Genomic DNA, 574,292 nt, shown 5'->3' with positions numbered 1-574,292 from the left:
ATTGGTTTGTTTGAATCAACTTTTTCGACCCGTCTTTTTCAACGGTTTCTTTCTCGTTTTCCCCAATCTTTTTCTAGTGACAGGAGCCCTCCTCCGCAACACCGATATGTCCCCTCCGAATAACCTTCTGAGCGTAATTTCCAGTTCTCTGTGTTATATCCAATCTTCACAATTAAACAGGGGTGTGAATGGCCAGTTAAAAAATTAAAGCTGAAATCAGCTAGCAAAAAGCAGAAATGTTTGTCAAAAGTTCCCTCAACTTTATACAGACCAGGTACCGGTATAAAGCTGAAATTCAGGGTCAACATCTAAACAAAAAAAGCTGAAATCAGCCAAAAAGCTGTCTTATCGAATAATCAAATTCCAGCGTTAGCTAGATTCCAGGGCGGTTCCTTTTCCTAGCCAACTCAATAAAAAGTTCATGCGCGTTCGAAACGGAATGCCAAGTTAAATGACCCCACTGCAAGAGGGACGGCAGAGGGGAAAATACCTCCATGAAAAACCAACACGGAAACGAACCGATCTTCTAGGAATGTGACATTTCCCCAGGGACTATAAATCCCAACAAATGCCAAAGCAAACAAGACAGTTTGGTCTTGCGAAATCTGCATACGTGTTTCCTTGTTGTCAATGCCAGACGCTGGCACTTGAAAACGAGTAGTCGTCGCGTGACTGACATGATCGCAGATAGGTGTACAGAGAAAAGATTTTACGAGTTCAAAGTACGTGTCCGCTTTTCTATTTATATGAATCGTTCTTTTAGTTTCGGAATATCTAGGAGCTCACGGATACACTGTGTTTAATCATGGTTGTATTGTTATGTATATTTTTTATGTTCTTTTCCACTCAGCTGAAAGGACTTTAAAAAAGCAAAACTGTAACAAAGCAACAAAATCAAAGGGATCTGTCTTGTAAGTCTTCATACAGCAACTGTATTACCGGGGGGGGGGGTTGTAGATTTTTTATGGTGTAGACCTCCTGTATAAGACAAGACCACCAAGCAACAAAAATGTAACAAAGCCTGGGAATCCAAATCAAATTCTAGTCAACTTTTCACTTAAAATGATTTGGCTAATTAGATTCATTTTTGCAGTGCCTATCAAAATAGCTAAAGAACTTACTTGGCGTCTAGTGTGTCTGTGATGCACTGAGCGGAGGCGCGTGGGAATGAGCAATATATGAACCGGGTACTTCAAGTTAGATATTTAGCAGCTTAGAAGAAGTTACATGCCTGGCATCTAAGCATCTAACTTCTGATGAGCACTGTTTCATTTCTCCAGTCACATCAGTGCTACGCAGCCTTGTTTCTATCGTGTATTTCAAATTACGCCCGTGGTCAAAGACTTAAGCTTACTTTTCTGATGCCCCCCCCCACTTTGAAAATCGTTCCACCGACGGTGAAGAAGAGCCGAGGCCATCAGTTTAAATTACTTCAGCTCCGTATTCATACAATTTTACAAGTCCCAACAAAATGCGAAATGTTTGGGCAAAGACTTCCGCATGCCACACCAAAATTTCGTCATTCATTGTCAATAACTGTAAGAGTATCAGATAACGTACCATGCGCGAGACCTACACGTGAAAAAAAGATACCGCTAAATTGGTGCGTCAGTGGGACTTTCCCGTTTGCGTTTACCAAATTGCAACGGGTCATGGTGCGGTTACTTCAGACACCCACACCCAGAGATCCCCGGGGACGGTGTACACGTAGTGCTGCTTGCAGGGACCTTAGACCTTAGAGGAGAAGGTGACGAGATGGTTATTTTGGGGGGAAATCTTGATTTCCGAACTCAGTGCCCTGCATACCCAGTGCAACTCTCTCGTCCAGTAGTCCGTGCAAAAAATCACTACAAAATGTAATTTATTTACGGGCCTCGGGGAGCTTTTTGGCCTTCGTGTTGGTACATCTAGTAAGGTGTACAGTCACTGAAACAAAAACATTCGCCACTATCGCATTGGATTTTGTCCTGGGATTTCCATGCCACAAATCTATAAGCCAACAATCCATCCCCCCGCCCATGTAGTCATCATAATTTGCGTAAACGCGTGTACCCTGTGCTTGACTTTTATAGCTTTTTCATTGCAAATGCCAATGAATGGTGGAGGCAAACCAACACAATTGTCTGTCAATACGACTGACACGTCACGTCCTTTGTAGTATTCGGAAATGCGCGGGCTGGTATAATTGCAGGAAATACGCTAGAACGCATTTGAGAGTGAAAAAAAATCCGTCTTCCGTTGAATCATGTTTGTATCATGAGACGAAAAAAAGCATAGAGATGTTATGAAAGTTCCAATAATTTTCCCAAACAAATTCCAAATATATCTGTTCATTTCCTGACCATCTGTCCATTTCGGTTTCCTCTGTGACTCGGCAGCATTGCTGAGAATAGAACATGACAGGACTAGTGACATCCGGTTGAGAGTCTGTTGGTTTTTCTTTTGCTTTGTTGAGTTGATGGGTTGCTTTCGTAATTTAAAACCGTGAATCTGCACAAACAAGTGCTACAAATCTCTTAGACTGAGCCGTAACGACCAACAATGCCGTTTCCGTAAACGCGGAAGGTAAACTCCTGCGTACGAGTAGTACGTGTTTGTCAAATAGTTGCCCAACGGCTGCACTTGCGTTCAAAACGGCTTGCATTAAAAAATACTGTAAAGGTAGGCCAAACTACAGATCGTCATGAAAGACACATTGGTGCCTTATCATTTTGTCACTAATTTATGTCGACAGTGCAGCCAGGTACCATTATGCAACATGCCGGATTATTATACCAGGCGCGAAATGGTACCCCCCCCCACAAGTCCAATCCCTATACGCACTCCAGCCTATTGTCACATAACACATCCCCCTCGTTGTCTGAAAAGAATTCCTGAGATATCAGTGCAACAATGACCAACATAAAGGCGGGGGATCTCTCTGTCCCATAATTTGCTTCATATGCAGAGTATTCCCCGCCAGAAAAGCAATGGCACGATCAACGTAAAAACAACATGCCATTCCAAGCTCTCTGGTTCTTTTCCATCGAGGTGTCATCTCGACAGCTGTCGCTAACACTTGCCACGCGCATATACTATATAATTCACTGTCAGACGAACCCTATATTTATCGACAAACTCCGGCGACTGTTCTGTTTGGTAAATTGCATTATCCTCAAAGCCGACCCGACGGTGAGCATCGGTGTTTTAATTCTTGACCAAGTTAAGGAAATCTAAAGATAGGACTCAAATGAAAGGCTTCCTCTGTCGAGGATTGCGAAACTACCTTAGAAGAAACCATCAGCGGAAGGGACTTGTGTTTCGTAAAATGTACACGGCCGGCCTCTCAGTAGACCTTTCCGACTTTCCTACTGCATCGTGGCATTAACTGACACTTCCTCTATACATGTTTGTGCATGTTATGTACCACTCGTTTGCTTGTGAAGCAATAAAAATGTAAAAAAATTGGCATTTTGATTGTATGATTGTATGGGATTTTTCTGCAAACTGAAAGTTGGAAAGTGAACCAACACCAAAACTTTTGCCCCACCCCAAATCTCCAACAGCTATGTGAATGAGCCTCACTGTAATCTTGTGAAACTTAAAATTAAGCCATCTTAACCGGCTTGTTGAGATAACTGTCTTTGAAATTGAAGTCCTTGACAAACCAGTCGAGAAACGTTCTCTGATCATAGAATGGCCTGCGAAGTGAAACGGGACTCAAGTTGCCGAAATTATTCTTGTCACGGAAATACATGCACCCAAAGCCTTGTGGGTAATCAATGCATATACATTATTATGTCCACACAGAATTCAAGACCAAGTGGGCTATTTTTAACAATAAATTGTATCAAACGAGGGTTCGAGGAAATTGCATCATTCTCCCAAAGTAACTAGCCCGTCCCAGGGCGGAAGAGACGGGCGAAAACATGACGGAATGGTGCGTTCAGACTTCATTATCAGACAATCTCATAGAATTGAGATGAAGAAACTAACTCCACAACAGGGGTTATCGGGAATTTGGGCACAGCGGGGGACTTCACTCCACATCGGTTTAGAGGCTTTTAGACTGACGTCATGTCTGGCCCGATGGATGTATTAATTTTATTCTAATTAGCTACGTCTGGTGGGTCATGACCTCTAGTCTTACTTCATTTCCTCGCCGACGAATTAGGCGATGATCATCACAGATTGCGGTAAATTATCGCCGGAAAAGATGACGAAGCGAGGATCGTGGCATTTTCCAGGCTTTTGGCCATCGATCTCCCCTCTTCCAGGTTCCCTGCGTCAACTATTCTTACCAGGTCCAGATTTTCGTAGAATTGGTGACAAATGAATCGGAATATGAAAGTTGCGCGCTTTGCGCTCGAGGATTAACTTTTAAATTGCCACCTAATAGGGAAGGAGGATTAAGTGTTAAATTGCCACCTTAAAAGGAAGCAGTCGTATTCTCATCCTGGAGCCCCTGTTTGACTATCTTAACCCCGTCGAATTGTGGACATCCTTCAATCACGTGATTATCGGACCGTAAAGTTGCGCAAAACACATTTATCATGCTTCTGCAACTCGACGGTATTTCACAACTGGAAATCCCTTCGAAATGACTTTCACAATCCTTCGGGGCAACAGTAATTAACTTAAGCAGACACCACAACCGCAGATAATGAGACAGCGGGCAGTAAAAAAATTATTCCCGAACACGTTGGCCAAACATTGATCCCTGTCGTTCTTAGAATGCACACATAAAACAAATAAGCGCTCAGTTCATTTCCTGCGCTGGCACCGTGGACGGCAAGTGATGATCATGCCGATGCTGACGCTGCACGGGTGTTTCAGGAGGAGAAAGGTCGGTGGATTGCGTATGAGGAGGGCGTAACCATTTGCCTCTTAGAATCCTAGGGGTTAACCGCAATTTCTTCTGAGAAAGAGGCAGCGGGAAGGAAAACATCTCCGCGTCATCGCGGTATCTTGTTAATTTGGCGAAGCATTCTTAAAAAGCACCACCCTGTATGTCTTCCTCTGCGCTCCATGCGTCATCATTGGAAAATGAAAAATATCAGATATTCCGAAGTTAAGATTTCTGGGAATCTGAACTGAAGAATATACAGTGGTAGATTTTTATCTTTTCCCCTGGCAATCTAAAAGCGCCACCGTAAACAGATTCCTCTTAGTGCATCATCATAGGAAATCGAAAATTGGAAGATACGACGAGAAGAGAGAGAGCCCAGACTTCCCATAATTAATTCATGACTGTTTTTTTTATCATGGGTAGCTCAAGAACTCCCTGGAGACAAAACTTTGTGCGTGAGGGAGGTGGAATGTTTTTCCTTGTGACCTTTCGTGAACCTTTAGAGGGGCGCATGAAGCTTCACTTTTTTACAAGCTTTGGGGAGGGAGGGACCAGAAAAACGGACCAGAAAATCGCCCATCGCACAAAATTAAGAACAGTCCCCCCTTTGGTGGGGAGGGGTTTATGGTTCCCTTTAACCCCCCCTCCCCCGGATCCGCCCTTGTAATGGATTGGGATAATTTACATATTTTAACTACCATTTCGGACATTCGACAAAATGAATTGTCGGTGTGTTGCTCACATTAGTAGAATTAATGACTATCGTTAAGTTCATACTTTCTTCAAGTTGCTACACAATTTCTGTCTCACCATGATAAAAAAAGGACAGATTAGAAACCAAAAAAAGGCAAAAGGAGTTCCCGTGTCTTCTCTGACAAGTCTACACGCAATGCAATCCGTTATCGGCTATTACTGTTTTTTTTTCTAAGAATACCCATTGTCCAATTACATTACAGGCTTCGTTTAACACTGACAACCAATAAATGAGCTAGAAATCAAACGTCTATTAATAACTTCCTTCCGTCTGCTGAGTGGATTTCCCTTCCAGATTAGCGCTCATCATTTAAAATGACCGACGAGCTCAGGCACTCACGATTGTGTCAAATTGACCGCGAAAGCACTAAATGCGTGGGGGTACAGACCGTATTTTCCTTGACAGTTCAAATTATAAAGGAAGCGATAAAATTGTTATGACAGTTACTGCCTTGCAGGAAAAAATAAAAGGAAAGTGCTGAATGACCAGCTAACCATGAATTGCGTTTTGCCTGACATGATCGGAACTAGTCACGTTCTTTCGTTGAAATCTGTTCGAGAGGGCACTGCGACCCCCCTCACTAAAAAGTCAAAAAATAGAAGGAAAACACAAGTAACCGAATGTATATATATTTGTACTAATATGAATCTGTTTACGTATGGAACTTGCTGGTTTTCATTAAACTGGCTTGCAGCTCACTACATGTATGTACATAAGTATAAGTCGCCGTGGGTACCAGTCATCCGTGACCTCCTTCGCCCAGGAGACAAAACGGTCGTCGTGGACTAAGCTTTCTGGGAAAAATGCTTCAGCTTGGACTTGGTCAATGCCGTATGAATTAAGGACTAACTCTGTAAATCTTTCGGGAAATATTGTGGCTTGGAACCTGTTAGCCCCCGAATGCATGCGGCAAACCTAGCGTGAAAGCGCCGTGCCAAGAGGCCGTCAAATTCGCCCTGTGGCCCTGGCAGACCTCCGTTGACCTCTCTCGATCTGTACAACCATAATTAGAAACAACACCCTGTGTGTCTGCGTGACCTTCTGAACAAAGCGTTGATTTCGTAGCCTAAAATATGATCAAAGATGGCTGGGACTTCGACACTGCCAATATCTTTTCTGCCTATGATACACCCAGGTGTATCAAGAAAAGACAATGTTTCTAAACTTTGAAAGCTGTCTCTCCTCAAAAAAAAGTCTACTCGTCCCGTGTGCGTGTTTCAGTGTCAGACTTCAGATTTGACGAATAGGCTAGTGGTTTTAAGGAACCAGAGTACCGAACCCTTACTTTCTAACCTTTCTTGAAAATTTGACCAAGTTGCTTTCAGAATTTGTCAATTTGTTTAGCTGAAGTTCTTGGCCAAACGAAACCGGGTGTGAATTCGGTACGGCATTTGGGTGTTGCTGCTTTGAGGATCGTGGACTGGGAACTTGGCCATTTGTGAGGTGAAACATATTAGTATTACACAGTACGAGAAGAAAAGTTGTACATGTACGCGGGAAGAAGTACCTCCATCACCTCAAAAGACCTATACAAGCCAAGACCAAAGGGTACATTAGGGTAATGCCCAATATGTAAAATGAGACCGTGAATTCTGTCAGTCTGCAGCGGGTCCGAACGGGTCACGGTCATCCCAAAATCGCGTCATCGGTACGGCTGATAAGTCACAGTGTAATCCCTGGCCTAACTAAAATGTTCCCACGGTCGCCCAATAGTTTTGGTCAAGACCATTAGAACGGGGTGAGTAACACGCAGTTTCGACCCTCGTTTGACCGGGGTTTAGCTGTTCCGTGATCTGACCGACAGCCAAATAAACCACGGTACCGGAACCGAACTTATGGAGAATTTCTTTGCCTCGGCGACAAGTGGCATTGGCACTTAACAAATGGCTGTGTGTTGACATATTTATGAGGAGCTGTGTTAGACTTGCGAAAGTTCGTTAAAGGCGCGTTTTCTCTGTGTATGAATTTTATTGACCGTTTATAGTACTTAGTTGTAAATGCATTTGAGAAGCCAAATTTGACGGCTTCTGCTACCAGAGAGCAAGGACCCGCTACTTGAAGTACTGCGTCTTACACCAACGCAATTACTCATTGGCAACCAGTCAAAAGTAAAGAAGCGACTGCACCAAGTTCATGGCTGGCTGCCAGCTTGATTGAAGACTGACGTGTCCCTGAGTTGACCTACCTCAGACCCAAACACAGGGGGGCGCATTGTTGGCATATTTTTGCCCCCGAGGGCGCGGATGCGTAACCTGACCCACAGCTCTGACCTGACCGGGTCACGTTCGCCAAGAACAGGAGCGAACAGAGAGAACGCGAAAAAAAAGACACCGAAGTTCCACGGCAACCGCAACTCTGAGGCGTGCGACGAGTGAACTTTCGCTGAACTGAGACCAGACTAGTGATGTGCAGCACCGAGAGCTGTGTCAAATTGCCCCTGTTGTCCGAGTGAGAGAGAAAGCTTCATGCCAAACAATCTTTACGATTTTCAGTATTCGGATTTTACGGGGAGGGGGTAGTTGTAGAAAGGACAATCGACCACTTAAGAGAAAATGGGGGACCTAAACCTTGACACGCCAGTGCGTTTTTGTTCGTCAGGGTGCCTGCCGGCCGAACTCCCAGAAGTAAATACACTTTGCATGCTTTGGCATGTTACCTAATAGACCGATTGCGCCCGCTAAGTCACGTGACCTATAGGACTATATAGCAAAATGCGCTATAAGTACCATTTACCACAAAAAAATGACAGTCGAAAAAGTACGCAGATTAATGATGTGCTGAGCACGTACCGAAAATCGGCATTATTTTTGGTAAACAGCACTTGTGACACAATTTCCTATAGAAGGTCGCCATGTTTGTTGATGTTTGATAGGCACTATTGGTCACGTGATTTGTTTATTGTTGATTGTTTATTTAAAAACATTCAAACTTCGCCGCCCAAAGGCCAAATGATATTTGAATTTACAAAATAAAAATTAAGCAAGAAACACACATCAATATAATTATGTTATTAAAACATTACTATAAATAAATCAAATATTTTATTACATTACTTACAATAATTGTTCATTTAAATGTACGATTACAAAAGAAACTGGCCCAATCGGTCTATTCAGTCGTTCACAGCCAGTATTGATGGCCTACCCTGCCCCAACCAAAACACGGATCCACCACTGTACGGGCCTTCGCAGCTCTGACTACAGACCTGGTTTCAAAGAAAATCCCGACTGTCTACTTCACGGCCATGTTGAACATCATGTGACACAATGCACAATACAGAATGAATGAGTCCAATTAATAGATAACTTATTTACCCCGCGGGGAAATTTGACCAAAGGTTGGCTACAATTCTCGAATTAGTCGACAACTGAAGTAATTTCATATCAGTTTGTCTATAAACCTAGAGTATATAACTATATTAAACAACGATATGAAATTAAGTTTTGTCATGAAATAAGGACATTTTCAAGTGAGTCATGCATCATGCGCTAGACAAGGGTCATATTCGCCAACATCATCACTACCGACGTTGCCAATACACCATCACAGTCATATCCACTGTTATCAATAACTCAGGCACTTGGGTTGGATTCGACATTTACTTCATAGGACCCGTAACTTGAGCAGCAACTCTCTGTCGAGTGTACACGTGTCACACCTCGCCCGTGCATTTCAACTGCACGACAGATTGCTATGTCTTTCTGTAGTCTTGCCCTCCCATGATTTAATGCATCAGAAATGTTTCCCTCAATCGGTGATGATTTTCGACACATCATCTCACAATTAGTCATGGTTCAGCGTGTAAATTACAACGCGCACTCACAAACCTTACCGACAAAGACAAACACGGCCGCGTCACGGTTAATCATTATTATCAGACAAAGAGCCTGGTGGAATCCTCACAGCCCGCCGAATCACACGCTCGCGTTGATAGCGGTGACGGCCGCACGGGGCCACGTGTCTGCGCTGCGGCATATCGAAGGCGCACTCGGTGCCCACGGGTCTATCACACGCACAACGCGCACTCTCAATTCGTGAGAGAGAAACTTCGCTGGGCCCGGAAAAAATGTGACATATGGACGGCCTTGGGCCGGTCGAAGGAGTTTACGGCGACGCTCGGCGAAAAAGAGAGAAAGAGGGACCTTGGGTGCCCGAGCGCTGACCACCTAATTGAGCGGTCTTCCGTCACGGTGGCTCTTCCCGGCGTTGCTCGCAAATCTCCCTGCTGTTCACGGACTCCCACAACTCGAGCAAAACGAGCTTTGTCAAGCGCGGTTTCTTTGTTCTCCTTTACTGCCATAACTGTTTATTACAAGCAACCCTCTTTGGCATCCCCCTTCCTCAACATTTACTCCACTCTCCATTATGTAGTGTATTACACCCACCACCCCCTGTTTATTTTGGCCTTATCATAATTTACAAAGTCCTGTGCTGATTTCGACCAACCAGTGGCAGTCCACAATGCACCCTTTTATTCAAGATGTGGTAGACCTCTGGAGGGAAGGAGGAAAGATGGAAAAGAAATTTAATTCACAAGCAGGAAACGCTACACCGGATTTAAAAAAAAGAACGGACGTGATATTTGAGAATTTCATTTCCTTAATTTGGACCTCTAGCCACATCTCTACACTACCGCAACATTACACCCAGGCACATCAGGAATGCATATTGTGAATGACAATAATTCTTCTTTTTTAGTTCCCCATTGTGCGGTTTATTTATCTAGAGCAAACATTTTTGACAAATCACATGTGATATAACAATATGCAGATTGTCATTGTGTTAAATGGCGTTTTATGCATGAATGTTACACTGATTGAGACCGGTTTTATTACTATGAATGACATTGATGGGTGAGACTTTGTCCACACAAGCAGCAAACTATTTCTTAATTCTCTAAGACTAAGAAAGCGGCAGATGGTTTTTAATGATGGTTGCAGCGGACTGGACCGGCCTCGGGCTACGCTAACCGCGCGCCGGCACCTTCAACTTCGCTCGTGTACGTCATAGGCCACTTTTACGGAAAAGGCCAACCAGCCTGGTGAACTTTACGGTTGCTTAGGTAAAGCCAACGAAATGACAAAACCAGACAATTGTCGCTGGCCACGGTGTGGGTCAACCTTTATTTCGTGGTATGCAGGATATGCCATAAGAAAACTCGGCTTGTGGAAACCGGTGGCAGGAAATGAAAACGTTTTTCCTTTCCAGAAAATGAGAGATGAAACTGGGACGTTAACAGGTATGACCAATGCCGTAAGATGTGGGTACTCTAAGCGAATTATTTTAAGTATGGAATTCATGTGCGTTCGGTGAAAAAGACAACGCAAATGAACATGGGATAAGAGAAATGTGACACGTGCGTGGACAGTTTTGAAAAATGGTTAAAAAAAAGAAAAACGTATGAGGAAATTATTGAAACTGAAAGGAATTATGAATTGGATTTGCCACCACTGTATGGATCAGACTTGTGTCAGGTTGGTCATGGCGAATTAGTTGGCAATGATGCAAGTATGACTAACTATGGTCATGTGGTCACAGAGACCAACGCGGTGCCCCACCGCGACATGATAAACTACAAACCGACCCGCGCTCACGGCTACAACAAAGATCCGAAACAAGGAAATGCCTCCCGGCTTCCTGGTACCCGGTACCTCCCGGGGTGCAAGTAAAAATGCGACAGCAGAGACCAGCGACTCCTATCAGGAATAACTGGGGCGATATCGCGATGACGCATCGTCTCCGATGTGCGGTATATACAAACATGGGCCGTGTTGATTGGATGAGTCACAACACAAGGAATATCCCCAGTATGAATGAACCGAGGACTACGCGCCATGCGTCAACTTTGGGTTGAGAAATGCATGCGTTTCGCCTTCGGCGCACATCGATCTATGATTTGTTCAAAGGAGTCGTGGGGGAATATAGACCTAAAGTAACATTTTAAAAACAAGACTTACACTCTAAAAAGGATCAGTCTAATTTGACTAGAATTCAGTAAATTTGACTTAGTCTTCAGGGTCAGCTGCGTGCAACTGGAAAGCAGTCAATCTGACTGAGATTTTTGTAGTCAGTTCATTGATATTTCAAAGGCATCGAATAGGAATCTTGTCAGAAAGCATGATTTGCCAACGTAGCGTGGGTGTTTCACTGAATCCGTAGTCAATTTTGAACAACTAGGAAAATCAGTCAATATTTTGACAAGGTCGTTTTAAGAGTGTAGTCAACTCTCAAACATCAAGCCCCCAAGACTCGTTATTCATGCTTAAACCAACCATTCCAATGGCGACTTTTATCAAGCGATGGTCAACAAAACACCAGGAGGTTTGCTGTAAGATTGTGAGCCATTTAAAACAGAGAGTAGCCTCAAGCAATCGGTTACTCATGGACCCTGGAGGAGTAAAAAAAAGTACAGACACTTGGCAGAGTGCCAAAAATGTGATATGCATAGTTGTGCTGGTCCTGGCCAATTTTTGCCGAACGAGAAAATTACTTTGTTCAGCAATAATGTTCTGCAGACCAGGTACATTACAGAAACAGCTCCCACTTTCGAGACTGTTGGTAGCTTGCTGCCAAGAGTCTAATATGGGCGATTCACAATTTTGCGCCTCCAAGAGTTTGCAACGCGTTGGCCATGGCAGCGCGAAATCTGTCGACCCTTTCCAAACGCGCATTGGGTCCACAGATTTCGCGCACTATGATCGGCCAGTGCGTTACAAAATATTGGAGGCGCACTATCGTGAAACGCCCGTATCTAAAACTGTTGCCAAATGTGATCACGCAACCCTCATCCCATGGCAATCTAACTCCTTCTTGACCTACCCGTAGTTGGCAGACAAGAATATCCACAGATCTATTAGGAAATAATAACATAACTCTGAATTACCGTGCCACTTTTGATGAGATACGCACCTGAGACAACACACAGACTTACTTGGTTAATATCGATACATGTACCTGAATGGCTTAAGTGTACCCCACGAATAAGTACAGACGAGCAATCGGATTCGCAGGGAGACATGATGACGCCCTTACTTCGTTGTTCAGCCGTGTAATGGACTATAATATGGCGATATCTCGGGTCGAAAAGGAAAACTGTGTCCAGTGATGTGTTTCTGTCGGGAACGGCGTCAATCGATTGGGGCAGGGGACCCCCTACTTTTTTAAAGTGGTAGACATCATATCGTCTGCCCACTCTGCCCACTAATATAAGACTTTTCCCCAGTATTATATACAAAAGTTTGAAAGAGGAAATGAAATAATACTTGTAAAAGCGTTTACTGGAAGAAGGAGTTGGTTAAAGTTGTCAGAAATTGCCCAAGATCTTACCATAGAGCATCTAGAATCCAAAATTCTCGGGGTCCCTTAAGTGGGTTCCCGGACCCCACGCCGTAAGGGCTGCGCGCTAGTCTCATGTTGGTTCTGATAAAGGTCATACCCCAACTTTGTAAAGCGATTGACGCCTTTGATTCCTGTAGCATAACGAATGTAAAAGAGTAGACGATGATATAAAAGACGATGTATTTGACTCTTTAAAAGAACTTTGACCAGCGCGTGCCGTGATATTTTGAAATACTGAAGAGGGTTATTAAGAATGGAAATATCACGTACCAACCCGGTGAACAGTTACGGATCGTGTGAGTCACCAACATGAGTGAATGGGTAATCATATGAATTCGTAGGGTTAATCTTTTCAAGTAAATGATCAAAGTGCACGCATAAGAACACAGAAAGTATAATATACTAACATCATGCATGAATTTCCCACGAGCCTCTTCGATCCACCTTTTTCGATGCCTGACATGGAAGCCTACGAACCGCGTAGGACTGTGGCTATTGTGAGCTGTGACCCAGAGAATAATAGGCTGTAGACTTGAGTTCAAACATGGGCAAAACTGGCCGCTAATCGGGGACACCACTACAGACGGAATCGCTGTGTCCGAAATAGCAGACTGACCCTGTAACATTTCTGCGAATATCTGACACTGTGCTATAAGTTCAGGGTTTCCCCATCCCGTTGATGCAGTCATTTCTGGATTTCACCGCTTACGTGTACATGTATGTTGCTACACTTTTCACTTGTCTGTTGAATAACAAAGTACGCAAAATCACACCAGTGTTGATCCAACAATAAATGATATTACGTCGACTCGACAACAATCCTTTTCAGAGTAAGCTGCTCGTCTTCGGTCACTTTTCTTTTTCCACCAGAAGGATATTTTAATGATGCTTGTAATTACACAGGCACCTATCTTTACTAAAATATTCTTCACAATGGTACCTTTATCTGTCAAATTTAGCTAATCCATCACATGACTTCCATTTCGAGACAGGAAGTCGCCGATTTTTCTCGATCCCGAGCCCTCGGGAGCCTTGAAGACTTTTCCAAATGGGGAAAAATCTTTGGCAGTATGAAGGGGCTCCTTTTTATGTTTTATTTTTATCGCAACATGGTAGACAGATCAGAGAGATCGCACAGTAGGAATGATTCAAATGGAATGCATGATTGAAGTAGCACGGGCGTGGAGGGCACGTGACGTGTCCCGTGACGTGGCCAGGTGAGTCACGAGACGTGAGTCATTGAGAAATGAAAAATCTGGATTAATTTACAGCGGCTGTCGTAGTGTTCCCAACACGAGCAGCCAATCATGGGCAGTGATTCACGCAATGGGGTTCCATTTGTTTGCTTTAAACACTATGCTGCCGGGGATTTCATCAAACAGGCATTAACGAGGGGCATTTTAACAGACTGTGGGGATAAAATAAAACTTGAAATGACATCATATGGTGTTCGATGAAAAAGGAAATGCACTCCAGGCTGTACAGTTTTGCCTAACACCGGAAGGCAAAAGTTATGAAACTCCAGCAATACAACCCCAGATGTTGCAAATAAACAAGAAGACGATTTCTCTTTACGAAAGGTCAAAGATGCCACATGTTGCACAATGTCTTTCCTTTCACTTATGTGAAAGTATTTTGTAGGCCGTGACGGATGGGGGGAGGGGCTCGTCAATTACGTTCAGCCGGAAATGTTACAGTACCAGCAAAACGGGACTTGTGTAGAATGTGAAAGCCATATGGAATGCGACAGCTACGATTTTATTGTTGAACTGCCGTTAACTTAAACGCAAATAAGATAATTGATTTCGATATTTCTCCTGGGAGACACCACATTTGCAACACCACCTCCATGTTCTGACTGCCAGATCCGACCGTTGCGATACACAAACTGTAATTATAGACAAAAATTGATTAAATCTCGTCAAGGCAAACAATGCATTGTATATTTAGCAACGATGTTCTATTCATAGCAGATCTCTTTTGTGCCTTTATATAAATAGTCCTCGCAAGAGTGAGTACCAGTGAAGCCATTCGTGATAATTTGTTGCATAAAAACGCCGATATTTTGTGTTATGCTGTCGCGGGGCCTGTTACTGCAAAGCCTGGAAGGAAAACATGGACGCTCTCGAATCGAATTCGCCGGCCATCGATTCCTCAAGGTCTTCCCTTTGGAAGATACCGATCTCGGTGGAGCTTGCTCGGTACAATACGGATGTCCGAGGGTTGCGTACGTGCAGCGAGTGCGTGATCTGTCCGAATGCGCGGTCCGCCAGGTCAAGGCCCGGACCTTGCGACGATCACGACTGCGTACGCTTTCAATTAGCAAAGGTCCCCGTCAATTTCATTGTGTATTAACATTAGAGCACTTGTGAAGTTATTTTCGAATGGTGTACGGAACAGGATCGAGGAATTATTGAGGGAGGGGTCTCGTTATAAAAATCCTTTAAAAAGGAGAAACGCAAATAGAGCTTCCTCTATTAAGAAGAATAATTTGGGACGCGTGTTTTAGTCGAGTCCGAGTCTCGAGTAACTTTACTCGAGTCCGAGTCCTTTCTCGATGTCTGAGTCAAGTCTGGGTCACCAAAATTACATCTCGAGACGAACGCGTGTCCAGCTTTAAGCCTTCATTTATTCCGTGTCCAAAAAAAGTGTGCGCTTCATCAAAACTACATTGTAGAATTGGGTGGTTGCCCTACATCGATTACCGGTAGTCTCGATCGCGGCTGGCGCACGTGTTGTCAAATTTCAGAGGACCGTCACGGAAAAATGCATTCATAAAAAACGGGCTTGAAACGCCACAACACAAAAAATAATACACTCAATTTATAATGAATACTGATAAAAAAGCTGAGGCGATCCTATCATTGCCATGCATAATTAATGAAGAAGATCAACATAATCGGCCCTTTCAAAGTCATAAACCACTAAAACCGCCTCCATTGCAGCTTGTGCATCCCTAAAAATGAATGCAAATTATAATGTACACGTATACATAAACGCGACACCATACAAAAGGCCGGGGTTGAGGTAAGGATGGCACGTTTTTGCAAGAGGCCCATTTGAGGCAGTCATAAATGTCGAACAACTCGTACGGAGCCTTTCAATATTTTCACACACGGTGGAAACACGATCCATATTTCGCCTTCAATTTCTCGTCCGACTAACAAAAAGTTTGTTAGAAATGTACCACTTTACAAACCATCCCTAAAATAGAGTTTAAACCAAATCACTAGCGCCACTCGCTGCCACATAATCGGTACTATTCACTACACTAGCTGGTTCATGTTGGCCTCAACTGTGACAGCGGTCAAAGCTTGGAATAGACTCTCCCACAGGCTTTTATTGAACCCGCTATGGGAGGATATCCACAACCAACCACCGATAAAGACGCAGATGAAGCCACGATTTATGTAGAAATGCCCTTTGTCTGCTTGTTCAGCGAATTCGTTTATTTGTTGACGGCAGACTAAATTTCCGGTGTAAACCGGCAATTGTTTTTCATTATTTCCGGCCACCTGTTCGTGTCTAGAGATTCATGCGAAGGTAGTTGCATGTCTATTGAAGCGGAAAAAAGGCTTATTGTTAATTCAGTAGGCCTACACATGCTGCAGTGTCTGCAAAATAAAAGCCTTCATTATATATGTTGTGTATCTGTGAACCAGGTACTTTATGAACTGCAGGCATCTATTAAAATCGTACAGAGCGCGCAGATGTCCATAACCATTTTAAAAAAATTACCAACATTAACATTGTTAAACTTTGGCCATCGTAATTGAGTTGACATGTATCAAAACACCAAACAATAACATTAGCGTATATAAAAAACCTGAATGGTTTTGATACCTGAAAATATGTTATGCAGACCTAATATCCACACCCTTTCAGTAAAACTATCCCGGCCCTCTGAAAATGCGAGCCTGAACGCGACGTCGAATCCATCTCTCAACCTGTATTTTTTTCTCTCTAAACACAGTATACAGAGCTATATCTGGAGCCCATTTATCGCTCTGCGTGTGGATCAGTCATCGTGTACAAATTAGACACGCTGACCGTGCATGCCAAGATATAATTATATCGACCGACCCCCACACTGCAAAATCCTGACGCACAGGGATAACTCCATAATTACAAGTTATACAACTCGAAAACTCAGTCCACAGATTATCGACAGACGTCAAAAGACAATGAATCTAAACCCTTAATTTTCTCTTATTCTGTGAGGCCGAAGTTAGACATGACATGAGGTTAGACTGTAGACATTAGGTTAGATCGAAGCAGAGGTGTACTAAATGATTAATATATCATGATATTTCATGATACTAGATGAAATACTCGTCCGTTCGTCCATATGGGAGTCTTGATCGCATTTCGTAATGCACTTCTTGTGCTTGCATCGTATTTCCGCTCCTCACAATTCCTCCCTCGAGGCGGCAGGAGAAAGGAAATAAAAATCGCTCATTTCCGCCCCCCAATGACGTCAGCCCTCCCTGAGACAAGGAGAAGAAGAACCGTTCTCCCGCATCCACGCATCGTCTCCATGGAGACAGAGAGGCCGGAGCGATGACTCAGCGAACGCACGAAAATAATAACGCTGCGTTAAAGATGAGAAAAACGCGGGACATGGAGGCGACCAAAACATGACCGGTCAGGCGGTGACGTAGGCGTGCTTCGTATCTGTGCTCATGTCCCGAGTGCGTCATCGGGGAGGACCGTCAATGGACACGCATGATTCTCAACAAGGTTGCCTAATGGACTGCACGTTGGTCTCGATTGTTCTCGTCCGCCCACGATGATCATAATTTCATGAGCACATACCGGCAGCTCTCAGTATGATAAGATTATCTACAAGAATCCCCATGGAGTAGCATAAGTTGCGCCGATTTTGAATTCGTCTGTTTTTGTAGTCTTTGGGCAAACCCAGGTTAATTTGATGCGCGCTAGTGAATGTTTCGAGTCGCAGACTCTGCATACACGGGATGACAGTCTTGCAGAAAATGGTTAATTGGATATATCAGAGCATTGATGTTGGTTAAGCTGTGGAAGAAGTACCGTCTATACCGCAGATGTCGCGTTAAACCATATCGTTTCCGCCAGGAAGTATACATTCACGAGACAGTTTGCCAGGAAACCCCGATTATCAACTTTATTTCATCCAAAGTTGGTCAGCTTCAGATTTCAAATAGAGACTTAGAAAAGAAAACCATTTGGTTTTCCCAATCAACACATTGCACTTGCTTTAGTTTTCTCTTTCACGACACATTACGGAAACTAGCCCGAAGCTCAGCTGGATTCACAATCATAAAAACATGCAAGAAGACGCCGGGAACTAATGACCGAAATAACGAAATTTATGGCCCGTGTTTCCTAATGTCATAATAATGTCCCGTCATCGGCGCGTGACACTGCTATTGTCCTGAAAATCCTGTGACTAACAACGATGCGGGTCAACAACTTAAACACGTACATGTAAATATATACATGTATTGCCAAGCATTATTCAATCTCTGTATTGTATTTGAAGACGGAAAATGTCAGTTTCTGCGGGCCAATTCATTCAAAGAAAGCTGAGCTTGCGAGACTGGAGTTGTTGAGGTGCATTTAATGGGGATGAGCTATAATGAATATTATTGTCTCCATTTATAACCTCGAGTATTGGCTGTGCGCCGTGTTTTTGTTCCGGGCGTCATACTCCAGAATAGATCGGACTGCTCAGTTGATCAATCCACTGTTAAATTAAGCCCCACCCCATGATAATGTTGACCGATAACAGTCATGACTGCGAACCATGCTTCGCACACACGATATCCCACACAGGCTCACCACAGCACATGTACATGTACGCTCGCGTTCTAAACATGCAAAGTCGCCAGGGAGATGCGTACGTGTTGTGGCCCACGGGCGCAGTGGCCAGGGCTCAAAGCTTTAGTCTAATCTGCTATTTACATCTCCAAACAACAAGCATGATTTAATATACATGTCCTCCCAGCACTAGTGAGCAAGTTGCTTTAAAATACACATAGTTAGAAAACCGTAGTGTTTCCATAGTATGCAATTTGGATCAAATAATGTTACAATACCACAGTCGACAAAAGCTTTGTATCGGTGAAATGGTCACACCAAAAAGGATGAAATCAATAAGCTTGGACGTTGTAACTGAAATGCTGGGCAAGTCATGTGACTCCCTTTCCAGTAACTATATACATGTACTGTACATGTATATTTCATCTCAGCATTACACTGATGATTTCACTCTGGGCTGAAGTTAAAATAAACTGTTTATGACCATATTACATTTATGCCTACACTACTACAAGTTACAATGGTGCCATTACTTCAATCTGGCAATTTTCCCGACTATTAATTTATTTATTCATTCCCACTCGACAACTGGTTTCTTTAAACAAATCCACGACTCTTACTGGACATAAATGTACGCCTTAACTTATATTGCACCATTACCAACACCCACTGTTATTTCCCCCAGTAATCATCACACGACCCCTAGTATGCTCATTTCGTTTTCGATGATGTTTTCGCCGTATCGCAATACATGGCGTTGTCATTGGTAATACGATTAGTCATAGAAACAACCCATGACCTCTTTGTCCCATGTGCGCGCAGAAATCTGTTTTTTTGTTGAGTCATGCGTCGGGCCCACATTGTGCAGAGCCCTTTGTGTGCACTGACGGGGTTCGGCAACCTGGTTCGGCCTGAACCGAAATTCTTGACATTTTCTTCCCACAGCTCATATCGCAAGGGATGAAAATTGATGATCTTTGATATATGGACAATGCTCCACACTCCCCGTCGAATGAAGCTGATATTATGAAAAAAGGCCACTTTTGGCGCCGAGAACTTGAATGACAGTCTCACAGTCATTAGTGGAGATTATAATGATAAAATACTTCGAAATTTCAGTGATTTAGTAATTTGCTGAATTATATTGGGGTGAATGTGGCGTGACGCGCAGGAATCAACGCGTGCTAGTTGTATCATGTAAATATTGTACACAAAAGAGGGACGGCCTCGCTGGCATAATAATTCATTTTAGTTTCCATTTCACTAGTTAAAAAATGCAATTTTTAGTTTAAAAGGGCAGAAAAGGGAATCAATTTAACAAAAATCTCTTTGTGTGCATCATGACTTCCTACGTGTTGTAGTTGGCATTCCAAATGAATACAGGAGGGCGTTAGCTAACGTCACTTGCAATTGCTAACAAGAGTACACTGTTTCACGTGATTTTAATTAAAGGGATCGATTTTATTACTGATCACGTGATTGACTAGGATTAATGTGATAAACTGCACTTGTGTTATTGATTTGATTGTCTGCTTGAGGCACGATAGTCACGGATGTGTTCCACTCAGTGCGAGCGGTGTCCTTCCGCGAGTTGGTGTTTTTCTTTCCACGAATCGATCTTTCTGCGAAAATTCCAACTGCGCATGTGTTACATAATAAGCCGCTAACCTTAGACCTTCAAGGCAAATAACATGGTGTTTACGCAAAAGTACATTTTGTGCAATTGTCCAATCTCCAAGCTGTATGAAATGGCAATCCACTTTGAGTGGATTTTTTAATATTATAAATTAAAATCTTCTCAATGGTTTCAAGCAACATGGCATCGGCTGTGACGTCACTTCAGGCGCACACTTCAGAGGCTGTTTATACAGAGACAATATCAATGGAACATGTTTCTCGCTGAAACCGTTGCGCAAAAACTAATACCTTTTAATCAGAATTTTTAAACCCTTTGCTTTCTTGCCTCGCAGTCATGTCGCATATAAGATTGAGGCAGTGAGTAAAACTATCTTGAATAGTTACCCTTCGCAGAATCTGACTAGATTTAATACAACGGAAATATTCTGTTTTCTTTCGTCCTGGGTGCGTTTCTCATGGACTTGACGTGTATCTTCAAGCAGCTGTTACTAAGGGCGGTACCAAACCAAGCCACACTTGTCTCAAATTCCACGCCGTCTACACGCGTAGGCTGACTCTATTTTGTCGCCTCCTTTGTCACTCTGAGGGTTTACGTAAGAGAGGAGTCGGCAGCTCGATAAGACTTCTCAGAAGGCCGTGGCGAAAACAGGCCTACCTGGGGAAGTAAGCAACAGTCGTTTCCGATTCTTTGTCGACAAAGGGACGGCTCTGGTTAGTGAAAGAATCCACTCAAGGGGGCACCTTTTACCAAAGTCCATCACACAAACAGTACGTTCTTTCGCGGAAACAATACAATGTGCAACTCTCATCGAAATACCCCCCTCCCCGACAACAACGCTTGATCTCAGCACTCATCCTACACGAACCAAAGAATATGACGCATTTGCCGTTTTGTTTCCGGAAAGAAACTGGCAAAAAAAACAGTCAGATAAAGTCCACTTGAAGAAATGAAAACAGCTATGTCAGAGACGGCGAAATAAGCTCATAATAGGGGTTACCTTTCCTTTTCAATAAATCTATTGGCAGTATCAGCCACCCATGCCCATTTTTGGGATAGAATGTGCCGCGCGCTTCCCCGGGCATATGTTGGAAACGCGGGTAGCCCGTCATTTGTCAGATGCATTGGTATGTTCACCTGGAAAGCCGAGAAAGACAAAGGTTTTTTTTAGGGGGGGAGGGGGTTGCACTGAAAAATCCTGTTCGCCTCCAAGGTAGAGACCTTCATCACTGCATTGTCGGTGGAATGACTAGAAACGCCCCCCACCCCCAAGGCTGGTATTTTTGTGAAGCTTGGTTTATTTTGTAGGTCGCTGCACTCATTAGGCGAGAGTGCTCTGAAAGGCCGGCCGCGAAGGGACACAGGAAATGTCAGCGCCTGGATCAAAGGAACAAATACGCTATTGTCGTTGTAAAGTTAATACCACTGTTGTTGCTTTTGTTGGCTTTCCAATGCAGTGTGATCGTACATAAAACGTACCCATGAGTCTCTTCGTCCGAGGTCAGTTATGAAATTTCATATAAAGGTATACAGCGGCATAGAGTAACTGGATGGATGTGTGTTAAGGCCGCGTGTACGTGATTTCGTGCATCTGTCGGTATTTTTCAGTGGGATGGTCTGAAACGAAACTTCCTAAAAGCAGCCTATCATCTCATAAAATCGAGCGAGAAATTAGAAGTTACAAAAAGCTCACAAATTAAGGGAAGATAAGACTACTTAGCACTGGGTATATAAATATCAGCAGATCAAACAATACTGATCTTGACACTTCAGTTGATAACGCCACGAGTGATACCAAAGAGCTACAAACCCAATCGGCCACCATAGCCTGATTGATCAAATCGACCACTGCATTGAGTGTGATATCCAAGTCCAACCTTTTATTTTTTCTTGATCAATATGATTACAAAAACATTATGGTCCATCCACTATGGTCGACATTTCCCAGTTCTGTCATTCATTCTTGATGTCTACAAAATGGAAAACGATATTCGAATTGCCTAAGGACGAATGCAGTACATGTTTATCGGTAAATCTCCCGTTTACTTGAATACTAACATATTGTGTACAGATATAGATATTGTTTATGATAAATAGGATTTTACCGCATCTACCTGTCACACAGTGATTACTTTGCATACAAACACGTGGCATTTAACTACCACGCCATCTCACGCAGCATCATGCCACTGAACCAATGAGTATCGTGTTCAGTAGTGGGCGGTTAACGGTTTGAAAGAAAAAGCACATTTTATCTGTATGACTGTCCAGGATGTGGCGAGAGATCGCACCCAGGTGGATATTTGTCGTTGGGATCACGCACAAAACAGCCAACGTGGACGGAATTTGTACGGGATGACCTGTCGTCATTTTGGCTTCAACCGCCCACGTAATGTATGTGTGTGGTTTAACACCGTGTGATAACTTGGCGCAGAGGGATGTTGCAAAATGTGTGAAAAACAATTTGCTTGATGAGTTGTGCATTCATTGCGAAAGAGAGAGCTACACGTACATTCATACACAACTTCCCAAATTTGTGCATGACAGTATTGGGACATTCGAAGGCTTACGTAATAATTATCCATCGCTGTTTTTGACTGACTGCTTAGGAAATCGACATTTTGGGAGTTGTTAGGAGTTCTGAAAAAGCATTAGCTTCCAGGATCACTCCATATGCAGCTTGCTCTATCAGTGGAGGAAGTATCCTTATTCTGGTCATCAAGTAATAATATTAAGTTTGCAGACGGCCAAATGAAAAGTTATATAAAACCCAAGATTTGAATAGGGAAAACTATACCTCAAGGCCTCAATTGCTCAATTGCAAAAAAAAACTCAAAAGAATCATTTCTACGAAATGTTTCAAAATCGTTTCCGTTTTTAGCATTTCCTGCGTGCCCAACAAATTTAGAATTGCAGTAATCCTGCAAGTCTTCCCCTCCCTTTTAAGAAGTACCTGATTTCAAGCAACTGTAAAGCCGAACCTTCTACTGAAACTGTGTTTTTTTCGCTTTTCCCTGTATAAATCGAGAGCGTTTTCGTGGAAGATGTTCAGCGGCCCGAGGTCAAATTACATGTGAAATGTACTCAATGCCACACCAGAGCGAAAGCACTCATTCACAAAGCGCAGGCCTAATTCCCAGAAAGGACTTGCGTGATGCGCATGCATGCAGGGCATTATTTTTCATGTTAATAGCTTACGCATAATATACACGAACGTTATTGATGACATCTTGTAGTTTTCTCGCTTACACATGTTGCATTTTACACCTGTTAACATATCGAATGATAAATAAATTTCCTATAAAAAGGACATTCGGAGATCGAATCGAGTGTTGAATACCGACAACGCTATCAATACAAAAATGACATGTCCAGACATGCAGGACTATGGCAAGAACAAGCGCATGCTCACCGTGAGCCGCTACGTTGGTGTGGATATCTTTTTATCCTATCCATTTATGCGCAAATGGGGCAACCCGAAAAAGTAACCCTTCTTGGCTAACGCCCCCGGCACCGCCCAAACACAGGATGTACGAAGAGGCACCTCCGAGAATATCCATTCCTGTTACAAATGGACAGAAAGCATGCCGACTATTCACCTGCGGTGTAGTAACTACAGTCTATAGTGCTTCTCAAGCATATCTTTTGGAGTATGTTTATCAAAAAGCATATGGGATAGCTATAAGCTGTTTATAATGACGCAAGATTTAATCTGTGAAAAAAAAAATTTGTCTCCATTCGGATTCAGTGTCATGCGTATTAAATGCTTGCAAGTCCCAACATGTAGTATGCGCGAGGATGTCATTCCAAGTCACATTAACAGTCATGAGAGCACTGCATGTAAAGTATCTTCAAAGCAAACACTTATTTTCATTTCCTTCCGTGCCAGCTCATTATTTGAGTAAACACATACATCTTGGGCAATGTACTGACGTAAATTATGGGAAGCTGCTGGTAGAACCGCCCACAGATAAAAAGCAGTGCTAGCAGAATAATGGTAAGCAAAATGGGAGGATTTTCGCGTGATAAAGGATGCACTATGTACCGCGTAGGCGTTTGACATTTCCGTGTAAAGTGCATGAACATGCACTGTACATGACGTAACATAGCCTACTGATGCGTGCCTTGCAAAGACGAACCATCAGAAAAAACAAAACATGCACATGCATCCAGCCAACGGCTAGGATGGTCAGACATGTTCTCATCAATTCAGCACAGAAATGTTCATAATTATAGACAAAGCATTCATATTGCTTAAAATTCAAGATCATAAGATCTACATGTACTCGTTCGATTTTTTTCCTCGAAAAAGCACGGTCGCAACTATAAAATTTGACCTCCTTGCAATCTGTACTAGGGGTTCATTCCCATAATGGCACACTGCTGACAATATCAAACATGTAACATTCTGAAGTGAGAAAAAACTGGACCAACACGACTTCATGTATTTCGTTTCCGACCGCAAAACCGGCCACATGTATTTGAATTCAAAAATATATACAATCTCAATACGATGTTCCATTAAGTCTGCTAAGGCATGTTGATAATGAAAGTTCAATGTCAATCTCATACAATTATACTTAATGATAATTTACAAAAAATAAACACAAACAGTCGTGCAGCTGTTCATGATTCATAACAATTGGTGCGAAGTCAACTCGGTAGTGATTACACACTTTCTCCCAATAACTATTGTGATGATGGTGTCGACACATAATTGAAAGAATCCCAAGTGATTCATCGACCAACCCTCAGATAAAACACAGTGCTGAGAAGACGGACCGAACACTGCGAACATGGACTTTGGAATCCGCAACCGCACTAACCTTTACGTTAGTTAGTATGATGCACCGCACCCGAGTTCTTGGTATTCGACGAATGGAAAATTACAACACGAACTTTTCACCATATGGCGGCCCAGTATTTCATCATCAGGCGTGGGCGTCGTGCCAAGGCTCACTCTTGTTCCCTTACAAGCTACTTGGGTTTCCTCAGAGGTTGAGGGATCGAAGTTGATGAAAATCGGGCTTTAAATTGTCTCGGGAGTTCAAATCCATGTATATACATGTACACATGTAACAAAGTTAAACCTGAGCATGCGTTATTTGATTATGACATCACTGCGTTTAAAATGGCACGCCTGTTAGTTAACTGAATTATACATGTACACGTATACATTGTACTACGCGTCATCCTTTCCGGATGTGAGACATGGCCACATCATGCAGCCAGCACATCCGACAGGATTAGCGGGAATGCTGAGAGATAATGGCAATATCCATATCACGGGTGGGCATTTATTGCACAAAAAAGTCACCCACGGGAAACACTGACACACAGTTGAGGAAGCCGACACAAATAGGTATGTCCTGTCTAGTGGGAAGGGTTTTGGAAAGGCGGAAATTTGGCTATCAAATCAACAACCGATTTCATCAACCGTGCCAAAACCCAAAACGGTACAAATAAATCGTAAATTAATTAGATTCAGATTAAGGAATTTGGAGGAAAATTTGTACAACTGTCAGGTCGAATAAACACCAATGAAATTCCAACGCTGCCAAATAGTTTCCCGAATTTGATGAGTATGACAGGAATGATTAACTGAAGAAATGACAATCATTAATCATGTCAGATATTTGGCCGGAGCCGGCACACCGGAAATTTATGGGCTTTTTGCATTTCCTGTCGCAGCGGGCTCTACTAGGGCGAGGCCACAGAGCGGTGTGATTACCAGCCTCCACATGACCCCCGATGCCCGCGAAAAAAAGAATTCCACACACTAGGCGTTCACGCCGAGCGCTCCTTTGTGTGGGGTGCCGGGGCCATTGTGTCGTTGGCCCAGGCACGCCGGGTTGAAAAGAAAGCCACTTCCCGCCAGACAAAGAAACGTGTATCACATGCATAGCTAACACAAACATGCAGTGTCGAGTTCGCTTTGTGCCACGTCAACAGTGGTGAATTTTTAACACTGTATGCATCATCATCGTGCTGGAATAAATTAAATGACCTCACAATAAAAATACTACAGAGATTTACCGAGAAAAATGCAGCATGATAATGCGTTTGGCTGCATATTTTCTCTTCGTCAAATTCTCGAAGGCAAGAGAAAATATGCCAGTACTTTTGTGTACGAGAAAATATCAACCTTTGAATTTGAATCCAAGGGCACAAAAGTAATCATAAATTATCATTAAAATCAATCAAATCAACATGTTTTAGATGACCAGAGAACATCAACAGTTCAGCAACAGTTTGGTATTCCAAGAGTTTTTTGTTCAGCAAGCGGCAATGGGCATTTGTAGCTGCTCGAACGGTCTGGGCATGGACGATGCGTACGACGACTGCTGGAGGTGGTTGCTGGACCGATGTTCGTGGTTTTGCCGCTGGGATTAGCCTCCCCCGATAGTCCGTGGAATCCAGATTTGAAAATGCTGACCAAGCTCGTAATAGACCCCTCCGAGTTCTGTTTTGCCGATGGCGTGGACGCTGACGAGGTAAGTTCCTCAGTTTGGCATTCCGAGTCCGACGATTTGGCCCGCTTGGGCAGGATGGATTCGCAGGCTTCCCCGGAGTTCGTCGGCCGATCCTGACCGCTTTCGCTTGCAGGCATTACAGCCGGTCGGGGGCGAGTTGGTGTTCTTTTGTCCCAGCACCATCCGATCAATGTCTGGTGACGACTCCTCCTGCTTCTGGTCAGCGACCATAGGGGATGAAGTACTGTCCGTGTGGGGTTTCTCCAGCCTGGCCTGCACGGACGAGGCATTGGTGGGAACGGGCCGGCAGTTTTCTTTGTCCTCCGTGGGGAGCTCGGTGGCTTCAGCCTCCATGCGCTGGCATGACGACGACTCCTCAGAGTTGTTCGAGTCTCCCCAATCAGGGGCTTCGGTGCAGTCGTCATCTTCCTCAGCGACACTCGTATCTCCTTCCCCTTGAGCGCAGCTCGGCATTCCTGGCCATCCTATTGCACATTTCCTCATAATACATGGCCCGGGCTGAGTGAAGCACTGTGGCCACGAGCAGATTCTTCCGGAGATTCACACCGCCGCGCTGGCCACGCGAACCGGTAATCTTGTTGATAGACATTGTGATGATTTGCTGGGCTTCCATCTTCGTTTCTACGGCTTAAATTCTCCCTTTAATGTCAGCAACTACGCTGTGTTATGATTCCAAGTTGTTGCCAGACAGCTGGTTTACACCTCGGGTTGTTGAGCTTTTAATACAAGCTTTAAGTGGGAATAAAATCGGTTGTAATTTGGGTACACGTACCAACCCAAACGGCACCGGATGAATGAATGGTAGACTGACGGTCAGTGACTCAGGTCTTTATCCACGGCGTCCGCTGACGCCACCTAATCAATCAGCCGGCCAATCACGGGCGGGCTGGCCAAAAATAGAAATGAGGCATCCCACGTGACAATGGGATGAATGGCACACTGCCCAATCATCGATCGTAATGAATGCGTACGTCATCTACTCTTCATGAAAGGAATTTCACGTGCACGTCATCACCTTGCCGGTAGCACCAAAACAACGTTGCCAAGGAAGGGATGCGACATTTATAAATACATGTAGTTGGTGCGCCGATCCAGCGCTACCTCGATCGCCATATCTTTTGTTTTTTTTTCCGTTGCACCGAATTTTTCAAAGGTAATTATTAGTTGCAGTACCCTCAGAGCTTACCATAAAAAATCCAAACAAAAAGATATCAATTATTGAGCAATGATGTACACGAATAAAGGCAAAATGATTTTTCGCACAAAGTACACGTCACAAGGGCGTTCCCGAATTACACAATGCCACCTTTTGTAACAAAGGGAATTTTACAGGCATGCTACAACCGAGGTTCTGAGTAGGCCTTCCATATAAGGCTAGTCAGCAAGGCTAGCTGCGCAGTCATTTAATGCATGTAAACACACGTTTCAGCTTGAGGTCGAAGCGACCGCCAGATTTAGAGCACTTGTCACGACAGGCTTTTCTAGGTCGGGGGAGTTTGTTGTTCACTCCTGAGGTTGTTTCGTGGCCTTGCCAACGATGTCACGGACAAATATATTGTTCGGGATTTTTCTGTAACACGATTATTTTAAAGCTGAAAATTTTCGTGAAATTCAAACATTCCTTCTGTGATTAATCTCTTGAGACTGTAATCATAAACATAATATTAATAATCTTTTTAAAAACTACCCCCAAATGCTGGGGTATTACTATTAGTCTTTTCCTTCTTTGTTTTCCCCCGGATGTTTCACAGAAGAAGCCTTTCTTGCTCTTTCGTCCCAAATAGGAGAGACTGTTTAGACTGTTGATGCGGTGGGTTACACAAGGCTGATTTACAAGGGGCAGGGTACTTGGCATGACTTTCCGGAGAGAGGGGCGCTAGATTGCACTTAAAAAAATCCCCATTATACTCTGTCGAAATTCCCTTGTCCTTGTAAGCCCTCACCGGGTCTCTTCTTGCAATTACGAAATCCGTATTTGCTCAGTTTTACTGCCATCCCGGCTTGGAAGAAAATGATGTCGCAAGCATGTCCCAACAAGCATTCGGACTGAAGTGATGCATATCGAAATGGCGCAAAAAATCCACGCCGAAACAAAGACGCTTCATCATCGCTGGCGACGTGAGAGTGAGACAATCATTGTAATATTTTGCGGAGTTACAATGGTTATTCATTGTAAAACAGCCGACCACAAAAGAAATGGGAGATTATAAGTGTGTCCAACAAGGTCTTTGGTAAAGGTGATTTGGGGATGACTTTCGTGGATGAATCTGTGCTTAATCTGAAGGTCTTCTGAGAAAACATGCTTGAGTGGCACGGTGTTATTTTGTGAGTGGAGGGTGAGACATCAGGATGCAGAATTCCAATGGCATAGAAGCATAATAAAAGACAAGAATACTAAGGTAGACACGGAACAACGTCAGAAAAAAAAAATGATGCTGAAATGAAAATAATCCACGTCCTGTTATAATTACACCGACTCTTGGGAACATAGGTTAGTGACTATCCATTTGGGGGCATTTAAACAAACCTTACATTGGCTTTCTCCCTGCTGTTAAAATTTAGAGACTGTCGAACTGAAGACACTTTCCAAGTGAAGAAATAATCCTGAGAAGTCGTCTCTCTTTCTTGGACGCATCACCTTAAACATGTACATGCATACCCACCTACTTTTCAACATATAAATGCAACAGGACTGCCATTTTGATGTTTAAGGTGGTGAAAAAATATGGGATATTTACATGAAACAGAGGTGTCTTTGTTTCTAAAAAAAAAATGGAAAAGGGAGAATTAACCCAAACCAGTGCTGGAAACATAATTACACCATCACGTTACTTAAAATATAAATTTGCATATTTTTCTTGCACCCAAAGTAAAAATTAAAAAGGGGAGGGGTGGATTTGTAAATAGGTATACAGAAAGTTACATTTTTTTGTATTGTAAACGATCCTCGTGATCATCAAACACACACAAAAAAAGATTTGAATGGAAAAACAAGAAAAGAGAGACGACCTCACTTACGAAGAATTTATAGCCTTCGAAGTACGTTGACAGCTCAAAAACATTTCACGTGAATGCCTACCAGGAAAATGTTCCTGGCCTGACTCACCATTATTCTAGGCCGTGATTTTTGTTTGAATACAATAGTCGTCCTCACAATCACTGATGATACATCGGGCTGGCTTTTTACGTCCCGGTTCATGGGTCCTTGCCTATGAATATGTACTGACGTGAAACCATGAGAATCTTTTTAAAGGTTCCAATTTCATTTGTTTGTTGTGATACAACGGGTGCCATGGTTGCCAAGGTCTGTTTCCGTAACGACAAACAGAAAATGTTGTGAATGCTGTTAACTGACGCAGTGCCTGGGTGGGTCCCAGTCTACACCGGACTCGGTCGGCCAGTGTACATGCCGGCTGCCCCGGGCACTTCATTCGGGCGCGCGGTAAGAAAAAAGGAGGGCAGGAGATGCCGTGCTAAAAATTCCGGAGATCCGGAATGCACATCCAAGATGTGCACAAACAACCCACGAACTCACTACATGGCAACAAATTACCGTATACATGTATTTTGGAGGTGCTGGGATAGTTGAACGGTTTTAAAGGCCCAGTGGTTCAAACAGACGGCCTGGCTTCACAGTGTTTCCTTAAATCCCCGAAGCCTCCTGTCGCAAGATGTTTCTAATGCCTGGAACACCTCACAAAGTCATATCTGTCTTGCCAAATTTGAATGTAGGAATTCAGCTATTAGAAAATGCAATTTGTATTAGACCCTGAGATATCAGTAAATGTGCAAATTAATAAAGTAAACGAATTCACATGTCGGTTTTAAACATGGGATACCTTGGCCCTTCGACTTGATGAGGAAACGCCGGAGATGAAACAAAGTCAACCGAGGGAAAGGAATTCTAAGCTGGGATTGCTTCTGGTTTTTATTCAGGGAACAATGGTTTAGATTTTACGTGTAAATCTCTCCTTTTGAATGCGATTTGTTGGTTTATTTATTGCATTGGTTTATTTATTGGTTTATACACTGCAATAAAGTAAAAATGAGTTGATAATTCATGTTTGTCTGCACTGCTGGGGTCCAGTAGCGTGGGGGGGGCTTGGGGAACGTGTACCCAGGTCCCCCCCCCCACTGAAAAAATGGATGAATGGATATTGAACGAGGCTAACAAAAACTCCACTGAAAGCTGGTGCCCCCCGTAAGATGCTGGTGCCCCCTTTGTACCCCCACTGGTAAAATTCAAGCAACGCCACTGCTGGGGTCACCTGAATTTCGCAGCTCTGGGATAATGAATTAGGCTATTCATTCAGGTACTGCTGTTTTAACTTTTACTTCCCAGAATAACCATGCTATAGCTTGGGTAAAAAATAAATTTCAGCGTTAACGCCAACGGCTTCGGAAAGTTGGCAATTATATGCCACGAGCAAGCTTTCTTCGCAGACATAAAAATACTTCCCTACAGTCGATACTCCGCGTGCAAGTGCTCTACTGTACAAGAAAAAAATTCCGAATGTTGGTTGGCTTTGTCGCTGGCTGCATGCCTTTCAAATTACTATTCCAACCGAAATTAGGACGATCTATTAAATCCGAAGCGACAGTCTGGCACTTTACTTTTCCCAGGCAAACACGCATCTGTATTTGTACTTTGCTCGGGTCAACTAATGAATGAAAATGCCTGAAGATATCTGAATCCCTGACCCAGATAGCCCAGAGGTGAGGCTTGTTGGGTCAGACGAGTCCAGTGTTTTTGCATTCGGACGACTGACAAACACATTGATATTTAACACATCACGCGAAGCAAGCCAAGAAGTTGTAACTGAAGCTGTTAGAATTCGCAAAAATTAAAGAAGTGGCAAAGATGCGACATTTTATGTCGAAATCGTTCTCCGATTGCTAGAGGCAACGAGGTGTTCGCGTCCAGCACAATACAATGGCTGTTTCCTGATAATAAAGGTACCTCAAGGCACGAAAAGGGGATTTTACAACAAACGAAAGCCATTTCTCGGCGCCACACCATGGTCGCAATAAAAAATTGAAATTGAGTTGTTGTGTTAAAAAAAAGCCCGACAACCGTAAGCTATGTTTCTGCATATAATTAATTTCCAGAATTGGTCTTCGCAAGTGTCCATCACATTACTGCTGCGATCGGTGTACTCGAAAAGGTTGCAGATAGATGGCGCAATGCAGATACCGCCAAGAGCGGTCGGGGTGGGGTGGCAACGGGGGCCACCCCCTAAAACATGGGTCTGGATCCGGCCTTGGATATCGCTTTCGGCAATTGCAACTTTCCACTCTCGAAAAACAACACAGGCTATCCCCACCGTCCTCCTCCTGCCCGAACATCCACCCTATTTACCTGCAAGGAAGTGTGACATTACGGCCCGAGCCGATGAGGCGGCCACGAGGAGAGGGGGATGCGTATACATGTAACTAGGTCCACCGCAGAGTTGACAAAAGGTCAAGGGGTGCCAGTCACCTTGTGGGGCCAAGGTAAGGGTGGGGCCCAGGGAGGAAGGCGCTGTCTACTTGCATTAAGCGTCCCGTGGGGGTAGCAAAAAAGGCCAACATCAGCACAAATGGACAGATTTTTACAAAAATTCAGTTGGAGTGTTTCATACGCAGCAGTGGATGTTAAGATTGTTTAGATCTGATGTTTTGGGAGCCAGGCTGAATATGGGCACTGGCCTTCCCGGATAAGCTTACAACTCTACAAGCCTGCAACATTCCTAAATCCTCCTTTCAATACAAACTTTTCAAACACCCTAGGAGGTTGGACTTATAGACTCCTTACAGTTGTTACTCCATAAAAGTTCCTATGACATGGCAGGAACCGTACTGCAAAATCTCTCTATTCCATTACACATCCGTGTGCACCTCACGTACGAGTAACATCAACGACTGGAATGCAAGACTACTAAGGTTGGGCGCATCTGCACCTGAAAATTTTGAAATGCAGAAGTTGAGCAGTTAGGGTTGACAAGAGCACTCTTGGAAACAAACTCACATACTCATAGCTAGCTTTGATTTATCCTACTGGCAATTTCAGGGAAATAACAACTCACAAAGATTGTTAACTCATCTAAGAAAAGGCCTACTTCGTGAGTATTATGGGCACAACTGCAAGTGTAGACACCTTTTCACGGAACCCCAATCTGAGGGTATTCTGCATGTCCGTAGGCCTACTACATTTTGCCTCCTGCTGTTGGTAGACAATAATTACTACTGTCCAAATAAACTGTTATCCTTTCATTTTGAACAAAAACTGACACTCTGGCACCAGGCATTCGTTGGGGCCAAGTGCAGAAAGTGATGCATAGTTTAAGATAAGGATCCGAACCTCGTCTGTTGAATCACTGAATACCTGTCAGTGCTTTTTAAGAGCTCGTGGGGGAAAAAACTTCCACAAGCCTGGGTGACTTAATTTCCCCACGATCTCCAGCTAGCTACCTCAAGCACTGTACATCTCAACTGCTCGACCAACGAGCTTCTAAGAGTCACAAGCAATAAAAAGCAGTTCAGTATATAGAGACCAAAACACAGCAGCAGAAATGTAGTCCATTAATGAAAACCTCACCCTAGTGGGTATTTCATTGATTTGGCTATGTTTGTTGTTTGGAATTTCTTTTCAAAGGGAATAAAATTTCGCCAGTTCAGCGTGAGGGACTAGACAAAACATCTCTGTGAACATGAAACAGCAGTTGTCATCATTTCAAGCCACTCCTTTCAAATCACCCACAGGAAGAGCAGCTCTGAAATTGATAGTCTCGGGATGCGATCAACATCCTCTCTCCAAGAATGACAACCAATGGTGGTTGCATCATCTACTTCCTGTGGCCCCATAGAGCACAATGACAGGTGGGGGGGGGGAATCTTTTGTCTGGTGGGGCTTTGTTTTTCATTTCCTGTTGCAGCAAACGACTACGACTGATTCTTGCAGTAAGAAAACTAACATTTCTGCTCAATCCGGTGGTGAAATCTACGGATGAGCTTACAAAAACACTGTCATATTGTCTGCACCAATGTCTTTTGATGTCCACGTGTTTATTATTTTTCCGACTTTCAGCCAATGCTGAAGACAAAAAAAATTTCATCATAACCAGCAAGCAGTTGAGGGCTTGAGGCTCACTCGAGTGAGTGTGATTTTTAAAGAAGTGCTCTAAGCAAACCAGCAGTGCATTCACCTGCAATCTTGAAAGTACTAAAATGTGAAATCGAATTCCCTTGTGCATATGATGAATACACCGAATCTGGCCCCGAAAGCAACACAAACTGTCATGAGCAAAAGACCAATTTACCCACATGATGGCGCTACAGACTTTCAATGGAGTCTCCAACTGGAGGCCGCTGGAGAAATGGGACGGCAAAAATGTGGTTTCTTCTTTTTTGAAGAAACCCATAGAAGGGTGCATCCTCCACTTTGTAAACAGTGCTTTTACACAAAAGGTGTCAAACCTGCACTTTTTTACAAAATTTCAAATTTGGGGGAAAATCCCAAATCTCTATGAAATGTTAGAAAATTTCCCAGGCTGTCTCCTAGTCCTGGGCCAAATGTGCACATACCTCACTAAATTCTTTCTTAGGTTTAAAAATAAATATTGACGAACATTGCAGTTGACGCTGTCAACTTTGGTTAGTTTGGGATGCTGCCTGGTTGACTTTTGACCTCAGGGATGATAACGAGATGAGAATGGCCTCCTAGAAAGAAAATAACACGGACAGAGTAAATAACGTCCCAAAAAACTGTGTTGCAATAGTGACCGACACTTGACAAACATAAAACTCCCAGGAAAAAAAATCCAAGAGCATTATCTTCAAGTACGATTGGAAGACTGTGCGAAGGGTCAGACCAGGGGCATATTTTGACTCAAACTGGAACAAAGGGAGCAGAGAATTTGGAGAGTTTCATTTTCTGGATGGGGGTCACTACATTTTCTAATTTGGTCACTGATGTCATTTAGTGACCCCACTTGTGCGTGTGTGAAGTCATAACTTTGAACCAAATGAGAACCGAAAGTTGGAGTGGGCTCAGTGCTGGCTTAAATGACAGAAAATTAGCAGAATATTTCTCAAATAAGTGAATTCTACCTTCCAAACTTTGTTGCTACATGCCTTTGTGTGTAGCCAAGAAATGAAAAGACCGGTTTTGCATCATAATCACCAGCTTCACAATAGTCCCCACGTTGAAAAGAGGCAACGGGAAAGTGGAAGCTTGAGTAGAGCCGCATGCCGCCAAACAATCAGCCTTTTCACCGTGTAATTCAAAGTGTGCAGAGCACACTGGGCCACAAACCGAGAATTTGCAGTTTGGTGGGTGGCCTTCGAGGCCAAGTGAGGCTGGAATTCTTGGGGTCGGCTTTCAGAAAGAAATTCCCGCCGAGAAGGGGTTAACAAATCGCCCGTATGTAGGCACTGTACTTTCAAAAGGCACCCGGCAGGAAGTGGTTAAACACATTGCCAGTTATTGCTTTGACGTTTCAAACACGCTTCTGTTGAGGCAGAGCGAAAAGACGTCCCTGAGCTGTCTTTTACCTTCTTAGTATTCGAAGTGGGAGAACGAAGGGGGGGAAGTTAAGACTACATGTGTAATTCTACTTACCTCTGTCCTGATTGTTCGACTGCCCTGGGTGGGGCAGGTGTTGACATAGTGGTCAAACAGCAGCTTGGGGTCGGCTATCTTTAGATGTTCGTCAGCGTCCAGGCTGTACTCCAGGCCTTTCAGCCCACCAAAGACGATCAACAAATGCCTGCCAAACAAGAAGGGAGTTGGCCAAAAATAAGCATACCTTTGAGAAATTTAACATGGATTGAGAGTTTTTGTACTGCAGGGATACAAAAGCGATGGCTACAGTGATGCCTGAGAGCTAACACAACGGTAGACCTTAAGCACACTTGACCAACCAGATTCCCTGATTAATCGAACCATTTCAAATTAGACATACTATACTGCAATCACTGGCTCTTTGTGAATTTCTCCTTGTCAAATGACAGCTTTCTGTTGATCACATCACAGACACCACATGCAGTCATGGACACGCAGTCGTGGATCTACAAACTAAGCCAAACCAGGCAGGCAGTCAGACAGCCGGCAGCCGGCCAGTGGGCAACCAGCCAGCCTGCAACTCAATGATTCAACAGCCAAGAACTCCACAGGCTCATGCCACCCTAATCCTAATGGGAACTCAATACCTGAATTTGGGCAGCTCTACCTGGTCCACGTCTGTCCCTCTCTCGGACGTACCCAGGGTGACATCATATCCGCCTTTGTAGGGACTGTGTGTAAAGACCATCCCCAGGCTTGAGGCAAGTCTGACAGAGTAACCCCAATACAGGGCGGCCTCTGCGCGTGGTGCCGCAGGCGAGACCACCGTACCTCGCAGCGTTTTCTTATCTGTGTACGGAGCAAGTTACAAATGGAATAAGCATTCTCGCAAAAGTGTGAACAAGAAAATGTCACTGTGACGGCACAGGCATCAATGTGATGAAATGATAAAGTCTACAAAAGGGCCAAACAAGCCACAAGCACTGTTGGGATATCAACTGGTACCAATAAACCAATTTGCAAGGTAACTTTGAATAAAATCTGGTACGCCGAGTTCTTTAAATTAATGTGAACATAACAACTTGAATTCTCCATACTAAAATCACTGTTGCTATACCTTGTGATTCAGGGCAAGCTTTTGCTTAGTTACATAAGAGATGCCTTGCAACAATACACTGTTCTCAATGGATAAGAATGGCACAAAGGAACCAGTCCATTCCAGAGATGGTGGTCGCTATGCAAAAGTTTGCCCCGAATCACAAGGTATAGCAACAGGGCCTTTAGTCTGGGGAATTCAAATTGTTACCTTTCTATGCAATCAGATAACACAGTGTACCAGATTTTATTCAAATTTAACTCACAAGTGGCTTATTTGCCGAATTCCAGGTTACGTGTACCTGAAATTCTCTTCAAATTTTTTTCCTTGCTCAAAATATGTTGTTGTGTGAAATACCACCATTACATTAGAAGTGTTTGTGGAAAACAGTAAAGACAGTCTGTAAGGTTCTTGCAGCTGGTTTACAATTTGACCAAACCATAGAGCTGTACATGTGTATATAAAAACTAGAGCGCTGACTCATGTACAAAGTGATGTCTGCCGGGTGCATCCATGTTTGTGCACAAACCTACGGAAATCCTAAATTTTGTACGGCTATTTGCATATCTGCGTCTGTATTCTATTATGATGCGTCATCGGAAGCTATATGCAAAACCTAAACACACAATCAGTAAATGAGCGTTTCATTTTGCTCTGCATAAACAACGCAAATGCGTGAACGTATGCACCTGAGATAAATTTTGCTGTGACCTTTTTTTAATCAGATTTTGTCGGTACTCAATGCGCGTTGCATTCAGAGTACATGATTTTATATTCATTTTTATCTGATTTTGAATGTTCTACAAGCACGCACATGGATTCACAGTGTCTGCACCCAGGAGTGGAATTGAATCTTCTCCACACGGAGAAAGAGAGATGCGCTCCAGTAATTTAATAAAGCTCTATGGGCCAAACACATTAACTTCTGTTTGAACATATAAGGTACATGCAAGTAGATAATGCCAAAGAGCTGTGTCTCCCTCGCGCATATAATGCAGAAATGCCAAAGGTGGAAAGGAACCAATGAGGCAGTGTTCATTTGAGCACAGCTCCCTACAGTATTCAGATCGTACCTGAGTTGATGTAATCACTGTCGGCCATCTGGACTGTTACTCTCAGGCCTGGCTGCAGCTGTCTGTCTACCCGCACCTCCTACGACATCCACAATGACGGGCATTGTTAAAGGTTTCATACATTTGCAAGGTTACAGCAGAAATCTGAGAACCAAATTCCATGACTTTCCCAGGGGTGCATTCCGCTTAAGCAAACAACGAGAACATTTTCAAACAGGAATGCATTTGGAGTCAAGTGTGTACAAATGTTAGCAAACCTTTAAAAAGTGCTCCAAAAGAGGTGTTAACCAACTTTCAAAATGGATGAACGTGGGAACAAAGTGATGGTTTATAACGCTTCAATCGGGCCTGAAACTCAACCTGACCGAATGAAAGTCTGGCAAATCGAAATATATGTGGAAAGCAAACAAAAACCTTTATTTTAGCTTGATTATAAAATATTTACAGTCTCAGTTGGTAAATAAACTAGCTGTAGTTCTTTAGCAGATGACATTTTCTCCTGCACACTCAAACATAATCCAACAGTCTTTGCTCTCAACTTCCCCGTTGGCTAAAATTACCCATCCAATTATATCAGAATCAAACCAGGAATATTAAGACAGTTGTCAAGTATCATAAATTCTTCAAATTCTGGCTGCACCGTGTGAGATAATCCTGTCTTCAGCCGTGTTTACAAACTGTGGTGCACACACACATACGTTGTTTGAAAATGATGCATTCCGGTCCAAACTGTTAGCGCGATGCACAGCTTTCAAACGTTTGCTCAAATGTGGAAATCTGTAAGTGGAATGCACCTTCAAGCTTTTCAAGGACTAAAATACGACAGTTTCCAAAAGAAGTGGCTTGACATTACGAACTGCACGACTGCCACAGCCACTGCTACAGTAAAAGCGGCACATCAAAACTACCCTTTGCTTGATCTTGATTTCCGTGATTTTTTCTTCTCTGACAATAAGATCCCAGTACACCCTATTTTTTTTTTAAACCTTCTAGGACAACTTTTTCCCCCTGGATTTTTGGTGACCATGGAAATCCTGATTTGAAAACCAAGGGAAAAAAATCCCAGATGTAAAGTCACTCTCTACAAACAGTCCTACAAGGGATTCACCCCCTTCCTATGAGAACAGATATTTAGAAATTACTAGAAGTCTGTTAAGATTAGGCATGTAAGCTTTGTACATTGATTGAACACACCCAAGGAGCCACACAGCAAGGTTTTTGAATGCACTCCTTGCAAATGCACGTTTGTATCTAATTCATCCCTATTTTCTAATTTCTATTTTGGTATTTTTAAGGGCATTTTTTATTTTATGCCAATGCAAATTTGTCAACAATCACAGGGGACATCGAATGGTTTTCATACCTTCAAGAGAAACAACAAATAAGATGTGTTTACTCGTTTGATTGGTGTGCTGGGCCTTAACGCTTCAAGGTGAGGGCAGAGCTCTTTTTACCTTTAGAAGACCCACATTGACAAATGAACCCTTGCCCTGGCCTGCTGCCCGGTCTAGCACCACGCCTTCTCTGTACGGACATGCCTCATCGACGCGCAGGTGATGGGGGCAGTCTAGAGGGTTGAGCAGGCCTGGAGATGAGACAATCATTGGTGAGTGTTGGTCGACAAAACTAGATCTCTTTGGCCGATCAAATGTCTTTTTTGGGGGGGGGTGGACAGGTGGGTTTGCTGGGGTGTGGTAGAATTTTTAGGAAATGTCTCAGACTTCAAGAAATCCCTGCACAAAACGGAATGCCCCTACTGGGAACACTGTGACCTCACTTTAGGAATTTGTTGGGATCATGTCAAATCAAGCATGTTCCCGAGCCCTGAAAAGGGAAGGTGGTTGGAGGATTGAAGGTCGGTAACCATTATTTTTTGTCTATGAAACAAGCCATCTGGCTTGTTTCTTAGACATTATTTCCAGTCGGCTGACCATGGGCGCAATGACTTTTGCTTCCGGTTATTTTCAACCGTATCTTGAGAAGTTATTGTATGGTGGAAGGGCTACAGAGTGACGTACACATATGGCTTGACAACTGACCTGCGTATTTCAAGTCCTTGTGCATAGGGAAGAAATTTTTCCTCAGATACCTGGGGAAGATATCATGAGAACTACATCAACTGGTTGACTGAATAGACCATATTCATGTGTCGGCCATCTTGAATTGAAAGTGAGGTAAAGCTTTTCATTTTGAGAACACGAGAGTGAAAATAGCAGAGACGAAGTAAAAATTTCATACAAATTCATGCTAGTTTTTGCATGTATGTGACACACTACCAATTTATCGCAATGTTTAAGCCACATTCATAAATACCTCGGACAGTCTCCCTATTCAACAACATGCAACTTGACGAGATGATAATGCCCGCTGCATAAATCTATAGCTGGCACCTGGATACAAGACAGTTTAATTGATTCTGATTGGTCAAGAGTTTGTGTGCACGTGGCTTGCAACGCGCACTCTAATTGGACAATTTACCTAAGGAGTATTCCATAAAAAGGAGAGGGATGTTCCCGAAACTGAAAGTAAAATTCTAGCTCGCTGAAAATCCATCTCATATATTAACTTCTTTTGAATCTCTGACTAAAAAAAGGGAGGCTTGGACATTACTTGTGTCCAGTCTCCTTTTTGAGGGGCGTCAAGTCCCACATACTGTAAAATGCTGCCTTCCTCAATGCCAGAATATCACTGACAGACTTTGATGGATCAGTGAGGGTTCCAACGTCACTTCAAACTAAGGGAATACCCATGTGCTAAGCTGGTCTTAAACGTGTGTTTAAGACTGACTCAGGAGAATGGATGTGACTAACGCCCGAGCCAAAGACGAAGGCATTATCAGTGCACACTGCGAATTCTGCGTACTGCGGTGCACACAGACCCTTGACCAATAGGAATGGATTAACCTTGTAACTTGCATCCAGGCGCCAGCGCATTTTTATACAGCAGGCATCATCAAATTGCAGTGGGCAGTATCAAATGTTAATACCCGGTCACGTTGCGGGTTCTTGCATACGGAAACTGTCAAAGTATTTTTGAAGGAGTGTTAACCACTTCATGCCGAGACATTTTTCAATGTTGATGATGCTGGGCCGGCATGACTATCATTTTTTCCATTTTCAAAATCCTTAAAAAATTCATCATTTCATTTAACGGTTGTTTATAGCCGCACGAAGTAATCTTTAGGCACTACTCTAAGTTGACAGGTGACCTTCATTGACGCCCGAGTATTTCAGCCAGGCCCGCAGCCTTGTAACCAGAGCCCAGATTGTGCGGTGTTATACAACTGTCTTTTGTTCATGAACCTGGCTTAGTGCACTGCTGACCTGTTTTCAATAGGGGCCAGAATAGAGTGCAGCGATGCTGTGTGGCTCATCGCTGCGGTGGTGGAGCACTTTTGTCCGCGGTGGTAATCCGCTCGCTCTCAATGCCCCAAACCGTGGTATACTGTTTCAAAACAAGGCTGGATTATCACCTCTTTTGAGAGTGAAAAATGTCGATAATTCCCAGCAGCCTGGTCTTTTGTTCGGAGTACGGTCTTTTGTTACAGGGCCCTGTTTCCTTTGTCTGAGTTTGGAGGGCCAGGCAACGCATATAAACCATACGTCTCCGATTCCGGATTCCCGGCAGGAAGTGGTTAAGTATTCAGTATCTAATAGTGAGTGCTGTAGTTGAGACTATCGCAAGACAATTTCAGACAAGACCAGTTCTCAACTGTGAATACGGAAACGGGTAAACTTGCAGTTTGTTTGAATAGCTTGTAACTTGAATTTAGACTAAACGCCTTGTGACTTTCACACTGGCATCTGTGTGGGACGTACTGTGGACATTCCAGGAACTGCAGGATTCTGGCTAGCTGAACATTGGGATTCCCCTTCTTGCCGACGCCGTCAAAGTTTCCGTCTGTGGTCCTGTAAAACCAACACAAAACAGTTGCCCTTCATTTGATGGGGGGTGTCCATTCTAGAAGGTTCGTGAGAAGAACTGCTTGGAGGCTAGGGTTACTTACTCCGAAGGCATTCCAGACTCGTCAAATATGATGACCTCGTCGATGCAGAACACCACCATGGCTCTTGCAATCTGCACACACGAAGGCAAAACAAGCCATTTCAGTCCACCAGAATAGACACTCAAGAGAAACGCTCCACAAAAGAAGCAAGAAGAAAGCTTCAAACATGCAACACTGAATTGTCTTAAAAACAGAGAGTACCGCCAACTTCAGACTTTGGAAACAAAATGGCTGTTCCTTTCGTGTGCAAAACGGCATGAAGCTACTGTGTGCTAATCGTTCATGTGCACAAATGCATAGTAACCATTTTGTTTCCAACAATTGAGAAACTTATGTCGCAACTCTCTCTATAAACAGCTCTGCTCTTGTCGAGTACACACAAATCGCACAGGAAAGTCTCCATTCCACTTACCTGGCCTGCAAGGTATGTTCTCAGCTCCGGCGACTGTGCATTTTCCAGGATCGATCCGGGCAGGGCAACGCTTACAGTCCAAGTGCGGCCTGCAGTGGAATGAAAGAACAAATGAGCCCATTAGTTCTGCCGTGAATCGTCAATGACCTCGCATCAACTCAACCCTACTTCACCCTCTCGGGAACCGTCTTGCTTCAGGAGTAAGCAGGACAAAGTGTTTGTCCAGATCTAACGACCCAAGATTCCCTGTCAGACGTGCTTGCATTCGGACCACCAACACTCTGATGAAAAGCCTGACTCCTCCCTCCTTGTTTGTGATGCAATCATAGGAAAACGATCTCGCTCAGAGACACAACGTACTGCCGGTGCTTGCATTCGAACCCGGACGGTTTAATGAACAATCCCAATTCCACCCCCACTGTTTCAATACACAATGCAGCAGCCACAGCAAATGGTCTTGCTCGGGAACACAACACATGGCCAGTGCTTGCATTCGAACCCGAGACGGTCGGATAAACAAGCCCGATTTCTCCCCCCCCAATGTAGCAACCACAGCTAACCATCTTGATAACACGCTAATAACAAGCTGAATTCCTCATTCCTTGCTTCAGTGTACCCACCACTGTAAACTGTCCTGCTCAGGGACTATGCTTGGATGCTGAATCACAGGCACTGTGATAACAAGTCCAGCTGCCCTCCCTGTTTCAGTGCACCGATCATTGCAAAATATCCTGCTCAGGGACACTGGGTTCGCGCTTCGTTTTCTTACTCACCTTTGGATTTCACATGAGCTTCTCTGGCTTCCCCTGCTTCTCTAGCAGTCGTTTTTGCCTCCTGTCTCTCAAACTGTCTCCGCAGTTTAGCATCTTTGTATTTCTTCTTCTTGTCCTTGTCTGGTACATGAATAAACCAGTTATAGCTTCTTTCGGCACTTGTGTACATGTACAATATACCGTTTATACAGTCGGTGCTTTGAGCTTCCAAACATAGTGCTCATCCATTTGTAGAGTGTAACAATCAGTGTCACAGTACTTGTAAGTACAGACGTCATGCCCAAACTTTGGCAACAGTCTAAACTATACTTATGCCAATCCCAACTATAGTTGGGACCAATAGCGGCACAAGGTGGAAAACGTTTTGGTGAAGTTCTCCATCTTGCGCCGTTACGTGACGCTACACAATCTTCAGTCATTACAAAATGTCAACTTATTGGCTATGGGTAATCCTGAAAAGCTTTCTTTTTCTGACACAACCAGAAACGTTTCTCAAATGTAATGACTGGTCATTGCTGAAATATTTGGTGTCAAATAAGAAAAATTAAAAAAGCTTTCTTTTTCAGACACAACCAGAAACGTTTCTCAAATGTAATGACTGGTCATTGCTGAAATATTTGGTGTCAAATAAAAAAAATTAAAAAAGCTTTCTTTTTCAGACACAACCAGAAACGTTTCTCAAATGTAATGACTGGTCATTGCTGAAATATTTGGTGTCAGGATACTGAACGTTGAACGTTGGTCAAAAATTGCAACTTTCCAGACAATGACTAACAACTGTACTTACTGTCATCCCTCCACTTTTTCCATTCCTTTGGCTGTAACAAATAAATGACAAATTGAAGAAATCTGAATGCGTGTGGACATTTTGTTGAGCAAAGTTTTGAGGTAGTTGTTGACCTTGACAGATTGATCTGCAGGACTATGTGATCATTGTGCTATTGGTCGATCGTTCGGCATCATCTGTGGATCGTTCTTCCATCAGCTGATCACCTTAATGGTACCACTCTCATTCACACCTCCAGAAGATCAGTTTGAAAAAAGTGAAGTAAAGTTGGAGACTTGCTAGAGGAGAACAGTACTACGTGAACAGCCGACTGTGCAGACTGTCTAATCCGCCTTGAGAGGAAGCAACCCCTTGTCGGTTGCAGTGAACCATATTGGTCAGGGTTGCTCATTTTGTTGCGATTGTATATAAATACATGCATTTCATTATCATTTGTGAACCGGAGAAGCGCAATCCTATCAAGGGAGCCTGCGCCTCTCTTGGTCCTCAGGGCTCACAGCACAGTTACAACATTGGTATCAGATTATTTCTGATAGCATGGAGAGGTGATTAGCCTATTCTGATTAGCCTATTGAGCAATTTCATCATGTTCACGTTGACGTGCTTCATGAGCTTGAGATGCACATAAATATCATTTCTTAGTCTTGTAACTAAACAAACAATACAAGTTATTATCACCATGATCACTTATCAAACAAAAAAAGGAATGCAGTGGCCTCATAGGCTACATTTTCCACTTTACAAGTATATCAGAAACCTCCCGAGAGAGTAAACCAAGACACGTGACACACTAGTAGTAGTGTCGTGACCAGTGACCTGCTAGCTGCTAACCGTGCCCCTAATTCCACCATGCTCACTTGGCCCTAGGCTTAGACTAAAATTTGTATTCTTTGAGAATCCCTGATAACCAGCCACATGTTTTACCTTCGATGTTTCAGCCGGTCGTTTCATGGGCCCTGTCTGTCGTTTCTTTGACTTCGGGGATAGTGTTTCAGCCATTTTCGTTCATGCAGCAGCGAAAAAATAAACTTGTACGGGACATCCCAGGTGTACGTGTGTGTGTGTGCTCTTGGCTACAGAGGGCGTCCTATTAAAACGCAGTCTGTCAGAATTTAGATCCAGACTCGCACCAGTCATCGTCCCCTAGGCCAGTGAACTTTAATACACTGTACAGTTTGTCGTCGGTTAATGATATTACAATGCTGCTGTTTCTAAGAATAGAGCAAGCATTGACAGAATTCAAAACACAGCATTAGGAGAGTGAACATTGGAGGGCTTAAATCATCTTTCATATGATCAAGACGTTGATTAACAAGCATTTTCACGAATCTGTGTGACAAAAATATTAACTTATGAAGTCAAATGCAATTTATGTCCAGAAAACTGAAACAAACAAATGACACTTGACGGGCGGAAACATATGGCGACACTCAGAAAACATTGGTATTCACATTGCTTTTCTTTTTATTGTAAATCAGTCTTTTACTGAGAAACAAAAATCCTTCAAACTGTTATTTTTTTTGTCACAGAAAGAAACAAAAATCTTGATCAAAAATTCCACATCATACAAAACTCAATGGATGCAACCTTTGCTACTGTGCATATCCCCTGTAACAAAATTATGTTCTTTTTCTCTGAGTAAATTCTGGAAGTCCATTCAATTCATATTCACAGCTGACACGGCCAACTTTGCAACGCTTCACGTCATGATCACCATGACATCTCCATCCCTTATCAATTTGCTTTTTATGTACACGTACATGTAAGTTCATAATGCACAGAGAAAAGGGCAGTGAAACAGCGATGAAGTTTCCAAATTCCGGTGGGATACAGGACTGTTTTTGTTACCGAAGATACATGATTCCCAACGGACAAAGGAAAGTGAACAGATAAAAAAAATGCGTACACACTGCAGAAACTTACATTTACAAAAATGCAAATATGATTTTAAAAACATCTGGGAGAAAAACCACAGGCCATGTCTAAATTTGCTGCGGCTTGGAATTAGGCACATGGGAAAAGAGGCTACAGCCATAGACTAATGCAAGATTTCAAGCCACAGCAATATAGCTCAGTAAATTCCCTACATGAGCACCGGTCGCAAACAGTTTAAGTAAATGACATTCCGGCTGGTAACCCTACAAATCTTGGCAAACCAACTCTGAGCACTGAGAGATTTGGTAAGTCCAGAAAATGTTTGCTTGGCAAGGAGCAAAGCACAGGATACCAGCCACTGGATCGAGATACAAGCAATGTGCATCTGTTTTTACTGGTTGTTGGCTGGTGTTTGCTTAGCAGACGAGCCTGCTGAGCAATGATCTGCCAACCAAGTCTGTGAATTTGAGGCGAGCTTCCCAGTTCATGCAGGCTTTTGAAATTACCTTCAAGAAAAAAAACTTAAGGAAAGTTCTCTTGCCAAAAAAAAAAAAGTTATATAATGTCAGCAAAGCAAAAATATGAAAACCCACAATTAACTGAGAAAGGGTAGGTCAGGTGGGAAACCAGAAAATGGTTTCATCATTGCAGACCCGGGTTTGTCCCAATTTTGCCTCAATTAGCATCTTGATTTGGCTTTGGAAACTTCTGTCCCACGCTGAATCTGCCAATATGCAACCCCATCTTTATTGTGAATGGTATTGCAATAATGCAACCAATTCTGTAGCTATAGTTCAAATGTTTTTCCAATGGGAAAGTACCCATTTGCTTTTAACAAAAAAAAAAAAAAGAGGACAAAATCAGTCTCCCCGGTTAAAACACCATTGACTACATCATTCATTCTATAAAGGCCGAGTCTTAAATGCTGTTAAATACTGTCAACTAACCCCTCCTCTTTTTCGCTTTTTCTTTTTTACAAAACGTGACCCTTCATTTCATGTACACAGGCCACCTTCCTGCTTTTGACATTAATACACCTTCCCAACGGGAACTGTACAAACACAATGCTTCTCTAGAATGTTTCACATTAACCATCATTATCATATTCTGACTTATCTATGTAACTACATGTATACATACCTCTCTGACACAATTTACATATGAAAGAATTTCCAGAACAAAATTAACAGATACCAAAATAATGATAAAAAATAAAGTACAAAATGAAATGAAAGCATAATGATAAATACTTGGAAGTAAACGCTGAGCGGGTTTTTCAGATGCAGGCCATTTTGGTCATGTTTCCAGAGCCTGCACAGAAAACACCACTGCAAGCAGGCCTCGCCATGAGGCACCAAACTACTACTCTCATAATTAACCTTCGCTTTCCCGTTCATGGACTTGCATGCAAAACATGACCAAATGGCGGCAGACACAGTCAACATCCACAGGGTTTTCTCCACACGCTTCAGCAACATGAGAGCACTTATTCAAAAGTAAACGGTTGTTATGTACTCGTATAACAGTTACATCTGTATACATGCATTGTATTATTTTGGCCGAGGATGTATTTCCCCATTACACAGTTTCCCAATGTTTATAAACAGTCCTCACTGAATAACAGTGGTGAACAACTAAACCCTTACATTAAACATATTACACATGCTCCTCGTTTTCTTTGGCCAGGGACAGCTTCTAACGCATTGGCCTTTAAAGACGCATTCATTTGGACAATGACAGGAAGTGATGTATGACCTGACATAATGACCTTCTTTGTAATCTAGAATTTGGCCTTTTAAACCATCTATTCCAATTTCTGTTAGGCATCTACAACTTTAGACAAAAATGTCTGCCTCAGTTGGCCCAGGAGTCTCACATGAAAGTGGCAGTAAGGTTCTCTGTCAAAACCAACTGGATTGATATTTTGACCAATTAATTTACACCTTTTTGGTGTTGATATTTCAATTTTTAATACAATAAACAGAGCTTTGATCACTGAAATAACGTTTTCCAAATAATGCCTATAAGGGGTAAACTGTTACGGGGTGTGAAAACTCTCAAATTAATTGCTAATCATCAAGACATGATTGTTTGCTGGTGTATAAAATAATCCCTGGTTTTTAGTGTGGTCTAAAGTTTTTTCACACAACAACTTTGAGAAATAACAAAATGAAGCTATATCCGAAGTCAGGTTTCAGAGTTACGGCTACATCAGTTGCCAGGTGCCAGTGCATCTGTGACCAGCAATGACCTAGCCCTAGCTCCCAACAAGGCTTTTGGAGGGTCAAACAGCAAGCAGGCCTACCCTTCACCACTGAGTGGCTAGGATTCGAGACCGCGCTGAAAAAGAGTTGGACAAAGATGAAGTCCGCTGACTGAATTCACCCTCAGACTCTAATCTTCGTCATTGTTTCAACCCAAACAGTCATCAATTTCCTATATCGGAATAATTTATTTCCCACCTACCCACATCCAAGGAGGTCAAGGTTAACGAGACAGCACTGAATTCAGTTTTAATTGACCGCAAAGATAAAAGTTGAATGAAAAAATCCCTCTTCTATCTGATCATCTTCTGGGGGTATGTTTTAATGCAGGTGTAATGATAGCTCTGAGTTGTAATAAATACAAGCAAGAAGTGAAACCTTATGAAAAGACGAAAAAAAAGTAAAGTTCTTAAATTCAAATTGTTTTACACACTCGGAGCATTAATACTATAATACAGTCAACTGCTTCATTACGTCTGAAGCATAGTTCAATTACATCTGCATTCCCATTTACCGATATCCTGCGTATTTGTTTTCTATTTTATACAGCTTAAATAGTTACCTTTGTCATCAAAAATAGGCTATAAATCGCTTCAAAAATTTTACCGGTGCACAATTTACAGATGTACAGTTCCTCTTTTTATCACAATTTTAATTGGTATGATTTATTAAGTAGATAAATAAGTATATGACTCGTTGCTCTTTCCTTTTGAATGGGCAATTGTGGCTCAGAACATGCAGGCTTGTCAGCAAGAAATGGAGCTTATCAACTGGCATACATATCTTGAAACTTAAGAAGTCTGCCAAATTCCAAACTGGGATTAAAAGCTGCTTCATACCAGGCATGAGAACAAACATGAACATCAACTTGCAACATCAGGTCAAATACGTTTGTACTTGTGCTCGGAATTGGCAAAGGTAAGCACATTTCAACTCAAGCAAATTTCACTGCAGGTGCTTTGAGCCGTCAAATTCTGTTCAACATATTTAGTAAGTTCTGTAGGTATATTTAGTGTTTAATTTTATTCATAACGTGACCAGATCCCTCAAAATGAGTCCTAAGGCCTCTTTTTGGTTCCTAACTTACGGTTCGTATTAGAGGGCACAGGGCACTCTGTTTGATGTATCACTCAATTTGGCATCCCGATAACAGTTGAGACAAGAGGGTGAAAGTTGATACTTTCCATTGGTTTTTGTTCTGCAAAATTCTTGAAAGACCAACTAAAATGTAGCTACGATAGCTTTCAATTTAATTTGTTGGGCTAGTTGACGAATTTGGTTGATGCACATGTTTGTCTTCTGTTTGAAAATTGTTGGTTTTTGGCTGAGTTTGGCCCGCCGTGAAATACTCTTGGCTTTATGCGGTTGATAATACACAGACAGCACTACATGCTTCCACGTGGTTCACCTTTGATGATATAGCCATTTTGTGTTTTGATCGGTCTGAGCCTCACATTGTCCCAACAAGAGTAAATGAAGGCTTTGTCAAATGCAGGCTCTCAACACGTATTCTGCTAGAAAACCCGGCAAAATTCTCAGCCTTTCTTGGTCTTGATATGTATCATTTGCAGTCGTGCAAACGTAGCCCATTTACGTAATTCCAGAAATCAGGGGTCCAAAAGTGTGACATTTTCCTGTCCCTGTTACATCTGACCTTTGTTATTTGCCATGGAAATATCAGCGGAATTGTTTTGAAACTATTACAATTTGTTTGGCAGATATTTGCATTGATTCATCACTCTTGGAGATTAGAAAACGTGTTCTGAACTTACAAAATCATGTTAGATGTAACAGGGACACAAAAAAATGGACCCCTAATTAATTTCTGGAATTACCCATTTACAAAAAACCTCCCCAGGTCACACCAGAAGCAGCACCATCAATTTTTTTTTTTTTTGGCCTTCTTTCCTCCTCATCGTTGGGATTTGTCGCAAAGTTCTGCAGTGTTTGAATAACTTGATATCCCTATATAATACACGGTCTTGTAATATACAATACACACAGTTTTTGAGTAGACAGCCGTTTCCAAGGCATGAGATTGCAACCTATCAAATTCATAAGGATAAGCCAAGAGAGGAGGACATCACTAAAGCAATAAAAATTGAGAAAAAAAAAACAAGACACCAAAATTAAGCACTGTCTCTTGTAAAACAACAAAAGCTACTTTCAGCCTTTATAACCTCCAAAACTAAGATTGCAGTGCAATGCTTCATTCCCCACGACCCAGGTTTGATCAGTGACCGTTTGCCAACTACTGGTCAATTTTGCCTGGTACCCGGGATATATTTTACGCATGGGCTACCTGTCAAAACTAACTGCTGAGTGGCAATTGGTCGTTGATCAAACATGGCCACTGTGGAGGAGGAAACCACAGCAGGATCAAACCTTCCCGGAGGAAAGTAAAATGGCTAAAATCGTACATTTTAAATCCGTTAAAGGAAAATTCTTGTATGTTATGTTGAAATAAATGACCACACTCAAAGTGGGGCATGAACCAGTTCCCCAATAATAGCAACACAAGGCCTCAACCAATGGACTGGGTACCGACTCGGCAATACTGACAGACAAGCAGACTTGCATGTTACATGTAAGTTATTAAAATAACCCTACAATGCATTTGAAACCTTTGCTCTGTAAATCGTGACGTTTAATCATGAAGCCTATTGGTGAGCAAGGGAGAACTGCAAAGGCAAAAATATCCCCTCTGGTGCCACGCAGTCTGTGAAGTACTCAGTATAATGAGTATTTCCGAAAAACAAAAACCAACATAAATTGCATAGTAATTTCAACATTAAACAGACAGCCATAACTTAGTAAACCACTGCGCATTTTTGAGGGTTTTTTTTCGTTCACACTGGTGCAACTCCCATCCGCTGAAAACCTGACTCATTGAAAAAAGATCCTTCCCATTGGTTTGAAATTATCTGACATAAGACCCTCAATTCTGCGATTGTTACCTAAAATAAACCACGTTAAATGTAATTAATGTATTCCTATATGAAGCCAACCATGCATCTATGTACACTTTTTGAGGCGTCTGTTTCAGTTGAAGTGCATGCTTGATAAACCTTGAGCTTTGACACAGGCTTCCTGTGGTTGGTCAAAAAGTACACGTATGCTTATAATTAAGGAAACGAATGCCTAAAAAAAAAAGTTCAGTTTATCACACAAACATTCTTGAAATTTAAAACAATAGCAAATTCGTTTATAAATGCACGAAGTCCGTTCCGTAAAGAGGAAATAGAAATTCCTCCTGTTTCCTATGACCAAATTAAATACATGTAATTGTCTTCACACACTGTTGATAACCTGTCAGCAGCTACTTATCGTGATGCCAGAATATTAAGATTCTGAAAAGCCCCTTGTATCAGACATTTGGGCCAACCACTTGACCTGGCACGTTGGATCTTTGTCGCTTGACAAAACGTGCGTCATGACAATTGTTTTAAGGGATATGGGAAGCCAAAGAGGGAAGGGTGTGTTACCTTGACCACTTTTTGCTGCAGAACATGTTTTTGGAAGTGAGGAAAACTTGTCGTGTGATCTCTGTCAACAGAGAGCCTCTCTTTTCTCTGAAGTATACTTCAGAAGAGGCCCGTCCTGTTTCTGATGGAAGTCAAGGCACGAGGTGATTTCCACGGGAGTTTGCACTGATGAGCTCATGTGGTAAGTTTGGAACAAACAGGACGGAAAGCCAGAAACTGGCTTTGAGAGCTTGCATTTGCGGGGAAGGGGGGCCAACAGTGGAGGAAACGGAGAGGTAGTCTGAAAGTGAAAGTATGACTCTCAAAGTTTCAGGATGAATTTTTCACACATTTGCATTGTGACACGTAGAAGAAATTGTTACATGAGCAACAATCTGGTCATAGTAACTCAGAAGCTGTACTGCGTATCTCGTAGAAGCCTCAGCCACGGTGTCGAGAAGGCTCTGCCACAGAGATGAGATGGCTCTACCGCACAGCCGACAAAGATGAGAAAGCTTTCCAGCAGGGTTTGGAGAGCTCTGCCACAGGGTTAACACGGCAGTGCCAACACAGCGGAGACATACCCACTGCACTCTTGTACATGCTTTCACTTGAGACTTGACCTTTCTCCTGCCGCTGTCCAGATGTCTCATCCACTAAGTAGATAAGAGAAGGCTGGTGGTGTATTCACACGTAAGCACTGACCTCGATGAGCAAGGTTCCGGGACAGGTTTTCAGAGGAAATATCAAGAGCTGGGTGCCGTTTATCAAAAGAGATTTTTTTTTTAGTTCCTGGAAAGCTGGTGGTCTGTTAAGTAGAAAGACAGCTCCTTCACTCTTCTTCTTCAACATATTGCAAAGGGAAGTATCCAATCTGAAAGGAAAAAAAGAAGAGATAAGAACTTCCATGACGCCTTTGACAGTTGTGTAAGGTACAATGGCAAAAGTTGTTCCAGACTTTCATTCGAAAACCTCTGCGATCTCAATGTGAGAGTGCACACTTTTTTTTAACAGGTGAGTGTTTTCACTTTGTAATCAAACTAGAGTGGATGACATTCACAATACACTATAGCACGCCGACAAGCCGTTAGATCCCCTGGAAATCGGTGCCCATTTTCAGGTCAAAACAGACAGGTAAATTTGGTTCCGTCCATTTTGGCGGCACAAGGGAATGACAACTTGTTAAGAACATAAAAGGCTCTACTATTTTATTTGAACTGCAGATGTCTGCTCATGAGTGTAATGTGTTTTGGGGTGTTGAAGTTCTCGCAGAAGTTCATAACCACAGGGGAAACACTGGTGACGTGACTGGCAACCTTTTCTGTGTTTTGTGTCGCAGACAACCATGTTATGAAATGCCGCGGCGCAGTCCGAGAAGAATGTAAAGAGGGACTGACCCGTCCGCCAACTGCGCCTTTCCACCAGCCCCGGCTCTCGCCGGCTTTGCTGATGATGTCCACGTGGTCGCCCTTTTGCAGCGGCAGCTCGCCCGACTCCCGGGCCGTGAAGGGGAAGAGCGCCCTCGCGGTGCCGATGACTGTGTAGCGCTTGACCTTCTGCTCAGGGGCAGGGCTGGGCCTCTGCCTACTGACGGGGCTGTCATTGGTGGACGGACCTGCACAAACAAACATGGAAGGTTAGGAGGAAAAACAAATTTGTTCACTGTAATTCAGGGTGGCAACAGAAATCTGAAAACCAAATTTCATGACTTATCCAAGAGTAAGAGTATGGCAACATTTCACACAAGTTTTGCACAGAAATTTCTTTTGAAAGACCTCTCCTCTGTTGATCATCAGTTATGGATGTACATCCAATTGTGGACCCTACTGCCCTCTGTTTTTCAACTTCCATAATTCTAATGCATATAAAGTACTGAAGTGAATACATCGGGCCCACAGTTCTGTGTGTAAAGAGCATAAGTGCGAGAACCAGCAACGAACCAACAAGCCCACATATTCCATTTGTCTGCACAACGCTGCCTGGTTCAAAATGATGTCGCGCTTCGGTGCTTCACACAATGTGCACTGGAATGCTCGTGAGTAGAAAATGCCCCCACATCTACAGATACTGCGCGTAGATCAATGGGTGGCGAGTCTGGTTACCGGCTGGGTGTCCAGACCACACTCACCATTTCGTTGGGAGACCGAGTTGGCGTGGCCCGTGCGCTCCCGCAACGGAATCTTCAAGGTGGAGTCCAGGCCGTTGAACACGTCCCGCAGGCTGTTCTGGGAGTAGTGCATGATCAGGTCTGGCAAGGTGTCAAAGTCACACGAGTCCTTGTCCACCAGACCGTACTTGCCAAGGTAGTAGAGAACTTTGATGTGCTTGACCTGGTTGTCGTGCCTGTATAACGTAAGCACAAGACCCAAACATCAACAGGAACACATACACCTAGTCGTGGTTTACTTCACCACTGAGAGGACAGCGTGCTTCTTGTTCTGCATAAATAAAACATCTTCCTACGGACTAAGCACAGGTACTTGAAGTGCAGCTGCAATGAATTTGTACTTCACACAATTTGTCTGCATCTTTGTTCTCTTCTTCGTCGCATGAGAACTCTTTTAAACTCCCATATGTTTAAATGCAGTGAAAAGTGTACGTTTTTAAACAGTAACAATTATCCACGCAAATGAGGGCGCTGTTGCGGTGACATCGTCTAGGGAAGACATGGTTCAGTGCATAGGTGTTTCTGTTCAAACTGTGAACCCAGAATTTACCGACTGAAAACATTTCTGAGAGAGGGATCGACATTTTCTAACTACTATGCGCATGAACAACAATGAATCAGCAAAGAAGAGAAAACCGAGTCCAGGAAAAATCTACAAAAGTACAGAACTTTTTTGTGTACAAACCAAAGTAGGCTTCGGGCACAGTGAGAGCAAAATCGGCAAAAAAAAACTGAAAGTGGGCAATTCTCTGGCGTCTTACTTGATACTGATGGCGTGGGTTTGGAATTCTGATTCCTTGACGCTGTCACGCACCAGGTAGCAGCTGTCCTGCTTGTCCTTGAGTTGCTCAATGGCTACATGACGATCCATCTTACCCACATACCTGGTGAAGATAATGCAGGCAGTGTCAGAACGGAGACGACAACTAGGGTGACACTAAAAATTACAAACTACAAAATAGCAATGACAATGGCTCATACTGAGATACCGTGCCCCTCTTCCGCCCCCCCAGAAAAAAATAACCCAAGGACTCCTGCTGTCAATAGTTCACCATTCGTAGAATTTGACACTTCATTCCCGGCTCTAAAAGTACAAAAACAGCCATTTCGGGATGAAGAAATACATTTGCTTACATTCCATTCAGCATCAACTTTGATTCGTTTTCTCAGGCCTGGGTCGCAGCCCAAATTTTGGCTCATAGTCTCTGTCTCCCGACACATCCCTCCACAGAGTTTTGCAAAAAACGCCTATCCCCATTTCTGGAGATGTTCGGCTGGCAGTTGGTGAAAGGGACAGGGTTCTCAAAGAAACCTAGAATTCAAAGTCCGGAACTTTTCCAGGACTTTCAAGGAGTACAATATGACAATTGCCATGGAATTCAATGCCGCTCTCTGCCAAAAACAAATTTGGTATTATAAACTGAAGATGGTCGTAGCTCCTACTACTGACCAACAAGGAAACAGCCTACAAATGTATCAGTTCCAATATCACATCAAAAAAGGCAAACTGCCCATCAAAAATAACCGCTGCCCCACCTTGATTTCCATGACTTTTTTTGCCTCTGACAATATTCTACTTTTTTCTCCATGTGCCTTGACTTTTCCAAGACTATCCACGAAAGCATTTTTTCCCCCAAGGGCATTGCGCGACCGTGGAACCTTTGGAGCGAGACCAGCCAGACAGCAAAAAACAAGGGGACCTACCACCGCGTATCCAGCAGATTCCGTGAGCTGGAGCTGGGGTTTTGCCTGATGTGGCTGGGGCTACCCTGGGGCACTGTCATCTCATAGTTTGGACGCTGTCAGGAACAAACCAAAAGAGAAAGACCAAAAGAAATTTAAACACACGACCTGTTTTATCAAACTAAGGTTCATGTCATTTGGGTAGACCACCACCTTGATAATTACATAATGCAATCTTTTGTGCAATCTTTTGTGCAGAGTAACTCTTAAAGAAGAGAATTAAACAGTTAGCCATGAAGTGTTGACCCCCGACCCTCACAGTACTGTATCCATGCTGCAGACATTCTTCATCAGAAAAAATGTGACTGGATCCGACAAAATGAGTCCTAAGTACTTTTTGGAACTTCAATTCTACTATGCACCAGAAAGAACGTAACCAGCTCCTCTTTTTGTGAAACTCAAGTTTGAGTTGACTGCATTGTGGTTGAGCCCATCACAAGTTCTTGGCCTGTAGGCCCACCACAAGTCCTCCAGTTTCAGGCCCGGTCACAGGCTCCTCAAATGAACTCTGATAAATGCATCCCTGTGCCATACTGTCACTAACGACTGGTCTCCTGAAAGGACTTGTGAAGGGTGAGGGGTCAAACCGTCAACAGTGACTGGCACCACGTAAGATTTGTGACTGTGAGGCCGTTTGAGAGGATTCAACTAGCACATATCCCCCAAATAATATTCAAGCCAGCACCTGAAAGGGAGCTGGGAATGTATTTGAGCCCGTGTAAAAGCATGTACACTGCAAGAACAGCCCTGGTAACCACAACCCTGGTAACCACAGCCCTGGTAACCACAGCACTGGAAACCACAGCCCAGGTAACCAAAGCCCTGGTAACCAAAGCCCTGGTAACCAAAGCCCTGGTAACCACAGCCCTGGTAACCACAGCCCCGCAAGTTTGATACCACAAACTAATGAAACAAGTAGGCTTGGGTGACTTGATTCCATCCTGAAGTAAGAATCCTTCGGGTTTGGACTCCATTTATACAATATTTAAACACCCCCCTCCCTAAATGGGACACCATCCACCATCTTGGTGGCCTGTCAATACAATGTCGTGAGGTATAATTGCTTCCTTCATCACAATTCATTAATGCCTAAGACAGTTAGGACAGAGACAGACAGAGCCCATTCTCAAACTCTTGATCAAGCAGTATATTCCACATGTGCGCCAATCTCCATATACGTGTATAAAGGTGATTGTTTACACCAACTCGTGAGAGGAATATACTATAACATGGCCAGAGGGATGTTGGAAAAACTGAAGTAAAATCGTTGCACAAAATGGTTGAAACTTACCAATGTAAAACTTGTTATGAAGTTGCGTTTCCAAAGGTATTTATGAGTGGGAATGAATATGTTCTTGGCCAGTCTTAAATGAATGGACACTGATAAAATTCCTCTCCTTCTCCTTGGACAATATCAGCATCCATTCTCCGGATCCGGTCTTAAACGTTAAAGGGACCATGAAACAGAAATACTTTACTAAACTGTAATAAAATCCTTGAAATTGCACCTCCGAGTTTCAATTTACCTGATTTAAAATTTTTGTTTTGCAATTTTAACCCATATTTTGGAGTTTTGGGGTTTTGTGCTGATGCACATCTGCATATTCATGAGCAAAACTATGTCATTCACGGCATCGAGACTCAAAGTTGCACTGATTTGTACGCAGAAAATGTCTAGGTTTTATTTAAACGCTGCCATCATAGATTTCATTTACTTTGGCAATTTATTGTGAAAGTATATGGCAATAAGCAAGCAAGCATCCTTTCCACAGTAATGTTTCCAGAAAGCAAATTTGGAGTTCACAATTTGAACATGAAAACATGCAAACTGAACCATGTCTTCCTTGATTTACATCAAAGGAAAGCGCCCTCACCTGTCCAGAAACGCTTAGTCAATTTGGAATGTTTAAAAAGTGCACTTTTCAGTTCACGTAACTCAAAGAAAAAAAGACAAACAGTTTTCATACACTTAAGAAGAGTACAGAGACACACACAAAAATGGTTCTAAGAAAAACTTGTTTCATGGATCCTTTAAAGACTGGCCTAGTACATACATGAATTTTTCCCTCATTACTGTCTGCTATTGATTTTGAAATCATGGTATTCACAGACAGAAACAACTTGGCTCCAAAGGTTCTGCACTGCAAGCCATTTTGCCTAACTACACTGTACGTGAAAACTATCCCTCCTAGGAATGGAGTCGGTCTGTCTTCAGAAATGTGTAGTGGTAACAGAATTGACTCTTAGGAGAACAAAAGGCTATCCGTAGAGATGCAATGCCATCCAAAGTGGAGTCACCCTCCTGATGCTTAGCTTGGAATTACGTTAACTATTAGATTTTGGTGCAAAGTCACCCAAGCCTATTCAAGACAGCGTAACGTGTTTATGCTGCATTTACTGTTTTGTTTTGTTTTTAACAGCAAACATGGTTCTCAAGGTGCAAACAGATACATACACTAAAAAAAGAAAGAAGATTGAAAATTCTCGGTTTGTAGATACCACCACACCAACACAGAAATGAAACCACGCTTGACATAGAAACAAAATTTTAAACCAAGCCATGGTGAAGGAATGGTATTAGCTGCCCTCGTTTGATGTCCATCACCAGATTGGTGAAAGTGATTTGCTCTTATGAGAGGGAGTACCTCAGTTCTTGAGTACCTCTTTGAAATTACATTTCACGTCAAGCAGCCCGCCAATTCAAAAAAACAACTATAACAAGGACACAGCCTCGAGCCTTAGAGCTCTGAACCCAGAACACTTTTTTTGGAGCTGTAATGTGACAATTTCATTACTTGTCATCACTTTGCTGACGGCTGGAAAGTCGGATTGACAGACTACCTGGCCTAAATCTGAACACTTAAAACTGAGATGATTCTGCAGAACTAGACACTAATTCATGGGGACGTTATCACTGAGGTGGCATGACACTCAAGCGTGCTCTCTTAAACTCGAGGTGAACAGGAATATGGGCAAATTATGATACCTTACATGTATTGGTCAAAGGGGTATTTCACACACACATGTGAAGGGTCACCCGCTTGGCACGACCCCATAAATGTTCACTTCTGTCATGTCCGTTAGGCTCACGATGAGTGCATTTTTCTCTACAGCCCTTCAATAAAATTGTGCAAAATTTAGTGTGTACACACTGTATGTCACTGATAGTTAAATGTGTCTGATTACCTCAATAAAAATTAGGAGTTTTCCAAGTCTACTGTGCGATGATTTGAATTACAAAAAACTGTCTGAATGTCATGTCCATTATGCTGGATTTGACCTGCTTCTGCTCACTGGTCTTATCCATCAGAAATACACAGTTTCGCGTCAGTTATCTCTAAACTTTGAAGAAATCAAAGCCACAAACACTCTTCTGGACAAACTGAAGGCTTTGTTCAGTTGAAGGAGGACAGATGATTCCGACCTCAACTGTAAAACTCTACAAAATCACAGTAATTTTTAAGCATGTCATGTCATCATCGGATCCGACTCTTGTTAGAGACGGCGCTCTGCTCAAAAAATGAATTTGCCTATTTTCACCCTGCCAGGGAGATCCTGAAATTGAAATCATCCTTGGTAGTTTTGGCAGGAAACGGCCAAAAGATGTGCGTGAACATGGAGGTTAATGCCGCCTACAGCAGTAACTGTGTCACGTTCTGTAAATAAGCGGCGACTTGGAAGTTGCCACATGTGGCGATAAACCGATCCAAGATGGATTGGACATTGCCCTCAGCAGGGCAGGTGCTGATTATGTAAACTCGTTGCTGATGCTGAAACCTTAGAGCACTGAAACGACTAGCTATCGCATTTTATTTAGTCACGCTCAGCTCCCAAACAAAACTTTCATGCCACAAAAAACAGGGTTTTTCAATTCAGATGCAATATACATCGGCAGTAATGTAAAACAGCGCATACATTTTGTATTCGAACAGTTTCTGGCAACCTGTGTAGAAACGCCAAATTTTCTGACATGTAACCCTGCCTTTAGAAGAAAATACTTCAGCGTTCTGTAACAGGGCAGAGGAGCAACCAGGCCCTACTGGCAAACTAATGCTGTGCTTGCCCATTTTGCTGTATTGTTGCAACTTCATCGGTACCTGTCAGATCACTTTAGATCTGTTTTGGGGTGTACCATATTTCTTAGAAACAGATTCCATGACATTACAGGCCCTTTCTCTGCTGCTTGATAGCAACATAAGAAAAAATGAAAGGTAAAAATTTGAACAGGGAGACCAACAGTTTTGCCAGGTAGCAGTAAAAGAAAATCAGCAGAGCATTGTTTTCTGCATTCTTTTTTAGCAAGACTAATACCAGTATCAATAAAATAATCTTTCGCTCGTGACAAAACAAAACACACAGTGTGAAGGTGCTGTTACAAATCAGGATGAGCCTTGGACAGTTGAAGGATACATAACTACAAGTACTTGTACTTTGTGGGGACAACGAAAAATGCATTAACCCCTTCTCGACGGGAATTTCTTTCCGAAAGCCGACTCCAAGAATTCCAGCCTCGCTTGGCCACGAAGGCCACCCGCCAAACTGCAAATTCTCGGTTTGTGGCCCAGCGTGCTCTGCACGCTTTGAATTACACGGTGAAAAGGCTGATTGTTCAGTGGCATGCGGCTCTACTCAAGCTTCCACATTCCCGTTGCCTCTTTTCAACGTGGGGACTATTGTGAAGCTGGTGTTTATGATGCAAATTCGGTCTTTTCATTTCTGGGCTACATACAAAGACCATTTACCATATACACAAGAGCCAGGGTCTGCCTTCTTTCACCGTGTTCAATTGAGCGTGGGCTGAGAATAATAGCTGAAAAGCGGGCTGAGGATCTCAATTTTTACAGTGTGTCTTAACACGTCCCGACGTGAAGGGGTTAAAAAGGACAAAGTGAGCACATACAATGCATCCTACGTACATGTACGAGTACTTCACCACATCCACACCACCAACAAGGGAGTCACCATTATGACCTCTTTATGACACCAGCAAATGGTCAGTTTGATAGTGAAAATGAAATGGGAGACATACATGTAGGGATGATGGAAATGCATGCTTGCCAACCCCTTGACTACCAGAGCTGTGAGAATGACCAACGACGGGGAATTTTAGACCCTTCCGTGTCATTGTATTTGGATGCTCTAGATTTGAGCTTTCTTGAATACAGTTTCAGGTACTTTCTGCTAAGCTTTGCGACAAATGCTATCGCAAGTCATGGCCAAGGTTTTTGGACATGACCAGAGCAGCCTTGTAAGATTTCATGGGTATGCCGAACAGCGCCCTCACCAGTAAAAACACAATCTCTAGATATTGTATCTCATGGGGCACCAGTAGTGTGCACATCGCTGATTGCCAAGGCAACAAATCTGGATATATCCTTTGGTTGTTATATACGTAAATAGAAGCGAAGAACTGTATTCCCTATTACCCTATTTTTTGGGGGGGGGGGTTGGCACTGGTTCCCTCCTCACATTCCAGTGGATTGATTGGGAACCAGCACCTAGCTGCACCTGTTTGTATACCTTGGACTGGCTAACCAGCTATTTTGTCATTTTTACATGAAGACTGCAGGTGCGGGGCTACCGTTGGCAATTAACCATTCAGGGCAAAAAGAACAGGAAAGAGCGGTACACCTGTGTCACGCAGGGAATGACACGGCTAGGAACAGCAAGCACGGCATGGACCCCTCCGAAGGAAAACACAAAAGTTTGCTCGCACTGTCACCTGCCGACTGTAACATATGGTATGCAATGACCAGCAGTGTCTGCTCATGTTGACGAATGCACACGAGTCCAGGAGAGCTTCAGCAAATTGCGCTTAAATGGCCTTGCAAAAGTGCCATATCAAGTGAACGCAGCGAGCACGGACGGCCAAAATGGTGAGGCGGGGCAAGCACTTCCCAAGCACGGAATGCACGCAACAATGCAAATGAGCACCAAGCACGCAGCAGAAAGATGATTCGGAAAGAGAGCTGAGCTCCTCTTTGAAATCAGAAAAGGGGAAATGTGGTGGTGGTCCGTAGCATGGAGAGGAGAGGGTGTGTTACTGATCACGACCTTCAAAGGTGTCAGTAGTGCATGTGGGTGCGCACGGTGCCCAGCAGTTTGGTTTAGTGTGTACGGAGGCCCTCGGTCCTCCACGATCTCCAAGTTTCTTATGCATACAGTGTGACCTCTTTGCATAGAACCTGTGTATACATGTATGTGCTCTGTAGTCAATGGGTTAGTGTGGCCCGGTGAGTAGTCCACATAATCACATGCATACACCGTACGGTACATATCTGGGAGTTGCTATAGCTACTCATAATGGCGGCTTACCGGGTGAGAGCTCGTGCTTTGTCTTTGCGGTACCTGGGAAAAACCAGACGTGATATTGGGTACCAGGCGAACACTGCATAACATATTCATGTACGGTCACCGGTACCCACTGATGCTACTTACACTAACAATGCAGTACTCTACTTGGTAGGGAGAAATGACTCAATAATGCAAATGGCTACTCTCATTGGACAAATTGCAGAACTAAAGGAATTTGGGCATTGTAAGGAGAGACCAGAGGTGTGACCAAAAAAAAAAGTTTCAACAAATGCAGCTGAAATGGAGAATTTCGATATGAAAAGTACTACAAAGAAACAGACACTGAAAAGCTACACTGACTTGCAGGGATGATAAAGAAGTTAGTACCAGATAAACGTGGCTAAAACAAGGTGTCTCACAAAATATGCAATGGAGCAAAGTCAAATGCATCAAAAAATGGCAAAAAAGCCATTTGGTTTGGGGGACAAAATCAACTAAAAATTCACTGGCCGGTAAGTAGTTGACACAAGAGTTGACTAAGTGAAGTTGTAACGGGCTTTCTGACCCCAATCCAAATAAAAACAAGGATACAGCCCGCAAATTTATGTATTTGCATTTCCATGACGGCATCAAAAGTAGCCCATCAAAAAATAACCCTTGCATGACTTTGACTTCCGTAACGTTTTCCCTCCGCCTACAGATCCCATGACTTTTCTGTGCGTTTCCAGGACAACTATTTTCTCAGGATTTTTCCGTGACCATAGGAACCCTGAAATCATTCTGCACAGTTCTAAAATAAAAATAAACCCTCCTTATGGACTTTGAAGGCTCTGGAAAATAACTCCATAAATCAAGCAAAACAAGAACATGTTGCAACAGGTACCCTTTCCAAGTGGTGTTTCATAAGATTTTAAGAAGTGTCTGGAACCATTACACGGCAGATAACTACCTCCCTCTTCCCCTGCTGAAGAACAGAATTCCCTGAGATTGAGCGAGGGGGCCACCTACCACGTAGTCGGCCGGAAACAATCCCTGCTCGTAGGTTCGAGTGGATCGCCCCTTCCACCACTTGGGGTCGTCCTTGTCTAGTACCTCGATCAGGTCGTTCCTCTCAAAGAGAAGGGGCTTGACGCCAGGGGGTGGGCGGGGAGTTCCCGGGTACACCTTGACGGCCCTCACCACTTGCACACCTGGAAATGGTCACAGGCCGAATTTTACTGTGTCATTTCAGGGACAACAAATTGGACTCAATTCAAGATTTCTCAATTAACTTTGCACACCTAAATTATGTGGCTACTAACAACGTAAAAAAAAAAATCAAGAAGTACCAAAATTTAAAGACACAACGAAAACTGGAGTATTTCGTACTGCAATTTGCCACTAAGGGGCTGCCAGGTTATCAAGAGGTAACAGTTTGCAGTGCATTATGGGCAAGAAAGCCCCAACGCTGCATAACATCGAGTTTCCTGAGGGAAGGCCAATGAAACGGGACTGCTGATTGGTCAAAATCTGGAGGTCAAGAGGAGTTTGCACAACCGATGGCTGGATATGCTCAGATATTCAAGTCACTCCGCCGAAGGCTACCCTCCTACCGCATCCCCGATGTCCCTTACCCTGGGGCTGCCGACTGATTCTCCTGGCCGCTGTGCAGTGCTGGATCTTCTCCGAGTTCAGACACTCCTTATGGGCATTGATGCTGCACGCGGTGCACTTGTAGCCTTGGTAGAACAGACCCCTACAAACAGTCGAAAAAAGAAACGCTACGATCAAACACAAGTTGAGGAGAAAACAACAAAATAGCGTTATAAATTTTAGGTGTTACAAGACCGACTGCACCCCCTTAGTCAGGTGACCTACAGTGGGTATTAAAATATCAACAAACACGGCGCCCGCCTAAAGCAAAGTGTTTCATAAGTATCATTTACCAAGAATAAAGCCGGCGGTAGGTACCATACTCAGACTACTGATGTGCTGGGTACTATACTACCCACTGTAGGCCACAGGATTTAGCCGGCGCAATCGGTCTTTTGGGTGTCTTTCAACACTTCTCTGTACTTATTTCTTCCATGAAGGATTTGAGGCAAATTTTGTCTCAAATTTCTGACGCAATTTTTGATAGTTCCACTCAGAATACCTGGATTTTACAAACAGCATCATAACAGAGTTCTACAGTCTTCATGAGATGTTATCTACCTGAAGTTCATCCAGGGGAAAAAGTCCACATCCACGGACAGATATTGCAATGATATGTATCTTGCACCAAGTAACAAGGACTCTGCATTATAATGTCCAAGCTCTGCAGGATTATCTGGACTGTGTCTAGAGGTTGCGGCTATGGCTGGACATGTAACAATCACTTATGGAAGCCACTGGCTAGTGGCTGCAGCCCCTTCCCACAGACACGTGTTATATCTCAGCCACAGCCACTTGATCTGTACACAGCCACAATGAGTAGTAGCCAGCCTCTGGGGGGCCACTTGATGATGCACTTCAGTAGGGAAGCTGTGTCCGACTTACTTGGCTGTGACTGAAAATAGCACGTGACTATGGGTAATACATGTAGCCGCTAGCTGGTGGCTCCCATGGGAATGCGCTGTTTCTAGCCACAGCCAGATAAAATTAGATTGGCCACTATGGGGACAACAACCGTCATGCACATCTCAAGTCCAACACTTGGACAGATTAAGGGTGACGCTTGAAACAGACTCTGCAAAATCTGAGATAAACGGCCTCCGTTAAAAAAAAACAAAAGAGAACTCACCGGAGAAGCTTTTCACAAACTTTACAGTAAGTGGGCTCTCTGAAGCTGGTATACTCATACTTATGCTGGCTACTCGGCACAGGGTTGATGTTATCCCTGCACAGACAAACGACACAGACAGACAAGCGAGAGACACTTTTTTTTTAGAAAGCAAGGGATTGAAGTTGATGTACGAATGGAGTAGGTTTTCTATTTTGGAATGAGTAAAGGACTACATGAAACTCCATCAAAATTATCCTGATGTACGGTTAGAAGTAGGACTTACGCTGGATGGCTGTGCTCTGATCTGTTAAAAAAGCACGTGATGGGATGCTATCAACCCTTTCACTAAACTCGCTTAACGTGTAATGTGTCAAAAGTATGTAGTTCATTGAAAGAATTGGATATTCAGCAAAGTACTATCAAGTCTTCATGCAAGACGTTTGGCAAAGGCAAAATAAAGTGAGCTTGTGCAACTTATGCAACAAAGTGTGGTTTAAGTTGACTTGCACGTACATGTACCTGAACTACTGCCAAAACTTTGATGAAATCTGATAAATGTATCGGCCAGCGGAGTATCTAGGTGCTCTGCGGGACGTGAGTTAAGGTATACCAGACACCACCTTCTGTCAAGCAAATCCAGGTAAAAGCACACAGCTTGGCCTTCTCTTTTTTTTCATTTCCACATCCAAGTTGGATACTCAAGTTGGATACTCAAGTTGGATACTCAAGTTGGATACTCAAGTTGTTGAACGCTGGCTAAGACAGATAAAAAGGAGACTCAAACTCAGTGTTCCACGAGGACTTACTGTGCTAGCCTGATGCTCTCCACCCACTTCAGCATCATGTCTTCCGTCTTGCAGTATATCTCAACCGGGAACACGTCGTCATTGTTGTTGTTGTTGACGGGCGTCAGCCAGAAACACCAATTCCACTGCACAGCGCAAACCGACAGAAACCCTCCAGTGAATCGTTGTTTTTTTTTTAACGTTGAGAGGTGCACTCCACAGAAAACTTCTGATTGTGTCTTGGTCCTGATGCCTTAGTCTAGGGCCACACGCATACTTGTTTTATGTTCAATTCATGTTGCATGCATGTACTTCAAACAAATGCCACATTGAATCTTTAAATGCAATCTGTCAATGGTATTTTTTGCAGTGTGAGAAGTGAAGGTCTTACGGTCAAAGTGCAAGGGTCAAAGTATCAAGGTCCAGTGTACTGTCAACATTACCTTGCCACTCTTCCCCTTGGGCAGGTTGTCTTCAATCTTGTACTTCTCCAGATCAATTGTTGTGCAGTACTCGTGGCTTTCTTGGCCCTGTAGAAAGAAAGGGAAAATACAAATTAAAAGTTTTGTTATTTGCACCTCAGAAACAAAATCCCATTAAAAACGTCTGCTGAGGATTACTGTGCACTATAAAGTTCATCCCGTGGAACAGCACAAATAGTGAGTGTGCCCGAGTGGCCAAAATATAAACATTACTGCAGTAGACAGATACCCAGACACATTTTTTATAGGGTGCTAATGCTCAGTGCGTATGCTTCTCACACACAGGCAATTACAGGTTTGTGCGCATTCTGTTGGAAATTGAACAGGCATTCTCAACAAAGCACACATGCTAAAACCAGGGCGGCACACAATGCATCCTTCATTGGTTCTCAGCATCCACAGTTTCGCCAAGCAGTCTACGCAGGCACTCCGCCCAACAGTAATATTTAACCTGTGAGCCCAACCACACCCTTCCACCTCAGAAAAAAACAAACAAACAAACAAACAAACAAACAAACTGGGTCGTCTCATGCACACGAAACACGTCTCAGGGTAAAATATTCAACATGACATGTTAAACAAAGAAGCACCATTAAACTGTGTGCAAAAAAAGAAAATGCCGAAGTACGACCAAGTATGAACAGACAGTAATACTGCCGTGTGGCCGTGCAATTCAACAGTTCATGACAAGGAGGGTTTTTTGTAATAGGCTTTCCTGGAAAACACTTAATGAAAACCTAAAGACACAGAAAACGTGTGTGCCCATTTTATAATTAAACAGAATGCTGTTACAACTGACACCATTTCAATCTTGGGTACAAGTGATCTTTCCAAAGTTCCTTATTTGAGTTAACAGTCACAATATTTAAATTTAACGTAAATCCAACAGGTTAATTTACATGTAACTAAATCTTGTAAGTACATGTAAATCAAGTTTATAAACCACGTTCTGCATCCAGGTTAAATAGGCTGATTAATGGGTTACATGTACATCATCGGTTAATCCACATTGGTTATCTCTGCCATCCCTTCTTTGGCTACACTGCCAGAAGTGGCTGCAGCTGTCTTTCCTTAATACATGTACATACATGTGTGTTACTCCCTTCCACAGCCAGTCGATTTGGAAATGGCCTATGGCTTACCTCAGGTCAGCATGGTTACCAATATCAACTCTGTTAAAAACCAGACCAACCATGGACAAGTTCAAGCGATGACTCAACAAGAGTTCGGCTATTGTCACCTGAATTCACTGGGGTAACTACGGAGGTTACGGGGGTGGGGAGTGGGACTACAGGGAGGAGGGCACGCAGATTCCCAAACCCCCCTCCCCTGGATACCCCCCTCCCCTGGATACCCCCCTCCCCTGGATACCCCCCCTCCCCTGGATACCCCCTCCCCTGGATACCCCCCTCCCCTGGATACCCCCCTCCCCTGGATACCCCCCTCCCCTGGATACCCCCCATTTGAAATCTCCGTTGAGTTTCTGTAGCTATGTGCCTACAACTTTTTTTCTTGTGGTTCATGTACATTGTAGTTCCTTGAAAAAATGTGTCCATCCCGAGTGCCCCCTGGACATTAGCCCTAGTTACGCCACTGCCAGAATTATCAATGGTTTGGACCGTGGTGTTGGCTGTTTGGAACCAGGCCCAGCGGCTTGCAATTGGTGGCAACGCTGGTTGTCACTAGCCAATTTCAAGGACCAGCACCAAAGAACCATTCACAGGAAAACGACTGCGCCAAGACATCACTGATCATGGACGCTGTGAGAGTTGCAGTCGATGGAAAAATATGAATTTACAACACAGATCAAGTGCGACAGCACCGCATGAACTCACTGTTATTCACTGAACTGCATATGTACATGCAGTTTGCTACCCAATGTGCCCCTTGTATTAAATAGCCATGGCTTATAGGTACTACATGCATAAACTACAGTTTGTTCCTTTTGAATTTTTCAGTAAATAAAGTACAGTTAAAAAAAACATATTTCTCTGCTTGTGGCCAGCATTTGGCGTGTACTGGTCAGCACGACAACCAGTGCCCTGTACGGTCAAGCTTACTGCCAACACTGATGACAGCAAAGCCTTGAAGTCAGGTGATTTTCGATGCTCGCAGTTTCACTGATGAAGCTTCCAAACATTGTTTTGCTCGGCAACTGGGGAATAGGCTGTATGCATGTGTCAGCCATCTTGAACTGGGAGTGAAGTAAAACTTTACATACTGGGAACCAGACAGGAAAAATAACAGCGACGAAATAACGTTTGCACAAATTCATGCCAGTTTTCATTTCAAATAATTTAGAATTTGTGATAGATTTTAAAATGCGAAGCCACAATTAGAAAGCAAAACTGAGACTGTGGGTTGGAAACCAAAATAGTCTGGCCTTAACCTGTGTAACAGCTTACACTGAATAATTATTATAAGTTCTGGGTACAAGATTTTAAAAGTGGCTTCCCTGTGAATTACATGCAGGTCTATTCCAAACAGCACAAAACCAAGTCAGCCTTTTGACAACCTTGGAGATGACAACGGAAAGACTAATCCGAAGTTAAATTGAACATGAAGGCGTGTTTTGAGGAATTAATTGATCTGTACACAGCAATGCAGCTCGGACTTTGACAAGAAATGAGGAAATCCCAATCTTTACAAGACTTTGCACTTTTCAATTTTCAATGGCATGAGCGTGAAGTGAAAAACGAGGAAATCAGCTGATCCGAGGAAAAGTTACATGCCTGTGTACACATTCTCTGGCTTTTCCATTCCAATTCTGCTCTGAAGTATTTTACAGTACACTTGGTATTCACATAGAGGAACGACACAGGAGTTGCAACTCTGGCACTTCAAAGTGTTCAATGATCGTCGCCACCGAGTCAGACGAAAAATAGAATAGAATACTTGTAGTGTTTTGCTTGAAATTAAATACAAATTATTGCTTTGACCAGGAAAAACAGAGAAAAATATCTGATATTAGACCTACTTTTGCCATTGTGACTAAACTTTTCCAACGTTGATACACTGTTCCATAATCCATGCAAAGTTTTGTAATTTTATTCTCCTCCCTCCAATACATCAGATTTCTGAGACTTGGTACGAATTTGACTAAGACTGGTCAACAAAATGTTGACTACTACTGAAAAACTGAGTTCATAAGGAACAAAATGCACTATTTTATCATAGAGAGTGATCATGAAATCTTGTAAAATAAGCCCAAATCAAAATTATTCAAACAAAGCACAAAATAGTGTAAACAACGGGGCTACTTATTCCCAAAATAACTCCAGAAGAAAGTGTTCATTAAGGGCAATGACTGCACATGTACATTTAGGGCACACAGTGTAATAACAAACAACTGCGCAAGCATTACATTTGACGTTGTCATGAGATCATACCAAGCACCAACAAAGGCATGAATTCATATTCAGTTTGCTATACCTCAGTACACAAAGTTTTAAGGATACAGATAACCAGCGAAAAATTGCGGCTGGTGGCTGTGAAACAGTTGGTGCGAAGCAAGCACTCACTGCGCTCTGGCTATGGACACACCGGGCATGCCAGAAAGCGGTAATTGGCCAGATGTTACAGCCCGGGCAGTTCAAACTCCTTCTGTGTCCTTCCTCTATGGTATTCAGTAAAGACATTCCCACAGCGCCCTCTATTGACATACGATGTAGCGGTTGCCAAGAAAAACTTGCAGGCTGCCCCAGATAAGGATGGCAGAGGAAACCAATGACAGACACACCGTTAAAAAAATAAAGGGCCTCCCAAAATGAAACCGAACACCCCCCCCCCAAAAAAGAAAAAAAAAAAAAGAAACCAAAATGTTGGCGTTAGGTGGCGGTCCGTGATTCCGCATGCAAGCGTGTGTCAGCCAGTGTTGCCATGGTGGCGCCAGTGAATGGGTGACATCATGCAATCAGTACGTGGTTACATGATCATGTCAGGGTGAGCCATTTCCATTTGAACTTTTAGCTACTATTACGGATGTCGACTTTCATACGTGTACACTATAAACAAAGTAGCCACCATGATTGAAATTTACGCCACAGATTTTCAAGCCACTTATGCCCACATGTACATGTACACAATACAAAATGATATCCACGAATGATGCATTATCGGGCAGGAACAAGGAGGATCACTGTTTTACATTCCTGGTCTTTGACGGTGCAAAAGCACCAACTGGTGGGCACAGCTCAAACCTGTCCCAAATCAAAGTCAACACTTCCCTATTCCTCTGGAGAAAATCCAACAGGGAAGAAAAGCAGAACGACTGCTGCATGAAGGGTCTGTGTGGCCAACAATCAAACAAGTTCATTTTTCTACGTGAGGAAATCTTTAAAAGTTATCTTTCAACCCTTGAAACAATCTGCTTCCTGCATCACCGTGCACATCAAGTATCCGATGGCAGTTGAACTCAAAATGTAGGAACTAAATTTCTTTTTAATGAAGGAGTTCGACACTGAGTTTAAATCAACATTGTAAATCCCCAACACAGTACCTTTTTACCAGAATCGACTAATCAGGCAGGAATTCCTCCATTCCTAATGTTATCTCTTTTGTTCATAAACCTAACTACAGGTGGTTTCCCCTAGACACTTAACTACATGTATGTTTCAAAGGAAGATTTCTGTTATTTATTTATGCAAATGAACCAATGATTTCTTTACCCTTTTCAACCAGGATGTGGACAAGTTAAAGAATATTTATTTTTGTAGATAACCAATGAGAGATCTTGTAAACTTACACATTTAAAACCTTGTTATTAATTTGGCTATTCAAGTTTACTAAGAAAATGGACATAAGATGCAGTGTAGCAAAAAATGTGATGCAATCAAGCAAAATGTGTTTGCTGGACTTTTATTTGGAGAAACATCTCAGAACAAAATTCCCCAAATCAAATCAGTTATTAAAGATTCAACTTTCACTACCGTTGAAGCAAAGGTTGTTTCAAGGTTAGGTTTTTTCATTGAAATGATAAACAAAGCAATAACATTCAACAAATAAAGCCAATAAATACAACCGACTGAACTAGCTTGATGGCAAAGGTTTTGTGATACATTTCCGTCTTTTTGCATGATTTATCTGACCAGGGTTTAGAGTTTGCAGTCCCATATTGAATGACGACTATGCTGTATTACACGACTGCACTGTTTCATTTCATCTCACGGCTGAACTTCATTAGAAAACCTTCAATTTAGCATTCACGAAATTACTGTAATATTCAACCAAACCATGCGTATTATCAGTCACAAAAACATGCCACAGAGAGACACTTGTGAATCAGAAAATAAATGACATTTAAACATTTTTTAAACATACAGCGTGCAGAAGACGTGTTACAAGTACATACCCAGAACTTTTCCATACCGAGCTACACAGTGCAAGTTCAGGAACAGAAGAGAGATCAAATGTCAAAATTCAAAGGTCACTGTCAAAGAGGTAACGTTCACAAGACCTCGACATGTGCAGGAAAATGTACTCAAAGGCACTACATATGTACATGTATGTATGTTCACACGTCTGTTCCACTCAGTCAAATGCACAATCACTGAAAGAAAGGTCAATGGTCAACGTTCAGCTAACGACATAAATGTACATACGAGTAGCCTACACAGCTTGCAGTACAGAAAAGTTAGAAATAATCAATTCAAATGGCTATCCATTTCTTTCCATTCAGAAAAATTTCAGAAATTTTGTTCTGAAATTTTGTTCTGAAAAATTTCTTGTCAAAGGTTTTGAAATAGGACAGGTCAAAGGTCATGGTTCAGTGATGTCTCAAAATTCCAGTCGGGGAAAAAAAAATAAAACAATAATAATACTGAAACCAGTGCGGTCGTCAGAAAGGTCCCTGAAGAGAATTATGCTGAACCAGGTAAAACCCCTGCTCAGGGACATGACCATACACACATTGTTCTACATGAAAAAATGTAGCTGTGAGTTCAGCTGGAACAATGTCTAGCATTGCCAGTAACTCTTGTGCACTTCACTGTCGGTTCTGAGTACAGGTGCTCGGCACCTTTGATGTGGTCCGGTGAATCTGCACTTCTCTTGTTCACTATGAACTGATGGCAAGCATTTCTTGTGTAACTACGCAAGAGTTCACCACAAGTGTACATGTATGTGATTTAGCGCTTGTGCTGCTAATCTCTAGGGATCTCTTCACTGGAAGCGTTCCCCTATCACTGAAATTTCTTTTGAAACTCGGAGTTTGCAAGGATCGGGTAAAGCTGTGTGTTGCTATGGTAACAGAGCGACATCTTTGAGGCCTCCTTTCTAGGGTATGTGGAACAAAGACTCCCTGAGGTTGCCAAAGAAAAGGTCATTGTACATGAAATATATTCTACAAAATAGGTCCTTGTTATCTGTGAATGTTGGTTGTTTTCTGCAAAGGTGCCCAAAACGATCATTTTCTGTGATGGCATTTTGCCCGGCAATGTGTTCAAAACGTTGGCAAGTCTGTGTACCAGATTTTTTCAAACGTGTCTTTTGAGGGCATAGGTCACTGGCTGACTGATTACTGACGAGGTGAAGGCCGTGTGTCAGAATGAGGCAGACATTTTTGAGGACGCTCAAATGAAGACATCGGAAAGAACAGATTTTAAGACAATTTTACCTTTCCACCCTTGTTACAGACTATGAGGACCTTGTCAAACAGGAAACAGTACTTCTGTGTGGAGGATGTGACGCTGAATGAAAAAAAAAAAAAAGGAAGGAAAAATATTCAAAGACGTCATTTGAAAGGTGCAACAGCGTTCTGGAAAAATGGCATTCGGAGTCCAACCTGCTAGAATTCAGCAAGATTGGAACTGTTTCTGCAATCATTTGATCGCCATAATTGTACCCGTTTCCTGGTGCGTGCAACACAGCGACTTCACAACATGAAAACATAGGCTTTTTTTTTTTTCACAGAGTGGTGCGGTTATTCCCTAATACTCCATGTATCACATCACAAAAACTCATATTATTACACTTAGGCTGTAAAATTGTTTTGCAAATTTGTTACTCATCAGGCTTAGAATGCATGAAGTTCCCCTGACATTAACTTCTAGGGTTTCAAGTCTGGACGCTCTGTTCAAGTTATGCTGGACATGGGGATGTTTGCAAGTTTCTGTAGTTTTGGTCGAGCCAAATGAGCATTCATGTACGTATTCCACTTACCTCTTCTTTGTATTTCCAGTCATTTTGAGTTTGAGCTCACCGTCGTTCTGAAGGCGACCGTGCTCATTCACATTGGGTCCCCTGTAGTTGACCATGCTGGGAGGGGGGGGGAGAATATGGAAAAAATACACAGATTAAAAAAAATACCATGATCTGTCGATGTTATCCGTGTTCTTATCAGCGCCATTCTGATAAACGCTCTGCTGTTGTTTTAACTTTCCTGTTCTGATTGCACGCTTGGCACATCCTTGTTTACAGAAACGTTAGCCACTCTCTGCCGGGGATTCCGGATCCGGATATGTATGCTTTATATGTGTGACCGGGGTCTCCAAACTTGGACAAAGGGAACAGGGCCTTTAACAAAAGACCGTAATCGGAACAAAAGACCAGGCTGCTGGGCATTACCAACATTTTTTCACTCTCAAAAGTGGAGATAATCCAGCCTTGTTTTGAAACAGTATACCACGGTTTGGGGCATTTAGAGTGAGCGGATTACCACAAAAGCGCTCCACCACTACAGCGATGAGCCACACAGCACCGCTACATGCTAATCTGGCCCCTAATGAAAAGGGGTCAGCAGCACACTGAGCCAGGTTCGTGAACAAAAGAAAGTTATATAACACCGCACAATCTGGGCTCTTTTTACAAGGCTGCAGACCTGGCTGAAATACTCGGGCGTCACTAGATTTTTTTCTTTCAGGCGAGTGGGGCCACCTGGCAGGCCTTCACGTGTTTGTAAGTGTCCAGTAAATGTAGATAGGAATTTTTAAAGAATTTTGAAAACAGAAAAAAAAAGAAGATAAATATACCGGCCCAGCATCATCAACATTGAGAACTGCCCCGGCAGGAAGTGGTTAAGTCTTGGTTTATCTTCAGGAACATGCCTGCTCCAAATGTGCTTACATCTTGAGTGAAATACAAAAACTGAAGGGGGCCTGCGTTTCAATCTCTACATGCTTCAAAAGCTTGCATTTGTGGCAACAGTGATCCTCAGCCCCTTATTTGCGTTGCATCTAAGTGCACTGCTTCAAACAGTTAACTTTTAAGAGTGTCAGGGCGAGCGTGTCTCACCTTTTTTCAATGTCTTTGTTGTTCTGCATGATCTCGTTATCTCTCTTCACCTCGTTCACATAGAGACACACGTCCTGCCAAGAAATCAGAAAGGTTCGAGTCTACGTCATAGGATGCTGAGGGTGTTTAATTTCTGGTTATTTTGACCCTAAAAAAAAAACTAAGGCAGGGGAGGGGGGAGGAACAAATTCTGAGAATTCTTGTCAATGCTGAGCCTCCAGGAGCTTTTTTGAGTAATATACTATGGTCATTTGGCAACAAAGTTGGTGAAAATCAGCCACACCATTCTCACACCGTCGACTTTTCCCGGAGTTATCAGTCAAAAATGCACCTTTTGTTTTTTCCATTGGCATGCTTTATGCACGCCTGTCTGCATGTGCGGCCCTGAGCTTCAAATGGCTGAAACAGCAAAAACAGAAGCTGGGTGGAGCTGAAACATCACATCTGTACAGACAAGTGTCTCCAACCCTAACCCTCCTCAGTCCTCCAAAATCCTTCGGGCAGTCTTGGAGGATTTAGGGTAAACAGCAAAAGTGCACGGCTGATTGTGAAGGATGCCATGAATGAAGGTTGCGGGTTAGACCTTGTGTTGTTCTTGCCCAATCATGCATAAATTCAGCGAGCTTTCAAAAAGACTGAACATGGGGACAGCTGATTTCTTAGGAAGGCACAATCCACTCCTCCCCGGCTGTGAGGTAGCCAAAAAAAGAAAAAACAGGTTCTACTGGGGTTAAGAATAGGACAATTAAGGCCGACTGCCTCATGCAACTGCCTGCAAGTTTCCTTATCACCGGCAAATTCATAGCCATGAAACCACCTTCATTCGTTGATGTGAGACTACAAGGTAAATTACACAAGCCGTAGCAGACGACCATTCTCTCAGATTCTAACCTGCATAATGTCCAGTGCTTTCTCCAGCTCTGCCTTCTCCGGATGGGACTTGTCCGTGTGCTTGATGAGCTCCTGACATAACCAACAAAAGAGAGGGAATAATCTCTTGCAGGCTCAGACCTTGGCTTGCTCTGCTCTTACCTCTCTCCTTCATGACCTCGTTCAGTTTCTTCCGAAAGGCTCTCCAGCATATACGACAAATTGTAATTTCAATGATCAAGAGGGTAAAACTAGGCTGTGGGAGAAACCAAAAAAAAAAAAAAACCCCACCAAAACCCCGAGCTGTTTGAAACATGGACGTACCCTCAACAGCAGGTGGTACTTCATACATCTCTGCATGGGGACGCTGAGCAGATCTCGCAGTCGGAATTTGTTTTTGTTGGCTCGGTACTCACACTCCTGTTCCAAAAAGAAAAAACAAAAATTCTCTTCGTACAGCTTTACCTTTGAAGCCAAACGACACGCACCGCAGTACTGACTTCGTTTTTTTTTTAAGCTCAGTGGCACGCCCTTCATCAATCAGTAACAAAATACTACTTGAACTCAGTTAGCACTTTAAGGAGGCATGAAATAGGATTTGGATGACTTCAATACATGTAGGAAAGCTCTATTGCCATGTTACTGTGACATTCCATTTCCTTTGTGGCAGTTACAAGGAAACACTTCACCATTTTGGTTTTTATGCTTATGAAATTTCCATATTCATGAGCTTCAGTACCATATAAGTACTCTGATTAGATTTTTTTTTTCCGCATGAAGGTACCCAATTTAGTCCACTAGGGTAAAAAAAACTGACGTGTTGTATCCATCAACAATATCAAATAAAAAAATAACCTGAAGCATTATTTTAACCAAACATTTCCAAGGACAGAGATATCAGCATCATAACACAGGTATACTACATCACGTGCGCTTGTACAAAAGGGCTGCCTGAATCGTCTGTGTTATATGAGTGACCATATGCTCAAGTGTTCCTTTCCCCAGAAAAATTGAAAACTGTTACTCCTTTATCGGAAAATTTATGAACCAGACACCCCTCGGTGCTATTTGAGGCCACATTTGCAACCAGTATTTTGGTAAGGCAATGTAAAAATTTATCCATCGTTATTAACGATTTATGGAAAAACAATGGGGGAGGAGGGCGTGTAAATTTTGAAGTGGCAAAAACAGCCTAGGGAGCCAAATTTGTTTTCGCCTGTCCTCAGGATGGGTGGCTTGATGAGGAGCCGTGTGCCCCCACCTCAATCTTCTGCCGGGCCGTGGGGTCTTTCAAGATGTCGTCCACTGTGTCCTGGGCCGGCACCAGGTTGGAGCAGTAGAAGCCGTAGAGGAGGAAGATCTCACGGTGCTTGAGGAAGACGTCACTGATGGTCATACTGGGCCGGTTCCGGTGGGGGCGGGAGGAGTTCTGGGAGGAGCCAAGGTCCGAGTTGAAGAGGCAGTGGCCCGAGTGGAGCTCGTCCATGTTGAGGAAGATGTCCTTGATGGTCTTGGGTGGAATGTTGTGGCTCAGCGGCTTCTTAAACCCCTGGGTTGGACACAGGAATGAGATGAGTATGACATAGGGCCACACCTGAAATTGGCTTCCAGAGCTACGGCTACGCCTACTGTTATCAAACCTCCCTGTGCACTTCCAATGGAAAGTCTAGACAACACATTCGGATGCAGTCTAACTGCTAAAGCTTGAAACCCAAGCAGTCCTGAATCATCTACTTTCAACAGCATTGTTCACGCACAAGGGAAAGGTTAGCGTTAAAGGCTCCGTCAGAGGAATCTAACAGGGGAAATTGTTTTCGGCATTTCATTTCAACCTCTTTACGGGACTGTGAATCAACTATTGTCTAGTAAGTTTACAGCCAATGACAGGGACTTTTGATAGCGTGAGTGATAATGACAGTAAAAGCCATGTGATATCAATGTTATAAACAATTATCTGGAACTTCGACAAGAGGGAAATACTTTTTATTAAACTTTGGGACAGATGTACTCAAAAAGTGCTTGGCAAAGCCGACGTATGCTAGTAAGACACTTTCAAATGAGTTGCAGAAGGGCTGAAAGGGCTCTTCCTAACGAAGCACAAGTGAGAATCGTCCACAGGGGATCTCATTCAACCGAATACAGTCACAATAAGGCACTTACATTGATTAACATATAGAGGGCATCCACGTATTTCTTCTCTGTTTCAACAATCTCCTCTATGCAGTATTGCCTCTTGTCTTTCTTTGGCTGCTAAAATAAACCCATGAATATTAACATTTTCCAGTGAGACAATGTGCCATTAGTATTCACAGCTGCATAGAAATGATCACAGCTTAAGGCGGACCTGTGATCCGATCAATCTCCGCGCTCCATCTGTACAGGCAAAATGCTTACACAGGGTTAAATCAAGTTCTGCCTCAAGAATATGGAACTCATCAAGGTGTGTGTATCAAGCCACGCTTGTTGCTTTTTAACCCGTTTAAAAAGAACTCATGATTATCTAAGTCAAGAATTTTCTGCTTTCTGAGAGTCAAATTCTGCTTTCTTTCGCTTTCTGAATTTTGTACGCAAAAAGTGTATGTGACTGTACATATGTAGGCCTACATTTACCGCACATCTACAGGTGTATCTTTGGCATAATGACACATGTACGGCCTGCACGCACCATGCCACTGTGATCTTAGACTGGTCCCCGTCCCTATTGATTTATTCATAAGCTGTGAGACGTCTGGGTACTATGTAGGGAACGGGGACCTGTGTGATCTCAGTGGTGCAGAGCCGGAGGAAATCAATACTGAATTCTGCGATATCGCAAATGAAAAACAGAGGGGAAACGCTACCAAACGTTACTTTCAAAGTGACTTTAACAGTGAAAATGAATTGTCATTCCTAATTTGGGTTCATATTTATTTGATTAATTGTGCAGAAAAAAATAAAAAATACCTTTTTGTTTTATTTATCTATTTTTTACTGAGTATTGCGTTTTCTGCTTTTTACCCCAAAATCTGTGATTTTTGTGGATTTTCCACAAAGCGGAAAACTCTAGACTTGAATCTACAATTATTCCCGATCCTAAATTTCCGGACAGGAATGTATTGTAATCCAGTAGATTTGGAACTACATGTAAGCAATCGTTTATTAAGAGCCTCTGTGTACCTCTGGTTCAGATATGTGTGAATGTGAGTACGAATGCTGGGACTGCTGGAACTGGGACTTCTGCTTACGGAGCGACACCAGGTCATCGTAGATGCTGTCTTCCTCGCCCTCGACGGTGTCATAAATGTCGCCCTCGTTGGCTAGATCGTGCTCACTGAAAGGAAAGACAAGTTTGGCTTTGCATTAAGCATACTCCAGATCAGTATATGCATAATTATGTATATAAGTTTAATTACCCATCACATCGTGGGGGTAACATGTAACAGATTTTCTGGGTGTACCCAGCAGCAGCGTTTCCAAGGCTCTGTGTTTGTCTGGCACAAGACCGGCTCAGTGTAATCCTTTGAGCCTCGGCCAATAAGCGCCCTCACCAGTTCAGGCAAAAGCCCATTAGAGCCGAGCAAAAACCGGCAGTCAAATGCTTTGGAGATTTCCAGCGGAGGTCACTTTGAAATTTGGAATGAGAATTTCGTAAAGACCAAACATCTTTAATCGTGATCACCTCACAGGGGGATTATTTCCGTGAAGTCCCCCAAATGAACACATTTGAATAAAACAACTTATTCCGAGAAGAAAAAAACGGCAGGGTCTTCGGGGCCATGTTTTTGCTACATGTGTTCTTCACTTTTGCCAAGGTCATTACTGTCAATACTGTTGCTGTAACCATTTTGATGAATATGATCGGCATTCCCACGGTGTGATTTACGGCAAAACTTACTCAGCAAGATCTTCTAGATTCTTGTAGATGTCTTCATCATATGCCTGCTCATCTTCATAATCAACCACAAATGCCCTATATATTAAAAACAAAAGAAAAATTACAATAAACAATATTCACCAATAAATGCACAAAGAATTCCCAGTAAGCATAGACGTTTCAGATCGGATGAAATATGTTCATAAGAGACAAGCTTCAGGACAAACTAGCTGGAGAGTCTCACTACCGCTATCAAACAGGCATGCAACTTGGCAACTTGGACTTTGACAAAAAAGAGGAATTTCCAATCTTTGCAAGACTTTTTACAGTGTTTTTCAATTTTCAGTGGTATGAGTGTGAAGTGAAAAACCAGGAAATCAGCTGATCCGAGGAAAAGCTGCATACCTGTATCACATTCATATTTCATACAGATAGGACCATTGCATATTCATGGCTGTTCACGCTCATGAATATGCACCACAATGCTGAACTGGAATGTGAAATCAATGTCTGGAGAAACTGGTTCGCATTTATGCAAGTTTATACAGAAACAACGCAGCCTGGTGCACAAACTACCCATACATGGACACTGGTACCGGGGTAAACATGGTAAATGGGATCTCTGGCCCAATTAAATCCAGTGACTGATCTACACTCTTAGGATTACGTGTACAGATGGGGCAAAACTGTAAGTGTGATTGGCTACTCACTGGACTCCTCTTGCGGCAGCTAGCGGCGACTGGGATAACTTGGAGAGTGTGTAGATGACCTGTGAGGAAATCAGACCAGAATTTCAGCTCCTCGAATTGAAACAAAAGTGTCTGCCCAGTAAAAAGACATTCTCAATTTATAGTCTGTGGTGGTGCTTTCTGGCTGTCCCTGATTCTCAGCTCTCATCCCTGCTCAGCAGGAAAAATATTCCAACCAACGACTGCACCTCTGCAGTTCGGTAACACCTGGGCCCTGGTCACATGCAGTTTCAGGGGAAAAAATCAGAGTCAGACACTGGACATCTTCTGGCCATTTCTCGTGTTTGTCCTTGAAACAAAAGTGGCTGCATGACAGCATAAACAGCAGGTTAAAAGTCTGCTTTTTCGTGTCCATTTCACCCTCTGCAGTTTGAAAAAAAAAATTCGGCAATTAACATGCCTTGTAAGTTGAGAAGAACATACAGTGAGCCTTTATTTTAGAGGAGAAATTGAGGTATGGTACATGTACATGCACATGCACAAGGGGCAGTGTAGATACATGTACATGTACGCTATACTTGTGAGACTGCCTGGGCCAATTCATATGCCTCGTCTCTCATCAAGACATCTTAAAATGATTTGATCCTCCTGGCTCTCTAAGGAATGTGTTAATCACCAACATGCACACCAGCCCTCAAATAATGTCTGTGCCATCCACACAGTAATGGTTTCTTCAACACCGCATCTAAAGTACATGTACAAGTACATGTACAGAAAATGATAGCCGGATGAGCTATCAATGGTTAATCAATTTCCTCCGTAATAAAAAAAAAAAGGGGAAAAAAAAGAGACAGCAATATCCTTCCATGGAAGAGCCTAGATCGGGTATCGCGACCAATCCTTTGCAAAATCTCATGCACACCCCGTGTATGTACAGGTACATGTACAAGTACGCATGGTACGGTTGGTCCCCCTGCTGAAACCAAGAAATATTCCTGATTAATTGCGGAGAACAAGCCTGCTTGACGCTCGGGTCGTTCAGATCCATAAACATGCACAATGTGGGAATCGCCAAGCGGTAAGACTGTTTGGTCAGCGAGTGGGTGAAGCTGCACATGCAGAAAGGCTGACGTGTGCAGCAGCCTGTTTGTTTGGACTTGTTTTGACAGATCAGCAGGAATTAAATAGCGGGACGGACTCTCGGCAACTGAGGTGCCCTAATGAAATGGCGTGAACACCCGATGACGTACAGACCCGACTGTCACAAGTTTCAACCTGTCCTGTGTTTTTATTCCCAGTGGCCACGTACTATTTGTAGACCTGAAAATTTATACACGGTAGGTTCAGTATAGACCACTCTGATGTTGCCTCCAACTTTTGTGGGCTGCCAAACTTTGCAGAAATATGGTTGGTTTTCGATTTTACCCCAAATTTGTTCAAATTCAACATTAAATCCCATTAATAGGGTATTTTCGTTTAGTATTTAGTAGTATGCTCTGATAGCTGTGTGGGATGTTTAACACTTGTGAATGATTCTTTTACTTTTGAACTGACGGCCAGCCATAGTTTTTGCAGCTACTTGTAGAAAAAAACACAACTGTGACGTCAAAAGAGTAGACCCCAGTAAACATGCTTCACAAAATCCAGAAGATTTCTGACAGACAGCCTACAGGTACACTGTACATGTTCATGTACATACATGTATCTTTCAGGTTGTACAAAATCTGATTGTTCATTTTATGTTCACTCTTACATGTACATGTGGACTCTTTCCCTGCCATGTCTGCTTCCTTTGGTACGTTTTTTTTTTTTGAGGAAATTTCAGCCCAATTTTCCATGAAGGAAACAAATTATTACAAGAGTTATGAAACGTCTCAATCTGATGCTTGGTGCTTTTGCAACAACTTGTTTTAAATGTATACGTACACTGCACAAGTAGATTTACAATACAAAACCTTCACTGTTTCACTACAGGACACATGTTGTAATTCCAGGTTACTATGGAAATTAGCATTTTCAGCCATTTACTCTCAGGATGCATGAAATCTAACGCATTCTCAATGTCTCAGGCATTGAGCAAGGTTAATTTCTTTACAGCGACTCATTTACCCACAGTTTTCATTTCATACCCCTATTACCGTTGAACGCATTTACCCACTGTCAAGTGACAAACCTCATTTAAAACCACCTTGGTCATAATGTACTTGCACAAATCATCATGGCATTGGGTGTACTTGAAACATACATGTACAGTACATGTACAATACACAGGCACACACACAAGCAAAAGCAGGGAACCACATGTCAAACAGGAACTTGCGGATGTTAGGGGCAGGCCTAATGGCAAAGGGACAGTGCCATTAGGCTGTGGGCTGCCCAGGCTGCCCAGGCTGCTATCCTGACAGGGTCGGGAGGTCGATGCGAGGGAAGTACATGTACATTGCATGTGCCCTTACCCAGTGTAGGCGCACCAGGGACAATCAAATCAACAGGCTGGCTTCACAACCGGGTTTCAATGGGGCGAGAATGACAGCTCAGTCGGTACGTACCTGACCGAAGTCGGTGACGTCAAAGAGCCCATCCGGATCAAACAGCTCTTGGCTTCTGAGACAAAAAACTCTGGAGCAGGCTTGTAGGAATGTGCGGATGTTTTTAAGGCAGAGAAACTGTAGACACAGGAAAAAAAAAAGCACAATCAACTGTATGGTCACATGCACCGGTAGTCGGGCACAGTACACAGTTTATAAAACTTGAAGGCACTTTAGGGGAATGGAACATTCCTGAATCCTCTGTGCCAGAATCCATTAGCACATTCTTTGTACATAACGGTACAATGTACTTGAACTTTGAAGGGGCACCAGGCCCCATGCAAAGCTGAAGTGGCAGGGCTCCATCTTCCTTGATCCCCTCAAACATCTCGGGCGGATTTTAAAGTTGGAGGAATTAGGGCTGACATGCTGCTTTGTAGAATTTGGACTGAATTCTAGCCTGGGACTTTTGTACATGTACGTGTCCAGTACTTGATAAGGTGATGCTACTGCATATATGCAACACCTTCAAACAGATTCATTAATCACAGTATTTATGTGTCGGCCATGTTGTAGTAACCAACTGATAATGTGTCACCAACCAATTTATTTATTTTTTTGATGTTTCTGATAAGCTCTCTTCCATTTTAATTTTCTATTGGTTTTTGATGTCTGACTGGATGTTATTTGCCCAATATTTTTCATTTTCCATTATTCTTGTATTTGCACATTCTGTTGGAGTTTATCAGGTTTGGTACAGTAACCTGCATGTACAAGTAAATAGACAAGTACCGTACATGAACCTGTTGGATTTTTTGAGGTTCAGTATGCTTTCTAGTGCAGAAGCCTAGGGGGGTTAGGGTTAAGCTTTTTAGTCTTTATTCTTAGTAACTGTAATTTGTTGAGAGGTGTGGTAAAATACATCTTTTGATGACAGTTTTTATTTGTCTAAAGATGTTAAATGAATCAATAGATAAACAGATATTGTATCACCAATTGACCAATACTGTATCACCAACCAATAATGTACCCGTATTACAAATTGACCGATGGTGTAGTAAACTTTCAAATCCTAGGTGCGCCGTTGAAGGCAACTGCTTATGTCCGACAAGTTTATTTTTAAATATTACGATGTCAGAATAAAAAAAGATTAAGTTCAGTATATATTTTTCAAATAAGTTCCAGTCACTTCCGGTTTGATGAAGTCATCGGTCAAGGGAAGGCAAATGCCGACTTCTCAGAAGATAAATGTTTCATCTTGATTCACGAAGTACAAAAACCTACAACATGGAAATTATATGTGGAAGTATGATTAATGAGTAAGTATCAATTTGATGACGTCACAGAACTTGGAAGCAAAGCTGAGGAGTGTACCGGCTGCCACTTTTTAGGCTATGAACATAGCAATAGGACAAGGTTTAAACATGGAGGAAGATTTCCATTAAAAAGTGATCATACAACTCAATCGAAATGAGTATTTAAAAACTGTCCCCACAGCACCTACGAGTCTAATGACATCGTGATTATGAAACCTCGCCAAGTCATTTGCGGTTTTAAAGAGTACATAATGTGCACTGATACCTACATTATCGGTTGATGGTTTGATACATTATCGGTTGATACTGGTACATCATCTGTTTTGTGCTGATACATTATTGGTTATTGGAGTATTTTTGCTACTACGTTATCTATCGATACGTGATACATTATTGGGTAGAAAGTCCACTATACCATCGGTCAATGTGTGATACAATATCGGTCGGTGATAATTTACATTATCTGTTGGTTACCGCATTATCGGTTGTAACAGAGGTTAACTAATGTAAAAATAATGATAACAAAATTAAAGTTTGTTGCAAACTTAGATTAGAATAATTTAAAATTTGTGTATCTATGTTTTGAAAAGCCAAACTGAAAGTGAGGCTTTGAACTAAAAACAGTGTGGCACCACCCGTTTTTTACAATTCGTTTCAATATGATAGATTCAGGGAACATTACTGAAAATATAGCTTTCTTGTGAATATAAGGTCTATTAGTGTAAAGTTTCATACCCCACACAGTGTCACTATTAAAATACCCCACCCACAGTTCAATGTCTTGATTGGCTAAGCGCTAGTCATACAGCACTCTTTTCACTATTTTGCTGTGCACCGACAAAAGAACTAGAACTGTGCCAGCAATACCCACAGCAACAAAAAAAAACTTAACTAGTGTATCTATAGCAACCAGTATGTGCGAATGGATACGGGTGTGGGCACTGCATGTTTCATGCATTTCATGCTCCAGAGCTAGGATTTCAAACATTTCATGAAGAGGCACTGGTACGTGTGTGCGTGGTAGTCTGGCAAAGTGCTGGTAAATTTCCAACCAATTTCCCATTCAAATAGACTACGTCTTTCCTACTTGTATACATGTATGTCCGAGAATACATGTAGATACATGTACACGTACACTGTATGTACATGTATCTAGGTCAATTGCTAAGCTACATGTATTAGGATACATGTATGTAGGTCAAGCAGAATCTGCAAGAGGGGTGCTACCCTATAAAACAAACAGTGACTGAGTAATCTTGTGGTATAACCACACTGGCCTCTGGTGATCCAGTGGAGCAGTCTACCATGTCTTTTCCCTCGGCCATCTCTTGGGAAAGTATCGGTAGAAAGTTTCCTGGATCGCTAAAGCTTAAAGGGTACCAGTGAATACATGTGGTTTTACCATGCCACTTGTAACAGTCAATATTTGAATACAGTGTACTACTGTTCCCAAAAAGAGAAGACTTTACCAAAGTTGTGTTCTGATGAGTTCGATAAACACAACAATGTTACCAAAGTACCGGTAACCCAACATCTGCAGTTGGAGGTACATGTACGGTATGGTACCGTACATATACCGGGGTACATGTACATGCACAGGTTCATGTATACATGTGTACAGTACTGTACTGTGATGAACATATGCAGATGCTTGAGTTCACATTATTTTTTTTTCTCTTTTTTTTTTAACACCTTTTGATCAAGAGCTACCTTACATACACGTAAATGTGACAACATTCATTGCAATTAATTTCAAATCAAAATTGACGCACAATTAAGTACAGGTGCATTTGGAATACAGGCTTTTGGTTACACTACAGAGCTACGTGTCTCATGTCTAAGGCTACCGGTAAGCACCACCCATGCCAGGTGCTACAAAATTAAATACTAAACTCCGTCTCATGATACAACAAAAGCCAGCCTCCCCCAGTGAGCCACTGATGGGAAGAGTCACCCAAAGACGTTACATGTATTTCAACATGCGAATTGCTTTTCTTTAGTACAATGGACATGGAAATGTACAAGGTACATGTACATACATGTACATGTACACTTCCAAGAGTCTTCCATACATTTCACACCATGTTGAAATGGACTATTTGGTTCTGAAATGCACATGTACATCATATTACTTGTACATGTAGTCACCCGAGACCTCACTATCAAAGTTATGAATACCACAGGCCTTGTTATCTCAAGGAAATACTCTACAACTATCTCTTTCTTGTTTGGGGGATCCCTCCTTTTATGACCATTTGCTTAAGTTACAGTTCCTCGTTTCTCATCAGAGATGTGCGCATGCATATAACCTTGTACTGGCACGTACTTTGAATGACTTCCTGGTTGGGAGCGCAGAACAGTCATGACCTGCACATGTGCAAGCATGTGGGTCCTAGTAGGCCAGGTACTGGTGCTGTGCACATGTACATTGTGTAAATGGAAAGAAACATGCAATGCTCAAGAATGAACGTATCCTAAAAGTGACCCACTCTACAAAAAAGGAGTCTTCAGTTGCCAGAGCCACTTGTTTAGTTTTCATTTGTATTCGAAAGAGCAAATGGAACTTTTTGTTTTGATGTACATGTACAGTGTAAGTGTATCACTCAGGTTGGCATCCTGATGAAGGTGGATACTCCATGGTTAAAAATGCTTAACATGTGGGTTCCTATTGATTTACATTGTGCAAAATTATTCTAAAGGACTTTTTACTCCAAAGTGGCTCTGGCAACTTAAGACTCCTTTTTGCAGAGTGGGTCACATTAATTTAAGTGAAACTGCACCAGTCTAAGATATTGATGCAATCCACATTATATAACATGTGGTTTATACATGTACATGTAACATGCTGGACATGATATGGCATACATGCACATGTATACCGGTACATGTACAGTATTTTTGTCACCTCGGACCTCAACGTACAATGTACACGTACCCGTACTGTGCAGTGTGCACTGTACTTCTATAACAATTCACACGCAGATTGTCACCGTTCTGAAAGTTTACACTGTGAATGGGAAAAGGGAAAGTTTGTAAAAAGAATCTGTGTTCACATTCACACAATGCGCATTTTACAGGGCATAAAATACATGTACTGTACATGTACGTTCTCATTTGCATGAAAAGGTGTGAAAATGTTTCCCACTGTGCGTAAAGGTGTGGAAATGTTTTCCCACGGTGTGAAAAGTTGCGAACATGTTTTCTCACTGAGTAGAAAGGTGTGACAATGTTCTCCCACTGTGGAAAATTGTTTTTCATAATCTGTGCAGTAAAATTGAATTCCCCTGAGAATGGAAAAGCCGTCAAAGCATGAAAAGAATTTCCTATCTCTAGGTTAACATTCAATATCAATGTACTGTACTGTGATCACAATGCACAGGCAATAAACTTTTTCTAAGCAAGGCAAAGGTTTTGTGAAACGGGCCTCTTCTAGTCCAGGCACTGCCAAGACTTCGTTCAAGCAGAAACTAAAGAACTTCATCAACAAGGTTATGGACCCCCCCCAAAAGGAGTTGCTGTTAACCTTCCAGGTTACTAACATTCGAAAGTACTTCAGAACAGGACTCTGTGGAGTGTTTTTGACTTTTCAAAACCCTTCAAGTGCTGTCTTTTTTGCAGTAACCTCCACCTGATCCAGACAGCACATGCGTATATGTACAGTACCAGTACATGTAGACCATACATACCACACTCAACCATCTGTACATATACATGTAGCTCTATGTAAAAAACACTCACATGTGCACAACTCAACCATCTGTACATATAGCTCTATGTAAAAAACACTCACATGTGCACAACATGCACATGTGCATGTATGCATGTACCAGTACTGTTCATGTACACATGTACATGTACATGTTACAAGTTCACAGTTACATGTACATGTACGGTAGCCTCCATGTTTATGTACCTGTATTGTGTATGTGCCATTTTCAGACAAGCTGTAATTACAATGTACATGTGTACATGTGCATGTACAATAGATAAATAACCAGATGGGTTTGGCAACCTACCGGTACATGCACATGTGATAACATACATGTACAGTACTCTGGTACCAGTACTTGCATACAATATGGTACCAGTACATGGGCAATTCCAGAAATTAGGGGTTCACACGTGATATTTTTGTGTCCCTGTTACATCTGACTTTTGTAATTTGACATGGAACTATCACAGGAATTGCCTTAAAACTTCATGTATTACTATTAGTTTGGCAGGTAATTTGCATTAATTAAGCACTCTTGGAAATTAAAAAATGTGTTCTGAACTTGCAAAATCAGATGTGACAGGGACATCAAAAAAATGGACCTCTAATTTCTGGAATTACCCACATGTACTGAAGTACATTTATTAGGCAAGATCTGTTACATGTCCCAGTAGGTCATAAACCAAACCTGGTTCGATGAACATACCGGTACATACATGTATGTGTACATGTACACGTATTCAGTGTGCACTGGTACATGTACATGTATACCCCATGCTGTATTTAATAAACGTGAATCTGCAAACGTGGAACATTGGACTCAATAAATAGCTACTGAACATACATACATGTACATGTACACGTATTCAATGTGCACTGGTACATGTATACCCCATGCTGTATTTAATAAACGTGAATCTGCAAACGTGGAACATTGGACTCAATGAATAGCTACTCAAATCCAATTGCCAAATAAAAAAACCATACAGCAAATGTACATGTACTGAGAAAACCCTCTTGATACGTGGTACATTCTCTGCAAAGTTAACTACAGAATTCTGCCTTGTCAAAGACGATGCAAGATGTGCACTTGTACCGTAATTTTCGGAATATAAGGCACCCGAATTATAAGGCGCAGGACTCGAAAATCTTCAGATTAAGATTCAAAGCTCAGCGTATAAGGCGCACTATGGTATAAGGTGCACCATCACGCGCATCGGTAGATCATTGCAACACGAAAGACTACCGCAACGGCTCACCAAAATGGGCCCATGCGCGTGTGGGGCTAGTTCATGTGTGAAGGGAGCATTGTGAGTTCAGCGAGGCTCATTCGACCGCACTTCTCCACAGTGGCCCTTTGTAACTTCAGCGTGAATGTAGCTCTATGATTGCAGAATGGACTGCAGCGTGAAAAAAACTAACTGCGGTCCGCGCGGTATTACTGTACTGTCCGCGGCGATCTGTGTGTTCTTTCTGAAGCTATTGTTGGCCGGTGGTCTTTGATCCGGGCGTTACAAAAAATCCAGATAAGCCAAGAGAATGGTGTATTATTATCAGTTCGGGAATGCTTCCTGTTTTGTTTGGTAGTTTTTCTGTGACTGTGCTATTTTCACAAGGAAAATGTAACTTATCGGGGGATTTTACAGAGCGGGGTCTATTGGGTTTCGCTTTTATTTATTCTTCATTTGAAAATTGTGATCAGGGATTACATGTATACAGTCAAAAATTAGGGACGAGCACAATTGATTATAGATGTGGTAGACGTGAAAGTTTCACAAGCAATAAACACAACAGACAGGCGATTTACGTGGTGTTTGACAGCTACTTACAGTCCACGGTTCTGGTTGTGTGACTGGTAGTTGGTTGCCTGCAACTACTAGTGTCAGATCTATGGCTTTGCACAGTCACCAATGAAAAGAGCTTTCAGCTGCCTGACTGCCGGCCGCAAGTGGTATCGAACATGACTACCGCATCTTTCACGGTAAGGTCATGAAGGTCGAGCCCCGATTCCTTCAGGCCGGTTCCACCTTTCTGTTTTGATCTAGGCCTACGATGTTTCCAGGGAACGAGCGATTTTTCATTCCCGAAGGATGCAAACTTTGTCAAAACCAGTTTAGTGTTTCGACACATGAACCTCAAGTTTATTCTTCAAAGCTCAGTATATAAGCTGTCCGGATTAAAAGCCGCTCCGACCATTCTCACGGGCAAAATCAAGGTATAAGCAGCGCCTTATATTCCGAAAATTACGGTATTCGCTATCAAGATATCAACTCGGCTTCCACCATGAATCCAACAGTGATTTTGACTGGTCAACAAACAGTTGGTCCTTGAGAAACAATCAAAAGAAAGCACACTCAGCTACCGTACCTGCACAACGTACCGGTAAGCATATACATGTACACGTATGTACATGTAATGTACATGTACATGTACCTCTCCCAAGACACTGCTGCTCTTTGTACCAGTATGGCGTACATGTACCCATACATGTACATGTACATGTACCCGTGACGATAATTTGACATCTGCCGTTATTTACACAGGTACATGTATCCTGGATTTACTACTGGGAAAAAAACCCTGAAATTGCACACAAGGGCTATTACATGCTTCTTGCCGGCATTGGATTTCCTGTTTGATGAAGATGTTTTCGTAATGACATGGGGGGGGAGTGGTTAAACCGAGATCATGTGTGCACAGTGAATAACCAGCAATGGCATCTGAGCTGTTCATGGTCTGCATGTTGTGGCACTGGTGGACTTGAGCGATGATGAACACACATTCCAAGCGTGACTGGACAAGCCCTCAAGGCATGGGGTGAAATATTTCTAGTGGTGATTACAAAGCACCATGGTTGAGTCATTTAATAATATTTCGACATGCCAAACTCACAAAGAAAAAAATTTAAAAGGCGTATTTAGGCATAGACTGTAGACTACTCAACAAAGTTAATAACCACTTACATGTAGTATTTTGTCTATACAATTTTTCATAATTACTGCTGATCACGTGCATTTGATGTTTTGAAACATTTCTTAAATTTCTATTCCAATGAGAGCACCAACTAGACAAAAACTGAAAGAACTACACTGTAGACCCCACACATTGCTTGGAAAAAAATTACAAGTTCAGAGAAAAAAGGGTCCTTCATGCTTTTTGGGGGAAGTGTAGAATTGCATCAAATCGGCATGTTTCTCAACGATGTCGAACACCTCGATGCCATTTACACAGTTTGCAAATAATACAGGTACATTTATTACATACATAATTTACATGTATACATAAAAAAATACATTGATGTACATGTACATTGTATACATGTCCCTTTGCCATTGTTCCCCCGTTACATGTATGACTGGCCTTGTGACATGTGTGAAAGGACTTGTGATGGACTCGAATACAACACTGACTGAATTACGGTACTTCACAGTGTCTGACCAAATGAGGTGAGTTGAGTCAGGACACTGCTGACCATGTGCGTGCCTGTCTTGATCAAAGTTGAACACTCACATGTAAGTTCTCAAAAGTCAGCATTTTTTACGGCTATGAATAACGTGTAAATTTTGGTCACCAAAAAATTATTAAGTAATGATTTTTTACAGAACTTTTTGAACAGATTTGTAAATGGTGACAGAACTGATGATAACATACTGGTACATGTACCGGATAGGCCTATATTGAACCATAATCATGGAATTGAAAAGCACGTCTCGCAGATCACTGGGTCCCGAAGTCGGCACTTGCGCCATTAGATTCCGTTAAAAATGTTGGCATTTAAAAACCAGCGAGTAAAATAAAAAATGATGAATAGCACAAACTTGAGAAAAGAGTGCAAGACAGGACCCCAAATCATCATCCTATTACGACTTTAACAATTGTATTTTCAAATATGTTTCCATAAACCCCAGTCCAAAATACTGATGACGAGGACTTGAGGCGTTAATTTTTCATGTCAACTTTTCAGAAATGTTTTGCTGCCTCATGGGCTGTTTGATCTTTGACATCAGCCCAGATGGTGCATGGCCTCTTCTTTTCACTCAAAGTTTATGAGCTCCTTCATGGAAGATTTATCTCTACCTACTGAGGTTTCTAAAAAGAAAACGTTAACGGACTTTCTCCAAAAAATGACATTCAAGATATAAAACAGGGTTCATAATGAAAATCGAATGCCTTAGATTTTAAATTTTGATCTACAGCAATTTTGAACGGGGATATCTCTAAAACTAATGGCATATTAGTTTAATGAATATTGCTAAGGGAATTTTTGAGTGCTACATGTGACAGTGTCTTCAATGCACTTTGTTGTCAAAATTCTCGCACGTCTTCCAAATTAAGTCACATATGATGACTAACACGCACATACCCATTGTAAACTGACAGATTTTCTTTGTTGTTGAGAGATGTTTGGTTTCAAATCCTCTGGTACCAATTATGACTTACCGGTACATACATGTGTAAATCTTTAAACAAGTCCAACTCCCTTTGATTTGCAAAGGTACACATGTACACGTACTAGTAGCTAACCAACTGTCCACAAAATGTACACAATCTCCCTAATCACTGCCAAATGATCATTTTTTATAAATCAGAAGGTGCAAATTTGTGACTGAAATGACTAAATCAGTCTTTCAGACGTTTTGAAAAATGACGTGACGTTGCACGCACTGATATGATGTACCGGTATATGTGCAGTGTGCATGGGTGTAAATTACCGGTACAAATATACTGTACAAGTACCAGGGCATGCCCTTTATTTTTTCTGACAGTAGCCTGCCGGGCTAGTAAATTCTGATTTTTACAAGCCCGCAGAGCTTTTTACTAGCCCATGAAACTTGTGAAAAAAAAAATAACAATTAAAGCAGGTTTTTGACTTAAGAAGGTTGGTCCACCAAGACATTTCTATCAACCGCTATCACGTGGGGGTGGTAGCAGTTCGTGGGTGGACTGCTCCCCGTTTCCTACTCACTCATGATTGTCCAATGAGGGGCTTGCGATAAGTGGTACAACAAAGTCACTTATGAACCGGATTGCACCAGTCTATGGACGCAGTATTGGTTTTTGGTATCTGGTTCCCAGTAAGAATTGTATGTTAATTATATTGGTCATGTATAGAGGTCACTGACTACTGGAGAAACTATCGTTGATGCGTAGATGATAGGTACTAGGTACAATGTACACGTAGTCCCAGCACACAATACGGGATTCCAGGTGCGAGTCAGAAGTAATGTTGGGGTTTATTTGATTCCAATAAAATAAAGTTACATTCATGACAGGCAAAAGGTAAAGCTTTGAAATCAAGACTTTGTTTTATTCTCTTTAATCACATCAGAAAAACAAGGAACGTGTACAAATTTTTAACTCGCCCGCTGGACAACTGAGGGAAGTGTTTCGACTCGCCCGTGACTGTTTTCACTCGCATTTGGCTCGCGGGCGACAGATAAGGGAAACCCTGAGTACATGTACATGCGTTGATGATTGTAGACATTAATACCCACAACATCCGGCAAACAAGGAAATAATAACTATTGGAGGTTTTGGCGAACAAGCTGAGTGCAATGAACACTGTACATGTACATGTATGCACAAACATGTAGGCCTACATGTATCTTGAAATGGTACCCGTACAGTATACCGGTATATGTACATGTACAAAAAACATACATGTTTATTTCTCTCTCTTTTTTGCCAAGGACAGGAAAATACATTATCACTTTGCTTCAAGATTTGTACAATGAATGTTTTTCCTTCCCTCTTCAGAATGTGTAAACATTCTACAATGTAGCCTCACATCTCAGAGGGGCCATAATAACCGCACGAAGAAATTGCCAATTTTCGACAACCCCCTCAAAAAGGAATGGTTTCCTGCTCCAGGGAAATCTACATGTAGGGGTGCACTGAACCAATTCAAGCTCCATTGAAAATAGCGTAAAATCAACCAAGTTTGGAGCCCCATGGCAGGCAACTGAAGTCCCTGAGGCCTCTCAAACCAAAAATAATGTGTTGTTTGGTCCTTCAGATTTCATTTGATTTTCAATTTTTAGTAGGTTAACCACTGAATTTTTTAATTATCCGCCCAAAACTAACTCACCCCCCCAAAAGTGAATGTTGCCAAGCCTTCCCAGTGGCCATTTTCAAATGACATCCCTCACCTTCCTCGGGCTCTTCTGACTAATTTTCAATCCCATTTTTGTCTGCTTTGCCCCCAGATGGGTGCCCCTGAATCTACAGAGATGATCCTGGGCCATACTGACACAATCCCACCATTTCTTGGCCCAAACAGACCCCTCTTTTCGAAACAATCTCCGGGGGTACTTTTTGTGCGCCTCGGCCTGGCGGAGAATTTTCCTTGAATTGGGACACTGCACCCCTAGTTCTCTGCCCATGCCTACAAGGCAACAATTAACAAATTGCCTGTCAGTACACCTACGGTACCATGTAACTCTATAAGGACAGCGAACAGTTTTCATACATTTGAAGGGTATGAAACCGCACAAAAAAGTCAGTATCAGACAAATTCATGACACGCAGCCTTTAATATGGCTAAAAGGAAACTGCTTGCCATCAACTAAGATGGGAAGATGAAGCAGGCTTGAGGGGATCAAATGCAACCCCTCCCCCCATCAATGCAACCCCTCCCCCAATCAATGCAACCCCTCCCCCAATCAAATGCAACCCCTCCCCCAATCAAATGCAACCCCTCCCCCAATCAAATGCAACCCCTCCCCCAATCAAATGCAACCCCTCCCCCAATCAATGCAACCCTCCCCCAATCAATGCAACCCCTCCCCCAATCTCTACAACCCCTCCCCCAATCTCTGCAACCGATATTTGTAGCCCATTTTTTTCTTAATTTTTTTTTTTACATACATGTACAATGCCTTGGGTGTATTTATCAATCAGCAAAGTGCAGTTTGAGGCAAAGATGGTGCAGCACCACCAGCACTTACATGTATCACCGATCGGTGACCAAAGAAACCTTATCATGAGAATCCAAAAGAATAAGTGTTCCAAATAATGTGTCCATCAGCTGGGCATGCACGGTTTATGGCAAGTACAAGTTTCAAAACTGTGGAAATTACCCCCAAAGACAGCCTCTGCTGCCAAGAAAACATTTGCAACAGGCCAGGGTAAGGTTAGGGAATTTCCCCAAACACTGTGACACGGTAACCAGGAAAATATGGCACAAAGAAAACACTACCACTGGTAGTGGGCCCCAGTGATGTACAGTGTAGTTGAGTACTTTTTGAGAACCAAGTTCTCTACCAAATATTTAAATACTGTAGTTAGGAGGGAACAAAGTTAAAGTACCGGTACATCAGCATAAAGGTAAGATCACAAAGCAATATAATTACTTCAGACCATTGCTGTTTGATTAAAATTAACTTTTTAGTATAAAAGTACTCGGAAAGTACCGGTACTTGCCGAGTACTTTTCTCCCTAAAACTTAAATTTTACACAACTGGGAGTGTCTGAAGTCTAACATTTATTTTGTAATCTTACCTTTGCACATTTACCATCAAATGCCTGTGCACTCTGGCTTTATTCCCTCTTACCCAGTTCAGTATTTTGCGGAGAACGCTGGTACTCGGAAAGTACTCGACTACAACACTGGTGGACCCATTTCTTCCAATCAAACTACATGTAAAGGGTAGCTGGTACATTTCATATGTGTACAACTGATATAAAGTTCTGCAGCGTTTGCACATGTTTAGCGCACTCAGAAAGATCCGATCGATCCAGCTTGGGATTGGAGCTCTTAAATCACACACTACATACATGTGCTCCATCACACACCCTTTTGGACGAACTATAAAAGTTGCTTAAGTCGCACAGTGAAATCAGTTATTCAAAATTATCCCATGTATTGGTTCCCGCATGTACTGTGCCATCTGTACATGTACATCATCCAAGTCCACAAAAGTCGTTAGTTTCTCCATGTACATGAACATGTTGAAACAGCTGACTGCTGTACTGCCCTGACATAAATTATAAATACATACATGTACATAGCATATACATGTACACTGTACATGTAGTAATGCTCAAGTGTTTCAACCCTTCTCCGCTCTTCAACAGGTAATTTATAGGTCTGCGAAAGGAAGTGAGGCCAAGTTGGTGCAAACGCTACCGGTAGATGTACATGTGCAGACAGTTAACGGTAAAAAAAATGCAGACATTTATAAATGAGTGAAAGTACTGTACAACGTGTGTTATACATGTACATGTACCTTTGAATGACAGATTAAAACTGAGTACGTTCCTGTACAGTAAAGACCATTTCACCAGGGTACAAAGAAATCTTGTTGGATTTCTGTGCATGTGCTCTTTGTGCTTGTTTGCATATCTTTATCCCACAAAAAGCAAGGGTTCCATTCTTCATTTTGAGAGGCAGGCCAAAAATATGTGCCTTTTGTTGACCCTGCAAAGTATTGGTAAAGCATGACTGGGTCCGTGATCACCTGGCACTAAACCTTGACTTAACACCAGGGCAAAACCACCAACACTACCGGTACGGACAGAAAGGCAATCAGTGCAAGGTTGAGGGGTGCTCTGCTGAGAACCTGCTGTCATGGGTAATATGTTGAAAGCAAAAGTGAAATAGCGATAGTTTCTTTCTAGAGTTATCCTAACCCTGGACGGGGATCAACAGATGGAATGATTGGTTGACTGAGTCATCAGCAACAATGTGGCTGGGCTGGTAGCTGGCTGACAGAGCACACATCAGTTCACACAAGTTGGATACAGGATACATGTACACAAAATTCACTCCATGTGCATACAAACATACATTGGTACATGTACCTGTACGGTGCACATGCATTGTAAATATAATAGTACCCTGTATCCTCACTAGCACACAATACTAGCAATACATGTATGTGTGTGTACCGGTACATGGTGTTTTGGTACCGGTACATGTGTACCTGACATGGGTCCTTTCCTTGAATGGGACATACATGTACATACATGTACAGTAAATGTATTCAGGTTGTTCATCCAATCAGAAGGAATCTAATAAAAAAAAATACCGGTACATGTTCCCTGTATGTATGTACAGTGCCTGCATATATCAGCTGACAGCTGTCGACCAATCAACAGCCTTGCTCTAATTCCTGACCAGCACTGATGTACAATGTACATGTAGGAGGCTGCATAACATTTGCAAACACACAGACCTTTATACATGTACACTGTACATGATGCGTATACATACGTTCTATCAACAATAAAGATACCGGCATAAGGCACAATGCCATCAGAAAAGAAGAGTCGGGTGTCAAACCACAGGGAAGTACCAATACAACGTCCAGTATATACATGTACCCGGTACCCGGTACAGTCCATGTGTATTGTGCATTTGTGGGACATCCGCTAAGCTTTCAATGGAGCACTAGCTCCCAAATTCCCAGGGAAATCCTTGCTCACTTCATGGTCAAGTTTATACGCAGACATCCTCAGCTGGTGTGTAGTTTAGTTTTCACAAACATTATGAGCACCGTGTTAGTGCCAGAATGGTACAAATGCATTCGTGCAGTACAAGTGAATTCAATTGTTCTCCCCCCCCAAAAGGTCTCTGTTTACCATGGCAAATTGACTCACTAGAGGTTTCTGGTCCAAAATTCCACCACACAAAAGATGCAAAATGTCATTAATCCAAATGCAGTGTCCCCCCCCCATTTTTTAATATCACAATTCGGTTCATGTACACTTCCGTGTGACATCCTGCCGAGAATTCTCAAGATCCAAAGCGCTGTCACCTGCACACACGCGGCGCACGGCTCGGCCCGGCCCGTGTCAATGTCTTCGCTGCCCGTTTGTGACAGTGACCACGTATGACCTATTGCAACCTCAAACTGAGTGTGCCGACTGCTGGCGTGCAATCATGCGAGGATCCTGTGGCACAATTTCAGGAAAGGATTTCTGCCCTCTTCGCATGGTAGACGTATGATTTACCACTAACTCAATGACTAACAGGTACATGTATTAGTTCAATGTACATGTGTACATGTACATGTATGCACATGACTGCATATGATATGAAAGCAAAGTTTGCTTTTTTTTTCCCCCCACAGTGAACGTGTCCTGTGTAGAATGTACACGATGAAATTGTATCCGGGCTAAAAGCAAAAATTGTTATTTCCTGCTTTGTAAATCGGTTCCTTATGGGGAAACCCAAAGTTCCGAAATGACCAGGATCCACTGGCAAAATAGAATTTCTACTCGTACATAATGGTATTTCTGAAGAATTTTTTTTTGGGGGGGGGGGAGATTGACACTTTCAAACAAGAGGTCCAAATACCGGTACATGTACCGTAATGTACATGTACTTCTATAGTCAGATGTACTGTACTTCATTATTACATGTAGCTGTACTGAACCATCCTTGACAGTTCCATGGTTTAGCTACATGTACATGTATGGTAGATAATGGAACTCAAGTCAAGACCCTGTGTGTACATGTGTGCATGTACAGTACATGTGTGCATGTACTGTACATGTGTACATGTACTGTACATGTGTACATGTACTGTACATGTGTACATGTACTGTACATGTGTACATGTACTGTATATGTGTGCTAACTGGGTCATTCCATGAGGTTGGGGCACAATTTGTGACGGTATCCTTGTTACATGGGTAACTTTTACCACCTGCCATGACCTGTAGAGTAGACCTGTCATTTATTCTATAAAAATAACACACACCTCAGCATTCAGCCTTGCAAGATGTATAACAATCATTGTTAAACAATGTCAATCTGGAATCCACATGCAGGGAAATAGCTGTTCATTTTTACGGAACCAATGTAACAATTGACACCATCGCAAATTGTGCCCCAACCTGATGGAATGACCCAACAACGACTCTTGACATTTATGTAAGCTTATTTTGAAATACTCAAATAAGCCTTTTGTGAAGGACAATTGAATAAAATCTGGTACTCTTGAGTTCTTTAAATTTACGGTAACATAACAATTTGAATTCTCCATATTAGAAACACTGCTAATACCGGTATTACATGTAATTCGGGGCAAGCTTTTGCTTACATGTAGTTACATGTACATAAAAGATGCCTTGCAACAATACATTATTCTCAATGGATAAGAAGGGCACAAAGGAACCAGTCCATTCCAGAGATGGTGGTTGCTATGCAAAAGCTTGCCCCGAATCACAAGGTACAGGAACAGCTTCTTTAGTCTGGGGAATTAAAATTTTTACGTTTGTGCGCAATCAAATAACTCAGTGTTCCAGATTGTATTCAAATTTAACTCGCAAATGGCTTATTGCACACATTTCTATGTATGTACTGATGCACGTACACACATGTAAATCCTAGGTACTGTACAGGGTAGCTCTTCCATTTTCAACTGAATCATAAATGATTTTAATAAATCAACTTCCTGTACCAAAACCAATGCATGTTACACTGTACACGGAATGCTACATGTACACAAACTGGTAGTGAAGGTTTTTTTTCCCCTAATTGGCTTTTGGATGCTTTGATGCTGCAAGCAACATACCGGTACTGTTCATTTGTGTACACGTGTTCCATGTCACACCACACACGTACTGGATAGCAAGGTACATGTACATGTACATGTATATACAGACGCTGTCAAGAGATACATAAATTGACGGAAATTGCACAAATATGAAACTTGAGAGAAACACAAACACAAAGAAACTACATGTACATGTAATGCCGTACCTGATTTCGTTCAGTTTCTCTAAGCTGTAATGGAAGGAAAAGAGTGGGGAAGTACACTGTACTAGACATGTACGGGTACATAAAATACATGTAAGCTGATCCTTCCTTGTAGGAGCGCTTGCACGTACCTGAGGAGGGCCGCTTGTGAAAGTTGCCAGTTGTCATGTGACACTTCAAACCATAGATTTGAACTGAAATAGGAAGTCTGATGCTCTAAAACTGTGCAGACTATTAACTCCGGTACATGTACCGGGTAAGTCCGTCGATATATCGATAATATCCGATATATCGATTTTGCTTTGATATCAATATGAACAATATCACTTTAACATTGAAATCGATATATCGAAAACGCCGATATAATGAAAAAAATGAAGCTCAAGTACATGTACTTGTTATTGACAAGATCTTGTCTTGAAATAAAAGGGTCCGTTTTTCACGGCCAAGAATAACGGTTAGCAAATTCACCTTTGATTTGTTATTTTCCTCAGCCAACTTCTTGATTCAACTATTGCATTACATGCCCTTGCGACGCTTTACAGCTCATCCAAGTGCAACAATCCCACGCTTCCAGCCAGGCATGTCATCTGACATGAGACCTTTTCCCAGTAATGAATTCCCCAAGTTTCATGCCAGCAACCAGCGGGACATCCTGGGAGAGTACAGCAAACCTCAGGGAGGACACCTTGTCCATGTAGTTTCTTTGCGTCTTCGGAGTACCGTGTCTACGCATGCAGTGTGCGGACTGTACGGGGATACATAACTTCAGTTCATGATCAGGAAAGAATTTGACCTCCAAATATCAGAGCCAGTAATTTCATGACAACTGGTACAGTACACTGCTAAGGAGTTTGCATTTTGATTACTTGGAACATTCTACGTATCAATTCATAGATGTGCACAGTTTACAGGTGTACATGTACTGTACTTACAGATGTACATATTTTTGTGTTTGGGAATGAAGGTGAACATACATGTACATGTACAGTGTACATGTACATTGTATGCACCGGTACATGTACACTTTATAAAAATGGTAGTAGACAATGAAACATACAGGAAATTACTTTTCCTTGGTACGCTGTACATGTAGGTGCCCTCAGTGATACCGGTAAGTGGTAGATGCTGAATCTATTGGAGAATGGTACATACATGTAAGTGGGTGATTCCAGAAATTAGGGGTCTTTTTTTTTTCCATGTCCCTGTCACATCTGGCATACAGTATGATTTTGCAAGTTCAGAACACATTTTCAAATTTCAACGAGTGATGAATCAATGCAGATTACCAGCCAAACAAATAGTAATGGATCCAGTGCAGCATCCATCACTGTTCCCGCCTTAACGCCTCACCGAGCTAATCCCTACATCTGGATCCCTCTCTACACCATATAAGCTCCACTCCCAGTTAGAATCCTGCAGTCTCCTGAAGACGGACAGAGAACACTGTTCGAAACGTCGAGTTATTCCCCGGTTCTTCTCAGAACCACACATACTCAAAGAAGAGATAAATACATGGTGTTACCGCAATCTTTACTATAGATCAAATAGTAATGGTTTGAAATCAATTCCAGTGATATTTCCATGTCAAATAACTAAGGTCAGATGTTACAGGGATACACTTCTGGACCCCTAATTTCTGGAATTGCCCATGTACATGTATGCACTCTATTGTAGGCACACTAAAAAAAATGATGCCTCTCTTTTGTGCTTCAGAACACAGTAGAAAAAAAAAGGCAATTCAAGAGCGTGCTGAACAACTGACAATCACAAGACAGCCTCAAAGCCCTCACATGTCATTTTTCTCCCTTAGTAATTCCCTGGTAAAGTGATTACTTAATCTCCAACGGCCGGGACGGAGAAAATAATCGCCTGAATCATGGCACGCACCCTGGAACGATGGGGGGGCGATTGTGACACATGCTGCGGCTCGTTCCGCCGTTCAATCTAATTAATTGGGGAGAATTTTCACGGAATTATTTTTGTTGAGTGTGTGGGCACAAGTCTTCAATCAAGTACACGCCTGGGGCCGGCACGCACGGTATATGTGTGCAAGTCCGCATGATTTCCTCTAGATCATTCACCTCGAATGCGTCACGAGATTCTTTGAGGGGTAGACTGCCCCATCAAACCCTACAGGTATGGAGTATCTTTTCTTAACAGATTTGACCATACCGGTACATGTACATGGATCAGAAATTGCAAATGATGTTAGTGATGTAACAGGAATACAGAGTGTTCCCTTTCCAGACACTGCACCAAGTGCACAGTAAGTGTCCAACAACTAGAAAGAAAGCCCACATTCCAAAGAAACCCTTGCAAAGAATACACCAAACATCCATGGTAGTGCATGTACATTTACACCAGTAAAATTTGGGGGCTTCGGGCTAACCCTGAGCCATCCCTTAAGATTGATTTCCCTTCAGGCTGAACTCCATCTTGCTCCAGACAAGGGGTTGAGATTCTGAATCCAAGTAGAAAATCTTGCCCTGAGTGCGAACTTGTGGTATTTGTCAGACCAAAAGCAGATATCGTCAGACAAGATATCAGAAGGAAATGTGAAGGCAAAGGGCTCTCTGTGTACTGGTAGTTGCGTGTACTTTTGGTCATCTGAACTACATGTGCGAAATGTGACCTTGTCCTAACAAAAGCTGGTTATGACACAATGAAATTAATCCTGCTAGTACGCTTTGTCCCACCACTTTCTTGGCTAATTTCAAGCATTGCCGAGAGGGCTCGATTTCAGGTCCAAGTGCCGAGTCACCCAGGACTGCCATGCACATAAACCTTGACCTGGGACTGACCGCTAGTGTCTGGGGCCGGCGGGTGCAAGATCTCAAAGAAAGCTCGTGAGTCACGTCTAAAGATAGTGCACATCATTTGTACCCCTTTGGAAAGCGAGCAGGAAGCGGAACTGCAAGAACTGGCGTAGGGGACCACTGTGAAGGTTGGGGCGCATGGGACCTGGCTTCCATCACCACCGGCACGTGTCCATGTAAGAATCCTGGTCGTGAGTAAGTCGAGGGATTGCTCAACGGTCAATCAGGGGCGACAGGGCGTATGTATGGAAGGTTCAGATACAAGAAAAAAGTCACCTTATGAATCTACATGTACTTCTATAGGTACAGATGCAGACTACACGTATTTGTACATGTACCAATACAAGTCTATTTGTCACTGCCAAGGATTGTTGCTGCATGTAGTACTTCCCTCTTCGCCTTTCCGGAGCTGAAATCCCGTCTTAAGTGCTAACTTATTCAAATCTTCACTACAAGACATGAAAATCCACAAATCTGAATGAATGCAGATTAGGATGTGTAATGGCCCTGTGCAGACTTATTTCTAGGCCAACACATGCACCCAGGATAATCCAAAATGCTCCTTGGCAGAGTCGCATCATGCCCAATCATTCTTTCATTAAAGCTTTTCAATTGGACAGCAAACTCCCGGTACTTCTGATTTTTGGCCTCTAATCAAACATTACCGGGTAAGTGTAAGTAATGCACAGCTGCGATTAAATATCAACCCTAGAAACTCCAGCTCTCCAGAACTTACAGTAGTAATCTACATGTACAGTGGAAGTTACTGGAAACTCCCAATATTTTACTTCTGTTGACAGTTAGGGGCCAAAAGGAAAAGTGAATGAAAAAAATTACTGCACATGCATGCTACAGTACCGGTAGTTTACATACCGGTACATGTAAAGTTTTACCTTTTAACCCTAAACGTCAAGCATATTGTTTGGCTTACACTACACAGTAGTACAAAATACTAAGTAATAGTCTGAGCCTGAAGGATACATGTAGCGCTACCGATTACTATTTTTGGCTAGGTAACTTCCATTGTTACTCGTACAGAGAACAATAAAGCCATGGATTCATAGTGCCACAGCTCTGTATGGTACATTGTCTTATCTATTGTATCTTATGGCTTCACAGAACAATAAAGTCATGTCCTCTTACAAGCGATGGCGCTCAGTACTACATTTTATTACAAGTAGTAATTTGTAATTTTATGTAGGGTTAGGGTTAAAAAAAACTTAGCCCAAGATTCTCAATCCTGTGACCAAATTTTCACGCTAGGATTTTCTAAAAACGGGCCAATGAGAAGAAACTACTCATAACATCCCTCCCCTCCCCATGCTATTCCTCTTGGTATCAGCATGTGGGTTAGAATGTGTAATAATTGGATTGCCCTTTAAGAGTCAACTGACCCACATCTGTGCTCTGATAAACACACTCCACTGTCCACCCTCCCGAGCGCCGGTGCATTTTAGCACTATTAAGGAGGACTACATTACATGTAGGATAGGTGTTTTAGACACAAGAATAGAGAGCCCCTACTGAATGATGACTACCGTCCACAAACTTCCGCATCAGCCACATTGCTCGTGTGAGATGTTTAATTTGCGATGGGCACGGCAGGAGGGATTGGCAGGGAGCTCGGCATCGCCGATGAGCGTGCTGATGATGGGAGGGGGAAGAAAGGGGAGAGCTCGGCTAATGTTTACATGTATACGTAGATGGGGGCATCACCTGCGGCCATTAGGGGTTAACGCAGAATGAGCCGGCACCCTTGGGATGCGCTGACGAATGGTCCAATTACAAACGCTGCACACAAAAAATGTTAATCCGCCTCGCGTGAATAGGGCACAGGAATTAATGTGTGCAGAGCTCCGCACAGCATAAGCAATGCACTGAATGATTGCATGCGAAGGCCTGCCATATTCTTTTGACCGAAATATTCAGACAAGTGCTGCACTTGTGCCAAGTCCACATGCACTGTACATGTACATGTACATGTATGTACATGTACAGTGTATTGTATATTGTACATAAAGTACACACACCAATCTTGAGCCTCCCCTTCTTTTTTGGTTCCTTGTTTGTCAGACGATAAAATGTCCTACATCCTGTTTTTCACCACATTCGAGAAGTGTACACAGACATGTACATTGCGTATGTGCATGTATTAGTACATGTACATGTACTATGTACACAGTGGATCTGAAAGCCATTGACGTACATGTACGTGCATGTCACTCATGACTAAAAGTTTTAATTGGGCATACAGCACTGTTTCCTACACTAAAAAAAAAATCATGTTTCAAGTTTCCATGTACTGTATTACAGGCTACCAGTGAACGTACATGCACCGGTACGTCCATCTGCTCTACACAGATCTATGTACCTGTACAGAGCAACCAACTTTAGCTGTGGGAAGCAACAGACCTTTGCTTTGAGTTTTGCAGAAAAATCTGTGCTGTTTGCACATTTCAAAGAAGCAACAAGGATCTACCTTTTCAAAAGAGAGAACCTGAAGTATCAATAACCAAGGAAAACCTGTACACTGAATTACACTGCATAAACTGGTAAAATCCACAAAGCCTCAGGAGTGCTAAGGCAGTTCGGGCCAGCATAGTCAGGGCAGCTTCAGGTACGGTAGTCAGTGACTAATAATGCGTCAGAATAAACAGGACTCCATGCTTAAAATATTGGCACAGAAATACCGGTAATTTGTCGGCATAGTTAAGACTACACTGCGATCAGAATCAGTGCCAGAAATCAGTGACTTTGTGCAATGGTAGAATTGCACCCACACTGTGAGCTCTAGCCGAGCTGCTGGGGCAGATCAGGAGGTCCTTTAAAAAAAAATTGAAATCTTACCATCCAAAGTTACTGGTACGCAATTGGCCAGATTTCATATACATGTAACACCTGTAGAAAAGGGACGTTTCCTTCTTTTGGCCAACTTCCAGGAATTGGTTACATTCCGGTATGTGTACACCTGCCACATAAAACTAACAAAATGTACACTGTACATTTACTGTGTCACACACCCACTGTTACTAAACTTCCCATTACACGCACCAATAATCTTCTAGTACATGTACATGTAGGTACCGTACATGTACATGTACATTACGTACAGACATGTACGACACACAGTGAAGAACTTCTTGCCTGCTTGCACAGGTCAGTTCAGTGTTCCTGTTGGTCACATTAATGGTATGGGGGACAATTGAGTGCACTCAACACAATGAACAATGATGGGCTGTGCAAATGTGCCGACTACAAAAAATATTAGCTATTGCTATATGTATATGTACAGTGTGCCGGTACATGTAAAAAAAATTGCATACAGTATACATGTATGTACATGTACATGAACATGTATGATGTACATGCACGTGTACATGTACGTTCCTGCCAAGTATTATTTTAGTCATAAACCCCGATTCAAACTTTTTGGAGCACTCATTTTGAACCTTCCTGAACTCATGCACTGGTACTAATGTTCATGTACTGTACACCTCTTCAAATATCGGTGTATCGTTCCAACTGCAAAGGAGCCCAACCGGACCGGTTCTTTTTGCTTAAAGGGTTTCAGAAGAGTACAATTTTTTTATACACAAACACGTATGCACCTTTCTGTCTTGATTACTCTCATTTCCAATTTTTGTTTCACTCTCATAACAGGTATTTTACTGCCTACATGTACCGGTATTTATTTTTATGCAAATGAAATTTCCATATTCATAAGTAGACCTGTGATGTCATCCTGGGGAAAACCTCAAAAGAACTCTTGAATTTGTTTATGTACATTGTATTTTGCTGCCCTGAATTTTGTTAGACTCTGAATTTTTCAGCGTTGTCTAAAGCAAGCACAGCAAGCAATCCTTTCTCTGATAAATGTTTTCAATGAGAAAATTCTTGGTTCAAAATATGAAAAGAACTTACGGTACGTCTGAGTCTTCCTGAAATGAAATCACAGCAAAAGCACCCCCAATCAACAAAGAAAGAACGGGCAATTTTAATGTTTAAAAAGTGCACCTGTCAAATAGTATCAAATAGTTCCTACACGCTGAACAAGTGTATAAATGTTGCAGTATGGCAAAAGTGTACCTACATGTACATAAAATTCACAGCTGCTATCCTTTAACCTTTCAAGGGAAATCAAGCCCTAAATGTACAGGCGGCAGTACATAAATTAACAGCAGTTACATGTAGGTTCCTGCTCACTTGATCCCACAAAATCTTCCAGAAATTCCAAGTTGACATGTCCGTGTGTACAAGTACATGTACATCAGTACACGTAGACAATGAATTTACTGTACTGGTACATGTACCGGTACATCAATTGTCAGTAGAGCATGAAGGATCTAGGAAGATTGTAGGTTCCGGCACTGTGGGGTTGGTGGAAACTCCAAGACACTGTACAATAGTTGAAATGTAAATGCTACCAGTACATGACGGTGTACATATGTACATGTATACATGTACACTGTCTCTTCTAGGGAGCACTTCAAATACACATTGTATTAATATGAAGCTGGTGGCCATGCTTTTGTGGGCACATCCATTATCGCCCCAGCACAACACCCTCTTGACTGTCTAGAATTGGAATGAGACGAGGTCACCTGACCTTAACAGTCTGACGGGCTTTGTCGGGACACAATGCTGGCAGCTCACCTGTAGGATGCCGTACAGTATGTTGTACATTGTATGTGTGGGTGTCACGTGCACATTGTCCAAGTAAAGCTCCAACTAAAGAGTGAATTCTCTGATGTACCCTGTGTGATTGCACCAAGGTCTGCCCAGTCCTAACAGAGTGGTTCAGGACCAATTAAGGCTGGGATGTGTGTATACATGTACCCGGTACATACCGGTAAATGAACAGGTATATGTACATGTACAATGTAGTGTCCACCTGCAACAGTAGGCCTACACATGTACCGGTATACATGTACGTACATGTTGTACCAGTACATGGACACGTACATGTATACATGTACCGGTACATGTACGTACATGTACTGTGCATAGGGTACAAGCTACATGTATACTTTTGTACATGTACAGTAATGGTAGGGGTGCAGTCTACTAATTTAAGTGATAATTTCTGGCCAGCTCATTAGCATTCAAAGTGCCCCTCACGGTATCTTTTGAAAAAAGGAGATTTTTATGGCCCCTAAAGTGGTGAGATTGTGTAAATCTCTGCCAGAATCAACTCCCTGGCTCTCTGGGCTTTCATCTGAGGGCAGAATGGCTAATAAATACCGATGAAAAATGGTCCTAAGTGCCCGAGAAAGTTGAGGATTGCCACTTGAAAAATGGCTACAAGCAGACGTTTGAAAAATCACTTTTGGGGGGTTAATTTTGTTTTGCGGGAATTATTCAAAATGTAATCGTTAACCCACAGAAAATTAAAAAGAAATTAGAAAGATTAGGGACCATACAATAATTTAACATGTGTTTCAGATACCTCAGGGATGTTGGTATGCATGTTATTGGGCCCTATGCAATGCCACTTTTACACTGTTTTCAATAGGGCTTGAATGAGTGGACTACACCCATAGCCTACATGTATGTCATACTGCTGCAGTATAACATGTGTATGCATGATGAAGTGCTGTTCAGATCTCAATTACAACAATTGATAAATCATGTGCATGAATGGCAATGTATTTTTTCCCACTCACTGCTTGTACATACAGTAATGTATGTACATACAGTAATGTATGTACATGTATATATGTTCTGTAGGAATGTTCACAACTCAGAGCTGAAGCTGAGCAATTTCCTCCGATAACAATCCTTGGGTATTGCATGCTTTCAAATGCACACCATGTACCGGTCCCGTACTGCCTGTATGGTACAATGTATGTACACGTACCGGTACAGTGCATGTGTACATTTACCGGTACATGTACATTACATATTCCTGTAGACTATAGCATCCTGCTGGGGCCACTATCTCAAGAATGTTTTCCTTTTTTTTTTTTTTAATCTACCCCGGTATTTCAGTTTGATGACCTGGTGAGATCAAGTCTAATCGCACACTTAGCCTGAGCTCAAGTCTGACATTCCTTTGGTAAAAAAATACATACATCTGGGACCCCCCCCAAGCTTGCCTCTAAAGTCTTACACGTTAAGTTCCCTCCAAAAAATGTACCTACATGTACATGTACGTACATGTACTAGTACGTGTACATCAGATTACAAGTCTTTCCCATAAACAATCGAGTTCAAGTTGTAAGCTACGGTACATGCACCGCTGCCGTCAAATGGTGCATTACAAATTTGGCTACGATCACGAGCAACTACTGGTACACGTACTGTGGCCAGGAAAAAAGATGGCACGGCACAGAAATTGCCTTTGAGTTGAAGAAATGCTTGAAGCAAGGCTACCGAGTCTTGGCTCGTTGTCTTGTGCAAGTACGTTTATTTCGTAAATAGTTCGAAAAAATGTTGCGTGTAGGCATGGTAGGGGCAACTTGGCTGAAGTCAACAAAAACAATGTGAAACAAAGGCCAGATACATATGTGGGGATGTCTATTTTTTCGACAGTCGGAATCCAGGTTATGAATTTAATTTCTGCATGACCTTTTGACCTAGTTGGGCACCTCAACTAACATGAGATTGTCCGTTTATTACCAAATATTGCACATGCTCGGCTAAATCTATGACATCACAGGTAAGCGTGAGGGAACAAACACGACGGAAGTGAAAAGTGACAGAAAAAGATGTGCTCCATTAGTTCAGCTCCCTTTTTAAGAAGCCCTTCATAGTTATGATTTTCCCATATCCCTAACCCATGATTTTCCCATATCCCTAACCTTCCTTAGTCCTCCAAAGTCCTTTGGGTGGTTTTGGAGGATTTTGGAGGATTAAGGGTGAATGGCAAGAGTGCATGGCTTAGTGCAAAGGATGACATGCGTGAAGGTCGTGGGTTAGACCTTGTGCTGTTTTTGCTCAGTCAAGCATAACTTCAACCCGAATTTCTTTTGAATCAACCGCAGTGCTCAAGAATGCCACTCGCACTGCCTCAACATAATGAGAGGAATTGACAGAGGATTTTGAAGGATTGAGGCAGTAGGAACACTTCCAAGTAAGATTTCCAGGAACTTTTGGAGGATTGAGGGAGAATCTAATTGTTTCACCCCCAAAATTGGAGGATTTTGGAGGATTGAGGAGGGTCCCTAGCAAAAAGGACCTAGGGGGTTGGTTAGGGATATACATGTAATTATCTCTTCTATGCAGGAAATCAATGGTGAAATCTATGCTGGTCCATGTACCGGTGCCGTATGACGTCAAATGTGAAAGTGGCTGAGCTTTCCCCTCCTCAATCTTTGAAATCCTAAAAACTTCCTGGTGCACTTTGAAGTATATAGAAAGAGCACTGGAGTTTTGAAATTGGTGGATGTCATCAATGTTTAGCTAGAACACTAAAACCAACCTTCATGAAACGATTCGACACAGTAATTTCTCGGCTTAGGAGAGTTACACAATAAAGCATGTGTAACTTTTGCATCACAGAAATGGGAACTTGGCATGACTCAATGGAATGAAAAGCTCCATATATACGGCCAGCACTTGAGACCCTGTGCACAAACCTATGAGACCTGTCTGAAAAAAAATGAGTGTTTTCTAAGTAAATTTTCTAGCTAAATTTCACTTTTTAGGTCATGTTATCACTTTCTAACAGCTATTATTATATTTTAAGGAAAAATAAGTGTTATCTGTATATGGAACTCTTTCTATGTATAGGGAGTTCTATATGCTTGTATGAACATGAAAACTTCTGAAGTTGTGCTTGTGAATTGTCAGTCTGAAGTGACTGCATCTGTCATATCCTGACATGATGTCTGTCATCTCAGTCGATGTCAGTCTGTCTTCTACCATGTCTACAGACACAAAGTTAGGAGCAATAATTATAAGTGCCAATGCATAGACTGTAAACAGGTTAAATACAGAGGAATACAGTCGAAGTCGGCCCTGTGCTTCAAGCGCTTCAAAAAAGTGTCAACAGAGGATTTTTACCTGTGACATCTGAGGCCGTAAACAAATATCCCGAGTTAAGTCCACGGCACCCGGACTCAGGTGGTTCAGGAGTTGACAGAGCACCACGCCGTCTCGCAAAGTCTGGGCCAAATCGAAGACCTGAGCATTGGCCCAGGTTGATTTGTGGGTAGGGGGTAAGGCCCCACACTGTACCAACCATCCAGCGCATATTCTCCACGCCTCCATTTCTGTCAAATGCGCTAAATTTTCCAGAACTTTTCCTCCCGTCATACGCGGTCGCCGTTTTTTCGGTGCAGCATTTCCTGTATTAGCTGGTTGCCAACATACACGTGTAAAAGTCATATTCGCAAAATCACAGAGTACCAGTTCGTCTGAAAACGTCATCACAAGTCCGCAATCCGACTTCTAAATCAGCTTCCGCCCTCTACCGGAAAAGTTTTCATAAAACACGTGGCTTTAATTAGAAGAATATTCACTGAACAAACAGAATTCATGTATTTGTTGGTGGTGAACCCACTTGTGTTCTTAATGCAGGAAGAAAAAAGAAAAAAAAAATAAAAAAATTGATAAATCAAGAACAAAGTTAATCAATTTAGAGGGCGCCCTTCCAAGTTTGCGTTGTGATCACAGACAGTTGCGATACAGCAAGTTTGGGAGCGAATTACAGGTCGATCGTATGCGCATGCACAATTCAGTTACACTCGAGTGACCCTAGTCGGTCAACTGTTTAAAATCTTGTTGTTTTACTCACACTTCACAGTTGACTGCTATTTGCTTTTCTCGGAGCGTACATGGTCACTGAAATCTTGCGCAATTTTTTTCATGTGCATGGTTCCTTCTGTAAAGATAAATGAAATCAGTTATTGATAACCAGCGGTGCGACCATACCCCTGAGCCTGTTCCCAAATGGTCGATTAGATACAGTTCAAGCCCTTCATCGTCCAGGCAGTGTTAGTCGAATTAAAGTCAGCTATAGTCGCTCGAACTTGCTTATTTCCTGCGAACTATACAGATTTTTAATTCATGCAATGGGGCAGTACCGTAAGGGAGTACTCCAAAACGACCCGAGAGCCAAGGATGACCAAATCCGGAGAAAGCATTTCGAATTTCTCGACAACAATTTTTCATTGCCAAATTATCGACTCCAATATTGGAATGAAGTCGTCTTGAAGGAGATTTTTTCACACTGGGGGGTTTACAAGTTTTTACCGGTGTTCTTAGTTGCCAAAGGATTATGTGCCACCATCTAGAGCCATGTTTTGCTCCTCCGACGGTGGGTGGCACGGAGCATCCGCTGACAGAAAAGGAAAGACTCGGACTCAGGGAGCGATGGCACCCGGCATTAACGCCGAAAGGAGGGGCGCCCCATGGAGGTAAATCGAACATGCGAACAGGGTATGGCATACTCAGTTTAGGTGAATATTCCTGTCTTTGGAGTTAGTTAATGGTCAACTAAAATCAAAAGAAAACGAGAGAAACCGAGAAATTGAAAAGTGGATAAGGGCGCCCTCTCTTGACCGGCTGCTGCTTAACCAGCCCTGCCCTATCAAAGAACAAAAACACCCGATATCGCGATACGCACTCTCCTTGGCGTCGCAAAAAGGAAACCGTACTTGCATAACTCACTGTGTCGCGCTCACAAGCACGACACAGTGAGTTATGCCACTGTTGTTTCGTACATAACGAGATGCAACAGACGACCAATCCTTCAACTCGTAACGACCTTTTTGTAATTTCAGAATCTTTTATGGACTAAAAGCAGTGACGTGTCTAGCTTTTATTCTTTTAAGAGGGATCGTTCCGGCAAATGTGCCCCATCTCTCCACCCCCCCGACTGAAACCTTGATACGTTAACTTTGATGCTGAAAACCGCAAGCTGATTTTGACAGGACTTGTTGACGCTTCTTGGCACTTGTCAGCCTCATTTAGTTCTATCTTTTCTATCTTTCATCAATTAAAACGGTGAATACATAGAAAAGTAGAATTGCAGCTCGTAACAAAGTTTTCTTAATTAACGTAAACAAATAACTTAATATAATGCAACATTATGCATCAATTCGGGCGATTCAGAATATTGCGCCCTCATGAGTCTGCAACACGTTGGCCAATCACAACGCGCGAAATTTGTCGACCCTTTCCGAACGCGCAATGTGATTGACCAACGCGTTGCAGACTCTTGGTGGCGCACTGTTGTGAATCGCCCGTATTAAAACTCTCTCTCTTTACTGGAAAATCACTAGTTTCAAGAATTTCTTTTTTCGATTTCCATTTTACGGTCAAGCAGTTGTCCCTTTTCCCTCACCACCAGCTGGAAGAGTATGTCCTATACGGGTATATGCAAACCTTCAAGTCAAAATGGGATTGTGTTTCAAGGGGGTTTGCGACAAACTTACAACTTAAGGCTTCAGTACGAGGGCAGGCCAAGAGCTGGAGCTGACTCAAGACATAATACACAAATGTGTGAGTGATTGCAGTATACGAGGCCTAAGATTGGGACGTGGCCTTTATTCGTTCGCGCTTGTACTCGCCCATGGTATCAACATCTAACCCTAGAAGACCCGGACTTTATTTGAACCATCTCGTCGGGAGGGGACGGCCAAAATAGCTCATAAAGCTCAACTGTCATATCCTTGATCTTGTTTTTCTGAAAGCCATTCATGTTGAATGGATCTGTGAAGTTTCAAAATCAATCAAACCATTCTGTTGTCGTCACTTTGCTTCACGCGTGTTGGCGCGCGTGTTGGCCCGCGCACACTGAGCGCGTTAATTTAGTTGAATCGTCTCAGGAAATGGACTTTTCTCTAGAACAGTTCATCTGATTTTCCTCAAATCGGTGTCCAAATTACTGCCAGACATTAATGTAAAGGATAAAGTGCATTACCGGTGACATTCAAGATAATGTCAGGGGGGACCCCCGCCCCCGTTTAGGGTCATGAAAAATGTTCAGGCCATGTGGCACAGAGAGACAACAAACATTCCAAAAAAAAAACAGCACTGCATAATACGGCCGTTCCACAATAGTGCGCCACCAAGAGTTTGCAACGCGTTGGCCAATCACAGTGCGCGAAATTTGTCAACCCAATGCGCGTTTGGAAAGGGTTGACAACTTTTGCGCATCGTGATTGGCCAACATGTTGTAAGCTCTTGGTGGTGCACTATTGTGAATCACCCGTATTATATGTGTGTTATTCTGCCTTAGAGCTCAAGCATTACATATCATGTCTAATGCTACATCCATGTGTCCTATTGTACAGTACATTTGTTTTACACAGGTAGTGCCTGAAGCTGTTTCGATGCCCTTTAAAATGCATGCATTCATATTAACCATTGTCACTTTCAGTGTATTAAACCAATGCAACGTTATGTTCACCCTGCCAAACAAGATTCACATCCCACCTTTTCTTTACACAATATTACAAATTTCGTTGAGATTGTTAGATCGATTTTTTCAGCATTTTGCATTTAGTACGATTGGTTTCTTCATTCATCATCATCGAAGACTAGTCCCTTGGGATCAAAGAAAAAAGGATTAACTTTCTTGCAAATGTTTGAAGCATTTAAGGCTTAAAGATTTACGCTGTCACTCTGCGTAATTAGATTTATTTCAAAAATCTGTATTCAAAGTTGTTGAGGTGCCTATTGTATCTTCAGTATTTGTCTTCTCAAAACAGAGTAACACTTAAGCACAAACGATTCAGATTCAACAATGTATCATACGCATTATTCTTACAAATTTGTTAGACGACTTTCTGCGTACTTCTTCAACATAAACCTTATACTGGTGTTTTATCTGCATTTCAGCCTTTAGGTAAAACTGCAATTAATTAAAACCCTTTCAAAAGCATATGCATAAAAATTATATGGGTCATTCCGTGTTCAACACACCGACATATTGGAAGGAATAGTACCAGGCGATATGACGTAAACTCTAAAGTCGTTCCCTCATTGCAATCATGGAGATTTCTTTTGAATTTCCGACTTCGCAAGAATCAGGTAAATCTTAAACCTCCCTTTTTCGGTATATAATGTGGAATAAAAACTCATTGCAGTTGGCAAATAAAAACTAATCAAGCATGGAGTACACACGATTTGTGAAGACAGACCCTCGCTTTACGTCATGTTTTCCCTACATCACTGCCTTCACAAATGTGTCCAACACGATAATCGTCTGTGACAAAAGTTTTAAACAAGGAACTTCCAGGAACAGTCCTGCTTCATATGCTTTGTGATAACTGGATTTTCGTTCGTTCCATAATAAACCACAATGTCTCGGGACTGCTTTTGCATCTTACTGCGGCTTGCTACTGATTGGAAAGTCAGTTTCCGCCTCGGGCGCAAACTTTAAAGTGTAGATACAATGACTTTTTCTCAGACACAATTTTTCGGTAACTTTGTACTCCTTTCTAATGTATGGAAATGCTTTCACGGTCTTCTTCGGTTAAATACATTGGGATGTGCTCTTCTTGAAACATTTAAAATTATCCAAGCGTTCCCGGACAATTGAGGGCGCTGTTGCTGTGATGTCATCCAGGGAAAAGTAGTTCAGTGCACAGGTTTTCCTGTTCAAACTGAAAACCCAGAATTTAATCACTGAAACTCTTTCTGAGAAAGGGATGGATGCTTGCTTGATATTGCTATGCACACAAACGATAATGAATCAGCAATGAGAAAAAAAGCTTTCTTCTTGGAATGACATCACAGTTTTGCTCATGAATATTGAAATACTCAGTAGCATAAAAAACAGTAAATTACCCTTTAAACAGTGAAACAAATGTTGAAAATAAGGTTTAACGTGACAGACACGTGCACTTGAAGGTGTTGCTACAAAAATTGATTGTAGCTACCCTTTATATATATCCTGCAGTATATTAAGAAGAGTTTTTACACACTTTCATCAAACTTAAACAGCACAATATTGTTGCAACGATGAAGTCTGAGTACGTGTATATTGCGGGTGGTGCTTAAGCAACTCTTTATATTCATGTAAGGTTCAGTGGCTTATTGCAAACGCCGCTGGACGAATATGCTCTTCAATCCAGTCCTTGTATGCCGAAACTCTTGTGTACACTCCGTACCGACCCTCTACGGCACACCCCTCTCCCCAGCTGACAATACCGATCTGGACCCATCGTAGGCTTCCACCGACGTCCACCTCTCTCATGACAGGCCCTCCGGAGTCCCCATTACAGGCATCTTGGTTCCCATCTGGGTAGCCGGCGCAGAAGGCCATGTTGGGTTTGTAATCACTGGTGAAACGACACTCGTAGCGACCGCTGCTGAAACTTTGACTGCACTCTTCGTTGGTACGCAAGGGTATGGCAAGTTGTTGAAGGAAACGCGTACTGGTAATGCCTTTGGGGTTTCTGCACCGCCCTTCGTCGACGCTAACATCGAAGGCTTCCGTATGGCCCCAGCCGGTAACGTAAGACTTGCCGTCTGTTGAGTAAATTGCGTCATCTGGGGAAAAAATGGCACACAAACCCAGATATCACAAATCAGATAAACTACAGTAGCCTATTCTGAAGTAAACGTGTATGGGGGATCTGTTCTGCCATTTGCCGGGAACCTGAGAAGCCAGGCCTATGTCATTGTCTGAGAAAATATGAGACGAAAAAGGGGGAGAAAGAACAGAACATTACTGGAGGAGAGGGTCTTAAAAGTCAACATTGTTTGTGCACCTCTATTCGGCAAGTAAACTTGTTTGGGGTGAGCAAAGGCCGGCTGTCGATTATGTGCGCTTGTTGGTCCGCCCTTTCCGTATTGGCATCTGTTTGCCGCACTCCTGTATAAGCCAATTTGGTATTTTAACAGCGCACGTCAAGTGCGAGGCTATTTGGGAACAGCTGCAAGCGCGTGATCATCTGTCCTATCGGCGTAGCCGGGCCGTACGCTGACTCGCGCGCGCTTTGTTCCCGAAAGACCTTGGGCTTGTTGAGTTACTACACCTCATAAATATTCATAAACAAATCGGAGCGCGTCATTGGCCGATTCCACCTCGCGTCTGGGAATTAAAGTCAACGCAGCTTTTCGAATAATTTCATTGTCCAATCGCATTGTATAAGATTAAGAGCTATGTAGCACGCGCAGTATTATGAAGTAACTTACGCGGGAATCGCTGAACCGGCTTGTGTAAAGATCGAGATCGCGGCTCTGCATGCCTATAGCAGCAGCGTGCAAAGCAAAGTGCAAAGAGCGAATGTTAACAGAGTCGATTTTGTGTCCGTGAAAGTGAAACGCAAGAACGCAGCGTGTACGCAACGCACCCACAAAACGTACATCTGAAAAGGCGCCTTAATTTTTGGGATCGTTGCGAATGGGTGACCTCACCTTGCATTGTTGGCTGTGGCAGACAAATAGGTCTAACGTTGGGACTGAGTGTAGCATTCTTGCTCAACCTGAGCAGGGCAATATCGTGATCAAATGTGACTTGGCTGAAGTTTTCATGATGTATTTGAGCGTCAATGGTGTACATTTGAGCTTTGTCAAATTGGCGGAGTGATTCTGCGTATATATCAAGAATACCTGAAACAAAGGGAAAGCATTCGAGTTACTGGTGAACCAGCCACATCATTTCACCACACGCACCCTATATAATATAGGCCTATGATATAGTGTCGAATCTAAATTATGAAAGATATTTTAAAAAAATACAATGTGAAACAGAAGAAAAATGTTTCATGAGTTTTCAGGCTGAATAGTAAATTTCACGAGATGGACCAGAAAATCATGAAAATACTGTTCCCATTTCAAGAATGTGAAACGTTTAGTATTTGTTGTATCCAATGTCTGAACCAATTCTGCACTGTAAAAATGGCGCTTATAGTTTAGACACTTTTTATGCCATGTCTTTAACACGCTTAATCCACCTTCGGCCTTCACTGTGGTGTACGAGACAGAGACACACTGCATTATTCAGAGTTCCACTCGCACTAAAGATGACACATGAGCGCTATTTAAGTTTCTTAATATGTGTACTGTTCTATCAGCATGGCGATTCACAACAGTGGGCCTCCAAGAGCATGCAACGCGTTGACCAATCACTGTACACGAAATCTGTCGACCCTTTCCAAACGCGCTTCTGGTCGACAGATTTCGCGCATTGTGAGTGGTCAACGCGTTGCAAACTCTCGGAGGCACGCTATTGTGAAACGCCCGTATTCATGAATGCGTTGCTCCATACCCTACCTGTGTATATCCTAACCTTGGGTGCTTGACATTTTCTTAAACAGTGTGCAGCAGTCAAAACCCAATTAGGAGCAATGATGCTGCCACCGCAGTAAAATAAGGGCTGGAAAAGTAAAACACAAAGGGAGTGAATAGAGATCTACAAAGATATCTGTGTTTGTAGGTTTTTGATTAATCTTTGACTAAGGTTTTTGTTTTGGATTTGTAAAAACGTATTCGTTTTATCGACATCATTTTAAAGTACGTGCGAAATCTGGCGCTGCATATTACGGATGCCCAAACGTGCCATGAGGTATACATTTTCAACATGTGAAGTGGAAATGTTTTTGCAAAATTCGTTTTAAGAGATACAGATTTGCAAGTCCGTTTTTAAGAGAGCTAGGCCTTTTTAAAAAAAAACAATTTGGGGAATTTTTTTCTACATATTGGGATATATTTTATTCAAGTCTATCTTTATAAAGAAAGGCCTACATCTTTTAAAGTTGGTTTTTACTAGGTATATTTTTGAAAGAGAAAAATATTTATTTGTTTTCTGAAAGAGTGACGTTTACGAGATGTATTGGAATAGAGTGTTTATTGTATCAGGCCGGCAAGTTGTTCAATAGACAACGCTTACCGTGCAATCTAAAAATATATCTAAAATAAAAATGATTAAACGAGTGTTTCCAAATATATCTCGTAAAAATGACTTTGATAGAATATATCTCGTAATAAAGTATTTCGCAACCCCCCTAAATGTTTCTTTAAAAACATGCAGATCTCATAAAATTGTATAGCTCCAAAAACCAAATATGGAAAAGGTGTATCTGAAAAAAACAACAAACTTTGGCAAATTGGTCTCTTTAAAACGGACTTGAAAATATTTATCTCGTATAACAATATGACGAACTGTGGAAAATATGTCTCGTAAAGCGAACTTGAAAAAAGTATGCTTCACATTTAAAAAAATTATGCTTCAGGGCACTAGTGGGACATCGTAGATTTACCAGTCACGTGTTTCTGCAAAGGACAAGTTCGGCTGCGGCGAACTGCAGCTGTTCGCGTGTACTTCTGTGTACGCACAACACAATTACACTCGAACTTCCCTCTTCGAACTGTTTTGTAAACCCCACCCTTTCGTTTTTCCGTTGGCTTGACTACAACCCTTGCACATCCCGTATACAATTTATTATGTGAATGGTTCCCTCCGTACTGGTAACTGAAATTTGTTACTGATAACCAGCGTATGACGATATTGCCCCGGCACTGGTTCCAAAATAATGGTCGACTTGATCATCCAAACCATCCAACGTTTCGAATGGGGTTTGTCGAACTACAATTGTCAAATTTTAGTCGTCGCTCGAACTTTGCAATACGGGCATTTCACAACAGTGCGCCTCCAAGAGTTTGCAACTCGTTGGTCAATCACAATGCGCGAAATCTATCGACCCAATGTGCGTTTGGGAAAAAGTTGACAAATTTCGTGCGTTGTGATTGGCCAACGCGTTGCAAACTCTTGGAGGCGCAATATTGTGAATCGCCCGTATTACAAGGTGTTGGAGGTCCACTCGTTCAAAATTTACGAGGTTGTGGGGCCATACCGTCAAACATCCCTCCCCAGAAAGGAAAAAAATCCATGAAAAGAGGATTAAAATGTGTGCGTTCAAATGTAAAAAGTTAACTGCCCAGAATGTGAGAACATGCAGAGCAAGATCTTGTTTCGTACAGAGTTTGAGATCATTGACTAGAGCGCCATAATCTTAATGAAGACGCCACTGTTTACAGTGTTTCAGCGGTTCGTGAGTGATAACGGTTCGTGACAGCGTTGTCTTTTGGCGATGTTCCAATCCGTTACTAAACTGTAGCGTCTTGCCCCAAGACTACATGTAAGTGCCCCCTTGGTCTCGAACATGCAGAGTACAGTTTAATTCGTAAGCCGAGTCGTTCTCACCGGGCATTTTGAGCTTTCACATCCTGACGTTTTCTGACAGAACAGCGCCACCTGCCAGGGCCACATACCCTGTTGAGCATTGTCCCCGCCGACGATTCTTCCAGTTGCACGCGTCTTTGGGGGTCTGTTGAGCCCACAGCGTGAGTAATCTGAGAAAAGGTTTTATTTGCATGCGATGAAAAACTAATTAAAGTCAATGATCTTTATTTTATAAGTCTGGCCGGCTGTAGGTCGGGAAACATAGACCTGATTCTAAAATTCAGAATACACATATCGAACTTTGAAAAATAGAGGGGAAAGAATTAGGCTTAGACCTTGTTCACAGGGAGATCATTTTACCAATGTTCCCAGAATCTGTCTGATGGGTGCATTTCACCAAATCGTTGTATTTTGTGATCCCACGGGGTTTTTACAATAAGATATGCCATAATCAGGAGGGATCATAGAATATTTCTGTAAATCCCAAATTTGGGAATGGTAGTTTCCAGTTCGGGGCTTTTCTTTCACAAAAAAACACAAATTGCCGGCCTATTTTGGATAGGGGCAGGCGGCTACATTCAGAGCTGCCGGGTATATTCGGGGAAGGCGAATAAATTTTTCTTCGTGGCTAACCGCCATAAAATTGAACGGAAAGTGATCTTCTGGCCATAATCTTGAATTTCCCGTGAAAATAAACGAAGGCCAACCTCAACAGAGAGTCAACAGGCGGCGCTTTTTTGGTCTGATTTTGCACTGTTTTCTATATGGGGATATTTAGTATAGCGTAATCTTATTCATTGTAATCATAATTGGGGTGGTGCCAGACTATTTGTGGTTCCAGGCTGCACTTTCCTTTTTTTCAAACGTGGCTTAAAACATTTAGATCACACATTTTAAACTCTTCATCAGGATCAACGACGTGTGACGAAGTCTTATTGAAGTGCTTTCATTTCTTTCAGTGTATTCTTTCAGATGCCCTTGAAAAAGTTAGCTTCGCTTTCAATTTAAGATGGCTGACATACGAATAATGACAATTATTTTAATTGTCATATGTAACCACTGCGGCAAGTTAGGGAGATGTTATCTGTTATGGCAATAATGTGTAATATAAATCAAGGCGTCTGGATTGACGACAGTTCAGCCTTATCTCTACTTCTTGCATAATCTGGGTCCAACTTGCAAAGTTTGTCTGTAGCGTAAGCCTACATAAGTGTATGTCTTAATGTAAAGGGAAGCAGAAATCAATTTTTCTGCAACTTATATCCTTCTCTTGTGCGAGAAATATAATATCTGAGACTCCATTTTGGTTAAATAAATGTACTGAGAAGTGGACCTTTTTGACTAGTCGAAATTAAACCACCCCTGGACAACTGCTGCATGTGTTGTCACCGCAGGAAGACTCCCCTCAGTGCATAGGTTTTTCTAATGAAATTATGAACCAGTGGATTGCTTGCATATGCAAGTTACTGCCCTGTATACATGTACTTACACAGCAATGATTCACCAAAGCAGAGCAAATTTAGGGAACCTCTAAGCAAAACCAAACAAAAACAAACGAAACCAACAAAACGATATGATTACACTCTGTGTATAGTCTTTATGGATGAAAAAGTTCAACACACGTTCCAAACAATTGCCCATTTTGATCCCTGGCGTAAAAGTTAGATACCAACTGCAACCAGAACGGGTCGCATAGAAAGTACGACCACTGTTAAGATAGGAAATCCTCTAAGTAGCGCGCGAGTGGAAGAAACACTCCACAGCTGTAAAAGAACACGCGTGAACTCACTGGCACTGTAGTTGTGGGGACTGCATGCGTGTTGGGAGAATGAAAGTTATTATGGACACAAATTCGTTATGGGGTAAGTTTTTTGCCCGCCAGCAACACGGTCCTGAAAAAAATGCCAGTCAAAGATAATTCTGTCATCGCAAGGCGGGCCCACAACACACTACCCCCCTCCCCATGCACACACCCGAATCGATCAGTAGGACGTGACGCTTTGTTTACGTGTGGACCTAAGGGAGCCAGGTGCGGACACGAAGAAGAAACCAAATGCGACGTCGTTGTGCCTGGGAACCGACTGGGCGACCAGCCACTCGACCAAAACGACCCAAAATGAATCGGAACTCTAAAAATAAATTTAAAAAGTAGGAAAACACAGACCTCCGAAGCACTTACCGATTTTTTGTTCTAAAAGATTTTGGGCGACCTCGTAAACATCGTTAGCGTTTTCGACGACAAACAAGTGATCGCTGACCGGTTTGGAGGCGATATCTCGCAGTTCACTCTTATCGACTTCGTCGCCCACTCCAATGCAGTGGATTTTGACATCGTACCTCTTGCGGAGGGTCTTTGCTTCTGTCTTGGGTCGGGCAACATTGGCACCCATGTTCGTCTTGCCTATAATCACAGGGAGAGTATAATTTCAAACATTAAACTTATACATGAGAGGTAACTGGAATTTTGCCAGGCAATGGTGCATGCCGCAGGAAATGTTTGCTTCGATATTTTTGATACTTTGAATATCTTCAACCTTCTATTGTAAACATCAAACCTTTATCAAAGTTTGTGGACCAGTTCATTTTCCCTCCTTCACAAAGCATGTAAAACGCCCCCAACTGCAGCCTCATGCACCCATAACAAGGCATTAAATAATACATAAAAACAGTTTCAAATTGTTTGCCTCCACCCTAAATGCACCCTCCCCTCAAAATGTGGTCCCCGATCAATTCTTGTTACCGGCCTCTTACCGTCTGTGAATAGGAATAGGTACTTCTTTGATTCTTGTATGTTTTCTCCGGCTGATGGTATCATGAATTCATGGACAAGCTGGAGTGCTTTACCAGTAGCGGTCCCAGTTCCTGTGGAAAGTAAACGTTGTGAACATCACTTTAAGACTTCCCTCTGTTATATCTATTAATCCGATTAGACGCCATACACGCGCGCGCATGTGCATTTAGCAAATCACGACACCCTATTGGTCGAAGAGGCATGTAACGCGCGCGTACCACCTGTCTAGGAATTCATGGGAGCGTTGTGCTACCACAGTAACGGCGTCTAATTTGTCTGTATATCGACAAGAATATAATATCAAATCAGAGTTCTGAAACATGTGATTGCCGAGCTTTCGGTTACTGAATCTGCTTGCCCTGAATCTGCCTACCCGGAAGAAGGTACTCATTTATCGAAAGCTTTGCAATCATATATTTCAGAGCACTGATTTGATATTGTATTCTTGTCGATATTCTAATCACGGTGCTACGCAGCCCTTTCCATATTTCTTTAATTTGCCTGTATCCGATTCGTAAGTGACTTCGTCACAAGGGCAGGCGCGCCACGTTTTGCAGGCTCCCGTTGGACGATCGCTGAAGTTGCGCGTTAACTTCCGGTTCCATTGTCCCACGTAAACGGCGATCAATGCATGTAACTCTGTGTGCAGTGGGCGTGGTTTAAACTGAAGTGACGTCACACTTACGAACCGGATATATATGCGTCCATTGTATTTTGCGTACGTGAAGGTCGGTTCATACTACAGGAAAATGCCGAAGCGAAGCGAATCTGAGGTCATGAAAGAATTGCAGGGAACTTTCGCGCGAGATGAAATGTGCTCCACTTTTGCGAATTCGCAGTGCTAATATTAAATTCACGTTCGTTTCGCTTTCGCCTGAAGTAAGGAGGCACAACAACGGACGTTGAAAAAAGTCACGAGAGACAATTATTTCCACTATACATGTATATACATATATAAATTGAAGATTCTCAACCCTGTATTTCTATAATTTTGCATATGTAAAAGTGGAGTTACCATACAGGGTAGTTTGATTGAGGATAAATCTGGATTTCAACCCCAGGAACAGAGTTTGTATGGGGGGGCGTGATACCAGCTTTTAATTGTTCAAAAGTGGTCAGTATCGAACAATAGACCGACCTTTTGCCTGTGTCATAAGCTCAGTTTTGCCAACCAGTCGAACCTATGGCAGGCTGTCAGAGCATAACCAGAATAACCATTCACAAATCTTGCGCAAATGTTTAGCCATCAGCTCATAAATACTTCTACTGAATACTAAGTGAAAAAAAACCAGCCATTTCGACTCTGAAGAAACAAATGGGTATTTTGAGGCAAATTTGTTTACCAAACTTGAATGAACTGTCTGCAAATATTGGCCGCCCTAATACTGGGCACTGGGATGGGCACATTGCCTCTGGTACTTATATATAGGCAGGTTATGAAAGAGCAATAATAACTAGTAATATGCCACTGTTGGACAAACGTAACTATAAAGTCCAACAATGCATCAATCTTTCTGTTGACGTCGGTCGAACTTGCCCTAACGGCAAATCATTTATTGAGTATAATGGTCCGTCATGGTTGAATCAGGAATGCACATGCAGTTCTTCGCGTGAAAAGCACCAGTTTACCTAGATCCCGAATGTGTTGAGGATTCTTGATCATGTTCTCAAGCAAGGTGTTCACGGATGACTGAGAGTCGGAGACTCCAAAAAGCGAAAGAGCGTTGGTTGCATACACACATGCGCCGTAACGAGCACGGCGAGGACCATCCAAACCACCAATCTGGATATGGACAAAATGTACAAAATGGAAACGGAGGTTCACTGGAGCACCTTAGATGCTCTCTAAAAGATTGACACACCAAGGGACATATCAACTCAAAGGCCGCATGCCTCAGGGCTGTAAGCCATTTTTTTCAGTCACACTAGTATGCCATTATTTCCATGTATTTACCAACATGGGCGTAAATCCCGGGGGTGGGGGTATATATCCCATTCACTTTTTGAGGTGGGGTGGTGGACTATTGAATAACCCCCCTGTACACACACACAGACACGTTTTTGTGGTGACCAAAAATAAAAGCAGATTGTGAGGCATTTTCAGACTTCCCTCGACTACTATGTGTTCAATATCACTCAAAAAAAGGAAAACAATTTAAAAAGCCATAAATATGCCTCTCTGAATACACATTACATAATTACATCAATATTATGAACATCGACCTCTACATGGAGTCGTATGGTGAAACACCCCCTCCCCCTTTTAAAAATGTTCATGGCCAGGCAAGTCATCCCCCAACCTTTCCCCATCCCCCACTCCCCACAATTTCCGCCACAGATTCACGCCACTGTTTACCAAATGCTGGAGACACGTCTTGCGTCATGCATAGTGCGCAGTCGTTGGATCTCAGCTATTGGTCCATCACGGCGTTGCGCTGTCGGCTGATCCATATGGAAGTTTCGGACGCTTTAATGTCCCCTTTTGAAAACAATCTTCCACAGCAATGAATTGCAAAGAAGCAGTGAACGGCCGACGAAGGAAATATCGACAGCTCGTACCACAAAAAATGAAACCTAACTGAGCCCTTTGTAAAAAAAAAAAAGGTAAAAAATTAACTCCCAAAGTGTTGAATAACACCAACAAGTTTAACACCGGTAAAAAGTGTTTGGTGTGGTCCTCTGATGACACTGATGTTACACCCCGGCTTGTGCAGAGTACATGTACATGAATAAATACCTTTTTGACGAGAGCTTTGGCGAGGTTAATGCTGGATGTCAAGCCGTCCATGCTGTTTCTAACGCTTCCAGATACATCAAAGACAAAGTAGATGTCCATCCCTCCTGTGTAACCAAGATCTATGAACCTGCCTCTAGGGCCCGGGGTTTCGGAGACAGAGTCCTGAGGATCGGTCGGAAGGCCGTCCAAGGTGTATCCTAATCTCGCTGCTACCTCGCTGGCGTCCTCAAAGTCGTAAGGCCCTGTTAGGAGACAAGTCTTACTGAAAAATTACTACAGGCAAACACACATGTTACAAGTGAGAAAGGGTAGGACATTTCAGGGGCGGATCCCGGATTTTTTTCCGGCGGTGAGTCATTCCCGTTAGAGATACATTTTTATGTCCGAATATGAACGACAGGCAGACAAATAGGTAATGCATTATATTGTTACTGATGTAAAAAATAATAGCCCCATTATAATATTGTTATTATTATTTTGTTTTATCATTATTTTTGGGTGTCAGAGCAGGGGGTTGACCCCATCCCCCTTTGAATCTGCTCCTGGCATGTTGGTTTTCCCCGTAAAATCTTTATGTAATGCCCAGATGTGACAAAATGTGATGACCTCAGCGACATCATGAGCAATGAGCCCTCTCTGATCGGTCGAGTCAAACATGAAACAGAGAGTCACCTTCACATGTCGGCGGCTCCCCGCTCCAGCTTCTCGACTTGAGGCATTCTCTCTCCTCCGAGCCTATCAACACTTTGTCCCTGCTGCACTCGTACGACACCCGCTCCCCCTTACGGAAACGCACCCTGTGCTGGTTGACCATTCGCCCGCCGATAGGAATGCCGGGATTCGGGCAGTAGAAACCTGACGAGGGAACGAACCTTCTCAGCGAAGTGCATGGAACTACAGGTATTTTGGTAAATGCATAGTCGACTTTCCATCCGTCAGCTTGGTCATTAACAAACGTGGGGGTCATTCGAACGTAGAGTTGGGGCTCGAAAACTGGTTGGCGCTCTTGTTTATTTACTTTTTTCCGGTTGAAAAAGAACCTTGCATGTTGACCGGGCGAATAGGGTATCTAAAATACTGGTAACAATCAGTCAGTCATTATGACTGGTGAAGCCAGACTGACAATTTCTTATTATTTGACAGATTTAGTGAGTATCGCCTTATTAGTCCAATGATCTATTTGTCTACCTGATTCAAATGGTTCAACCGCAAGTTCCAGAGACAACAATTGGTCAACCACTGGTCGATTTTGCCTGGTATCCAGGGTATATTTTGTGCACAGGTTACCAGGAAAATCCACCGGTATCACCAAGTGGTGTTACCGAAAATTGTTCTTTGTCACCACGACACGTTCTTGAATCCTGCGCAGGACACGGTGGATTTCTGAAACTCAAAATCTATATCTTTCACCCAAGCATTTGAAAATTTGAAAACTCACTTTCATGATCACATGTTGTGAGTGTTCCATTCCACCTCCCGTTAGGTAGACAATGCCTGACCGCCGATCCTTGGAGTCTGTAGCCAGACCGGCATCGGAAAGTTACGCTTCCTCCAATTCTTGTAGACCCTAAGTACCTACTGCCTCCGAACTGGATACGACCTGGGTCTGGGCATTCAATTTCTGTTGAGCGAAACATCGCAAATACTTGTAGCCTTTTTTTGGACAAAATGGCATCACGCCATGTCTCAGTTTCGGAGACTGCATTAGATTTGAGGTTTTAATCAATGCTTAAGAGCATGACACATAGTAGTCAAGCGTCAGACACAAAACTTCATCACTACAACAGAACTGCATGTGGAAATATATTGGAACGCCCTTATATGCATGATGATTGGCTACACCACGAAGTGACGTATACGATAGTTTTGGTGCACGTACCGTCCGTAGACTTTGTACACACGATATCACAATTTGTGGTGCAGGAACTATCCACGATATCCACGTTAGTTCGTGATAGCCCTGAACAACACAAACAGTTGTACTTACCGGCAATTCCTGATGTCATTACATTGTGTGACGAGGGAAACTTAGACAAAATCGCAAATATTTAAATAGTCTAAACTCTCTGGGGATGTCGGCCATGATTTGCGCAGTCTTTTTCAAGGTCGAAATGACACTTGTCCGCGTCAATATGACATTTTGGGGGGCTATTTAGACCCAGAAAAGTGTCACCTTTTCTGGGGATTGGGAAAGGATTGGGCAAGTATTGGGACTCGTATCTGCGTTAACTTTGCCCATAGGTTTTCGGAGAGCGCATGTTGCAGCACATACTGTTCAATGTATTATTTACTCTACCGACTTCAGACCCCTGCGGTTATCCTGTTTGTACAGAAAAATCGCGCTCTGTGGGGGGTCTTGCAGTATTCCATTGAAACAAAGCTGACTACTCTCCTCAGGAACACGCCAGTGAACATGGGCGTATATCCCGGGATATGGGGGGGGGTATATAACCCCTTCCCCATTTTTTGTGGTGAGCAACAAATTAAAGCGGATTATGAAACTTCTTTCAGACTTCCAACGACTAAAATGCATTCAATATCACTCAAAAGAGGAAAACAAACCACAAAATCTATGCCATCACCCAACAGATGTACATCAATATCATGAACATCGACCTCTTTATAGAGTCATATGGTGTCACCCACCCCCCTCGCTTTTCAAATGTTTATGGCAAGTCGCCCCACCTTTCCCCACCCCTCCCCCGATTTCCAGCGCAAACTTACGCCACTGTCAGTGAAATACTTTTGAAAGTTCGAAACTTTGAACGGTTGGATTAGTGACGAGAGGCCAGTGGTCAGCGGAACACTTTCAAAGGTATAGTTCCGATAGAAGAGACTCAAGGAGCTTTCAGATATTCATTTGCATAAAAAACAGAAATGCGTGGGTCTTCAGTGATTTCGATTTATTTTCAATGGGAATAATTAATCAACACACATTATTCTTCCACCGCGGCCCCCAAAATGTCTTGTGTCAGACACTGGATTGTGAAATTTGCCATGGTGTATTGTTGCTTTTATTTTGTTCCAGTCAATTTCTTTTCCTCCAAAGAAGTTTCCAGCCACACGGACACCTTTAATTTCGGAATACAATTCCTTCGGTTTTGTGATACACAGTGATTCGTGTACAGGGCCCATCACGCCACATAGTATGTTACTGAAGTTACCAGGTCGCCCGTTCGAATATGATAGGCCTACCAGGTCTTAGAAATGTGAACCCAGTTTTAAATCACTGAGCCGAGGGCCCGCCCAATATTCTCGCCGCACAACCCGTATACCAAGGACGTACCTGAGCAGATCGGATCGAGATCCGTCCAAGTCCGGTTGGGAGAGTACAGATTCGGTCCAGAACACTGCCGCCGGGTCTTGCCAAGGATGCGATAGCCTGCATCACAGTGGTAATTCACTACCTCTCCCAGTATGTAAGTCCTGTTTTCCATGGTACTGTGCAGATGGTCAATGTCTGCTTCGCTCTCAAGAAGCGATGGGCATATCACCTCTGTTTAATAAAAATAGGCATCAGTCAAAGAAACCTTATTGTTGTTCTCTTGAAGAAGTATAAATCTACTTCCCCAAACCTAAAATGGTTATTGTGTTTCCGTATGACTGTGTATCGTCGGAACTGCATGATTGGCGATGCCGTCTGCGTGTATTTACGTCGATTTCGAAAACAGGCTTTAATTTAAAAACATCATGCGTGCTTCGTGCATCATTTTCTGTGATTGCATTCGGTTATCGCTCGTCTGCGTTTAATGAGCAGCAACATTAGCTCACCACGGCAGGTTGGGATGGGTGGGCTCCACTCGCCCGACATTCCGCATGCGATCTGCACGCTGGGGCCTTCCGTTGAGACGAAGCCCGGCCAGCACTCCACGTTGATCTTGGTGTTGGGACTGAAGGTTGGGTCCTCGTGGTGGCTTCTCCTGTCCGATTCGATCAGTGTCCAGTTGGCGCCATGCAAAACACCCGGACTCCTGCAGCTGTTTTGGGCTGTTTTTTGTCATGTCCAAGACACAAAAATAGGATTACAGCTCAGATTATATGGTGTCAGGTCAACTCGCCCCTGACCGACTCGCCCCTTACTGACTCGCCCCTTTCCAACTCGCCCCTTCGTAAACTCGCCCCCTGACCGACTCGCCTCTTACCACCTCACCTCCTGGCCGACTCGCCCCCGGCCGACTCGCCCCCTGACCGACTCGCCCCCTAGCCGACTCGCCCCCTCGGAACGTCAAGCAAATATGGCCGACCCAATGTATTAAAAAAAACCCCAAAAAACAATGGTTCTAACCAACGACGCGACACGAACGACTCACGGACGGTGATGGATATTTGCACATCACCACTAATCACTTATTTATTCAAACGCTTCCTACGTCCACTGTCTGATTAGGTTATTTGTACATCCAACATACCCTCAGGATCAACAACTTCGAACCCTCCGTCCCATTATTATTTGGGTATGTGACTGTATTTTCTTGAAGTGACCCGATATCCAGTTAGTTAGTTAGTTATAGTGTTCTTTTGCTAATTCACTCGACTGGGACCTCACATATACTGCGAAAATTGATTTAGGTTCTTGGATATAAGCTTTTTGTGTGATGTATGAAGTCATAGTGGTACATTGTACGCTAATGTCAATTTTTAACGCCCCATTATCCTGTGAAGTTATCGGAACCTGAAAGTGTATAGCGACCGTTACACCCTTTGTCATTAATCATGTCTCCTTAACACTTCCGTAGGTTTGCGTCGCCGGGCATTATGCCTAATATGTACCATTTTTTTTATCTGAAATAGTTCGCACATACACAGGAAACGCTGCGCCATGGCCCATACAAACGATAGTACCGTAGTTTTACCAATATAAAAAAAAATATTGTTACCCCCAATTTCACACGAAGGGAATATCCACCAAGCTTTAAACAAACTCAACTTTGAGTGCCAGCTGCAAACCCCAGAACCTATTTTTAAGGGCAGCAATCACTGAGTCCATCTCTGACTGATTGTATTTTTTTTAAAATGGTGAATGGGCCGGCCATACGTGCTTGGCAAACTTAGGGGGCGAGTCGGTCAGGAGGCGAGTCGGTCAGGGGGCGAGTGGTAAGGGGGCGAGTTGGCTGGGGGGGCAAGTTGGCAAGGGGCAAGTCGGCTAGGGGGCGAGTCGGTCAGGAGGCGAGTTGGTAAGGGGCGAGCTGGTAAGGGGTGAGTCGGCCAGGGGGCGAGTTGACCTACAATCGATTATATACATTGGTACAAATTTCGATTCATCAGTTGTTACTACTTCAGGGAAGTCAGCCAGGAAAGAAACTGCATATCGTCGTGTGGTGTGTAGATCAGTGGTGCAACTGTTAATATTCCTGTACGTGGGGATTCAGGGTACCAGTATCAGACAGTGTAATCCAGACATTTTCCTTCATGCAGAATGTCGCTGCGTGAGAGGATTGTTACCCTTTCCAGCTCTGGATTGACTTTGACAGTTGGTGTGAATGTACAGTAAAGGGCGCACGTTACGGGAGAACAACATGAACGGTGGACTGGATACTGCATGTGTTGCCATGGAAATGCACGGCATGGTTTGATACTTCAACTCGGCATGGGCACCAAGTCCGCATACAACTCAGCAGAGACTAAAATTTGTTGCTTCTCAATCCTCATAAAACCCAACAGACAAAATGAAATAAGTTTTTTTTCACTTCCACTGCTGTTTCCCAGGGAAATGTTCTTTAGGCCCTGATCTTACTTTATAGTGCCTCTATCTCTCTAAATGCAAACAAGTGAAGATTTCACTCTCACAAAGAGTGAGTCCTTCACAATTATAACCACTCCAAAAAGAGTGAAGACATATCCGAAAGAGTGAAGTTCCACTCTGCCAAGGAGCCACACAAACGACAACTCGAAAAAGAGTTTCCTTTATATGGATCTTCATTCAGAGTGATTTTCACTCTTTCAGAGTGGGTATTTCATTCTTTGGAGAGAATTTCACCGCTTTCCGAACTGACATGAATGTAACCTTGTTTCCATGGCGAGAAAGAACTGACTTAGTTTAAACGGCGACTATAGATACTTCTTATAGTTAATCGGACCTTCTCATATTGAAGAGTGTGTGTAATTTTCACAAGAAAAGTTCTTGCATTGCAGCCCATGCAGGTTTTATTCTTAGATGATGTGTTTTCGCATGATGCGAAAGTACAAAACCTTTCCCATGATTAGCAATAACACGTGGGAGCTAGGCAAGTAAAGTACTTGAGGTGGGCCTACACAAGTAGCATATCCAGCGTTTGGTATGGGGGGATTCAAAAGGGAATGCGGCTTCTGACTTATTTGACATGATGTTCGACAAGACAAAATATCGAAAGCCTCACTCACGGTCCCGAAATCCTAAGTTTTATTGCATGGTGTTGTTTTCTTAGGGTTTTGGTGCTAGTATTTGATACATAAATATTAACATAAAAATCTGATAAATGAATATTAAAATGAAAATAAAAGTGAAAAAAAATCACTGAGAAAAGAAGCAGAGTTCGTATTCTTTTTAATCTCGCAACAATTAAAATGTAGGCCTATTCAGTAGTACTGGAAAGAGGAAATAAGAAAATGCTGTGAATACGCTGTTCTTATGTAAGGGGGTGCAAGTGTGGCGAGCATCTGTAACACAGCGTTACCTAATGTCACGTGGTGTCCAGCAATCCCCCTCTCCTCGTTTTCGAATTTCCATGGAAGGACAATTTTGTTTTGGATGAAGTCACCACCCATCAGCGACAAATAGTCAACCAGTGGTCGATTCAATTTATTTCGGGCATCAGGGAAAATCGACCAGTGGTTAACAAATTGCCGCTGATCAAATTTGCCACTATCCTAGAGGAAAATGTTTCATGAGAAGGCAACCAGTGTTGACACCTCATGGAAGCTTCCCTATTGAAATGCTGGACTTCCGATACCTTGAGTAAACAATCCTCCCGCGCGACGATTTTAGCCTCTATTCAAGTCGAGTTTCCCCACCCCCCGATCCCCAGCGTGTTGTGTATAAAACAAGCTCCCGGTCACAAATTAATGCAACTGCTTATTCGCGGCATTTCAAGTTCTTACCTACGCATTCCGTGATCCCACCGGGACCAGTCCACTCTACGCCCCGTGGTGTCACGGTGCAGGTCTTTCTCGCCGGGCCGACTCGGTCGAATCCAGGTTTGCACTTAAAGACGGCCCGTCCGCCTACTCGACGGCCCCCTTTAAATCGAACCGCCTTTCCATTCCAGGGCTTCGCTGGTCTCAAACAGCCTCTAACTGAAATACACCGTTTTCACACAAGGAACACGGCGTCATCTTTCTAACTTGTCCCTCAAATCCCTTCCCCTCGCTCTAAAAGGTTAAAACTGACACTACCCGGGAAATAACAAAAGAATGACCCAGTCTGGTATTTTAAATTAGATTATCTCCACAACGCACCATCAAATTTGAAAGAAGTCTTAAACTTTGATAACATTCTAAACAATTTCAGACTTATACATTTGGGAGAAAACAAATATTACGTTTGGATTTCATTTGGGGGTGGAGGTGGGGTGGAGGTTGATGGGTCACCCTTAGATACTATTGTGGCGGAATGATTTTCAAAGTGGGGGGGGGGGCATTTGTGAGACCATCAGGCATCAGCCATCAAAGAACCTGCTAAGGACGGGGGGGGGATTACTCCCAATTCGAAAGGTGTGTGTGTGTGGGGGGGGGTGCTTCCGCGGCACGTGTCTTAGACAAGCACTAACTTCGGGAAAGGAAGGCAAGGGCTAGTCATGGCTGTAGAATCAGTCATTGCTCACAAATTCAGGTGTTGAGCAACTAGCATCGCGAGGGGAGCAAATGGGCGCTCACCCCGACCCGGAAAAAAAATGAAAACTAAGATTTTAATAATGGGGGGGGGGAAGAGGAGAGGGGATGAAAATCACCAATCTGCTAGAAAAAATCTGGAATTTGACTCTTATTCAACTACTAAGAGCTTTGGCCCCCCATTTCCGACCCGGAAAAAGTGCTTTGCTCTCACCCTGGGAACGAAATACCCTGGCGACACCCTTTGCATCGAGGGGTAATTATAGTCAATGGCCATCTGAATTCTAAATCAGGTTCCATCAAGGCCTTGCGTGACTGGCCTTCTGTATATAGTTCCGTTGAGATGCACCGTTCGAAAAAGATGTCTGTGCAAAAGAGGCTGATTTTTGAACAAAAAAAAAACCTGTTTCTGATGCACTTACCTTGGCATTTCGGTGATGCGGACCACTCGCCATTCTCGTTACAAGAGATGATTGAATCGCCACCTTTTAAAGAAAAGATTTTGTTCTGCCAATTTTCTTGTGTTCTCCCACTTTTTGATTTCGCTGTACACCAAATACCTTACATACATGTTCATCGATTATCGGTAGTTAAAAGTTTCCATCCTTTATAGGGGAGCTTGCGTATTGACATGTGTAAGGTCATAATAGATTTGGATGGTAGATACAATCGCACTACATACTTCATGTTGCAATCAACTGACACCATTGTGCGATTCGCAGGGTGTCAAGCTCCGCTATCCCAGATCTCTGAACAATGTTACATTTATTATTTTGTTTCTATTTAAGCTCCAGGGCCAGATGGAAATTTTAGACAGGATAATACACCGAAACGAAAGTATAATACCTTGTAGTTGGTAGCCTTTGAGGCAGACGACGACAACCAAGGATTGTTCCGGGTAGCACCCGTCAGCTCCAGGTCTGGCATAAGCACCGAACTCGTACGTCCCGCCGGCCACCGGCGGGGGCTCTGGGCAGCCTTCTCCCGCTGTATTAGTACGACATTTTACGTTCACTAAGTATAGGCCTACTGTTATCAAAACTATTGTTGCGGGGGATATCGTGATCTACTATCAGTTGGCATAACTACCAGGAGGTGTCCCCATTCAAATGGAAGTCCTTGCCTCGGGTGCCCAACATTTGAAATTTTGGAGATGTAAGTAACTAAGATCTTGTCGCACCCTCGGGTTCCCCCTAAGAAATTTCACCATAGTTATTGTTATCACCAAAGCAGAGATTTATAGGCTTGCATGCATATATGGGGAAAACAGTGTGAAGCAGCTTGCAGTAGCACCATGCAGGGCAAGAAAAACTCAATATGTTTGTGACTTTTGGTGGGAGTCTGAAAAGAACGGCGACCTCAAATGTTTCACGCAATGTGCCCTCACTCTCTTGCACGTCGTTAGAGGGTGTACTGGTGTGCATATACATTGACCATTCCTAATGCCGTTACCACAACTTATCAACACACTGATCAAGGGCTCTCGGGATAAGCTGCGGCGAGTCCTCTTATGTCTGAGCCGAGTTTCGGTGAGAAAGAGAACGGGATAAACAAGCAGGAAGAACATCGTGCAGCTGCAGGGTACAAATTTGCTGTCTTCTGAAATATCTTGCATCGAAATGGGTGCTAGCGCGGACAGCCAGAAGTTCGGGCGTAACATGCATTGATGCTAAGTTGGGATACCCAAGTTCATTTCAGATTAGCGCCCAGATAATTTTGCTGTTCAGTCTTTCCTCCCGAGCAGCTCCATGAAATTGGGCTTAGAGTACAAAATGGTCCTTACCTGAAATAGACGCTACGGCAAGCAGCAGAATCGCCAGGCAGACGACGATCTTTGCGGCGGGATTTACCATCGTAAGCCCTCAGCGTTAATGCAACTTTATTCGGAGAAGATTCCGGCAATAAAGCCAGATTTTGCGAGCCAGCGCGAGACAGCACTGGTCAAAACTCGGCTGCGCGACGAAACAACTGAACCACGAACTACAATGCGACCCCCTTAATTACACGCCTCCACACGAAGAGTTCGAGTGACACTGCGGAAGCGATGCACATGGCGTGATGTTTATTTTCGCTACATACATTTGTATCACAGATGCGTTCGCTGTTCGAAATTTACATTGACAACTTCCTCTTATTGTACTTCCCAAGTGCGAGTTTTGTATGGCAAGGGTTGGCGGAAATTATAGTTACTTGTCACACACAAGCTCTACCCAACACAAGCTGCTTTTAATTTTTTCTACTAAAAGAAAGAATCCACTTTTTTGTAGGACTGGGCATTTAATTTTCAGAATCCCTAAAAACATATTACGTGTGACCGGTTTTTCCTTCCGCACATGTTTACATCTCATTTGTCAGAGTTTCCTCTAGTGAACTCAGCCCTATAGAGGGTTTGCATGGCTGCCATTTTGCAGGCCAAAGTTTTGTTCCACAGGGTATGCACAAAGGAGGTTTCTCCAAGGAACAGAACTGCACTGCAGGATGGCTACCAAGGAAAGCCCAGATGCCCATGTAATGAAGGATGACTTACCGTCTACCATTTCTTTCTTCATGAAGACATTCAAAATCTAAACTGAAAAATGGATACTTCCTTTTTGTGATATGTTTATTTTGCATAAAAGATCTGCGATTGCCGGTAATGAAACTGCATTGTTGTAGTGTAGCAGTTTCTATACAATAGCTTCAATTATTCAGGTATCCGAATTTTAGACGGGAAACATTCTACAGGTATAAGTATAACGTAAAGAACATTTTATTCTCAGTATTTGTGCTGATAGCTAGTTCTTTGATGCATTACTCATTCCTTTTCCTCGTATAAATATCGGCCTACTGTACACATTACATGTATAAGTGAATTGTTTCTCATCACGAGGCATGTGACCTTTAAAAGCTTACATGTCACTTTTGGAAGTGACGTTTTTCTTACTAACAGGATCATTGTTCTCGGATGATATTACTCATTCACACTCACTGTTTCTGATAATCACACCAAGATTTTCCATTCTTCTTGGAACTACATCCCGTTTCCCTCTAAGCCCCACCTCATGAACAGTTTGTAAGTTCAACCCTATAGTTCAATCCCCTCAGCAGAGAGTTCGGCAGAGTTCAATTTAGTTAGGTCAGTCTGTTTTCAGATCAAGTCAGATTCTTCAGTCTGTATAGATGAAGCAGTCACAGCATTCCAACAAGTTCACCTGCAGTCTACCGCAACACTTCTCAGTCACTGTTATTGACCAAAGTCAAATTTTCAGGATTTGTAAATGGGTATAAAAGTGGTTTATTTTACTCTCAGTACAATTTTAACAGGTTATACACACTTTTCTACAATTTTTTTTCCATTTTTACAAGCCACAACGTATTTGTTTATGTTATATTCTTATAGAAACGTAAAGACCCGAAAAAATTTAAAAGCCATCAAATCACGACAGAAACAGCATAAAGAACGATACAAACTATGCCAGCGACACAACAAATAGAAACAAGGAAGTCCGCAGCTGTCTTCGAGACGACTCTAGAAGTATGGCTTGCTATCGATGGCACTGCGCTTCACCTCTTCAGCAGAGGATGCGACATGACTGAATAAGCCTTTTACGAGTAAAATTTGAATAAAATCTGGTACACTAAAAGAAAGAGTTCTATAAATCGACATGAACATAACAACTTGAATTCTCCTTACTGAAGACACTGTTGCTATACCGCGTGATTTGAGGCAGGCTTTAGCTTGGTTACACTATTAAGAGACGCCTTGCACCAATACATTGTTTTAATGGATAAGAAGGGCACAAAGGAACCAGTCCATTCCAGAGATGGTGGTCGCTATACAAAAGCTTGCCCTGAATCACGAGGTATAGCAACAGTGTCATCAGTCTGAGGAATTTTTGTTATGTTTATAATACAATCAGAAAAAATCAGTGTACCGGATTTATTCAAATTTTACTCGCAAACTATTGAAGGCGTGAAAATAGCATCGCGCCCCCAAGTTATCCCCCGCGCTATGAAATTTCCAAACGAGCGTAACTGTTGTTCTATGGAGGGGGGGGGGGCTGGTTTGTCAGTTATGTTGCCCAATATGCAGGCCGATGACAAAAATAGTTCGCAGTTTCTCCAAATAGTTGGCCTGTATCATTGTGGGGGTGGAATTGGCCCTCGTATATTGTTGTACTCTTGGTTTCTAATCCCATTGACCGACCCTCGTGACTCGGGGGGGGGCTGTCATGCTTGTGGTTCGATACTGGTTGTGGAATATTGTAACTGATCATGCTCGAGAAATATCACACTTTGCTCTTTCTAAGGACCATACAGAGCTACATGATGCTTTCTCCGACTGAGATGAAAATTTACGTATGTACAAAGCAGGCTTGCATCCACGTTCCCGATAACTTTTTCTGCAGTATAAGTAAATGTTGAGGCATGGATTCGGATTCCAGAGGTAAGATAGGCTACAGACCCAGCCCCCCATAAGATAAAATTAAAAAAATGAGAAAACGCAAAACAACAACAACAACAACAGCAGCAGCAACGACAAAACCAACGAAAAACTCAACAGACAAAACAAAGAAAAAGACAAATAAATAAAAAACAAACAAAACCAGGGGAAAAATCCAAACAAAACAAAACCTACACCAGAAAATCTTATGAGGGTTAAGAGAAGACCATTTTGTAAGTTTTAACATGATTCCACGCACTGGACAGTCACGGCCGTAGCTTCCTGTCAGCCAAGGGGAACCATGCTTTCCAAGCGTCGGGTGTCGATGGTAAATAGCTGTCAGGCTTTGTAGCCCCAATACTCGCGCTTGTCCTTAGACTTACCAAGGTCACCCCTACTGTCCTTTGCCGACTTCATGCCGACTTTATACTTTTTTGCGGTCGAATGTCAAATTCCTGAGCATCAGTTTAAATGTGATCAGCCGACAATTGAAGCTTTAAATTGTTCAGCATGTTGGTTTTGCGGTTGACAAGTCTGTCCTTGTATTTCCTGTTTTTCCTCTGGTGTTTTCCTGAGTCTATGTCAATTGATTTGAAAACAACTTTAAATGGTTTGCAATGAACTCCAGACTTTTGCCCTGCAAGTTTTTCTTGTACGAGTTCAATCTTTCTTTTACTTTGTTCTTTTCCTTGGCAATTTCCCGATTACGTCAAATGACAAAGATTGCAAAAGTTTACGAGGGAAGGCATTGTTAAAACGTGTCCGCGAATCAAAAATCAAAATAGAAAAATAAGTCACGACCGATGTTTTGTCTCGAGCTACAACAAAAGTGACTGAATTTAACCATATTATCAATATGAAAAGTCTTGTTTCTCGTGTGAATGTTGATTAAAATGCATGAAATGAAACAATCTGTTAAGTTTCCCATACAACTTCACTGATACTCATCTTTGAATATTTATTTGAAAGTAACGGCTACTGTACTGTACATCAGCATTCTGTTGTTAACTATACACGATAGTTTCCCTCACCTCTATCCAGGACTTGGATAGAAATTTAGTTTGTTTTCAGTCGAAGTCCAAGGTGTCAAGTTGAGCTAAATTCCAAGTGTCCAGTCGCATCAAGAAGTCGGAGGTCGCGGGTGGAATCACACTGGTCTTAGCTTGCATCTCCCAACCAGATACTAATAGTTTTCACTTTCCGAGCAAAAGCAGACGATTACTGGATGCTTGATCGTGCACGCGAGACAGTATTTAGGTTAGCCGCGGGGTTGAAGGGAAAAACCCTCGTCAACTGGACAATCCACGGTTTCAGACGCAGACAGCAACAGGACCGTGACAGGATTTTCCTGGATCAAGTTTATTGACTGCATGATGACCGTCACGACTGTTGGTTGGTTAGTTGATTGATAACATGATACATCACAATAAAAATATAATGAAGCACAGTTATTTACAGAATGAATAAGGGGTGATGAATGGCGGATACTAGGCAGAAGCAAACGCCTGTAATACATTGCCTGGTTCCTTATTTGTCACAGGAATATTCATTTGCGGCTAGCTGTAATTACAAGGTAGAACAGAGAGAGAGAGAGAGAGAGCAAAAAGTAAAAATACTGAGGTACAGCTGAACGTAAGAATTTACAATGATCTCATAATACGTAAACATCCTAGGAATGAACACAAATCTTAATACAGCTGCTTAATTGTTAAAGTACGATACTAACCACATTTCGAGGGATCGTTTTCTCACACGGCTTCCTCAACTTTCGTTCCTCGGCTGTCCTTGGGACCAACCCAGGTTCACACTGGCACAATATGTAAACGCCTCCCGTCAGCACGCAATGGCGTAACCAGGAGAGGGCGCTATTCCGACCCGCCTGCTCGCAGCCTCATATTTGAATTGGGTATTTTTGTGGCTAGGGCTTCTTTTTTATCTGTCTGTTTGCCGTGGCGAAGAGCCGTAGCTCAAATGAACAATTCCTGAGACAGGCCACTGATCTCTTGTCAGTATAATCAGTGAGCTGAGACAGGCACGGCCCTAGATACGTTTGGGTATGGTTTGGGTTCTGCATGCACATCTGTACCGGTATCGACATGTACATGAACCCGTACTTACATGTACCAAATTCCAGTCAGTGTTTCTGTGACGACTTCAATCTGTTCAATTAGTTGTCACTTCAAGAGAGAGTAAGGCTTGCTGACTGAAAGTTTCAAGGTAAAGAGGGTCACGGTAATAACCATGGTAAGGCCAGCCTAGCGCCTGGCTTTTAATTTTATGTACCTGTATGCTCGCCTTTAAAGCTTTACATCTTGCATGTTTTGTTGGCCGAACGTTTAGCCGGGGCTTCACCCAATACAGGGTAGGCCCCCAGTACTCGGGCCTGTCCACTTTTGGCATTTTCATTTGGCTGTATAGACCTATAAAAATTTGGCGCAACCATGGAGAAATATTGCAACTATACTTAGGAAATCGACAAATAAAGGGAAGAAAGTGTTGTTTTTTCTGTGTAGGATGTTCTGGGCACAGTATGGTCACTCAAAGGGAAAGAGTTCCACATAGGCCCTACGGACAACTCTAATTTTTCCTGAAAATGTTATAACAGCCATCAGAAAGTGATAACACATCCTAAAAAAGTGAAATTTAGCTAGGAAAATTCCCAAACATTTAGGCCTACTTAGAAAACACTTAGTTTTTTCAGACAAGTGTCATAGGTTTGTGCACTGGGGCATCAAGTGTTATTCATGGGATTATTCGTATATGTGGAACTCTTTCCACTAAACATGTTGATACCTGTTGATTTCTGCATATTTTCTACCGAATCTGTTGGAAGAAATTTGGAAATACCATGCCGAGGTTGTGTGCATAAACCTAGTACGTGTATGAGACTAGTCTGAAAAATTCGAAGTGTTTTCTGAGTAAATGCTTCAATATTTTCCTTGCCAAATTTGACTTTTCAGGACATATTTTTGCTTTCCGAAGGCTGATTGTCACTGCAGGGAAAACTGAGAAATGTCCATGTGTGGAATTCTTTCCTTTTCTTGTACATTCATGGCTTATTTGTACTATCTTGAGTGAACAGATTTCCGGCAAGGGTTCCATATCTGGATATCACTTGACGCCCTATGCACAAACCCTAGGAGATTTTTCTGAAAAATTTGAAGTGTTTCTGAGTAAATGCTTCAATATTTTTCTTGCTAAATTTGACTTTTTCCAACATGTTATCGCTTGCTAATTACTAACAGATCACTGTAAGGAAAACAGTGTCTGCATTTGGAACAGTTACAAACTTTAGTCCCAAATTTTCACACTACGTGTATGTTGCAGTGGAGAGTAACTTGTCTTGGTGCACTTTTTTGCACATGACAGATTAAATGAGCAGACACAAGACGGACCCGGAGTCCAGGCAGTTCATCCAGCAGCGCTACCAGGACACGGCCGTCCTGATCTTCAAAGAGCAACAGAGGGCACTGCCCTCGGCCCTCTCACCATCCAAGGCTGCGTGGGATGGTAACCCTCCCACCAACGAAGGGGCGTCCACCTCAGCAGCATTCAGCTACAGTCGCTATGGCAACCAGGCAGTCCTCGTGAAGCAGGAAGGGACACTGGTTGCGAAGAAGGATGCAGGAGCTGTACAGTCAGCTGTGTGCATTGTCATGTGAGGGCGCTGTACTGCAGGAGGGCGTGCTACGAAGCTAAGATACATGGCCAAACTGCCAATCACAGTGGTGTTTGTGTTTTTTTATGTTTGCATGCTAACACAGTACATAACTTCCCTGTTGCAATTTATGTATTAAAAAATTGCCTTTTTGTTGCATGCAAAATAATTCAGCATTCCTCATGTCAGAATTTACAGTACTCAGCATTCTTTAACTGAAAATGTGCTAAGTGTCAAAGGCTTATAGTTACCAAAGTGTAGTCCTCCAAGGTGTGACCTCGTTCATGCAATAAAAATCATGAGATATTAGTTTCGTGAGGAATTGTCACTTATTTTCACATGATGGAGTGTTTCTTTTTTTCATGGGGAATTGCGGCATCCCAAGCTGGATTTTTTCTCCAGAAGCAGCACGTGTGTAATTTGAGATACATGTGTTTTTTGAGTTGTCACTTTTTTCAGAGGTCATTGTTACATTACTAGAGGTTGTTTTTACCAAGAAAACAGCAGTATCAAAGCATATTGAAGGTTCCATAGAGGTATCATTGAGTTTAAGAACTCCCGTAAGATAGAGGCCGATATCAGTGATTAAACGTTTTAGGGATATTTGAATGTGTATTTATCTCTGGGAGCATTTTTGAAAATTATTTTCAGACGTTACATGTACTTAGCCTGTATTCAATCAGGACAATTAAGAAATTTGCAATGTTGATTTTTGTATATGTGCAATAATTTTTTGTGGAGACATTTTTATCTGGTTTTGTATGAGATGCAAACGGTTTATACATGTAATTGTACGACATTGTTCTTTGTTAACTGTTTGTGGACCTTTCAAAGATTTATTTAGTATCAAAATGGCAGTTACATGTACGTACACTGTGGAACCTTTACATTTAAGACAAGATTTGATACCGGACTGTGTGGAGATCTTGATGGAGAAATGGCCACTCTGGAGAGCGGAGCTGCTGTTTAGATTGGAGATTGCAGAATGCGCGGGTGGTCCATGCTCATTTGCACTGATCGAGCGTCGAGATCATGCCCTCCTCAGAGAAGTCGTCATTGGGCACGTTCGTTTTCTCCCCGTCACCAACCGTGCCGGGGCCACATTTGTTGAGGCTCTCTGCATCAACGGAGCAAAGCGAGGCCGCGGCCTGGGCAAGATCTTCCTGGAGCGAACTGAGGAATACCTGGGAAAGTTGGGTTACCGTGAGGTCCACCTTCACACCTGTACCCCTCAGAAAGGATTCTACCTCAGGCACGGATACAGGGTCCACAAGTTTCTGGTGCACATGGTGGGGGCCAAAGTGCGGGGGACTTTTGGGGATGTTGCCAGTTGGTATGGTAACACCCCATCTCCCAGACCGAGTACAAGGGGCCCATGGCGACCGAGGAGGAGGAGGTCGCCGACAGTATATTGGAATTTTTCTTGTGAAATCTCTCTTTGAAGTCTCTAACCAGGATTGTTGAACTGTTAGAACCCCCCCTTGCTTTGTGTGGGTCATTGTTTCACTGGAATCTGAGGAATTCTTTCAGACATCTAGGGGGATGTATTAGGTAACTATAGTCTAGAGCATATGCAGTAAGGTATGAGACGGAGAGAACCCCCCCTGCTTTGTGTTGGTCATTGTCTGGCAGGAATCTGGGGAATTCCTTTTAGACATCTTGGGGGGATGTGTTAAGTAACAATAGTATGGAATGTGTATAGGGATTGGACATGTTGGGGGGTACCCCTCGGTCTCATTTCTTGCTGGGTATAGTCTAGAGTGTGAATAGCGATTAGACATGTTGGGGGAGGGTTACCCCTCGGTCTCATTTCTTGCTGGATGTATGCTTGCACATGTACATGTACCCTTAACTCAAAGAAAATTAAACTCGCACAATTTCCTTGTACGAAAATTCTGGAATAATTCACATGTTCGAAGAACACTAGACTGCCAGGCTTGTAATGGTATCAATGCTGCAAGACTGACGTTAAAGCCACTGGCTTTGGTCAACCCAGTCCAGTGGGTATGTGGAACCCTGGATGTATACACATATGTACAATGCTTTGCAGTGTACTTGTGTCTTTTAAATGACAATTCTTTCAACACATTTTTACATCTGGTTTTGTTTTTCTTATATTTCAGTTCCATTCACGGTTGTATTCATTTTCCCCTGACTTCTGAAAACATTCCAATTGTAAGTTTGCTGTTTGCATATGTTGACATTCATATAGGTGCTTGTATTTGACAGATGTAAATTATTCAAAGGACCCTCCAGGATAGCTTATTTGAATTCTTTAAAGACGGTATTTGTACTGTTTCATAATTACATGTACTGTTATTTTATAGTGAATTACAAATCAGTCTGCTCAATGGCCAAATAACATGCACTTTGACAGTGGCCAGGTATGCAGTATTATTAATTATTTGAGACATGGCTCATCTAGTTCTTTTTTCAAAGTTTTCCAGGATTTTAACTTCTTAAATTACAAGTTTGAAGACAAAAAAATATATATTTACGGAATCTGGTTGTACATGCAAAACTTGCATTCGGACAGAAAAGGCAGAGCTCTATTTATACCGTACAATATTAAGTGTAGTCTTGGTTTCAAGACGTTTGTGCTTAGTAGCGGACACCGTGCATAGTGCACCCCCAACGACTCACTGTGCGCCAACTTGCACTAACGTCTTGGGAATCTTGCAGCAGCGGTTTAACTAGTCTTGGTTTCAAGGCTTGATAGCAGACACCGTGCATACATAGTGCGCCCCTAACGACTCATAATTAGACTGTGCGCTAGCTCGCAATAAGTAAGTAAAAACTAGTTGTGCGCGGGCGCTCTTCAACAGAAATAAAACAACCATCGATTACTGACGTCTTGGGCCAAGACTATATAAAGGGCATGATGAAATTTACATAAAAATCTCCATTATCCTGTTTGTGGTTTAAGTTCTTTAATTCTGCCTCGCTAAATTGTGAAGTTAGCCTGTTGCAACTGCTTGCTGAATGCATTGATCTGAAACATACAGATCAAAAGGTTAAATAGCCTGATGCGTTGATCATCGCAGATCTTTCTCAAAGGAGACATTTTCCTAAGAATGGGAGGCCCTATATGTAGCCCATCCCCACCCCATGCTACGCACCCTCTGGCTTCCAGTTATGTGTCCCAGAGGCTGTAACACCTTATCGTATCATTATGCACAGAAGTAAAAGTTCATAGTTTGCCAAATTAATCGTGTTGTAATCGGCTGAGTAACATGCTTATTTCTTGTTTTCATTCTAACTTGAACAGAATAAACAAGCACACTTGTCTTGTCTCAATGAATTTTGATTTGGATTCGTAGATTTAATTTATATGGCTCGAAAGTCTCGGTCTGAGTATTTGCACTTCGTGATTTCTACAGTATGAAGAGGACCAGATAACGGGCACGAAATAGGACTGAGGGGTCCCCCCCGAGAAGTCGAATCCCTATACACACTCCAGCCTATTGTTACTCAACACATCCCCCCAGATGTCTGAAAAGAACTCTTGAGATACCAGTATAACAATGACCAACACAAAGGCGGGGGGGGGTCTGTCCCATAGGTTTGCATCAAAGGGTTTCGAAGAGTAACCCAGCACTGAAAACACTTTTCACCACATCTTTTTGCACACCAATCATTTTCACATGGCATTGGGCTCCTTAAAACATACATGTAATGTCGAATGGTAGAACTTTTGCATTAGTATATTTCTGGTGCTTAACGACTCCGTGGAAAACTGATGTTCCCACTGCATTATAGGTCAAGATGACAATGTACAGTCGCGCTTAAAATATGTGGCAGTGAACCAGTTAATTTTTTTAAAGAATTATTCCCAACTTACAAACAGATGCCCGGTCTATTGTGTAAAAGGTGGCATTCTAAAATCAAAGCTTTCAAGAAGAAACCATGATTTTCAAATTTCTGCTAAGGGTACCGCTCTCCAGTTTATGTGATCAGTCAGGTTTAGATACAAGAATAAACCCTGAAACTGATTATCTCTCGTGACTTGTTTATAAAAGGGACCTCAAACTTTTTTCCGATAAGCTTCTAAACGGCTTTTAAAACCTATGTTTCATAACAACCATGTGAAACGACAGTTGTTTTCAGAGTATTCCATACGAAATTAAATGTTGATTTCACCAGTTGATCGCCCTACGTGTTTTGTACACAATGCCATTGCCCTTTATAACAATCTTCAGAACATGTTGAGACGTTTATCACATACATTGGTCTCAGTTTCATTTTTTCCCTCTCGCTAGCCCTCTCTAGTCGCAGAGAGCGTTCGAGTAAATCGTTTACAGTGACGACAGTGATTTCCAGCGGACCTCTTCGATCCACCATCGTTGATATTGTTCAATTTCCGAAACAGGCACTGTTGCTGTTGAGCCTGAACGTGGCGCACGAATGCCTTTGCCCAAACCCAAATTTAAGACTGTATATAATACTCCTTTTGTGCACATGTCAACCTCTCTGCGATTTATACCGGTATTTAGTAGTTTGACATTTTTACGCAAAAGTGGAGAGGCCTAAAAAGACAGCAATCTTCAGAGAACGATCGTGTGAAATGTGACTTTGAGCGCAAGGGATCTTTAAGAGTGAGCACAACCACCCATGCGGTCCAAAACACACCTACTTCGAGCTGGACACACATTTACTGGTGAGGTGCATATTTTAATTACAGTAATATGAGTGGATAATGATATAACACAGTGTACAACGCAGCTACTGACAAATCAATGTATTTTAGACTCCTGTTCGTCTGGCCAAAGACTGCCCAAATCGCATAAGTTATAGTGAAACACTGGGCAGTAATAAACAAACCAATTTGTTCTACCCATTTTCACAGTTTGCCCCTGGGTGGGTTGAGAAGCAGATGGAGCAAAGTGACTTTCTCAGAGATACGAGCACCACAGTCTGACACTGTCGTATGAAGTCTTAACACGACTAAGTGTACAAGTCCAAGCCACAAATCAGTCGAATTTGTGCCGGTGTTAGAATCCCCTGTCGGTGCATTCAGAGTACCTGTGTTTCTCCTCGACCACCTTGTACACATGGACCAGCTCCGTGGGCTCGATGTCGAAGACGAACATCATGTGCCGGTAGTGGCAAAAGTTCTTCGGCTTCTTGAGCAAGACGAAGTGGTCGTCGTTGGTGATGGGCGCGCCCACGTAGTTGGCTAGGACGCCCACGTAGGCGTCCTCCATTGCGATAGGGGTGACCGAGCCGAAATGGGGCACCATCCTCTGGACGACATCCATGGAGAGCATGTAGAGCGGTCCTCGGGCCAGATTGGGGAACACGTTGCCCGGGTAGTCTTGGTTGGGCACATACAGCGGGTCCTGCGTGTCACGGATCGGGCGGTCCTCCCGGAGCATCTTCCCTACGTACAGGTTCGACGCCATTTTCAGCTTGTCCTGGATCCACGGCACAATCAAGGGCAGGTTGATGTAAACCCTGATGTTGGTCTTGAAGACGTAGAGGGGCCGGCAGGAATCGGGGATGTCTTTGTCCGCCCACTGGAACCCCAGCATGACCTTCCGGGTCACCTCGGACGACAGGTCGTCGAACTCGCCCTGGAGGATGTCCCCGTAGTTGTTCGACTCCCGCTCGATCTGGTCGTCCTTGGCAGCAGTCCGCCCCATGACGAAGACGGCCCTCCAACTCAAGGCCAGCGACTTCGCCTCGGCTATTCCGTTGGGGGCCCCCCACGTGCGTCGGACGGCCGTCCTCGCCAAGACCTCGTTGGGCAAACACACGACAAGGAACAGAACGTAGGGCTTGTCTGGACACAGCAAGTTCGGCTTACGAATCACGTTCACCGGGAACTCCTTGGGCTTCGGCGGGGGATCACGAGGCAACTCGGGCTTCTTTCTGTCGGCGTCAGGAGCCTGTGGCAGAGGCTTCCGACCCGGTGGGGGAGGGATCTTCGGAAAGGCTAGAGCTTTGCCCACGGCCTCATCTTGACCGGCGACATTCGGCCGCTGCACATGAGGAAAGTTCACTTCATCAGCTACATTCAGGCCACGCGGGTCGTCCGCTGGAACCAAGATGTGCTGGAATTTCGGATTTTTGGCTCGCTCGTCGATGCTATCCGCCGAACCCCCTCCCTTGGCTCTGCTCATCAAGTACACGATGAGCACAGTGGCCAAGATGATAACGGCCAGAGCAAGCGAGGTTGGCCTGCCAGTCAGCGGGTTGATGAAGGACGGCACCCGGCCACGTCGCTTCTTACCTTTCCCGTTGCTCATGTCGGTGGGTTGAACGGTCGCCGATGAAGCGACCAACACCTTCCCCTTTCCTGGCGCGTGTGTGCTGTCTGGTTCCCCCGACATTGAAACCTCGTAGGCGGCGAAATGCCGTTTAGTTATAAAGTCTGCAGTAACCATTCTGACTCATTGGTGGAAAAAAAAACCCGCCCGGGGCAGATTTCAGTTTCCAAGCAAATATTTGCTGTAGTCCTTCATTAATAACTCTGACAAAACAGCTGTATATGTGAAACGTTGCAGACTTAATTTATAAAGTAGCATCGATCACGCTCCGAACTCGTGGCTCACGTCAGTGCGCAGAAATATGCAGAAATCTCAGCTATTTTAATACTTATTATGAAGTTCAAAGTAATCGATATCATGTAAATAACGAGATGAACATCTGCTATAACTCGACGTAGCGCCAACTGATTGGTCAAAAGATCGATCGATGTGCCACGGATGCCGCACTTACAGCTGTAGGTCTCAATACATGTTGAAGTGAAAAACCTTGTTATGAAACGGACGTTACGTGTGTCAAATTGGCTAAGGTATTTCGTGGGCTATTGAACCCCCCCACTTTTTGTAGTGAGCAAAATAAAGAAAAATTGAAGCGGATTGTGAAGCATTTTCCGGCCTCCCCAACGACTAAAATGCGCTCAACATTACTCAAAAAGGGAATAACAATTTAAAAGCCATAAATATGCCATTCTGATTAAGATTCTGTGTGAATGTAATACATGTTACAGATGTACATGAGTATCATGAACATCGACCTTTATATAGCGTCACACGGCGTCCGCCCCCTCCCCGTCGTTTTTCAAACTTCCATGGCTAGGCAAGTCTCCCCCCCCACCATTAAATCATATGGATGGCGTAACTGGATTTCTATTAATTAGAAGGGTTCCGCTGTGATAAATTCGTCGGCTTTTCTCCACAACCCGAGCAAAACTAACATTTGATTCACTTCCTTTCCTTCCAAGGCAAAACTCTCGCACAGGTTTTGTTGTCAAAGGTCTTCTAAGTTCTCAAGATAACAGCGAAGGAGAAACACACAAGGACATTTTCAACGTAATGTACATGATGTCTTTGGCATTTTCTTTTACGGTTACCGAAGTAATAAAAGCCTGTAAAAACTTGGAAAACCAGACTCAAATGTCAATATTGAAAAATATCTGAAACGTTCAAGGGGTACAAGGCGTCTCTTCTCGTTAAATTCAAGAAGCAAAGGAAACTTGTCATCTCTGAATTCTCTCAGTCACTGATTGAAAAAGAGATTTTTTTGGGTGGTTTGATAATGAATACAATTGCTAACTTTGCATGACGGGTGATTCAATTTAAAAATGAAACTTTTTTTCAAAGTTTTGCAACATATTATAGGTTGTACTGTACAGTTTACAGTAACGTTTGTCTTTTTTGATCAAACAATAGAAAATCTTGGAAAACATCATTATTTCAGTTCATTTGAGGCACTTGTACATGTATGTTCTTCCATTGTGAAAGTGAAAATGTAAACTTCAGCAATGTGTCTTTTCTACAAGCATAACCACTACAGCTAACACAAACATTCACCGATTGGCCCATTTCAATTTAAGTACTGATTAAAAATGTTTACCAGTCACTTTGATTGTAAACCTTTCACAAACTTCAAATTTGCGTTACTGAATGAACAATAATTTGATGAACATTTGAAATGTTGGTATTAACCCTGACTTTGGACGTAAGAGATGGATCACATTTGTATGTTTTTTTTTACACACTTCAACAGTAACCCTTGCTGGAGAGACTTTCTCGTTATACGTTTTCCTCAATCCTCCACAAGCCAGCGCTTTGTTCTTAAATCAGTGAGGGAGTCTTTGCAGAGAACCTTTATGATGAAAGGATTATAAAACCAAACATTTTGGGGGAACGACAGTCAGAAGAACTCATATACCATCCCAGAAGAGTGGCGTATCCAGCTTTTGGTGCCGGGGGGGGGGGGAATTCAAAGGGGAATGGGGCTTCGGGCTTAGTCAACATGATGTTGGGGGAGAAAAATGCCCAAAGCCTCACTCCCGGTCCCGACATCCTTGCTTTAATTTGCTGGTGTTGTTTTCTTAGGGCTCTGGTGCTAATATTTAATAAATAAATACAATGATTACTTTTCTTTCCTACTCACCGATTGGAGTGTCATTTGCAAAAAAAAAAATATTTGTGGGAAGGGGTAGTTTCCCCCCTTTGGATACGCCACTTTCCCAGAGTAATGAACAAGAATGACTGAAAAAAAATCTGGCAGAGAACTTGGTACTCAGAGAGTACTCAACGACCACGCGGAACGGTAAAGACGCTTTTGCACAGTTTCTGCCACTACTGACAGACTCTGAAGGAGTCAGCTCAGAAAAGGGAAACACCATTCAATGACTGCCCGACGTGATATTCCATCCGACATATCTGCCGTTTTAGGGTCATTCCATGAGGTTGGGGCACAATTCGTGACGCCGTCCTTGTTACATGGGTAACTTTTACCACCTGTCATGACCTGTAGAGTAGGTCATTTACTCTGTAAAAATAACATACACCTCTGTATTCAGTCTTGAAAGATAACAATGTCAGTTTGGAATCCACATGCAGGGAAATAGCTCTTCATTTTTACCGAACCCACGTAACAATGGATACCGTCACAAATTGTGCCCCAACCTCACGGAATGACTCTTTCGTGTAAATGTTCTATATCATTCCTCTCATAGCTGGGCCAATGTGCTTGACTTTGGACACAAAACCCTTTCTTGTCAATAGGAATACCTTTTCTCTCCGCTGTGACACGAGCTGTACCTGAGTTAATTTAAACAAATAAAAATCTGACTTTATAGAGCAATAACTTATTTGTGACACTAATCGCAGTACTGGTACGTACATAGAATCTCTGAACCCAAGGCATACACAATCAACATAAAGAAAATATAAAGACTCTGATATAAAAATAAAGTATCAATCTCAAAACATACCACGTAATCATATATATCCATGCAACCCAGAAAGCAGTCTTTTTTTTCCTATAATGTGTGAGATGATATACCGCACAGTGGTGAACAACCGAGAATATTGAACAAAAACTGGCAGATCAGTTTCCTAACAGGGATTTGAAGGGCCACAAACAAAAACAAGCTGAAAATGGCTAGCAGAAAGCTGAAATTTGAAAAGTTCCCATCATTATGTACAGAGCAGGTGTACAAACACTGAAATTCACAGGAACAATCTGAAACCCCCAAAAGTCCCCGAAATCAGCTGAGCTCTCACCTAACGAGTCTTCAACAGATCAAACCAGGACTGAGGACTTGGCAGTCTGTCCTTACAACTTTTTGAGAATTTTTGTGAGCCTTGATACCCTGTATAACCCCAGGATTGGTTGGGGGCTTGGATTGGCTGAGCCAATCACAGCCAGAGTTGCCACTCTGGAATGCCAGAGGGGATGACTTCACACCCGTCATCAATGACAAATGTAAATTTTTAACCCAGGTCTGACCCCTCATCTCACGACCTTTCAACCTTGTCTTTTGTTTGGCTGCATCATGCAAAGTAAATGGCATTCTTCACAATAAGAACATATGCACCGCAAACTGTCTCACCGGCCTTTGAACTGAAACTTGGTAGAGGTCAAAGGTCATCTCCTAGGTCATGAGGGGATTCCATGGCACTGAGCCAACTTAGTGAGGGCACTGGTCAACTGCACTATTCCATTCTTTAGCAACTGTCGGTTGCTGAAGACCGTGACAAACTTTTGTAGGGTCAGCGTCGTCAGGCCGTTAAATCTCTCCTTTTCTTGCTGAGATAAAACAAAATAAGTAAGCAAACCAAATTAATACATCAAAAGCAAATCAACAGATCAAAAGCAAGTCAAGATATCCAAAACAAATCAACAGATCAAATCAAGTAAATCACACACCAAAAGCAAAGTAATACATCAAATCAAGTAAATCACACACCAAAAGCAAATCAATAGATCAAATCAAGTAAATCATGCACCAAAAGCAATCAATACATCAAATTAAGTAAATCAAACACAACAAACAAATCAATAGATCAAATCAATACACCACAAGAAAATCAAACAGATCAGATAATAAAAATCAATACATCAAAAGCAAATAAACGAATCAAATCATGCAAATCAATACACCAAGAGCAAATCAATAGATCAAACCATAAACTGCAAATACAATAAATAAATTGCATACACTTACTGCCACGAACTCCCGAAGGAAGACGTAGATAGTTTGAAGAAGCCTCTGAAATGGCACTGGCGTCTCCATGACACAGCTGTCGGGGATTTCTGTCACCCTGTAAAACAGAAAATGTGACATTTATTAGTGCAATGTATAGTATAAAGGTGGTGCCGTTGTAACTTCCTTCATTTCGACCTTTGCATAATTCTGAATCCCAGCCAGGGATGTGCTTCATGGCTTGAATCGTGTCATTGTTTGGACGGACATAAGAGTCTGAATGGAGCTATTTTTTAAAATGGTGGAAGCCTGGAAGGAATCAGATATTTTGAAAATATTATGCAGCTGCATCTTTCACAATTCAGCCTTGGGACTGTAAGGTCGATTGGCTCCCTAAACCAAACGAAATCAAATGGAACTGAATCAATTTGAATCAAATCAAGTCAAATCAAATCAAATCACACAAGATCAAACACAAATCCAGTCAAACCGAATCAAACCTTGCTTTCCATGATACCATCACGAATGTTACGACACTCAAACTATGCTGTCCTTACCTTTCCAATGCTTTGATAATCTGCTGCAGGAGTGGGCACAGGATGTCCAGGCAGGCGTGGCATTCCAGCGCTGAGGGGATGACACAAGTCTTGTCCATGTCAAGATCGTGGGGGACACCAAGACCTTCAAAGATCAATGCGCTGTCAAAAGAGGACAATGAGAGACTAAGAGACAAGACTTTTTAAATAGGGGTCGATTTCACACAGTTGCCCAGATGCTCAGCAGATCTTAACCACTTCGCGCCGGGGCATTTTCAACGTTGATGAAGCTGGGCCGGCATGACTATTATTTTTTCCGTTTTCAAAATCCTTCAAAAATTCATCATTCCATTTAACGGTTGTTTATAGCCGCACCAAGTAATCTTTAGGCACTACTCTAAGTTGACAGGTGACCTTCATTGACGCCGAGTATTTCAGCCAGGCCTGCAGCCTTGTAAACAGAGCCCAGATTGTGCAGTGTTATACGTTCACGAACCTGGCTCAGTGCACTGCTGACCTCTTTTCAATAGGGGCCAGATTAGCGTGCAGCGGTGCTGTGTGGCTCATCACTGCGGTGGTGGAGCGCTTTTGTCCCTGGCAGTAATCCGCTTGCTCTCAATGCCCCAAACCCTGGTATACGGTTTCAAAACAACGCTGGATTATCACCACTTTTGAGAGTAAAAAATGCCGGTAATGCCCAGCAGCCTGGTCTTTTGTTCAGAGTACGGTCTTTTGTTACAGGGCCCTGTTTCCTTTGTCTGAGTTCTGAGACCCCGGCCACGCATATAAACCATACGGCTCCGATTTCGGAGTCCCCGGCTGGTAGTGGTTAATATGCCTAGACACTGATTATCTGAGAATCAATCACAAGAAATGTTTAGTGCATGATATTTTAGCTGGTACCCTGCTTTTTGCTCAGTAACTATTTTATGGCCGGTACGTTTCCTTTCCAAGCATCTGTGAAATTGCCTCCAGCTGATCAGACGAATGGTAACAACTTCTGTTTTCACACATGGTTCACTCATTAAATGCCTTTAACAATGCAAAAGGTGCTCGACCAATACTCGTTTGCATGTGTACAAAATTTGCAGCAACTGAAGTGTCTCCACTAGCCATGGTGCTCTTTATTTGATCCGTAAGAAACCAAATTTTCTGAGGAGGAAAAAATTCTGAAGAATGTCAAGGCCGAGGTGTCAAAACTCCTACCAGGTTTTAGTTAGAAACAAACTGTTAGGGCACGGCGGAAATACGGGGGTAACACTTCACGCCCCAACCCTCCGAAGTACAATTCTTGTTACTGTGATTATACTACATTCTGGTGGCCCACTGACTACCGGCTCACCTCAACTGGCAGATTTTCATCCAAACCACTTCAAAGACAACGGGGACAATCTTGGTGGCCTCGCTGAGTTTCAGCGCTGGCTCCTCGCTGGGCAAAGCTCGAGAGGGAGCCAGCATCCCCTCCGAGGACGGAACCAGGCAGCGCTTCTTGATCTCCCCTAATCTCAGAATGGGTTGTTCCAGGGCGTTGCCGTACCTTCACAACATTGAAAAAATGTTTCCGAAACTGATACTGTGGACAATCTAACAAAGTCTGTAGAATTCAGTATGGTACCTATATTTCAGTGTAGGATTGAAACTGTTCAACATCTGAAAGTCAAACAAAAATTCTAGACACTGCAATTGGATATCTAATTGAAAGAAGGGCCCTACTCTAACAGGAGTTGCAAAGGAAATCAATTAACTGTCCTGGGCCAATATGGTGGAGCTGGGCCTTTTTTAATGAGATATTCAATTTCTATTTTCATTTAATTTTGTTTTTGTTGGGATTGCAGGATTTAGCTGTTTTTTTAATGTGCAGAACAGTGAGTTTGTTTGTGAGGCTTCAAGTACATCTGACAGTTTGCAGTACAATGTACAAAAATGAACAGGTAACAGAAAGTGACACGTAAGTCCTTTTTTTAGAAAGCTCTCTTCCTGAAAGATAGTCTAGTTTCATTTTGGTCCTTTTTTAGTTTGGATATATATGATTGATGTACACACAATGATGACTTTATGATGCTTCAAATGAATGTAAGTTAGTGCAGTAATGCAAGTTGAACCAATGAGGGCCAGATAGTCAATCATAGGACGTGTGTCGTCAACCATTCAATCAGTGGATCTTCCATGCTTCTACGTTTATGGAAATGCTTCACCTTGTTTTTTTTCAGAACCTCAACCTTTGCCCCACTTGGCTCTCAGAGACTTGGTCGTAAACCACCTTCAGTGTTTCCCTCTACAAAGCCCCAAAAGATTCACCTCACCTTTTCTGATTGTGCAGTCTCCGACAGAAATAAACGCTGCTGTTGATGAGTCGCTTGACACTGTCCAATGACGTGTTGATGGCTGCGGAACGAACAAAGAGCATTTTTTAGGGGAGGGGAGTCTATTGGCAAAGTAGTTCTTTCCTCGCCTTTCACCTCTGCAGTCCAGGCTCAATTCCCGGCTCGGTTCACATGTGGATTGGGTTTTCAGTCCCTTCCCGAGTCCATGGGTTTTACCCAGGATATTCCCCTGGGGTTTTCCTCCCACCTCTAAAACGGTAACCGCTTCTTCTCCTCTCTGTAGACATAACTGGATGTGGGTTGTTTGGCAGCTGCCTGAGGGACCCTTGTATGCCATTGGCTCGACCACGTTTAATGTCTTCATTGTACAGCGCATTTGAACATATCTATGTGAAATTTGCACTTTATGAATGAATAAATTGTGAAATTGTTAGATTTTTGCTCAGCAAAGACTACTTTTCATGGGCGAGTTGGTAGGGACATTTGAGGTGATTTAAAAAGAGAATTTTACCGCTTGTCAGTTCCACGATTTGCTGAAAGTGGCGACTGTCTTCTTTGTTCAGGAAAAGGCCGAATAGGGCAATCCAGTGCCTGGATTGTAAAGGAGACAGCAGGATTGACCATTAAATTGAACAAAGTACCACAGACTCTAAAGGATGTTGGAAGCCGGACGATGATATGGAGATCAGCACCAAATTTCTTACAGTTGAGATAGAATTGGACCATGTCCACTGCACTCAATGAAACCTCTCAATTCAACCGCTAATCTCACTAGCATTGGTCATGATTCAGCTGTCTGACAGTAACCGACAATCTTTATAATTTAATATGATGACAGTATGACGTTTGACACATGTACTCAAGTGAATGAGTTGCAGCTAGTGTTTCGTCTTTTAAATGGCTTCATATGCATAGGTCTACACACATATATGTGATCTGTCACCACAAAATGAGCTGAAAGTCTCAATTTTCAAAAATTGAGAAATTGGTATATTGAATTCAGTAGAAAAGAGCTTTCCAGTGGTATGTATAAGGAACGCTTACGGTAAAGCATAAAGTGACAACGTGACATTATTCTGGCAGCTTTACGTCTTTGTTTCTGACATCTGATGAACCATTCTCTTACTTTTCAAAGCACTGCACCAAATCTTGAAATGACCAAGGAGGTTTGACAATGACAATCTCCATCCTGCAAAAAAAAAGAGATAAAAGTCTCACGAAAACAATAGCCTCCTTGGAAATCAGGCTGCGATAATTTTAAACCAAAATATGCACAAGAAAGGCAATTGCTCAATTCGGTGCTTTTGAGATGGCAGTGGACCGGCAAGATGCGTGACCCTGTTGTTAGGGTGTGTAGCTCCCAATCACAGGGTTGAGGGTTCGAAGCCAGTGACAGGCATTCACTGTGACCTCGGGCAAGCCACATAACCTTAACTGCTCCTCTCAAACAAGGTGAATCAATATGTAACCGTGGAGGCACAGAAGGCTCTTGTAGTTGATTAGCCATACGCATTTGAAACGGCTGCACTGAGCTCTGCCAGTGAGCTGAGAGGGTTAACCCCTTCGCTACGGAGGACTGCTACTACCGCACCGTTGTGTGAGGATTAGTGCATACCACGCATACAGTCTATTCACCATGCAGCTGCTGGTTCAATAAGGCCTGCTGCTGGACAAAGTCCTCCATTCAGGGCACACCACAGCCCAGCAGTCGCGGTCAAAATAATCCCGCTGTGAAGGGGTTCAGGAATGTTTATGGGCCCGGTGAGCTGGGGTAATAGTGTAAAAGTGCCCCAAGCAATCTGAAAACCCAATTTCATGACTGTTCCACAGGATTTCCAAGGACTATGGTATGACAATTTCCAGGACATTTAATGCCAATTGCCAAGCAAAGTTGTTTGCTATGAACTGGAAGAATGCCACAGCCACTACCATACAGCCTGACAGGAACAGTCTGTGGCTATATCATCATTTCTGTTATTACATCAAAAGTGACCCATCAAAAACAACCCTTGCAAGATCTTGATTTCCATGACTTTTTTTCCCTCTGATGTTCTTCCCTCTGACTACAGGATTCCAGGGCACCCTTTTTTCCCCAAATTTCTTGGACAACTATTTATTCTGGGATTTTTTTCACGACCGTGGGAACCCCGGTTTTCACAGGATGAGAGCTTACCAAAGTTCATCGTAGGCTTCCTTCATTTCTGTCTCCATCACCGTGGTCAGGCCATGGAGGAGTGTTTCTTTCACTTGGCAAAGTAGCTCATCGCACTGAAATCATAATAACAGGGAGGACTCAAACGCAGCTCCATGCAACGTTAGAGGAAACCCAACTTAAGTTCCAACACAAACCCTATGTTAGGTTCTCTTAACTCAAATGTTTATCAAAACCAAACTTGGACAAGCACAATTTTTTAGAAATTTTCAAATGCTCACGACAGACTGTCACTTCCTGTGATGTCAATCTGCCCAGAATGATATCACGGTTATCACGGAATATGGAAATTTATGCATTTATGTAAATAAGCATTAAAAACCTCCAGGACGGCATTAAAAATGACGTTGTATGCGCCATTTAATATTGCCCAATAAGTGGACAGAATTCTCTTCCCCAAACCTCTCCATTCACTATGCCAAGCTTAAAGTGTCCAGTTGCATTTCTTACTAGTTCCTTTTCTGCCTTGGCTGTGAGTGGAGGTTCTACAGGTGTCCTCGGTCGATGGGTCTCAACGACTGGTGGGTCGGGGGGATCTGGGGGCAGGGGCGGACGATGCTGCAAAACGCCGGCTAGTGCTTCCAGGCCAGACAGCAACGTCTGTGGTACGGGGAAGGAGAAACATGTGACTGGAACCCACACAATGAGTCCCAAGGATATTTTCACCTAGTTGAGTTTGCGTGAGAAAGTGCAAATTGTGATCTCCATTTTGATGTATCGCTCTCTGACATCCTGATGAAAAATGGACTTAGCATAGATATCAGCAACTTGAAAAAAACCCCTAAATGTGTCCAACTCAACTTCTGCAGTCATTCTGAGTATCAGGCTAGGATGTGTAAGATGCAGAGAAGGTCTGGTAACTCACCTCCTTGCTGAATGCCTTGATGCTGCTAATGACAGCCTTGCTGCACAGATGCTTGTCGTTGGTCAGCAGAACTGCAAGATCTTTACCAACTAGGAGAACGCAGAACACAAATAATTCATATTAATTTGCATGGATCCTGTGACAGGATATCAAATCCACCACATCACATTTTCAAATGATTAAGTTTGAAATTTCGCAGCATATAGTGGAGGTGCCACTCATGCAGCCCAAGTGGCGGCCATCTTGTTTCCATTCAACCCATCAAGAAAAGAAAGATGGCAGCCTCTGCTCCTCATTAAAAAAGTGAGTTTCTCGGTAATGGTAATCTGAAAGTGAATTTGACCTTTGTCTTACACAACCGGGGATGAAAGAGTCTTCAAAATATGATGATGCTATGAATTTCAAGAGTGCATGTTCACACTGTGGGTGCATTTTTGACGTCGACCTAGTTTGTTGGCGCTAATCAGCACGACCCCATGTGAGTGGTTTTTCTCCCGACAACGGACCCCGAAAAGTCTTCATATAGGTGCAATGTACATGGCACCAACGGTGTCCAAGCGTTACATCCAGCTTCTCTCAGTCACCAGTGTAGGGGGATGGGCCGCAAGCTGAACCAAGAGAGGGCGCTATTTTCTGAGCAACGGCTCCTTTGGTTGGAACTGAACTTTGCTGGTTCACAAACGACTCGGAAATGCATGCATCGCAGTCACATCGCAACCAACAAATTGAACATTCCCCATCAATGCGGTTATTTTCGACCGATGATGGAGTGCTTCTGCTTGAGATGGATACTGGCAAAGACCCACTAATTTTGCACAAATAATTCTCTCCACTTTACTCCAGATTAATCCTCAAAAAGTTGGAAGGGAATGGCATAATCCACACATGTGCATGCCAGTTCTTCACAAAAAATTAGGCAGGAATAGCCGTGTTCTTGGTGGGGGAACAGTGCCTCATCAAGCTACCTATCCACCTGTCCTCAGGACAAGCCAAATTTATTCCTCAGCACAGGCCGATTTGCTGGACCAAAACTTGAAAGCCCAAATTTTGGGCTACAGTGGAGAAAAAACTTTTATATTTCTATCCCAAGCACTGGGTACAATGGAAACAGCCTCAGAAAGCAGCAAGGATGCAAGGAAGTTTTTAACATTGCCTGGGAAAGGACGGGCAGATATTTTAATCCTACCGAAACCCCAGGGGTGGGGGGGGTGGCGGGTGTGGATTCTATTTAGGAATAGGACTGATGACCACTGGTTAAACATTTCCTGAGCAGGAGAGTCGCTTGTCTATGGAATACCTTTCTTTTGTTGCTGAAGACAGCACTGTAGAATCCAGTCGTCATTGCACGTGATCTCAAAATCTGCTTCATCAGAAGTCTGTGTGCAGTCAAGAGATGCGGGACAATAACTACAAAGCACTCGCCTGTTTCTTTGGATGGGGGGTAAATTTCATTGATCAAATCTCTTTAAGTCAGGTGGGAAAAAATTATATGTCTGGCTTAAAGTTTTCACATTTTGTGCAAAGATTGGATAATTTTGCTTCGCGGCGGTGGGTGTTAACAAGAAACCTTTTTTGAACAGTAATCTTCATTTTCTCATACATTTTCATGGAGAGAATGAAAAAACAGTTCTAGCAAAATTAAGAAATTAATTTTTCTGAATTTCAAAAGAATGTATGGATTGGCATGGCTTATGAGAAATAAACTAATCCCTTCCTCCCAGGAAAAAGTGGGGTCTGGGCAGATACTTGAAGGAGAGTGGTAAACCCTACTAGTTCTTCGTGGAACCTTTCCTTGAAAAACCCAATTTCACTAGCAAGATTAATATCAGCGTAGAATTAACTTGACAGGACTTGGAATGAGCTTTCTTGGGGAAAAAAAGAAACCAGTATGTCCACGCATGGCAAAGATGTGCATTATCAAAGCAAGGCAGCAAAATAGGGGAATGACTTATTTTTTTCTGTCAAACTTTTCAGAGTGAGTCAAATGTAGGATCAGCGATGCTAATCTTATGCGTGAACTAGCTGCTGGTCTTTACAAAACACAGAGAATTTGTTTTGAGTTCTTCCACCGACTGACCTTTCTCAGTGGTTCACCTTTGACCCTTGGGTGATCACTAATGACGCACTTGTGCAGAAATTGCACAGCGTTCCACGCCTGGCCACCTTTCGTGCTTGCATTCTAACAGATAATGACATGCCGGAGAAACAAAATCTGGCATTATCAACCACACCTCCGGAGGCCTTATTCTGATTGGTCAAGACACGGACTGGACACTGCTTGAAATCTGCATTGGCCATTGCACAGAATCTAGATGTGAACCAGGCAAGTGTCACTAAGCTTGACATCTTTGTGAAAATGGACGCTGTACAAAAAGTAAGTGAAAATGTTGAGGGCTCCTACTAAATTAATTGGAGCAAGATTTTTCACAACCTTCGAGTTAAATAGAGGGTTGTTCAGGCAAGTTGCAGTTATCAAGTTATCACATAAAGGTATGTGTTCTTATTACCGAAAATGGGTCACTTGGGAGACATTCCCATAGGAACGTGCAAACTTTTCAAACTTTACCGTCCCATAATTCAATATTCCCTAATCTGATCTTAACCAAACTTTGCATGTTTTCCTTTCAGAGCCTAATCTATCATCTCTCAAAATGTGGACAATAAAGATTTTCCTCCTTTTGGTAGTTGGAGCATGAGGGAGACATTGAAATGTCTCCCTAATGACCGATGTCTCCCTAATGTTGAAAAATTTACCACAAAATGTCTCCCTAGTGACCTATTTGGAAATATTACACTATATCTAGGGCACTGTCAAACAATTTCTACATGTTGGATGCTTGAAATAGTCTCCTCCTATGAAACTGCAGACACATGTATGGCGTTCTAATCAACTCAAGAAATTAAAGTGCAGAAATGCAACTTTATTGGCTTCTCTGTGTGGAGTTTCCATTACACTGAATAGAGTTTAATATCACACCTTCAAACTATCCAGTTCTTGCATGACGACCCACGGAATGACTAAGTGTGGTAGACCGAGTCCTGAATATGAACCAGACAAAGTGCAGGAAAATGTTCATTTTTAATCTCTATCAAGACTTGAAGACTGGCAGAGAAATCATTTGTGGACGGTTCTAAGTTGGTTACACTCAACAGGTGAGGAAAAAACGGACACAAAAAGCTGTGTGATTTCGGGTTTTGTTTCTGAGCATTTGTCCAAAAGTTTCCTACCCCTTTCAGACAACTTACAATATTCACTGGGGAAATTTCAATTGGCTACATTTTAACAATAATCTGATATCGTTGTTTTGTTTAGTTACCATGACATCCCTCACCTGGAATCCTTATATCCAGAAGGTTTTTCACAAACACCAGGTCATGCATCAGAACATTGGTGTCCAGAACAATACAGAGACCCAGCTGGGAAAAAAAACAAACAAAAATGAAATCAAAATCTACACCAATGCCAGGTGCAGCCATGTATTTTTAGAACATCATATGCAAAAGTATGGACTACAATTTGTTTAGGTATTCAGAAATTAACCCGTTTGTCGCTGTACAGCCCCAAACCACCTGGCACAGTCTGAAACTGATTGCGTACTCTGTGGTCCTTACCAATGAATGAATATCGTGGACCTTTCCCAGGAAATATGCAAATAAGGCAAGCGCATGCATATTACTGCTATTGGTTGGCAAAGTTGCTTAAATCTCTGACGTAGCAATCTCCATGCACGCGCAACGGTGAGCACATACACACCGTTTCTGTAACAGCATAGTTTGACGTGAGTGCCAAACTCAAAAACAAGGAATTGTTACTTTCAATCCTCAGGACACTGAAAACTTCAATTGCTCAAGTATTGAACAAAGGCAGCAATGCTGTTTAATTGACCTTCAACGCGCCTGGTTACGGGTTTAAGCAGTTCTCCTACACCGCCGACAGTCTTGATGGCAACGCTCGCCAACCTGTCTCATTTGCATATTTCATTGGACAGGTCCACTGCACAAGTATGCAGTCAGGTATTATTCTACAGAGAGTATATTTCATCAGACACAGCTGTGTTATGTTGTGCATTGCCGTATCTCTTTCTATCTCTCTTAGGGAGTATCATATTAACAACTGTGCTGTCCAACAACTGTACCTCACTGGTTTCTCGCGCATAAATGTTAGAGTAAACCAACTGTAGTGATGGGGACGGCATAGAAGAGCTTGTGTCATGTGCCTGGCAAAAAACTGTACGCACACTGAAGCTGTGCAGAATTGCGCTTCATGTACAAAGCACATGCCTAAGAGCGACTGTTGGCATGGGTGCATATTTGAGCTATGAAAGCATAGGTTTGAAAGCAGAAAATATGTATGCACGAAGATAGGGTGCTCTGAATTTCTCGTTTGGCTTTAGAAACCTGGAGCCTAGACAAGGAAGGAACTGCCTGTATATAACCCTTTGTCAACAAAACAACAAAATCTACCAGAATAAAGTCAACGGAAATTCTGCTGGAATTGAAAAGTCCTGTACTCTAACTTTCACAATTTGTAGATTTCAGGTGAATCTCAGGGTAGCTTTTTATGTCATGTGGAAGACTGACTTCATATTGTAACTGAGGTACATGTACTTGTAAAATACATGAGCTGGATTTGAACCCTAAATGGAGGCCATAAAAATGGTCAAGGGGGAATTACGTTGCATGGTTGATAATAAAAAACCTCAGAAAACATGCAATTTTTTTACATTTTTGTTGCTAGAGCCTCCACTGGTGTCCACACTCTCACTTGGCAAGTCAATCTCCATCTGACTTGACTCGTCGTCCTCACTTGCTGCTGGAACTGAGGCTACACCTGGACCTTTAAAAGAACAACATTCAAATTTGAAATATCTGATTTTAAAATGATGTAGAAAATACAGCAAGCTGAATAGTCACGAACGAGTTTACATACATTTGTTTTCAAAAAACTGCTGGAAATACCTTTTTGAGTTTTGGGAAAAACAGAAAACCACATAAGAAATTGCATGCACCAGTGCCTTACAATTTTCTGGGGGATGTGTCATTTTATTGAAACCTTCCAACGTTGGTGGAAAACTTATCTTCCCTCTGTGTCCAACGCTGCAAGCAGCTTAATTACTTTTTCCGACAGTTTTGAAAGTAGACCCTGCATCTGCACTAGTAGGCAGGAGGTCGTGGGTTCGAGTCCCACCCGAGTAAGCTTGTGAGGTTTTTTTCGCAAGCTCTCGGACAAGCACTGAGCATACAGTGCTTATTGATATACGTTGGGTAAGGGCAAAACCTGTTATATATAATTAACATCTCCCCAACGCAAAAATACATCTTGAAAGTAGACCCTGTCGTTAATTGTGGCAAAGAGCCTTCTCATATGGTGAAGACCACTTATCCCTCATATTTGGGCAGTTTAGTTCTGAAGGAATGTACAGATTTATCTTGAAGGAAGTCGTGGGTCCTATTTAGACGTCCAGAGAGGGAAGTGCGTGATTCCGGGTGATGTATTAAATGTGTAAGCTAGGGTTTGCCAGGATTATATTTAATGAGCTACACGTACGTACCCGCATGAACAAGCCCACGGCCTGAAGAGCTGCTTGTCTCCATGTTGGCGGTGGCTGGGACTGCAAGAACGTTGTGAACGTCGTTGGTGAAGTTGATGGCAGGCCCTTTGCTGTCACCATCCTTCTTAGATGCCCTGAACTCCTTCCTCCTCCAACTCGCCCTGCTCATCTTCTTGGGCTTCGATGACGCTTCCTTGCTCGTGACGCCCACGGAAGAGTCAGACTTGGGTTTATCCTTGTGAGTGACCGTAGGAGGGGGTGGCTTAGGTGGCTGAGTTCGGGCGGAAGGCAACTTGGAAGCCGAGTCCTGGCCGGTTTGCTTCTTTGGTTGGGGCTGCTCACGGTCTGTCTTGATCTGCCTGGGTCTATTCAGCTGCTCCCTCAGGTCTCGTTGGTTGGGAGCCGACGGCACTCGTGGCTGTACAACTGCTGTCTTGGAACAGTCCTTGCCTGGGCCTTTGGTCTTTTGTTTGCTGGGAGTTGCCTCGCTGTGGGAGGTGTTGGTTGGAGACTCTTTCGGGCCAATTGTTGCCTTGAGCTGTTTAGATTTGGAATGCAGCTGCAAGAGGGTCTCACAGTCTGAGGACTCAGAAGAGTTGTGACTTCTCTTTTTCCTGGCCGGAAGAGGCTTGGGCTTCGTGGGAGAACCCAGCTTGGAACTCAGAGAGGAGACAGAACTTGTGTCACGGCCACTGGGACTGGCAAGGGACCGCGGGGTTAAGGACTCGGGGGTCAGGGTGCCGGTGGGGTGGGAAACTCTCATGGGAATGCCCCAGGGGGGCGAGTGGCTGATTGCGCTCGCTCTGACCTCCAAGGAATGCTTCTTGCTGCCTGCATTACTGGGTTCCTTTAACAACTGCACCTTGAGCCAGTCTGCATGTTGCAGTGCCACCAGGGGCGGGCTCAATCCTACTTTACCCTCCGCCTTCTTGCCGAGAGTCTTGAGCCCTCCCTTTGCTGAGGGAATTCCAACCTCGGAAGGACGGGATTTGCCTGGTTGCATCGTGGTTGGTGGCTGTCTAGAGTCGCTCTGTGTGGCTCCGCTCCGCGGGGCCAGAGAGGTCACAGTGTGAGCAGCCTTTGCAAGGGAGCTCGTTGGCCTCCATGGTTTGTCGCTTGCCTCTGAGGAATTTGATGATGACCTTCGCGATCCAGAGTCCTACACAACACAGGTAATGTACATGTAACAGGCCCATGTAAACATTTTGGCAAAAGAATTAGTAATGCGATTCCACAAGGCCAGCAAGGGCGGAAGAAGTGCTGAATTTTTCTTATAGGGGCGAACATTTTTTTGGGGGGTGTGAAGTTTTTTAGATGGCCTTAATTTCTGTACTGAGATTTTTTTACAAAAATGCCCACTTTTCTTTTTTTGAGAAGGGGCCGTCCTTGTTGAGGAAGGGGCACAGCCTTCATTGGCCTGCCCTTCCGATCAAATAGCACAAGCCGATTGAGTCACTTACGCTTGACAAGAATTCCGGAGCATTCCAGGTGGTGGCACCAGTCCGGACGTTGAAGAAGTAGACGCGGTCCGGGTAGGTGGTGGACTGCTTGACGATCCAGCCCTCAGGGAGGGCTGGCTTCTTCTTGATGAAGCCCATCAGCTCAAAGAAGCTGTTACTGCTGCTGGATGAGCCAGATGGTTTGCTGTCTTTGCTCATGGCGATCTTGCTACAGTTCCCTCAATATTCGTTAGCCAAAAACTGCACAAAATGGACGGCATACTATAAGACTCATCTCAATCAGGTGAAACAAAGTCAAACATGATATGTATGCCGCAATCAAGTCCCCTCGTGCAAACAGTATGCTGAAATTGAATTGCAATGTGGCACCTATCTTTTCCTTGTTTTCCTGTTACCCACAAATGAAAGCTTCACTATGATTGGCCAAATTGCCTTGATGCCAATGACCAATCACAGCACAGCTTTCACTTGCGGTTGACAAAACAAAGAGGAAAAGATAGGAGCCGCTTTGTGATTGGTCATGCTGCCATTCTGCTGAAAATAATTAAGAGAGTACATGGTGCTGATCTTCTGTGGGTAAAATACTTGTGAATTTCACAATTTTAATAAGGGAATAAATACAAGTATGTGCTTGACTGGTCTTAAATGGCTTTTGCGACGGCATTATCAGTGTTCAGTCTCCTGAGCCAGTCTTAAATGTTAATTTAAGACTGGCCAAACACATTTATTCCCATTCATAAATACCTTTCAATTCAGAGAGTCAAAAGAAGTCAACATGTGATTGATTTCCAGCAATTTTGTTCCAAAATTTTAAGTCCATTTTCCCGAACACCCCTGTCCATTTTATGGTTTATTCCTTTAGAAAGTTGTCCAATAGAATCTTGTTAAATGAACTTGGCGCATGCGTGGCGTGTCAAACGCACACAGTCCGCTGACCAATCAGACAAGATCAAACTGTCTCGTATCCTTGTGCCAGAGTGTGATTGATGCAACAGGCCTTATCACTTCTCGGTGGGCATTATCAAATGTTAATACAGGGTCACATGATGAATTTCGACCAATAGGAATGAAAAAACTGTGCCAGGTATTTATGAATGAGATGTAAGGTTAATAAGCATCCCCAGCAGACATCTAACCTCACCAAGAAGAGATGTACATGTAACTGAAATGTTGTACAAATATATGTAGCCGCAGAGTAAATTGGCAAAATCAAAACAGCCAAAACTGTGTTTATGCAAATTGTACATGACTATCTGTCATGTTTGTAAAAAACTTTACGGCTGTGGTAGCAGTGGCGTAGCTAGGATTTTACTGGTGGGGGGTACAAAGGGGCCAGGGTCAAGTCAAGTGATGTCCGTGTATGGAACTCTCTCCAACCATGGAGGTAGCTCCAACATTGGCAGCCATCTGCACCTACTGTAGTGTAGCATTCTACCTCCATGAGTGTAGGAAGTGGGCATGGCTGTGGTGCAGTGGTGAACTAGCCCGCAAATGCATACTGATTTGCCAAAAAACCCCCAATTTATGGATTTGCACAAGTACAACAGGCGATCACAAATACCTTGAAACCCTGACACTGCCCACATGGGGAATAGTAGTAGTAGAACCCTCTGAGATCTGCTAACAAACGAAACGTACGGCCGATCAGGCCTGAAGTTTGATGAACTGTAAAATAAATAGAGCGCCACCAACAGGTCAGCATATGATAGTCTTCTGCGCAAGGCCGGCCGGCAAGGACAAATACATGTACTGTACGTACATTGTAGGATCCAACTTGGAAGCAAGGTCTTGTGTTTTGTCAGAAGTTTTCCTTTTTTCCTTTAAAGGCAAACTTTTTCTGAGTACTGCCACTGTATTTAATTCATGCAGTCACCTGTGACTAGGCCTTGTTCTGCAGCGTTTACCTTAATTCAGGCGTTTGAAGACCAGTGGGCCTACTGTAAGTGGTCTTAAAATTCTGAGATCTGAAACGCACGACGCGGTTTTTTGCCCATTGTCTTGCCTACTAAACTATAGACTATTTAGGAACTTGATCGGAGTGGAGGTTTTTTCTTGTTGTGTATTTAAATATTTCTCTGGTTGTATATGCAAAGATTCGACTGTTATAGTTGTTATTTATGTATTATGTATTTAATTAGTGTTTTTGTCAAATATTTTAATTGTGCCTAGGCCTAGGTCCCTTTTTGCATTTTTTTACAATGTGCCTTTATTTTTATTTAAAAAATTTTTTTAAGCATCTGTAAATGACTGTATGTGTGCCAATTTGTTTAAAATTTTGTTTATGTTGTTTTTGTTATTTGTGGAGGGGGTTCTTTTGGTATTTTTTTTTTTTTTTTTCTCTCGATTTGTTGGGTCTCGGCATTTTGGAGAGCCACTTGATAGTGGTTTAGTTTGCTTTTCGGCAATCCCTCAGGGGTGCTGTTGCCATGTCCTGTTTACGTTAAGAGTCAAATAGCAGAGACTGTCATAAACCTACTTCATATGCCTATCCATAGACAAGATAGGCTTGATCGAGCACAACTAGGATTTGCAGAATGTCTCACCACTCCAATGTGCATCTTTAAATCACTGGCTATATCATACATGTGTAAATGTATGTGGCTGGAATCACTCATGAAAATATCAAGTACCAAACCGATAGAAAATGAGTAGGGATCCTTCTGAGAGTGCAGCAACTCTAGTGCTGAGTCAAGTCAAATAATTCACTATTGGAATATTCGACCTTCAGTTTTATCAAATATCCGAATATTCTGTCGAACTGACCAGCAGATTGTTGATGAACAAACCGTACGCAAAATCAGTTGCAATAATGCACACAATTGTACATCATGATCACTATAATAGCTTCTCACATTTAGGAGTATCTCCAGGCACGATTTAGCAAGACTTAAGAGATGATCAATACTTCTTGCGCTGTTGTGAATTTCTAGTCTTTTTAAATTGTTTAATAAATACAGTTATTTACTTTTTGAATCATTGTAAGATTTCAGTCGCTTTTCATTTGAATCTGCTTAAACAAGCCTCCATATATGCAATTTTTTCTCATTTAAAAACAATGGAAAAATTTTCCTTTCCTTTTCATGAATTTTGCATTTAAATATTCAAATTTGAAAATAATATTCAAATATTTGATAATTGATCAAATACATGTATTCTGTTATGTGGATATTTGGTACACTCCTAAGCTACTCAAAATGAATGGGGATAGTTGAAAAAAGTTCAGAGTGCGAGTGCTTCTACTACGACATGGCTACGAAGTGAAATTGGGAGTGCAGTGAAGCATGACGCACATTCATGCAGTTGGTAGAACATGGTAGTGCTGAGACTGTAACTTAAGGAAATCAAGCCTGACTTGACCTTGTAGCCAGCTATGAGATGGATAAATGGGTAATTCCAGAAATCAGGGGTCCAAAAGTGTGACATTTTTGTGTCCCTGTTACATCTGACCTTTGTTATTTGACATGTTTGACATAGAAATATCACCAGAATTGATTTCAAACTATTACTACGGTATTTGTTTGGCAGGTAATCTGAATTAATTCATCTTTCCTGGAAATTACAAAAGGTATTCTGAACTTAAAAAATCACACTGTATTTCAAATGTGACAGGGACACACACAAAAAAAAGGACCCCTAATTTCTAGAATCACCCAAACTTATGCAAGTGGCGGGATGTTCTGCAATTGTACCTCTGTACAAAGGACAGCCAACAGATAAGTCATAATGCAAGTTTGACTCCAAATACAAGGAGAACTCAAGGGAATCCATCCCAGTCGCAACAAATTCATGCTCACCCCAGAATATTGGCAATGGCTCTTCATCATCCCGAGAATACATGTAATTATGGACTGGGACAGTCTAACTCATTCAAGGGGGGAATTTGCTAAAACTAAGCAAAAACAAGGTGAGCACTTAAGCACGAGTGACATAATTTGGTGTAAAGTCACACAAGATGCACAAAGAGTTTAGGAGATGTTACCTCCTGTATGCTTGACCAGCTGTGTACATACACAGATTTTACAGGACTTCCCTTCAGGAAGCTGTAATTGTTCAGTTTCTGACGACTCTTATTCATGTCTCCTTTAGTTGTCAATGTTCATTGAGATAATGGAGAAAAAATTGGCATTAGGATGCAAACTTTGTTATGGCATAAGTTTTGCAAGTGTTGTACATGTGGGTAGTCACCCTTTTGTCGGCATGCCACCGCAGCATAGACCTATATGGGGCTTGTGTTTCCGCCGAACCCTGGAGTACAAGTTGGTATACGGTCAAGTTGGTTGGCGTACAAGTTGGTCAGTGTATGAGTTGGTCAGCACACAGGTTGGCCATGCACTAGCTGGCTTGCATTATTCATCCGCCACAGTAAATTGATTTCCATTGCTTTTGTCATCTTTATTTTGACTTTCCCAGGAATCGGTCACCAGCCAAGATGCCCAAGGTGAGCTCCGCCAAGAAGTTCCGCAAGAAGGCCAAGCTGGAAGAGGCCCTGCGGGGGGCCTCGGACCACTCCTCCAGCTGCATGTGCGAGACCATCCTGCCCAAGGCGCTGGCGACCAAGCCTCACTGCGGCTGGTACGACCTCATCGATTTTGATCCCAGTGTGGAGGAGCAGAGCTTCCTCCTTGAAAAGCCCCTCACAGACTGGACCCAGGTACACAAACTCTTGATTCGTCTCAGTATAGAATGAAACTAGTATCTCGCCCATTTTTATCACTCCTGCCTCCTTTTATTTATTACACCAGGTTCCCACCAATTGGGGGATCTGATCCAGCTTTTGCCAAATTGCCGGATCTGATCCCCCAATTGGTGGATCAGATCCCGCAATTGTGTGTAGTGGGAACGCTAACCGTTATAAGGTGGATCAGGATCAGATCCACCTTTCTTGATCCTCCTCTGGAGCAGGATACAGATCCCCCAATTGGTGGATCAGATCCTGCAATTGGTGGATCATGATCAGATGGGAACGCAAAAGGTGGATCTGATCCGGCAATTTGACCTGTCAACATCCGTCCGTGCAAGAGTGGCGCGAAACTTTTGCGGTCTGATGAACAAAGAAATATGTTTTTTGGCGTGTAGCTCATGTGAAATTTTTAACGTTCACATCATGCACAATAAGCAACTGCTGAACTACGGGTTAGCAAAATGTGTCACCACGCATGCGCAATGCATGCCGCGATGTGTACCTAGCCCTTTCACAATTTTCATTGCGCATTCGTCCGTTTCTTAACCTTTTTCATTTGTGTAATCTCACTTGCTTTCCATCAAAAACTAATTCTGTGTTAGTGTATAGCCCGCAGCGCGTGACAGAGTATCAAAAACGGAAGCAAAGTTTGAAGAGACAACGTACTAGACTGAACATTCGGTCAGATTCAAGGTCGTAACGTCAGTCGAACTCCGCACCCAAAACACCGCAAGGGTCACACGAATGCCACCCCAGCACGCAACACTGCCACAGAGCGTGCGCTCAGCAAGCTGGCACATGCGCAATACCGAACTCAGTAACCTTTCGGGCTTGACATTTCCCTCCGAAAAGTTGGATCAAGCTTAAGAGGGAACGCGACTTGTGGTTTCGTTGCGGTAAGATAATGATCACACCAAAATTCCAGATCAAGATCAACCTTTTCCCAATTCAAGTGGGAATGTGCTGTTACATGTACTCTTTGTGGTTAAAATTCCAAGCTCACCAAGCTCCAGACTATGTGATTAAACAAAGACAAAGGTTTTACACCAACTTCCATTTCGCCACAAGGCCAAAGACAGAAATAGGATGCCCCACCTATGAAGTTTGGGTACCTGAAAAAACTTTGTCTTAATATCTCTGGCTGTTCTTGGAGGCACATGTCCTTGGAGAATCTAATGTTAACATGTCAAAACACATTACCTGCTGGCATGCTATCACCTGCTGGCATGCTATCACCTGCTGGCATGCTATCACCTGCTGGCATGCTATCACCTGCTGGTATGCTATCACCTGCTGGCATGCTATCACCTGCTGGCATGCTATCACCTGCTGGCATGTTATCACCTGCTGGCATGCTATCACCTGCTGGTATGCTATCACCTGCTGGTATGCTATCACCCCAGGAGTTTCTCTTCACAATGTTCACTCAGTTTGACCACAGCTTATTTTGTTCATTCTGTGCCCAACTTGCTCCCAGGTTGCCCATGGCAAAGCAGTTGAGGCCAGGACCGTTCTGTCGGAGTTCCGCGCCTATGTCAGCGATCAGAGCCTACTGGGCTTCTGGACGGGCCTCATCATCTGGCAGCGTGACAGTGCCGGCTACGTCCACTGCCCATTCCCCTGCTGCGACATGCGCCTGTCGGGCACGTCTGCCGTGCACACGCTCCTGCAGCGGCACTGGCGCTACCAGCACGCCCGGCCGTACCTCTGCAACATCTGTGGTTCCAGCTACGCCACGGACGGTGCCCTCAAGGTTCACTTTTTCCGCACTCGGCACAACGAGGATGGGCGGAGCCGGGGCAAGAAGCCCAAAGGGGCAGGACGGCAGGGCTTCTCGGTGCACCGGCGGGAAGCCATCGTGCGCTACATTCTCAAAGCCGAGAGACTCATGGACGAGAGTGGACAGTGATCGGTTATCCAGTTTAGAAATCATCCCAAGACCAGACACAAGACCAGGCTTGGTTAGATTAACCAATGACAGAGGAATGCTCTTGCTGCAGTTTATGTGAGTAGCTTGGGACCAGGGTCAGAGCTACTCTGCTGGGCACCAACTGGTGCTAGCCAGCAGTCCAAATCGAGTGCACACTGTCCATTTATGCTGCGTCGTCCATCCCCCAACCAGCTGGCACCAACATTCTCTAATTACGGCCCACATGTGCCTTGAACTCAGACTCGGGCGCTTGTGTTGGTCTTGTCTGGTCATATGATGGTCTTATGGGATATCAAACTACAACACTGATGTAAAGACGTTCATTCTCAGTGGGATCTTGTATGATTGTGTGAAAATATTTTTGTGAGAGAACTGCAGATGCAGCAGTGTAGTACCTCCTGTGTCATTGATATGCAACCAATTTTTATTTGAATGTGCACAAACTGGTTTATCAAAGGATAGGGTTATGACAAAAATTTTCCTCGGGTGCCCTTTTATGTCATGTTTTGTATTTTTGCATGTACCATAGAGCAGCAGAGCGTCTACTGAGCTCTTAGCTTGGTTAAATAAAACGAATTCTTTATTTGGAATATTAGAATTTTTAATTCCTTCGGAACCGTCTTTCAAAGACATATTTGATGGTATTTGTTTATAATAGTGGAGTTTCCCTTTTTATGAGAATCTTTGTGGTTTCATTTCAATGTGACAAATGGCGCCTGCTTGCATGTATGATGAATTTTAGTAGGAATGCTTTTTTCAGTACTTAGAATTTGCTGTTTTTCCTGGTTTTTTAATGTGAGAATTGTTTACGTAAATTGTTCTGGAGAAATGAATTCTGTCCTGTTCCACATGCATTGCTATTTTTATACTGATAATTTTCTCATGAGTATTGAAAGAATAAGCCATTTGCGAGTTAAATTTGAATAAAATCTGGTACACTGAGTTATTTAAATTCACATGAACATACTAAAAACCACTGTTGCTTTACCTCGTGATTTTGGGCAAGCTTTGCTTAGTTACATACATATAAGAGATGTCTTGCAACAATACACTGCTCTCAATGGGTAGGAACGGCACAAGGGAACCAGTCCATTCCAGAGATGGTGGTCGCTATGCAAAAGCTTGCTCCGAATCACGAGGTATGGTATAGCAACGGTGTCTTTAGTCTTGGGAATTCAAATTGTTACGTTTTCTGTGTAATCAGATAACACAGTGTACCAGATTTTATTCAAATTTAACTCGCAAATGGCTTATTTGTGCGCAGTGTGCTGTAACCATGACAATAAATATGAAGTGTGGAAAGAAGCAGCTTTGTTTCAAATGACGAACAAGATCTTTGTCAGGGATCATCAGATGTCAGAAGACCAGAACCTTCTGGAAATTGACATTTCAGAGTGATTTCATCTCCAATATAATGAGAGTTACTGTACTTACCCTCAACCCTAAAATGCCAATCTTTCAAAATCCGAAGGCTCGAAGGATTTTGTGGAATTGATGAAAATCGAGCTCAACCACTCACGTTTTTACAAACAGCTTAATCGGTGAATTAAATGGTTACACTGTGTGCCATAGCTGTTCTGAAAATCAGATTGGCTGATCAGGAGTGCTTTGCAATGTATGCTAGGGGCTATTGGGAACCAGCTTGACCCACCCATACCCACCATAAGATCAGATTTTGTGCAGTTACTTTGAAGAGTTTGCTCTAACTTTAGGGTCCAAACAATGGGGCTGGATTCCTTTCTCGTACTTCTGTGTACAAAGAATTTGAAATTGGATTTCAGCCCAATGAATTTTGAAAGATTCAAGTGTGTTCTCAGCAACTGTGTCCTGCTTGGGTAGGTTAAACACAAACCATCTAAGCATGAGACGGCCAAGAAAATTGAATCATTGTCACAAATACATGTATTGGCTTTTTGATAGCCAATTATCAGCCTAAATTTGAAGTACGTGTCAAAAAGGTTGTATTCAATGCTCAAAGCTTGTAATGTTTCCCAATGTAAGCAATCTTACAAGTCACAAGTATTTTGTTCAAAGCTTGTTATCCATCTAGGGTGAACTTAATGATTGTCCATGAATACATGTATTTAAAATTACATATTTAGGGATTCATCGACAGCCACTTTTTAAATACGTATTTCAAATTTTTATTTTGAATTTTCATTTAATAATCTTACACTGGTAATGTCAAATGACTTGTGTAGGTGAATCAGCTGGGGAAAAAATTTGACACAACTTTGGTAACAGTTCTTATTTGCAGGAATATGCCTATACATGAATCTGCCAGTACTCAGACCACGGACATATATAAAAAAACCTGGACTTGCAATGCCTTTGTATGAAAAAGAAGCCAACCAGCGGCCATTTTACCGAGCCGAATACAAAGGCGTGGGTTGGCTCCCTACTATTGACGTCAGGAAGAACAAAGGCGGGCATTACCAGGAAAGCTTTGTATTCGGCTCGGTAAAATGGCTGCGAGTGGATTCAATGACTCTATAAGCTGATTAAGGGCATTGCGAGTCCAGATTTTATTATACACGTCCGTGACTCAGACGTGTTTCTATCCCAAGTCTGTTGTCATTGATGAGGTGATGAGAGATATTGCTATATAATAGATATAAAACTTGAAATTAAATTGAGCCTTCAGATATGTAGCATGAAAGTTTTATGCATGTGAAGCTGACCGGGGTTATGCAGTAATGGATCAGGCGAAACTGGGGAAAAGCCCCCCCCCAAATTTCAGCCGCTGGCCGTGACTCCTCCCATCCCTAACAGCGTAAAGAATTCGTAATGCGGTAGAACACCAAAACGGTTCTATTCGAATATTCGTAATTGGTCCGTGAGACCTTCGACCTTGTGGTCTTGTATCTGCAATCGAGTGGTGTTGTAGATACTCGAGTGATGTTGTAAGAGCACCAGACTCGACTGTTGTGCACTAGCACTGTACACATGCTACGCGTGAGGTGTCGGTTGTAGCCTGGCCTTAAAGTTGAGCTGAAGTTTGCGTGAAAGTTTTCCCACAACATCTGCCTCCGTGTAAGTCAACGTCTTGGAAGCAAAGATTCCTGCAGAGCTGAGGGCTGCAGGGGGAATAGTTCAAGGGGTTGATTGAGACAAAAATTTGGAGGGGGGGTCTTCAGTCTCCCGAGTCTGTTGCTGGATGTGCAACATGGGCATGATGAGCAGGGGCAAGTAGGGTGTGCTGCAACCAACCAGCCCCGCCTCCCTGCCCCCCCCCAAAAAAAAAGCAATATAAAATATTAGGGTTGCAATTTTTTCAAACTAGATAGCAAAAGCCTTGTTTGGGGAGCATGGAGGAATTGGTGTAGTTAGTGCATATTGGGGGTCCTTAAATTTGGATTCAGAGCTTCTGAACCATTCTTGGGTGTTTAAATCACTGTTGTGATCACACTGACTCAATTCATTGCAACTTGAGTGCAAGTTGATCATAACTCACTGATGCTCAAGCCACAAGCTTTTACAGTGAACCCAGACAGATTTCAAACGATTTACAATCTGATGTGTGGTTTGACTTGTGAATCCGTGTATTACACCCTCATCAAACAACATTATTTTTTCTCTCCTCACACACAGCAGAGTTTTTCTTTGATCATGGCCTTCAGACTATGACAAGCATCAAGCGAGGTTTGGTTGAAACCCCACAGGACTGCTTGTATTCACCTTTACCTCCGGACTGTTTAGTTTATTTACAATGGCTCTTCGACTCCTCTTCCGGCGTGTTGTCTACATGACCCGTGTCATATCACAGGGTGGCACCCCATGTATATGCAACAGGCTTCACCAATCAGCAGCTGTCTTCAATACTTCCAGCATTCTCAGATGGTCTCGCATGCCATTATGTGTGAGTTATCTACACGGGTCGCCAGTTCTGAATGCAAAGAAAGGTACTGGTAGCCTAAAGATGTAGTTTCAGTCATTTTTATTTATTTCTGACAATGTCAAGGATTGTGGTAGAGACTGTACAGCAGAGTTGTGAGAATTAATTAATAATTTTTGGAGACTCGACTCGCGTCTCGACGGGTAAATGACTCAACTCGACTCTAGTCTCTGCAGCCAATAGTAATAATAATAATTATAATAAAATAAACAGAATGAGTAAATGTTAAAAATATATAAAAATACATACAAGAAAGATTACTAACTTAGAGAACAAATCAGAAAAAAAAACAAAAGTTTAGATAAAATTGCGTTAAATTCAAAAGTTAAAATGAACAACAAAAATGGTAAAGCCAGTTGTGTGTAAAAACGAGAAAAAGTATTTAAGATATGCCACATTTAAGGATGAATTGTAAAAAAAGTAAGAAAAGTTGTTACTAAAACAAGATTCAAACTTTTAAACAAATGCACTTTAGGGTCAATATAGCTCACTGTATTCATTATAGTAACATCAATACCACCAATATCAAACTTTTAAACGAATGTTGTTTGATATCAATAATAGAGAGTGATTTCAAATTGAATTGAAAGTTTCAGGAAGTAAGTTAGGTAAAAAGGTTTGTGGTAGCACCCTACAAGTATATCTCTTTTTTTGAGTAGGTGGGGTTCTGAAAATAACCGGAGAATACTCAACGTTTCGGACAGTATGCTCTGTCTGTCGTCAGGAGACTGCAGAGGTTCCAACGGTGAAGCAGCTTATGAGTCGTACTGTACCGCAAACCTCTGTGCTTCACTTGGAACTTTCCCGTTGAAAAGTTTGAAGGCTCATCTTTCAGGGTGTGATCAAAGTATTGATCTGAAAACTGAATTGGCCCTGGCTTATAAACATTGGGAATATCGTGAGACTCTGAAGTAAAGCTCAGTACCTCAGTACACACTGAGTTTCCGTTCGTTGCACGATCTCTCTCTGTCTATTATTTCATTCGCATGCTGTTTTGACATCGTGCACATGTACAAAGTGTCTGATCAATTTGACATCGTGCACATATACAAAGTGTCTGATCAATTTGACATTGTGCACATGTACAAAGTGTCTGATCAATTTGACATTGTGCACATGTACAAAGTGTCTAATCAATTTGACATCGTGCACATGTACAAAGTGTCTGATCAATTTGACACCGTGCACATGTACAAAGTGTCTGATCAATATGCAACTCACACTTGGAGATTCTCAAATGATAACGAATGTTCATTACTTTTCCCAGCTGTATTCTGAGAGTCTGCTAATATTTGGCCCTTTCACTCTGTTGGGAATTTCCATGTGAGGAAAAAAATGGGACGAATGTTCCCACACCCACGCCCCTCATTGCCACTGAGGATTTGAATTTTTTTAAAAATGGAGTGTTTTTTTTGGTCCCTGTCCTTTCATTTTGTAGTCGCCCTAAATAAGTTATTCTACCTGGCTGTGCATGTAATTCCAGGCAAAAAGCACCAGTCCAAGGTGGATGTGAGTCGGTTAGCCGACGACAGCATCCTCGACCTGGAGCAGGTGCGTGATGACATGCAGCAGGCATTGGACGCCCTCAAGCAGGGTTACATGAAGTCACTCAACATACGCACGTCACAGGGTGAGACCAGCCGGCCCAGTTTCGTGGGCCAAGTTTGGTTGGAGACCATTTATCATCCAGTGGTCAATTTGGCCCCATGGCATATGTACAAAATGTATCCAGGGTACCAGGCAAATCCACAAGTGGTTAGCAAATGATAATGGGAATTTTGCCCTGTACTCCAGTGTATTTATAAATACTGTATACTCAGTGCACATATATATGATGTATAGACTACGGATTTGAGTCCTGCCCAAGTCACCGTGTAGTTTTTTCACAATGGAGCCTTTTGACAACTCTGACTGTAAAGTGTTTGTGAGTACAGGTAGAATTGACATACACCCAATGCAAAGATCTACCTCTCATGAAAAATGTTGGCAAGTGATCTCTGATCGGATTTAGCCATCTCTGTGCCTGCACGTATGAACAGTTTGCAAGTAATATGGAAAAGCAGAAATTTGAAAAGTATCCCACTTTTCTTGAACTGACTTGAAGTCTTGCAGGATTCAAGCGAAGTCACAAAATGTAGTGTTTTGTTGATTGATTTTCCAGGTGTGCTGGACCACATTCAAGTCTCAACAAATGACGGGAAATTTCCGCTGAACCAGCTGGGCCAGATCACATCCAAGTCGGCCAACATGCTGGTCGTCAACATGGCCAGCTTTCCTGAGGTCAGTTCTAAAAACATTCAGCCTCCTCCATGCATCTTTCTTATAATTGTGCTACAGTGTTGTACGCAAGTCTGTTACAAGGCTACATTAAAGGTAGTAGGAACCCTCCACATGTATCATCTACATAGTCCATTTTCATCATTCCTCTGTTTGCTCTTCCCGATACAAACTAAAATCCAAAAGTTGCTTGCTTTTATTTTCACAGAGTGGGTAACAAATGAGAAAACTAACTGTGGGCAAAAACACTTCCGTGTCATCCTTTTTACAGGCAACACAAGCAGCTGCCAAAGCGATTCGGGATTCAGGCATGAACCTCAACCCCCAGGTGACAGACACGGTGATACAGGTCCCCATCCCCAAGTAAGTCATCATTACCTCCTTTTTCCCGACCCTTAACAGTGAAAATGAGAGATACTATAAATTAGGACTGCTTTCCAGACAGACAACAGAAAGGCAAACAGCATACTTGGAACAGCTCAGTGATTGCTGATAGTGTTGCACCGTACCATCTTTGGCCATGCTTGAAATTCCACCCTGCATTTTCTGTAGTTGTCAGTTAACATCCAGAACCTTACAAACACATTGACAGAAGTTTAGATTTTGTTGTGAAGTTTGAAAAGTTGCCACAGTATGCCATGCATGAAACTACCAGAAGTATATGCACGTCGCACTTACTGCTAACATTTTGTGCAATGTGTCAATTTTTAGGGTAACAAAGGAACACAGGGAACATCTGGCCAAGCAGGCCAAGACCATGTGTGACAAATCCAAGGTGACGCTGCGACAGATACGCACCGGCTTTGTCAGCAGGATCAAGAAGCACAAAGACACGGCCTCCAAGGACACGCTGTTCGCACTGGAGAAGCAGATCGGGCAGATCGCAGATGCCAGTGCGGAGGACGCAGAGAAGTTGCTGGCAGCCAAGACAAAGGAGCTCCTGGGAAAGTGATCCTGGTCTTTGACAAAGATGGACAGAGACATTTCTTGGAGGAAGAATTGTGCCTTAAGATCATATAAGAGGATTGTGAAAGGGAGATATTGTGTGGCCTCGATGGCGAACTATCCATTCTGCATCACAAGTGAATCATGGAAAGTCATTGTATGATATGGAGGTTTTGAATGCATTCAAAATCCTGTGAGATAGAGAGACCAGTTCAAACCAACCATATTTTGACCAATTTGAGTTAGACCCCACTGGCTGTTGCCTCAAGGTAGAGTCCGCGTCCACACCAAAGTAACCATTTCTTGGTCATCTCTCCACCGTTAGCCCCTGGGGAGCCTTTTCTTCCACAGAATTGCCTGCACATGCTCAGTGGAATTGGTCCGTTCTTGCTCTCGGATATGCATTTAACCAAGGTTCATTTGTGTAACCCATTGAAACGGTGTGCTTTGGTCACTTAAGGATCTTGTGAAATGAGCTCACCAACAAACTATTTTCTGCCGTAGGGTTCCTGTCGTAAGTTACTCAGGGTTGGGGGAGTCATTCAAGGCCAGTAAATAGTTCTCTCTGCGGTATCTTCTGCGGAATAAAATTTTGATTGGAATTGTAGGGCTGCCAGGAGGATATTTAAAGGTAAAAGAATGTGAATTTTGCATGACGAAGTAAACTGGAAAGAACCGAGTACAGATGTATCTTTGAGTCACTGTTATGTTTTTCATTTGTACTTGTTTTAACATTCAATTCTGACCTTGTCTACATCCCAAAGCTTTCCCCTTAGTATGTATTTTCTCATGATAAACCCATCACATGGCAATTGAAACGGTTCACATTTGCTTAACTGCTGAGCTTGGAATTATCTTCCTTCCCCAGTTTTGTTTCTGGCTGTGTTTATGCAAGTTTTATTTTACGAGACGAGTGAATAAACTTACTTGCAATACAATTTCAGTTCAGCGTTCATGTTCCCACATTTCTATTGTTTAATTGGTGGGGGGGGGGTTTAAAAGGGGAAAACTGGAAAAGCAACTAAATGAAATGAAATTAAAGGGCCTTGTGGAAATTTGTGAATGGATGCCTAATGCAATTGGTCTGCAGGCCCCAATTCAGTTCAATGCTGACTGAAGGACCCAAGGAACGATTGTGTGGCCAAAATAATGGAATGCTAAAATTTCAGGAAAAATATGCTGAATTTATGTAATTTTTTTCAGGAGGAATACTGTAGAATGCCCAGCCTAGCTAAATGTTCTTTTGAAAGCCCAACCCTCGGTCATCTGTTCTCTCAAAGCTACGCTCTGCACCAGGGAAAGCTAGGATACCCCCCCCCCCCCAGCTCTTCCCCTTCCCTGCCCCGCGCCCTGCGGCCGCATAGTGGAAATTGATATTGGGCGATTCGCGAATGGGCAAAAATCGAATCTGGGTGTTTTTGTGGTTGTAGTCAAAGATTGTATGGGTGGCGCTATATAATCTTTGGTAGTGGTTCCCCGGAAGGCATTCACGGACGGGAACGCTCAAGAATAGAGATTACGTCAAGCTGGTGTTACACACCAGGTGGGTTTTTCCGGAAAGTTCTCGCAAATTTAATGATTAATTGAAATATCTTGAGCGAGGAGTGCAAGACCTTCCATGAATAGTGCTTTGCTGTAAGAAAAATAAGTAATTCTTGTGTTTTTTGGCCGTTTTCGAACAGCCTAGCCGCTACAACGAGCAATACAATCCAACACAACAGCCGTCGTTTCTGCGTGTATTCATACCCGGCCTACTGACCCTAGCCGAAATTCGAAGGCAAAGCCTGCCTTGAATCTGTTACTGTGTTAGTACCGATAGGCCTTGTGCCCTTCAACGAGGTTCTGATCCATCATGTTGGACGTAACAGTGAAAACCTTGGACTCGAAGACCAGACAATTCTCAGTTCCTGAACAGGTAGGTAGGCCTACATGTCGGTCGTACTAATTAACGTCAACACAACGTCAACACAACGTCAACACGCATCAACACATGATAGTAACGTCAACACACCGTCAACACACCCAAATCACGTTCTAAATTCGATAGCAATATAATGCCTAAAATACAATTTTGCTAACAACAGTGGGCGACATTTGGGGGGGAAAAGCCGTTTTATTTCACGAAAGACGGTAGCCATGTTGCCTCTTGGTCAGACGGACCATACCATTACCCTACAGGGGGTCATCTTTATACAGTAAACCATGGTACAGTCCAAACGCGAAACGCCTTTAGAAGGCAAGATGGCGGCGAACGGCGGCGCTGCTCATAGACAGTTTTTTGTGTGAAAAAACTCCCTTGAAATGTGTTAAAATGTTAACTCGATTAAGTAGAAATTATTCCTAAGCGTTTACATTACAGTTCGATACGTCGGTTTGTTTATTTCAATGCATTTTGTAAGTGTTGACGGTGTGTTGACGTTACTATCAATGTGTCGACATGTGTTGACGGTGTGTTGACGCTGATTAGTATGACCCCTACATGTAGGCCGGCAATTAACCAGCTAGCACTGTAGGACAATATCTTCACTGTAGCCTTCAATTTAAATTCAAATTTTTTGGTCCTGTTTACGATTTGCTTCAGTGAACTGTATTCTACAAGGCAAGACTACGGGAAGAGTTCCATATACGGATGCCAGTAATTCTTCCCTACAATGACTTCATAGCCATCAGAAAGCAAAAACATGTCCAGAAAAGTTCAATTTAGGAGGAAACAAACCAAGTGGTTAACTGAGAAAACACAATTTTTCAGACCAGTCTCATAGGATTTGTGCACAGGGTGTCAAGTGGCGTCTGTATTTGGAGCTGTTTCCAAGAATTCTATTCCAGACTCAAGATTTTCACAAATTTTGGCCTAAATATTATAAATGTCAACATGACTTTAGGCTACTAAAGGGTACCTTGTACATGTGCCTTTAATTAGGGAGGAAAGGGATTCCAGTTACCCTACATTGACATGATTGAGTGGAATGTGTTCATAATCTAAACTGCAGTCACGACAGTGGCTAAAATTACAGAAATTGAGATAAGTTGCTGTCTATTTTGTTGCACCAGAATGCTGCATTGGAAACGGAAACCAGACCAGTCTATAATGTATGGATCTTGATCTCGGAATTTATTTCCCTGGAAAAGAAAATCCTCCAGGGATATGAATCTACCAAAAAAACAAAAGAAAAACATGTATTGAAATTAAACATACAATCTAATTGCAAAAAATAACGGGAGAAAAAAAAGTTAGAAAATATGAAAAGGATATATGAAGCGTGGCTGAAACTCAGAATAATGTGCATATCGATATTTGGCTATTGCAATACCATGAGTTGTGGAAATCGAAACTTACACAGGTAGTTAGTAGTCTAGGAGAATGATAATTGTGTGTTGTGGTAACTATAGACTTTGGAGGTCACATTACAGTTTCCATGACTATTGCCACTTGGAATTTTAACAGTAGGGTAAACTCAGTAATGTTAATGACCATGACACTCAACATTTGTGATTGTCACACTTCAGTGCTACTCCGTGAAATTGAAATTGCTGTAATCACGGTTTTCACGAAGTAGCACGCAAGTGCAGTTGAGTGCTACTTTGTGGTGTTGGTGACGAACTGATGGAGTTGTCATTGGATGCAACACGTTGGAAATGCACGTGACATTATGCAATACATGTACATGTACTTGAATGTAGTTCCAGTTACGGTTTATCTCGGTGTATGACACCAATTTCCTTGACTGGTTTGATTTAATTGACTACACAGATCACAGTGAAGGAATTCAAAGAAAGGATTGCAGGTTCTGTGGTGAGTGTTAACTTTGGCAAATTTGTATTCTTTTATGTATAAATTTTATGATGATTGAAGTTTGTCTGATAGCTAGTCTCCTCAAACAGTGCCCCCGTGGGATTCCCCTCGATAACTATAACCCCCACCTTCTCCCCAGCCGCCTTTTCCTCCCCTATCTGGCTTGCATACCCCCTCCCATCTGTCCCTGGGATCCACCTCCCCTTGTACCACCCCTCCTGGTACCCTAACTCTTGGCAGTTTGCCCAGGTCCCACCTTTGCTATCATCAACTTTTCCCTCACACGCACAGAACATCCCGGCGGGCACCCAGCGCCTGATCTTCTGCGGGCGTGTCCTCCAGGATTCCAAGAAGCTCTCGGAGTACGATGTCAACGGGCGGACCATCCACCTGGTGGAGAAGCCGCCTCCTTCCACGACGTCCACTGGCTCCAGCACGTCGTCATCAACAACCAGATCACAGCCAGGTATTGCGTGAAAGTCTCCGAATAAGGATAATACCATAGTGTGGCTGGTCCACTCCAAGACACATGCAGTAATTCAGTTTGCCTTGATAATCACAGGAAGAGAATGCCACAACACGGCATGGCAGTATGACAATCAGCGTCACAATGCTCGGCGATAAATTTCGACTCCACATTCGAAGTCCGTGGGCTTTAATACATATTGTTCTGTTTATAAAATCTGCAGTTGATGATGGATACACGGACTCAGAACTAGTCTGTTGACAATTTGTGTGCCCTTGAGAACCCTGCTACTGGTACAGATGTTTTTTTTTGATCTCTTTTGTTTTTGTCAGTATGTCGCTTCTGAGGAAGCATTGTACAGGCAATGCACTTCACAGATAATTGCTAGGCATTAACCTTCAATGGACATGAATTACAACTCGTTCACCGTGCTTTTCTATGGTTTGTCGAACACTGACTCTGGGTTTTCCAAATGAATTGACGCAAAGGTTGGATACCATGGTTTACGACCGTAAGTAAATTGGACCGATTGCCCCAGCATCGCGGTGCGAACTGTGATTTGTAAGATGAAAGCTTGCACCACTTTAGCAGAGGTCTGTTGTCACAGAATGTACATGTATGAGTACCCGAAAAATGGTAACACTTCAGGCAAGGCAGTGTAATACAGATTATAGACAGAATGAGGACTTTTGCTTTGACTGCATTTTATATCTGACAGGAGGCAGTGGAGGTGAAGGCAGAGACAGCTTCTTCATGGGTGCAATCACCGTGCAGGCCGATGTCGCTGACTCAGGGAATGTCCAGGTATGGAAAAATGATGGCCAAAGTTCTCCTATCTCCCCCCTCCCACTTGTGCTTTTAGCCCAGAGTTTGATGGGTCCTGATCTCAGGATTCAGCCGGTAGATAAGAAAATCAAGTAGTGGAAATGTCGGCCAAGTGCGCAGTTGTTTGAAGTCACATACTTTTTAGATAGCACTTAACTTACAGTTGTTTTTTTCCTAGTTGATTGCTTAGGTCGTAAGCCAAATATTTGTCAGTTGGAGTTAGTTGGTGACTGACAGCTGTGGGGCTGAGTCAATTTGCATAATTCACTATTTGAATATTTGACCTTCAATTTGGTCGAATATCCGAATATTCGGATGTACTGACCGGCAGATTGTTGAAGAACAAAGCATATTAAAAAAATCAGTTCCAATAACGCACACAATTGCACGTTATTAATTTATAGTCACTTTCATAGCTTCTCATGTCTAGGAGTGTATCCAGCCACGATTTAGTAAAATTTAAGAGACAAACAATACTTTTTGCTGTGTTGAAAATTTTATTACTTTTAACTTTTTTATGAATAGTTTACTTTTTGAATCGTTGTAAGATTCTGTCGCTTTTCATTTGAATCTGCTTGAAACAAGCCTCCATAGTGCAACTTTTCTCATTTCAAACAAAAGAAACTTCTCCCTTCCTTTTCATAAATTTTGCATGCAAAGATTCAAATTTGGAAAATAATCTTGGAATATTCGATAATTGATCTAATATTCAGATATTCGGCACAGCCCTAGACAGCTGGAATCCTGCACAGTTAGTTCTGTGCTTTAAACATGGATTAAATTCAGTCAACAGCTGTGGTTAAGCAGAGTCTAATGAACTTTAGTTGATTGGAGGCTGGTCAGCTACAATTTGGCTAATCTGGTAGGCAGTGTTGGGCCAGATCAACTCTGCTGGTTATCAATGACTACATGTGTAGTAAGGTACAAGACTGTCTATGCTAGAGCAAACTGGTACTTTGGGTATCAAACCGTGGAATGTTACGGTCGAAAAAGGTGGCTTGGCGTCCGTGGAATGTTAACCTACCCAAGAGTGCGCCTTCGATTTCCTATTAATTGGAGAATTTTGGAGGATCCAGCGTATTTGCAAGCAGAAATTCCCTGGAGTTCATTAATGTGAAATTGCCAAGTTGGCCGAAGGCTGACTTTCTGCAATACTTGGCATCAATACATTGACTGTGTAAGGAACCATTTCATCACTTCCATGTAATGAAGTTTAAGCAATGTGTACTCTCCCTCACATCCAGCCCAACGGTTCCCACATGGACGTTCATATCAACTTGGGCCCCATCAACGTAGCCCCGCCTGTCAGCGCCTCCCAGCAACGCATCAACCAGATCCAGATTCTCCTGCGGCAGGTCAACGTGACCCTGGACCGGCTGGAGGTGAGTGTAACAGGCCTCACTGTCATCTGTCAACCTACCAGAATTTACCACCGTCAAAAAGAGCCTCTTGCATATCAATTTCTAACTGCAGGGGCCCGGTTTGATTATCTGCTTCTGGTCCATTTAGCCCGTTGCCCAGAGTATATTTTGTGCACAGGTCACCAGGGAACGTCAATGAGGTGCCCACACATGGTTGCTGATAGAACTTGGTCAGGCGCGGTGTGGGATCTGCGTGCGCCCCGTTCTTAGGCAGACTCGCTGAAATTTAAGTTTCATACATGAACACATGGACTTCATACACCTTCAACACTGTTTGTGTAGTTCAGTCATACAACGCATTTTGTAATAATTTATGCCAATAATTTGCATTATCCCTTTAATACCATACTCAGTGCAACAAGCGTCAATATACCACACTGCGAGGGTTTATGGTTATTATTATGTACGTGTGCATGAGCACTTCTCCGCAAGCTTAGTCACTGGAAGAACATAACATTTTGTACCCTCCGAGCTCAAAAACCTGACACTGTCTAAGAACGATGCATCTCAGTTTTGTAAAAAGATGCCAGTGTGGTGACACATAATGCTGTCTAAAATGTGGACCCTGTTTCTGTTCGTTATGTTTAAAGGGCTTTATCTCAAAAAGCATGTGTGATGAAAAGAAATTTTTATGAATATGCAAAATGCAAATAACGGCAAATGCTAAATGCTACTGGGATGAATTATGTATCAAATGAAAGCTTAAGATGTGAGCAATTTGATTATATATATAACCCAAATTCTCCAAATGGTGACATAATACACTGTTTTACAGAGCCGGTCACAAGTTAAAATCACTTTGCTGTATGATTCATTCAGAATCCCATGCAGCAGCAAAGCACTCAGACGGAGCCCGCTTCTGCCGCTAGTGGGAGCACCCCTACTAGCAGTGCTGCACCAGCCAGTGGCAGCCCTCCGACCACCATCGGTGCCAGCACTCCAACCAATCAACAGGGTTCAGCCACCGACAGCCAGACTAGAGATAATCAGGGGAGGAGGATCATGACAGTGTCGTAAGCAAAACGCCTTCTTTTTTCCCTCGTTTTTTTTTTTTTTTTTTTTCCCCTCTCTGAAATCCTGCAAAAATCATCAGGAGGTTTGGAGGATCCAGCAGGATTCAGGAAGACAGAGGGAAAGCACAGCGTGATTTGCTTGAAAAGCTAAGATTTGCAACATTCAGTACATTTTTGGATAGTTTTGCAAAGTGAGTCTCAAAACGTTAGGAATATGACATTTATTTCACAGTGCTGTGGGTAGGAATGATGCCAGTTCTAGTAGGAGCTGTGACTTGACCATTTACCAGTCTCTCCTTGCTATTGCGCAATCCACGCTGGGAGTGCACCTTCACTGGCACGAAAGAGACTGGCGGGTGAGACCGTTTCACCTGGGCTTGTGCATGCACCCGATATGCATGCAGACTGTATTTTCAAACCAACATTGACTATGTGTGCACAGGGTTGCCCGTGCCAAATGAACATAAACCTGTGAATCCTACTGAATGATCAATCGTTGCTGTGGGAAAAACACCCCCATCTCGTTACTGCTCAGAGCTTATACAATCTCTCTCAATTGAGCCCTCAGAACTCTTGCTGATGCACACAGCCCAGTTTTCAACTAATCAACTAGTGTCGTCCAATCATGCCGCATTCAAGTGAAATTTTGTTGAATGCTCAAAGTTGCTGTAATTGGTCGATGGCCGGCATGCTGTGGCACAATATTATAACCGTGAAGATGTTGTCCTCCACCCAGACACCCCCGAGGCACCGTAATGGCGGACATTTTGACCGAGATGGCCCGGGTAGTTGACCGTCTGCAGCCCCATCTGGACCAGTACCGGGAACTGCTGAGCGGGGATCAGATCTTTGAAGGAGATGTAAGTGAGCACGCCAAAGATTCCAGATTGCCCTTACCCAACTAAAATGTAGCGAATGAGGAAGGACAGAGAAGGAGTTTGAACTGCCCGGGCTATAACATCTTGCCGATTACCACTTTCTGGCATGTCCGGTATGTCCATAGCGAGAGCGCAGCGCACGCCTGCTACTCACCACCCGTTGTGCAACCATAAGCTCCCTTTGTACCCCATGATCATCGCCGCAATTTTTCGTTGGTAATCTGCATCCCTAAAACGTTATATTCATGCCATCGTTGGTGCTTGATATGATCCGACAACAACATCAAATTTAGTGCTTGCGTAGTTGCTTTTATTAGGCTGTGTACCCAAAGTGTTCATGTGCAGTTGTTGCCCTTATCGAACGCTTTCTTCTGGATCTCTTTTTGGAATGAATAGCCGAGCTGTTTGTAAGATTTTGTGTTTTGTGTGAATCATTTTTATTATGCCATTTGTACCAAGGCACATTTTATGAGATTTCACGATCACTCCTTGTGATGAAATAGCGCATTTTGTTCCTAATGAACTAAGCTTTCCAGTAGTAGTGAACATTTTGTTGGCCAGTCTTAGCCAAATTCGTTCCAAGTCTTTGAATACTGATGTATTGGACGGAGGAGACTAGAATTACAAACTTTGCATGGATAATGTCAAAATTTTAAAAGTTTATTTATGATGGCAAAAGTAGGTCTAATATCAGGAATGTTTCTCTCTCTCTATTTCCTGGTCACATCGATAGTTTGTATTTAATTGCAAGCAAAAAACTACGAGTATTGCCAGGGTATTACTGGCCCCGCTTGTCTAGCTAAGATGCAGGCAGCAATCAGGCATTTTTGGAATGTTTTCTATTGTTCGTCAGACTCGGCGTCGACCATCATTGGACGCTTTGAAGTGCCTGAGTTACAACTCCTTCTGTGTCCTTCCTCCATGCTGATACATACATGTGCATGGTACACAGCTTCTCTCGCACTGCTGCTTGTTTTGCTGTGGGCTCGGAAAATGGTTGTTCCAATCTCTGACTTGTGTATTTGTGTATGGTATCACCCATCTTGCTGTTTCTTGTCGATATTTGTAAGGGCTTTGACTAACGAGTTCAAGGGCTCTTTTTTGATCAGTAACAGTCACCTGGGGCGCATAGCAGTGCAATCAAGACCTGATGGCCAGTCAGTATGCATAGATTGCATGCATCAGTCAAACGTCACCTCGCATATATTTACAAAGATGTTTAATCATTCAGAATGCTGACAATATGCGAACTCACCCTACGTTTGACCCACAGAATGAGCGTCAGTCAGCCCATCGTCTGCAGACCCTAGTCAACCAAGCCCTGCACTACATCAGCCACATCTACCACGCCGTCTCGGACTGTATGATGGACCTCCACACCGCTCCGCCCCGTGTGCTCCGAGCCCCGGCAGGCATGATGGTGGCCCCCATCCGGCCCCCCGGTCCAATGCCGGTGCACGTAAGTGTCAGTTTTGTGAGTCGGTGAATGGGCACCTTACAGGAACTGTGGCTGTTCCTGTGTGGTCTAGGTGCACACTAATTGAACAAATTTTACTTTACCATGAAGGACACAGAGGAGCACGTGGATCTGGATCACGATCAGTGATCCATCAATGGTTTGCGGACTCCATATTCGTCTAATGGATGGTGCAAAACCAGCATTAGGATCACTGATCGAGATTACATGGATCTGGATCACGATCAGTGATCCATCATTGGTTTACGAACACCAAAACTCGCCTCATGGATGGTGCAAAACCAGCATTAGGATTACTGATCGAGATTACATGGATTTTGATCACGATCAGTGATCCATCATTGGTTTACGGACACCAAAACTCACCTCATGGATTGTGCAAAACCAGCATTAAGATCACTGATCAAGATTACATGGATCTGGATCACGATCAGTGATCCATCATTGGTTTACGGACACCAAAACTCGCCTCATGGATGGTGCAAAACCAGCATTAAGATCACTGATTGAGATCCAGATCTGTGTAAAACAAACAGGCCTAGAATGAGCCTAGTCGGTCCTTCGCTCACTTCAGTTCTCTGAGGTAAGTACCTGTGGAACCGGAAGCACAGTGCTTTTTCCTCTGTGGTGTGGTAACACAACTGATTAGACTCTCTTGTGTGTGTGCAGTGTAGTTCTAACGGGCATTTCTTTCCTCAGAATGTGCAAAAATAATATTGTTGCAGAGGAACTCACTAGGAACGGGTGCATAGCAGTCGTGGCATGCCACTGTCTGAAACCTGTCATGGTTTTCATCATCGGTTGGGTACTTGTGAGTGGATTGCATACCACGGGGTACTGTTGGATTATTTAGGGCTTGATTTTATGTAGGAATCTAATGGATTGGGCCAAAAAATATTGAAAAGGTACATGTATCATTCTTACTGTTTTTTAAAGGGAGTAAAATTTCAATTGCATACGAGTAGTCATTCTTGTTTTCAACTCAAACAGCAGCATCATCATGATCTACTTGTGTCATTTAAGTGTGTAGTGATATGTACGTTCTTAACAGGTGAACATCAGTCAAGGTGCTCAGGGCTCAGCCCCTTCTGCTCAAGAACAAGCTCCGCCCCAATCTGCCCGAGCCACCACTTCGGCATCCAACCAGCAGCAGCAGCAGCAGCCGACGCCTGCGAGCAGCGACTCCAGCCGGCGGGCCTCGACCCGGTCCAGCGCCACCAGCTTCACCCAGACCCAGCCCCGCGAGCAGCAAGGCGCGCCCGTGCTGACCAACGCCTCGGTCACCCTGACCAACCAGCAGACCTTCGTCCTCACGCCCCGGGCCGGTGGCCCGGGCTACATGGCCATGCCGGTCTCGTCAGCGTCCGGTCAGCCGGCGGGCACCGGCGGCCGCAGCACCACGCAGCAGGGGACCGGCGCTGCTCAGACGGAGAGAAGGCAAGCAGGGAATCATGGTGGCCAGTCACAAGGTAAGGCTAGCTGGATAGGCTCACGACCCCCATCATTATTGATAAAATATCCAGAGAACTGTTACAATGGGACCATACGGTCAAGGAAAAGTTGAACAGTTTTGTCAGGCAAGCAGCCCTTACTCAGATCAGCCGATTTCCATGCATTTCTTTTCTGTTTGTCATTGATAATTTTAATGACAAATTGAAGAAACTTTAAGTTAAGTTTTGTGTAGCTTGGAATTTCCTCCTTTGTTTTAAAAGTCCCCAGCTGTATGCCTGTTTCTTGATGACCCGCAGCGGAAAACAAAGTGGCGCAGTAGATAGATTTATACTAATAATATGAAAAGTATCATTGTTACAAATATTTAAATGTCTTCAACAAAGGTCGTCACAGCTTTGCTGATGATCTGCCAACAAACATGACAAAAGTCAGGAATGTTTTCTTTAGGGAAAGGCATTGGAGAGGTTTTGGTTGGCCATTTTACGTGATCTTTGATTTTTGGGATTTGTTGTTTTTCAATTTTTTCCTGGCCCGGAACCATTTGTAGGTTTAACCACTTCCTGCCAGGGATTCCAGATCCGGACATGTATGCTTTATATGCGTGGCCAGGGTCTCCGAACTCGGACAAAGGGAACAGGGCCTTGTAACAAAAGACCGTACTCGGAACAAAAGACCAGGCTGCTGGGCATTACCAACATTTTTCACTCTCAAAAGTGGAGATAATCCAGCCTTGTTTTGAAATAGTGTACCAGGGTTTGGGGCATTTAGAGCGAGCGGATTACCACTTGGGAGAAAAGTGCTCCACCACCGCAGCAATGAGCTACACAGCACCGCTGCATGCTAATCTGGCCCCTATTGAAAAGAGGTCAGCAGAGCACTGAGCCAGGTTCGTGAACAAAAGAAACCATATAACACCACACAATCTGGGCTCTTTTTACAAGGTTGCAGGTCTTGCTGAAATACTTAGGTGTCAATAGATTTTGTCTGTCAGGCTAGAGTGGCATGTGTTTGTAAGTGTCCAGTAAATGAAGATAGGAATTTTTAAAGAATTTTAAAAACAGAAAAAAATGATAATTATCCCGGACCATTATCAACAACATTGATAACTACCCCCGGCAGCAAGTGGTTAATAGTTGTGTTTGGATCACATGAGAAGAACGCCGTTTTCTTCACATCATGCTTGTGTGCATTGCTTGCCCGGTGACAGCGGGAAACACTTGCTAAATATTTCATCTAAACCCGTTTGTTTGTAATGCACGATCGGACTGAACAAGGAGGAAATTCTAAACAACTGCATCTCATCTGTGTTCGATTAAAAACACAAGGAAAGGACATTTCACTTGAATTACACCTCTGCGTATTCTTCCAAAATGAGCGCTCTGAGTCCTGGGCATTTTTTTTGTTTGTGACTGTGACCAGAAAAGGGAGCAGACAATATTTTTGTCATCTAGAAAACAAGAGAACCCCCCAAAAAAGGGACTTTCTTCCAGAATGTGAATAAAGAGGGCAGCAGTGGTGAGACACAGAAGATTTTGATCAAAAGATGACATTTCTTCTCAATGTGTTTGATGTCGTAAACCACTACCAACTGATGCCTGGCCCCTCACAAAAAACGCTCCTCTGATGACAGGATCTGTTTTGTTTCCTTGTCGCCGCCAGGACCTCAGGTTCACATCCACCAGGTGGGGCTGAGCCCAGGCAGCATACCCCCGGCCGGACTGCTGCAGGTCATGGCTCAGATGGTGGGCCAGCAACAGATGCAGCAGATGGCCCAGTTCCCTGCAAATCACGCCGGTGAGAGCATTCATGCTGCTGGGTGTGTGGGTCTTGACAACCTTTTGCAAAGTTCTGTCTCCAACTGAGGCCCATGCCCTAGCATCTGAACCACTTGTAGGCCTGGTAATGAACATGATGAACAGACTACATGAGCGGACCCCCGTCTTTGGCTTTTTATTGTGCAGCTTTGAGTTTTGATTATAAAGACGAACAAAGAACTTGACTGGAGCGGGATTTGAACCTGCCTCTGGAACACCGTACCAGTGCTCTACCAGCTGAGCTATCCAGTCCTATGTTGGTGGCTCTTCCCATTTGTCAATATCTCTCTTCGGGGGACGTTTAATAGCCAGTAGTCATTAAACCTGAAACACCGTGTAGCCAGGGATCACACCCTAATAACACGATACAACCTGGGGAAGTGGTGAACAGGGATCACTCAAAGAATTTTGAATTTTGTGAGGGCAAAATTTATAGTCAAACTGGAATCTCTAAAATCGGCGACAAAAAGGTCACAGAGAAAGCATGCCTGGGTTGAACAGTATCTGGCATGCAGACTTATTCATTTGGTAGAAACATTTCTGCTGGGAATCTAACGGGGTACTGTTCCTGTGTCTCATATATTGGGATATGCTCGTTCATACAGGAGAGAGGCTCAGCATTGACAAATAACTGCAGAAGTTAGGGCAGGTCTACAGAGGCTCATAGCTGAAAGCTAGGAGAACTTACGAATGGGGTGGTGTTGTGTTTTTTTAAGTTGGGCTTCCTTCCATGAGCATGTCTGATATTGTTTGTGACATCTCTGTTCCAGGACCGACCAACACCTCGTCTACCCCGACGACGTCTTCCCCGCGGGCCCAGCAGAACCCCCAGTCCACCCCTTCCCCACAGTCCCAGAGCCAGTCCCGGCAGGGGCCGCCCCCCATGGCCTTCTTCAACCCGCTGCAGTCCCGCCCCACCTGGGACCCCCTCTTGCCCTGTAATTCTCGCCATGTCGCCACTTATGCCATGCCCGTCGGCCCCTCCGGCAGGGGAAGGGCAGGCGCTGCCACCCGGCAGGATGCGGGAACGGGCACAGCAGGGCCGGGAGAGAATGCCGCCGATAGAAATCCAAGGGGTGACCCACAAGGAGACGCAGCCCATAGTGATGGAATACCTCAGGTTAGAAATGAACATGTTGAATTTACAAGGTGTAGTCGACGTCTGCCGTAAATTGCTGTTTATTGTTGTTGTTTTGAGAGCCTGCAAGTTCTTTGATTTTTCGTCGATCAACCCTAACCCTCCAGGGTATGCCTGCTAGAAACCCTGCCAGACACATCGGTCTGCTTCATTTGTCAAAGTGGCTTTTCTGCCCAGTGTAACAAAATCTGACAGGTCAACTCTTCCAGGAGTCCGTGATTGCCAGTTACCATAAGATCCAACCGTGACATTGTTCAATAGAACTAGCTTCCTGTGTTTTATTTATGTATCTGTTCATCCAACAGCACATTTAGCACCACGAAGCCATTTGTGAGTTAAATTTGAATGAAATCTGGTGCACTGAGTTATCTTACTGCACATAAACATAACAATTTGAATTCCCCAGACTAAAGACACTGTTGCTATACCTTGTGATTCGGGGCAAGCTTTCGCATAGCGACCACCATCTCTGGAATGGACTGGTTCCTTTGTGCCCTTCTTAACCATTGAGAACAGTGTATTGTTGCAAGGCGTCTCTTTTGTAACTGAGCAAAAACTTGCCCCGAATCACGAGGTATAGCAACAGTGGTTGAATAAAATGTTTTTCAAAACTAGTCGTTGCAGAGTAGAAATGTTGTGAAATGTCGACTTGTTTTCACATCATGCTGAAAGAGCTAGCTTTTTGGACATTTTCCCCCCCTCCCGATTTTGTCTGTGTGATGGCCAGTGCTTTGCAACCTGGATTGCGTGTGACGACATTTGTTTCACGTAAATCCGGATAAGTTTCACTTCAATCGGACAGAATTTTTTGTTTTGTGGCATTTGTATAATGATGCTCATGCGCGTTAAGTGGCTTGGTGGACTTGTCTTGAGGAAATGGGCATTGCATGAGAGTGGGGGTTGTCCAGTTTTCGTAAAATTGGTGTCAGAAAGGCCAGAAGGCATCACTAAAAAGGAACCTCAGAGTTTCGATGTTTTGGGGCATTATCAGAAAAAAAATATGCAAGGGTAGTGGATCTGGCCCTCTCCTCTGGGCTCTTCTGGAGCCAAGGCCTTAGAATTGTTCCTCACTATTGTCTTCTTTTGGTTTTTCTTCCAAATTTCAGCCGATGGCAGCAGATGGCGAATTGGCTGGTTTATCTGACGTGATAGGGGGACTTGTTGGTGCCCTGCTCAACCAACCACAGCAGCCCTTTGTGCAGGTTGTCCATGGATCTCAGCAAGCCACTCAGCAAGGTAGAAATTTGTGCTTTTTAATGGTGAACAGCTGCTCGGTACTGGTGCTTTTTGAAGTGAAAAATTGCAAGGGTTGACAGACACCACTCTTTCCATTCACTGGGGGAAAAAAATGCTAGTTTCTCTGCTGAGTGTTTTCTTCCATTGTGTGAAGCAAGTTCATTAGTGATTGTTTCAGCATTCTCCCCAAATCTCTGAAAATCAGATAACAATAATAAATAGGTACAGCAACCATCATCATGCTCAAGATTACACACGCACAGAAGGAACATCAGAAGGAAGACTTGAAGCTTTGTGCTATTGGAGCTTTATGGTAGCAATGTGTAAACGCATCTTTCTTATCATCAGTTTTCACAAAGAGATGAAAGTCTCCATAGAGAGTGACACCTGGGTTTCGGGAAAATTGTATTTGAAGTTGGTCTCTTTTTCAAATGCTTACATATATTTCCCCATTGTTTAGCATTTCTTTGACTTAACCAATGTTTTTCCATGAAAGAGGGTTTCGGACATGACACAAAACTACCAAATAATATTTATAGAAGTCAATTAAAGTTGTTTATTTTGTAAACAACAAGGTGCGTCTGTTCGTGAAAACTCTGAAATTTGTGTGACGTTTTTGTCTCTTCAATAAACTGTACAATATGCACTTCTGCCTCAGTGCATGCCAGGTGCAAAATTGTGACATTTGTATACATTTCCGGAGCCAAATTTGTCTGTTTGTGAAAACTGCAAAATGAGTTTTGGTTTTTTTTTCCCAATGATATTCTAGGGAAGACAAATTTGTCCCTTCGTGAAAACGGCAAATGCTGTTTAGTTGAATTTTTCCCACAGAGGTATTTGGCTGATGTCAGTAGATTTGATGAAAAAAAATGATTACGCCAAGTTGTAGGCGGTGCAAAGCCTAGTCGATTTTGCCAAAAATTAGAAATTTGAAAAAATGGGTAGAATTGTCTCTTTGTAAAAACTGCGACGTTACAGAGTAAGGGCCCATTTGAATCCAGACTGATTGATTTACAATGTTCATGTACACACAGTCGGAAACCTGTTGCAAATGACTTTCCACTGTAACATTGGGGCCCCACGGGAAGAACCGAAAGCAAGAGAAAGAAGGCTTCAGCATTAGTCAGTGATGCTGTACTTAATGAGACCACTAAACTGGCTAGAGCATGGGGACTCTGCGTCAGCGTATGGTGGAAGTATTTGTAGCAGTCCTTAAATTATGGTTTGGACTGTGGGTTGGGGACTAGTCTATGATATCATGATGTGATGTCCAAAGGTAAAGGCGACGTGCATTTCTCGTCTGATCATGTTATCATTCTGCACCAATGATAATAGAGTATTCAAGACAGCCTTGCAACAATGTGATTTGTAGTGATCGCTTTTTTAAAAGCTAATTTACTTAGGCAGTTGAATGTTAAAATCCTAATTAAAATATCATCCAGCACGCAACGCAGCTGCACAGCAGTCGAGCAGCCGGCCGGCGTCCGGGGGGACACCGTCCAGAGACCCTGCCGAGCAAGGGGGGCGAAGCGGGGAACCGTTGACAGACCAGATGCTGATGAACATGGTGCTGCGAATGTCGCAGGAGATCGGGGCAGTGGGTACCGGGCAGCGTGGCAGCCAGTCCCTGAGGCAGTTCCTGGTGGGGATGGGATTGACCCTGGATCCCAGTGAAGGTACATGTGTGTCAAGGCTCAAGAAAGGCCATTTTACAAATTGTACGTCACCCAACCGGGAAATGAGTCACCAGTCGCCAGAGCCACTTCCCAGTGAAAGGCATTTGCAAAGAACCTTGCGCAAAACCGCAATGTTTCACCTGCATGATGTCCAGGTTCATCAGGTTACCACACCTGATTTGAGTGCGCATCCTTGTATGGTTTCCTAGTTAGCTTACCTCATCAGTGGCACTGAAATGGATTAAGAGCCTGACCAGCAACATTCACGAGCAATTTGATTAATCATGCAGCTGAAACCTCCAGACCAGTTAAGATTGAAAAGCAAGAATTCAGCTCACTGATGAATCTCACGAAGTAGACCTACATGTATTTTAAAGTAGTCCAGTGTTGACTCAGATTACCTCCTGCCTGGGACTTTGGGATCGAAGACGTATGGTTTATATGGGTGGCCGGGGTCTCCGAACTCGGACAAAGGAAACAGGGCCCTGTAACAAAAGACCGTACTCCGAACAAAAGACCAGGCTGCTGGGCATTACCGGCATTTTTCACTCTCAAAAGTGGTGATAATCCAGCCTTGTTTTGAAACCCTATACCTGGGTTTGGGGCATTGGAAGCGAGCGGATTACCACTGGGGACAAAAGTGCTCCACCACCGCAGCGATGAGCCACACAGCACCGCTGCACGCTAATCTGGCCCCCTATTGAAAAGAGGTCAGCAATGCACTGAGCCAGGTTCGTGAACAAAAGACAGTTATATAACACCACACAATCTGGGCTCTGTTTACAAGGCTGCAGGCCTGGCTGAAATACTCGGGCGTAAATACTCTCAAGGTACATGTATACTAACCTTGTTTCAAGTCTGGCCTGTCGTCATCCGTTGATGCAGTTTCTGTTCAAGTTATTTTAGCCTTGTTTCAAGTCTAGCCTGTTGTCATCGTATGATGCAGTTTCTGTTCAAGTTATTTTAGCCTTGTTTCAAGTCTAGCCTGTCGTCATCCTATGATGCAGTTTCTGTTCAAGTTATTTTAGCCTTGTTTCAAGTCTGGCCTGTCGTCATCCGTTGATGCAGTTTCTGTTCAAGTTATTTTAGCCTTGTTTCAAGTCTGGCCTGTCGTCATCCGTTGATGCAGTTTCGTTTGCTTTCACCCTGCCACCCGATGTAACAGGCTTCATCGGGGACGTTTTTGACCTGGTGACTCAGCAGCTGGGGATGGCCGACTTTGCCGCTATGTTCCTGGGCCAGCCCGCTCCGCTGGACCGCCTCCGGCCGAGCCTGGAGCAGTTTGTCAACCAGCGCATCATGAGAGGCGAGCCCATGACCCCGGACAACATCCAGGTGAGGTGTAGAGCTGCTACAAAATTCTGCACAAAAGGGTTCAGTCCATCCTTTGTCATTTGTGCATAATGTTCCTTTGAGGCAACAAAATCACTCAAAATCTAAAGAAGGGTGTCCGAGAACAATCCCGATCAAGTGTCGGCTCAGTGACTACTGTGTATGTCGAAAACAAAATTTTTTTAGAATTTTGATTTCAGATCCAAAGTTGCTGAGTCGTGTTTTGAATTGACCGGAATTTAGCATCTGGGACACGCTCAGTCAAATGCAGCAAAGTGATGTCACGACTAAACCGACGAATGACATGTATAACAACTGCGCATGCGTATGTGTTATGTCAACATGCACTTCTAATGGCAATTTTCTAAAGCTGCATCTCTAGACACATCATTGGCCTTCTGTCATTGTTTTCTTTAAAATGACAGCTTGCCAGAAAGAACAGTTTCACAGGGAATTTAGTCCCTTTGAGCCATCTTTAAACCAAGCACGCTTTGCAGCAATAAGTTTGTCCGTCATTGCAATTGATGAACTGTAGTTAAAGCTGGTTAAGAAGTGCTGCCTTCACTTAATTTTCGTTCTCTATTCTTTTCTCCTTAGGTGGCAGTTGGAAGAATAATGGATGAACTCCAGCCGTCAGTGTCAGAGTTCATGGTAATTTATTACTCTGCACCTGGAGTGGAAAAACGCATTCCTTAAACTCAACCTCAATCTTAAAAATTGCATTACTTTCTGATTGTTTTTAATACGAGATCCCAGTACACAAAGCATCATGTATGTTAGATCTGCCTACCAGGCGGAGTAGTCGAGCTTGAGTCGAGTCAAGAGTGAGCTGTCCACTTTCCAGTCACGTCACAAGTTCCTTATTAAAAAGAGTACTTTGAGAAAGTCATTTTGTGTCGTCCTTTTACTCCTTGCTACGCATTAGGAGACTTTTTTAACATTACTTTTTGGTCCCTAGAATCGCCTTTCTCTCGTCCGCTGTTCAAAAGCAAACATTTTTACTTCTTGTGAGGAAGGGCAGGTTGGCCACCTAGGATCTCCCAATGGTTCATACTTCTGCTGCAGCTTCAGCCATCGCCAAGCCTCCGGAGTTCAGTTGTTTAATTTGCTCTTTTTAAAAAATCTTTTTCTCAATAGGAAGGTGCCCAGACAGTTCAAAACATTGACGCCGTTGCAACCCACATGAGATTCCTGCGCAGCGTGCTGGAGCAGTTTGTACATCTGTTCACGGCGTCGTCGGGTGAGTTCTTACCAGTGGGAGCGACTTGAGAGTGAGTCTGAAACCCTGGTTAAAAACTCCAGGAGTGGCTGACACATTGCTAGCTGTTCCCGTGCACGAGATGTCCCCACTGCTGACATTAAGAGAGGCATAGGCAACAATCAAACACATGTCGTTTGGCAATCTTGGGCTTTAACCACTTGCTGCCAGGGAGTCCGGCTTTGGAGACGTTGGCTTTACATGCATAGCCAGGGTGCCCAAAATCAGACAAAGGGAACCAGGCCTTGTAACAAAAGACCATACTTGGAACAAAAGACCGAGCTATTGGGAATTCCGTACATTTTTTCAGTTGTTGATAGCAGAGGAAATCCGTCATTGTTCTGGATGATTGTACCACTATTTGTGGCATTCAGCACGAGTGGATCACCACCAGGGACAAAAGCACTCCAGCGCTCCAGTGATGAGCGATACAATACCGCTGCACGCCACCCAGCCCCTATTGAAAAGACGCCAGCAGCGCACTGTGCCAGTTTCGGTAACAAAAGAAATTACATGACACTGCACAATCTGGGCTCTTTTTACAAGGTGGCAGGCCTGGCTGAAATACTCGGGCGTCAATAGATGTTGTCTGTAAGATTAGAGTAGCCACCAGACAGTCTTTCTTGTGGGTGTAAACGTCCAGTAAATAAAGTTGTGAATTTTTGAAGAATTGTGAAAATGGAATATCTTGAAAATCCCCCAGGTATACGTCATACAACTTCAAATTAAGCCCGGCAGCATATGGTTAAAGTCGGAATCTGTCGCAGAAGGTAATCCAGGTTTTTTAAGTGCACATATTTCTTTGTGCCAGTTTGTTTGCACATGCAGTCTTAAACAACGCATTGACCAGTAAGGCCAGTGGGGTCCACAGCTGGTTAAGAGTCCACAGTTGAAAGTCGTGTGCAAATTCTGATGAGACTACGCACGCCTTGAAACGTAGGTGTTGTGGGGACCAGACATATTATCAGAGCATGGTTTTTCCCCTCAATTCGGTTTGACTTGTTTTTAACAAATGAACCTTTCCCGTCATAAATGCTGGGCACAATTGATGCATTGCCTTGAGTGTTGGAGCACCGGCCAACACCGGGGAGGGGGAAGATTTCTTTCGGTGCAAATATTTAGAATACAATGTTGGGATTTAGCATGTGTCCCCTAAATGTTTAAGGCCCCCACAATAACAAATGGACAGCATCTGTGTGGGCCCCAAAACAACTAAGAGGAATGTACAGGTGAACAGTAAAATTGTCCAAATTTGAAGCATGAGACCATCAAGAAATGTCTGTGCAATTTTGATGTCTTTCTCTCTCTGTCTCAATTTATCAGACGTGGGATCGTTTGGGGTACAGATGAGGTCGCTAGGGCAGAACTGTCTACACCAGTGGGTGGCCTTGATGCTGCACATCTTTGGTGATCGGTCAAGCGCGGATCGCTTTCTGTCTGAACGCTTGGTGAGAAGAACTAACCCTGCTAATCCCCAGCCCGTTTTGCTTTCCCAGACCCCCCCCTCCCATATCCTGCCGAATGCTCTCCTGGGTCAGTCCGCGCCAAATATGCCCAGGAGTTGTCAGATGGCCGTCTGACACTTAAATGAATTAATGAACCACTTTACACTAGAGGGTGTGCAAACATTATCTGGAATATCTAAAATATCACTAAAACATCAAGTGCGCCTCTAGTGACCGCTGGTTGTCAACAGTAGTTTCCTGTGGTAGGATAACTGTCGTTCTCATACCCTGCAATGCGCGGCCGCTCTGCATGCTAAAATGCCCACGCAACAAAGTATGCGTTTCTCTTCAAGAAAATGACACATCGTCTCGGGGGAATGTGATTAAAGCATGCCTGGCCAGATGAATTCAGTTGTATAAGCTGCATGTATCCCATTGAAATTTCTTGTCCCATCTCTCAGCGTACGTGGTTCGGCGGCCTGGACTCTGCCTCCAGCAACCTCGTGTTGTCCATGTCCATGCAGAACTTTGACCTGGCCCACCGCCTGCTGACGGTGACCCCCGACCAGGTGGCGCACTTTGTCGTGAAGAAACAGCCAGCGTCAGACTCAGGTTAGTCTGAATGTAGACCCATGTACTCTCCTTATATTGCATCAGTGATACGTGTGTAGTTTACAGGCTATGTGTGTCCTTGAAGGTTCTGAACCGGTATGGTTTCTTACAGGCGTTACCAGTTCCACCTGTTACCGACTGCAGCTGAGTTGTTCAAATAACTTCAGAATTTTCCGATACAGTCTAGAATAACTAGAGGAGTTACAAGTAGCATTTCAGTTAGAAGGGACTCTTATTTGCTGGTGTGTCCAAATATCACAATGCCTGCCTCAGTTTATGGAGAGATTCAGTAACTTGCCCATGACTCATGCATCACACAAATCTGAACCCTGATGCAGATTTGCAAGATATAAAGTTTTATGTAAGGAAAGCGTTGATTGGCCAGTTTAGCCCAGAATTTCATAGACTTGCACAGTGTATGGATTACTCCCCGACCCCCCGAGCTGGTTACTTAAGGAGTTGGGGAGTCAGGTTGGTGTAGTGGCTCTTTCCTCGTCTTCTACCTCTGCCACCCGGTATCGAATCCCACCTAGGTTAGCATGTGGATTGGGTTTTCAGTCCCTGCCTGACTCGGTTGGCTTCCCCTGGAATATTCATATTTGGGGTTTTCCTCCCACCTCTAAAACGGAACATTTCTTGATCGTCTTCTTAATATTTGGTTCATCCTGTAAGTGGCGCTAAGTTGCTTTCAACCATTTGGAGTCATTTTTCAAGTTCAGTGGACATATAACTGTTTGACCTGGTTGGTGCACCTTTGTAAACTAAGATTGTTACGCATGCTCACCTAAACTTCTGACAACACCACAGGTAAGCGCGAGTGAATTAATCAAATGTACCGATTCATCTGTTTTGCTTTCAGGTCCATCAGATTGCAGTGCTGCTGAGCCGTCACCAACATCTGCGACTGCTGGCGCTCCCATTGACACAGACCAGAGACCTGACCAACTACAAGACAGCTTAGAAAATGATCAGGTGATCATTGAGGCACAGATTGTTGTTGAAGAGGTACGTGACACGACACCGACAAACAAATTCGCGTCGCCGGAATTGTGATCAGGTCATTTCACGGAAATGGCCACAATCTGGAATCATTCAGCCTGAAGTCACTAGCTATTCTAATAAATCGTGACAAAAAATGATCATTTCAGACTGTTAAAGCTACCTTTGTTACCAAGTGTAAGTTTGAATTGGATTCTGAAAAACGTATCATAAATTTCAATTAAACACCAGCCTCTTCTATAAGAAAGTAATTCTTATTGGCTTGTATTGTTAACAGTGTCTCATTTAGCCATTTGTCCACCAGTCCCGAGGACAGGTAAAAACAAATATTTGGACTGGTAGGTTTTACTTGTGCAAAATTTACAGCCCCAATTTGTTTATACTCAAATCTTAAACACTGGTTAATGAGTCATCCGAGTTTCCTCCAAAAGAATGGGTGCAGTGGAAATATGGCCTCAGATAGCAACAAGGGGTGTCATTCTCAAAGATTGTTTTTAATTGTGACCGGGAAGGAAAGGAAAGAAGGAGGCTGGAAATCCTAGATAAAACCTCGCTTGTCAACGATTGTTACCAGCATCCAAAAATGCCTGTTACCTTAATATTCACAAATGATGCCAATTATTCTCATTCCTCCGCAGCCAATGGACACTGTTGTGGCCCCCGAACTAGCACAGGGGGAGGCTGCTGCCCAGGCAGATAGGAGTTGCATGGAAGGGGCCACCCCAACGAGCACCGAAGCAGCGGCTACTCCAGTCCCTGCAGCCACACATGCCGAAGATGGCGCCGTTGCCATGGAAACTGCCGGATGGGAGGCTACAGTTCCCGCTGTAAGTTGCGATTAAAAAAAATCTGAAGTGTGACTTAGAAACATGGAAGCTGAAACAATGGACACTGGTAATAGATCCCACAATAGATCCCTAGGTCCCAAGAAATAAGTCTAAACTCAATATGACGTGGACAGTTACGTCTGTGATGATATCTGCTCCAAGTTGAAGCACACTCTCAGAGCAAAAGAAGAGACTGGCCTTGTGGGAAACGTTTTACTTGGGTACATATGCATGAGGTGTGCACAGCATGTATTGTGCCATTAATCTTTGCGCGCATGTGGCGATTTCTCAGCCAAGGACCGTCATCACTTTGTAAAAGGGTGCCATCTATTGTGCATGCACCAAGCGGATCGTAATCCGAGTCACAGATTGAAAGCTCCATCTTGCACTTGTCTAACATTCCCAATCTTTCTCAAGGAGTGGGTACCGGTCATCAACCAGGACATCAGCCGACAACGTCGGCAAGCCCCGCAGGGAGGCCTGAGTGATGCGTATCTTGCTGGCATGCCTCCCAAGAGAATGAAGGTAACTCCCGAAATAACTGAACATCTACACACCCTTCCAAAATATTCCACAACAAATTTTCTGTAATAAAAGAACGCCATTGAAAGGCTGCGCTAAGCCTTTGGATACCCATTAATAATATCGATAATCCCAAATAGATTTGAGTTGAAAGAAACAAAGAAAGAAGGCAGAATTTGGGGGGGAGTGGCTTATTTTTCTCCTTTATTGTTATTGTGATGAAAACTTGTTAATCAATTTTTGGTTCCAGTGGTAGTTTATCAACATGGGAAGCCATTACAGTGGTTGTTAGACTGCAGCTGAATAACCTTGCCACCATGGGTGTTGGGGAAGGGCAAGGGGGGCACTTGACCACTGGAAACAATTTGAAACTAAAAACGAAAAGGAGCAAGCCAAATTAACAAAATAGGTGAAAGTTGATTTAACTCACCAATTTACTAGCGAGTACATAAAAATTGGCCCCTCTCAGCTATTAACCACTTCGTGCCGGGGCATTTTTCAATGTTGATGATGTTGGGCCGGCATGACTATCATTTTTTCCGTTTTCAAAATCCTTCAAAAATTCATCATTTCATTTAATGGTCGTTTATAGCCGCACCAAGTAATCTTCAGGCTCTACTCTAAGTTGATAGGTGACCTTCATTGACGCCCGAGTATTTCAGCCAGGCCTGCAGCCTTGTAAACAGAGCCCAGATTGTGCGGTGTTATGTAACTGTCTTTTGTTCACGAACCTGGCTCAGTGCACTGCTGACCTCTTTTCAATAGGGGCCAGATTAGCGTGCAGGGGTGCTGTGCGGCGCTTTTGTCCGCGGTGGTAATCCGCTCACTCTCAATGCCCCAAAGCCTTGTATAGGGTTTCAAAACAAGGCTGGATTATCACCACTTTTGAGAGTGAAAAATGTTGGTTTAGCTGATGAATATTTTGTGCCCGCCCCCCCAAAAAAGTGGTTTACCCATTGCCATTTGCCATTGGATAAAAACCAGTAAACAAGAATGTAAATAATTGTGCGTTTTATTGACCGAGTGTGGAAAGGGATGTGACTGCATGAAGGTCTTTGCATAAGTTAGATGATCCATTCCATCATCAGTACTATTTGTCACTGTTTCCTCAGCTCACCCAGGACCGCAAGGCCCCCATCAACAACGGCGTGGAGACTTTCGTCCCCGACACCCTCCGCCGTGCCATCCAAGGCGCCGGGGTCCAGCCCCTGACCAGCGTGCAGTCCCTGGTGCAGGATGCCGAGGGCAGCTCCTCACTCCACGAGGCCTGCGAGGAGCAGATCCGGAGTGCCGTGCAGGAGAGGCTACGCCGGGACCCGGACTACGACCCGCAGCGGTTCCCTAACACAGACAAGTATATCCACAAGAAAAAGTAAACTCTGAAATGCCGGGTATGCCACCCAGTGTAAGAATCTTTTTTCATCTACTTAGCCGCGGCATCTTTGATTTTTCTAAAACATGTTTGGCAAGTTTTGCAGAATTATGCAGTTGATAGGTATGTGTTGGTGAAGAATAAGCACTTGACCTTGTTACGCTTCCAGACAAGAAGAAAATGTGGAAAATTCCCTGAGGAAATTGACTTTTCCAGAATGGATTTACTGGGAAATTTTTGACTTGTGTCGGGAAGTAGCCGAGTTGCTTGTGAGTGTTGCTGAATTTCTCTTGGAAGTGGTAGACCTTTTTAGGGAAGTTGTAGACTTTCTTTGGGAAGTTATAGACTATCCGTAGAAAGTTGTAGACTTTACGTGGGAAGTTAAAGACTTTTTATGGGAAGTTTTAGACTTTCTGTGGAAAGTTGCTGACTGGCTGTGGGATTTTTCTGCCATTATATAGGATTGTTTTGATGGTGACGACTCACTGAAGTGGAAAAGAAGTTGCTGATACTGCAATTTAGGGACATGTTTATGCCCAAACAGCTTTGATGATGAAAAAAAACAACGATTTGATACAGAAATTCACCGTGCACAGCAAAAAAACCCAATCATTTAATAATGCAATGGTAAAGTAGCAGATTTTTTCCACTAATACATTGCTACTATGTAGCAGCATTGTGTGGAAATATATCTGTGCAAATGCCGTCTTGCAATTAGTTGTACCGGAAGTACGGTTTTGACCCAAACCTGCCATGGTTTGCGTAGCAGGTTATCATTTGAATGTCTGCAGAGTGATCGCGTCATTTTGCCAGAATTTGATTTTTTTATCCGCTGAAGCATAGCCTGATGGCGGACAAACCTACTTTCCTGTGTTGGATATAAATGTAGTGCTCAGTGCATAGGCAGGCACCTTGTGCGTACTTCCACTCCTTCAAAAGACAAATACAGTGAGGAAATGACACAATGTATGATATTTAACTTGGCAAGGTAAGGATTTCCAATTTTTTTTAAATCTTTGGAAGCCTTAACTGAATACATTGCAAAATTAATGGTGTTAATTTAAATGTTATTGCTTTAATATTGTTTTTAGCTTCGTTATACATGTGCATGTCAGTAATTAGAAGTTTACAAACAGTGTCATGCTGGTTACCACTCGTTTGTCCGTGACACATTTTTAAAGCATTTTTTCATTCATATTCTTTGCATGTATTTAAACCTGTTTTCCTGAATTGATGACTTTTACCATTGTGTTACAAATTATTATCATTTTTTTTCTCACCAACTGTGAGGACCTTCCCGTTAAAGGGTAAACAACCCATGCAGATACTTTCTTTACAGGTGATAAGAATTTTGGTATTGAGTTCGGGTTTATTTTGATTTGAGCAATTTAATGTAACCTGCAATTGTGAGCCTAAACTCAACAGGTTACCCTCTGAATTAACCTTAATTATCATTATTATGGTTCATTTCAAAATTAGACACCAAATCATACGATACCCATGTGTCAAAAGAATGCTGTTTTTCTAGTTCATCCATCCTAATAGTCCTCAAATCCTCGAACAAATTAAGGATTACGGACGTTTACGGTTAATGGTCTTGTTGCTTGATTAGGCTTGTTATGTTACTAACACACGGCCCTTTTATGGAGCTGCATGGAATAAAACATGATTCCAAGCATTTAAAAGCTACCAGCTGCAAATGATACTCGGAGATACGTGTAGTTCCTCTAAGTTTGAGGCCAATTCGTGCTAAGCTGAAATATTCTGAGTAATGATGTCTCTTATTATTCGCAGCTCCATGACATAGGGCCCATTTTCTTATGCTATCAAGCCATCGCTTAGCATCACTCGGGCATGACATTCTTCCTGTTTTAATGGAATTTCAGATTTTCCCCCCTTTCATTTCCTGCATTTGCAACATTCTGTAGGGTAGCCGTCAGAACTTGTGAACCTGCAGGGAACTTTTATTCCAAGTTTTTTCTTCAGAGTCAAATATCACCCCGAGTATTGTTTAATCGAACCTTGACATTGGAGGTTAACGGGGTGCATTGAGCAGTGTGATACATATCCTAAATATTGGCAATTCTTGTGAGCTTTTTGTGTTGAAGGTATGCAGGAAATGGCCCATTATTACACCAATGAACGTGCCCGTATCTCCATACCGAACACCAATGTACAATACGGCCGTTTCACAATAGCGCGCCACCGAGAGTTTGCAACGCGTCGGCCAATCACAATGCGCGGAATCTGTCGACCCATTGCCCGTTTGGAAAAGGTTGACAAATTTCGCGTGTTCTGATTGGCAAATGCGTTGCAAACTCTTGGTGGCGCACTATTGTGAGTCGCTCGTATTGCAATGATGTTTTAAAGGCTATTTATATATTTCATGTGTTGAATTCGGAAAAGTCGTGACAATAAATCTGTAATGCCGATTTCCGGAATTCTTTGCATTATCTGTTATTTGGCGAGTTGTTTGCGTTTAATGTTAGATGTTTGATACTTCTTCCCCTTCCAACTCCCGTTTTAAACCTGCACCCCTTGTGTTGATACGCGCCACCCCATCCCCATTCCATGCACAGTTTCTTTTTTTATTGTGATGGTTTTTAATTTTTATGGTCTTTACATATTCCCAATATAAAAATCTTGGCCGGCAAATTGACATTCAAATATGTGGTACATGTATAACATTGGCAGGTGAAGAATGGACAGAACAGGCTGTACGCGAGGAAAACAACACCCAAAGCATTTCAGTGAATTTGTTGCCAGCAATTTCTCTTTATTTTGTTTTCGCACTGAAATGATATTTTTTCCTTGCTTTAACAGCAAAAAGATTGTCAAAATTAGCACGACCAAATTGTGACCAAGCTTCGTTCTCTGGCAAACCCTGTGAGCAGGAAGCATACATAAATGATGAATATTTAATGATTTGGGTATAAAAAGTGCAGGATTTTCCAAATAAATTATACTACACCTGTACTTAATTAGAACATAAACATACACTACATATGCTACTATTTAATACGAAGCTGCGGCTGAAAACGTTTTAATTTGTTATTGCTCATTCATAAAACATAAAAGTGCGCATCTACGATCTGATAGAAGACTGATACCAATATGATTTTTTATTCTTATTCTTCACCACAAAGTGACACATTAAGCAAACAATTTAACTTATCTGCAATAAAAAACTATTTCACAATTCGCATTTTTTTTTACCTCGAAAGCAAACTCCACGAACATACCGGTAATTATTCACAACAGAATTTCAGAGTGCATGGAAGACATCACATAAAGGCACTCTCGGTGTGCATGCCTGGACACTATCCAGTTCCTAAGCGACTTCGTCAAAAAGGCGGACACACCACGATTTTCAGGCTCCCATTCGACTATCGCTGAAGTTGCACATTAACTTCCGGTTCCATTATTCCACATGAACGGTGATCGTTGCATGTAACTCAATGTGCAGTGTATGTGCAGTGGGCGTGGTTTAAATTAAAGTGACGGCACACGTACGAACCGGATAGCCCCAGTGCACCAGAGCACTGTCAACCAACTTTGGGGGCGTGGCTCATTCAGGGAGGGGGCGCGACTGTGACAATTTTAGACCTTCCTGAACGGTGGCCCGAACTATCTGGTACACAGGCGTCAACTTTTTTCCTCGACGGAAAACAGATATATATTATTAAAAACTACCACCTGCAAAATAGAGTTATCTAAACAGTTTAAAAACAACTTTTTCTGACCCTTAAATATAAACCTTGATGGCCTGGACTTTTTACTTTTTTCTAGTATTAAAAAATAAAGGCCTTTGTATAGTCATTTACTGCATGCCAGAGATTTTAATTTCCAAAAAGGCAAAGAAAAGCAGCGCATGAAACAAAACCCATCCAAACATTTCTCCTTCAAACAAGATGTAACTTATTTTCTAACGGTCATTCGAATGGGGTATAGATGTACTTCCAACCCATCTGGCCAATGGTAACGTGGAGTGACCATAACAATAGCTGATCGTGATACAAGTTGATCACAGAGTGAATAAACAAAACCTTTACTTAACGCTGACAAGATCATACAGATGTCCCCACTGCTCAGTTTGTAAACCTGCTTTGCGTTAGAAGAAATATAAGTGAGAACAAAAATGTAATAGGGTGTTTCTGAAGGGGTCCAATTTTTTCCTAGTCCCTGTCACAGCTGATTTACGATTGTGTTACTCAGAACAGATTTTCTTATTTCTGAGAGTGATGAACTGATGTAATTTACCTGCCAAACAAATAGTTTGAAATCAATGTCAGTGATATTTCCATGTCAATTACACAGGCCAGGTGTAACAGAGACATAAAGATTGGCTCTCAGAGCCAGTTCAAGATTGCAAAACAACAGCCGTCAGTCTTCACCGGAAAGTTAAATACCTTGCAACAAAATCTAGAAACAGGAAAAACTTGAAAATGGTCGATAAGCTAGCAGCAAGCTGAAGTGCGAGTACGGCCAAAACGTCAACTGGTGTACGTTGGACCGTGACTGGCTCTCCGACAGGGATTCTATACCGAGCGTTGAAATCTTTCGGAAGCATCGCTTACTTCTAGTGCGAGAGTAGTATTCTAATCCTGTGTTTCAAACACCACCAGTTCTAAGAAACGGCTCAGCTTTTTTACTGCTTCGAGGTGACGTTCTTTTTGAAGTCGTTCGGTCGATTGGTGTTACCTGGTGGCCGGTAGTTGACGACGATCACATACCGCTCAGCGTTCAGCATCTTAGCCTTGGCTATTCCTATTTCGGTTGAACTCTTCCATACCATCTGTGTGAATCGTTCTGTACCTGAAAGCGGAACATGAAACAGCATAAACAAGTAGGTAGGTTTCAATGAAAATATACCCCTCTGGCTACTTTGGGGAAAGCTTATAAAATAAACAATAAGATGAATATTCAGTTGGTGGCTTAGTTAAGGAGTGAATTATGATACACTATAAGATTATAGAAACTAATTATATGTATTATAACTTCCATTAGTTGCAAAATGAATGGTAAGAAAATATTTCTTTTTCTTTTCTTTTTAATTTACAGATTTGCGGACGATTGAGGATAATTATCGAGGTGAATTCAGCGGAGGGACAGCTGACCAATACACTGCTTCTGATCTGTTACCCAGTGCTTTATTTTATGCCCCGGGGCAGCGCTTGGACTGTCTTCGTTTGAGCCGTCCACGTGACAATTGGACATAGAGGAGCTTTACCTTTCTGCCACCTGGGATTGTCGAAATCGTAGTATTCCGTTTCCTTCTCCCAAAGGTCGACAAGTCCCTCCCCGCTGATGTCCTCATCCAGTGTCGTGATGTGTATGTTCTCTCCGAGCACTGGGCGACACACAAACGAAAATGATGGCAAGTTAATGGAAACAGGGAGTGTAGAGAAGACCTTGCTTAGAATTTGAAGCTAAATGAGGATTATTTTTTAAGTGAGATTGCGAGTGCATTGAGTTAGTTCCCTGTAGATTTTGGGGCGAGAGCTTCTGCATCTGTACGCCGTACTACTTGTAGACACCAATGCTGGCTTTGATGCAGCTTTTCTAGGAATGCACACGAAACTCCTTTTAAGAGCAGGGAAATATTTTTTCAAGCAGTTGTAAGTTCCCAAATAGGGTTACACACTATTTATATCGAAACAAACTACAGCGGAGTTATATTAAAAGCCAACAGAAAACGTCAGGGCTGTGGTAGATGCCCACTTCTGACTTCTGACTATGGAGTTGAAACGGGAAATACGCGTTCGCACGTATGTGTACTTGGTTAAGATTATGTTGAATGTTTGAGCGAATAGGTATTGACATTTTTGAACCGTTGCCACGTTCCAAACGCGGCAACCGATTCATTTGAGTAGTAATGCATAATACTTTACCAAATGGGCAGAAGCATATCCTTTTTGCTACAGTACTGGTCGAGCAATTTATTTGTCGTTTTGGCGTACCTTTTGAGCATACACTCCGACGAAGGTAACAATTTCGAAAGTCAACTGTTTCGGTCTATTTGTCAACTGTTGGGAATAAATAAAACCCGCACCACACCATACCATCCTCAATCGGACGGTCTTGTAGAACGTTTTAATCGTACGATACAGACCATTCTTAGCATGTACATCAAAGAAGACCAGTCTGACTGGGGTGTACATTTACCATACGCTATGATGGGTTAACGATGTGTGAAAAAAAAACACTGTCAAACCTCACCAATAAGAGGTCTTTTGGACTTGGCAAATGAAAACAACGAAAAACAAAGGACGTCGTCGTTATAACCAGACTCTTGCGTTAACAGTGCTCTTATTACTCGAACTCGAGACAGAATACCACCCATCGTCTAAAATCTCCACCAAGCGGATTTGGACAGATCTGAGAGAGTTGAATTTTTCTGGGTTTTGTCACTAATGGTAGAGCCCACAAGTCAACAGCCAGTGGGCTTGCTCTTAAAAGTGGCAATGAAGCATTGTATACTCACAAGTGACTGTTTGGAATATTTGGGACAGACATGAGAAACGGCCCTAAAACAGCAGACATCGACAGTCTTACAATTGTGGGTGATATCTACTGTACATTTCAGCAAGATATCTGAAAGGGCTCGTCGTTTTTGATAATTATGACAAACCACTTTCATACAGCCTCTACTCACGCTGGTTTTCACTGTGTTGCTTGTATCCCTTCTCTGCTAGATTTTGCGCCCAGTTTGCCGCCTGCGTTGCCACATCCTCCGCCCATTTTAAGGGCGCGGCGCCGTAATCTTTGCGTACCCGGTTGTGGGCTTCCAGGCAAGATTCTTGGAACTCATCTGCCGGGGAAGAAAAAAAGTTGGTAAGTTTATTTATTTACGTCTTTCTAGTAATGAAACCAAGGATTCCTTAAAAGTGCCCTAGGCATTGTCACTCGAAAGCCTGAAGAAACGTGTAGAGAGGGGACAATGAGAAGCAGTCACAGTTCTAGTGGTGGGAGGAAAACCCACTGCATGAAATCGGGCAAGATTGAAAACCCAATCCACATGTGGACAGGGCTGGGAATCGAACCCAGGACCACAAAGGTCCAAGGCGAGGAAAGAACCACGACGGCAACCTGATCCACTGACCCCCCGAGTTATCAACAAATATGATTCGAGGCCCGGGATGGCAGGATTAGTGGAGAAAGAAAGAAGTTGATATGCCTGTAATGGCGACAATGGTGCATACCGGTATATATACACACAGTGATAAAATTAGATCGAATCAACGACGTAGACAACGGTAATAAAGTTTGACAGATGAGGAAGAAACGACTACATGTAAATAATAAGGTTTAACTATTTCGTACTTGAAAAACTGTTTGATAAAGGGAATAATGGCGAATTAGAGGCTGATCATGAAATGGACGGCTTGAATTACGTATATCGAGTTAGTCCCACTCCGTGTTTATTTGATTAGGAATGTTGAACCTGGTGGCCGAGGAACACGAATATAGGCCCAACCAATGTCCAGTTGCATACAGGAACTTATCGCATCTAAAACATTAACCCTCACATCGTATTGAGTCTGATTTCTATCTGGGCCCGTCATGAAACCGAACCCTGTGGCATTCGGGAACTGTATCCAAGAATAAAAACAAACATATCAAGTGCGCGTATAAACGTTCCCAGGATGGTGTCTCGATTGCGGTCAAGTTTGAGTCAAGGCGACCGCCCATGGCTCAGTGGCACGCCCAATTTACATCCAGTCGTCCCTGCTTCAAGGGTTTCATGATCTGGACTTCCCTGTTTACATAATCCTCCGAGTTGTGTTTCCAATTTGACAAGCCGAGAGAACTTCCTGATTTATGCGGTCAATGAGCGGGCACCGTTGCCGTGACAACTCGAACCCCAAACAAGTGTGCATATACGAGGTCTCTCACGGGTGCTTCCTTCGTCGAGTCGCGAGGGTTCGAACTGGTCTGGTGAAGTGGGTGGTTGAAAATTGTCTAGCCTTATCAACACACAATTTGAAGTTCGTATTTCAAAATATTTTTCAACATTTACTTAAATATCCTTCCGTCCTTGGGGCAGTACTTGCGTTCGTTTCGAACTCAAGAAACCCCTTCCATCACAGCAAAACTAAAACCACTTAAACTACAGTAGACTGATATCGTTAGACAACTGTAAAATCTCTGGTAGAGTGTTGAAAAGTTTACGCCAACTGAACAATAAGTGATTATAATTCGGAATGAAAGCCATTTCAATGCAGGCATCATTTTTTATCCAGCCTTTCGATTGTTGTGGCTCGTTTTTACAGGAGAATTTGTGGAAATGATATGGATAATTCCTGCACGGTATTGATATAACTTTTTTGTATATTTTGGCACAAGACTTTGCGAATAGGGTATTAAGGAACCCCCCCCCACAAACAGTTTGGCAGGCAGGACCTCCTAGTTCGTGATACCCCATGCGGGTCGTCAGGTGAAGAACCGGGGTCGTTTGGGGCCGACAAGGGACGCGTCATGACTCGACCCCCATAAAACAAACCCCTATGGAGTCAAAGACTCCATTTCGGACCATAAATTCTCCCCTAATAATGACAAAACATTTTGGCACTGTTGATAAATTGACCGCGAGATATAAATAACTTCCCTAGAGAGCGTATCATATCCCAGACTACATGTACCACACGGTTCGTGCACTGTACAGGCATTTGTGCCGGTGGTCCAGCGCTTGCAGCTTATAGCTTCATTAGGCCTACATTTCTGGGCAGCGTTGGCAAACTTTAGAAAATAGGTTATTAAGGGAATTTATTTTTTTTTTCAAGAATGATATGCAATACGGGCGTTTCACAATAGTGCGCTTTCAAGATTTTGCAACGCGTTGGGCCAATCACAATACTCGAAATCTGTCGACCCAATGCGCGTTTGGAAAGGGTCGACGGATTTTGCGCATTGTGATTGGCCAACGTGTTGCAAACTCTTGGAAGCGCACCAATCCAATCAGATATTGTATTTCCAAATTGTTTCGTTTGACCATGGACCTTAATGTAGTAAAAGAGTCGAGTGAAATCCAGCACACTGTCAACAAGACGATCACCAGCGCAATTATTTTGTAGTTCTGCGCAAACTACCGGACTATACGCGCATTTTGGCACCAAATTCGTTCATGCCGGACGTAACATTTTGGAGAAATGTTGAAATAAGACTTCCGGAACAGCACAAAAACTACTGCAGTATTTCTTCCTCCAGGAGAAGAAATAAACGAAAAAGGTAACGAAGCCAAGTGGACACGCTAATTACCACATTACACAGTGCTTGTCCTCGAGTGTTTAAATTTCACTTCAGTATGTTGGCCTACCTCGACATCCGCAATGTCAACACGACATGCCACTCAATGTCGAAAAGTACGTTATATCGTACAGAGAATATTTATTCTGGTGTAACATCACCTTCCCCAAACAAACTTGTCGTCGCCGGATTCTTAGCCTCTTCAATGCATGCAATGTGCACAAGAAGGCAGCTTAAACATCTTCACGCGAACATCTCAACACTGGGCCAGCTGTGTATTGACATTAATGATTGGCGCCGTAAAATGACCTGCCAACCGACGGTCGGGAATGCGCGTTAAGCTCGCGCCGCGCATCTCGCAAACCAGGTTAACTGTGAAACAACACTTGACAGACGTTCAATGGGTGTATGACCGAATATCTCGAAATGAGTACATGCACCACTATACCAGGCACCCACTCCACTTCTTGTTTTTTTATTTTCGTGTGCCGAATAAGAGGCATATATTTTGCTCTTGGTCTACTGACATCACCCGATTGAGCATCGCAACACGATACAGACAATTCTGCGGGTAAGGACGTTGATTGCTCCTTCATATTCCGCCGTGCGAGATTACTTTAGAATCCAGTAACCGAGAGGATGTTTAACGACTTACGACGCATTTTATCGAGCTCAGGCACATAATGGCATCCAGACGCCAAGAAAGGTGTAAGAACTATTCGATTACAACCTTTGCTCGCGAAAGTATTTTTACAGCTGACGAATGAGGAAATGTATACACGTAACATATCCCTGAGACGGAAGTCAAGGACATTTTTATTTGGTCATAACTTAAAAAAAATGAATGTAACTCTTCTTTGTCGTGGATTATGAATTTTGCAGGTGAAAATGCAAAAAATAAATTCATTTCGTGTAAACAGAAATAAAATCGGTCAGCATTAAATGGCTGCATCGTAGCCATAATGTTGGGATCCTTTTGAGCCATGTGGTCTGACTTTCTAAATGTACCATCTGGAATTGACAACAGGGTGATTCATGGCAATGTACGAAATACCCCAGATGTACAGATATGAGGTTAATGCCAAGGAGGCAACAAACTTACTCCAAATGAAATTCTAAATCATGGAGTGACGTCATGCCGTGTTTCTTGCCCAGATGGAAAAAAAGAGTGAAAAGGAAAACGGGCACATTCCAATTCTGTAATCTACAGTTTACCAAATTGATTCCCGTCTATCTGGTTTTAAAGAAAACGCGTGGGACTCCACTTCTTTAAAACTGGATGTCTTTGGAACAGCGCCCTCTGGCGACTGTGAGAAATCAAGTATTCAAATTACCGATTATCATTAAAAAAAACTACATGCTCAAAGTGACCGATGGAAATTTAGACAGCCAAGTAAACCGGGTTGTGTGGCTTTCCGCTGTCTGAATTCCTAGTTTGTTAGGCTATATCAGCCTATATTCATAGACAATAATAATACCTAGGCCCTATGTCCCAGTTTAACGACTTGAATCGAAGACAATGTACAGTGTAAACCTGCTTCGGTGCCTGTGTGACTTTTCGCAGCCAGTATAATATTCCAGGCCCCTCGTTTTCCTCTGCAATGATAACCAATATCTATTAAAGTATTATTCCATAAAGAGGCATCACATTTTCCCCCTTGCAATGGTTAATTATTAGCCATCGGAAAGTGATAATACGTCCTAAAAAGTCAATAAATCCGAGAAAATATTGACGAATTCTCTTTAACACGGAACTATCAGACCAGTCTTATAAGATTTGTGTTGAGTGCTGTCCTATGGAACTCTTTCCGTAAAAAGTTCTTATCCTCCAAGTCTATAAACTCAACACTCATTTTATCCAGTAACTTATACCGTGTACGAACTTTTGGGGTCATGTGGGTTGGCTTTACGAATACTCAACAATCGACCGTATGGTGTGGTAAATTGTCCAGTTGGTACACATTTCATAGAAACCAAGGAAGCTGAAGTCTATACCAGTGTGAAGGATTGGGTCAAATCTGGTTGATCCTTCAAATTTGAAGCTTAGTTTACGCCAGCATGGTTTCTTGTTCGAACGTACATCAGGCCCAGGTACGTGAACATGTAGACCTATTCATGTTACTGAGTTGCAGTGGTGTCATATTTGTACATCTGCCTACAGGGTACCTCAATGTGTAAATACGGTACTCACCAAGTTGGCTATCTTCCGGCATAATCGAGAAGGGTTGTGTAGCGACGAAGCCCTCAAAACCTGTGACGTTACAAAATGGTGTTCATAAAGGGTCCGAACTACAACATACATGTACGTATACGTTCTGTCCACAGCAGTACGTGTTGTTTGGAAGCCTAGAAAATGCCGTCAATCGATTTCTCTTACGACGGTGGTATACTGTTTCGCATTCACTGCGGGTTGCACATTATTTGTGTTGCCGGCGCACGGTTAAGCCCAAGTGACTTTTTTCCATTCAGTGTATTGAATCACAGGCTTAGGTATAAAGGTCGTCAAGTCCAAAGACTGAACAGGCAGAACCGCTCCACCAGTTCTGTTTGCCAAATGCCTTGGTAAATATCAGAAAAGAAGTTCCGTTTTCACACTGTTGATTTTGTAACGGGGCTTGCATTAAAGGTTGACATTTGGATATTAATTACAAGAGCAACGCCAAGAACAGGAACTTGGCTGAAATCAGTTAATTACTAATTTGTAATAACTGCAATTGGTATGTGAAGTCTAGGTGTGGAAATACGAGTATCATTACATGTAAATTCCCCTCCAAATTAGATTGCAACCCCTACGGTTGGAGAATGAAAGAGTCCGAAACACCTGAACCACTCATGCGTTACGTTGAATGCCACACGTGAATGTGTGAATCTGGCGGTTTGAAGCGTGTTTGCATTCAGCCAGTTTCTGTTTACTGATATACTTCAGTGTGCTATTTACTACCGTTGTACAAATCGCGGAGCCATTGACAAGCAAATTATTTTATTCCAGTTTACAAAAAAGGGGCATTGTTAACCGTCTGTTGAGCTTTTCAAAACTACGTGACTCACTGGAATAAAAACGTTGCCAAGTCAGTGAAGGATATGCTGTAGACGTAGGGAAGTATATTCATCCCGTCTTGGTCGTGTACAGTGTATTTTGATTGTTTTTTTTGGGGGGGGCACAGTCTAGATCATGTTGAGGAATTTCAGTTTTTCTTCCGGTCCGACATTCATGTTTTCTTTTTGTTTATTTTCTCTGTTCAGGCGCAGATCGGGGGGGGGTTAACACAAGTCCACAGAAATGAGACATTAAAAATATCTTTGGCCTGACCCTCCCCCCACAAAAAATTCCTGGATCCGCCCCTGCTGTCTTTGGAATGAGGGTATATGCTGTAGACCTTTTCTCTAATAAATTAAGATTAAGTTATGCATGCATGCGCATAAATGGCATTGGTGGCAAGAAGTGTAAGCAGGTCATTGAAAAAGTACAGGGGTGCAATTTTGATCATTTGCTCTCAGGTTTTCTGTCTTTGTTCAGTTTGTCTCCAGAAAATCCATCATTTTTGACATCGTTGAGTAGACTCTTTAGTACTTCATTATTACATCTAAATAACAAACATGTCATCTGTGAGGGCGCTCTATTCCGGTGATTACCTCGTAACACCGTGGAGGTAGGAAAGATGTGAAGTATTAAAGATACAAGATTTTTCTGAGGGAAAAACAGGGGAAAATCTAGAACCATCAGTAGTTGCATAATTTCTTTTGACATTTATACGAAATCTGTGTTGATTATCTGGAATTCGTTCTGCATGTGATGTGATTTCAGCTGTTTCGCGCATTTACGCGGTCTGGCGCCCTCAATACACGCAAGGCCCGCGCAAGTCAAATTTGTGGTGATTGACGCGCGCTGCACGGAAGGTCAAAGAAACTGCCTTTCGATTTCAAACCTGAACACTTCAGAATGGCCTGTCGGTTGACTCAAAACAAATAATAGTCGACATTGTGTATGCTCAAAAACTGCAGCGTAGGTGCTGAAATGCAATCGCACAAAACCATGCAACGCACAGCGACATTTTACACCGACCTGTTATAACATGAACTGGATGCTTGCATACAATTTTGTAGGCAACATGTATGGCCAAGTTCGGGCGCGAACTATAGTTCGACCGGTAGTCAATTGCTTTTTAACATTGCGCATGCACAATTCTGTTACACTCGAACTACCCTTGTGGGTCTTTTTTTTTATAAGTCTTATCGTTACATTTCACCGTTGGCTGCGCTTCTCCAAGTGTGCATGGTCATTGGAATTTCATGCTGTTATTTTCACGTGAATGGTTCCCTCTGTAATGATAAATGAAATCGGCTATTGATCACTAACGATGCGACCGTACCCCTCGTCCCAAATGTTCGACTAGATAGTCCAAACCATCCATCATTCGGGCAGTGTTCATTGAACTATAGTTAACTGTATTCGTCGCTTGAACCTGCCCTATATGCTGGCGACCTGCTGCAAACACTTGAACACTTAGATGTCTGAGTGATAACAGTTATTGAACCTATTGTCATGATTTCTTCTCTGGATCACAGCACTCTATATACCCTTGCAGGCCTATTGCATTAGTTGATATTTGGATGACGGTTATATTGACCGTATTTTGCATGTAGCTCGACACCATGTGTTGCACTGTGTGTGGTACACAGACGACTTAAAAGACTGAGCTGCGGCTGAGTACAACGACGATTTGAAGAGAATTAGTGCATAACGCAGCGGGCCATTATTCGGCCTTTCAAAGCCCGCTAATACTAGTTCCCTTCGTATGTAAAGTGCACTATGTCGCTTGCTTCATAGAAATTCGTCAGGCGCAGGGGCCATCTTTTTTGAGCCACTGAAGGTCAGTCATTGATCGTTCGCTCTTTTATCGAATTTGGTCATGGGGGGGGACTAAAAAGGATATGTCAGACTTGGTTGATTTGCGCCTTAGAGTAGTGCAGCCATAACTCAAAGCAAATTTCGTTGAAATTTAATCGGGCGCACTTTGCTTTTGCCTTTGTATGAAGTATGGACGGTCTTACTGCTTGTTTAACGCTAATCAAACTCGCAAAGTGCGACCATAAAAATGTCAACTGCTAAGACTTTAGATGCTAACTTTCTTGTACATTTTCATTTTACAGAACGGAAGGCCCGTAAGGATCGAACAGAAGATTCTTGCGACTTCCATTTGTACTTTCATGGATGTGATACGTGGACGAATGAAACTGAATTGATGGTTATGGAGGCCGGACTAGAATTTCAGTGTTTTCTTTATTGTTAGTAAAAATGCTGCAGAGCCAAAAGTGTCGTTGCAAAACTGCTCTTAAAATCCCTCAACGCCAAATAAATGTAACGTCAACCGATGAGCCGCACAGCAGAAATTGTTGACATATTCACATCTATTAAAACAAAGTCAGATGAGAACCTGTTACAGGAAACTGAATGATGGCATGCCAGCTTTTGATGCTGTGCGAAACCTTTTTGTACAACGCGCGCGGTGGCGCACTTCACACCTGCCATATGCAGACATAGGAGCCCTGCGGTTTGAGCTCAAAGCTGTAAATGTCCTCCACGGCGTAAGCTAGACGTCTGGGCTGGTATGGTAGATTTGTTGACGCGAGTCCGTGGTTTGCACTCGAACTGCGTAGGGGCATATAGCTGGATTTAATTGCATTCTGACTTTTAAAAGTCAAATCTTTCCACTTCGCGTTATATTTTTAGTATCTGTATCATCTGTGTAGAGGTCTTTCATGTGACGTAACATGATGGGCAAAGACATGAAGCGCACCATGTCCGTAAAGGCGCATGCATTTTCGAATCTGTGTATCTGTTGGCAGTTTCATGTGCTCCATCCGTGTACCGTCGTAAATCACGTAGCTAAAAATCCTCTATAGCTGAATAACAGTTACACTCCTTTTCCAAGTAAAATGCCATACCTATGTCACCCGTATCAGTGCAGTGTGTCCTTTCAAAATGCACATCTCGATTTATTACAAAAATCCGTGCCTACGTGTATCACTTTCAGGCTAAGAAAATACCTCGCCAGCTCCTTTTTATTTAATAAAAATACGTAATATATAAGAGATGTTGTATATCTGTTTCCGTTGGAAGTAGGGGTCATGCCGGTGTTTTCCAGGAATCACGAAAGACCTGTAGGTCTGCAAGCCGGTATAGCCGTCTCTCCAGGGTGCAGACCACTAATTCAAGTGAGAGTATCTGGCCAGCTCATTAGCATTAAAAGTGCCCCCACAGTGTTTTTTTTTTAAAAGGAGATTGTTTGGCCCCCAAAATGGTGAGATTGTGTAAATCGTTGCCAGGATCAACTCCCTGGGTCTTTGAGCTTTCATATGAGAGCAGAATGGCTAAAAAATACATTTGGAAAATGGTCGTCAGTGCCCGAGAAAGTTGAGGGTTGCCACTTGAAGTACGGCTGCAATCAGACTTCGGAAAAATCACTTTTGGGGGGGGGTGATTTTGTTTTGTGGGAATAATTAAAGATGTAATTGGTTAACCCACAAAAACTTGAAAAGAAATTGAAAGATAAGTGACCAGACAAGAAATTCAATTGTGTTTCAGAAATTTCAGGGATGTTTGCGTGCATTTTATTGGGCCCTGAACAGTGCTGATTTTACACTGTTTTCAATGGGGCCTGAATTAGTGGACTGTACCCTTCACGGGAACAAAACCACCTGAAGCCCTTGGAGGCTCTGTATTGATTGGATGTGCTGTGTGTTGCAATCCATGGGACTTTTCCTCTTATGGGTCCATCCCACTTAAAGGGGTCTGATCAATTCAGAACTCCGTTGAGACGACCAGGCCTGGTCGTATTACAATTCCAGCCTTTTTTATCATTCAATGGACCATTTCATCTCCTTGTGAATTATATCCGTGCTGTCATGGCGCATTCCACTTGCAAGGCAATAAACCTAATTTGATTGAATAATGCTCATCTGAGGAATCCATGAAAACTGATATCCTTCGTGCGTCTTTTGATTTCTCATTGTACCATGTTGGTCGCCCGCTCGGCAGTTATAAATGAAGGGTAAAGTTTGCCTTTCTGAGCAATCTGGCGAAACTCCGCAACGGCTGTACGTATTTGAATTGAATGACGAGTCGAATTTGTCAAAAAGGAAATTGCACGGCTGAATTGGAATGCCCGAATTCCTGAAACGGAGCGCGGGAACGAAGGGATTTGTCGAACCGCAGCCATACGGAAGCACGTAGATGGAAATTCAAATGCCAACGAAATGAATTAGGCCCGGAAAACCTATATTTACGTTAGATAGTATTTGTTCTTGCTTGATAAAGCCAAAACAGGTGGCATTTCAACAGAAGAGAACCTTGAAAGATACACTGGTAATCAATCGGTGCACCTGCTGGTTTGGGGCAACCTCGACTGACTTGATATGTCATGAGCAGATATTCGCGAGATGTCTGCCTTCACTGCATTCTACTGAAAGTTTCCACTCATTTCACTCACCATATGTCTTCATAGGGCCAACGAAATAAATTTTACCTGGAGTCATATTTTGTTTGACTTTCTACTGCCCTTAAGCGCATAAAAGGAGCTTTTTAATAGGCTACCCCACTTAGGTTAATGTCATCAAAAGTTTGCTTATTAATATTCATTATATTTAAATTTCCGTGACGTACTTCTATTGCTGTGGTGTCAAGACGGGAGAAAAATCTGTCAATTGTCGCCATGTTCTGCTTAAATGACTATGAATATTTTTAAGAAGGTCTTACTCACTCGAAGAAAGGGAAAGTGTTGTCATGTCGCCGTGTCAGTGCAAAAACATCAATGCCGGTTTAGAGTTGTTTTGAGAAAAACGCATGCATAAATAGGTTTGATTCCTCGCTGTTAGGTTTTCTGCTGAATTGAATCACACTTGCAAAATGGTGTCAAAATGACCGCAAAGAGTTACCCTAAACAATTCCTTAAAGGCTCAACTCCTAGCCTGAAAAAATGCATTGCAGAGATATTGAAAAAAATGTTGAGGGGGGCCCTAATTCCGCCCTGGCTCTTTTAGGTTTTAATTTATTAAAACAGAGACTGTTGCTGCAAAAAGCGCCCTGTTTATTTCCCAATTTATTTCCTCTCGTCAATATTGACATCACATAACACTGATTATATTTTACATACATAAACATGTACCAACAACGACCAGAGGTTGCATTGTACGCGCTTATAGTGCGCGGCGTTGATCAAACATGAGGGGAAGGAGATGTCCACTTTTCCCAAGACCCACGACGATTGAGCAAAACAATGCTCCAGCACTGAGAGAGCTTTTTGCCTTTCGAATAACAAGGGTAATTTTTTTGCTCTCTGTACACTGAGATAAACGTTGCTTTTATCGTTGATAAATGAGAATGAAAATCCCTGAGAGATGATATCTCTGTGTGTATAACCCTCGATTGATGACGGTACTGTGAATTGGAACACTATAGCCCCAATACCCGTGTGCTGAAATCAATTTAATCCAATTCACCGAGCCAACTGGTGTTGTGCTCACAGCGCATTCCTGGGTTTAAATGGGGACTTTGGAAATGCATTTATATTACGAGAGTTCAACTATTCACTGGATAAATGTTCCCGAGCGAAAGCTTCCATTCTCCTACCGATTGTCGTGTGCTCGCGCGTGTCCTTTGCACTGCTGTCATACAACGAATCACACCCGAGCGTTTCACAAAATGACGTGCCGGTATTTTGCTTTATTCCTGCAGCTGTCCTCCGTGCAGCGGCCGTCACACCAGAGAAGTCACCACCTCGCCATCGAAACAAAACCTTCAGTTCCCCTGACGAACGGAGACCTACAGAGTGCGGCAGCAATACCAATAGCCAATTGCTCCCAGTGACCTAGACCTACACTGCCAGCAGCAGAACCTGACCAAAGCACTTCATAATAGTGGTGAAATGGCCGTGAAAGTGAAGGAGGTCTGCAGCCGTTTACAAAAGGAGTGATTTCAATCTCCAAAATGATTGTGCATAAACTACAGCAGTGAGATATCTAGATGCGGGAATGCCTTTCGGTGCAACGATACATACCCGTACAACAGGATTTTTGTGTGAGCTTTGAAGCGGTAACGACTTGTTGCAGTGGAATATAAGTCGTTGCACCTATCATCGTCAACACTTCGAAGGGCGGCTTTTTTTGCGAAGTCGCTGTCTGTTCTCTGTATTCTACGTTGAACTTTAACACTGTGAATCAAGGGGCACCGATAAGTACAAGAACGCGTGAATGGTATTTCAAAAACAGCTGATGACGGGGCGGGTTCGGAAGCGATCAAGTTCAGGTGAGAAGTATTGTTACTTTCCTTGACAGTACCTAGTTTGTTTTGTGTTTCGTGTTGTCAAAACTTGGAGAAAATAGTCATCTTTTGCACTGTGAACACTCAGCTGAGCTGGATCTTTGTTGATGCTTTCCTTGACTTTTCCTCTACGCATAACACTTCCCTATCCCTCCAATTCCTCTAAAACTGTTTTTCAGAATTAATATAGGATACATTGCGTGGACACGGCATAGTCCACACAAGGCTTGCACAATGTACGTTTGTGTTTTTGGCTGTCAGGGAACACACACGGTTTGTAGGTGAAACAGACTCAACAAATAGGCTGGTAAAGTCTGAACTGATGCAATATGAGGATGCATGAAGAGCAGTACCTGCTGTCAATGATGCCTGTACAGTATACGGCCCAGGTACTGGACTTTCACGTTGTGTATATGAATTTCAAAGATACCTGTGCATGTGGGAAAGAGATATGGGAAATGTTATCATTTATAGCTTACATAATAGACTGCTTCGAATGTTGATCCCGGGCCTTGAAGCACCCTTACCTTATCAGCACTTGAAACGTAATTCCTGTGAACGTTTACTTAATTTCCTGACGAAATCTAGAATTTAGTTTAGAAAGTGAATGAAAAATACAATGTTGCCTTCATATGAAGCGGACGTTAGGAGTAGACGTCTTGGACACAACATATTTTTCGTGTCCAGTTGTCCATGTTGCCTCAATTCCCTGCCGCATTGGACTACTCTTTTCACAGCGTGTAAGGCAAAAGTGGATTACAAGTCTTTGGCTGTTTTTTTACAACAAATGAGTGAAATCCACATGCCAAAAAGTGGGTAAAATGTGAGTCAGTGTCCATTTTTTCTCAAAAAATAACAAAAATGGATAGTCAAAAGGCACTTTTTCAATGATACCATGACGTGCACTCCGGCAAATAATAAAAAAAAACCCAGTCCACTTTGCCACCTGCATGCAAGGAGCTTTTCACCATTGCTTACGCGTGACATCGCATTTCATACAGGCATAATTAATTACTTTAATTGAATCTGTTGGAGAGGGATGTGTTCTGGATAGATCTGTTCTGGATATTTGACGTCGATTCGCTTCTCATCATTTAGACGCATGATGACAACATGAAACCACCAATTCATTTTGCCTAGAACGCTGGTGCTGATGGCGATTATTGTGCACAGCCATGGACAAAAGCCCTTTAGGATTTGCAGCGCGGCAAATTAGTATTCCCAATGCCTCTGTCATTCGAATTCATTAGTGGGCAGAGTTGATGGATGACCGGTTCTAACCTGTGGAGGGCAACTGGATAACAAATCCTTCCCCAGGCAAGCCATTCCTAGTGAAGACGGTGAGATGATGATTAACTCTCTAACTTCATTTGGCTCGAGCGCCATATGTCAAGAATTGGGTTAAAAATTTGAGGAGTGGATGCAAAGTTCAGCTCAGATTGTGCTGAAAATGCAGAAGACGAAAACTCCTTTTTTCCCTGTCGCGCTGACCCGGAATGTCTGCCTATATTCTATTATCAGGGATTTTAATACGCACACAAAGTGAAAAAGAAAACTACGTTTTATGAAAGTACTGTACATGAAGCTCGCCGTTTGTCACTCGAGCTGCAGTTACGGTTCGGTGTTAAGCTCACTGGTACTAAACACCGTCGCCGTTTTCATTGTTCGTATTATCGTCAGTTCTGTTACCCGTGTTGCCGTTGCTCCAGTCGCTGTCACTATTTCCACTGCTCGTAGCTGCTGTCGTCGCCTTTGCACTTGTGCAGCAGTTAATGTATGTTGTTCCATATTCTTTTGCAAGTGTGTAAGTAGCTGCTGTTTTTGAGGCTGGTTTGGTTCGATTGTCACTAGCACTGATATAGGCTGATCAAGTCACTTCTGTTTCTTTTTCGATTGCTAACGAGCTAGGTTTGTTAAGCTGGTTACTGTCACTCTTAGCCTTACCATGGAGCTCCTTTTTACACGTCCCTCTTCTTACTATTACTGCTATTATTGCAATTGTTTTAACGGCAATGCATTGACCGTGTAAATTATGGCGTGTACTATACTTAAGTAGTATTTCAGGTTTTTAAAATTCAAGGAGTTTCCGTCGAGCTTCTGAGCAGCCATATTAAACATGCAAGAGCCGGAGGGGTGTGCTGATGATCATGATAAGAAATGGCATTAAGAGGTGTCAAATACATGAGCTGTACTCCCACAAATGGAATTAGAGATTGGTCCGGTGCATTGGATGTTGCCATGGGGACCGAGGACCGGCGAGATACAAGCCTCTCCGCGTGGGAGGGTTGGGAACCATGCCAGGACTTGTTGCCGAGTGGGAATATACCGTTTGACGGATTTGGGCTTCCACGGTGGTTTTTATCTTGGCGGGCCACGGCCAGCCTTGTAAATGTAAATGGCCCCAAAGGGAGTCATCAATCTGTCACATGCTGAAAGCTTTGGGAGCCTTTTACTAATCTGCTGCTTCGGAAACACAAAATGTCTCTACGCTCACAGTCGAACCATAGAGCTAGGTCGAAAGCATGACATTTCCGAGCTGTTTTCAGCTCGACTTGACGACAGACTGAAAACCCGCGGTTTCATCTTTAGTGTGGGTCTGTGGCGGGAATGTTGTAGTGGGAACGATACGTAGACCTCGGCTGCCCCATCTGATATTTAATTATTTAAGGCACACGTTGATCGAGAGGTACCAGTATTCTGCACATTCGACAAACATTCGCTTTTCCTTATACTCATTCCTGCCACGGGGTGATGCATGTCTTGCGCACGGCTGCTGTACCCTTGCGATTCTCTCGTAATGTATGCATTATTCTCGCTACCGCAAATGCTATAATGATGTGTTTCCATGGCAATGACCATCATATAGCACCCGTCAGTTGACTGGTAATATTCTGTGTTCCCAAACTGCCGGGGGTTTCACGCAATGGCGAGCGAATGGCTGCCGATGTGTGAAAGTGTTCGGCGACGCACTGCACAAGACGTGCTAGAAATACACAGCTGTGCGGGATGGGGTGATTCCTTCGAAATTAGATAGATGCAACTCGCTTTAATTCGGACAAATTTGAATCGCATGATTTCGAGTGGACGAGGCAGATTCGTTGTAGGTGATGTTCAAATCCAAAGGTTTGTTGGCTGACGGTGACAGATTTAGCCTGTGTCTGAGAAGTGAGCCAATTTCGTCAGGAAATTTGTCATGAGGCGTCCCTGTGTGCAGAAGTGGAAAAGGGGGACAAAAGATCCCAAGAGCCCTACGCCGCATCCCCTGCTTGCGTTTTTCCGTGCGTTTTGTTTTTGCTGCTGCAGTGCTGTTTCTTAGACCATTTGAGGTGTGGCCGACACAATAGACGGGCGCTCTTTGAAACGGGCATATTTCAGCAAACACGAAAGATTTAGCCAAACAAACAAACAACGCCCTCCTATTGTGTCGTGCAGGTTACTCGGGTTAATTTGAAACCAGTTCTTTGGTACTGAGGCGTCCCGCGGAACGCACTGTTGATGTTACGGTGTCCTGTCCAGGGTTTCATGTACTTTGACTCCCGCAAAGACTCGTAAAAAGAGTGGGAAGGCAACGAGACAGGTACCAGTATACCTCCCACCTGGGACCTCATTGGAGACGATCGTTCAAAGTGTGGTCTAACTTGTGAAATCTCCGCATGTAGGGCTAAGGAGCACGTGTTCACGCCTTCCTTTTTGTAGTTTTTTTGGTATATCAGGCTTTTGTGTCTTTAACCGTGTATGCGGCTAATTTGTATTTCAGTATCATTACCTTTGTAAAAAGAGATTTTTACAATCCACGATAAAGTGAGTTTGGTCTAACTGTCTGTTAAATTGGCTAACTAATTTGTCCAGTGTTCGATATTATTGCTGCACAATAGGAGTCCGGCTTTGCCGAAATATTTTCCTGTGCCTCGTCTTTGTCTCGATCTTCGGCTGTAGCTGATACTTAGGTCCGTGACGCAAGTCTACGTTTTGGTACGGGACCATCATGACAATCGCCTTTCGCGTTCTGGTCTGTGGGTTTCACCGACAGGCACTGCCTGACCAACATCAGGGGACACATTTAACTACCGATGCGTGGATTAAACAAGTGACATGACTGATGCCTGCATGGTCAATTGTCTCTACACTGTAAAAAGGTTGGTCAATTTTGGGTTGGTATTTTGCCCAATGTTGGTAAAAATATCAACTTAGCAACCTTTGGGCAGATTCTTCCCAATATCTGGTCAATATTTGACCAACAGTGATGTAGCTTTAACCAAGGTTGGGCAAATTAGAAATGCCCAACACTGTTTTGCCCAACTTTTTTTACAGTGTATAAACTGCAAAACAACTCATCATGCGAAACAAGGACAGTTGACTGTATAAATTATTCATATCTTTATAATTTATCGCTGCGTTTTCATTGATTCTCAGCGTAATTATGAAGAGAAGGGGTGCCACATGAGTTTGTCGAGAGACACTCCTATTCGGTATGGCAAAACTAAAGAATTTGTGACGTCAGATCAAATAGTTGCGCTCCGAATGCACACAACTTGAACATATTTCAACTCGAGCGAGCTTTTGCTGCACGTGACCTTTCGTGATGTCCAATTCGCTACTGGAAGAATTTAACGTCAATTTGCTATCGGATGGATTTATATGATGCTGATAAAATTGGGAATCTCGTGTGACATCAAAGTGGTTTATAGAGGTGGTGGGAAGTAACGTTCCAAAATGCCACCCGGTTTCGCTGATTACGTCACGCGGAGATTCTGATTGTGGATGAGCAAGACTAGTGGTTATCATGGAAACTGAGCTACCCAGCCCACACCACTAAGTCAAAGAGAGATTTGCGAAAAGGTCGTGGGACATTTAATGTACTGCCTGTGCTGGCCATCCGTGGCGGTAATGTAATGAACGATTTGTGGAGATTGTGCGACTCAGCTGACGCGCAGTAATCCCCCTTTTTTTGATGACGTGAGCCGCTGTGAGTGGAAAAAAGGCATTTTGTCGAGGAACTGCCGCTAAAGGCGCAAGCGTCCATTCCGGCTAAAAGCATCTGTATAAAAGGGACTTGTTGGGCACAATTTGTGACTTTGCCAAATTGGACTTGTAAGTCTTCTGTAGCGTTTTCATTGCAGTGTCCAAGTTGTTTATTCGTTCGTGAGCTAATGACCGGAGCTCTTACGGAAGTGCATGCATTGGATTGGCTCTTTACGAGGGTACCGCATGCGCACTTGTTAGTGTAAAAGTAATCCGACGAAAAACTTTAATCCAAATTTAAGAAGAAAGTTAGAAAGTTCAACCCCCCCCTAAATATTAAAAGGAAAGATCTTCCATTGTATTCGTGATAGGAAATGTCTATCAGCTGGTGGGATTTCTTGAGGCCTTGTATGACGCACAGCATGCCTTTTTCCCGGGTGTAATTATAGCGGCCCGACGCGGGCATGTTGTGAAGTTGATCAACAATCCTTGAAGGTTTTAGCTAATTTTTCGCGCAGGAGCTGACGAGGAGGTAATTAGGTGGTGTTGCCTCGTCAACCAAATGAAAATATCCTTCCTGTACTTTGATAAATGAGATAGAGGTAGATAAATGAGGTAGATTCAGTATGTGTCCAGGCCTCGTCTGTGGGCCGGGCAGAAGGCGGGATTTTTCGGAGCCGTTACATCACTCGGAGGTCATCTGCTGTGTAACGTATATAGCGACCGACTTACGGTTGTGGAAATTCAGACCAGTGGCGTAAATATTTGTTGGGACCTGGGGTTGGGAGTGGGGTGACGTGAATCCAATAATTGCCCGGCCATGAAAATTTGAAGGGGGTGCTGATTTTATGTGACATAAGGGGTAGCTGTTCATTATAACAATGTTCATCTTCAATGTACATGTATATATTCTTACATTCCTGGACCTTACATCAAAACGGCGTATTCGAACCTTTAGAAAAATCCCTCTTCTTCCGTCTTATTGAATGTATTTTGGTTGTTGTGCAGTCTAATAATTCCTCAAAATCTACCTCAATATTGTCCCACCAAGAGATTCAATAGCTCATCCCATCTGCCATGGTACAAAAAGTGGGGTAGGGTATATTTACGGTACCCCCATCTCCTAGGATTTACACCCCCCTGATTCAGACCCTGTCCCGGCTTCCAGAAGTGGATGTTGGCGATGTGGCATATTAATGTTTCCAAATTTTCCCTGAGAGTCGCACGGAGATTTTCACTCGCTAAGCAAATTGGTCATTTGAAAAGACCACCACAGGCAGTGAAAATGTTGCTTTAAAAAGGAGACAAACCGAAAACCATGTAATATACCTTGAGTGTATATAAACCGGACCAGCCCACACTATTTCTTACCCACTCACCCCCGAATGCTATAATACAGCCCTGATTATAGAAACCTCTCGCCTCACGACCATGCTCATCAACAACGACATCACATTACATTTCATATCTGAGGGATTTCCTGTGATATAGCTGCCAGCAACGACGTGTAATTTGTAGCATTAAAATTCACTGTTATAAAAAATGTATGCGCTAATGAAGATTCGAAAATGAGGCAATTTCCCGTTTATGAGGCTGGCATGACGCCGTGCCGTGGGCCCGAACTCGGCAGGATATTCCTGGCCTCGGGGGACTATGGCCAATAGCTTCCCCTAATAGCCTGAACACGTATCTCAACCTTATTCCGAGTTCTGGATATCCACGTCTTGACATCAGACGGGTGATATTCAGTGAATTATGCTGTCGATGTGCTTTCCCGACTGATGGCTGTACTGATACACTAATAATGGATTAACTATGTAGATACAATATCCATCTCTCTGGAAGGAATATACGTACATGCGCCCGATGTTATTGTGAAGCCCAGGTAGATGCTAGATGGCTGCTAGATTTTGGAATAATATTCGCTGCTATCCTGATGCGATTAGAATTATAAAGATAGGTTAACTAATTCGGGTTTTCGTTTAGGTTTTTTCTATATTTTAGTCTAGTTTAACCACTGTCATCGTTTATAGTATAAAACATTATAACTGAATTGCTACATCTTTCAATTGATCCATAGTTTTGTATCAAAGTATTCCTTGGTATTTCGCGATTATAAATAGACAATGCAAGGGAGGTTTCGAGAACAGTGTAAATGACATTTCAGAATAAATCACAAATACTTTTAGTTTAGGTCTAAGCGTATAATCCCTGCATGAGCGGTATTAAAATGGGATAAAATCCTTTAGCCTTTACTTTTCTTTACCGTATTATTGTCTCATCTTATCTCCTGTAAAACCGCCCACAGCAAAACGACCTGCCACTGAGTGTTTTGTCTTCCCAGTGCGGTTGTATTGTTGAAAATTGGTGCATTGGAATTGTGGTTTCAGTGAGTGAAGTTCGCAGTTTGGCGTCCTGTATGGTTCTGGTCCAGCCTTAAAGAATCTGAACACTAGCTCACCTAATCAGAAGATGTAAATATAGACACACTAAATTAATGTACAAGTTTCTGGAGGCACTTTTTCTTGTAAAAGAGATTATCTGCTTTGAAAGCTTACCGTGGTTGTAAAAAATGTAGATAGCCGTGTCTGTATATACAATGGCAAAAATGGGGTATGAGCTGTAGGAGCCCCGAGCTGGACCAAGGGAGGGCGCAATTTCCCTTGCAACGCAGGCTCCGTTGGTAGGAGCCGCACTTCGCTGGTTCACAAACGACTATGAAATGCACGCATTATTGTCGCGTCGCCATACAAACAAAACGAGCACTCGCGACCAACATGGATCTTTTCAACCGATGAGGAATGCTTCTGCTCGAGGAGGATAGAGTAACTGGAAAGACATAAAAACTGCACGAGCTTTCGTTTCAACAACACTACTTCATCAGACGCAACAAGTGTTCCCAGGCCCTACTCATTGCATCTGAGTAAATGCTATCCCTCATGTTTGCTATTGCGCTGTGTGGATGTGAACACTTTCAATATTATCTCAATGGTGGAGTCAGCTTTAAAGGCAAACAAAAATTGGAAAATATTTTTTTGAAATGGTATCTCAGTGAAAATACACTTCAGTCCCCGTGCTTACGTCATCTCCTACGTCAGTGTTGATTTACCCCGTTTCAAGGAACAGCCAAGGGACCAAACCCTATTTTACAACCGGCACCAACCTAGAGGTCCTCTTGAAAACAACAAGAAATGTATCTGTGCGTCCGACGCAGTGGCGGTGTCATTGCACGCATCTGTGCCGCGTTAAGCCGGCTGCGTCACAAGAGTCTATTTTCGGAGACTTCGACGGCATTTCTTTGACTTGCAGAATTCTCGTCGCACAGTAAGCCCTCGGTTCTCCGTTCGCAGCTTCTGCTGGACTCAAGACAAGTCAGTTTCGATAGGAGTGTAACTTAAGACGGCCCTTCAGAAGAGAAAGAGAAGACAAAAATACTCCTCTGTTTTTCCAGGACTTCGATGTTATTTCGTTCCTTTAATGTCAAGCTCCTCCCTATATGGAACATTTGTCTTGGGCGCGGGAGTGTCAAGTAACCGATACCCGTTTGTTTGTTCAGCGACCATTCACTACCAAATCTGTTTCCAAACTAAACACTTCAAGTCCATCGCTGAATGGTTTCAGTGGGCGCAGTTGGATTCATCAAAGTAGCCGTTTTGGAAGCTAGTCTATTATGAGACATGCGATTAAGTCTCAAAACACCTTTTTTATAGTGATAATAAAAGAACAAATGAAAATTCCTTTTTTGCAGTGACTTTCGCTGCTTTCTCTTCCGAATCTTTCCCAGTACCTGCGTCTAATTCAGACAGCCTATTGCTTTCCTTGGTTTTAGTTCCATGAAGTACCTCGTCTCGGCATTTTGCTGAAAACCATCCAAAAGCTTTAAAGTGTCTCTTTCCAAGGTAACCAGTCTCCCCCAATAGGCAGCGCAACAATGTATTACGTTTCGGGTATCGACAAGGCTCCTTTAGAATTGCACGGTTATCGTTGTAAGTGGTTGCCATGGTAACGCGGGTTACCATTTGCATCACGGCATCCTCTGTCAAAATAAATGGTGTAATCCAATCAGATGACCTTTGTCGGGAGTTGCGTGATTTACACCGCCCGCGGGACGTATAATTTCCCCTGTTGTTCCTCCTGCTGTTTGCGTTACAAGTAACCTTCTCCATTTTCGATTTGCCGTTTCAATTTTTTTGTTTGCTGTTAACGATGAATGACCGGGAATGTCAGAGTTCACCGAGTGTCTTATATCTCACATGGACTTGAAATCAAGGCCTTACAGTCGGTCACACGCATGTTGTTCTCAGAGTGTTGTACGTAATGGTCATGTGGTCATTTTGGACAATAGAAAAAGTAATAATAAGGAGGCAAATGCTGTTCCTTCACGATGTCATCGAGAGGGTGCGTTAGTCAAAGAGGTTATAGAAATGAGCTATCCAAGGGCGGGTTTTAAACTCGCAGATCGCCCTGCCTATTTGTGAGGCATATCCATGGCAAAACAACAATTGAAGAAGGCGTACAATCTGTTGATAAATAAAGCCTTCTTCAACAAACCACCAAAACGATACTTCAAAAAGACTTCTTAAACACGACGAAAAAAAATCACCGTTGTCCAATCTGAGACTTCAAATTCTAGACAAGATTGGCAATTCTATTCTTTAAACCAAATTATGGGAGTTATTGAGGACGAAACTTTGGTTGGTATTCATCAGAGTGGACGGGCAATGCGGAGCATTCTGTACACCTGCCGTATGCTGTAGATTATGTTGTTTGGTTTAGGTTCAAGTGTCCTCAAATCCAAAGGGAGCTACTCGCTTCAGCCAAAGTGACGAGAGATATAGCTGTGAACTGTTGTAAAACCGATATCAGTTTTGGCTGTGGCCTCATTTCGGTCTGGTGCCAACCTGGTTAAGTGGTCGCTTGTGGGCCGTGGCGCAGTGACTTTGCTTGGACTGTGTGCATGTTCGGTACCCGCATCTCGGCTTCGCTCTGTCATTTCTCAGATAAAGCTTGATATGAAACTATGCCCTCTCGCTTATCAGAAGATGCGTTCATTGTTCTCGATCTAGACTGTTTAAAAACAGTCCTCTTGGCCCAGGTTCCAATGAGAAGTTCCTTGTGTCTTTCTCTGCGTAAAGTAACTTGGGAAAATAGACTGAGAGACGTAAAAAATGAGATGATCTATTACTAGCATTATGCATAAATTATCTCGTAGAGAAAATGCGGTCGTCAACGAAGAATGCACGTGATATCGCACGTGTTGTTTAATACACCGTAATCTGATAGAGTGCATGTGCTTTGCTTGGGTCGACACTGTACTGTATGAACCTTAATAATGAACAATAATGTGATATGGATCTTTGCTGCAGAATCGGTACACCGAGATTTTTTGTTCCATACATGCAGATGGATGGTCATAAAACCCCTTCAATGTCTGCGTTGTTAAAATGTCGTTACGTGTAAACCAGCCGGACATGTCCAAATACTTGTTATCTCTGGAGACCCAGGGATTTTCTTGGCTTCATTCAAGATTTCCCAACAGAGCAGTTTTTCGGTAACGCGGGTTTTTCTGGGTCTGTCTTTTCAGAAACAATAGCATAGACCTTAGTCACGCTGACATTTGAGACAGCCTTTGCAAATAACTTTAAGTCCAGAGATCATCCCTAGTTGACCATCTGGATCCGGCTTTTGCAGATGTATGTTTTCGTAATACCATCCTGACATGATATATCACCCTCAGTCAACTGGAACTTTTTTGTAAGCCAAGAAGGGGGATAAAAGGGCTTCAAGATTTCTTGCAAAGGAACCTTCATAATTACTGCAAAAGGTCAGCGTATATGAGTCAAAAATGTACATCAAACAGCCGTCAAACGAGTACACGTGCTTTTTTGCACGTGACAGTTTCAATACCAACAACCTTACAGACATAGGGTCGTACACCAGCAGATGTCATCATCGTCGTCCACATAGACAAAGAGTGAACAGCAAAAACTACGGTGTCCGATAAGTTTTGTTTTGCTGTTTTATTGAACTACGAAGACTTGGCACCGTTCACATTTCTCTACATGGCACGTACATCTTACAATGCGTTACCGCGTTCGTACACGATGAGTGTTGTTATCTGTCGTGTACATGCACCAGTGCTGTAACCGGTGTACATATTGCGGAGGGGCACTAGGGGGCCCTCGTTTTCTGGAGTCTGGGAGGGGCAGGCACCCACTGGGTTTAGTCACAGTCAAAATCCTGACCGTCAGTAATATTTTTCTTCTTTAATTTCCGAGCGGGGGGGGGCGGACACAGGGGTGGTGGTATAGGCCTTGAGTGGGGGGCATACCCCCGTTCGCCACTGACGGACGTTTTGTCCCCTAGTGATACTGTACGTATATTGTGCCATGCACCGACACCATAGAAGGTATCTTGTCTGTTACGTACGGTGTACTGCACATAGCCATATGGTGTACGCTCATGAAGTTATGATGTCATACCAATTTTCATGCATGCACATATCGCTTGTAAACACGTTACCGGTAGTTATCGTGGGGACATTTAGAAATCCTATCATCATATTATTGATTCACGTGTCACGTAAAGCAAAACAGTATATATAAAATTCATCTTCTTGTGTGCATAAAGGATAAACGTTGAAAGCTTCAAAGTAAAAAAAAAAAAAAGAAGTGTGACTCGAAAATGTTGGGTAAAACGTGTAGATTGAGAACAAAAGGGGAACAATGGTGGTATGTGTGTTGGAGACTCAGGAAGAATCAAAGAAATGGGTGGCTGCAAAACTGTTTTGCACGCGCAGACAGATGTGTTGATATGGAATTCAAGTTGCTGTAAAAGTGCACAGGACTGCATTTAGAAGTGATATAGCTATGCCCATTTGTCCAAGCCGTGTACGTATCCCGCACGTGTACCACCTCTAATGGTCCCAAATATTTTCGTAACTTGCATTATAACGTATTATATCATGTGCGTACACCTAGAAGTGAAGACAAAAGTTTAATGGCGTCGTTTCCTGTTTTTCTTGGTGAACATACCACACACTGTGAAATGATTGTTGTAGTTATTACACTGTAGACACACCTACGATCCATACAGTTTAGTAATCCCTTCAAAGTAATTTTAAAGAAAATATTATCGACATTTGATTTTACGGTAATAGTCCCTACCATGTGAATAGCCCATCACCAATGTGACCACGCAGCATAGCGTGTAGTGTTGAAATCGTATATCCCATACGCTAAGGGGAGGTCTGCACTATTGCTTATGATGAGGCCTGCATCTTTACTTATGATGAGAATGAGGCGTGGCACCAAAGTCATAAATGCAACTTGAGTTGAATATTTCTCGTGTCCAAGCCGGGTTGACTGCTCATTCCCCTAAATTGCATTAAACTTATAAGGCAAAACTATAAATCGGTGTTTAACTAATAGTTTGTGTAACAAAGCGTTTGAAATTGTTTTGATGTCAAATCAAAACTAATTGTTAAAGTCAGTGGAAAACTGACAATTTAATCGTCATAAATGGAGGAGTCATATTGAATGTTGTTACATGGGTATTGTGTACACTCACTATCGTGTAGTCAGTGGATGAACACCGTTCGAACAGGTTTTCATTGTGCTTAGTTTAAAATGAGACCTTCTGTCAAGAAGTAAGGTATACATAAACACCACTGGACTGACGTTGATAAACGCTGTCTTTTAAAAGTCTCTACGCCTTCATCCAACTCAACATCGAAATTAACATATTGATCGATGCACCGTGACATTGACCTACCTCCCACCATTTGCCAGCCATTGCAAAGAAACGACTCTCGAAACAGCCGTCTGGCAAACTGTCTCCATGTGCCAGAGCTTGCGCCACTCGTTTTCTCATTTATACTTCTGGCGCGCAGCGCACAGCATCGAGCCACTGCCCGTGCATCCTGCTGTGACGTCGCAGTGACGGAGGCGGAGCGGTGCCCCGTGCGCTCTTCGGACATAATAACCTGTGCTCACCCCCGCCGTCCGGCAGTCGGTTCTTACAAGTTGTTGACTAGGAAGTAGTAACGCCATCTGGGTAAGGGAAGGAAACGAAAAACAGTTTCACGGCATATGGACGTTGCACCTTTGACGGGAACCCTCCATTGGAGTGCACGCCGAGCAACTATTGGGTGTAGTGTCGAGAGACCATGCCCAGTATTATAGACGCTCGTGAGATCATAATCCTCAAGATGTGACTATGGATGAGCTCAATTTCCACGCACCTCCGTCGACATCTGATACACTGACGGGTGTCTTGGTGACTATTGCAAGTGCCACGCACGACTTACCACCTCGAGCTAAGGAAGACATTTCCACCACGTCTCTCCCCTGACACGAGCGAGGTGGGAGCTCCAAGGATGCGGTTCCACTGAACCCTGGGACTCGCTGAGTGTGGATTGGACAACAGGCGGCCGCGCTGCTGGCTGTTGCATCATTGCATCCCGCATCAGCATGTCTAGCAGGAGATAATTTACCGAGTAGTCTCGATTTGTCCAAAGCGAAGGGATTTTTTTCCACCGCTCGTATTTCATCGCCGTAATCGGTGGACGAACTTCAATCGAACGTGAGTACATCCGAGCATAGCCGCGTTAAGACGGCAATTGACGTCACGGATAACATGACAGCTATTCACGGGCTTTATCAAGGACGTTATTAATTACGGATTAGATTCAAACGATATCGAGCTTACTGTGCGTCGATAATGATGTTTCAAAGCAAACTTCACTGGCTTTGTAAAACTTGATCAGCCGCAGCGCGACAGTACCACTCCCAACTAGAGGTTTTGTCTGTCTTAAGGACAGAGCAAAGGGCTTTTTCGCATTTTCTTTTTTTTTATTAAGAACAAGCATTTGTTCATTTGAGAGACAAGCATATTTGTTCGGTTCAGAGAGTATCACTTGTTCTCATACAGGACGAAATTCAAGTGCATATAGTCTGCGGACCGGTAGATTTTGCACTGCCCTCGATTTTGGGGGGAAGTGTAATGTGGGATAATTTAATTTTTAACAGCTTTTGGTCTGTTTCCTGTTCATATACCTCGAAAGTCAATACACAAACGTAGTGCTATCTTCGTACATTGAAGATCGTGTAAATTTATTGTAATTTACTCATTTTTGGTTTTATTCAGTTATAAGAGGTTGATTTCTGTGTTAGATTTCTTTCTTTTTTCTTTTTCTGACGGTACTCGTAGATGAAATAAGAGGAGATCTTTGAAATGCATGAATTTTAAAATGAGGGTTTTTGCTTCTCGTCCGGCACGCTCTGCAAACAGTGTTCACCATCCGTATTGTGGAATGCATTCATATTTAAGCCACTGGTACCCGCTATCCTTATGTAAGACAAAACCGTGATCAAACCGTCAGCCATATTGGGCATCAGTCCAGCTAATCGCAGTGTTCGACCATTTCGTGTCACGAGGCACCAGTCCGAATCGTGAGCTCTGAGAAGTGTTCAACTCTTGAAACTAATATCTCTCACATTCGTCATTGTTAGAAACATATAGGCCCACTTCCCGTGTACATGAGAAAGTCAACAACCAATCCAGTGTTTAAAAAACACTTCATTTGGAGGACAGGTGCAATACATTGTACCTTTAAGAGGAGGCATTAATTTTGAACCGGATCACTTTCCGAAAACACGCCACGCGATCCCCTAAATTCTCGCTTTTAAACATAAGCTCGCCGACACGTATTGTCACCTTCCCAATTTGCTTGTAAACACAGCATTTCGTGAGTGATGCAGCGCACCGTCACCAGAACAAGACTGTTGAATCATCGGGAGCGAGATTCGTGTCGCTTTAATGGCGGTGTCTCTTGTTCCGTGCGTGGCCCCCCGACGGCGACAAACCCATGAAAATCTAAACAGTTTACCCAAGAATTCACGGATTCGGTGTCAGGTGTTTTATAACCGGCTGCTAACCGCGGCATCTTTACTGGCGGGCCTCCCGCTGTCTCTCTCTCTCTCTCTCTTTTTCTGCTGACACTACCTGAAATGCCAACGACTTTCTGGTCCAGGGGTCGAGGCTAATATCGGTGAGAGCCGAGTGTGGTGTGTCTAATAGCTCCATGTCATAACTAAAGGCCAAAGGGCACAGTTTCCAGGCAGTGGTATTTGAGTGAAAAAACTTCAAGTGTTTGTGTCTTTCCGTGCTGTCGTTAGCTAACCTTAGGATCTGCCTTCATGGTTATGTGTCATTTCAAGTTCTCTGTAAACGTATTTTGACAGCAGACGAGGGTACACAGTATGAAATGGGCAAATCACAGGTCAAAGGACATGTAGAGATTCTACCACTTTTTCTATTCACTGACTTTTAGCTTAGAAATTCAACTGTCTGTTCTTTTTGATGTGGTGTTGGTTGACAGGTTTTGTGGCGTCAATATTCGGATACCTTTGAGCGACAGTGATGCACCCCATTGATGAAGTCGTCTATATGTCATCATTTCACTAGCACGCTGACCGGTATAAATTTCCATCGGAAATAAAAAACTAAAGCTGGTTTAGTTTAATGGCTGTAGCACTGAAAATAATAAATGGTTTACTTTTGCACCGGGGAAGTCGATGCCGCTAGACCACAGCTTTCAAATTTCACAAACACTCACCACATGGTCCATTTAAATACTGAATTGTCCCTCAGATCCGTAAATGCGCTTAGAGTTCACAAACATTTCTTAACGATTTTGTGTGCCCACTTTTGAAACATGTTTGACCGCCACGCGGTTTATTGTTACGTAATTAGGAAGGTGTTTGAATGCTAAGCGGATTTCAAAAAGCTGAACATGTACCATGGAAAAGCGGTTAGCATCCTTAAACACATTCCTAAACGCATTTCGATAAACATGCAAGGGTTAAACGTGTTTTAAAAAAAAGTGGTTACAAAAAGTGTCTAAACTCTAAAATGTTGTTTTTTTCCGTGCACACTCGGGCAGAGAACTTTCAGTGGAGTCAATGACATGCTTTACACTGACCTCTCGAAGTATCTTCGTGTGTGGGTGGATAGCACACAGCATGTACAGTCGTTAATTTTGTTCAGTCCCATACTGAATGTAATTATAGCAATTCGGCACGTCCACGCATCTGAAAATTTGATTATTAATTTACCTCAGCCACCGTCTTCAGTCACCATTCAATTAGTCACAAGGAGGAGCTAAGTTTTATTTATCGTGTAAATGCTGCCCCTTTACAGGCTTGCAGTCCAAACAGTCATTGAAGGAAAGGATGCAATGGGAAGAAGTGACCTTTAATGGATAAAGTTTTGCACTTGGCGAACGGAAATTGGTGCTAACAAGGGAGTAGTTAAGCGCCCACTCGCGTAACTGTAGTTAATGTGATTCACCGAACAGATTTACGATGTACATGTATTCCATTTAACTGACTGCCATCCTAGTGGATAATGAGAGGATTTTTGTACGAGCATTAATTCACTTCAGGCTTTCCACGAATGTGTAAACTTCAGCGGTGTCGACTTGCGTCTTTCCAGCTTCGTCCGGATGGCTGTTGTAATAGAGGGTTTGCATGGTCATCACCTTGCAGTCCATTGCTTTTGTTCCACGTGGTAGGCCTATGTGCAAAGAAGGTTACCCTGTGGAACAAAAGGAATGCCCTGCAAGATGGCTACCATGCAAGATGGCTACCATGCAATACCTCCATTGCGCCAGATCCAGGCTCACTGGTGAAATCGTCGCATTTGACGAACCGACGAATATAAAATATCACCGTTTTCGAGTAAAACACGCTTTTGGTTAAGCAGTTATTGCGTGGTCGTTGAAGATATTTAATTCAACTTTCTCATCTCTGTGTATAAAAGATACAAAACAGGTCTTTGAAATCATTTCCTAAATTGTATTTTTGGCTCTATGAGCAATACTTTGTTTGAATACGTCTGTCAAACCTATTCGTCAACTCGTTAGGTAAAATCTGAAAATCACCAGAACGGTAATTCGCCGGTTCGTTGGCTTCTGCTCAGAAATGCAACCAATCTTATAATGAATTGATCTGTCTTCATTAAACTTAAAAGATCATTACTATGGAGTTAGAATCACTGCTTGTTCAAACTCCTCCCCAGTGCGCAAAAATACTTTGGATTTTTTTAAGTTAGGCCTAAGTGAACTTTCAAAATTGACCAAGCTTTTCCCAACAAGTGAGGGCTCTGTTAGTGTGATGTAAATACAAGCGGAAACTGTTCGTTTTGCATGCTTTCACGTTCAAATGTTGAACCCTAACTATAATCTTCAAAATCAATTCTGAGAAAAGGTTACTTGCTGGCTTATTGCCATATACTTATAAAACTATGAATTGCCAAAGGAAATAAAAATGGTTGGTAGCAATTATAAAACTCCAGAAATGATTGTGCACAGTTCAATGCAACACTGAGGTTCAGTGTCTCGGATTAAATCGCAGTTTTGCTCTTGAATATGCAAGTTCATATCAATAAGAAAACCAAAAGGGCCCCAAATACAGATGAAATAGCAAAACAAACGTTTTGAATAAAGTTTAGTGAAACACCAAGGTGCAGTGTCAAGGACTTCATTGAAATATGTCTTTTAAATGGTCCATATATGCTTTGATCTTCAAACTTCCATGTACACTTGTTGATCTTATATATTTTATAACTTATGAAAATCAGTTGGGTGCGGCCGTAGCATACGCGTCTGTAGAGAGTGCACGCACTGCTGCCTCCAGCCAGCGACTTGTGTATCATGTTCAATGGATGTCCATTTTTTTTCCCAGCTGGAGCTGTAGTGTTATTTGCGAAGAAAAACGCATGCACTGAAACATGTCTTCCCTGGATGGCATCATAGCAACAACGCCCTCGGTTGTCTAAGATAGCTTGCATGATTTAAAATGATTTAATAAAGTGTGTGATTAATGCATTTAACGTAACAGGGACGCCAAATAGTTTTCATACATTGAAGAACAGAACAAAGATGCAGAAAACTTGTGTCCAAGACAAATTTAACGCATGCAGTTTCAACTTTAAGTGTCTTGGAGACTGTCGTAAAGCACTGAATGGCCATCCTTGTTTTGTTTTGCTAAGTATGCAAATTTCACACCAAGGCGCGCGTCAGAACTCTTATGGCCTGCTGCCCACGAGGTCAACTTGGCCTGAACTTGGACTTCATTACAACCTGCAACTGTAGTGTGTTGTGTCGCATTGTTCCATGACAGAATCGTTGCATTTGTTGCATAAATGCACCCACTTAACCGATTTCAAGCAGTCGCTATGAAAGAAGGACCGATGGACTCTCATATTACCTTGTCTCGCGTCTGTTACCTTCAACCAGAAAGACCTCTTTCCGAGAACATTGAAAAAAGAAAGCTGCCACTCCTGCCCCTCTCCACAATCACAAATTTTGAAATTCCCTGAATTCTATTTTGAAATGATTGTCTCACAAGTCCCACCGTGGCCGGCAATACACGCCCGATGTAACAAAATCTGGCACCCGCCAACACCAAGATATTTTAAGACTGACCGGGAGAGCGAGTTGAGGTATGCGATCCCATTAAACAAAATCAAAGATACCGCAAAAGGATGACGACAGAGTTCGCTAACTAATAGTTATCTAAACCTGAGTAAGATTTGAAGCTTTGCATGGTGAAGGTTACATGAGATGTAGGCGTGTGAGTTCACCGCGGAATCAATCTCTTTTGGAAGAGGTGTGATTCTCTCTGGTTCTTCTAAGAACCACACCTCTTACCAAGCCTACATCTTATTTAAACCTACTGCACCTTCTTCAATTATGCTGATGATTGCCAAACGTATGTTGTTAATGCAGCCATAACTGGTGACCACATTGCTCTCCTTAGCGTTCAACTTGTCTTGCCTTTTAGTCTCGGATTGCTAAATTTCATGATAATGGAATCCCCGCGAGATAAGACCTACGAAACATTTCCCATGAGATCTTATCAGCCTCTTTGTTACGATATGAAAGTCGGATAAGAATGCTAGTGTCAGCTGTTGTTCGCCGAAACCCACGTCTGATGTGTTTGTGTCCGTGCACATTAAATGCAAGCCTATGCGCCAGCTAATCAGATTCGACTTTCGAACTTGTGGCGCGGTCTTATTAAGAATCGAGAAGTTTGTTGATTGGTCGATCGATCCCGGATGAATTTATTTTGTTGAGAGGAAGGGCTGCTTCCACGGAGAAATGGCAGTGAATAGGTTTGGAGTGTGAATTTTATTTTATTATATTTATTCGCACGAGTTCGTAGCCCCCCCAGAAACATTGATACATTGATTCTGTGCGAAGAGTGCAGTGTGCTGCGTTCTATAAAGCAAAGTTTGTTCGTTGTTTCAAAGGACTGATAGTAGATGACTTTTAAGTGGTCACGACAAGGCCTCAAGGCCTATACAAGCAAACAGACGGCGATATAATGATGTCAAATCTCCACGCATGCTTGTTTTAAATTAAGGCGCCTTTCCATATGCGCGTCAACACTTGCGCCAATTAAGCGTTGTAGATCTATCCAGCAGAACGCAATGCACACGTGTGTTTAATATGTTAATTAATGGAGTCGATTTTTGTGTCCGTGAAAGTGAAACACACGAACGCATCGTGTACGCAACACACTCACAAAAAAAACGGACGTACGGAAAGCCACCTTTAGACGTTTGCTGCGCAGACGTTAATTTCACAGACCACGAGGAATCTACAAAAATGTAAGATTTCACGGTCTTCGTTGTGCTACGTAGGCCTACAGACACCAGACTATGTAAATTCAGCACCACAGGCTGCTAATTAAAACACAACGGGTTTGAAGTGTTGGGACGTTTGCTTGAGCAACATGGGATGCTCTTTCACTTGGTTCTTTCTTCGGAGAGGAAATTCCGTGGAATACTCCACATTTTGGTCAGTTTTCAGGTTATCTTCTTTGCCTCAAACACTGCAGTTTTTAGTATTGAAAACTGAGTTCCCACCCTCATCTCCATGCAGCCTATCTCACATAGGACTTTAGTGGGCTTTGACGTGGTTAGGGTTTCAGTCTTTTCGATAATTTCTGAGAACACTGATCTTCTGCAGAGCTGAGACCTTTGCAGGTGAACTTTCCGATGGAGCCCCCTTTCCCCAGTTCATCACACTCCCGTCAGGAAATTGAGAAAAATTTGATTCGTTTTCATCGCCTTTCTCTGTCAGGACAAAGGAATTAAATGTCATTGCCTCGGCGGTCTTGCCACTGCGTAAAATAACAGCAGATTCTATGGAAACAGCCCTTCACAAGTCACCAACACCACGACGTAGCATTCAACTGCACTTGCGTGCTACTTCGTGAAAACCATGTTTACAACGATTTCGGTCTCACGAAGTAGCACTCAAATGTGCGCGCGCACATAGTACACTGATGCATAATCGAACGATTTTCGTTTTCACGAAGTAGCACGCGTGCGTATTTTGACAACATAGCATGTATAAAAACGCTTTGAAAGGTCTAAAATGATTTGATTCACCCGTGAATATGTGACTTAACTAGAAGATGCTCTAAAACTCGTTTTTAACTGTTTAAATTCAGGAAAAAGTCAATTCCTGACAACGACAACTCACGGAGCACCTGCCGAGTGCTAGTTCGCGAAAATGAAAATAACATATTTCTGTATTTCTGTAAAATACGCACTGAAGCGGTGCACACATCTTCGTATGTGTACTACTTCGTGTTGTCATGATGAGAGTGATTAAATGATTTTGTTAAAATACGCTGAGCACCGGAGTAAGGGCAGCTGGCTAAACAACGTATGTCCTTAAGATAAGGAGAAGCTTAAACGTCTTAATCAGGTCATCCCTAGCCAAGGCATTTCTTGGCTTTTGATGATAGTCTCGGATTCATGGTCTTCGTGAGATAAATTACAAAATGAATAACAGTAGAATAAAAAGCATATGTGCGCGATATGCGGCAAAGGGGGGCCCCCTCTATTGTGTCTTTTGTGTGGACGGAATCTTTCGAATGCCTTTCAGATTTCCAACGCGGGTGCAATAGGCACAATGGCCTTAGGGTATACATCTTGCACATCACATTAGGGGGCCCCCTTTACCGCATATCGTGCTGGGTATCAATAAGCACCCGATCCGACTACCCATAGCTACTAAGAAGTGAGGCTTGTTCGAGCCTTCTGCTTGCACATTTTTGTGACGCTGACTAATTAACCTCACTAATAAGTTTGCCAGCTGTCTTGCATCATACGATAATATATTAGCATCAGAGTTATTGCTGGACTCGCCTCACTTATAAGTAGCGGTGGGTCGTCTGATCGGGTGCAATAATAGAGTCTTACAGAGGGCCGATATCTGCTGAAAAGTGTCCACACTGTGTTCGCATTACACGAGCATAGTGCCCTCCCAGTTTTCACTGTGCTTCATCACAGTGCTATCACGTAGACCTCCAGTATAATTTTGACCATACCACTGTGGCAAAGACTGTATTAATTGAAGTATGTACTCAGCTGTGAAATACTGGTGGTTGTGTTGCACAGAGCTGGAGAGGCAGGGCAGATGCCCGATTCCATTCACGACCATGTCACACACCGCTACCCATGCGTGGATGCCACCGTTCCTCGCGCCGACTGACCCGTGGTAATTAATATCCGCCTCTAGAACACGGAGGAGCATGAAATATTGGTTCATATCAGCCAGTCACATTTGCATGGCTTCTGGGTTCGAGTGGCTACCGAATTCAGGTTAATGTCTGCATGTTTTGAACTCAGTGTTTCGGTCAGTATTCGTGGGCCATGTTCAGGAGATCACCATGAGCGTGTTATTTGATATTTCCCTCGCTGTACGCACGCATAATAGTCTATTTTTCAAGCCAAGTTGGGTCTCCATATCTGAGCTTTAAAAGTCTGCAAATGGTCGAAATCAGATTTTCTTGATGTCAGCCGAGAGGGCATGATTATGTTCCTCTAGCCAGTGGTCGAGTTTCATTTCCATATTTCCGATCGAAGCGTAAAATCGATTTGAAATGTTCTTGCCGTAGTTTAATTGTTTCTCACGTTATCCCATCGCATAGCATGCAACAGGACTAAGTTGCTTGTGCACCGTGAATAGGTAAAGAATTACGTTTGATGTACTGAAATCTTGAGGAAGACGGAATTTTTAACTGTTCATGAAAATTGTTGGTCGTTTGGCTGTGGAAGGAAGTAGTTATCCAGGCCTTAAAATCGTGTAAACATTCACAGAAAACGGATGTAGAAAATAAAGATAGTATATTCCGTGTCAAAAGAACCAGCATAAGGAAATACCGTTTTACTTTGTCGTGTTAATTCTGAACTATATACTGTAAACAAAATTAGTTATTAGTTAAAGATAAGTAAAATATTAGTCAATTTTGGCCGAAGTCAGTCATGTTGACTAAATATCAGTCCTGTCTTGATTTAAAGTCATCAAGACCTGACTTACCTATATTAGTCATTCTGAGCACAAATTGACTAACTTTCGTTTACAGTATAAGGAAGCGCACTATATTAGGGCAGCCATTGTGTTATGGAATTAAAAAACTTAGACCTGCACCTGTGTTTTTGACGCTCACCCTGTAAACAGGCAGGCAAGTGGCATTGGTAATTTGACAGATACATTGAAGTCGGCAAACGTCACCAACTATCGTCAACGTTGAAGGCCTCAGGGCTATTTTTTTGCCAATTCACCAAGCTCGGTTTCCTGTGGAGACGAAGCAATATTTTACTTTTGTTAGTTGCAAGAAGCCGTGTCCCACGCACTTGTTTTCATCTGCCAAGTGAGGCCTAACAGTCACCAAATTCAACAAATATTTGGCCAAAACAACTCTTTCAACAGAGCACTCCAAACTCAGTTTTGGAAAGTTAGTGAACAGATGTGCTCGCTAAATAAACGTTGCTCGAAGTCTTTGAATGCGTACTTTTTTGAGCCGAATGCATTTAAAATATTTGTGACTGTTTCACTTCTGGCGGTGGGGTCAGTTTTGCTTTCTCGGTCAGTCTTAAGGTGAGTTGTATTTCTGCATGGACACCGAGTGTTCCATAATCACTTCCTTTATATAATAATGAAAGTGTTACATTCCTTCCCGACCTTCGTATTAGGTTTCAGTATTTGAAAGTACAGCTACAAAGCGTCATACATGTGTTGAGGTTTTGATGAGGATGGTTGGGTGCTGCAATTGTAAAATATAAGAACTTAGTTCGACGATGTGTTCGAACCGTATGGACTTCATCTTAAAATTAAGGCAAGATCTTGTACTCGCTGGACGTGAAGTTTCTTAACCAGTGAGCACGTAGTCAAAGGTTCTAGTCTTAACGGTTTCGTGTTTCTTATGATAATTCCTGCATAATGATAAAGTCAGTGTTAGACAAGGCTGGTGGCGCTTTTGAACACAGCCTCGACGGGTATTAAATGTAGGTCTACACATCCAGTACTATCTTGCCAATAGCTCTTACCAGGAGGTAATAGTGCCCTTCATTTGAGAGAACAGTCAATACAAATATACACAGGTGAAATTCAATTATTTTAGTGGACACCATAACTATTATTATATGTGACCCATTCCAACAAAATGGGTCATTCATCGCCATAGACTTTTGAATTCCGGGTTTTTTTTTTATGAATTCCCCCCCCCCCCCGGCCAGACTTAGGTTTTTCCATAACCGATCTTTATGAAACTTGGCTGACAGGTAGAAATAGTTCTTACACACAATGTGAAGTTTGAATGTATTCTAACACGTGGGTTTTGCAGTTTCAATTCGAAGTTCACAGCCTCACTCGCGCGGCCCAAGTGCGTTGAGCCTGAGAATAGGAAAAGTAGGCTTTTTTTGCTTAGGCCTACCTGTCTCGGGGAAAGAATTGGTGATTCGCGAGAGAGTTGTTTCCGATCGATTTTCACAATATTGAAGTTAATAACCTGAAAAACCTCAGAAGGCTTGGTGCAGGAAAAATATCTTGCGACGATACTAGAGAAAATTTCAACGGGACAGCCCGGGCTCTTTTAAGCTTCAACTACCACACACACACAATGAAAGTCAACGGGAGCTCAACAATTACAGTCGCATAATGTCCATTTAGATTTCGAAAGGAGTGATTTCACAAAACGAATGCGCTTGGTGTGCTCTCCAGAATTCATGTAAAAACCAAGATGGCGACCAAGTACTTTAAAGACCATAAGTTGGATTCTGGTACACAGTGTCACAAATTAATGTTACTCTGGTGCATAACCCGTCTGCTGTGTATTTTTAATAACAAGCTTGCCCACTCTCATGCAGTTTTAATAACAGAATGATTTTTGGAACAGTCTGAATGCCGCACATGAGATTGGAGGTCCAAAGTAACGTGCTGTGCTTTGCACGTCCTCATATATTTTTCTGTGCAGAGGCAAGTAGTGATGACGAACGTAATTTCGTCATGTGCGATATCGTGGTACGTGACTTTGGTTCGCAACCGTATAAAACACGCCCAAGAAATGTTGTTTCATTTGGTGACTTATTGTACAAGCAGTCAAGCATGAATTTGGCCTATTGCTGTACGGTATTTGTAACCTCTGCGTTCGTCACGCTTTTTCCTCTGCCATACTGGTGTTTCCCCGATGGTTAACGTTTGTTGATCAACCGAGCCAAAATGGCAGAGAAGTGCCTGTCTAGCTCGTTCATGACTGATCATCAAATTGAAACACATACTTGATTGAGAAGAAATACGTTGAGTCTGTTTCAGCGAAATCTGTATAGGTCTTCAAGCAAAATAGATAATGCGCTTGTATAATACTGCTAAGGAAAGGCCGACTGAAGTGTAGTGTGGTTTTTAAATTAAACAGGGGTTTATCGATCATGTTTCGGCGGATAAAAACTCGGCTGACTTCAGTATCGGTTACTTACAATAGAGTCAGAGTCATCATGTAGTGTAGCTCTATCCCTGTGCGGACACACATTTTGCTCAACGTCTAGTCGTAGTTTTGAGATTGTACAATGCAAACTAAATGTTGGCGTCGAAAGTTTGCGCCCCGAGTGACGTGGCCATCAATTTATACGGCTACAAGCTGTACCGAGAGAGGGCGCAATTTTCTTAACAACGGAGGCTCCTTTGGTCGGAACTGCACTCACTGGTTCACGAACGACTATGAAATGCACGCGCTACTGTCGCATCGCTACCAACAAAAATGAACACAACCGACCCACTATGGTTCTTTTCAACAGATGAAGGGGGGCTTCTGCTCGAGGCGGATTGGTCGAAGAGGAATGTAACGCGTTTGCATCACCTACGCGCGAGCGTGGTCCCTTCGCAGTAATGGCCGGCTTCATCGGCCGGGTCCGACACGGGCTTTCGGTTCTACGGCTACCTCTTCTATCACCGCGTCTCCCCCGAATATCTAAACCTAGCTCTAGACAACAGTTTCGGATGCAGCCTTAATCCGTTTACTGGATTGATCTGTCCATCGGAGCGCTTTCACCCATGTCAATTTTTGCTTTGGGTCCCTGAAGGTCAAATCCGTGACGCGCTCGCATTGTCCGGCAAGATGGAACGCAAAAACAAATTTGTATCGGTCCGTATGAATATTTCATACCAGATATTAGATGATAGATGTTAGCGACCATGAAAATGCTGGTCGGCCGGAGACAAGCAACACCTGAAACTCGCCGAAATATTCATTCCATCATCTAATAAGGTCATGCAGCCCTGTCCCAAGAAACTCATTATCGCCGATGCTCGCTGAGGCCCTTCTTCGGGGGGTCCCGCCGGACGACGAGGCCAGAGGATTGGAAAAGATTACAGGGGGAAAGATGGCCCTTGCAGGTGTTTCATCCCCCGTCTCCGGTGATTTGTCTTCGGTCCTTGTCTAGGGTCTTGCGGCGGTGACCAGAGGAAGGCATTCCCGGGCAGAAGTTTATTAAGGCGTCCCACGCAATTTTCCTCTGCCCAACCGCGAGCAAGGCTTTATGCGATGAGGCCCTGTTTTGGAGGTCTCAGCTCAATCAAGTATTCGGTGGCGTGCGGTAATGCCGTTCGCAGAGGTAGCGACTCTAGAACGTGAAAAACAACCCAAGACTTTTCGTAATTAAAAACGCTCCTTCGTTGCTTTATTGTCATCAAATAATCGTGCGCTCTCTTCCTGCTTAAACAGCAATCTTTCCCTATAGAGACTGCAGTCCGCAGAAGGATTAATTTTTTTTCTCTAGATGATGAACAAAATATATTGGATATCCTGTACGGCATTTGTTTGATCATTTAAATCGTTGTGCATGTAGGCCTTGTTATCAGCTAGTTTCCACGATGATTAGCGAAACGTGCATGGTTCTGTGACATTAACGGGGTAAAATATATATGCAACTGCTCGCTCTGAAATCCGATGTCGTGGCATATCTAGGAAGTATTCTTTTTTTATTACATTATTGTCTGGGGATATCCACGTAATATCCTATGGGGGAAATGGTTCTCGAGAGGAGACTAGTCTTCATCCCGCCAGTATCTCTTGAAACCTTCCCTGCAGTTGAAATAACGGACGTGGCCCTTTGAAAAACAAATCGACTGATCATAGCCTTTATTCAAGTCGGGTTTGCCCCAGCGTGTTGTATGAAAAAAAAAAAAAGAAATCGCATCCGGGAATTATAATCACTCGTCCTCAGTGCCAGCAGTAATGGGAAACGGCGTCCGAAATACCTTCTGCTTGGAAAGCCAAGAGGTCCCAAATGGGACCGACCTCAAACCGCATTATTACCACAAGTTTGTGTGCCATGATTAATCTACCTAGACTACGGTATGCTGCAATGGCGTACCCACGAGCCAGAGTAAATGAATGCCTGCAGAGGTTGTCTATGCTGGTCATTATGGTGTGGTCGTTTTATTATCTTCCTTGCCCCTTTTTAGTGAGTTTTTAAAGGGCACGTGTCTCCAAAAATATGCTTTCCCCTCTTTATTCCATAACTGTCATCATCATGCAGTAACCGAGTAGTTCTTTTCGAAGAAATGTGTGTAGATTGTAGTCGCACCCTTTGTGCACGTTGAATAAGCTTCGTCGATGTAGGCCTATCGCTATATCGATATTATCGATATGGGTTTGATATCGATATTATCGATATGGGTTTGATATCGATATCGCCGATGTTAGTTATTTGGTCATATCAATATACCGATAATAAAACCCGATATCGGTATCGGCCAAAATACGATATCGACGGTGCCTAACATTGAAGTCAGCTATTTAATAGATTATTGTACATTAGGTCTATACAATGTCATTTACAATGAGGAAATTCTGTAGAGCTTTAAGTTAGTTACAATAATAGAGGGATCCCAATACGAGGCTTTTAGCGTCGATCTGCGCACTTCCGCATTTGAAAACGAGGCTGTATTATGTGTCAGCTTCAATTCTTGATACGATCAGACGATTGAAAGTAAGGAGTCAAGACACAAAATACATAAAGTTATGTTAAATTCAGACTTTTCAGGCTGCAAATTTTTGTAGAAAAGTCTTTCAGGATGACTCAACACGTAAAATCAAAAGAAAAAATAACGACATTTGACCGCGCACTAACGTACCTGCGATGGTCATGTATCTTGTGCAGTGGGCGTGGTTTAAACTGAAGCGGCGTCACACTTACGAACCAGATACTCCATGCACTGTGTGGACTCCGCGGGCGCGCGCGAACAAGTTCAACACAGAGAGCCACAGTTTTGATGCAGATATGTGCAGACGGCGCTAAAGTGAAGTCCCTCTACTGAAGTGTGCAACTAACATTCTAAGGTTATAGAATGATTTGTTTTTGCAGATTTTTGTGACAAGCAGAGCGAAGATTTCCAGATAACAATACTTTGTTCTTGAGAATTGAGCCTGCGCGTTGCTGACAAAGATCAAAATTTACACGTGTCATTGTTAAAAGTAGCGTGGAGCCTAATGCGCCGTTACAGAGCTACATTTAGCGCTTGAAAACATACTTGGTTGTTATCCTGTATTAGTAAGACAGCAATTAGTAATGCTTGGTAAAGCTAAGAAAATTTAAATCGTGAACGTGCAGAAATGATTTACAAATTAGTGGATAAGGCTCGACGGACCTTTATTTTAACCATCAACGTGCATATCGCGTATTTGTCAACTATGCAATGTCACATCACATTCTGGATTCACATAGATTTGTAAAAGCCCAAAATCACACTCTCGAATGCAATCATATCTTTGAACATGGAAATCGGAGTGAGCTTTGGGAAGTTCTCCAAGTAATCTGACTCTTTTGCAGTGGAAATTCACACCCTGCGAACTATACCCTATCAGTTCTAAGAGTCAGATCACATATCATACGCGTCCCAACTTTGAGTACGGTACCAAATCCGAGGAGCTCATGAAAGAAACAAGTTCTGTTTAAACAGCCCCTCGTCCAGTATTAAAGCTGAAAAGGGGTATTCCGTGTGGAATCTGGATGGTGGGTTCATTGATCGTGTCGCACACTGTGCCACAGGTCATTCGGGAACGAAGTGCACGCAGATTTTGGCGTACGGCCGCGCCCATAGTACAGACTGTCGCACGCATGGTGCTGTTCCCGGTTAACCACAGACGCGCTGCTTGAATAACGAACTGGCTCACTGACAGTTACGCTCGAGAATGATAATGCAGAGAAGGTACTAGACACTACATTTCTCAGACGTTCAACTTTTCAGTGGACAGTGTACGTCGATTTTGTTGTATATCCTACCACAGATACCCCGTAAAAAGTACCATTTTTTGTTTCTTGAAATCTGCAGCCAATATCAAAAATAAATGTCTCGTCTTCAGTCAGTCAGTTCATGAAACACGTATACAGAGTCAAATCCTCCGAAAAAAAGAGGTGGATCCGACAATTTCGCACGGTTGTCAGTTGGGGAGTCTCCCCTGGGCTTTATCTCTCAGTCTCAGTGCCACTCTAATCTCGACAAGACCTCGGCCGGCGCTCCATCGAATTGTCCCACCATGGCGTGCGGGGCGAGCGACCACTCCCGCGTGGGCAGTGTGCAAACTGGCAGGAAATCGAATCCGACCCCTTTGAATAAAAAGTGTCTCAGAAAATGGCTCGCATTCGAAATATCAAACTGCATATTCCATAGAAAGTCACAAGGGCTCAAATAGCTCTGTAATGTCTAGCTTGTTGCAATAGCCAATAGCTAGATAAAACCATCCCATTAAAAAAAAAAGTCGCCACTTTCTTTGTCAGTTTGTCACGGCTGATAAATGACAGATGCAATCATCTCAAAACCGTTGCACATTGTGGACTATATGTGTTGTTCTGTCGTGCAAAGAGCGCAATCAGCATCTAGTCCCAAGACGTTTTTCAACACCTTTCCTACCAAACTAATGTCTCCGCTCTGTTCGTGGTTGAACCATTACAGCTTCTGGGAGTTCACGCCCACAAGTGTCACTCCCATTGGATTGCTTACAGAATTTGGCGAGGTGGTGACTTTGTTACCCCAATCGGTGTAAGAGTGGTGGGTACGTGAGGTCTGATCCTCCCCGCCTGAAGTCGGGAATGCTTTTGTGTGTGTTGTCTATTTTAACTTTTTACCAAAGCCCTAGGGTGCACTGTCCCATTTCAAATATTCTCCGCTTGCGCCTGGCCGAGGAGCTTAAAAGTACCCCTACAAGTTCTTTTGAAAAGAGGGGCCTGTGTGGGCCAAGAAATTGTGGGATTGTGTAAGTATGGCCCAGGATCATCTCTGAAGATTCAGGGGCACCAATCTGGGGGCAAAGCAGACAAAAATGTGATTGAAAATTAGTCAGAAGAGCCTGAGAAAGATGAGGGATGTCATTTGAAAATGGCTGCTGAGAAGACTTGGGAGCGTTCACTTGGGGGGGTGAGTTTGTTTTGGTGGATAATCAAAAAATGCATCGGTTAACCTACTAAAAATTGAAAATCAAACAATATCTGAAGGTCCAAACAACACATTGTTTTTTTGTTTGAGAGGCTTCAGGGACTTCAGTTGCCTGACATGGGGCTCCAAACTTTGTCGATTTTACCCTGTTTTTTTTTAATGGGGCTTGAATTAGTTCAGTGCACCCTTGAGTGTAAGTCACGCGCCATATTATACAGTTATCTTAACTATTATCGTTCTGTTCGACGTCCTATGGCACTTTCTTTAATACGTAAATGTATAATGCTTGAAGGATTTTTACCGAGTATGCAGGCTACAAAGCTGTTGCGGCCCCGCCGATCATGCTCAGCTCACTTTATCACTCAATTGGGTTGATGCCTGTATGGAACAGAACAGGTGTTTTCTCACAGATAAAGGCAGAAGTGACATGGCATGTGTATTATATATGTCTTGGATATTTTGTGATCAACCCTAAGCATTATGCCAGTTTTATGCAAGAAACGACACTCGTCCTAAAATTGTGACGAAGCAAGAGGTATTTTCCCGAGTGAAAATGTTTACACAGGATATACTTCGTCTGTCCTCGACGATCGGACTTTCGCTGTGGGCGATGATGTCCGTGGATACTGCAAACACACGATACTGTGTCAATTTGTCCAAGTCTGACGTTGTCGCGTAGGCCTCGTGCAGCGACTGTGTTTGAAGGGATCTCTATTATCTATCCAGGACCCAGTGCACACTCATCAGTCGCAATACTTTGACGATGTTGATCGAGGCCTTGCTGAAAGATGGTGTTGAAGATTCATTAATAGATAATGATCCAGAGCCCATTTTTTATTTCAGAAAGGCTGTGTATTTGTTGTAGCTCTCGTAAGAAGTGCATAATTCAAGTTCATAGTTGTTTCGGGCGTTTGGACTTTAAGTCTGTGGATGGAACTGTTAATAACCATGAATAAAGCATGACAGATCATTTCAGTGTTAAACTTTCTGGATAACTGCAATGCGACATGTTTACTTCCTGTGTCAACATCAGTGGTTAGAGGCATCTTGATTTTTAAGAATAGTTAGGCTACGAGTTTTCCAAGCCTCAATCGGCTTCTTGTACGTATTCTTCTTTGGGGTATTTAGCAGCGGTGATATGGAGGACTTTGGCTAGGTATATGTTCATATTCCCAGAGAGTACCGAATTTGCTTTCAGCTGACATTTGGAAGCTTCTTGATAATTTTTGAGTCAAAGAGGAACCAGAAGCCCAATACAAAAGCCTGGAAAAACGTCGTACTTTTGGCTTAATAGGTTAGTATCTGAACGCGGACGACAGTGTAAAAAGCAGACTGGCCAATAGTGTATGCCCGACGTCGGTATTGGGCACTCTGATCGCATAATCAAGTTAACATGATTTCGTGTGGGCAGACAGTTTTGTTAACCATATGGACTGAAATGCACTCCGTGAATTCGCTCTAACCGCTCCGTGCGGAACAAGAGAGGGTGTGTTTTTGTTTGTTTGTTTTTTTGTTGGTTTTTTGTACTCACCACATACGCGCACGTTTATTATGGGATCAATGGCGCGTTTGACGCTGAGTACGCGTAACGAAGGTCTTAACGTACACGCAGAACGCGTGCAAGAACCCGCTTGGAAAACTTGCTACCATCTGCCTTTCTTTTGCCGCTTGGGGGAGCACTTCAACTCGGGGGCGGATGTAGTCATCTGTCTCACATCGCAGTCGCCTTATACGGCGGAGTTCACTTTACTTCTTCGCTTTCCGCGTCGGTGAGCCGTTTGAACGGCCGTCGGATCAAATACAAATTGTTGTCAGCTTCACGCGCCAGTAGCTAGCACTGAACATCGTCACCGTTTATAGCATCGCAGATTTCCCCGGGGCGGGTTAAAGTGGAAACCATTACCGTCGACCGTGCAAGCCATCCGGGCCAAGACTCGATGAGCTCCTGGTACCATGGGGTTGTACACCACGGGCGCAATTCCAACCTACGGAACTTGTGAATCCCTAAAGATCCATTGCAAGGAAGAGTGTTGTGAAAAGTTAGCCCAACTTGTTTCGTGCACTTTACCGTGTTCTAAAACAATCCAATGTAGATCTGTATTTTTCATCGGAACAAGTGGCAAGACGATTGTAGATTTTCCATCCTTGGAAATTCTTTTCATCAGTACATTTTAGAGGGCGCGGTTTTGCTTTGTCGTGCAAGACACTCCTTGTCAAAAAGGCATAAGAAAAAGCACTCAAAATTTACCAATCAACAAAATTTTGGAGAAAATGTTGTCGTTAAATTAGTCCAAACAGTTGCTTAACACGCTTAAATGTGTGATATGTATTCGTACACAGAGCTATCCGCTCCGAGCGGAACAAAAGAGGACGTGTTTTTTGGTACTCACCGCATAGGCATACATTTATAATGGCCTTGATGGCGCGTTTGACGCCCAGCTCGCTGAGTACGCGTAACGAATTTATTCCTTAATGTTTGGCGTTTGCGTACACGCAGAACAGGTGCAAGAACCTGCTCGGAAAACATACAACCACCTGTCTTTCTTTTTCCGCTTGGAGGTGCACTTCAACTCGGGGCGGATCTCAGACACATAAATGCATAGACCGCCAGGTCCTATTCAAAACTTCAGGGGGTTTTCGTGATCTACGCGGCGCCCGACTAAAATCAAAACTATGGGCAAATTCACCCCTCGGTATAGGGAATTTACGCACAGTTGAAGAATTCCAGCCATACAATTCTATGAAGCCATTTTTTCGATTATGAAAACCCTCTCTTTACTTAGTCTGGCCCATAAGGATTCAAAACAATGCAATTGCATCAATTAAAAAGAATAGATAGCAGTACCGAAGAGCAAAAAAGGTGAACGTATTTGGAAGCACATAAACATGTAAACAAATACGGGCAATGTACATGCGTTGCGCGTAAGGCGCACTGGACGCGCTGCCATCCACCGCTTCGCTTGTTGTTTGCCCACACTTTTCAAAATCACGGTTTTACGCGCAAGTCCGGCGGTCTCTGCGTTTATGTCTGTGGGGTGGATATAGACACTACTATTCTGCCTTGAATGACACACCCTTTGGCTCATGAATATGGAAATAAAATGTTGAAGTATTTCCTTTTTCACTGCTTCGAATGAGGAGAGGAGTCAGGAACACTGCCAGATAGATTCCCTACGTGTTTCAAGGAGTGAAAAATCGTATAACATGTTTCCTATAATAAACACCTGCAGTAATCTTCGGCATACGGTTTCGCAATGAAAACCGTCATATTTCACCACGAAATGAAGCCAGCTGAAAGCTATCTTCCAAAGAACACCTTGGTCTCTTAAGTCATTATTATGTCTGGTAACTTGTGGCATATTCAAAGAAACTAATACCATCTATACAGAACTGATGTCACGATGGTATTCTGTTATACCTGTGATGAAGATGGACCCTAATCTCTCGACTTAAGTTCTCAATGCGCAATATCAATGTCACGAATACATGGTTAAAGACACTCGCGGGCACTCCGAGAGCGAAGTGCATTTACGCGTATACGTCAGACAACAGGGCTTTCTGGCCAAGAGCCTAATCTCCTGATACCCCGTTGATTTCTTGATCCACAATCCCGAGCACCCGGCATTTCCTGGATTAGCGAGCGATCGTGGCCCCGCGCCATCTGTCACACACTCTGTTGCTTGATTGACAGACGGCGACACGTGACATCGAGCCTGGCTTACGCCTCGGTAACACCTTAGGCCACGTCTCGAAATCTAGCGCCGTTTGCAAGCTTTACGCTTCAGGCAAATGAACCAAACTCGGTCTCTTTCTTTATGGTATCGACTTGCTCCTAAAGGGGTTTACTATTTTGCTAATAGTCTCAAACCGTGGCACCGAAATACGAAGTTGATACTGGATTAGACAAATGGCCAATTTTCGAAACGGGCGACGGGGCTTAGAGCATCTGTCATTTGATTACTAGATGTACTTATCTTTAGAGCTAGATCGTCTAGCCGATGATTACAAAGATGAATAATAAAAAAAATACTGTTATCTGTGCTAAGCTTTTTGCTAGTCTGCTCCAAAACAAATGTGTCATTTAGATTTAAACTAAAGCCACAAATGACAGAATGAACGGGAATATGGGATGCCTTCGTTAAAGTCAATTTGATTGACATGTTGTTGACTTAGGATGGCTTGGTTAAGGTTCTTTGATTGCATCAATCCATTTGCATCAATTACTGAGTGTTTGAAACGTACCGCTTTACGTTCTCGTCGAATCGTGTCCGTTTCAAAAGGGAACGAAATGCTAAAGTGTTCCCTCGTTTGCCACCTTTTTGGCGCGTTCGCATAGAAACAAGTTAACACTAACGTTTAGAGTACGCTTCGTATAAACGCTAATCTGCTGATCTCGTGAATGCATCACTTCCACGAGGAGTTTTCTGTTTTGATGTTGCTTTAATTAAGAATATTTTTGCCTGGCACCTAGCCCTTTGCCTTTGTGGAAACTAAACATCGGCCGTGCGTCGGGTTTCATAGAGCAACCAGATCTTTTGATAAGCACTCTGTCGCAACATTGAACAATTGCTTCTGTTTCTGGTCATGTTCGCTCATGTTGCCTGCACTCTTGGGTATTGAACTGAAGGTTATAGCCTGATGGGGGCACTTTCACTCTCTAGTGCGGTCATTATCGTGTTGATTTCGAGACAAACGTGCACGCACAACCCCAGAAATATACAAACACTCCGTTTCCCCTCCCCCTAATCTTTGGCTTGCGTCGCTGTGCCATCACGTCGACCAGCCACAGCTTCCAGGATACAGCCAATTGACCGTGTTTTTGAGCGGTCCGTGTTGACTGCCATGTCATTTTGGATGTGGCTGCCTGTGATCAATGATGTCGTTGCTGTGGCAACTGCATGAAACATTATCAGCCGCCTGTGGGTCGAGAGCCGTTTTAGTATGGTCTGTCATTAATTGGCAGTGGACCGAGGAATTGATGTGCAATCAAACTACCAATCCATTATGCTATAGTACATGTTGTAGCCTCTCACATACAACCAGCGAAAGCAAATTATCAACTTGCAGGTTGATCATTTATGAAACCATTTTATAATTAATTGAGTATGTTTTGTCCGTTTAAAAATGCAAGATTGATTGAAAACGGGCCTTTCCGTGGCTGCATTTTTCAACATGTTTTCGTGACATAATTGGTGTCTTGTTGTGAGTGAAAAGACTGCATGACCCCATCTCCGGTCCCTTTTCGTGTTCAAAATCCTTCACCCTCCCAGTAGGCCTATCCCTTCCTATATCCAGAGTATTAAATGCTATTAACAACAATTTATAGTATAGTATTAGTATAGTATAGTATATTGTATCATAGTATAAAACATCAACAGGACTGCTTACTCTTCAAAACACGTCGACGCACGCTGCAGAAAACATAACAGTTCAACTTCATTAGTATAAACAAGGGTTGTCATGGAAACGTTTTGTGCGAACAGCCGGAGAATTCTTGTTATGAATGCCCTTGGCTCCTATTGTTTTCTTTGCATTTTGTAAAAAGTCAAGGACGCTTTACCATGTAAGTATACTGCAAAAAGGATAAAATATTGGAAAGAAAATCATTTTAAAATGCAGATTTTCTTGTAGTTGGCCTTCGAGAACTGCAGATTTGAGGTCTTTATGTGGGCTGTTATGTCTTTGATACAGAATTCATTTATTATGAATGATAAATCAAATGTTATCATACATGCCTCGGTGAGTGTGAATATTTTGTGTAATGAATATTTAAAGTAACTAATAGCTTTGTCAATGATTGAGGATGCTCCGTCGACGGGAATTTTGACACGAAGAGTCCACAGATCGTTTTTGCAACGTCGTGGCTTTTTCCCCTCTAAATTGACTTTGCTGTAAAGATTATCAGTCAGCTGAGCAATGACTGACTTGAAATACGAATTATGGAAAGTAAATATTAAGCTTTGTGTCCAGTTTGACTTTCTCCTTCGGAATACATATGGACTGTTGGACATTATGCAAGTTCAGTGTCGACCATTACATGTATTGCGAAGGCTCAGGGGAAAAGCCGCCGTCGCGTCATTTTGTGTGGTTGGTTCGTGTGATGCCTCGGTGGAAGTCGGGTCAGATTGGTGAGGTGCAAACTATGCAGGCCTGGTTAAATTACCACAAAAAATATGACATCATTAATAATTCCGGATGGTCAAGACACACCAAACACCTTCTCTAATCTAGACAGGTGCATGTTTAATTTCTGTTGGGTATTGAGGAAAGGTAATTAAGCAGAATTGATATGAACCTGCTATGGTTGAGTCATTTCCGAACCTTCGAAAACTACCCCCAATCAGCCATGCACCCCACGTGGTAAGCTCAAAGCGTTATTGTACAGTTATCACCATAAATTAAAGGATAAACTGGAAATGATGTCTTACCTGGAGAGGCCTATTGCCATCTGCAGGTATGGATAGCCTCATGCGATAAAAATAATTAGTATTTTTGGAAATGTATTGACGGGGTGTGATACCCCCCTCCCCCCAAAAGGATTGCATTGAAGCTGTGACTAGACTCCCTTTCAAGTTAAGCTGGAAGGGAAACCGCCAAGCCAAGCGTGCCTTGCAAGAGGTGTAGCTTCAAGATCCTGATTTCCTATAGGGGGCCTACTGACGACGTCGACCGGAGTATCGCATAAGCTCGCAAAAATTGCCGTGCTAATGAGAAAATGTTGCCAACTGAAAGTCATGTATTTCCTTCATATTTTAACTGAGTATTTCTGCACTCCGGCTCGACTCCGTCTATCAGAAATCATCAGTGATGGCTTTCGCCAATTTTAGTGCCAAACCGCCGAGTCTTGCTTTGTTCAATACAAAAACCAATTGTTCACTCTCATAACATGTCTTCTGAAATTAATCAATCCGTAATCGTTAGTTTTTAGAACTTATAGCCACTAATTCCGATTGGCTTCTCCAGCTTGGATGAAGAAGGGTTAATTTTGGCTGGAGATAGGTTTTTAATTTCCCTTCCCGTTCAGGGTTCAACCCCTTTGCATAAAGATGGAAATTCGAACGCAAAAGTAGAAAGTCCCGTCGAGTTCAAGTGGTCACTCTAAAGCCCGGATTGGCGTCGTTAAGTGCCGGTCCATTACCTTCGAAGTATGCCGTCATTTTTAGCCTTTGGCCCAGCTATGGCGACCGCTGAGCATAGGGCTCATCTTCCGCTCCTCGAAAGGCCCATCAGCAAGTGTAGTGAGAGCAATTTCAAATGATCATTCAGTTTGATTAGTGAGTTTGATGAAAAGCTCGGTCCGAAGCCGGATGCTGTTTGTTTGCACTAGACGACGCCCCACCGGTCTACGTGTTGGTCATAATCAGTATGGCTTCGGGTTGTCGCTGAGTCGAACTCAGTGTTCCCAAGAAACCTCTCAAAGCCTCAAGTTTAACATCATCATCGACGCATCGTACTTAATCAAACATCGTCTTGGAAGCATTGAATTACTTCAACCATAATTTTTGCGACGGGTTATTTTCTCTTTGTCGGTACCGGAGTAAAGTGTTCCTTAGGTCCAAGGCACCTGCGTGGGTCCCTTAGGGCCCTAGGAACTCCCCGCCCCCAGGAACCAGCTCAGGTAAGCAAAGGAGCGGTGCATTTCCTGAAGACGCTAAATTGTACAAAGCTGTGTAAAAGCAAAGCTACTTTGAAGCTTTTCTAATATCGAATATTCGAAGATTACGTCGGAGTTTTAACAACAATGTTGTTAAAGGTGGGTAACACCATTGGTAAAATCACAAATACGGGAACTGTCGAATAATCCATAAATATCTTTTTGGAAAGAACGTAAATAACACCCTCAGCCGATGCGTGAAATATTAATGCTGCTGTTTTCGAGAAAAGACAAATTCGTTCTGTTTTTTGTCAAGGGTGGTCGGACATTTTTACAGATTTTGGTGGCCTAAATTTGCTTTCTTTGGTGAGTCACTGTTGTCTATGTTTATAGCAATTAGCAAGCACGCAACCCTTTCCTAGGAATGTTTTCAGTGAGTAAACTCTGGGTTCAAAGATTGAACAGAAGAGCCTATGCACTAAACAATGTCTTCCCCGGATGACATCACAGCGACAGCACCCTCACTTGTTCCGGCAAGCATGGATAATTTAAAATGTTCAACAAAAACTGGGCTTTTCACTGCATGTAACCTCAGGGGTGTCAAACAGTTTCCATAAATTGAAGAAGAGCATAGAGTTGCAGAAACATTGTGTCGACAGAATACCATTTCAGCTACACTTTTCATATGCGACACGTTCCACTCTTGAACAAGTGCATGCATGTCCCAGCTGCAACGGGCCTCTCCCAAGCGTGTCTCTGCGTGAGTAAACCTCATAATGAATGGAACTCCTTGTATTCTTAGGCCTCACTGGATGTCGAAAACGTGTGTTCTTTAGATGAGAATATCTCTGCGTTATAGAGTTTTGACACGCTGCCTTATCGTACGTACCTACCTTCTTTGTTTAAAGTGAAACCAAAATCATCTAAGTGCAGATTCTGTTCTTTTTACCACTCCACGAACAGTAGAGTTGTGAAATTATTTTGCATCATGGGAGTGCGAATGGGAGGGATTGAGACTGGTCCCCGCTCACATACATGGACCTATGAAGGGGTCGCGAACCAGCGCAAAGCTTCATTATGGTTGTACGGCCAACCCAGCAGCTGTCAAGATGTTTGACATCATGGAAGTTGTTGATATTACCCCTGAAAATCGCTTTTGTTACCCGCTGATTGGGACGCATTTGGTTTCCATCAATCATTTGAAAGCGTCATAAAATGGGTATTAAACGAATTACCAATGCAAATCACTTCGGTAACCGTAGCATTTCTTTAACGAGTTTCGTGCGCCAGAATATAATCCGAACGCCTGCAACCATAATGCCAAATCGTACAACAGAAGCACAGTCTCAACAGTCTTCGACAACGGTCATGCTTTATATAATGGTTTGCCTGGAAGGACGTAAGCGGTTACGCCTTTTTGCCGGGAAACATGATCACTGCAAAAGAGACTTTTCCCAGGCAAAAGGACGTATGTATGCAACTGTTTTATTTTAATGAAAAAAAAAGTTCCCAAGTCGTTTAATAAGTTGTCGAAAGGTGTCTTTTTGAAAAGCCTGTATTGATTTCGTAGTAAATTTTATTCATTTTTACTAAATAAAGAGAGTGTGTTTCTTGCGTCCTTTTGCCTGGAACAGTTTCTCTGCTGTGATCATGCTTCCCGGCAACCTTTTGCCGGGCAGGTATTGGATGGCTTCATAACCTCCGTTTCCCATTTACGCTGTATTTTACGTCCCTCGTTGCACAATCCGTACCAACGTGCCCTTTGCAACGAAGTTGTCCTCGCTCGACAGGCGGTGTTGCCCTTGACCAGGAAAACATCAAACCGTGCTTAAAATGTGAAAGGGAGACAAAAACAAGGCGACTCGCAGCTCTTTCCAAAGCGTTTTTTTCAAACCTGGCACACGCTCTTTCCTCGCCCATAAATCTAATAACGCTTGAGTTAACTCGCAGGAATTGCTCCTAGAACCGATTGTAGAAGGAGCAATTTTAGATTTAGTTGTGTATCTGTGTGCTTTATTGTGCTCTTGTTCTGTTATATCTTTGAATTCGCACTCAAGAATAAATTTGAAAATTTACGCCGAATAATGCTTCGTTCAATTTTTTTATTTCCAGGAATTCCCGGAGGGTGATTTTAAATCCGATGTTTGAATTTCGATGTTCTTGCAAAACAAACTCGTTGATTTCTTTATTCTCAACTTTATTCTGAGCATATGTCTGAGATTTATAAAGCAAATAGATAAATCAATATCAATGTGGAATTTAGCAAAGAAAAAGTGGCCGATGCGCAGTGAGGAAATCAAGCGAATTCTTTTGAAAATTAAGACAACCGAAGGCCACGTTTTATTTGGCGCATTGTCTTTTTCTCTGTATAGTACCTATTATGGTAATTTCTCGACGCGAGGGAGCTTGTGCAAATATATCGTCTCTCTGTCGTCGTTTTGTCCTCCTGAAAGGCCTCTTCAAACAGTCTGATGTTATTTAGCGACGACTTAAGTGGTTGTCGGGATGAGAGCACTGTACACAGATAACGCATCACAGACGGCACATTGGCTCGGAAATTTTTTATTCCACATCAGGTGCGCGGTCATGGTTCGGTTTGCAAACCATAGGTTCAATTACAGTTATGCATGGGTTATGCGGATTCTAGTAAAATAATTTTTGATTAGGGAATCACGTGCAATAGCCCATCATGCTATGCTTTCATCAAACTTTTCACACACACCCCCCGCCAGTAGTAATTAGAATCTTTGTGCTCTTTCCCGATCTTGTATATTTGTAATAATCCACTTTGCCGTTTTGATGTTGCCTTCTTTGTTCAACTTTGGCATTTCGAGTAGCCACCCGTTATAGTTGACACTCTACTTTCCCAAATGAGCTCCAGCTTCACTAAAGGTCAAATCAAATGAAATGAAACCAGAAAAGTCCCCTAAATTACCTTTTATTCTTCTTAATACGAGAATATAAAATGCCAAAATAGCTGCATATTGCTTACTGACGGCCGGAATGTGTAAATCAGTAACGGTAGAGGGCCTGACGTTTCAATCCCAATAGAATCTTTGTCTAAAATAAAATGCCTTTTACGAATGTGTTGAATTCAGATGCCAGTCTCTGCGTGGTGTCTTCGAAGTGAGTTCTGCACGTAGTCAGTGGCATTTTGCGTGTGTTCGTCCCATCAACGGTTCTCTTGTATGCGTCCCTCCCACAGGAACCTACAAGGTAACATGCAGATGTACCTGTTGGGCGTGGTCATAGCTCTGGGTGTGGTTCTGTGCATTGTGATGGTCATAGCGGCCTACCTCTTTTGTCGGCACTGGGGGTTCAAATTAGACCCCGCCAAGGAGGAGCGGTACAACGACTTCTTGAATAGGGTACAGCATGGGGGACAAGACTCCGTTGCCATGGGGCTGAAGAAAGCCGCGCCCAGGCGAGTCGGCCAGAGGAATGGGTAAGTTGAACTTAAAAGCTTATTCATTTTGCCTGATAGTAATGAATGTGTTTGTGGCATCATCCATAAAGACCCCAACGCTTCAAAACATTCCTTGAGTACAGAATGAATCCTTTTATCTTCAGTTCATTGGTCTACTGTTACAGCTTTATGTCAAGCAGAGAATTAATGAAACAGCTGGTATTTGAACTTCAGCATATTGGTAAAGCTGATTGAATCGCTAAAGGTTTGCGAATAGTCTTCATTCACTCAAAAGAGGGTGTAAGAGTTCATGTATGTACTCATGTCTTATTAAACAATTACGTAGTTTGATTATTTAAAAGGCAATTGTAAAGTTCCAAGTGGAATCGTGCTGGGGGGGGGGTTGTAGTCAAACGTCTAAATTGGTTTCCTCGCTTAAGAAGAGAAAGACAGTTAATTATTTCAGTCCGTCATCGTCTGTCTCAGATGGCTGATGCAGGGCCGGATCTAGGAATTTTTTCCAGGGGGGGAGGGGCCAGGCCAGAGATTTTATTTATGTCTCATCATTTTGTGTGAACTATAGTCTCCTATTTGTAACACTCACCTGATAAACATGACGAAGAATCTGGGGAATGCTATCTATTTTTAGAAAAAGTTTACTCTGTTTTTTTTTATTTTCCCCCTTTTTTTTGTCTCCGAGCAGGGAGAGGGGTTCCACCCCCCTGATCCGCGACTGGATTTCTCGGGTGAAGAAATTGATGTTGTATTACCTTCTCTTGTGAAACCTCATTTGCACAATTTGCATAAGATAATCGAGCAACGCCTGAGGACAGGGCCATGTTACTGGCTCTTGTCGAACTCAAACTCCCGTCTAATCGCGAGTTCTGCGACTTACAATAAAGACAGAACTTTGGAAAGCTTGAAAACGTGCAGGAAAATGCGCCATGGAGGAACGTTTGTGATTAGTTCCCGTCTGTTAGAACTCTCATTAAACACCTGGTTTTTTTTACTGTGCCTCTCCACTTTATAATTTGACAGACGTCATCCATCATCACCCATTTCCCAACTGGTTGAAACTTCTTCATCGTTTTCCCTTCTGTACGTCCGAGCAAAGCCGTTTAAATAATGTAGCCGCTATGGCGTCTATTTTTGAACTAGATGGGAAAATCATACAAAAGGAGCAGAAGTGATTTTGATAAGAAGGAAGAACTTTACTATTTTCCCAGTAGTCTTATACATGGTGCATGCGCAAATTGTTTTCATCTTGTGTGTGATCCTCGCATTACAAACCTTGAAATGGAAGCTATAGGTATATTAAAAGACTTTTTTCCCCTGAGTGTTAGGACCTGAATCCTGTTTGCGTTGGTGCAAGGGCAGGTCCGAAGCCAAATTGGGGAACTGTGGGGAGGGCAAAATGTTCACTCTTTCCTAAAAACTCTTATGGCATGCTGGGGTGAGGCTATGTTTAGGGGCTTTGTATACGCTTTGGGAATTGAAAACAATGGCCTTCCTCTTATATTGCCTTTCCCATTACCCGCTGGATCTGCCCTTGTATTGATGAGCCAGTTGAACTCTTAAAGACACGGGGATGCACTTTTCCAGCTTGTTTCGTGTCGTCCGGGAAAGTCATCAACGTCAATCTAGATGGGGTACCAATCAGAAGCTGCCCGTAGACCGTGCCCAAATTTCTCGGCTACGGTCTATGGACAACGGCCGGTGAGAAACGGCTGGCGTAGGTGGCCTTGTTATTTACACACAGCCTCAGCCAAGTGAGTCATTCGGACATTGATTCGTCCCCCTTCTGATCCTCTTCGTCTGGCAGGAGCCGGTTGAAAGCGTCCGACCCGAACGTGTCGCCGGGCCCTCCCGTCTCCCCGGTCGTGCTCAATAGCAACTACAGCTTCACCATTCCCAAAGGTGAGTAGCCTGCATGGTCCGTGCAATTATGACGTTCGTCGTGAAATCAGTGAGCTGGAGCCAGTGTGTCGCTTTTTCGCAAGGGGTGTAGTGATATGAAATTCCAGGTGTTACCAGATTTTCTTCCAACCCCTGTGGGGGGGGGGATAAGGGGAGGGGAGAAGCTCTACAATAATTGGACGCTTGGTGGCTCCGTTTTCCATCTTGACTATTTGAACCTTTTCTTTAAATGTGTTTCTTTCAATTCTGAGTCCTTTTGGAAGGGGCCATGAGGGGTAAACCCCTCCCTCACTACTTCCGATGCACAGTGCTTTCCAAATCTCAAGGGGGTACATAGTGTGAACTAACCGAGCCCGGCTTGTTTCCGTTTTGATTGTTATTAAAATACCCGGTCTCTATTGAGGTGAAGAGTGCCTTCAGCAAACCCTGGTCTGCCGGAGGAGGATGTGCTTTTTAATGCCGGCGCCGATGGATCAATTCTCCGACTGTGTCATTTTCCTCTTCCCTTGCGCATTCTGTTTGGCCGTATCGACCTTATTCACCCGGTCTTAAAAACCCCAGCCGTCTATCCCGCTGTATTTCAGGATATCTCACTCCTTAATGTCCGCACGTGACAGGTTGGCAGGAACGACCCATCGCCAATCGATATATTCGCCTTCTCGTCTCGGAACCCGGCCGGAAGGCGAAACAAAACCGGTGAAATCGTGAATGTCGTCCCTGTCCTCTCACCACAATCTCCGGTGTGCCGCCCTCAGAAAGTCTCCATTCCTCCTGGCATTCATGCCTCCTCGGGAACAATCCCCGCCCCATTCCTCGCAACAGGCTGAGTATTTTCACTAGTCTATCCACAGAAAAACGCATTCTCTGTCCCCTGGCAAATTTTACACCGCGTAGTAGCAAAACGCACGCTGGCGTTTCTCAACATCCATAATTATAAAGATGCGGTTTCACCAGTAGGTCACTCGCGGCCAAGCCCGATTGATCGCCTCCACCCGATAAGGGTCCTACGTAATCGGAGCCAAGTATTTCAAGTTCGTACTTCCTTCCTCGACACTTCACTCCCGAGGTATACATTTCTCAGGTCTTTTTTGTTGTTCTCGGCTTTTTTTTTTCAAAGTACCCTTTTCTTTACGTGTTCTTTGTCAGCATTTCCTGTCCTTGTGCTGCGTTCTGCGCATTCTTCGTCGGCATATCGTCTTCTCGCCGACTGCACTCGAAAGCCGGGACACAAATCTCCCCGTGGGCGTACGCCTGTGGATGCGACGTGTTGTCGCCTAATACCCTTCCCCTACATCCAGCCAAAACTCTATCCTTCTGTTTGCTTCGTTGAAAGTTCAATTTATGCGTCGGCTCGGATTTATTATTTAGGGAAGGCAAAGCCCTCGCGCTCCGTTTCTGTTTATTCCGGAAAGATCTCCTCCTGGATTTCGAGTGTCGAGAAATCCCTTTTGAAGAATGAAACTGCGGTAAAATCGTTGCCAGCCCTCCATGTCTTCTTGCCCATCCCTACAAACGCCTTCTTGCAGTTGTCAGTTAAATTAAATTTGCACGCTCTCTTCAACGTCCATCCCCGTTCTCGTTCATTATTTATTTCAACAAGAAGAAAGTGCAAGATTAAAGTATGTAGTAGATACAACAAAACACAAACAGAAAAAATAAATACCAAATGTTCCTTAAAGGATGAGTATAAAACAGGGCCCAAACAGAACCCTGGCATCCAAATAAACCATGTTTCTGCGGGATTATTAAAAATTTAAACTTACTTTAAAAGAAACTCCCCATAAATAGAAAAATTGCACATAAAGTAATCACACACTATTTCACTAAAACGAACCTAAATCCAGCCCTATTTTGCAAAAGAAAATGAGTTAACTAGTCCAAATAACCCTGCAGTTAGGAGACAAAGAATGAAAAAATTGCTATCAGTTTTGAAAAAAAAACTTGGACCAAAAATCCCCCCCATGGTAGTTAAGGTATTGCAGACTGCAAGCTCAGTTATCATTTGACCCAGTGTCGTCCTTTTCTTGTCTACTTCAATGACAGCCACATCACCCGGGTTCCAGGGTGACTCCTTCACGTTAGAGAAGCCACAGCCGGCCGTGGGTGCCCTCAGCCCAACCTCCAAGACCCCGTCCATGATGGCCCGACTCGACCCAGCCCAGCTCGACCCCTCAGCCCACATGTACAAAGAGAACCACACGGTGGGTGCCATTTGAAAGGCTCATTGGCGTTTTTTGATGCAGTATCCTAGGAAATACTTCTCTCTGAAACTCCTGCGCAAGCGGAAGCTTGGCTTTAAGTCAGGGCCTCAGGTTTCCAGTTTTCCAAAAGGTGGTTAGTTTGCATAATGTTCTCGACGGAAACCGCGGGGACCTAGGTTAGAGTGGCCTTTGTGATTATACACCCTTGGTCGTCCTCCGTATCGATCCGGGTTCGAATCCCTCTTAAAGTGATTTGTGAATTGGGATGTTCATTCCCACATAACTGCCGACTGGACCGTATAATTCAGATCAAAATGTGGAAAAGAAAGAACAAGGTATAAAATTTACACGGACTTACACAACCAGTTGTTTCTTCAACAACAGAAGTTATGACGGACGTACCCTTCAAAATTTCCAGACCTTGCATACCTTTCATTCCTTTCAGTTCACTTTTAATAGTACCCAGCTTAGGGGGCTTACTCCATTTCCACCTGAAAGTTGACAATTAATAATACTGCAATCATTATGGGCGAATCTTAGATTCAGCCTTGTGAAGTGTTATTGGATGTAAATCAAAGGTTTTCTTTGGTATTATTAACATCATACCTAAGTGTTAGTGTTCTCAAACTTGTTAGTTTTCCAAATGCCACAAATCAACATAGGAACGGCGTCTGTGTGTTCTCGACGTTGGATTCCAAGTTTTCTTTAGGTACGGTGCTTTTAATATTTCTTCTCGGGTCTGAAGATGGCTGTTCCTTCAGGTAATTCAAGACGCGTTTAACATCTTTCGCATGGAATAATTAACCGTGCTTTCCCGCTTTTTTTTCTGTCGTCATGTCAGGTACGGAAACTCTCTGCAGATGCCGGCGTGCCCGGACCCAGCCTGGGAATCATCAATTTTTCTCTCAAATACAACCCGGAGATGGGTCTCCTAACGATAAGACTCATCCAGGCTAGGGACTTACAACCCAGAGAGTTCAGTGGCACAGCGGATCCCTACTGCAAGGTAACCGAGCAGAGAAGAAGCAAACAAACACCATAAGAAAGAGCTGGATATGGGCAATAGTTGGTATTTATGTGAAAATTAAGCGAATGGTTCAAAATAATTCGTGGGTTTCACCACGAAGTGACGTACCGTCCATAGACTTTGTATACACGATACGAAAATTTGTGGTGCAGGAACTATCCACGTTAGTTAGTGATGCAGGCCTAATGCCCCAAAGAAAGGTAACAACTGTCGTTAATGCCTTATAGGCAAAGTCATTTGAAGCGTTACAGAAACGTCGCAACCAAACTACGACCGGCTAAATCGATTATTCGATTTTTTGTCAATCGATCTACACTGAGAGAGTGATTTGAATCCTGATGCGTGTACCTTTATCACGTGCTCAGCACCGTTGCTCTGAAATACAATCATCGGATGAGCTCCCGGCGTTGTTGCTACGAAATCGACAGACGCGCAACTTTAGACGGTAGGAAAGTTCACACCCGAAATCGCCCCCACCTTTTTGGAAATGCCAACACCATCCAAGCTTCACGGGAGCTCTTCACTTTCCAAACGTAATCACGTAAATGGATTTAATCCTGCGAACACGACACCAAGACCATCTGTTGTCGCGAGATATCGACGTACCGGCCGTCTGCTTTTACCAGTTATTATTTTTGCATCTGAGAAATTTATCACTTCTGACTCTACGGGATCCGGGCAACACCTTCCATGTTAATACACTGATACTAGATTCTCTAGAGAGGGTACCGCAGAATAATTCCTGATACCAAAGAGCTAGCCGTCGGAGGGAAAGAACAGAGCAAATTTAAACTCGAAAAATTAAAATATCTTTTCAACAACGTGATATGAACCGTGAGCTGGATCAAGAGAGGGCGCAATTTTTGTCAGCAAGTGAGGTTCCTTTAGTCGGAGCTGAACTTAGCTGGTTCACGAACGACTGTGAAATGCAAGCGTGACGGTTGCATCGTTACCAACAAATGAATACTTCCGACTAATATGGCTCTTTTAAAGCGATGAGGAGGTGCTTATGCTCGAGGCTGATATCCATGGCAAAACACCCCGCCTGGACTCATCTGCCACAGTGAGACGATAACGTCACACTACTATTGACTTGTTGATACTAATATGTGCCGATTTTCCTGTACTTAACACAGTTAGCTTTACACATGGGAAGTCGGTACCACGTTACCAAAACACACTACTTTATAAGTATTTGGCGCATTGCCTATAATAACATTAGTCCTTGTGGAGAACTTGCATGCGGGAAAAAAATCTCCAAGTCCTGGCCCACACGCCTTAGCCACTAGACGGTAGAACTTGCGCGGCTGCACCTGTTGTTTGGGCCTGATCGAATCCGATACATGTATGTAACAGTTCCATCGTTTCTATAATATCATCCAAGATCTCTGTGGTGCCACACTCCAACAAGACGCTGCAGAGCAAGGTCCACCGCAAGACGCTCTGCCCGGAGTTCAAGGAGAGCTTCGTCTTCGAGATTCCCGAGCCGGACATCCACCGCCAGACGGCCCGCATCCAGCTCTTCGACTTTGACCAGTTCTCCCGGGATGAGTGCATCGGCACGGCCGTGCTGGCGCTGACCAACGTGGACCTGAGCGAGAAGGTGGAGGTGTGGAAGGAGATCAAGGCTGTGCCCGTAGCTCACCGACGGGTATGAATTTACGTTGCGATCGTACTGTACCATCACTGTACCTTAAAAGGCGGCGGCGGAGTGTAGCCCCAATATATGTTTTCCTGGATATCGGAGCTGCTTTCTCAATGGTTCTGAGCGTTCCTGATCTTTTTTACCATTGTTTTTGCGGTACTTGCTTTTATAGAAACTAGGCATACCATTCTAGCGGATGGCCTTTTTCCCCATGGCACGTTAGTCTAAAATTATTTAGCTCCCCCATTGACAAGTACTCAATGCACGAGCAGACGCGTGAAATGGTCTACTGTAAACGACCATGACAGCTTGACCCAATTTAGGATTGATTAAAACTTCACCGGAGGGCTCCCTATTTTAGCCAAGTTTCAATTGGTCACCGACAAGTGATATTTCGGGGAATAGGGAGGTCCAAAGAAATTGTCTTTGTCGGGGTTAGATACAGTGAAGTACACGTACAAACGAAACTAGTCTTGTCCTATCCATAAGGTCCCAATACGGGTGCCATCCCCGTATATCATGCCAACTTAAAACCGCTTGGAGGATTTGTAGTTTTCAATTTTGATGTATAGACTGTGCGGCAAGTGGATTTCTGGATTCGCAGCAGACTTTCTCATGAGCAAGGGAAAAAGTTTCGTTATCTTGGCGTCTACTCTTCCATGCCATTTCGAGGGTAAATTCCTGGTCAAAGTGGCAAATGGAAATTGCGTAGAAAGTAGACCCTGAAGAATGATCTAATTACTATTTCCTGTTTCGTTTCGTTTCGTTTTCGGAATTCGATTGTGTCCCAAATTCAAACGGTTTCCTTGGTTACTGATTGGTAACTACGGAAAAGGAAAAAAAATTGAATTTTTCATCAAAGTCGTTGGTGCTTTTTATAAACTCTGTGTAATTTCAGTTCTTTTCAGAAAAAAAAACTCATGAGCCTTTGAAGATATATTGGCAATATTTGTGTGTATGAGATGCAATAGTTTCCACACAGTGACACGAGATGTCAGCCATTTTCTCTGAATTTTTCGTTCTCCTTTATGAGAATATTGGGCAACATCCGGGCGTTTTGTGGTACCTACCATCGAGATTTCACGAGATACCTCAAGTTGTGGTATACGATCTGAAAGGCGCTTTTTTTTCTTTTACAGCCACATAACCAGGCACCTGAGTTGGCTGATGATTTTTAATGAAGACTATAAAACACAAAGCAACACGATGCAAGATTTTGGTTCCTCGGTTGGTTCAAGGATTCTCTTTATCCTCTTACAGCAAAGTGATGAGGCTCCAGAGCTGGGAGATATCATGTTTTCCTTGGCTTACCTACCAAGTGCCGAACGGCTGACTGTAGTCATTCTCAAAGCGAGAAACCTCAAAGCAATCAAACTTCTGGAAGACAGAAGGACATCTGGTATGTTGCAGTCGTTAAACTGTCTTTTAACAAAGTTAACTTCATAACAAAATTCGTAGATGGACGCTGCAAGCAAGAACAGATGCAGTCGAAAATAATCAACTATGGCTGCGTCCGAATCACTGGGCTGTGGCTTAAATTTACACACGACACTATGGGAACCGGCTGTGGCCACTGCCATAGACCCGCGCGTAATATTAAGTCGCAGCCATGTAAATTCAGACACAGCATAACATTTAAGCAAACATCTGGCTTAGGACAAGCAACATCTAATGGATCCATCATGTTGCCTTAGGGAATCTAATTTGGACAGATATCGGAACACTGGTGCTGACAGACGAGGGATATTGTATTTTAGCAAAGACAACTGCCTTTGAAACGTTATTTTAGGCCTATATCAACAAAAGTTGAACATGGCAATCTTTTCTTCTCAAAATGAAATCACGTGTGACAAGAAATACCTTAATTGAGACCAATTAGGTATACACGTACCTTATAAGCCACTTCATACTTGGCGCGAATGTAAACGCAAACGCAAATTATTCTGTGACGTGAGATCAAATTCACGCCGCGAAAGTTGAACACACTTCAACTGGAGCAAAATTTTGCCGCAAATCTTTCTTAGTCTCGACTACAAGACCGAGACCACAGCTATCGATGCCGAGACCAAGACCGAGACCGGCAAACAGTGATCTCGAGACCTTCATCATTGCTTCCATGACATCAAATTCGCTTCGCTTTAACTTTAGCCTGTAAAACGATCCAGCCCTAAGGGTTGATGGCTTAAATTATTCGAAAAAGAGTAGTTTTGACGCAACTAAATGTCCATCGACGTTTCGACAAGAAGACGTCGTCGGGAGACGACGGCGAGAGCTCGAGCTTGATTGTCGGGAAAAAATGACCACTTTCCCTTTCAAATTTCATTGCATATTACATGCAGGACTTCCACAAACTTTCGAAGTAAGGTGCTAGTTAAAGACCATTTTTTTTTAATCCGGTGGAAAAATGTCAAAGACAGAAAGAAAAGCCACTGCTACGAAATGCTGATTTTAACGCTCAAAAAGCTTTATTCTATGAGATGAAAGTGGGGCAAATGACACCGATAATTATGTCTCGCCGCAAAGTCTAAAAAAACGCAGCGTTACAGCAATACCACAGCTTATGGTTGGTTCCATTTTTAATGACTTCAGTCGTCCGTCAGTGTATTCATATGGCTTTTGAATACCAATATCTCGTTTAGTCTCTGTTGTAAACAGGGCCTCCGTTGGTCAGACCGTGGATTTTACTAAATCTGTTGTTTTCTGAAATACTGAAGAATTTTCCTCTGTCTAAGGCGGAACTAAATTTCCAAAGAGCAAGGTAACAATAGAAGGTACTGTTTCATCCTTGCCACCTGAATTCCACAGATCCCTACATCAAGGTGTCCATATTCTGCAACACCAAGCGACTGAAGAAGAAAAAGACCTCAACTAAACACAACACCGTCCACCCGGTGTTCAACGAAGCGCTAGTCTTCAACGTGGTGCAGGAGTCACTCAGACATCTCACTCTGGAGTTCCAGATTATCCATGAGAACAGGATAGGACAGAATGAGGTCAGTAAATGGTCGACTTGCTGCACGTCTCTAATACGCGCGATTCACAATAGTGCGCCTCCAAGAGTTTGCAACGCGTTGGCCAATCACAACGAGCGAAATCGAACCTTTCCAAACGCGCACTGGTTCGACAGATTTCGCGCATCGTGATTGGCCAACGCGTTGTAAACTCTTGGAGGCGCACTATTGTAAATCGCCCGAGTTAATATACCCTCAGTGTATTCTTGATGGATTTTATTTCTGGAAGTGGTAAATTGGGATGTTGGGCGTGCATCTGGTCGGTGTAATTTTTATTAAGCACCGTATGTTTTTAGCAGCTTCAACAAATTGAAATGTTTAAGCCTGCCCCGGTTTGTCGGTGCGCCCACTTTCTCTTAAAAATTTAAATCTCCATTAGAAAGAAAAGCACCAAGCTGTCACAGTCACTTGTAACTGTACGGAGAATCTTTCTCTTAGTTGTGGAATTCTGAAGATTTCTTTTTCACAGTCGACCTAGAATTCATTAGCTACATATACAAAATCATGCAAAATAATCAAACTAAAGGAAAACAAGGGCGAGAGAAATCAATCATGGATATTCCACAGATAATCAAGACACCGCCTGCTCATCAAAAATCATGTGTTCTGTTCTTGTCGTCGTATTGGTCTTTCTTTCCTCTGTGTCAGGTTCTTGGACGAGCAGTCTTGGGTCCTGACTCCCAGGGCGAGGAGCTAGCCCACTGGAACGATATGATCTCTTCCAGCAAACCTGTAGCACGGTGGCACAGACTCATCACATAGCGGCGGGTATTATAACCAAGCCTCTGGTCCTCAACAGAAAAGCTTTCCAGAAACTGCACCAAACTGTTCATTTATTTATATTGTATAAAATGTATAATAACCTTTCAGCATTGAAAGATCTCTTGTGCCCTTTGTTGGGAATTTTGCATTTCGAAAAAAAGACTGATAAATTGTCATTGTCATGTACCTATGGTAGAACAACGCATTTTGTATAACATGTAGAATGGTACAAGGTGGACGACCGGCGTAGGCAACAATGGCGCCAGTGGCGTAGCTACGGGAAGGGGGGGGGGCTGCAGGGATGGGGGAACGTGCCCTCCCCCCACAATTCCCAGTGCCCCCCTGGTTGTCCCCCACTGAAAAAAACCGATGAATGGATTTTGAACAAGGCTAACAAAAACTTGCCCCCAAAAGCCACACCACTGAAAGCTGGTGCCCCCATAAGATGCTGGTACCCCCTTTGTGGCCCCCTAGTAAAATCCTAGCTACGCCACTGAATGGCGCATATCATGGCAAGATGCAGTGTAAAAGAAGCCTTCAATAAAATTAGACCTCTTAGTCATCGCAGGATATTAAATACCCGCACACTGCCATGGTTTGCGGAACTCTCCCTTGAGTGCTTGTCAGTTTGCTTTCTCTCTAGAGATTTAGGAAAAGAACCAGCCAACGATTGGTTGAGACTGCTGCCCCGTTCAGGCGTTTTGAGAGTTGGTATGATGTCGTGTGTTCTAGCCCTGGTGATATTTTGTTAGAGATCTGCTGAAAGTTGGAAAAGGGGATAGAAGAAATCGGTTTAGAAGTGATGACGGGTCACCGTTTTGTGATGCTGTTACCAGAATGTTGCATCACATTATTCCACTGTGGGAAGGCTTCAATACACCTATCGTTTTTTTGAGTATCAATTTTATGAGCGGGAATATCGTGTGAAATCACATTAAACAATGTTTGCAAACGTCCATATCTTTATTATCCATAGTTCAATAGTTGACTGTTCGTGTGGGAATCACGTTTAGAGAGGGAAATACAATTATGAAGACTAAGGAGAGAAAAATGGTTTCACATTGAATTGGCCATTTCTCTTTATTGTCATAAGAAGAGAAGTTGGAATTCGGGCACGGTGTTGGAGCCCGTGTCCCTCCAAGTTAAGTTTACTGGAGGCACCCAATTATTCAAAGATTGGCTGTGATTGGTTTCTGGTAGTGGACGCGCATCCTTTTTCTACGAGCATCGCCTTTTTGTATTCGGTGCCTCAAATCCTCAATGATCCTTCAGTGACGGATCTGTGATTTTGACGAGGCTTGTAGTGGCATTATTTTAAGTCGACAGATATGCAGTCCAGATGGCGCAAGGCGGGAGCCTCGTTTTGCAATAACAGTGTGACGATATTTAGGGGAAGTGTGCATTTTGGTACAAGTGATTTGTTTTAAATACTTTACACTTGTTAGGCAATTAGTTTTAAATGTTACACATGTCGGGCGGAAGTGGTTTGGCTGACCAACCAAGCCACCTCTCGACTCTTGCTACGACAGCCAGAAGTGAAGGTGGGATGTAAGATGCTACCGTGACAACAGTCATGTGTCCCCTGAGATATTTGGGTGGTGGTTTTGTGCAATTCTCGAGAGAGATGAATTTTTGAAAGGATAAATGGTTGGAACGCGACCATCCGTCGTAGTCTGACAAAATTCCTTCGAATTCGAAGGAATAGCAACAATATTTTAATGTCAACTAAATATTCTGGAAATTAGTTTGATCAAATTGAATTGAATAATTAAAAAGTAATTGAATCAAACACAAGGTGCCTTGGATTATGAAATCAGTAAGGGTGTCTTACACTTTTCATTACCTCGAAATTCTTTTTCATGAAACTCCGGGTGTTAATTGGATTCATGGCAGATATTGATGTAAAGCAATGATACGTTAGCGCCTGAGTGTTAGTTTACCAACTGTAAATCTTTCAGTAATCATCTTGTCATAGAGGTTTTGGGTTTTTGTTGCTAAATCCTTGCACGGTTAAGTAACACAAAGCATCACTTTGATGTTCAAGATTATTTATCAAGTTTGAATGAAATTTTCGATTTCTGGCCTTTATATGTATTAATCTTACAGAATGTCGAAATGTGTACCTCAAAATCGTAATTGAATTTATTACAACGATCGGGGTTCTGGAAACAAATTAACATTTTCCATCATTAGTTTTGTAATTTTATTAGTTTGGTATTATTGCTTGCTGTACAAAGATTTCAAATATTGGAATTTGTTACAACATATTTTTTGAATGTTGCATTTTGAATGGCTGTGTTGTTTTCGTTTTTGTACGTGCATTTCTGTGTAACGATTTTGTATCATTCGTGAAATCATTATTTTGTAGCCACTTTTGCGTCTGTAAATACTAGAGAACATATACACCTTTGCACTGTTTTGTAAATAACTATTATTCCAGTCAAGAAAATATCGATATTTTGTATAGAAACAAGTGGAGCACGGAATTGAAGGAAAGGCTTCTTATATAAGGGCGCGTTGCAAGCTGGTTTTACGAACGGCAAAGGAAAGTCTTGAAGTACCAGACAGATGTAGCATGAAAACGTAACAGACGAAGATGAACCGAAAAGTGAATTAAATTGATTGTTTCGTGGACTGTTGTTTACCTTCACTTGTGGTTTTAAATCACTTTTTATCCACGAATACTGAGCCTCCTACAGGTACGTGTATCTGATCAGGACGTAACTGTTATAAAATTGCTCGTTTTGTGTCTTTTTCCCTCTGTGCGGTCACTGAAAATAACCATAAAGTAAAATTATTCCAATGCTTAAAATTAAACAAAGGCATACCAAGACACTGGTGATACCCGCAACGTCTCTTGTACACAGTACGAGGAATATAAACTTCGGAGGGTATTGTGGAATAAGCTGATACAAGTGGCTTTTTGCAACCTTAATGGGAATCACTACAGTTGCTTGAAATGGGAGAAAATGCCCTCTGGATCAGTTCAGCGTGGAAAAGTTTTGGCTGGCTATTCCAGTGTTCTTTCATTTCATTCTCAATTTCCCGGTTGTGGCCTCAAAGTGAAAGTCCAAATAAGAAATCGAAAGATTCTTGAAACGAAGTACCTGACAAGCTTGCCAAGAGAAATTGATGAACTGCATTTGTGTGCCTTTATATACTCATAGACTTCATCTTATTATCTCTTTTGTCTGTGTAAAATGTAAGCGGAAGGATGAACAGTGTGCTTTTTAACACCACTTGGTAAAGCTCATAACTGCTACGTCATGTAGGCCCTATTTGTTTTGAACAGTTTAGATAGAGAAAACAAAGTGAAGTTAGAAAAACACTTGTTCTTCGAAAACACGTCGTTTCTTTGAATTTCAAGGCGTAAATGGGGTGTAGAAGACGTCACAATCAGTGAATAATTTGTGGACGGCAAATGCTTGCTTCCATCAGTCTACAAACACGTGCTTGCTAGGCATGGAGCGGTATACTTTACAGTGCGCATGTGTGTCGTCTTCCAAAAAAGGTCACGTGGCCTGTGACGTCCTCTGCACGCTCTCAGTGTGCACATGCTTGGCACGACTATGGGCAAAGCCAAGTCAGGTTTTGTGCTCCTGTTTTTTCCCTGTATTACCGATGTAGATTAGACTAGAGACCTTGATAGATTTAGGAATGGATCTTTACCTTAATGAAGCATCAGTTTAAAGTGTAGCGATGGAAGGGTCGACTGAAACTGCTAATGCTGTTATTGATACTCTAGTTCCAAGACCTGTATTTCTCTCTTTGTCATTCATTATTGTACAGTATTATTGTATAATTCACACCATGTCAAAAATTTAAGTGCGCTTGAATATTGTTCATTGTCACCTTAAATCTGAACGATATGAATTCCGCAATGTACTTTGCACTTTAAAGGCGAAATGGTTGTACATATTTTATTGTATTTTTGGATGGAGAATAGAAGTCTATTTATATATTTGCGTGTTCGAAATGTATCTTGACCGAATTACAGTGGTAAGGCTCTGAATAAAAATGTGTCTGGCTGGAAGGGGGCATTTTATTTGTCACGTTTTGTTGGTGTTCGGGGCTCTACTTATTCGCGCGGTGTGAGAAGCGCCCTCACAGGAAAACACAAAAGGTCTACTCACGTGTGTCCCTGTGGAATAAAGCTCTTACCGGAAAAATGGCTGCCATGCAGAACCTCTGTATGAATAAAATCAGGTTCATGCCCTCAATCAGCACACATATGTCAGTGAAGCCACCAGCGGCCATGTTACTGTCCCAAATAGCAAAGGCTTAATTGCTCGTCATTGCCAGCCATATTCGTTTGTGGCTCTCGAAAGAGCCATTGCAATTCTGAGAACATGCATGCATACATTTCCTGCCATCCCGTATTCCTACTTCATGAATTTATTTGCCAACGGGGCACTTTTTATTGTAATTAGTAAGACCATTTTAAAAATGTAAAATGTCGATGCCTTCCTTGAAAATGAGGGAGTTCCTCGCGTGAATTTCATTTCAGGAAGATTTTGACCACCAAACTTGCTCACTGAAAATATTCGCGTGAAAATATACACATAGACACAGCATTATGTGCTGAAACAACACTTAATCTCCAACTTCAGGAAAGCAAATTCAAGACATCGAAATGTTCCCAATTCTGTCAAATGGCCATCCAGTACAGAAAAAGCTGTAGCATTGGTTTCTTCCTGAAATGACACCATACTTATGCTTATAATTAAACAAATGTATAAGCATAAAATAAAAAGGTCCAAACGTGCCCGTAAGAGTGGTGAAATGAAAACTGAACATATGTTTAACCAACGTGCACATAAGGACTTCGTTGTCATGCAAAGAGCCCTTTAAGTCATGAGAGAGGGACGCAAGAAAAGAGAGGGCGCTGTTGACAGAGAAAGGGAAGCAAGCCACTGCTCACACAGCAGTGCAATCTCCTAATTCATGGCCGGGTGTGTCTGAGGCTACACAACGTTACCGACTAACAGGCAAGTCCAGCTCTTATTCAGACTATCGTGCTTTGGAATAATTAGGCTATTAAAATTTGCATTTGTAACAGCCTGACCATGCACGGCATTGACTGCTCAGACAAGCCATAATGAGCTTTGTGGCATTAAGAACACGTGCTGTGTTATTTGTTGCACTGACCCGAAACCGTAAATCGCAGTTTCATTTAAACTTAAACTGTTGTCTAGACTGCATTTCTGCTCATTACATGGCGGAATCCAAAGAAAGAAAATTGGACACACTAAGCAATTTGAATATTCCGGCGCTTTTCAACGAAAGATCGCCGACAAATTCAAATAGACATATGCAGTATTGAGTTACATCTCACCTACTGTTTCATGCATAGGGAAGATTTTAGCATAATTGATATTGTCTAACGATTTGGCATTTACGGGATTTAAATATTTATGACGAGTACTTTGCCCTGAATAATATTAGATCGGCACTGATAAAATAATAAGCAGATACGTGTAGCAGCATGACCTTATGTGCATCGTAGCAAATTTATTAGCATTTTATAATAATTAGCAAATAATAATGATAATCCAACAGGTGTGTGGTATCATGAACTCTATAGCGATGATGTCGAATGGATTGTGGTGACAGTATATTGAAGATGTCCAAGGGTGTCCATTCGACGAAAACGCTGATTTCCTTGTAAAAATATGGATGGTTCTTCTGCCTTTCAAAGTCATGCACACGAGTGAAGCCTTGCGTTGGTTCCCGAGCCCTCCACTGACTCAAAAAATCTATTCAGACTCGTCGATCGTAGAGTAGCGATAAGCGAGGGCAGCAACTTCAATTCCAACAGCCGATGGTCTACCCAGATTTGTAGATATTGTTTTTGACTGTCATGGGTTTTTTTAGGTGATGATCAGTTATAGTTGTAATAAACAATAACACAAAGGTAAAGATAGTGGTTACGACATTTAAAATCACGTGTGCTGTCATTTTTAGTATCCACGTTCTTCCAAAAACAACATGGCTGACAGAAACATTATTCAAATATCTTTTTAGCAGACAAAATAAAAGAGCATCCAAACCTCTCAGTGTTTACACCCGTACGTTCATTCCCTCAGCCGAAAATAGGAATCTCTAGAGCAATATCAGATTCACTTTCCTTTCATCCTCACCAAACAGTCGTTGGTGATTCGGAGCTGCATTCATCAATCAAGCGGGCTGAAGCCGTGCAACGTGCGCGAAGGCTCCATCCGAAGTAAGCATATATTATTCAATACAATTATACGCAGCCGTATTTAATGTGCTCGGAATTGCGGTACAATACCAGTGTACAACAGCATCATCTGAGGTTCATCACTGACAATGGATAGGGCAGGTAGGGTGTTTTAAGTGTCAGAAATTCGGGATTTTGTTTGTTGTTGTAGGGGAATTTTTAAAAAAGGAAGCTGACAAAGAAAAAAATTTTATGCAGATGTGTGCTTTTCGTTTGCATCTTCATGGACGGTTTCATGTTTGTTAACGTTGAGACTTTCAAGATTGAAAAACATTACACTTGTATATTCTGATATCTAGATTTGACGGATATTTCTCAGATAATATAATTGCATGGGTATGTATTTTTGATCAGTCTGCGATGCATCTAGGTTCTCGCTTTCCTTGCAATTATAACCAAAGGTTCCCTGCCCCTTCATTGAGCCGTGCCCCACCCATCTCCTGCGTCAAGGCTTGTGCGAATTGCTGTATTTTTGGATAATCGATGTTGTACTGACAGTTCTTTCGGAAGTGAAGACGTTGCACTTGTAAATTAAAGTAGGATTGTGAATTGTGGCATTGCTGGCTGTCATTGCTAGCTGTCATTGCGTGCAGTAGACCACCTTTAAGCGCCGTGAATTAGAGATTATTATGAATCAAGACAATACACAGGAACTATACGTCAGTCCATGCAATCGACTGACATGGCATTGAAGTGTACTTGCATTTTCGCCTCTGTTGTCAGTGACTGAAATAGTACAAAACGACAAATGTATTCGAAGGTTTGGGTTTTTTTTGTTTGACTTAGATTGTGTTTATGTTTCAGTAAAATGTTGAATTCATTAAGTTATACGAAACCGTGTGCATTGCAGCCATGTCGTGCACTAGGCCAAAACACGTGAACAAGACTCGGTACTCGCACATGCATCGACTTTGTTAATTCAACAACAACCTAAAAGGGAAAATGTCTGTTTAATCTCTAATACTTTCATGATAACGAAAGTGCGTTTGCCGTGAATGTGGATAATAAAGCAATCGCACTTCCTCGTTTTTATGGTACCAGTGTAAATAATCATAATATGGTCATCTGCAAACTGAATATACAAAGTGTTGTGCAGAATAATTATAAATAACATGACAGTCAAAATATTACATATATAACAATATAAAATATTACAAAATGGCCTGAAAAATACTACAGCATCATGTATACGGCTTCAATACCGTACAATAAAAAACAAACCGGCAGGTTTATATGACAGGTTTTGCCCTAACACAACGCATATACGGCTATTGATAAACACTGTGTGCTCAGTGCTTGTCCGAGAGCTTGCGAAAAAATTCACAAACTTTAACTTGGGTGGGACTCGAACCCAAGACCTCCTGCTTACTATTGCAGACGTTTTAACATCTCGACCACCGAGCTTGCCGGGGTTGGCTGGCCAGTCCGAGTCAAGGTGAAGTCAGCCCAAGTCAGTTGAAGCAGCGCGTACTGCCAATTACTTTCAAGATATATTGTAAAAAATAGTAATAATAACCATAATGATGAAAAATACATCTTGAATCTGGGAAGTAGTAATGTTTTTCCCCTAGTTTAAAAATTCACATTTAGGGATAATATTCATTGTTGGGTCTCTGAAGTTAATACACGCATCGTTCGTGATCGGTCTATACGCCTATAAATATACTCAAGTCGCCCTGTACTTTTTCTCCGGACTTTTTTACACAGGTATCGGATTGTGACATTTTGATCTGCTCCTGATATCTTGATATCTTAAAATTCAGTGATATTCAGTGAGGTCGATCAGTTAAGTATATGTATCACAGAAGCTAGCAGCAGCAGGCCTGCTACAGCCTGAATTAAAACGCTGAAAGACCTTGGTATTACGTAACAAGGGAAGCCGCTTTCTGAACGATCTAATTAGGAGTACTTACAATTTTGATTACTCTGGGCGGCCAATGTTTGCAGGAATACCACCGTTGAATAGTGCTTGATTTTAATGTCAAAATGTACATTTTCACACTTAAGGAATCATTCTCAGTTTGCTTGTCTGTGACCGTACGCCATAGCTTTAGTAGCCACTTAATTGATGGAAAAGACAAGACTGTCACAAAGAAAAAGGAGACCCTTCGTCGATCTATTTAATTTAAAACGCCGTCGACAGCAAACATGTCATATTGGACGAAATGGCTTCCTCTGTTATCGTATCGTTGTCAGCCATTTTGTCCTGTGATTTTAACCGTTGGCATGTTCTGTTCCCGAAGCACAAGTGCAAATCTATATGGCAACGCATCCGCCTAATAAGCGAGTAATCGGCGTCAGTGTGTGTTGGGGAACTTTTTACGAATTCAAATTTTGCAAGGCTAACACATGTTTAACCACGGAGGTAGGAATTAACCAGACATTCATCCCATGCCCTCGGGGAACTACAGATATCTTGGTACCTTGATGAGTTTTTGCCAAATTGCTGTGATTAACAACGCGTATCGTCAGTGCACAAAACTGCAAGCAACGATCGCAGAGGGTTCATTATTTGCAGAAATATGAACCCGCACAAAAAAAGACAAACACTTTGTTCGTGTTCACTGCGCCGAATTAAACATTGAAAATATAACACAAACTTATTTCCTGTGTGATCTTTGAGCGAATGGAAGGTCGCATTAAAATTAAGTCAAAATTTTAACGAATACAATCTTTGAGCGAATGGAAGGTCGCATTAAAATTAAGTCAAAATTTTAACGAATACAAGTCTGGGTAAGGTAACGGTCTTGATGTCCGTTTACCCACAAAAGGGCGTCTTTCTTTAGCCTTGTAGAAATGAACAGCTCTTCTCTCCGAGGGGTAGAGCAATGGTCTCAGTTTCTCACTTAATCCCTTTTTCAAACCAGACATGAAAATCTATAAAATCTCAGTATGCCATTGTGTCAGGCAAAGAAAACACTAACAAACGTTTAAAGATGGAATTGAGAGCATCTGTTTTACCACTCCCTGGTTCTATCAAGCATAAAATGTGCTACATAAAAAATAAACAAAACGTGCTGGTCAGTGTCTTGCGTGCATTTTTTTTTATATTGAAGGTTGACAACCCCATAATGTTTTGTGTACACTTATACCAGTGATTTCGTCGCTGAAGTTGGACTGTTGTTTCTTGACCACCGCGCAAGCGCTGTATGTCAGTCATGATGTTTCTTCATGAACGTCAAATTTGCTGGTATATTACACACCTGTAGATTGTAACCAGCAGAACGAACAATTAGCATAAAACTGTATACTGTATTGAATTTTTTTCTGACCATGCGTCTTTCACGGTGTAGATTCGCAAACACGGTCGCTTGCTGTGGCGCTTTCTGCATGAAGAGAACGTAAAAGCGTCATTGTTACATTGTAGAAAGATTCTGGCCACTTTACTGAGGTAGGAAACTCTGTTTCAACGCTTCCTGTCTTCCTAAAGTGGACAAAGTGTATGCAATCGGCTAAGAGATCGAGTGTTAGTTCTCTCAGTTAGCTTTTCAGTGACAAGCACAGTGTAGTTTTGTTTGAATTTTTACATCCATGATTTCTGAAATCAGGATCTAGTCCCAGAACAAAAGTATGTAATAAAAATTATGACTTTTTGCAAACCTACAAGAAACAACTGTCAATTGATAACACAGTCATGAATCATGCGCAAACTCAAAATGGATACTAGGTACACAATGTATACAATAAATATATATTCGCTTTCCTTACACCTGCACTAAACACTTAAGCCTACTGAAAGTGGTCGTAAAATGTGGTGGAGAAACTATGTTAATTTCCCTACCAGAGCATGCAGTAAAATGTAAACGCTGCGGGCGATTTATCAAAATGTTTATCGAATCACAGGTCAGCTGATTGGTTTTCATAATGGTCGTCTGGCAACAACCACGGGACTCAAAAGGCGTTCAAAAAACTGATATTTGGGAAGGCACCTGAACGTATACAGGCGACATTAGAGGCTGTATAAGGCAAGATTTGAAGACAGATCCTTTACAAACCACAGAATGCTTGGGACCGTGAATGGTGTACAGTGCCACGACGTGTTCGCTCCTCTATATGGAAACTATATTCATTATTACGTTATTATGAAATTGTTGGTGTGATGAGCATTGTGTTGGTCGAAACGGTTGCTTTCTTAAAGGAAATTACCCCGAGTTGTTTAGGTTGTAGCTTGTCATTAGTTAGCAGAGAAGTCAACGCGAAAATATTCACTGTGTCCCTAGTAATGCAGATTCGTAAGAATTTATGGTTGGATGCAGCCTAGCCTATATTGCATATTCATGAAATGGGCTCTTGACCTTGGGAACGACCACAGCGATAAATCTTCGAATATTCCATTGTGATGAAGAACAATGGTTTATCTAGTATAATTGCGGGAAGGACTTTGGAGCAATAGCCTGATATAAAAGTTCATTGTCTGTGGTCAAGCTTGGGTTAAATGTCATCAAGGCAAATCTCAGTGCTAGGGTACGGCTAAGTTGTACGGTAGATAGGTGAAATATTTTGGACAATTGTGCATTGGATGACTAATGCATGGTTTAGTACACAGTAAGCGTGTGCCTTTGGAAAGGTATTTGGTCACAGGGCTATTGCAGATTTGTCCTATGACAACAATGGCGGCCCTTTGGATTTTTAGTCCGTGGACTGCGCAGTGGGGTAAAGGGCTAAATGTCCGGGGGCACCCAGGGGTGCACACATTTTTTCAAGGGGGCACCTCAGGAAAATAAGCTACAGCTGCATTTTAACGGAGATTATTGACAAATTTCAAATGGGGGGGGCACCAGGGAGCCACGGACATCTTCGGGGGGGGCGTGCCTCCCGTGCCCCGTGTACCATGAACCAATCAAATTGGTTCATGAACCAATCAAATTAGTTCATGAATACAATTTTGTTCTCCTTATTTTCAAGCTTTTTGTCATTCAACAGAAATATCGGGGAACATTTCAAGCTCACTGCTTTGAATAATTGGACTACAAAAACCAAGATGTTAGATGTTGTAGTAGTTACTGAAACCTAATTGGACAAGTGTTTCTGACTCAGACAATAATCCCAGTTATTAGTGCCTTGGAGTTTATTGACAGTCTTCGTTCCAGTTTTGTTCTTATTTTGGCTGTGAGAGATTTTAAGCCCTCAATATCTTGGAACAGAAGTGGTGACTCTCCTATCGGCCCGAACGACCAAAGTGAAATCTTCTTGGATGCATTTAATTTTGCTGGATTAGTTCAACTTGCTACTTTAGAAACCAACGAGGTATCATTGTCCGGGCGGCAATGCACTCTACAACCTCCCCGGTCAGATAGACCCGGAATTAGGTCCCATTTGGCGTGACCCTTTTCCGGGTCAAATTATGACCCAGACAGGGTCAAATATGACCAAGAGAGGGTCGAATATTACCCCGAAATGGGGTCATATTTTGACCCAGAAAAGGGTCACGCCGAATGAGACCCAATTCTGGGTCAATCTGACCCGGGAGGCCAGAGTATGTCACTGGTACTATTTTGATTTAGGTACCGGTGAGTGATCCACTCGTATCTTCAGTTGTATGTTTAGTTGGGAATCGCTTTATTGATTCAGATCATTTCTCAGTCAAACCATTCTCCGCTTGTAGATCCACGACTGTTTCGCGCCTTCGTATTGTTACGGCCAAGGTGACATGCAACTGTTTTATCGCTCTGTTAAGAACGCTCGCGAGTATTTTTGCATGATCTGTGTTTTGAAATCAGAAGGTAAATCTCTTTCCCTTCAAATAATGATTTTTATCAACTGTTTATCTTTTAACTCAGGGCAGGTTGAAACTTTAGGTTATAGGGAATTTTTTCCTTCTCTGTCTTGCCTTTGCCACGGTTTTGACATATTCAATTTTACCTGATTTGTATATCTGTCCTTTTATAATCCCATCCAATTGCACGTTTTATCCCGCTGCTATGTATTATTTATTTACTCCACATTGTGTATACACAAAAAGATAACAAACAACATGAATATGTTCATTTGTTTATTGTCGTTTTTGTAGGATTATATTATAGGAATTCTGTAACTATGTGCCAAACCCCATGATTTATTATCAAAGGCGAACAAGTCCTGCACCCATGCGCAGTACTAACGCTGTTGATAAGCGATGTGGTCAAGAAACCTTTTGCGAGTTAAATTTGAATAAAATCTGGTACACCGAGTTCTTTAAATTCGCGTAAATAATTGAATACACTGTCAATAAACTGTTGCTATACTATATCCAGCAAGAAATGAGACAGGGGTACCCCCCCCCAAATGTCCAATCGCTATACACACTCTAGACTATTGTTACCTAACACCCCCCATAGATGTCTGAAAAGAATTTCTCAGATTCCAGTGACACAGTGACCAACACAGAGCGGGGGAGGGGTTCTCTCCGTGTCATATCTTGCTTCATATGTGCTATACCTCATGGTTCGAGGCCGTTCAAAGAGACACCTTGCACCAATACACTGTTTTCACAGGATAAGAGGGCACAAAGGAACCACTCCATTCCAGAGATGGTGGTTGCTACGCAAAAGCTTGCCCCAAATCGCGAGGTATTGCAACAGTCTCGTCTGGGAAGTTCAAATTGTTGTGTTTATGTACAATCAGATAACTCAGTGTACCAGATTGTATTCTAATTCAACTCGCAATAGGCTTATTGTGCATGGTGTAGGCGACATATTTACAAGCAGCTGCTGACGACGAGTGAACACCTGAGTGGTAATATTTTCCGCTTGATTGATCGTGCTCACAGCTTTGTAGATAGAAAAAGTATTTGTTTTAGCTATGGATTTTTGAAATTCAGGTCAGCTCCAGTCTGCAGAGAAGTCAAGCGAATAAGGACCACGTGTGACCTCACTGATGTTTGATGGTTGATAATTGACATTTTCTATATCGACAAAGATGACGTATTATCACATTTTCCTTTTTTTCGCAGGGCGCACCAATCCAGAAATGGACCTGAAAGCTTTCCAAAAAGAGGCACTCTCTGCTCATAACAAGTACGAATTTGTTTCTCCTCTCTTGCAGACACAATATATAGTCGAAATAATGAGATTAATTTAGATAAAGATGTGGTGACAAATTTTCCCTATATTTTGCTTCAACTTCAAATTAGAACATGTCGTCAGGTTGACATGGACCGGTGAATTACATCTGTTTTGTTCCAAAGTTTTGAAATTTCTAGACCTGAATGGAGAGCAATTTAACAATTTAAAATGAAAATGGTAACTTTGCCAACATTATAAAGATCCTGTACAATATTTTTGGGCTCATCAGTTGGGGCTCACGAAAAGCATTTAATTGAAGGATCTAATCTCCTTACAGTGCGCCACCAAACGGTTACTAAGGAGAGATTTCAGAGCTCCTTATTGAAATACAAAATTCTCGGGAAATAGCTTTGGAATAAGGACTCCGTGTACCGGGTTTGCACTTTGCACGGTTAAAGATGGCATTTGGGTTGTGAATAACAAATCTGTTAGTGCACTCGTGTTAGTGAAGTATAAGCCGTCGTGAACTCTGAAGGGGGCATCTGAGGGCATATTGTAAAACATTTCAGGAGGTTTCTTTTTAAATGTCGCTCCAAAACATGATAATGATGCGCTAGCACAGGGCAGACAGGAGACATGTCTTGCCCGCTCACCCCCACTCCCTGTTGGTTCTGCGACGTTTGATGCCTTTTGGAAAAAAACGTGTGCGCCAAAGCGCCCCTCCGTAGTTCACCGCAGCTTTGGCAATGTTATGACATGGTCCCGTCATCCGTGTTGAGAGACTTCAGATGACTCCTCACTTTCTTCCTGCATGAAATGTTTGTAATTGTGTCCCTATATTGAAATGTTTCATTGTGACTTGGACTCACAGATACCGGGCAAAGCACGGCGTCCCAGCCCTGAAGTTGAGCGATGACCTCTGTGCGCACGCGCAGAAATGGGCCAATCACATGGCGAGCACCAATTTGTTCCAGCACAGTAAAGCGCGGGGCTTCGGGGAGAATATCGCTATGAATTTCAACTCAATGACCACGGAGTTTACAGGTATACAACGACAGCAAACATTATTGTGGTCTATTTATTTCAGTGAAGAAACGGAGAATTTCTTGAACGGAATCCTGGAAATTCGCACATGTGCCTATTTCACTTTTAATCTTTAGCTTTAGTTTTGCCGTGTTTAAAAGGTATATTCTTTTTTCTCATGCTAATAAGAATTTCTCCTGAACATTAAAAAAAAACTCTCTACTGATGGTGCTCACTGGTTTTGAGTTATAGCTGCATCAGTATTTTCAATGTGATATCATCACTGATGCTGCCGCTAGGCAAATGAGCAAAGCAGAGTCTTTTCAATTGATGATGAAGTAATTTTTGGAAGTAACTCTGAACCGTTCAGAAGTAGAATGAATTTTAGAGCATAAGCTCTGTGTTGCCACTTTCCGAGGCCACTTATACTAAAAATAGAACCGCTTTATGCTAACACAGTCCAGCCACCTCGCCCAGTTGTCATTTCCACGTATAACATAGTTCCTCTCTACTGATTGGACAGGCCAGCAGGTGACTGACCAATGGTATTCCGAAATCAAGGATTATAACTTCAGCAATACTGGGTTCCAGTCGGGAACAGGTAAGCAACCGGCAAAAACGCGGTCAAGAAAGAAAGACACGATGTTTTTATATGCAGCTTATGGACTCAGACTTGCACTGTGTTACCGTTTTCCCTTAACTTTTATTTCATAAGTTTGACAGAAACAATATATTTTGTCATGTCAACGAAAAAAAGAACTGCAAGGGAAATTTGTACTAAACCCTCCGATAGAAGATTAAACGGATACTATGCCAACCAATAAATCAACTCCTGCCACTTTTGATACGAGGTTGCAACGGAAACCGTAAGTCTGAGTGACCCAAATCGACCTTCCCAACGATGTAGAGTTTTTCTCTGACACTATCGAGCGACTAACACACATTATACGATAAACGGATTTGCACAGGTCATTTCACCCAAGTGGTGTGGAAAGACTCGGAGGAGATGGGCATCGGTAAGGCGATCGGCTCGAAGGGCCAAGTGTTCGTGGTGGGCAACTACCGACCGGCCGGCAACATGATGCGGTGTTACCAGCAAAACGTCTTCCCTCCCGGCAGTGCGACCATTGCGCCAGGATCGGCGGCTCGCGCCACGGATGAGAGACCCAGAGAGCCAGACATGGCGAGTTACCGCGATTGGAGCGTGAATGTGCAATCTGAGTTATTTAGGGAAAGTTATTTGCTAACACGACGAATGACAAGCCATCCATTTTCTTAACCATTTTCACTCTGTCTTTGAATTTTATTGCTGGATGATTTTTTTTCCTTTTCATTTTATAAGCTCTCTAGAGGGAGGCATGGCATCCATATACATGTATAAAGCTTCACTTCTGTGCTCGAGAGACTGCTAAAAATAGATGGCCCAAGAAGATTGTACGCATGTGAGAGGAATGAGATTGGGCGTGAATATCGAGTGTGATAAGTTTATCAACCGACATTGGGATTGAGAGTGTTGGGACCACTGTAGGTTTGGTGTAACTTCTCATTGTTGCTTCGCACCAAAGCAGCATCGGAGCACGGAAAGAGGGATCAAAAACTACCAGCTCACCAGACTAGAAGTTTCCGTATCAATGTTTAGCATAAAACAGCTCTCCATTAGAGTTTTTTTTTTAAATGACTTGGCTTTTTCAGTAGTTTTAGAGCGCTTATATTTGTACTTAATTGGTTTAATAGAGGTCCGCATTACCGGAAAGGATGGATCGGGGTGGCGGGAATATCCGCTCAAAGGTGCCCCAAGCTGACCTGAAACAGTTCCAGAAAGACTCCCTTGATGTCCACAACGAATACCGATCTAAGCACCGCGTTGATTCGCTGAGGCTCTCCGATGATCTCTGCAAGAGCGCCCAGGATTGGGCAGAGCACCTGGCCGAGGCAGGCCGCTTGGAGCACAGCAAGCGGACGGATATTGGGGAGAACGTGGCCATGCACTATTCATCCGCCACCACCCAATACTCGGGTACGTGTAATTCAGCAAAAGCCAATTCGATGCATGTTGGAATCAAAGATATGAGGCCCGAGCTGTACCAAGAGAGGGCTCAATTTTCCTAGCAGCGCAGGCTCCCTTTGGCCTTGGTGGGAACTGCACTTAACTGGTTCACAAACGACTATAAAATACACGCATTACGGTTGCTTCACTACCAACAAAAACCAACACTCCCAACCAACCTGGCTCTTTTCAATCGATGAGGGAGTGCCTCTACTTGCGGATACACGTGACTTAGCTTTATTCCAAGGTATATTTTCGTTTCTACAGGCAAGGAAGCATGCGATCAATGGTACAGCGAGTTGAGCAAGTACGACTTCCAGAAGCCAGGTTTTGCAAGTGGAACAGGTTGGTGAAATGGTATCGATTCGTTGGTGTGTATGAGATAATGATGTTGGCACGATTTCCTTTCGCTCTGTGGGTTTTTCATATAGTTTTGTTTCGGTTTTTGAAGAACGGGGTTGCACTATTCATTCAGTAACTGAAACATCGTAAACATTACTCATATTTCATGACGAAATGAAAATTCGTGAATTGTGGGAACATTCTGCTGTCTCGACCAAAGTTGCATTCTTCCATAAGCGAGGTCTTCATCTGGCAAATTACTACCATTAACACGTTTCACTTGTGCCCTGTGAACATAATTTTCGCAGGTCACTTCACGCAGATGGTTTGGAAGGGATCTAAGGATTTTGGCATCGGTAAAGCAATCTCCAAAGATGGTAAGGTGTTTGTGGTTGGCCAGTATCGACCTCCGGGTAACATGGTGGGACGGTACGAAGAGAATGTCTTCCCAAGGGCGGACGGCTACCGACCAACACCCAGCACCGCGCAAACCTCCAAGGTAGCATTTACAGTCATTTTCGACTGACTTTTGATTTTATTGTAAAAATGAATGACTGGCAAAATCTTCTACTTTGAGACACTTCCGTCATGCTTCACGAACCGCTGGACGTCTATCCTCGAGGAATGATATGAATGAAAATTCCTGCTTTAAAGTAATCCATATGCATGGCCAAGCCGAACATACTTCTGGTAAAAAAGACATAAAATGTTGAATGGGTCAATTGACATCTCAATTGGTCGGTCAAAAGCTTTAAAGCAAAACCAACTTGGGGGATTAATACTTCTGGCTTTAAGAACTGCGCGAAAGACCTCTCGGCTTACAAAACCCTTATCTGATGTCAGGGACAGGTGACAGAAACAACTAGTTTATGTCACATTCTCTTCATTATCATGCAAAATTATGTTCTCTCGTTTGTTTCCATGAAAAGGTGACTCGAGTTGTCCGCAGCACGCAGTACGTCGTCGAGGAACCCCCGAAAACCGTGGAGCATGTCACCCGACAGGTAATCGACAGATGTCCGGTTTCAAAACAAACCAAAAAAGCAGACAAAAAACAAAACAAAAAAGACTAATAATAAACAGACATTGAGGTTTTTGAGAAACCCGCTTCTTGGGCCTTTCCAGCATCAAGAGCCTGAAGTTACAGTAGCTTTATGTCAGATTCTGTCAGCTCCATCATTTCTATTAAGACCGAATACGGGTTTCGCCATCCGCAAAACTTTGGAAGCCTTGTGTCTCTCTCTATTTGCACCCATTCGTGTACCTGTACGTGTCTGTTGATCTCAATCAGTTTGTTTCCTGCATATCTGTTGTGTCCTGCCAACACTCCCTTCGTTGCGAACATGTGTGTTAGATCTTGAATTTCAATTCCTCCTTTTTGTGTCTTTCAGGTTGGCGGTGTCAAGCTCAAAGATGCCGACTTGTCCCCCTCCGATCTCCGGACATTCCAGCGGGACGCCCTCGAAGCTCACAACAAGTACCGGGACCGCCACGGCGCCGGCGGCCTGTCGCACTCGGAGGATCTGGCGAGGCGCGCCCAGGACTGGGCCGCTCACTTGGCCGAGAAGGACGAGTTCAAGAACAGTGGCAACTCCGATGTCGGGGAAAACATCGCCATGCATTACTCCAGCGCCAGCACGGCTTTTTCTGGTAGGCTTCGAGAAAGTACCCACCCCCGTGGTTAATGAAAAGATCGCCCGTTTGCTTCAAAAGACTGATTTGCCACGCCTTCCTTTGTCGCTAAAACCCTGTTCCTGAAACTTTTTGCCTTCTCAACGTTACAAAATTCAACCCAAATCAAGCACTGATTCCAGCAGCAATTACTGAAGTCACTGTGTAACATCCCCCATTCGTAGTTCTTGTCAACGTAGTTGTCTTTTGCATCTGTGGGGCTGCGCAACTGTTGACCAAAAGAGACCAGTCAAACCAAAAAAAAAATAATAATCGATCAGAATGCCACAACGCTTAGACAGAAGTTCGTAGTAATAACGTGTAATGTATCTTCCATAACTATGTTAACTTAATTCTCAACATCTGCATACGTATGTTCAAAGACTTTCTTTTTCTCTCAGGGGGAGAAGCCACGGATATGTTTTACCGCCAGGTTGCCAAGTATGACTTTAAGAAACCTGGCTTCACATCTGGCGCAGGTGAGAACATTCTTTTTTAAAATACTGTGAAGAGAATACTGTAGTTTATGTCTGCAGCAAAAAACATCAGCTGAAAATCAATCAAAGCGACTACCGTATAATCTCATAACATTTTGGCTAACAACTCCTTCTTGGCAAAGCAGATGTTCATGGTGCTGAATAAAACATTTCCTTGTTAAGTTAGTCTGAAATCAGGACTTTTAGGTGACTTGAAAGTGTGAAATGTTGTCACCATCGACGAGTCCTAGGTTTGCTCCAGCTTCACTTGTCGCTTCTGTATTGACACTTTTCTGCGCATCTAGACACACGCACAATCACTTTAAAGAGCTATTGGGAGATTTGAGCTACCTCTCATTTCGATGTTGAAATTGTCATTGTTGAATAAAAATTTACAACGTTTGATTGGTGCAATAGCAAAAGTGCAGTGTAGTCCCTGTTTTCGTCCTTTGCCAGAATTTACGATAGGGCAATACTCGGATCTTAGTTTAAATGTTTTGGCATCTTCCTTGTCCACATGTCACCACTTCCAGGTCACTTCACCCAGCTGGTCTGGAAGGCCAGCCGGGAGATGGGGATAGGCAAAGCGATCACCAAGGAGGGAAAGGTCATCGTGGTGGCCTTCTACAGTCCGCCCGGCAACGTCATGGGCCAGTTCGACACCCAGGTCTCCCAAGAGGGGAAATAAGCACTGAGGTAAGGAAACGCGAGAGGGCAGCAAACATGGTGACACGTAGGAAAATGGCTCTGTCCCTATCGGTGTTAAGAAGTTTTCTCTCGGTTTTCTTATTTGAGCAATATTCTTAGGGTTGTGCTGTAGGTTTGACTGTAGTTCTGTTGTAACTGCGTGTTTCTTTTAATATGTTTTACACGTTGCGAATTTTTTTCAAAATTCCCTGGGCATTCTTCTTAAAATTGTTGTCTAGTCTTTGATTTTCAAGTATAACATCTTTCCGTAGGTATTTGCATATTTATACCCAGATAATGTGGAGAATAGCAATGTACCGAGAAGTTGGACATATAACATTTCCAATAGCTCCTATTGGCCATTAAAATATTTGTCAGAAGATATAATATTTATTTTGAGTAGGTGCAAACATTATTTTAGAACAGAAGTAAAAAATGCATAGATCAATCTCTAGTTTTCAAAAATATATCTTTGTTGCTTTCCAAAAAAAGCTTATATCTGCGCTCCTGTCTTTCTGTCGACTGTGTTTTTTATGTATATGAATATACATAAAGTGCCTTGGGGTTAACAAATATCATTATCTTCCACTTCCAAAGCTATGTTTCACAACTGAACATGCCCTTTTTAAGCATAAATACGTGTATTTTATTTCACAAGGCTGAACGATGAGTAATTTGTTTAGTGCCGAGGTACAGAACATTTTCTGCCAAGTTCAACATTAGAAATGAACTTATTTGTGCCACTCAAGATTTTGACATGGCTTCTTCATGATCAAAGGAATCAAAGCAACTTTTGCTAAAGCTGACGAGATGTCGACTCTAACATTTGCGTAGATTTCAAGGTGTCTTATCCGAGTGAACATTAATTGCAGTGGTTTTCATGCTTGGATACTAAATAGTTACGAGTCTTGATTAAACCCGAGGTTAGAGACCACACGGGATGAAAAAAAAAACCTTTATCGGCACAAAGAGCATGAAATCCATTGGGCAATGGCATTGCCATACTACTCCAGTACTGTCCTTTCTATTCTGGACAAATTGCTAGTAAGTTGTATCTGAAATAATTATTTCTTTCTTGTAGTTCATTTACTTTTAGCAATTGATAAAAAATGGCAGTACGCTGATTTTTTAACTACATTGAAACCGTGGTGACTGCATCTAATGCGGTAAAGTGAATCTAATTCATCCATTATTTAATCTGTATTGCTGATTTTGTCGTAGACGACAATATTAATAATTTTATTCTTATGTACATTCCTTATTTCGAAATTGGGGAAGATTAGACATTCCTTTTCTTGTTTGAAAGAATTGACTTTTACATTCCTTAAATTAAATTGGCCTAATCCCACCTTCTTCATATTAATATGTAAACTACTTGCCTATACCGAAGTAATAATTTGTGGCTGTTCAATATTTAATGTTTGTGAAAAATAATTATACTCATGAGGAGTTTTTAATTAATAATGTTACAGTGAATAATTCTTCATTTATCAAATTATCAAACATAAACGGTGTTAATAACCCTTTTGTTATAGTTCTGGAATTTCTTTCTATTGAAGTTGAAATTACAATAACAAAATAGGCTAGTGGAGGTAACGGTTTGCTGTCATCAAATTTCATTTTATGTAGGCCGTTTGACTTACTGGTGCAACTGAACACTGGTGTACAGTAATAAAACAACCGTTATTCAGTCAGTGATCTGGGCTGTTGCCAGTGACCAGACTGTCATTGAAATTAAAAATTTACATACATGTATAACAACAATATTTCCCATTAGTTTCCAGGAACTTGTCTCTTTTAAAATGTGTAATTCATCCAATAATTAAAATATAAGATCCACGAAGTTTCAACTTGTTCAAGTAATTTCTGCCTAAGGTTTGTTGCATTTTCCCTACATAACGTGCAATGTACTTGTTCAGTTGAACAGATTTCACTAGACAAATGCAAAACCGGTCCAACACGGCAAAAATTAAGCCAAGACTTGTGCATCGAAATTCTTTTGTCAAAAAATCACTTTAAATGACACGCTTACTCCTCTCCCCATTTGACATGATATGCACAAATTCCTGCAAAGTGTGACCCCTTTCTCTTCCTTATTTTACTTCCTGGTGGAAATCGTCCTGTTATATGAGAACCGTTTCTAGTGTACGCTAAAATCCATGCATTGCAGTCATATATTGTCTAGAATCCATTCACTCCGGGTTGCCAGTAGGGGTAATCAAAGGTCTTTCAAAGCTTTTCGTCCTTCAGCATTCAAATGGAATGAATGCGGTCACAGATCAATGAGTATCAGCCATATACAGGAGCGACTTTAGGGTTGTATCGACCGGTTGTACCCCCATTTGGCGGAGAAGGCAGCACATTCATCTGCCGACAACGATTTACAAAATGCACAAGTCTAGCTAACACTTGTGTAAAAATGCAATGCTCAATGTCTCACACACGCCAATTGCCAGAAGACAAGTGACATCTTGACAGCTTCCCTGTGAGAGAAGACACGAGGTGAGATGACCACATAAGTAACTGGTGCGAGGTTGAAACTGGTTAGGCCTACGTCGTCGCCAAAAGGTAATTATACACTGATGTGTCATATACATGTATTTAAATGTTTGTTGTAAATCAGAATACCGTGAATATACCACAGCTGCATTATGTTAGGTGGTTTGCCAGCTTCTATTACACTTTTCTCACACCCATGTTGTCATGGATGACTGAGCACCATTGATTTCAGAGCAAACACACTGTTAAAAATGCGTGGTTGAGAAGTAACCACGTCGTTGTCATTTTTAACCATGTTACCGTTGTCAACTATGCACCGACAACATCTGTGGTCAGAATGACCCCACGTGCCGTAGTCAACAGAAACAATCAAGCGTTGTTGTCACTTCTTCACTAGACTGAGGTTAACATGTAACAATGGTCGAATTAAACCCATCGCGTTGCATTATTGCTTACTGCAGTGGTCACAGCTTTTAACCACGTAGTGTGGCCGGGGTCACTAAAATTCGATCCATTCCCGTGGTCAACTAGAAAGAGGAAAAGAATCTGAATACATGACCCAAAGGCTTACTTCATCTGCACTCAAAAACTTGTTCTTGGTGTACAACCATTCGAATTTTATGCTGCAATCATACACTCTAAAAACTCCCGGGTCAGATTGACCCAGAATTGGGTCCCATTCGGGACCTTATTCCGGGTCAAAATATGACCCTCTTTTGGGACATATTTGACCCAGAATGGGTAATACTTGACCCTCTCTGGGTCACAATTTGACCTGGAAAAGGGTCATGCCGAATGGGACCCAATTCTGGGTCAATCTGACCCAGGAGTGTTTAGAACGTACACGCAAAAGTTTCTTGATGTAAAGAAAAACAAATTGGGGGTTACATTGTATTACTGTAAAAGATTTGGGTAAACATGATTTGTTGTTTCGCAGTTTCACTGATATGTAGTATATGCAGGTCTACAGACTTTTTATTTTCCTGTAAAACACTAAAATCAGATTTATTTTGCATGATTTTATTTCCAACTACAATTCTGAACTTGAATTACAACTGCAATTACGTTTATAACATTCTTAGTTGAAAAACAATAAACATGTTCTAAAAAAGTGTGTATCACTTTGCCCTAGCGTCATTTCACGAAAAAAATCAGTCAATCAGAATGCCCAATTAATTTGACTCTTGTCTAGTCAAAATTCCCTCGTAACGTGGTTATTCAAACAATATACGTTGAACAATCTGTGGTTACCTTTTTCAAGAAAATGACCCCAAATATCGTTAGATTCATTTGACCACGGAATTTGTAAACACGTAATTGGAAACAATGTTACGTTAATAAGTAAAGCTGACACGGTGGTCCACCTTCGCTGATGGTATATACGTGTGTGTGTTCCGAAGAGGATGTAATCCCACTGACAGGGCGTTGATGCAGGGCACGTCACGTCCCCGTCAGCATGTGTTCAAATATTGTTTCATGATAACGTCAGTCTCTATGTCACATTGGGATGGTGCCTTTAGACTGTTTAGGGTTCCAGACCTCATTTTCATTTTTAGTACGGCTTTAAATCAGTTAGATGTAATTTCTCACAAATTTTAAAATATTCTGGACAAACATTAGCATAACTCTGTGATAAACTTTCATTTAGTCGTTGTTATTTTTACTCTCAGTTTCCCAACATGAATAGTTTTCCCAACCATTTCAAGATGGCCGCCACTTGAATACTGTCTATTAGAAAAGTACTGCTTTTTGTTCGGATGCGACTTTTAAACCAATGAGCTCATACACAAGAACCACGTGACTGCAGAGTAATGAGAAGCTAAATAAAGCAATAACATTATCAACAACAACAAAACAGAAACAAAAATAGATTTCCCTACCTTTTGTTGTGCGATCATGCAGAAATTCTTAATCTTTAAAAATAATATCCCATGAGTTGTAGTGTAAAAACGCTGAAGGGGTGTTTTCATGTGTGAATGAGACAAATGACCCTGCCGCTAGATATGGAATTCCATATCTGCCGTCGCCCGTCGCCCGTCGTCCGTCGCATTTTGCTTTTTGTTGTGTCCCAATTCTGCCATTTACCAGTTCCAAACATGCCATTTTCCGTCGTGCGTCGCCCGTCGTGCGTCGTCCGTCGTGCGTCGCCCGTCGTGCGTCGCCTATCAAATGGGTTGCATAGGACATGCAAAAGCCGTTGTTTAACAAATGACAATGTGATGATTCCATTCACTTCTAAAGATCTTTTCCGAATAAGGCAAGTACAAATCCCACCTGCAAAGCATAAACTAGTCACATAATTAATCCCAATAATGCTAGACTACCCCTGCCCCTTGACAAGAAAATTTTGCCTCTCTGAGAATTCAACCAAGTGTTTTTTTTGGGAAAAACATTTTCAGCAAAAATGTTCCGGCCAACTTATCCACAGTGTGATTCTAATTTGCATACTGTAAAAATGTGCCGACTTGTTTTCATCAAATTCCAGGAAGAAATCTGCCAACCGATACAGATATTCTATCTTGTCCTCTCAATTTCACCTTGAAATCCAGAAATACTAGACGTGCTGTGGATAACAAACTGTTTATTAAATGTATTGTTAAGGGGCAATTACCACTTGGTTTAAGTTTCAGAAAATATGACGTGTTGGTTTTTGTGGGTGTGTATGCCATGGTGGATAGAGCAATGAGAACAGGTTGTCCAGCATATCAGCATTATTTATGGGGCTAACAAGTAACGTTCAAGGTGAAATTGAGAGGACAAGATAGAATATCTGTCTCGGTTGGCAGATTTCTTCCTGGAATTTGATGAAAACAAGTCGGCACATTTTTACAGTATGCAAATTAGAATCACACTGTGGATAAGTTGGCCGGAACATTTTTGCTGAAAATGTTTTTCCAAAAAAAAAACACTTGGTTGAATTCTCAGAGAGGCGATATTTTGTTGTCAAGGGGCAGGGGTAGTCAGCATTATTGGGATTAATTATGTGACTAGTATATGCTTTGCAGGTGGGATTTGTACTTGCCTTATTCGGAAAAGATCTTTAGAAGTGAATGGAATCATCACATTGTCATTTGTTAAACAACGGCTTTTGCATGTCCTTTGCAACCCATTTGATAGGCGACGCACCACGGGCGACGCACCACGGGCGACGCACGACGGGCGACGGACGACGCACGACGGGCGACGGACGACGCACGACAGCCGACGCACGACGGCAGATATGGAATTCCATAGCTAGAAATGAACAAGTCAGGGTGATGCTATGCAGCAACCCGTCAAAATGGGAAATAGTCCCTTAATAAAAGCTATGTTAATATCATTTTAACATTGATAAGATTATTTATACTTTGTTGAGTCACAGCACTCTGCAGCGCACACAATTTTAATTGCGAGATTCGGATTACGTTAAATCCTTCTGACACAATGACACATACTTCACAAAAAGGTATCGTCGTACCATTCAGTCAACTGTAGTTAACGTGATTACATCATGAGATATGACTTCATAGAGGAGGCACTCTTCACATATGCGCAGCAACCCCCTAAAGTTGAGGCATTTCTCAAATTGGAACATGTGCTACTGAGTAGCCAGAAATGTTTGCGTTGCCGTGCTAAAAGGAGTGCGTTGACGGATTTGGGCTGGGTGTGTAGAAAGGCACCCATAAACATGGACCCTAAAATGAAGTGGTGAACTGAGCGTGTAACGCAGCTCTAGAACATGGATGTCTTGTTTTAAAAGCGGGTAGGGGCCCTGTAGTTACGGTGTCGTCTGCAGGTTTGTTTCAATGGACAAATCAACTTTTGTAGGGGGACTTCCGAGGCGGGGGGGGAAGCACTCATCAGCAACGACCTGGAAAACAGTGGAATTAGGTCATGGGGGAGGGTTCCAAGCAATATGTGATTTTCAGCCCCTTTGACCTTTTCCCCCAATTTCTTCCGCCTTTTCCCTGGTTTATTTCCCTTTTCATTTTTCGTGTTTTTCGAGGGTGGAGTTAAGGCGTCCCTTCACCCCTCATACCTCGCACATAGTACAGGTACAGCTTTTAACTAAAATGTTGCTGTTGCAATCAGTGGCGTATCCAGGATTTGAGTCGGGGAGGATGACCTGTTTTTTGAAATAATTATGTTTTTATCCATAAAGGAACCCTCCCCCTCCAAAGGGAAAGATGCTAGTGCCATTCCAAAGTTCTGGTGTTCTCAACATGTCCCTGCCTGAGCGGTTCTGAATAATGGCAGCAAGTTCCCCCTCCAAAAAAAGGAAGCCACGCGTATTTACCATCCACAGATGACTGCCACTGGCTTCACCAAACCTGTTCAACTGTTGCAATTTACAGTCAGGGCACGTTCTGTCCATTGTCAGATTAATCTGTTATGAAATTAGAAAAATTGTGTGACTCTGTGAGAGGGTGGCCATTGCCAAACCTGAGATACTACATCAACAATAAGTATGTTGGATACACGTCTGGTCTCGTCTTTTCTCGTTTTGACATTTTTTTGCAAATCTATTGACTACATTGCCCCGGGAATGGTTTGCGTGTGCTATTGTGTTTTCTGAGAGAGGAAATTAACAGATGTGTCCAATGGTATATCATACACAGTCACGTATACGGCTAGATCCATGTTTTTACCTGTGACTGTTGCTTTCATGACGAGTGTTATTTCAATAAACAGTGCGAATGCTCGTTAAACGGGATCACAGTTCATCCCGCATGCAACCTTATACTGACGTGAGCTCCTATTCATTCATAATTCGTTCACAATATAATAAGTGACTTTAGAAACGTTATCAGTGTCTTATGAAGGGTTGGGTCCCAGCCCTACAAGTTGTGTACTCAAGAGTCTACGTGCATTCTCTACCCACGTACATGTATATTGTAATGACCTATAAGCGACTTGTTTGCGTTTGTTGTGTAAATACCGTTGCCCAGCCGGCTGGGTCGTATCTGAAGTGGTCTTTCTGACGAAAAAAAGGGGGGAACATATGCCACTTGTTGAAGAGCTCTCGTTGGAATAGCACACTGCCCCGCGCTTGCAGGAATTTCTGGCAACTCCCATCTCATTTTCTGCTCGTAAAAGGTAAGTAGTATTTGGTTCAGTTTCTGTAAGTGACAAGTGTTAGTCATATTATTTTCAAGTCTCTACATAAAGTATGTAACTACATTGTATATCATGTTGGCATTGACAGTGTTGTACAGCATATTATGATGCGGTTAGTGTACATCCGGTGAATTCTAGATTTGCAGCTTGGACTTGCTGATTTTAATTTCAACACACCTTGTAAAATCGGAAAACCACATGATGTACACAGCCAAAAAAAACGGCAGGTTATCTTTTTGACAACGTTAAGAGATTTAAGTTCCGCGTGCCTGCTGGTGTTCAGATGGGCGGATCCAATATGTCACTGGGAGGGGCAATCGAGCCACCCAGGAATCAAACTGAAAATGTTCATCACTTCAGTCTGGCAATCTATTTTCAAAAACGTATTCTCCCAAAAGTAAAAGAGAAACATGTATATGTACTGCGCTCAAGGTGGATCCGGTGACCACTCCCACCCCGAAGTGCAAAAACAATTTACAAAAAAGGATGACAGAAAGGCAACATTTCCGTCCATTTCATTTTTTCTTTCCCTCCAAAAGCGTATAGAAAGCCTTAAAGTGGAACTTCACCCCTCAGAAAGTCCGTAAAAGGTTACGCGTGAACATAAAAACTTAAATATTTGCCCCCCCTCGACAATTTGGTTCGTGAATCCGCCTTTCACTGCACTTCAATGACCTGCCAGAATTGTAACATATGGCTTTGAAATTTAAATACATTTTGTGTACTTAACAGAATACACAGCCGGTTGAAAAGCCTAGCTGTGGAACCTATCCGACCACGGCGTTGCAAAGTCCATCATTCATTTCTGTTTTACAATTGCCGGATCAACACTCTTTTAAAGAATTCAATCTCAGACTGGATATCACTGTAGCCCTTTATATTCCGAACGAGATCAGGTCGACTCTACTCGAGTCGAACAGTTCTCTGAACTTCCCATGAGTCAAAGGTCATGTATGAAGTCTTCGGTACATGTGAAATTGACGCCTTCGTTCAGTTCTTGAAGAGTGTGCTCCACGTTTTCTCAAAACTCATCCCACTCTCAGTTTGAAGCCTATAGGCACACTTTGGGGTGTTTCGATAGCTATTAACAGGGGTGAGATTTCTCAGGGTTTTTTCAGCTGATTTCAGCTTTTTTTGTTTTGGATTTCCGCTTTTTTTCCCTCACTGGCTGTGTACAAAAGTATAGGAGATTTTCACAGTTCAGCTTCCTTATGCCTTTTTTTAAAGCAATTTTCAGCTATTTTAATCTTTGGTCAATATCACTCTTGTATCAAAAATATCTGCAGTTTTGGGGTGTTAGGAAAACCCTGGTTTTTTGTCAATTTTTAAGAAAGGAAAATAGCATGCTGGGGTCAGAAATGACCTCTTGATGGTGTGTGTGTCCTTGTAAGCTTTGTGTATATTTTGACCGTATGGCATAAAATAGACGAGACCAAACATAACACTGTGCCATTGTGCTGCAAAGTTGTGCCTGCAATTCCAAGTGACTTTGATTTTGTCAGCAGTAAATGAGCTTTAATCGTAACTTTGAATGAGCTCAAACCATCGATGTTGAAGTTTGGATATGCGGTCCGATACTCTCCACTTCAAATGTTTGTGAGGGTTGGCGCATTTGTCTCTGGAGTTGAAAGCTGCAAATGGGGTGTCGGTCACTTCGCCCCATTTCCACTTCGCCCCTAACCACTTTGTCCCATCGCCACATCGCCCCATTGCCATTTCTTCCCATTGCCACTTCGCCCCATTTCCACTTCGCCCCATTTCCACTTCGCCCCACCGATTATCGCTCATTCTGTTCTGTAGTAATAGAAGCATAGGTCTAAATGCAACAAATAATAACATCAACGTTCTAGTAACCAACTAACGGTCGGATAGAATCCAAATTGCAAGGGCCAAAAGAATGCTTCCGATTTCGCGACCCACCCTAATTTTTCGGTGAGATCCTAACATTTTTATTAGCAACTTAGAGAAAACCAATTTAATAAATATAAGAACGGCAAAATAAATAAATCATGTTTCTTTTCTGTCTTCACAAACACCTCAGAACAACCTGTTTCTCATTATAATGTTTGTGTGTAGGGCCTACATGTTTTCCCAGTTACACTTGCAACATATGAAAAGCAACTTCAGTTAATTTCACGAGTTCTCTTCGTGTTTTGCCGTCGCTGTGGTAAAAACACGTGCCCAAAGCGCTGGTTCCCGCCTCGCCGCACCCATCCAAAAGAACGCGTGGTGGAGTGTGGAAACCAGTCTATTCATCCCCGGGGATCGTACATGTACGTGACCTCACGCATCGACAAAAACATCTACGGAGCTCTGGAAGTGCCACCTGACTTGTTGAGATCCTGACATACTGTTTCTTGAGATGACGACATCGTATAGGTAAGATGTCGACATCCTGAGATAATTTCTCACGGGATGATGACATCCCGAGATAAATTATCACGGAATGAAGAAATTCTAAAAGTTGGATGACGACATCCTGAGATAGGAAGTTATCATGGAGAACGACATCGAAAAAGTGGAATGATGACATTATTTGTCAAGGGTTGCATTGACAAACCAGCTTAAAAACACACAGGTGACCTGAAGTGTTTTTGTTTTCTAAAGCATTGTTCCTGCTGCCATACATGATTTTAATTACATTGACAAAACGTCTTGATGTCTCACCGCTTGTTACTAGTAGTGAAGTAGACATCACACTTTCTGGATGTCTCTGGATGACGACATCCTGTGATAATGATATCTCATGAAGTCTTCATCCAACTTTCACGAAGTCGTCATCCCGTGATAACTTATCTGAGGATGTGATCATCCAACTTTCACGAAGTCGTCATCCCATGATAAATTATCTGATGATGTGATCATCCAACTTTCACGATGTCGTCATCCCATGATAACTTATCTGAGGATGTGATCATCCAACTTTCACGAAGTCGTCATCCCGTGATAACTTATCTGAGGATGTGATCATCCAACTTTCACGATGTCGTCATCCCGTGATAACTTATCTCGGGATGTCGACATGTTGCCTTTATTATGTTCTCATCCCCAGAAAAAGTACGTCAGGATCTCAACAAGTCGTATGGCGCTCACTTCCAGAGCTCCGTAAACATCGCTGTTGCAAGATTTTTTCAAGTTAATTCACACAATTTAGTGTCTTGTCCCTCTGTGTATTTTCTGTGTTCATGAGCTCATTTTAGGTTGTTTTACTCGTACTTGAAGCGATTATGTTTCCACTAACTTTCCTATCGCGGCGCGCCGATACGCGAGGTTTAGGTAGAAAACCCATTTTCTGATAACATCTTCATGGATAGACCTTGTACTGCTGATGGCATCAGTTTTTACACTTTCTTGGGAGCAAGTAGGGGCCCACCGTCTACTAAAGCACCGCAGGAAAGCACTCCCCTAAGCACAAGTGAGGCGACATCAGTATAGAGGTCTTTATGGTTATGAGGAATTGGAACTGCAGTGGAAAGAATTCTGTAAACTGTTCGCTGTATGGAGAAAAGAATTTCAGTAATTCCTAACCGTCAGGTTTTAAAGCATAGGCCTAATCCTAATCCAAGGTGTCAGGCTGGCCTGCAATATCATATCAGTAGATTAAAAAGGTGTGCAGGTAAAGTCTGAATTAAAAAGAAATCTTTTGCAGTGATACTGTTTTGAATGTTGCCCGCCTGATGGGATGTCTGAATAGGAGCAAAAATTGTACGAAAAGCTGGATATAAAGCTATCAAGGATGGACTTTACACGGGTACATATTGATTTCGTATCTTGTGATATTGACTGAAGCACACCTCCGCCTCGACAATATCGGTCAATGCGAATTACTTTTGAAGTGTTGGCTTGGCGTTTTTGACCGACAAATTGAGGCATGTGCCGGCAAAGGTGACACTTAGGGAGTAATTTATTTTTCAGCACCGCCATCAGCGGAAAATATAAAGATGATAAATACGTTGACAATCCTGTATGCGAAACTAACACGCAGTGGAATTCAGTAATAAATAATATTCTGACGTTGCGCTTCTCCGACGAAGACGAGAGCGCCCTCTTCCTCAACGCGCGACGGTCGGCGTGGAAAGCACGTACCGGAGAGTCCCTGAGCGGCTAGGGACGAGTCCGTTGGGATGGAAGTATACCGTCCCCCAAGAAAGTTCAATGATCTCTGGATTTCATTGAGATGATGCCTAATAGGACTGGCCGAAACTTAGTCACGCAACCCGGACAGATCTGACTTGAAATAAACTTCGTCTGGACACCTGACTTAAATACAAGAATCAAAGTGGCTGGTTTATTCATCAACGTTCCTTCAATTACACTCAACTAATACACCAGTAGAGGGCGCTATTGACGGGGAGACTGCGTGATTAAACGTGACTGGACTTCGCCCTGAGCAGCGAACACCACAATTATTTGTGGGCATCCAGTGCCTATTCAGTGGCTTAAACAAGTCTACAGGGCTTATTGTCAGGGCTACGCTACATGCGACTCACGTCACGAGATAGAAATCCGCCCTTATATCGACCACAAGCTGGTGAAGCTCACCATCTTGCGCCGCAACGCAGCGTTATACGATCTTTGGACCAAACCAAAGATAGTATAGCGCCGAACCTGCGCGCCCCTTTTATAGATCCGTGAGCCGGCCGCTGCTGCAACTACGCCTGCGCACGCGCGTTACATGTGACCAGCAGTGACTTCCGTTAACCAATCGCCCTACGTGCAAGGCAGAGCCTATGCGCCGCGCTTGCTTAACACACAGCTATGCGCGCTTTACATCTGCCCCTGTTACTGGGCCCAGCGCCATCTATAACTTCGCACCGCGCCTCAGTGACTAGCGCCCTCTGTCCCGTCACAACATACAGAAAAATATTGGGAGCCAAGGACGATGTTCGGTACAGCCGAATGTTCGGTATAGTGGTGTTCGGTATAGCGACGTTCCACTGTATATAGACATTGAATTATCAGGGACAAGGGTCCAGGGTTTAAGGTTAAGATGGGGAGCTTTGGTACGTCATTGTATTTAAAAGGGATGGAGAAAGCAAGGACCAGGTACTTAAGAAACGAGAACGAGGGAAACACGTTCAGGAATAATCACACTGCTTTGGGTAGGCAGGTACTCTGTTTTTGCAATTATTTTACTTTTCATTACAGGAGGTCCGTCCAAAGTCTGGCATGTTCAAGAAAAAAGACGATCTCAAGACCTTTCAGAAAGAGGCGCTTTCAGCACACAACAAGTAGGAAACCGTATACATGTTATGCAGTGTTGTCAAATTTACCTTCAAGAATACAGCAATTTTCCTGCTCTTGATTGCTGTTTATTTTGCACGGGGATTTCAGTTCGGTATGCCTCATAAAAAAGTTAATCAAAAGCACGTTCTTGTAAGAACTATTTTGACCCTTTTTACATTTCCTGATTATTTCATCAAACTGTAAAGCGAAAGGCTAGTCATAATATTTCATTGAAATGCGAAGTTGGTGAATTGATATTATCTAATATAATACTGCATAGGCCGATGTGAAAATCGTCTAAATCTTTCATACCATAAAATCCCCCCCAAAATAAGTTCGCTATACATCAACTGTGCTTCCAGTATTGTTTCTTAATGCAGAGCACGTTTTTGTCATCAAATCCAAGGAAGGATATTGGTAGTGATTTCTTTCTTACTCCATGACCTTGGCTCACAGATTTCGTGAAAAGCATGGCGTCCAAGCGCTGAAGTTGAGTGATGACCTCTCTGCGCACGCGCAACAATGGGCCAATCACTTGGCGAGCCTCAATTCGCTCAAGCACAGCAACAACAAGAACTTCGGAGAGAACATAGCTATGAGTTTTGACCCTAAAACAACAGAGTTCTCAGGTACAATTAATGTAATTCCACAGCACCCTCCCGGACTAAGATGGGGATAATACTATCCAGGCGCTTTCTTGTGCATTATTCTTATGCATTAAACTGCATATTATTGGATGTTCGCCAACCACTTGGCATCTTTATTGCAAACTATTTTGACAGTGCACTTTTGTAAACATTCAAAATTGTTCATACTTTTCCAGACAAGAAATGACTCTGTTATTGTGATTTCATGCAGATAAGACCATGTTTAGTTTAGCATTTCTGTTCAATATCTTTGAGCAAGGGCTGCTTGTTTGTTTATTGTCTTAGTAAAAAGAAATTTAGGAAGCGGTTCTTATGCACAGATCAAAGAAATATTCAGATTTTCTCCCTGGGCTGGCATCATGGTTTGGCTTACAAATGTGGAACTTTGCATTAGCATAAAATCAAGAGGCTTCTACGCTTGCTTTAAAAATAGCAAAACAAAATTTAAAGTAAGGTTAATTGAAACATGAAGGTCTAGTTTCTAAGGTTCTTGTTAAAAATCCTTTGTATAGAACCATTAATGTAAACGAAGGTGTACAAGGTCTGACCTCACAGTGTGTAAACTGATAGGTCTAATAATACACATCATGGAGAAGATCAATCCTTAAATTAAAGACTGATATGTCATATGCAGCAAGGTATGAGACAGAGAGAACCCCCCCCTGCTTTGTGTTGGTTATTGTCTCGCAGGAATCTGGGGAATTCCTTTCAGACATCTTGGAGGGATGTGTTAAGTAACAATAGTCTGGAATGTGTATAGGGATTGGACATGTTGGGAGGGTACCCCTCGGTCTCATTTCTTGCTGGGTATATGATATGTTCATGAAAGAAAAGCGCCACTGTAACAAGTGTTGCGATGAGTCAGGTTTTTCGTAATACACTTCGGTTACACTCCATCCAAATAATTTTAAATGTCTTCATGCAAAAAAAGATTACCAGTTGACAATAGTCTTTGAGAGTGATCAGATATCTTTGGTTTTGATTGGCCAGGCCAGCAGGTGACTGACCAATGGTACGCAGAGGTCAAGGACTACAACTTCAACATTCCTGGGTTCCGGTCGGGAACAGGTAAGCGGAGTCGGCACAGTACATACAGTATCCAGTTCGTAAGTGTGACACCAATTCAGTTTAAACCACGCCCACTGCACAAGATACACGACCATCGCAAGTACGTTAGTTTGCGATAAATTACCGTTAGTTTTCCTTTTGATTTTACCTGTCAAGTCATCCTGAAAGAGGCTTCAACAAAATTTGCAGCATGAAAAGTCTGAATTTAATATACATTTATTTAATTTTTGTTCTGACTCCTTACTTTCAATCGTCTGATCGTATTAAGAATTGAAGCTGACACATACAGCCTCGTTTTCAAACGCGGAAGTGCGCATATTGACGCTAAAAGCGTCGTATTGGGAGCCCTATATACACTGCAACCCTGTAGCCTACCGGATCATCTCAAGAAATAGGCAGCTATCCTCAGTCGTTGAAAAATCGGAAGAAAATTTGTAAATATTCAAAACAAATCTCCAAATTTGTATTCCAAGCAACTTTGCAGAATCTGAAGTATTCTCGTCGCTCATTCAAAATTCCTTAAAATTAAGCTGTCATGTGACATTAAGGCCTGAATAAAATCCCCGTCATTTGATTGGTGGGCTATTGATCACGTGGCATTGCATATTGTAGCTCAGTGGCATGTCAATGTCTCATGTTGGGGGATAGAAGTTGTTCTAAAAATGACTGTCCAACTTGTTTATGCCGTAAAAGAATCCACATTACCCCTCCCCGAAAGGTGGTAGTACCGTTCCTAAACTCCTGGTGCATTCAAGAAGCCTTTTGCGAATTAAATTTCAATCAAATCTGGTAATCTGAGTTCTCTAAATTCACGTAAACGTAGCAATTTGAATTTTCCATTCTAAAGACACTGTTGCTATACGTCATGATTCGGGGCAAGCTTTTGCATAGCGACCACCATCTCTGAAATAGACTGGTTCCTTTGCGCCTTTCTTATCCATTGCAAATGGTGTATTCTTGCAAGCGTCTCTAGTTTGTTTTGGTGCAATCAGATAACTCAGTGTATCAGATTTTATTCAAATTTAACTCGTGAAAGGCTTATTAAAAATGGCAGCATGGCAACTTAATTACCCCCCCTCCTTCCTCGCTGGATACGCCTCTCGCAAAGCTGCCCCGCCAAATAGACGTTTCACGGCGTCGGTTCATGATTTCATTCCATAGTCCATTGCGCAATTGGTCTGGCTGTATACTCTCTGAACCTGTTATCTGATGGAGAGATTTATTCGGGAAAAACAGGGATTTCTCCTGACGCATCCATGCACTGTTTAAAAACATACTGTAATAAATGCTTCGCTTTGGTACAATGGTAAGAATAATACGGTGCCGCATGAAATGTTTCATTCCATCTGTCATCTTGTGACAACACTATTACCATTGCACCCACGAACACTCCTCGTTTCTTATTTTGTTCCTTAGGTCATTTCAGTCAAGTAGTATGGAAAGACTCGAAAGAAATGGGGATCGGAAAGGCGGTGGCGGGAAACGGCAAGGTGTTCGTGGTGGCCAATTACCGACCGGCCGGCAACGTGATGAGCCGGTTCAAGGAGAATGTCTTCCCGCTCGGTAGCAAGAAGACGAAGGACAAGGGTCGAGGCAGGAAAGGGTCCACCAGCTCCAGCAGCAGTAGTAGCAGTAGCAGCAGCGAGGATGAGAAGAAAAAGAGCAAAGTGAGTAGTTGTGAGTGGTGGATGAGAGTTTCAATGGGTGCGCGTCTGAACCGGAGAATATGACGTAGTAATTTAGATTTTGGACGCATGACCGTACCGGAGTGTCAAATCTCACATGACCATAATTTTAGATTGTATCCTTGCGCGAGTCACTTCAACCCTATTCGTCTCTCTACGATAAGGAATGAGAAGGAATACCGGCGTTTAATTGTTAGCTAGGCAGCAACCTGCGATGGATTGGTATCTCATGTGGGAGAAAGAAATAGTTTTAATTGTTTTATGTCAAGGAAACGGAAGATCAAAGATGGCCTGGCTGTCGATGCAAGGAAGCCGTGCGGTGTCTATTGCATGATTCAATGCACTTGCCGATGATTTTGTTTAAACCTTGTGGATTTATGAATTTACTTTATTTTCAAACAATTTATCTTCAAATGTTTTCATCGTAGTTTGGATTTCCCAAAAAGAAAGATCGGGACAGCAGCAAAATCAGCACAAAGATCTCTAGTACCGAGCTGAAAAAATTCCAGAGGGACGCCCTCGATGTCCATAATGAATACCGGTCTAAGCACGGCGTTAATTCGCTGAGGCTCTCTGACGATCTCTGTAAGAGCGCCCAGGATTGGGCAGAGCACCTCGCCAAGAAGGACCGCTTTGAGCACAGCAAACGGAACGATATCGGCGAAAATGTGGCGATGCATTATTCTTCCGCCACCACCGAATACTCTGGTACGTATCAATTCGTAAAAATTACTCCACCACTTTACTAGGATTAAAGTTCGATTTATTTAATGGTTTGTGTGATGGAATTATTTGTTCTTAACAGGCAAGGAAGCATGCGACCAATGGTACAGCGAACTGAGCAAATACGATTTCAAGAAGCCAGGTTTTGAAAGTGGCACAGGTCTGTAAAAGGTTCCTTTTGGGGGGACGTCTGTTCAATGCAAGAATACTGTCAAATGTTTCAGTCGTCCTAAAGAGTGGGCCTTCACGTTAAAACGTGATTAATCGTGAGCTAATTGGTGTCACCTGCATGCCCTAAAACAAATGTCATTTGAAAAAACAAATAAGAAATAATAAATAAACATCCCAACAAACAAACAGACAACATTGGACTGTTATTATCGGCGTGTTATCACTACTTATAAAAATTAAATTATATTTGGATTATAGTGGGAACATTCTGTTTTATCTTCGTTTTGAAAAAGATGGCAGAAATTGAAATGTTCGACAAAAAATGCATTCTTCCATAAGTGAGGTTTTCATCTGACTAATTACTCCCATTAACACGTTTTACTTGTGCCCTGTGAAAATAATTTTTTGCAGGTCACTTCACGCAAATGGTTTGGAAGGGATCTAAGGATTTTGGCATTGGTAAAGCGATAACCAAAGACGGTAAGGTGTTGGTTGTTGGCCAGTACTTACCTCCGGGTAACGTGGTGGGACGGTACGAAGAGAATGTCTTCCCAAGGGCGGACGGCTACCGACCACCGCCCAGCACTGCGCAAACCTCCAAGGTAGATCTTTTTACGAAAAAAATGCTGTTCACCTATAATAATGTAATTTCAAAGTTGTGGAAACGGTGGGGAGACTTAAGGTTCCTGGACTTTCAGTGCTGAAATGGTGTTGTAAATCAAAAGATACTGAATGAGAAACAATTTTTTAATGGGTGTTTGAACGAAGATCAAATTGCACATATACAGTCATCATTAAGATCAGTCAAATTGGGAGAGTCTGCGGAAAGAAATAAGTCGACTGTTACGACCCAGTCCAAAATCAGAACAAAAAGGTCTGAAGCCTTTATGAAAAAATGTGACTCTCTTGATTCTTTATGAAGGTGACTCGAGTTGTCCGCAGCACGCACTACGTCGTTGAGGATCCGCCGAAAACCGTGGACTACGTCACCAGGAAAGTAAGCAATAATAGTCATTCCGACTGTTCCACCGCTGTCGGTATAGATTTTTACAGCAAAATGCCAAGGACGAAGCCTGCCGGCAGTACATTATAATACGCACCTGATTTATGTAGCAGCTTTGGCATTATTAGGCTGGGTCACGGGCATAACGAAAGGCCTGGCCCCCCTCCAAGTCCCCTCCCCCCAAACGAGATAAAATCAAGTCAACGGATGAATGGATACTGAACAAGGCTAACAAAAGCTTGCCCCAAAAAACCACTGAAAGCTGGTGCCCAAATAAGATGCTGGTGCCCCCCTTGTGCCCCCCACTAGTAAAATCCTAGAAACGCCACTGCTTGCGATATGAAGTAGGGAAAGGATTAATTTGAGGATGTCCGGGGTTCGAATCTCAGAGGATGTAGGCCTATCTCTCTTTCTCTGCTGCTTTTTTCTATTTATAATAAGCATTCATTAATTTCAATAAAGAAATTAAATGGAACGGCATTTGAACCCGTGACATCCGGAAGACCATGCTCTTCCAAATAAGCTATTCTCTCCTATACGTTGGTGTCTCTTCTCAATTGTCAGTATCTTTGTTCAGGGGTTTTTCTTATCTGTTCTGTATGTGTCCTGCTGGGAAAATCAATGTGAGCGGTGATTACTGCCATATAACCTCGAAGTTTATTTCATTCAACGGAAAACAACGCTCGCTTCAACACTTTTAACGAGATAAGCCTCTTCCATCTCGTGATACGATAACATACATCCTCCTATGCTTCTAATATTGACATTTTTCTGTCAAAACCTTGCAATTTATTGCCAGCAGTGGTTAGTCGAAGCGGACGGCGTTAGACTCTAAAATGAAAACAATACATATACTGTTTTTATATGGTCGCATTGTTAGAGCCATGTACATATGACTTACTTCAGACGGATTTATTGTGCTCAGCAATGGCGTAATAAAGGGGGAAATTTCTAAGGGGACTCAGGGATAATCACGTTTGTTTCGGAAGGGCACCAAAAGCCGAAGAACTGCCTAACTGCATTGATACCCCTCGCGCCTTTTGCATGTTCGTGCCTGTGTTCATTTCATTTGAATTTCGCTGCACTCCTATACATGTATCTTTGATGCAGCGTTGCTCCCCACAAAGTTATGTCTTGGATTCAGTCTTTCTAAAGCTGTTCTGTTTCTTTCTCCACTCAGGTTGGTGGTGTCAAGCTCAAAGATGCCGACTTGTCCCCCTCCGACCTCCGGACATTCCAGCGAGATGCCCTCGAAGCTCACAACAAGTACCGGGCCCGCCATGGCGTCCGTAGCCTGAGGCAGTCCGGGGAACTGACGAGGCGCGCCCAGGACTGGGCTGCCCACCTAGCCGAGCACGACTTGTTCAAGAACAGCGGTAACTCCGATGTCGGGGAAAATATCGCCATGCATTACTCCAGCGCCAGCGTCGCATTTTCAGGTAGGCGTCACCAAGGCCCTGTCACACTTTGACGATTTAGCCGACGTATGAAAAAACTGGTGAATACGCTGATTTATCGATGTTTTTTCGATTTTTTTTTCAAATTTGGGCATGTAAATAGCGTATTCATTACGAGGTGGACACATACACATGTAAATAACGTATTAGTAACTTACACAGAACATTTCGATAACTCATTGATAACTTATAATTATACGGTAGCTGTAAGTTAGAAACACGTTCACTAAGTGGTCGTCCGTAACACGTCAAATACGCCTACATACGTCAGTATGCGTACCACGTCCAATTTAAGTTACACATATGTGGGCCTATTTTCAAAACACGTTACTGATAGATTAGAAATAAGTTTTGGGTAACGAGTAAATTACAAGCAGCGTGTGTGGATATGTGCCAACGATCCCAAAGCTTACCTACAACTTACAAACCGCGTATGCTTGACGTATGAGCCATATATACGCTGGCATACGTCGACATTTTTACGCATGCATAAAATTTGTCGACGACCTCGCCATACACACGACGTATATACCAACGTACTTCAGCGTGCTCTTAAGTTATACCAAACTTTAATGCCTATAACTTATTCGACGTACGCCAGCGTATTCACCAAATTTTTCATACGTTGGCACATAGGCCTATGCTGGCTAAATCGTCAAGGTGTGACAGGGCCTTTAGAAGGAAATGAGGCACTCTTGAATTCTGACGCAGGTGGGACCCCATACCCTTGAGATTTCAGTTTGTTGGCTTTGTGCGCATTCTGATACCCAAAACTGCTGTAAAATTTTCTAAGTACCTATATTATACATTCACCAATTTGCCTGGAACTTTGTGGATGTATTCAACAGGGAACGTCGAAGTTTTGTAAATTCAGCCTGGATGTGACATTGCCAAAAAGGGGCCTTTTTGATGTTCCTAACTTGCATCGGCTACATTAAATATATACATGTTTTATTAGCAGATAAACTTGACTCCCCGCAGCTAACCAAGGTGTTTTTATTATGCAGGCGACGAAGCAACTGATATGTTTTACCGCCAGATCGAAAAGTATAACTTTAAGAAGCCTGGGTTCACGTCGGGCGCAGGTGAGACCATCTTATCGATCTTTTGAAACTTGAACCAAGAACTCGCAGTGCAAGTGGAGTTTGGACTTTTAAAAAAGTCTCTTCCTTTTTTGAAAGTCATAGACCATGGCGGTCCCTGTCAGAAAATCGCTTAACGTACAGAGCGAAGCAGCCCCCGGGTATCAAGAAACTTCTTGGACTTTATAGAAAACAAACATGCACTCTAAAAATAAAAGTAAGGATGTGCCTGTTGTATTTTTTTTCTTCATTGGCTGGGTGTAATTCACGTCACTGCATTCGTAATTTCGAGTGTCTTTCTCCCAAGTGATTCAAGGATCCCTTGATACTGTCCTGGTCCATGCCACAGGCTGAGCTAACCAACTAACTCTTCAGTTTTGTCACTCACCACTTCCAGGTCACTTCACCCAGCTAGTCTGGAGAGACAGCAGGGAGATGGGTATAGGCAAAACGATCACCAAGGAGGGAAAGGTCATAGTGGTTGCCTTCTACAGTCCACCCGGCAACGTCATGGGCCAGTTCAACACCCAGGTCTCTAAAGCAGGCAAATAGGACTGCCAAGGAGGAAACACAATAGGGCAGCAACGATACCGATCCGTGTATGAAAGCGAGAGAGGGCTCTCCTCCTTGTGTATCACGAAGTTATTGTTCGTTCGATTTTTATATTTGTTTGAAAATGTTTATATATTTTGTTCTATTGTAAATTTCTTGAAAAAGAAACTATTCGAAAATTTTGAAATAATGTTTTTTCTATTGGCTCTTTTGTTTTATTTGAAACTTAACTTCAAAAAATTCCGTGTTAGCACTCAAGTGATTTGGTGAGCAAAATTAAAATACATCTTAACTGGAAAGTAATAGTGTTGTAGTTGTTTAGTTCAACGTTCTGTTAGGCCAGCCCCAAAAGGGTAAAAACTGCGATGGCACCGCATACACATGCGCATTCTGAAGTTTGACGTGCGCGTGCATTTGGCATATTCACAGCACCTTATTAGACGGAAACGCATGACACCCGCGCGTGCCACCAGTCCACCGGCGTTGTGCCACAAATGACCTCTTATTCTTTTTTGCCAAATTACACTGCGTGCATGTAATACTTTGCGTAAGGTGTAGGTGCAATAATTTTTAAATGGAATCGAAATCAATGCCAGTGAGCTAGTTTGGTATTTCAAACAAAGCAAGGTCGTTCGGGAACAAAGCACGCGCTCAAGTCTGCTTAGGGTCTCGTTGATTCATTGATCTCCCCTGTAAAGACGCAATGGAGATCAATGGGCATCAGACCTCGCACGCGCACAGGCCGCCGAATGACATCAGTCACACTTCATTTTGGGCATGCACTGTTTAAATCCAAACTGGCTTACTTCAAGTTCAAATCTCGTTTTTAGTTGTGCACGAGTCTTAATAATCGTACTCGCGGAAAAGTCGTAAAACACAAGTTACTTCAGTATTGATGTGTCTGAGACTTAAGTTGACTATTTAGAACGGGTACTGTAGGTTATTGGCAAGGTGTGGTGCCTCGCTCTGTAGGATTAGAAATACTATACTTCCTGTACATCATAGTTAACCAAGTGTTTCATAATAATAGTATTGGTCAGGGCTGATCAAAGATGTAGCAGGCTGCCTTGGTTTGACAGACTGGTACTAAGTAATGAAGACAGTACAAGAGCCAGTCTGATTTTTTTGTTTGTGCGTGCGTGTGCTGTATATTTTTCAAATAGCTCATAACAATTTTTGCCCGACACATAGGCTTCTATAGTGTTCCTTTAGAACCTCTTAATGCAAGTTGAGTTGCCATTCATTTGGGCCCGATCAAAATACCAGTTTTTATTGGGGAGAATTGTATAGTTTTTCTTAAAGCTAGAAAATGTGATAATTTGTTTTAGAATTCTGTTACAAGTATGCCTTTTTTAAAAATTATGGTGGATGCTCTAATTTTCTTTTGAGTTATAGGCCTACACGCGCCGAGTATGCAAAATTAGCACATGAATTGAATTATTATTAGATGATAATTCGTTACTTGAACCCACCCATTTCCGTTTCAGTATGATTTGCCAATTGTAGATATGAATGTTTTTGAAATGTTTTTAAATTCCAATTACGCAAATATTGAAATTGTGAAAATTGAATATTTTAATAATTACATGAAATGAATGACTGAAGTCGAATGTTTACGAATATGTAATCATTTAAATTTCTTGAATAAAATGTACAATTCGATTGTAATTGTTTTTGTCCATTCTCTGATTATTTACTCCTTCGGTTTTGATTCAACGCAAAGGTACGCAGAGCACCGGCGGCCGCGGCAAAACGATTTTCGAGGTGGGGGAGGGAGTTGTTGAGACCATGAGGCAGTCAGCCATTTAGGGTTCGATCCATGAAGCCCCATCCACTTATAGGACCTGCAAAAAGTGTGTGTGGGGGAGGGGCAGGCCCTAGTTGAAAAGGCGGGGGGGGGCACTGTCCCGCTTCCGCCAAGTGATGCGACGGGTCGCCTCAACATGCAAGGCAACATCATTAGGTTTTTTCAAACAAAAATTAAATGATTTTCATTTTTATCATCTCTCCACTTCCTTTACATTTTTGGTGAGTTAGCCATTTTTTTAACATTCGACAAAGCAATACCTTCACCCCGACGACTAAATTAAGGTTCCCTAGCCTGCAAGCAGCCAGTTTTCAGTCAGCATTTCTCTATTTTCCTCGCAAAAAGGGCCCATTTTCAACCATAATTCTATTGAGTCTGCCCACAAATATGGAAGCCCCCAAACCAGGGAGTTCATCCTGGGCTGTATTCACACAATCCTATCGTTTCTCTTGCAGCCAAACGGTCCTTTTGTAAAAAAGGTTGTTCACTGCTCGTGCAGAAACTCTCACAGGTTGTAATCGTGGAACCCTCGGAGTTTTGGCAAGGTTTGAGCGCGCGTAAATAGCGCCCTCTGGAAAAAATATTTACATGACCGATTTCCTTTTGTGGGGCTCTCTGGCCGCTGCCTATTACATTGTGTTCGTACGGCTGGCGAAACTTGACAGAAATAGCACCCGTTGTTTTCCACAATTTACCTCATTACATATGCATTTGCTTCATTGCTCAAAGAAGGTTGCATTTTCATTTTGTTTTTAGTTATAGTGTTGATTATTTTGGTGTTTTCATAGCTGTGTGAGACATTAAACACTTGGTGAATTATCTCTCGCTTACTGCCAGCCAGTAATGCTCCACCATCCTCAGAATAAACAAAAAACGGACCGTGCAGGCCCTATTACATTCAAAATCCACCCCCAGCACATCCTGGTTCAAGTGTAGCACATTCAACTTTGGTTTTGGTCAAAACCAAAAAAGACAATTTAAACCTGCAAATAAGAAAGCCGTATATGAGATAAAGTCGCTTGTTTTTGTTTAGTTTTAGACGCATTTTCACACATCGCCGGTGGATTGCAGCCCCTTCATTTCGGACTGTAACCTGGCATTGGAAACCTTGTACACAACCGTCCGCGTATAGATGCCTTCTACAGTCATTTGAAGAAGTTTGAGACTACCTGGGATTTTATGGGTGTTTCCGTCCATGGGCCTGCATTCCTTCGTCTCATCCGACGATTACTTGTTTACTACAGTTGCCCATAACATGAAAGCAGTGATATTAGTCCATTTGAATGACAGCTTTTGCCAAGACAGGTCTTGTATACATGTGCACACACTGCAGCATGGGTAAAAAAGCCAGTCTAAGTCAGGTTCAAAGGGCTACTCTGAACACTGGCGTATATAAAAATCCAGGACTTGCAGCGCCTTTATATGAAGAAGAAGCCAACCAGCGGCCATTTTACCGAGCCAAATACAAATGCGTGGGTTGGCTACCTCTTCTAGCTTTGTATTCGGCTCGGTAATGGCCGCGAGTGGATTCAATGATCTCTATAGGGCATTGCGAGTCCAGATATTATTATACACGTCTGTGACTCTGAACGTCAAATTAGTGAGAGCCCTGGTTGCAGTAAGACTGCTGTGCACAATGCCATGGCTCATGTTTTTGACCAGATCGAAAAGGCACGGTCATCCAAGAAAAAATACCACTTGTGATGACCCCACATGAGTTCACATCAAGTAGATATAATCTACCGTGGTTTAGTAATGCGCTTAATTAAGAGAAATACGGACGAAAAAGACGTCTCTACAGGAAAACAAAAAGGGAAATAAGGAAGATTGGCAAACCTTCAAACAATCTCACAAGGCTTTGAAAAACCAACATCCGCTGGGCAAGAACCCAATATATAAATTCATATCTCTACGAAGATTTTAAGGCAAATCCCCAAACCTTCTGGTCATTCATAAAAAAGTTTCAAAGGGAGAATGTTGGCGTATCAGGGTGTCTTCACAAACGAAATTCAAGCAACAACAGATGTCATAATTCATGGAGATGTATGTCCTGGAATCTCTCCGTTGCAGATTTCTGTTAAGGGTGTCGAAAAACAACTTAAGGAACTAATTACTCCATATAAAGCACCGGGGCCAGATAGTATTCCGCCATGGTTGTCTTGTTGCAGAACCACTAGCACCTGTTCTCCAAGACCAGTTTCAAAATTCAGTGAATCATGGATAGTACCATCAGCATGGAAGACAGCAAATGTGATTGTTACTTCAGTCTTCAAGAAAGGGGCACGTTCATATCCTGCAAATTACCGTCCAGAGTCTCCCCACGCGGGGCGCAACCCTAATACAGTTGGCGTAAGACAGATACAGCGAATTGCGAAGTTCCTCGCCGGAGTTCTTGTCGAAAGATCAAAGGAGTTTCGCACTCCACTGGGACAAATGTTAGTGTAAGCACCATTTCTCGTCTTTTTAAAATAAATAAATAAATAATAAATGTAAGTTTCAAAGACTCATAAGCTAAAGTTTGGTTTCCTTCGAGAAGTTCAAGTTACTGCTTTTTATATCGTTGGACTTAAACGTTTGCAAGTGACTGTAAATCGAAGAAAGTCACAGTACATTGGACAAAATGGGATGCATGCTATTCCGCAGGGATAGGAGAACTTGACTTCACTCTCAATGAGCAAAACGGTTGGGTTGAAGTCCCGGCCGCAGAGAAGGAAGACCGGGAAAGTGCCATTACGCCATAACCTGAATTCCCAGATTCGTTTTTTCATCCCCTCATCTTTCTTTCTCCATGTGAAAACTTAACTCTCAACAAGAGATGACTATCGTCAGACTTGAAATTCATGAGTAAGAGGGCGCTGGAGGTACACGTCGGGTAGTACGGTGCATGCAGCAGAAATAGATAAAAGCAGGCACATCGTAATTGAACACGCGCCACGAGCACGTATCGGGCTGTTCTTCAGTGAGCGTTGATCGAGCTGGAAATCCAACGAGACCGTTAGGCCATGGAGCTGTAGTTAGGCCTACATATTTTGAACTACCGAAAGCAGGCAAGAATGATTCTAGCATGATGGACAGGTGAGATCGATGTAGTCCGAGTAACCAGGACCATGCTAGGACTCTTCAAATAGCGATTTTTGTACTCATTGGGCCAAGCTCGTCTCTGTTCCGGCGGTGAATCACCGTGCTGTTTGCAAGCTGGTTCGCGCTGGTTAGTGTCGGTGAACCAACCAAGGTCGGAATATGTACTAAGTATTATGTTGTGTACGAGTGTGTGAGTACATGTACATTGCACGAGTGTAGCAGATGATTGTGAACATTGAACCATGGAGGTAGAATAGTGAAGTAATGTTAGTAGTACTGTGACCTTCATGTACATGTACCGGGAGTGCAACATTAGCTTTATGGTACTATTACAACACAGTGCTTGGGCTCACAGCAGAACAAAGCCTCCATGTGCACAAACCTATAAGTTCGAAATTTCAACTAGTTTCTGTACAGCTATTTGCATATCCGCTTAAACTGATGCATCAACATGATCAAGAAAGCTGCCCCAAACCACATAATGTACGTGATGTGTAAGCCCTAACTAATCACTAAATGATTAGATTACAAATACAATGCAAAAAAAGGCAAGTGCATAATGATAGACCTAAAAGTACATCATAGAGTTAGGAACACAGCAATGGTCATGCACAGTTATCTAGTAACTGCTGACAGAAACTGTGCTTGTAAATTATTTACTTCTTCATTATATTTAAAATTTACTATTCTAAATTCAATCCATTTTATTTCATTGTATGAACTACAGGTACACGCAAATTCACAATGCCTGTTCCCACGAGGTGTCAAAACTTCTTTGTGTGGGGAATGAGAAATTAACGTTCTATAATGAGCTTTTTGCGAGTTAAATTTGAATAAAATCTGGTATACTACATGCATGTTCTTTAAATTCACGGGAACATAATTTGAATTCTCCATACTAAATGACTCTTTTACTTGAACCCTGTGATTCGGGGCAAGCTTTATATTTGCTTAGTTACATACAAACGACACGCCTTCCATCAACTGTACACTGCTTTAAAATTAATGGATAAGAATGGCACAAAGGAACCAGTCCATTCCACAGATGGTGGTCGCTATTCAAAAGCTTGCTCCAAATTATGGGGTATGGGCCCTGAGCGGGACCAAGAGAGGGTGCGATTTCCCTAGCAACGGAGACTCCCTTGTAGGAATTTCACTTTGCTGGTTCACAAACATGACAAATAACTATCAGATGCATGCGTAGCGTACATCTCACTACCAACAAAACAAACGTTCCCGACCAGCATGGATCTTTTCAACCGATAAGGGGGGGTGCTTCCACTCAAGGCAGATAGCAAGAGTGAATTTGGTCTGGAGAATTCAAATTGTTGTGTTCATTTGCAATCAGATAACTCAGTTTACCAGACTTCATTCAAATTTAACTCACAAATGGCTGTACATGGAGCTTCGAACCAAAGTATGTACACTGATTACTGTATTAGAAATTCACAATGGCCGCTTTGTCAGGTTAAGGAAGACAGGTTGGTCAGTGCTACAAAAAATATCTAGGCAGGTTAACTGCTCCAGAAAGCTGCTTTGCATCACATGTTGCAGACAAATGTCAAAGGTCTCTCTACCACTCCCTGGGATGGACTTTGATGGAATGTTGTTTTGGTACATACATGTATGTGTATAGTTTTTGCCGATTAGGGCAGTGGTTGACAAAATGAGGATTGCCATTGCTGTAAAAACAAAAGAACAATTTAAAATGTGTAAAGAATCTCGGGAAGCTGTTAATATATTGAATTACAGGCTTTGTCCAATATCCAAATACTCGATCGATTATTGAATATTTGAATATTATTGTCCAAATTTTAATATTCAAATGAAAAAATTCATGAAAAGGAAGGGAGAATTTTCTTTTGTTTGAAATGAGAAAATTGCACTAGGGAGGCTTGTATCAAGCGGATTCAAATAAAAAATGAAAGAAATCTTACTACGGTTCAAAAAGTACATTATTCATTAAAAAATTTTAAAGGAATAGAAATTTTCAGCTGGGCAAGAAGTCTTGTTCGTTTCTTAAATCTTGCTAAATTGTGACTGGAGATACTCCTGGAGTTGAGAAGCTATTGTAGTGATTGAAATTGTGTGCTATTGCAACTAATCTTGTATATATGATTTGTTCATCAACAATCTTCCTGTTGGTACGACCAAATAGTTGAATATTCGATCGAATTGAAGGTCAAATGTTCAAACAGTAAATTATTCCAATTGACTCAGCCCTATTCAAGATCAGTGGGGGCGCCAGGCCTTGATGGCTGTGGTTGCATGTGTGGGGCAAGGGAGAATCGTGTGGATGCAAATGCGGAGTTGTAAAAAGACAAGGTTGATTGCCCTGTTGTATGTAACAAAATTTTTGTCGGTGCAAACAAGGGTGCAAGTGGCTTTTCAGTGGGTGCATTTGCACCCACGTGACATCCCGTGGCACCACCACTGTTCAAGATACATGTATGTACTGTGCGCCTTATAAGTGATTTAATGTTTATCATTACTATTAAATCTGAATCGACATGTACGCGTGTTAAATACCCAATGCTAGATGAAACCCACAAGTGTCCTTTAACACTGATGAAGCAAACATGGAAAGGATTCCCATACTTCCCTGCAGTGACTTTATCAGCCATCAGAAAGTGAAAATATCGAACGTCAAATTTGCAGGGAAAAATATGGAAGCATTGACTGACTCAACACTTAGAATAGAGTATGCTAGGGTTGGTGTGCACCATACAGGTTGTCAACCTTCAGGTATATGGAACCTTTTCTGTACATATATTGATGTATAATGTACACAAAATGTTGAACCTGTTGAATTTTGATTGAATGGGTACTGTGGCCCTCTCACTTTTTACCATCAAGAATTTCAAATGAGTACTGTATTTTTAAAGATTATGTAATGATAGAAAGCTTCTTTGTGTGATTGAGTACTGTTGCAGCAGTACTGTTGCAGCAGGACTTACTGTTGAAGTCTGTTTGATTAGGTAAAGCACTGTGAAGTAAGAGTGTTTTTCCAAGGTGTTGAAGTTTGTGTGATTGGGGAAGGTTAGGTCCAGCAACCCTTGGGTGGTTAGGGTTAATTATTGGGACAAATACAATGTGGGTGGCTGCGACTCTAGCATTATCTGCGTCCATTCTCCTGAGCCAGTCATCCAAGCACACATTCATTCCCATTAACCCTAACTGCCCAAAACCTGCCATACTCCAACAGCAGGTTTTGTGAGGTTTTGGCAGGTTTGGTACTGTACCTGAGGAACTTGTTGAATTTTGTGAGACTTGGGATGAAAGGCCCAGGGAGATGGTGTTGGATTCTGTGTGAGTTGGGACACACAGGGTTCATTGTGTGCAGTGTCTGGCTTGCTGTACAAATTGTTGGACTATGCTTGATTTTGTCAGGTTTGGTACTGTTCAGTGCAAGTCATCCTATACTGCATAGACCCATCCATACCATATCACTCAAACTCCAACGGGCTCATTCTGTTTGAGTTTATCAGGTTTGGTACACTACCCTGCATGTACAAGTACATAGACAAGTACATGAACCTGTTGGATTTTGTGAGGTTCAGTATGCTTTCTAGTGCAGGAGCCTAGGGGTTAGGGTTAATACCTTTTGAGTCAGGCAGTCAAAACAAGTTCAAAACTTACAAATTTCCAAAGATTTTATTCAAAAATTTTACTTCATCTTTTTCAAACACTCCTCTAGCCAATCTGTGGTATACATGTACATGTATGTTCCTCTCATGAGCAGCCTCAAGATTGGTGCGCATGTGGCACGTCCTGTGTAAGGTGGCACACAGCCAGCTGGTGCTCAGTCAACTTACCGGTACTAAGAACAGCTTTGTAACAGGATCTCAACCAGTGGGAGTGGCAAAGCTGTCTGAAACTGTCTAAACTGGCAAAACTGGTATTCATGAAGTAAAGAGTGCATTTTAAACATGTTATCTGTAGGCCTATGACACTTAACCAGTTTCAAAATAATTGTTCAGTACTTATGAACTAATCCTAATTTAACAAAAGGCAACCACACTTAAGTTGTGTGTGTTATGCCGCAACATGTATGCTGTAAAGCCACGGGTTGGACTAAAGGCACAACCTTACAAGCTTACAAAGTTTGGCAGTTTGACTTACCACTTTGATGACATCATGGGCTTATTACAGAATGCTAGGGCTTGGCTGTAGGATGATTGGCAAATGCATAATATTGGTCTATATACAAACTTTAAGCTTAATTGACTTATACTGTACCTGTAGTAAGGATTTTCTTGAATCACCCACTCTGTAATGCAGTACATGGGACATTGCATGTTCGCAGTTGATCTTCCGTGAATTCTTACCACATGCTTTTCGTAAATGTATCATTCATCATGCAGAGCATGGAGAGATAAAAATACATAATGGTACATGTACATGTACTGGGTACGTGAAAATATTGGGCTCAATCGATGCATTCTGGAACAGTCCCTTTTGGACCAGTGCCAAGGCATGTACAAGCACAAGTAATCACCCCTGTCCAGACCTAAAGGGCACTTCATTGTTCAATGAAATATCAAATCTGTAACCGAAGAATGACTCCAATAGGCATATCAAGCAGTTTACAGAGACCACAGAGAAGGTGCACACATGATCTCCAGGCACAGTGGTGGGCTGTTTGCAATGAGTCAGACAGCGAATGCAAGCACCCCCCTGTTGTTGGGTTGTTGTTTATCTCCAACCTGTCTTACAGTCGCACACAGTGGTCGCAAGCCTTGTCACACAGGTAGTGCACACTGACTCCGCTGTTAGCAGATTCAGTGTTGCAAATGCAGGTGAACAGTATGCTAGCATGAAATACTAGCATGAGCAGCTCCACTCCTCCAGGCTTAATTGGAAGTACAGTCATGGAGCTACCCGTGTAAAAAGGAATGGTACCAGTTGGCCATGTATTGAGCTTACCTGCCATACCTGGTACTGGTACATGTACAATGTGATCTGGGTGCTTGAATGACAAACAGCAAGCCAGCTACCTGCTGGTAAAGTTGAAAGAGCCTTTACCAGAGGTTGCAAATGATGCATTCGTCCTGTGGTGAACTGGTAAACTGGAACTTGGGACACCAAGGGTCAGCAATCTGTCAGTGTGCTGAGATTATATCAAGAAGGAGGTGCGCAGGTGAAACTGTTGCTGAACTTTGCCAAGCTATCCGAAAACCCTTCCATTGCACATTCCCTGATTGTGGGTCAAAATTCTAGGAGGCCTTCACTATTGAAATGCTCAAGAATGCACTGGATGACCTTTCACTGAAGCAAGATGTGCCCTGTTTCAAGGAATTCTGTGGATGTAGGATGAAGCAGTGGAGATCGTAGCAGAGGCTGAGGCATGATGCAGGCAGTGATTCCTAAGTCCAGAAAAGAGAATTCTCTGGACTCCGTGCCAACTGATCAGGTAACGATGCCATGAGAACTGTTAGAACTGCAGCGTTGTGGCCAAAGAGCAATTGGATGACTGGAAATCAGGATGCTAGCAATGCAGGAGTCCAGACCATATTTGAGCCCAGTGTCCCCTGTTTATAAGGACTGCCAGGTACCATTTAATAAGTTAACCCTATTCTTTGGGCCCCAAGTCCAGCTGTGAGTATTCAGTGGCCCCTTTGCACCGAAGAAGGAGGCACAGGTAGCCTTGTTGTCAGGGCAGGCCATCTTGCTGTTGGCATGGACAGCCTTGCTGCCAGTGCAGGTAGTCCTGTCACCGGCACAGGTAATATTGCCAGCGGCACAGGTGTAGTCCCATCACCTGACAGACGGCCTTGCTATCAGTGCAAGGAGTTCCAGAACCGGTTGGGGAAACCCTTCCGTCGGTGCAAGAAGCTGCAGTGCTACAAGTGCAGTTTTCCAGTTCTGGTGGGCTCATTTTGAGTGACTGATGGCGGAGCATGGAGTTTTATATGTGTGAAAGAGGGTGAACCCATTTATTACCTGCTACTGTGAGCCATCATACCCAAAGAGCTCCAAGTGTATTATCTCTGGAAGTGTCACAAGAAAATCACTGGACATTGGTTTGTTATAGCTACCCTTGCAAAGCTTAGCAGTACCGGTAGGCCTACACGTATGGACTTTTGTTGGTTGTTCATTCGTCCGTCTGCGTGTCGCTGTAAAGTTGACAAAAGTGGCTGGTACCGGTAGCCCAGGCCCCTGAGGTCAGCAGCCCTGCCCCCAGTTTAGGCAGCCCCACCTTGAACTTAAGCAGCCCCACCGATGACAACCTCACGTCGGTAGGTGGAATGGCTCACATCTCTGAAAATGCAAGCACACCCAGGATCTGCTGTGGCAGAGCAGGTTGTAGACCCCAGGCCCAGCAAGACCTACCATACATTACAAGTCGACTTCTGTCTTGCAGATAGTCACCTATGATGACTGAGCCGAAAGCTATTAAATTGTATGCATGCAGGGATTGTGGCAGGCATTACGCCTTGACTTTTGCATGCCATAAGCATGGGAAGGCTTCCAATGATGGACTGATGTGCCCACTTACATGTACATAGAAGTGAGCTGATTACTGGTACTTACATGTAGCCCATAATATCAAGACCCAGCAAGGAGGGAAACCAGCTGGAGGAACGCTGGGCGAATTGCGGTGGACGGAGCTACGTATATTACCTGCCCTGGTGAGGATTGACAGTGCTCTAGGGAGAGGAGACAGCCTCAACCAGGCAGTGAGCAGAAATACTGGTAGTGCCCCTTACTTGTTAAGGCAGATAGTGATCAGGTAGGAGATGCAATGGTGGCTGAGCAGCCAGTTGATTTATGATTCATTTGAGTGGCAAACTGCCAGTAAGCCAGTGCTCTGCATTCCAACAGTTCTCATGTGGCCCTAAGTGTGTCTAATATCATTCAGGGAATACCCAACTGGCTCATTCCAATGGGTTTGTTCATTTGGTTATTATGTGAGCTTGCCAAGTTGATACCATACAATATGCTGTACATTTCAATTCTTGCGGTTGAAGGAGCAAATGTGGTGTTGCGGTGTATGGGGAAAATCTGAGTCATTGACTAAACTTTTAACCTTTACCGGGTACATCACATATGCCCGAAATTTCACTGTTTATGGGCTATGAATATCTTGCACACTGTACCGAAAAGGTTTCAGTTGTTTTTATCAGGTTGCAGTAAAAAAGGAGGGAAACATGCAAATCCCTGTACAAAGTGAATGGAGAGTTGCCCCATTCCCAGACATGAGTGCAAATGGAACAACTTCGGATCACAAGAATAGGCAAGATTACCGGTATCTGCTGGCTTCTAACCGGTACCTGGCAAAGCTGAGTGGAACACTGACATACATGTATACATGTACAGTGTAAAACATTCAATTTGTCACCACACTTGCAAGATACACATTCCTGTGTTGTTTTCAACATGCTCTAATCATTTGACAACACACTTAATTTCTTTCCATTAGAAGCCTCGTCAGTACCGATGAGATCAGGAAATTTCTTCATCTGTTAGAGGAGGGAATGATGTGTTGTGTTTGTTGTTGTGAGCCTTGAGCTGGACCAAGAGAGGGTGTGGTTTTTAGCAACAGGGGCTCCTTTGGTCATAACTACACTCCGCTGGTTCACGAATAACTGTGAAATGCAGGCGTTATGGTTGTATCACTACCAACAAAATGAACCATCCCAACAGATATTCATGGCTCTTTTCAACCGATGAGGGGGTTCTTCGGCTTGAAGATGCTACCGTACCGACATTATTGTCTATGTGCGAAAAGACCTGTGTGTGCACATGAACCATGTTCGAGCAAAAGTTGAAAATCAAAGAATCTCCATTTAATAGAATGACTTTTTCAGTAATATGAAGTTCACTACATGTACAGTACAGTGTACCTGTCAATCACAGGATGCCATGAGTGTCTTCTGTATTGTGCAAAGGTATACAATTATTTCAGAGAATCAGGAACCTCCCTAGTGTGAATAAGGAATGCAGCTGATGTCTCAGTTAATGTATACTATGTACATACTTGTGGAGATTGACTGAGTACTCCCTAAGTTACAAACATTCTGTTCAATCTGTGATCAAGTGCCCCTCCCAACCAGTAGAAGGAAACAGTGATCATGAGGAAACCAACCATTGATGCTGTTGATGAAAATTGGTTGTCCTGGCACATTTTCTGTGCCATACACCTGTACATTTTACGGTTGGGGTTCGTACTCTGTACAAATGTGCCATTTGCTTAAAATGCTTGATCTGCACACCTGTACTTTCTTTCATTATTTCCTGTACTGTATGCCTTCACAAATGATGCATTATTGCTTAACCCTTACCCTGCTGAGGGCATAAAAGCATGTGTCACGGTATTATGCACTTCACATCATAGTGCCAGCTGTCTTTTCTCTTTTACATTGTGTTTCACTTGGTTGCGTAGCATTACACCCACCTGCTGTCTCATTTTCAGCTGTATTCTGGTATTAGATTTTGTTGCATAAAGCTTTCCATAGAGTACATGTACATGTACATGTACCAGGAAAAGGTAACTTTAGGTAAAGATGGCGATTACATGTACCGGTACATATACATCGTAAATACAAGCATGGAAAGAAAAACTTAGGAGTGTACTACAGGCAAGATGTGTCATCTACATGTACATATATTTCATTTTAAGAATTTGACATTAGTGCACTTGCATACATGTACATGTACATGTACATGTACCGGTACATGTTTAGACTAATCCGATCTGATTAGACGCCCTAACTGCGGTGGCACTGCACCCACACGCACATTCTTCAGCTTGACTCGCGCCGTGCATTTGGCAAATCACGACACCCTGTTGGTCGAAGAGGCATGTAGCGCGCACGTACCACCTGTCCGTGAGCGCTGTGCCACCGCAGTAATGGCTTCTAATTCTGGTGGTCGAATTGCACTATATGTACATGTACACTTTCTATGACAGAGGGCTGTGAAGTTTTCTGATTTACAGACTGCTCTTTTATTGCCTCCATAGAGTAAATATCGGTATGTGTTCTCCCTCCCACGCCTGCCTTAAGCCTGGCTTCCATATGATTGTTTGTAACACAGACGGTCTGCAAGACGTCAAGATGAAGGCATTTGTGGAAGAGACACGGTGCAACATCATTCCACCCAAAAAAAGAAACGAAATGGCACCTGAAACTCGGAACAAATTTTACCAAAAATGCCATTTTTAGGTGGCAGTGTTTCCTATTGAAGCGAAGCTGTTACTCCAGTTTGATGTAATTTGTTAATGGCTAGATAATGGATGACATCACAGTTTTGCACATACATAGAACTACATGTACATGTAACCGCGTATTCATAAGCACAAACTAAAAAGGCAGTAAAATACCCTTTGAAACAGGGAAACAAAAGTTTGAAATTGTAAGGTTAACTGAGTCACAAAGGTGCATTTTGAAGGTTTGTTTTGAAACAAATTAATTGTAGCAACCCTGTAAAAAATTTGTTGTACTATAAAATTTGTCAACAAAATCGTCAGAAAAATATAATTTTTGACTTTACATGTATTTAAATTTTTCACTCAATGAGAATAAAAATGTGATCGGCTCATTTTAAACAAGTACCAGCATGTTTAAAACTGACCCATTCACGTTATCAGTCCCTCATTGCATTTTGGTAAAATCAGCTGTGACAGTGTAAATACATTGTACATGTATAGCTTCATACAACATGGCAGTTATGGCAGCTTTTCAAATGGCCTTTGAACGGCACATGGATTGTTTGTACAATTGCTCATGTCGTACTAGAACATTTGCATTGAATTTCCTATTAGTTTTGACTGCCACAGCTGCTCATGTGCTCTTGGTACCAACATACATGTACAGTGTACATGTACATGTACATTGTACATTAGAACTAGACAGTATTACATGGGAATTGGGTAGTGCTGTGTACATGTAAGTCATGTTTTTAGAGCTTGTTTGAAGGAAGTATCACAGAGTAAAATCATCATAGCAGGTACACCTGTGGATTGGTGATGCAATGACTTGTGCAGGTCTATGCGCACTGAGTGACTGACTGCATGCAAGTGACCAGAAGAGGGCTCTGTGGTTCAGTTTTGGTGATCCTAAGGGTGTTTGAAGATAACATCACGTACACTATTCAAACTAATGAATACCCTGTTGCACATGTTGATTCTCGTAACAGTTTCAGTCTCCGGAATGGACTGGTTCCTTTGTGCCCTTCTTAACCATTTAGAACAGTGTATTGTTACAAGGCATCTCTTATGTATTAACTAAGCAAAAGCTTGCCCCGAATCAAGAGGTATAGCAACAGTGGTTTTCGTAAGGAGAATTCAAGTTGTTATGTTCACGTGAATTTAAAGAACTCAGTGTACCAGATTTGGGTCAAAGTTAACTCGCAAAAGGCTTATTGAGACTGGTGTAGTTAATGAGGATAGCACTATGCAGTCCACACTGTTAAATACTGAGTGATTTTACAGATTGGTCCAGAGGTAACAACATGAACCTTAACACGGAGAAATGTGCAGTTATGCAAGTATGTTTTCTGAAGTCTCCCTTAACATGAATTCCTTTGTAGATTTGCCCACAGCAAATGCAAGCTGTTGAAACATGTAAGAATCTTAGGCATTCAGGTGAGCTGTGAAATAAAATGGAATAGTCATATCTCTGAGTTAATCTGTAAAGCCAACTCCAAATTATACCATTGAAGGTGCTAAACAAGTTTTTAATCTATCCACATCTGATCATGTGACCATTTATTTAGGATACAATGTACATGCATGTGTGGTCCTTGTTAGAATATGCTGTGCCAGAATGGAAGCACAGGGCTAACAACAAAAACAAGTTGATCTGTTGGAAAGAGCCAGTCCAGAAGCGTGCCCTTGGAATTATCCTAGGCTCCTACAAGTCATACCAAGAGGCGCTGGATATACTGGCAGTCAATAGACATGTACATGTAGCGGTACATTGACCATACATGTAAGTACCCTACAACAGCGTCAAAAAGATATGCATTAACAACGTGGGGATCAGGTCCAATATAACTTGAGAGACAACCAGAAGCTCACTGTATTGTAATACAAGCAGATTCACAAAATAGTGCTATTCCAAATTTAAATAGCTTCTTAAATAGTATGCAAATTATACATAATATCCTTTTTGCCGCGACATGTACATGTTCCCTCATTTTGTTTAATTTTTGTATATTGTATGGATTCATACAATAATGTTTCTGGTAAATTTCAGCCAACCTTTGTACGAGTTTGTGTGTTTAAATGCTGAATGGCCTGCCACTGTGTAAACTACTAGTTTTTAACTGTCGTTAAATGGTTTTTGGTATGGCATCCCGTAAAATTCGAATGATTTCAATACACATTGTGCTCAATTATTTCAATAGAGTTAAATTAACAGAACATTTCAGTGAAGGACTGGTTTTTAAACTTTTTTGGGGTAAATTTTGTTTTGGCTACTTTAGCTCTTTTCAGTTGTTCTGGCAGGTTCTCTGCATGATTTAGGTGAATGTTATTGATATGTTTCTTGTATCCAGTACTGAGTGTATGAATTAATTTTTTACTGGTATACTTAGTGCATTGTCATTTTTTTAATTACCGGTATAATATCATAATTTCGCTGTGAGAAGGTCCAAACCCAGCTCTTTTAAGATTAAACCTCTGACATTAGCATGTGAGCACTGTTTTTTAAGCGCATATTATAGCGTGAACTATCAGGGTTATTGCCCTCCAAGTCAACAAACCCAAAAGGGGACACACACAGGATTTCCAAACATGAAACACTTTGGTATATTCTTAAAAGAACACCATGGTTGGTTGATTCCATGACACGGTCAGCACAACAACCATAGGCCACTTACCAGTACATTCAACAACTTACCACACAAGTACATGTATAACATTGCATTACTTTCCCCAACGTGAAACTTGGCCAAAACCCTTCCTGCCTAACCCAAACAATAGAACCTCAATATAGAAGCAGTTTCCTGTATGCCTCCAGTATAGAGAACTGAAACAGGTCAGGACGCTCATGCTTTCCGCTGCCTTCCGCTGGCATAGGATTTGTGCACAGGGTGATGTCTGTGTACATGTATTAAACTTTCTCCATGCGTGGTTTGCACCCTCTCACAGCTCCTATGATATTGGAAGGAAAAAGTTCTAGTTTGAATAAAACAAATCATTTATAGCCTAGATATCAAGCACAACAAACAAAGACAACAAAAAGCTAACCTTGTCCACAGTTGGAGCAGAAATTGCCCGCATTTCTGTCGTGTCCACAGTTGCTGCAAAACATGGTTTACTGTTATGCGTGGTGTTCATACAATAATAATCAACTTCACCTCACCGGTGGGCTGACCAGTACACGAAATAGTATTCCACTCCATGGTTCGCTGCAAGCCATGTATGCGTGTGCCATGGCCCTTTTGCTTTTGTCGTGAAAAATTTGCTTTTGCCATGGTACTTTTGCCGTGACCCTTTTGCTTTTGCCGCGATCCTTTTGCTTTTGCCGTGATACATGTGTTCCTCCAAGGCCCATGCACGTTGCGCGAATCGTTCTCTAAAACACACTACATGAGGTTGTGGTACAATGAACGTACAAGTCTATTCCCCTGAAATGTATGCAAATACTGGTATTAAGACAATCTTCAAAGTTGGGGGGGGGCTCGTGGTATCAGCCATGAAATAGGCTGATGCATTAAGTCGGGCCACCCCATTATACAGGTGTTATATAGACCTGCAAAAAGTGGGGAAGGGGCATGCCCCCATCAGTTCTCCTGTCAGTTTTTGGAGGCGGTGCGAACGATATCCCAGAGCTGCGTGGATGATTTGAATTAGAATTTTGGCCTTGAGTTGTTCATGCCAGAGCATTAACAATACAATTTTACAATTACATGTACATGTAAGCTCTGGCTGGAGACATTGACACAGCACGTCCCTTGAAATCAACCACATAATTTTTGTCCCACATGTCCTGGTATGTGCTTCAGTATCCTTCAAAATCCTCCGCTCTTGTACAGGTACAAGGATTTTGGGGGTTTCGGGAAGGTTGGGGTTAATCTTTCAAAAATGCTACCCAGCTTTTGCCCACCCCCCGTCCCCCTCCACCCCTAACAGCTCTGCTCTACTCTTTACTCTGTCTTTATCCCCAGTGCAACTCCACCAAGCTACAGATCACATAGTCTGTCAGAGTCAGGTGCCAGTGTAATGGAAATTCACAAGTGCCTGTTGTTCTGTCTTTTGTAATGACCATTTTCAGGAAAGCCTGTAGAACCCAAGGGGCAAACCACTTTCAAAAGCTGTCAAAATAATCTACCAGGCTGCAGTATGTACCGTGTACATGTACCTCCGGCTCCGGTGATCTCACTCTAAGCTGCATAAAACCTGCCATTACTTAGTAACACCAGTTCAATTCCATTTGGTGAATTTGATGTCTGAATTGTTGATTTCCCCCATATGATCTAAATTTGAATAATTTATATTGCAAGTGTACTCTGTATAGTACATGTACTTGCAAGGAGGAAATTGTTTTGTGAAAAACCAAAGTGGCAACTGAAGTTACGGCATCAGTATTTCACTGCTCAAAATTTGACATTAATTGTAATGAACTAAGGATAACTTATTGATTTTATGAACAACATGTAGACCTACATGTACAGTACGGGTACTGGTACTACCATATGCTGATGTACATGTACAGTACATGTTGTACGTACATGTACATGTACTTGTACAGTACATTTACCTACAGTGTAAAGTCATGAGAAATAAATTGTGGTGTACACCTGTTCATACACTGTATTCGAATAGACTTCAACCACTATACAATGCCCAGTACATGTGGACCACCTTATGTCCTTGCACAGCTCCTTTCTTTTATTAACCGGTATGTACATGTACATGTATGCACGTGTACAGGCACTGGTAAGTATGTAGGCACCGGTACCTGGCATACCGGTATATCTGATAAACGTTTATGTACCGGTACACGTACATGTACAGTATAGCGCATGTGTAAAATGCATAGTGCATACCGGTATAATGCAATTACAATTTATATCCACTTTATTTTGATTTCAACAGTACGAGTACATCCATGAACAAAACTTTGTTATTATAGAACTCTGCCGATAGTATAACGTACATGTACATGTAAGTACATGTACAGTACATGTATACCTTGTGTTATTGGAAACTTGTGTACACAGGACTGTGTAAATGTGTGTGTGTCATTTACACTTAAAGGTTTCGGGAATCACTTGGGATTGTAGCAGCAATCGAGGTTAAGTATCCAGCTCATGGACACAGTAGATACTATTCAGTGCCATTGTTAAAAAGCAGGATCTTTGATTAACATCGAGCATGAGATTCCTCAGCATCAATGCATTGGTAGTGGTCTGCTGCAGTAGCCAACAACAGCTCCGTCCTTACTTTCCAGAGGTTTTCATGGAAGCTTTCCAAGTCCTTTGTAAAAAAAGGAAATTGATGAGTAATAAATGAGCAGTGCGAACCGTACCAATGGGTGCTGTGTACCAGAGCTCATGAAATTAGCCTGTGAACTTACCCAAGAATGATCTGGTTTGCACATGGGGGTTTTTGATCCATAGTGTGCTTCATGGTTGAGGCAGCAAAGGATAATGAGGGCGTCTTGGGAGTGGAACAAGTTAGTCTCTGTGTGAATTAGTCTGCCGCCCTCTGTTGGCACCGAGCCAAAAACCGCTCATACGTACGTAGCGTTGCGAAAGGAGCTGTGAGTGCCAAGGTCAATGTCACACTGGAGAATGATTGAACCGGTACATGTACTGTAGCTGTGCATGCATTTGTACATGTGTGCACATACTACTGATGTGTGTGCACATACTACTGGTACGCGTACAATGTACATGTTCAGGCACTACACCTACATGTACAGGTGTAATGTACATCTACAGGTGCAGTGTACATGTACAGTGTACCTATACAGGTGCAATGTACATATACATACATGTATCTACAGGTGCAGTGTACACGTACATGTATATGTATGTGGCCGCAATTTACAAATAGCATGTATAGTGGTACACACTACATGTACATGAACATGTACCTCCATGTGCATGACGGAGTTACAAACCAGTATGTACATGTACACTGTACATGTAGTGCTGTTTATGAGTTATTATTAAAAAGTGTCTTCTCTGAGTAGTTTATTAATCAATTTAAACAAAAAGATTAAAAAAAAATTGGCCTGTACAGTGTATGTTCATGAAAGTCCCTCTGGCTTTTTACATGTACATGAAGCTCTGAAAACAGAAATGACAGTAAAGGTAAGGTGAAGTTTCAAAGTGATCTTGTTTAGTGTCCTAGGTTGCGTCCTTTTTTTATAAAAATGTAAAAGAAATATTTATAGTGTGTTTTTACAACCTGGGGAATGAAAAGTTATGGTGTGATACTTGATATTGTTGGAGGGTAACAGAACTTTCCATCAACTATTAATGCGATGTCCGTTTAGCTTGAAAAATCACTTCTTTATACACCACACATTTCAGAACCCAGCAAAACTAAAATCCAGGCATTTTTTCCCTTCATTTTCTGCAAAATGATGGGGTTTATGATCACATAGGTTTTGTTTTGAAACATCAGAAAAAATTACAATGTAATGTACGACTTGTTTGTAAAAGGGGCCCTTTAGCACCCTGTTCCTATTATAAGGGGACAAATTCTACTTTTTCGAAATAACTTACAGGTATCTAAACAACTTGTTGGTGATGTCTTCCCTCATATCAGAAGGAAACGAGAACAGGGCTTTTGGCTTTTGAGGGAATCTTTGGGGTAAATGGCAGTGTACATGTACATGACCGCCCCAAAGAGCTGTGAACGACAAATAAATGAATGTAGTCTGGTTCCTTGACCTGGATGGAGATTTGTTTTGATGAATCCAAACAAGCCTGAGTCGGGTAACCAGACGAAAAACAAAATGCTGTGATTCGACCGAGTGGTTGTCTTTTGCCAAACTCGCATTAGAAATTTGAAGTTTATTATTGCCAAAATTTACCAAAACTAGGCCTATGTACATGTATCAGGGAGTGAGTAATATTTCCTTAATGTCGAAATGTTAGTTTGAGAAAGTGGGCTTTGTTTCCTTATTATAGGAACATGGTGCTAATGGTAATTGAACATCTGTGAAAGGATGACAGTTTGCTAAACAACCCCTTCAAAGTGTGTTCCCAGTAGAGCCCTTAACCCTAACCCCCCTCAATCTTTCACCTGCTGGAGGACTGAGGAGTGTTAGGGTTAAAGAGAAAGACTCCTGTATGTGAAGTCAACCTACCAGTACATGTACACTGGCGAGCGAAAGTTTGCCCGCACCCTCCGTGAAAATTTTCTCGAGTTCATTTTTTAATAAAAATTACCTCCAACATAACTTTTTTCCCTCCTTGTGTCCTTCATGGTTGTTTTATTCAGTTTTAGTCATATTTTTGCTTGTCTATGGGATCAAATTCTAACAGAGAACACGCAGAATCCGCGAACAGCCAGAACGCTGTATTGAAACGCCATTTTGGATGACGTCATAATATATTAATGAACTCATGAATACATTATCTGGGTATTTAAATTCACAGCGCGCTGTGGCAAACAAGTTTTTCCAGCGCCCTAAATGAATATTTATCAGATCGTATGGCACCGTCATTCATAAATATGGTAAATACGCTTACTCAGCTAAAATATCTGCATGTGAATCACTCTATTGCTGTCAATCTAACGATCAACAATGCCACGAAAATCACATCTCACAGACGTCCAAAAAGGGATGATCGAAGCCCTCCACGGGGAAGGAATTTCTAATCGAGAAATTGCCCGAAGGTTGGAGATCAATGAAAAGACGGTGAGGTATAATCTTCGTAAGTTGGAAGAGAATAATTCAATGGATACTCTTCCACGTTCTGGCCGGCCAAAGGCTCTGAGTGAACGGGCTGAACGGCATCTCATCAGGACATGCCGCCAAAACAGATTTATGACGGTCCCCGAGCTCGCGGTGGAAGTGGCCAATGCCACAGGAGTTACAGTTCATCGGACAACTGTTTCTCGTCGCCTAGCAGCAGCCGGGTTTCACGGGCGAGTTGCAAGGCATAAGCCACGCCTCACTGCAGACCACAAGGCCCGAAGGCTGCGCTGGGCACGTGAGCACCTCGCCTGGAGCCCTGAAGACTGGTCGAAGGTTCTCTGGTCTGATGAAAGCCGATTCCAGCTCTTCCAGTCTGATGGGCGTGTCTATGTTCGACGCTGCGCGAATGAAGAATTCGCAGAGAACTGCGTTGTCCCATCGGTTAAACACGGAGGCACGGGAATCATGGTTTGGGGTTGCATGAGCTCTGCCGGTGTCGGTGACCTGGTGCGGGTTGTCGGGAACATGGACGCGGCGGGCTACATCAATGTGCTCGACAACCATCTGCTCCCTTTTGCCCACCGTTTGATTGGCACGGAATTCCTGTTTCAGCAGGATAATGCCCCACCGCACACCGCTAGAATTACACGGGAATATCTTGCCAATCAAACCCCAGATTTCGTCCGAGAGATGGGGGGTAGGTGGGACTTCCAGTTGATGGAATGGCCCGCCCAGAGCCCAGATCTGAATCCGCTGGAGAATTTGTGGAACGAGCTCGAGCGGCAACTCCATCGTGAAGTTCGCCCTCGAAATCAAGACCAGCTCTTCGAAATTCTCCAGCGGATTTGGAATGGCTTGGATCCTCAGATCCTGGCAAATTTATTGGGTTCCATGGGCCGACGATGCCAAGCGGTCATTGATGCTGGTGGGGCTTATACACGATACTGAGTCATTGATTCACTCATCGTGTCTTTTCCTTTGCATGGGCGCCGCCATATTGGATTTTTACGTTTACTTTGTGTAGTTACAGAAGATTAAACGTCATTTTAATTACCCAGGGGACCCCAAACATCTAATTTTTCTAGCGTAAGTGAATTTATATAAAGTAATACATATTATTGTAAACACTGGAGTTGTTTGCTTGATTTAATCAGTATGTTTTATTTGAAAACTGACAGCACATAACGTTTTTTATGGGTGCGGGCAAACTTTCGCTCGCCAGTGTACATGTACCTACATGTACGCAGAGTTTTGTTGGAACCGCAAGGGTTGCATGCAGGAATGCCTTTACTTACGTCATGTCAACATGTGCACACTCTTGCACTGAATGCTGGAACGTTTAACCTGGTATCCACAAAATGATGATGAATAATACAGGGTTCGTGTGTCAAAGGCTGCAGATGTATAGCAGATTGATTGAATAGTCTACCGGTGTGTGCATGCACATGTACATGTAGTCTGAGTAGCTTCCACTTTTGTTGATCCTAGACTGTAGAGTTGCAAAGTTCATTTACACAAAATGACGACACCTATGACTCAGCAAATGTTGTATTCTGGCTTCACGTGTGGACAGAAGAGGGCGCTTTATTAAATGTAGATTTCTTATTGTAGAAATTGAGGGCCTGTGGCAGCCAGCTGCAAGGAGTACATGTACAAACTGAGTTTTCCTCTGAATGTGCACAAACCTGACCTTGCGAGTGTTGTGGTTGTTTTCAGTCAGTTTTCTTCTCCCTATTTCAGGATTGTTGGCTTCCAAATTTTGGATTTCTAAAAGTTACAATCATGTACATGAACAAACGCATAGCTTTCTGCTCCTTCAAAAAGCTAGTGGAAAATTCTTATGTACACATGTATACTTGTATACATGTATGTACAGTACATGTATTTCACTGTACACGTGTATAGGCAGGAGTACATGTACCGATTCATCATGCACCAGCCATGGCTATTACCTACTTCATGCCGGGGCATTTTTCAATGTTGATGATGCTGGACCGGCATGACTATCATTCTTATCAGTTTTCAAAATCCTTCAAAAATTCATTTAACGGTCGTTTATAGCTGCACGAAGTAATCTTTAGGCACTATTCTAAGTTGACAGGTGACCTTCATTGATGCCCGAGTATTTTAGCCAGGCTTGCAGCCTTGTAAAAAGAGCCCAGATCGTGCGGTGTTATGTAACTTTCTTTTGTTCACGAACCTGGCTCAGTGCACTGCTGACCTCTTTTCAATAGGCGCCAGATTAGCGTGCAGTGGTACTGTGTGGCTCATCGCTGCGGTGGTGGAGCGCTTTTGTCCCCGTTGGTAATCCGCTCGCTCTCAATGCCCCAAACCCTTGTGTACGGTTTCAAAACAAGGCTGGAGTATCGCCACTTTTGAGAGTGAAAAATGTCAGTAATGCCCAGCAGCCTGGTCTTTTGTTCGGAGAACGGTCTTTTCTTACAGGGCCCTGTTTCCTTTGTCCGAGTTTGGAGACCCCGGCCACGCATATAAACCATACGTCTCCGATCCCGGAGTCCCCAGCAGGAAGTGGTTAAAGGCTTTTTTAGTAGATTTTACTGTACACTTAAGCTTCTGAGCTGCACTGTACAGTCTGTGATTCCATGGGCATTTAGAAATTACCGGTACTTAGCCTTTTTAATTATTACATGTACATGCACATTGTTACAACTTTGATGTAATTTGTTCCTTTTCATGCCATGTGCTGTGCATAAAGTGCCACGTTCTACTATTCTTCCCAGAATTTAGTTGAAAAGTTTCCAACATTGCTGGAAGTGGAACATTCTTCACTTTGAAGGCCGCACCCTGGAGAATAAATTATTTTCAAAATGTGTTCTAAAAGCTAGATCCACATGTATGAGACAGTCTGTTTCCCGTTGATCTGCTTGAATTTTTCCATGTACAGCATTTGTGCAGTAATTGCTTGAGCATACATGTACTTACTGGTACATAAAATAACACCAACAGAGTAACCAGACCATATACATGTCAAGTATGCCTAGCAACCGATTGCATTTTGCAGTAGACCTCCTGGCAGCTTCAACATTCTTCCAATATCATGATTCCAATTCTGTCTGGGATACTTCAGATGAAGTCCAAATTTCTTCAGTAAGCAACTAAGCAAAACCTACAGAAAAGTGTCTGTACCGGAACAATGTACATGTATAGTGTAGTTTTGAAGTCATCTACCAAAGGCTAGCAGGAGATACATGTACATGTTAACACAGGCAGCACACTCTGGAACTTCAAAAACATTTTTTTTTTGCTATTGGTTTTTTCATTTACATGTAAATACAGAAGATACCAGAATCCAGTTAAAATTCATGTGAAAACAATTCCAAGCACCTGTAGAATAGTCAGATCTTCTCCACAAACTTTTGAGTTTTCCTTCATCTAGGTGTACCGGTATGTAGATGTACATTACAGCTTTCTGGTTTCCTGCCCTGTCACCTTCCCCCTGCTAATTAATGCATGTCTTGCTGTGTACATGTACCTGTTATATGTACAATACTGTGGCTCTGGCATGAGATGTGTTTGCTTATGTACATATACCACATCTTTTCCATTATAAATGCACAGATAACCAGGGTTGCGGGTGTATGTATTTCAAATTAAATTTTTGGAGCTACTGTTTTGCAGCCAGTTACAGTACGTCACACGTAAAGTCACTTTTTTAGGGAAAATACATCTATGATGTACGTGTACATTATACAATTTACTGGTACAGTTTTTTCCTCACCTTTTACTCAGAATAATCAGCTCTTAGTAGTAGTTGGCCTAATCCTCCCCAAAACGGGTACAGGCTGTATGGAAATATTCAGTCTGAATATTGGCCGGTACATGTACAGTATATTAATTACCGTACCTGCGTTACCTTACACATTTCATGAACCTGCTTTAAAATTCACCCTCGTACCTGACTGTGACAGTACTGAGCATGCCTTGACAGGGTGACAACTCAGCAGCGGCAGGCAGCCTTCAGGTACTTCACTGAATGTGTGCACTGAACTCACATCCATTATTTCTTTGCTGCCTGCTCAATCTGAATGCAGCAATCACACACTGCCCAGGCTGTTGGCGCATTGACAGGGGAGCATTCTTTCTGGAGGAGGGTCCATACTGAGTGTCTGGTTCCCACTGTGAACATCCATCTTTCAGCATCTGTGTGGGCCCCCCCCCACAGCACTGGGGTAGCAGTTGGAATACACATCCTGATGGGATTATTTGAACAGTTGAACTTTGCTCCAGCACTGAAGCCTACAATATACAAACTCAGTGATTGATTGTTCTTGTAGTAACCCCTGACTGTCTTGTCTCTCATCTCCACCAGCAGACCCCCCAAGAAGCCCTGAGTAGTCCTTCCCACTGCTAGTACATGTTCATGGTCAAGGTCCCTCATCCGTCATCTGCTCGCGGGACTCCTTCCAACTGAGGGAGCGACGCACTGTGCTGCTACGATGCCGTCCAAGAAGAACAAGTACAACTTGGTGGAGGATGCCTTTGACACTCGAATCCCGCTTCACAGCGAGGAGGCTTTCCAGCATGGGATAGCATTTTCGGCCAAGGTAAGTCGCGCCGTGTACCTGGTATCCCTGCAGTAGTGCGTGTTCATGAGCAACAAGGAAGCCAGTGAAACTGTTTCTGAGGGTTTTCTGATATTTGTGTTCATCGTGCAGAATTTCCCTGAAAGCTTAATTTTTTCCTCAGTAAACCCCGCAACCTAAAATCAGACAAAATGCAATGCAGTATTTGAAGCATTTTTGTTGATTTGTACCCGGTACATGTAGTGTATGTACACAGTGGAGCTGTTGGTGGTAATGCTAAGATTATTGAAATTTATCAGAGAGGATCCGTGAAAGACTTCTTTTTCACTCCCTTTGGATGGCACAGGAAAGTACAGTTAATGTAAACTTTACAACAAAATTAGCATACACTGTTTCTTATTCGTTTTAGGCTATGTGACATAGAAGTAGTCATAACACGGAAGAAGAGTGGGTGAAAAAGAAAAACTTCATTTCTCAGGAAAATTCAGGATATTGATTTCATTTTTGAATTGTGTGCCTTTACTTACAGTACTTTGTGTAAAATGATTTGGCTTGGCATTCCTAACTTTACAAATGTTCAGTTCTTAGTGTGTATTACAGTATTTGTCCAAAGTTATTTTTGTCAAGAATGTCATTCAGGTCACATTCATTTTTTCCCTGGGTGAGCAGGTGAAAGGCATTCCTACCTGTACTGGTCTGTTTTTAAAGTCTGCAACACCACCAAACTCAAGGGAAAACTGGCTTGGTTGTGGCTTGGAAGCTGTTCAGATCCTCTCAGTAATCTGGCCATTAAGGAGATCACTTACCCAAACACTCCAGGAGATCTCCAGCCCAGATCTCATTCCCCCTGCCCGAAGGCATCTGGTCCAGCACTCAACCACTGAAAGTGATTAGACCTCTCACCGTCCCATCTCAGTGTGTCCTGGGGGAGGGGGGACTGCAGTCCTGGATCACTTTCAGGAAATGTTGGTGTGGACTCACAGGTCACAAACTAGGAAATTTGTGCTCAGTAATGAAGAGGCAAAATTCATACTTTGCTGAGTCTCAATTGACCTTTTTTCCAGACCACTGCAATTTTTTTTACATTTGGGAGTGAGAATGTGTATAAAAATAAGTCTGAGCAGGAGAATGTAAGAATGCTTTCAAATGTGAGGGTCTTGCCCAGAGCGGACTTCAAGCATTTGTAAACATTACATTTCTAATCCTTTTAACAGGTATGAAGGAGTAAATTATGCACTGGTACTCCAATTCCAATTCGGCCACATGTGAAATGATGTTTTCAAAATGGTTCCATTTCAATATGAATCACTCTCCTGGACTGAAATGTCCACCAAATGAAACCTTATCGTAAACACTTCAATTTGCGACGGATTCTTACACATTGAAAATTTCTCCTTCTTGAGGAATTTCAATCGGTTTTGTGAAATCCTTGTGGAGGCCTATTCACCTTTAGAAATTCCTTGTGGAGACCTATTCAACCCATCTTTTGGGTCTCCACAAGGCACCATATTTCAGCACATCTGAACAAAGCCATGTCTCCACAAGGATACAGATTTCGGAATGGGTGTACATGATGAAGAAATGTACCGGGTTTGTCAAATGTGGATAAACAGGAATGTTTGCTGAAAACTGGAGCAGGGCCACATGCACATGTACACATGTACTGTATGTAGGTGAGTGCACTGTTCGAGCTCCACATGTGGCATTCGATCTTTGTCAGATTGTCTGTACATGTATAAAGAGCAGCCCACATGACAGCAGATTGCCAGCTTGATTTCTTTCATCCATCTTGGTTGAATGTGTAGCTGCAATTTATTGTTCAGATCAATTGAGTGCTGTTAAGGCTAGCTTTGGCAACAATACCAGAATAAAATGAGCATGCATTAATGACATTTCAGCATCATTTCAGTCAAACTGCATGGGTTGTTGCTTTCTGCTACCCAGTAGGCCTACGCTGTACTGTATTATGCCGTACATACATATGGCTTTGAAAGACTGGGTACTAATACATTGTACATACCGGTACACTGTACAGGTATTTTGTAAATTGTGCTTTCCAAAGAATATTCAAATCTCAATTGCCCAATGTAACCTGCACTGATAATCTCAGGCTAATCTAAGTAATCTATCTTTACAAACCTGTCACCCTGTACCCAGATCTTGAGATAATCTGTAGTCAGTGCCCTTGTTGCCGTGTCTTGGTGCACTTCATTTTTTGAAAGTCCTTCCATCCTGGCCCTTCCCTCTTCCTGCCAATCGGTTGCTCCCTGACTACACATTATCTCAAGTGCCCCTGCAGCTGCTCTCATTGCTTGCCTGCAGAATCATATGATGCAAGATACTTTGTACATGTATGGGGCGGAGAGAACCCCCCTGCCTTTGTGTTGGTCATTGTTTGATCGGAATCTCAGGAATTCTTTACAGACTTCTAGGGGGGATGTGTTAGGTAACAATACTCTAGAGTGTGTATAGGGATTGGACATGTGGGGGAGGTACCCATTGGCCCCATATCGTGCACAATATCTGCAGAATCCTTGGCCGGTTCAGTTTTACAATGATAGAAATACCGGTACATGAAGACCAAATGCACAAAGGGAAAAGGTCTAATGTACCGGTACATGTACCTCAATGAAATGCTATCACTTTTCACATCTACAGGTATACTCATGTAGCTATCAAAATACTGTTACAATAAGACCACCAGAGCTTTTAAAGTGGAAAATACTGGGTTTTTTTGTACCTTTGCTCAGATTGCAAATATTTGGGTAATTGAACAGTAACTGGGATAGGGTTGAGAAAGTCTAGCTGACTGTAAGAGTGTGTAGGCCCTATCCTAATTTTCAGCATATTTTGAAAACCCTCTTTTCGGAAACGATATGGTTTTCGGTTACAATATAGGTGAAATACGGGGCGCATGGCCTCCATTTATGGGACTGGAAACTGAAATTGTCCTTAAATATGCTCCAACTTTGCAGTAGTGCTCAGCATCTATGGTATATGCACCGGTACAGGTACTGTAATGTATAAAACAAAAAGTTGCAAAAGCTGCCCCAGAAATTCCTACAAGTTGTGACACTTTTTTTAAATGTAAATTATAGCTGGAATGTTTGTTTTCTTATGTTTCCTTGGGTAAGAGGGCAAAAGGTTCTCCACTGGCTTCCAGGGACGAGCCCTTGCTTTAATTTTGGCCTGACACTTTAAGGAGAAAAACCAATGGGGAGAGGGGGGTAATTCATCTTAGAAACTTTTTCTGCAGCTGCTTAGGCAAAATCTAGGCATTTAGTCTTTTATGAGTCCCCATCCTGCATGAGCATTTTTTGTGTATTAACCCTAACCCTCCTCAATCCTTTACCTGTTGGAGGACTGAGGAGTGTTAGGGTTAACCACTTGCTGCTGGTGGCAGTTATCAATGTTGATAATGCTGGGGTGGGATGATTATCATTTTTTTCTGTTTTCAAAATTCTTTAAAAATTCCTACATGTATCTTCATTTACTGGACACTTACATGTACACCCACGTGAAGGACTGTCTGGTGGGCACTCTAGCCTGACAGACAAAAATCTGTTGACGCCCGAGGTTTTCAGCCAGGCCTGCAGCCTTGTAAAAAGAGCCCAGATTGTGCAGTGTTATATAACTTTCTTTTGATCATGAACCTGGCACAATGTGCTGCTGACCTCTTTTCAATAGGGGCCAGATTAGTATGCAGCGGTGCTGTGTGGCTCATCGCTGCGGTGGTGGAGCGCTTTTGTCTCCATTGGTAATCCGCTCGCTCTAAATGCCCAAACGGTGATATACCGTTTCAAAACAAGGCTGGATTATCTCCACTTTTGAGAGTGACAAACTGATGTTCTGACCTGTATTTTTTTGTGCTGGGTGCGCACTGGAAATTGGCTTCTATTTTGGGATGCTTGTGGTTTGGCGGCTCAGAGGGGATTTGGCAAAATGCCTACATTAGGTGGCCTAAGGAATTGTTACACAATGTTTATACATTGCTTGACAAGTGTTTTTTTTTCTAGAGCTTGAGTGTCACATAGGCAGTTGTTGTTCTGACAGCAGTGAGGAAAGTTGTCCGCTGAGTTTGTGTAGTGAATAAATTCAGTTTTTCTGGTTGGAAATCCTGTGTCCACTTCCTCTTCCTGTTAAGCAGTCTTGAGGGATAATAAAGAACCCCTGAGTCCACGCTACATTACTATGCGCATTATAAATTTTCAATTATTATTATTACTATGCACATGTACATCCCTAAAATCTAATAATACTCAATTGTTAGATTTTTTTACATGTACTTTGGTCTGGTCTTGATGGAAGCAATTTTGAAGTTTCTACATGTATTTTGTTCCCACTTGGTTTGGTACATTGTACCTTAAGTGGAAGCATATTTTTTTTCATGACGCACTGGTAGCATACTTACATGTACCGCTACCTGATGCACGTACCGGTAGTGTACGGTATATGGTACCAGCCTACCCGGCTAGTACGCTGGTGGAGAATTCCATGAAACTTCAAGAGCATGCACACCCCTGGTACCATTATTTCCCTGGTATACACGTACATGTATGTGTGTACCGGTATGTAAAAAGTATGAAGTACCAGCTGCACCTGTACATGCACGTACAGTGTCTTTGCATAGCTGTGTACAGTACATGTACGGTTAGTACATGTACACGTACTGGTACAGTATATATACCCCAATTTACAAAGTACAGTACTATATGTACATGTGCTGCCACGGTGCCATAGTTTGATCAAGTGTGAAGGCAGAAGAGGGAATAAACAGGTCAAACAAAACTCTGAAAGTTAGTGGTTTACTTGTACATGTAGAGGAGCTCATCCAACTCCACTATCATCTTGGGATTTGTTGATTACTGCAACTTACATGTACAGTACAGCTCTAGGCCAACTGTGGATGAGGTGTGAATGTGTTGACCCCACAACTGTCGTGACACCAGTGTGAGCCACTGCGCTGAAGTGAACATGGGGCCGGCATTGCCATTTTCCTTTCCTGATGGTATGGAGGAGTTGATAGACTTACATGTAGGAGAAGGAGAAGAGCCTATCGGTGCCGAAGGAGGAGATCTGGCTGGAGGACCAAACAGAAGAGAACAGGAGTCTATCCCATGCCAACCGTCTGACGACGACGGCAGCCACAAATACATGTACATGAACTGGTTCGACGATTTGGTACCGGGGATACAGGCAATTGCCATGTTTCATCCTGTTGAAAACACTCAACCACCAGGGCATGATTCTCAACATGCCACCAAAGTATTCAAGCCCAGTCCCCTTGAGTTTGAATATTACACTCCTGATGACAAGGCAAAAGAAAATCTACGCGCTGATGACAGCAGCCGTGATCTTCCCGTCCAGAAGCTTCCAACTCCGAGGAGGAGATTGATGAGCAGCCAGGAAAGACAGACGGAGGGAAGGAAAGTGTGTGTTTATCCTGATCGCCGGGGCCACTACAGGACCATCATACTGGATCTTGAAGACCCTGATCTGACAAATGGTGCTGGCAAGCCTGGAAAGGATAAAGAGGCAGTACCCCTACAGAGCAGCAGCTGTGAGGGACAAGCCTTTGGACAAGGACATAAGTTTAAGAAAGTCATCCTTCAACGTTCAGCATCTTGGCCTCTTTGTCATTCCGTTGGCCCTGACAAGTTGACCCCCATCAAAAATTCATTAAGCATGCCAGTGATACAGGATACCAAGACTCAATCTTGAAGGCTGACATGGAAACTTTACTGAGAGCCAAAAACTGACAATGTCACCCATATTTGGAAAAGAGACAAACAACATGTACAATGTACGGGCACTATTCATAATGTACATGTTACATGTACATGTACGTGGGTGCAACCATGTACTCGTACATGTGGTTGTGCGTTAGTCAAGGTTAGTTCATAAAAATTGTCTTCCCAAATGTATTGAAAAGAGCCAAAAAGTTATAATTTCATGCATTTGCTAAAGATGATGTCTTGAGAAACACGTGTTGTCAAATTTATTCATAAAGATTCAGAAGTACATTTACTACATGTATATATTCAGTGTATGTATTTAAAGAAGGCTACATTGGTCAGACAAATGTAACATACTGGTACATGTACGTACATACATGTGTACAGTGTTAATGTGAACCAAAGATCGTATAGCGCCGGGAGAACTTCACCGCGAATATACGTAAAACGTTGTAATCTCATAGGCGCCATTTGAGCAAGCGATACGCATGCGCAATGCACATTACTGCTTAGGCGCAGGCGCCGTGGCAGGCACGTGCACCTGGTGAGCCTGTACCCAAGCATAACCGTAAACCGCGCAGGCGTATCGCTTACTCAAATGGCGCTATACGATCTTTGATGTGAACTACAGTGTACATGTATGTCTTCTTGTACAACGTGTAGATTGGTATCCATGGACTGTTAGTTCCAGTTACTGCTTTCTATAACTTCTTATGAAATGCAGTGTGTGTATCCAGGAAGTACATGTACATGTTTTTTAGCAGTATTGCAGAACAATGTTTGGGAGGAAAAGGAACATGTATACTCAGTACTGGGTACATGTTCAGTACACCGTTTTTTTTTCTAGAGCTTTTTGAGGGGTACAAATATTTCCCAAACATGATACTCATGTACTGGTACATTGTATTTTCTCCCCAAAAGTTTACAAATAATGACTGCCATTTTGTGTGGAGGGCCACCGTTTGCAGAAAATTTGATCTTGGTTGTATCAATTTCTGTCTCAGAATGCACATTTCACAATGTCTAGTATCAAATTACAGGTAAGAGGCACTTCCATTTAACAGTTAAAACAAGTATGTAATTCATATTAAGTGTAATAGTATGTTTGCATATGATTTTTTCAACACTTTAATACAAGTTGTACAGGGTACCGGTTCCTACACTCTACATGGTTTTGTACTTATGGCTAGCTGTACTTGCATGGTAGACAAAACAGCATTTACATGTACATGTACATGTATGATGTATGGCTGCATCTGAATCTCTTGTCTAGAGCTAGGTCTAGGTCTTTGCTCCATTGGACATGCGTGGAGATGCGCAGACAATAGACCTAGCCGTGGCTCTGGAAGCCCAAGGAATTTGGCTCATTCTAAAGTCTTTTTAGATCACGGTTGACAGTTTTTTAAATGATATTGCCACCCTACATGTACACATACTGTATTCATATGGGAACCAAACTGGGTTTACCCGACCAGGTACTGTGGATACCTGTAGAATTTACACGTTGTCTTTCTGCACCATGGTTACTGGAAGTAAAGTGAAAACAAGCTTTAAAAATGACAAATTTCTAACAGTGTCATTCAACAATTTCACTACTTTTTTTTTTCAAACACCCCTCATGCCATTGTTGGTTCTTGTTTCTGTCACGAGTAGTTGTACATGTACATCAGTCCCTTTTTATGGAGATACATGTAACTGTATATGTAGTCACATGTTGGGCGCATGCTGATGTATTGTTAAGGTAGCACAGAATCTGATATGCCAGAGGCAAGGGACTTTTCCTTAAATTACCAATTCATGGTAAAATGTTTTATACTCAGCAGAGGGCTACTATAGTGCTCTCAATTGTAAAGAGGCTATGTTTTCCCAACTGAATGTATCATCAGTGGGAAGATAATATTTTGTTTTTCAAGTTCAATTTTATTGGTTGTCAATTATTGCCATACAGTATTTCATCATTTAATATATACTTGCATGTCATTTTTCATCAATTACATGTATATCGTGTGTGCCGCCGTGGCTTTGGGCACATGGTTGCCTATTACTGGTCGGGCCTGGTGTTGCCCATCCCTTTCATAATGTATGATGTTTGTTGTTCGTGTATGCTGTTGTGACTTTGGGCCTGGTTTTGACCATTCCTGGTCGGGCCCGGTGTTGCCTTTGATTGATATGATCACTACATGTACAGGTACCGGTAGAACAATTGACAATTCAACCGGTATGCCCTATGTCTGGTATCCAGAATAAAACACTCCTGTGTAGCTGAGGCATACATGTAAACGCAATTAACTGTCTTCCAAGTGCTGTCAGAACAAATGTTTAGATGGACCAAGCATGCCGGTATATATGTAATTACATGTAGTGCCATTCATGAATACCTTACATGCACACATACATGTATCGTGTACATGTCAGAAAGTTAAACAAGTCAAAAAGATTACAGATTTTCTGTGTATTTTGAACAGTTTTGTTCAGTTTCTATGCAGTTTTTGCAGTCTTTCGCCATTATACATGTACATGTAGAAGAGGCACACGTGATAGTATACAAGTATAAACCTTACATGTACACCTTGATATTGAGCCTGCCCTTCTTTTTGGAACTTACCGGGTACAAAAATGATTCATTTAGTTTTGTTTTGGTATACATGATTTCATGCTTGCATGTCAGAGTAGATTTACCGGTATGATCGATGTACATGTACCGATAAGATATATGCAGTGTGTGATTTTGTTGCAATTTTAGGAGCCAGTTCAGTGTTTAAAAAAGCCAAGGTCTCTCAGGATGTAAGTAGCTCACGCGTGGGTCAGGGCGTGGCTATGCTGATAGAACAGACTATTGCGTGTGCATGTCCTCGTAGTTGTTCCCGCATAGCCTCGCTCTGAGCATGCACTGTTGAAATACCAAAACGGCTCATTGTAGGCTGATGTACATGTAGTGTGTACATTACGTGATTATTTACAGTTTAATAGAGTCATTCAGTTTTATTTTAGCAGTATGTTGGAATTTCTTTAGTAGCATGTACATGTAGTTCTTTGATAAATGGGAATTTCTTTAATGTGCAGTTAGTGCATAAATGTTAGCTTTTAGTTCAGTAGAAGCCCTGTCATAGTGGAGTAGATTGTCTGTAACCGCAAATGCAGAATTGTTCATTCCCTTTGCAAGTCTAATCTGTAGTTTTGTTTCCATTCCCATCGAAAAATTTTGCAGTTAATATGATCATTGTAAACTGTACATGTACAAAATGGGAGTATTCAACATGTCATGTACCGGTAACCGTTGTATGGATACATGCTCCTCCCCATGCAGACCGTCCTTCAGCAAACATCAAGGAGCACCTTCCTAGATGCAATTCACATCCATGGGTATTTGCTTGTGAAATTATTGTCTCTGTGTAATCCAATAAAATCCTATTACGTGTAAAAAGGCACTTAAGCTTCAAGGTCATTAATTTGTATGCCTCATCATTAAGTGCTGCAGAACACACCAAAGAAATAAAGAAAATGACAGTGCAGTTACATGTAGTTTGATATTGGATATTGGACATTCGCATTGGTTTGTACAGCAAATGTCTGATTTTTCTTGACACAGTGGACATTCCCTGTATAAACCTACGGGAATGTCCAATGTTGAGAAAAATGAGATGTTCGTTTTATAAACCAATGGGAATGTCCAATATCAAATTAACTTTACTGTCGTAAAAAGAAATAATAAAGAGCAAACATTCTACCGTACTACAATTTGCAGAACAGCATGTCCCACACAATGCTAGTGCCAGGTTTACTGGTTCATTTCAAGCTACATGATACAAGGTCCACTACACTTTGTCTCTACTGGTCATGCTCAGCCTATACCCCAGGCTGAGAGTTGAGTGGATCCTTCAAGGGTCCATGATGTAAATTTCATTTGTGAAGATTTGTTATTTTGGTATCTTTTTCGTGTTTATGGGTCGTGAATGATTTGATTGAGTGAAAAAAAGGAAGGAAAAGTGCTCTGTCTGTTAAGACATTTCCATGCTTTCTTTGACAAATGAGGGCACTAGAGTTTGCTGCGATATCATTACAGGAGGAAACTGTTTCTTTTGGGGGTTCAAATTGTGAACCCAGAATTTGCTTCATGAAATTATTTGTGAGAAAACTGCTTATCATGAGGAGGAATTCGTCAGACTTGCATACATAGTGTAAATCTGTGTCGTGGGATTTTTTTTGTTTGCTGTGAAACTGTGGACGTGATGTTTGTACAGTCTCCTGCATTCACATACCCCTGCCCAGCCTACATATGCAAATTTCCCAAGTGCCTATTACAATTCTCTGAAAAGACTTGACTATGTATTCTGCCCCTTGACCCTCCACAATGCATTGCGGTCTTGCCGCCATGTTCTTCCTTCTTTTCTCAGCGCCTTTAATTTACGGATGTGTCTTTATGGCAGTTGCGAGTTTTGAACCTTTCACGTTTGTGAATTGACTTGATTTTTTAGTACAAATAACGAGTATTTTCCATGTTTTTGGTAAGAGCGCTTTTCTTTGTATTTCGTGCTTTTGTTGTTCTTTTCTGCCTCTTTTTTCCATGCATTATCTACAGGTTTGAGTGTGACATACCCGGTACCGTTAATTGGACTATGCTGTGTACGTGTATGGCCCTTGAACAGGGCTAGCGGGCAGCCCTTTGTTCTCCATGTGGTGCGTCTGTTCGAACAATAACGGCCCAATGCTGTTATGGGTCTGGCCGTGGAGCAGGGCTGGCAGGTTGCCTCGCTCCGTTGTGGTGTGGTTTGTGTTATCCAAGATTAACGGCCGTGATGGTGAGATACCCAATGGGCTGGGGTTGAGTGAGCAGCTGCCCCAAGATACCCTGGACCCTTATCTACATTGATCGGGTTGAGCGAGCAGTTGCCGCAACATTACCCTTGATCACTGATGACCCATGGCTAGAATTGATCGGCTTGAGCGAGCAGCTGCTGCAACATTACCCTTGATCACTGATGACTACTCCGGGTGCCTACCAGTCGGGCCGAACTGACGTCACTCTTGATCATCATTGACCAAAGCCTAACAAGCTGTTTCTTCTCTATGCTACAGGTACTGTGAGTGTCGCCACATCCCCAAGCGACCCTACCAGCCGATGGCCCAACAGGGCTCGCAGGGGGACGTCCCCTTTTTGCCCCGGATCCCTGACTACTGCTCACCGGTGACATGCGCTCGGAAACCGGGCCTGTCAACACCCTCCAAGCGGACAACAGGTTCCACGGCTGGCTCGCCACGGTCCACCGCCTCAACTGTGGGCGAACCTGCACTACAATACGGCACCCAGCCTTAAGCTACATCAGACGATGCAAGCCCCTTTGGACTGCTGTGAGGCGGGGACTTTCGTCCGCCACACCCCATGTGCAGTGCTATATATGACCTCTGCTCTGCCGATGGACCCCTGACATGAGGCCACCGATCCCGACATGGGACGTTCCTCCCAGGGTATGACCGACCACTCGGGGGATCCCAGCCCGGCCGCATCTCCATCCATCCCGCCTTCCAGCTCCCCCCACTCCAACAAAGAATTAGAAGTGCAAGGCCAAAACATCTTTGGCTTCTTCTTCCTCATCCAAGGCTGGGACGAAACGCCGCTCCGATCCGATCATGGATGGCGACTCTTCAGTCGCTCTCGGAGGCCTTCACTTCTCTTGCCTGCAAGATAGATTCCAAGCCTCAGCCGGCAGCAACGTAGCCTGACCCAGATCCCCTTCTGGCCGTTCCTCCTCCCTCACAAGGGGCCATAGTTCTCCAAGTTAAGGATACAAATGGCCACTTCGAAACTTGGAACTTCAAGTGGTGTTCAACGCTCTTCGCCACTTTCAACAACACCTAGTAAGTTGTTGTGTTTGAGTCTAGAGCAACAACTCCATGGCAGTGGCATCCATCAGTCATCAGTGCAGCACTCCCCAACTCTGCATGCGCCCTGCATGATAGCTCTTCATGTGGACAAACGATCAAGGCATCACCCGCCAAGCTGTCCACATAGCAGGAACCAGCAAATCTGTCGACCCTTTCCAAACGAATCATCTGTATTAAAAATACATGTACAGTCGTACAGTGTACTTTGAACTGAAAGAGTTGGGGCTTGAATTTCAACATTGTTTGCTACACAGCGGAGCCTGTTTCACTATATGCTAGCTTAATGCAGCTACTGTACCGTATCACTGGCTTTATACACTAGCGGTTGTATTATTCAGATGGGCAAGTACAAAGTCAGGCACATGATTCAACTCAGGACAAGGACGGAAGTCTGCAGCAGACTAAATGTGTCTTGAATGTTTACCTGACAGATGCCACGTGCAAGAAACAGACTGATGACGACCTGAAGTGTGGTACATACTTCATGCAAGAGCGAACACCGATGTGAATTCGTGACGTCAGATCAAATATTCTCGCTACGAATTTGCAAAATTGAACACATTTTTGCTGCATCATCTTACATGACATCAAATTCGCTTTGGGTTCACATTTGCCCAAAGTACGAACCGGCCTTTGGAAAAAAAAAAACAGTGGATACTGTATACATGTACCTGTAACATGGATGCCATGATGATGCCCTAAATATGTAGGCTGTGGCATTTTCCTTACCAGTTTGGAGGGACCGATTTTAGATTCAAATGGGACCAATCCTGGAGAAAATGTGACTGTAGATCCCAAGGGAAAGTTGCATCACCTCAAAAAATGATTACAGAAGCAGCTTTAGAGTAGTGGGAAATAAGGATAGTGAAGAGCACGGCTTTTAACTCTAAACAACTTTGGTTATATTTGGGGGGGAGGGGAAAGGAGAGGGCAATTCCACCCTCACAAGAACTTTGCTGTCCCGTGCATGATTTTTTAAAACTGTGGCATGCATGTACAGTGTTCTGCATGACCTTGAAATGCCAGTGTGGAGTGCTATAAGCCCTTGCAATGTGGGGTTGAGGGCCCTTAAGTGGGAAATTTTGGAGTCTAGATGCTCTGTGGTGCAATCTGGGGCATTTCCTGGGCACTTTCTTCTGACTCCTTGAATCAGATTTGCTCTTGTGAACAACTTGAAAAGAAGGCAAGGTTGTTATAGGGAGGGGGCTTTGGTCATCAAAAAGTTGCTTTTTTTTCAAGGGCGTTTTCTTTTTTTACTGATCGGAACTCATCACCGAGCGGAGGGTTCTGGAGTTATATACTTGGGCACAGCTCGGATGGATGTTTTCTGAGAAAAGATGCCCTCATGTGTTACAGGAAAATGTTAATACCTGGTTCTCGATGTGACAAAGTGAAAATGATATGACCAGGGCGATTGGAATCAGTCTAGAATTTTGTACTTGCGCACTGCGTCTAGATTCAATCATTGATGCAAGTGAAATACTGTTCTGCTGAATATTGATGCTGGCAACTCATCATGTTCGTTCCACAAAGTGCAGGAAACTTCTTTGTACTTACATAAACTGTGAAGACGTTGGAGAATGGGGAAAATCCAATCGAAAAAAGTAGCAGGGCAGGCTAAAATATTGGTAAGATGGCCTGCCCTGCTAAAACCCTTCATGGAAAACACTGATGAAGAGACACTCCTTATTAGTACAAATTTGAAAATTCTACCTAATCCAACATGGTTTTGTTTTTACTGTCATTTGAAGTTCAAGGCCGCATGAATGCCAACCCTCATGCATACATGGCAGTGGAAAGTATACTTGTTGGCTAACCTGTCCCAGAAAAATGGGTGCTGCATGAGAACGGTGTTTAATTTTCACAAAAGTAATGTCAAAATGACTCCAAAGAAAAAGTTCTTAAAGGATGAACAAAGGAAAAAATAGGAATGTGGAGACACTGGGAAAAATGTTGTAGGGGCGCCTACTCTACCCATTCCATCCTCCCAGCTTGTAAAGGTTTGGGCTTGAATTTCAGCACAGCTAATAAAATTGAAGACCACACACTGATCAACATGAGACTTCTTGAACCTGGCAAGCTTGCAGTTCAGATAGGAGACTGACTCAAGATGAATTACTTATATGTAATGGGGTACCAGTATGGCTGGGCATCAACCAAAGTTACCATCAGTCATAACAAATTCATGCAAGAGGCTGCATCATTGCCGTGCTGAAATTCATGGAGGAAGAAATATCAGATTCAAATGGAGCTCAATCCTGGATCAAGAGGTACTCAAAGAGAACAATCAGGCTTAAGAAAGGAGCTAGTCTGCCCTGTGTCAACCTACTAATAACCACACATAGAAGTGATGAACACAGCTGGGGGGGTGGGAATGAGACCATAATGGCATTTAATTCCAAAACAGTTTGGTCAACATTGGTCTTTGGGGAACAGTCGGACTGTAATCCTGTTAGGCAGACTCGTACATGTACACTCCTAGGTTTCATCGATGTGACTTGTAAGGTTGCAGATTATTGCCTACTCAAGTGATTTTTGTCTTTGTCTCCTTACAGAGATTAGTACTGAAAGCACATTTTGACTTGATATCTTGAGGTTATTCCTTAAGAATTTGGGTTGTTTTTACTGGAAGGAAGACCTGTGTATAAAGTAAAAGACAGGAAAGTGATAAGATTAAAAACCAAAACTATGCCAAATTACGGGACATGCATGTTATCGAAGCTTGGAACTATTGTAAACATGACAAAAGAACTTAAGGCTGAATGAAGAACATGCCTATGTTTCCAGTGAAACTATTCAATTACGTTGTACATGTATACTGGTAATCAGCTCCATTAAAAAGCATTTCCATGTTCTCAGAAATTTCTTTTCTCGTGTTTGATGTTTGTCTCCTTTTTACTCCAAGTACGGTAGACTTCGTGTGTGTGTGGCTGCAAATATATACTTAAGTGTGGTACTCTGAAAAAATATCAGCGACTTAATCTGTACCGTTCTCAACTTCATGGAAAGACCACATTAAAGGTATAGTCCATCATCTGCCATTTGCCAAAAGAGCTCAAAATCTAAAGAAGAGTTCCTACAATTAACATTATGACATTTTCGCTTTTGTCTGAAGATGCATTTCTGGGAATGGCTTTCTTTCATTTTCTTTCAAAATGACAACTTGCGAAGAAGAGGAATTTTAACAGGGAGTTTAGTCCCATTGTCACCTTTAAACCAGCTATGCTTTTCAACAATAATTTTGTCTGTTACCACCTATAGTACTTTTTGACAGCTGCAGATGATGGACACTACACTGTCCCTTCAAAACCAGTAAAATATTTCCTTGTATTTCTTGGAAAAGTACGGCACAAGTGGTACTCACAGTGTAGGTCCCATGTACCATTCTTGTTTTCCCAGTCACGGTTTAAGGGCACCACATGGGTACATCATGCAGCGGGCTCTGTACCAGTAGGCTCTGCTATACCGGTACTTGTATGTACACGTGATTAATCACGTATGACAAAATTACATGCAACTCTGTAACTGCTGGAAGCACAGGTACAGTGATTCTTCAATTGTCGTCATGGAAGTTTATGTCAGACTTTGTTCTCTCACTTTTTACAGTGAAGCATGCTAATTTCACAGTCCCTGTCTATACTTGTATCCTGTGTATAGATCTTCCACAATTTCTTTCTCGCCAGGAAGGTTTTTAGGCCCCATAATGTCTACCTGTACAGCACATTCAGCAGCTGTGTAGTCCCCGTGACCTGCTATCGGTGACAACGTGTGAAGCAGCTGTGTTGGTACATTGTTCATTCACAATTGTACAGTTCAGTGTACATACATGTACATGTGCACGTAATGTACCTTGGCATTGACTGCAGAGATCAACTGGTCAAGTACATGTCCTATTTATCGATTTACTTTTGATTTGCCAGATCATCATTTATGTGCATACACAAATATTTAGACAATAGATTTTTCACTTTCATTGACATAAGTTACACTATAGCTACATGTACATGAACATGTAGTTTTTAAGGTTTGTTAGTCTGTCTTTAGCATAATTTAAAAGGTCATCAGGTCCCCCTCACTATACATGTGTGGGACCAACACTTCTTGTACTGAAAATTTACATATAGTATATTTGCATTTTTCAGCCTCATCAATTGCACTGTGGAGCTGCCGTAGTATACCATATGAATTCTGTAATACAACTTTGCTGGAAGAGCCCACCTTGAGCAGTGAAACAGCAAAGTGCTGAACCCACAGAAGGAACCTGCGTTGCTCAGAAAATTTTTGGTCCAGCTTGGGGCTCAAACTATAGGTGGAGTCAAGAGAAGAGCCTGAAGGTGCCAAGGGAGGAAAATGTGGCCTTGTAACCCAAATGGAGTACGTGAGTCAATTGCATGTCCTCCGACCCAAGACATCGGCAGCCACCAATATCATTTTAAAGGAACGAAGGGCCAGAGTGTCCTGTCGCCGCCCATACAAAATACTGAACCACCGGAGCGTCTTTATAATCGACAACAGGTCGAAAATGCTTTCGTGGCTGCTTCATATTTCAGTGAAGATGGGCCAAATGATAGAGACGTACGTGTAACAAGTGAAAATCTGAATGCTGGTAATGACGGCAGAAGTTCTCAGGAATCATCTTCCCATGACATTCCCACCACTACTAAAGAAGAGGCTGATAAACAGAAGTAACCGGATAGAGATGGAGGAGTGAAGAGTCAGCATCCTCCCAGACAGTACCGGGTACATGTACATGTAGGTTGCAACTGATGAATTTGATCCTACGTGTATATCTGCTACTAGGTGGTGCTGACAGCTGTCTTGTCAACTCCTTCACTGGCCTCTCACAATCATCTCCTGTACATTTGGGTCAAGGCAGAGCCACCACTGTAGACAGGAGAGCACCAGGTTGCTTGCGCCAGATAGTGGCTGGTACCCTGGTAAGCAAACGGTCTCATTTCAGGACATCCTTTCCTTGCTATCTTGAATTGGTTGGCCAGGAGGGTGAGGATCTGCAAGATTGCCGTAACGGAAAACCTTGGGGGTGTAGGGCCGTCGACCTGTCTGTACATTTGACCATCCCACCGAAGATGATGCTGGTCACCAAGATGAGCATATTTGAAGTTGTAGCATAGTTGTAGTTGTAGCATATTTGTAGTTGTACATGTTCATGACGTGCTACGTTGATAAAAATAAGTGCTGCAATACTTAACAAAATCCAGTTTTATCCTATTCTACAGCATGTGCATTGTCACCATTCTTGGACTTACTGGTAGGCCTAATTGTTACCTTTAATGTTCTCTTGAAAGTGTTATAAACTGCATACTGTAGTCTACCTGTACCTTATCAAGTCGGTATTTGGGCCACCTCACTTGTCTGATGTTTATACGAGCATCGGTACGTGCAATTAATGTACAGTACAGTGCCTGTGTAGTCCAATGAATGTGTTCACCAGGTACGGTAAATGTGTACATGTTGTAAATGCTACCGTGGTATTTAAAAAGTAGTTATCATGGTCATTAATGTGCATGGGTCATGCAGTGTAAATACAGAACACGCTAACAAATTGAAGTGACAACAAGCATGTACATTGTATGGTACTTTTCAATCATATCTGGCACCCGCGGCTCGCATGCAGTAATTAGATTGAGCACCTGTTTAAATTAATGATGCTGAGATTGCTCTGCCTGAGGTGTGAACGAGTTTCCGTTTTCTGTTCTTGTATATTCATGTTATTCTGCATGCATGTGGTAAGTATTTATCAGTTTTCAAACTTCAGGTGTTGGTCTACCGTCCCTTGTACGTACAGATTTATTCATATGGTTATTGGTGCTGCACCCACATCTCAACTCAGTTTGCCATGGGAACTCAGGACACTGTTCAAGGCCAAGTGGTTTTACTTCCACTAAGAATAGACGTTACATGTACAGTAAAGATGCATGCACCGATTTTCTGGACCCTTACGTGGACATGTATGTGACCGCCTTTACATGTACGTGGAAGTAGTTTTCGTGATTGCCCTACTGCCCTATCATGTTCTGTGTGAAGCTTTTCTGAAAGTGATTTCAAAACCGAAACACTAAAACCGAAAAAAATCCAATGACGAAAAATCACTCAGAGAGGGGTAATAGCAGAATAATCATTTACATTTTTGCCCCTTGTTTTTGTTCTTTGGGACATTGTGAATGTTATTAAAATTGAATTTTAAGCTCTGAATTCAGGCTACATGTATGTACGTACGTTTATGTTCTGGAATGAACCGCTACAAGCTGTAACACCTTATAAGTATTATCAAAAATTGTTTGCCTAACCTAAAAATGCATGGAAGTTTCTCTTAGTTTGACCCATTAATTGTTGTGTTTGTCAGCAGCATGTACTCAACTGGTGTAATAAAGTACTGCATGAATGTATAAGTGGAGATTGATGAGAGGGGCATGAATTTAGTCTTCCTACCGTGTATTGTTTATTGCAGACAGCCTTTGCTACCAGTACTGTTCATGTACCGTACTATGGGTTGATCACTGTCCAATTTACATGTACATGTAGGCCTACTAGTATACTCAACATAAAACCCGTCGCTTGGTAAAACTGGGGCCGTTTTCCAGTACTCAACTTCGTCTCCGTCTCCGGCTTCGTGTAGGAAACCAATCTCCAATTGTGGGCCTGAAGCGTTAAACTTAAATCGAAGTACTGTAATGTTTGGCTCTTTTGCATCTGACTTGATGTTTTGTGGCACCATCAGACTCACTATTGCGCTTGCAACCTCAAAGTCAGGAAGTAAAGACACAGTTTGAAGCCTGAGACGGAGCCCAAGTCGAGTATCGGAAAACGGCCTGGAATTCATGGTAGCCCGTGTGCAGTATTTTCGTCCTCTGGGCGTGTTTTGTGTAACTTTTCACTACTGGTGCCTTTCCACTACCGGTGCTTTCCACTACCGGTGCTTTCCACTACCGGTGCTTTCCTTTTCTTCTTTTAAATACTACTCTTAAATACATGTATGCAAAGTAAGCACCAGTACTCTTAAATGTGTACATAGCGTACAACTGTTTGACATCTTGTTTGTGGTTGGTTACTCGTGCTCTTTTTCAACATGTCAGATTTTCTACTTCTACTTTTCCGCACAAACGAGGATATTGTTTCTGTGATGGCAATAGAGGAAGATTCTGTTGATATCAAAAGTTTTCTATTTCAATTGTCAACAAAATATTTGCTTGCTGAAAACATTTAGGAAACTTAAATTTATTAAAAAAGTTGATATACATGTATGGAAACAGTCATTTGACTATGTATTTAACCTTCAAAAAAGCAATAAAAAAATACCATTTGCAAAAGTTCCAGTGGTTTAAACTATTTAGGCCTGTGTTTGCTTTTATTACAGCAGTGTCGTGACTTTTTTTCATGCCTTAATTATGTTTGGCTACAAATATTAACATGTGACCCACTGCTTTCTATTCATTGGATAGGCAGCTCAGCAGTGCATGAGTGAATTGAAATGATTGCGCGGCCATCGTATAATATTCATTACAATGGCCTCCAACTTAAGTCCATTCACTAAGTGCATTCATGCACAGCGCTAAAGTCGGTGACTTGTGAAAATACCATTGTAATGAATAGCCTAAGATGGCCACGCAGTCATCTCAATTCCCAGAGCAGAGCTGCATCTCCAGTGTATAGAGATCACTGATGTGACCCCTGGGAAGTAGAAAGAATAGGCTCTTGCACAAAATCTCAAAGATTTCCATAGCAACCACAAGGAAGCCATGTTTATTTTCCTTCTGATATTTGCATATAATGTGACATCAGTCTCTCGGAGTGGTTGGTTGTTTTGCCATTCCATAAGAGAGGGAAAATTGAGAAAAGTTACAGAAAAATATAAGAAACTTGTCACAAGTTTGATAAGGACTCATGGCTCCACCATTTAACATTCTTGTGGTCAATCTTTCATTCACTTTGTGGCTTTGCAGAGTGTTTTATCTAATGTCTGCTAAATAAACTATGGTGATGAAAGCTATTGGCCATCTTTAAAGTATTCAAAGTAGTGATACTGTATTGTCTGCATACCGGTACATGTCCTGATGCTCTGGTGATGCACACATTCACAGGTACCGGTCCATGTAAGTTGTTTTACATGTTAAAATTGTACATGTAGGTGTGCTCACTTTAGTTTAGGACTGGAGAACTGTGGCGGATTGGACCTACCCGGGCCTGTAATGGTGGTTAATACCTTGAATGAATTAGATTTAAACCTACATCTTGAAGAAGACAGCAACGGAAAAAACATGCCGTGTCTGAGAGCGGTTTTTTATTTTAAAAAATTCTTTTTTTTAACATACTGAACTTGTTTTGTGTGATAAATGGACAGACACCGGCATAAGTGTAATGTCTACAGATCATTATATTTTCTTTCATTTTGTGGTACATGTAGGTACCAGTGGTTGACTGCTGACTTATGAGAAACATTCCTGTATTTGACAGCCCCACTTATTCGTCACAGTCTTGTCATGATAGGAAAGGATATCAGTCACTTCCTGACAACTCAGTTTGGGGGATGAGGGGGGGGGAGGAGCAGTGTGGGACCGCCTACCGGTACATGTAACGCGCCCCCCGTACTTGTAGGTGACATAGACTTGGCCAAGTCCCGTTTGTGTTATGTACCATTCAGGCCAGTTGAACTTGAGTTTCTGTAATTCTGGCGTTTCTTGCTTGCAGTGAAAGAAATTTCACATTGCAGGTAAAGGGTTCATCAATACAGACAGAAAGGGCTATACAACACAGGTACCTTACACGTACCTGGTATGGACAGGAGAGGTGGTCTGAGGCTGTGCACGCACATACATGTACATGTACATGTACACTCTCCCGCACCGTAGTTGTGGGGACGTACACCTGACATTTCGCCTGTTCTGTTGAGACTGAATATGTTGTGGAGATTCAGAAATGTCCCCACAACTCGGTTCAAATTTCCCTAACAAAAGAACTTGTCCCCAGAAAGCGGTGAATGCTTACCCATGTACATTTATGTACACAGAATGGTTACTTTAGTTGTAATGATTATGATTCATCGTGAAATTAATCAGGTTTAATCTACCGCTTAATCACATTTAATCTGTTGTTTTAGAGCAACCGGAGTGTGACATCATTCTGAACCAGGATGGTGTATGCACAGTACACCTGTTGGTTCACACACTGGTTCTTGCACTAATGTCTTTTATGCGCTTTGCGCGTACGTACATGTAAGTTCACTTCCATACTCTTCTCATACTGATGTCCCCTTCACCGTAACACTGTACTGATGTAGATCTCGGCAATACCATTGCTCTCAGTATGTGTGTATTTGGGGGACAGGGTGGGATGTTGGTGTCAGAATGCATGTGCCATCTAGGGGAAGGGGGTCCCGATGGGGAACTATGGCATGTTAGAATTTTCCTTAGAGTACACAACCTGAAATTTGGCACCTGAGTCTTGGGTTACAGACAGAAATTCTGGCCCAGGCTTTGAAAAAATGATTGGCATTTCCTGAAAACATGCATGGCCATTTCGTTTATTTTTCCGGGCCCCAAAATCTTGTGATTAGTAACAGAAGTTAATCAGGAATCTCTATGCACTGGTACATGTACATATATGTACTGAATGCATGTAAATGTACCTGTGTACAGGTATGTATTCAGGTACCGTGTACTGGTAACAAACACAATTGTGATCCTACAGTTATTCAGTCTGTGGCCTGCTGCTAAATTGAAAGCTGTGCTACGAATTACATGTACATGTAGTTCCACCCAGTGAACAATTCAAACCGTTCTCCTTCCCAAAAGTGTCATATCCCTTCCCTGAGCTTATTTAATCTGCCCGCTAGGCAAATACCGCAGGAATTTTTACTAGCCCACTGGACTTTTTTCTAGTGAAGCCACTATACTTTGACTGGAATTTTTCAATGGTTACATGTATGTCAATTTTCAAACTTAAAAGGGGAGAACTCAAAAGTGTTGAATTTTTAATGAACAACATGTACACGTACAGTCAGTTTCACATTTTTGTTTTAATTCAAATTCATCTTAACAAGTTTAAGACAAGCCCACTGGCAAGTTAATGACAGCAGTTTACTAGCCTGCAGCAGTTTTACTAGCATTTGTACACTGGTGTAGTTCTATGGTCGAGGCTTGCATTCACCCTTGAAACATGACTTGGAGGCAGTTGGGACATGTGTTGAAGACCACGCTATTGTCTAAGGAGGCGCAATGTGCATGTATTAATATTAGGAAATGAAGAAACTTTTGAACAAACGATGAAAGAGATTAAACATGAAAGTTTAACCCTGAAAGTCTCCCATCGCCTATGGGCCCAAGATTGCAGGAAATTACCGACTCTCTTCACTCACTAAACCAGGGTCCTTTGTGAGAGTGCGTGCCTTATATTCAAGGAAATTCATGTCGCAAGGCTCCGTGTAGGCAGGAAATGATTTCATCAGGTAGCCCTGGACTCAGCAAGCTAGTCTAACCTTGTCCTTTTTGCCGTTCTTAGGGGAACCAAGCCAAAGAGGAATGATTATGACTATGATACCCACTGAATGAGTTGATTGAGCTTTTCCTGCCTTGATACATGAATAAATTGAAAAGCAGTTGGGTTGTCCAGTGTTGAGGTTGAGTTTGCGCTGACTGGAGAGTTTTGCCAGGCTTTGGAACGGTAGGGGCGTGAGAAGCTACTAGTGGCTACCTCCTAATGCGTGCATGGCAGTGCCCATGTCACCGTCACCTGTTTGGAAATCCTGGCTTCCTGCTGAACATGAACTCTTTTGAAGAGGGGAGGGGGACTTGCAAAGTTCTGTGGATTGCATTGCAGTCGAAGTTGCAGGAAGGACTCGCTTTTTGAAATGGAACACGTAAAGCACCTGAACGGAATTGATGAAGTCATTGCAGGTGACAATTAGACAAGTTCTTGTCTGTGTTACTGCGCATGCACTGCACTTCAAGTGTATTGGCATGTACATGTAATTACCGGTAGGTTTGCATCGGCAGTTTCTAGAAGGCATACATGTGTATACCGGCCGCATCTACATTTTTCAGGTGTCTACTATACATTGTACATGCCCCAGCATCAGCTTCAAAAGCCATATGCCTGCACGCCATCTTGGGGAAGAGAACTTATCAGCTGTTACTGAGAACTGCCAGAGCAGATGTCTCTCTGTCCAAACCAATCAAACACTACCAGAGCAAGACCAGGTAGCTGGACAAAGCCTACAATTAGCCCTCCTTCCTCCCCCCACGGGAGAGCGTTAAACTTGGCGTAAAGTTTCAACCCATCCATCCCAATCCCTACTGAGTGAGATACATTCATCCCGAGGGAATCCTGCTTGGCTGGTGTGAAGGCAGGAATACATGAAATACTTGAAATGCAACAGAGGATTGGAAGCCTTTCTCCCTGATTGCTTTGACGTCTGGAAAAGTTTGTATTTGACTAAAGCAGTGAAACGTTTCTCTGTTGCAGGCTTGTGAGGTGTTTGGAATCACACTGCAGTTGCAGATTTTAGTAATCTACAATTTTTTTCTTTACAGATAGAAAAATAGAAAGTTTTGACATGCTGATGAGCGTACTGTCAGATGCTTATTTGTACATCTTGTATCTGTTGTGTCACTAGATAAATGCTACATGCATCGCATCTAGTTATCGTGCCTTATCGTGATTATCGAGTGCAGAGGATTTCCATGCTAAAGCCTGAAGTATTTGCCAGGCTCTATTGGTAACTCCTTGGTATGTTGTAATGTCATCAGGGTATTGAATGCCAACACTGCCAAAATCCCTCGGAGCAATTGCCACAGATGTCGCTGCCAAGACACCGATCTCGTCGTCGTCTGGAGTGGAAATGTCCAATTTGTGAAATGAAAATAAACTGTTAAAGCATCTGGTGTGATAAGTGGAGTGTGTACCTTCCGGTTTCATAAAAATGGTATTCAGATTGTCAGATAAACGACTTGTCCAGGTTCTCTTCGTGGCATTTTTGGCCGTCCACTAGTTAGTTGAGTGCATTTATTTTGCGTCATGGAAATTGCCAACTTGCAGTAAGAGCATTTTCCAGATAGTGATTCGTTTAACACCTGTGCTGATAATGTGTACAACTCCTCAAGAAAATGTATATGAAGTGTATACATTTGCCAGGATGTAAACAAGTAGCCATTTGAGTTCGGATCAAGCCTCTTAACCATAACGAAGTACAGTTGGAATTGTCCTTAAGCTGTGTGTGAACTACTGGCAATTGCTTTGTACTTTGCGGGAAAGAAAATCAGGTCTTGTTGAGAACTTCAAACTTGTGTTCATCTTATTGGTGGCTCTGCGTCCATGTTGGAGAGTCAGTGGCCAGTTTCAAGGGCTCACTTGCATGCAGATTGTACACATGCGACCAGGATTCGAACCCACCATCCACTAACTGTGAGTCCAGCTTACCACCAACTGTGAGTCCAGCTTTCTAATCACTCCATCTACTGTTCCTGTACCCTGGTGGGACAGGTTTGCATCCAGGATGTCCGTCTTAGGGGATGGACGCAAGTCCAGCCTGGGCCCTGCTGGTAGGCGGGGATCTTCCTCCTCCCACCGTGAGCTGGTGGCCAGCATGAGACAGAACGACCTCTGGACGACCCAGTCTGAGATGATATACGTAAGTCATCGGGCATTAGATCATGCGTTCTGTAGGCCTTATAAACCGTAAAGAGCCACCAGTGCTTATGTTATTTTTAGTAATTTATTCTTATGGCTGATGGGGGTATCCAACACACATACATTTATGGCACATGTACATGTATATGATATTTTTGTTCCACGGTTCATGTGCAGGTTTGAATAAACTTAACAGTTGGAGAAAAGGCCATCTGAATGTACTACCGATAGTATCATGAACAACCAAGCAAGCACCGTACATGTACATGTAGAGGGGTTCCCCCCCATAATAGTAATCCTTATCCCCTTCGCCCCCTCCCCCCATAGAAGCAGAGGAGGAAAACGGGCAAAACTAGGTACCCCGGCACATGGAAGTGCTTGAGAAGGGAGACAAGAAAACATGCTCCTCTCCAGAATTTCACTGCATTTGCATTTAAAGATTGAGCCCCTGAAAATGGCCTTAAACCCGGATATTTGTGTATACATGTACATGTACATGTATATATTAAGAAATACTGTTTTGGGTTGTTTTCTTCATGCATGGGATCAAAGGCCTTATGCTAGTAGTATCCACAGACAGGATATGGACAAAATTTGTAGGATGTTGCTGGGCGTGATGCTGCTGTGCAAACAGACGACACTGTGTAACTCGAACATGTAAAACATGATGTGCAGGTACGTGTATGTACATGTACAGTAGTTTCTTACAGCACAGGTCGGCCATATTGGTGACACCTCCCTCCTCCAGATAGGGTGTACACTGTACATGTACCAGACACATTAAGGACTGTCATTGAGTCACATCCCCTCAAGTGGGAAAGTTTCTTGGCACCAGCTCATAAAGTCTGCCTTGAATCATACCAGAGGTTTCCTATAGGAATACTGATGACTCAATGGGGCCCACTGCCTTGCCCTTGGGTCTTTGATCATTCCTTATAAGCTTTGAAACCTTTTGCTCACCAGATCATCTGCTGAATGAAAAACCAATACTGCCAAAATGCACAAAAAAGAGACACACATGTACAGGTAAAAAGCACCAGAAATTTAGAAACAAATTTTTGATGACACAGTGTAACACACGCACCAATTTATCTCTTGGGCTCATTATTTGAGTGCCTATAGCCCTAACCTTCCCCAACCACACAGAGTTAAACAGTAGTAAAGTGTTTAATTCTGTGGGGATAGGTCTGGTAGGCCCATAACAGCTGGCTTTTGCATTGGGTTTGGCATACCTCAGAAAAACGAAGTCCATCAGCCTCTGTGCACAAAGTCCCCTATGGGTGTTTAACTTAGTGTGAATGGGGAAGGTTAGGGCCAGCAACCCTTGAAGGGGGGGTTAGGGTTAGAAAAGAGGTTGTGCACAGTAGCCATTATTCCACAGGGATATACTTCAGTAGATTTTATTTTGTACATAACAGACGCAGTCATTGGGAAGATTGCTGCCATGCACATACCTGCCAAGTCTCACGTGTGACACTTTCTTTTTGACCAAATCTCACGCTCACATGCATGAAGCTCAAAATCTCACACATTCTGCAAATGGCGGCGATAATTCACAAAAACTCATGCATTGGACAACAAGGTCGGTCGCGTGCATCAGTTTGCTTTCTATATACTGAACTGCACGCATGCACTGCACTGTATTACAGTAATAGCCTTCAGTCAAGGCTCACCTGGACACATGGCGCACGCAGGAGGAAAACAGGCTGTGCAGAGCGAGTGGCAAAGCTCGTGAATTGTGTGCATCCTGAGTACACGTATGGAGCGAGTCGCCACGTGCGCCTTGACTTACGACTATGCACTACTGATGACTCATGCCACGTCTAGTAGGCTGTCTCCGAAACCGGCTTCTAGAGCTTCGGCTAGGTCTATTTTCTCAGCATCTCCACTTAGATCGAAGACCTAGACCTAGGGCTAAACAACAGATCCGGATGCAGCATAAATAGATAGGCAACGCATGCTGTAGTGCCGCGCTACAAATTTTCCGTTCCGTCTTGGACGGGCGCTGTAGAATGTAGTACATGGGCCATGTGTTCAAACTTTTTCAAAATGTTTTCATTGATATTTTGTATAAATTTTAACTTGAAAACATCATTTTCACGACACAGTTGAAAACATAGCGCAATGTGATTTAGTTTTGCAATTTTTAAAAAAGATTATAACGAGCCCCGAAGAGATCCCAAGCATTTCATGCATTACTTTCATTTGGTTTTGATGACATCACCATGAATATTTTATTCAAATTATGACATCATGATATGATTATGCATTATAATGGACACGCATTGAAATTCTGAAACTTGGCAGAACTGCATGCACAGTCTCTGTAAAGAATTCCCCATTTCTCAAGCAAATGTCCACAAATCATCATCAAAGACCTGCACGGTCCATTACACCTTGCACATTGATGCTATTTTTGGGACTGTTAGGATTAATTCCCCCTTGCGGCATGTTTTAAACTTACTTGTTTACATAATGGTGTTTTCATCAGTGTTTTATAATGTAATGTATTTATTTTAATCAAATTTATCTTTTAAACTGTCTTGTATTCAATTTTTGTAAATCAAACACTTTTAGTCATGTGACTTTTTGTTTGATGCTTCTTTCAAATAAACCGTAATGAATGAAAGAGTGAATATTATACACCTGCGCTTTAGTAGGAACCGGTTATGTGTTTACACACTTAATAGTGTCTGGCAGGCAGATGAGAGACAGTTGGAGTATTTCGCTATTTCATGATTCACTTGAGTAGAGGTGAATAGGAAATTTACAAGAATGTACATGTACATGTACATTCAGGTCTAGGAGAGGCTTAATGGAGCATAAATCATGACAACATTTGGGCCTACAGTGTACGGTACATATAAAAAGCCACAGGCAGTGAAAATACTGGAAGGTTTTTGGGGTCTGAGAAGTCTATTCCCAGAGTCACATAAATTTATTGATACAGTACATGTACACGTACATGTAAATCTAAATAAGAAAAAAAGTCCCATATCACAAAATTGTTGAGGGATCTCTGTAGAAATGAGAGTCAATTCGGGGCAATGGAAAGCCATAAACAGGGGCAATAAATCTCCAAATGAGTTCAAAGATCAGGAAATATGGGGAATTAGTGGAGTTATTGGAGTGTTTATTGAAGCACTGAAGTGCATCACAGAGAAAAGTGACGTATTTAATTTGTGAACACTGTCGCAGCTATCCCCAATTGCTCCTGCAATGCATGGAAACTTCAGTACATGTACATGTAGTGTACAGAAGCTAGCCAGCTTTTGACCAGAGCACCCACCCCTTTGCATGTATTTATATACATGTATCTGGTCAGTTTAATGGTGAGGGGACCGCATAGCATGTTGAGACCAAGGGCTTGAAGTCAGTTAGGTGCCATCTTTGGAGTCCGTAGAGTTCAGTTACAGCACCCATGTGTGTGGCCTGACAAAGTGACTTGCAATGTTTTCCACACTGGGCTGTCATATCATGATTGTCACTAGTTATTTCGTGTATTTTTTCCCATTCACGGTAGGGGTACCCGTATATTTAAGTAATATTTCACATACATTAATCTTTAACTCATCAATTATTTAGTTCTCATTTATCAAAAACCTGAAACATTACAAACGGGGCTATAGCACTCTCTGCTTCGCGACGATACTGTACATGATGCGATGGACGAAGAGAAGATCCCTAAAAACTGAGTCACAGACTACTGGCCCCGTTTGTTCATGCACAGTGATGGGTGCAAGTCAGTCCATGTACATGTATATCCAGTCAGTATACATTTAATGTTATGTTCATGTACATGAAGGCTGTTTTCTTGTCTGAAATAGGAGCATGATCACACTGAATGCAGACAGCCAGGTTGACCTCTTTTGTACTCAGGCAGACATGCACCCGACTTGTCCTGAGATCAATTGTTTGACCTTAGAAATCTGAGGTCAGCCAATGTGACAGTTCAACCAATTTGAGACACGTTTGCACATTTCTTTGTTTTCCAGAAATGCCGGATTAATGGAATAAATCATGCGAAGTAGGCTGTACCAAACTGTGCACAAAGAATGGAATGGTTCAAAATGAATTGCTGTTACACCCTGTTGTACATGTATACCACTCTTATATTTTTACTGATATCAGTACTGTTTAGGATGTTAAACTGCTTAACGTTCAGAATGACAAATCCAAGGTAAAAGATGATATAAGTTATCATGAACATGTACTAGTACTTGTACATTTGGTTGTCCATTTCTTGGGCTGAAAGTCGATAATGACTGATGAGCCTATATTGTACATATTCTGCAGCTCTGAAGAAAACTAGTGCTCAAGTTACCACTTTCAAAATTTGAGATGAAATTGAGTACTGCGTGCGTGGATGTTAGCAGAAAATCAAAACGCGTGTGCATTCAGTATTGGCAATTGCATTTGCAGTCATCACTTTTGATAACCTTTTTTTTTCGAGGTTTCAAAATCAGGCAAAGTTATTAAAAGATTGTGACTGTGTTGCTTAATTTCTCATTTGTGTCTCTGCAGTATATCGGCACGCTTGATGTTCCCCGACCGAGCAGCCGAATGGAGATTGTCACAGCAATGCGAAGAATCAGAGTAAGTCAGTTGCCGTCAGCGTTGTGAGTTTGCCAGAAATTACTAGTACCAGAATTCCTGCTGGGAATAGATCACATCCCATTTTAGAGCTGAGATAATGCCATCAGAGCTTTTGTAGAGTTCTGCTGATTTAATGGTGTAGTACACGTAGATGTATTTTAAAAGCACAAACACTTAGCCTAGAAAAAACCTTGCTTAGCAAAAACAGGTTGGTGGTCAAAAGTCATGCAAAGTGATTTGCTGTTTACTGGTTGTCAGTTGGTGGCCCAAAAGTCATGCAGTGTGTAATCTCAGTGGTTTGTGCTGAACAGAAAAATTTGCTTAGCAAAGGTTTCTCTCAGCTTACTGTATGTCAAATCATGTTTGACATTGGTTTACACTTTGTGTCAACATTTGTGGATACATTGAGTGGTTATTTTGTGGTGAGCAGCAGTTGGAATCATGCTTGTGGCCCATGGCCAGGGAGTCAATAATGTCATGTTTGTCATTTTGTGGTTGAGGTTTCCAGAGACCATTTTTTCTCCTGGTAAATTGTGCATGAGCTTATACCCTTGAGGAAATTAAGCACTTATATGCACCAATTGTTCATGTGCACTGTACTTTTACTGGTGAGGGAGGGGAGGCTACATGTACTGGGTATATGCAATTGGAAAATTTTGCTTTTCTGACCCGTACTGCATGTTCATGTAGGCCCTGTATGTTTATTCTAAATGCATAATACCGGTAGTTAAATATTATAAATTATTGGAAGACTAGTCAGTAGTGATGCACATTACGTGTCATGCAGCTGCCAGCCTGTCAAGTGTAATGCAAAGTGTCTTTACTTGACACTGAGTTTGTTCATTCACAAACACTGTACCAGTAGTAAGACTGTGCTGATTATTCAAATGTCGAATATTTTAATATCTGTTTTTCACATAGATTTTTGGATGTTAAAAATAAATGAAACAAAAAGGGGAAAATGTAGGGAAGAGACGCAAAACTTTCTTTGGGTTCCCATGTGTTAAAGCAGGAAGGAATGCTTTCCTGTACCGGTACTTTCCTATAAGGTACATGTACATGGAAAAATCTTTTACCTGCAAGACGAGGACCGCGCTTCATGCATGCCAGGTGTGCATCAACACAATAGTGCTGTCATTGTGCCTGAAGACTCGTTAATTTAATATACGGGACCCCTTCTGATCAACCACGCACAGAAAGTAGTGTCCAATGGATGTACATATCTTTGCTCACCGTACATGTACATTTCTTCTTGATACAGAACTTTGTCTTTGTTGTAATTTTACCAAATGTTTTTAATCATACATGTACATGTAGTTTTCCGTGTTTTGCCGGGTTTATATCAAGGTAAAGAGGTTGTAGTAAAATTTGGATATTAAAATGAGGCATGCTTGACTTGCAAAATGAAAGGTTCTGTTGAGACATCAAAATATCCAAGACAAGGTTTCCATGTACATGTACAGTTAGTCCAGTGTTATTTGTCACAGTGTTTCGTCCTTATGCCGTTGATTTCTTCTCTCCAAATTTTAGCCATATTCTTTTAAGATAATGTACATGTTTTATAAAGTTGAAGTGATTGCAACCTCAGGGACTTTTTAGAATAAACAAAAGCAATAAGGAACCCGTATGGGAACCGGAAAGAATGCTTTTTTTGTCTCTTCCCTAAATTGTTTTGGTACAAAATACAGGTAGCATTTTAAAGCGTATACATTTACATGTACATGTATGCTTGAAGATTGCTAAATCCTCATGACTAATAACTTCAGGCCAAAAAGTACTTTTAACTTTCCTCTTGCACTAACATGCATGTTTTGTTCCTGCTTTTGTAGAAATGAAGCACAAAGGACTGTTTGAATATTTGATTGATTGGAAGGTTGAACAACATGTATTCACTTGAATTGACTCTGGCCTTTACAGGTGGTCAATCATAGGGTCCCCAGTCTCAGTGATCAGCATTCTCATCGTATTGACCTTTGGAAACAGTGCTTATAGACATGCAGTTGATTGAATGGAATGCCATTCATTTTTTTCTCTTCTCAAGTTTATCATGTAGGATGGTAGGCTGAGATCAGACACTGCAGCATAGAAAGTCATCCTCAATACTTGAGTGTTCCCGGCAAAAGATCCTAAGTACGCTTACACCCTTTTGCCAGGAAGAATGATCACAGCAGAAAGAAATGTTCCCTGAAAAAGGACGTAAGAAACACACTCTCTCTTTTTATTTAGTAAAAACGAATAACATTTAGGCTTACTATGAAATCAACACAGGCTGTACAAAAAACAACCTTTGAACAACTTACTGAATGACTTGGGAAATTTTGTTCTAACATTTTGCAGAGAAATCTTTCTATTTCATTGAAATATAACAGTTACATACATACATGTACGTCCTTTTGCTAGTGCGCTTTATGTCCTCCGTCCAGTTACAGTACTGTACATGAAAAGCCAAGGGCTGAACATCAATTTCGTTGTGTGCCCGGCAGAAGGGCGTAAGCGCTTAGACCCTTTTGCCGGGAAGCCTGATCACTGCAAAAAACTTTTCCCGGCAAAAGAACAGAAGTATGCAACTATAGCACTTTAATGAAATACGAAGATTTCTTGGCAAAAAGTAAAAAAAAAAAAAATGCCCAAGTATAATAACTTGTTCAAAGATTGCTTTTTGTACAGCCCAGGTTGATTTTGTAGTAAATTATATCCATTTTTACTAAATAAAGAGAGGGTGTTTCTTATGCCCTTTTGCCGGGTATATTTTTTCTGCTGTGATCATGCTTTCCGGCAAAAGGGCATAAGTGTGCTTACGCCCTTCTGCTGGGCACCTGACAATTTGTATCAATGTGAAGGTACATGCACATGTACATGTAGACTTACATGTACATGTAAGTCATGAGTCATGGCTTATCCTGATCTGACATGCCGTAAAGCAGGATGCTGTTAATGTTAAGTTGCCGAGACTACCAACTCACATGTACCGGTAGGCTCCTGCCACTTACTGGTACATGTGGTTCCTTTGCCTTCCAGGTGCCATATCATTTAAACTGCATGTATAGTAACATACTCCCCCTGCCCCTTAATTGCCTTGTCACTCTTTTCAACCTATTTTGGTTTTAGTGTGAAGTTACGAGTACATTCAGTGTACCTTTACTCATTTAGAAATAAACAATAAACAAAAAGGTATGCTGTAAAGTTCATGGTGTCATCAAGCCTCATTTGGGTTTCTGGAAATTGCAAATACTGATTTTCAGATAAGAGAACTGTTGCCCATCGTATGTTGTTGTTCAACAAACCTAATTCAGATGGACTACATGTTAAATGTCCATGTACATGTAGATGGGGCAAAAGCAGTTTCCATTATCACATATTTGTAAGGAAGAAATCTCTGTGAAAGCAAACCCTGTTTAATTTACATCTTCATTGAGAGATACGGCAGTCACGGAACTATTCTTAGCATCGGTAGTTGTTAATTGATGGCTTATAGTCATGTGAAGAAGTCCATGCACTTTTAATTTTCTGCAAGCTGTGAGTTTACTTGGGAACTACGGTACACAGCAGTGAAGGGGCAAGTTGACCAACTTTCCTTTTGGACGTGCAAGTGCTTACATATAACATCTTTTTGTAAAATTGGTGGGGGTTCTTTTTACGGATGAAAAGTCAATAAACCATTGCTCTTAGAAAAAAAATCACATCCCCCTGACTCAGCACCAGCATACCGGTATGCAGGTAGTACCACTGGATATGCATGTACATATACATGTACACTGTATGCTGTATTGCTATGGTAGAGTAAAGGGAACTAGTCAATGTAATGATGGACTCGCCAGTTTTCAGTGATACCTCAGCTTTTTTAACATAGCCGATACATAGCAAGCATTTAAATGTGTCATGCTTTAAGATGGCACTGTTTTCATGGCACACTACATGTATGCGATTGCACTGCCTTTGTAAAATACTGTGAAATTTCTGAGCCAAAATGTTATCAGCACCCCATCCAAGGAATAGAAGATAAAGCAATTATGCCAGCATGAATGGTTACCCCCAAATTAACACATTAATGAATTCAGTTATTTAGCTGGTTGAAAACGGAGACCAACATTTGCCACCAGAGGAGGCCGGCCTGCATCCTGAACATTCTCCAGATTTTAACAATTTTCAGGGAATAATATTGCTGGTGTTGGATTGCAAGATTATATCTCACAGACCCCCTGGGCAGAAGAATGGCTTCTTTTTACAGGCCAGCATCAGCCGGCTTATGGCCCCAATTTCCTGTCTTCAGTTTTGGTAGAAATTTGGTGGCCTCGTCGCACGAGGCTGCCTGCGATCGTGACTTGTCCTAGCTAATTGAGGCTGGCAGTCACGTAAGGTTGACTTAATCAAAACCAAAACCATGTGCTGTATGGCACCTCCTTGCATTCGTGATCATTGCAATTATTTTCTAACAAGGTGCCGGGTGAGGTCTTGTTGATATAAATGCAATTATGCGTGCAAGCATGCCAGTGCAGCATACAATGTGCCTGGTTGGGATAAAGCGTTGACAGACAGGCACATGCACGTATAAAGGGTGGATAATTATCAGGATGGCAGAAAAGGAAGGAAAATAATGTAAGTTTTTGTACAAGTGCACATTTACAGGTTAGATTCAACCAAGTTATCCCACATCAATCTCTTGCAAACTCACCATAAACTGAAAAAATGCAGGCACGTACATGTACAAATTGCATACATGTACAAATTGTACATGTACACATTGTACTGTATGTGACTACTTGTTCGTAGGCGTGGAGTTAGTTTTAGCTTGAAAATTCCTGAAGAAAATGTACAGTGAGCACAGATTTTCAAGAACTGTCTAGCTTCCTGTATCTGCCTTTGGCTTGTAAGTCCACTGTGATTTTTTTTTACTTTTGCTACCCGTATTTGCCCACAATCTCAGAACTCTGCCATCATCTCTTCTTTAATTCATTCCCATGATGTCTTTCAGCAGAGATTCCATCCTTGAATCAGACGATCATGCTCTTTATTCTCAGGCATTTATGCTTTAACGTCTTCGTGTGTTGTCGGACATTTCTCGCGAGCGTGAGGAGAAATGCTCCCTGGAAGCGTGCAGCACACTGCCTGACTGCCCGTCGCCCCTGGATCTTCCCGGGGCATGAATTTGATGCCAGGGAACAGGGCGGAGTTGGGAAAACAATTTGCTAATTGAGTGAATTGGCATGGCTGGGAAGGGGTCTTGATTTGAGCTGAGTGATTGATGTCACTACATGTATGAACGTAGGCATTAAATGTTCGATGTTCAAAGGTTCAAGGTAACTTTATTGATGGTCTCACATGGTTTTTGTAAAGAATCATGAATTAAGGCACAAGGATTTATGACAAATCTCATTGACCATTGTATACAAACGCAGGAAAATTGGGACTTAAACTTTAAATGTAAGGAAAGTTGGACTTCTTTTGAGAACTTGAAAAAGTGTTTTGAATACCCCAAATGTTCCATGTAGCCTTATATGGGCCAGTATTTACATATACCGGTATTTGCATTGTACATGTACAACCTCTGGGCTTGTTTGTGTGGACTCTGACTATCGGCAGAAAGTATCATGACAGCTGAAAGTGGGCCTAGAAATGAAATACTGGTAGCGGTTTCACACAGGTACATACATGTATAAATTGCATCTGCCGGTTCTTGTAACCTTTGAGGTGCCTTTTTTTACAAATTTTAGAAAAATCTCCACAATTTATGTACATGTATGTACCGGTACTGGTACAATGTACATGTGTATGTGTATGTTAATGTTATTTGTCCATTCCTTCAAAACCTTGTCAATCTCTAAAAATACGTGAACCGCATTCTTCATATTTTCAGCTGTGATAATATCGACTCCTAGCTCAACCTCTTCCTCAAGTTATTAAAAGAGATTTGTCACCCCCAGTGCTAATGTTAGTCTGGTGCCAAGGTTGCCCCCAGGATGGAATGTGCCTTGTCATGACTCTCAAAACCACTGTGAAGACGGCCTTGGAGGCAGTGGGAAATATTGATAGAGAAATATGGATCTCCGGTCCTCATCAAGCCCTTGAGGTTGTGTAAGTGTACATGCGGTTGCAATCCAGGCTGTTTCATCATCTCCAACAGCCCGACGTCATACTCGCACGTGTACATGGTTTTTTATCTAATTCAATTAGTGCTTTGTCAAGAGGAGAAGGCAAAGAATTGATTTCATAATTGTTGTCCAGCATAGGATAGGTTTTGAAAATGCATAGTGACTAACATGTACCACTTCATGATGCCATGGCTAGTGCATCGGAATGAGGTACAGTAGGTGCATTTTGTGTACATGTGCAGTCAATGTGCATGTACAGTGTACATGTATGCATTCATGGTAGGAATCTACCAGTTAGATGGTTGTGGTCAGTGTTGTGAGTACCATTTGCTCCCCAGTAACCTTGTAATCGTTTTCAGGTTGCCCTTATCCAAACTGGGATTGGGCCCTTTTTCCAGGGACCTTAAAATTTCTGGGAAGGATAATTTAAAGATCCTGGCAACCAGGAAATGCAGGAAATGAGTGGTTCAATTCCTCTCTTCATAACTCACTTTGCCCAGAAGATTTCTCTGGATATTTGCAAACATCAGGGTTTTTTTCCTTTACCCCAAATTGGGAATATGTTTATCCTTGTAATCTTTCACCTTCAACTGCTTTTTTAGACACAAATGCAAGAAGTACCAATACGAGTTCTAGTCCGTGAACATGAACACATTATCATATAGCCATTTGCGAGAGAACTTGTACATGTGACTTGAGAAATCACATTTTGTCATCTTTTTACATGTACCTGTAGGCATACACCCCATCTGTGTTGAATTTTTTTGTGAATTTTTTTCTTTCTTTTCCTGATTTTGCCCCTTGTTGGCTGAGAAACATGTGCTTAACAGGTCCTGTAAAACACATTTCTCGTAAGAGCCTGTGAATCTGTAGGCTCAGAGTATGTTAGTTCCTACTACAGTGCATGGTCATCAGGTCGCTGGCTCGGATTTCTAAATTTAGACTGATGACTCACAATGCAGTGCACAGCCCTTTGCACCAGGGCCTTTTTTAAATTGAAATTTCCTCATGGAAAGAGGTGCCATGGAAGCCCTGTACCAGTGCATGCCAGAAATAAACCTCTCTTTTTTTTATCTCAGAGAGAGGTTCTCCGGGAGCTTCATACTTTGACTAGTAAAGTAGTCAAGTTGGAGATTGCAGGCAGGTAAATGAAACCACTTCCCCTCCCTAGCAAATAATTCCTGGAAAACTAATTCCGACACATACATTTATGCTTCCTCTTGCGTGACCTACAGTTTTTGACTTGACTGCTCAAAGGTTTTAGCCTGAGGGCAACAGTGTTTGGAAAATGTGAAACTGAAAGTACAGTAAACATGGTAAAGAAAGGGGGGGTGTCTATTATAGTGTGAATAATGTGTTATAAAAAAGTTCAACAGATATTCAATGCTCACAACTATGGGTGCCGTGATACATGTTACTTTTTACATTGTACATGTAAGTGTTTGTCCATTTCATTTGAAACAAATGCCACCCGACCTCCCGTTCTGTTTAAAACCAATTAACTCTAAGCTGCACACTGAATCAATCTTTTTAAAAAAAGTCCCTTCCCACCAAACACATGCCTACACTGGATGGATCAACTAATGAAATTGGGAGATTTTTTCTTCCACGGATGATCACCCCGAAAAATATTTTACAGTTTTTTAATGTTACACACAGCGCACTCCTTTGGTGAAATACACATGGTCCCATTTTAAAAAGGCCCTGTGTTGTCCAAATTTTATTCCCAGAAAAACAACCTGGCACCCTTAATTTGTTGGTATTTTTCCCCCTTCTACTTTTTCACACACACAAAAAAAAAGCAAAATGGAATAATGCTTCTGTGTCCTTTCTCTATGCTGTATCTAATTACACCCCATATTCTTTTGGCCTGCAAACTTCCTCTATCCTCCCTGTCGGTTCGTAGCAAAACAACATGCCTAATAGTACTTTCTTTGTAAAAGTTGAAACTTTCAACAGGCACAGGTACCCGTAGCTATCTTTGGCCATGTAATTTGCATTGGCAGTACAGTGCTTTAAAAAAATCTGCCGAGACTAGCCACTTTTTCGATGGATTTCATGAGGTTAAGTTGCTTTTAAGAGTCTGCCTTGGTAAACTTTCAAAATTGAAACTTCAAAATTTATGTCTATGTAATATGCACTGTTACATGTATTTTTTGCACTTGATTTTGGGGGGGAATGGTAGGAAAGGCTAGGATTTAGGTTTTTCATGGTGGAGGTAGCGAGTAAACTAGATACCGTAGATTTGCGATATTTGGTGAGTTATGTGGGCTACCTTCCCCCACACTCCCTTCCATCAGACCGACACGCCTCACTGTTTGCCAGCACCCTGTTGACCTCAGTTTGACCCGGGAGTTAACATCCTCTCTGTGCCTCACTGCCCTCTACACTTCATATTAAGCTGCCTCATCACTGGACCCATCACTGACGACGGACAGAACATACTGTCCAAAACGTTGATTACCACTGGTTCTTTTCAGTACTCCACATACTCACAAAAGAGATACAACGGAATGCCGCCATAACGAACACGACGGGATCCATGCTAAATAATCGGTACAGTGGCCGTTCGGTGTACTGAAATTAACTGCCGAACGTTTCGTTGCCATGTGGAAAGGCACCCTCTCTTGTCTAACTGAAGTGCCCTGTTGTAATACTATTTTCTTGTAATACTGTTTTCATTATGTTTTGCCGTTGCATTAGCATTTGAGGTCTCTAGAAATGTATCTGTTAATTGCTTTTGTTTTTCATTGTATCTTGAGTTACAAAATTGATATTTAGTTTGTCCTAAAAGTTGTGAAGCTACCGATCAGGATCGATTTCTGAGGCATGCTTTGGTTGATTTGCAAATACGTAATGTTAGTTAGGTTTTGTGCACAAAATATTAAAAGCCAAGGACGATGTTCGGTTCAGCCGAATGTTCGGTACAGGGGTGTTCGGTATAGCGACGTTCCACTCTACATGCATTGTGCTACCGCAAACCTATCTAGTTTACAATCTAGGTTTTGTGCCTGAAAAAAGCAGTGATGCAAAGAGAGTGCACATGCATAAGTGCACGCTGGGCGGTTCATTTTTTGTGAAATGAAACATGGGACATCAATCCCAGCCAACAATGTATGCTCAATGAACATTATGCCTTATGAAGATGAAAGGGGTTTCAAACGCGACAGTCAGACAGTGCCTTTGAGATTCCCAGGTGTGGCTGTGCTAGTTTTCTGATGTTTAGTTCTCCTTAATTCACTCTGTAAAGATTGGCAAATCCAATGGTATGGAGTATTGTATGGAAATTGCTAGAGGTACATGTACAGCATTAGCACCAAAGCTGGAGTATTGAAAATACATATACAGGTGGGCCTTACAGTACACTGTATGTACCGGTGCACTGTACATGTATCGCAAAATATGGTCAGGACTGTCAAATATCTGAAAGGGCTGCAGACTGAAAACTTGCTAGGGGGGGTAATTTTTGCTACCCTGTATGAATTTGCACAATGGTAGACATGTTTCATTCTAAATTTCAGATTGAAAAAAACATGTGAGATTTGTATGCACAGTTAGATCTACGGCTCATGTCATTGGATTTTAGCACAGAACTGCTTAGAAAATTTCGGGCCATAAATTGCCCCATTCTGTTATCAAATTGTCAGACTTGTCATCTCAGTTATTAACTTAGTGCTTCACAGTGGTAGGCTCTCACTCAAGCAATGTAGTTCCTCCTCCTCCTCATGCTGATTTGTGGTAAGCCAAAGGAATTTTTTTTCAGTTGGCTGTACAAGCAGTCAGGTTTTTTCCTGGTCTTGTGGGTCAATCATGGTTAACCACCTTATTGAGGCCCTGCAGGGAACAGTGGGGTGCCCTACTCTAGCACCTACATGTGCATGTACATGTGCATGTAAGGGCTTTTCTCCAGAGCCCCTCTTAACCAGGGCCCAGAATCCTGGAAAGTGTTGGAAGCCCTCTTGGGCAATTGACCCAGAATTCCAGAGCAGTGCTTACACACAGGTCAACCATTGAGAATGGAAGTTATTCCCAGAAAAAAAAAGAGGTTTTCATACAAACATGTACATGTAGATTATGAGTGTGTGCATTGGTCTCACCAGTACAGAGCTTTTCTATGTATCTTTCATTCCATCAACAACACTGTTATTATGACCAATTTCAAGGGTGATGCCTACGATATGCCTTAAGTAGTAAAATTAAGCAGCATTTTTTTAAATGTCATTTTTACAGCCTGTCTGTCAACGTTTGGTGGATTTCTCCATACCGTACATTATAGCGCACTGAAGCGCAGGGATTGAGGCTGGTTGATAAATTATGGAATTCGGACGCAAGTTTCTACTGATGTTTGAAGCATTGGTGTTATTCAGGCTCCAAATCACTGTGAAAACGTTTACGCCTATTGTTCAGCCTTTACGCAGTACATATACTCAAAACGGCAGCTCCATGTGCATTGTAATATCAAGTGGAAAGGTACTGGCAAAGATTACATCGAAATCTCGAACTGTACGGTAGATGAGGGCTTGACATGCTGATAATATGTAGTGTTGCCCCAACTGGAAAATTTTAAGTGTGCCAAAGTGGCCAAGAACTTTACCGTTCACAGGGGAGTTTTACTAAGTATGTTCATAGACCACCTTGAGGACTGGCCAGCTGACCTCTAGCCTCCAATTGATTTATGGGAGGACAGCATCCAGAGTAGATTGGGCCTTCAGTATTCATATGGGTGGTGTTTAAAGGGATTTTCTAAACTGCCACTTACAGACATGTCCTTTTTTTGGCCTCCTGTCCTTCCTGTTTAGTCATTGACCTGCATGGGCATTCCTACAGTATCAGCTTGCCAGTCCAATGGGCATTGCACAGTGTGGCCATAGCTCCATGGCCTGGCCCAGATCAGAGAGAGAGTTGAATTACAGACTGCCCGATGACTCACAACTTAGTAGTCCCACTTGATCAGTAATTCTGAATCCATAGTGTGCTTAGCATGTGGATCCTTGTACCCATGAAGCAGTCCCTCTGACCTCGCCCACCTGATCCTTTGAATCCACTCCCAGGTTGCAATCCAGTTGAAGGACTCATCTTTTACACTTACAGTCAGTCCTGTTGATGCAGATATTACAAAATGCTCTTTAACCTGGAAATTTCAGCATTTCCAGCCAGCAAAGTTTGGTACTAGAAGTCTCCAGATATTTTTGCTGAAGTTGTCGGCAACATTTCTGTGTAGAAAAGGAGACAAGGAAAGAATTTAAATGGTACATGTACATGTACCAGTAAGTAGTGTTGTAACGGTCGCATTTATTTGGCATGGTGGGATTTCCAGAAGAACGCGTCAGATAAATGAGCAGGTTTCCGTGATGTGCTCATTTATCCGCCGTGCTGATTTTTCCAGTTACGTACGTTCATGTACGTGTACAAGTACGTCGCGTCGTTGAGCCATAAGTGTAGACGTAGGGGAGGTATCCAAGGTCAATACATATCCATACGCAACCTCGTTCTCATTGGAATGATCTTGTAGCGCCATACGCTGCCAGTTCCAATATGCCCTGACCGATCTTAATTCCGATGTGCACGCAGCTGATGTACAGTATGTAGTCGAGGTTGTCAGGAACTCGGCACACCCATAAAAGTGAACAAAACGGGACGTTGGGATGCTAGTTCGGGTCACTCGGCAGTGTTCGGTTAATGCCCGGTTTCGGTTAATGAGACTGTTACACCGGTACATGTACAATGTACTGGTACATGTACATTTACATGTATGCATTCATGTATTTCTTCACAACTGCAGGGCATCGGCATGTTGATGTACATTGTGTGGATTTTCACCTGTTCACTTATTTACTTTAAAATTTACGGAAAGAATTTGTAAAATTACATGTACATATGTCACTGTACACATACACTGTAGGCTGACTGGCAGTATACATGTACGTTGACAATTAAGCACGTTAACCATACTGGTTTCAGTGGTTTATTTTATCTCAGAATTGTGTAGCTTTTGATGCTGTCAGGAAACACTCTGAGGAAATCTTGTCTAATGCTAAGATTGTAAGTCCTAAACTAGATGTACAGGTACAATGTATATGTACATGTACATGTATGAAGCATAAAGACACAGATCAAGACAGTGCATATACATTGTACTGTCACACAAGCAGTTGTACACTGTACATGTATATGCCCACTGGTACATTGTATCTAAACTGAAGCCCTTTTTCCCTGTGTAGATTGCTTGACTTGTGATATTACATATGCAGATAAAGTGTTCAGATTTAATTAACAATTCTAATTCAGATGAGAAGAGTAAAGGGCCGGAATTAGGCACATTTTACCACTGCAGTACATGTACTGTTACATGTGTCTACATAACAATTGGACGTGGTTTATTTGGTTACTCTGAAGTCATTTTTGGAGTAAAAAAATTGTAATGTCGATTGTTTTATCATTTTTTTTTAATTCAAGGATAATATCAACGAATTTTGTTTTGGCCCGGGAATTAAACCAACATATTAAACAATTCTATTGCTGGAAGCGTTGAAATACATGGAGGTGTACATGTACATGTTTTTCCTGTGCGTCGTCTGAAGATGGCACATTGACATGCGTAGCTGCAGGGTTCACAGACACTCCTTGCCTCATCTGAATACCGTCTGCGGTCGGAAATTAGATTTGCCCAGGTAATTGGCCGGTGAAACAGCTGCTTAACTCGTTTTAATTGTGCCCCTAAATTGATTGTTGGGATGGCAAATGGATGGCGGAATTGCCGGGGCATCAAAATTAGCCTGGAGTTCCAGAACTGGGGTGCAAATGAACCAGTTTTTCTTTAAATACATGTATGTCCTATTGGGGCTCATGCACGTGTCTACATGTACGTGTACTGTACCTCAGTTTGGCTCTCCTATTGAATCTACATGTATAATTGGACAGTGAAACCACCTCACCCGTAAAAAACATATTTGTTGGCAGAGTAGTTGACTCTAGTGATGTTGAATATGATGCTTGTAAAACATACAGTGTAACCATATTTGACGTATCACCACAAAAGGAGCTAATGAAAGTCAACATTTTTAAAAATTGATATATTGAGCTTTCTAATGTTAGGTATATGTACATGGAACACTTACAGTAAAGTATAAGGTGACAATGTGACATTATTCTGGCAGCTTTGCACATTTGTTCCCGACATTTGTTTCAACATTTCAGACCTGGCACAAATAATGCTACTGTCAAGGTTGCTGAGAAAAATGACATTTTTAAATATGCAATCCTGCAAATATATTTGGAATTACATGTAAAAAGGAGACAGGTTACACTTTCCAAGTATTAGTAATACAAAACCCCTAAATTGACCTCCACTTCAATATGACTTTGAACCCTCAAAATAGGAAAGAGTGAGATGCGACTTTACTCTCATTTTGTTATGACACGTCACATGTCACAGCAGTCAAATGTTGTTTTGCTATAGCAACCGCAGTACAGTGTACATGAAATACCACCATATTTGAGTCTGTTGTAAAGTTTGCCTCCCATTGAAGGTCTTGAATTTAATTGAAATGGACAAGTATCTAGGTTGAATCTTGCTCTAACGTAGGTGACTGCAAATATTCCAGGCCCCATATTTCCCCACTCACCATGAAAAGCAGTCAGACTTGACAATGCATGTACTGATAGGTGGCAAAATCAGGGACCTAGCAATTGCACCGTCACAGACATTAGAGCAATGTAAATACAGTTTAAAAATCATTTGTGAAGGAAAATCTGCAAGCAAACTCAGCAGAATTTACTGGTGTATGTTAAAGGACGTTAATAGAAGGAAACAAACTTCAAATGAACTGAAATTGTTTGCCAAAAATTGCAGCACTCCAACAGCTGCTCCTCCATTAGAGTTTTATGTTACATGTACGTGTACCTTGGAGGTATGGTGACAATAGTGCAGGTACAGTGCATGTAACAACAAATAGTCTGGTCAGCCTTCCCTGATTTACAGTTTGGACAGTGTGGGATGGGGACTAGTCTATTATAATTTATATCATGATGTGATGATATCAGTGATGTTTGATGTGGAATATAGTAAGGGTGACATGCATTTTTACCACCCAATCAAGTGATTTTTCCGGACGAGTAGAAAATAGTATTCACGACAGGTTATCACAAAAAAGTATTAATAATCTACAACTGCACACGTACACTGTACCTCGTACATGTAGCGTGTGCACATTTGCCACACATCTGGAAGGTCTTGTGTAAGCCATTTTTGTGCTGGTACATGTAAGGGGTTAATAGTAGGGGACTGTATCATGCTCAGCTACATCACATCAGTGTAACTTGTATGTCTGTCAAAGGTGTTAACAGGCCATGGATTACCTTACAATGGGGATGCCACTGTTAAAAATTGGATTTACTTTCCTGCACCACTGGTAGTGTATACAGTATGGTGCTTGTCCCTGCAGGGTCACTGGTCAGGTGTATACATTTAATGAAAATGTCAGGTTCACAGTTCACCCTTCCTTGACTGGTACATGTACCGGCACATGTACATGCAACAGCATGATTCTAATATACGCAGCAGGTGTAAAGAATCATGGGTACTCTAGCTTGATTTCTTTTCATGTAAATTAGAGTAGATGTACACAAGTATTATGTATCTGTTTGCGGTGAAGCTTGTAATGGAATCAGTCAGCCATCAAATTTGTGGGTATTTTGAGCCAATCTGTGTACATTAAAGAAGACTGTTACAGTTGAGCTCCCAATAAAGGCCAAAGCCTGTGCCCCATTTCCCCAGTTTTCCCTGCCCTTGGCCAACATTTTTCCCGGTCTGCCCCTGCTATCTCTGATTTCTGTTTGAGGTTTCAATTCGCTTTGTAAACCTGTGGCTTTATGTTGGCCATGTGCACTTGGTGTGTTTATTGTCCCTGTAGCATGGCAAACACGATATTACACTTGTGATTGTGCCTGTGGTTTTTTTCACACTTTGAATTGTAGGGTTACCACAAATAAATTGCCTCTTTCAACACTATTAGGGCAAAGTCACCAGCTTCTGCCCTGCATAGGTGAACTTACTGCAAACACCAGCAACCCAAACAAACTAGCAGTCGGTGTGTTTCCAAGATGTATTTTTTTGCAACTATTTTTAGTCGGTGTGTTTGCAAACCAAAGAATTGGCTATGGTCTCTTTCACTGTGATACCTACATGTATTTAACTTTCACGCACATAAATACAATGTGAACTGAATTTTTTTTTCTGTTTCATTTTGAAAGAGCTCTGCAGGCTTGGGGTCCATAATTACTGGCAATTCTCCTGTCAAAGTACATGTACGTTTGTAACATTGGACTACTTTCAAAGGCTACATGTCTAACAAGAAAACTGTCAAAGATACTGGCACATGTACGCACCAAGCTCAAACTGTTTTCCTTTGTTTAGATGTAAAGGTATTTTCTTCCGGACCTGTTTACCAGCTAAATCTGAGTCGGCAAGTACCGTAATTTTGTATGATTTTCAAGGAATGAGCCTCCTCTCAGGGTTTCATTCTTTATTTTTCCCAGGTAGAAAATCTGCCTGACCCATCCTAGTCAAGGTTAAAAACTTTCTGTCCTCTCTCAGGGTTTTTTTTTTTTTAAGCTGACCTCCCTTGGTGCATTTTGTTATGTTCCTTGTAAGCAGTTTATGTAACATAACAAAGAGGCCAGTAAATTCAGAGCCGGCCCCCCTCAAAGCACAGAGGGAAAAAAATATGGAGTATTAAACTTCCGGTATTTTCAAACAGTGAAGGTTGTTTGGAAAACAATATGGATGACACTGCACAGCTACCAGCTTTAAACTTCAGATTGTACTCCAGATCAGTAAGGCAGTATCATTTCAAAGAATGAACTGATGTCACAACCACATTTTACTTTATAGTCTTGTATTTCACTCCTTCAGCATCTATCAGAGTGGCAGGCAGTAATGATTGGGCAAACTAGTCTCAGCATTTCCAGCATGATACTGTACGGTATGTCAATAAACCTATATCATTTTTAAACGCAGTGTGGGCAGCGTGGCCCAACGTGGTGCACCAAACCAAATACATGTATCCAGCTTGATACAGAGCAGAAGGTAGCAAAGCACTGGATCCTGCAAGTAAAGTAAGAAGTGATAAGCCTAAATGGATGGTGTCCCAAGTGTTTTTATGGATGGGAGTGGTATATTTTACGTTATTTCTTTATGTACAATGTATGTCTTGAGTTGTGATGTGAAAAGTTCCGAAGATGGGTTGATCTTTTCATGACTAGGCACATGTACACGTACTATACATTGCATTCTTCGGGTGCTGCATACCGAAATGTCCACTGACCAGTGTTGGTGTGAACCGTCCATAGAGTTGCTACATTTTGAGCAGGAGCAAAGGTATCTTACTGGACGACGGTCAGGTTTTTCTTCTCTTTCTCTCCCTCTCTTGCAAAATATTATTGTGGCCTCCATGCCTAGCAAGTTTAAATCAATATTCCTGAAAGTTTTGATGCTGTAATGCACACATCTGTTTCTCTTAAGGCTGTTGTTGCCCTTGATTCTTGACCTCCACTTCAGGACTGTATTTTGTAAGTGTGAAATTATTCAAAACTACCATATAGTAACGCCTTGAACCAAGACTAGATGTAATCCAGCCTTCAATTCTGAACCAATCCCATTAGACTCCACATCCACACGTACATGTAATTTATCGAATGTGCATATGGGTATTAACCTTTACCGGTACTTAGGCATGGCATGTTAAATTATACAGCAAGCTGACCTTTGAAATATGTTTTAAACCTCTTAGGGGCCAGCCAAAGTTTTCAACATTTTCACCGTGTACAAGGCATACAGTACATGTATGTACAAATGGGGTCGTTTCGGGTGTTGATTTTAGTAGTAGTATTATTTCTATGTAAAACGTGAAAAGTCAAGAAAAAGCAAGCATTTTATAATCACCAGTTGTGCGCACTGAAAGCTGGCTCCAATAGAGGGTAAATCTGCAAGGTTCGCGTGCATTGTGCATACAACATGTATACGGTACATATACGCATGTATGTACATGGTACTTTCCATGTACATGTACAGTAGGCCTACCCACTGCAGCGCAGGCTGATACGCAGTACACATCGCGTTGAAATGATGTACTGCGACCCTGTGTACATGCACGCGTACTGGTATGTACATGTACTATGTACCTGCAGACCCAAACCTACCCTGTATGGCACGACACACCAGCAGTACCGCCATACCAGTACAGTACGTGTACTAAATAACCTCCTGGGTATCATGGTGCATCGAAAAACAGTACTCTGTGTACTACTGTGAAAATGTTCAAAACATTGGACGACCCCTTAAATGCAAGGTGAAGCCTTGTGAGACAAGTTGATGAACTTCTCGATTGCACCCAGAAGTTTGATGTGCAGCTTTGAAACTTTGAGCTTTCACCAAAGTTTCAGCTGTATAGAAAGGCAATGAGATAAGAGTTACCGCTCGGAGGAAACCATATTGGCATATAAATGTATACTTCAAAGTGCAAAGTCCTGCCTCTCAAAGAGCTTGAAAGTACAAGGGTTTGTACATGTACTCTTTGAGTACTACATGTTTAAAAAATGTGCCACTGTTCATTTCTGAGGAGTGGATTTCAATATCACAGTGGTATTGGAAATTAAGATATGTACATGTAGTCTCTGCACGCATACATGTACTTGTACGTGCCCTTTCTGTTGAAAATACCATTTCATGTACATGTGGGAAAAGTATTTCTGTAAATTTAGTACCAATGCTATCATGTGATGTTTATACAGGTACAAGTACATGTTGCCCATTACCCAGACAGTTAAAGATGTACAGTATATTGTAGCCTTCCAAAATTTAATATCCATGTACCGCGACATGTACATTTTCATGTAATTCCTGGTGCCGTACATGCATGCAATTGTGGATAATCAAATTAAATTGTGACACCTGGCTTGGTTGATTTGACTCCAACTTACAATACAAGGCATTCATTGTTCTGCACCCAGAAACAGTTAGTGAGATACTAATTTGTGTATGCCGTTTTGAACTCTTTGTGTGCTCGTTTGGTGCTCTGAATGTCTCGTAATTATGGACCTTGTAATTATCCTTCATTTTAACAAGTCAAATTTTGGGTAACCTTATTCTGCTTTCCTCATGCAGTAAACCTCTCCTGTAGATACAGGTACGTAGGACATCCCCTTCCCCTTGGACTCTGGTGTTCAGTGAATAAACTCAAATCAAATCAAACTTTAAGGAAAGGTTGCATTTGAAAGGCTAATTTTTAACCTCAGTGGAAACTTGTAAAAATACTTTGTTTTAGAGGACAAAGGTTACCGGAACATGCGCAAACACCTGGAGAATTAAGTCATAAGGTTAAATTTAAAGCAGTCAGTAGGTGAGAAATGTGTTGAAAAAAAAACGTTTGTAAAGAAGGGAAAAAGAAACTGCCCTGCTAGATGTTTCAACTTGACTCCATAAATTGAATGGTTGATGTGCATAAGGCTAAGTAATGGCAGCTGTAAAACCATCCAACCCAGTGTGGATTAGCCTATGAATCAGTATCAAATTAAAGAGGCGTGTTAATCGTATGTGATGGATTACGCCCTCGTTTGTAATTCTAATGATCGGTACAGATTATGATACACTGGTACACACATGTCTATATTGACAGCACATGTAATTTGTTGAAGGCAAGTGTCATGTCTGCATTGTGGCAGCTCATGTGCAATCCATCACAGGTCCTGTCAAGTCGATCACAACAGTCAGAAGTCACGCCACAGAGCTACCCACTGTATATTGTAGGGTGCAGACCACTAATTCAAGTGAGAATTTCAGGCCAGTTCATTAGCATTAACAGTGCCCTCACAGTATCTTTTAAAAGAGGAGATTGTTTGGCCCCAAAATGGTAAGATTGTGTAAATCCTTGCCAGGATCAACTCCCTGGGTCTTTGAGCTTTCATATGAGAGCAGAATTGCTAAAAACTACGGTTGAAAAATGGTCCCAAGTGCCAGAGAAAGTTGAAGGTTGCCACTTGAAAAATGGCTGCAATCAGACTTCGGAAAAATCACTTTTTGGGCGGTGATTTTGTTTTGTGGGATTAATTAAAAGTGTTATCATCAGTTAACCCACAAAAAATTGAAAAGAAATTGAAAGATTACTGACCAGACAAGAATTTTATTTGTGTTTCGGAAATCTCAGGAATGTTGGCATGCATGTTATTGGGCCCTGAACAGTGCTGATTTTACACTGTTTTCAATGGGGCTTGAATTAGTTGACTGTACCCTGTAATGCACTGCAACAAAAACATTCCTTTGTGGTGACTGGTGACATGTTAAAGTACAGAACGGGTACTTGTGATTTCCTACCTGGAGGTTGTAATAGACTTGTAATGGCTTAAAAGCAACTGTTGCTTTATGCTGCCCTCTGTTGGGGACAAGAAATGAGACATTTCAGCTTTGTGGTTGTCTGCACCAGTAAGCGAGTGAGAATGGTTTGAATTTGCATTGTACCTGTTCAACACATTAACATGGTCAATAATATTCCCTGATCAACAGCGAATGCAGATTCATTATAAGCAGGAATAGAATGGAAAATGCAGGGCCATGTGGGCTCCTCCTCCCCCATTTCCCTTATATTCCTGTATGTTAATGATCCCAGATTCAGCATTGCCTTGGATGAGTAGAAGTACACATGTACTGTAGTAATTATTTCTTATGTCATGACGTGGGGCGCCCAAATATGCATGCCATCAGCATTTTCAATTTTCTTTTTTAAAACTTAGGAAGATATTCTTAACACTGGGCATAGAATTCAGAATTCACTTGGTTTTTTGTGATGTTGGTATCAGTAGAGGACCATATGTTGCTTGAAAAAGTCTTCCAGTGTGTCTTTCTGAAATGCAGACAAGCAGAACTCTATACAAGTCCCTTTGACACCTACATATACATGTAAACAGGCAATTACATATACATTGCATGTTACAAAGAGCTGGGCTTGACCTTTATTTGGAGGTACTGTACATGAACATGTATTTGTTTTTTTTGGTTTTTTAGTTTTGGTCATGGTTTTAATTTCTGTCTGTTTGTTTAGCAGATTTTTGTTTGATTTTTTCACTGATTTATTGTTTGTTCATGGAGCCACCAGACAAGGTTGGCAGCAGTGAAAGGGATAAACGTACATGTATGTTTAATTTTGTGTGAAATTTTGTTTTCAGGGTTGGGAGACCACAACAGGACTAGTAGGAAATTGAAATAGGTTGAAAAAAATTGAATGTTACCTAAAATATCTGTCTCCTTAAAATGCAGCTCAGAACACACAGGAAATTAAAATGAAACTTGATGTAGAGGAATGGATAACAGTCCTTAGGGTATAACAGGGGTGGAACATTTGGAGAGGAATCCAGCCATCTCAGGCAGCTGGTGAACTTCCTCAGGGGACATTCTGGAATGGGGCATTGGTCTGATACTAGAGCATCAGCGAATCCCCCCCCCCAAAAAAAAATCAATATTGTTAGCTGTGTCAGCTCATCAAATTTCATTAGTCAGAGTTCAGTGCATTTCCACTCTGTGGGGAGGGAGGGGTGTGTATAAACTGGTTGAGAGGAGAGAACAGAAACAGGAAACCTGGAGTATACTTGCTGACGGATCGGCTTTCTCTTTTGGAAGAAGATCAAGTTTCCGATGCATGTATTTTACTTTTGGTGGGAGAGATGATCATCGGTTTAACCGTGTGTCCAGTGGGCACTACTTACAAGACGGCAATTTTTAGGCCCTGCTCCTCCAGTCCTTTACATTTAATGAATGCCTGCATGTAATGGGGAGGGACTGGCCTTGTTATTTATAATTGGATATGTATTGCCAGGTTTTTGCCACGTCATGGTCATGCTTTTCACAAACAGCTTCTTATAGAGACCACATACATGTATGCGAGATACGCATGTACTTTTTCGTTAACAGAAGTGGTAAAGTTGAGGGTTGAATTTACCATTCGTTATCACCCCTGTATTCACCGTTAAGTGTTTGAGGAAATGTTAAGCAAATGTGCCTCTAAAAAGAGGGTTTGCTAGAATAACTTACCTCGACACTGAAGACTGGTGCTCTGTAAAACACATGTCATCAGCTGAAAACACATGGAGATGGACTCGATCGCTCCTGTTCTGTTACGAATACAGTTATTTCTCTGCTCACAAGTTCTATTTAATCAAAGCCTGCATGTGTGAGATGACCCAAAGGAATAGACATGGCTTTTAATTTTCCTACTTTCCAACCAAAAGATGAGGGGGAGAGGGGAAAAAGTCACGGCAGAAAAGTGCAAATGCAGTTGGATATTCATGCCGGAACTTTGGCCTGAGGATAGTATGAGTCATGGGAATGGGCTGAACTGTGTACCTGCCTTTGACATTCCAAATCAAAGGGGCTCGGGTGATTGCTGGAATGGCCCAGTGGATGAGATTTTTGTGGACTACTTGTAAATATTCATCCTCAGAGGATGAAAACTCTTTCAAATCCTTTTGGGGTCACATGTTTTAAAACGTGATCTTATTTTAAACATTGAACACTGTCAAAGCTTTTCTGGACAACTGAGGCACATGTCGAAGGTGTGGCAATAAAGCCACTCTTCGGTTGGTATGTTTTTCTGTTCAAGTTGAAAACATTTCTGGGAAAGCATTGCCATGTACAGGTCATTACACAGCAGAAATAAATCAGCAAAGAAAACAAGAATTTAGGACAGCGAAATATTAATAGTTGCAGCAGGTTTGTTTGTGCACAATTAAACCTGTGCAATTGAGTTGTTTTTCTCTCTAGGATGACATTGCAATTTTGCTGATGAATATTGACATGCCCATAAGCATTAAACCCAAAGAAGCACTGAGATACCTTTCGAAATTACAAAACAGATATTCCAAATACTGGTAAGGTTCACTGAAACACCGAAGTGCATGTTCAAGAATTTTTTTAAAGAAATGCATTTCATAGACCCTTTGTAATTGCCAGGTTGCCAACTTGTGAGGCTACATGTATGCTCTGTCACTAGGGCCCAATTTCATGGAGGTGCATGACAGCAGAAGAGTCATGCTAACCCTAGCAGAAAAGTTCGCTCATCTTAATCACTCTTTGATTGCAGTGCTGTGCATGGTTGTGCTTATGACTGCGCACACATAGTCTTTCCATTTATTTGTTACTACATTAAGCAAATTTTCATCCAAGGTTAGCATGCCTTTTGCCATGCTCACTGCTTACAGTTTTCATGAAATACACAGAGCCTCTGTTAGCATAAAGTCGTGTGCTTAGCAGTGCCGTGAAATTGGGCCCTGGTGTTATCCTGGACAAAAGTGTCAGCTGGCATTGTTTGTCGTCAACCAGACAAATCTGCCCAGTTAGCGTTTTTGTATAAATGCCAAGCTTTTTGTTTGGCTGGCCCCAATGAGAATTTTCGTGGCTGATATCTTGTTTGCATACTGTCATCAGCTTCTTTCCAAACTGCGATGTGCTGTTCCTGCAAAACATGAGATCTTTTTCCTGGGAAACTGTTGCCAAGTTGTTCATTAATCCAGCATTGGAAAAAACCTGATAATCATTTGTTTTGAAAAGCACATGTACGTGTAAATTACACAAAACAATGGGCAAATCGAAAATCCCGGACATCTCTTGTTTTGATGAAATTCTTGCGAAGTTTGAGTAGAAGATAAATATTGGAGCTATGAACTTCCCCCTTGCTCCTAAAAAAAAGAAAAAAGTTCACCCAGGAGGAGGAGTTTATGTAAGGTCATATCACCAGCTGTGCTAACTTGAGTTGATTTGCCTGCCTAGAGGTGTGATGGTCATATTAACCAATAAATTGCTTTATGAACGAGGCAGGAAACACCATGTGACAAGTGCATTACTGGCATGATTAGGCAGAGTGGTGGTTCCCAGTATATGAGTGCCCACTATCTTGAATGGATCTTGACAAGTTCAGTTTCAGTTCGGAGCCAGCATGATTAAGAAAGCTTATTTGGCCGGCTGGCAAATAGAATAGGAAATCTGGGGTTTAATAACCGTTAAAGTCTCATGTAAGAATGGCCGGACATTTCCTTCAACAGTTTATTTCAAAATGAACACAGACATATCTTTCTGGCACATACACCTGCAGTAGTAAGAACGCTGACCAGTGGTGAACTCTTTAAAATCTACATGTACTAAGAGGTTTTACAGCAGTTGTTAGGATTTTGGAAAGTGAATGCCAGGTAGAGTTACTAACATGGGTCTTGATGCCCCGTTGAAAGTATAATTTAGCACAAAGCGTGCTGTGATGGTTACATGTACATGTACATGTACCTCTAGTTTGCACACATTAAGTTTAAAGGTCAAATGCAATGTCAGCTTTGTAAATGCACCTTTGTGCCCGAACCCATGGCGGTGTCTCATTAAACAAAATATTCTCCAAATTTTCAGTGAGTCATATTTAAATAGAAAACCTCTCGCTCACAGAGTGAACTTTCCTGGAATTGTACTGGAGGAATATAAGTTCCCTTGTTAGAAAAATTGTAGCAAAGTAATCTGTAATACTAAAAAAAATGAATTTTTCACGAGGATGCCACAAATAGTTTGGGACACGTTTGTGTATTAAGAGGAGTAGAAAGTTGTACAAAACATGTTCCCCTGTTCATAGTCCCGAGATGAAGCCTTTAAAAGAGGAATTGGTGAAAGTTTCCTGAGAATATTACTTAAGAGAGTAAAAGTACCGGGTATTGTTGTTGGGACCAGTTGTTGACTCCTCCTGCAGTATTTGTACACGAATTTTCTCTGCAAGTAATGAAATCGGTTTCTTTGCTCCGCAGTATGAATTCAAAGCCAAGGCCATCCGAAAGAAGAAAGTCGTCCTGACCATCTCGGTGGACGGCATCAAAGTCACTCTCCGGAAGAAAAAGAAAAAAGTAAGTTCATACAAATGTCATAACAGACAGGCATTTCCCCCTTCCCATGTTTTATTGATGAAAATATTTTATACTGTTTATTTACATGTATGTGGGAGAGGTGTCGGACATTCTCAGTATTGTGATGGGGCTCATACATGTGCATGTGCATGTATGTATCTCGAAAGGAATTTAAATATACATCTGTGTTTAAAATTGCAGCGATGCCCAACCACAGCAGCGGCAGTCAGTCATGACAGTGACAGAAAGGCATTTTCACTTTGTCTCAAATCACTGCCGCTTTGGTCAGTGGCCAGATGTCAAGACCTTGACAACAGTATAAGGGGCTTTTTTACAAAAGCCTTCTCTCTCCAGGAATAACATTTAATGAACAACTACTTTCCACAAATTCCTTGCAATTACACAATCAATCCAGTGGACACAGTTCTCTCCACCTGTTTTTTGTAAATGCCCTCTTTAGCTCCCAGCCAGAAATACACCAATTTCAAACATTTAAATTGGGTTGCTGAGCTTGCAGCATACACACACACCCCACTTTTGTGTTACAGATCCGCATTACGCACTGTGTAAACTGTCTGTGTTTCACTGCAGTGTGTGATTGAAGTGCAGTCCAATGGAAGATAATATCCAGTTCTTGGTACACTACACACTTCAAATCTAAATGGGTTTATGTTTGCATTTGTCTTTAGATCTATACCCCTTTCCTCACCCATAATCTTACCCCAGGAGTCAGTGCATCTTGCCTCTTCTTCAGGACAGATGTGAAACCTCAATATCCCCCCCATTCGCATCTCACTATAATTTCTAACCTGTCATCAATTTAAAACCTGCCTCACAGGTGTTCTCCAGTCACTTATTCAAGGTGTTTTCCCCCAAGCACTTCTAAAATCCAGGGAGAAATTAAAGTATGACCATTAGACTAGGGCAATGGTAAGATCCACCTTGGACAAAAAGACAGCCTCAGCAAATGTAGGATTGGTATATAATGCTGAGCAGATTTTTTTTCTTTTGCTGGGAAACTTACTTGAATGTCATGCCCCGTCAGTAAACCAGATTTGAAGTTCATGACAAGTCAAGAAATTCCCAAAGCATGACAGTGAACGACTGCTTTCTGAGCATTTCTGATCAGTTTGGATAATACAGTGCATGGAAACTTTACAGTACTTGTATTATGCACTTTATAAGAACTGTTTATTTTTATCTGGAAGAAACATCTGTTCTTGGAACGTTTATATGCTTTGTTTTAGGAATGTTTCTTTTTTAGCGCAGTTGGGGGTTTCATTTGTTCAGGAGTCTCTAAGGGTGAGATGTCAATCTCTAGAGAGAGGGATAAAAGGTCATGATTTCTTGAAATGGAAAAGCGACCATTTCTCTCCGTGGCAGTTCATCCCTCAAGTGTTATTCATGAATCCTTTCAGTTCAAGCATGTTTGGACCAAGGGAAGCTCACAGTGTACATGTTCACGTGTATAGTTACTGTTCATGTAAACAATTTATCGGGAATGTGCAGAGTGTCACGGTTGGACTGCATTCACGTGTAAATTGCAATGCCAGACAGATTTTGAGGAGGGGGGAGTGTTGAAGCCCCGTCCCCTGCTTTGAGACAGAAAACCCCAAATGGTAAAAACAAACTGGGAAAAATAATTTGAAACTACCGGTAACTAAAGTTATAGCTCCCCATCAAAGTGTACATACGTACAAGTAAGTAAACCAATACCTTTGTTTACAATGTATGCCGTGCAGTGTTTCATTATCGTTTCCACTTATCCGCAAAAATGAGACATTAAAAAAATATCTGGATGTTCCAAATCCGAGCATTGTCTCTTCTTTTGGCTGCAGGCATCCTTCCATTTTTCTTTGAATTCTTGCCCTGAGTTTGAAACCCCAGATCGATGCAGTTGGCTGCTGAAGCATCTGAATTGTCCGTGCTGTGCCAGCCTTCTGGAATATTTGCCACTTGATTCCAACGCTTTACAAAATGTTTGTGGATTATGAGATGGAGCAAGAGGCAGAGGGAAAAGGGCCTTTAAGCTCCCAGCCTCCCCCAATTAGGAAAGCAGCAACAGCTGACAGGGAGGCTAAATCTGTAACATGGAAGTGGGTGTGTTTGTAAGCCAAACATCCAGACACTGCCATAAATCTGAGCAAGTTCCTGGTTCAGTTATGTACAGCCAACCACCTGTGATCTGTCACTCAACTGTGTAATATGTTTGTAGCTTTTACCTGGCTCTGGGGGTGTTTGACCTTCCGTGGGTTACAGTACATGCATTGGGAAATTGCACTATACAGTTTGTATGTTATTTCAGCTCCAGGGAAAATGGAAATGTTTCAATCAAATTTTACCAGGTGATGACCTGTGGTACTGGTGCTGCTGCAGAAGTAGTAAGGCCGAGAGGCCAGTCTTTTTTATTTTTAAGGTTACATATCTGAGTTTTTATTTTTTGCATTCATTTTGAGGCTTAACAGCAAAAGTACAATTCAGTTTTAGCCTATTTCATGAACTTTCAATTGTTGCGTCAGCATTTTCTGGAAAAACTGCAGAGTTTGCCCCTGCCGCACAGTCAGAATGTGTTTCTTCAAATTTTCTCTGGCCTGTAGCTAAAATTAGCAGTGTCTGAAAACTGAATATGAAATTGACCCTTGAAATTACAACCACACACCAGAAAACCTAAGTTTACTTCAGGGTGTCCCTGGCCTGTTGGGGCCTGGCCAGTTCCTTGTTTACCAAGGATGTACATGTACATGTTCGTTGTATACAATGTTTATTGAAATGACTCCCCTGTGTTTCATTTCCAGAAGAAATCATGGGATTGGGATGATGAGAAATTACTGATCATGCATCACCCAGTTTACAGGTAAGAGTTGCATTTCTGATTGTAACATTCTTTCTGCTGATGTCGAAATGCACAAGTTTTTTACATTAGTTTTATGGAATTGACATGACCTTGTCAGAAATGTTACAATTTCTAATAAGGACGGTAAAAAAGTTGTTTTTCTTCCTATGCACAATGCACTCAAACTCTTGAGGGACCATTACATCGATTATAATTGACAGTTGAATTGAAACCCATTAGCTAATTGCTTGACTAGACTGAAATCGTGCAGAAAGATGCTTTGTAGAGAATTGCAGAGGGATTTCTAAGTGTGGATGTTTTTAAATATGGGCTCTCTTTAGAAACAACTTTTTGTCATTGGACTGAGGAGGAGGTTGGATTTACAGAAACAGCTCTTCTGAGAAAAATGATGTACTTCTTGAATTGGAAGAGTATTTGAGGATTTACCTTTTTAATTACATGTACATGAGCCTTTGAGTTGTCTGATCCAAGTGCAAATTAAGATTCCATTTTTAGGCACCTTTCAAACACATAGCCCAAGGCGGCAGGTATGCCTCAAATCCCAGGCCATTTGGGGCATTTTTGCCAGCTATTTTGATGGGCCAACTGGGTTTGTTTGGTCAGCTCAGCTGCTCAGGAAAACTGTCCACTCCCATCCCAAAGCCCTTCCTCAGCACATTGAAGACAGCTGCGATGGCGTGCTCAGAATCACGTCAAGCATTTCTGGCTTCCGTCACAAATGGGGAATGGGTTAATCAATAAGAGGTTTGAGGTCTCTGTGTTTGAGAGGCAGTGTCTTGAGAAGTGCTGAGCATACTGAGTTTGGAAGGGGAAGTTGAAGACATGGTCTTCCACCCGCACATTATGAGCGACTCACATCAACACAGCTGTTGACATTTAAGTGGTAAACCTAAAAAGTGCTGACATGCACTGAATTCATTGACAGAGAAAAATGAGCATAAACACTAGGTTGTGAGTGTCAGTAAAATGTCAGCAAAATGCGAGTTTCTGATGTTCCCTACATTTCCTTTTCTTTCATTTTGATTCAAGCCATTTCTGAGTTATACATCTGTGTTTAATGTATGTTCAAGTTTTTGTGTTCGCTTAAAATCTTCACGTGCCTTTTTGAAAAATTTTCGAATTTATTCTGCCCTCTTTCCACAAAATTCAGAAACTACTTGATGGATTCTGAAATTCAGAAACTACTTGATGGATTCTGTATTTAAAAAAAAAAACAGTGTTCATCTGTCGTAATGTATGGCCAAGATTTTACATTTATCATATTTTTGTTCAAACACATAGATTGGCTGTTGTTAATCCTAATTGCAGCAGTAACTTTCAGACAGGGCTTAAATTGACATTGGGCAGTTGTGTGCAAGTGTCATCCTGGGTTTCAAATTTTGTTTTGCCTATAAAGTGATCATGCCGGGCACTATTGTGATTGAGGTAGTGATGTCAAAATCAGCTAACGTTAATTAAGAGATACATGTAGGAAGTCTCTAGCATACATTAAATGGACCATACACATGATGACTCTTTGTTAGACAACTTCGGTCAGTTTGTGTTCAACATTATACCCTAAAAAAGGGAAGTTTCAGAGATGCCAGTCTATCGCCATTGCAGCACATGATTTCACTAGTTCTTTGCAAAGTCCAATTTCAAAGAAACTTCCATGATGGAGGAGGGACACTGGGACTGTACAGTGGTTTAGGTCCTTCATTAAAGTTACATGTATAATCACCTTCTGATTTTACAGGATATGTACACGTATATTGTGGAAATTCCTGGAGAATCACCCCATAAAGTGATTGAATGACATCTGGAATGCATGCTCTGTCCTTCCATGCAGGGTTTTCTATGTCTCACACGACTCTCAAGACCTGAAAATCTTCAGCTACATAGCCCGCGACGGCCAGACTAATATCTTCAAGTGCAATGTCTTCAAGTCACACAAGAAGGTATAAGACCTGTGTATTGTATGATCTGTTTCACTCGTCAAGATCCTTTTTTCCCCCCTTTTATATCTATCATTACTTTAAAAAAATCATGCACGGTTAATTAACTGCAATCCAGCCGGAGCTGTTACCATCAGTGATGCGTGAATTGTAAGCGTAAGTAAACTCTGCCCTCGGGGTGATGAGATCAGCATATTGAAAGACCCTTTTAATATGAAGGAGCCCTGAGTTCTTTGAGTTGGGAGTTTTGCAAAACGTTTTAATCTTGCGGAGTTTCAGTGTGGATGCACATTCAATAAGGTGGATTCTGAAGTTCACACTAATAAGGTTTTTCCTGTAAGATACCGGTAAGATGCCCCTAAGAAAGAAAAAAAATTGAGAAGATTGGTCTTGGAGAAAAAAGCTTCCTTAGTCTGTTTCATATAGGCACCAAAAATCTATTGAATAAAATTGCCAAAAAAAAACCCTACAAAATGTGTTTCAACAGAGCTCATTCAAAGGGAATAAAAATTGAATAAGGAAAAAGAATCCCTTTGTGTCCCACAGGGAAAGTCTATTCACCCCCAAGCTGTCAAAATAGGAAAAAAAGGAAAGTCATCATTGAAGAAATTGGCACAATCAGGTACATGGTCAGTTCATGCTCATGTGAGGCTGATGCAAGCACAGCCGTTGACAATTTCCATCCAGGCTCGTCAAAGACATTGACTGCTTTCAGTGATCCGGGCACAGCATGCTTTCTTTCGGAAACTCATGAGTCATTTTGTTAGTGCTAGGTGCGATATTCTCTAGTTTCACATGCACACCCAGGCTAGAGCACCTTGGGAGCAATCTCTCTCCCTTGCCTACTCAAATGTTGAGGTGAGGTAGTGGGCCTCACTAATACATGACCTGATCTCACAACATGAGTATTAGGGTCATTATCTTCCTCAGTATGTTTTGTTTGAGGTTGCTTGAGAAAGAGCAACATAAACCGTTTGCTTCATAGTATCACTCAGTTTGGTATCCTGATGAAAGTGGACATTATGAGAGTGGAAAAAGTCGAGGGTTCCCATTGATTTAGATTGTGAAAGATTCTTTTATTAAGGCCTGTAACTCAGGGGACTTATGACTCATTTTGCTAGATTGAATCACCTTTGTGCATTGCATATTCTACACATTCCGGTACATATTTTTTACAACTTTGATTTACTTTCTTAGAATTTCTAAGCAGTATTCCCCCATGAAAAAAATTAATAGTGTATCTTTCATCTTCTCAGTCAGTGAGTTCCATATGCTTATCAATATTTTCCCATGGTCCCATACAACTGTCTTTCTGGTGTAGTTTTTGGTTTAAATTGCAAAAGCTCTTTGTGCAATATTCCCTGCAAACTCGTGAAGTCTCACTTTAATACTGAGCTTTTAAGAAAAACACATTTACTGGTCATAATACCCGCGCTGAAACCATACCCCCTCATCTTGCCCTTTGAATTTTTATGAGGTTGTGTAATGAAACTTGGGTGGAATTCCCATTACTGCACTGTGATCCTTTTCTCTTGGCATCGGCAAAAACAGGCGTTAAATACATAATGCATTTAGAAAAGCTTCCGGAGGCTCAGGAAAATAGTTTGAATGAAACATGAGCTTGCTGATGCTATCTGATCTCCACATGTATGACTTCCCTCATTGAGGTCGAGTTTGGGTGGCCTGTTCTTTACACAGGTTTCTTGTTCTCGCACTCGAACCGTGGGAACACGACTCAAGGACACTGTTCTCGGAACAGAATCACACACCACCTCCTCGTCAGGATTTTACACGAACACACTGGAAAACTCGTGAGATTTGATTTTTGAAAAGCTGCAAAAACTATCGAGACGGCTTACTGAACTGGAGACAATGGAAAGTTTTGCACGATTAACTTTAAATTAATCGAAAGATATGATTTGTTTAATGGAAAAGAATTTAGCTCAAACATTAGCTCTTGAAGAATGTACAAGGACGCCGCCATGTTGCATTTTTGTTGCATGTTGCTTGCATGCTACAAGTAACTAGTAGCGATAACCGGTTGTCCGTTTCTAGCGTTCAAGTGGCCGACCCACAAACAACAATTCGAGCTGTTCCTGAACATACGAGAACAAGCCCCCCCCCAACTCAGCCTATGTGTCTTTAGGGCAAAGAACACTTGTGGTACCTGTCTATCACCTACCTCATACTGGCTTGTTTTACTCACATACGTACATGTGCATTTACATGGATCTGGGGGACAAAGTGAAAGTGGTAATAGTTTCATCCTTCTAAAGCATTTTGCAGTTAACACATGTCGATGTCAAGGCTCAATGTACCGAGGTAAAAGCGCATGAACTTTAACGTGGGGAAGCCCTTGGGATTCTCTGCATGGAGATTGAGTTTACCTCATATCCAAAGTCACTAATGATTTGCACTTGACGCATTTTTGTGAGTCAAGACATTGAGAAATATCTCAATTGCAGCCATGTTCTGGATGTGAGGGCTGACTTTGGGGATGGGGTTGCCCACTCATCAGAGACAGAATGAGTTCATGCGTAAGACAACCAGCAATGCTACATCTAACATTGGACTCTAGTTGTGCATCACAAGAGGGCGCCACATTAGTTTCACGATGGGGTGGCCTATTGCCACCCGCTATAAATCAGTGCATTGAATTCAGTAAGAAAATATTGCCTCCTGGGGTAATAAATGAAGGCAAGAACTCTTGGTTAATACTTGGTGCAAAAGTGCACTGTACATGTTATTTTGTGACATCAAATACTCATGTAGCCATAGTCATGCTTTAGAAAGTATCTCAGTAATTAATGAACTGATGTCTAGGTTGACTGATTGGTACATACCCCTGTATATGAGATGACCTGCAAGTTTACGTTCTGGTGTCATTTAAAAATTTGGCTTTATATGAAACAAGGATCATCAAAGCTTTGTTGAGATCTCCACATGAGCGAATCAGTGCATAGCACTGCACTGAGATGTGCAGTCCCCTTGGTTTTTTTTGGTGGGGGGGTCCACAAGCCTCGTTCTTTCTCACGATGTTCCGTGGTCTTTTTACTGATGCAGAGCCAAGCCATGCGCATCGTGCGCAGCATTGGCCAGGCCTTCGAAGTGTGCCACAAGCTGAGCATCCAGCATGCGTCCACGACGGGTGACGGACAGGCAGACGGAGAGAGCGACAAACAGGGTGAGGAACAGGCCACAGAGCCCAGCCCCAGCCACAGTGAGTATTCCGCACTTTGCATACCCTTCAATTTGTGAAGAGTGGGACGAGAAACTCATTGTTGCGGCATATGCTTACATTTTACCAGGGGTGTGATTTGTCCGGATTTTTCCGGATTTCCAGAATTTCTGTGAGACTATCCGGAATTTCTGTAAAGCAAAGACTACAAGATTTGGTGCGAAACTAAGCGAAAGACTTGCACAAGTTTAAGTGTATAGCATGCGCTTTTGGGTTGTTACTCCCCCTGGACATGTGCCAGATACATAGGTAATAGTACATTGAACGGAGGGGGTATCATTGTTAAAACATAGGGACCCAGGCCAGCGGTATGATTGTTGTGTACTGAACGTACTTTACGTTCGCTGTGTGTGTATGCATGGTACACTTGTTGTCGTTGCATGCACTGTGTACAACTTGCGTCTGTCTGCCGTTTTGTTTCGTTCTCGTGGTCTAATGTCATCGACGTCCATCAAAAATGTCATACAACAAGGTAGTAGGTAGGGCAGGGGATATGAATGTAGACAAAGGATTCAAGAATTCTTGGAAATTTTCCTGGCTGGAAACCGAGGTGGACAAAGAATTAACCAAGGGGAAATTGATATATTATCGTGACTTTCTTGTGAAAATAGACAAACCTGGGTAGTACTGTAGTCAACACAAAAACTATATGCCCTGGTGTCACAAGTAATGCAGTACTCATCTGTGTGAGACAGTTTTCAGTTTTAATAAATTGTAATAGAATTTTGTGGATCACTGCATGCGTGTGTGTCACTTCTAGGTCTTTGATTGTCACGAGTTATAGCTTATATGTATAATTGCAATTGAAGTGAATGAGGACAAGGGTTTTGTTGCAGTAAATGTTATAATTGTATCCCTCAAAGTAAGAACAGCTCTTGTGGTGGCTTACACGTAGCACCTGAATCTCCTCCTATAATCAAATAGATATGCCGCAAATTGTAAGGAAGCTGTGGCCAACCCGACTTGCAAAACCCTCCGATGAATGTTTCGGGGATTTTTCATTTTCCCCAAATCACACCCCTGATTTACATGTGTCTTGAGTACAAAACAATCTCAATAAATGGCGCTAGCCTTGGTACATGTACATGTATATTGCATACCAACCAGAGCTAAGTAGGTTAATAATCATCCAACCTTAATGTATGCTTGTCCAAACCGTTTACTCACATCAGTGGCAGAAATACACAATACATACAATGTATGGCTGTGACGTGCATAAAACATTAAAGGTACATGTACATACCAGGTAGGATCCCCTCCACAAGCATAGACCTGTAGTTTGGTTACATGTAGTTTTGCGCAGGAGAGAGCAAATCGAGTTTGTTGTTTTGACGTGTCACCCATTTTGTCATTCCGATGACATTGGAAAATCTGTTTGTGAAAAATGCTGTTGTTGGCAGGCGTTGCTTACTCTCGTTCTCCAACGGCAGGAACTCGACCCAAGAACACTGTTCTTGGAAGAGGATCACGCACCACCTCCTCATTCAGGGTTTTACAGGAACAATCGAAAAAACTCGTTGGATATTGATTTTTGAACAGCAGCAAAAATAGTGTTTTGCAAAATTAATATTGATACTTTTCCTTAACACAGAAATGTATGTTTCTTGTTAAATAAAAAAGAATTCAGCCCAGTTATCCAAACGTTAACCCTTGAAGAGCGTACATGTACATGGATGCCACCAACTTCTAGGATAATCAATAATTCATTCCCGTCATCTGACTCATGAACAATAGATTGAGTTGTTGAACATATGAGAACAAGCCACCCAAACTCAGCCATCATGCCAGCTTGTGTCTCAAGTTTTAATGGTGATACTGTTGATGTCTTTTGTGCCTCCCAGAACGAGCAGTGGATGGGGGCAACGAGGCCAAGCCCCGCCCCCTCTCAGCAGATGTTGCCAAGGAAGCTCCCAAGATTGACAACCAGGAGATCAAGATGCCGGAGCGACCGGCCAGCGCTCAGCCGGAGATGATGAGCAAGCACCCGTTCTTCATCTCTCACTCACAGCAGAGGGTACGTACTGTATTGGGGCAGAAATCAGTAGCACTCATTTCATGCAGTGCCCACAGACCTCGCCAATCAATCAGGCCTAATCCGAGTCAGAAGTTTTGTTTATGGCTGTGGCATTTCACTGTAGCACACAAATGACAAAACAACGTAAGCCATAGCCACCATATGCCAATTTTGGACATGACCTGGCACCTACATGTAGGGTGACGACCACTGTATGAAAGCATGGAAGATTTGCATGCCAGATTTTGGGGGAAAAAATCAAGAAGCTTTGTAAAATGGTCAGACATGCATGATCAAACTGCTACACTGCTAATGTTGGATGTTGTATACAGGGTCAGTAGGTAGCCAATGTCTTGTATTCCTGCTAATTAAGCAACAAGAACTTTTGATTCTGAAATTTATTGGGTCACTCATCATTTCTCCATTTCATTGAAGTCCTTTTAATCTTCTCTCCCTCCCCCCATTTGTTTCAGTTCTCAGCCTTCGTCCCACCGGTCAGCATGGGCTACGACGACCCCAGCATGTCCCACATGGCCTCGTTGTCGCTCTACCACCAACGCCAGCTCCTGCAGCAGCAATTACAGCAGCAGGAAGCCCAGACGCAGGTGGCGCTGGCCCAGGTGCAGCTGCTGAAGGACCAGCTGTCAGCCGAGACCTCGGCGAGGATGGAGTCCCAGGTTAGCCACGGAGTAGATTTAGAATACCACCCAAAGAATCTGTGCATCAATTTGTCGCATTGTCTATTGACTGTTAATGACAGACACAGCTTTGGGGTACTTTTTTTTTTCCGTTTTCAAAATTCTTCAAAAATTCATCATTTCATTCAATGGACGTTTCTAGCTGTACGAAGTAATCTTTAGGCACTATTCTAAGGTGACAGGTGACCTTCATTGACGCCCGAGTATTTCAGCCAGGCTGTAGCCTTGTAAAAAGAGCCCAGATTATGCAGTGTCATGTAACTCTCTTTTGGTCACGAACCGGGCTCAGTGCACTGCTGACCTCTTTTCAATAGGGGCCAGATTAGCGTGCAGCGGTGCTGTGTGGTTCATTGCTGCGGTGGTGTAGCGCTTTTGTCCCCGGTGGTAATCGGCTCGCTCTCAATGCCCCAAACCCTGGTATACGGTTTCAAAACAAGGCTGGATTATCACCACTTTTGAGAGTGAAAAATGTCGATAACGCCCAGCAGCCTGGTCTTTTTTTCGGAGTACGGTCTTTTGTTACAGGGCCCTGTTTCCTTTGTCCGAGTTCGGAGACCCCGGCCCCGCATGTAAACCATACGTCTCCGATTCCGGAGTTCCCGGCAGGAAGTGGTTAATTCCAAAGCTGATTGGAAGCAGTTGTTTATTTTATGCAGTTTCTGGTGAAACCATTGCCAGTTCACCAGTTCACAAATTTCTTGTGCCTGAGCATTGGAACTTTCACTCACTGGTTGTGTGGAATTTATATTTAGCATGTACATGTAGCTGCACCATCTCTTGGGACGAACAATCCAGTGGCTCATGATAAACGCACCCCTACTTGGATTACAGAGATTTATTCTGGTGTTGCATAGAATTTGTCAAGGTACATGCACTGTGGAATAATCCATTTGCGAGTTAAATTTGAATAAAATCTGATACACTGAGTTGTCTGACTGCACTTAAACATAATGATTTGAATTCCCCAGACTAAAGACACTGTTGCTATACCTCGTGATTCGGGGCAAGCTTTTGCATAGCGACCACCATCTCTGGAATGGACTGGTTCCTTTGTGCCCTTCTTATCCATTGAGAACAGTGTATTGTTGCAAGGTATCTCTTATGTAACTAAGCAATAGTGGTTTTTGTAAGGAGAATTCAAGTTATGTTTTTGCGTGAATTTAAAGAACTCAGTGTACCAGATTTGGGTCAAAGTTAACTTCAAAAGGCTTATTGGTCCAGATTCTGTAAAAGCATACATCCTCTGAGTATGTACAAGTATATTTTAGTATGTGTATTTTTCCATGTGTTTTGCTTTGCTGTCGAATGTACCCTGCAAGGTCAGGATTTCGTCATGATTACATAATTTGGGGTTTCTTCTGATTTACATGTAATAGGCAAGAATTCACCAACTCATGGTGCACAACCGTGAGCTCCTGATGCACCAGCAAGAACTAGTCCTGCACATCCAGGAACTAGAGATGAAGCTCAGTGGTACTTCGCCCAGCCCCGGTAACCCATTCACCAACATGCAGCAGACGCCCACGGCCCAGCCTATGTCCCAGCCCACGGCCCAACCCGCTGAGGTGACCATACCCAAGCCGGGGGATGTCCTCCTGCCAGAGTTTCCTTTGCTGGCTGACAGCCTGCCCTTTGACCTGGTGGACCGGAACACGGAGGAACCTGAACCAGAGGATCTGTTCGACAACTATGAAGCCATCAAGAAGCATCGGGAGGAGACCAACCAGATGAACATCTCGCAGAAGCAAGCAGGGGATCGGAGTAGCGGCAGCACTTCAGACAGCAACAACGACATCTTCGGCCGTGGTCCCACCCTCCCGGATGGCCACAATGCTGACGATTATGATGACCTGAATGAGAGCCAGGAGGAGTTGGTCACCACCAGCCTGAAGAAGCTCAACATCCTCTCCGACCCCCCTGAGGGCGACAGCTTTGGCCCTGCTGAACGGGACATGTTTGAGACGCCCACCATCGAGCGGCCCAAGAAGATGGGCAGAGAGCGCGCCTCGACACCCAACGATGGGGTCCGGGTGATTGTGCCGGTTCCCATGCAGGACTCGACAGGGAACAAGCTGGAGCTGAACGTCTCCCCCCTGGCAGAGGCTCCGGCCAGCAAATCACCGAAGCAGCGCCGCCGGCATCCTCACAGTAGCAAGCCACAGAGACAACAGCAACAAAAGCAGCAACAGGAGGAACAATATCCAAACTTGTTTGAGATTTCCACCAACAACAACAGCAGCGGTCTGACCGACTCCTCGGGGACATTAACCGAGCGATCACCCCTCAACATCAACTTCAACCACAACTCCCAAGGCCAGAGCCTCTCCGATTCCAGGCTGACAAATGCCAGCAACCACTTCTCCCAGCCTGTCCTCCACTCCACTTCTCTGAGTATCCACAGCCCTGGGGCTCTGTCGGAGGGCAGCCTGAGTCCCCATGGCAATGAGCTGTCAATTCCAGAAACCAAACTCCACATCAGTTTCTCCGACGATGAAAACACAGAGAACTCAGAAGACTCCGGTGTTCCTCGACCGCCCAGGGCACTAGAGGCCCTGAACTTTGATGAGTTAGAAGTTTTAGAGACATAGAACTGGCCAGCAGTGGGTCGGACTCTTTAATCACTGCAACCTGCCAATCTGCTTGGCATGTTACTGCAATGACTGAGCCGCATTCCAGTTAGATATTTGGTGGCTACAGCTTTGACTCTGCCCTTTCCATGCAGAGGTGAATATTCACAGCTGTGGACAACAATACCTGTTTTGGATGTTATCGAAGAAATGTTTGACTCCATAGTTAGTGTCATTTGGGTGTTTTGGAATGGTGAAGTTGCTTACAGATTAGCCAAACTCCGACTTCTCCAACATCACAGCATGGAATCAATTTTCATGGTGCTCTGAGGCAGAAAAGATTTGCGCAGCAAATTTAAGTCCTGAGCGAAAATCAGTGTACAGAGTCCTTTGCTTGGAGACATGTTACCAAAATTTGGCCCCAAGTTAATGGAGGTGCCATGCAGGAAATGTCGCTTAGCAACTTTTTCTAAGCAAAATTCCGCTGAGAGCCACAAAAGATAGGCATTGTGGGACAATTTGGCCGGTAACCAATTTGTGCTAAGTGAAGACTTTTATTGCTTACAAGCCAAACTGCTCTGTGAACTGGACTCCTTCGTGTATGCACTCGGCACTTCCTTAAAATGAGTGTCTTGACCTGCGTTCAAATTTTGTGCTACAGGTGTATAGTTTTTCAATTTAATCGAGAATGCATCCGAATGCAGGTCTGAGATTTTCTAAGCAGTTTTTCAATGCCAGCTTGTAATTGCATGGCTGTAAAAGGCATAATTGCAAAAGTTTTTAATACAAGCATAGATGCATATGGCATGTCAGGGTGCTGTACAGATGCTAAAAAAGCAACATGGACTCTGAAAACAAATGATTTGTATCATAGAGGGTCTGAGAGTGAAGTCTGACATAACGTGAAAAGATGAGAATGCATCATCACGGTTAATGGGTTGCCTAACTGCCTTGTGAAGTCAACGTGGACATTGCATGCCATTGTGGGTAACATTCTCACATTCCTTATGTAGTGTTGATCCCAAACCATCAGAGTACACAGAATCACTTTGGTCAGATCCTAAGGAAATTGGAAGCTAACAATTACCCTGGGATTTAGGCGTTGAGTGTCCAATCATTTGGGATGGATGGAACGTTCCATTTGGAACGCCTTGGAGTGTGGCATCACCATCAAAATACTGCCTAATGATGGCCTATGCACAAAGTTGACGGTTCCAATGAAATGGTCCAACGAGATGTAAATGTTCCCGACTTTTGAGACACTCCCTTTGAGTTAATAACTGTTGAAAAATATCGCTGCCGAAACATTTGTTACGGAAAATGGATTGCAATCCATTCTGTGGTAGACATGCTATAGAAGGGTTTAGCGGTCGCTGTTCATAATTTGTACAGGTTGTATATATTTTGAGAGTGGCATTGGGCAGTTATCTTGATTTGAAGCAAAATTGGCTCCGACAAGCACTGTCTGCTTGAGATGGGCCTTTCCCAATGCCACATGTAAATTGAGATGTACACGTAAGTTGTATCGTGAATTGGCGCCCTCAAACAGGCAGGACTGTTGTTGATAATTCCTTGGAGGTACATGTCGATCCTTTTCTGACAAATTTTTCCAAGCGGTAAATAAGCTCCATTAATGTAAATGAATAGGAATTGGAAATGAGGGAGAGACTACAACAGTGAACTTTTTACCAGGGAGACAGGTGTTGGATTCCATGATGGAATATCAAAGCCTGCGTCACTCTGAAGTTGCCTCAGAAGGTTGCATTTTTAAAAAAATGATAAAATATCTTGCATGTATTTACTTATTCCATAATATTATATTTTGTGTTTTCCACAATGTGTTAGTCGACAAGTCATCCAGTCTCTGGTCAAATCACACAAGCCATTCCAAAAATGTGTAACGTTTCTCTTATTGTAGCCCAGGTTAATAGTGAACAAGCCTGTGATTGGTTTCTTGTAGGCCTACTCCATTGTCTGTTTTGGTAAACATGGCCGCCAAAATTGAAAGATAATTCATATTCACCAAGATCTTACAAAACAGATTGAAGCAAAGATCAAATTGGAGCACTATGTAAATAGCATAAACTTAACTGTGACATTAGTATGTCCATCTCACAGGGTATTTGATAGAAATTCAGAAATGTCTGACAATTCAGAAATTTGTGCAGAATATTTTTGATAAAAGCCTGTCTTGCACGCACGTCATTGTTTTTGAACTTGCCATGAAATGAACTCACTGGTATTCATGCAGCATCGTCTGTGTTCTGTAAATTGTTGAGATGTTAACGTTTTCAAGTGTGGTTTTCTGTCTAAAAAGGTTCCACCGAATTTAACTTTTGCCATGAATATAACTGTTTCTCCCAAACTGTTGTACATTTTGATTTACAAGTTATTTGAAAACATTCAGAAAGATTGTAACTTTTTCAAGAAATTCAATCCTAGTTCGTGTTTTGAAAAGTCTGAACAATCCCACCAATTGAAGGCATTATTTTGAAAAAAAAGAGTTAATTTGGAACCGTGCTACAGTTTGCATTTTCTTGTCAATATTCCATTGAAAGTTAGGAGCATGTGTTATGTATTAATCATTGTGTGAAAGTCTAAAACAAATCATGTAAAACAAGTAAATAAAGTTTTTAACAGTAAGTGTAAAATTATTGTTTTAACTGAGTATTCCTGATGCAAAAGTGTGAAATATAGAAGAGACTAGAGCAAAGTGTATTTTTATGTGAAATGAAATTTATATAATTAGTATCTAGGCCTGCTGCATATTCATGTTAATAATTTGAGATATATACATATTCATATTTATGGGCTGTCACGTGTAAACTCATTTTTTTAATTGTAAGTATATGTAAATGAGATTGGCATCATTGGGCTGCATGTTTCAAGGATGCATGCTTGCATGGTTACTTATGGTTGTATTCAGTTTTTAGTTTCTGAGATGGTGTTAAGTAGGTATACGTAGAGCTAGATTTTCGGCTAATGTATTTGATGTCTTTTATTCTGTTTTTGTTAGTGGTCAGAAAGACTTTGGCTCTCACGTGATCGCCCTTTCCATCGATGTGGAATTTTTGACCAGAAACAACAGGAATCTTGGAAATTGTATTTACTGGTATGCAAGTTTGGTGCATTAATCGTTCATCGGTTCATGTCTTTTGTTCCCTGACATTTTCTCCAACCTTGCTATTAGTTGTTTCTTGTGGTGTCATTGTCCAACGTTTTTGCTTAGTTGCTTTAGGGTGGACAATGACATGCATAACTCCAGTCATAATTCAGCCAAATGGTCATGGCAAGCATTCTGGTTGGAAAACGGTCTCCAGGAGCAATATTATCAATCAGGTTTAAAATTCTGTATTCAGAGGTGCTTTTAGTTTGATGTTTTCTTTTGTTTCTCAAAGTTATTTCTTAAAAGTTTTGGTTTCAGTTTGTTTTAAATTTGCCAAAATATGTTCGGGTAGTCGGCAGTGGTCTTGTAAAATTATGGTTTTCAGTATTATGAGTATAACTAAATCAGGTCGAGTGTTGGTGGCAAAATATTGTTGTTCTTTGGAATTAGGTGATGTAAAAATTGTAACATTGCATAGATTTATGTTATTTAATTTGGTTTAACTGTTATTTAAAATGAAGGATTTGGTTGACCTCGGGGGTTTATATTAGACAGGGGTAAGTTTGAGCAGTTAGAAATTGTCAACCTATGGTCAATTTTGACTGGTAAAGGATGTATGAAGTATATGCCAGTCACCAGGCAAAATCGACCAGTGGTTAACAGACGATTGAACTTGCCCCTAGATAAAGCAGCTGTGAAGTGTCTTCTAAGAATTCAAAATTTTATCACTTTCGACTTCTCGTTTCAAGGTTGAATTCAGACTTCCATAATTTCTTTGTGATTTCTTACCACTTTGAGCTCTTTTGTTCGTAGTTTATGTAGTTGTATGTTATAAAACACCACCACAGTTGGGACTTTAGTTTAAGTATTCTTGTGAAACATGAACCGTATTTCAAAGATTGACTTGCACCGGGGATATGTAAATTAATTTTGGATTTTTGCCCTGCCTGACCTGTCTTTTTTAATACTGTATGCTTATTGTATGCCTTTGAAGACTTGTGAAAAAACCCACAAGCGTGCAAGACGTCTGCACTAGTAAGCAGAAGGTCTTGGGGTAGAGTCCCACCTGAGTACGCTTGTAGATTTTTTTCACAAGCCTTCAGGGGCATACACTGAGCATACAGTGTTAAAAAATACACGGCGGGCAGGGCAAAAATCCAAAATTAATCAAGAACCCGTTTTGTATATTAGAATGCATTTATGTATTGAGCAGCCACCAAAAACGGTTAGCGGTTAATTATTCAGTTATGTAAATTTTTATCATTTGCCAATGCCAGCCATGTTGTGTTAAATATAAGTAATATGTATGGTGTTATTTTATGTAATCACACAATATTTGCTTAAGGGAATAAAAGATCTTCAAGACAGTGAAGGGTTGTATTTAGTGCCTTATGGTGTCCGTGCTTGAGTAATCGAAAGAGCTTGTAGCAAGCAAACATCTTCGTATACACACCACTAGTGGATGCTTGTTCGCGTGCGATTTACACCTGCAACATTTATTCCAGCGCAGGTGACTTAAGTACCACTTTTAGCAATGTCTCCACACCTTCACGTTCCAAAAGTCATATAATTATTGCATACTTCTTGACAAAAGTTCCAATCCGTCTCGGCCAGTAGAAGTGTGCAAAGTGGATTTAAGCGAGAACAAAAAATGGCTTTCAAGAGGTGAGAAATTTGACCATTTTGGAATTCGTAAATTTACGAACGTAGTAAATTTACGAACGAACCTCATGCCCAGAAATAACTGATAAATAAAATGATTGCTAAAAGCACATAAAGATAGTAGTAAGACTTAGGTCCCTCGAAAATTATTCTTTGAGGTAAGCTGTCATTTTGAGGGTGCGTGTTAAGACGCATTTTTCGAAATTGTCAGCAGTTCGTTTCCTATTCGGCGAAGCTCGCTCAAGTGTTCATGCGACGCACCCGTGCTCCTTTGCTATTGACATGGGCGGAGATTTTTTTTATCGCATGAGGGAGGGGGCATGATTTCTCAAAGATCAGTACGGCCTCCATCCCAGGTGAGATTGTGACGCTGGCAAGCGCGGAGTACATTTTGAAAATGATGCGCACTGTCAGTGATTTGAGAAGTGGGGTGATTGTTATATTAGTAATATTTCTCACTTCAAAAGGTTGGGGGATACACCCCCATCCTCCAGGGGTATCTCCGCCCATGGCTGCTTATTTTATTTTGACCACCCAAAGTCGTTCCTCAGAGCAATGCACCAAGTAAAGTCTCTCCTTTTTGGCAAGAAGCAGGAAGCTTTAACAGGTTTCGATCATCATCACATACGAGTAAAAGTCATAGATCTGCGTATGGTGCTCTTTGAAATCCTCAGTGGCCAAAACGTGGTACTCCAAGACGTTCATTTAAAGGGCACTTCCTGGTGTTTGGCATTGTAACAACACACAGTCCACGATTTTCAACGCAACCTCAAACTTGCTTCTTCTGTTACTGTAGTTATTTCCATCTCCTTTGAAAAAATCAGAAATGGAACAATTTGAACTTCGATACAATTGGTATGAGCTTATTTTCGCCCTCGTTTTAGCGTGCATGAGTTCCGCGGTCTGTCAGCTTTTCAACGTTCTTCCATGATCCTTATTGAAAGATCCTTATCTTGTCTGTCTTGAAACTGCAAACTGCCCCGCGCTAAAAATGGTACCCCGTATGACCCTCCAGAGATTTATGCCCCCCCTCCCTTACATTTATGATTCCTTAATTAACCACCCATAATCCACCCTGTCTCTAACCTAATCTATATAATAAATCTATATAATCAACAAACAATGAACATAAAAAATAAGACTAAGTGTCTCTCGAAATTCTTACCGTGCACCCAACAGGCCCGACACAGTTGCGATCTAGACCTGTACCATCCCCAATTCATGAATATGGGGACCAGTGTAAACTAAGTTGAATTGGCCAGAAATGACAAAAAATGTTATTCATAATCACTTAGTTGACAAAATAAACAACAGGATCACATTTCAACTTAAAAAACAACAAGTGGGCCCTAATTATTCGCAGTGCCTGAGTCGACTATTTTTAATGATATTAATTAAGGTGATACGTTAAAACTACATACATGCATGCACTAGACAACAGATAAGAGGGCGAAAAGCAAGATGTAAAAACTTGCTGAACTTTTTGGGATTCAAGAAACAAACTCTAGTATTTGTTTTTAAATAGTGAAATGACCGTGTTACACATAAGCCGACAGTACGGGATTAATTTTGGGCTTCTTCGCATAACCTTTGAGCATGAAAAAACACTAAGGACCACTCGGAGAAACGTATTCTTCGGCGTCCGCAAAATAGCTGAATTGTGATCTGTATGCAGGCCCGTTGCCTGACCAGAGACTAGGGGCGGGGTTCGTCAAACCCAAAAGTGGAACTTTGGGCACTGTGAACACATATTTTTATACAAAGGCCTATCGTAATGTGTTTTGAACACAATATCAACAAGTTCCATGTTTGTCGCGAACCGAAGGACGCATGCAAGACTTTCATAGGTCCCCTACTTCAGTTTTCAATAGTCACGGCGTATTGTGAATTGGCCTGGTATATGAATTTGCTCTTCACCCTGCACCTTGAATCGGGAGCTGGGAGACGAGTGAATGATATGAACATAATTATCAAAAAATCTCAGAAAATCCCACATAAATTTCAGAAGTTCTACAAAAGTGATAAATTCTAGTAAATCATTACCCCCCCCACTCACTTAACTAAAAATGAAAAAAAAATATTTTGAGGCGCATTTCATTTTGCAGTTCGGGGAAAAAAAATCGGAAAATCGGAATATGTCACCGGAACTTTGTAGCAGTCAATGAAGTCGACATTTATGAATCAGAATATTTGGAGTTTGATTTAATTTCACCTTTTGTGAAACTGGGGGTAAAACATTGCTTCATATACAAACATTCGTAGCGAAAAGTCGAAGTGCCCGTATGGTCCGCGCCACTCTCCGGAGCGCATTCTTCAATTTGTAGGCCTAATATGAAGCAGCGCGCGAACCAGTGTTTTCATTGAACCTAAACTTTCTCGAGTCGTCGAAATTATTTTAGTGTCCTTGCTGGGTGAGCCAGGCAGCATTTCTTGTGAAGACCAGTAAAATGATAAACAACATGGATTACACAACCGTAAAAGACAAAAACGAACAGACGGACCACAATTTGTGAGGTGTGAATAGTACTTACGGTGCATTTAAAAAGTCTATTCAGCCTTTCTGGACTGTTTTCCTTCATTTCTAACACGTGAGTAGAGCCAACGTAAACGGTAACCAATGAAAAAAATGACTGCCTTGTCCCCGCCCACGCCCGGAATGCTTCGCCGCTGGTACGCGTGGCTGGCTGGCGCGTGGCGGCGACTCAGGTTCAAGTCGGCTGCGCTGCAGGTATGGCGCGGCGTAGACTGGTTTCATTTTTTAAATGTTGCCGTTTAAACCGCCTGCAGTTCATTATAAACCGCCTGAGAATCAATTTATAAACTGCGGCATATATTTTGAAAATTACGGAATATTAAAATTATATATTTATTGGAAAAAAAAACAACACCAATGAGCGGAACTCGGAAGCGAAGGGGGGGGGGCACGTGCCTGGTACATTCTGACGTATTACAACGAAATCTTCGTTACATTTATTTACAAATAAAAAGGTTGGTGCCTTCGAGGCGCGTATGTAACATACTCCTGCGCACGACGTCACGTAGGGACTGATGCAGTAAATAAGCCAAAAACTACTTGCGCAGGCCAAATCACTATTTGTATGTACTCAAATTCTCTACGAAATAGAAGATTTTGTGGTTCATGAACTTATAGATTTGTAGAAAAGACATGTTTAGGCGGGCAAAGAGAATATCAAATTGTGTCTGAGTGAGATTTGGAAGAAATCGGTGCATGGGAACGGTTTCGTTATTTTTCGAGAAGTGTAGGCATCGATATTTCAAAACGGTGAGGGGCTCCGCGACTGCATTTTAGGGGTGATCTTCCATGGAAATAAAATTTTTCAAAAGTCATCAGTTAATGAAAGGAACTTTGAAAAGAAAATGAAAAATCATAAACTGGGCTTTCATTTGATGTACGTCTCGAACGCCTGAGAAACTTGGGAGTATTTTTCCTTATTTTTTGAAGTTCGGGTGTTTATCACTGTTGGCTACGGCAGTTTATTTACTGGCCTGAACCAACCGAAGGCCTGTCCTTGGTGACATTGATCGGAGCAGCTGCAGCACATGACAAAAAGTCGGACTTTTTTTTATACCAGGCACGAAATGAGACAGAGGGGTAGCCCCTCCCCCACAAGTCCAATCCACTCCCCAGCCTATTGTCACTTAACACATCCCCCCCCCGATGTCTGAAAGGAATTCCTGAGATACCAGTATAACAATGACCAACACAAAGGCGGGGGAGGGGTTCTCTCTGTCCCATAGTTCGCTTCTTATGCTTTTTTTGTTTTTGTTTTTTACCAAAGCGAAGCGGGGCTACCTGTACGATCTTTGGACTTGATGTCAACAACGGGTGAGGCGCTAGTCTTAGCCAGGCACTCCGTGTATGACGTCACCACGCCAAACTAACGCCGCAAGAAAACCATTTACAGAAGAACACGGGTGGCGAACCTACCGGACAGACACGTGGGTGCGTGCACCGGTGGCATACGTGCACGTTGAGTGACGCTAGTAAGGTATGGTGAGCGCATGGTGGTCAACACGTAAGAAACTAGACTTTGAGGAATCGCTGACACTCCTACGTGATGGAGTAAGTACAATGTACTTTGCTTTTATGATGATTCTACACTAACAATGCTTAAGTTAGGAATCAACACTAGGCATGCCAAGGATACAGTACATAGGCCTATGTACTGTACATGTACATGGCCCATTTAAGTGAAAATGCCGACATGAGCAACTTTAGTAGGCCGGCCCCCTGTATGCACATTTAGATTTTGCACACATCTTACAAATTGTTTATCCCTCCCAAGCGAGTCGGGTCTTATGATTAGCCCCACACGTAGGGCTAAGTAGCTCTCTTTTACAATTTGTCTCTTTTTTGTCGCCACCACAGACAGATTGTAAAAGAGAGCCACCACAGCCCTACTTGTGGGGCTAGTGTGATGATGCGCTCACGAGCAGCCGTAATACTATATCAGTATAAGCCCACAAAGGTCCAAAATAAAGTTTTCTGAGTGCTAGCCCAACTTCACTCTGCCGGGCATGCAGGAATATTTGAATTTTTGAAATGATATTTGACGCGACTTCAGTATGATGATGTAGAGGAGTGAGGGCGCGATCGTTTTTAGCTCTGCAAAATTTGCAGTTTTAATCCATTTTATTGCTTTTGTTTTTAATCATCGTTGATGCATTTTGCTTTTAATTCTTTACTGGAATCTAGCATTTTTAACCTGTGTATTTTTTGCCTTTGAAGTCTGCGTGTTTTCTGCCTCGTTAGTCTACAGTCATTTGTCTCGGCCTGTGGGCTTTGTGCTGTGTGCAATTGCATGTGACCGCCATCTTGGATTTTTCTTTTTGCCTGATTTTAAATCTGTCATTCGTCAGATTTGGAGTAGCTAACTTCTTGTGTGGATCATCATCATCATCACTATTTGAAAGGGATACTTACAGCCGAAATGGCCTTTTTCAATCCTCCATGCAAATCGTGGATCTCCCTTTTAGGAATTTTAATATTTGGAATATTGAAGATCACCACACAAGTCACGCCAGTCAACAACAATGACTTATATAATGCTACATTCTCTGTGGACCACTGGATGACCATATTTACCGCATCTTAGCAGAACATCCATCATTTTCATGGACGTGTTGTAACTGTGGTCTACCAAGCTTATCTACAACCTTTTTTGACAATCTTGGGGGAATTTAATTGTCAAAGAGCTTTACTTCATTAGAGAATCTGCCTGACCCGTTCACTTTTGATCCATCCTCAACTGTAAGCTTACACGTTGGAGAGCCAGTTAGGTCATCTAGCCTGAAATTAAATAGAAATCCTACCAGGAACAGGAAGAGTAGCTTCACCAAGCTCAAGGTCCTTAACATTAACTGTCGGAGTATCAGAGCAAATCTACCTCACTTTGAAGCCATGCTAGCCACAAAATCCAGATGTAGTTATTGGCACAGAGTCTTGGCTCACCAACCAGGTGGCAACCAGTGAAATTTTTCCAGATAGCTATGATATGTCTCTTGCCGGGACCACAACTCTACTAGTAAAGGGGGAGGGGTTTTCATTGCAGTTAAAAATATCTTCATTGCCTCACTGGAGACCACCTTGCAAACTGACTGTTAGACCATCTGGGTATCTATGCAAATGAAAGGCTTGGCCCCAGTTTACGTTGAAGCTTTTTACCGCCCCCAATCAACAGATCAGGGTTACTTACTGCAGCTGGACACATCTCTCTAAAATCCCAGCAACGCCTCTATCTGGCTTTTAGGGGATTTTAACTTACCTCATATAAATTGGAACACTGTCTCCTTCACACCTGGTGGTAACTATCCGGCAATTAGCAAATGTATGATTGATATCGCAAATGACCACAATCTGCATCAAGTTGTTATGAAACCTACTCGTGAATCCAACATTCTTAATCTCTGCTTCACCAACAGTCCTGCATCCGTTGATGCCGTTCACGTTGAGAGTGGCATCGGTGACCATGATAGGGTCATTGTTACTCAAACCAAAAGTGATCAGACCAGCCAAGAGAAAGGTGTTTCCGTTTAGTAAGGCCAACTTTGAGAATAATAACGCAGATATGATGCATTTTAACAGTTCTTTGACTCCAGACATACTGGACTTGTGCACAATTCAGTCTCTGTATGATGATTTTAAGGAAGCCCTTCTCATCAGCTCCATAGATAGGAACATACCTTCAAAGTTTAGTTCTGGTCTAGTCACTTCTCCTTCCCTTGGGTAAATTGCTCCATCAAACGAAATATCAGGAGAGAGCAAAGAATCTATAGCAAAGTCCGCAAATGGGGCTTCGCAGCTCACAGGGCTGAGTTTTGGAAACTTCAGAGAAGTATCGACAGAAAAGTTAGGATGTCTTATAAAACCTATATCAAGGATATTATTGGTGGTAGTTGAAGTCAGACAACACTAAACCATTCTGGAACTTCAGGTCTAAGCAAAGAGAAGCCTCAGGTGTTTTGCCACTCAATGCCGAAGGTAGAATTCTCTCAAGTTCAAAGGATAAGTCCGAGGCTTTAAATCGTCAATTCTGTTCAGTATTTACAAACGAAGACGTAGAGAATATTCCCGATCTTGGACCCAGTAGTGTGCCAGACATCACCGACATTGTCATTTCCACAGAAGGCATTCTTAAGTTGCAGGGTCACTCCCCTCAGATTGGTGCTATGCCAATATAACTCCCATTTCCAAGAAGGATGACAGATCAGTCCCATCTAACCAATGGCCAGTGTCCTTGACACCAGTCACCTGTAAGCTGCTAGAACACATCATCTATAGACACATCATGGATCACTTTGAGAAGCTCAACATTCTTACAGATCAACAACATGGCTTTCGTAAAGGGAGATCATGTGGAACCCAGCTTTCTGCACTAGTAGATGACCTCCAGAGGATTTTAGATAAAAAGAGCCAAGCTGATCCAGTAATTATGGATTTTAGCAAGGCCTTTGACACCGTACCCCACCAACGCCTCCTTGCAAAACTTCATCATGCTGGAATTCGAAATAATATCTTCTCCTGGATTGGCAATTTTCTTACTAAACGTCATCAAAACGGTAGTAGTTGGTGGTGAATCGTCAGTAATGTCACCCGTGATCTCAGGTGTCCCTCAGGGCACAGTGTTGGGCCCCTTCTTTTTCTTGTATATGTTGATGACCTACCTTGCAATATATCATCAAGTGTGAGATTGCCGACGATTGTATCATATATCAAGAAGTCAGCAGCACTCAAGATACTGAACGTCTTCAAGCTGATATCAACAGGTTGAAAGATTGGGAAGCCACTCGGCAAATGAGTTTCCATACAGCAAAATGTTTTATCATGAGAATTACTTGCAAAAGAAAACCAATCATTAATCCATACATGATGGGAGATCACACCCTAAAGAAAGTAAAAGACCACACCTACCGGTACCTTGGTGTTGAGCTTTCGTCAGACATGACTTGGATCAAGCACATCAACAAAATTGCAATGAAAGCTAACAGAACTCTGGGCCTACTTGAGAGGAACTTGACCTGGTGTGATAGATCAACTAAGTCAGCAGCTTATTTTGCTTTGGTTCGTCCACTTTTAGAATACACGTATTGCCATGCTATATGGGATCCATACCAGCAGTCCAACAAATTGACACAATCGAAAAAATCCAGAGGCATGCTGCGAGGTTCGTCTTCAATGACTACAGGCGCCAATCTAGCGTTACTGATCTGCATGTACTTACTCAATTCCAGTGGGATAGTCTTGAATCCAGAAGTGTTAAAGCTGGTCTGCAACTGATTTATAAAGAAACCCATGGTCTTATCCCAAGCAATATCTCTCATCATCTTATCAATGGCAACAGACTTGGGATAGAAACCCGTCCGAGTACTGGCAGATTCATGTATAGGCATATATCTACAAATAAGAACTGTTACCAAAAGTCACTATACCCTAAAACACTACCCATTTGGAACTCATTGCCTGAGTCACTCCGCTGTGCCCCATCACTGAGAAAGATTTATTGATGAAAATTGAGTTGGTTGACTGGACCTGCATACATGTAAATATCTCAGAAATTACATGTAGTTCGCAAGCAGACTCCTCGCGTAGTGCCAACTGTGCAGGATAGCCACACCAGGCGTTGCACAGCAAGCTACAGATACAGATAGATCAGTTAATAATAGTCTGAGTAACTTGGACTCTACGAATTGCCTTTTTGAAATTTACTGACAGGTGCATGAGGTGCCTGGCCTTTTAGTTTGGGAAGGCCAGGCACTTGGATGCATCATTAATTACCTCAGAGGAGAAGGCAAAATCCCAGTCTTTCTTGCCAGATTGTCAAACTTTGGCAAATAAGTACATGTACATGTGTTTCCAGAATTCTAACATTGCATAGTTTTACATCGCGATCGCTTTAAGTTGACAGGGACATTGGTTTACCGTGTGTTCCCATCAGATGTAATTTTGTAATTCTACAGGAAAGTCGCAGTAAGTCAACCAAAAAAAGTCTAATGGGAACACGCCTTTGATGCACTTGGCAATCAACAGCAGCCAAACAGATTGGTCATTTTGAGACAATGGGAGCTAGTCTCATTAAACAATGCCACTTTTGGATCTTGTGGTGGCTGGCAACCACAGAGTCCTAGGCTGTTTGGCCTTGGGGAGAGTTGACCTGTAGGATCTTGTCACAATTACTGTGACAAATGATACAGACTGATGTGTCTGGCAGGGTTTGTAGCCAAACAACCCTGAACAGTTAGGGTTATATATTGTGCTTGTTTTAATTATGATAATGACTTTGGAATCATTCATATATTACATGTAAATTGACAGAAATTCCATTTCTCCCGTCCGGCTACCTTTTTCTTATTGTTAGGGCACTTGTTGGCACGTGGATAGAAGCAGAGATGGTAGTGAGAGTGGAAGAAATGTGCTGTCCATTCAAGAGGAGTCTGTCTTCTGCAGTGACTGTAACTAGTCTCTTCAAGTAAAGAAGATGATGTTGAGGCCATACATGGATGTCACAGTCACATGCACAAAGCAACGTCAAGGCCATATTGAAGACTTCAAGTATAGACACTCAAGCCAATATAGGGTCATAAGATATTACCTGAACCAAATCACTTTCAAGTTTGACAACTTAACAATCACCATTGTGCGGTTAATTGTGTGTGTTCATTTGACCCTAAAAGAACCAGGGAGTAGATAGAATCTGCCCCCTCAAGACTTGTTCTGATATTGCCACAGTACAGTAGTCGAGCCCCAGGAGTTTTTCAGTAACTCTTTTGTGGTCTTTTTGACATCAATTCTGTGAAAATGTACATGTATCTTTCTTGTTACAAACACCCCGTTTTCCCTGAAAGAAAGAGCAAAAAAAAAAAAAAAGCAAGTCTGGTCTGAGCCAATTTGGCTCATCGGGCTGGTGTTTGTTGCGGTTTCGTTGGCATGAAACTACTAAGAATATTTCTTTTTCCCCCATGGATGGGATGCCAGTCCATCACAGGTTGCTTCCCAGCTAATACTAGTACCCATTTATACTCCTGGGTGGTGAAAGACAAGCAGGAGTGAAGTGGCTTGCCAAAGGCCACAACATATACTGCCAGTAGCTGGATTCGAACCTCCAACCCTATGATTGGAAACGATAGACCCTAACCAATTGGCCACATGAAAGTGGTCAGCCATACTTCCATTTTTTACGAGCCAAGCCCTTAGTTTCATATAGCAGTTTTTTACAGTCACTTTGACAGCAGTTCTGTGAAAATCACACATACTGTTCTCATGCAGCACCCACTTTTCTGAAACAGGTCAACCAAAAAACGTACCTGCACTTTCAACTGCTGTGCTGAGTGCACATGGTGGCTGGTACGCTTGTAACCTTCAACTTCAAATGACTGTATCAACTACAAGTTGTATGTCAGATTGATTTGAAATTCCACATCTGTATTGATAAGGAGTGTTTTACATGCACGCCAAGTGTTGGAAAAAATGGGCTTTTGGGGCAGACAAGATCTCGGCTGTGAGATGGTACAAAATAACCCGGCAACGTCAGGGTTAACACTGAAATAAAATGGACAGAACTTGATGACATTGATTGGTTTCTCCCAGCAATCCTGGCAGGAGGAATTTCTGTTGTGTTTGCTGCATCAGAAGCTCTGTTATAAAATGCTGCTATAAAACAACCACAGAGGGCGCTATTACCATTCCATGAAGCCCACTACATCAAACAATGGTAATGGAAAGATTAAAGGAAAAAAAGAACTAAACACTCCCTTAATCGCACAATGGTAATGGAAAGAGGAAAAAAGAACTGTACACTGCCTTAATGGCACAGTGGTAATGGAAAGAAAATATGTCACAAGAAAAATGAATACTTCACGTCAGCCATAGAAGACAACAAAAGCAGTTAATGTATGTTATGGAAAAAGCTATACGAGGTTCTCCCAAAAAATCAGAAAAGTGTTCCAAACTCCATCCTTTGTCCAAATGGAGAAGACATTGACGATCCTATTGACATTGCTGATATATTTAATGAACATCAATTCACAAGGGAGGAGACAAATGTAGTTTAAGCAATTGTCCTATCTCTGTACTGCCAATTGTCTCTAAGATTCTGAGAAAGTGGGTGTGCTCGTCAGTATACACTTACCTTGAAGAAAATAACCTCATTCCTAGTTGCCAGTCAGGATTTAGACCCTTGCACTCAACTGAAACCACCCTACCCAATTTGACAAATAGGTGTTTCCAGGCTATGGAGCATGGAGAAGTTACAGGTGGTGTATTTATAGATCTCAGTAAAGCATTTGATCGTGTTGACCGTGAAATTCTTCTGGAATAATTGAAAAGGCTTAACATGTCTACTTCACTAATCGGCTGGTTTAAATCATACCTAAGAGATCGTTGTCAGTTGGTGTCCCCCAGGGTTCGATATTAGGACCGCTTTTATTCATTATTTACACCAAATTGTAACTTGTATATGTATGCAGATGACTCCACTCTAACGTGCAGCTCTTCCAATATTAATGAAATAGAAAGGAATGTGAATGTAGCTCTTGACAGAATTCTACATTGGTGCTCAAGAAACAAACTTGAACTAAATACAAACAAAACCCAATGCATGCTCATTGGCTGAAGGCAGAATTCCACCAATACAGAATTGAACCTCTACATTGCTGATAGCCCAATTGTCGAAAAAAAATCTTGCCAAGGCTTGGGAGTTATTATTGACAAAACACTAAGTTAGGGCCCACATGTTGATTACGTAAGAAAAACAGTCTCGTCTAAATTAGGTATATTAAACAGAATCCGGAACTATGTCGGACAAAGTAGCCTGTACACATTTCTCATTAGCTTAGTTATGCCAACTTTAGAATACTTTTGCACGGTATGCGGAGGAAGATACATATCCCACAATACCATTCTTAACAAATGTCTAACTGAACACTGCCTTAATCGCACAATGGTAATGGAAAGAGGATAAAAAAGAACTGAACACTGCATCACGGCAGTAGCGCCCCCACCCATCCAGAAAAGCAGACAAATTTTAATGTTTATAGCAAGATACTGAAAACTGTGAAATATGCTCTTAAGTTGAAAAATTCAGAGGACATGACGTTCCAATCCTAGCAGAATCTTTTCGAAGTTATGTGATCAAGTTTTAACCAACACAGTGGAAATTTTAGTGACACATGATATAAAACTGATCATTTGGAAGAATAAATATAGAAAGGTTTACAAATGCATGTTTGACCTAAATTACACTGAAATACATCCAAGGTCTGAATATTTTGTGTATTCTCTGTCTTTTTAACATATTGAAATATCTGCTTTTGTTATTTAAATACATGCAAATGTTTGTTCCCTCTGACCTTTTCTGAAATTGCGCAATCCTAACCTTTAAATAAAAGTTCCGAAATCATATCTACCAAGAGGCCTATGGCCTGGTGGTTAGCTTGCTCGCTGCCAGGCCAGGGGATCCCGGTTCAAAACCAGGGGTCCCCGGAAAAGAAGTTTTTTTTTTTTTTTTTTTTTTTAATACTAAGTTTTTTAACAAAATTGTGCATGCCCACCTGGGATTGAACCCAGGTCCTTGTGCATAGCAGTTAGTGTCCTTAACCACTATGCCACGGCACTTACTTGAAAAGGTGTGCTCGTTTCTAAATGTTAAACCCTCCATTGTTTGGACTTAGACTATTTTTCAGCCAAACTGTGAGCTGGAGATGGGCAAGGGTTTAAGTCCAAGGGGCTGGAAGTCTGAGAGCTGACAGGAAGGGTAGAGTGGATGGCTAAGGGCTTGGGACTATCAGAATTTGAGCTCTTGAGGATCCCCCAGGGTTGAGGACATAGCTTCATAATGTTCCATCACTTCCATGTTGCTATTGGGTTTATTGTAGCGCTTATAAGATTGAGACTAAAAGGCTCCACGAGGGAACTTTATATAAGGAGCTTGGAAGATGTTTAAGACTGGCAGGTCTTCTATGTACATGTAGGATGAGGCTGTAATGTAAAATCTAAAGATGGAAACAGATGTACCTTAAACTCTGGCAGTGTAAAATGGTCCAGATTAGGAGAAGGGTTAAGTGGCAAAAGACTGCAGTTCTACAAATAGATATACATGTACAAACAAGTTGTTCTGCTAGTTTAAATAAATGGGCATTTATTTCACTTGCAAACTGAAATTAACTGGTTATAGCAATAAATAGTGATGGTTTTTACATACAGACAAAGCATTTGTGCAAGGTAATATTTTCAAATGAATCTAATGTCATGTCAGTGCTAAAAGGTCCTTAGAAAGGTGTCAAGTGAAAAATATTGTTTCAGACATTAACTTGGGAAAAAGAATTGGTTAAAATTTAAACATGTTGGTTGCAAAAAACTAGTTTTAGGACTAAAAATAATAGTATAAATCAAATATTTCTTTCGTTCACAGAGTAAACGCCCTTAGAGTGTTTTCAAAATTACATTTTTACAGTAATGACCTTTCAGCACTGAGCCAACCAATTTTCAGTTTTGTGATAATTTTAAGCGAAAGACTTTCTTCTAATGCTGTGGCAATGTGGATGTACAACTTGGAAAATACAAAATGCACATAGAATTTTGTTCAAAGAGAAACTTATAAAGATGAACAAGGAAACTGACCGGAGCGGGGATTGAACCTGCAACCCTCTGGAACACTGTACCAGAGCTCCACCAACTGAGCTACCCAGTCCTCTGTTGGTGGTTTTTCCCATTTGTCAATATCTCTGTTTAGGGGGGTGAACTTGTTAAATGTGAGGTTCAGAACAGCCACTGGGTTGACTGAATAGTGCTGGCATTTTAGCTGCCTGAATGGGAACACAGCTTAATTTTTAAAGCATGCAATTTAGTTGTAAGCTTTTAGTCCTCAACAGAAGTAGTATCAAAGTGTCTACAGTTTCCAAATGGTAATTATTTGCAAATTTTGAAGCAAATGTAAAGCATCTTAATAACTTAAATGTAAACATGAATGTTTTTAAATGTGCATTTATAATACGAGTCAATGCATTACAATGAAAAGAAACAAATTAAAGGCGAACAATAGTCTTTCTTTAAAAAACTGACCAATTGTCTATTCAATATACAGAGTACCTCTTAAGTCATGAATAATTTAGATTAAGTACAGCGTCATTATACTGAAAAATTTGGAACATGCCTCTTGGCTCCCAAAGTTTCTGCACACTTTTTACTAAACATCACAGATTTGTTTTCTAGAAAAAAATTTAGGTCTGATGACATATTAGCAAAACAAGCGGCCGCAAAAGAGAATCCGTTTTACAGGCACTAGAACACACATGCATGTATGCTTAACAAGTTGCAACTGACGTTGCAACATAGGAAATAGCACCCTCTTTTTCTGAAAATGGCACCCTCTGTGTTTTGGCAAATAGCGCCCTCTTTTGCCAGGACTTTTCATCTGTTTTTATGGAAATCGGAATATTTTGATTTTTAGGCCTAAGAAGATGGGATGATTGGAACAGTACCATTGAAATCTCTATAGTTGGGGAGGTATGATACACCAAGCACTGCGTATGGACCCTGCCCTGTTCATTGTAGCAGCATTGTACTGTATACAAATATACAATACTGAAAAAAACTTGAAGGATCAGATGTTTGTCTTTGAAATTTCAGTCAGGTGTGTCCCTCATCGACTTTACTTTTTGTACACTGAAGCTCACGTTCATGCTTGGTTGAGCACCCTAGAATGTGAGACAATGCAATTGGTTAATCGTGTTTCAGAGCCCAATTAGCTGCAAGGGTCAGAAAGCATTGGGCGATGTGTATTGCTCAGGTATTGCACAACTTCAAAATGTCCACCTTTCACTCTCTTTGCACATAAATTAAGGATGGGATCCGGGATGACTCTAAGGCAAGGGGGTGAGAGACTGGGAGTGTATTAGAGAGTTCGGGAGGGGGGGAATACGATCACATGAATGAGACTAGCCAGTACTATGCAACCCTGTTGTGGTAAAATGATGTACACCTACAGTACATGTACACGTATGTGTCACACTTTGAGGACATTTGAGAAAAAGTGACTGAAATATTGGACCTCTTACCATTTTGTGTTTAGGTTTTGGGAAACTGTGAAGCTGTTTTTAATGTCCTGACAACCACAAATTAGTTTTTGTATCAATCATCATTTTTACAGGTAATTATCAAAATATGTGATTTGGGGGAAGATTTGCAAACAGATACGTCCGACTTAGCGTTATTTGACTGAATAGAAGGGCCTCATCAACAGTTACATGTAATTTTTTCATGCTGAGATTCATACATGTACCTTCAAAGTGCTTCATTTCTGTGATTCAGATTTACAAACAGTGCCCAGACATGACCAGCCGAGATATCGATCTAACTCATAAATAGCGCCTTCACATTACCATATCATTCTACCTCATAAACAGCGCCCTCACATTACCGCGATATCATTCTACCTTATAAACAGCGCCCTCACATTACCGCGATATCATTCTACCTCATAAACAGCGCCCTCACATTACCATGATATCATTCTAACTCATAAACAGCGCCCTCACATTACCATATCATTCTAACTCATAAACAGCACCCTCACATTACCATGATATCATTCTAACTCATAAACAGTGCCCTCACATTACCACGATGTCATTCTTACTCATAAACAGTGCCCTCGCATTACCATGATATTGTACCTCATAAACAGCGCCCTCACACTATGCGATATCATTCTAACTCAAACTGTGCCCTTTCACATTACTGCAATATCATTCCAACTCAAACTGTGCCGTCACATTATCGTGATATCATTGTAACTCATAAACAGCGCCCTCACATTACTGTGATACCATTCTAACTCATAAACAGCGCCCTCACATTACTGTGATATCATTCTACCTCATAAACAGCGCCCTCACATTACTGTGATATCATTCCAATTCATAAACAGCGCCCTCACATTACTGAGATATCATTCTAATTCATAAACAGCGCCCTCTCATTACTTGGTCATACATCTCATACATCATTTTCAGGGCCGTAAAGGACCTAGACAAGGTGCTGACCAAAGTTTTTCCAGTGTCGTGAGACTTCAGTACTCTGTATCGGGAGTTTCCTGTTTCAATGCCAGAAAAGAGCCACATGACGTTCATTTGTTTAAATTATTAATCACTACATATGATCCTTTGATCCTTTTGAGTAGTGTACAAATGCACATAGACTTTGCTCCATCACTAAGGTGGAAGCAAAGAACTGCATTTCTGAGAAGATTGAGTCCTTTCCTTGCCTTTTTGTGAATCAATGCCCAAGATTCTGATGAGGATCCGTCATGCAATCTTGGAAACTGTTCCTCCTTGGTGATGGAGGCGAGGACTGGCATCTATCTGAGTTGCTTCCTGTCCTTGACATTCTCATGAATCATCTCTGTGAAGTCCCATAGGATCGTATCCTCCATCTTCTCTCTCTCCAGGCTGAAGGAGGCGAGGGCGCTCTTCTCATCAGCATCATGGTCTGTTTCTCTTGTGGCATACCCACAGCTGTCATAGGAGGAGGTCTGGGGAAGAAATTAATCACAAAAGGAACTAAGTTGGAGCAGAAAGTGAGACATTTCTTCAAAAATTACAGGATCCTTGTATGCTCCTTATTTTTCCACACCTTTTACTTCATTAAAAAACTTTCAGTGTCTATTGCTCTTCATCCATTTTCATGTCAGAAAATGAACTATGACGAGGATTCCTTTGACACTGCTGAACCATTACTTTTGAAAGCATTTGTGATTTGTACTCTTTGTTAAACATATTTTGCCAGACACCCCTTTAGGGTTTAGTGAATCAAACGGACATTTTTAAACACATAAAATTGTCTTGCCCTTTTCCTTACAAGTGAGGGCGCTGTTTTACAGTAATGCTGTAACACCAATCAGGGAAGGCCACAAACCTAAAAATACCTATGGACCAACAGCTCCTACAGAAATCAATGATTGAAATGTAGGCAGAAAAATTCCCACAGCATGCCTAAGTCTGTTGAGTTGGATACAAATCGAAATTTTTTTGTTTACACCGAGGTCCCTTTTTATGTTTTGTTCAATATTTGTCAAAATTAAGTTAGATCCTTCTTGAAATAAGAGCTCTGAACACTTACATTTTTGTCCATATTCATTGCTCACCTTCAAAAAGCCTGAACAAATTCCCATGTATGTGATTTCAATTTTTTTACTTTAGTTTTGAAATGTTTTGGAAACAGTTCTCAGTGCTCTATCAGGTAAAACTTGAGAAAATGCATGTATATTAAATTTGCTTTTCAAAATATTTACTAAACAGGGATATCAGGAATTTATCTAAATTTCACATAATGTGCACCCTGGCTTCTACTAATGGCCAATATTATGACAAAGAAAAATTGAACTGTGCTAGGTTAGAACTTTAATAAAAAGACCAACAGGGCCAAATAATGTTTGATGGACAACGGCCACATTTGCCCCCAATCTATCTTCTTTAAAATAGAGCAGTGCTGCACAGCAAATCATGAAACCCCAGGGGACAAGGCAGCCATTTGCTCATGCTCATGGTTATTAAAAATGGAGAATTTCCTTAAATTATGCCCTTGCTGTTGTCGGTCTAAAGGTATTTTATGTCTATGATTAGACGCTTCATTTCATGAGTTTTACTATTAAAAACTATGAAACCCAAATTGCTCCTTGAACATGTTGACCCTGTCTCAAGAAATGTGGACCATTGGTCAATGGTAATTTGTTATGAAACAGCAATGAACCATGAGGGAAAAGGAACTTTAGGCCAGGAAATGTGAACAATTCCAGTATAGTGGGTGCATTCAACTAGCTTGCCCTGGTTACAAGGGTTTAACCTCATCCCTTTTGTCCTGCTTGGTTAACACAATGCACACAACCATCCCTAGGTCAGGGCTGCCCTAAAAGCTAGCCACAAGCACCCAAGGGTGGATCCAGGACCCAAATTTTTTCAGGGAGCGGGGACAAACTTGATTCTTGGGGCCAAAATTTCTCTTTTCATTTTTAAAAATGTTTGAGGGGTTAGGCTACATTTCCACTTTTCAAAAAAGGGAAATTAAACAGACCAAAGAGATCCTTTCATTTTTCAAATAAAAAACAATTTTTGCTCCTTTTTGGTCATGACCCCAATTGGCCCCTCCCCCCTTTACCGGATTCATCCTTGCAGAAAGCCAGCAATGATATTAAATACAGGACTTTTACCTGTGTTACTTATGACCTGCCTCTTCACTTTGGAGATTTCATCAGTCGGTCCACTGACTCCTCTCTCACCATGATGCTAGCCAGCTTCAGCGTTCATGTAGGCAGCTACGGCAGTACTGGTACATCCACCTGGCAATGAGGCCTTCCCGAATCTAAACACAGGGAAAAATGACAAAAAAACAAGAACAAAAGGTCACATTAATAATTTTTTCCCCAAATGAGCAAAACATCCAAATTTCAATCCATCACCGCATAGAGTCTTCTTGTGGGTCACTGCTAAATCCATAAAACCATACAGTGGTGGGGAGTGCAGGGTGTAACAGGCTGGGTGGGGTCTGAGCCCAATTTCATGGGGCTTCTTAACACAGTCAGAAGAAAAATCGTGTTAACTTTAGCAGAAAAATGTGCTAACCTCAGTTGAGCACTATTTCATGGCGGTGCTCGGGGTGGTTGTGCTAACGGTTGCGTGCGGATAGAGATTTTTTTGTTACATAACTAAGTTTAGGCAAATCTTTTCCAAGGTTACGATGCATTTGGCTGTACTTACTGTTTATGGTATGAATGAAATACATAGCCTCTGTAAGTGTGAAATCGCAAAAAAAATTGGGCCCTGATTGTTACAAGCAAGGTTCCCACAAAATCTGAAAATCACATTCAGTGACCTTCCCTGCACTTTCCAGAACTAAAATATGACAGTTTCCATGGCATTTAATGCCACTCTGCACAGAAAATTTGTTTGGAATAATGAACGGGAAGACTGCCACAGCTACTATCCACGTCAAAATCACCTTTGTATGATCTTGATTTGCATGACGTTTCCTCAGACCAGTTTTCAGTGAGTTTTCCATGACTTTCTGGGACAACTTTTTCCCAGAATTTTCAGTGACTGTGGGAACCCCGTAGAAGGACAAACAGGTTAAAAGTACTGTACAGTCTATCATTTGCAGTTATCCAAAAAGTATCCAAAATTGTTATTGAAAAGAATACATGTACTTGGCTTAGAGGACTAAATTCTGTGAGACACTGTTCTTTCTGGCAAACGGTAATCATGAAGAAAAAAACGATTTCAAGCAGGCAAATTGTCAAATTTGGTTAAAGTCACTATAAGAAATGCATGCAAGCATTGACACGATGCACACCGCAGACGCTAGCAGTTTCTATAATTCATCAGTTCAGGGGGTGACAAGGTGTAGCTGAATTTGAGTGAAAATGAGAATGTTTCCCAGATGCTGAATTCAGGCACAATTTAAAACACGACCCAGAAACTTTTGATCTGAAATCTAAATCCTAGAATAGTCTTCTCAGAATATGGAGCATTCACTATTAAGCTGAAACTTCATCAGGTCCGTTCTTGTGTTCCCTTCTTTAGATTTTGATTAATTTTGTTGCTCAAAGGAAAATAATCCACAAAAGACAAATGGTGGACTGTACCTTTAAACAAATTGTTGCGACAACCAAAATCATGACTGCTATTGTCGTAAAACAAGAGATGGCTTACTCTTCTGGGTAGATGTACGTGATGCCAGAAGATGAGACAACAGGCAGGGGACCAACCACGCTGCTATCGCCTTACTCTATCAGGGCGGTGATGCCAGAAGATGAGCCCACAGGGAGGGGACCAACCACGCTGCTATTGCCTCACACTCTATGAGGGCAGTGATGCCAGAAGATGAGCCCACAGGCAGGGGACTACCCACGCTACCATCGCCTCACTCTATCAGGGCAGTGATGCTATCACTTTAACATCTGGTAAAAATATAGTGACAAAAAGGGAATAGTTATGTCTGTAAGTATTGTAATAAATGTACTATTGTTTGAGCATGTCCCCAGCAGAGTTGTGGGTTTTAAGGGGATGTCCAAAAAGTGTGGCTGAAGCTAGATGGTGAAAGCCACAAGTGGGTGCCTTCAGTCATCTGCCACAGACTTATGTACATTAACTCTGTCGGCCTAACCTGACTGATTCGGCTTAGGTTGGCGACTTCACACTGACGAGTATACAGTGTGTTTACATTGGCACGTTTCGATATCCAAATCTTCAAAAAGGCAATTCGTAAGAGTCCAAGTTGCTTAGACTATTACTGACTGATCTACATGTTTTTGTACATTCCTGATGCAGTCACGTCAATTATCATTTCAAAAATTTGAAGTGAAGTTGAGCTCTTAGGCTTAGGGCCTATGGGACAGCTGCACGTACGGGGAGCAACGACTTGAGGGATAAACAATTTGCAAGATGTGTGCCAAATCTTAGTTAGGCATAAATGAAGTTACTCATGAATGTCATTATCACAGAAATGGGACATGCACATGTACTGAAGGGGGAAACCACTGCAGGTGAGCGTAGGCATGCTTTGCGTTGATCCTAGTCCTACATTACATCTGTTCCTTGCCCTAAGATTGTCTCAACATGGTCTTTCCTTTCTTCAATCGCCGGCCGTGCTCTCAACTGAGGAACTAGGCCTATGAATTTTATTCCTGTAAAGTGTCTCTAGAATAATAAAAGCAAAATCCATTGTACTTACTCCATCACTGTCATCACATACGTGTGTCTGCGATTCCTCACAGCCTTGTACTTGAAATCGCGAAATGACACGGGCTGGCAACCGTACCGTCGAGCGCATGTCACATGTCCTATACTACTAGCATAGCACACTACAAACGTCATGAACGTGGCACGTGGACGTGCAATTTTATTCCTGTAAAGTGTCTCTAGAATAATAAAAGCAAAATCCATTGTACTTACTCCATCACTGTCATCACATACGTGTGCCAGCGATTCCTCACAGCCTTGTACTTGAAGTCGCGAAATGACACGGGCTGGCAACTGTACCGTCGAGCGCATGTCACATGTCCTATACTACTAGCATAGCACACTACAAACGTCATGAACGTGGCACGTGGACGCGTGCCAGCGTACCCACGTGTTCAAGTTGTATTGTGTCTGTCCGGTCCTGTATATACCGGAGTCGGTCCTATGTTCATGCCCTTCACTTAGATTGTGCGCATACGTACTGAATCCATTACAACCAGAAGCAAGTGAAATGGGTCTTGACTTGGGCAGGTAGGTGGACCGGACCCCAAAAGTAATCGATCAACATCGAGCTCAGATAAAGTTGTTGTGGTTCTGGTTCTGGTGGAATACGGCATATAATCTCATCAGGGATGTACATGTACATGTATTATGAGGCGCGATGTGACTGTGCAGATATTTACATTAAGTGAGCCCCCCCCCCCATGATATCACCTGCATTGAGAGATAGAAGTTTCAACTTGAAAATTGCAATGCTTGGTGCATGATGTATTTCAGGTGGTAATTTATTCCATTCTGCAAAGGTTTTGGGGAATAATGAGAACTTGTAGCAGTCTTCATGTGCGGATGGATTGATGAAGGAGATTGCTACAATGGAATTTATATATTCCCGAATGGAATAGATCACCCCCCTGATGTTGCACATCAGTCGAGAGTACTTCATGGTATCCAGTTTAAGTATTGAACATTTAAGCAGCCAAAAGCTCAATTATGAAATGAGAAATAACGGGTTGCTGGATGTCTGCGTCTGCCAAATTGCCAGCACAGTATAAAAAGGACATATACTGTATATTCCAAATCCTCTGATTGAAAATTATAGCGGTAGGCTCAAGGGGAAGGAGGTGGGCAAATTAACTCCAATTATCTATGAAAAGGTTCTGAACGCCTTGAGTGGCTATGACAGAGTGGCTATGGGCTAGCTAGGCAAGTCAGCAACCCAACACGGCTGCAACACTTCTCATTGGCTGAAAGTTTCTACCCGTTTGACATTTGCATAATCGCCCCAATTCTTATACACAATTAAACCATAGTTGGCAATACACACTTTTGGACCTCCCTTCGATACGGATGTAGGTTTCTAGGTCAGTCCGAAGGGATCAGATCATGACTGTCACCATGAAGTGCCGTTAATGAGGCTTTTGAGGAAAAACAGATTCTCTAGATAATCACCAGAGAAGTTTTTCTTTCATAAAAATTACCAAAATAAGTATTTTGTGACCTTTTCATGTAACAAAAATCCCTTCTAATCCATCACTTAACCCGAGTAAGTAGTATCAAAACAGGTTCATTAGCAAAAATTAATTACCAAAGGTTAACGTCACTTTGTGAAAACCCAAATTACGTTTTTGTACATGAACGTCCTTCTGTTCAATGTATAATAATCACAGGGAAAGTGATCGTGTCTTTACGTGAGCACAGCTGTGAATGTAACAAAGCTAAAGTCACTTTGTGAAAACCAAAATCCCGGTTGACCTACTTTGGAACCGTTTCCTTGCAATGTATGTTCAAAGGATGTTTAGCACTGCATCTCTTCGTGAAAATGCTATTTTCAAGATGTTTGCCCTTGGCAACATTAATGTAACTATGACATTAATGAGATTTTGTTTGTGGGAGCATGTCAAAATGTTCAAGCTCGATATTGTAAAAGAGAATATTGAAAAAATAGAAATCGACAAAAATGCATTTTTTGGACATTAGCGTCACTTCGTGAGAATGGTGACGATCTGACACACGCAACTCACATGCAACACACTCGTGTATTTGCAGAAAGTTCATTGGCCTTGTTATCGCTACCACATCAAGACATGAGAAAGAAAACAAACCATTCGTATAATAGCCTTTCACATGTATGTAAGTTACACGTATGGTAATGGGCGTTATTTATTGCCAATAAATTATCTGATAATTTATCAGCATTTTTGTGGTCGAGAGCTTTAATATAGTCATAAACATTGACACAAATGACAACCAGAACAGCCATGAATATGGAGCATTCTGAGGGCGTACATGTAACTCCTGAATGGAAACTCCTACCGGTATGGTCATAAGATTTCACACCACTGTGTTTCTCCTCTTCAGAGGAGAGCTTGAATTTGATGTATAGTTGACTGCAGTTTTAGAATTATCAAGCAAAATTATTGTAATCATGCTGCATCAAGTGAAGTACATTACATGTACGTAAAACTAATCTACAAGGGTATCTTAACCCTCCTATGCAAAGATACATACATGTACATAACCATTCTTGACACAGTTGTCATATCCACGGTGCATGTATCTGTCAAAATCAGTCAAATTTCCCATATGTGTCTGTGCACTGAAGCAAATCAAGTGGAAGGAATTTTTGACTGTTTTTGACGGTTACAGCAGAAGGAGGGTTGAAGGCAGGTTGCAACCACCTACATGTACATGTAAACAGCATTTTACATACAAATTGCCAAACTTTATGATCAGGATGCCATTTTTGCTTTTAAGGTACATGTACATGTAGGCCTACAATTCATCATGAGCAGTTATCCAAATCTTAAAGATGGTTATGGGACTAAGCTCCCTGTGAAATTATTCTTTCTGGTAAGCTGTTATGTTGAACTTGAAGGAAACAATGAAAAATGCTACATGTATATGTACCGTATTTCAAACAGTGTGTCTGAAGATGCATTCCGGGAAATTTACCGTTGGCATGGTTGGAGCTGAACCAGCTCAAAACTTCATCAGCATCAGTACTTGGGCACCCTTCTTAAGATTTTGAATGATTTTGTTGCCTCAAGCGAGCATTGTACACAAATGGCAACTAATGGACTGTACATGTACCGGTACTTCTAATCCTCTGTTGAATGACGTCGTGAACCAATATGAGTAATTCAGTACAAGCTCAAATGAAGCCGTTGATTGGCTCCTCGGAAGTGATTGGGGAAAATCAATAAAACATATGCATTCACAGACTATGCATACATGTACATGTACATGTATGCATAGTCCATAAGATCCGTGTATTAAAGTCAAATATTGTATGGTGCAATGGTGCATGTTTACAGTCCTGATGCAAGCACTGCCGAAAGAAATTACATGTTGGCCAAAAGCAGCACTACTTGGAACCATGCCAGACCATGTTTGTACATGTACATGTACAAATATGTAGTTCGCCACAAACTTCAGCTTAGTCTTGGTTCCAAGACGTTACTATCTCTGTTCACACAGTAAATTTTGCCAGTCAACAGAGGGCGCTATGTGACGGCCGATTGTGCAAGATTATTGTACGCATAGGAACTGCGAATACAGACCTTGTCCATCACATAGTGCCCTTTGTTGACTGCAAAATTTACCGCGCTAAAGCATTCATTAATACACAAACACAGCTACAGATAGTAACGTCTTGGAATCAAGACTAGCTTTGGCTGTTTGAACTTGCCCTTCACTGTTGTACTTGTATACGTACTGTACCTACAGTACATTACAATGATCCCTTTTTTTCATTGTACCATACATGTACATGTACGGTACATGTATGTGGCAGATTCCTTCACTGTTGTTGACATGCACTGATTGGATTATGTTTGTACATGTACATTTACATTTTCAGAGTGCGAAGTAATTGGACTGAACCAAAGCACTACATGTATATCAACACATTTGTTCTGTCAATTTTGCACCAGGAACTATTCTAACTCGATCTCCAGCCTGTTCATTGATGCATGGTTTGTAATTTTTGTGTTCAGGATACATGTGTAGGCAGACATAGCAGAGTTGTGACAGTGTTCTTCACATCCAGAGCCCACTGTATATATCCGACAATATTCATTGGTAAGTTTACACAGTGCTTGGACAATGCAGCAATATTCTATGTGTAAATGCTTACCATGAATACTGTCGGAACCTGTAATAATTGAAGCCCCAATCTGTGTTTTTTGGCCAATTGAGTGCCAGTTAATAATGATCTTTTCCTTGGTTTTCATTTTTTGCTAGCTAGGGAGACATGGCTACCGGGACAAATATCACCAGTTCAACAGACGTAGTGAGCAGAAGCGACTTCATGTGCAGCCTCTGTCAAGATGTATACAAGGAACCCAAGATACTGGACTGCATGCATAGTTTTTGTGAGAAGTGCCTGAAGAAGTATGTTGGCAAGCGCAGAGGTACAGCACAGATATCATGCCCTGACTGTCGGCAGGAGATGCGACTTCCCAGGCAGGGTATTCGTGGCCTTACAACGAACCATCTTTTAATCGCCAAAGTTGCGGCATCACCAAAGGAAAAAGTAACAAAAGCACACTCTGAAGGTGAGGAGAAAGTAATGTGCGAGATATACGATGTGGAAACTGGGGCTCGGCACTGCTGTTTGGACCACATGCAGCTCATCTGTGATAATTGCCAAAAAGTGCACTCTAGAATCGCAGCAATTTCAAACCACCCAATAACCACCATGGAAGACATCCGCCAGGAGAAGGAAGGACTTGCGAACAGAGATGATGGGTCGTCGTGTCCAGATCACAACGGGAAAAAAAAGAAGTTCTACTGTGAGACTTGCGAAGAGTTCATCTGCCAAGACTGTACCACTGAAGACCACTGTAAACCACAACACAACTACACGGACTCAGTAACGGCTTTAATCAAATGCAAACAGGTACTTAAAAACCTACTACCGGATGTTGCTGAATACATAGAACAACTGGAAAGATCATTAGCTGCTACATCTCCAGCTAAACAGGAGATTGAGAACACAGCAACGCTTGCAATAAAAGATGTCAGAGATAGAGCAGACACACTGCGAAGGGAGATAGCAAACCAGGAGAACAACCTCATGAACCAAATAAGAGCAGCATGCAGTGATCTTTTCAAAAATTTAAGTACAGATGGGGAGACAGCGACCGTGGAGTTGCAGAGAGCAAAACTTTCACTTGAGACAGCAACAGAATTGCAGAACACAGCAACAGACAGTCAAATGCTGTTGCTTTTTCCAACCGTCAGTAAAAGGCTTCGATCGCTTGGTAATCAAAAGCCCCCAGAGGCTCAGGCTGATCGCATTCTTCAGAGGTATTCCCTGAGGTTCAAAGCGAGTCCAGAAGATGAAAGTGCTTGCATAAATCTTGGCAAGTTGCATGTTGGCGTTGTGTGGGAACAATGCGCGGAATTCAAAGACTTGAACTCATCGAAATTTGCATTTGCACGTGGGGTTGTTGCTCCTCAACCTGGTGAAATTGCTGTGACAATTTTAGATTATAATGATCAACGCCAATACATCAGCAAAGTGATGGTATTAAGCACTGCAGGAGAACATACATATGTATGTAAGAGAACAATTCAACTTTCACTCTGTCTGGGTAAGTACATGTACCGTAATGCATGTACATTACATTGTTGCACGTCACTACATGTACAGATTACAGCGTACATGTCAGTCGCATGGGGAAAATACACATACAAGTACACATGTGCAAACGTATTGTGAATCAGTCACATTGCAATGTGACTTATTCACAATTTACCTATGACATTGAGTTATAATGTACAAATAATCTACCAGTATTATGTAAAAAAGCTCAATCAAGTTTGCTCCATGTACATGTAGCAATAATGAAAAAAAAACTAATGAAAAAAAATGAAATTTTAATTTGCATGTACATGTATGCAAATTAAAATTTCAATATTTTTGGGTGAACACACCCTTGTGCGTGAGTGCTATGCTTGCCCGAACTTTAACCGTGCATCAGTTAGACAGGCGTTAGATTGACCAATGATAAACATAGTTGAAAACAGCTGAAAAAGGCATTAAAAAGCTTATCTGTGAAAATCTCCTACACTTTTGTACACAGCCAGTGAGGAAAAAAAGCTGAAATTCAAAACATAAAAAGCTGAAATCGGCTAAAAAGCTGAGAAATCTCCCCCCTGGTGAGAGGTCGGACAGTGAGAGCAACAAGAAGTTGTTTTTACAGGAACATCTGCAATGTTCATCAGACAAGTCAAGGTGATGTCATGGTCATTTGCCGAAAATGACCTGTCTTTTCTCTGTTCTTGTGCTATAAAACCATTATTACAGGGTTGCAAGGTCCAGCAACTCTGTAGGAACGAGAGTCCTATTATGACATCATCAAATGGGTCGCTAGATTTATTTGCCGCCCTCATTGATGCGGTTTTTTTTTCACTACTGTATGAGCATTCTTGCAGTAGGACTGAACTCGCCAAATAGCTGCCACCTAAGTAGTCATTACGGGTACTAATGACCAATCCTGTTTAATAACCTTTTGTCATAAAAAGCAATGTGATTGATCTTTAAGCTTATCATTGCAGAAGTAGGCCTGTCAGAGCCTAACAAAAAGTATATGTATCTTATTTTTGGCAACCACTGTAATTACATACATGTAAATGATGATAGCATGAAAGCCTTCTCATAACTAATGATTATGTACTTTAAAAAAATCCAAGTCATATATCCCTTTTTTTAACATTTACAGTACAGTGTAAATGGGTTGGATCGGTTTTGGTTTTGTGTTTGCAACTTTCAGGCCGATTAAGCTATCTTCGTCAAGAAACAGAAATAAACGTTAACCCCCCCCCCGAAAACAGCCCTGCAGAATACATGTAATAAGTGCATGTACTGTGCACCCAGTTTGACATACACAGTGCACATCTACATGTATGTACATGTATGTATGTTGTCTTAAGTTGGCCCCAAGAAGGATGTTAGGAATGCATTCCACTAACTGCTACATTTTTGTAAATTAGCTCAAGGCATGTACTGGTACTTGTGTAAATTTGATTTAGTTTTATTTGCTATAAGAGGTTCCATGATCAGGACCATTTGTAGAGTTAGAACTACATGTACCGGTACATGTACATACAAATCACAAATTGAGGACTTGTAGCATGTACATGTACACGTACCGTACATGTACATGTAACCTGGAATTTTGGCACAAGTGAGAGTCAACAGAAAAAGAAGCAAACGAACCGGGTTCAAAGACAAATCGCGAACTAAATTTTTATTTCGATTCCAAAGGGTGTAGAAAAATGACACGACAAAGGATAGAAACTTGGATTATAATTCTGGAAAACTTTTAGATGATTTGCCAAACTAAAGATTGCTAATTGAAATTCAACAACGAAAACGTTAAAACTATTTGGTTTCCTTTTTCCAAAATGTATCAACTGGAGGATCAAAAAAGAAAGGCAGAATATGCAAACAAATCGAAATCACCAAAAAAAAAAAAACAAAACAAAAAACTAAATAAAACAAAAAACAAAACCCAACACAGCACCCAAAGAGGATTACTCGGTGCGCAATCTGACTAACATCCTGAAAAGAAGAATACAACAAACATGCAAAAATGAGGAGTATAAGTGGCAGGATAACTGTAAATTACTACAAAGCCTAACTAGTAAATAATAATGCTTCAGAAAGAGTACATGCACCAACACTACTAAACCATGGGGAAACAGTCAGGAGCATATCCATTTCGATCAAGCTAGTGCCAAACTATAAATAAAAAGTCTCCACTGAGAGTTCCTTATCACTTAATGAGTCCCTGAGGCAAACTAACTTTGGGGGCCAGCTGCCAAAACCACAAAGTTTATATTGTGCTACTGAGCCTGGTTTACCTCATCTACTGGACCATGAACAAATACTCATAACACTTGCTTCCCTTTAAAGATAGAGTGGGTCTAGTCCACTTAAAGAAAACTTTTTTTTTGTGGTGCTAACACGTGTATTTACATTGGCAAGTCAGTGAAGTGTAATTATTTGAAACTACAGACTTACACCAGTCTATTACCAGAAAAACCAAGCCATGGGAAAATTCCTCAGACAAATAGATTTGCTCTCAGAGTACTTAGTGCATGTGAAACTTCAGTAACTTCAAATACATCAAGTGTTCATGTTCTGTGTATCAACCGACAAATTAAAAACTAATCAAGAAAACATCTCTTCAGTCACATGCATTTAAAACCAGCAGAGCTCTACTACATCTTCTAATAAAGCAGGCTAATAATTCTTCATCAACTCTCGCCTCTAGATTATCTGAGAAAACTAGACTAAGTTAAAAATACACAAAAGGTAATCCAAAACTCAGTGAAGAACACGTAGGAATATTAAAATACCTGCAAGAATCATCAAAACTTAAGAAATGGGGACTCACCAATATAGCGGGGCAGACAAACTTTCTGGGCTAGTACTAAGAGTGGAGAGAGAAAGTCAGTGCAGTCTGCACCGATCCATGCCCGTCTGATGAATGAGGAATTTCTCTCAAAGGCTGTGGGAAAACTAATAAGACCCTCTTTGTTTCAACCGGTGGCTCTGCAATGCCCTGGGGCTCAGCTGCCAACCCATATGTACCTGGGCAATGTTTATATCAGGGAACACTACTTAACTCTAAGGCTAATGCACAAACTAAGTGGGGGAAATCTTTGCCTGCAACATCCACCACTGGTTAAATCCATTGTTGTCCTCAACAATGTTAAACAGTAATAACTGCATTCAGAACCAATCGCCTAATCTGTTAGGGGCTTTAATGTTCCTTCTAAGATTGTATGTCGGTATTTGTAGTTCATCATCTGTACTTGAGCTGTCAGACTCATCGCTGGCCTCGTATTCACTTGCTGTGTGAGACGTAGCTATGGGGGTTGCTCTGCCTTCACCTGCAGATTGCAAGGGCTCATCTTCAACCAACGCCATGGTACCAGAATCACGATCTCTCAAGTGATCCTCTGGTTTGGGGGGGAACACTTCTGCTGCTTCTTCAGACTGGACTGACTCGTGCTCTTCGCTTGGCACCTCGAATGGGCATTCCGTAAGCATATTGCGATGAAGAGTACGTATCCTCCTAGAGCCCATCTGACGCACTGTATATACTGGAAACCCAGGGAGCTTCCGTACGACCACATACGGGGTGTCTTCCCAGTTGTCCCTCAGCTTCCCTTTCCCACGAGGTGTCTTGTTTGCGGCAAGGACTCTGCTGCCGGGTTGCAAAGGTCGTTCTTGAGCTTTCTTGTCGTAGGCGGCTTTCTGTTTGATGCGTGCCCCAGCTGCTGCGGTGTCTGCCTGACGATAAGCATCCTGAAGGTGTTGTCTTAGTCGCTGAACATATCCATGATGATCCCTGTCTTCCGGGGCTTTTACCATTGGTTCAATGAAGAGATCGGCTGGCAGCCTAGGATCCCTCATAAACATGAGGTGAAACGGGGAGTATCCTGTCGAGTCGTGGACTGTTGAGTTGTAGGCGTGAGTCATGGACTCAACGTACATGGCCCAATCTACCTTCCTGGTGGGCTCCAGGGTGCCCAGCATGGAAAGAAGCGTACGATTAAATCTTTCGGTCATGCCGTTCCCCTGCGGATGATAAGGGGAGGTCCTTGTCTTTTTGATCTTAAGGAGCTCGCACAACTCCTGAACGACTTCGGCCTCAAAGCTCTTGCCCTGGTCAGAATGTATGCGCTCGGGGATGCCATAATGAATGATGAACTTTTGCCATAAGAGTTTGGCAACGGTGCTGGCCCTCTGGTTTCGTGTAGGGTAGGCCTGAGCATATCGGGTGAAGTGGTCTGTGACGACCAGGATATGCTCAAAGCCTCCCTTGGCTTGCTCCAAAGAAAGAAAATCGATACAGATCAACTCCAGGGGTCGGGTAGTGTGAATATTAACGAGCTCTGCTTGTCTTCTTGTATTGGGAAGCTTCCGTAGAGTGCACCTCTTACATCTCTTGATGTACCTCTTCACATAGGAGTACATACCAGGCCAAAAGTAGCGGCTTCGGATCAGCTCGGTGGTCCTCTCAAACCCAAGGTGCCCCATTTCATCGTGTAGGTAGCATAGCGTCTGGGGTCGTAGTGCCTCAGGCAGGACTGGTAGGGGACCCTCTCTGCTGTCGCCTGCCTTGTGGTAGACGAGCATACCATCCTGCACCGTAAGGCTGTTCCAGGACCTCAGCATCCTCTGGACCACCTTCGGCTCTTTGGTCAGCTGCCTTCTACTAGGTTTGACTCGTTTCAGCTTCAGCTCAATGACCCGACTGATGGCTGGATCCGCTTTTTGTGCTTCTGCCAGATCAAGACCATATCCACACTTGGTTCCAGCGGTATCTTGGTCACTCCCTTGCTCGGTGTTGATGGGCTGCTGGCTCGCACTTTGGACTTCAGTTACCCCAGTCTCGGCTGAACTACTCATTTGCTGAATCTGCACCTGTAGGATTGGGGGCTCCACATGGGCGTTTCCAGTTGTATTGATAGGTACCGGCTCTTCCTGCAACCCTTTTGGTTTTCCATTTCCCCGTCGCTCCGGCTCGTCCAAAATACGTGCTACCTCATCCCTCTGTATTCTTGACAAGGCATCGGCATTTGCATTCTGTTTCCCAGGCCTGTACAGGATCTCCATCTCATACTGGGAGAGGTCGCTGATCCATCGATGACCGTGGGCGTCAAGCTTGGCATTCTTAAGGACATATGTCAACGGGTTATTGTCTGTCATAACGGTGACCTTGCTGCCATAGAGGTAATCCTTGAATTTGTCTGTGATGGCCCAGTGGAGGGCTTTGAACTCCAGTTTATGAGCGGGGTACTTCGCTTCTGGGGCAGAGAGTGTCCGGCTTGCATACGCAATTACTCGTTCCTTGCCATCTTGCAGTTGGGATAACACTGCACCAAGGCCCTCACTAGAAGCATCTGTCATCACTGTGAAAGGGAGGCTGTAATCTGCATACCCAAGGATAGGCGTTGTTGTCAAGCGCTTTTTCAGATGATCGAAGGCTACTTGGCACTCATCACTCCACGAGAACGGAGGGTCCTTCACTCCTCGTTTGCCACCAATAAGAGCAAACAGCGGTGAGGCAATCTTCGAATAGTTGTGGATGAAGCGACGATGATACCCCGTGAATCCGAGGAAACTGCGTACATCTTTCTTGCATTTGGGAACAGGCCACTCCTTGACTGCGGATGTCTTCTCGGGGTCTGTTGCTATGCCTTCAGCTGACACGATGTGACCGAGGTACTGAACACTCTCTTTGAGGAGGTGACATTTGGCTGGCTTCAGTTTCAGCCCGTGTTCCCGGAGACGAGAAAATACACACTGCAGCCGTTCGATGTGCTCGTCCACTGTCGAGCTGAAGACCACAATATCGTCGAGATATAATAAGACACTTGAGAAGTTGAGGTCGCCTAGGACGGTTGTCATGAGTCGCTGAAAGGTGGCTGGTGCATTCATGAGGCCGAATGGCATTCTCGTGTATTCAAATAGCCCCATGGGTGTGGTGAAGGCTGTCTTCGGTCGGTCTTGTTCTGCAACTTTGACCTGCAGGTATCCTGACGTAAGGTCGAGGCATGAGAAGTACTTAGCACCTCCAAGGGCATCCAAGGACTCTTCTATTCTGGGCAGTGGGTAGGCATCACGGACCATCTTGGAGTTTAGCCGCCTGTAATCGACGCACATCCTCATCGTGCCATCCTTCTTGCGAACTAGGACAATGGGCGACGCATACGGACTTGTGCTCGATCGAATTACACCCGACTTCTGTAAACCTGCAAGGTGCTCTCTCACTTCCTGGAACTGCTTGGCTGGTATCTTTCTGTATGGCAGTCTGAATGGTGCGTTGTCTACAAGTGGGATTTCGTGCTGCACAGTATCTGTAAAGCCCAAATCTTGTGGATCTTTAGAGAATACATCCTGGTTTTCCTCTAGTAGCTTAAAGACCCGTCCTCTGTCATTCTCATTCAACTTGCCATAATCAATATCAACAGGTGGAACCGCTTCTGTCACACCTTCCACCGCTGATGACTCGTTACAGGTGGCAACATCAGAAGCCTGGGGTTTGCTGTCAGGCCCCACGTGTCTTCCCTCATCCGAAGACACCTCCTCGGCCAGGGCAATGGTGGCTAACCGAGCTCCATGTTTAATGACGACATCTGCTGATGATAAGTTGTGGACATGGACATGACTGTGGCCATTCTGGATCTCTGCAAAGGCATTGGCCACCGCAAGGTTCCCTGCATAGGACACATCACCTCCAGCCTCTATTACTGCAGCGAAGGTCCGTCCTCTTGTGTGCCTTGGGGATACCACAGGAACATCTGCCTCCCTACCTGCCTTCACAATGAATGGTTTACGTCTGATATACTTCAACTGCCCGATTGTGCCATCCTTACAAGCCAGATCTGTGCCGTCTTCGTTACAAACCCACTGGAATGCTGCGTGCCAAACGTCAGACTTCCGCTGGATACTCCTCATAAGCCTCTGGCCACACTTTCTGTGAAGTGCATCCCGGCCCGCTCTGATTACATTGGTGCCCAGCAATCCTGGTACAGATCTTCGGAAAGTCGTTGCAGGTACGACGAATGCGGGGACATTATGGATAACCTCGCCAAGAACCACAACATCCATCAGGATGAATCCACGGTAGGGAACGGGCTGACCTCCTGCGCCTTCAATGATGACTTCGGACCTTTTCAAGGGTTGGTGCTTTAGAAGGGGATGACTGGCTATGAATTCCTCCGTAATGGTTGTCACCTGTGAGCCAGTGTCTAACAACACTTCACACTCCTGCCCGGATACAGTCACTTTAGTGGTCATCATTGGCCCAATCAACTCATTCCCTGCTGCTGGTTCCTGGTTCTTGGTAGTAGTTTCAAGGTTGACATGAATACCTAAATTTGGGCATTTGTTAAGACGGTTACCTGCTGAATGCCCTGCGTCAGCAGGTCTTTCTAGTTTAACGGTGCTTGGCGGTTTGGACACTGACGTGCGAGATGATCGGGTGCTCCACATCGGAAACATAATCCTTCTCTGCGGGCTACATCAACAGGTGGGCTCCTTGCAGGTAGGGGCTGCCTCGGCCAAACCGGGGGCCCGAACGGATTTCGCGCCTCCAACTTCTCAACCCTCTCTCCCAGGATACGCTGGCCGTCCAACACACGCTGCAGGGTGTCGGTCTGCTTCTGGATGAGAACGGTCAAATCTGCTACTTGGCTGGGGGGCATCGGTGCTGACAGGGTTTTCCCTCCGGACTCGGCAGCCTTGGGGTTGACTGCATTGGACTGGACAGGGTTACTACTTGGGGACGTTTGTTGAAGGAGACGGTATTTCCTCTGCTGGGCCTCTTTTGCAAGTCGTCTCTCTTCAGCAATCACATGCAGCTCACGACGAAGAGCCTTAAAGGTCATCCGTCTCGGCTGCATTGGGGCCAACCGCTGCTTGATCAATTCATCCGTCAGGCCAGCCATGAACTGGGTGGTCAACATCAGATCCCTGTCCTCCCCTAGGGAGTCAGGTCGACCCTGGCGTTGCTTCATCTCTTCCACCCTCCGCAGCAGAGCTTCCAAGGCGATGGCGAAATCGCACCCACTCTCCTCGGGTTTCTGGGTCCTTGCGTAGAAGCTTGCGATTGGGGAGGATGCAAGATGGTCTTCTCCAAATTCTTCCAGAAGCTCGGTAAATGCAGCTGCAACAGTAGGGGATGCTGGGGAATGGCGCTCCAGGTTCAAGATGACGTCTCTGGCTCGTCCACTAGTGTGCCGCACTAGCTCATGGAAGCACACTTGCTCCGGCTGGGGCCCTTTCATTTCCAGGAGGTACTTCATGTCGCGTACCCAGTCCTCAACTTTAAGAGCATGTTTTTCGGACCGGCTTCCGGAGAAGGTGGCGACATTCTTCAGCTGATGACTGGTGTATGTGAATGGGGTGCACACTCGAGGCCCGGGGGTGGGATCGAAGCCTGCCAACTGTAGAGGGGTACTTGCATCTGGCTGAACAATGGGGAGCGATGTATACTGGGGGTTACTGGCGCTCGTCACAACGGGGGTCACCACTGGTTGACTCTCAGGGCTGCTACCTGTCAGCAGTGGTTGCGGCTCCATTCCAAAGTGGAGCTTCTGGGGTGTCAAAAGTGGTGCTGGCTGCGGCAATTGTTGCGCAGTGAAGTGAGATGCCCCACATTGGGGTGTCAGAGTGGGGGGTCCGCTTGGAGTAGCCATCTTACACAACTAAGCTTTCCAACTTCTAGCACTGTGTTGGGTTTGTTTGGGAAAAAAATTCCTATTGACCGATTGACGCTACGAAAACTACAAGAGATTGCACATAAAACTTCCTTTTTTGCGGAAACAAAAAAAAGAAATTAGTGGTTCTTTGCGAATGTGAAAAGAGAAGGAGCTGGGACAATCGAAAAAGAAAATAGTTGGCTGCGTTTCTTCAAAGAAAAACGAAAGTCTCTACCCGGATTCTCCACCAATAATAACTAAAAAAAAATGTAACCTGGAATTTTGGCACAAGTGAGAGTCAACAGAAAAAGAAGCAAACGAACCGGGTTCAAAGACAAATCGCGAACTAAATTTTTATTTCGATTCCAAAGGGTGTAGAAAAATGACACGACAAAGGATAGAAACTTGGATTATAATTCTGGAAAACTTTTAGATGATTTGCCAAACTAAAGATTGCTAATTGAAATTCAACAACGAAAACGTTAAAACTATTTGGTTTCCTTTTTCCAAAATGTATCAACTGGAGGATCACAAAAAAAAAGGCAGAATATGCAAACAAATCGAAATCACCAAAAAAAAAAAAACAAAACAAAAAACTAAATAAAACAAAAAACAAAACCCAACACAGCACCCAAAGAGGATTACTCGGTGCGCAATCTGACTAACATCCTGAAAAGAAGAATACAACAAACATGCAAAAATGAGGAGTATAAGTGGCAGGATAACTGTAAATTACTACAAAGCCTAACTAGTAAATAATAATGCTTCAGAAAGAGTACATGCACCAACACTACTAAACCATGGGGAAACAGTCAGGAGCATATCCATTTCGATCAAGCTAGTGCCAAACTATAAATAAAAAGTCTCCACTGAGAGTTCCTTATCACTTAATGAGTCCCTGAGGCAAACTAACTTTGGGGGCCAGCTGCCAAAACCACAAAGTTTATATTGTGCTACTGAGCCTGGTTTACCTCATCTACTGGACCATGAACAAATACTCATAACACTTGCTTCCCTTTAAAGATAGAGTGGGTCTAGTCCACTTAAAGAAAACTTTTTTTTTGTGGTGCTAACACGTGTATTTACATTGGCAAGTCAGTGAAGTGTAATTATTTGAAACTACAGACTTACACCAGTCTATTACCAGAAAAACCAAGCCATGGGAAAATTCCTCAGACAAATAGATTTGCTCTCAGAGTACTTAGTGCATGTGAAACTTCAGTAACTTCAAATACATCAAGTGTTCATGTTCTGTGTATCAACCGACAAATTAAAAACTAATCAAGAAAACATCTCTTCAGTCACATGCATTTAAAACCAGCAGAGCTCTACTACATCTTCTAATAAAGCAGGCTAATAATTCTTCATCAACTCTCGCCTCTAGATTATCTGAGAAAACTAGACTAAGTTAAAAATACACAAAAGGTAATCCAAAACTCAGTGAAGAACACGTAGGAATATTAAAATACCTGCAAGAATCATCAAAACTTAAGAAATGGGGACTCACCAATATAGCGGGGCAGACAAACTTTCTGGGCTAGTACTAAGAGTGGAGAGAGAAAGTCAGTGCAGTCTGCACCGATCCATGCCCGTCTGATGAATGAGGAATTTCTCTCAAAGGCTGTGGGAAAACTAATAAGACCCTCTTTGTTTCAACCGGTGGCTCTGCAATGCCCTGGGGCTCAGCTGCCAACCCATATGTACCTGGGCAATGTTTATATCAGGGAACACTACTTAACTCTGAGGCTAATGCACAAACTAAGTGGGGGAAATCTTTGCCTGCAACATACAGACGCAGGACATTTCATTTTCAACAACCTCCAACTTACAATGTATGTGCCTATTGTGCATAGAGGTGGTCGACTAATACACGGTATGTACATGCACATGTACAAATACATGTGTACCTGGTACATGTGCCTAAGCTTGTGGTTTGATTTCTGTGTTGGAGGTGATTGGGGGGGGGATCTGGTAAATAAATTGTGACTAAATGATGTGCTTGTACTTTATCCCCGATATTGTAATTTCAGGTGCTTTGGGGATTGCTGCTGCCAAAAATCTGTTGGTGGTTGCCGATGGTACCAACTACGTCAAAATGTACGATATAAACAACGAGCTTGTGACTGGAAGGTTCTGTACAGCACAGACTTGGTCTGAATATCTTTCAGTACAAATCCAAAGAGTTCTAGTAAATGTACCAGACTATAGGTTTAATTTTGCTGTACCAGTGTCAGTGGCAATCAAGAAGTGTGGCACTATCATTGTGGGCGACATCAAGAGGAAGCTTTGGACTGAACACAGCCCAAGTGATTGTTCAGTCATAAAGACTATACATCTGGAGATTGAACCGTGTTATCTGGCTGTTGACGCGAAGGACAGATGTGTAGTCAGTGATGCCGAGAAAGGAGTAGTTATGGTGTATGATGAGGGTAAAGCATCGTTCACAATTGAACCAAGTATCATGGGTGAAAAAGTCAAACACTGCAAAGGAGTGTGCTGTGACGGTTCCGGCATTTATGTGGCAGTACACAACGTGGATAAAGGCACTGGCCACATCCACCAGTATGACGAGACTGGAGGCTTCGTCAGCTGCATTGTTAAGGGTCTTTACTGGCCAAATGGAATCACATTCACAACAGATGGGCAGCAACTCGCTGTGGCTGATTCTGTTTCTGTGAAGATGTTCCATAAGGTGTAGATCAAACGTTACCTGTACCCATAGCAAGTGTGAAGTAACGCCACGTGCAACGCTCTGAATGCTGACAACATACAGTAAGATGTACATGTACAGTACCGGCAGTCTTGGTTCTCAGACCTGTACCATGTTTTGTTAACAATGTACATGTACCTCTAAATTCTCTGTGTTACAGACAATTGTATTTGGGCCAGTGCATTTCTATGAACCTGATTCCTTGACGCACTTGATTTTTGTAATGTACATGGTGTTTCGTCGCCGAGTATCAGTCCCTTTGGATTTATTGTTTACGATGTACTTCAGATAAACCGGTACTTACAGTGTATGTACATGTAAAGTGATGTAGGGTCATTTGCTCTGTGTTGGTCGAATATTTTAAGAGCTTCAAGTGCTGCAGATAAAATTATGCATTATAAGTAACTAAAAGGTAGTGGTGCCAAGGCAAAAAACATGGCAACATGGAATTTTAAATGACCACTCCAGCAGTGGTCTTTTTTCATGTTGCGGCTTCAGCACTCGCTCAGGGTCATCCAGCACATCAGCAAGGATCATGCCACCTCTGCCGTGACAGCACCAGAAAAGGTGGGATGACAAGATGCAAGCAGTGTCTCTAACAGACACATGAGCCCCGTGCGTCATTTGGTCCTACATGTACAATGTGTAAGTCGCAAGCTCAAATAAACTGAGCACAACCCTTTTCACTGTTCATAACCAGACTTGTGATTTGGCATCTGGAAGACTCGGTAGTGTGTAGAACAGGGACTTTTCTGTCTAGCGCATGAAAGAAAAAATTATCACTTCTGCTAGTGCTGCATAAACGAGTGTGGGAAATGGTATTGTCGCATCTCATACACTCCTGACATACATGTACATTTTACATGCACATGGACGTGCACATGTATGTTTGATTTGAAAGCATAAATGGCAAACAAGAAGCAGGAGTTTGCCAACAGTTTTGGAGGGGGGCATCCAAAGCCCTCCCCCCACAAAAAAGATCTGTGACTTGACACCATTTGCCTTTTAATTTGTAGAAATTGTTCATGGACCTTTGATTTGTTTTCATACGTACGTGGAATTGGTAACAAAAGTTAGAGAATTATGTTAAAGTGGGGGGGGGTTGGAGGGAGAATGGATGCCAATAATTGATCTCATATGATAATCTAATTCTAATAATATAATACTCAGCAGTGTCATTTGCGAATGGAGGACCTGGTGTGTCAGTCCCCTTCCTCCCCCCTCCAAAAGAAGCAAAATGACATTTGCTTTAAAAAATGTTGTACTTAGTTGAGATCCGAGGCAAATGAGGATACAACAAATTTATCACTGTCATGGTCATGATTGCAGGGCTCAGTGGATAGGCGGTATTGTGAACAGGGTGTGGCATGCAGTGAGAGTACAGAAATGCATCTCTTCACGCTTGCTGGCAGCGACAACACGTTCAATTTGTCATTTTATTATCACTTTAGTTTAAAGTCACTGTCGTGTACATATACATTTAAGAAGAAGAGCGAGGCTTTTATTTACTTGATCATTGCTTACATGTAACTAGCCTGAGAGCGATGGATGAAGTACATGTACATGTAGGTCAGGCATACGCGTACGTTTCCACTTTTCCCAAATAATGAAAAGACAGGTTTTTGTCGTTTTTCGTATCCGGCAACCACCAGAAGCAGTAGATCGTTTTCCCTCAGTTGTAATTCTGATTAATAAAATGTACATGTACATGTATGAATATATATTTTTGCATATAAGAACATTTACACTAAGATTAGTGTACGCCATTGAAATCAAGATTCATGGAACGGCAATTATCAGCAACATGTGATAAAACATTGTAATGTTGAACCATGAGTGAAAGTAACCACGTGCACGGCTTATTGTTTGTAACATTAGCAGTTATCGGTATAATTTGAGGTAGTGGGGTCATGCTGGTTGCTGCAGCTCGTACATATTCAATAGATGAGCAGGGTGTGTTATTTTGGTAGATAACGGAATTAATTGATAATGAAAGAACAAGAAGGCCCAAACTTTAATGGGTTTACACAAACATATACTGTACATGTATTTCCAAAGAGGAAATTGACATGCACAGCAACTTGGTTACTGAATCAAGTCACAGAATGTAACAGAATGAGCCGTAAGTTTTACGCAGAAATCAATGTCACAGGACGAAATAAAGAAGTCACAATCATTAGTTTTCAATAATGTGTATGCATCGTCAGTAAGGATGGCATCCCTTTACAGAAACCACTCATGCACATCATTTTGACAAAACAGGTGTTCACTTTGTCATTGGTTGTTTAAAATGTTGTCCATTCATGGGTCATTTTTGCTTGGTGGAGAGTGTTTTTGTGTGTGACTTTTGATTCAGTAACCATGTTGCTTTGCATGTCAATTTCTTCTTTGTTATAAAGATGATCACTTGCTTTTGGGCGTGTGATTAGTAAGGGGTGTTGCAGCATACCCGTGTACAAAAATTTTTATTTCTATGGAGTGAATTTTTATGTGTGGCCTTTGACAGAGGTGGCAAGTTTCTTTTGCTGTCCAGTGTATATACATACTTTGTATCATGCCCAGAGTCATCTGGGTATAGCACATGTAACACTGGGTGTAATACAACATAACTGAACATGTACATGTATGTGTACAATTTCATAAAAAGAATAATTCATGCTTTCTAGATGCAGACAGTTTCTGAGGCGAGGTCTTTCACATAAACACAACATACAGTAAGAATTTTTGAGACCAATTTAAGTTGGTTATGCTCTACTTTTTACTCCTTTATTGAGCAATTTTCAAAGATTTCACTATAATTTCAGGATTTGAAACAGCAACATTGGTTGTATGTTTAAAGCATTTAATCTGATTACATGCACCGGTACTCTCACATTTATGGGGCTCAAAGCAATTCAGATTCTTGATTAAAACTTTGATCTATTTCTGAGTAGTTAAAAACACCTCTCCGAATGTTTTTCATAGCGGTGGCATGTCCAGTGAGATAGGATTCTAGCATTCCATCTTGTTATTGTTATAGTTAATGCTAATGGTTGGACAATTATCATACTCTCTTGTGGAATTTTACCCAGAATCCTGAGTAGTTTTTACCACCGCTTCAGCTGATCCGGACAAATACATGTAGTTGAAGGATGCAGGTGGTTTATTGCAAGACATCAACTTTTTAGGAACAGAAAGTACTCTGTTTGAAAGCTGATACTGTTGGCAAGTACCAGTAGAAAGTGATAAAATGGAATTCAGCAACCAAGTACCCCCCCCTCATATAAATATAAAGAAAAATATCACCATTGCTGGAAACGGCTGAAGTCTTCCTGCTATGTTTAGACTGTTCACAGTTAATCTAAATCTTAACAGATTAATTTGAATTATATTAAACAATCGATTTCTTCTACAACATCAAGATCTGATTTTCAGCCATATTGACCACTTCCTGCCAGGTGGAAGCTGCATGTTCAGGATGAGTTTCGGGGTGTTATTTTAGATTTCCTGTTTTCAAAATTCTTCTCTAATCTGACAGGCAACCTCCATTGACGCCCGGGTATTGCAACCAGGCCTGCCACCCAGTAAAGAGAGCCCAGAATTGTGAGGTGTTGTGTAATTTCCTTTGTTCCCGAAATTGGCCCAGTGCATTGCTGAATGGCAGTGGTATCTTTTCAAATGCGGTCAGATTAGCATGCAGCGGTATTGTATCGCTCATTGCTGGAAAGCTGGAGCACTTTTGTCCGTGCTCATAATCCGTGGGCACTGAATGGTGCAAATAGTGGTACACCGTTTCAAAACAATGATGGATTACCTTTCGCTAATGCCAGCTGAAAAATGATCGTAATTCCCAGCGCCAGGTCTTTTGTTCTGAGTCTTTTGTCACAAGGCCTAGCTCCTTTGTCCGATTTCCTGCAGCCCGTCTATGCGTACAAACCCAAGGAGTCTAGTACCGGAAACCCCGGCAGCGAGTGTCTAAAACCCCTACAATACTCCACAAAATATTTATGTAAACTGGAATTAACTAATGACCACTTTCCCTGAAATTGTAAACAAAAGAAGGAAGGACAACAAGAGAAAACCAAAAAAAAAAACCAAAAAAAGAAAAGGAAAAACTGTTCAAAGAATAAACAGTTCCTTTATGAGTTCAGACTGTTAAAAGCATGCACCACATGGCCGTATATGAAGCAAGATACCGGTATGAAACGGAGAGCCCCCCCTGCTTTGTGTTGGTCATTGTTTCACTGAAATTTGAGGAATTCTTTTCAGACATCTAGGGGGATGTATTAGGTAACAATAGTCTAGAGTGTGAATGGCAATTGGACACGTTGGGGGGGTACGCCTCGGTCTCATTTTTTGCTGGATATAGCATAATGGGTGCATCACAATTTTCTGGAGATTGAGCAGTTCAATACTCAACTATTATTGACTTTAAAGTTATAGACCCTTTGGGCTTGCAGTTTAACTGCCAGATGTCTTTCACATGCTTGAAGGGTTGACCAAGTTGGAGGCTGATGGTCAGTTGTCCTGGCCGACCTTTTTAAACATCTCAATGGCATCTTGAAGCTTCTGGACCTCATTCTCCATCTGACTCATCTGGGCATGGAGAAACAAAAGGAGAAATCACACCAAACTTGCTGTGCAAAGAGACGCTATAAATTGATGGCAACAATGTAAGGCTGCAACCGAATCTGTTGTTTAGAGCTTGATCTAGGACTTCGCTCCATAGGAAATACATTGAGGCACCAAGCCATTAGACCTAGTCACAGTTCTGGAAGCCTGTTTTGGACACGGCCTAAGACTCTACCAAACCAGTTTACACCATGGTCTGGCTCTCTGTATATACACAGGCACTAGCCTTTTTGAAGCATGGCAGACACAGTACGAGGGCGCTGTTTGAAGTGGATAAATTTGAAGTTAGGACAAAAGATCTGACCTAAACCAAATAGCGCCCTCCTACTGTGTCTGCCATACCTAAAACAGCCTAATGACTGATGTGTTAAAATGACACGTCACAGCTATGAAGATGACCGCTCAGATTTTTGCAGAAAAGGATTTACTTGGAAGCGTTTTGTATCCTTGACTTTCAGCGACCCGCAAAACATCAACCCGCTGAGTTATAAAATCACTGAAAATGAGCCACAAACGTTTTCTTTTGGCAGATGTTCAACTGATTAAATTCCACGTATCTTTGACTTTAATGTGAGTAAATTAAAATGCACTCATTGTAATTTGCCAAAGCCGCCTTTTCGACAAATGTTTCTTTGCGTTATTCCTTTAAGCATGTTAAGTGTCTGGTTTAAAGCCCCAATTTCAGCAACCCTATTCCCTGGCCTTCCCCACGATACAGTGGAGTCTTCTAGTTTGGCACGCTTTGATGTTTTGTCCACATTTTCTTAGAAACTACTGCTAAACATTTTTGTCCATGGGATTCAAACTTAGTCATTCAAATACTCATACTGTTGCCTTAAAAACAGAGGCGCCGAAAATCATGTGAAATATTGAAGTGTCTGAAAATTCTGTCCGAAAGTGAAAAGGGCTCTCTCCAGAAAATGGGGATGGCATCTCCAAGGCCAAAATAAAGTCCCCAGTTTCTGGTCAGGGCGTTGGCCATAGACCTGCTTGTTGGCAAAGTAAAAAAGCTTTTTATTTGGTATGAAACGAGGTTCAAAAGCTGCCAAACTTGGTTGATAGTCTGGAATCCTGCTACTGCATAATTTCAATGCATTTTTCATGGGGTACCGTTCAGTAATATGTACAGTAAAGGAGTCCCTCTACTTCCCCATACAATTGTCAGATGATGTAATTTCTGTATTATACATTTACATCTGGGAACCAGACAAACGAGGTGGTCTCAAGTCCTGTGTACATGTACAAGCTTAAAATGCTTTTAAACAGAAAGTGTTTGGCCCAGTCTATTTTAGTGTTGGTAGCGGCCAGCGTAACGTGTGCATGCAGTTGCAATGGAGATCGCCCATTATGCATACATCACTTCCAGACAAAAAGGGGGCGGGGACTGCGTCGCCGCACCCCTTTTGGAGCCAGCTGCTGACCACGAGTCGGAGACTCATTTTTTGGACCTAATGTGGAGCATCTTCAAAAAAATGGCAATGAATGTCCAGGAATCATCCAAAATTTTGCCACTTTTTGGCACTTTCCCCACAGCACCTGCGCAGAGACTCCAAGACTTAACGAAACTCAATGCACATCGGTCGTGGATACTGCATGATGTACATGTATGTGCAATAAAACCATACTGAACAACGGATGCGTCAGCCATATTAAATGGGATATCCCATTTCAGAGCATCCCACGGCCAATGTTCCCAACTCCACCCCTCGCTTAGAAACCACACCCACCTTCTCCTTGTTGCTGTCCTGCACGGCCTGGGGGACCTTGGCGACGTAGTCAGGCACCATGGTTGCCTGTTGGAGTTTGTTGCGTTGGACCTCTAGCTTCTCGATGCGCTGGGCTAGCTTGCCAATTTCCTTCTCAGTATCAACCAGGCCCTTCAAAGGCATGGGAAAAAAAAATTACCCTGGGATGGGATCGTATGCATTAGCTACCAATCTCTCCAGACGTCTCTGCCTCAACCTCTTCAAAATGACACCTTGCACGAAACAAGCACCAAAGGACTTTTTGCATCGTCGCCCCTCTTCAGTTTTAAATGACCTGGGGAACTGCAGTCTGTTTTGGTGAACATTTGTAGAATGGTGACAGATCAATGATTTACACCACAAAATGGAGCAATTTAAGTCCAGAACCATGACTAGCAACACGGCCCTCATTCGGAGAATTGATGTATCTTTGAAAAAGTTTGAGATATTTCGCTTTAAAGTTTAAAGCCTTTTTCTCGTTTTCAAGCGAATGCTGTCCACGCTTACTTCTTCAAGTAATTTTGCAGTTTTTATTCATTTAATATGTTATCCTGCTTTATTTACCTCAATAAACAAATGACAGGCCATTTTTAAAAGATTTTTTTTCCATGGAGTAGACCTTCTTAAAAGATTGTGAGTGCAGAAGTCCTGACGTATCTTAATATATACCAGTGCAAGCAGGGTGGCACCAGACACTGAAAAGATTTTTCGGTGAAGTAGTGCAGAGATACAGCATTTTACCACATGAGGTGATGTTGGCACATTGATGTATGAAGCACAACAAAAACCAATCCATCCAATTAAGCTGCATTTTGCACACGTGAAAAGACCGCCCTCACTTTACCCAAAATACGCTTTTACCCAATTTTACCCCAAAATGCGAGATACATCATTTCTCCAAATGAGGGCCGAACAGTTCCACTGTCCGCACAGACGGCTGGACGAGAGACTAGAGAATGAAAAGGATCCCATCCCTGGACCAATATTGGAAAGCAACTTGTAAGCACAATGCACGTGCGATGTGCTTGACACTGACCAAGTGACAACAGCCCAGCTTTGATCAGATAAAACGGCTGATTGGCCCAATAATGTACGCAAAAGGTACTGTACATGTACTTCCAAATTCAAAATGCTGTTCAATCAATCGTTCTTTATCAAGTCTACTCATAGCTCCCCGACGATACCTTAAGTAAAAGATGCACTTCACATTTGTCAGAGACGGTTGCCATGGCGCAGCCACCCGGGGGCACTGCTCCAACCAGGCAGTGTACAGCTGATGCCGAGGAGAGTGTAGCGATGAGGCTTTCGTAAGGCGCGAGGGCATCGGCAAGTGCTTGGTCCGAACATCGCAGGTAGGCTGTAATGGAAAATCACTTAACCCTTTTGGTATGCAGAATAATGCTTTCTCCTTAAATATTTGTTCTTTGTGTACCAGAACTGTGGCTGCAGGAAGTAACATATATCAAATCTATAAAATCACAACTTTCAGTGCTAGTGGCATGTATTTCTGGGTAGTAATGACGATATAAGACATCTGAAGTGGGCACCTTCTCAGACGGCCATTCCAAGGTGCTGGCCTAGATACCAAGAAAAGAAAAGCCTTGGTTATTAGAAAGAGCTTGCAAGAAGAGATTATATCTGGAGTTTCTACAGAAAAGACGTAACATCTTCTGTGTCTGATTCCATGTGGCAAGCAGTTCCAAAGCACAGAAGCAACATTTGACAAAAGCTCTGTAACTGACAAGACAAGACGAGATCAGGGAATTGACAGGAGACTGCAAAGATGGCCTCAAGCCCGGTCTGATGGTACAATCCCAGATTTTGTACATAGGGTGGGACGGAACTGTGAAGTACACGAATCAAGTACATGTAGCTGGTGAAGTAAAACGCAGGCGTGTGGGTATCCGTGACAGAAATCCAACGTCAAAATTCAAAGTCACTGAGAAACATGAAATCTTTGCATTTGTATTGCGGATTCTACTTTATCCAAAACCCTTTTTAGCGACCTTGCCAAAACACTTCAAATAGTATTCCTCATTGGCTGGTTCAACTTTAAACTTAAACCAGGCTAAACAAAACACTTTAAAACCTTTCTTGTTCACTGCCTGACAGGTTACTGATTATTTGTTGAGTGTGATACTGAGTATTTTGTAGAGTGTGAGTATTTTGTAGTTGTGATGCAGGTACCAGATTTCATCATTTGGTTCTGATGCCCAACCCAAGGCAGCCAACCGCTTCATCACAGCTCAGAAATGCCACTTCAGACAAATCAATTATGCGCTACACAGGAAGGCAGGAAAATAAAAACTGGCCGAAAGTGAAGAAAGAATGTCTGTTTTCCATCTGCCTGCCAGATTCGCCAAGCTGAATCAAATATAGCCAAATGAAGTGTCGGGTATCATGAACAAGGCAGGCGGACTTCGCAAGCCCGCGGGAAGAGAAAAAAACACCTGACTTACTGTCTGCCTTCTGCTTGGTCAGGTTGTAGTCTGCCCTCATGGACCTTGCTTTACCAATGACGTCTTGAACCAGAGAAACTTCTGCTTCTAGTTGCTCACTGTACCAGGGATGCTGACAAAAAGATTCAATCTGCGTTAAAATACTGGAGATACATGCAAGTGATATTGAGCACTCATGTATGCAAGTTGGATACAAGCCAGTGACAAGTTTAAGCATACAGTGAACCAAAACAAAACTGTATAAAAAGTAAGCCAAGTAATACGCTGTTTGTTGGGTATCGATGGTCATCCACATCATAATGAGTTAGCAGCCATGCATTCGAAGAAAGGCAAAGATTTATTAGCAATTCATGTCCTGAACAAAACGATAAGGACTCTGTACCATGTGATTACATATCCAATGTGCTCCATTCTCGGCCAATGTTCCAGGCCAAGTTCAACCAGTGACCATTTGTCAACCAGTAGCTAGTCTCACTGGTAACCTATGCATGAAATACATCCTGGATACCAGGCAAACTTGAGCAGTAACCGAAATACGGTCAGTGAACCAACTTGGGCCCTGGTTTTGAGACAAGTAGTGATCAGACTGGGGCTGCAGCTCAGTGGCATGGAAGTTAAGATTTAGGCAACAAGGGGGTGGGGCGTACCTTCTCCGTCTCAGGGTAGGGCGTGATGCATATGCTGGGCGGCTCGTTCTGGGTCCGGCGAGGTAGTCGCTGGAACAGCTCCTCGGACAGGAATGGCATGAAGGGGGAGATGAGACGCAAGGCAACGTCCAGGCAGGTATAGAGGACTTGGCGTGAGGTAGCCAGGGCTGTCGCATCCGTGCCACGCATGATTGGCTTGACGGACTCCTGCAAGGGCATAGGAAATTTTCTTTATAACAAGTTTGTTGATCTAATTATGGATGCACAAACAAGAGAGATTTCATTGTCACCTGCCTTGGCATAACCCTAAAAGTCTTCAGTCATCCAATGGGTGAAGGACAGAGAACCGTAAGAAAAACGTTAACACAACAGATGCACAAACTTGAAAGCAAGTGCCAAGAATATATGCACAAACAAAAACGGTCTTTCACAGGTCTGCCATTTACAAAAGTGCCAACTTTTCAAAAAAATGAACCAGAGACAAATTATTGCCTTACCTGCTGAACAAGCTTAACCCTACCCTCCCAAATCTGCCAGAATCTACTAGATTTCGTTGGATTTTACAAGAGTGAAGAAGGTTTAACCTTGCCACTATTACATATGGGCGGATCCGGAACCAAATTTCAGGAGGGGCCATATTTGTTCTTGGGGTGGGCCAAAACTTTGGGACTTCTTTTTGTGTAATCTTTCATGCCCTTTCTGCAGCGATGAGATTGTCAGTTTAAAAAATATCCCAAACTGGGTACAAAAAGTCTGTAAGATGTATTTTTCCTCTACCAATATTGCTTTGTATTTTCAGACAAAAGTCTGAAAAATCTCACGCCTGTTTCTGAGTGCTGAGGCTACATTTTGGTGAATTTCACATGCTCTTGGATGAGAGAGGAAAAAGACCCCCAAAAATTACCTATTTTATTTTTGAAAAAAAAATCTGTTCGCTGGGGGTGACCCTTGTTTCCCGCCTCCAATCTGCCCTTGTTACTTTATACGTGGCTCAATTTTCGAGAAAATAAAGCGCATAGAATGTACCGTTAGCTTCCTGCATGGTGGGGGATCTTGAAGGATTCAAGAGGGTTCTTTGCAATGATGCCTAGGAGGTGAAGGACCACAGAGGTTGTCAAAAAAATCAGTTTATATGAGGACATGAGCACATAAAAGAATGACGAATCGTACCAGGTAGACGTCACATAAATCGTACAGCCAGAACGCATGGATGCAGGTTGTGATTGCAGGGAAGTCATACGCCGGCCAGCCGTCCTCACAGACTTTGACAGCGCCTGCCAGCTTGCTGAGAATCCATAGGTCCATGTGACTCTCAGAACCACTCAGCTGCCCCAAAAAAGGAAAAAAATGAACACTGTGACAAATGCGGGTCATCAGAACCAGGGTTGAGATTAAAGTAAAATGAAGTATCCATGAAATAATCCCCCGGGGCCCACAGCAATCTAGGGTCTGTGGTTGACATTTTGGGTTTGCCTGAGAGGTACCCCTTCAAATATCCTTTTCCTGTATTCAACGTCAACTTTTACATGTAAAAGCACTTTGATGGTGAGCTCAGAAGTTTCCAAGTTTTCATAATGATTGCTTGAAATATCTTGGAACAGGGTAAATCCTGATGAAAAAAAAATCCCCAAATCAGGCAAAGTCCTGACAAACTACCCCTGCTGAACCTTTGTGAAGGCAGCCTTCAGGTTGGAAATGACATAGATTATCCAAAAGTCCAAGGACAAATCGGGAGGCACAAATGCTCAGACGTCTACTCCAACTGGGTTCAACATTAATTCAGATATCGCCGGTTAAAACCACAACCCACCTTTTTAGATCAAATTGTTTTTCACTTACATGTACATCAAGCAATCGCTCTCTGAATTATTCAGATAAGAAAATATTAGATCGTGAATATGTACTAATATTATGTTAATATATTTGCATACAGTGTGTAGAAAATCAAAAACAGAGACGACATGGTACGGTATGTACCCGAGTAAAACATCTCTCGTCATTCGTGCAGTCTCATCCACAGATGATATCAAAGATACTGTTCTAAAATACATCAGCAAGCAGAAACCCCCACAGTGTTGCAGACAGCTACATACGTAAAGGAAAATGTCCAAAGTTATCTACAGAATCCATCCAACGAAACGTCATTCACCAAAGACACTGGGGCAAACGTAACAGCTGTATTGAACAGAATTTCTTTCTTTGTCTATCTTGGTAAGTTCGTGCGTACCTTGAATTCGCGGAGGGGGGTGAAGTCATCTCCGAGGACCTTCAGGGCAAACTTGGTGGCATTCCACAGCTTGTTACAGAAGAACCGGTATCCCTGGACACGCAAGACGTCCAGATTGATGTCACGACCTGCGACAACGGTCATAAATGTCTGGGGTACAAACTGCAAACAATGTATCTCTCTTTATAATAGCTAGGCAAGGGCTCGTCACAATCATGCAAGACCTCGACGGCGTTTTCACTGTTGACGATCTCAAGCTAGCATTTGTCTCGCCTCACAAACTGGATCTAAACATGTCAGTAGTTAAACAGTTTGTGCAATCTTGAAACGTCGTACGAGACTCACTGTCCACCACACAGATAAAAAACTATGATCATTTCCAGTACCGTATGACTGGATCAAAAAGAGGATTTGCTGAACATAACGCTTGTCTAGGTAAAGAAAAATTAGCTGTAGAAACCAGAATTACCAAAGGCTGCCATAAACTCTACATACAGTATGTACTCAAAAACTGGAATAGCTGACTGCGGTTGCAGGTAGCTGAACTGATAAGCATACATGTACATGTATGTTAGTTCTAACACAAAACATGCATAATATTCTCTGGTGATAACTTCAAGGCGTGCAATAATACATTATGCTATGCAATAATTGCGACTCAATAATACAATTTGACTTTGAATAAACTCAACGGCACTGGGGAAAAAATATCTGTGGGCAAGACAACTCTTGATGTGGGGAAAAAGTGAAAGCAGTGTCAGTGGAGTGTTACTAACAAAATAAATGTGACACCCACAAAACACGTGGGCATCCCCTGAATGAATGCAGTCAATGCATTGTGATGCCCAACACTTGCCTTAACCCTAACCGCCTTGACCTTCTGGCTAGGATAAACCCTCAATCCTTCAAAATCCTCCAACTGCCCCCGTGAAAAAATTGGATACAAACTCAGTCCTCCAAAATCCTCCGGTATTTCTTGAATATGTTCTGTGGAAGGGGTGCCCACTGCCTCAATCCTTCAAAATCCTCCAGCAATTCCTCTCATTATGTTGAGGCAGTGTGAATGGCTGAGCATAAGCGACACAAGGTCTATCCCCCAACCTTGAGACAATGCATCCTACGCAATCAGTAATGCAATTTTGCCATGCAGCCTCAATCCTCCAAAATCCTCCAAAACCACCCGGAGGATTTTGAAGGATTGAGGATGGTTAGGATTAAATAGGATAATGTGAGATAAGCATTGTCGTGTAAACTACTGCTACACATATCACAAGGCAAAAGAAGATGGATCTGGACATACCCTGGGCTGTGTATGCACACAGAGCAAACCTCAGAGCATCCGTGCCGCACTCCGGTATGCCGTTGGGGTAGTCAGCCTTCTGGCCCTCCTTGGCCTTAGCGATCTCCCTGGGATCTAGGTTGCTATTCTCCAGCAACTTGTGTAGACTCTGATGGCGGAAAAAAGGGGACAAACGCGAGAATGAAGATGCCGTATTTTAGGGAAGTTTCAGTCAGCAAAATGTAGTGCCGTACACTTTAGGGTGCAAGGTATTTGAGCATGAACAAAAAAAACAGTACGGTACTTCAATTAAAGTTTCGTTAACATCTAAATTTATAACCAAGGTTTAGTATTTTAAATGTTTACATTTGAATTAAAAAATGCACTCTGAAAATGGACTCCAGTACTAAGCAACTGTTGTCCAGAAACTGTACAGCATGGCAGTCTTATGATTTGGTACTTTGATTGAAGTACTAAGTACTGTGGATTACCCGTGTCGAATGCTACTGGAGTACTTGTGAAATAAAGTACAAGTTGTACCACACACCCAAGGCTGGAGTAGAGTCTATAATTGCTACTGAGGGTTTGGAATAGACCACCTGTCGCATTGACAGCCAAGGACAAGATCTGGCCATATCTCATTCATAAATCACTTTGGCATCTTCACATAAATACTTCGATGATCAATTTAATACCATGTTTAATGGTCAAAACCAAGGACTCTGCTCCTTGATATTTCAGCAAGGGCATTAATACTCACACAAAGTACTCATTTGAGTACAAAGTTGCATTTGAGTACTAGTACCAATGAAAGGTGCTATAGTAATGCAACACGGACGTGAAAATATGCAAAAAAATGGTGGAGTACCTCTAGCGTAATTCCTGTGATGATGTCGATGGGGTCAATGACGTTGCCCAGTGACTTGCTCATCTTGCGGCCGTGGGCGTCCCGTACCATGGCGTGCAGGTACACCTCCCTGAAGGGCACCTTGTCCGTCAGCTTGAGGGAGAACATGACCATGCGCGCCACCCAGAAGAAGAGAATGTCGTGACCCGTCTCAAGGAGCGTGCCGGGGAAGAAGACGTCCAGGTCCTCCGTCTGAAAAAAAGGAAACCAAGTCAACAGCACTTGGGAGTTGACACTCATTACTTATGGTTAACGCTGCATGCATATTTGGTTGGCAATTAATCAAACATGAAGTGCATCCTCTCCACACACACCCAAGTGTGTATTTGCCTGCAACTGGGGACCCCCTATTGTTCCTCTTTTGTTTGTACTTTAAATTTTTTAGAAGACCACCCATATGTTTTGTACACAGTTGTCAATCGGGGACCCTCTGTCAATCGGGGACCTTATTGTCCTCTATTGTTCAGGGTCCCCAGTTGAATGCAGAAACAAACTCGCACACACAAAACTTTGGAACATGAACGATGGAACGCACACTTTGAAGTTTGAGACAATTCTTTGCAATCTGCCGTACAATGAAAACGCTGTTTCAATTTTAATTTCACAAAGCATAGTGCAGCAGTCCAGTACATGAATATTTTCCGTACAGGGGGTGAGGGGTAGTTATCTTTATGGGTGTAGTTAACTGCAAGCTCGATCAATTTCGCGGACACTTAAAAACTAACGGTCGAAGGTAATTGTCAGGTTTTACTAACCTATTATAAAAAAATGCTCCAACCGACTAATGCCCCCCCCCAAAAGAAATCGTAACTGCATACATGCCGACTAAAACCATCCCCTTGCCATTCACAAGCGTAGCCGTCTTCTAACTGAGCCAAGGTGCAACGGGCCGACAGAGCAATCTTGTTGTATGTTATACTTCAATCAATCCCACACACATTTATTTCCTCACGTGGCAGAAATATAATAATAAGACAAGTCTAAAAGACATATATATGCCAGAAGAGGTGGCAACACCTTAAAAGCAAAGCTTGTGGTAGGCATGCCCGTAAACAAAACAAACATACATATTAATATAAGAAACAACAAATGAGTGTAGCTCTAAGCAATTATAAAGTAATTGTTGAAGATGGACTGTGAAAAGAAAAGGTTAAGTTCATTTTCATGGCTACAAATACGATCAGAAGTGGTCATTGTGACAATAAAAATTATATTGCTTTACATGAGAAAGATCTTAAGTTGCCGCTTAAAGAACTTAAGAGTTCGTCCACCCCATTTACGATAATTGCCCCCAACCTTCCTATGAAAAATACGCATGTACGATGCATGCTTTTGACTCACCCACCTACGGGAATAAAAAGTTCACATCCAGTAGAGGGCACTTTGCAGGGGAAGCACAGAAGCAAAGCGCCCTTGTGTCTGGCCGCAGATTTGTACCAGAAATCCCAGATCCACGAGTGCCAATTCAGGTGAAGAAAATGGCTAGAAATCCCGTGGTTTTAAGCATACCCAAGCCTTAAGTCTAAACCCCTGAGTGTGTGGAAAATGACACTTTGAAATTACACTGGAGGCCTTAGGACTGCTTAGGACGAAAGGTTTCCACAGGGAGTGTACACTTATATCTGAGAGCATCTCGCAAAACACCTACCTGGTTGGGCCAGCCAAATATGGAGAACGGAAAGAGAGCCGACGAAAACCACGTATCCAGCACGTCCTCATCTGTGACGAGAACGATGGCAACAAAAGGACAAGCATGATCTGGGTATTAAGATGCTCGATTGGTCATTTCTCATCCAATCCCACCCAGGCTGTGATGCAACTCTGGGCTGTCTTTTTCAATTCTCACTCCAATCTCTGACGCAACTATTTCTCTTTTCTCAGATCAGTGCTGTGACGTTCAGTGATGCTCTGCATATCGAGTATCTAGCAAACTTGAATCCCCTTCTGTCCTTGGTTTGATAAGCTCACTGATTCGAGAATCATTTGAGAATACATACCGTTTATTGGTACTTCTATCACTGGGTCTCCATTACATTATCTCATTGAATGATTGCTTAACATGTTTTTACAGCGGTGCATAACATCAGTATAAACCCATTTGAATGAAATTGTTTGCAAAGGCAGACCTCGTATGACATTTTATCTGTAAGGCAGCATGGGCAAACAAAGCCAGTCTAAGTAGTCAGAAATAAAGGAGGGCACGCTAAATATTAGACTGTTAACATGTCAAATCAAGGAAATGTAGTCAAATAGCTCATTTAACCAAGATACTAATTGCCATGATTGATTGGCTTAAGTCTGCTTTCTTCAGGTTAATGCATCTTGTATGGGGGGTCCTAAACTTTTGCAAAGGAAGGTGAAGAGTCTCACTGACTGCACTTGTGCACAAATACACTCCTACCACTACAATTTTTTTGAACAGAACTAAGAACGATGGCTTCTCTCTGTTGGAAACGGAGATTCTTTGCAACATCAACAAAACAACAGACACCCCAATTCAAGTACAATCTCTGTGGCATGCACACCTTGTACATATGGTCTCATTTTCGTGCGATGTGAATACGGATGCAAGCGAAATTGGTTCATGCAATGTGTACTGAGTCCGTCATGGTTTGTCCCTCCACAGCCCCTCATTTGTACATCATTTTGCGCGTCGTTTCTCGGTGTTGGTGCGCCTAAAAATGTGTGAATGGTACGTCGGGAACAAGACCCAGGGGTGTGTCACTGGACTCCAAATATAGTCATCTGTGTATACAACTGACGTACGTGCCCGGGGGGGGTCCGATGGTGCATCTTACAATTGACAGGCACATTACAGTGACAACAGCGATTGTGGGGTTTTTTTGCAATGAATCCTTCAGCTGTTGCCTTGGGCAAGCTACTTTACCTTGTTCAAGTGAGATCTTCTCAGCAGGGACGTTGAAGCGTTCAGCCGCTGCCTGTAGAGCCTCTGCCTCCGACCGGCCGCTGACCCAGTACTTGTTGTCGACATTCTATCATCAAGGATGATAAATCATTTCTTCAGGTATGCAAAATTCTTCAGACACAACACAATGTTATGAGTCAGTGGAGAATTTGAAGCACTTTTTTCAACAATTTGAAGCATGTTTTCAACAATTTGAAGCACGTTTTCAACAATTTGAAGCACGTTTTCAACAATTTGAAGCACGTTTTCAACAATTTCTACCAGGAGGCGGCAAGGACCTATGAGAGTCTCTTTCCACAATGGCCGACAGGGGATACTGGTGGATTCTACATGATTTATGTATGACGGTAATGTCACGTGTTGACGGCACTATGGTGGGTGAGAGGACTACACAGCGTCTGTGGAATAGTAACACACTGATGCAACTGGAGAAGTGAGACTACCCTCCCACAGGCTTTAACCCTGCGAAGCACTTGGGAAGTTTTCATAATTCACTCTTAAAATGTTCAGGAATTAGTATCTGAGTCAAACTTGCCTGAGAACTGACATTAAACGTCCCAATAACAATTCCAAATTGCCAGTCACAAAGCAAATACCCAGTTCTGTTTGCTTCAATGCACTGCCATTCCCTGAATGACCAGGCATTGGATACAACGGACAGTCAGTGTTTTTCACCCAGCCATGTCATAAATTTGCTCCAAAAATGGCATAGGTGCTATCTGACTGTACAAGAGGTCTCATGTCACGGTCACGTCCCAGTGCAGTCAATGACCTTATGACTGCCAGTCTGACAGAGTGCTTGGCCAACGAGACTGAACAAAATGAAAAATGAAAGGCGTACGTGTAACCATGGGAGATTTTGGGGTGAGTTGAACTCCCGAAGGGTTAAGGCAACAGAGCTGTCTGTGAAGTCATTGCCCAAAGTTGAAACAAGGGCCGTTTGGAAGAAAACAAAGACTGCAAATGGTTCAGTGCACTGCTTCAAAAACAGAAGTCAAGTCTTCCTTCAAGTCGTAACTCAGCACAATCGTTTCTGGAAAGGTCAAATGACTTACATCACCGGGGGGAACACTGTCGTCGCTGACGGTGACAAAGTAACACGGAATACGATGCCCCCACCACAGCTGGCGAGATATACACCATTGCCTGCAATGGAAGAATGAATCGGGAAATGTACAGTAGTAAAGTACAAATGGAAGGGAATGTACCAATGCAATAAGTACTTGGGTCAAAAAACGTAGGACAGAACGTGAAAACCGGTGAGGATTTGTGAGCGCTGATTCCATCGAGCCGCTGGAGGCAGAAATTAGCTGAGCAAAAGTTACATCCTCTGCAAAAAAAAAACAGGCCCCCTGTCAACATGTCATATTTCGTGGCTGGATCTCGGTTCAAAACAAGAGTCTGCTAAGCATTATTTCTGGCTCACCAACTCTGGGATACTGGACCAGGGTTTAATTTCGATACACATGATTTTTCTCCACACAGAACCTCTCTCCATTTTTTGGCGATCTAAATAGAGCAAATGGGGATGTCCATGTAGGCTTGAACATTCCTGCCAGAGTTACACACATGTATGCACTGCAACGACACAGCGTTTCAGATTTGAAATTTGCGATATCAGGCTTATACAGTTATGAGCGTCATTCAACAAATTTGGGGTCCAAAACTTTGGTGTCCCTTTTACATGCGACCTCTGGAAATTAAAATGGAAATATCACTCATATTGGTTTCAAATTACATTTGTATGCCAGGTAATTAGCATTTACTTAATCTTGGAAAAGAATGGCATTCTAAACTTCCAAAATTGGAAGTCAGATATGACAGGGGCACAAGAAATTGAACCCCAACTTTATAGAATGAAGCAACAACTTGTGGGGGCGCTGTCATTGTTGTGAAAATTCAGCTACTCAGTGGTTTGCAATCTGAGCAACTTCCCAACCCATTTGACAATGAAAAACATTATGTAGCTTATGACCTGCTGTCAGCACTTCCTGTTACTGCTTGACAGGTGCACACTGGGCCATCAGACGGTGGTTTTTTTCTCAGCCTCACCTGATGTTTGTCAGCCAGTTGTTCCAGGTCTTGATGTGCATGTCGGGGACAATCTTCAGCTGGCCTTCTTCCACAGCCGCTATTGCGCGCTTCGCCATGTCGTTGCAGTCTACGTACCACTGCGGCTTCAGCAGCGGCTCAACTATATCCTTGGAGCGACTGGAATTGAGACAAAAACCAACGTATCTTATGTACATAGAAATGTTTGCATTTGCCTTCCATATCTTGTACATCTCTACATATTCCGTACAAGGTGAGGAATGGTTTTCCAAACTAAGACGTCCCAATGGGACTTTGACACTTTGCAACAAAGTACTCTATCTTATAAGTGTGGCAGAGGCAGAAATCAGTTACAGTAAATGTAGTTTTTTTTATAGTAATAGAGCCCCTTTGATTTAAAAATTTGTATTTTTTTTCAAAGTTTCCCTTCATTTTCTTGGTAGTGTGTACCCCCTTTTTATAATTTATTTAAGCCCAAGCCCCTCCCACTGTAAGACTTTAAGCCCCATTCATTGTGCATTACAGCAGACACCAGTGTAGAATGGAAGTATCTCTCTCCCACCCGGTGTGGGTTCCGTCTACTGCAGTCGTGGGTGAGTGTCTTTACGTTCTTGTGTATGAGTGCTAATTAATTCACTTCTTAGCGAGTTCCCCCCCCCATCCTAACATGCTTAAGTTTAGCATTCATTTGCACTGTGAGTTGTTCCACTGTGTGCCAACTTTCCAGATTACATTGGACATGGGGGCCATATATAAGTACCTACAAAATATTGCTCAAAGTTGTAGTGATGTGAAAAGTAATCAAGTGAAACGCCGCTATAACGAACAAGACGGGGTCCACGCTAAATGTTAGGTACAGCTGTCGTTCGGTATAACGAATTTAACTGCCGAACGTTTCGTTGCCATGTTGAATAGCGCCCTCGCTTGTCTAACCGAAATGCACCCTCTTGTGATACCTTGGCTAGCTGTTTTCGTGATGTTTTGCCGTTGCATTCAAGTTTAAGGTTTCTAGAAATGTATCTGTTAATTATTTTTGTCTTTGTTTAAACTTGAGTCAAAAAATTGATATCACGTTTATCCTAAAAGTCGTGAAACTACCACTTAGGATCGATCTCTGATGCATGCTGTGGCGAATCTCGGTTGATTTGTGTATCAGCGGCACCCTTTTTAGACTATTGCTAGTGCAATGCCACCGTGCGCATACGTGCGGTTTTCTTCCACATCCGATCATGTAGAGTCGCAAAACCAGTGTCTATAGAATACCGTTGACAACTGGTGGCTTTCCCTTCTAATTCTTGGGAAATTAATGGCCACTTGTCACTTTCAAACATAAAAAATACCAACTGTTATCATGTTGACGTTTGGGAATTACAAACGGCAACTGAATAGTGTTCGGTAGGTTCTGTGCACAAATTATTGGGAGCCAAGGACGCTGTTCGGTACAGCCAAATGTTCGGTATAGCGGTGTTCGGTAGAGCGGTGTTCCACTGTAACAATTGTGCATTGCATGTGAGCAGCGAGAGCGTGAGTGAGTTGGATTACTTATAGTCACTTTTCACTTCACTACAATATTTACCCTAACCCTCTAGGGTGTATGTAAAATCACACTGAGATTGGAAGACTTGGGGCTGTTAGGGTAAACCAATATTCAGTAGGTGAAGGTTTCGCAAACACAACCTCTTGAAGTGTGACTGTCTTTGTCATCTGAAGTTTTCCCTAACTTCACACAAAGACAGGGATGACTTTTGCTTTGTAATATGAGCAATATCTAGAAAATACATGTATCTACCTAGAATCTCTACAAAAAGAGTGCTTAACATCTGTATGTGTAACCATATAAGCTGAGAAGCATACATTTCCGCCAGTAACCTGAACCGCTTGCTAAGCAGTTATTTCCCGCGCTTTAGCTCTTTCTTACCTGCATACAGGCACCACCATGGGGTTATCCTTGGTCTCTTTGTACAACCCTCGCTCCTTAAGCGCAGCAAGTACCGCCTTCCGGGCATCAAATCGCTTCATGCCCTGAAAGCAGAAGGCATCTGAGCTAGTCATTGCCAGCTCCAAACTGAAAACACTGCAGCTACTGACCCAAAACATAAATTAGCAAAGAAGCAGGGACAAGTAACTTGTATGACCCAAGATACTGGACAGTTATCGGCTCTGTGCTAAGCAAGTACATATACACGCACGTCTGATTTTCATATTTCACTCTATCATAAACTCTCATGCTGAGCAATTCATTAGAAACACAAAAATTATTTAAAAACACAATTAGAATCGTACATGTGTTAAGGTTAAAATTGAAACAAACACGAAATAAAAACAATACTAAATGGTGATTTTTATCCAAGCCTTTCTTCCAATAAAAACTGAAAGATAAAATTATTAGTAGATATCCTAAAACGACAAAAAAAGATTCTTGTAATCATCCCTACAAGCACGGTTAACAATCCAGCGGGCATACTTAGTCCTTTTGTAGGGAACACTACAAGGTACAGGTCACAGTACTTTTGGAGAACTTTCAACCTTCATTGTAGGTTCAATAACCTGTTGTCTTCGACCGTGGCACGGACACCAGTGTTTACGGGGCACCAAACCTTAAAACGTTCTGAATTACACATAACATAAATTTTGCCAGATTGGTCAATCACTTGGAGCCAGGCTCTAGGGTGAGGTGGTCATGCCAGTATATAGCTGATTTTGTTTATCAGTATGGAGGGAACCCTTCACGTGAAAATAGTTGTCTGCTATGTCCTTCACCGTGAACGCAGCGAGACTTGCAACCGACAGCAAGGTGAGTGATAATGAGATTTTACAAAATAGTTCACCTTGGGCTGTTCAAGTGTGGCTGCCTTAAGCGATCTAACTATATTTCATTCTCAAACCTGCCCACAGCTGCACCAATCTCACCTTGAATTGCTCGCAGACATCTGTGATGTTCCCGTCGTCCGCGATCATGGTAAGGAACTCCAACTCGTGGCGTTTGCCGACCTCGTAATCGTTGGGGTCGTGGGCTGGGGTGATCTTCACGGCACCTTTCATTGAGAGGTTGCAAAAGACGCATTAACGTACAGCCTGAATTACAAACAAAATGAATGAGATTTTTCTACCATTGTGGTACACTGTTATGATCATTTAACATAAGCCGTAAAACCCTCAGAATTTATGTTTTCAATTAAAATCGAAGTCAATTCATGTTAATTTTATCACACGAGAAAGCACTATCAACTGCAAACAGGCAATGCTCGAGGCAAGCAACGACGGTGATCTCAAGGGAGTCAAATGAACTAGCTATTCAACTCACCAGTTCCAAAGTTCATGTCAACAAACTCATCACAGAGGATGGGCAAGGAGCAATTACGGAAGGGATGGATGACACGCTTGCCATGCAGGTGCTTGAAACGCTCGTCGTTGGGATGGACGGCGACGGCTGTATCTCCAAGCATGGTCTCAATACGGGTCGTTGCAACAATCAGTTCCTCGTCTAAATGCAAAGAGACACATGTAGACCCACACTTAGGGCGAGTTAAATGTTACTGGGGACTTTTGGAGAATGCACCACATCAACTTTAATTTTTGGCCAAGAGGCTCTGATAAACCCAAGAAATATCTCCAAGTAATATTCAGTGCGCTGCCACCTTCATAGGATGGAGCTGTCGCTATAGTGAAATATCTAAAGACGGATTCTGTAATTGAAGGTCAATGTGTGCAGACTGAAACCTCAAGTTAATCTTCAGTAAATTACACAGCCAAAAAATACATTTTAAAGCTAGATTTACCCGTGCCCTCAACCTTGTAGGCAAAGTAGACCAGCACACCAAACTCGACCTTCTCCTTGTAGCCAGGCACAAAGAGCAGGGTCCGTCCTGGCAGCTCACGCTTGTCGACCTGTGCAAATTACATGAGTAAGAACAACAGCTTTTCTCTAACCCTCTCTCACCGTGGACATGGCGTGTTACTGTTGCATCTCAAGTCTGGACAGGTGTTTCCACAGTACAGTGTGTGCAAACCATATGCAGAAAGGTATGAGACGGAAAGAACCCCCTCTGCTTTGTGTTGGTCATTGTCTCTCAGGAATCTGGGGAATTCCTTTCAGACATCTTGGGGGGATGTGTTCAATAACAATAGTCTGGAATGTGTATAGGGATTGGACATGTTGGGGGGGTACCCCTCGGTCTCATTTCTTGCTGGGTGTAATGCAAACATTATCCCTTACCCCCTAGGCTCCTGCACTAGAAGCACAACCCTAACCCCCTAGGCTCCTGCACTAGAAGCACAACCCTAACCCCCTAGGCTCCTGCACTAGAAGCACAACCCTAACCCCCTAGGCTCCTGCACTAGAAAGCACAACCCTATCCCCCTAGGCTCCTGCACTAGAAGCACAACCCTAACCCCCTAGGCTCCTGCACTAGAAAGCACAACCCTAACCCCCTAGGCTCCTGCACTAGAAAGCACAACCCTAACCCCCTAGGCTCCTGCACTAGAAAGCACAATCCTATCCCCCTAGGCTCCTGCACTAGAAGCACAACCCTAACCCCCTAGGCTCCTGCACTAGAAAGCACAACCCTAACCCCCTAGGCTCCTGCACTAGAAGCACAACCCTAACCCCCCAGGCTCCTGCACTACAAAGCACAACCCTAACCCCCTAGGCTCCTCCACTAGAAGCACAACCCTAACCCCCTAGGCTCCTCCACTAGAAGCACAACCCTAACCCCCTAGGCTCCTCCACTAGAAGCACAACCCTAACCCCCTAGGCTCCTGCACTAGAAGCACAACCCTAACCCCCTAGGCTCCTCCACTAGAAGCACAACCCTAACCCCCTAGGCTCCTGCACTAGAAGCACAACCCTTACCCCCTAGGCCCCTGCACTAGAAGCACAACCCTAACCCCCTAGGCTCCTGCACTAGAAGCACAACCCTAACCCCCTAGGCTCCTGCACTAGAAGCACAACCCTAACCCCCTAGGCTCCTCCACTAGAAGCACAACCCTAACCCCCTAGGCTCCTGCACTAAAAGGCACACTATCCAACAGGTACTCGTACCTGTCTATGTACTTGAACATGCAGGTCACTGTACCAAACCTGATAAACTCCAACGGAATCGGCCCATTGGAGTTTGAGTGATACGGTATGGATTGGTCTATGCAGTATAGGATGACTTGCACAGAACAGTACCAAACCTGACAAAACCAAGCATAGTCCAACAATTGGTACAGCAAGCCAGACACTGCAGACAATGAACCCTGGGTGTCCCAACTCACACATAATCCAACACAAAAACAAATTCAACAAGTTCCTCAGGTACGGTACCAAACCTGCCAAAACCTCACAAAACCTGCTGTTGGAGTATGGCAGGTTTGGGGTAGTTAGGGTGAAAGAGTCATTCCTGGAACGTTGGCTTTAGATGCAACTTATTGCCTAGACAGTATTAGAAGGCAAAAAAAATGGCACTGTGAGCATTCTAGCCTTGCAAACACTGTGGTGAAATGCAACGACGGGCTTCAATGTTGCAGAGGTCAACCTCATCGCAATACCTCCAAGTCACAAGCTATTCAAATGCGTTGCAAACACCTTTGTCATTATTTACCCAGTTACAAATTTGGCTACTTGTGACTGGTCTTGAGACTAGTCTCATGACTGACTTTGTGTCTGGTTTGTGACTAGCCTCATGGTCTTACACGTCTGGTCTCCTGGTGGTCTTGACAACACTGAATTCAGGTAGGGTATGGAAACCCAATCCACAAGGTGGCCGTAGTGGGAATCGGACCCAAAGCCGCAGAAGCCAACGGTGGGGGAAAGCACCCGACTGAATCCCCTTATCATGCGACATCTGCAAACCGTACCTCAATATCAGAGATGGCGCTCTTGAGCGTGCACGACCAGTTCACCAGTCGGTTGCTGCGGTAGATGGTGCCATCCTGGTGCATGCGTATGAAGGCCTCCTGCACGGCGTTGGCCAGCTTGGGGTCCATGGTGAAGCAGGCACGGTCCCAGTCCACGGAGGAGCCCATCAGACGAATCTGGTTGTAGATGCGGTCACCTTTCCTGGAGGAAAACAGGGGAAAAAATACATATAAAGGTCTCACAAAAGCAAGGTGAGAAGGTGTTTTTGTTCCTTCCAACCAATGCAACATCTGCACAAACTCATATGGCCCGGATTGCACAAAAGTAATTTCCACTTTAACTGGTTTGGTAAATTTAGGTCTTAAATTCCAACTTTCAATGTGAAACCTTTGGGTGATAATTGTGTTCATCTGGCTTTCAAGCACCAGCCTAACTTCAACACTTGGCCTCTTGTGCGAAGAGTGTACGGACTTTGTTGCACAAGTACACATGTACATGTAGTTGACCCTGATCAGAATGATCTTCGAGTCTCAATAACTAATTGACTCTTACAGGAATTACTTCAAATCAGAATTAGAGTGAAGTACATGTAAAGTACAGATAACTGTGTGTAAAGGATTTTAAAGATGGGCCATTCCATGAGGTTGGGGCACAATTCGTGATGGTGTCCTTGTTACATGGATAACTGTTACCGTGTGTCATGACCGGTAGAGTAGGTCATTTACTCTGTAAAAATAACAAACACCTCTGTATTCAGCCTTACAATGTGTACATGTATAACAATGTCAATCTGGAATCCACATGCAGGGAAATAGCTGTTCATTTTTATGGAACCCATGTAACAATTGACACCGTGCTCCAACCTCATGGAATGACCCAGATCTACCCTTACGGAAAAATTATCCTGAACTTTCTCAATATATATTTAGACACGATACCCTACGAAATACTTTTGTACTGCTTAACTTAAATATAAGAAGGATACACGACCTTATTCACACTCATCAACCTTCGGAATGCATGGAATCAAATGGGATGTGCACGAGATTAAATGCAAGACAAAAACGCAAGCAGGTTGGCTGAGAAGAAAGATAAGGGTGACACTGTCACTAGAAACGTGTACATGAGAATGCTGACTCCTTACTCGTTCTTCCACTTCCAGACTTCCTCCACGAACTTATCCCTCCCGAGGTCGTGCCTGGATAGCTTCTTCTCCCTCCACAGTTTCTTCTCGACGACGACCTGCGTGGCGATGCCGGCGTGGTCACATCCCGGGTTCCAGAGGGTCATCTCCCCTCGCATGCGATGCCTGGAGGCCGAGAAAAAAAAAAACAACTTCTAATAAACTCTGGTGCTTCAGCTGGACATGCCAACATCCGTCACATGGACAGCAGTATGAAGTTCAAAAAGTTATCAACGAAGGCTCCAACTTAGTTTGGTTTTATTTGATATAAACACAAACACACCCAAGTGTGTATTTGCCTGCAACTGGGGGACCCCCTATTGTTCCTCTTTTGTTTGTACTTTAACTTTTTTACAGGACCACCCATATGTTTTGTACACAGTTGTCAATCGTGGACCCTCTGTCAATCAGGGACCTTATTGTCCTCTATTGTTCAAGGTCCCCAATTGAATGCAGAAACAAACTCACACACCCCTACTTCCCTACATACCTAGTGTGGACTTTCCTTTCTTTTCGTGAAGTCAAGAAAACTCAGCTGGTTTTAGGTACAAGGCTTCCTTGACTATTCCTCTTCCTTTTACGACAGATGACCGCGACCCAAAAATGCCTCTGAACTTCTTTTTCAGAGAAGGGGAAACGTCCTGTGGACATGTGTAAGTCCACAGAACGTCTTCCTTTCCTGCATCATGTTCCCAAGTCCACACTAGGTATGTAAGGTTAGCACACTCAAGGCTACCTTAAGCTGACATTTGCTTTTGTACACTTGAGAAAACAAGGTGACAAATGTCACTTTTCTTGCACTGTGAGGACTCTTTTAAGCTGGATACTTGATTTCTTGGTTTCCTTGACTGTTGCTCTTCCTTTTGTTAGACATAACCTCAACTCCAAAATGCCTCTGAAACTGTTTTCAAGAAAGCTTTAGTGTGCAGCATCCGCACACTATAAGCCAATTTTTCCTCCCCTATCATCTAGCTGGCTATACACAGATGTGGATCCCTGGGTCCATATGTGCCTGTGTTAAAAGTTGGCCCAGTGCCAGAGTTTACTGAGACAGGATGATGCCGTCATACACTCTGACTCTGCCCGAGGCTTGGAGTAACCCTCATGTCTATGGGACATGGCTGCAGCCGCTTGCTAGTGGCTTCCATACGCATGTGTGTCATTTCCAGCTGTAGTCGCAAACTTATGGGACATGGCTGCAGCCGCTTGCTAGTGGCTTCCATACGCATGTGTGTCATTTCCAGCTGTAGTCGCAAACTTATGGGACATGGCTGCAGCCGCTTGCTAGTGGCTTCCATACGCATGTGTGTCATTTCCAGCTGTAGTCACAAACTTATGGGACATGGCTGCAGCCGCTTGCTAGCGGCTTCCATACGCATGTGTGTCATTTCCAGCTGTAGTCGCAAACTTATGGGACATGGCTGCAGCCGCTTGCTAGTGGCTTCCATACGCATGTGTGTCATTTCCAGCTTAAGTCACAAACTTTCCAATCTATGTAGCTGTATTAACAGCATACATGTATATTTATCTGCCCCCACTGGAAGTAACCCTCATTAGCAAAGAGGCGCTAGGTACATTGTAGGTAGGAATTAATCACTTCGTGCCGGGGTTCCTGATACCGGAGACCTTAGGTTTACAAGTATAGCCGGGGTGCTCGAAATTGGACCAAGGGGCAGGGCCTTGAAACCAAAGACCATACTTGGAACAAAAGACTGAGCTGCTGGGAATTGCCAACTTTTTTTTAGTTGTCAATAGCGGAGGTAATCCGTCACTGTTTTGAAACAGTGTACCACTATTTGTTGCATTCTGGGAAAGTGGATTATCATCAGGGACAAAAGCACCCCAGCGCTCCAATACCGCTGCACGCTAATCTGGCCGCACTTGAAAAGACGCCAGCAGCGCGCTGGGCCAATTTTGGGAACAAGAGAAATTATGCAACACCGCACAAGCTGGGCTCTCTTTACACGGCGGAGGCCCGGCTGAAATACTTGGGTGTCAATGGAGGTTGCATGTCAGATTAGAGAAGGTAGGTGTAGACACTCAGTAAATGAAGTTATGAATTTTTTGAAGAATTTTGAAAACGGAAAAAAAAAATCTTGAAAATCCCCTGGGAACTCGTCATGCAAATTCTAATTAAACCCGGCAGCATACATGTATGGTCAATGCATCTGGGCGCCCATACATCCCAACATAAACTGGTCACCTGTGCCCAGCCTGTGCCGTGCCAAATGCCCATGAGCCTGTGCGCTCATGCAGTCACTTGCCACCTCAGGGACATCTTTGCTATGTGCAAGCATGCCAGCTCTCGCGCTGGAATGGACGGGCGACTCTAAGAACACTACCTGCCCATAACTGACTACTCACCACCTCGTGAGGACATCCTCCACAGTGTTGGTGAGGGCATGACCAACGTGTAAGCTACCTGTCACATTGGGTGGGGGGATGCAGAGCATGAATATGCCCCTGGGGTTGGGATCTCTTATGCTTTTCCTCTGTAATGTCAAAATCACACAATAAATATCAATCAAGGCTTCAATGCCAATAGGAAGGGGCCACTTTTGAAGTATCTTCAGGGGAAACAACAGCCTTATGTACTATTTACTAATGTACTCATTCCATGAGGTTGGGGCACTATTTGTGATGGTGTCCATGGTTACGTGGGTTCCATAAAAATGAACAGCTATTTCTCTGCACGTGGATTCCAGATTGACATTGTTATACATGTACATCTTGCAAGGCTGAATACAGAGGTGTGTGTTATTTTTACAGAGTAAATAACCTACTCTACAGGTCATGACAGGTGGTAAAAGTTACCCATGTACCGTAACAAGGACACCATCACAAATTGCCCCAACTTCATGGAATGACCCAATCATGTCTCACAATGTTTACTACAATGCACTGGTGGGATAAAATGACATCCATCTGTATATATACTGCTGCCATAAGCATGAGTACAATTATCTCTTTTTCAAGAAGGTTCTGTGTAACCATCGTTTTGAATCTTCCAAGGAAATTATCTCCACAACTGGAAATGGTATAACTGAACCTCTCGCTTTCTTGTGACCAAATGCAACTTGTACGTGCTGCTTCTACTAACATATGACACACCCCATTCTATTCCACCGTGCACTACGGTAAACGTCATCGGTACATAGGACTATTGGGAGATGGTATTCAATGTTGCGTACCAACGACTCGGTGCCTCTTAACATTTTCTGACGCATCCAAAAATACCAGAAATCTAATATACATGATCTACTGGAAACAGCTTGATTACTACAGCGACCTGAAATATACGGATCTTGAAAGTCAGAGGGCCAGACATTTTGATTCTAACAGAATTGTTCTCAAAGGCAAATTTAGTTGGAATTTTCATGTGTGGATAATAACACATTGAAAGAGCTTTTTGTGCATATTATGAGACAAGGCCAATATTAACATCAACAATTAAAGAACCATGATATGCAAGGTATCGATCCTACAGTTGAAAAGCAGGGCATGTAAATGAACGGTTGCACACTGTATTATAAATTGATTCCTATCAGAAAGTAACAAAAAAGGAAGAATATTAAACCTTTTTGACCTTTTTACTGATAGTTTGAGAACAGAAGTGACCAAGCTTCTTGAGGGTCACAAGATTGCAGCAAGTGTACAACTGGGGGGTCCAAACCTAAGGAAGCTGATAGAGATCACATGAAACTGCACATGGGACAGTGCTTTATGAAAACACGTGTTGTTGTCTGGACATTGGTTGTATATCGTATTCCACAAAGGTTTCAGACTCAGACGAATCTCAAGGATCTCCTTCCCATACAGGAAGGGACATGTGCTATGAGCATCCCCTCGGAGGAAAAACAGGGGATTCCTTCAATGCTGAGGGAACAATCTGAGGCAAACAGGGTTACACAACAGGTCACACCGACCAACAGCCCTGTGTGATGCAAGGGAATACCTTTCATGCCTTCTTAGGTTATGCAGTATCCAACATCTTTACCGAGATACAATATGTCTAGTCTCACAACGTGCAAGTCCAAAATCTGATCACCTGACATGCCTGATCACACTGACTCAGTTTTGAGTTGTCTCCTTTTTTTGTTGAGAAAAGCCAGGACAAATAAGTTTCCACACTCACTCCATATTCCGGCTTGAAGAATCCCTGCTTCTCCCACCACGGGTACCAGGCAGCCTCAACATAGGCAGGACTGTAGGCATCAGGCAAGGGACCGCTCACATCTGGGAGAAGAGCACAGAATACTACCAGTTTTTTTATGACAGTCAGCTACTCGTTGCCTTTCCAGTGTCAGGATACACATACATAAAGTCACATTTTAGTAAGCATTACATGTACATCCGACAGCTGGGTGTTCACACTTGCCTTGAAGTTGAGCAGCAAAACAACGCATCCATTTGCATCACAAAACAAGGTGTCAGAAATGGCCAACACAGGGTGACACCAAGACACCATTTTGACCTAACACAGAGTCAGGCCCAGGCATGCAGGTGAATGCAGCTGGCAATATTTCTCATTTTGAGCCAAATCTTGCATCGTCTCTTCGCATAAGCATCACGGAAAAGAAACTACATGTAGCTGTGTATATATCCAGAACTGACAAAAATGTTCATGACTCACAAATACAACATGTGACCAGCTCTGCACAAAGGTGCATTATGTCACATAATTTTGAATTTAACTTAAATAATATAATTGCTCACATCCTCAGCTTTCATTTGATATATAATTTATTCCAGTGGCATTTTGCGTTTTGGAGTTTTGGATTTTCCATTTGCATATTCCTACAATTTCATTTTACCAGACAAGCTTTTTGAGATAATGCCCTTTGAACATAACGAACAGAAACATTCAACTTAAATTAGACACTCTCTTGGTTTTCCTTAGCAAGACAGGCTTTCTGGTCAAGCAATTGGCCTCCAAATATTTTCACCCTCTGCACATGGAATGGTCCATGAGGCATTTTTGCATTGCGCAACTTAATACACCTTTTTGCAGAGCGGGTCACACTTGCAATGGTCCCTGCGGTGCAAATGCAGTGCTCCATTTTTTTTTTAACTTCTCCCCTTCCCCCTTCTCTTCAGTGTTTCATATTGGCATCCCCCAAAAGCACAAAGGGTCAGAAACCAGACTTGTCCGTGTGCTTCTGGCCATGTACATGTACCTTTCTTCTCCCCCGGGGGTGTGGGTCTGTCGTAGGTAGCTGACACTTTCTCCACTTTCTCTTTTTTCTCCTTGGCCTGGAAATTAAGAACAAGAAACAGTGCTCATCAGGTTTTAAATAGAGGTGCCCGTACATATAAATGAATCCCAAAGAGAAAAGTGACTTTGTAAACAACTGGAAAGGAAACAAATCATAAGCTTTATTCTATTAATACATCTTGACAAGCAAATGAACCCCTGCTTGTCTCTGAAACCCTAAAACCTTTCCAATTTACTGGCATCTTGGCCAGGTAAGGGCAAACCTGATAAATCTCTGCCTCTCGCAGGCAATAACATCTGCCAGGGCTGATTAATCCTAACCCTACATAATACTGCAAATTACTACTTGTAGTAAAATGTAGTAATCAGCGCTGTCGCTTGTAAGAGGGCATGACCGCATTGTTCTCTGAAGCCATAAAATACAATAGAAAAGACGATGTACATGTACCATACAGTGCTGTGGCACTATGAATGCATGGCTTTAGTATTCTCTGTATGAGTAACAATGGAAGTAAACCTAGCCAGAAGTAGTAATTTGTAGCACTAGGTCCTTCAGGCTCAGTCTATTACGTAGTATTTGTAGTACTGAGTGCTTGTAAGCCAAACAATACACATGCACTTGGCGGTTAGGGTTAACAATACTTGACCATATTGACACTGTTAACTCAGCGGGTCCCTCAGCGAGAAAGAGTTCAGTATCCAGAGTCACTGATCTTCCGTAATGTGACTTCAACCAACCAAAAAGTGTAAATCTCATGAAGAAACACCACTTTCAGAGTGAGAAAAACATTGAAGTTTTTGTCTGTAAATGCCAAGTTTTTTTCTCTTGTGGCCCACAGACTTTGTAGGTCTAAGGTACACGCAGTGGCAGGCATGGAACTCTTGCTATAAAAAGGTATTTGTTCACACCATTTCAGTAGGCCTAATATGCTTCCAAACATTAAGCCTTCTACACAACATTGTATTTCTGTTGCAAAGAAATTAGGGATCCACTACCACTTCAATGCCATCTACCACTTGCTTCATAGTTTCATGTACATGTAGATTGGTTCCCAGTACGTACAATGTCCAGTATTGTCTCTAAGGTGGCCCTAATTTAATACTTCTTCTGGTGAGAGTAATTAGTGATAAGTAATGTGTCCACCACTTTATTTGCACTACCTACACACCCATACCTGAATGGTACAGTCCAAGATCAATCAAGATCAATTTTTTCCAGTGAAAATACTTCATTTTCAAAATTGAAATGTAACCTCAAACTACTGAAAATTCTTGTATCCGACAATCTGATTGGCTGAAGTCAGGAGGTCCTAGCTAGCTGACCAGTTGGCCTAGCCATTGCCATTTCAGTGTGTGTAAATAAGTATTATTATTTATTTATGGTAAAGTTCCTCAAAAGTCCCCTAGGCGCTGTACATGTAGCTCACAAACCTGAAGAAACCTGTAGAGAGGAGACAAAAGTGGGAGGAAAACCCCGCAGGAATATTCTGGGTAAACCCACAGAATCTGGTAGGGACTGAAAACCCCATCCACATGTGGACTGAGCCGGGAATCGAACCCAGACCGCAGAGGTGGAAGGTGAGGAAAGAACCACTACAGCAAGAGTTCCATATATGGACGCCAACAATAAAGCAATATTCTTCAAAAAGTGAACTAACCATAAAGATGATATGATTAGCTTTAAGTCTAATCTGGGAAAACGTGGGCTAGGTGTCTGAAAAAGTGACTTTTAGGCCAGATTTTGGATAAACACTTTGTGTGGACAATACATCAAACTGGCAGCCATCTTTGCACATGTATTCAATACAATACACATGACAGAAGACAGCAAGTGTGCTGTGATGAATAATCGCAGCCTAGCTACTGTACATGTACAAGTAGTTCCATTCCATTACAAGGGATACGTTTCTATCTAGAGGCACTTTAAGGATGAGTGTGGCACGTGTGCACAGTGTGCCAAGAACGGCATCACTACTCAGCGATCATGACCGAACAGTCGCCACTATGTTTGCAATGAAGTGAATAGCAACACTTTTCGCGGACGGTTATATATGGACCATTTATACCACAAGGCAATTGCGTAACTGTGATTTTCAGTTGAGATGAAATTATTTTCGAACAGTTTTCTGTGTACAAGTAATGAAAACAACACTGAGGTAACAGTACAGCTGAAAGTAAGAAATTTTTTTTTCTTCTAATTCGCAAGTTCAGAGAATCTTCCAAAGGGAAGAAAAGTCTGACATTTTATCAGGGGAAGCTTTTGTAAGTGAGGAGAATCTTCTAAAGGGGAGAAAAGTCCGACATTTTATCAGGGGAAGCTTTCATAAGTTAGGAGAATCTTTTAAAGGGACTTCTACAGGAGGAAAACAATCTTCTGCTAAGACTTTCCTTCCCAAGCTTTGCTTCCAGTGTTCCTGTAAGGGTCTCTGCTGACTCTTGATTGACGACCTCAACCTGAAACCGCAATTCCAACATTGCCGTCTACAATGAATAACGGTTTGTGCGTACAGGCACACTGTCATGATGTAATACACGGAAGTTCAGGCAAAGTCAACTTACATGCAAAAATGAGTACCCTGTTCAGGCAAAATGAACATTTAATTATTCATGAAATTATTCTTGAATTTCAATTATTTTAATATTCATCACCATGAATATCACATTTTGTAAATATTCATCATGACATTATCTTGACCTCGGCTAAATTCGACCGTATCTTCAGACGGAACAAAGTGACTCAATCGGGCAACAAGCGCTCATGTACACAAGTAGCTTAGTCAGTTAGACTGTACTGTTCTAACAATTCTAACGACTAACAATTCTCTCTATCACAGGCTCGATTCCTAGCGATACCACCTGCATGTCTACCAATAAACAAACTGTGTTAACCCTTGCAATGTTGCATTGATAGGTGGATTGAGAAAAAATAGAGAGACAGTAAAAAATGAGAGAAAAAGTCAAAGAGGGAGAAAGAATAGAAAAAAAGATGAGTAATGGTAAAGGGCAAAACTTTTTTCTTTTTTTTTTGTTTTTTGCATCAAATGGGAAGGGGCTCCTTTTAAACCTGGGCATCTTCTTTTAAACGTGTCCCCCTAAGTTACAAAATCTCCTCTCACATCTCCTCCCCTCCCAAATAAATGCCGCCCCTTTTAAACCTGTCCGCTAAGCCAAATTTACTGAAAATTGGTGGAGTCCGTATATGGAACTCTTTCCATCACTACACAAACCCGACTCCCGATTTTGGAAATGAAAAGATTATTTCTTGTTTGATTATGTTGAAGGTAGGCCCATTATTTTTATAAATGAAAGATTACAATGAAAAGTAGTGAATATTAAAAAAAGCCCCATGTTATGATGTTTTATTTATGCTAGCCTTGGACACAATACATGAAATTTCATTCTACTAGCTGTTAAGCCTAACCATGCTATTATTAGCATTGCTAACATTCATTAGCTCCAACAGTCACCTGGTGTCCATGGTGCCTTTCAGCATTCAGGCCACAATCTGACAATTATGAAGTTACAAACAAAACTTTAAACAAACACGTTTTGAGAACTACGCCTACATACCGCAGACTTTGCTGCTTTTTCTGCCTGTTGTTTAGCTTCCTTCTCTTGTTTCAGCCTCAATTTCTCCAATTTAGCCAGTCTTTTGGCTTCTCGCTCCTGCTCCTTCTTGAGCTGCGCTTCTGTCTTGGGCGGGCCAGAGGCGCCGCCGGGCCCATCACCAGCTGCCGCCTGCTCCGATGATTCACCAGCTGTCGGCATAATTATCAAGCCTAGGCTAAATAAACTACCGAACTTATCAATGCAATCGAACTGTTCAACAGATATGGGCAAAATGCAGGTTAAAAATCGCCTTTTATTAGGAACAGGTGAACACCTGGCCTTGACAGCTCCGTGATTGCATGAGACACATGCTAATGTCAATATTGCGCATGCTCAGTACTATCCTCTACAAAATGATGAAAATTTTATTTATATAGTGTAATATTTCTTAAAGCTAAAACACCATCATTCTGAATTCAATATTTGATTCCATCTATTTAAGTTAACTAGACTATTTTCTATAATGACTAGAAAAAATTGAACTCATTTTTAGTTTTTTTTAAATTCGACGAGACGAACGAGGGGCAAGATGTCAGCGCACATTACACGCTTTCCCCAAGGATGAAGTTAAACTTGAACTCATGCCTTGGTGATAGGGAGAGGTTTAGAGGTCCATGAAGGTCTTTGGTCTGTTTTTTAGAATCTCTCGGTTTTCCAGCTACTTTCAGTGTATTTTCACAGGACGTAACCTTGATTTAATCAAAGGGGAGCATGTAGCCTAATAATAAAAATCCTTTTAGTTTTGGACAACCACCGTGGACATGGTGGATACGGTTATTGACGGTGGGAGCACTGAGCAATTTGAATTCCGGTTTGTAATTATGGGGATAGTGCCACACAGTATTTGAAAATAAAAATCTTTAAAAATGGAAACTTCAAACTAGTACAGTTATTACATCAAGTTACGTCATGCATCACTTCAGCTGGCACCGGCAAAATTTTGCGCTCCAAGGCTGGCCCACTGCAGAATTACATCATCTTGATTTGGACTGTTCCGATCAATTTTTATAAAAGGTCAAACCTTGCGGTCTCTCGTTGCGAAATATAAACTCTTTCGATAGGCCTATGATAGTTATGTATATTCTTTCATAATGAACTTGCTGGATGGAACGTTGTGCTTATAAAAGAAAACAGTATGCATGGCATCCAGCATGGGTGTAAACCGGGGATGGGAGTATGTATCCGAGTGTGCGGGGGGGGGGGGATTTCCCCCCCCACACGCACTTTTAGTTGCGATGAAAAACGTTTAAGGAGCTGTGGATGTTTTTGGACTCCGATCCCCAACAACCAAAACGTGTAAGGGAGAACAGTGTTAGTCTGAAAGCTATGGTGGCCCTGGAAGGACATCAAACATCGCAAATATCTTTGCAAATAAAAATGTGCGAAAAAAAGCAAAGATATTTGCGATGTTTGATGTCCCTCAAGGACCACAATAGAAAGCACTTAATATTCCTTTTTGACGGTTATCCAGGAATCTAATAATACTAGGGAATAATGTGCAGCTCGTGCATTAGTCGCAGCCATTCTCATAAGCCTGTCGTCAACGCACGTTAAGATCGGCCAAGCACATAATCATTATTCCAGATGAGATGCATATACGTGACATGAATATCGCCCCGTAGTGTCATGTGGTGTGAACAACACCCCTCCAATATGTCCCCATACTTTTCCATCCATGGTCGGGCACGTCATAATCCTCCGACCCCCGCAATCACCCATCGATCCTCGCCCCTTCGTTCCCAATATCATGTCTAAGGTACATTTTCCCCAGTGAACTTCCGTAGAAACCAAAATCAGGGTGTGGCCAAATTGAACAATAAAGGACCACTGCCAATTATTTGAATGACGAAAATGTATCAGCACGTTAACAAATTTGAAGGGCTAACAGAATTAAAACATTAAAGAAGAAACCAATTCACTTGTAGATTTACATCTTGAATAATAGGATGAATTTCTGTATCTCGCTTTCGTCCTCATTGAGGAAACAGGTTTTGGCCGCATTCCGCTGAAATGCGCCCCCGGATGTCATCCATATTTAATACGGCAATGCTTATTGCTCGACAAATTTCAGACGGTAATTTCTTCTATTCAGCAAAGGTTCTTCTAATAGAGAAAATTCGTAGCAATCTTTCTAGGCAAAAAGTGTTATACCTGCTACCTCAGTGTTGTATGGTACTCAAGTTGTAGAAATATCGTTTTAGGCGTTTGTGAAGGGGGGGGGGTGTTAGGTTATTCGATCTGTAGCGTGATCTCTGACGGGTTCTCTCGCTTGTCACCAAACGCGAAACAAACGGAACAAACTTACGCTTATAGCTTAAGTCTTAACTTTTATTCTGTTGCAAAAACAAAATCGTCCAGCTGGGCATACATCAACTTTGGGCGACACTCCAACGACACTCCAAAACAGGCCTAACACACTGGTCTTATCTATGGTGTACCATATTATGGTGCACTATTTACGACACACATTTCTCTCTCTAGCCTCTCTGCAGGCGACGCAACTAAACGACGAGACGGCACGCCTTGCGTCAGGCCACGCTGTCGCCTTCTCGCCATTACGTACGTTTGTACATTGAGGGGGAGGGGCATAAAAAGTAAGTACACCATTATTTCCAGAATGCAATGCTGCAAAACAATGCAGGTAGCTTTTCCGGAGCGCGATGCTGCGGGTAGCTTGTCACAGTGATTTTGGTAGATAGGATTGTGATTTATTTTTAAAGGTACTGTCACTCAGAGTCTGCCTACCAGCAAGAAATCTAAATTTGTCCACAATATAAACCCGGACACACATTCACATAAATACTGACATCAATGCTACATGCGTTGTAGTACGTCGTTGTCACGGTAAAGCAAACACGTAATTTTCGTCGGCACCTACCTGGCGTGAAGGTTGCAACAGTTTTTGTAATCCTTTTGAAGGGTTTGTGACTTCACGAAGATGACTCTTCCTGTACAATATTTAAGGTGGGTTGAGGTGAATTTCTCTCCGAGTCTTCAATCCCTAAAATACGATAGCACTGGTGTGTTAGTCCTGAACACGTTCTCATTATTTTTTAATATGTTTTGTACTTGCTTATAATGTGTACATAAAAATATGTAATCCCTCAAATTAAACAAACACTGCACAAGCACTTGTTAAAGTAACACATTTTAGCGTGGTCATCTAATAACACCAAAAGCGTTGTTTTTAACACCAAAGTTTTGCAGTGAACAATAAAGGCAATTTATTAAAACTGAAGTAACAGAAAATAACACGGCCTTTAATGAAATGGTTTTGTTGTTAATTTCAGTTTTGTCTGTAGTAAAATTTTGTGTTTGTGTTCTGTTCTGGTTTGTATTTTTCTGTGAATGTAGCCCACAAGAGGTAAGTCGTTTGGGTTTACTTCACATGTTTTTGTTCGTTAATTTTTCCTAATTTCCTCTCTCAGAGCTGGATATCTAGCAGCTCTTGAGACCTTCGACCCTGCAGCGTTGGACGTTGATGTATCCGACAAGATTTTCATGATTACCGGAGCGAACACAGGGATCGGGAAAGCAGCAACTATGGCGATTGCAAAACGAGGTATTAATGATAAATCATCTTTAGTGCACAACAAACCTGGAGCCCACAAAAGTGATTTTAAGTCTTTGCCCTCAAAAGCCTGAGTTAGATGTCATTTTCCTGATACTGAGATGGAAAGAGTATGAAAACTTTGTAATTTTTAACCACTAGGCCTAACATCTGAAAAAATTACTGGATGCCTAATACATCAAAAAGATTGATTTGCTAACACATATCAACAAGTACCTATTGACAACAGAATGAATTTGACAGTGTATACAATGGTCTTTCTGAGTTGGGTAGGCTATAGTTCGTTTTGAGTAAATTCCAAAATTCCTCCACTGTTTAGGTACAAGACAACCAGCGTTCCTTGTGGGGTAATTTCTGTTGTTCAGGTACCCTACAAAGGACCATGAACACATGTACCCAAGAACAATGGAAATATCCTATAAGAATACAGTTGTAAAAGGTGTGTGTGTGTGTACAGGCGTGTCATACATAGTGTGGACCTCTGCACAAAAGAAGTCCACGTACATAATGCAGGGTACGATGGCGTTGTGTGGACTTGCACATGTCCACACAATGTTTCCCCTTCTCTGGAAAAGGGGTTTAGCGGCATTTGGCGTAGAGGTCATCCGTGGTAAAAGGGAGAGGAATAGTCAAGGAAACCCTTATACAAAAAAAAGAAGAAAAAGTTGAAGAAAAATAAGGTTTTCACTTTCTTAACTGCACGAAAACAAAGTAATGTTCACAGTAGGTATGCAATGTAAACGTGTGTGTAGCGGTGGCGTATATAGGCCTAAAAGTGCATATTTAGTGTGACTGCATCGTGCCATTTTGAGAGCTTATCAATGCATGGACACATGCGAATGCCCTGCCATGCTGTATTCAGAATGTTCAGACTGGTGTTTTTACAAAAAATTGCGTTGCAACTATATGGCCCGTTTCAAACGTCTTGCTTATGCCGTGTCAATTAAAATTGAATTGAGCTCGACATTAGTATGGCGTAAGCACGGCAGTGGTTTCAAACGTCAAACTTGATTCCAAAATCCCACTCGAACTTGAATAAATCGAACATAGTGGACCAGCACAAAACGAAACGTGACATGCGATCTTTGAAACGGGCTTTAGTCAAGACGATATTAATTATTATAACACACCTCTACTTGTTGTTTGTCCAGGTTAAAATATGGTCACGTGTGGTTCAGTGGTAATAGGCCTATGGGCTAGTACATGAATTTGGCGTCTGCGTGACTACTAGACAGGCACCTAGACGTTGCACGCACATAAATTCCAGAGACTAGTGCCTGGTCGGGTACTATACTGAGCACAGAGATATTACACACATATGGACTGACAGTGAGGTCACTAGTGCACGATTATATCCCCGAGGGACTGTGAGAGACCAGAAGAAGGTCCTATTTCCCGAGGCCGGAGGTCGAAGGAAATAGGACTCTCTTCTCGTCACTCACAAGCCCGAGGGGGCATGGGCGTGCACTAGTGACCGATTTTGGCCAGTCCATATGTGTTTTTATAACACACCTAAAACTAGACAAATCTTCTTTCAGGGTTTTAAACTGTTTTAATTCAACTTTCAATAGCATTTCAGCAATTGCCCCAAAAATTGAAGGCTCGTTTTAGTTTTCACAGACGCAGTCTAATTTTGAGTCGCTGAAGCCCTATAAGCTTCAACTAGGAAAAAGAAATCTTCCAGGTTTTGGACTGTTTCAACTCAGGAAAAGCTCCAGGGGACGCAATAGCCATTCAAAGATTTTCAAGACTAATATCTGACCGCTACTCGCGTGTCGAGTCATGCTGACGCCAAATTCATGTACTAGCCTATTAGTGAACCACACGTGACCATATGTGACCCCGGGCCACTCTGTGAAAATGGAGTCATAAGTCGCCAAAGCCACTTTGGAGTAACAAGTCCTTTAGAATAATTTTACAGAGTGTAAATCAATGGGAACCACGTACAGCATCAAAACAAAAAACCTCAATGTGTTCTTTCCAGTACAAATGAAAACTCACAAAGTGGCTCTCATTTTCACAGAGTGGGTCATATATTTCAGCCAACCAGAATAGAACCAGGAATAGTGTGTAATAACACACAGGCCACCAGTGTTGCGCGTACAACCGTTATTTTGAAAAGCATGGGCAAGCAGTAGGCGACGGAAACGATGGATAGCAGCGCGTTCAGTGCGAATTTCTCGTTACGCACCAGGAATGCATGTATTTATTTACATGTGCTGTAAAAATACGCACCTATTTTTACCTTAAGGTTGAGGTGAACTAGTATTGAGTGAAAAATTAAACTTAAAACACTGAAACCTTGGAAGAATTCTTTTCCTTGTTGAGCATAGCAACTCAAAATTAGAATGCGTCAAATGAACCTTCAACCTTTTTGCAATTTGTCAAGTGCTGTTGAAAGTCGAATTAAAACCCTGAAAGAATGTTTTTCTAGTTTGAGATGTGTCACATATGGACTGGCCAAAGTCGGTCACTGGTGCACGTCCATGCCCCGTAGGGCCTCTGAGTGACTAGGGGAGAGTCTTATTTCCTTCGACCTTGGCTTCAGGAAATAAAGCCCCCTTCTAGTCACTCAATCGCTCCAAATCAGTCACTTAACCATGTTGTGTTTACATCGTTGAGTCTCAGTTTCTGCTGCAATACCCAGGCAATTAATGAGAAACACGACGTCCAGCATGAGTCGAATCCCAGGACTGAGTTGTAGTTAATGCTACGTGTCTAAACCACCGTCGTGTATAATGAAATCTGGACTCACATGAGCCACTTGAGATAACATCTGAAGGTATCCAGAAAGTTCTTCATGAATTAGATTCATCGAGGGTGGCAGGTCCAAATATGTACCTAAGATAATTCTCAATGCAGTTGATAAGCTCGCGCGAGTAATGTCACCTCTCTTCTGCCAGTCCTGTCATCTCTGTCCAGCTTCCAGATGATTGGATTACTGCCGATGTTACTCCGGTATTTAAGGACAACAAGAGCGACCCAAGTAATTTTCGCTCTATTCAGTCTCTAATATCGGCTCTGAACAAAGTTTACAAATTTCTTCCAATTAAACAAATCCGAGTAAGACCTCTCCAACTCAGAATCTGAGGAAACACCCATTCTGAAATGACAGCTTTCCCCAATGGACATATTTTTTTATTACTCTCTAACTGTGATGGTCAAGTAATAGCCGTATCCTTTTGATCTCTGCCACAGACTTAGGTAAAACAGTATATGGCTGGTTTGGCATGGTCATCAGTGGGGTAATACCTGTAGGAGGCATGATTGGATTGATACTTCAATTCCCATGGGACACATGGTCCCATTAACTTTTTCTCCGAAAAGGATGTGGGATATGGGGAGATTTTAGATGGGAGAAATTTGTAATAATTATCACGTAGCAAAGAAGTTAAGCTTTCACCTGATCAGTCCTTGGTTCGCCCGGCCTTATGGTACTTAATTGTGGCTGGGGAAAGACAGCCAGAGGATATCCAGAGATCTGCTGCAAGAATGTGACAGCGTTATCACTATGTTACAGGAGCTAGGTTGGCAGAATGTGACAGCGTTATCACTATGTTACAGGAGCTAGGTTGGCAGTAATTACTTGAACTTAGAAGAATGACAACCAAATTAACAATATTCTATAAATATCACCCATAGAATGTTGACATCAACCTCGACTTGACCCATGACCCTACAGATAAGAACACATCGCATCACATCAGTACCTCTACTATCGCCTCCATAGAGAGCAATATGTACAGCAACAGTTTCCTCTAATCAACCATACCTCATTGGAACGCTTTATCTGAATCGATCACAAACATTACCAAACAGGACCAGTTTAAGACAGCCACGTTTTCGAAAGGGGATTACCTAATTCAGACTTTCTAGCTCCGTGATTCATCTACTCTATGGGATGCAGATCAACCTTTTTGATAGAGAATTTAGATGTAGATTTGAAAAGTGGGTGATTTCATGTTTTTTCCCCATAAGGAAGTACTGGTATGCCCGATCGGCTTGGGCAAAAACTTTAGAATTGACAATAGGAGAGAAACCTTGATTTTAACTCTCACAGTTTTCGACCTATTAAGTGCAGGGGGCTATTCACCAGCTGACAATTAAAACCGTTCTCCCTCCAAAACCAAAAGAGATCAACATAGAAAAATACAAGGATCATACGACAAAGAATAAAAAAGTTAAATAATGAGCAACGAATACCTATACATGCATAAATTGTCGGGACAAAGAGTCTCTTTGGGATAAGGCCTGATCGGGCTTGCAAAAATAGTAGAGGCCAAGATGAATCGTAGAGCGAAATGTGTTTCATTAATTCAGCCGCATGAATGTGAGTAAGACTGCTTCTTTGTCACGGTCACTTAGCTACAAAAAAGGCGAAAAGAGACACGAGGGATTTAAGTCCTTGAACACATTCCAGTTTCCCAGTGTGTTTCACTTGTTAAAATATTTTCGCTGTTTTACTTTACAGGGGCCACTATTCACATGCTGTGTCAGTTTGCAGACGAAGATGCCCGCAAGGAGATCATGGAGGCAAGCGGGAATAAGGTAAGATATACTCTTTAACTTTTCAAGTTGAAGCGCGCCTTCACATGCAGTCTCTCAGCATTATGGCGAACATGAAATTGCAGTTCCGGTTCGTAAGTGTGACGTCACTTCAGTTTAAACCACGCCCACTGCGCATTCACTGCACACAGAGTTACAGGCATTGTTCTCCGTTGACGTGAACCATGGAACCGGAAGTTAACGCAACTTCGGCGATCGTCCAATTGGAGCCCGCAAATCGTAGCGTGTCTGCCTTTGTGACGAAGTCATGAACCTGATAAACCTAAAACATAATGACGCCGCACAATGTTTACCGTGGTGCATTGTGGATGAATGGTGGGGATGAGCGTCACGACACGTAACGCGCGCTGCTGCTAGAACATCATGCGCATGGAATATTAATAATTAAACCCACGCTTACCTTTCGCAGAAAGTTTTCTTCGATTCACTCCGATTGAGGTAAATCCCCTACACTTAAGCCATCACTTGATGTCTTCTACTATACTGTCAAGTATAACAGAGCAAGGTAGATTTGCTGCGTCTAAAGTTGCGCAAAAGCATCGTGTCCGCCATCTTTGATTTCTAACCCCACAATACATAGCGGTAAGCATTGCATTACGTCATTATGTTTTAAGTCTATAGAAAGCCTCACATTCGTAAATACACGCGTCGCCATAGACTTTGAACGTTTCCTGAACTGTCTTTGCCCGTCAATTGAGTGATGTCACGTGAAAACTTATTTGGCAAAAACATTGTGATACATAATACATTATATGATGTGGCAATCCACCAATAAGCGCGTATTATTAGCCACATCCGCTTAGACTATTTGACGTCACGAGGACCGCGCGCGCACTGAATGATGAGGGCGCTAGTGAATCATCATGGGGCAGTTGTGCGTACGCGTTCTGGGCGCTGAAATGAAGTGCGCCAAGTGGCAGCATTATTTTGATTTTTTGTAACTCCCCGGTCCCGCGTGCTGCAGCTCTTATAACTTGAATAAATAAATACCAATTAGCTCCATGTGATAGTAACCAACAGAATCAATTCAAATAAAGTTAAGTCTTTGGTGTGAATCAATTCAGCAAGAGGAGCAAAATCACACAAGTTAAACATGTTTTCTTTTAATATGGACAGCCAACAGTCCAAGAATATTGAACTTTCCGACGAATAGACTCTTGCCTTTTTTTCAGAACTTGTATATCCACGTGCTGGATTTGTCTCAGACCCTTCATGTGTACCAATTTGCCAAGCAGTTTGTTGAGAGCCACAATGCACTTGATGTTTTGGTAAGTAGGATGCAAAATTTGCATTGTCATTTTCACTGTATAGTGATTCAGAATGACAGAAATTGTAACCAGTGTGAACAAAATGATTCAGCGCGTAGGCTAGAATGACCAGCAATGATGTGGAAAGTGTCTGATCATGCTGGTTTTCCTTTCTCTGTAGTTTTAGTATGCCTCAATTTAAAGTGCTCGTACCTTCTTGCGATTGCCTCTTGTCGGTTTATTCCAGATCAACTGTGCTGCATGCCAACCGCGAACACGACAAATGACGGAAGATGGATTGAATGTGTGTTATGCTGTTAACACAATGGCGCCGTATGTCCTGACAACAACACTTTTCCCGCTTCTCCACAAGACCCGAGAAGCCAGAGTAGTAAGCCCTAAACTTTATCATTTATATTAGGTTTTTTCATTCGTCATTGACCATGGAGATTCATCATTGTAAGGCTAACATTGAAACACGAATGAAAATAGGTGACGCGCACAAAACCGGTAATGACATCTCCCCGCTTCAATAACAACCAATCGAATTATGTGTTCATAAGAAAAACAGTGCGGAATAGCGACAAGAATATAAAAGCTCTGGTGAAAAACATATATAGACCACTTCACCTTAGTTGACAATCGAACATCCTCTTATGAAAGTCTCATCTACGGTGATTCAAATAATCTTTTTGCGTGAATTGATAATTAAAGTCTTAAGCTCAGTCCTTTTAAGAAAACTCCACCACCGATAAATATCCCGAAAATTGGTTCCATGTAGTGTTATTGCACGAAGCAAACAAATGTTTTTTCCCTCCTGAACCTGGAAAGTAATGGGTTACTTATACATGAAACTTTATGTTCATAATCTTAAAAGTGAGAAGATTTCTAAACCAGATTGGGAAGACTTACCATTCCAAAGATGAAGCCCTTAGATGGCATTTCCATTTTTTCTTGCAGATATGTGTTTCATCTTCTGGAGCCTACTATGACAAAGGAAATTTCTCAGATTTGCAATGTGAACGGATGGAACCATATAACGCCGATGTTTGCTACAGACACACCAAGGTCATTATCAACACCATCCTTGTTATTCTATCATAGTCTTCATGGGACTCTTGGTGTCGTTAGAGTCAGTTAAGTACACCAAGAGGACTTGGTAAACTATGTTGATCTCATAGTTTGTTTTATTCTGTAATGAGTGTGGGAAGAGAACCACTATCAACAAGATGCTTCCTTGGCAAAGGCTAGCAAAAGAATAAAGTAAGCCGTGGGGCCCGCTGAGGATCCTTCAAAATCATTGGTTGCAAACTTCATGAATAACAACGAAGTTATTAAAAAAAAGTTTTTTTTTAATGAATCTATAATGAAGGGGAGGTATACTTTTCTGCCTAACATTTTAAACTGTGGCATACATTTCCATAAGCGCATTACAAATCGTAACTCTTTTTTCCTACCCCACCCCCTTCCTACAAGAGTATGAAAGAAAAATGATGACCAGTCGTCATTTTTCACAGTTTATGAAAGCTGCGTAGATGCTCTCAACCACTCCCATGACTACATTTTGTGCGCTCGTTAAAATGATGATAAAACTCGATACTTCAGCAGAATGTGCTCAACAAAAATGAGATAAGGAGGAGTTTATTAATAAGAGATGAATGTTTGGCTGGTTGCATTTTTTACAAACATAACGTATCCGTGCTTAGTAAGTTTCGAACTTTGTTCAACAACTAGGTAACAGAAGATGAAAAATATGTCTGCTCAGTTAAAACAATGTGTAGATCTTCCCAAGGTGAAAGATTAGAGACGGATGCTTTTGTATTTAACTAGTTCCTCTTGGAACCATGCCTGTAAGATGCCACCTCAAACCCTCCATCTATGACAGTGATTAGTGAAGGTATTTACTCGTCAAATCTAACACATGCTTCATTTTCTAAAACAGCGTTGTGTGATCATCATGACAGAAATGTGGGCCCGAATGTACCCCGGGATTCAGTTTTCGGCAATGCATCCCGGTGTAGTAAATACGGAATTGTTAAAGTCTGTTTGGCCTGTACTCCACGATAAAGTAAACAGGACACCGGAGCAAGGAGCTGACACTCTGGTATGGCTGAGTCTTGCCAAAGCTGCGACAACTCAAACGAACGGTCAATTTTATTTTGGTGAGTACAAGACAACAATTGTATCCATGAGAGAGGAAGACTGGTAACTTTGAATACAAGGGCAGGCTGCAAAGAGAAGGGCTAGCCCTTTGGCTTCATCCTGCCAAAGAGTTCCCAAAATCCAAGGAGGTTTGCCATTCTTGTAAGAAAACACTCACCTCTACTCAAGTTTTGAGTAGCAGTTCAGGTTGTTAGGGCCGCTGATCGGGCGACCTCCTGGAGGACTTTCTTACCTATAAGTCTGTTTGTTTATATTTCCATTCATACAAATATGGTACAGGAAGTGCATAAGGATAATTACAAAAAATACATCCAGAAAAAGGTGCCATCCAGAAGAAGGTCTAGCCTTCTGTATTCGATGCTCCATAAACTGCCGTTCAGCTAGAACCAGATCTTTTAAGTAGCATGATGTGAAAGTAGTTGCGTTCTTCAATAAGGCCGCTTTCATGGTATCTGAAATAGAAACTCCAAGCAGGTGAGCCCACGCTGTGTGTTTCATCGGCACAGATTTTGATGCTGGATTATTAGAAGGACTCATTATTACCTTGGAAATCCAACTAGCGATTGTGGTCACAGAGTCCGGGTAACGTGGCTGGATGATATGGTTGTGAGGAACAATTGCTTGATATCGCCTCGTAATGGCCGAGTGTCAGCAACGTGGTACTTGAGGGCTTGTACAGGGCACTCTACTACCCATGAAAATGAGGTCAAGCTTGGCACCGAAATATCTGGGGAAGAGAAATCAACTGATTCGTGGTAATAAACTGTCTGTGGAATAAGACGTGCATCGCCTGGTTCCCAGCAAATATGACCTGCTTTCTATAGACAAGGTTTGGAGCTCATTTCTTTATCAAACTGTTGTGGCAGCCAAAAAAACACACGGTGTCCTGGCAGCCAAAAAACACACACAGTGTCTACTGTATTCGAGCTATCCAAAAAGTTCTCGAATTTGACGTCTTTTAAATTTTTTTTAGTTTTCCGTTTTTGCTGTACCTTTCCTTTGCTGTACTGACTGTAATGATTCTATACAGCTACACACACACGTGATACACACCATACGCGTCGCTGAAAAACATAAAATAAAATAAATAGGAAGAGTCTTTGAAGGGACACGCAGGCAGTGGGCACGGAGGTGTAGCTTGGGCAACTATGCAGTGAGTTTCCTTGTGCGCGCGTGCTGATGTGCAAATGTGGGTAAATTTGGGTGAGGTGCTTTCCGTCAATGAAATTCGTCAATTATCACAGGAAAGAAAACCAGTACATGCATGCAAACTGTAGTTGAATTAAATCAAAACTGTTCTTTGAAACAGCATACAACAGATTGTTTTCAGGATTGAAGGCTATGTCATGTATACAGGTTACTGCACAGGTTTATGATTGAGCTAATAAGTGCTTTCGCTCCATACAGCTACGAAATGACAAAGGTCATTTTATTTTTCAGATCGACAGGTTACGCACCGTTACCTGCCCAACATGGATTTCACACGATGCACAGAGGAAGAGATGCAAGTCCTGATGGACAGCCTGGAGAAGAAAGCCGCAGAAATCAAAGAAAAAAATGCATAAAGACAAAGTGCACTAGATCAATTCGACCGAAGGTTCATTCCTTTGGGAGTTGATGACACGCTTTAGCTCTACCAACTTCAATTGTAGCAGGGGACTACCGCTGCATTAAATTTTATAGAAGATACGGTTAAAATCTGTAGGTTTGTAGAACTAAGTCAAAAGTCAGTAAAATTTTGGGCAAATTTGGTGAAACAAGCACAGCATATAGCACAGAACTTTTCGCTGAATTGTTTAAGACTTGTGAATTTGACACAAAAATTGAAAGCTTGAGAACTGATGTTAGAATGATGTGGTTATAATGACACACATGTTATCAGGAGCCAGTTTCCAAGGTATCAACACATTTTATTCTAAAAAAAACCGGCCTCTGCATAAAATACGAGTTCTTGATGAAAGCGGGGCTGCTAAGGTTATAGTTACATTACAATAACTAGTATTATGCTGACAGTGTAAGCAACGAATATTGTAATGCTCATGCAGAATTCTTGGACAATGGGCTTCCTGTGTGCAAGAGACAGTGAATTACGAAACAAGAAGGTCGATGAATGATCATGCTAGTTCTTACATATATACGGTGCTCATTGCAAGACTAGGACCGTTTTCATATAAATGTACACAAACAGCCAACATACATGGAAGTCATATTGATGATGTTCAAGCGTCTACCAACTGTGAAGGCAAAGCTACACACAGCCCACAGTGTTCGTTCTTTGCACGGTGCCGCCAAAGGCATGCAGATCTCGATCTGGCAGCTGGTAGAATCTAGTCACAATCACGTCAACTCAGCTTTTCAAATATTATCAGATCGCATGGTATAAGAGCTGACGCACCACTCGCAGAATTATGAAGCAGCATACGTGGGAATCACTGAGCCGGCTCGTATAAAGATCGAGATCGAAGCTTTGCATGCCTATGGCTGCAGCGTCCAAAGAGCAAATTGCTTGTCAAACAAATCATCTCATCATCGTGACAAAGGTGCAAATAAACAAATCTTGGTGATTTACTTTTCAGAAAGACAGCACAAAAAATAAGATTTTCTTGCAAGGACAATTAGGCAGTGTAAATGCTGGAAATACCATTTTGCCTATTCAAAATTCAGAACCATTTTTGAACTACTGCTGCTCTCACTCTATTTGAAAAGACAGCCACGAAATTTGCCACTATTCTATACACCTTGCTTTTCCAAAGTACGGTTATTGACTCAGGCCATGTGTGAACATAGCTACTGCTTGTAGTAGAGCAGACATCTATCGGAAGTAGAAATGGGTGCTACATGGATGCAACTATTCTTGTCCTCCATGACCAAATATTTTGAAAGAAACACCAGTAGTCACCAGAACTTACTCTGTGCAGTCAACAGACCTATTGTACCAGCTAACTCACGTGACCTATAGTGAGTATTAAATATCAACAAAGCAAAGCATCAAAAGTAAGTTCCATAAGTATCATTTACCAGGAATAAAGCCGACAGTTGGTACCGCACTCAGACTACTGATGTGCTGGGTAATATCACGTTGCTATGAGGATGACACCCAATATAGGTCACTCGATTGAACGGGCGCAATCGATCTATTGCAGCCCCCAGCTAGTGTTACCCAAAATTGGTACATTACAAAAATAGTCTTGTTCAGAAAATGTAGTAATATGTATTAAAGGCACTATTTTGCACTGATCCGGGTTTGATCATTAGTTATTTAATTAACAAAAATTAAGTCTAAACTATGTTAATAGTGCATGCATGGGCAGTATTCTATACACAATGTAATCAGCACAGTATTATGAAACATTATATTTAGCACCGTGAACTGTAAAACCAAATCATAACTTTTATTGTTGTACTATGCCTCTTTCCTTGTGATCCTGTCTTTCTCACAAGACGGGGGACTAAGAAAGTCTATTTTAAAGTTTCAAAATGTTCAAATTAAAGCCAAGGGTTAAATTTGAAATAAAGCACCAGATACACAGCAGTTGATCTTTCCTTACTGATACATTTTGTTATGAATCAAATGTGAATATCAAACAATTTCCATATTAAAACCAGACTGAACATAGGAAAACCAAACACTTGTTAAGACTTTTTCTTCACTTGAATAAATAACATACGTCTAAAAAGCATTTCCAATATACACACAGGTATACCCTTAAAATTCTCCCATGGTCAACAAAACTAGGCATAAAAAATCCATGCCTTTCTACACTATGTTAAAGTAATTTTAAAATGCTCACTGAACTAATGAATGAAAAAATGCACAGATTTACTATTCCCCGTTTAAAATTGCATAGTGTGTATTGCCAACGAATGAAATTCTTGCTCCTGTGAAAGAAATTTTGCTCCATAAAAACATAGGACTCACATTTGGATGTATATAAGAACCATTCTTTGAAAGTGATATTGTGCCAATAATAGTGCCTTTGCTCCAACTCAGCACATTTTAAGAATTACACCACATTTTAAGTAGAATTCAGGGAACAGTAGAAAGCCTCTGTCCGCTTAGACATCATGGAATATGTTAGAAGGTTCTAAGCAACACCTTAGCTACTGATCATTAACATCTGGTAATTCTATTCAATAGAAACACACTTTAAAGTGACCATATTCTCCAACAAATGTAACAACAAACGTAATACTGCCGTAAAAGTCATTTACAGATTGTTGGAAGTGTTCCCTGGCAAGGTAAGATAAAGAGATTGAAGAATCCAAGAGAGACACCAAAGCACCTATAAGTCAATATAGTCTCCTCGAGCCAACGATTCAAATCCCTAGTCATGAAGGTTGAAACAAAGGAGTTATCATTTTGTGATGTAATACGAACACAGCTGTACAAATAACTGCAGCCCGTGTTATAATATTAACATTGTACTACCTCCTTTTATAAAAAAAAATCCCCCACACAGCAGACCTTGCAAGCAACAACCTTGACCAAGCTAAGCCCAAGCTAATTGCGTATACCCCGGTCAACAGATTTAGTAGTTTTATAACTACACATACATGTAAAAGTGGATAGCACCTTCAGAAATTAAGTATCCATCTACATCATTCTTCATTTGTTTTTATTATCACCAAATGAGTTCCCGATGCAGCATTATACCAGCTCTTTTATGCAACATCATGAAGGTCAAAGTCCAACGAGAGAAAAATGTTGACTTCTCAATTTCAAGGATCAAGTGTACAATGTAGGAAGTATTCTACCCGTTAACAAACCCAAACTGAGCATTATTTTTTTCTTTTTTCATGATATAGGCTGCTCTTTACAAAATTTGAAGCTCTAACAATACAATCCATACTAAGTATGATGAGACTTCCACTAAATATGAAATCAAAATGGTAAGCATTCAAATCCGTGAAAATGAATGACACATAAGTTTTAAAATATTCGGTTTTATGACTTTCGTTTTTAGACACGCATTATACTTTACATAATTGTTACCCCATTCAGGGGAAATGTCGTGCGAAATAGTGTTCATAAGGTATTGCCATGCCAAACTTGAATGCAACAGTCAACCTATAACATTTTATCAGATGAGGCACTTAATTCCTAAGATACTGAGATAAATATATCCTTTAAATCTCTTTAAATGACTGAGCCACCTTCACATGGTACGCATGGCCTGGGGCGGCGTTTAAATTTGTGACTTAAAAAAGGGCTTCAAAGTTTGCCAATATGCCGCACGGCGTATAAGCGGCAGAGACATTTTTCAGCGTGACGTAATCAAATAACTACAAGCGACGACTTATATATATTTACGGTAGCATTCTGGGTAGAGTGCTACCTATGCAGCAATTTTCGTGATTATCCAATGTTGTCTTTGATGAAATTTCTAGAATTTTTGATGTCACGATAATGTCACTAAATTTTCCAAATAACATATACACGTAATGACTTCACCTTCAGATTTGTCCATGCAAAGCCTGAATTTGATATGAACTTTAAAAAAATAACCACAGAAACTGGTTCTTAATTTGAAAAAAAATATTGCCTAACTGAGTTCATGCATCCAATCGTCTGACATCACCTACAGCATCCTCAGTGAACAGCAGACGCGGCCTTATCTGCCTTGCACTTGGCTTTATTAGCTTTCATCACAGCCTACAGTTACAAAAAAGGAGAATACAGCTTTGGATGATGTGGCATGGACTTATACATTAATTTAATTCACGACTGAAGCAGCCTATGCTAATGTAGTCAAAAAGCAGTGGATTTTAAGCGCTGAGAAGGTAAAGAGCTTGCAGTGTGAAAACCTGTATTTCCAAACCACGTCATAAATTTGAAAATTTAATTAAACGTCAACTCAAAAGCAGCTTTCTCTTTCTCTACAGCAAGAAACTGTTCGCCCAGCTCTGATTGTCTTCAAATAGGCCTGCAATTTCGGGCTTTTTGTGAAAGAAATAACCCGAACTAGAAACTACCAGTCCAAAATTCGGGATTTATAAAAATGTTTCTGTGATCCCTGCTGATTATGGCATGTTTTATTGTAAAAATCCCGTGGGATCACAAAACATCAATGAGCTCGCACGCAGAAATACGATCATTTCGCGGGATGCAACCTTAATGGTATCACACAGGCCATTTTTTCCAGGGTTGGGAGTGAATCGGGAACACCAACAGTTCTGATAAATAGGACTAAAATGTTCAGTTGTGTGGTGGATCTGATACATGGTTTAGTTATTCAGATATTTTGCCCTGTGAGTCGAGCCTCTTTACTTGAAAAGTGAGCACTGTTTCTGTCATTTTTATAATATATTTTTAATATGTTGACTTGAGTTGTCGTATTTTCAGTTGTGTCAAATCTTGATGTGGATATATAGCCCAAACTGTCCCTTTTTCTAACCCAGTCACCAACACTCACACTATCCTAACCCCAACGCTAAGAATATCCCTCACCCTACTGTCCCTAACCCTAACCACAAACATATATATCCCTAACCCTAACCAGAAACCTATATATCACTAAACCTAAATCTGACCACAACCCCAATCCTAACCCTTACCCTATCCCTAACCCTACCCCTAACCCTATCTGTAACCCTAACCCTATCCCTAACCCCAACCCTATTACTCTAACCCTAACCCTAACCACAAACTTATATATCGCTGAACCTAACCCTAACCCTTAACCCTTACTCTAACCCTTACCCTAACCCTAGCCCTAACCAGAAACCTATATATCACTAACCCTAACCACAACCCCAATCCTAACCCTTACCCTATCCCTAACCCTACCCCTAACCCTACCGGTAACCCTTACCCTAACCCTATTAGACTACCCCTAGACCTAACCCTAACCACAAACCTACATATCACTAAACCTAACCCTAACCACAACCACAATCCTAACCCTTACCCTACCCCTACCCCTAACCCTTACCCGTACCCTAACCCTAACACTAACCCCAACCCTAACCCTAGCCACAAACCTATATATCACTGAACCTAACCCTAACCACAACCCCAACCCTAACCCTTACCCTATCCCTATCTGTAACCCCAACCCTGTCCCTAACCCCAACCCTATTATCGTAACCCTTGCCCCAACCCTAACTGGGAAAGCATGGCTGTTGTACTTGAATATGGGAATGCTCGTTACCGTGAAAACAAAACAGGCATAAATTGGAGCGCCCTTTGAAAATAGTGAAACAAAAGTTGAAAGCAAGGTTAATTGAGACAGGAAGGGGCATTTTGAGGGTTTACATGAAAACAATTTAATTGTAGCTGTCATTGAAATAAAAAGTTGGAAATTCAGATGGTCAAAATCTAATATCTTCTTTGACAAGTCATCTTGCATCTTTATCCAAGTTACATTTTATTTAACAATCACAAGACACGTCATCATTTATGCCATTTCACATACGTCAGTCTGTGTACACTGAAGCCAGTGTTAAGTCAAGGTTTTGATTCTCAAGGTCGGCAGTTGAATAAAAAGGTACATTTTAGACAAATTGTACACGAGTTAAAGAAAAAGGAAGATATGCGCTAACTTTGTGTTGTGTGTGTACAATCACAACTGTTTTGCAGGAGTTCATCGTAACTTCAAACACGGTGTTTCATCATGCCGTTTTCATGCACAGCACCTAGGGAAATACGGAATGGTCAATACTTGCATTTGATATTTTCGTAAGTTTTGAGAAATGGCAGGTAAATTTTGGTGGTGTTCTATTTGAGTTTGAAAAGAGACATATTCTTGAGCAAGTAACTTGGGTGACTTTTTTCCCCTTGTCCCTTTTTGTAACTCGAATACTGATATAAAATTTAGGGCCAGTGAGGCTCTAGATATAAATGACAACATGAAGTTTCGGTCTTGCCAAAATCAAATGTAACATTGGTTACGTGGAGATAAAAACAAAACTGAATGGAGTGCGCCGTGATACAGAGGCTGTATACAGCGTTTGGGACGTGATTAGGGTAAAACCAAAATCTTTACTGATTCGACATCCATGGATTCTCTGTCATTTTCTGTTGTTGAAATTCAAACAACTATAGGGATTGTTTGTTTGTTTTGCTTTTGTTTGACCAGTTTTGTGCTTGTATTTGGGGGAGCAGATCTGTTGGTGTGACGCAAAAAGATTAATCCAATACAAGTGGGACATGCATGTCTTTTGTGAGGACTTCTGTTTGAAAATATCAAGTGATTCTGCAGTTGAAAGCAAGAGAAATTGTACTAAATGTTTTTCCATCAATGAAATAAGGAGGCAAGTGTTGCAAGACTATGCCGCCCCTTGATCTGTTTCTCTTGCACCGTCAATAATAAAAATTCACTATACAGATACGTTGCTGTATTTCCGATTGAGATCACTACGCAAAAATGGACCCCAACACGGTTGAAATCGGTTTTATTGTCGAACATTTAAGAAATTAAGATTATGAATAAATAAGTGATCCCTGTATTTAACCCAGAAAATTGCCTGGAGAGTTTTGCGCTCACGAAATTGAAAAAAAAAAAATAAAAAATAAGTGAGGGAAAAATATAAAAGTTATGTGGTGTTGACCAAGCATTCAGGTGCACGGACTCCTGAAATTCGCAAGGAATCGCAGTTACCGGCTTCCATATAGGACTCTTCTGGGATCTCGGGGTTCCTCCCTGCCCATCCATTTAACTCTGAAATGAGTTCGAGCGACCATGCAAGGAAGGAAACGAGACAAGCCCCTAAGCCGGCCATACGTCTCGAACCTGTACTAAGGCGCTCACCTGGACTTCGCGGACAGTCCCAGTAGAAGAGCTTATCCCGTGGGCTAAGGTACTGTTGGTATTTGGCGGGGGTGAATTAGAGTCTTTTATAGCTACTGGCTGACAGCAAGCTTTGGGAAAATAAAAGTCACCGGTGGGATTCGAACCCACTGTCTGACGATCTGATAACCACGAGCTTAACCATTTGGCAATTTCAGAGAATTGTTCGGGTTGTTCATATTTACGTAGATAACAAAATCATTAATGACCAAGTTATACCGCACAGAATTTTGCTCTGAAAAAACTGAGCAATTAAATAAAATTGGATTTGAATTGAAATCGTACATTTTATTTTGTTTACGACAATTCCGGGGCAATAATCATGCTGGAGGATAATAGGCCTAAAATACAAAATGCCGTGTTCATCCCACGGACGTGTATAATAAAATCTGGACTCGCAATGCCCTTAATCAGCTTATAGAGTCATTGAATCCACTCGCAGCCCTTTTACGGAGCCGAATACAAAGCTTTCCTGGTAATGCCCGCCTTTGTTCTTCCTGACGTCAATAGTAGGGAGCCAACCCACGCCTTCGGCTCGGTAAAATGGCCGCTGGTTGGCTTCTTTTTCATACAAAGGCGTTGCAAGTCCAGGTTTTTTTTATATACGTCCGTGGTTCGTCCCTCGGCGCGGCGTAAAACTGATCCGCGAGGTGACATTATCTCATTAACGGTAGGTGGCGCGCTCCAATATGGCGACTTACATCAGATCGGCAAGAAAACGAAAATGTGGCAAAAATTTTCCAGAACCAAAGCGTCTTGTGACTCCAGGAGATGTTATAACGTCTGACACTGATTTCATGAGGTGAGCGTGATTGTGTAAACGCAAATACAACTTCCGTACAGTCGCAAAATCACGGTTTTTGTAGGGCTTATAAAGTCTTACTCTTAGGCTATAGCTTGGCTATGTTGGCTGCGCGTCAACCATGGTGAACATGTTGAATGTTACCTGTAACATTATAACTTGTTACTATAAAAAGCGATCTGGGAGAGGATGCCATAAGAAAGATTTAGATGTAAATTTGGATTCCATTGGACTCTACAAAGCAAAGAAAAATTGATTTGAAACGGGGATATTTTGCGATGTTTTGTACATGTACGTGTGTAATCTCTCATGTCTGGTAATTCAGAGCAAACTGATTTTTTGTACACAAATGAAAGTGTGGATTGAGTGTGGATTTTGACTGAAAAGCTTAAAATTCACATTTCCATAAAATGTTTGTTCTTATTCATGCCTTTTTTCAATGAATTAAATGCTGGCTTTGCTTGAAATTTCAAAAATTTTGAAATTGAAATTAAATAGAGGAGCTACACTACAGCCTGTGGAATAAGACAAATTTTAATCACAGTTTCCTATGTAAGAAAATGAGTTCCCAAATAAACAGCGCCCTCACTCATTTATACATGTCCCTAACCATATAAACCACGCTGCGCGTCATCATTTATAACTTAGGTCATGCATACCATGCATGGAGAGTTTTTGAGTGCGATGGCTCGATCTGCACGATCACTCTTCTTTGCTTGATCAGTCAGCCCAGCTGTGCTGTACATGTAAAATTTTTTTAAATTTCACCCTTAGACTATTTCCCTTTCTTTATGGGCCTGAATGTACAGTGTAGGCCTATCTCTCTTTTGTAAGAAAACAATGATAAATGGCGGGAGTTCATGTTCTGTTAGTTGCCTCCTCCCTGATCTGTGATTATGTCCACTGCCCTTTTCTAATTGCAGTTAAGTATTATAGGGCAGCGCTGACATCCCAGACGTTCACAAAATGGCAGGTAGCAACCACACCTTGCTGATGAAAACAAAGTTCTGCAAAGAGCATATGTGTCCTTACTGATCAAAGAAATGATTGTGTAACCTGATCCTCTGACTGGCTTGTGCGCGTACATTGCCTATCATACCCCCAGAACTGTGGGGTCCGACATCCGCCCCACTCCCACTAAAAGAACTGTGGGATCTGACGTCCGCCCCACTCCCACGAAGATTCATGGGAGTGGGGCGGACTTCGGACTTCACAGTTCTGGGGGTGTACATCGCCATTGTCGTTGTTTTCATCGGTGCGGTTTGGTTGCTACCTGCCATTTTTGGAGAATCCCAGATGTCTGCGCTGCCCCATTGCCCATTTCAAGTTCAATACTCACAAAGTGTCATTTTTACTCATGAATACTGGTACCATGTCAAACAATTTCATTGGCCATGCAGGGGACATGGAACATACATGGAAGAAGACAAGCTCCATGCCTCAGTCGCTGGTGTTGTGGAAACAGTCAATAAACTCATCTGTGTCAAGCCACTTAAGACAAGGTCAGGAGTTGGGTTGGGGGGGGTCAGGTTGGCGTAGTTCTTCTTTCCCCTTCTTACACCTCTGTGGTCCGGGTTCGATTCCTGGCTTGGTCCACAGGTGGATTAGGTTTTCAGTCCCTACCTCATCCCTAGGATTTTACCCAGAATATTTCTCTGGTGTTTTTCTCTCACCTCTAAAATTTAACTGTTTCTCATTTCAATGTTTCTGAGTCTTCAAGTACACGTACTTGAAGTTGGTGCATCACTTGGAAAAAGAAAAGTTTGTGTACACGTACGGTATAATTCAGTTTAGTTAACACAATTTCTTAATTTACCAAAAATGAATTTGTTTCTGATTCATAAGAGTTTACAACTTTAAGATTTTCCACGTTTTCGGTCTTTTTTGAAATTAGATCTACTGGTTAATGGTAGAACATGATCTTAGTCTTCAAAACTTGGCAAAATGTTCCGCTTATCTTTTGAATCGGGAATGGTACAAAAGGACACGCAATAAATCTTTAAATTGAATATTTTTTCTCTGTACACATAGGTACAATGGTGAGGTTGGAGACGTGGTCATTGGTCGAATAACAGAGGTAAATATTGATGGATATGTATGCCTAAAATAATATGCTTTACTGCAAGAGATGCATTTGTTCCTAAGGAATAAAATATACATCATATTTCATATATTGAAGATCTTGTAAGTTGAACATGATCTAGATGCTGTCCCCTCAGGATGCATTTATACGGGCAAATTCAAAATAGCATCGGAATTGTAGTTGTGAGCAACGTAATCGGGAAAGGTTATCTTGACTGCTTGTGTCACTGGATGGTACGTTTTCACCTCATGGACAACTGCATTTTAGAGGCCCACAACTGCATGTAGAGCTTTCACATTAGCCCTCCTGGATCCTACAGCTCCAAATGGTTGTGGAAGATTTTGGAGGAATGAGGAATTACCGCAAGCTCAACCACTTTTACATAAACATGTATAAACTGTAGCACTGAACATGACACCCCTGGATAATTTCCAGCTCAGTGGAGGATTGTGTAGGACTTGAATATACTACTACTCAAAATTAGTTAAGGACCTCTTTTTTCATAACTTGTCATTTTTTTCCGAGGAATTAGTGGGATCTAGTTCTTTCCTTTTTTGTTTGTCGCGATTGTGAATTGATTACAGCGTGTTTCGGATCATTCAGGACAGTTGTATTGGGGTATTTTCAGTAGAAAAATATCTCATAAAAAAAGTATACACCAAATAAAAAGTGGTCCTTAACTTTGTTTGAGTAGTGTAGTTTCCTACATGCATGTACATAATAGAAACAAGAAGGGAGTTAACTCCCTGTGCATATTTTCAAAGGGGCATTCTCATTTGCCAAGCATTGTATACATGCATGCATATTTAATTTAAGTATGGAATCATCCAAATTGCTGAGCATTGCAATGACTGTGCATGCTGAAACAGAACACGACAGGGGATGTCTTGCAGTGTCTTGTATGTGATGACGAGTGCATGGCTGGAGGTTTGATTTATTTCTTCAATCAATTTCTACATTCGTGGGTTTCAAAAAACGAAAGTTAAAGACAAAGAAATGCATTTTGCCAGTCCTGTCTGTGTTGCTTGGGTGTAATTTGAACATTTTGACCAAATGGGTGCTTCGAGAAGGGTAACAGGATTGAAGCCCATGTCATTGATCATTTGTCCAGGTCGGTCAGAAGAAATGGAGGGTGGACACCAACTCGCGGCTGAACTCTGTCCTGATGTTGTCCGCTGTCAACTTACCTGGTGGAGAGCTGAGAAGGAGGTCGGCAGAGGATGAACTGATGATGAGGGAATACCTGGCTGAGGGTGACCTCATCAGTGTATCCTTTGAACTTTGACCCGTACAAGAGAGTTGCACTTGAAGTGACTTTCCAGGTTAATGTTGAGCGTTGTAGTCAAGACTTTTTAATGAAATTTCACACCAATACGCAACCTGGCTCAGCTAGATCATCCAAAAGCTCTCCACGTAGTTCTGCAGGATGTTGCAATGTTAATACATGTGTGCACACAGAACATGCCATTTGGTTCTCGCACTACAAAGGAATTTTGATCTGCAGCCTTTCTGATCAACCACCGAGGGAGGTTGATCAGAAAGACTGATTGAGTTGACTCGAGTCCAGTGTTAATGGGAAGACTCAATCAGATGTGGGTAATTTTAATATTAGAGGAAGACTTAAGTTGAATATTTTGTATGTGTAATGTGAGGCCAAGAGTCTGAAAAGTACTTTGCCATTTTATTTTCGAAAACGTAAATAAACCTTGTTTGGTTTTTAAAGGTCTTTGAGAGTATTTGACCGAAGCATGTAAACTTCAGTATGTGTAGATCTTGTGAAACTTTTTCTCAGAAATATGTTATCACATTCCATGTCTGTTCCAGAGGACACCTGTTTTTGGAACAATGCTGAAACAGTGGAAGGTTCATCGAAGTCATTTTCACTGTCCTTAATAAACATATCCAGGCCGAAGTGCAGCAAGTTTATAGTGATGGGGCTCTGTCACTTCACACAAGAAGCCTGAAATACGGCAAGGTGACACAGCTTGTTGATCTTGAGGGATTATCAAATCATCTATGCTCTTTCTAAACCTGCTTTTCTTTCACTGAATATCATTTATTTCAGTACATTAAGCCCACTCATTAGCCATTGCAAGTTTGAAGGCCAGTGGGACAACATACACACATGCTTAAAGGGTTATTTTCAAGTGGATGGTGAGGTTTCACTAAAACATTTACATTCGGGCAACAGCTTGTTTAATGCTGAGGACAATGCTGTCAAGTTATTGATGTCTTGGAACTGCTTTTAAGCAACATACCATTCAAGTTATTCCTTTTAAAGCATTTTTGTATCACTTTATGTCTTCCAAATTTTTGTTACAAACCCTACCTTTACTTTAAGTACTGTTGTTCCATATAAACACTGTCTACCACTGTGATGGTCACATTTTTCTGGTAGCACAAAGAAGGTTCATTTCTTATCTTCATACTCTTAAATTTTCACCAAAATAATTTAGGGTGTTTTTATGGAGGAACCATTGCTGATCATACTGTTTGCCTGTTGTCTTTTGTGAAAGCTCTGCCAGGGAATCCTGGTGACTGTCTCACCCTCCCTGGTCAAACGACGCAAGACGCACTTCCACAACCTGACGTGCGGAGCCAGCATCATCCTGGGCAACAACGGCTACATCTGGATCAGCCCCATCGCAGGAGTGGAGGAAGAGGAGGGCGGGGGCTTCGTTCAGAATCTGGAGGTGGGTATAATCTGGGGAAGCACATGATCGGTGCCTTTTCCACACCTACTGATAGTAATTTATGAAGTGATAGTGGGTATGTTCACAGGTTGAACTTTCTATTAAATTTAAAAGACTTTGAGGTGTCAGTGAGACACACTTTGTGCACATACTGTACTAGTTCGCAGGTGTCTGGCGCAGACCTTATGCGCTTGCCCAGTTTTCATCTGAATGGGCACAAACCCATTGTATCCTCACATGGGCAAGTTTGCTTATTATAGTGTATGCACCGATGACCCTCTCACAATTTGGTACCATCTTACCTCAAATTGGCATCATCAGCTTAGTGTCTGAAATGCTTTGAATTGCACACAGTTTTCTATGAGAATATGAGAGTTGGCTATAATGTAATAAAATGTAAAATTTCATCTGCCTCAGTGTTGGAAATGACCGCATTTATTAGAGCCTTTGAATACATGTACGTGCCGTGGGTTATGGAACTCCTTAATCTGGAAGAGAATTCCAATTTGTACTGAGAGCACTTTACCATGCAGCTGTCCTTAGTGAAAGACATCAAATGAGTTTATGTGAATTATGCATTTTAAAGTAATTTTAAAGAATTACATTTTTCCCCCTTCTTTTATTTCCAGCCTGTTCTACTCTCTGATAGAGAGGTGATTTCCCGACTGAGGAACTGCATTGTGGGATTAGCTGAGCATCGCATGATGCTGTACGACACAAGCATTCTGTACACCTATGAGGCATCACTAAAATACACAGTGAGTGGAAAACGTGGTCTGTTTGATCAGATTCTCTCTCAATGACGCAGATCTTCATATTTTGGCTGAATGTGGGAAAATAGGTATCAAAGCTGAAGTAAGATGTTTAGAAAATGTGACTGGCCCTGTGCATATGAGTCAGAAGTTGCCTGAAACACGTTTGAGCTTTAATTTGTACAGGAAAGAGTAAACTTTGCTTTTTGTTTTAAAGTATCACACCGTTTGGTTTCCTTATGCTACTGGGCATTATGCTGGTGAAAAATGTGGAAGGTTTCTTCAGATATATATTGTGCAGGATTCTTTCAAAGGCCATGAATTCCAAAGTGACCTATTGACTTTGGTTTATTTTTATGGAGGAGGTCACTAATTACAGAATTAAGTTGTGTGGAAGTTCGTCTTGTTCTGAAGGTATTTGAGAGCTCTTGAACTTCCAAATTGTCAATTTTTTCTCTTTTTTAATGAGAGCCCCAAATGATCAGCTCCTACTGGATGGGTTACCCTCAATAAAGATGGTTAAAAAAAAAAAAAAAAGTTCTACACTTGTCACAATTTCCGATCAGATTTACCGTTATCTTGAACTTGCACTGCCTTTCGGTATTTAGGGCAGACGTAATAACATCATCTTTTATTTGGTTTGAGCATAATAATTTCTGCTTGTATGCAAACCGCAGCTTGAGGAACTCCTGAAACCAGAGGTCATGGAGGAGGTTGTGGAAGACACCAGGCAGAGACTGGAGCAAGAAACGTAGCACACGCCCAGCCACAGTGGAGTATCCTCATCATGTTGGGGGGGGGGCATTTCAAAGGTTCAATGCTTTGGATTACTTTGAAAAAGGGAAAAATATGGATATGTTTTTTTGAGGGAGGGGAGAACTTGCCCTCCGTCCTCCCAACATAGCTACAGATAGACTTGCAGACACACTCCATAGACAGGACAGACACACTCCATGGACAGGATGAGAATACAGAGAGGACGGGGGTCACTGAGATAGGAATTCTAATAAGTGCGGTAGTCCACCCGAATGACTAACACACAACTTGCCAGACATGGCTTCATACCCCACATTTTCAGCAGGATTTCCGTGGTCACAGAAAATCCTGGGGAAAAAAGTTGTCTTGGAAAGTCGTGGAAATGTGGGGGAAAAATGGGTGTTTTGGAATCCGGCCGTCAGAGGGAAAAAGTCATGGAAATCAAAATCGTGCAAGGGTTATTTTTGATGGACCACTTTTAGTATAATAATGGAATACATGTAACGATACATTTCTAGGCTTTCTTTGTCAGTCTGAAGTAATGGCTATGGCCGTCTTCAGTTCACAACAGAAAACAACTTGGCAAAATAACGTTAAACGTCATGGAAATTGTCATAATTTAAGTCCTTGAAATTCCAGAAGTCATGGAATTTGGTTTCCAGAGTCTGTGAGAACCGTGTTATTTTGAAGTATTTAACTTATCTCCCCTTCAAACAATAAATTCTGGCATTTTGAACTCGTTTCTGATGCGTCCAAGTATATTTATTCACACAGTAATTCCTGGTGTCGTGTTCAAAACTTGAGAACCCATTGGCTAGTCAACACTCTAAACATGGAGTCACAGCAATACCAGTGACAACCCACTGTCTAGTACAAGGACTTCAGCAGCGACAGCAATGCGTAACACGTAACTTCTCGATACTCTGCCTCATAACGTCCTTTTCCCTTGGACCCTACCACTACCAAAAGCTCTTTTTCGGAGCTGTTGGTATATGCTCACGTCATCGATGATTAATGTCTGGTCTGCAGACATTTATGTTTGTCTTTGGTGATCATTTCACTTAAGAGAATGGTGGCTGTACTGGTTTCATCTGTATGGAAAGTGATAACTTGAATTCACAAATGAGTACCATCCGCAAGAAAGATGAATAATCACGGTCAAAGATCAGCACCATTCTTTCCATGGATTATTTGTGCCATGCTTTGTTAGACAACATGAAATAGAACCAGAGTTGTAATGACTCAAGTCAATGGCTTGACTCGAGTCCTGACGGGTAAATGACTGGAGTCTTTGTGACCATGACTTGACTTGTGATTCTCTCATGGAGACTCAACAAGCTTATATGTACAAGCTTATAAGACTCAAGTCTCAGCAAAATAAAAAGCATAATTTTTTGGGGTGAAAAAAAAATATTTGAGATTGGACTCACGGTGCTGCTCTTATAGCGATTGAGAATACGTCGTACAGGATGTAATACATAGTATGTGGCACAGCGCGCCTGTCTTTTTTCTGCCTTCATGCATGGAAAGCATACCAAAAAATAACTTACATGTGCATGTAGTTGCATTTTTATTATATTCTGATCCAAAATTTGTGAGTCAAATTGACTCGAGCTTGGTACTTGACTCGACTACACAGTGACTCGACTTCTTGACCTGACTCGAGTTGACTTGCGTCACAATGTTAAAATGACTCGACTGGATTCGAGTCACCAAATTTAGTGACTCGTTACAACACTGAGCGGAACTAGGAAATACAAACTGTAGAATATGAAATCAAGTCAGTCTGAAATGGTTGATCTTATGCTTGATCACATGAAATTTAAACTCCAATGAAATCTGGTTGCTTTTCCGTTGTATTGGGTAAACATTCACAATCTTCATTAATATTTGCACAGTACCTGCAATGAGTTCGCATTTTGAGGGGCCAGGACTTGCATTGCACTGCGTCACCGTATTGTGAGTTGAGTTATACTGCACAATTCAGTAACTGAATTTGTCGGCCAGATTCCACATGGAAGTGTATTAAACTGAGAATATGTGCTGAAAAGTCCTCATTGATCACAATTCTCTGTGCCACTCCCCATCTTTGGTGATAATTTTGCGGCAGAAGAAAGGTCAATTTCATCTTTAATTATCAGCACTTACATGTGAAATGCATTGTCTTTACCACTTGTGGTGGTCATGGTACTTTAATGACGGGGCAGTTCTTCCAAAATGTTTGGATATAAGCTTGGATATTTTCATTAAAAGTTCTTCTCAAAGGTGAGGCTTTCAAAATTAATTTCTTAGCCAGAAGCATCGGGACACTGCACTCCTGCTAAACAAAAGAGTGCACTGAATAAAAAAAACATCCTTTGAAAATCGGTTGTCATTTTTGGACAAAGAGAGAAGAGCCTACAAAATTTGTCAAGTTATGATAAGCACAACGAGTCACTCCCAGCTTTTGAATATACTGAGAGCATGTTTACACATGGGTGCATTTGAAATTTCCTTAAGGCTAGACATTCTGCTGAAAATGCGCATTTGCAGTCTTATAAAAGGAGAAATTACGCACGCTACAACAAACAAATTTTAGTTTTGTATACCCTAGGCTGTGTAATCATAGGCATTTTGCGGAGTGTCCATGTAGAGAGCTGATGATATTGCCTTGCCGCTGCACTATTTCATAAGCGTTATCTCAGCCTAACCTCTCAGAACACCGAAACATCGTTCAGATGGATGCTCGTCTCCGATTTCTGCAAATAGCTATTGGGAGTGCTGGCGTCTTGGGTAACTCTGTCGTCTGCGCCGTCATAGGTAGGGTACCGGCCATGAGGACCGTGACCAATGCGTTCATCTTCAACCAGGCGCTTGCTGATTTCCTTGGCTCGCTGTTCATGATTCTTTACACCGAAGTCAAAGCACCGGCAGTTCTGCACAGCAACACCGTGGTGGCCACTGCCCAGTGTTACATTTGGCACTCAAAAGTCATTCTCTGGGTTCTTTACACCACCTCTACTCTGAATCTCGTCGCGCTAACGCTAGAGCGCTACGTCGCCATTGTGTTCCCATTCAAATATGTGACGTATTTTGGCAGGAAACAGGCGACAGTGTTGCTGAGTGCCGTTTGGTTGTTAGCAGTTGGCTACAAAGTGACCAACAGCCTCTACTACCAAATAGTTGATCGTGCCTGCGTGTACGCCCACCTGTCGGCGGCAGCGAGCATGGTGTGGGGAGTTGTTGCCTTTCTTGTCGAATATCTGATGCCGTTGATTTTCATGACAGCCTGTTATGTCCATATCGCTGTTAAGCTCAAGAAAGCCTCCATGTTGGTCCACACCCGGCCAGCAAGTGCCCAGAGAGGGGAGTGTGTGAGCGGCTCCCTGCTTCGCGCCCGACGTAACACGCTGAAAACCCTCTTCACTGTCTTTGTGACGTACGCCATCTGCTGGTCTCCCAATCAGATTGCATTCCTCATGTTCAATTTCGGGTTTCTGCCCGAAATGAGTGGCACTTTTTACTTCTTCTCAGTGGCACTAGTCCAGCTGAATTGTTGCATAAATCCCGTCATCTACGCCTTCAAGTACAAACAGTTCCAGACTGGTGTCAGAGTTGTGCTAAAACCCTGTTGCCGGAAACTTACACCCAGCCCCAAGAATGAGTTACCAACAGTAGCCCGAAGTCACAACGATCGCGCCTAAGCACAATCAAGATACACTGACTGGTCTCTTTCTAAAAATGTACAACACAAAGTTGGACTGCAAAAAGGGCTCTTTGACAGCTGTGATTATGTAAACCAAATGAATAAAACAAAGATATTCACATGTAAATCATTAAAATACATGTACACAAGATTACAGTGGCAAGTCATTTGGTCCTTGATTTTTTTGTTTTTGTGCAAGCTGCCTCCTACCTTCATTTAACTGAAAGGCAACTTGATTGCTCACAATTTGTAAAGTTAAAAGAAGAAAAACAAGCCTTTATTTTCTTTAGAGAGCATTTTTCTCCTAATTTGTGATTGTCTATAATGTCATCAGAGATAAATGTCTGGGCATCCAAATGGTGGTTACCCACATCTGTTTAAAATTGTCAAGTGTCCTCAGGAAAGGTTTTGACATGTTAATCCACTACCTTTCATACTCAGTCATCACGATTCTGTAGAGTTGGGAAATGCATAAGTGTCAGAGTAATGCTAATTTTTATGGCACTGCTATTTTTGAGTGTTGTAAAGGTGGATGGTGGTACCAATTAAAAGTATTTTAATGGCCTATGGTCTGACGATATCTTTTTATGTGGACGTCAGTGATAATATTGAGATATTTGATTTTGTAATTTTTTTTGACAATGTGTGGTACTTGATACTGAAAAATGAATTCACAATCTAAAACACCTGTTCAGTGTTCTGAACAGCTGCTTATGAAAGAAAGGGTTTAGATATGACATGGTTTAGAAATGAAAGGGTTTAGAAATGGTTTAGAATGAGACAAGCTAGGGACTTGAAAAATGTTTCTCCTTTCTACTTGTTCCATTTATTCAGAAACTGAAATGCCAATTATGGTTTTGTCAATGGATTTATCTTGTTCAGGCACAGGCTGTTCATCACAGAGCATATGAGAATAATTACAGAGGATGATTGTAGTAAAGACAGCATCGTTCTGGTCATTCTGAAACACTGCTCCTTTATCAGTGTTTCCTAGGGACCAAATGGACCTTTAGTTTGTTTGATATGGAACGAATCACATCAAACAAAAGCTGGGAAAAAATCAATTTGATATCATTCAAAACGATGTCTTTTGTGAGGCTCTTAAATGCTCTATCAGTGTTGTAGTCGCGACCGCTACAAGACCGGTGACAAGGCTAGTGGCAAGACCAATCACAAGACTAGACACAGGACCAGTAACAAGACCAATCACAAGACTAGACACAGGACCAGTGACAAGACCAATCACAAGACTAGACACAGGACCAGTGACAAGACCAATCACAAGACCAGTCACAAGACTTGACACAGGCCCATTGACGAGACCAATCACAAGTATGTGAACAATAACAAAGGAATGCTTTCATTGAGGTTCACCTGAATTAAGCTTTAGGCTTGAATTTGACTGGAGGTCTTGTGATGGTGTTCTGACAGTCGTAGGGGGACTTAACTACAACACTTTGCACTTTATAATTATAATATGCAGCTGCCAGTGTTGTAGTCGAGACCACTTAAGACCTTCACAAGACCAACACAAGACCAGTCTGAGTTCAAGTCATAAGCTATTCAAATGAACTAGGACAAAACCATTCCTTTGTCATTGTTCACCCTGTTACTTGTGAGTGGTCTTGTCCATGGTCTTTTGTCTGGCCTTGTCTATGGTCCTGTGTCTGGTCCTGTGATGGTCTCGATTACAACACCGGCAGCTGCTACTTCAAGGCTTGTTTAACAACTGAAAAGACCCACCTGAAAGTCAACATGCCATTACCCATCTGTGTACTTGGAATGAATAGTCCTCGCTGCTCATGATGCTACATGTACACTTTATTTATGGGTTATTCCAGAAATTAGGGATTAATTTTTTTTTGTCCCTGTCACATCTGACATGTGATTTTGTAAGCTCAGAACACATTTTCTAATTTCCAAGACTGACGAATTAACACAAAATACATGTACCTGCCAAACAAATAGTAATACATGTAGTTTGAAATCAATTCCGGTGATATTTCCATGTCAAATACCAAAGGTCATATCTAACTGAGATACAGAGATACGAAAATGTCACACTTTTGGACCCCTACTTTCTGGAATTACCCTGATAAGTGTGCTTTCCTATGGTGCTCTGTGGACTGTGGGGTACATGTAATGAACATATAAACCAAATGTTCCATCATCAGCACAAAGGTCTGTTGGACACGTACCGTATACATGTACAGCAGAGAATACTTGTATGTTGTTGAAACTTAGACCATTTTGAAACAATGTGACACCTTGTTATTTTTATAAACTTGAGAGTTTTGTAAGGCACACTTTGGTTTATAAGTATTTACAATAAAGGCACAACAATTTCAGAGTGGATATACATTATGGAATTCAGTATTTTGGAAAATAAAGACTTCAAATACACCACCAGAATTAAAATTGACAGGAAATAAAAACTAAGTTGATGACACACACAAAACCATTCTAAATCAAACCAAATCAAATCAACATTACATGTAAGGAAAAATAAACATTTTAATTACAAACAATGTTTTGATGACTGATGTTTCAATGTTGTATCATCTTTAACTGTATGTTAACTGTATGTGGCATAAAAAGGAACTGCACAAGTGCTTAACTACCAGGGTATGACCAACTATTTTTGGTACTAATCAGTCTAGAGTATTAAGGGCATAGTGATCTTTCCCTCGACAACAAATGGTAGTCCAAGCATGCAATAAAGTTAAAAGCAGACCTTCAATTCATTTTGCCAGCATTGGGTAGATTTTAATAATGGTGTGATCCTGGTACTTCACCACCAAACATAGCTTGGATTTGTTTTCCATCTACAGTACAAGTACACTAAACACAGACAAAGACATTAGTTCCTGATCCTAGACAGCGGTTGGCTGTAAAAAATAAGTTCATTTCACTTTCAGCAAGTATGTATCTTTTACTGATTGAAACATTCATTGTGCCTGATTCACTGATGTGTAACTTGCCTGATTTCTAAGCAGCTCTATTATTACTGTCTTAAAAACTGTTCACAAAATATGTAAATAAATATGGATAACTAAAACAGCGTTTTGCCAGTACGAGTTAAATAAATTCTCCTGCAGCGTATTGCGTATTGTTGATACTTTCTACACTCAATTCCTGAATGCAAAACAGCACTGCTGTGATGAGTGGCAAGTGTACAAATAACTAGTGTTTTTACTCGTCAGTGCGCAAAGACTTGTGAAAATGGGTCTTCACGCGTCTACATCATTCTGTATAAACCTCGAGTATTATTTTGGTAAGAATCCTGGATTACTCTCGGCCATATGCTGTGATCTCTAAAAGGAGGAAGTGAGTCTGCACAGTAAAATCTCAGACTCAAAGGGGATTTCTTTGCTTTAAATCTATGATTATGTCCATGCCCCCTCCACTTCACTTTTAGTATAAATCACTGAAAAACTGTCTTCTGCCCAATAAGGAAAACCAGAAATTACTTTGAAAACCACAGTCCAATTTTGTGGACTGTTTAGTGGAACTGACTGTCAGTGTTTCAAAGGGTACTTTTTAACAATCAAATTGATACTTATGTAAATGTACTATGGTGTCTGGCAAATCATGCATTGGACTGAATAGACCAAATGGAAAATGGTCCAAATGAGCTGAAATCTTTTATACGCCTTCAATGCATGATGAAGCCCACTTGTAAGCCTTGCTTGTGTCAGTCCTTCACCTACCTGATTGTGGTACCCTACATCCCTATGCCTGAAATAATTTAAAGCTCCACCCTGTCATGTCCGCAACGGCGTGTGGCCCCTCAGAGGGGACCCGCTGAGGGAGGTATCTCCAAAGACGTTGGCGTAGGAGTTCTTGAGGAACTGGACGTAGTTCTGCATGCTGCGGTTGGTGCTATGGGACTGCTCTAGGCGGTCCTTCAGGTCGTAAAGTTGAGAGTTGAATTTACGCTCCGCCTGAGATTGGGATCAAGGATAATGTCGTCCAATAGTGCTTCCCACAGTATTTCCAACCACCACAAAAATGCCTATAGAGGGTTTGCATGGCTGTCATCTTGCAGGCCAGTGCTTTTGTTCCTCAGGGTATGCATAAACGAAGTTTTCCTGCAGAACAAGAGAGCTGCCCTGCAAGATGGTTACCTATACATAGCCTCTATACAAGAAAATCTTCTCTTAAAACTTTCCTACATTTAAAAAAAATTATGAAATACATGCAATCTCTGTGCAAAATTTTGAAGATTCCTAAAAGTTAGATGTTGGTCCCAAACGCATGGACTAGAAGTGCTCTCCACACTCTAACAATAATGAAAGCATTATCAATATTCACAAATCTTTTCCACTGAATGTGCACAAAATGTCTGCAATGTCTGAAGTGTTTTCTCATGTGGAACCAACTCCAGACTCAACCCTATCTAAGGCAACAGTGTAGTCCAGACCATCACAGGACTATTCACCATGTATGCAAGACCATCTGCAATATAACAGGGTGAGCAATAACAAAGGAGTACTTTGTTGCGGTTAACCTGAAAAGCTTGCGACTTAACTTCAAAATGGAGGTTGTGTATTGATCTGGTGGGGGCCTGTGATGGTCTTAAGGGGTCTCAACTACACTACATCAAGGAAACCAGAGGTTTCCAGGGAACTGCATCCACCCTCCCCCACCCAACAAGTCCTCAAGGCCGACTCACATCCTCCTTGGCCCGCTTTGTCTGGTGCACTTCCCCCTTGATCCGGTTGAGCTGCGACTCCAGGTCCATGATCCTGGCCTGGGCGTTGCGTTCTCGCTGGATGGCCTTTTCCCTTCCCTCCTCCTCTAGGCGCCGACTGTCGCTGATGGCCTGCTCTAGCTGCCGCGTCAGGCTGGAATTCTCTCGGGTCTTGTCCTCTAGCCTCAACTGGAGAAAAGTCATCAATTTGTTGCTCAGTTTCACACACCACGAAGAGTGATGAACATAAGCACTGATAATGGGCAGACATACAATCAAACCAGGATGCCCCACTCTTGATTTCTCAAATGTCTGCTGCAGGTTTACTGCACCATCTTGGATTTGGCCAGATAGAGAACTGTACAGTGTTCCGAGAAATTTGAAAGATTATGAAACAATACAAGTCAATGCCACATGTTTCCAATTCACTTTACACTCCCTAGCTGCAAGCTCAAATTACTTATACTATTCTGTAGTTAATCACTCGGCCCTTCTTTTGTACTACACAAATACACAAATTTGTGAAGATCCCTTCATCGAAGCAACGATGTTAGTCTGAAAAAAATCTCAACTTATATTTGGAGAGTCCAGAAAAACTACAGAGTGCTTATATTCTGGTGCCAAATGAAGACTATTTGGCAGTGCCTACAAAGGGGAACTTTCAACTTCCAACCAAAATGCATTTTTCAATGCAACAGCATCTGTGATTCCAATAACATGTGCAGCTTTTTATTTGATTGAGAATCCCTCCAATGAACCTTGTGACCAATATTACCTGGTTTTGGTGGATGGTCTCTTCCCGTTTGGCAATGATGGCATGGAGCTCCTTGTTCTGGTCTTCAGCTTCTTGCAGGCGCCTTCATATTACCAAAAATAGCATTACAATAATCAGAACTACTTTTACACTAGACTGACCAATCAGGCAGTGACATTAAACAGTGATTGGTCAGAACCCAAAAAGAGCAACTCAAATATATACGTGCAAGAAGCAGAAAAGTTGAAAAACTTGAAATCTTAGTGTTGTCGTGATGACTTTTTCTTAGACAATTTTTCTGAAATTTTGCTCTCTTCTCCAGTGTATGAAAACTCTTTAACACTTCCATTTGGTCAAATGTACTGAAAATCGCACTTTTTAAACACTTAAAATTACATGTACATGTATCTATGCTTTCCCGGACAATTGAGGGCGCTCTTGCTGTGATGTCATCTAGGGAAGACACTGTTCATTGCAAACACAGAATTTACTTACTGAAAACGTTTATAAGAAAAGCACTGGTGCTCACTTATTGCTGTACACATGAACAACAAGGAATCAGCAAAGAAGACAACATTTAGTCCAGCAAAATCTACAAAAATGCATGACACTTTTTGTGTATAAAATAAAGTAACACTTAGGCTTTCTTCCCGGGATCACATCACAATGGAAATATTCATTAGCACGAAAACCAAAAAAGGCAACAAAATACCCTTTGAAATAGTGCAACAAAAGTCGAAAATAAGGTTGACTGGGACACAAAGGTGCACTTATAAAGAACTGTAATAAAGTAAATTAAATGCAGGTACCCAACTTCATAATTGAACTTAAATGCTGACTCTGATACTTTCTAGTATGCAAAATGTTGTAAAGCCGACATACATGTACATGGCAGGTTTCAAGGCAGGCGACAGTTTGTACAGAGCTGTATGGAGATTCTCACAATTCTCTCCACACACGGCTCTGATTTTGTGCAGTTGGCAATGATGATGATGTGAGAATACCTACTGTACCTTTGGACAGACTCCATTTGGGCGCTTAGAGACCTGTTGCCATCCTGTGCTGTGTGCCATTTATCCCTCATCGTTTCCACCTGCTCAGTCTGGTGTTCGACCTAGTACAGAAAAGTGCAGGGGGCAATATCAAGTCTTGTTGCTGATTTTTAGTAAAGTCAAATCAGCACACGAAGAGATAGCAGAGGGAAGGAATAACTCCATGTGTGAATACAGTCTCAATGATCAAAACTTAAAAAATTACCCATTGGGAGAACATTCCAAGTTCTTTGTGCCCATTCTGTTGAAAATTGGTTGGGAGTTGTCTTAACTGGTAGTTGTTTGGGAGTCAAGTTACCCGGTAACACAGTGGTTCTTTCCTCGTCTTCCACCTCTGCGGCCCGGGTTAAATGTAGATTGGGTTTTTCTGTCCCTACCTAAGCCGTGGGTTTTACCCAGAATATTCCTCTGGGGTTTTCTGTCCACCTCTAAAACTGCAACTGCTTCTCATTATTTCCTCTCTACAGGTTTCTTCAGGCTTGCGAGCCACAGTGCCAGGGGCACTGTAGAGGAATCCTTAGTGTCATTACCAGTAAAAAGTAATAACAATAATGCTAATAAAATGATAACTAGAACCACTAACGTCAAACCAGTTGACATGTAAAGTCTTCTCTCCATTACTGATGTCTATCTCAAGTGCCTGGCACAACACCGTCTCTGCAGTTAAAAGGGAATGATCTCAAGCTTCCTCACCTTGGTAGAAAGATCTGAGATGACCTTTGTCTGTTCAGAGAATCTTCTCTCCTGGGCCAGAAGCTTCTCTGTTGCTTCAAGGAGCTTCTGTTCTGAGTTACGCAGCTGCTCCGGCAGTGGTTCCAGCTCTTGTAGTCTCCTCTCCAGGTGATTCCTCAACTGAAAATTAACCCATGATGCAGATGAGACTGTGAATGCAAATTCTTTAAGTTTGAACATGTACAGCTGTTGGCGCCTTGAAAGGTTTGTACGTGAAATCCATAACTGAAACTGGACTTTAACTATGGAAGGTTTATGTAGCATCACCATGCAAATACCTCTGTTGGGTAAAGAATCGGCAGATGACCAATTTCTTCAGTTTCTTCTAGGGCTGTGCCGAATAACCGAATATTCGATCGTTTATCAAATAATCCAATATTAATTTTCAAATTTGAATATTCAAATGCAAAATTCATGAAAAGGAAGGGAAAATTTTCTTTTATTTCAAGCAGATTCAAATGAAAAGCGTCAGGAGTCTTACGATTAAAAAGTAAATTATTTATTAAACAATTTAAAAGGAATAGAAATTTTCAACAGGGCAAGAAGTCTTGTTCATCTCTCCAATCTTGCTAAATCATGGTTGGAGATACTCCTAGATGTGAGAAGCTATTATATTGATCATAATATACATTGATCATAATATGATCATAATATAAAATTATGTGTGTTAAAGGTTGGAGATACTCCTAGATGTAAGAAGCTATTATATTGATCATAGTATACAATTGTGTTTGTTAAAAGCGACTGATTTTGTTTATGGTGTTCATCAACAATCTGCCGGTCAGTGTGACCGAATATACAGCTATTTGATCAAATTGAAGGTTGAATATTCAGATAGTCGATTATTCGAATTGATTCAGCCCTAGTTTCTTCACAAGTTTCACAATCCAGAAATTCCGTTCCATGGCGTTTCAGAAAACCTGCTACTCTTTCTTTTCTCCCATGGAGAAGTTAATACTTCTTCAAATGGGCACCTGACATGATAGTTTTTCTTTTAAATAATGAATTGGATTTGTCCATGGTCAGACTTAACATTCACTCCCTTTTCCCTTTCAGCAATTCGTTTTCACAAAACCCTGGAAATCAGTATTACTCACAATGTCCATCTCCTTGACTGCCTCTTGCTCTCTGCGGCTCCTCTGCTGCTGTTCCTGTTCCAGTTGGAGGGATGCATCCAGAGCCTCCCGACGAGATTTACTCATCTGAAAAAAAAAACCACACAGGCAAAAAAGACATGACACTAACATTACCCTTACATGTACTAAATACATGTACATCAAGCCAAGGAAACCCACATCCAGCTTTTTGTAAAAAAAAAAAATTGTACATGAACATATTATCACTGTAAACAGATTTACATCTTGAAAGCTCTGCTATCATTATAAAGAAATGGGCCACTACACAATGTATGTCCCAAATGAGGCATCTTGGGTTACTTTAACCTAAACAGCTCATTGTACATGTATTGTGGTGTTTTAATGTTTTATGTATATTCTTTATGTATTTTGCTATATATATTTCAATTTGTATTGTTTTTGTTTTAGCAGAGCAAGGACCACTTAATTTCCCCCATGTATATTATTTTATATGAGTGGCAAATACATTGTAAACTATGTAATGTAATGTATACCACTGTGGATTTGGAACACTGTAATAGAACGTTGTATTTAAACAGTTGCAAACCCTTCCATGACAGGGTTTGACATGGATGTGTTGAGTTGGCTTGTGCACCACTGAGCACAGTCTATGGCACCACTGCAAGGAATAATTTCCGAGGTGCATGTATTTAAGACTGGCTCAGGAAAATGGATGCTGATAATGCCCATTCTCCTGAGCTGGTCTTGAAGACAGGCCGAGTACATAGTTATTCCCTTGATTAAAACCTCAAAGGCAGAAGCAAGCAAATCATAATGTTTGTTAAGCGTCTGGTGTGTGTGCAGTTTATTTGCAGTGAGTGTAGAGATCGGTTATGGTTAGCTTTATGGGAAACAGGATGTGGGGAGTTCATGCAAATGCAGGACTTCCAGGGGCTGAAAAGTGGAACTTTTTTCTTCCGACAGACTGATGACATGGTCATTAGTCACTACTGAACATTTTCACCATTCAGACAAGTGATACGAGGGCAAAATGCGATGCTGTCTCACAGATAACACAATGCAATGGTACAGGTATTTCAAATAATCACTTGGATTACTATTAAAAGAAAGTTCTAAATAACTACCATGTCTCAACGATTTTTTTTAAAATACATGTACATGTATGTTTAGAAATGAATGTACATTCCAATATGAAAGGCATCCAGAAACATTAATAGATGTGAATTTCTTCAGATCTGAAATGGTTAGGCTCCTAAGTTCCCAAACACCTGAAGTCCGTAAACACATGAAACTGCGACAGGAACTCGGTGTTGAAGACGGATGCTACATGTATATGTGGGTATTCAATGCTACATTTATTTTTATAGTCCCCAACCCCTTTCACTTGACATTTAACAGAAAAGCGGTCGTTAGCCAAGGCATCAGTTTCATAGCCGCAAAGCAAAGCAAGCCGTTATATGCGACCATCTGCCAAAGTGGGCTACATGTACAAAAGTGAGACAATGAAAGAACGTCCTGTCTGACGGAAGGACTTTCCAGTTCTCTCCAACAGTACATGTAAACTCATGGGTTTTACTCTCACAAAAGCAAACAGGACGGTTTCAAATTTAAAGACAGATACAAGGGAGCAATTTTTTGCCACACTTGCCATGCATGGTCAAATATAAAAGCCACGACAGCAAAGCCCTGCCACCGTATAAACTGGCTTGAAATCAATACTGTCAGCTGTAGAAGAGGACAGAAATCACACATACCCTTGATCTGTGCTTAAAATAGGAGAATGGATGCTACAAAAGGAAGGAATATTGTACTGAACATCAGTCTAGGCAGAAGTTTGACGTCCTACAAATGAAGTCTTTGGTTTAAAATGCTCAGCGGGTACACAAACTAAAACATAACAAAGTCAACGAGTTTCTTTGAAATCAAACAGAATTTGCCGAACAGTAAAGAGCGAAGACCAAACAAAAACAACAACTAGATGAAACTTGTACTTTATTTGTTCAAATCAAAACAAGCAAACATAAATTGGCCCTTTAGATCCTTTTGATTTCAATAGGGTCAGAATGTCTCTTGCAAACTCTCGACAAAAATGTTCTTTCTCATACTTGAACAAGCACTTCCACTTGTCTTACCATATTCTTGCAATTTAAAAATGTGTTGTATTACTTCTTGAATATTCATATTTTCTGTTCATTCAGCCTAACTTTTGGAAGACAAGGAATGGTTTAGTCTGGCCACGCAGTTCACAGTGTTAGTAAAAACCAACTATCTTTGGATGATCAACAACAACATACATGTACATGTATGCAGTATCTTAAATGGTTAAAACCTCACACGTGTAGGAGTGATCAATGTCTTACGGCAGTCCCCTCACCTGAGATTTGTACTCGCCAACGAGGGACTCATAGTCATGGATGCTGGTCTTGAGTTGGTCCACCTCACTTGTGGCAAAGGTCAGCTTGTCTTGCACAGTGGCTAGAGATGACTGAGAAACCATGCAAGGTATAAAAGTACATTACATGGAAGTCACTTACTACAATTGAACACTTTATAGAGAAAATCCATGCATGCAAAAGTTCAGAAAATTGTTAAAGGAGTGACCTGGCCTTGGCCAATGCAACATACATGTACATGTACATCTTGAAAACTGTGACTTCTTTTTTAACAGGCTCTAAAAATGACTGTACTGAAAAAGCTGACTGTCGTCTAGCTTTCTATTGTGGCACAAACACCCATCCCTTGTCTCATGTGTCCGTGTCTTTCTGTGTAAAGTCGATGGCCCTGCTGGTAGCCTACGCCTTGCCGGATTGTCGGTAGTTTTATTAGACAATTTTATTATGGGTTTATGGCATGAATGAAACAATACAACCAGTGGTAAGCTGTGGCAAAAGTTGTACATTTGAACTTACAGAAAACATACATGTAGACACAGCCTGAAAATATGAAAGTTTTGGCACGGATTTTATCCGTAGAGCATGCAGATTTGAAAAATAACTGGATACGACCCCCCAAAAAAAACATGCGGGGGGAGCACACATGGCTTGCATTGCTCACATTTAGATGGATGAGTAATTTGACTGTCTCAAAGTGATTTAGTAAACTCATTAAGTTCAAAAGGCGCTGTGTAACTCACCCGGAGTTTGTCATTCTCTAGTTTCAGTGTGGTAAGTTCAGTGGACTTGCCATGTAGTTTATGATTGAGGTCATCTGCTGTAACCCGCATGCTCATTTCAGCTTCTTTCAGCTTGTCTTCCAAATCATCAATCCTCCTAGCAATAAATCAAAACTGGGCCTTTCAATTAATGTCCAAACAAAAGGTGGAGACTTTTGAGTCTACCTATCAACAGGCATTCCAACAGGAAGAATGCAAACGACATGGAAATATTTTTCAAGATGTATTTTTGCGTTGGGGAGATGTTAATTATATATAACGGGTTTGCCCTTACCCAACGTATATTAATGTTAACGCCCTTACGTTAATTAACGTAAGGGCAAACCCGTTATATATAATTAACATCTCCCCAACGCAAAAAGGCATCTTGAAAATAGTTCGCGGTACCCGCTGCTTCATTTGACTCGGACTGGCCAGCCGACCCCGGCAAGCTCGGTGGTCGAGTGGTTAAGACATCTGCACTAGTAAGCAGGAGGTCGTGGGTTCGAGTCCCACCCGAGTAAGCTTGTGGGGTTTTTTCGCAAGCTCTCGGACAAGCACTGAGCATACAGTGCTTATTAATATACGTTGGGTAAGGGCAAACCCGTTATATATAATTGACATGGAAATAATTACCCATCCTGCACAGACAACACATAGAAAACCACGGACTAATAAACGATATAGCCACTCTTTCCACATTTGACAGAGATATGAAATAAATGCATAAGGTGTTGCAAATAAAAAAAAATTCCCTCAACAACATCAAGCAGATTCACGACACAGTATTCTACCAACAGTTCATCATGACCAGGCCCATTTTACAATGCACAATGAAAAACATTGCCAACACATACATGTACATGTATCTTGCTAAAAATCAGATCACAGATGGCTTACCCTAGAGCAACAAAGAAAAATCAGTTGACTAGTCATGCTCAATAAGATTCTGAATGGCAATGTCGATGCACCAGCAGAGGCTTTTGTCACTTCAAACACGTGATCATCTCAGGGACACGAGTATAAATTAAACCAATTCTATGCAAGAGCCAGCTTCTTTCGACGGACAATCAAGGATTGGAAACATTACATGCAACCTTTAGTGAACTTTTCAAATTGTTTATTGCTTGTAAATAAGTTACCAGAAACACGTCTAGCTCCATGCCCCGAACTCACACTCAAGTTGGTGTGATGTTTTCTGATGCAGGCTTTGCCAACTATATGATTCGGATTCAGAAATAACCTACTAAAATTCCTAATGAGTGAGAACTCAGTTTTGTGTTCTACATGTATGCAAAATTATGATCAGTGAATTTTTGAGGTTCCAAAAGCATTTGCAAGTACATGTACCAGTGAAGTGATTACGTAACATAGATCAAAGATCTGCATGGGCACAGTAAATTTGTTGATATTCTTAAAAGAAGCAACAAGCAGACATGGACATGATTTAAATCCAAACAGTCCCTTGGATTACAGCTCACTATAAATAAACCCAGGAATAAATCTGTTCACTACAAATGGCCAATCCAGCTGCTAGGCATGAAACAAGATCCATCACTGGGGAACGTGTGGTGGCCTGGGCAAATATTACATAACAGTTTATCTGAGTATTTGTAAGATAATGTACATGTATACAATAAAAACAGAAAAATTAAAGTATAGAAGTATTTGCAAGATGTTGGGCATGAATAAAACTTTCTGAAGTGGCCTCTTGGACGCAGTAAATGCTTCATGGAAGAACGTTTTGTGAATCACTTGTAACAGCACTGTTTATCCTGTCCACTTGAAAAATCCACAGGTTTGCTGAAGCATGAATCGTATCCCAATCATTATCATTTTTGGCCAGTGACTTTTTACAATGTTTTAGGAAAGACTGCTGGCGTCTTAGATTCGTTAACAGTAACGTGTGCTGACATCAATCAAAGCTGATGGAATACTGGCAATGGCAGTAATACATGAATAAGCTCTTCTCTGCCCATACCGTGAGAGTGCAGCATTCTCAGTCTCCTGCTGCACTTTCTCCCGGGTGAGTTTCTCTACGCGGGCCTTCCACTGATCGCTGGCCATGGCCGAGTCTGCTAGCTTAGTCTCCGACTCCAGCAGCTGCATGTTTAGCCTCTCCACAGCATCCTCACTGCGTGTCGCACGATCTTTCTGAACTCTAGGGTACATGTCGAGAAAGCAATGAACAACGGTACGTTAATTTTGGTGAAAAGTTTTTTATCAAATGATTATTAACCCCAAAATCATGTGGTACATGTAAGTTTGAGATGGCTGAACGTGTCCTCAATTTGAAAGCCATCATTGTGTAGTAAACAATAGTACAGTCTTCAACAAACTCAACATCCAGCCCTGTACATAAGTAATAATGGAGTCTATGTTGTCTATGGTGTCTATGATACTGTACAAAATACTTCATAACCCTTGTGGACTCAGCCTACGGATAACAGGCACATGCAACTGTGACAGTTGTACGTATGCAAAAATTCATTTCTATTGCTAATGGTTTTTGTGCGCTGTGATAAACCCAAGCATTTTCTAAAAAGTCCCATATGTTCAGCTCAGTGTTTGTATCCTGATGTGTTTGTACATGCTACGGAACCAGACTGAAGGCCTGGAATACTGTGGATAGAGGGCACAGGTGAAATGCACATACACAACAGCTAGCGGCAAGCGATGGCTTGGACCATTTAGTGGACCATTTTACTAGTTACCAATAGCCGATTAGGTTGATTGATTTGCCACTGACCATGACCATTGCCGTAGATGCAGCCAATAGGATAATATGACTGACAATGAAAAATAGTTCAACTACGGCTGCTTGAGTGTGACTGTAACATGCATGCACATTGTTAAAAGGCACCAGACTAATGACAAAACTATAGGTTGGTCCCGAACCTGCCCTCACATGTTATGGCTTTATTATGGTTTTTCCTTTAAAAGTACAAGCTCTCGGTATTAGGTCAAGATTCTACAGAAAGCACACCCAGGATAACAAACTTGAAGAGCATTTAGAATTTTTCTCTATGATTTTTTTTTTTTAATTGGCCAGATTTTCAAAAAATGTGGAAGTATACTGATCCGCAGAGAAGTCATATGCCCATCAGGATGGAACTCACCTGGTGGCTCTCTTGAGGGCTTCCTTGTCAGCGGCTGCCTTCTCCTTGGCGGCCGCTAGCAGCCCCTGGACGTGGTCCACCTCGATCTGCTGCTGCTCTGCCCGGTTCTCTGCCTGCCGCAGTTGCACTGCCATCCGGTTGCAGTCGGCCTCCCGCTTGCGCAGCTGGTTCTGCAGGTGGCCCCGGGTGGCGGCCACCGAGGCCTGCAGATCTGTTACCGAGCGCAGTTGCTCCCGCTCCGAGGCCAGCGTGTCCCGCAGCGTGCCGATCTCCTCATCTTTCTCCACGGCCAGGACGCGCAGGCGTTGGTTGTCGGCATCTGACTGGGTGAGCTTGCGCAGGAGGACGTCGCGCTGTTCCTCGCTTCGTTCACGCCTTGCCTAAATGGAATACACAAAAAGTTCACACACCAATAACCAAATGTTCCTCACAGTATTAAGGTAATACACCCGGCTTTACCCAAGCAAGCAATTAAGAGTTTCTCCTAATGTTGATATGCAAGTTCTCATTGTCTGTTACACATAATTCATGGGACATATATGTGTAGGTGCCTGCTAGTGATTCTTATGCTGTACTTTCTTTTAAAGAAAGAAAACTATGTCAAAAAGTACACTCCCAGCCGCCATACATGTACCTCTGATTTGTGCTGGTCCCGTAGCATCTGTCTCAGTGTTGCGTTGGTTCTCTCAAAGTCCTCAAGCTTCTGAAGAAGTAGCTCTCGCTGCTTGGTCAAGATCTTGCTGTCATGAGAAGAGATCCGCTTTTCCTGCACAGAAGTTGGAAGAATTTAAAAGTGCACTTCTGAAATAGTGAACTGCTTTTCCCGTCACATTAAGGGGCACGTCCCTGTGCATAAACATGATAGATGCACTCATAATGACAGGCATGTGGCATGGTGTAATTCTCATGTGACAACCTTCATTTGAATGTGCACAAATCTATAGGGTCTCTGCATAGCAGCAAAAGAATTCAAGCCATCAGCTGAATGCTGTGCTACCAATAATCAACGAGGCAGCCAAACTCATTCTTGAATTCACTTGAAATTATGAGAAGTACATATCACTTAGACATAATATTGTCTGGTTGAGGGTCACTGGAATATTAAACAGAGATAACATGGTTTATTTTGGGTGCATAGTTGAGATTACATCCATGAGACTTCAACTTCCAAAACTGAGGGAGCTAAAATCTACTACCGTGGGAATAAATTACTGTCTTTGATATTAGTGGTGTTTACCTTAACCGATTTGAGTTACTGAGATTTTACTGTAGTTAGATGCAATACACACGGTATGGCGTTTTGGCTGGAAAACTGACTTTAATCAAGCAGAGCATTCCCATGCTATAAAGCCAAACTTGGTGCTGAACAATTCACCCTCCAGTCAAACAGTCTTCATACATGTAATTACCTCCCTCAGTTTGTTCACTGCATCCCTGAGTTGAGTGACTTGCTTTGAGGCAGCCCCAGCATCCAACTCCACTTCCACCAGCTTCTTAAGGAGTCTCTCACGCTCTGATTTGACAACAGCTTTCTCAGCCCTACAAAGAAAAAAAAATCAACATTTCACCTCATTTTGACAATTCTGACACTGGAAAAAAAATATCCAAAAAAACTCCAAACTTCAACTCAAGTTACTATGGCAATGTGGTATATATTCTAGGCAAATATACAATATGCATGCATTTACACGTATCCATTAATGATTGTCTCCATCATTTTCAATGTTTCAATGAAAAAATATCGCCACGGTTATTATCGAAGAACAATTTATTCATTGAAGCAAATTTAAGAAAATTTAGGAAAGGATTTTGTACTGTATAGCATACGATGCAAGTTTCTAAAATCTTGACCAAAGCATCGTCAGTTTGTAACAGTCCACTGATATTCATAACGCGCCGCAGCTTTTGATATACATGTACCTGCACTAACTTGGGTGAAGGTTTGAATTAAGCGGTTATGCAGTCACAATAGCCTTTTGCGGGTTAAATTTGAATAAAATCTGGGACACTGAATTACATGTACATGTACATCTGATTGCACATACATTGTAAACATAACAATTTGAATTCCCCAGACTAAATACGCTATTGCAATACCTTGTTATTTGGGTCAAGCTTTTGAATAGCGACCACCATCTCTGGAATGGACTGGTTCCTTTGTGCCCCTCTTAAAAATTGAAAACAGTGCACTTGTGCAGGGCATCTCTCACCTGTATGTGACCAAGTAAAAGCTTGCCCGAATCGTGAAGCACAGCAATAGCATCTTTAGTCTGTTAGTGTAGAGGATTCATATTGTTATGTTCACATAAATTTAACCCCTAACCCTAAGGGTGTATGTAAAATCATATTGAAATCAGAGGATTTCGGACTGTAATAGGGATAGCTATAGAACTCAGTGTATCAGATTTTATTTAAGATTTACTCGAAGTTAGCAAAAGGCTAATTTGGCATGTGAAAGAGTAATCTACATGTAATCCTTGCTCTGCTAGAAACAAAATCCATCAGGATTGGAAGTTCTGAAGAACTGAGAAAGTAGAACTCAGCCACACTTTATCAAATCACTTAATGTGATTTGAAGTTTAAGAGGCATCAGAGAACATAACGTAATGGTATCTGGGTTCTACCCTCCTCAATCCTACAAAGTCCTTTGAAATTCCTTCAGGAACCTTCTGGTGGATTCTCAGGGGAGGATTTTATGGGGTCAACAGGCGGCGGTGTGTGCTTGTACCTTGTCAAGTCAGTGTCATTCCTGAGCATGTCCACAGAGCGTCGTAGCTGCTCATTTTCACGTTCCGTCATCTCCAGCTCCTCCTTGTAGTCGGTGATCTCTTCTTCCTGGTTCTCCAGGAGACGTTTGGAGATATCCAGTTCTTCCTTGGCTCTCTCTGCCATGCGTTTAGTGCGCTCAAGTTCCCTCTGTTGGCAGAGACGAAATTACATCTGGGAAAGGGGCACAACTCTTCACAATGTCTGTAATTATGGCTTACACATACATGTACATGTATGGCTAACCTCGAAAAAGTAAGATCAATCTAGACACTGACTAAACAGATGCATGTATATCAAAACCAAGCAACTGCGCTGTGAAGCTGGCAAGAATAGTATACTATTCATGTAAAGTGTCTCATCATATCTATAAAATATGCAGCAAGAACTGTTTAACACATTGACTGCCACACATAATTTCACAGGGTGTTTTCCCTTTGCCAAACACTGCACGCATGCACGCATACTTAAGAGGTACTTTTCAGGTGTCTACCTGAACATGAGCATTTTCATGTCCACCACACTGCCAGTGGTGTAACAGTTGTGTTCGTCAATGATGCCAGTGTATTCAATTTACATTACAATAGCCTTTCATTTCCTGTGTGTATACTTGCAGTGGCGGAATCCAGTACACCTGTCACTACGAGTACAGTGGAACCCCGCTATAATGAACACGACGGGGTCCATGCTAAATGTTCGGTACAGCGGTCATTTGGTATAGCAAAATTAACTGCCAAACGTTTGGTGGCCATGTTGAATAGCACCCTCTCTTGTCTAAATGAAGTACACCCTCTTGAGATACTATGATTCGCTGTTTTTGTAGAAATGTATCTGTTAATTATTTTTTGTTTTTTTAAATCCTGAATTACAAAATTTATATTTAGTTTATCCTAAAAGTCGTGAAGCTACCGATCAGGATTGATCTCTGGTGCATGCTGTGGTGAATCTCAGTTGATTTGCAAATGCATAATGTTCGGTAGGTTTTGTGCACAAAATATTGGGAGCCAAGGACGATGTTCGGTACAGCCGAATGTTGGGTATGGGAGTGTTCGGTATAGCGATAATCCACTGTATACCCTTAAAAACAGACATCTTTCATCACTGAAAAGCATGGCAGCCAAGGTTAGCATTTTGTGACTCCAAACCGACATCCAGTACCTACAATTGGAAGTAAAAAGTTGCTTCAGTGGCATACAGTGGGAGACTTTAAGATCCTTGGTGGGGGCAAACACACTGGGCTCAGGTGACCAGTTCACCGTACCACCTTGAGATCCTGAAGGCAACTCACTATTGTTTGCATCACGCTTGAGCTCACGAGCGCATGCCCAAAATGACACAAGCAATAACAGACTGATCGTGATCGCGTGGGATCAATATGTTTACCACCATCAAGCATCTCACAAGTCTCCCACTGAGAAAAATTACACACTTCAGTTAGAGTTTGGAGCACAAATTGACTACAAATGTTTGTTAGAGATCAAGTGACAATCAGCTCGTTCATGATGTAAAAATACCTCTGTCTTGAGGGTGCCTACTTCTGTCATGAGGCTGTCAATCTTTTTCTCGTACTGGCCAAAGCGAGCATCGTCATAATCCCCATCAAGGTCCTCCAAGCGCATTGTTGCATGCACTGTGTCTCTCTCCGGAGGGTTGATCTCCAGAGAGTGTGATGGTCCCTGTTAAGAAGACATGATTGAGCTGAGAGCAAGGCAAAGCCAAGTTTGTATGTTTGGCACCTGCATGAAATTATGTAGCCCATGCATCATCCAGTTAGCTGAAGCAGCACCTTTCAAAGTTCAAATTCTCACTGGGTAGGCTATTTGAGTTTGTTTTCTAAATTACCTGAAATTTACATAAAAAGTGTAGTGTTAAGCCAAGACTGGAGTTGGACAGTGTTTTCCTGAGGCATGCACAAACACCAGGTCTGTGCTACCAAGCCGTGTGACCGACAGAGGGCGTTATCAAAAAGCTGAATCAAATCTTGTCTTAGAAAATCCAGGTCCAGAATTTTGTGCCAACCTTTAACATGGCTTGGTTAGATTCAAATGTTAGATTCATAATACAGGGAAGTAGAATCATGAACACAACACAGTGCTGTACAATGTGCACAAGTTTTGTAATAATATGCTCAGAGTGTTTCAGGAAGCATGCTGGAGTTGCCAAGACCGGATTTGATTCCTCTTATCAGTGCAGTCAGTGTGTTGTTTGGTAGCAAGAGTATCCACCATGTTAACCATCACTGCTGGGTACTGTACAGTAAATGAATGCAGTTCAAATGCTGTCTCGGGCCAAGACAATGTAAAAATACATTGTAACTCTTTCAGATGACATGTGTTATGTGAATCCCCTACACCGTGCCCCATCCTCAGACAAACTGCACCTCATCAGTACCACATTGTGTGCTTTGAAACACACGAAAGGTCACCTCACTTAGATGGCGCTCACCTGCCATGAAAATTTCTTTCCTTTGGTTGATTTCCCGGGAGCTGGGACCCAGGGTTCTTTGGAGGAGGTGGTTGGTCTGACATTTCCCACGCCAAAGCTTCGGCTCGATCGAGCCTTGCTGTCCTTCAATTTTTCCTGGAAACAGTTGTGATTGACAGACAAAATAGCACGAGACTTTTTTACAGTTTACTCTACAAAAATTTTAAAAAGAAAGGTGCATCCATGTATATGCAAAGGTACCTCCATGTCTATAAAAAAAATTGGTGATGTCATGAAAATGAAGCAACGGGTGATAAGAATGACTAGCTCTATGAAACTATACAGAACATTGTTCAACCAGTTTCTGCACACTGTTTGAGGCATCAAATCCTGCAACTTGGGCACAGTTGGAAAATCTGATGGTGCCTTCTTCCAATTTGTCGACATCATCACTCACGGAGCTCATCAGAAGCCATAAAGTGTTTTACATGTAGATCTAATGGCTTCTGATTTGAGTCCCCTGAACAAATATGCTGACAAATGAGTGGAGCTACCAACATCAGTCTAGAGTGTTAGATAAACGGGCATACTGACCTTTCCCTACTGATACAGAAATAGTTGCCCAAATTCAACTTCAAATATCTCAAGTTGGCAATGACGAATTTTCAATCCCATCGGTACAAGTGTGTTTTAGAACTTCAAGTTTATGTCTGTGGTCAGGATTTTTTTGCACAGCCAATCCAATTTTTGCAGTTGAGATTTTTTGTTAGTGTTTTTGTTCCATATGCTGCAACATTTAAGAAAAGCACCATATAACGTGGAAACACGGATATAATCCACTTCAGGCTGCTAGAACAAGCCTTGTGATTGGTCAGATTGTGTGAGATTTGTGATGTAATGGGTCGTCCAAATATGGAAATACTCCAGACTGAAAATAGGGCTGGGTATTTCAGTTGACAGAGTGCAGGTGCATGTAATGAGGTCCCAGGGTCAAATCTCATTCCAGTCAATTTTTTTAATTCATCTTTACAAGCAAGATGCCGCATATCAGTATCATCCAAATTGTCATTATATTGAGAATGGACAGCAAATGTTAGATGTACCTCAACTGCCCTTGCTGTGGCTGATTTCTTAGCCCCTTTCTTGATGTGAACGTGAACTGGTGTGACTTCATCCACGTGAACATGGAGAGGAGGGGAGGCGGGGCCACGCCCCTTGTCGACAGTCATCCTCGGCGCCAATCTTCAGGGAAATACCTGAACAAAGAAACCAGTTACAGAAACACTCACTAGGACTAGGACACTTGGACTCTGCAAACCAGCTTTTAAAACATTTGGACATTTCAGGTCCAAATATCAAAAAAGGCAATTTGAATTCTACAAACTGCCTTTTTGAGCCTTTGGAAAGAGCCCAAATATTAAACAAGGTGATTTGTAGAGTCAAAGTTAGCCTACATGTACATGTAGAACTACAAATGACTGGGCAAATATAAAAACTGGAAACATAAATGAAGATGATCATGGGCCTTTTCGCAATGTTTGATGTAAACAGTTCCATTCTTGAGTTCAGGAAGACGTCACTGTCATGAGGCTGTCAATCTTTTTCTCGTACTGGCCAAATCGAGCATCATCATAATCCCCATCAAGGTCCTCCAAGCGCATTGTTGCATGCACTGTGTCTCTCTCCGGAGGGTTGATCTCCAGAGAGTGTGATGGTCCCTGTTAAGAAGACATGATTGAGCTGAGAGCAGGACAAAGCCAAGTGTGTATGTTTGGCACCTGCATGAAATTTTGTAGCCCATGCATCATCCAGTTAGCCGAAGCAGCACCTTTCAAAGTTCAAATTCTCACTGGGTACGCTATTTGACTTTGTTTTCTAAATTAACTGAAATTTACATTAAAAGTGTAGTGTTAAGCCAAGACTGGAGTTGGACAGTGTTTCCTGAGGCATGCACCAACACCAGGTCTGTGCTACCAAGCCGTGCGACCGACACAGGGCGCTATCAAAAAGCTGAATCAAATCTTGTCTTAGAAAATCCAGGTCCAGAATTTTGTGCCAACCTTTAACATGGCTTGGTTAGATTCAAATGTTAGATTCATAATACAGGGAAGTAGAATCATGAACACAACACAGTGCTGTACAATGTGCACAAGTTTCGTTATAATACATGTATGCTCAGAGTGTTTCAGGAAGCATGCTGGAGTTGCCAAGACCGGATTTGATTCCTCTTATCAGTGCAGTCAGTGTGTTGTTTGGTTGCAAGAGTATTCACCATGTTAACCATCACTGCTAGGTACTGTACAGAAAATGAATGCAGTTCAAATGCTGTCTCGGGCCAAGACAATGTAAAAATACATTGTAACTTTTCGCAATGTTTGATGTAAAGAGTTCCATTCTTGAGTTCAGGAAGACGTCACTGATTCTTGGTTTTTCTCTCTGATTGGTCATTTGACGACTATTCCATCTTTCACATTTAAAACTCAAAGGGGCAAAAATAGTGTAGCAGTCTATGGGGAAAATCTGAATTATTGACTCACTCTCTTAACCTTTACATGTAAATGTACATCAAATGTGCCTGAAATATCACTATTTATGCTCTATAAACCTTATTGCAAATACTGCATGGGTGATTTTGCACAATGGTTGAATGGCATTGTGGGAAGAAAAAAGGGGCATTATAAACATTTCCCACACTGTACTGAAAAGGTTTAAGCTATTTATATCACATTGCTGCCAAAAAAAGGAAAACATGCAAATCCCTGTACAAAGTGAATGGAGAGTTGTCGCTTTGCCCAGACGTGAGTGCAATAAATGGAACAACCTCCGACCTCGAGAATATACAGCCGCTACTTGCACTCGACCATTGACACTGCGTGCATAAACCCTTTCCGCTTTGACATGTTTGAAACTTGTGTAAAAAGTTCAAGTGTTTTCTAATAAAACGACAAGGTACATGTACATGTATTTTCCCTCCTAAATTAAACTTTTCTGGACATGTTTTTGCTTTAGGTCACTGTAGGGACAATTACTGGCTTTCATACATGTACATTGTACATGTATAGGTAACTCCCGTAGCTAGTGGATTCAGTCAATCTGTTGCTAATGTACGTACTGAAGAACACTTTTCGCCTTGGCCGTAGTGGGCCTAACCTAAATTCATAAAATTAGGCCCCGGCCTAGTCACGCTATTCGACATGTTCGACCATTGAATTGAAACTCTTCATCGAGTAAGCTTAGGCATAACCCGTGAGGAAAACATTCCTGGGAAAAGAGATAGGATGGCGTTAAATTAGAAGGTGATAAATGCGATCGTTCGTGGCATTGTGTCGGAAATACACGACTATACCTAGTAATACTACGCTGTATAAACAGCTGGGCAGTGGCAGACGACAGGCGCAAGCACAGCAGCACTACGTTAACGCATGGTTAACGTCAGACCGAAGGCATTTTCATTTCAAACAAGTTGGAGATTCACATTTCTCCCAATTATAGGAAATCTAACAGTTGCAAGGACAGTTTCCATTAAAAGATACATGTAAAAAGTGTAACACATCAAAATATTATTTAAACTTACAACTGCAAGAAGGTCAGTCGACAGACACCGGCTTTAATTCTCGTTTGCTGTTGTTTACAAGAGGAAGCATCGACGCCGAAACGAGCTCTCCTATTGGTCAGTTTTTTCCAGGGCTACATTTTTCATGGCTTGACTTGCATGTCCGTGGCAATACCAAAGATTATATAGCGGCGCTGTACGATCTTTGGCAATACTAGTATGCCACCTACTGTTTCAAGTTCTTTACACACCGCGACTTCAGAATGTTATCAAATGGATTACTTAAACATGGGTGTGGATAAAATAATTCTTTTCAAATATTTATGCACTAGTTTTGTGGGAAACACTTGAAACACTGATTTGCGTTCAAACCAAAGATTGTATAGCGCCGCACACATGAATATGTAAATGGACCTAGGCCTAATATAAAAAATGCAGTACACTAGAATTTAAATTTGTCACAGTAACATTACTTGGCCAACAACCAACTTCCATTAGCACTAAGTATTCACCTAAATATTATACAGAGTAGGGGAAAAATTAATGGTTGGGGGAAAATCTTGTGTGTGCCGTGTACGTGACTCGTAAACTGGAAGTTGACAAGCCACAGCTGCCATTAAAATATAAATAATGTATATGTATACAGTTAACATGAAATGCAGAGGTTTTTGTGTCAGGAAAAAGCCGCAACAGTTGTAATGTATATACACTGGATTGTAAAAATTACTTACCATGAAAAATGAATGTGTTACATAGAGTTGAGATATACTGCGTTTTAAAAATTACAAAACAAACATGTGTAGACGCAGCTGGCAATAGGGCAAAATATTAGATGTACTATGCAGAGGCAAAGCTGTTTTAAAACTGTGTCAAGGAAAAAGGCTGCAACAATTGTAATATACATGTAGCACCGACAGATACCATGTTTTTATAATGTAAAAGAAAAGGCCCTAAACCTTGTAGTCCACATGTACAATTTTTAAAATTGCAGAAATAAACATATATCACCATATCTTCCATTAGGGCAAAATATAGTAATATATGATGCAAAGAAAATGTATGTGGAAAAAAGCCGCAACAATTTTGTAATGTATATACACCGACGGATACCATGTTAAAAATCAAAGAAATGAGCATAGCCACCGCAAACAGCCAATGGAATGTAACACAAAGGTTTGAAATTGTTTTAAGAATGTGCCAGGGAAAAAAGCTGCAACAATTGTCATATATAAACTGAACACACACGAACATGTACACTGAACATGTACAGTGTTTGTACTGTGCAGTATAAGGCCACAAAAATTATCCATTTCTCCCCCAACCAAAATAAGACTTCCAGTGATAATTTCAAGTTTCTTTTACCCTTATGCTGTTAGGAGTAATTGTGACCCGCTGTGCAAAAAAGGGTAATAAGTCGCGAAATGCCAAAACATGTTGTGGCCTGTTCTATTTGGAGAGGGCAAAATTTCTTCAAAAACGAGATTTTTTCTTTTAGGCCTAATAGCTTTTATAACTTTTATATTTCAGAATTTGTGACTACGAACATGGATACTGACGAATAAAGATGAAAAATTGATCATTCAGAAAGAAATCCTATAAAGCATTGTGTTTCCAAGTGCTACACTTTCTTAACTTTTTCTTGAAAAGTGCTTTTATTGAATCCAAAAATGTGGACATACAAATGTCTTTATATCTTCTACAGGGGTTATTCATTTATCAAATTGTAGCTTTTGATGTACACAATCCAGTCAAAATAAAAACTCATAACCCGAATCTGGCAACTTATTACACATTTTTCTAAAACAGGTCACAATTGTTCACACATGTACACAATCAACCTAAATGACTCAGTATTTGTATTGCTAATGTTGACTTTTGTGTAAGGCTAATAAGGTATTACAGAGGAAACTTAGGGCAAAAAAGTTCTAACGTTAACTTCATAAGCACTAAGATAACCCGTGTTGTCAGATCTGTTTAGAAAGGAAGCCACAGGATAATTCATGCAAAGTATTACCATTCCTCCAAAATAGGCCTGTGATGCATGCTTTTATTTGCAAGTAATTTGATATTGAGTTCTTTCAATTCCCTGCATTTAAATTTGAGGGCATATGTATTCACATGCTAACAAATCTTGCTACAATGCGTGCATAGACATTGTTAGTGCACACATTCAGATTGCTGTAGTTAGTCTGCTGGCATATTGCAGTGGTTATTCTGTAGAAGATCCTGTTTCTGGTCATACCAATGTCGTTAAATTCTGCTCTGAAGACCTGTTCACAGAGAGTGCAGAAGTCAACAAATGAATGTGACGGCACCATAAGTGATCCAAAATCACATTTTGTAGTATCCCATGCTTTGTTGTGTTTATACAGGAGGGATGGATCATGTAAAATTGCTTCAGGTGCAACAAAGCCAATTTGCACTGTGCACACTGAAAGGGAACAATGTGACTCATCAGGCATTCACGACGCAGATAACCAGCTATGTATGCTAAATTGTTCTGCTGGATGGTATCAAGAACTGGCTGGGTAACAGGAGATGTGATAGTTTGTCTGCAGGTGTAGCACCTCTGGAGATAAAGTATCCAACAGGCTGCTTCCAGCGTGAGAACATACCTCTCACTATGAAAACAAGAGCATCCCAAGGCTTCCAAAATCCTCAAACCCCTCAACCCTGTCAGAGGAAATGTCATATGTTAATCCAGTACTCAAACTCATTTCATCAAATGTTACAACACAAAATCTGTCACAGTTTTTCATTGCAGTGACTTTGTGTTCCATAACATTCAAAACCCTGTCTGAAAATCCAGGTTGAATTTCAACATTTTGGAGCCATTTTCGAAGTGATGAAACAGAGGGCAGAGTGAGCAATCGACTGCAAAACCAGTAAGCTCTGGGGCCTTGATGGCAAAGAGACAAGGCAATTACTTTGTCTGCATAACACCATCTCGTACCTCTAACTTTTACACTCCTAGATGAGTTACGTATTTGAGAAGCAAAGAAAGACAAAGCTGGTTCATCCATGTACTGAGTAGCACCTTTAATGAGGTCACTTATACTCTCAGCTGGAGTGGCAATGTGTGATAGGATGTTCTGAAGGCGATGCACTTTCTGCTTCAGGCCTCAGTCGAGATGTTTTGACTCGTTCCTTGAGTAGAGCTTTCTTGGTTTTTCTATGATGTCTGCTATCTTCGGTTGAGGGGCCATCTACCATATGTGGCTTGGCATATGTGTGATCGTGTTCTACAGAAATTAAGTGTGAACCTAAATATTAATATGCAACTATATTTTTTTCAGTCAAAGAATATATACACAAATATATATACAAATCAAGTATGCATTGGCTGAACTCTCATGTGGGTTGAAATATTAATATGTAACCATATTTAAGTCCAAGAATACATATACATGTATATGTAGAGTATGTATAAAATAATCATGCATTGACTTAACTCTCAGGTTGTGCATCAACTTTAACTCGCAATTTCAGCATTCAGCCAATGGGCACGTGTAATGTGTAATGGGTTCATGCGATGACAAAGTCACTGATGAACTGGGTATAAAAACTTGAATGTACAAAGACTGATAGGCAATTTTAATTGTATATGTGATATATAACTAATATCACATATTATGTATATACTATGTATATCTGTATATATATTTTTTCTTTGGCGGTCCTACTTTCTTCCATCTGGCTCAAGCTTCCTTTTGTATTCTCGTTTTTGTCGTTGAGGTGTCACAAGTTTTTGTGGGTTTGGGACATCAAACAATGTGGGCACTGCATTCCATTTCAGCCTGTTTTGGTGGTGATTGGTGAACTGACTGGGTTCAAAATTATTGGAACACAGGCGGTAGTTTGCATAGAGACACCACGAGGCTCTCTTCAGAAGATCCTCCCTGAGGGTGTTTTGAACCCAGCGTTGGCATCTGTAATGAAAGGGAAACATCAAATTGAAATGTAAGCCCATACAAAATGGCCCCAGCGTGTCACTATTTTAGAAACGAAAGGGAGGTAGTTTATCATTAACCCCGTGTTCTTAATGTGACGCTATGGTACTCGCGTGCAGCCCATTTGAAGATGACCGACCGAAACAATGATTTGGGTACAGCAGTCTTTTTGTGTGAACGCACACACACTTTTGGTGGTACGCGCACGCCAGTCCGAAAACTTGAAGGTTACGACAAGATGGGAAGATATAAGACAGATTTCGCGCATTATGAATGACCAACGCGTTGCAAACTCTTGGAGGCGCACTTTTGTGAATCGCCCGTATTGAAGAGTCTGGAACCATCTGTTTGGCTTTACTAAATCCTAATCTTACTCGACAGTGGCATATGCAGCACTTGGGTTCATTGCAGTTATACTAAGGGACTTAAAAAACATCCAAAGCCCGACGCTAGATCACATATTATTATTACGTCCAAGCAATGCTAGGACCATTGATGCAAAGTTTATTCAGCCAACGTGGGGGAGACAGCAGATGTGCCACAGTTCTGAAGATGCCTGCCTTTGAAATTCAAAACGAGGATAACGGGCCATTCCAGAGTTTTTGAGTGCTAGTGGTGTACACAAAAAATATCAAATTTCTGTATCTATTCCACCATCTAAAAGGTGGACGAAGCGTAACGAAATTGCCATCTTCCTGGTCAAAAAAATTAGCATAACTTTTGTTTGATAACAATTAATTTTCTGTAAAATTGTGTGAACGAGAAATATCGAACAACGGTGACATTCTTGTTTTCACCAGTTAAAAATTCTCTGTGACACAACATTTCACAACAGGAAATTATCCTTCAAGTGTTGTATGTTTCTAGAAATACGCAAAGTGAAATAGCTAAGAAAGTCGAAGTTGTCCGATCTTCAATTGGATCGTAAGCAAGTTAAAAGCAAAATATTAATCAAACGTTAGTGTAAATGGGATGACACATAAAGTAACAATTTAATAAATGGTTTCAACCACCACGCCCATTGTGGTTTGGATATACTAATGTAACATGTGATGCGTCTCAGCATAATGGTTGCTTCGCAAAAAGCAACCCAAAAGTAACTTCGCCCCAGCAAGTAATTAGTCCAAAGTCATCGATTTTATGTCGAATTTCAAATTTCGTTAGGCTACTTTCTACTCTTCACAAAATTTCTCCTGAAGCAAAAGGACAATAGACACAATTAGAAAGAGGGCATAACGATTTCCTTGCACATGTAACTCCATAAGCTATCTCTTCAATCAGGCTTATCCAACATTTTTCGCGATGTCAACTCGTAATTAACTTGCCCAATCCCAGGAGCTTTTGACAGAAACAAAAATATTAAACTCAATTTGGGCTCATTGGTCGGTGGGTTACAATATCAGTTTATCCATAAGGAAACAAAGCTTGTAGGTTTCGGTAGACACACTGCAGATTGTTCAAGGGTTTTTGGAAGAGTCGAAACTGAAACTAAAGTAAGGAGGCCTGGTATAAAGTGAAGTTCAACCTCAATAAAAGCGCTCGACCTTTGAAACATGGAGGGATTCTTGACCTGTTGTTGATAATGTTTGAAACTTGGGTTGATTTGAAACTGAAACAGATTATCGTAAAAGTATATTACCACAAAAGACGTTGCAGTACGATAATGTAATTTTTTATGGGGGTGATATCTGTTACGTTCGCAACGTTCTTGAGATAGGGCCAAAACAAAATTCTGCGTACTCAGGCATGGTTCTGTGTTGTTACAAAACGTCTTGACACAACATATCTCAAAAATTAAACTAAACGAGTTTTTTGTTTTCACCAGTGGAAACTGAGTAAGTCTCTAATACAAACAAAGGCATTTGAAACTTATCAAACTGTCACTTGGTTGTTAATAAACAAGGAAACCAATTTCAACGTTCCAGACGTGGGTCGTGTGTCTGATAAATATAAGATCAATGTGTGTTTGATCATTGGCATTTTCTTTCCTTTTTATATTTTATTTTTAAAAACCAACAATCAAGAGATGCATTTTCAATTTGAAGGAAAACTTCTCAAAATAAGAAGTTTAAATCAAGACTGATTATAAATCAACAGTTTTTTGAGTAATGGCAATGTTTTGATTTAAGTCATCACCCATGGCCAGTCTCCAGTACGGATTTGCCATTGGTTGAAACCATTTGCATTTTATATGTTTTCAAAGTTAAATTGAAAAAGCCTCATGAAATCACACTCAAAATACCCTACAGTGGTCCAGTAAATTGGAGATTTATTAACAAAAACTCAAATTCATCCGGTACTGCTATTTTGTCATCGGTTGAAATCAATTTCTGTGCTTACTTTGTGAGTTTAATTGTCACGAAAGTAAGAAAATTCACAACAAAAGTTCCACTATATCCTCAAATCTGACAACGCTTTTGTATCAATTGGGCTGTCAGGATTAAGCTGTTTTATTTTTCTTTCTTTACAAACTGTGTAAAATGCCCCTAAATATAGCTTCACCCCCTGAAAGGCCAAACAAAGTTCCACAAAAAAGACCTTCAAAGGTTTTAGCCCCTAGTACAAGTTTTCCAATCGGAAATTTCTCTTCTAGATTCACCCCTGCATAATGCAATTCCTGTATAATACCCTTGTTCCGCACCTAAACAGCCCCCATTGTAGAATATTCTCCTCAGTTGATGCCAAAACCGGCAACACCTCTTTCAGAAGAGTGCATGATGTTTACGCAGTATAATTGATGGATCAAAAAGTCTCCCCGAGGACGGACTGTAACGTCATCGTTTGGCATGTATGGTTTCCATAACGATCCCGATAGGACAAGAGGGATAGGATTAAGCATTTCAAGGCTCATTTCAATTGCCATTTCTCATGAAAGTACATGTAGTATGTTGGTATCTTTTTCAAATGTATTTTATATTAGGCCTACTTACGTTTTAATGAGACTTTTCGGATTTCAGTAACGGTTCATTTTTGACTATGCATGGGTAATCACTGCATGTTGTTATATCCGTGTACATACGTTTCAGAAATAGTTTTTGTGCACAAAAATGGGAAACATCTTTTAGGAAAAATGTAACTACAGTGGAAAAGAGTTTTTTCTGGTCAATGAAAAGGTCTTTCCAAAATTAATCGATCACTACCATTAAATTAATTTCATGCCAAATATAATGGCTATACAAATTTGTAAAAACTTGCCGCAAACTCTTCAGATTTACAAATAAAACTGAACATGTTCCCTTGTATTTTAATTTGGGCTACAGTAATGACATCTGTGTCATTTGCAATCTATTCCTTACACTTCCAAATCGATCACACAATTGGGTTATAAACGTGCATTGGCGGCTTAGCATCGCTGTTATCTGCATCGTCGTTTACGTGCACAATCATGGGGTAGGCCTACGTGGTCATCCGGCATGCTTTGCCATTTTAAAAGATTCCGGTCGCTTGTTCGAAAGTAAAAGTTTCTTCGGTTTTGGTTAAATTGCAAAATTCGTCAATAACGACAGTAGCATACGACTTCATTATGCATTAATTAAGATTTTGTTTCTACGAGCTCAAAAACGTTTCCTCTTAACTTCTCCACTCCATTGCATTCTGCCACTATGCACCCCCTTGGCTACGCTACTTGTGATCACATGCCATTTCGTTTTTCTATTCTGTAAAATATGCAATGTGAGACAACATTCTCTAATTTGGATACAGCAGAAACCCGGCGAACGAGGTGAAATTGGCAGTGGTGCCATGAACCTGACCAAACAATTGTAAGTAAACCTGGTCATTGGCTACCAACGACATCACAGAACTGCTGCTGATTTGATGGTACATGGAGTTACGGGCAAAAGCTGTGACGGTGCGTTCAGTGTTTTTGAACAAGTGCACATAAACTTCGGCTGCCACCGGTTCTTTCAAGACAGAAAACGTAAACACGTAGATGCCAGGCACACTGCAGGTGAAAGTTCCAGTGGGCAGGTCAAAATCCGCCCCTGTGTTAAAAACATTTTGATCATAGGTCAAGTGACCGCCCGAGGAACTGTAGCTGGTAACTCTCGCTACGGTGAAAGCTACCTGAGGGATACTTGCACAGGCATCCCCCTTTGGTCCCATCGGTCCAGCAGGCCCTGGTGTGCCACTTTCTCCTTTCAAACCGCGCTGTCCTGGTAGCCCCCTCTCTCCTGGTGGACCTTCGACTCCTACCCCGGACTCGCCTCGCTCTCCCGGCACGCCTTGGGAGCCATCGGAGCCCATGTCTCCCTTCGACCCCTTCGTGCCTGCCTCCCCTGGGGTACCAGGATCCCCTTTGGGTCCCATCGGTCCCCGAGGAGCAGGTACGGCAGGGATTCCCGGCACCCCGGGAACTCCATGAGTGCAATGACAGCATGTTGAGGAGGTTGTCTCGACGGTTACCGTGCTGTTGACCGACAGCACTTTCGCACTGGTTATCGACCATAACAAGACAAGCAGCCTCGTAAGCTCCATCTAAAAAGAAACAGACAAGCAATAGCCGGGATCTTGTAAGAAAGGTCTTAATCTACTGGAAAAATGATAGGAATTGTGCTTGTTTTATTTTAATTGTTTCATAAGAGAAATTTATCAACAATTTTACGATTGGGACGATGTACATGTATATGATTCTTTATCTTTATCTGATTCATTGTCGTTTTGGACCCGAATCGATTTCATCATACACATCGTTTCTTATGTAATGCTTCAGCCGCATGTGATGTAAATGACTTGAACTAATTCCTAAATCAACTAATTCTTCCCTTAATTCACTACCGTTCATTATACGGTGTTCAAAATACTCTGAATGATGCTCACCCTTATTTGCGTGACAAGTTTGAGACAGTGACGCCTTGGACCAAGGTTATATGACGACACCGACAGTAAGGTCTGTTTCGCAGCTGAAAAAATACAGGCACAACAACATATCTTTGAAAGACATTTCCAAATAATCTGAGCATTCAGTAACGTGACAATGGTACTGTTTTACACCATTTATGAGGATGGGTCTGCAGGCAACTACTTTTAACCCCAGCAATATGACATGACTGTACTAGTCTATCAAACTCGACCCTTCGGCCTCCGTGTTTCTCTACCGGTATACATTTCCTCTCATAGCATGGTTGTAGTCAAGGACATCTGAACAATACTTCCATCGGACATGCTTTCCAAAAATGATACCCATTTCTACTGTGCACTGAATAACAGGCCTACGCACGAACAACCCTGGGTTCTTTCGAAAAATTGCGTATATCCAGGTCCCGGGGGGGGAATAGAGTTTCTTCCCCCAAAGGCTGTCCTCTTTCACACGTTTAAGAACCCACCACCCCCTTAAAAATCAGTTGTCAGTACCGTTTCTAAAATTCTAGTACTTTCAATTCCTTTTTAAAAGGTAACTTGTCTTCAGGCGGGGTGTCCAGTTGCCAGACCATGCCCCTCCCCCTCCCTCTGGTTACGCCATCGTGTGCTTGTATTCTGCATCCATGCAGCGCGGCACTTTCATGTATAATTGCAGACGCGTTTAGTTTCCATTAGAGTTAAACACAAACAACTTGGGCTTCATTTTTACTCTCACTTAAAATGCTGAACTATCCAGACTTCACAAAAGTGAGGCGATGTCCCTGTTACAATTAACAACCAGTTTTTCTTCTCAATATCCGTGGCAAATTATTTCAAAATGCCCCGAAACATTTCAGAACAAGAAGAAGACAAAGCTATAACAATGTTACTCGGAGTGAGCCCATACATGCATTTGTCAAGTTCGTAGAATAAACCCAGTTGTCACTTGGTGAGAGCACTTGTCATCTTCCATTTTGAATCGAAGTGGCTAGAGCTACGGCAGCCGCAACATTTCAGATTTTATTAATAAGGTTTTGGATTAACAGTGACGCTGAAGTGCTAGTGGACTCGTGGACTCGAGTTCGCAAGGCTCCTGAGTATAGATCTTGCAGAGCGGGTACATTGTTCTTTTGGACCTGTTTGTTTCCCGCGGATCCAGGTCACGTTAAGTAATCGGACGTCGGTTCACTGGCACCGGAACCCGCCTAATGGATAGAGGGAATCAGCTTCGGGATCACTGATCTAGATCAAGATCCGTGTGAATATATAAACCACCTTTTTTCTTTTTGTTTCTTTTGAATCCAAATATGTATATTCGCGTTGTTTCAATCAAAAACTGCTCTTTTTGTACATCAACTCTGTGGGTGTGGAGGATTTTTTAAGGGAATTTAAAAGAAAATTTTAACTGCGACAACTTTTGGCCTTGTTACTACAAAAGAGGTAGACGAAAAAAGGTCTCCGGTATGTGTTACAGCTGCCCTAAATACATGAGCGTTTGTAACAATTTCTGTAATTTCAATTTTTCCGGTCTGAACGCAGGGGCGCTCAACATCCAGGAAACATGCGTCAATATTCATGCTAGATTATTGCACGAATAATCACTCCGAATAATGGTGGTGGACCACGCCATCCACTCTGCGGTATATGCCTATCTACAGCCATGCCGTGTTATAATGTTCAGTTTGGGGAGCAGATTGGGAAAGACCCTTAAATGTTCTGGTTAGGCCTATGCCTCAAAATTCCGATCTGCATATTGATGTTCATGACATTTCAATTGCACAAATGTTTTAAGGACACAGAAAGCAATTCGTCAATGTCTGCTGAAGATAGGATGTTATCGTTTCTAAGAAATTCAATGTGGAAATGGAGTCCGAAAATAGCGAAACGAACGGTCTCATTTCTCTGATAACTCTCTTTAACGGTTTATTGCTAAATGTGCTTCAAAAAGATTCCACACTGTACCCTGGTATCTTCACACGTGAATCTTTAAACGCCCTACTAATTTTCTCCGGTATGTGCATGCATGTTGCGTTTCGACAAGTGTCGATGCCCTGACTCACCTCTAAGGGCTCCTACAGTTTTGGGTGCGTGTGAAACTCCCCGTACGAGTAAAGTGTGTAATATTTTGGAAGTACTGATCCGCCATGGCGGAATATCTGCGAAACCATCACAGTATTTGATTATTGAGACCATAGCCGTAGCTTGACGAAATTCAGATAGTTATAATAGTTGCTGTCGTGTTCTAATGTCGTTGCTTGTTTGTCACAAAGCTCAAACTGCATGTGTCGAGTCAATGCGGAGTTACAGTCCCTCACAATGAATAGGACAATGACAAACCGTTGGCTTTAATGGGCTAGGAAAAGTGCATGAAAACAAGATTTTCCAGCCAACTACAAAGAATCTATGTAAAACCGGGAAACTTACCTTCGACTCGCAACTCTCCGTAGGGGGAAGTTAGAACTGATCTGAAGTTGGTTGCTGTGAATACCATTTATTAATTTCCCCAAGCAGTATAGATGAGGAAGTTTTTGGCTGGTTTTTAAAGACTGTCAGTCACCAACCGATTTGTACTGTTAATCATCAATTCATCAGGAAGTAGTCACTGGTGGATATCGGACAGGCTTGTGATTGGCCGTTGCTCGCCGTCGGTCACGCGCGCTCAGAAAGAAAACCCTTCCTTAGCTAGCAGATCATACAGACGAGGAGTCTGAAATGTAGGACACTATGAGGCGCACCACATCTTTTCTGGCAATAATATTGTTAGACTTCAGGGTGGTATATTGTTCCGCTTGTCGTTTACTTTGTAATATTCTTTGCCATTAAAATACGTAATGGCTTATAAAAACAGTCATCGTACATTAAAAAATTAGGAAAAAAAAGTGTGCATGCATATTACAGGTTTTTTGGTGACGGGCGCTCATTATGCAACCATTGGAATGTCCCATTGGTAGGGGGCGCTCTGTTTCGGGCACGGTGGAACCACAGAGATCATAAGCTTTACTATTTTGATCTCTGTGGATGGAACATCCGCTGTAAACTGAACGAAGGCTGACTGCAGGAAATAATAATGCTGCGGGGTATAGAGCTTCGTTTACATGTAACTATACTAGAGCGCTGATTCGTTGCACAAAGTGACACTTGCTTGTTGCATCCATAGTTGTGCACAAACCTATGAAAACCTGAAAGTTGCTACAGCTTTTATATATTTGCAAAGCCAATGCGCTCAAACCTGAACAAACACACTCAGTAAATGAGCGTAAAACAGTAAAACAACGCAAACGCATGCGTATGAGCTGCAAATACTTAAAAAATTGAAAAACAAAAATGGGCTAAATGTTGTTTTTGTTCTTGCACTGCTGCATCTTCTGTTATTGTGTTTTACAAATAGGCCTACTTAAATGATTTCCAAATACATACATGCACCCAGGAGTCAGAGCTTCTCCCTGCGCAGAAGGACGAGTAAGCGCTCTCTCCCCTCAATACTGAGATCTGTCCTCAATTTCTGGTTAGATTTACTCCCACTTTCTGACTTGCTGCTTTAATTTCCCTGTTGTTTGGTCAATAGATCCCCATCTGGTTTCCGTTGTCCCAAACTGCCTGGTACTGCTCTGACGACGTTACAATATCAATGCCATCAGAGAGCCTCTTCATCTGTTAACGTTTTACTGTTACGTGAACAAAAAATTAATGTGATGCGTAATGCTCCATAATAGTACGGTTGGCTGTCTGAATGCACAATCTCTCACAACCTCCTGCACCTTTAGGTTGATTCATAGCACCAACAAGTTTCTAAGGAAAGATCTTTGCTAAGTAAAGGGCAAACCGTTGAGAAAGTTGAGAATGTCTAACTAAAATGTCCGTATGTGTACACCGTCAAGCTTGGCCTTTGCTTCTTACATTGGCGAAGGCCAGCCATGGAGCTTTATGGAGGTGGCGCTGTATCTTTTGCCAGGTAAAGTCATCTCAAGCAATAACGATGTAAACCTCTCTGATATGATGTAAACTCAATTTGTTCAGTAAATATTGCAGGTCAGCCCTTAATCGTAGCAACCGTCGCTCCGTCTTTATGAAGCATCTTCTCAACGTATTTATATTAAGTATATATTGATTATTTTTGTTCTTAATTAACACTTTTAAAATTCTTTTCGTCCTAAATAATTATGTTTGCTCTGTTCGATTCATAGGTCTTACTGATCGCTTTCATTCAATACATGAGCTTGATTTTTGTTTCACACATTTTTGTTTCAGTCTGTGTATATTATGACAATGTAATAAATGGCGCTTACAAAGGTCACCCGATGGCTTGTTGCCATTGACTAAAATACTGAAGAACCAAAGAGAACTGGCATTATAGTACTGAAATCCTAGCAGTTCTTTTTGCACAGTCCAATACAACATTCATTTCTTCCTAAAATGACATCACAGTTTTCCTGATAACATGAAACCTTGCATTAGATTGAAAACTAAAAAGCCAAGCAAAAAGAAAACCTTTTCCAAATAGCACTACAAATTGAAATAGAAAAGTGCGTTTTGCATCCGACTCGACTAAAGAACGTCGTTAATAAACTAGACTTTTAAAGCAGAATGCCACGTTCGAGATGTACCAGTAATGCATTATAATAGGCGCTCAAATTGCATACAAGCTTTGAATTAGCATGCTTTGTGGAGTCGTGGGCACACAAAGAAAAGAAAAGAAAAGAAAAGAACAAAAAACAGATAAAAAGTAGTTCGGTGGAGCCGGCCTGTGTAGTGGATTTAGGATGTCCGTGGTTCGAACGCTAGGTGGTCTCAGTCCCTGCTCCTCCAGTCTGTTTCCTGATAAAAAGTTTGAAAGGTTATTTTAATCTTATTGCCCAAAAATGTCTGCTTGAATTTGTTTTAATGAAGGGAAAATGCTCATGTAAATGCTAGATGTCTTGCGAGCCTCACTCGCCGGCTTGAGCTGTTTTGCTTGCTTGAGCTACCTTCTAAGACATGAAACAGGCCTAGAATCTCTTTTATTGTCCTGGTGGTGTCCACCCTAGGCATTGGACGCGTCCATGTACGGAAACTCACAGCCGTAGGTTTGATTTCCCACCGGGCTCTGCCGCGCACTCATTAGTGTGATTGTCCAGCACAACCGCTGTATGCTCCTTAACTAACTCCTTTGTAGAAATTCTACGATGTTTCTAACCGGGGGAATGTCACAAAAATTACTCATTTGTACGTTTAACAATAAAAGAACTACGAACACGATCAGGTACAGGACTGTCTACAGGAAGTGACAAAGAATCCTCGAAAAATGCAGCTATCATAGCCCGCCAGATTGCGACATTTGGGCGCTGTTGCATCATTCACAAGCCTGTAAACAATTCGGTTCCATTTATTCAGTAGCATCTATTCTTCTCATTCTCTCATTAATCTGTTGGAATTTTTAAGTCTTAAAATGCATCATTCAGATTTGATCAGAAACCAGTTAAATTTGACTGGTAATTCAGGGTGACGAGCAGGGTGCAACTGAAAATCTGTCAATCTCGTCAGTTCTAGCCTTTCAAGATGATGACTAGAAAAACCAGTCGTGCATTTTTTGCCGGTGTGATAATTTATTTCACACCGGCAAGACAGGCAAGACTAGTGTGGAACGATCACGCAACCTTGAGTACATTGATTGTATAACATATTTGTCGACGTTAGGGCCCGGTGTCAAAAAGAAATGAAAAAAGGCAAAAGTGAATGACAATCATTGTCTGAGGGGCCAGAAATCAAAAGTATGGTGGCCGTGGAGGGACATTGCCAATTGTCAATATTGACGTCAATGTTTGAGACCAAATTTACGACCCACTCTCGGGTCGCAAATACCGCCGCGAAGTTTTTTTCAGCAAGCCATGTAGAGAGAGAAGTTGCTCAGTTATAGACACAGCAATTGCTTTTTTAACGTTGTGCCCCCTGCATTGTGCCAAAACTACCCAACCGAATGACTTGCGATCAAGCCGAAATGTGTAGGTCACTGAGTGTGCGCGTGAACACCGCTTTTCCGCCTAGCTTAATTGCTGGGAAAAAATTCACGGCAATATTTGCCACCAGAGATACGAGTCTTGAATTTGGTCTCAAGTATTGACGTCAAGAACGTGTCGCGAATGTTGGTCGTGAATATTGACGGCAGTATTCAAACGACTTGTCACGTTGTCACTGGCACTCTCACTCTGTAAAAAAATTTCACAATATGTCAAGATATTTGCAGTCATTGCTCTTTTCTAACGTTTTCAAATTAAAACTCATTTTAAAATGGTTTTAACGATACTTTTCCAGCCCAATATCTGTGGGCTTTAACGCCCACCCATTGAGGTTCCTTAAGGTTCCTTGATTTAAATACATGTTGAAATGGTGAGGTAAAACAAAAAAGATTCGGGGAAGCAATTTTTTAAAACAGCAAACCGGTAAAACGTGACTTGAATAAGAACTATAATCGTGGCTTTGGAGGATTTTTCAAGGAAACTAAAGTACAACATTTAGGCAGGGAAGGATTCTAAGAGGCTTAAAGATTAGTCTCTCAAGACAGGTAATAAAATAATTTCCCCATAGGAAAGTACATGGTATCTCCACAGAAAGTGAGGTAAAGTGCGCACTATGATTCTTGAAATTAGGCTTCAAAAATTGAAATTTGTCTGCGCAAAAATCATTCTATAGTACCATGAACCCTCTTACTTCGAAACATGAAAGACTTTCTCAATTTTTTTTTAAAATAAAGGCTTTTCACACTTTTCAGGAGACCAGGTTGCCAACCCTTGTTCGTATAAGTTCATCAACAAGAGTGGTGACAGCCAGCAAAAAACACGTAAAGGCGCCTGTCCATATGTACGTTTTTTGGGTGTGTGGCGTACACGATGCGTTCATGCGTTTCATTTTCACGGACCCCAAAGTCGAGTCCATTAACATAGCACACGTGTGAGTTGCATTCTGCCGTCAAAATCGCCTGGGAGCGATTTTAACGGATACATGCCGGTAACCCTTGTCGCAAGTGTTGACGCGCACATGGAAAGGTGCATTAATAATTCTTTACGTATGTTCAGGTGACTTTGTAGTCAGTCAAATACTAAGCTACCCGCCTCTAAGAAGCGCCCCTCTTCAGTTGAAAAGAGCTACGTTGGTTGGGAGTGTTCGTTTTGTTGGTAGCGATGCAACTGTGACGCATGCATTTCCTAGTCGTTTTTGAATCGTGAACCAGCGAAGTTCAGTTCGACCAAAGGAGCACCCTTGCAAAGAAAATGGCACCCCTTTCTTTGTCCAGCTCGAGGCCCATAACATACCATGTACAGAACTTGAAAAATCCCCAGGGTGACAGCCTACAATCCATGCACTGACTGCCACCAGTATAGTTTCCACGCGGAAAACGACTTCAGGCGCCTTTCCATAATGCGCGTCAACGCTTGCGCGAAACGTTGCGTATCTGTTGACTGCCGAACGCAACAAACACGTGTGTTATACATGTACGTTAAGTTAAAGGAGTCGACCAGGTGCTTCTAACCGGTGGAGAAATTATCCCTAAAGGGCCAGCACTAGAACAGGAGAAAACATTCGGCAAAGCGAGCCCAGCCGAAAAACAACTTAGGCCAACATGTACTTTAGCCTCTAATTGGAAAGGACTCTAAAGCAATTCAAAAGTGACTTTGTGTTCAAAAAAGACTCACAGGCAAAAAAAACAAGCGTGATTTATTGGTGGTGTGAGCAAGTACATTGCTGATCCTGTCTGAACCATAGAAAGTTTAATAAAATATAAACAAACATTCGAGCTTGTACGAGCATGCAAAATTTCTTTTTCACGGAAGTAGTGGGGGGCCTGTTGGCACACTTTAACCTTGAAATATAGCACAAATTGACCTTTGGAGATGGTGGCATTAATATGCATAAGTATTATAATATGATATTGATATGAATAGGAATGAGGTGTAGGGTGAAAAATTACGGTACAGGTTGACTTTTGGAAAGGGATAGGCATAAGGTCAGAAAGTCTGGCACATGTTGATCCTGGTGTATGGGATTAAAATAGGAATAAGGCATAGCACGGGGTAAAAATTTTTTGGCACAATTTGACCTTGCTTATGAAATTATGGCACAACATGATGCAACGGGATGAGTCATATCGTGCGTGATGGCATACTGACTGGCCCACCAAGAGGTCCAAAAGTAATTAGGAAGTAGGAAGCGATAATCCCTAAACAAAAGGACCATAAGTGCCGCCGGGTTGTGAGTGATAATTCCTAGAAAATGGACTGTACATAGCGGGTGAGCTGTGTCGGCGGACTATTGTGTTAATGATTACTTTGTGTACGCTGGAAGTGAGCGTTAGGGAAGTTATAACACCTGGTAACGTAATACAGATGATGAGTCTTGATTTCTCAGAGCAAGCCAGCAGTGACAAGCCATTCTCTCAAGTCGACAAGCAATTTCTAATGAAAGTGAAGGACGGAATCCACCAGCGACCTGATGGATATTACGAGATGCCGCTTCCTTTCAGAGGAGAAGAGCCGGACATTCCTGACAACAAGGTGTATGCGCCATATCGATTAAACCACCTGAAGCGACAATTTGAAAGGGATCCAAATTTTCACAGCGATTACATCTCATTCGTTGGAGGCATCATCCAGAAAGGTCACGCTGAACAAGTACCGAAGGCCCATCTCGGTAGAGAAAAAAGTGTGTGGTACATCCCCCACCATGGCATATACCATCCCAAGAAACCAGACAAAATAAGAGTCGTCTTCGACTGCTGTGCCACCTTCCGTAGACAGTCAATAAACAGCAAACTCCTACAGGGTCCAGATTTGATCAACAACCTTGTGGTCTTGTGCATGTCTCGACAATATCGCATTGCGTTTATGTTCGATGAGGAGCAAATGTTCCACCAATTCAAGGTTAACTGTGAACATCGTGACTACTTGAGATTCCTGTGGTGGGAAGGAGGAGACTTCACAACTGAGCCGTTGGAATACAGAATGGGTGTACATGTACACTTGTTTGGGGCGGTGTCTTCCCATGGATACGCAAACTTCAGTTTAAAGTCCATTGCAGAAGACTATAGGAGTGAGTGTGGAGACGAGGAGGCATCCTAATTTGTCCGACGGGACTTCTACGTAGACGACGGCTTGAAGTCGGTTACTACTACCAGTGAAGCTGTCATTCTGATTAACCAATCCAAGGATCTGGCGGGCTTTTCCTAGCCTTCACAAGTTCGATTCAAATTCCAGAGATGTGATGGAGTCTGTTGATTCAAAGGAACGTGCGAAGGGTATCCAAGACCCCGATCTCACCAGTGACACCCTTCAAACTGAAAGAGCATTGGGTGTCCAGTGGTGTGTGGAGTCCGACTGTTTCAACTTCCGCATCATTCTACAAGACAAGCCTTTAACGAGACGAGGCATTTTGTCTACGGTAGGATCCATCTATGACCCGCTACGCTTTGTTGCACCTGTGCTCCTGGCTGGCAGAAGAATCCTTCAAGATCTATGCATAAACCAAGCTGATTGGGATTCACCACTGGAAGAAGAGATTAGATCACGCTGGGAGTACTGGAGAAGTAGTCTATCTTGTCTCGAGGAGCCCATGATACCCCAATGCTTCCAGCCGGACTCCTTTGGAAATGTGGTATCAAGAGAGCTGCATCACTTCTCAGACACCAGCACAGCTGGCTATGCACAGTGTACCTACCTAAGGCAGATTGATGATCGAAATAGAGTCCACTGCTCAATTGCAATGGGAAAGAGTCGAGTGGCCCCCTGAAACTCATTACCATACCGAGGCTTGAGCTCAAAGCGGCAGTAGTATCCGTCAGAGTGGGTTCTTTACTTGAAAAGGAGTTGAAAACCGACACAAGACACATCTACTGAACCGATAGCTACATTGTGTTGGGCTACATAAATAAGGAGACTCGCAGATTTCACGTATTTGTGGCGAACCGAACTAAACAAATAAGGAATAAGTCATATCCCGGCCAGTGGAGACATGTTGCCTCCGAAGAAAATCCAGCTGGTGAAGGTTCCAGAGGCATTACATCCTAAGAACTTGCCATGTCCAAGTGGCTTAAGGGACCAGAATTCCTGTGGAAAAATAATCTTCCGGTCGAACAAAGATCGCCAAGGCTGACTATACCTTAGACGACAAAGGCAAACGGACACATCCACCCAGATATCTCGAACGACCCGTTCAGAAGCTTGTTGTCCTCCTAGAAAGGCAGGAGCAGGAAACTGGGAATCTCCACCAAGAAGCCTTTCATCATACCTGTCATGATTTGTGATACCTGTAACCACCCAGTGTAACTTGCCTAGTTCGTGTTAGTTTTACGCGTAGTTATTTAGAAGTAGCCCTTTTGAAGTAATGGTACCATTTTGTGCCACATGCTTTCCAGCAATAGCTTGATTGTATTCTGACTGTTGACATTTAAACTGATATAAAATTATGTTGCAAACTTTGGGGAGCCATGTAGATGTAGCCTGATAATCACGCCATTTGTGAATCGCCCTCTGTTGAAACATACGCAATGAAGCATATTGTCTAATCACAAACAATGGAACGAAGGACATGCATACAGGGAGTCAGCCCTTCCCGACTTTCGTTTTAATTCATCGTAATCATAATTGAAGCTGATAAGAAATGAGGGACTTATTTGGACTTACAACTGAAATATTGTCTTTGTATTCGATGTGATTCTATGACAATTTTGTGATTAATTCCTTTCATGACCAGTTGATTACATGTAGGCCATACTTTGTAATCTTTAACGTGGTCTATCCCTCTGATTTCGTCACACTTATAATCGATGTACACTACTATCATAATCTGGATTATATTTTGTGAACTACCGGTACTGTATTGTTATTTACAGTTTTCACGGAGCCAATTTCCACCAATAAAGCAGAGCTGGCTTCAGTCGAGACCCTTGTTGACCCCAAATCTGCGACCTCTGACCTGACCTATGTCGTGTGTATGTCAGAACCCCTGCGAAGCCCCACTACAGTACCACTGCGCAATCTCCGACGTGCTGCTGCTATAGCAAGGGTGCACCCTTCATGGGGTTGGTCATGTGTCGTTGCATCCATTGTTGCGATGACAAAGACGCACGGCCTGCCCTGCTCATTAACTTAAGAGCGCACACCGCCGTCCAATCCGCGGATTCTCGCCCTCCTTGACAACAACGGGCTGATTGGCGAGAACGCCACGAACCGCAGGAGAACGCTTAGTCAATTTCGCGATGGCGCCTTAATAGGCATGGGCTCTTACGCCCTCAACATAAGAACATACGTTCGTGCATGTGTTCGTATTTTGTTTCACCACAAGGTTTTCGAGAGACTCCAGCTTACCATTCCTCCCATGCTTAAACGAAAAAAAAAAAACCTGTCCTCTGAAACAAAATCCTTTTCTGAGCATGTTTTCGAGGGTCATTTTGCGCACAAGTAAGATGAGACTATTGCACAACTTTCTGGTCGTCGCCTTGTGTAGCAAGGTCTCTTTGGCAAATGGATCAGTGCCTGTGGAAGAATCGAGTTGGTTCGTATCAGAACAGCGCGGCGTGTACGAGGCGGTACAGCACCAGGTCCTCGCCTCATCGGTTGCGGAGTCCAGGTTGCGTTGTGCAAAGGAATGTTTGATGGATGAACGCTGCAGGCAGTTCTGCTACGGGCAAACTACAGGGCTGTGTGTGCTGGAGGATGCCTCGATATTGTCTGGAAGCGGGGCCAGGGCTAACAGTTGCACTTACTACACCAGACAAGGTAGGGACAGAGGACAATAATTCCTTCAATTAAAATTTTGGAAAACAACAGCACCATCATTTTGTGTACTATAGTGGCGATCGTTTTCATTGAGACCTATTTTGTACAAAACGAAATGGAGCAACTGGGTTGAGATACGAGAAAAAAGAGAAAGATTCAACAAATCTATTTCTTTTGACCATTGAAAAATGTATTCACTCGGTTTTCTGTAAATGTGTCAAAAACGACAATTATACTTATAAGAAACAATATCGGTAAATATCAAAAAGTGATTACAGTGGCAAGTATTGAGGTTCATCTGACCTGCGAATTATAAAGGGTTTTAAATGAAAAACGAATCAAAACTTGTGGAGAATGTGAACTACGAATTTATTATGTCCAATTTCCTCAAGTATCTAGATTTAACAATTTGTTGGTTATTTTTTCCACTCTGACAAGGAGCTAAGTTGTCAATTATATTGCTCCTCTTTTGGTAGTTTATATGATGGATTCACTCTTTAGCCTCTACGGAGATTTAACCAGCTGCTAAAATGCCAGATATCATTATTGTCAGTTCAGTGTATGGAAAGCATTCCTGTGTGCAATTTATTCATAAATAATTACTTCACGACACCAAGTAGGCTTGATGAATAATTCTGTGCAACGTCTCTTAATCAACTCGCAAGGCGCTTTTTGACACTAGAAGTAGCTTTTGGAAATCAAACGCATTTGTAAATCTTATGCATTTTAGAACAAAGTATGTTTTGAAACACTGAAATGTATTTTTGAAAATAAAATGCAGTATTATAGACCTGCCATGTTTTTGCGGTTCGAATGCATTCCAGAAACCGAATAAAAGTTAGACCTCACATGTTACTATTCAAATGCATTTTCTCGAGATAAAGTAGCTGCAGGTGTTAAACTAGGCACGCATTTCATCAGACATCTTATTCCATTTAACCAATTTAAAAAAAGCTTTTCTGTTTTGTTTTGAATATGTTTGCACGGTGTACTAGTAAGGTCACTTGAACGGTGCGATGTATCTCTACGCAGCGTGGTGACTACTATTTAGAGGCGTGGTAACTCTTGGGCCGTGTGTTCCCTTATTACAAAAATACTGACTTCTTTGAGTGGTGTAATAGTCTCATAAGAAACCATCTTTACAAGAAAGTTACAATTACGTATGTAGACGCACCTGATGATGCGCGTGTATGCAGTGTGCAAAGACATCAGCGGAATAAAAGACTGCTCTCCGTCAGATTGCCTGTGGAAACGAGGTGCAGCGCTGTTGTTGAGATTCTATCAACGGCCAATAATTACCGCATATTCATCTTCCACCGACTATATTTCTCTCAAGTTTTCAAGGATAGAGATTCGTCATTGTTATATTGTACCGTAGAACGCCGCTATAGCAAACACGGTGGGGTCCACACAAAATGTACGGTATAGACCTCTTCACTAATAAATTCATAATTATGCATGCATGAGCACAAATGGCCTTGGCGGGAAGAATTGTGAGTGGGCCATCGAAACTTTACAAGGGTGTTGGTGGGATCAGTCTGGTACAGTTTGACCTTTGCGACAAGTGGCAAGAGGTCACATCAATATGCATTCGCACAATAATAATGATCATAAAATATGAATGGGAATGAGGTGTAGGGCAAAATGTGTGGCTCAAGATGGCCTTTTGTAAGGGTTAGGCATAGCATAGGGTCAGAAAGTGTGGTACAAAATGAACTTGTGTATGGGATAAAATATGAATAAGGCACATCATGGGGTAAACATTTGCGGTACAATTTGACCTTTCTTATGAAATAGTACGATGAAAAACAGTTGATGAGTCATAGGTGGTGTGATGTCAAGGAAAAATACTGACTGGCCCACCAGGAGATCCTAAGGTAACCAATGAGTAAGAAGCGATAATCCCTAAAGAGAGTCTGTACGTGCCGCCGGGTAATGAGAGGGATAATCCCTATTGGGTGGGCTGTGTTGGCGGACTTTTGTGTTAATGATCATAGTGTGTACGTTGGAAGTGAGCGTTGGTTTGACTTTTAATCCTTGGACACTAAAGGAGAGAGAGCGCCCACCTGCGTTCGGCTTACTATGGCTACCGAGATCTGATTTACACAGGAAGAAAACCCTGCTGTCCCTAGCTGAATTTCTTAATCCTTTGAACTAGAGTTTTTTGCGTCGGTTACCCTGTACATGTATACGGTTTTACAAATTCAAACGGAGCGGAGCGTTAATGTGAATGTAACATACACTATTATATACAAATTATGAATTATCGGGGGCGGCATGACGTTGGTTGGGAATTTTGAACACGTAGCAAATGGATAAATTTATTCGTCATGCTGTGGGATATTGTGCAGAGGTTCCCGGCCAGTATCCGACCCGAGACTTATTATTCGATAATCATACCGGTAAGTAAGAACACAAAACAAATTCAGTGGGCTTCACATATTGGTCTCTGGTAGGCTACACTGGTAATGTTTATTTCCCATTGTTCATCATTGATTTTTTTAAAATAATTATCTTGGTAATTTTAATAATTACTACAAGGGTGATAACCGAAAGTTTGTCAAATTTGAAATCGGAGGCATTGCATGTACTCATTCCTTTTGGAACCATTTGTCTATAGTGACTTATCTTTTAGGAATGATCCTCTGCCTCATTTAACTGAAACAGTCCAGCAAATTTTCAGCATGTTTAGGCAAAACTCCATGCAAGGCTTTGTTGACTCTCATACTCTTGTCAAGTTTTCAAACCAGATCATCCATAATGTCCTTTGTGAGCTTCATTATCCCTCAAATATAGGTAACTTGACAGGAACTTATATTTGTCGAAAAAGTCTTGCTTGACTGCCCAGAGGGTCTTTCTGTTTGCCTTCTGCCTAGTGTGATCTTAATCCACGCCTTCGCGGACATATATATTTTTAGCCCTCATCTCCCTACTTGTTTCTCTGGCTTCAGCCAGCCAATCTTGGTAGGCGGTATTGTCTTCCAATTCTGAATTGTCTTCATCCGAGGTTTCGTCATCAACCTCCTCAACAGGTTCCGAGTCGTCGTCAACTTCATTCATGTCTGATTCCTCCTCAACATGGATATTTTCCATGTGCCTCTCTAGATTAGACTTCCGTCCGAGGCATTTGTCACTCCGGTGACAAGCATAGGGCTTGACTGTAGAAATATCATTCATGTTGATCCTGGGAAGGATGACCTTCAAATGACACGAAACAAATGAAATCGTTCAATATACAGTAAAAATACACGTGTATATGTATTATATTTCACTGCTTCTGATTTGCTTATTTCATTGTTTATTTTACTCAGATTGCTCTTTTTATTGTTCAAATTGCTCCTTTAATTGTTCAAATTGCTCTTTTCGTTGCTCAAACTGCTCTTTGTATTGCTCTTTTCATTGCATAAATTGCTCCTTTAATTGTTCAAATTGCTCTTTGTATTGCTGGGGGAAGTTACCATCAAGGTAAACACCAAACCTACACATGTCCAATGAGATTTGAAACTAAATGAGCTTTTGACTAAGCTCACCAAAATTTTGAACACCGTTTAAGTTTTACTTGCTAAGACGAGTCTTCCATTTTAAATAAATTGCCCATTTTTTAGTGTATGAAAATTAATTTATTTGGTACTGTTTTTCAGTGAATTAAAATTCTTTTACATTCCTTTTTTGTTAAATGCATGATAATATGCCCTGTTGCAGAGATGTCATCCAGGGAAGGCATAGCTTAGTACAAAGTTCTCTTCCGTCAAATGGTGAATCCAGAATTTACTGGCTGAAAACATTTCTTAGAAAGAGATTGATGCTTTACTTTTGCAATGAATCAGAAAAGAAGAGAAAATTTAGTTCGGCAAGATCTGCCAAAAATTCAGGACTTTCACGTGTGTAACAAACCAATGTTAGACTGAGGCCTGCGTCCTGAGATGACATCACAGTTTTCTCATGAATATGGGAATACTCATTAGCATAAAGAGCCACAAGCAGTAAAAAAACAAAAGTTGAAATAAGGTTAAATGAGACACAAAGGTGCGTTTAGAAAATTTGTATTAGAGAAAAAATTGATTGCAGCTACCCTTTTAAGTCAATAAGCGGCTCGAGGCACACTGCCTTCTTCCAGCGATGCAGAAATAGCTGAAACCAACTTCAAAGCGTTGAAGCGAAGTAAGAAAAATCCAGAAGACTCAAGCCAAGTGTCATCAAGCGCTTTATGGCTTGATTTAAAGAGGTCGACTTAGACTTACTGATAAACCCTGTCTCGATAATACATACCACTCACGCCAATCAATTGCTCACCCTCTAAAAACACCAGGGTCAGACTGACCCGGAATTCGGGTCCTGCCCGTGCGGACTGGCCCCTTTGCGGGTAAAAATATATTTGTCGCATAAAAATAGTTTGTCGCAATTGGATCACGCGATATGCTATAAGCATAGCACTGGCGATGTCGCCGGGCAACAAACAGTGATGGATAACGGCGATCTTTCCCACAGTGTTGATGCGTTGTGCCTACTGTATTGTAACTGTGTAATCTTGGGTGTGAGGAGTGCATACGCAATTATTGTAGGAGATGCACACTGTGCGTTGGACGTTGAAGCACTGTGTCCGTTTGCATGTGCGGCTCTCTTCACTCTGACAATGACAGATGAGCCCCGTTGTTAAACTTTTGTTCACGCATGGAGCGATCTGCACTTGAAACACGAGTATGCTCTTATCACTGATTCTCCTGCAATCGCCATTGCTATTGACATAAATTCTCATGCTGTTGTCTCTTCTCGTCTGCTCTTCAGTCTTGCCAATACTTTTCGACGGACTTTGTGCAAATAATGTCTTGAAATTCAACCAGTCGACAAAAAACCCAGTGCTCCTCAAATACCAGGTTTCTCCAGTAAACAGGTTTTCTAAATTCTAGATTGAAATAAAGACATATACCATTTCACGCCAAACTACTCACTTATTCCCTTTTCAGTGTGCAACAGCACCTACCAGCTTGGTCGTTTTGGTTACGAATTCCCGTTTCCTGCCTTTGATGATGAGTTTGTGTTAGATTTCTCCGTGCGGGCATCAGGAAACGCAAAGATTGCTTTCTCCACTGACGGCATGAAAGAAAACATCAATTACCATTTGGGTGAGTTCTAGACAAAAAATTGAAAGTAAGTAATATCCAAAACGGGCAAAGCCATTTTTTTTTGTTCTGTGCGTCGAGCTGAGAAACCAAAGCTCAGTTATCGCTGGCAGTATGTGTTGTACAATGATTACTTATACGTTGGAGACGCAACAAAGTGATGACAGATGGCAGGAGAAGTTTCCAAATGGAACAAATCAAGCAATTTCCTGCCAAATATGTAACCATAAGCAGACCCATCACTGAGTAGAGGAGGTGGGGGGGGGGCTGCCCTCTGGCGAACAGCTGGCTCCCATCAACAAAAACCATAAACATCAATATCATTTATTGTTTTTGTGTTATGTCCCCTCCCCTAACCGGTATTATACCCCTTATGCCCATAGCTTGTGACGGACCTGCCATGAAGCGTGAAAAACGTCCACTTAAACACGTTATCAACGTCCAGCCTCGAGTGAGTGGGGCGCGTATCACATACGATCACAATCCCTTTCAAATGTTGGCATTTGTTATTCAAGCCTTATTCGCACTTGGACCGTTATAATGTTCACTGTAGCAGTGTGAATGGAACGTCGAGGAGGATGATTTAGCAGCACAACAAACCACAAAAGAGAGTGTAGGGGTCTGTTTTTGCTCCGAAGTATATCATGAGCATTCCAGTGGTGTAGAAAAGCATGAACTGCGAAATGATGAATAGCTAAGGCACCCAAAAGAATTCAAGTTCATATTAGTAATCTCCTTTGGAGAAGAAGGTGTATTAACACTTGTATTTTTCCAAACCTGCATTGACAGTAATTGGGCAGAGTTCCAACACCAAGACCTCCATTCGGAGATGTCAGCGCTGCCCTTTGCTCTATCAAGTACCGGTAAGTGGCTTGTTAAGCGAGCATGAGTATCAACGATTCTGGCTGCGATACGACCACGGTGTCTTCGCCCTTGGTAAGCACGGGAAGGCAGCATACTTCGAGTGGAGCGACCCCAGCCCGCCGGCTATACCCGTCTGGTTCGTCGGCTTCGGCAGCTGGGATCGTCCTCAAGAGTGGGTGGTTTATCATCGTTGCATATGATGCTCTTAGTCTGATGCGGCAAGTGGGGGGGGGGCGTTTTCAGTCATGTACATGGCAGCAGCCCTCTTTCAATTTGAGGAAGATATGAGAACTACAGAATATAAAAAAGGGGGCCATTAGCATTCACTCGTTGAATTGGCAATAGTGATTTCAGTATTTGAACATTCATTTGACAAATAAGTTCATTCAAATAGTGTTAATAGGTTCATTCCATCCGCAGAGGAGAATTCTATATAGTAATCAATTTCCTTGTATCTTTAACTCCCTCATTCAGTACAGTACATTGATATGTCATTTTAGTAATAAATAATTTTGGAATTTTTATTTCAAAACCAAGTATATTTGAATCAGTTTTCATATGCAACTTTTAAACTCAATTGTTAAAACATGGCTAATAAAAGCATACACCAACTTGTATATTGTATAATAACTTGCCTGCCCCTGCATCAGCTTATGTCTTGGCCAGCTAAACTTTTATTAATAGCTTTTTGGGCAACAGCCATCACACTCCGCATCACAACTCAAGAAAAATGAAGGATCCTTTGCACGCAAGCGATTTTGCCTTGCCCAAAACTTGCATCCACAGCCACCAAGGTCTGGTGCCACCACTGCGGCCATACAACTGTGACGTAATAAGAGACCCCTCAGTGTCACCAGAATTATTGTTTGTTTGTGTGGTTTTCGTTTTAACTTACATGTGCTTCTTTATATCAAGTTTTAGAATTAGATAGAGTGGAGATAATTATTTTAGACTCTTTATGCGTGTGTGTTTAATTGAAATAAGCAATAACTTTATAGTTCCTTAAAAAAGGTATCTAGTGTGAACATGCCCCTCCCTCGGTCAAATTATTCGGCCTCAACTGTACACCATTTTTTCCGGCAAATTTGTGCACGAGGAATATGAAAATTACCACACAATGCATAACATATCATTAGTTTTGACTAATTAATTTGTCTGTAGGATTTTGCAAGAACATCAATTGTTGAATATTTCATGTGTTTTTCATGGAAACGACAAGGGACATAATGAAACGATGGCGCAGACAAAAAGGGCATAGCGCGTCCGAGGTTTTAAACTGACAGACAACATTTCATACAAACAAGCCTTGTCAATGTCAATTTAAATATGTAGTGCCGTGGCTTTCCTTATTATGTGAATAAAGACTGTGAAATTTGTCTTACACGGTGACTAATATTGCCTATGCGTGTCTCATGTGTGTATATATATATTTCTTTTTCTTCCTCATTGCTGAAAATCATTGCTGAAAATGTGCTCACTTCACTTTATTCGTTCATCCAAAATTGATCAAGAAACCCAATGATTTGAAATATATTGCCAAAAGACACGTGATCAGTGTACTAAGTGGGAAGACAAAATACCACACTATGATTGCACCAAGGCCTTGTTTATATCATAGGCCTTGTTTTTATATAGCCGGCACTTCACCTGTGCCAAAGTATTGCCATTGGCGAACAAAGGAAATTGCACACACTTGAAGCTGCATATACCAGGCATGAAATGGGACAGAGGAGTATCCACCCCCATCAAGACCAATCCCTATACACACTCCAGCCTATTATCACTTAACACATCTCCCCTAGATGTCAGAAAAGAATTCCTGAGATACCTGTATACCAATGACCAACACAAAGGCGGGGGTGTCTCCCTGTCCCATAGTTTGCTTCGTATGAAGTTGCATTCTTGTCAAAAGACTGGATGGGAAAGTGTGAAGTATAAAGTTTGTAACAAGCCTTCAGAGTATGTAATACTAACTCTGTTGTCTTTATCCGAACCAATCTATTTTTTTATTTTTATTTTTTGCCTTAACACTTTCCGTGTCATCTCCCAAAGGGCTCGTTTGTAGAAATTCTTTTCGCGTTTGGGTGAATGCCCAGGGCATTGGTAAGCATTTTCATCACTCAAGAGATGGAGCTCGTTGCAAAAATGGTCTGGACGTCGGTGTTAGCATCTGGCAAAATGAAGGCCGTTTCATCAGTTAATGTGTTTGAACGACAGTGGGAAATACAGCACCAATTACTCAGACATGTGAAGCCTGTTACAGCAACACGCCCGTCTAGGTTTTTTCTCTACATTTGGCTCCGCACAAAAAAAGCCACTGGAACGGCTCTCAGAGACCACAGCCATATTGTGACACTTGCTAGGGGTGGCATTATTTGCAAGCATAGGATTTAGATTTGCACACTTGAATATCCCTGTACTTTATCTTTCATCTCAATACATTTTATTGTGAACAGTATGCTTCATTTTATGGACTTCTTACGTAGTGCTTTTATAACGTAATGCGCAGTCAGCGTACTGCATTCATACCAGGACCAGCGTAAACTCGATTTGGAGTTGCAGATCTCGTTTCCTGCGCTGCCCATGCCATTTCACACAGCTCCAGTAGCTGTTGTTATGTTTACATTGCTTCCACTGTATTCCTTAATAGCGCCCTCTAGCTCTTGACAACCAATCTGAGAACCATGCTTTACACTCATCCATGGACGATGAATTTCCCACAGTGAATTTTTGCATCATTTTTCCACATTGGAGGGGAGCCACAGATTGGGGTTGGGTGAAAGGGCGAAATGATTTTTTTTCTACAAATGGCAGTCCATTTTTCTTTGGTCTGTCCCCCGCCCCAAAAAACAAGGCCGGGGCGGTTTCCACCAACTCCACATTTTTCTCTTTAGCCTCACACTGCATTGTTCCCGCTTTAATAATAATAATAATAACACATTTCTTATATAGCGCATCACATAGCACATCTCGATGCGCTTCACAATAATATTATGAAATAAAGCAATTAATGAAACAGGTGAGTTTTAAGTAGTGACTTAAATTCGTTTTCATTTTTGACAGTTCTGATATGGTGTGGGAGAGAGTTCCACAGCGATGCTTTGGGTCTTGCAGACTTTTTTGAGTAACTCATTACAGTCATTATTCACCTATTTTTTGAGAATTGGACCTGCTGTTCTCGCGTAGTGTACATTTTCCCGAAGCAGCCCAAAACCTAAACCTTTTCCACGCGCACACGTTGCTAGGACACGCTGGCAAGCGCGTGGCCCCAAGCTTCAAATGGCCATAGCAACGTCTTCATTTTAACTGAGAATGTACTGATCTATTGATTTGTATCGAGTATGATTGTCTTTATATGCATGCAACCGTTCCAAACTTGCGTATGGAATGGCTGAGTTCTGGGAGGGGAGGGTGGAATTCGCCCCCATGGCTGTAAATGGTCTCCCATACTTCTGACTTTTTAGGGTTAATTAAGAGTGAAGTAATGTTCGCATGGATTCCTTTTAACAATTACAAGGAAAAAGAATGGCGTTAAACATCATATGTTGGGGAGGGGTGAATCTGTTCCCGTGTCCCTTCCCCGTTTGGACACTGAATACGCCACTGCACGTTATCTAAGAGGGGAAAAGGGGTTTCCAGGAGGGTACATAGCACTAAACTATGAACCGATAATTAACGTCGGGGGGGGGGAGTTGCTCCTCCCACTGAAAAACTATTGAGGAAAACGGCTAAAAAGGGGAAAGGGACAAGACCAAAGGAGAAAACGGGAAAACATAGCTTTGATTTTTAAAGCTAGGTATAGTGTTTTTATTCCCTTTAATCTATTTTTTGTCATGTCTTTCGTATTTTTTATTTTTTATTTTTATATTATTTTTAGGGGTAGGCAGGTGCCCTCTTCCCCCCCTGTGAGGCACATTTACCCATGCGTCACGATGCCAAGTCAGTCTCGACTTGAATCTGTCACGAGTAAGTCCTCCTTTTTAGGAGAAACAAAAGGCTGACTCCTAAACAATATTTACGTAGCTTGTTCCGATGTGGCAAAGATTTGATATCCAAGTACATGTAATAGATTCGTTCCACCATGGCCGCCGAAAATAATGCTGATTTTACTCAGAAGAAATCGACACATACGCGTGGAAGGAAAACTTTAACATTAAACAAAGTGGGTTGATGTAATCTGGGATAGCCCCAAACATGTTCATTTTCCTGGGGACTCCTCAAACTAAACAAATTCATAACAAACGAACATAAAACAAAAGCACCAATTTACAATTAACTGCCATTTATGTTACCAATTACTGCATCAAAATTACCGTAAGTATTAAAAATAGATTCTGAAATTCCATAAATTTGATTCATATAAATGTAGTGATGCTGTCAATTCCAGTCGCTAGGAATATAAGTACTATCAATTAAAGGTGCTTTATATTTTTATAAACAATTAGCTTTATTTTATGAAACTGCCTCCCTTCTGCAGATAAAAGTGTCTGTGATATAATCTGATAAACTAGCCTAAGTTAAACTCTCTCCATTTCTCTAAAAAGGGAATTATATGCAAGGAAAAAGCTCTTTCATAATCAAAGAAACAAATCTGTAACTTTTTCAGGGGAATGGCAGAGCCCGCGCCCGATCAGAGTAGAGAACTGATGCGCTTTTGTTCAGGTTTTATGGCAGATTCATAAGGGTAATTTTCAATCAGTTCTACTGACATTCCAATTCACTTAATCTGCGGGGGAAAAGGTGATCAATTAGGAGAATATTTCTGCCTTTTCTAAATGCAAGAGTGAGAGGGCACTACATGAGTCATTTTGCATCTTCGACACAATGACGCACAAAATGTCGGAACGGTCTATCTGAGTCAACCCCCCCCCCCGAAAAAGGAAATCATCCCGAATTCTGACACACAAATCTACGCAACTCCCAAGGTGGATCACTATTTCCCACGGGCGAAATAAGTAATCCAGCCGGGCCAAATACTAATCCGCCCGGGCGAAATAGCAGACGCATTTTTTTCCAGTCATGTCCTATGTACGCTTCCGTATTATCCAGTATCGAGGGGCCAAATCCGGGGATGCCATTTGCCCCTGAGTGTCGATAAAACCCATGGACCCTGTAACTGCCGGCAACAATTTACATCAGTAAATCAGTTGGTCTCGTATGCCTAGCGAGGCTATCAAGGTCTCTGATACAACACTGGTTGGGATTAATTGGAAGCGATAATTAAACTGTCTTTTTAATTGTGTACACAGAACAGTTGTACTTGTAATCATTGGACTATTTGCAGTGTGGTCTTTCTTTCCAGTCGCAGCTTCAATCCAATTAGCCTAGCTGTGACAATTTTCATGCATTTAACCAAAAAAGAAACGTAGAAGAGTTTAACAAAGTTGCAGATTCGTTGCGGCTACACTTTAAAATACACGTACTTTTCGTCATAGCAAGTAAAACTTGTGACCGATTTGTTTCAGTGTGTAACAGCACCTACCAGCTCGATCGTTATGCCTACAAGTTCCCCCGTCTGCCTTTGATGTGGAGTTTGTGTTAGAATTCTCCTTGCTGGCACCAGAAAAGGCGAAGGTTACTTTGTCAATGGACGGTACCAGACAAGGCATCAAGTAACACCTGGGTAGGGATATGTGTAAACCTAACAACGTTGCCAAAATTCAAAGGAGGCCCAGAGATGTTGGTTATCCATATAATGTGGGCTCCCAGACGAGAAGGTACCAACGATTTCACTAGCAGTCGAGACACGTGTGCATTTGTATTGAACAATCACTTGTGTGCAGTTTTGTGTGGAGGGGAAATCTATGGCAGTTAATACTTGGTGGTGCCTCATGGGCGAGATATGGGACGAAGAAACCCCCCACACACACCTTTGTGTCGGTCATTGTTTGATCAGAATCTCAGGAATTCTTTACAGACTTCTGGGGGGGGGGTGTGTTAGGTAACAATAGTCTAGAGTGTGTATCGGGATTGAACATGTGGGGGTACCCATCGGCCCCATATCGTGTACGGTTATCACGGGTGTTCGTGCTCCAAAGTCGTTTCTAAATCCTACCGTCAATATGATCACTGTTCCCAAGGAACACTTTAACGGTTGTAATTTGAGGCATTCAATACAAGAAATGAATTGCTTCCTGGTGGAGGACTTGTGTGGGTGTGTGCATGGGTGTGTGTACGGGGGGTTATTAGCTACCACTGCGTACATGATGGGGCCGTGTCTTGAAATCAGATTGTGAAACGCTCGTATTCAAAGTATTGAATCGTAACTTAGCAGCGTGTAAGGCAGTACGGCCAACTGGTGCAGGTACATGTACATGTGAAACCTTACAATACTTAAATTAAGGGCGCTGCTGGGGAGGGATCGGTTGCTGTCGTAGGAAAATATGAAAATTGTAAGACAATAGTATTACAATTTGAATTCTCCATACTAAAGACACTGTTGCTTTACCTCGATATTCAGGTCAAGCCTTTATTTAAGCCGTGTCCGAAACGGGCTTCCAGAGCTACGGATAGGTCTATTGTCTACGCGTCTCAACGCATTTCCAATAGAGTGAAGACCTAGACCTAGCTCTAGACAAGAGATTCGGATGCATCCTTAGTTGCGAAAGAGATGGACAACAAGGGCACAAAGGAAGGAACCAGTCCATTCTAGAGATGATGGTTGCTATGCAAAACCTTGCTCCAACTCACGAAGTATGGTATTAAACATGTTCAGTTGTGTGGTGGATCTGATACATGGTTTAGTTATTCCGATACTTTGCCCTGTGAAGCGAGCCCCTTTACTTGAAAAGTGAGCACTGTTCCTGTCATTTTTATAACATATTTTCAATATGTTGACTTGAGTTCTCGTATTTTCAGTTGAGTCAAATGTTGATGTGGATATATAGCCAAAACTGTCCCTTTCTCTTACCCAATCACCAACACTCACACTATCCTAACCCTAACGCCAAGAATATCCCTCACCCTACCGTCCCTATCCCTAACCACAAACATATACAACCCTAACCCTAACCACAAACCTATATATCACTAAACCTAAATCTGACCACAACCGCAATCCTAACCCTTACCCTACCCCTAACCCTTACTCTAACCCTAACCCTAATCCTAGCCCTAACAACAAACCTATATATCACTAACCCTAACCACAACCCCAATCCTAACCACAGCCCCAATCCTAACCCTTACCCTATCCCTAACCCCACCCCAAACCCTATCTGTAACCCTAGCCCTACCCCTACCCCTAACCCTAACCACAAACCTATATAGCACTAAACCTTACCCTAACCACAATCCCAACCCTAACCCTAACCCTTACCCTATCTCTCTCTGTAACCCCAACCCTATCCCTAACCCCAACCCTATTATCCTTACCCTAGCCCCAACCCTAACTGGGAAAGCATGGCTGTTTGCGCTTGAATATGGGAATGCTCGTTACCGTGAAAATAAAACAGGCATCAATTACAGCACCCTCTGAAAATAGTGAAACAAAAGTTGAAAGCAAGGTTACTTAAGACAGAAAGGTGCATTTTGAGGGTTTACATGAAAACAATTTAATTGTAGCTGTCATTGAAATAAAAAGTTGGAAATTCAGATGGTCCAAATCTAATATCTTCTTTGACAAGTCATCTTGCATCTTTATCCAAGTTACATTTTATTTATAAATCACAAGATCACGTCATCATTTCTGCCATTTCACATTCGTCAGTCTGTGTACAAACCAGTGTTAAGTCAAGGTTTTGATTCTCAAGGCGGGCGGTTGAATAAAAAGGTACATTTTACACAAATTGTACACGAGTTAAAGCAAAAGGAAGATCTACGCCAAATTTGTGTTGTGTGTGTATAATCACAACTGTTTTTGCAGGAGTTCATCACAACGCCAAAGACGGTGTTTCATCATGCCGTTTTCATGCACAGCACCTAGGGAAATACGGAATAGTCAATACTTGCATTTGATATTTTCTTAAGTTTTGAGAAATGGCAGGTAAATTTTGGTGGTGTTCTATTTGAATTCGAAAAGAGATATATTCTTGACCAAGTAACTTGGGTGACTTTTTCCCCTGTCCCTTTTTGTAACTCAATTATACTGATATAAAATTTAGGGCCAGTGAGGCTCTAGATATAAATGACAACATGAAGTTTCGGTCTTGCCACAATTAAATGTAACGTGGGTTACGTGGAGATAAAAACAAAACTGAATGGAATGCGCCTTGATACAGAGGCTGTATACAGCTTTCGGGACGTGATTAGGGTAAAACCAAAATCTTTACTGACTCGACATCCAGTGGATTCTCTGTCATTTTCTGTTGTTGAAATTCAAAGAACTATAGGGATTGTTTGTTTGTTTGTTTTACTTTTGTTTGACCCGTTTTGTGCTTGTATTTGGGGGAGCAGATCCGTTGGCGTAACGCATGAAGATTAATCCAATACAAGTGGGACATGCATGTCTTTTGTGAGGATTTCTGTTTGAAAATATCAAGTGATTCTGCAGTTGAAAGCAAGCGAAATTGTACTAAATGTTTTTCAATCAATGAAATAAGGAGGCGAGTGTTGCCAGACTGTGCTGCCCCTTGACCTGTTTCTCTTGCACCGTCAATAATAAAAATTAACATAGAGATACGTCGCTGTTTTTTCGATTGAGATCACTAGGCAGAAATGGACCCCAACACGGTTGAAATCGGTTTTAATGTCGAACATTTAAGAAATTTAGATTATGAATAAAAAAGCGATCCGTGTATTCAACCCAGAAAACTGCCTTGAGAGTTTTGTGCTCACGAAATAAAAGAAAAAAAAACAGGTGAGGGGGAAAAATATAAAAGTTATGTGGTGTTGACCAAGCATTCAGGCGCACGGACTCCTGAAATTCGCAAGGAATCGCAGTTACCGGCTTCCATGTAGGACTCTTCTGGGATCTCGGGGTTCCCGGCCCACCACACTTCCTCCCTGCCCATCCATTTAACTCTAAAAAGAGTTTGAGCGACCATGCAAGGGAGGAAACGAGACAAGCCCCTAAGCCCTGGCCGCCGAGTCGGCCATACGTCTCGAACCTGTACTAAGGCGCTCACCTGGACTTCGCGGACAGTCCCAGCAGAAGAGCTTATCCCGTGGGCTAAGGTACTGTTGGTATTTGGCGGGGGTAAATTAGAGTCTCTTATAGCTACTGACTGAAAGCAAGCTTTGGGAAAAAAAGTCACCGGTGGGATTCGAACCCACGATCTGACGATCTGATAACCACGAGCTTAACCAATTGGCAATTTCAGAGAATTGCTTCGGGTCGTTCATATTTACGTAGATAACAAAACATGACCAAGTTATACCGCACAGAATTTTGCTCTACAAAGACTGAGCGATCAAAACGCTACAATAGTGCATCATGTAGCAAAATGCCCAATTGGCCTACACACAAATCTCACTGGCAGCTCTTCCTAAATAAATTTAAATTAATGCGCGCGCATCAATATGGTAAAGTCCCCGGACTGCACATCCGTCTGGACACGTTTCAACTCCTAAAGGTTGCACAACACCAAAATACGCGCCCATAGGGGTGCTCTGCCCAATTCAGGGAGAATTCTTCGCCAAACCGAGGCGCTGAAAAAGTACCCCTATAGTTTATTTGAAAAAGAGGAGGTTGTGTGGCCCAAGAAAGTGTGGGATTGTGGTAGAATGGCCCAGAATGAACTCTTCACATTCAAGGGCTCCCATCCCAGGGCCAAGCACAGCAAAATGCTACTGACAAATTGTTCCAAGAGACCGAAAGGTGGAGGGATGTCATTTGAAAAATGGCCGCTGCTGACAGACTTGGGAGCTTTCATTTTTTTAGGGGGGGTTAAGTTTGTTTTTGGTGAATAATTAGAAATTTCATTGGTTAAGTAACCTACTTCAAATCGAAAATCAATGGAAAGCTGAATGACCCAAGAACATACTGCTTTTATTTTTTTGCGTTCTTTTTTAAGTTGCCGCTGGGGGGGTAAGAGGCCCCACGGACTTTGGTTGCCTGCACCGGGACCGCAAACGTGGTCGATTTTTACCTTGTCTTCAAATGGGCTTCGTTTAGTTGAGTGCACGCATAGAAAGCAGGGAAAAATCAGAGCGAAATAGCGCCGCCTGTTGACTCTCGGAGGAGGTTTGTCTCCGTTTTTTTCGCCGGAAATTCAAGATAGTGGTCAGAATATCACTTTTCATACGATTTGTTTTTATTTGCCTTTTCCCAACGATATATCCAAAATAGTAAAACTGTTTGCCCAGCTCTTATTGTCTTTTCAAATAGGCCAGCAATTTTGGGCTTTTTGTAAAAGAAAGAACCCGAACTGGAAACTACCAGTCCAAAATTCGGGATTTATAAAACATTTCTGTGATCCCTCCTGATAATGGCATTTTTTATTGTATACAGTCCAAACAGAACAGTAATTAAATTAAATCTAACACTAGAGCCAAATTGTTATTAAATTACTCTCTTGGTTGTGAAAACTAGGGTTTCCACAGAAAACTTCATTTCCTGGAAAACTACATTTCATGACTTTTCCAGGATTTTTTAGGAATAAGAAATTTAACAAATGCATGATCAAGATGTATGTAGGAAACCCTAAAACATTTCCCTGAGTAATCTTTACCTGGAAATGAAATGTTTACAAGTTTTACTGAAGTTCCATCTTGCAGACCAAAGATCCTTTTGAAGGGATCCACTGTTAGAATACTGTCCTTGTGTCCATCACTTGTTTCAACCTGGTTGCCTTGCTGACATTCTCTTAAAAACTGCACTGCTTCCTTTAACACTTTTGTGACAGTGATTTTTTTGGGCTTGCCTCCGGTTTTCTGTAACAATGATATATGACATTTGTTGGCTGTAATGCTCACCCATGTTAAACTGTAAAATATTCAAAGGTAGAAATCTGTGATTTATGAAAACGGGACGACTTTTCAAATATCTTTCTATGGTTTTTAGTGCATTTCATTACTACAACAGGTAACAATTTTTTACATGTACCACAGAAAACTTGCCTGCCGCAAATATTCCTATTTACTAATCGTTCCTAATTGGGTTTTTCTTTCAGAAGTGCATTTACAGGGAAATAACAAATTTGTCATTTATTCATTAATTCTTTGTTCAAGTACTCGTAACTTTCGGAAATACATATTAATTTTTAAATCATATTTCTTTCGGATATACCGGTAGACCAACAATTGAAAGTTAAAATGGAACATGAGCATGTTACTTACGTCTCTGATGATACTCTTCATAGGGAGGTACTGGATGTCTTACGAAACGTTCATCCTCCCAGATATCACGCCTAGTATCCAATAAAACTCACTAGGTATGACCATTCTTCATCTGTGACTACTTTAGCTGCACACCATCTTCCCAACTCATCGAATGCCTGGACGCAACTTCCAACTGAGAATTTTCCTGTCATGTTCCCTTCTTTAGAAA

The 574,292-nt window shown here is 42.2% G+C and overlaps 24 protein-coding genes, 3 long non-coding RNA genes and 1 pseudogene across 63 annotated transcripts; 16 read left to right on the top strand and 12 right to left on the bottom strand.

Moving 5' to 3' along the window:
• Window positions 1-24,802: 24,802 nt before the first annotated feature.
• Window positions 24,803-27,675, bottom strand: LOC110983839 (uncharacterized; annotated as a pseudogene).
• A 6,199-nt stretch (window positions 27,676-33,874) lies between these two features.
• On the bottom strand, window positions 33,875-44,605 carry LOC110983838 (28S rRNA (uridine-N(3))-methyltransferase-like). Of its 2 annotated transcripts, XM_022243425.2 has the most exons (12): window positions 44,463-44,605; window positions 43,539-43,569; window positions 42,752-42,871; window positions 41,979-42,067; window positions 41,567-41,637; window positions 41,379-41,468; window positions 39,600-39,649; window positions 39,015-39,145; window positions 37,561-37,639; window positions 36,039-36,240; window positions 35,449-35,596; window positions 33,875-34,547 (listed from the first exon to the last, which is right to left on the bottom strand). In XM_022243425.2, the coding sequence occupies exons 1-12, from the start codon at window positions 44,535-44,537 to the stop codon at window positions 34,473-34,475; spliced, it is 1,161 nt and encodes a 386-aa protein (XP_022099117.2). In that variant the 5' UTR covers window positions 44,538-44,605; the 3' UTR covers window positions 33,875-34,472. The 2 variants fall into 2 exon arrangements, with proteins under 2 accessions (XP_022099117.2, XP_022099118.2); XM_022243426.2 differs by lacking the exon at window positions 41,379-41,468.
• Window positions 44,606-44,984: 379 nt separating this feature from the next.
• On the bottom strand, window positions 44,985-109,381 carry LOC110983845 (guanine nucleotide exchange factor VAV2-like). Of its 4 annotated transcripts, none has more exons than XM_022243444.2 (24): window positions 109,083-109,381; window positions 81,546-81,662; window positions 79,018-79,076; window positions 78,329-78,403; window positions 77,611-77,764; window positions 76,615-76,704; window positions 75,716-76,003; window positions 74,779-74,874; window positions 74,476-74,547; window positions 73,585-73,658; window positions 72,514-72,609; window positions 71,969-72,041; window positions 70,706-70,726; window positions 65,317-65,403; window positions 64,895-65,019; window positions 64,107-64,202; window positions 62,959-63,080; window positions 62,354-62,535; window positions 61,367-61,399; window positions 55,013-55,107; window positions 54,070-54,192; window positions 53,270-53,484; window positions 52,539-52,756; window positions 44,985-52,015 (listed from the first exon to the last, which is right to left on the bottom strand). In XM_022243444.2, exons 1-24 carry the CDS (start codon window positions 109,332-109,334, stop codon window positions 51,974-51,976), a joined length of 2,805 nt encoding a protein of 934 aa, XP_022099136.2. In that variant the 5' UTR covers window positions 109,335-109,381; the 3' UTR covers window positions 44,985-51,973. The 4 variants fall into 4 exon arrangements, with proteins under 4 accessions (XP_022099136.2, XP_022099137.2, XP_022099139.2 ...); XM_022243445.2 differs by having other exon boundaries at window positions 76,615-76,701; XM_022243447.2 differs by lacking the exon at window positions 61,367-61,399.
• A 2,796-nt stretch (window positions 109,382-112,177) lies between these two features.
• On the bottom strand, window positions 112,178-133,503 carry LOC110983861 (complement C2-like). Of its 2 annotated transcripts, none has more exons than XM_022243477.2 (16): window positions 133,276-133,501; window positions 132,339-132,479; window positions 131,915-131,977; window positions 130,764-130,958; window positions 127,458-127,673; window positions 126,973-127,182; window positions 125,125-125,307; window positions 124,359-124,541; window positions 123,687-123,928; window positions 122,579-122,732; window positions 120,910-121,020; window positions 120,338-120,559; window positions 118,180-118,328; window positions 116,250-116,352; window positions 115,392-115,586; window positions 112,178-114,521 (listed from the first exon to the last, which is right to left on the bottom strand). In XM_022243477.2, exons 1-16 carry the CDS (start codon window positions 133,343-133,345, stop codon window positions 114,055-114,057), a joined length of 2,904 nt encoding a protein of 967 aa, XP_022099169.2. In that variant the 5' UTR covers window positions 133,346-133,501; the 3' UTR covers window positions 112,178-114,054. The 2 variants fall into 2 exon arrangements, 1 of the variants encoding a protein (XP_022099169.2); XR_002598790.2 differs by having other exon boundaries at window positions 114,384-114,521; window positions 116,266-116,352; window positions 133,276-133,503.
• A 4,290-nt stretch (window positions 133,504-137,793) lies between these two features.
• LOC147797441 (uncharacterized protein BRD3OS-like) lies at window positions 137,794-139,882 on the top strand. 3 transcript variants are annotated; one of them, XM_087143008.1, is made up of 2 exons: window positions 137,794-138,147; window positions 139,285-139,882. In XM_087143008.1, the coding sequence occupies exon 2, from the start codon at window positions 139,290-139,292 to the stop codon at window positions 139,575-139,577; it is 288 nt and encodes a 95-aa protein (XP_086999134.1). In that variant the 5' UTR covers window positions 137,794-138,147; window positions 139,285-139,289; the 3' UTR covers window positions 139,578-139,882. The 3 variants fall into 3 exon arrangements, with proteins under 3 accessions (XP_086999134.1, XP_086999133.1, XP_086999132.1); XM_087143007.1 differs by having other exon boundaries at window positions 137,794-138,159; XM_087143006.1 differs by having other exon boundaries at window positions 137,801-138,132.
• Window positions 139,883-140,502: 620 nt separating this feature from the next.
• On the top strand, window positions 140,503-144,491 carry LOC147797440 (N-alpha-acetyltransferase 80-like). Its single transcript, XM_087143518.1, has 2 exons — window positions 140,503-140,874; window positions 144,420-144,491. The coding sequence occupies exons 1-2, from the start codon at window positions 140,503-140,505 to the stop codon at window positions 144,489-144,491; spliced, it is 444 nt and encodes a 147-aa protein (XP_086999644.1).
• On the bottom strand, window positions 141,832-146,140 carry LOC110983866 (UDP-GalNAc:beta-1,3-N-acetylgalactosaminyltransferase 1-like). The gene has a single exon (XM_022243485.2). It carries the CDS (start codon window positions 145,957-145,959, stop codon window positions 144,565-144,567), a length of 1,395 nt encoding a protein of 464 aa, XP_022099177.2. The 5' UTR covers window positions 145,960-146,140; the 3' UTR covers window positions 141,832-144,564.
• A 750-nt stretch (window positions 146,141-146,890) lies between these two features.
• On the bottom strand, window positions 146,891-164,635 carry LOC110983873 (uncharacterized). Its single transcript, XM_022243503.2, has 18 exons — window positions 164,528-164,635; window positions 162,967-163,206; window positions 161,507-162,665; window positions 160,679-160,791; window positions 159,287-159,371; window positions 158,932-158,993; window positions 158,032-158,133; window positions 157,252-157,330; window positions 155,955-156,043; window positions 155,540-155,689; window positions 155,051-155,145; window positions 154,004-154,066; window positions 153,389-153,468; window positions 152,857-152,938; window positions 151,896-152,090; window positions 150,575-150,715; window positions 150,039-150,135; window positions 146,891-149,620 (listed from the first exon to the last, which is right to left on the bottom strand). Exons 2-18 carry the CDS (start codon window positions 163,162-163,164, stop codon window positions 149,471-149,473), a joined length of 2,940 nt encoding a protein of 979 aa, XP_022099195.2. The 5' UTR covers window positions 163,165-163,206; window positions 164,528-164,635; the 3' UTR covers window positions 146,891-149,470.
• A 72-nt stretch (window positions 164,636-164,707) lies between these two features.
• LOC110983872 (uncharacterized) lies at window positions 164,708-172,236 on the top strand. Its single transcript, XM_022243502.2, has 3 exons — window positions 164,708-164,905; window positions 167,377-167,617; window positions 169,125-172,236. The coding sequence occupies exons 2-3, from the start codon at window positions 167,396-167,398 to the stop codon at window positions 169,554-169,556; spliced, it is 654 nt and encodes a 217-aa protein (XP_022099194.2). The 5' UTR covers window positions 164,708-164,905; window positions 167,377-167,395; the 3' UTR covers window positions 169,557-172,236.
• A 126-nt stretch (window positions 172,237-172,362) lies between these two features.
• Window positions 172,363-177,637, top strand: mrrf (mitochondrial ribosome recycling factor). Of its 3 annotated transcripts, none has more exons than XM_087143414.1 (6): window positions 172,363-172,610; window positions 173,172-173,479; window positions 174,956-175,102; window positions 175,634-175,752; window positions 176,021-176,112; window positions 176,461-177,637. In XM_087143414.1, the coding sequence occupies exons 2-6, from the start codon at window positions 173,287-173,289 to the stop codon at window positions 176,699-176,701; spliced, it is 792 nt and encodes a 263-aa protein (XP_086999540.1). In that variant the 5' UTR covers window positions 172,363-172,610; window positions 173,172-173,286; the 3' UTR covers window positions 176,702-177,637. The 3 variants fall into 3 exon arrangements, with proteins under 3 accessions (XP_086999540.1, XP_086999539.1, XP_086999541.1); XM_087143413.1 differs by having other exon boundaries at window positions 173,169-173,479; XM_087143415.1 differs by lacking the exon at window positions 174,956-175,102 and having other exon boundaries at window positions 173,169-173,479.
• Window positions 177,638-178,114: 477 nt separating this feature from the next.
• On the top strand, window positions 178,115-204,691 carry bag6 (BAG cochaperone 6). Of its 3 annotated transcripts, XM_022243450.2 has the most exons (23): window positions 178,115-178,237; window positions 178,377-178,609; window positions 180,446-180,487; window positions 180,779-180,953; window positions 181,672-181,757; window positions 183,023-183,160; window positions 184,019-184,212; window positions 184,949-185,072; window positions 186,364-186,549; window positions 187,619-188,036; window positions 189,679-189,813; window positions 190,604-190,953; window positions 192,078-192,207; window positions 193,650-193,883; window positions 195,049-195,218; window positions 195,813-195,866; window positions 196,353-196,455; window positions 197,797-197,921; window positions 198,380-198,530; window positions 199,390-199,535; window positions 200,168-200,356; window positions 200,774-200,881; window positions 201,991-204,691. In XM_022243450.2, exons 2-23 carry the CDS (start codon window positions 178,547-178,549, stop codon window positions 202,252-202,254), a joined length of 3,585 nt encoding a protein of 1,194 aa, XP_022099142.2. In that variant the 5' UTR covers window positions 178,115-178,237; window positions 178,377-178,546; the 3' UTR covers window positions 202,255-204,691. The 3 variants fall into 3 exon arrangements, with proteins under 3 accessions (XP_022099142.2, XP_022099143.2, XP_022099141.2); XM_022243451.2 differs by having other exon boundaries at window positions 178,175-178,609; window positions 200,777-200,881; XM_022243449.2 differs by having other exon boundaries at window positions 178,175-178,609.
• A 314-nt stretch (window positions 204,692-205,005) lies between these two features.
• LOC110983855 (Golgi-associated plant pathogenesis-related protein 1-like) lies at window positions 205,006-214,033 on the bottom strand. Its single transcript, XM_022243466.2, has 4 exons — window positions 213,688-214,033; window positions 208,906-209,061; window positions 207,481-207,600; window positions 205,006-207,065 (listed from the first exon to the last, which is right to left on the bottom strand). Exons 1-4 carry the CDS (start codon window positions 213,707-213,709, stop codon window positions 206,899-206,901), a joined length of 465 nt encoding a protein of 154 aa, XP_022099158.2. The 5' UTR covers window positions 213,710-214,033; the 3' UTR covers window positions 205,006-206,898.
• Window positions 213,379-276,166, top strand: LOC110983854 (synaptotagmin-1-like). Of its 4 annotated transcripts, none has more exons than XM_087143101.1 (10): window positions 213,379-213,587; window positions 220,231-220,800; window positions 261,370-261,609; window positions 263,393-263,487; window positions 265,531-265,688; window positions 266,530-266,694; window positions 268,100-268,366; window positions 269,621-269,759; window positions 271,166-271,353; window positions 272,020-276,166. In XM_087143101.1, exons 3-10 carry the CDS (start codon window positions 261,386-261,388, stop codon window positions 272,131-272,133), a joined length of 1,350 nt encoding a protein of 449 aa, XP_086999227.1. In that variant the 5' UTR covers window positions 213,379-213,587; window positions 220,231-220,800; window positions 261,370-261,385; the 3' UTR covers window positions 272,134-276,166. The 4 variants fall into 4 exon arrangements, with proteins under 4 accessions (XP_086999227.1, XP_022099156.1, XP_022099157.1 ...); XM_022243464.2 differs by lacking the exon at window positions 213,379-213,587 and adding an exon at window positions 216,100-216,367; XM_022243465.2 differs by lacking the exons at window positions 213,379-213,587; window positions 220,231-220,800 and adding an exon at window positions 233,657-234,360.
• An 863-nt stretch (window positions 276,167-277,029) lies between these two features.
• Window positions 277,030-293,462, top strand: LOC110983865 (uncharacterized). Of its 3 annotated transcripts, none has more exons than XM_022243484.2 (12): window positions 277,030-277,121; window positions 285,306-285,369; window positions 286,229-286,401; window positions 286,904-286,981; window positions 287,349-287,563; window positions 288,115-288,397; window positions 288,695-288,772; window positions 289,078-289,268; window positions 289,699-289,773; window positions 290,161-290,419; window positions 290,842-290,919; window positions 291,450-293,462. In XM_022243484.2, exons 2-12 carry the CDS (start codon window positions 285,323-285,325, stop codon window positions 291,602-291,604), a joined length of 1,632 nt encoding a protein of 543 aa, XP_022099176.2. In that variant the 5' UTR covers window positions 277,030-277,121; window positions 285,306-285,322; the 3' UTR covers window positions 291,605-293,462. The 3 variants fall into 3 exon arrangements, with proteins under 3 accessions (XP_022099176.2, XP_086999677.1, XP_022099175.2); XM_087143551.1 differs by lacking the exon at window positions 277,030-277,121 and adding an exon at window positions 278,281-278,356; XM_022243483.2 differs by lacking the exon at window positions 277,030-277,121 and adding an exon at window positions 278,344-278,476.
• Window positions 293,463-293,856: 394 nt separating this feature from the next.
• Window positions 293,857-314,481, top strand: LOC110983864 (uncharacterized). 2 transcript variants are annotated; one of them, XM_022243482.2, is made up of 12 exons: window positions 293,857-294,171; window positions 304,348-304,430; window positions 304,882-305,054; window positions 306,063-306,140; window positions 307,557-307,807; window positions 308,254-308,533; window positions 308,631-308,708; window positions 309,131-309,321; window positions 309,642-309,716; window positions 310,903-311,161; window positions 312,187-312,264; window positions 312,659-314,481. In XM_022243482.2, exons 2-12 carry the CDS (start codon window positions 304,369-304,371, stop codon window positions 312,811-312,813), a joined length of 1,680 nt encoding a protein of 559 aa, XP_022099174.2. In that variant the 5' UTR covers window positions 293,857-294,171; window positions 304,348-304,368; the 3' UTR covers window positions 312,814-314,481. The 2 variants fall into 2 exon arrangements, with proteins under 2 accessions (XP_022099174.2, XP_022099173.2); XM_022243481.2 differs by lacking the exon at window positions 293,857-294,171 and adding an exon at window positions 298,693-299,178.
• Window positions 314,482-317,519: 3,038 nt separating this feature from the next.
• On the top strand, window positions 317,520-409,721 carry LOC110983868 (uncharacterized). 10 transcript variants are annotated; one of them, XM_022243492.2, is made up of 10 exons: window positions 317,520-317,695; window positions 338,864-339,095; window positions 367,859-367,930; window positions 391,843-391,938; window positions 394,734-394,792; window positions 396,621-396,729; window positions 399,790-399,946; window positions 401,806-401,978; window positions 402,452-402,655; window positions 404,053-409,721. In XM_022243492.2, the coding sequence occupies exons 2-10, from the start codon at window positions 338,988-338,990 to the stop codon at window positions 405,262-405,264; spliced, it is 2,190 nt and encodes a 729-aa protein (XP_022099184.2). In that variant the 5' UTR covers window positions 317,520-317,695; window positions 338,864-338,987; the 3' UTR covers window positions 405,265-409,721. The 10 variants fall into 10 exon arrangements, with proteins under 10 accessions (XP_022099184.2, XP_022099188.2, XP_022099187.2 ...); XM_022243496.2 differs by having other exon boundaries at window positions 338,861-339,095; XM_022243495.2 differs by having other exon boundaries at window positions 317,520-317,828.
• LOC147797439 (uncharacterized) lies at window positions 353,908-357,814 on the top strand. Its single transcript, XR_015427242.1, has 2 exons — window positions 353,908-354,232; window positions 354,835-357,814. It is a non-coding gene; the product is annotated as an uncharacterized LOC147797439 (long non-coding RNA).
• Window positions 409,722-413,822: 4,101 nt separating the features above from the next.
• On the top strand, window positions 413,823-421,820 carry LOC147797438 (uncharacterized). The gene is made up of 2 exons (XR_015427132.1): window positions 413,823-414,095; window positions 418,888-421,820. It is a non-coding gene; the product is annotated as an uncharacterized LOC147797438 (long non-coding RNA).
• Window positions 421,821-422,635: 815 nt separating this feature from the next.
• Window positions 422,636-430,577, bottom strand: LOC110983857 (uncharacterized). 2 transcript variants are annotated; one of them, XR_002598789.2, is made up of 4 exons: window positions 430,472-430,577; window positions 429,230-429,477; window positions 427,732-427,883; window positions 422,636-426,057 (listed from the first exon to the last, which is right to left on the bottom strand). It is a non-coding gene; the product is annotated as an uncharacterized LOC110983857 (long non-coding RNA). The 2 variants fall into 2 exon arrangements; XR_015427131.1 differs by lacking the exon at window positions 430,472-430,577 and adding an exon at window positions 430,251-430,453.
• A 107-nt stretch (window positions 430,578-430,684) lies between these two features.
• Window positions 430,685-451,284, top strand: LOC110983856 (uncharacterized). 7 transcript variants are annotated; one of them, XM_087142954.1, is made up of 4 exons: window positions 430,685-430,789; window positions 434,254-434,338; window positions 434,505-435,855; window positions 446,518-451,284. In XM_087142954.1, exons 3-4 carry the CDS (start codon window positions 434,511-434,513, stop codon window positions 447,183-447,185), a joined length of 2,013 nt encoding a protein of 670 aa, XP_086999080.1. In that variant the 5' UTR covers window positions 430,685-430,789; window positions 434,254-434,338; window positions 434,505-434,510; the 3' UTR covers window positions 447,186-451,284. The 7 variants fall into 7 exon arrangements, with proteins under 7 accessions (XP_086999080.1, XP_022099160.2, XP_022099165.2 ...); XM_022243468.2 differs by having other exon boundaries at window positions 434,501-435,855; XM_022243473.2 differs by lacking the exon at window positions 434,254-434,338 and having other exon boundaries at window positions 430,687-430,789.
• LOC147797437 (uncharacterized) lies at window positions 443,219-446,222 on the bottom strand. Its single transcript, XM_087142955.1, has 2 exons — window positions 445,995-446,222; window positions 443,219-445,156 (listed from the first exon to the last, which is right to left on the bottom strand). Exon 2 carries the CDS (start codon window positions 444,482-444,484, stop codon window positions 443,219-443,221), a length of 1,266 nt encoding a protein of 421 aa, XP_086999081.1. The 5' UTR covers window positions 444,485-445,156; window positions 445,995-446,222.
• On the bottom strand, window positions 449,932-482,216 carry vars1 (valyl-tRNA synthetase 1). Its single transcript, XM_022243454.2, has 23 exons — window positions 481,861-482,216; window positions 478,253-478,328; window positions 477,211-477,311; window positions 475,440-475,567; window positions 473,037-473,201; window positions 471,892-472,093; window positions 469,830-469,938; window positions 469,355-469,534; window positions 468,961-469,085; window positions 467,969-468,072; window positions 466,051-466,209; window positions 465,054-465,144; window positions 463,960-464,065; window positions 462,721-462,791; window positions 461,034-461,264; window positions 460,187-460,334; window positions 458,887-459,014; window positions 457,830-457,985; window positions 456,660-456,866; window positions 456,013-456,124; window positions 454,738-454,910; window positions 453,536-453,685; window positions 449,932-451,772 (listed from the first exon to the last, which is right to left on the bottom strand). The coding sequence occupies exons 1-23, from the start codon at window positions 482,056-482,058 to the stop codon at window positions 451,695-451,697; spliced, it is 3,198 nt and encodes a 1,065-aa protein (XP_022099146.2). The 5' UTR covers window positions 482,059-482,216; the 3' UTR covers window positions 449,932-451,694.
• Window positions 482,217-484,379: 2,163 nt separating this feature from the next.
• LOC110983870 (dehydrogenase/reductase SDR family member 12-like) lies at window positions 484,380-497,073 on the top strand. Of its 2 annotated transcripts, none has more exons than XM_087143547.1 (8): window positions 484,380-484,493; window positions 485,328-485,461; window positions 489,942-490,018; window positions 491,209-491,304; window positions 491,531-491,674; window positions 492,244-492,351; window positions 493,226-493,445; window positions 494,887-497,073. In XM_087143547.1, exons 2-8 carry the CDS (start codon window positions 485,401-485,403, stop codon window positions 495,009-495,011), a joined length of 831 nt encoding a protein of 276 aa, XP_086999673.1. In that variant the 5' UTR covers window positions 484,380-484,493; window positions 485,328-485,400; the 3' UTR covers window positions 495,012-497,073. The 2 variants fall into 2 exon arrangements, with proteins under 2 accessions (XP_086999673.1, XP_022099191.2); XM_022243499.2 differs by lacking the exon at window positions 484,380-484,493 and adding an exon at window positions 484,712-484,863.
• A 5,805-nt stretch (window positions 497,074-502,878) lies between these two features.
• Window positions 502,879-510,063, top strand: exosc2 (exosome component 2). Its single transcript, XM_022243475.2, has 8 exons — window positions 502,879-503,037; window positions 504,438-504,539; window positions 505,069-505,114; window positions 506,232-506,387; window positions 507,027-507,095; window positions 507,637-507,813; window positions 508,443-508,571; window positions 509,243-510,063. Exons 1-8 carry the CDS (start codon window positions 502,925-502,927, stop codon window positions 509,318-509,320), a joined length of 870 nt encoding a protein of 289 aa, XP_022099167.1. The 5' UTR covers window positions 502,879-502,924; the 3' UTR covers window positions 509,321-510,063.
• Window positions 510,064-510,201: 138 nt separating this feature from the next.
• On the top strand, window positions 510,202-513,672 carry LOC110983858 (allatostatin-A receptor-like). Its single transcript, XM_022243474.2, has one exon. It carries the CDS (start codon window positions 512,039-512,041, stop codon window positions 513,002-513,004), a length of 966 nt encoding a protein of 321 aa, XP_022099166.2. The 5' UTR covers window positions 510,202-512,038; the 3' UTR covers window positions 513,005-513,672.
• A 137-nt stretch (window positions 513,673-513,809) lies between these two features.
• odf2 (outer dense fiber of sperm tails 2) lies at window positions 513,810-536,465 on the bottom strand. 3 transcript variants are annotated; one of them, XM_022243457.2, is made up of 18 exons: window positions 536,369-536,465; window positions 533,898-534,050; window positions 532,816-532,950; window positions 531,885-532,046; window positions 530,333-530,520; window positions 529,014-529,143; window positions 528,239-528,370; window positions 527,605-527,984; window positions 526,467-526,646; window positions 524,468-524,603; window positions 523,709-523,819; window positions 523,089-523,121; window positions 521,335-521,439; window positions 520,199-520,357; window positions 519,467-519,567; window positions 518,475-518,556; window positions 517,682-517,888; window positions 513,810-516,950 (listed from the first exon to the last, which is right to left on the bottom strand). In XM_022243457.2, the coding sequence occupies exons 2-18, from the start codon at window positions 534,021-534,023 to the stop codon at window positions 516,771-516,773; spliced, it is 2,547 nt and encodes an 848-aa protein (XP_022099149.2). In that variant the 5' UTR covers window positions 534,024-534,050; window positions 536,369-536,465; the 3' UTR covers window positions 513,810-516,770. The 3 variants fall into 3 exon arrangements, with proteins under 3 accessions (XP_022099149.2, XP_086999295.1, XP_022099151.2); XM_087143169.1 differs by having other exon boundaries at window positions 531,906-532,046; XM_022243459.2 differs by lacking the exon at window positions 523,089-523,121 and having other exon boundaries at window positions 536,369-536,464.
• Window positions 536,466-542,549: 6,084 nt separating this feature from the next.
• On the bottom strand, window positions 542,550-547,750 carry LOC110983863 (uncharacterized). Its single transcript, XM_022243480.2, has 3 exons — window positions 547,561-547,750; window positions 545,116-545,198; window positions 542,550-544,773 (listed from the first exon to the last, which is right to left on the bottom strand). Exons 1-3 carry the CDS (start codon window positions 547,625-547,627, stop codon window positions 543,985-543,987), a joined length of 939 nt encoding a protein of 312 aa, XP_022099172.1. The 5' UTR covers window positions 547,628-547,750; the 3' UTR covers window positions 542,550-543,984.
• Window positions 547,751-555,559: 7,809 nt separating this feature from the next.
• LOC110983830 (uncharacterized) lies at window positions 555,560-564,257 on the top strand. Its single transcript, XM_022243409.2, has 3 exons — window positions 555,560-556,880; window positions 561,845-562,003; window positions 562,790-564,257. Exons 1-3 carry the CDS (start codon window positions 556,535-556,537, stop codon window positions 563,062-563,064), a joined length of 780 nt encoding a protein of 259 aa, XP_022099101.2. The 5' UTR covers window positions 555,560-556,534; the 3' UTR covers window positions 563,065-564,257.
• Window positions 564,258-574,292: the final 10,035 nt, after the last annotated feature.

This window comes from Acanthaster planci, linkage group LG11, assembly GCF_054643075.1.
Source record: "Acanthaster planci isolate LZ-2023a linkage group LG11, COTS_SCS, whole genome shotgun sequence".
Taxonomy (NCBI): domain Eukaryota; kingdom Metazoa; phylum Echinodermata; class Asteroidea; order Valvatida; family Acanthasteridae; genus Acanthaster; species Acanthaster planci.
The sequence above is the reverse complement of the archived record's forward strand: the minus strand, read 5'-3'. Positions and strand labels throughout refer to the sequence as shown.

Excerpts from the sequence above, each read along its gene's own strand:
- LOC110983838 (XM_022243425.2), bottom strand. The coding sequence starts at position 44,537 with ATGGCTGAAACACTATCCCCGAAGTCAAAGAAACGACAGACAGGGCCC. Across the intron at positions 41,638-41,978 it reads GAACATACCTTGCAGGCCAG|ATTGCAAGAGCCATGGTGGT; the intron begins GTAAGTGGAATG and ends TCGTGTGTGCAG. Across the intron at positions 37,640-39,014 it reads TCAATGTGGGTCTTCTAAAG|GAGGTGCGGGTAGACAGACA; the intron begins GTAAAAAGAGCT and ends TGGATGTCGTAG.
- LOC110983845 (XM_022243444.2), bottom strand. The coding sequence starts at position 109,334 with ATGACGGGAGGAAAAGTTCTGGAAAATTTAGCGCATTTGACAGAAATG. Across the intron at positions 72,042-72,513 it reads ACTGGAAATACAAAGAAGAG|CGTCACATCCTCCACACAGA; the intron begins GTAAGTGGAATA and ends TTTTTCATTCAG. Across the intron at positions 62,536-62,958 it reads AATCAGTCGGCAGCCCCAGG|GTGTGCAAGTGGTGAGGGCC; the intron begins GTAAGGGACATC and ends GACCATTTCCAG.
- LOC110983861 (XM_022243477.2), bottom strand. The coding sequence starts at position 133,345 with ATGGTAAATCCCGCCGCAAAGATCGTCGTCTGCCTGGCGATTCTGCTG. Across the intron at positions 131,978-132,338 it reads CAAAGGCTACCAACTACAAG|GTGGCGATTCAATCATCTCT; the intron begins GTATTATACTTT and ends TTTCTTTAAAAG. Across the intron at positions 121,021-122,578 it reads TCAACACATTCGGGATCTAG|GAACTGGGACCGCTACTGGT; the intron begins GTAAACTGGTGC and ends TACTTTCCACAG.
- LOC147797441 (XM_087143008.1), top strand. The coding sequence starts at position 139,290 with ATGAGCAGACACAAGACGGACCCGGAGTCCAGGCAGTTCATCCAGCAG.
- LOC147797440 (XM_087143518.1), top strand. The coding sequence starts at position 140,503 with ATGGAGAAATGGCCACTCTGGAGAGCGGAGCTGCTGTTTAGATTGGAG. Across the intron at positions 140,875-144,419 it reads TGCACATGGTGGGGGCCAAA|TTTGCCCCTGGGTGGGTTGA; the intron begins GTGCGGGGGACT and ends CCATTTTCACAG.
- LOC110983866 (XM_022243485.2), bottom strand. The coding sequence starts at position 145,959 with ATGGTTACTGCAGACTTTATAACTAAACGGCATTTCGCCGCCTACGAG.
- LOC110983873 (XM_022243503.2), bottom strand. The coding sequence starts at position 163,164 with ATGAGCAAAGACAGCAAACCATCTGGCTCATCCAGCAGCAGTAACAGC. Across the intron at positions 160,792-161,506 it reads CCGTGGGCTTGTTCATGCGG|GTCCAGGTGTAGCCTCAGTT; the intron begins GTACGTACGTGT and ends GTTCTTTTAAAG. Across the intron at positions 159,372-160,678 it reads GAGGCTCTAGCAACAAAAAT|CTGGGTCTCTGTATTGTTCT; the intron begins GTAAAAAAATTG and ends TTTTTTTCCCAG.
- LOC110983872 (XM_022243502.2), top strand. The coding sequence starts at position 167,396 with ATGCCCAAGGTGAGCTCCGCCAAGAAGTTCCGCAAGAAGGCCAAGCTG. Across the intron at positions 167,618-169,124 it reads CCCTCACAGACTGGACCCAG|GTTGCCCATGGCAAAGCAGT; the intron begins GTACACAAACTC and ends ACTTGCTCCCAG.
- mrrf (XM_087143414.1), top strand. The coding sequence starts at position 173,287 with ATGGCTCTTCGACTCCTCTTCCGGCGTGTTGTCTACATGACCCGTGTC. Across the intron at positions 175,103-175,633 it reads CAACATACGCACGTCACAGG|GTGTGCTGGACCACATTCAA; the intron begins GTGAGACCAGCC and ends TTGATTTTCCAG. Across the intron at positions 176,113-176,460 it reads ATACAGGTCCCCATCCCCAA|GGTAACAAAGGAACACAGGG; the intron begins GTAAGTCATCAT and ends GTCAATTTTTAG.
- bag6 (XM_022243450.2), top strand. The coding sequence starts at position 178,547 with ATGTTGGACGTAACAGTGAAAACCTTGGACTCGAAGACCAGACAATTC. Across the intron at positions 181,758-183,022 it reads CTGACTCAGGGAATGTCCAG|CCCAACGGTTCCCACATGGA; the intron begins GTATGGAAAAAT and ends CCTCACATCCAG. Across the intron at positions 192,208-193,649 it reads TCAGCAAGCCACTCAGCAAG|CACGCAACGCAGCTGCACAG; the intron begins GTAGAAATTTGT and ends AATATCATCCAG.
- LOC110983855 (XM_022243466.2), bottom strand. The coding sequence starts at position 213,709 with ATGCCGGAAGATAGCCAACTTG. Across the intron at positions 207,601-208,905 it reads GCAACACAGTGAAAACCAGC|TGCTCGGAGAGAACATACAC; the intron begins GTGAGTAGAGGC and ends TGTGTCGCCCAG. Across the intron at positions 207,066-207,480 it reads CAATCCCAGGTGGCAGAAAG|GTACAGAACGATTCACACAG; the intron begins GTAAAGCTCCTC and ends TTCCGCTTTCAG.
- LOC110983854 (XM_087143100.1), top strand. The coding sequence starts at position 243,609 with ATGTGCTCGCTAAATAAACGTTGCTCGAAGTCTTTGAATGCGTACTTT. Across the intron at positions 243,740-261,369 it reads CTTTCTCGGTCAGTCTTAAG|GAACCTACAAGGTAACATGC; the intron begins GTGAGTTGTATT and ends TCCCTCCCACAG. Across the intron at positions 266,695-268,099 it reads CAGCGGATCCCTACTGCAAG|ATCTCTGTGGTGCCACACTC; the intron begins GTAACCGAGCAG and ends ATATCATCCAAG.
- LOC110983865 (XM_022243483.2), top strand. Across the intron at positions 290,420-290,841 it reads CGCCAGCACGGCTTTTTCTG|GGGGAGAAGCCACGGATATG; the intron begins GTAGGCTTCGAG and ends TTTTTCTCTCAG. Across the intron at positions 290,920-291,449 it reads TGGCTTCACATCTGGCGCAG|GTCACTTCACCCAGCTGGTC; the intron begins GTGAGAACATTC and ends CACCACTTCCAG.
- LOC110983864 (XM_022243482.2), top strand. The coding sequence starts at position 304,369 with ATGTTCAAGAAAAAAGACGATCTCAAGACCTTTCAGAAAGAGGCGCTT. Across the intron at positions 309,322-309,641 it reads GCACTGCGCAAACCTCCAAG|GTGACTCGAGTTGTCCGCAG; the intron begins GTAGATCTTTTT and ends TTCTTTATGAAG. Across the intron at positions 311,162-312,186 it reads CGCCAGCGTCGCATTTTCAG|GCGACGAAGCAACTGATATG; the intron begins GTAGGCGTCACC and ends TTTATTATGCAG.
- LOC110983868 (XM_087143607.1), top strand. The coding sequence starts at position 363,201 with ATGTCCGTCTTAGGGGATGGACGCAAGTCCAGCCTGGGCCCTGCTGGT. Across the intron at positions 367,931-391,842 it reads CAGCAATGCGAAGAATCAGA|TATGAATTCAAAGCCAAGGC; the intron begins GTAAGTCAGTTG and ends TTTGCTCCGCAG. Across the intron at positions 394,793-396,620 it reads ATGCATCACCCAGTTTACAG|GGTTTTCTATGTCTCACACG; the intron begins GTAAGAGTTGCA and ends CCTTCCATGCAG.
- LOC110983856 (XM_022243467.2), top strand. Across the intron at positions 435,856-446,517 it reads TCAACTTTCACTCTGTCTGG|GTGCTTTGGGGATTGCTGCT; the intron begins GTAAGTACATGT and ends TTGTAATTTCAG.
- LOC147797437 (XM_087142955.1), bottom strand. The coding sequence starts at position 444,484 with ATGGCTACTCCAAGCGGACCCCCCACTCTGACACCCCAATGTGGGGCA.
- vars1 (XM_022243454.2), bottom strand. The coding sequence starts at position 482,058 with ATGCCGACAGCTGGTGAATCATCGGAGCAGGCGGCAGCTGGTGATGGG. Across the intron at positions 473,202-475,439 it reads GAGGATGTCCTCACGAGGTG|GCATCGCATGCGAGGGGAGA; the intron begins GTGAGTAGTCAG and ends CTCGGCCTCCAG. Across the intron at positions 469,535-469,829 it reads CTACAAGGTTGAGGGCACGG|ACGAGGAACTGATTGTTGCA; the intron begins GTAAATCTAGCT and ends CTTTGCATTTAG.
- LOC110983870 (XM_022243499.2), top strand. The coding sequence starts at position 484,838 with ATGACTCTTCCTGTACAATATTTAAG. Across the intron at positions 491,305-491,530 it reads ACAATGCACTTGATGTTTTG|ATCAACTGTGCTGCATGCCA; the intron begins GTAAGTAGGATG and ends GGTTTATTCCAG. Across the intron at positions 493,446-494,886 it reads GAACGGTCAATTTTATTTTG|ATCGACAGGTTACGCACCGT; the intron begins GTGAGTACAAGA and ends TTTATTTTTCAG.
- exosc2 (XM_022243475.2), top strand. The coding sequence starts at position 502,925 with ATGGCGACTTACATCAGATCGGCAAGAAAACGAAAATGTGGCAAAAAT. Across the intron at positions 504,540-505,068 it reads GTCAAGCCACTTAAGACAAG|GTACAATGGTGAGGTTGGAG; the intron begins GTCAGGAGTTGG and ends CTGTACACATAG. Across the intron at positions 505,115-506,231 it reads TCATTGGTCGAATAACAGAG|GTCGGTCAGAAGAAATGGAG; the intron begins GTAAATATTGAT and ends TCATTTGTCCAG.
- LOC110983858 (XM_022243474.2), top strand. The coding sequence starts at position 512,039 with ATGGATGCTCGTCTCCGATTTCTGCAAATAGCTATTGGGAGTGCTGGC.
- odf2 (XM_022243457.2), bottom strand. The coding sequence starts at position 534,023 with ATGACTGTCGACAAGGGGCGTGGCCCCGCCTCCCCTCCTCTCCATGTT. Across the intron at positions 527,985-528,238 it reads GGGACCAGCACAAATCAGAG|GCAAGGCGTGAACGAAGCGA; the intron begins GTACATGTATGG and ends TATTCCATTTAG. Across the intron at positions 524,604-526,466 it reads GAGAATGCTGCACTCTCACG|GAGGATTGATGATTTGGAAG; the intron begins GTATGGGCAGAG and ends ATTTATTGCTAG.
- LOC110983863 (XM_022243480.2), bottom strand. The coding sequence starts at position 547,627 with ATGGTATTCACAGCAACCAACTTCAGATCAGTTCTAACTTCCCCCTAC. Across the intron at positions 545,199-547,560 it reads CGGAGAGTTGCGAGTCGAAG|CTGCGAAACAGACCTTACTG; the intron begins GTAAGTTTCCCG and ends GTATTTTTTCAG. Across the intron at positions 544,774-545,115 it reads AACTTGTCACGCAAATAAGG|ATGGAGCTTACGAGGCTGCT; the intron begins GTGAGCATCATT and ends GTTTCTTTTTAG.
- LOC110983830 (XM_022243409.2), top strand. The coding sequence starts at position 556,535 with ATGTTTTCGAGGGTCATTTTGCGCACAAGTAAGATGAGACTATTGCAC. Across the intron at positions 556,881-561,844 it reads CACTTACTACACCAGACAAG|TGTGCAACAGCACCTACCAG; the intron begins GTAGGGACAGAG and ends TTCCCTTTTCAG. Across the intron at positions 562,004-562,789 it reads AAACATCAATTACCATTTGG|TAATTGGGCAGAGTTCCAAC; the intron begins GTGAGTTCTAGA and ends CTGCATTGACAG.